Raw genomic sequence first — 458,609 nt, forward strand, 5'->3', positions numbered from 1 at the left:
TATAATTACTATGAAAATTGACTGGAAAATTGGCATTTATGTGTCCGCACCTGCTGATTCGATCGGAGAATTTCATCAGATTGGCGAAAAATTGTCTTGTCTGAATACTACTTTACCTACTTCTATAAGTTTTTTGTAATGATAAGTATAATACTTGGAGGATATAATCAAAGTTAGTTGTATCCTCCAAGGTATAATATGATATTCTTAACACAAATTCAAGTAATTACTTGTTTTACATTTGTATCTAGTAACACTGACATTGGATTGTCAAAAAATTGACAAATGAAAATGAGACGTCGAGACTCGAGACGTGTGTTTTGTTGTGAGAGTATTTACTTGCAAAATTATGCGTTAACTCTCGTTTCATCTAGTATGCTTTATAAATTATAGCAAGCTGAACGGCTGTTGCCTACCGGAATCAATATTCAATTGCTAGTGCATCAAATGTTGATTGAGCACAATGTACTTTCCAATAGGATGGCCCAAAGTTCTGAAAAATCCCACAGCAGATCATCAAATCATTCAGATTGTTTCAAACAGAGATAAAATATTGTTCGCCTCGCTCAGCGAGGACTGTTTAATGGTATGGTTTTGTAAGGTAAGTCGAAATTCTGATGTTGTTTGGTGAATTAGTTAAAATGCAGGAAACAGTCCTTTTTGCACCAAGAAATGAGTAACAATATTGACTAAAATTTCATATTTCTCTTGTGTTCCAGCCAAGTGTACCTATTGTGCATCATAAGCGCAGCACTGAATCCTTGCAGCGCCTCGGGGTTAATGTCGGAGTGGAATGGAAACCAGACTCTTCCATGATATGCATTTCGGTAATACATTTATATTATCTGTCTGTACAAAATATAACTAATTCCATAGTGGTATTGTCAGTAAATCTTATAAAAATAATCTATTAGTATGTAGTTGAGAATATTTATAAATATTCTTTTGTTGATTCCATCCTATGATTGCTTATAACAAGGCTTTTTCTATAGATACTATGTGAAAAGGCTTTTATTTAAATAAAAGATAAATTTTTAGTGACATATTATGATTTACAAAATTCAAAGTAAATGAAAACTTGGAAATATAATTAAGTATGTATCAAACTAACAAGAAGTATAAAAAGTATTAAATTATGTTTATAAAAAACCCAATCACAAAAATAAACCACCCTAACCAACAGGTTGGCTGGCAGTATAGCCCCATATGCAAAAACTTAAGATAAATATATAATTTCAAACCACAGACAAGACATCCTCTAGACTGAGCATAGTAACGCTATCCCCTCTGCCACTTTATACATACAGTAGTTTTACTCCATCTTCAAGTCAAAGTGTCAGAATCCCGTGCCGTGATTGGTCCGTGTCTTTGAACGGACCAATCACGGCACGGGATTCGCTCACCTCGTCCCCCCGCACCCCCGTATTTTTGGCAGCATCGGTTTCATGAAATAATTGCTCTAAACTCCATCTAGAGGATTCCTAGTCTATGTTTCAAACAAACTAAAACACAGAACTTAGATAGCTTTAATTAATAGAAATTATGTGACTATTTCCCATATATTTTATTGCAGACATCAGAAGGGCATTTGATTCTGTACAATGTGGAAGTAGTGAGTGATCAGACGGCCTACCAGCAGTATGACCCTCCCACTGCTAGCCTGCGGAGAGACTCCGCTGAACTCTTTGTGAAAGAAGTCATACCTTCCCTGAAGATAACATTGGTTTGTTTTTTTTTTAGTTTTATTATGCCTTTGCAAAGGTCTTTAATGTTATTGTACAGTTATCACAACATTCAAAACCCACCAAAACCTAACTCTAGTATTAATGGGAACAGAGTTGGATTTGCTTGATTTTGTGAAACGCAGTGCTAGTGCTTGAGTTGCGGAAATCTGCCCATACTTTCTACAAAACAATATTGTTTTCACCGCAGACCGCACCAGCTGGTAAAGGCTCTCTTGATTGTTGAAAAACGAAGAAGAAAGTTGCATTTTATTCACATGTGAGGCAAAGTAATCTGAGGCAAATTTTGAGTTGTTTCCTTATGTTGACTGGTTGAATTGGCTTTTGAATGATAAATATTTAATATTGTACATTTGGGTTTCTTTGGTTTGATTTTGTCTGATATTTTACAGTTAGTATTTTCCTCACGTTGGTGAGGTGAAAGCTAGTGCCTACGCCAATTCTTGCGATTAGTTGCTAAGCGGACCCCAGGCTCCCATGAGCCGTGGCAAAATGCCGGGACAACGCGAGGAAGACGATGATGTTGGTGGGGTGAAAGACTAAAATATTCTTCTTGATTTCAGTTCAAAGAAGTGCTAGTATGGGACGGTCAGATCACGCGTATGTGCTGTATATCGGGCACAGAAATCTTGGTGTGCACAACTAGGGCACACTTACTCCGGTACCGTTGGGATGGCTCGCAGAATCGCGACTACTGCCTCGACCTTGGAAGGATACCCTTCTCTATCAACCAACAAGTCTCTAAAGGTTCGAAACTTTATTATATTATATTAAACTTATTAAAGCAACACTGATATGCTGTGCCTAGAAGCCAAAAGCGTCACAACGTAAATTATGTTATATATGAAACTGTTTTTATATTAACGTATCTTTCGTCTAGTAGTCTCTATATTGTTAAGCGAAAAAAAATAATATTTCAGACTAAAATGTCCATACATGGTTAGTAATTTAAACATTAATATGTATCTTATTTCTACTGTTAGTACGAAATAAAAAGAGACTAACTACTTAAGACTAAACAACGACTGCATGCAGTCTCTGCCAACGGCTGAGCATGGGGCCGTTTTCGCGCTCCATAAACACGCTCAGAATGCTGTTGGATATAAGACAGAGTAGTATGCGTTACGTGGTTATCATTATAACACTGATGTGGATCTGCAGTCTGCACGTGTCGCTCCGGTATGTGAGGCAGCTCTACGTACGTTTATAGCGAGATACCGCTCACATACCGGAGCGGCGGGCGGATCGGATACGCTTCTAATGTGAAGACTGCCATAGGTCCTCTTGGTGTAGAATGGCAATACTACTCTGTCTAATACTTAATAGGCTCCCTAGCAATCAACGAGATACGAGAAATTTGCATGCATATTTTGTATTTGTACTTGCGTTTAGCCATATATATATATATATATATATATATATATATATATATATATATATATGTACACTATAAACAATTAACTATTTCACTAATATTTTATAAACTGTTTTCAGCGGAGCCCATCCTAGAAGACAACACGCACGTAAACGACATAGAGTACTCCCCTCTAGTGTGCGGGTTCGGAATAACGCTTAACGACGGGCGCGCGGCCTACCTCACTGCGCCTAACCTCAAGTTTGATCCTAATGTAAGCATGCGAGCAATTAATACAGTATGTAAACGGTTAAACTATAACAACCGGTGGTCATCAAAAGCCTTGAATTAGTCATCATCATCATTACCAGTGGCATAGAGATGATAGAGAAAAAAATACATAGATTTCTCACTGCATACATCAGTTTTGGTACCAAAAAGACTATTAATTTAAGTGTCTACATCTAGCATCGATTAGCGGAACTATCAGTACTGCTACTTGACAATAGATGTAGCACCGACGGGAAAGTCTTATGTTGTTGAGCATTAATAGTCTTTTTGGTACCAAAACTGATGTATGGAGTGAGCACTCTTGTCTTACTATATTTCTCTATGCCAGTAGTCATCAAAAGCCTTGAATTAGTCATCATCATTACCGATCTATATGTATGTATACGTAATATACAAATACATACACCTGAACTGCTGGGCACAGGAAATGTACAATGAACTGCAAAATTGCATGGACATATAAATGAATTCATTCATAAAGTGGCCATGCCATTTAGCAGCTGGGTGTATAAGAGGGTTTGGGTTTTGGGTTATAGTCCTAAGCTAACCAAAGTGGAATGGGCACCTCACATACATCTATGTATTTCTTAGTGTTAAGTAAAAGTTTTATCCATCAATATTTAACATGAAATGAAATAGGCCCCGTGCATGAACTATAGGCGTTAGTATAGGAGCTGTCAGATTTTTGGCGCGAGGCGTAAATGTGTCGTTTATGCTTCCGATGTAGCCCGCAAGATGGCAGAAACTAATATGCACAAGGAAACATACCGACGAGAACGGTAGATGGTAGCACTTGCTTTGGCAATGTACATGTGCACATATGTTTCCGATTCAGGCCACAAGGTGGCAGACCCTCAAACGCGCACGGTCCCTATAGTCTGATTAGTCATCCTTCCTCAGTCATTGATATTTACATAAATACGTATTTTTGAATTGTTTTTCATAAAATTACATTTTTACAACCCCAGATATTGTTGGATACCGATTTGAGGGTAAGGTTATGTAGGTGTGCTAATTTTCTGTTGTTTGAATAGAGGAAGTCAAATATATGTATACAATTGTTTACCTTATTACAATGAAATATGGTGCACAGTAAACATATATCTGACATCAACTGACCCCAACCTTGAACTTGCACTAAATGGATCATTTAGTCACTAACGTAAGTCGCACTATCTTATTTTTACCTGACTGCCGAAGGAAGGTTAACATATTCGCTAAAAATGCTCAAGTTGCTATATAACTGTATTCGAACTAAATCTTATTAACTTTTAATGTTTTTCAAGTGATTTGTGTGCTCAAATTGATTTTATTAGATAGATGTCGCTATCTAACATAATTGTTAATTGTAGTTAACAACATTTTATGTGAGTGTAAGTTGAAAGCTATAGTTTACCTACGTGAAATTGGACTTAAAATGTGGCTAAGATATAGTAGAAAGTATTTATGTATTTATAATTAAGAATTCGTAGCTCATAGGAATAAAAATCAATCAACATTTGCTTATTATTGAAGTGAAAACTTCTTTGGCGGCGCTGGGCACTTTTTGAGGTGGGGAAAAAATGATAAACTCGAGACAGCGTAAGGCGATCACGTGACCGTAAGGTTTAGATGGCCACTCATTTAGATGGCATTTAAATCAATAAAGAAAAACTCAATGACATTACATGATAAAGGTTCTAATCTTATACGGGCTGAAATACGAGTGTATCACAGTTACATTCTAACTTTATATCACTCAAATATAATTCAATAAAGCTACATCTTGATGAAATCGCTAATAAAAGTGAACTCTAGTACTGGTGAATAAAACTCAAAATATCATGACCGAATATATTTAGATGCGAGGTCTGCAAGGTAACTTTACAATTTCTATTCGAATTTTAAGCTCACTGGCCAGCAATTTCGGAACTAAAGTTTTTCAATAGAAAAGAGGATGGGTCAATTATACATAGTGCTGCAGACATTTTGGACTAGTCATTGAGTTTTCACTTCTGTCGGCACTCCCGGAGTGCAACCCGTTGTTTTTTATTTTACAATAATCAATATACTTTTAAGAAGTTTTGCAAATTTATTTAATAATTATAATAAAAAAACAAGCGAAGCGAAAGATACATTATAGACTACAGATTAATTTGGTTCCCAGGTGGAACTATTATAATGGATTTTTAACCCTATTTGATTATATTTCAGGCGGTCCAGGGCATCTGGGCACCGGCCATAGATGACGCGACGTGCGTGCGCGTCAACCATAAATTTAGACTTATCGCCATTGGTAGAAAAAAGTAAGTACTCTACTCTTTGCATTCACTACAGACCTCTGTTTTGCTTATTTTATGATTTAAAGTAGAACATGCATTTTATAGTGTCGGAAAACCCCCGCTTTAATTTTTTTTCCATTTCTTTATACATTCCGCAGCAGAAGTTGCTAAGCGGGCCCCTGGGGCCCATTGCTTGAAAGATATTAGTCTAATATTATTAGTGTGTTGTCATGGCAACCCATTCGATTTGACAGTTCGTGAACTAATAATATTAGTCTAATATCGGTCGAGAAATGGGCCACAACTTTGCAAAAAAAGTTTTAATTTTACGATTATTTTTCAGTTCACAAGTGGACATGTATACGATCGACGAGGCGACAGGAGGTTTAGAGCTTTCTCATACAATGGTGTTAAGTTCCAAAGATTTCCCCGGTGACCCTGGACCCGTTAAATGTATAAGGTCGGTTTGGCATTTATTAGTTTTCATCCTTATTACATAACACTAAAGTTCCATTTTAAGTGCCTCAGAAACATTTAGTTTTACGTGCGGCTTATCCTATCACTTGGCAGCCAAGTTTCAATCTACTCCATGTAAAATTAAGGTTGCTTTTACTTTGTAAGTCAATTAGGTTTATAAAACGCCCGTTTCGTTTAGCCTTAGCGTTAGACACCTAAGTGTGATGAATTTTAATCCTTATTTCAGTAGTTTTAAGGTTGATATGTGTTAGGTACAACGAAAAGCTGCATATTCACAGTAACTATGATCCTTACGGTACTATTGTTAAGGTTGATTATTCATTACAGGTGGACGGCCGACGGCCGAGCAGTAGCGGTCAGTTGGGAGAAGGGCGGAATCTCAGTGTGGAGTACTTTTGGAGCGTTACTTATGTGCTCTTTGGCGTGGGACTACGGCCTCAACCAGGACCTGAGCAAACACAACCCACTCACCGTGTCTAGCATGGTAAATATTACTTTATGTCTGTGAAGTAAGGTTCAAGATTGGGTGAAATCTCAGCATGGAGCACATTTGGAGCATTACTCATGTGATCATTCGCGTGGGACTACGGCTTTAACCAGGACTTGAGCAAGCAAAACCCTCTCGTGTCCAGCTCCAGCATGGTAAATTTATCTCTATGTCTGCGGAGTAAGGTTCTAAATTGGGTGTAATCTTAGTATAGTGTACATTTGGGACGTCTTATTTGGCGTAGGACTATGGCCTCAAACAGGACGTGAGCAAGCACGACCCACTGGTTGTGTTTAGCATAGTAAATATGACTCTAGGTCAGTGGTTCCTAACCTTTTCAGTCCGGTTACCCCTATGACTAACTAGGGAACCTGATTTTACCCCTCCTCCCAATGGTAATAAAGAATAAAACGTGTACGTTTGTTGTTATATTAGGTTAGCTTATTACCCCCGTAAAATAGCAGTTTTACCCCCACGGGGGTAATTACCCCCAGGTTAGGAAGCACTGCTCTAGGTCTTAGGATTAAGGTTCAAAGTTGGGTGGAATCTGGTGTTACTCCGTGTCCCCGTGTGGTAAATATAACTGTGACACTTATGCCGGCGGGCTAAGGTCATGAGCCTTGTTGGGTGGTACTTTTGGAGCGATAGTCAAGTGTCTGACTACAGTCAGTAAAGAATTAACACATATAACGCTTGTCGTATGGCGTTTGCCAAATCTGGACGTACCCTTACTTCAACATTGGTTTATGTTTCAGGAATGGGCCACAGAAGGTTATCAGCTGTGGATGGTGAAAGTTGAAGCCGACTCTAATACTAATCTGATACAACTGGACTTCATCAAGAGTCCACTCAGTGTCAACCCTTGTATGGTAAGGATGTTTGCCAATACTTATCAACTATAAGAGTAAATCAATTTATGAATTTAGTAATATAACTAGCCAGTCGTATCATAATATGTTGAAAGAATGTATTGAACAAACCAAAGTGCTTTTTACGCGGGTATTGGTGGGCTATCGACCAATGGGCACCTGGAAAGTGATTATTACCGGCTTAGAATAATTGTTTGCCTGTTCAAACAAGTCCCCTTTTATGGATTTGATTTAGATCATCTATTTTCACATTCCCGATCAGTGGTATGAAAATATTTTTCTAAATTTTATCTCTTCCTAATTGATATGGGCAACGATATCGCCAGTAACTTCATAGCAAATAGTAGTTTATGCAACAGTGATATAATAAGGGTTCTTAAAATTCAAGGGTCGAAGTTACAAAACGAGACGTAGTCGAGTTTTGTAAAAAAAGACCCGAGAATTTTAAGAACCAATTATGAGCTGTTGCATACATTACTTTTTCTATGACAGCTGCAGCAAAAAAAAAAAAAAAAAAAAAAAGTTATTATTAAAAAAAAAGAGTTATTATTAAAAAAAAAAGTTATTATTTAAAAAAAAAAAGGGTTATTATTGTAAATGAAAACATACCTCTTTCAATCAAGATGATCGGAACTTGTATCTTTAAAAAAAATAAAGCAGTTGTATTATACTCATAAGATGACTGCTAGCAGTCATCTTATGAGCCTATAGACAAAGCATTCAAATGACATTGCTTTAGATATCACTGTCAGTCATTTAATTGACACATTTAAGTGCTGGAGTAGAAAAATGTATATATTAACATTCTTTTGACTTACAGAGCAATCAACGGCACCTTTACCTGCAAGCGGACGACAAACTCTACGTCAACCTAGAAGACAACCTGACGAAGCGGACGAAGATGTCCATCATAGACTCCTCAGCTGAAACCTATCAGGAGACCGGACTCGACCAGCCGAGTCCCGAGTATGACACCAGCGCTAAATACAGGTGTGCCTTACCCCTTCAAGACGATATAAAAGACAACCGGACGAAGTGGACGAAGATGTCCATTATAGACTCCTCCGCCGAGACCTATCAGGAGACCGGACTCGACCAGCCGAGTCCCGAGTATGACACCGGCGCTAAATACAGGTGAGCCTTACCACAGACACAAGTGGCCGACGTATTCGGTAACTTTAGAAGACATGTTGACGAAGTCCATCATAGTCATAAAGGCATAGATTTGCCTTCAAAAAAGACGTTGAAGTTTTAAAATGAATTTAATATTGAATCTAAAATCTAAATCTAAATCTTGTAATACAAGCGGATGTCACTTTTTGACAGCTTTTGTTAGAAAGGGACTTCCACTTGTATTACAAGTAACAAGCTTTTGAGAAACGGGCCCCAGATCCTCGCCTGTCTTGCGGCACCCATACTGTGGCTATTTTGGTCCACCTCTGTCGGTGCATGCGGCAGACATTGAATTTAGAACTTAATATTGACTTTTCTGAGTCGATGATAATCTCGAGTGGGAAGCGAGGGGTTAAATGTCTAAAAAGTCTTATCTTAACTTTTTATACAGAGAATATGTTGATGACAACGAGTGCCGCAAGCAGTGGATTGTACTACCGCTGCCCGCTACGTATATTGCCACGAACTGGCCACTAAGGGTAAGTTTTGAAATGGATCTTATGATTTCTTTCACAGTTTCAAACTAACATAACCTTACCAAATGCTAACGTTACTGACATTGTATATAGGTGACAACAATCACTAATAATGTACTGCCATTTCAGAAATCAGAACCTTAGTTAACGCCAGCCAATTATCAGTTAAGAGTGTTGCTCCACCGGTGTCAAGACTTGATTGTGTCCATATTTTTAAATCCCCCACTACTTTGATCTTGACGCTAAATCAACTAATCAACATCAAATATTTTAATACTGTATTTATCTATTCAGTACAGCGCCATAGACGAGACTGGAGTGAACGTGTGCGTGGCGGGCCGGGCCGGCCTCGCGCACTACAGCTGCGCCGCGCGCCGCTGGAAACTGTTCGGCAACGAGTCGCAGGAGAAGGAGTTCACCGTCACCGGCGGCATGCTGTGGTGGCGAGACTACATCGTCATAGGTGACACACCCCCTGATGTATATAGATACTGTCACATAGACCGGGGTGAACGTGTGCGTGGCAGGCCGGGCCGGCCTCGCGCACTACAGCTGCGCCGCGCGCCGCTGGAAGCTGTTCGGCAACGAGTCGCAGGAGAAGGAGTTCACCGTCACCGGCGGCATGCTGTGGTGGCGCGACTACATCGTCATAGGTGACACACCCCCTGATGTATATAGATACTGTCACATAGACCGGGGTGAACGTGTGCGTGGCAGGCCGGGCCGGCCTCGCGCACTACAGCTGCGCCGCGCGCCGCTGGAAGCTGTTCGGCAACGAGTCGCAGGAGAAGGAGTTCACCGTCACCGGCGGCATGCTGTGGTGGCGAGACTACATCGTCATAGGTGACACACCCCCTGATGTATATAGATACTGTCACATAGACCGGGGTGAACGTGTGCGTGGCAGGCCGGGCCGGCCTCGCGCACTACAGCTGCGCCGCGCGCCGCTGGAAGCTGTTCGGCAACGAGTCGCAGGAGAAGGAGTTCACCGTCACCGGCGGCATGCTGTGGTGGCGCGACTACATCGTCATAGGTGACACACCCCCTGATGTATATAGATACTGTCACATAGACCGGGGTGAACGTGTGCGTGGCAGGCCGGGCCGGCCTCGCGCACTACAGCTGCGCCGCGCGCCGCTGGAAGCTGTTCGGCAACGAGTCGCAGGAGAAGGAGTTCACCGTCACCGGCGGCATGCTGTGGTGGCGCGACTACATCGTCATAGGTGACACACCCCCTGATGTATATAGATACTGTCACATAGACCGGGGTGAACGTGTGCGTGGCAGGCCGGGCCGGCCTCGCGCACTACAGCTGCGCCGCGCGCCGCTGGAAGCTGTTCGGCAACGAGTCGCAGGAGAAGGAGTTCACCGTCACCGGCGGCATGCTGTGGTGGCGAGACTACATCGTCATAGGTGACACACCCCCTGATGTATATAGATACTGTCACATAGACCGGGGTGAACGTGTGCGTGGCAGGCCGGGCCGGCCTCGCGCACTACAGCTGCGCCGCGCGCCGCTGGAAGCTGTTCGGCAACGAGTCGCAGGAGAAGGAGTTCACCGTCACCGGCGGCATGCTGTGGTGGCGCGACTACATCGTCATAGGTGACACACCCCCTGATGTATATAGATACTGTCACATAGACCGGGGTGAACGTGTGCGTGGCAGGCCGGGCCGGCCTCGCGCACTACAGCTGCGCCGCGCGCCGCTGGAAGCTGTTCGGCAACGAGTCGCAGGAGAAGGAGTTCACCGTCACCGGCGGCATGCTGTGGTGGCGCGACTACATCGTCATAGGTGACACACCCCCTGATGTATATAGATACTGTCACATAGACCGGGGTGAACGTGTGCGTGGCAGGCCGGGCCGGCCTCGCGCACTACAGCTGCGCCGCGCGCCGCTGGAAGCTGTTCGGCAACGAGTCGCAGGAGAAGGAGTTCACCGTCACCGGCGGCATGCTGTGGTGGCGCGACTACATCGTCATAGGTGACACACCCCCTGATGTATATAGATACTGTCACATAGACCGGGGTGAACGTGTGCGTGGCAGGCCGGGCCGGCCTCGCGCACTACAGCTGCGCCGCGCGCCGCTGGAAGCTGTTCGGCAACGAGTCGCAGGAGAAGGAGTTCACCGTCACCGGCGGCATGCTGTGGTGGCGCGACTACATCGTCATAGGTGACACACCCCCTGATGTATATAGATACTGTCACATAGACCGGGGTGAACGTGTGCGTGGCAGGCCGGGCCGGCCTCGCGCACTACAGCTGCGCCGCGCGCCGCTGGAAGCTGTTCGGCAACGAGTCGCAGGAGAAGGAGTTCACCGTCACCGGCGGCATGCTGTGGTGGCGCGACTACATCGTCATAGGTGACACACCCCCTGATGTATATAGATACTGTCACATAGACCGGGGTGAACGTGTGCGTGGCAGGCCGGGCCGGCCTCGCGCACTACAGCTGCGCCGCGCGCCGCTGGAAGCTGTTCGGCAACGAGTCGCAGGAGAAGGAGTTCACCGTCACCGGCGGCATGCTGTGGTGGCGCGACTACATCGTCATAGGTGACACACCCCCTGATGTATATAGATACTGTCACATAGACCGGGGTGAACGTGTGCGTGGCAGGCCGGGCCGGCCTCGCGCACTACAGCTGCGCCGCGCGCCGCTGGAAGCTGTTCGGCAACGAGTCGCAGGAGAAGGAGTTCACCGTCACCGGCGGCATGCTGTGGTGGCGCGACTACATCGTCATAGGTGACACACCCCCTGATGTATATAGATACTGTCACATAGACCGGGGTGAACGTGTGCGTGGCAGGCCGGGCCGGCCTCGCGCACTACAGCTGCGCCGCGCGCCGCTGGAAGCTGTTCGGCAACGAGTCGCAGGAGAAGGAGTTCACCGTCACCGGCGGCATGCTGTGGTGGCGCGACTACATCGTCATAGGTGACACACCCCCTGATGTATATAGATACTGTCACATAGACCGGGGTGAACGTGTGCGTGGCAGGCCGGGCCGGCCTCGCGCACTACAGCTGCGCCGCGCGCCGCTGGAAGCTGTTCGGCAACGAGTCGCAGGAGAAGGAGTTCACCGTCACCGGCGGCATGCTGTGGTGGCGCGACTACATCGTCATAGGTGACACACCCCCTGATGTATATAGATACTGTCACATAGACCGGGGTGAACGTGTGCGTGGCAGGCCGGGCCGGCCTCGCGCACTACAGCTGCGCCGCGCGCCGCTGGAAGCTGTTCGGCAACGAGTCGCAGGAGAAGGAGTTCACCGTCACCGGCGGCATGCTGTGGTGGCGCGACTACATCGTCATAGGTGACACACCCCCTGATGTATATAGATACTGTCACATAGACCGGGGTGAACGTGTGCGTGGCAGGCCGGGCCGGCCTCGCGCACTACAGCTGCGCCGCGCGCCGCTGGAAGCTGTTCGGCAACGAGTCGCAGGAGAAGGAGTTCACCGTCACCGGCGGCATGCTGTGGTGGCGCGACTACATCGTCATAGGTGACACACCCCCTGATGTATATAGATACTGTCACATAGACCGGGGTGAACGTGTGCGTGGCAGGCCGGGCCGGCCTCGCGCACTACAGCTGCGCCGCGCGCCGCTGGAAGCTGTTCGGCAACGAGTCGCAGGAGAAGGAGTTCACCGTCACCGGCGGCATGCTGTGGTGGCGCGACTACATCGTCATAGGTGACACACCCCCTGATGTATATAGATACTGTCACATAGACCGGGGTGAACGTGTGCGTGGCAGGCCGGGCCGGCCTCGCGCACTACAGCTGCGCCGCGCGCCGCTGGAAGCTGTTCGGCAACGAGTCGCAGGAGAAGGAGTTCACCGTCACCGGCGGCATGCTGTGGTGGCGCGACTACATCGTCATAGGTGACACACCCCCTGATGTATATAGATACTGTCACATAGACCGGGGTGAACGTGTGCGTGGCAGGCCGGGCCGGCCTCGCGCACTACAGCTGCGCCGCGCGCCGCTGGAAGCTGTTCGGCAACGAGTCGCAGGAGAAGGAGTTCACCGTCACCGGCGGCATGCTGTGGTGGCGCGACTACATCGTCATAGGTGACACACCCCCTGATGTATATAGATACTGTCACATAGACCGGGGTGAACGTGTGCGTGGCAGGCCGGGCCGGCCTCGCGCACTACAGCTGCGCCGCGCGCCGCTGGAAGCTGTTCGGCAACGAGTCGCAGGAGAAGGAGTTCACCGTCACCGGCGGCATGCTGTGGTGGCGCGACTACATCGTCATAGGTGACACACCCCCTGATGTATATAGATACTGTCACATAGACCGGGGTGAACGTGTGCGTGGCAGGCCGGGCCGGCCTCGCGCACTACAGCTGCGCCGCGCGCCGCTGGAAGCTGTTCGGCAACGAGTCGCAGGAGAAGGAGTTCACCGTCACCGGCGGCATGCTGTGGTGGCGCGACTACATCGTCATAGGTGACACACCCCCTGATGTATATAGATACTGTCACATAGACCGGGGTGAACGTGTGCGTGGCAGGCCGGGCCGGCCTCGCGCACTACAGCTGCGCCGCGCGCCGCTGGAAGCTGTTCGGCAACGAGTCGCAGGAGAAGGAGTTCACCGTCACCGGCGGCATGCTGTGGTGGCGCGACTACATCGTCATAGGTGACACACCCCCTGATGTATATAGATACTGTCACATAGACCGGGGTGAACGTGTGCGTGGCAGGCCGGGCCGGCCTCGCGCACTACAGCTGCGCCGCGCGCCGCTGGAAGCTGTTCGGCAACGAGTCGCAGGAGAAGGAGTTCACCGTCACCGGCGGCATGCTGTGGTGGCGCGACTACATCGTCATAGGTGACACACCCCCTGATGTATATAGATACTGTCACATAGACCGGGGTGAACGTGTGCGTGGCAGGCCGGGCCGGCCTCGCGCACTACAGCTGCGCCGCGCGCCGCTGGAAGCTGTTCGGCAACGAGTCGCAGGAGAAGGAGTTCACCGTCACCGGCGGCATGCTGTGGTGGCGCGACTACATCGTCATAGGTGACACACCCCCTGATGTATATAGATACTGTCACATAGACCGGGGTGAACGTGTGCGTGGCAGGCCGGGCCGGCCTCGCGCACTACAGCTGCGCCGCGCGCCGCTGGAAGCTGTTCGGCAACGAGTCGCAGGAGAAGGAGTTCACCGTCACCGGCGGCATGCTGTGGTGGCGCGACTACATCGTCATAGGTGACACACCCCCTGATGTATATAGATACTGTCACATAGACCGGGGTGAACGTGTGCGTGGCAGGCCGGGCCGGCCTCGCGCACTACAGCTGCGCCGCGCGCCGCTGGAAGCTGTTCGGCAACGAGTCGCAGGAGAAGGAGTTCACCGTCACCGGCGGCATGCTGTGGTGGCGCGACTACATCGTCATAGGTGACACACCCCCTGATGTATATAGATACTGTCACATAGACCGGGGTGAACGTGTGCGTGGCAGGCCGGGCCGGCCTCGCGCACTACAGCTGCGCCGCGCGCCGCTGGAAGCTGTTCGGCAACGAGTCGCAGGAGAAGGAGTTCACCGTCACCGGCGGCATGCTGTGGTGGCGCGACTACATCGTCATAGGTGACACACCCCCTGATGTATATAGATACTGTCACATAGACCGGGGTGAACGTGTGCGTGGCAGGCCGGGCCGGCCTCGCGCACTACAGCTGCGCCGCGCGCCGCTGGAAGCTGTTCGGCAACGAGTCGCAGGAGAAGGAGTTCACCGTCACCGGCGGCATGCTGTGGTGGCGCGACTACATCGTCATAGGTGACACACCCCCTGATGTATATAGATACTGTCACATAGACCGGGGTGAACGTGTGCGTGGCAGGCCGGGCCGGCCTCGCGCACTACAGCTGCGCCGCGCGCCGCTGGAAGCTGTTCGGCAACGAGTCGCAGGAGAAGGAGTTCACCGTCACCGGCGGCATGCTGTGGTGGCGAGACTACATCGTCATAGGTGACACACCCCCTGATGTATATAGATACTGTCACATAGACCGGGGTGAACGTGTGCGTGGCAGGCCGGGCCGGCCTCGCGCACTACAGCTGCGCCGCGCGCCGCTGGAAGCTGTTCGGCAACGAGTCGCAGGAGAAGGAGTTCACCGTCACCGGCGGCATGCTGTGGTGGCGCGACTACATCGTCATAGGTGACACACCCCCTGATGTATATAGATACTGTCACATAGACCGGGGTGAACGTGTGCGTGGCAGGCCGGGCCGGCCTCGCGCACTACAGCTGCGCCGCGCGCCGCTGGAAGCTGTTCGGCAACGAGTCGCAGGAGAAGGAGTTCACCGTCACCGGCGGCATGCTGTGGTGGCGAGACTACATCGTCATAGGTGACACACCCCCTGATGTATATAGATACTGTCACATAGACCGGGGTGAACGTGTGCGTGGCAGGCCGGGCCGGCCTCGCGCACTACAGCTGCGCCGCGCGCCGCTGGAAGCTGTTCGGCAACGAGTCGCAGGAGAAGGAGTTCACCGTCACCGGCGGCATGCTGTGGTGGCGCGACTACATCGTCATAGGTGACACACCCCCTGATGTATATAGATACTGTCACATAGACCGGGGTGAACGTGTGCGTGGCAGGCCGGGCCGGCCTCGCGCACTACAGCTGCGCCGCGCGCCGCTGGAAGCTGTTCGGCAACGAGTCGCAGGAGAAGGAGTTCACCGTCACCGGCGGCATGCTGTGGTGGCGCGACTACATCGTCATAGGTGACACACCCCCTGATGTATATAGATACTGTCACATAGACCGGGGTGAACGTGTGCGTGGCAGGCCGGGCCGGCCTCGCGCACTACAGCTGCGCCGCGCGCCGCTGGAAGCTGTTCGGCAACGAGTCGCAGGAGAAGGAGTTCACCGTCACCGGCGGCATGCTGTGGTGGCGCGACTACATCGTCATAGGTGACACACCCCCTGATGTATATAGATACTGTCACATAGACCGGGGTGAACGTGTGCGTGGCAGGCCGGGCCGGCCTCGCGCACTACAGCTGCGCCGCGCGCCGCTGGAAGCTGTTCGGCAACGAGTCGCAGGAGAAGGAGTTCACCGTCACCGGCGGCATGCTGTGGTGGCGAGACTACATCGTCATAGGTGACACACCCCCTGATGTATATAGATACTGTCACATAGACCGGGGTGAACGTGTGCGTGGCAGGCCGGGCCGGCCTCGCGCACTACAGCTGCGCCGCGCGCCGCTGGAAGCTGTTCGGCAACGAGTCGCAGGAGAAGGAGTTCACCGTCACCGGCGGCATGCTGTGGTGGCGCGACTACATCGTCATAGGTGACACACCCCCTGATGTATATAGATACTGTCACATAGACCGGGGTGAACGTGTGCGTGGCAGGCCGGGCCGGCCTCGCGCACTACAGCTGCGCCGCGCGCCGCTGGAAGCTGTTCGGCAACGAGTCGCAGGAGAAGGAGTTCACCGTCACCGGCGGCATGCTGTGGTGGCGCGACTACATCGTCATAGGTGACACACCCCCTGATGTATATAGATACTGTCACATAAACCGGGGTGAACGTGTGCGTGGCAGGCCGGGCCGGCCTCGCGCACTACAGCTGCGCCGCGCGCCGTGGAAGCTGTTCGGCAACGAGTCGCAGGAGAAGGAGTTCACCGTCACCGGCGGCATGCTGTGGTGGCGCGACTACATCGTCATAGGTGACACACCCCCTGATGTATATAGATACTGTCACATAGACCGGGGTGAACGTGTGCGTGGCAGGCCGGGCCGGCCTCGCGCACTACAGCTGCGCCGCGCGCCGCTGGAAGCTGTTCGGCAACGAGTCGCAGGAGAAGGAGTTCACCGTCACCGGCGGCATGCTGTGGTGGCGCGACTACATCGTCATAGGTGACACACCCCCTGATGTATATAGATACTGTCACATAGACCGGGGTGAACGTGTGCGTGGCAGGCCGGGCCGGCCTCGCGCACTACAGCTGCGCCGCGCGCCGCTGGAAGCTGTTCGGCAACGAGTCGCAGGAGAAGGAGTTCACCGTCACCGGCGGCATGCTGTGGTGGCGCGACTACATCGTCATAGGTGACACACCCCCTGATGTATATAGATACTGTCACATAGACCGGGGTGAACGTGTGCGTGGCAGGCCGGGCCGGCCTCGCGCACTACAGCTGCGCCGCGCGCCGCTGGAAGCTGTTCGGCAACGAGTCGCAGGAGAAGGAGTTCACCGTCACCGGCGGCATGCTGTGGTGGCGCGACTACATCGTCATAGGTGACACACCCCCTGATGTATATAGATACTGTCACATAGACCGGGGTGAACGTGTGCGTGGCAGGCCGGGCCGGCCTCGCGCACTACAGCTGCGCCGCGCGCCGCTGGAAGCTGTTCGGCAACGAGTCGCAGGAGAAGGAGTTCACCGTCACCGGCGGCATGCTGTGGTGGCGCGACTACATCGTCATAGGTGACACACCCCCTGATGTATATAGATACTGTCACATAGACCGGGGTGAACGTGTGCGTGGCAGGCCGGGCCGGCCTCGCGCACTACAGCTGCGCCGCGCGCCGCTGGAAGCTGTTCGGCAACGAGTCGCAGGAGAAGGAGTTCACCGTCACCGGCGGCATGCTGTGGTGGCGCGACTACATCGTCATAGGTGACACACCCCCTGATGTATATAGATACTGTCACATAGACCGGGGTGAACGTGTGCGTGGCAGGCCGGGCCGGCCTCGCGCACTACAGCTGCGCCGCGCGCCGCTGGAAGCTGTTCGGCAACGAGTCGCAGGAGAAGGAGTTCACCGTCACCGGCGGCATGCTGTGGTGGCGCGACTACATCGTCATAGGTGACACACCCCCTGATGTATATAGATACTGTCACATAGACCGGGGTGAACGTGTGCGTGGCAGGCCGGGCCGGCCTCGCGCACTACAGCTGCGCCGCGCGCCGCTGGAAGCTGTTCGGCAACGAGTCGCAGGAGAAGGAGTTCACCGTCACCGGCGGCATGCTGTGGTGGCGCGACTACATCGTCATAGGTGACACACCCCCTGATGTATATAGATACTGTCACATAGACCGGGGTGAACGTGTGCGTGGCAGGCCGGGCCGGCCTCGCGCACTACAGCTGCGCCGCGCGCCGCTGGAAGCTGTTCGGCAACGAGTCGCAGGAGAAGGAGTTCACCGTCACCGGCGGCATGCTGTGGTGGCGCGACTACATCGTCATAGGTGACACACCCCCTGATGTATATAGATACTGTCACATAGACCGGGGTGAACGTGTGCGTGGCAGGCCGGGCCGGCCTCGCGCACTACAGCTGCGCCGCGCGCCGCTGGAAGCTGTTCGGCAACGAGTCGCAGGAGAAGGAGTTCACCGTCACCGGCGGCATGCTGTGGTGGCGCGACTACATCGTCATAGGTGACACACCCCCTGATGTATATAGATACTGTCACATAGACCGGGGTGAACGTGTGCGTGGCAGGCCGGGCCGGCCTCGCGCACTACAGCTGCGCCGCGCGCCGCTGGAAGCTGTTCGGCAACGAGTCGCAGGAGAAGGAGTTCACCGTCACCGGCGGCATGCTGTGGTGGCGCGACTACATCGTCATAGGTGACACACCCCCTGATGTATATAGATACTGTCACATAGACCGGGGTGAACGTGTGCGTGGCAGGCCGGGCCGGCCTCGCGCACTACAGCTGCGCCGCGCGCCGCTGGAAGCTGTTCGGCAACGAGTCGCAGGAGAAGGAGTTCACCGTCACCGGCGGCATGCTGTGGTGGCGCGACTACATCGTCATAGGTGCGTGACATCATCTTCTTTTCATCCTGTTACCCGCTGCTGGGGTTTAGGGCTCGAATCATATTCTTCCACTGACTCCGATCCTGGGCAGCTTGGGTAACCCCAATACACCCAACTCTTGTTGTAAGTACTGTTTCTGTTTACCGTTTACTTCCAGGTCAGGGCCACTTTGGATAGGTGGGTGTCAGGTTTCCAGAGGATATGCTCAATCCAGTGCCAGTTCCGCGTCTGGATCTCCTTGCTGGGTGTTTGTTCGGTTACGTGGTCACGGCGTGACGTCATATACCGGCTACTATAGAGCATTGCAACCAGAAACTGTAACAACACCATCACATTGTGTACAAGTCCGGCGAAAGACTTCCCCTGCTGGCTAAATGCAATTCAAACAGCAGAATGATCTAGTAATGGTCTATGTGATGTGATTATACAGACCGTTTTTTCTTTCTGATTTATTTAACATCCGATTGACCAAATATATGAAAAAAATTATAATTACACAAGCAAGTTCCATCTTTATGGCCTTCACGAGAAGGTACAAATTAGTAAGACAAGCTTCCGTTCCAGGTTGCTACAGTATCGTGGACGGCCACGACGAGATCCGCTTCTACCCGCGCGACTCCAAGCTGGACAATCGGTTCGCGAAGATCGTCCGAGTACATTCTCAGGTGCACTCGCATTTGTTTTGATTTAGTTACCGTTTAAGGTCTCTGCCCACTACACCGTATCATACCATGACCGTGCTATGAACGTATCAGGCACGGAATGTAACGCGACACGGACTACTATGCCCACGACACCGTGTCCACATTGTTTCATATCCGTACATAACGGGTTTAGTGCCCGCAGTAACTGCGTATCATCCCCATTGCATCCGCCTATAATCCCTGTAGCATCCGCGTTTCATCCCCTTAGTACCCGCCTTTTATTCGCGAGAAGCAGACTCGTCAGAAAGAGGCAGTGAATGGTTATCATACTGGCAAGAGCGAGCAACAGATACGGCAACGCGTTTATAACGGGTTTACAACGGTCACCATAGGCTGTTATAACCCGTATGCTCACCGTTTCGCCGCCTGCACGTACCGTTCTGGCAACGTTGCGTGCCATGCACGGAGCGTTTCGGCACCGGCAAAATATCCTAGTTTGTTTTATTTACCGTGGGCCTGGCTATTATTTATTTATTTACTTAGTTGTGTCCCACTATTGGCTCTCTCTGCTCATTTATGCCTGTTTGAGTTGATATACACAGACTAACATAAACACTGTTACGCAGGTTTTCGTGCTGGACGCGCTGGAAGATCAGCTGGTCGTGTTCGGAGCGGACGCGCTCGTCACCATTTACGAACTGAGCTGTACTGACAATAGTGAGTTCTAAGAATATCAACATTTACTATTCTATCTATGAGTGCGTTTTAAATATGTCTGAAAATCTTAGTCTTAAACAGGAGCTAGCGATTTATGGGTTTTTAACCCGATCAAGAATAGTCACTGTTGAAAACTTGGCGGCAATTACGTTCTTAATGCCCGTTACATAAGATATACTATAATCAGTATAATGTCATCGTCAGATAATTTTTGATTACTGATGCAGAACCGAACGCATTTATAACAGCGAACCGACCTAAGGTAATGCCAATGGCTCAGGCGACGTTTTAGCAGCTCCAATACATTTGTGATCTTTGATGCGTATTCCTCTAGCAACACTATTTTTTTAGCGGGCAACATCGAGATGCGATGCGTGCAGGCGGTGGACGTGTCCGCTCTGTCGCACCCGGCGTGCGTGGTGTCGGCGTCGCTGTGCCGGCTGCAGGACTGCCAGCGCCAGCCCGCCGTGCAGCAGCCCGACTCGCTGGTAACGTTACTGTGTGCTACAGAGATACCACAGCGGGCAACATCGAGCGTGCAGGTGACGTGTCCGCTCTGTCGCACCCGGCGTGCGTGGTGTCGGCGTCGCTGTGCCGGTTGCAGGACTGCCAGCGCCAGCCCGCCGTGCAGCAGCCCGACTCGCTGGTAACGTTACTGTGTGCTACAGAGATACCACAGCGGGCAACATCGAGCGTGCAGGTGACGTGTCCGCTCTGTCGCACCCGGCGTGCGTGGTGTCGGCGTCGCTGTGCCGGCTGCAGGACTGCCAGCGCCAGCCCGCCGTGCAGCAGCCCGACTCGCTGGTAACATTACTGTGTGCTACAGAGATACCACAGCGGGCAACATCGAGCGTGCAGGTGGACGTGTCCGCTCTGTCGCACCCGGCGTGCGTGGTGTCGGCGTCGCTCTGTCGGCCGCAGGACTGCCAGCGCCAGCCCGCCGTGCAGCAGCCCGACTCGCTGGTAACATTACTTTGTGCTACAGAGATACCAAAGCGGGCAACATCGAGCGTGCAGGTGGACGTGTCCGCTCTGTCGCACCCGGCGTGCGTGGTGTCGGCGTCGCTGTGCCGGCTGCAGGACTGCCAGCGCCAGCCCGCCGTGCAGCAGCCCGACTCGCTGGTAACATTACTGTGTGCTACAGAGATACCACAGCGGGCAACATCGAGCGTGCAGGTGGACGTGTCCGCTCTGTCGCACCCGGCGTGCGTGGTGTCGGCGTCGCTCTGTCGGCCGCAGGACTGCCAGCGCCAGCCCGCCGTGCAGCAGCCCGACTCGCTGGTAACATTACTTTGTGCTACAGAGATACCACAGCGGGCAACATCGAGCGTGCAGGTGGACGTGTCCGCTCTGTCGCACCCGGCGTGCGTGGTGTCAGCGTCGCTCTGCCGGCTGCAGGACTGCCAGCGCCAGCCCGCTGTGCAGCAGCCCGACTCGCTGGTAACGTTACTGTGTGCTACAGAGATACCACAGCGGGCAACATCGAGCGTGCAGGTGACGTGTCCGCTCTGTCGCACCCGGCGTGCGTGGTGTCGGCGTCGCTGTGTAGGCTGCAGGACTGCCAGCGCCAGCCCGTCGTGCAGCAGCCCGACTCGCTGGTAACATTACTGTGTGCTACAGAGATACCACAGCGGGCAACATCGAGCGTGCAGGTGGACGTGTCCGCTCTGTCGCACTCGGCGTGCGTGGTGTCGGCGTCGCTGTGCCGGTTGCAGGACTGCCAGCGCCAACCCGCCGTGCAGCAGCCCGACTCGCTGGTAACGTTACTGTGTGCTACAGAGATACCACAGCGGGCAACATCGAGCGTGCAGGTGACGTGTCCGCTCTGTCGCACCCGGCGTGCGTGGTGTCGGCGTCGCTGTGTAGGCTGCAGGACTGCCAGCGCCCCCCCGCCGTGCAGCAGCCCGACTCGCTGGTAACATTACTGTGTGCTACAGAGATACCACAGCGGGCAACATCGAGCGTGCAGGTGGACGTGTCCGCTCTGTCGCACCCGGCGTGCGTGGTGTCGGCGTCGCTGTGCCGGTTGCAGGACTGCCAGCGCCAGCCCGCCGTGCAGCAGCCCGACTCGCTGGTAACGTTACTGTGTGCTACAGAGATACCACAGCGGGCAACATCGAGCGTGCAGGTGACGTGTCCGCTCTGTCGCACCCGGCGTGCGTGGTGTCGGCGTCGCTGTGCCGGCTGCAGGACTGCCAGCGCCAGCCCGCCGTGCAGCAGCCCGACTCGCTGGTAACATTACTGTGTGCTACAGAGATACTACAGCGGGCAATATCGAGCGTGCAGGTGGACGTGTCCGCTCTGTCGCACCCGGCGTGCGTGGTGTCGGCGTCGCTGTGCCGGCTGCAGGACTGCCAGCGCCAGCCCGCCGTGCAGCAGCCCGACTCGCTGGTAACATTACTGTGTGCTACAGAGATACCACAGCGGGCAACATCGAGCGTGCAGGTGGACGTGTCCGCTCTGTCGCACCCGGCGTGCGTGGTGTCGGCGTCGCTGTGCCGGTTGCAGGACTGCCAGCGCCAGCCCGCCGTGCAGCAGCCCGACTCGCTGGTAACGTTACTGTGTGCTACAGAGATACCACAGCGGGCAACATCGAGCGTGCAGGTGACGTGTCCGCTCTGTCGCACCCGGCGTGCGTGGTGTCGGCGTCGCTGTGCCGGCTGCAGGACTGCCAGCGCCAGCCCGCCGTGCAGCAGCCCGACTCGCTGGTAACATTACTGTGTGCTACAGAGATACTACAGCGGGCAATATCGAGCGTGCAGGTGGACGTGTCCGCTCTGTCGCACCCGGCGTGCGTGGTGTCGGCGTCGCTGTGCCGGCTGCAGGACTGCCAGCGCCAGCCCGCCGTGCAGCAGCCCGACTCGCTGGTAACATTACTGTGTGCTACAGAGATACCACAGCCGGCAATATCTAACTAGCTTGTAACATTACTCCACTCGCTAGTAACATTAACTAGCTATAACTACACTAACTAAATTCAGCAGTCCATGCAAACAGGATCCTTTGATCCAACAAGGGAATTCTTTTTTTTCGTCACATTATTTTAGGTATGTAACTTGAGAGTAAAAATAACCGGCTCACATATACTACAGGACGCTGCGTAGGCAGGGTTCTGCTATATAATAATAAAAATAATGATGAGGTACTACAATAAAAGGTTGTTTTCTAGGTACTGAACGCAAGCGGTCGCCTCATGATGGTTCAGAGGGAAGAATACGACGTGGATGAAGGCAACAACCCGGTAAGTGATGTTACTTTTGTCGTTTATGTAGTTTTAGTTGCTGGACGGTTTTTTATATCATCGTTTAAAAACTGTACAGGGACAAAAATTAATTTGATCAAAGGAAATAATATAATTCGATATCATTGTAGCTGATTGTTAGTCTGCAAATATTATAAAAATAATGCAAATGTATTCGATCTCCGGTCTCCGACAAATCTGTTATTATTGCCATGTAAAAACTATGTTTTTATCGGAACCACGAGTGCGTTTGATTTCCCAAGCGGATTTCCGCTTGTTATTCATAAACATCCCAATAAACACCGCTAGTATTTCTTGCTTGGTCTCACTACATAAGTGTTTATTAAGCTTTTTACAGCGGTTTTTGACAATATAACAAGTTTTTTAAAATAATAATGGTATAAAAACGAGCGGATTATAAAGTACAGACATTTTGTTTGGTTCCAAACCAAAAGGCAGAACAAATTAAAGTAGTAGTAAATAAGATCTTGTTAAGAATACCTAATGACGGATGAAACACTCGAATTTTCATTCACCTAATGAACAGTCAACGCCTATTTTAAACATTCAGTACCGCGTCGCGCATCGTCGGCAAAGCGGACGCTTGCATTGGCAAGAGCACAATTAACACGATTGTTTTCATTTGAATTTGAAATTAGACGTTTATCATACTGATCTAGATTATCGGAAATTATCGGCCACTACGTAATATTGGTAATAAAGAAAGTAGTCCAATCATTGGGTGCAAACAAGTTCAGTTAATTATGAGCAAAAATGTTCCAAAATGACTTTTCCCTATTGTCATACATTTTGTGCTATTAAAACATATAACATTTAAAGAAAATGAAATCTATAAGCCTTTTTGTTTTAGCTTAGCCCATTTGTGTTTTGATAAATATAATTTTGTTTATTTTGTCAATGGAGCATTAAATTGTATGTAATTTTGTGGTAGTGGTTATTCGGGTTTATGGTCGGACGTCAGAAAAGGAAAAAACAGCAAATATATGTTTACATTTATTCTTAAATACATATTCGCTCAGGTACACTTCGATGCTTTGGAATTTAACCGTAACTTAACTTCTATCAAGACCTATGTGTATTTTAACATATATCTGTATGCCAAAACACACAAGCGCCGTGAGTAACTATGGTTACCTATACACGTAGAAGCTTATAAATATTAGCACTAGATCAGTGCTTGGTTCGAATGGTCAACTTTTGGCCGGCGAGAGAGATGGGCCCGGCGGTCCATCGGCGGACTATGTTGCCTTTGTGGCCGTAGGTGGAGCCCGAGAGCTGCACGTAGGGCTCTAGTGAGGGGTAGATAGGGTATACGTCGTAAGGGGCGATTATGGGCGCGGTGTCGATTATCGGGGTGATGATCGGGCTGTGGACGATAGGTTCGGGGTCGTAGGCTGCGATAGGAGCGTGCGCGATCGGAGCGGCAGCGATGGGAGCGTGCGCGATTGGAGCGGCAGCGATGGTAGCAACCGGTGCAATAACAGGCGCTGCGGCCAACCCGACAGAGTGCACATTAGGGCCGGTCCTCTTTACAACGGCGTTGAAGCCACGCAACGAATCGGCAGTGTACTCGACGACTCGGACGTTCCCATCGGGCTCCACGAGCGAGTAGGCGCCCTGGACGACGTCGCCGTTGCGCGTCTCCCACTGCGCCTTGTTGTCGCCCGTGGCCGGGTCGTTCACGGCGTAGTTGAACCCGTAGCTTGGGTTCGGCTGAAGGATTAAACAGCAGGGTAAACAAATTGTGGCGTCGAGGCTTTTCGTACATTCGGAACGTTCTACTTACGATATTCTCGATGGTCGCTAAGGGGAGGTATGAGAGCGTCGCCGGGGGGTTTGCTGAGACGATGGCAGCGAATGCCAAAAGGCAGGATACCTGTAAATAATTATTCAGTTGTTGTTATCTTCAATTCATCATCAGATCACTATTATCACCATTATCTAATACCTTTAAACGAGCAATTCTTGCATATTTATTTATTTATTTATATGTTTATTTATTTATATGTATAATATCTGGGTGACCGAGCTTCGCTCGGAAAACATAAAAAAACTTGGAAATGCGCGTTTTCCCAGAGATAAGACCTAGCTAGATCGAGTTTTCACCCCCAAAAACTCCCATATAGCAGATTTCATCGAAATCGTTAGAGCCGTTTCCGAGATCCTTATCTCTGGGAAAACGCGCATTTTCGAGTTTTTATATGTTTTCCGAGCAAACCTCGGTCTCCCAGATATTTTATCATAAACCGTGCAATGACAAGAGACTTCTGCTGGCATAATGTTTTTTCACAAGACAGCAGTATAAAAGTAGGAAGATGTTGAATTATGTAGTAGTAAGTAAACTCTTTATTGTACAAAAAGACATATTAAAAATAACATACAATTAGTAAGAAGTACAAAGGCGAACTTATCCCTTTGAGGGATCTCTTCCAGTTAACCTTTGAGTAGATGAGAGGAGAAAGTGAAAAGAGGGTGACAAATGCAGCAAAATGTACAACAAGGTACCAGAAAGATAAAGGATATAAATACATACAAAATGTATAAGATAAACATACATATATTACACAAAAAGGAATGGGGAAAATACACTAAAAATTGGAAAGAATTAGAAAGATATAAAGCAACTATACAATAGAAATATAGACAAATTAATCAGTCAGATCAGATAGCCATAGCTTCTTTAACCTCTCCTTGAACGACGCAACCGATTGTGCCTGCCTGAGCGAAACAGGCAGCTCATTCCACAGCTTCACTGGACGCACTGCGAAGGACTTGTTGTATCCTCGAGATTTGTGAGGAGGGATGGCAAGTGATAAATTCGCGCTCGAACGCAGACGGTGGCCACTGCCTTCAGCCAGAAATTGAAATTTTTGAGAGAGGTATAAAGGAGAAGAAGGTGTAAAAAGAACATTAAAGAGAAGAGAAAGAGTGTGAAGATCTCTACGGCGGCGGATTGGAAGCCAATTGAGTTTTTGACGATAGTAAGACACATGATCGTACTTCCGTAGGCCGAAAATGAATCTTATACAGACATTCTGTAAGCGCTCTAACTTGTCCAGGAGTTCTTCTGTCATGTCAAGATTCACAGCGTCGCCGTAGTCGAGTAGAGGCAGTAACAGAGACCGGGCCATGAATTATATTGACACTGTTATGTTCGTACGTAGAAATTAGGACAAATGATTAGTTTATTGGATGGTCTGAGGTGAGATGAAATTGGGAAAAGTCAACCCTCAATTTCGGCGGCAGCACTACAGCGATAGGTACTATCGTCTAACAAAGCTTTACAGTTTTTAAAATGCCTCATTTGGCATAATTATTTTCTCGGGGGTTCTTTTGACTTCCACTTCCATTTATATAATCCAATTTAGAAGAGTTCACGAAACGCAAATGCTTCTAACACTTGTTTGTTTTAATTGTTGGATATTTTTTAATGAAATAAATTTTACTTTTCTTTTATCTTATCTTACTTTAAAGACCAAATTGTATAATGATAATTACCACAATATATGAGTTCATGTTGTTAACAAGGTTCTCCAGTGAGCAAGCGAAGTGCACTGTACCTCTGTCATTTTCCGGCCGCGTTATATACTACACTAATTATTCAATTCAGCGCTCCAGTTTGTCAAACTGCCACGGATCAGTACACTCTTTACTTGCAAATTTACCCTGCACACGTTACCTCACGAATTATACAAATGAATTACGTTCAGTCCTAATTAATTGTTTATTATCATTATTGGGGTGGGTCTTGCAATATCTTATGTTACATGCCCTTTTCAGTGGGTGTTTACGATTGTAATTCATTCAGTATGGTTTGGTTGGTTGAGGTAATGTTACGGCTCAGTGGTTCGAAATAACACAAACACTTTATTGTCATCTATTAGTTTCGTTCGGGGTCACCTGAAAATGTAAAACTGCATGTAGAATGTACAAAAACAAGTGCGAGTCGGACTCGCGCACGGAAGGTTCCGTACCATCAACAAAAAATAGAGCAAAAAAATCGTGTTTGTTGTATGGGAGCTCCCTTAAATATTTATTTTATTTTATTTTTAGTATTTGTTATAGCAACAGAGATACATCATTTGTTTAAATTTCAACTATCTAGCTATCGCGGTTCATGAGATACAGCCTGGTACGGACGGACGGACAGCGAAGTTTTAGTAATAGGGTCCCGTTTTTTACTCTTTGGGTACGGAACCCTAAAAACAATATGCCAAAAGTGACAGTAGGTACGTGATAAACAGATAAGAAAAAGCGTGACAATTAAGTGATATGGACGACGCCCAGTGACGGTATTTTACGGCTTTATAACTAAGTATGACGCCCATGAAAACATTAAGTAAACTCTCTGTTAAAATGTTTTTTTTTTAGTGAAAACTTCTTTAGCGGCGCTGGACACTTTTTGAGGTGGGGAAAAAATGATAAACTCGAGACAGCGTAAGGCGATCACGTGACCATAAGGCGATCACGTGACCGTAAGGTTTAGATGGCCACTCATTTAGATGGCATTTAAATCAATAAAGAAAAACTCAATGACATTACATGAAAAAGGTTTTAATCTTCTACAGGCTGAAATACGAGGATCTCACAGTTACATTCTAACTTTATATCACTCAAATATAATTCAATAAAGCTACATCTTGATGAAATCGCTAATAAAAGTGAACTCTAGTACTGGTGAATAAAACTCAAAATATCATGACCAGATATTTAGATGCGAGGTCTGCAAGGTAACTTTACAATTTCTATTCGAATTTTAAACAATTAAGCCAGTAATTTCGGAACTAAAGTTTTTCAATAGAAAGGAGGATGGGTCAATTATACATAGTGCTGCAGACATTTTCGACTAGTCATTGAGTTTTCACTTCTGTCGGCACTCCCGGAGTGCAACCTGTTGTTTTTTTTGTTGATACACCGGTTCTATTGCTTATATTTATTAATTTTCCCTCATTGTTTATGTAGTGATATTCTTTGCGTGTTTACAAGATCATAAAATTTCACCAATTCATCCAATTGATTAGGCGATCATAAAACACGATAAAAACACTTTTCGCATGATTGACAGTTAAAGCCTACATTGGCGCCATCTGTAAAATACTTCGACCTTCTAACTCCATTGGCAATAAGCTTCCTAAGGGTGGTATTAGTATTCCACCTGTCCAATTTCTTTGTCCAAGGTGTATTTTATCTCACATTTTTCTTAATGAGAGAGTGAGATGCAATGTAATTGGACAAAGATATTGGACAGATGGAATACCACCCTTATGAACAGCGCCAGCTGTCAGTTTAACGCTAATCTATCATGGTATGTCTGACAACCGTATAAGCGCTCATAAACATTTCCTACAAACTTGTTTTCAGATTGCACGCTAGGTGGCGGCAGCGAGGTCTTGTATGGTCCACTAAACATGGTGTAGATCATACAGGTGCAATATATTTATGTGGTTTTAATCCGATTATTAAACCACTTTCTGCCAAAATTAATATTTTTGATCCTAGCTATAACCATGTCTTAACACACAGCCATTGACTATGTAGGCGCATGATCGGTATTTTATTGTACGATCAAGGAATTTAATTTCCGACCCTTTTCGTATGTTAATTTGTCACAGTGACAATATTTGTCAGGTGCCTAACGACTTTCATATTGATGGTGGACAATAGGATGGGCCTTATTTCGTCGAAGTAATATTTTTCTACGGGGCACCCGCTTTATGTAAAATCTACCACTAAAAAGCAATGTAGGTAATTTTTTCTGACTTTTTAAATACATTTTACGGGTCGCTACCGCACTTCGAAAATTTGGACCCTCCATACAAAATGTTTTTCTTATAAATTGAGTGAAAACTTCTTTAACTCTCTTTCCAAAAAAAATCAAATATCCAAGTATCGGAAAAGGACAAACGAACGGCAGATTCATTTCATTTTTGACAGTTAATTTACACGTTAATTTATGAAATAATGCCATATGCCACTTAACTTTATATGAATATAACCCTCATATGCTTGTACAGAATTTAATTAGATAATATTTTAAATTGTTGTACTAATTTGGATATAGGCATTATCAGTTATTTCAACTGCCTGCCTGCTTAATAAATAATAATAATAATTGATTATTAGTGTGGTATAAACAGCAACACTCTTAACTGTACATCGGTGGACCTTATTACAAAAGACATAAGGTCCACAGATGTACAGTTAACAGTGTGATCTATGGTATACTAATTGATTGTCAGTCCTAACAGCACGTGTTACATGATTCGTGGTATAAATATCACGTAACAATCAATCATCGATCCACATACGGTTTACGTTGATCGAACGATATTGCCGATTTAGTTTGTCGATGAAACTAGATTGTTACTAAACTGAACATTCATTTGATTGATAATTTCCTTTTTCAAAACTGACTACTCCAACTCGTAGCAGGTACAGAAGAGGAACTTGGGAAGGAAAATAATTCAATCGGATACGTCGTTAAAATGCTTTATTTTACACGTTTAAAACACGTATATAGCTTCGAATACATCCCGTAACAGTAATAAAATAGACTAGTAACGTTTCAACTCACAGACCTCAGGTACAGTAGCGTATAATAATATTTACAACATATCACCACACTACCATTTCTTACATTCTAAAAGTTTCTATTGTTTTCTATAGGACTTAAAGTTTCTTCTTCAACACAAGCTTTCTTCCCGCTAAGGAGATCGGACCCGTGGTCCATTTAACGAGTTTCCCATTGATGACTTTCTTGCTATGTATGGTCGCGTATGGTCCCGGGCCTAGGGATAAGGGCCATAGGGGTCCGTTGAGTGGCACCCAGCCTCCGAAAGAGTGCGTTAGTGGATCCCATGGGAGACTCCAGTGTCCAAGCGTGGCGGGTTTGGGTAAACCGATGGCTAGCGGAGCGGGACCAAAGCCATAGTTCAAAGGCGCTATCAAGGGTAATGATTTGATAGGAGTTAGGGGTATCTTCGCTAGCGGGGCGATTGGGGCTAACGGAGCTATGACTCCTTGTGATATTGGTATTTTGGCAATAGTTGCTATAGGGGCTCCCTTGGACGGATGGACGTTAGGGCCTAGCCGTTTGACGACTGCGTTGAAGCCGGTCTGGGGACTAGCTTTATAGTCTACGACTCGGAGGCTTCCGTCGGGCTCCACGAGCGAGTACGAGCCCTTGACTGCGTCGCCGTCCCGCACCTCCCATTGCGCTTTGTTGTCTCTCGTTAGGTGGTCGTTGACTGCGTAATCGAAGGCGTACCGCGGATGGTTATCCTGTCAATGTGAAATTAACTTTAAGTTGAGGGTATTAAGATCGAATTGATGCGTGAATTGGCTTGTGGAGTACGTACCACTACGACGGTCGCTGCAGGCGCGACAGGGACAACGCCGCTTGAAACAGTGGCCGCCAGTAGCGTCAGAGTTAACGCAGTCTGAAATTCAAAAACATAATCGTTGAATAACAAAATATTTATATATGTATACAATGTTCAATAGTTTTCATGCGAAGTTTCTGCAAACAGTTTATTATAGCAATTGTATGATTACAATCCTTAACGATAAATTTTATGTTCGAATTGCATTGTCTTGCACAAAAAATACCAATGGGTTATCTATTACTATGTTTAATGTGTTCATTATACACGCGTGAGTGAACACGTTAAAAAAAAGAAGTAATACATATATGTATAATCTATGCGCTACATTTTTTAAAATAAATAGTCCGATATTTAGTAGCGCAGGGTCAGAAGTAGCTTTAGTCTGTATTTAGTCAATTCAAAAAAGAAAGAATATAGAGTATGTGTCTCGACTATGACAGAAAAGTGTGAAGTGTCACTATAAACTTTCATAGATATATGACATTTCCACGATTTGTCATTGCCAGGGAGCGTACATTTCATGCCGATGACAGGCGTATGACGTCAACCTACATACAGGATGGACAAAGTTGTGGCCTATAATTAAAAATAAAATAAAAGTCACTACGTTTCCGGTTACTAAGTTGTGTCACTACGTTTTTTGAAACATCCTGTGTGTTTATATGAATACGTCATTATGACGAAACCGGCATGAAATGTACGCTCCCTGGTCATTGCAAATCCTGACCGTCCTGGCGGCCAGCACACTGACAGGTCAAAGGTTAACGTCTCAGTGTCAGGATCAAGATTGACTTATTAAGTACTTGTCTACTAAATAAATTAGTCGTCTGTCTAAAATTAATTACCAATATCCTCGTCATAGTCGGTTCCGTCTGTGAGCTGTCGTAATTCAATGCGTATTTTAGTGGAATACAATGCTTTTATACGGGCGCCTCGCCCATCGAAGCGGAGTCCTGAAAAACTGGCGCGACCCGTTGCTTCGACAAGTGTTCGAGTTATGCGACCGCTGCATGATTGGCTGCTATTAGCGCTGTCGATCGTGTTATTTCTACTTACTTTTAGGGGTACTGAATACTGTAAAGAAACCTTTAATCTCTAAGCACTGTGGTTTCGATAGCAGACGTGCCGTGTAAAGGGGCCCACTGATTACCAGTCCGCCGGACGATATCAGCCTGTCAGTTGTTCGGAACTGTCACTTTTTGCGTTTAACTGACAGGCCGATATCGTCCGGCGAACTGGTAATGTGTGGGCCCCTTAAGGCGAAGGAGATAAAGAATGTCAACTATGTGACCGATTTTAACATTTTGAACGTTGATAATATTCCTAAACTTCGAACAAGTACTCGTAAATAAGTACAGTCAGCAGCAATAGTTTCTAAGCGGGCGAGGTGTTCAGTGATCTTGACGTGACTTTATTGTTAAGAGAATAAGAGCGCGTTAAGGAAATTTCGAACACCTCGCCCGCTTAGCAACTTCTGCTGCTGACTTTACAAGATATCTGCCCTACACCAGCACCACGCATAACGGCCGAAACGACCATTGGAAAACGCATTCAATTTTATACCGGATTACTGCGCACTAAATTCCAAATTCAAACAGGTTACGGTTGTAATGATAGGACAGAATTATTGTTAAGTTACGCGGAACCATCGGTGCGCAGTTATAACTCGCAATTGACGGCAATAATATTTATTTAACGTTTAGTGCTTGTCTAGGGCGATTTATTACACCATATTTAATGCAGAACACGCATGGTTTAACATTGTAGTACCTACATTTTTTATCATTGCTGAACTGTTTGTCCCTAATCCAACTGCCAGTGATCGTATAGCATTCATCGCGGTAAGCAGGCGCTTTAGATCGTTACTCCATAGGTGTCACATGCGCTTTGCGGACTCTTGAAAGCTTTATAAGGATTTAACGCACAATGAAATATATATCTGGGAGACCGAGCTTTGCTCGGAAAATATAAAAAACTCATAAATGCGCGTTTTCCCAGAGATAAGACCTAATAAATATGCTGAACGATCCGTTGCCGAACCATGCCGATATTATTGGGCGCCGACCGTAAAATTGATATAGTGTGATCGACGAATATTTAAATTCGATTAAAGGCGTAATTGTTTAATGCTAAAAACTGGGTATGTAATTAATTACGTATGCTTAACGTGCACGCATACCCACGCAAATTGAGTGACGTTTTTTATAAAGATACATAACATCCCATCTCTCTCCAATCTCCATCGCCATCTCTCTCGCTAACTCGGTATCACCTGAGATGATCCAGTTAGAAGGTCGAACCATACTGTTCTACCTTAGAGGTGGCCAGGGGGCGCCATAAGCCTTCAGTAAGAAGTGCATATACTTGGAAAAATTCGACCTATGCCGCTGTGGCCCGGTGGCCGAATGGCACAGGCACCTGCCGCGATAGCAGAAGACGCTGGTTCGATTCCAGCCTGGGGCACTGGAGGCCTTGGTCACTTTTTCTTAGTATATGACATTTATTTAAAGATACATACAATCGCACACACTGTTAACTGTTCGTAAACCTTACCTATTACAGAAGGCATACGGTCCACCGATTGTACATTACAACGCGCACATACATGGGTACTTATACACATCCGTTGGCTTTAATATAATCTGTGACATAATGATTCAATTAATTTTCTCAGTCTAGTAAACGTTCTAAGCCAATTCCAAGGTCACTATAAATGTATAGGTATTTACTTTAGCTGGTTATCGGCCCTTTCGATTCCTCCAAGGTGACCGCCTCCGCTCCGCTGGACCGCCCGAATTCCCGATCGTTGACTGTTATCAATGTTATCATTCTAATTTGCATTTCAAAGTATAGAGACCATGACAGTAACCTATAAACTGCAGTTAAAATCTTTTTTTTTTTTCGCGATTTCGGGTTTGGTCCCATAGTAAAAGTTGCTCACTATAATCCCAAAACCTTCCTGGCAACGGGGATGCAGTTATTTTGCAGCCACCCTGCAGGAGTATAAAGGAATAAAGTTGCTAATGCTAAGCGAGTGAGATGCTCAAAATGAACTGAACAAATTTGTTGTTAAGAAAATAACAGAGGGTATATAGATCATTTTGAACACCTCACTAGCTTAGGTTATCAAATTTTAACGTTTGACAATCAAGTTACCACGTAATACTACAGTATTATGGACTACGGTTACGGTTTTTCTGCGATGATTTAGGTTTAGGTGCTCTTGTAGAGAAACGACTTCTTGTTTTTGTTTTGCGTGCGTCCCGCACATGTGTTTGAAAATGGACTACTCTATATATTTGCTCTTGAATCTAGTCTCGCTGGTTTGCTGCACGTTGGTTTCAAACCCATTGTCTGTGGGTGTCAACTTGTGTTGACAAAAACTAAGGAATGCTTCGATAATAAGGCAACTGCAGATAGTATATTGACAATATGGGAATTAGTGGTGGAAAGTGTAAAATAAGCGACATTTCAAGTTCTTAGCTAGTAGCATAGAACAATTGTGTACCTATGTGATGATTTTGGATGAGCATGTTATGTAGACATATGCATTGTATACTGGTTCTATTGCTAAGTCAACCTTATTGTATGAGCATAAGGTATTAAATTGAATGAGATATATTGAATGCTCGATATAGGTATCTCGGTAAGGTTTAAGGTTGTAAGGCCAGCCTATATTGAAATTCAATTTAACTGAATTTATGCGAAATTATTCATCTTCTTTTCTCTTTCTTATTTCACCAGTTCACCGCCAGCTACTTGTTCCTTTATCTAGCCAATCTAACCAAAATGTTACCATCAGCAACAGCATGGTAATATGTTGTTATAACATCTGGCGGTCTAGCATGAGTTGCGTTCTCGCGCGCGACTCCATACTTGAAGTCGCGCAAGATGTATGGAGTCGCGCGCGAGAACGCAACTCATGCTAGACCGCTAAACGAGTTAAGGGGTAGGACAATAAAACAGTAATTATATACCACACGGTGGCGCATGCTATATTGTGTTCGTAAAGATATACTAAATATCTTAATCGTAGCAACATAAATATTAAATATCCTAAAATAATTACAATTTGGTCTAAACTATCGACTACGTTGTCATATCACCAATGAGGGCTCATGGTTAGTTATTCTAATCAAGACATGGCAAAGGAGCCTTGAAAAAGGCAGCGGCATTTGATTGGTAAAGTAAGAAGCCCACTATGCACTGTTGCTTGCCTCTCTTATCTTCTGTTTGAAACCTTGTGCGTCGCGTGTGCCGCTGTGGGCTTCCGGCTATAATTCATCGTTGCGTTCAGTGTTTGTACCCGTCCTGTGGGTACAGGGGATACTCTATAGGACCGTTCCAGGAGGGCAGCAGACGGCCTTTTTCTAAGCCTTCATAGGGTAGGATAGGTCCAATGTTCCCTTTGAGCAATCCATGACCTCTTTCTAATCCTGCGTAGGGTAGGACGGGTCCATAGTTTCCTTTTTCCAATCCGTAACCTCCCAGGGATGGGAGCGGGCCGATGCCCTTGTCCAAACCATAGCCCTGCTCGAGGTTTCCTCTCCCTAAACCTTCCCAATTGAGCGTGCTGATAGGTCCTTTACCATATAGTCCAAGCTCTGCCGGCCCCTTCAATAAAGGCAAAGCGGGCAGCGGCTCCTTGTGACGATGTATGTGTTCATTGTAAAGGGGTAGTGGCGCTTTGTAATCCGGCAACGGGCCTAAAGACTCAGAGTAAATCGGTCCAGCCTTGTAGATAGGCCCGGGCAGGCCTTTGAGGATTGGCAGAGGTCCATAAGAAATTGGGCCGTTTTTGTAGCTGGGTCCTGGCAGGAGTGGGCCATTCTTGTAGATAGGTCCGGGTAGAATAGGACCCTTGTAGTTAGGCTCAAAAAGAAGAGGAGAGGTCACGATTGGGCCATTCTTATAAATGGGTCCGGGCAGAATAGGGCCTTTGATGATCGGTTCATGAGGATAAGGTTCAGACAGGATCGGGCTTTTTAGAATTGGCGCGTGTTGGATAGGCTCATGTAATATAGGTTCAGGGAGGATAGGCGCGGGCAGATGTGTCTCGATCACTGGTTCTTTGATCAGGTTCTGAGACGACAAAGCGGGGCTATATATCGGGCCTCCATGGATCGGTCCTGAGATCAGAGGTGCGCTCGCCAGGTGTCCCAGGTTTGCCACCGGGCCGACGGAAATCGGGGAGTGGATGGAACCATGTCCGCTGAGTACCGGGATCGGGGCTTTGTAGATAGGGGCTGCGTGGACGGTGGCCGGGTGCAGGTTGGGGCCCAGGCGCTTCACGACGGCATTGAAGCCCGTCTTATCGTCGGCGTAGTACTCCACGACACGCAGGCTGCCGTCGGGTTCCACAAGTGAATATGCTCCTGCAACGTTTTAACTCACATTAGAGATCGGACTATCTTTATCAAAAATTATAAATGAATATATTTTACCTTTGACAACGTCACCATCACGTTTCTCCCATTGCGCTTTATTGTCACCGGTGTGAGGGTCTTTCACAGAGTATTCGAATGCATAACGGGGATAGGCCTAAAATTCGAAATATTTATGAAATTAACACTGAATAATTCATCCAAGAATCATATCTAAATTACTGCAACTTACATAATAATCAACTGAGGCATGCCCGGGTGCGTACACTAGGCCTCCGAGCCCTAGTCCCCCGTCAGCCTTCGTCGACGCCGTGAGCGCCAGAAGACATATCTGTGGAAAACCAAACCGTCACTTCACTGTCATACAAACAATCCAATATCGTAAATATAATTCACGCACCGCAACGTATAAATTCATGTTCACGAGACGCACTTGACCGCGTCGTGTCAAAAACGCACTGATATGAAAAGAGCAATCTGAGCCATTTATACGTGACCGCTTTAGGCCTTCGTGTCCTGGTGGCGGCGGATGCCGGTCGTTCGCGCTGCTCCGCTTCAACAACAATCACTCAAGGGTTGCATCAGGCTTCCTCATTTTCATACAACCTTCGGCTAGTGAAAACGTCTGTCTTACATTTACGATACTATTTCACTCGTATCTACATGTGGCTCGCTCGCGGAGGATGTAGCGGCTATTTGCAAATGTCTGTGTGTACCTACCTACCTGTAAAATTGTGTGTATCCGAGTATTTGATCTTAATTTGGTCGATTAGCGTTATTATTTTAGCGCTTGCTCAGTGTGTTACATAACGTTCCAGAAGGTAATGATAGTGATGTGACACGGGGGTTGTACCTTTGCGTGTCGATTTGATGCAATGCGAGCGCTGTTCGACGAGTTGCTCTAATTCCAAACCGCAATTACCATAGTCAACACAGTTAAATGGGCATTCCTATTGCAGTGGGATAGAGTGTACTAATGATCAGTAAAGTATGTTGCTTTGCTTTGTACCAAGAGTCGAGCACGCGATATCTAGTGCATATGCTTAACAATGTTTATTAGCTCATTATCGCGCCTAATCCATTCGCGGTCGACGCGTAATCATTACACAATTTCTTCTTACGGACATTACATTTACATCGCGCCCTTGATGCTATTGAACTTGAATAATATAATACTCTACATACTAAGACCTTGAGATATTTGGAGAAGTTACGATGCATTAATTGATGATGCAATTTCGATTCGAACACGCGTAATAGCTACATATTAAATCAGTTCATTGGCTTTTAATCCGCACTTTTTGTTTACTTGACATACATAACATAACATTGAGAATTATTGCTGTATATACTTTACAATGAAATAAAAATAATGCATTTTTATCGACTGCCAATAAAGGTTTTCACAAAGTTTACTTTATGTATAGTCCCCGGAACATATTTATAAAGCATATTTATTTTGTAATAACCAAACTCTAGGTATAGTAAATCTCATCTATAAGAGTTCATCTATCGTTCGACGGACTGTCTTGTGTTGCTGTTAAGTACATTTTGTGATTTAGCTTACTTTGCATTTATGACAGTGGTATGATTAGTATAAAAACTTTGCCTTAGTTTACATACGTTGCATCGATTTCCGGGTGCCAAACTAAATATGTTAAACGAACTTGAATATGTCCATGTGTCAAATGTAGACGCTGACCGTCGAATTTCGTTTCGTTTCCGTACGTAAATACACACTTCCCTTTCCTTTTCATAATCTTTTCATTTTATTTAACTTGCAATGTCCGTATTTAACTATGTATGTTTTAAGTTAAGTTCAAAATCTGCGAACCATTTTTCGATCCGATTTAGCTAAAATTTGGCACACCCATGAAAAGAAAAACAGACAGACGGAGTTTTTGTCATTTCGTTTTGACAACGGGACTTTATTGAGTCTTTCGTTACTTAGTTTTTCATAAATGGCCGGAAAATCAATACTCTATACATTAGGGACGGAATACGTATGCAATGTTATGGGCCATTAAGTCCTAAAATATGTATACCGTTTCATTTCTAAATATTACTCGTATTAGAATTAATTTAAAAGTGGAAAAATTACTGTCATGGGTGAGACTTAAACTCACGGCCTCTGAATCGATACTCCAGCGCTCTGCCATCTGAGCCACCAAGACCTATGAATACAGGGTGCCATTTGAGTCGTGATCAGTAATATGTTTTTCTAACTCCATAAACAACGAGCAATTTAATGCCCCTACTCTTACTAAAATCAGACAAGATTTTTTTTATTTCTTGTTTATTTTTTGTCGTTTATTTTATTTTTATAAGTGGTTTTAGGATATTACAACGGCTTATTAAGATATTTAAATTAGTAAATTGAATCGCCTCTTTGAATCGGAACTGTCATTGACATCAATTTTGTCATTTGTCCCAGTTAGAAAAAAAAATTACTTAATTTTTCATTTGAAATATCTTACAAAGCTGTTTAAATACTACATTTCCACTTGTAAAAGTAAAATAAATGACAAAAAATAAACAAAAAAATTAAAATAATCTTGTCTGATTTTAGTAAGAGTAGGGGCATTAAATTGCTCGTTGTTTATGGAGTTAGAAAAACATATTACTGATCACGACTCAAAGGGCACCCTGTTTTAGCCAGCAAATCTTTCCACCATATGGGTCAAGGGGACCCGAGCGACATCAATAGCATCGTTCGCAGAAACGTCTTGTTAAAAATTAAAATGATTACTCATATTGTTTTTGTCTTTATACGATTATTCAAATTTTTATCACTTTTACCAACAGGCATACAGCTGCCTGCCAGCGACCGTGCTCGCGTCATGCGTCGAGAGCGTCTGGTCCTGCGGCGGCGGCGGCAGGGCTCAGACACAACTGTCCCGAGCGCTTTGGCTGTGGTGCGGCGCCCTCGGCGCGCGAGTGTGGCTGCCCCTGCTGCCGCGGGACGCGAGCAGACACCCCGACTCGTCGCGACACACGTTTATGGCGAAACGGATTATGTTGCCCTTCCATCTCAACATATATCCACTAAGTAAGTAACCTGCAATAATATGGGATTCTTCGAAGGCCGCAAAAATATGTGACACGCTCTTATGGCTCTACAAATAAGATCGTGTCAAATATTTTTGCGGCATTCGTTGTGTAACATATTATTGCAGGTGACTATACATATAGCAAATGTTTGAACGTTATATCTGGCATAAATCTCACAACACAAGTATATTAGGTATAGCAAATATAGTTTGACAAACATGTCTCTTTTTTCGGGGATATAATACTAGCAATAGCATAAGAAAAAGACAGTATGATTCTCTCTGCCTATACTCCACTGACAAACGGCTCTTGTCAAGCCATATATTCGACCAATTACAACAATAAAGTTAAAACGTCTCTTTTCCCGTCTGATTGAGAAAGACTTACATTCGATTGTCATTTGAGCTATAGGCCGATTAAGGGCTAAATTGAACCTTGTGCCAAGAACAGAAGGTCGTAATTAAATGTAGAGATTGAAACTTTTTTCCGTAATTTACCGTTTTGTTGCAGCGATACTATTTGACGACGCGATCCTCCTTGGGGCCGAGAACGACACGACGCTCTACACGTCGGACTCTAACTCTGTGTTCTCACTGCCGTTCTGCGTCGTCAACAGAACCGTGAGTATTGTTTGCTAGTTACTTCAACTCATATTGTCGTGAGTTTCCGTGCCCATAAACCTTCAAAGTGTCAATGTTACCTTTAGAAAATCCTTTATGTATCAACTACATCGAAAATTATTTATATCAAACTCAATGTATGATGTATTTCATTGTCACGTTTGTAAGTACATATTCATTTTATAACACATTTTTGTAACTGTCACGTGACAACCAAAACTCACTAATCCAAAAAAAAATCAACCTTGTTTTGATACTATACTAGTACGGTTCACGATGGCTATAAGAACTTGTGGTAGAAATTAGTGCGTTTAGGTTTTCATGTGACGATTTAATCATTTTTAAGGTCCCTAAGTGGCATTATTTCTGTCTGAACCACTGAAAAATCGAGAGAAATACGTATTCAGACGTAGAGAGTCTCGCGCATAATCCACCATAATGCTTTAGCAAACATGCAAATAACAATCGTATCGAATATGTATGCATTCGTGATTCATACAGTTAAATATTCGGCATTAGAATTGGCGTATTTATGACTGCATAAATACGCCAATTTAAATAGACACAATTACTGAATTGTGTCTATTTAAAGCTAATTATGTTTATTGATTTGATCGCTGAAGCGCTTCGACTTTACATAGGTGTAGATTGCAACCTAAGTATACCGTTATTTACGATTAGAAATAGTCGTAATAAATACAAGGTAAGACATATTAGACAATATACCGTAGGGGTATTCGCAATTGAGCATTAAAAAATGATTTCATGAATTTTTAGCAGTATTTTTGTTGCCTCAGATTACCGATATTAACGAGGTTATAGTGCTACGTCAGCTACGTTGTTTAAGTCCGAGACTGAATACCGTACATATAAATACTGAGTATATTGAGTTTTTTGTATGTTCATTCTTAAGTCGATTTCCAGCGATGTACGAAGGTTACTAAGAGTAAGTAGGGTGACTGCTAGTTATTGTCCGCTCTTAACAATAAGGTTTCAATTGGCTTGTTTCTTTCTGATGTGTTAGGAAAGGCCAATTACTATGTAGTGGCCAATAGCAGTCCCCCTATATGAGAACGCCGCTCATCATCTTCGTCGCGTTGTCCCGGCATTTTGCCACGGCTCATGGGAGCCTGGGGTCCGCTTGGCAACTAATCCCAGGAATTGGCGTGGGCACCAGTTTTTACGAAAGCGACTGCCATCTGACCTTCCAACCCAGAAGGTAAACTAGGCCCGTATTGGGATTAGTCCGGTTTCCTCACGATGGTTTCCTTTACCAAAAAGCGATTGGTAAATATCAAATTACATTTTCGTACATATGTAAGTTCCGAAGAACTCATTGGTCTAAGCCGGGGGGTTTGAACCCGCGACCTTCGGATTGCAAGTCGCACGCTCTTACCGCTAGGCCACCAGCGCTTCTTTGCAAACATTACTAAGGTAAAGCGTTATATTACTAAGGTAAACGTCCTAGTGCTCGACATGCTAATGCTCCCTGATCCCTTGCTGTCACCTTTATTGACAATGACTTAAGTTTTAGGCGACGAGCATCCGGACGTCTACCTTATGTGCTAATGATGATTGTTCCAGAGCCAAGTGTACCTGCATCAGATATTGCGGCAGCTGCTGCGGAGGAATCTTGGCTACCACGCGTGGGAGATCGCGCGCTCCTGTGCCCAGCTACCTTACTTTCCACATTCTTTGGAGTTACTGCTGCACGAGGTCGGTGTATTTACAGATGTAGTACGAAATTGTTCCCCTTCGTATATATATTTTCTCGAACACGTTCGTATTTGTCATGCTACTTCAGTCAACCTCAGTACTTTTTGTACAGAGACTGACTGAAATAGTAAGACACGTAAAAATACGAAGTAAAGTTCAATTTCAGTTTTGACACTTCGGTGACGTGGCGTCCGAGTGACAGCTTTGACTTGCTTTTGACACGGCGTCGAAAAGGTTAATACTTCTGAAAGCGCAAGAGAGCCAAGTTTTAATATGACGATATTCCTATGGCATGGCTAAAATATAACTTCAACATATTTAAGTTTGTTTTGCGTATAGGTGCTGGAGGAAGAGGCGACGAGCAAGGAACCGATACCGGACGCACAACTACCCAGTATCATTGAGTTCGTTCACGAGTTCCCTGTTTACTTACAGGTTAGTTTAGCATACACGCTTTCTAGAGAATTTCTAGATAAAAACGTAGATGCATCAGAAACACAAGAAACATAAGCTTAGAAAAGTAACTAACTTAAAATGAAACGTGTTTGCCATTTGAAACATGTTTTGACGACCGGTGTGGCCTAGTGGGTAGTGACCCTGCCTGTGAAGCCGATGGTCCTGGGTTCGAATCCCGGTAAGGGCATTTATTTGTGTGATGGTCACGGATATTTGTTCCTGAGTCATGGGTGTTTTCTATTAAATGAAATGGGTTTATTTGCTTAAAATTATGTACAGATAAGATGTCAGAGTCAATATTATTATGTCCAGATAATGTAATTACCTTATACTAGTAGGCATGCAAAATATTTAAAAACCTATTTACATTAAATTACATATTTACATAATCCATTACAATATGTATTTAAGTATGTATTTACAATTAGGTATGTATATCGTCGCCTAGCAGCCATAGTACAAGCTTTGCTTAGTTTGGGGCTAGGTTGATCTGTGGAAGATGTCCCCTGATATTTTTTGTTCTTTTCAGACTGTAGTTCAATGCGCGAGGAAGACAGAGATAGCGCTATGGGCTTACCTGTTCTCGGCAGCAGGGAAACCGAAGGAACTCTTCCAAGAATGCCTGCAACGGAAGATGCTCGATACAGCTGCCTCGTATCTCATTATATTACAAGTACATTTTACAAACTTTTATTTTACTTCCAATTTTCGTATGTGACTAACTATATACAACACAAGCCTTTTTGAGCTTACTGTGTGACTAAGGGCTCATTTAGACGGTGCGAGAACTCGCATGCGAGTTTCATTACATTGCGTCATTTGATTGGTCGGCTGAATTGATGTTACCTCAATGGTCCGCAATGTAACTAAAATCGTATACGAGTTCGCGCGTCGTCTAAATGAGCCCTTAGTCAATTTGTGTATGAATGTCCCTATAATATTTATTTATTTATTTACATACACGGCGAACGGTAATCCGAACTTTCTTAACCTTTTGAACTCCAAATATGTCAACTGACGCGCGCGACTCCAGCCCAATCTCAACCTTCGTGCATTCCGACAAGGTTCACTATGACGCGCCGCGCACGATAGGCGTGGCGTACAAAGGGTTCAGCAAAAGTAGTGCGATAACAAACTGCGAAGTGATTTGTCAAGTGTGACAATAAATTATTTGATTGATTGATTGACAAAAATGTGTTACCGCGAAATAAAGCAATAATAGCAAGGTAGCATTTAATATTAGTGCGATAACAAACTACGAAGTGATTTGTCAAGTGCATAGACTAGAAATCCTCTAGACGGAGTTTAGAGCAATTATTTCATGAAACCGATGCTGCCAAAAATACTGGGGTGCGGGGGACGAGGTGAGCGAGTCCCGTGCCGTGATTGGTCCGTTCAAAGACACGGACGTCACACAAAGACTCTTTGACTCGAAAATGGAGTAAAACTACCGTATATTTGTGGCAGAGGGGGTAGCGCTACTATGCTCAGTCTGGAGGATGTCTTGTCTGTGGTCAAGTGTTACGCGTGACAATAAATTATTTGATTGATTGATTCACAAAAATGTGTTACCGCGAAATAAAGCAATAATAGCAAGGTAGCATTAAATATTGAATACGGGATAAAGCAAAATGGTCGATTATATTAAAAACTTCAGAAATGTTTCATATAAGTTCAATAATTGAAACATTACCTTATAAACTCAATAAACCTTGATTACATAAGTGTTACAAGAACTGATGTAATGATTACCTGAGTGCGCTTATTATCATGCCGATTGTTATAATTAACTAGAATCGGATGCGTAGTTTTTTTGCGGATGTACCCGTCAACCGCGGTACTGACAATGTACGTAGTTGTAAGGTTTTTACAAGCTTTAGTATGCACATATGTGGGTCAAATTAAAATCTTGGAAGTAAGATTTAATGCAGTTCCCGATGTATGACTGAGCTGAAATTTTGCATATCGTCAGGTGACAAGCAAAACTCACTTATTACCACCACAAGTTCAAAGCCATAGTGAACCATATTAGGTGGTACCAAAAGAAGGTTGATTTTTATTTAAATATTTTTTAGTAATCAGTGACTTTTGCTTGTCACCTGATAACCATATTTATAATTAATTTGGCGTTCATACGGAATAAACAACTGCCTTTTTGTTATTACAGATTGGAAGGGTATTTATACATGATTCTTTTTATATTCTTTTCCGTTGTGAATTTAGTCTCAAAAGAATTCCCCCCACTCCCCACGCTATTTTAGGAACGGAAAACGGCACAAAAAGCTTGACTAACATTATTTAGCTATAGTACACCTCTGCTTGAGACATATTCCATGCGAAAATATCTTTGAAGTTTGGTATGTAACTGGGTATTTGAGAAATGATTTTTATTTATTTTAGACATTTGATTTACTGAAAAGGAATGGAATAAAAACCACCTGTCGAACACAAACTAACTATAAAAAACATATTTGTTTCTTTGTAAACATTTTATTTTACAGTTAAATATGACAAGATATTCGCTAAACGGGACTTTGCGAATAATAATAATGTGTACAAATCGTGAACATTTCAATCAGTCTCAAGATATTCACTTCTCTCCTCAACGAAAAATATTAGCTTATATTTATTTCTAAGGCTTCAAATTTTTACTCTTGGTCTCCGGTTGACGCTCAACTTAACGTATTTCCCATACAGTGTGTGGAAACCGTACCGCGTTACCCAAGGTCTTACGCTGTCAGTACTGTTGGTAATGACAGTTATATTTCAGAACTTGGAGAGTTCAGCAGTCAGCAGACACCTGGCCACGCAGCTGCTGGACACGGCGCTGCAGCACGAGCGCTGGGACCTGGCGAGGGACCTGGTGCGCTTCCTCAGGGCTATAGGTAACTAAGTCTTCTTAGTTACAAAAGTTCCTTGAGGACTAGTCATATTAAACACGTAAGAACAGATCGTCGAATAAGTCGAAAATTGCTTAACGTTCGCTCCATAAAAAGGAGCATTATCGTATACACACGTTGGACAACACAAGGGAACTCTTGTCTTGTACAGTCGCCATCAGATATATCGGAGCGGCTAAGGTGTTCACAATATCTGAACACGCACTCTAACGCCCTAACAATAGAGGCGTGTTCAGATATTTGTGAGCGCCTTAGCCGCTCCGATATATCTGATGGCGACTGAACTAAATTTATTATTGAACCTTGGACATAATATAAGTAAACTGAGCTTGTAACCGTTACTGTTCTAGATCCTAACGACGTGGACTCGCCGCGCAACTCGGTGAACGTGCAAGCCAAGTACGGGCAGATCGTGCAGTCGCAGACCGTCACCCCCAACGCGGAGGACCTCTCCGTCATTCTGGGCAGCATGCAGGTATCTGGTCTCTAGGTACATCTTACTGGGCAGCATTCAGTCAATAGGGTGTTTGACTACTAGTCAAATCAGTTTCTTTTTTGGAACTGTCGAAACGATTTTGCCACTATGGAATTTATATGAAATCGATCAAATTACCTACTCTTTATAGTTTTCTACGGATTTAAAAATATAAATTGTGTATAAAATTACTGTTGTCTGCTGTCTACATTTCTCTAATAATCTTCTGGTTCTTTATTTCATGCATGGTGTAAAATAATTTATTTTCAATAAAGTCAAATACCCTATTGTGGCGTACTCGAAGAGAGGCCTTAGCAGTGGGCAATAAAGGTCTAATTTGATTAAGGAAATTAGACGCTTCGTTGTATTTGGCAGAAAATGCAATTTTGAAATAGTCAGCAAGTTTACTCGTCTTTATCAAATAAAAAGATCCATATTATATTTGTAAGATTTTACATTTCAGTTATAGATGGTCAAACCGATTTGTCAGTAAATAGGAACAAAAAAAACTATTCTCATCCTTTTCTTTTGGGTGCCAGTACTAGTGTAAGACAAAGATAGTATGACTCTCTCGGTCTATGTTTGAAATAAGACAGTCCTTTGACACACTATATAAATAAAAATAAATAAATAAATATTATAGGACATTCTTACACAGATTGACTAAGTCCCACAGTAAGCTCAAGAAGGCTCGTGTTGAGGGTACTCAGACAACGATATATATAATATACAAATACATAAATACATAGAAAACACCCAAGACTCAGGAACAAATATCTGTTTTAATCACACAAATAAATACCAGGATTCGAACCCGGGACCGCGGCTTAACAGGCAGGGTCACTACCCACTAGGCCAGACCGGTCGTCAAATCTATATGTTGCATTGACAGCTGGCCGGCGGTCGCGGTCGCAGTTTCAGCACAACAGCGACGCCGCGCGCCGAGGCGGAGGCGCCCGCGCCGCCCGCGCCCGCGCCCGCGCCGCCCGCGCGCGCCACCGCCGCCGTCAAGCGGAAGAAGTCCGTGCCCACCAGGAGTGACAAGTCAGTGTCACAGTATAATAAAGAGTACTAGCATCACTAACAATCCAACCTCTAGACTGAGCTTAGGCCAATTCTTTCATAAAACCGATGCTGCCAAAAATACGGGGGTGCGGGGGGATGAGGTGAGCGAATCCCGTGCCGTGATTGGTCCGTTCAAAGACACGGACCAATCACGGGACGGGATTGACTCGAAGATGGAGTAACGCTACCGTATGTGTGGCAGAGGGGGTAGCGCGTCTATGCTATGTCTAGAGGTTTGATTGTCTGTGACAAGAATACAGTATGGACGCTCCCTGCCTCCCGTTGAAAGTGCCGCCCACCCGCTGAGACCCGCTCTCGGTTACCTCACAGTTACCCTACAATGTCTTATCTCACTCACACGAGCATGGTACGCGTTCACCTACACGAGCATAGGCTGTGTGCGTAGGAACGCGTTTGTTTCATACGTTTGATCGCCAGTGTCCGAGGTGTGTCAGTGTGGTTACTCATTGTCACTAGGCTAATCCAACTCGCGTATCATCTTATACCTTTAAACGAGCAATTCTTGTATATTTATTTATTGATATATGTATTTTGAGGATCTCGGAGACGGCTCTAACGATTTCGATGAAATTTACTATATGAAGGTTTTCGGAGGCGAAAAGTCGATCTAGCTAGGTCTTATCTCTGGGAAAACGTGCATTTTTGAGTATTTATATGTTTTCCGAGCAAAGCTCGGTCTCCTAGATATTAGACCATAATACGCAGTGCTTAGGTACCCTAAAGCTTTGGATTCCTCCGAAAACGGTGCCGTCATATGACGGCCGTCATATAGCGGCAGCAAAAGACGGCCGTCTTTACGGTGGCGACATGTGGAAAGTACCACGGCGTCATAACACACCGTCATCCACCAAGATCAAAGCGGCAAATTTGAAAAATGTAGGCGCGATGGGATAACGTCCCATAGAAAATTTGAATTTCGCGCCTTTTCCTACTGACAAGATTTGCTTGATCATCTATAATTCACTTGGAGGATGAAATATCATCAGACAAGGAAAATAATCGTAGTACGGAATCATTTATTCAAATCTCGTGTCATTTATTCCAAAATGGCGTCACCGCTATCTAATAAAACGTTCACGAAACTATCGACAAGGTCATGACGGCCGTCATCTTACGTTACGTTGACAATCAACGTAACGTAACGCCGTCTAGGAAACCGCGCCATCTTGTTTACATAGACAACGTTCTAGTGACGTCAGTCAACGCTATATAGCGGCCGTAATATGACGGCACCGTTTTCGGAGGAATCCAAAGCTTAAGGGCCCCGCTATCATGTAAAAGAAATTTAGCTTTGTGCCAGACTCAGAGCTCAAAAGAACTACGAGTGACTGGATGAGGGGGTCGAGGCTCTCGAAAAAATTACTTTCTAGGCAAAAATTTACTGTAACGATTTTATATTTTGCTATGGCGTTATTGATAAACGGCTGCTAACTTAATCAGTTGATGATCGTCGTTTGTCCCTATCTGTCGTAATTCCATAGAGAGGGACGAACGATGATCATCAGCTGATTAACTTAGCAGACGTTTATGAATAACGCCGCTAGTGTGCTTAACAAAGCAAAGTTAGCTGCTAAGTTTACTTGTCATATTTTTACATTCTTCCCTTTTTAATACTGTTTCATTCCAACAGAGAGAGCTACCACGGCACAGCGGAAGAATTCTTCATCGACATGATGATCCAGCGACACGCCCGTCTCCTCCTATCCACCGCGCGCCTCCACGCCTTAGGCAAGATGGCCGCCGCGCTAGACTTGCACCTAGTGGCGTGGCTCGCGGGAGAGAGGGAGAGGGCGGCTAGGGTGGATAGCGCCGTCCTGTGCTTGCGGCGGCTGCATGAAGACTTCGCGTGGCCGTATCCAGTGTTGCAGGACGCTGATGAGTACATGCAGCGGAAAGGCAGCACTGTCACCAGTGAGTATTATTTTAGTAAACAAGGTGGCGGCCGCGTTAGACTTGTTTTCTTTGGTTCGAGAGAGGCAGAACTGCTTCAACTCCGGCTTTTTACCGGATGCAAAACATTACAAGTATTCCAGTGTAGTAAAAACAGTCTGGTCGCGGAAGGGTCCCGGGTTTTCCTAGGCTACGTTACTACTACGCAGCCCGACAGAGCTTCAAGAGTATATAGCTTAAGTCAGGTAAAAAATAAAGTCTTCTAATGCCGTCAATTATACGCTCAATAAAGACATCAATATATTAAATATATTAGAAACGGGTCATTCACGTATTTTAAGTCGAAAAACGCTCGACATGTAATACGTGATACGTGTGATATATAATACGTGAGTGACCCGTTTCTAATATATTTAATATGTCTTTGTCTCACGGAAGTTTTGTTATTAAAAAGACATCAATCATCATTTACCAGTTAAAAGACGCCTTCGCCGGATGAGCCATCTTATTTATAACACTTAGGGCCAGTTCCACCAACCACATTTGACAGACTGATCAACATCACTCGGCAGAGAACTATGAAAATTTCCATACAATAAAATTTTGCGAACATTTTAACGGTGACAGACGGTTTGGTGCAACCGACCCTTAATTTTCTGCTGTTAACGTCCATTCTTTCTGCAGGTTCATACACGCCATCCGCAGACTCGGACAGTCTATGTGGCGACAGCGGGTACATGAGCCTACCGATGCGCGCGGCGCTGCCCGCGGGCGGCGTGCCTGTCAGTCCCGGCCCTGTGAGGTCAGTCCTTTTATTTTCAGATCAAAAAACTTTATCCTCAAAAATTTCACTGCGCACTCAGTGTTTGAAAATGGATACCTATCAACATTACGCGAGCGTTTCTTTTATTTTTTGCCATTTTTATATATTGTGACCTTTTTTCCCACTTTTGTGTTATTTCTTCTCAGAATCACGAGCTCTACCGATCCGAATGGGGTAAAAAAATGTCCCACAGTTTTTTTGCTATTGTGTTACATATTACCATTTCATCCATATACTTTGTATGGCGGTAGCAAAAAGGAAAGATTGAAAAATGTATGGAAATTTTAGGACACTTTTTTTCTCATATAAGGATGAAAAGGGCTCGCGATCCCGACTAGAAATAACACAAGTGGCAAAAAAGGTCACAATATATAAAAATAACAAAAACTAAAAGAAACGCTCACGCAATGTTACTATGTCTCACGAAAGTTTAATTTGTAAAGCTTTGGATTCCTCCGAAAACGGTGCCGTCATATTACGGCCGCTATATAGCGTTGACTGACGTCACTAGAACGTCTATGTAAACAAGATGGCGCGGTTTCCTAGACGGCGTTACGTTACGTTGATTGTCAACGTAACGTAAGATGACGGCCGTCATGACGGTGTCGATAGTTTCGTGAACGTTTTATTAGATAGCGGTGACGCCATTTTGAATAAATGACACGAGATTTGAATAAATGATTCCGTACTACGATTATTTTCCTCTTCTGATGATATTTCATCCTCCAAGTAAATTATAGATGAAGATGATCAAGCCAATCTTGTCAGTAGGAAAAGGCGCGAAATTCAAATTTTCTATGGGACGTTATCCCATCGCGCCTACATTTTTCAAATTTGCCGCTTTGACCTTGGTGGATGACGGTGTGTTATGACGCCGTGGTACTTTCCACATGTCGCCACCGTAAAGACGGCCGTCTTTTGCTGCCGCTATATGACGGCACCGTTTTCGGAGGAATCCAAAGCTTAAGTTGATGTGTTAGCAGTTCCGCGGGCGAGGGCAGCGTGGCGGAAGGTGGCGCGGTGTCCTGGGGGGAGAACGGGGAGGAGCGGCGATACGCCGCGCTCATGGAGCGGCTGCACCACAGCCAGGTCGAGCGGGGGAGCCACACGGCGCATGTGCAACTAAGGTATCTACACCTATATTTAATATTATAGTTCACTATATCGTTGTATAATGAATTAATGATGATTTCATTTAGGAGAGTTAGCGCCACTTGCACCATTTCACTAACCCGGGGTTAACCGGTTAAATCAGGATTTACCATGGTTACTAGTACATTTTGACAGTAGGTTAACGGTTTAACCGCTTAACCCTGGGTTAGTGGGATGGCGCAAGTGGGCCTTAGAGAATAATTTTATTAACTTTAAGAAGTAAAACATTAATGACATTATAGGCCGAGTAGGAAAAAATATGACCCCGTATTGATGACTTTTTTATATTTAATCAACAACTCCCGACTAACATATCACCTATATTCCAGATACTTCCTCCAACTAATGACCGAAGCGAGCTGCGTAGAATGGGCGCTAGTAATAGCCGTGGCGCTACGAGACGCGCTCGCGGTGCTGCGGACGTGCAACGCGGCGCGGACGCCGGACGTCAACGTAGCGGCCGTCAAGCGGCTCAAGACCGCGCTGCAGCACATATACGCGTGGAGCGACAACGAGTGGTGAGTGAGCGAGATCGAATATTCCAGACCTATCCAACTGACTAAAGTGAACTATGTGGAGTGGGCGCTAGTAATAGCCGTGGCGCTGCGAGACGCGCTCGCGGTGCTGCGGACGTGCAACGCGGCGCGGACGCCGGACGTCAACGTAGCGGCCGTCAAGCGGCTCAAGACCGCGCTGCAGCACATATACGCTTGGAGCGACAACGAGTGGTGAGTGAGCGAGACCGAATATTCCACACCTGTCCCTTTAACTGACTAAAGTGCACTATGTGGAGGTGGCGCTAGTAATGGCCGTAGCGCTGCGCGATGCGCTCGGTGGTACAGCGTACACTAACTAAATATAGCGTATCATTGTATGGGGAAATATTTACTTTTCTAAGCATTTGTCAGCGTCTGCCGTGCCGATTCGGGTATCTTTGTGTATTCAACGCTTAAGATCTATATAATAAATACAAACGTATTATAACTAAGAGTCAGACTGCAGTTATTTGAATCACCCATGTCGCACGGACATTAATCTTGTGAATTATAAAAATACCTAAAGTAAATCATTCGAAACATTATTTTATTTTATTTTATTCGGGATGCTTACTGCCTAGGTTATGACTTATCTACTAGATGCAAATTACAAGCTTCCACATAAATATAAAAGTCTCGTAATAGCAAAATATTACACTATAGGTAGTATTCAGGTTAGAAACTATGAACGCAAACTTAAGCTACTTAATCTAACCAGATTTCTCTCATTTACAGCTTGGGCTACAAACCGTTCATGGTAGCGATCAGCAACCAAATCCCTTTCCTCACCTCCATCATCAACACCCGCGAGCGCCGCATGTCCATGGTCAAGACCCGCGTGCGCACCGCCAGCACCGGCTCTCTACAAGAACAGAAACCCAATCCCCCTCCAGAGACGAAACCTCTACAGAAAGCACAGGAAATCAAACAAAGTGTGAGGAAGGAATCTCCCAGTTCGCGGGTTTCTGTGCCAGATGTGGTGGCCAGTGTGCGGGCTAGTGTATCTGTGCCTACACCGCCGCCGCTGCCTGAGGAACCGCCTTCGAATTGCGTGCTCATGTAAACACGGTAGTGTGAGTTAACGTTTTGTTATGCAACATTGTCTAGCTCATTTAGACGATTGTAGTTACATTGCGGACCATTGAGGTTACATCGATTCAGCCGACCGATCAAATGACGCAATGTAATGAAACTCGCACCGTCTAATTGAGCCCTAATGCTAAATTGTTACGGTAGTGAACGTATTCGTGAATGAATTCCAAAGTCTGCTGAACCGCCTTCTACTGAGTGCTGACGTATGCGGCACTCGTTGCAGACAGGTGTTGCAACTGAAAGAAGTACTGTACTGAAGAATAAAGAATATACTGAATTGGTTGATAAGCAAAGTTCGACCTTATTAGGAAAAGTTATGGTCGAGGTTTGCTTTTATCGTTTCGTGTTTATACCGCAATGGCTATCGCCACAGGGAGAGGTCACTGGTCAGGCTCGGTTAGACAATAGACTAGAGTTAGACCAAGAAAAGTCTGCAGCGATTTTGATAGCCTACGCAGTGCAAGTGTTATTTACACGTCATAAATTCATAGAAGTTTGACGTTTAAAATGACACTAGCACTGCGGGGGCTATCAAAATCGCTGCAGACTTTTCTCGGTCTGACTCTAGCGGATTTACAATGTTGTAGGTGTTAATTTCGCTCATGTTTATGGTTATATTATTTCCCAAAGTAAAGACATTATACGTGGCGCTAACATAACATTTGGTAGGTTCAGATATTCATTAGAACTTTGTTCGCTGCGATAAACCTGAGACGACTCTAGTCTTCTCTCAAGTTTATTTGTATCATAGCATATATGCGTAGTATATTTCAGACCGATCACATTTTACGACGTAAAATTTTTATATTTGATTTTTCTACTGGAAAATGACGTTAGCACCATTTATAATGTATTTGTGATAAGTTCCCTTGGTGATGTGAGATTGTCTGTGTTACTTATGAAATATTAGTTGAATTGTGAAATAGTTAAATTTTTACAACAGTTTTATACCATTGCCAAATTGTATGTTTTAACTCTTGAAAGAAGTCTAGCAAGTAATTGGATACCGATAACCCGGGTGAATAGGGATGGCTGGGGTGAATAGGGATTAAACATAAAATGTGATTTACCTGACAGTTTCTTATAAAATAACCACACAAATTATATCGTAAAAAAATTACTATTCATTTTAATCGAATGATACAATTTGCGTAAGTATTTTTTGAGAAATTGTCAGGTAAAGACATTACAAGTTTTATCCTATTCACCCCAGCCATCCCTATTCACCCCAGTTGACGGTACGTCGGCAGCACGTTCGGATATGTATATATATTTTTATTACAAAATGTTAAAATAAAAAAAATGTACTCTCAATTGTCAATATTTGTCTAGCTAGGTGGTGAACGAAACTGCCATGTTTTTGTTTACTCATTATTCCTATTTACTACTTACTTTGAATCCTCACTTAAAACACGAGATCACCGTACGGTTTAAAGTATCATGTGGCACAGAGTTATCCGGAACACATGTTTTATTGGTCTATTGTTCGATATTCTTGTAGTTTTTTAATTTGTAGTCTTTTACTAGCAGAGTGAGTTAGTACATCGCCTATAAAGAATATAATAGTACATTACGATACAAGTGCGAAAATTAGGAAATTCACAATGAGTGGCAATAAATTGAAACATGACCGAAAGGGGTGTTTTAAATCGACACGAGTTGCGAATTAACTTTTCGCACGTATATTGTACAACGTTTTACAGTACATATGGCTCTTTAAATTTTCGACATATTATTGACATTTCGACGTATTGTGCCAATTACCGCATTAGGGCGGTAAAGTAGCACCATATGTACTGTAAATTATTATAGGTGGTGAATACGCGATTTGGCATTATTTTACCTGTAATGTACACGCTGAAAGAGTTTCATGTAATTACATATGAATTATTATATGTAAATTGAATTAATAATTACAATTATTTTGTCCATTTGGTGCTGTATTGTCACATATATTATTCAATATCTCAATACACTTTAATTAACTTAATTAATTACTAGTCTCTTAAAAATGATTATTATTCAATTTATTTATTTTATTTTATTATCATATCATTTATTGATTCAATCGAAATTAATAGTGTTAAGTAGGTACTTAAATTACGATTAGGAAAATAATAAAAAACATAACATTGAATTTAATCGGTCTTCCGTCTCGATAATGAATACTGAATTATAAAAATTCAATCATTTTTGTGATTTAAATATAACATAATAAAAATTTCAACTTTGTAAAGGCGCGACAAGATTTGCTGGAGCGAAGTTTGCAGGTGATTTGCGCACCGCTCACGTCGTATGTGCTTACATTACGACAGCGGTCGGCAACCTGCGGCCCGCGTGCCGCATGCGGCCCGTGAACCTGACATTTGCGGCCCGCGAGACTCCCTGGCTATTTTGTATGTAATATTGACAAACGACAATGTCTGTTAAAGTCATAAATAATATTTATTATAATAATATTTAATATTATTAACAAAGTACGGCCCGCGTCGCGTCAACTTCGTTAACTCTATGTGGCCCTTGGCTGCTAAAAGGTTGCCGACCGCTGCATTACGATATGCAAACAAACAGCTATCTTTTGTAACCAGTTCTGGTGGCACCATAAAAAATACTGAGTTTAAAATGAAACATGATCCCAAATATCTTACGAGAAGTATACAGTCTTAATCTAGTGACGACTGGGTTTCAAAAATTGCCAGCTCAAATTTAACTTTGTCAAATTGACTAAGGCCCACTTGCACCATCCCACTAGCCCGGGGTTAAAAGGTTAAACCGTTTACCAAGTGTCAAATTGTACTGGTAACCATGGTAACTCCAAGTTTAACCGGTTAACCCCGGGTTAGTGGAATGGTGCAAGTGGGCCTAAGAGTCGCAACTTAATTGGGGTATATGTAATCGTAATCGTACGTCTCGTAACATGTGTAGGGTATGACGCCGGTCGTCAGAAGATTAAATTGATTTTTTATCGAATCGAAAATGTAATATCGAATAGAATAGCAATAGTAGTACATTTTCATTATAAATTAATCATTATATAGATAAATTGCTCATTATTTTTCATCGACAGTTATTTACTTACTGATATTTTATGTTGCTCAATGGAATATAAAAAAATCTCATCAAATGTTTATTTTAATTTAAGACGAATATTTATTTTACCTTCCCACCATCTTGGTGCCAGTATCTTTAATAGGCTTTTAAAATATTGAAATATTAATATTGCAGTACAAATTGTTTTAATTTACCTGAGTTAAAAGAACTAGGGAGAAAGCTTGCGACGAATATGAACTTATATAATCATTCTAATGTATTGTTCAATTGTCAACCTTATTAAAGCTGAGTAAGGTTGGCAATTCGAGGTGCAGTAAAATACGAGCAGCTATTAAAACTACTTTTGTAGTAGGTAACAGTATTGTGAAGCCAAGCTTTCTTCTGTTTCGATGAGTGGTAAAACTAGGGAAGTATATATTGGCTATGTATGAAGTTGGTGGTACAGTCAGCAGCAATAGTTGCTAAGCGGGCGAGGTGTTCAAAATGATCTTGACGCAACTTTCTCTTAACAATAGAGAATAAGAGCGCGTCAAGGTAAATTTGAACACCTCGCCCGCTTAGCAACTTCTGCTGCTGACTGTAGGAGAAATACAAGTGACGCCAACGCACGACGTGGCATAAAATATCGACTCAAGTTTTACCTTTTTTGTTAGCGGTTTAGCGGTGTAAAGCCCTGTTTTACTACTTATTGCTTCTTAGTGTAAGGCCTGAGTGGACGCTCAAGTTGGGCGTGCAGCGAGGCGGGGCGTGCGGCGTGCATGTTAAACAAATGCAAACGTATAGTAGCGGCCTTAGTGCACGCTGCTCAAATCACTTGTGAGCCCGACGCCACGCTACACGCCCCGCCGAACGCTCCGCTTCGAGCGTCCACTCAGGCCTTACACTTAGTTTTGCCATTGATACGGATTACTTTTAACTTGTAAAGAGTATTTTTATTATTTTTAAATGTAACCATAATGATCATTACTAAAATATACCTAATCATCTTTCCTTAGCTTAGGTAGTACCGAAATAGAAGTTAATTTATTTGTTCAAAATTGTATTATTATTTAGTATTAAATAGATAATTAATTATTTATAATATTAGTGTGTTTATGTGTAGAAAATTCGATAACATTCCTTTTTTGGTGGTGACATAAAATACATGTCAAGTCAATTATATAATTATGGTGGCGACACACTTCGCCCCATTTGTGGAAATGTTGCATTCCTTTCTCTATTTCGGAAATATAGTCACGCAACCATATTCGCGCAGATGCCAAAGCGAAGTGCGTTGCGGGCAGTAAACGAAATTCAATGATTTGATGATTTTATTAAGCAATACACAAGATCTAAGGTAATATTAACCTTAAAATTGTTTAAACTCAATACACCAGGAATATTCGAACCGATTGTCGCTTACGAATCATACTCTTTTCAAAAGCAGAATTGATTTTACATTGCTTTTTTTTTAAACATACGCTCTGAATGAAGCAAATAGGATGATGCAAAACGGCTTTCCGGCGTTTTCAGATAACATAAAAGTATCAATAGTGACATCTAGTGGAAACTGGGCTATATTTAGAAAGATACAAGTTACAAATTAAGAGATTTCTTGACCAATGTTGGTTTACAATTGTAAAATTGTAACTTGTAAATTTATAACCTCATGCCGCCTAATGTACATTAGAATGTACACTCAGTTTCGATCGAATGTCAACCTTAATTAAAAACAAAGTAGGTAACATTTCGTTTGTCTCATAAAATTTTCTAACAAATGAAATTCCACCCAATTCAAAATACAACAAAATTCAAACTTCCTTGGCTATAATTTTGTATTGTGGGCGGCACGAGGATAAAATAGGACTAGGATCCTGCTCTGTAGGTCTGATCAATTGATCATGCATTCATTAAAAAAAATACAATATATAAGTATTATAAGTTTTTTTTTACAAATATTTATGTTTTGTAAATTCACTTAATAAAACTATTGATGTTTTGAGCATTCCTTCTGGAAGTGAAGTGACGACATACTAACAATAAGCTCATTTTCACTAACATAACATCCCCTACTACTAACTTTTGTCAATTTCTATTGTAAGTGAAAATTTAGTTCAAATATTTGATTAATGACGCGCTTTTCTTATGATGAAACATATTTTATGAATGAATCGTCCACTGTACATTTCATTATTGCATGAATATTTGTAAGATAACAAGAATCATGGAAATAAGTAGATGCCAAAATTGTACAATAAAATAATGTATTTCTGCTATGGACATTCTCATAAAGTCATAAATTAGAGCAAAATTTCGCCGTTCTAGAAAGTAATAGTTTACTTAAATTTTAATATCGTTTCCATGATTTTTTTGGTTATCAAAAGCAATAGTGATCCATTTGCTTGTAGATGTAGAATCAGTAGAATGTAACAAAGTTATGCAATAGAATTTTATATGTGGTGTTTTGTAAGTAATCATTATTTTTTTGTATATATTTCTCACTTATTAGACGTACAAGGAATAAATCTACATTTATCCTATTAAGTTGCAGTTTTATTTAAATACCCCATAATTGTGGATCCTAAGATATGCTTAATTAATGAATAAGTTATATGCTGGATTAGGCTTTTAAAGTTTAATAGAGACCAAGCGAAGTTGGCAGTGTTTTTTTATAATTATTATTTTTATAAGCAAGCTCGGATTGTCGGATTATCATCGCATGGTAAGATGAAAGAAAACTATGGGGTCGATATTAAAACCAAAGAGTATAGATTTTATAGAGAGTTACTGTCATGGTAAATTATGTAGCCACAGTAAATTCACCGCCGTCGGTATGGTGCGCCATCTTTCAAAAAGATTGCACCATACCTTTGGGTTATTCTCGCCTAGATGGCGTTAATTTCAATATTATTACAAATTAACACATATCAGTGAAAGAATAAAGATCAAAGTCAAATGGCGTTCGAACAGTTTTAATCTTCTGTCAAAAGATGGCGGTGAATTTACTGTGGCTACATAATTTACCATGACAGTAACTCTCTATAAAATCTATACTCATTGTTAAAACTAAAATTTAACTCTTCTTCATACTCATTAATTTAATTAATACCGAAAGTAATGTATAAATAAAATGTATGCCAAACAATAAAAAAAAATTAAGAAAGCCCCTAGTCAGGGCATGTACCAGAGCTAGGTAAACACGTGGTTAGCCTAACCAGAGCAAGAAAAGAAAAATCACTTAAATTCACTAATTCGCGCGTGCAGCTCGGGCCAGTTACATTTTCAATTAATCTTTGTTCACGCTTGTAGCCTGCGCCTCAATACCTATATATTATATTACTATTTGCCTCAATCTCAATATCTCCTAGTGAGTATTATATTCTTTGCTCAATATGCACCAGCTTCGTGCACCGCGTGCAATAACTTGATGATAATTTTAAATTAGTCATCAATTGTAGCATGTATCCGAACGTCAAACTTTTTTCACTATCTTCATGTTGGCAATGGCTGTCAGTAGTGCATTGAACTGTCAAGACGTGATACTTTTGGGAGAATGTAGGAATTATTTTTGATTTTAACATTTTTAATCGTTGTTTTCCGAGATTATTTAATTTGTTTATGTGGATAAGAGAGACGGCCGTCTAACTGTCACAAGATGGCAGCAACGGCGCAAGGGGAGATGTCTGTGGCGGAGCTGAAGGCCGAGATCGAGAGGCTCGGCCGAGAGCTGGACCAGGCGAGCAGCGAGAAGATCCAGTCAGCGCAGCTGGGTCTGGTGCTGCTGGAGGAGAAGAGCGCGCTGCAGCAGCGCTGCGACGAGCTGGAGACGCTGTTCGAGAACACCCGGCACGAGCTCGAGATCACACAAGAGGTTAGTGGCCTACATTCTGTCGCATCATTTTCACTTTTTATGCATTAATCCGCACATTAAGCGTGCAGCTACGTTAACTTCTAAGCATATTTTTTACAATTTCGCATTCATAAGTTGGACTACTTTCAAAATCATAAGTGGAGATACTAATGTGACTGAGGAGTACACTTATAACATCATTAAATATTTTCTAATAAGAATGTTATCATCTGCAAAAGTTACAAAATGGATAGTCATAAAACATACTTAAACTTACTTTTCTGTATGGCGAAGGATTATAAACAGTACTTTTCCTAAAGATGTAAAACTAATAATGTTGTAACATATTGTCACTCACAACCTGATGCCTTTCTTCCCACCTAATACTATTCCAGCAGGACTCATGCCTAGCTTGATACTAACTCCGATGTGTATCTTCTCATCTAGTCAAAGCACTCCCATTTGTACAAAAATAATGCTTGAGATAAAAAATCAACACATAGACAAATCCTATTTTAATAAAAAAAAAATATAGGAATATTCCTATAAAAAAGTTACATACAGGAAATACCAATTGCATGAAATACCATTTGAGGTTCCTAGGCGCATTGTAATATGCCTATTTGAAAAATAAACTGTCTTTATCTTTTACCAACTAGACTTTGCCCAAAAATGGGTACCTCGCATATAATGTATGATGTGTAAAACCTAAATGTTAGTGTAATATTTTGTGAGAATAAAGGCTTTATTAACTAGACACTATTTGTCCCTAAATTTTATAATTAAAACATGTTTATTATTGATTACAAAACTAGATTATTTATTGTATGTTTTCAGAAGTAAGAACAATTTGTTTCACAATACAATGTTGTTGCAGGCTTTGATGAAACTAGATTCAACCCAGAAAGTGACGACACAGAGTGGTATAGAGCAGGAGAATGCACTCCTCAACGAGTCGGCCGCCATGGAGAGCTCGCTCACCCTCCAGATCATAGAGCTGGAGGGTGAAACTAAACAGGTAAGATATTTAACAGTAACACATTCATTGCCACCCAGCCAAACAAGACATCCGCGCCAGGCGACAAAAATTTCGTCTTATAAAGTTGTAGTACCACAAACTATCAACTATTGGGTTGTCCGGCCTGGGAATGAAGTCCTAAAATACCCGATAATCTGGTTTTCGGCACTAAATGTGAAACGGCGGCAAAGAATCAGAATTAGAATTATTTTATTAAAGAAGATAAGTAAAACATTGCTAATTAAAGGAGTAAATCACTATAGTGATATAAAAAGTTACAATAAAGAATTAAGGTTCATTTAAAAAACCAATTTCTTAACAAATAATATGATAAAAATGTCTAAGGAAAAACAAAGCCAGCGCACTTTACCACAATAAGATATTTTATGACCAAATTACAGACCAAATTATAAAAAATACACAATGTAACTTTGGTTTTATTAATTACGGAGGTTTTACATTTTGTTTGCTTACCGAACAACCAACGGAAGCGTTTTTTTTTAATTGGATTTTAGTTTTTATTTAGACAACTCTCATAAGATGAAAGTACTTGTAAACTGAAAAATAATTTATAACAATAGAATATTTCTACAAATTATTTTTTTAAAGTATGTAAACTACTGAATGATTTTATAGTCATTAAATTAAATCAACTAATTTCTTAATGTGGTAAAATGGACAGTCATCATTTTTCTTTGAACTCTAGAAAGCTAGAAACATTTGTATTTTTTGTAACATTAGTGAACGAGAGTTCAGCGTGGGAATTTTATTATCAAATTATCAAGCAACGTGTAAACAAGCTTACACTGTACGTAATTATTGACCTATTTAATAGACATGCGAATTGCTGCCGTGGGTGTCTTTTGTGTTTTAAACGTTGTAAACAAGTATCAGTAAGACATAAATAGATTTAAATTGGTTTTATCGTCATAAATTAATAATAACATCTGGGAGGCCGAGCTTTGCTCGGAAAACATATAAAAACTCAAAAATGCGCGTTTTCCCAGAGATAAGACCTAGTTAGATCGATTTTTCGCCCCTGAAAACCCCCGTATATGTAGTAAATCTCATCGAGATCGTTAGAGCAGTTTCTGAGATCCACGAAATATATATATAAATAAATAAACAAGAATTGCTCGTGTAAAGGTATTAGATAGATAGATAAAACACGTTTTGCTCATAATTGTCTACTCGTCTATGTATTTGTCAGAACCAGACAGTGATATTAGACTAAATGGCGTAACAATCGCAGAGCGTGACGGCACTAAGTGTAGACTGACGCGTTCGACAGCTCCTACGGATGACAAACTCCACCAGCATCAAGTGATTTCCATCGTGCTATTTTTCTGTTACATTATTTTGACACAGACAGATATAGCTTGCCATACAGGGCCGTCTTAAACTATGCTGGGGCCCCTGGGCACATAAAAATTTGGGCCCTTTTTGGAAAGTAGCTGGTCAGAGTATAGCAAAAGTGGCCCGATTTTAGGACTTAGAAAATTTTAGGCCAAAATTTTTTTTTTTTGCATTTTTGTTACTTTTTTTTTATTAAACTTTAAAGAAAACTATAAAATAAGCATCTTTTATTGATAGAAGTTTTTTTATAAAATTGACCGTTTAGGAACTAGAGCGATCTGAAGTTTATTATGAAGCTGTTGAATCTGGGTAGCTCCGGCGCTGCGGAAGGGCAGCCCTTCCGCCCTTGCGTGACAAAGCACGCTCACTACACTCCGCTCCGCAGCTTCGGCTTACTGGTCGCCTTCGGCGACCAGCCTCAGCCGCTCGCCTCGCTCGTTCCCGCGCTCCGTCACGGCGGGCGAGGGCTGCCCTCCCTCCGCGCCTCCGTTTTTGGAATTGCTCTCTAGGGGTAGGACAGACAAGACCACGTGGATAGTGGGGTGCTCTGATTCGGTTTTAAGGGACCTTGACATTTTGGGTAAAAAACATTGTATTGGTTATTTTTTTTCGTAAATTTCTGCGTAAGTGTCTGGCTCCTTAGTAATCCCATGGCCGAACTCGCAACTTCAGATCGCTCTAGTTCCTAAACGGTCAAGTTTATAAAAAAACTTCAATCAATAAAAGATGCTTATTTTAATGTTTCCTTTAAAGTTTTTAAATAAAAGTAACAAAATTGCAAAAAAAAATTTTTTGTTCGTAAATTTACTAAGTCCTAAAATCGGGCCACTTTTGCTATACCCCAACCCGGTACTGCCTGCATACAATGTACACGAGCGCTTAACAGCTTCAATGGTAATTGAAATCCCAACACATTACGGGAGAAACAATCTACAATAAAAGTTTGAATTTGCATTTATATTCAATGCAAACCAATTAAGACGCAAGCAAGCCAAGCTGTTTCATAAACATTCAGTTTTACAAGCACAGCTTATTCTGAAAGCTTGTAACGAAATTCTATCACACAAACCAGTATACGAGTGACCTTCAACTGCATTTCATTGATACGAAATTAAAGCTCAAATTATATTAGGGACGAGCCCCCACAACAAAATGAATTTTGTGAATGGGTAGACCGGGAACTATGAATTGCTAAGTGAGCGGTCCCTACCTTCCTGTTTAGTATGCAAGCGCTGTAGTAATTAATGCCGCGGCAGGTCCCGCGGGGCGGACGTGTGCTGCTCTCATTATGCCAACAACTATGTGTTATTCAGTTAAGAGAAAAAAACATTTAGTTACAGAGTACCTACTTTGTTCAATACAGCCAGTTTTTTTCAGCCTTGGCCATATTTTGCGAGTTGAATATATAGGTCATACTGAACAACTTTTACTATGGAACCAATCACAAAATTTCGATACAAAAATTTTGGCTTCAAAAAATAAGTAGGTACCTACTAACCTACTCGTATTGTTTATTGCAAGGACTGACTGTATGTATTTTCTTCCTTTCTTTCTTACTTCGTTAAACAATATAAAGAGGTTATTCTTGTAGTAACCCTTTTGTCCCAATTTTAAGTGTAGTAGTTTTATGTGCCCTAACATGCGGGTGGAAATAACAGCGTTTACTGCCCAATCTAAACCTCAAGTCTATGTCTATATAAAACTAGATGTGTAACAGAACACAAACTCTCGTCCAACTGGTGCAAGGCACTCATTTCAGACTTAATTAAAACACGCTTAATTTGTGGGCAAACCGTGTTGATTACTTGCGACTCCAGACTTTCAGAGCACAGGTCAGGTGGTAGCACGGTCGCATTTATATCGCTTGTCACCATGCCCGTCACGTTCTAGCAAGTATGTAAGTGCGAAAGTGACGGGCATAGTGACAGGCGATAAAAATGGAACCATGCTGCGCGTGCATGAATAAGTAAAACGCTGTCGTACAATAACTTCTCAAAACTTTTGAGACTAAGTACCTACTCAAAAACATTCACTAATCACCACGTTATACACCTACACAGACTAACCACATAGGCGGTTGTCTGTGTCCTATCAAAAATATGATTGGAAACGCGTCCTGCGTATTACTTACCCTATTAACTAAAAATGTTCGTAAGTTAAACAAATTTAGTTTAAAACAAACGTAACTGTCGTTTCTCAAAACACTGAACAAAGTTGAACAAACCTCTATTAATAAAACACAAATTCTTCACTTAAAAATGCGCCTGTAATCCGGAGTTGGTCATTATCTCGTTATCCAGACGGGTCTGACGAATCGTGCCTACGCGCATGAAATGGGAGCAATTGATGCGACGTGAATCATAAGGCCCAGCGCGCGCGGCATGATCGCAACTTCCCAATAAACGACCCGATTTTTTATACTGAATTTAAAATTTAAAAAAGTCGCTTTTTTCGCAACGATTAATCTCGGGTAATCGGTAACGATAGTGCTTGAACAAATCAACCGTGATGTAAGGCCACTGACGTAAGCTCACCGTCGGGAATCCATAACATTGGTCCAGAAATACACATTTATACACCCGGCCTTGATTCGCTAGTGAATGGTCCAGATTTTTAGAAATATACGATAGTGTCTGTTGAATGGTGGTGCGCGAGTGCCAAGTGTGTGCAGACAGTGAGTGTGCCTACGGAATGGAGTTGTGAATTTACGAGGACATGGGTGACGCTGATACTGGCGAGGTAAGAGTATGAGAATATTTGAGGTCAGAGATAGTGTGGATCAGTGAGGGGCGGGGAGTCATTCTAGGAACGTTTAAGAGTGTAGCTATGATAACAAACAATAAATGTTAATTGAAAACGCCTGTAAACAAAAGAGGTGCAAAAATTGATGAAATTGCCCCCAGCGGCTGTTTAGATTAAAGTTTTAAATAAACTAACTGCTATTTAAAATTCAATACAGTCTAAATTCGATTTTAACAAATTATTTAGAATGGTTCAATCTTATTCGAAAGACAAATGGCAGTAGCTTCCGCAAAGTTTTTCGGCTAAGACGACACAGATAACTTTCATGTAGTGTTTACCACTCTTGTGGACATGATCGTTTCGTTTGTACTTTCAAACCTCCCCTTATAAATATGTTTCTGTACGGGAATATTTTTCTAATAACACCTTGTTATACCATATTTTATGCGAATAAAGAATTTTCTTTTTTTTTTTACTTTTGTTGCATCTGTTCTGTTCTTCTACTGATAAGATGAAACATCATTCTCTAAATACATTTATTAGGTCATGGCTGAATTAAAATTGTGCACGGACAACTACCATAATTCCATCAATTGTTTAGGAACAATGTAAAATGGTGTTAATAAAATATTTAGGGAACAGGCTGGATTTTTTAAAGTTCTAGTTTTCTTTTTCTTACTTGATTATTGACTAAAAAAAGATACATTGGTCTTTATGAACGACTGAAGTTTTATCGCATCGTATATTTTTGCGTGCTCTATTGTCCAAAACCTATACTGCGAACTTAATACGAGCTCTCCGTTTCATCCATTGTGCGTCAAACATATGCTGAAAGTTCGAAAGGGAAGCCTGTCGAAGTTGTGTCGTATTTCACGCGGTGTTTACAGAGATAATGGACCGTTGTTGACAAGCCGCGGCTGGCGCTCCGCCAAACTGAGGGCTCAAGGGCTTACTACCGCCTCGCTGCATCCGACCAGAATAACTCCTTCTAATTACGAATAGTTATTATGAAATGATAGACCAGTTTACACTGGGGATAGAATGCAGACCTGTAAAAGGTTTGTTGATAAATTTGTAGCGTGTACAAGCCACACCATTACCCTGTAACGAGCGTATACTACCCGCTAAGATGTAAACACCTTGCTACGTGATTTGAATGCAAAGCTTTGAGTTACAAACTCCACTTTCGGGGGTCGTAAACTTTATTACTTTTTATAAATTTTGCAGTGCCTTGACCTGTTTTCTGAAATGCTAACCAACGGGCATAAAAACTGAGTTGAGCCTAAAAGTACTTCTGTCCGGTGAAAATTTAATGAAATCCCTCGACGACATAAAAATCGTCTTAAAGTCACATTCAACTATCAAATTTGTCTTGGTTCCTGAATGCCATAGTTTATTTTATTTTACACTGCTAATTGCTAAAATCCTGTGCAATAAAGTGGCATTCCAAATATATTCACGCACATTTTATTCGCTCTATTTATTTAAGGCATACTCGTAAGTCGTAATCTATTCATAACATTATGTGCCTGCAGGAAGCTGCAGTGTGCGCCTCGATCGACGTACAACGGCGTATTTTGAAACAGAATTCTGTGGTAGTTACGACCTTTAGGGCATGGATGACGGTTTTGGAGACCAACGAGATGACTGTCGGATTAATTTAAGACCGGCTTCTGTTATTATTCATTAAGTTATATTGCTCTTAACTTTTTTTATTACGCTATCTGCCGCATGGATAGACCTAACTTTCGGTCGTAATTTTAAAAGAAGAGGGCTTCAAAATTGTTAATAGGTATGTATAACAAATATTTACCTATTATTTGGGGAAACTATTACACTGATCGACCTAACCCTAAACTAAGCAAAGCTTGTACTTAGTTTGGTGCTTGGTCGCTCTGCGTATAATAGGAAGTAATGAAATACGACTAAGGAAGTCTGTTTGACAGTACGCATTAGTAAAAGAATCGATACCTAACTAAAATCTTATGTAAACATATGTAAGTTCGGTAACAAAGAGGGAAGGTGGTAAAGAAAGAAAAAAAAACCGACTGATTAAAATAACTGCAATAAATTCTAAACATTTTTAGAAAATACTGTGATTAAAGCCTTGCATTTATCACCGTGCACGGAGGCATGCTCGGAATAGGTCATTTCTGTTATCATTGCTTATGACTAATTCTTTACATTGTGCAATGCTGATATGCAGAACCTTGAGATTCGTAACGCGCTGCCTTGATAATACTTAAAATTTTACTTACCTTGGACAGTGAAACTTGCTAAAGTAATAATAGTACATTATTGTCGAGGCTCGGAAGTAGCTACTTGCTGGCTGAGGATTCGTTTTAAACGGCTTAGTTGATATTTACGGCTTAGTTGTATTTTATAATTATTCATGTGTTTTTTTTGCTGTATGTAAATTCCATATTGACGTGTAAAAGTGCCCTTGTGGCCTATTTGCTGAATAAATGTTGATATTTGATATTTGACGGACGACCTTGGGAGTCCGTTTAATTGAATCCGAAGCCAGCAAGTAGCCTTCCAGCCGAGTCATATATAGTGCTTTTCTCAAAAAACCGGCCAAATGCGAGTCGGGCTCGCGCACGGAGGGTTCCGCACCATCAACAAAAAATAGAGCAAAACAAGCAAAAAAAATGGTCACCCATCCAAGTACTGACCCCGCCCGACGTTGCTTAACTTCGGTCAAAAATCACTTTGGTGGATGGGAGCCCCACTTAAATCTTTATTTTATTCTGTTTTTAGTATTTGTTGTTATAGCGGCAACCGAAATACATCATCTGTGAAAATTTCAACTGTCTAGCTATCACGGTTCGTGAGATACAGCCTGGTGACAGACGGACGGACGGACGGACGGACGGACAGCGGAGTCTTAGTAATAGGGTCCCGTTTTTACCCTTTGGGTACGGAACCCTAAAAATGGTGCAAGAAATATAAATTATTTACCGAAGCAACGGCCGCCTAATTGTCACAGACAAAAGTAAAACCATTGAAAATATTTGCTTTGCCGCCTTAAAAGAAAGTGTATTGATCTGCTGAAAATACGCCAACCTATTTGAAACACCTAAATAGTCGCGGTACCAAGTACCAACATTATAATAATAAGCACTGATCATCTCTGTTTGGCTGTTTAGCGGACCTATGCCTTCATTTGATATGGCCATTTCAATTTTTAAAAAGATTGGAACTTGACAAATAACGGAATTTGTATGCAACATTACAGTCCCGAAATCGAGACTGCAATGTTTTTAACTTTTTAATTTTATGACTGACCATAAGCCACGCACTTCGCGACTCGAAGTTTTGCCGTCCATTTTTGAGAAAATTAATTTATAGTTTGTCAAAGGACTGTCTCATTTCAAACATAGTCAGAGATAATTATATTATCTTTGTCTTACACTCGTACTAGCACCCAAAACAAAAGGATAAGTATAGTTTTTTGTTCTTATTTACTGTCAATTTGGTTTGACTAACTATACTACTGCATATTTATTCAAAACAATGGAGCGTAATATCACACCTAAACGCTGTCAATTTGTGAAGAAACATGAAATCGATATCGAAATGAGACTCAAACAGTTCCCACTTCATAATGTTTGGCCTAACCAACCGTGATCACATTTTTCAGTCATCCATTTTCATTTTATTATTGAGAACGATTTTTTAGCTTTTTAGCTAGTAACCCACACATATGGAAGGTAAATCGAATCAAAACTCGCTTAAGCTTTGGATTCCTCCGAAAACGGTGCCGTCATATTACGGCCGCTATATAGCGGCAGCAAAAGACGGCCGTCTTTACGGTGGCGACATGTGGAAAGTACCACGGCGTCATAACACACCGTCATCCACCAAGGTCAAAGCGGCAAATTTGAAAAATGTAGGCGCGATGGGATAACGTCCCATAGAAAATTTGAATTTCGCGCCTTTTCCTACTGACAAGATTTGCTTGATCATCTATAATTTACTTGGAGGTTGAAATATCATCAGAAGAGGAAAATAATCGTAGTACGGAATCATTTATCGACGACTGGTCTGGCCTAGTGGGTAGTGACCCTGCCTGTGAAGCCGCGGTCCTGGGTTCGAATCCCAGTAAGGGCATTTATTTGTGTGATGAGCACAGATATTTGTTTCTGAGTCTTGGTTGTTTTCTATGTATTTATGTATTTGTATATTATATATATCGTTGTCTGAGTACCCACAACACAAGCCTTCTTGAGCTTACTGTGGGACTTGGTCAATCTGTGTAAGAATGTCCTATAATTTATTTATTCAAATCTCGTGTCATTTATTCAAAATGGCGTCACCGCTATCTAATAAAACGTTCACGAAACTATCGACAAGGTCATGACGGCCGTCATCTTACGTTACGTTGACAATCAACGTAACGTAACGCCGTCTAGGAAACCGCGCCATCTTGTTTACATAGACAACGTTCTAGTGACGTCAGTCAACGCTATATAGCGGCCGTAATATGACGGCACCGTTTTCGGAGGAATCCAAAGCTTTATGCTCCTTAGTGTAAGGCCTTAAGCTTTGGTTTCCTCCGATAGCGGTGCCGTCATATAGCGGCCGTCTCTATACAAATACTACGACATCCATATTTAGCCGTATTATTTAGTATGGAGACGGCCGCTATATGACGGCACCGCTATCCTAGGAAAACCGATCTTTAGTGGACGCTCATGTTGGGCGTGCAGCGGGGCGGGGCGTGCGGCGTGCATGTCAAACAAATGCAAACGTATAGGAGCGGCCTTAGTGCACGCTGCTCAAATCCCTTGGGAGCTCGACGCCACGCTGCACGCCCCGCCGAACGCTCCGCTTAGAGCGTCCACTCAGGCCTTACACTTACTCTGTCAGTACATACTGTACATAGTATCCGAACGTGCCTAAAAAACTGTGGGTAGGCGTTTGAGAAAAAGCACGCCAATTTTAATTAGGTCACCATTTTGGACGCCTCCCGTGTCGCTTCAAGTTTGCACTTTACATTTGTCACAGCGGAGTTCTTACATTTAGTCTTTACTGTAACTACTAAAATGATTCCAGGAAATAAGGTAAAATAACATTCGGTCACCATAAATATTTTAATAAAGTGTGTTTAATATTTATATAATAATTTAATATTAATGTTGTAAAGCCTTTGCATGTGAGCCTAAATGTTTTACACGATAGCTATTTTTAATTTACAAATGGCTCTCCGAAGCGAACTTGAGCAAGAATAATAACGTAGTTTTTTCTAACGTAGCTTTCAAATAAAGTAACACCGTCTTAAACCTTGTACTAAACTTTCTGTAACAAATTCACTAATCGCGATATACTAATAACGTTTCATTGTATGCCAGTAACATAATTTTTAAGATTTTTTTATAAGCAATAAAACTCTACTTTATAAAAAGTTTAGGAGACTTAGAGTTGATTTTCTGATCATCATGTACATATAGCTCCCAAAGTAATAGGTAATTTTGGCCCGGATCCTACTTATACCCTGACCTTAACCTTAACTGGCCGAAACAGGAAAAGAAATTAGTAATACAATGCCTCTATATCCCTTGTTCAAAAGCTTCAGTGAAAGCTTATTACCAACGTTATTCAGTCACCCATTCAGGGGCTAGGCTAGGGGCTACATATTTAGAGCTAATTTACGGGCCACACCTCGTGCTTGGGACACACCCAGCCGTCATGACTTAGCAACAATGCGCTGGGGTGGCGTTACCCTTATTATTGACAGTCTAGACGCCGATTATGCACCTTTATTAATGAATGGATTGGGCTTTTGTGTTAATCAAATGTTTTTTGTGGACAATAATTAGGTACACGGTTCAGCACAGATAGATTTGAATTGTACATATTAAAGTAAAACGAAAGTAACTGACGTTATGCCTAGCTATAGTTCCGTTACCTAAATACAGATCGCCATTTTAAATTCAAAATTCCATAATTATTAAACGACAACACAGTACCTGACTTTTATCTGAATTTCCGATCCGAAATTGTCAAAATGAGAGACTTGTAGTCAGGTTGGTGATCAGTCTGTCCACCTATTACGTACCTTAACCTAACCTTTAAGCAATTACATGTATTGCTCGCGGCGTCTAAATGAGCCTATCGCCACACGATCATCATATACGCTTGTACAAACAAAACATATCTGACTCGTTATTAATTAATTCTGTAATTGCGTGTTACAACAATACGAGTATCGAATATAAATCTCGGCTTGTCGTGCTGTTTGGCGGACGACGACCTGTTGGCGAAATTAGTAGTTCATTACCGCCGCGGAAGTCTACAATGTTTGACCTAAATTTGTATTTTTATCGTTCCGAAATACGGCCGCTTCTCACGCTTTATTTTATAAGGGACAACTAAATCGCGACGCCAATATACGAGAATCAAGTATGCGAAATCAGATAGCAGTTCATGTAGGCTTTAGGACCTTCCATATAGACGAAGCGCACTCTTAAAATTTTTAAGCCACGCCTATGTAAAGTGTCTGCCGATGTCGCTGTTCTCAATCATATGTATTTAACGATCTGATTTTTTATGCCTTTGTTCACAGCTACGCCACGAGCTGGAGCGTGTCGTGAGCGAGCGCGACCGTCTGCTCACGGAGAGCTCGGAGCTCGGCGTAGACAAGGCCTCGCGTGAATCCGAGCGCGCGGCGCTACGGGCGGAGCTGCGTGAGGCGCGCCAGCGGGAACAGAGATTACTGCTAGACATCGGAGACTTGGAGGACGAGAATATATCGTTACAGAAGCAAGTGTCGGTGCTGCGATCATCGCAGGTATGTTCTTAAAAAGGGTACAGCGAGCCGGAGCGCAGCAACGGGTTGAGCTGCGTGAGGCGCGCCAGCGGGAACAGAGATTACTGCTAGACATCGGAGACTTGGAGGACGAGAATATATCGTTACAGAAGCAAGTGTCGGTGCTGCGATCATCGCAGGTATGTTCTTAAAACGGGTACAGCGAATCGGAGCGCAGCTACGAGTTGAGCTGCGTGAGGCGCGCCAGCGGGAACAGAGGCTTCTGCTCGACATCGGAGACTTGGAGGTATGTATGTAAACACTTTATTGTACATAAGACAGGTTAAGATACAATTAAAAAGTATACAATTTACATACAAAGGCGAACTTATCCCTATAAGGGATCTCTTCCAGTCAACCTTTGAGCAATTTAGAGTAGACAAATGAAAATGACAGACCACTGACAGACAAACGAACACTATGTACAATATGTATGTATATGTATAGTGTATGTATGTGTAGGTCGAAAAGATATTTTTACAGAAGTAAGTTCACAATTAAAAAGTGACAGGACAGGAGGAGGAAGGTTCTTAACTTGCCTCGATTCCATTCAAACAATGGTAACTTTTTCAGGTGGAATTCGAAGGGCTAAAGCATGAGGTCCGACAGCTGCGCGAGGAGGCGGAGAACCTCCGCGCGGCGGCCGACGAGACCGCGGCGCTGCGCCGCATCGCCGAGAGGCAACTCGGCGAGGCGCTCGAGGCGCTGCAGGCCGAGCGCGAGGCGAAGTTCGCCGCGAAGAAGGAGCTCGACGCGCATCTTAGCCGCGAGGCAGCCTACAATATCACCAACCTGGCCTACAGCATACGAGGTAAGGGCATCATAATGTAATTAACTTAAATGACTAAGGCCCACTTGCACCATTTCACTAATCCGGGGTTAACCGGTTGAACCTGGAGTTACCATGGCAGTACAATTTGACAATAGGTTAACGGGGTAACCGCTCAACCCGGGGTTAGTGGGATGGTGCAAGTGGGTGTAAGAGGCAACGTGGCTTGGGTTTAGAGGAAAGGATGTGCAAAATAAAATTTTATGAATGTCTAAATTGGCTCTCTTATAGGCAAGTCGACGATATCGGCAACATAAATTATTTATTTTTGGGAATAGGGTCAGATTACAGTTGTTATATATACATAAAGTCTCACCTAATTCAACCGTCCACAAACAGCATGCAAGTATTTACCTAATGTATTTCTTAAACTAAGCATTTTTTCGAAGATTGTTCTAATTTTGTACACCTCATGTTCTTTTCTGTGTGAATTCAGCCAAACCTATAAATGCCTTTCAATTTCTGGCACAACCTTTTCTAAAGTGTCATTCCATAGAACTTGCTAACTATATAGACAAACCGCCATACTAAAATTGACACTAAATGTCAATTTACTAGTAACTTTTGTTTAAATAGCAAGTTCTATTGAATGACACTTTAGAGCAGCGGTCAGCAACCTGCGGCCCGCGGGCCGCATGCGGCCCGTGAACCTGTCACTTGCGGCCCGCGAGCCTCCCTGGCTATTTTGTATGTAATATTGACAAACGACAATGTCTAGTCTAGTCATAAATATTAACAAAGTGCGGCCCGCGTCAACTTCGTTACCTACTATGTGGCCCTTGGCCATAGAGAAAAAAATACATAGAGTGCTCACTCCATACATCAGTTTTAGTACCAAAAAGACTATTAGCATCTAGCATCGAGTAGCGGAACTATCAGTACTGCTACTTGACAATAGATGTAGCACCGACCGGAAAGTCTTATGCTGTTGAGATAAGACTTTCCGGTCGGTGCTACATCTATTGTCAAGTAGCAGTACTGATAGTTCCGCTACTCGATGCTAGATGTAGACACTGAAATTAATAGTCTAACTGATGTATGGAGTGAGCACTCTTGTCTTACTATATTTCTCTATGCCCTTGGCTACTAAAAGGTTGTCGACCGCTGCTTTAGAGTAAACTTATTGTCTGTTGCAGGAATGGGCGAGGAAGGCGGGTCCGAGGAAGGGTCTCCCGGCGCGTCCAACTCCGAGCTCGCGGCGGCCATGGGCGAGCACCACGCCGACCTGTTCTCGGAGGTGCACCTGCACGAGGTCTCCCGTCTGGAGAAGCAGCTGGAACAAGCCCACAACGAGAACGTGAGTTACTGTTATACAGGTTCTCTTTCAATAGGCTACATGACTAGTTTTCATTTATACGAGGGTAATTTGAGAAGTAACTTGTTTCGCCTACGTATAGATGGCGTTGGCGTCAACTCTGTATGTATTGATTTAGTTTAGTAATTAAACATATTTAATATGTGGCGTCATGTCATTTTTGGCAGGAATTTGACAGTAGTTCAAACAAAACTTGAGTTACGCGGGAAAATTGAGAAAATTGGAATTCGTGGAGATTTTCAGTTCTTTTTTTGGAAGGCAAAACTGTGAAACAAATCCATAAAAGGATTTTACCTACGTTGGGTAGTTCGTGTCCTTCCTAGGGAACGATTTGACTTTGCGTAAATGAGTTTAAGCGAGGCAGGACATGCATTAAAGATGCACCTCGCCCTGGAGTCCCGAAAACAGCACTTTTACCCGAAATCATCGATAAAATCCATGATTTAGTTTTAGCCGACCGAAGATTGAAAATACGCGAATTAGCTGAAGCCACAAACATCTCTTCTGAGCGGGTGCATTTTATTTTACACGACGATTTGCACAAGAAAAAGCTTTGTGTAAGGTAAGTGCCGCGATTACTGACTCCAGAACAAATGCGTATTCGCATGTGAACATCTGATGAAGATTTGCAGGTGTTTAAAAAAAATCCAACAGATTTTATTCGCCGTTTTGTCACTATGGATGGAACCTGGATCCATCACTACATCCCGGAGACGAAACATCAGTCGAAACAATGGGCTGGTCATGGTGAGCCAACTCCAAAGAAAGCCATATGCATTCCGTCTGCTGGAAAGGTGATGGCGTCTGTGTTTTGGGACGCAAAGGGATACTTTTAATTGCCTACCTGGCCAAGGGAAAAACTATAACTGGAGCATACTACGCATCACTTTTGGATCAGTTACAGGCGGCAATAGCTGAAAAACGTCCAGGTTTGGCAAAAAATAATGTGATTTTTCACCATGACTACGCTCCGGTGCATTCAAGTCGTGTCGCTGCACAAAAATTGTCGGAGTTACGATTGGAACTTCTTCCACACCCTACTTATTCACCAGATTTGGCTTCGTCGGACTATCACCTCTTCCCGAAACTGAAAACATTTCTCTTAGGGCGAAATTTTAAGTCCGATGAGGAGGTTATATGGGAGGTCAATGCGTATTTCGAGGCCCTTGAAGAAACGCACTTCCGTGAAGGCATAGAGAAGTTGCAGACTCGTTGGGACAAGTGCGTAGAACTTCGGAGGGATTACGTAGAGAAATAAAATAAATACATTTGCAATATTATTATTTTTTGATATGAAACCAAGTTACTTCTCAAACAACCCTCGTAGTATCAATCGATCGGGTTTGTTTTTAGGATCAAATGTCTATATGGGACCCATTGCATTAAAGTAACACAAAAGTCAGAAATTGTAGTCAAAGGCCGACAGTCGCACTTCACTCGCGAAACGCCCTATACAAAGCGGCCAGAGGCCGTGACGTCAAGGTCTCTGGGAGCCCATCTTGTAGTATGGACAAAACAAGTAAATTGCGTTTTTTTCGGTGATGTATTGCGTTTATGTATATAGTTGCTGTACAATATTTTTTTGGAAGAAATTGTGGGATGCGTAGCAACGCAATAATACTCTTCACTTATCCACTTACTTGCTATAGGCACGGCTTCGGGCGTAGAAAGCAAACAAGCAGTATGTTTTCAGCTTTAATCTTGAGCACACACATGCGTAAGCGGAAGCACAGTTTGACAGAGTTACAGAAGGAGAAATGGCAAGGCGATAGGCACTTAAAACTAGAAGGCGCGAGCCAGATACAATGGAATGCAATTGTAGTGCAAATGCGCGGCGCAGCGACATGCACTTCGCGTCAAAGCGGCTGATGGACTGGCTAGCGCGGCCCGCGAGAGAGTGCGCGGGCGCAAGGCGGCCGGCCGAAAACCGGTACGGCCGTGACGTATGCAGTCGCCGCGCGCTAAACTATCTACTAATAACAAGGGATCTGTTTGTCCGCTTCAACATACAAAATATGTAGGTATAAATTAACATTTGATTTTATTATACATAGTTCATTGTTTATATTAATTCATTTATTGCAATAAGTTAAATCAATTTATATAAAAAGGTTAAAAGGTAAAATTCATGAAATACTAATTAATAATTAAAATTACTGTACATAATTATTAACTGGCTTAATTAGGATATAAAATAAATTCATTGACATAATTAAATTGATTGTATATAACATTAAATGATTTGGAATAAATAATTAATCACATTGAAAATAAATAATAAAATGAATTGAAATCGATTGAATAATAAAAATTGTAAAAACATAAAACTGTAAAATGTAAAAGTGTATAAACATAAAATTCAGAATAAATACATAAAACATTCGGCTTGACGCCCACATCACTCCCCCCCAGAGACCGGCTAAGGGCGATAATAATCGGGAAAATGAACTACACGACCTGAACGTGTACGTTTGACGACATCTTCCTCATTCAAAGCTGAACCGGTGGTGGTTGTTTTGTGGGAGTTGTTATGTATTTGTGTTTGTTGTGTAGTGTGATTGGTGTGTGTGTCGTGAAGTATGTAGGCCGGCTTTATCCGGTCTACAGATACTGTCACAGACTTACCATTAATGAGCAGAGTGAACACCTTAGGACCTCTCTGAAGGACCTTATAGGGGCCCGTGTACGCTGGTTTCAACGACTTGCACAGAGTATCGTCTCTCAGAAACACATGCGAAGACGTTGCTAGGTCGTTGAAAATAAATGTACGACGCTGACTTACGTGACGGGAAGCTGGTGTCGGGTGCAAGTTCCTCGTGAACGTGCGAAGCCGAGACAAGTAGTCCGTCACATCAGGAAATGGGTCAGCACCTGGGTTGAAAAACTCACCAGGCATTCGCAGGGGCTGTCCGTAGACGAGCTCCGCAGAAGAGGCTTGAAGGTCTTCCTTGAAGGCGTTCCTTACGCCTAACAACACTAGGGGGAGCGATCCAACCCAGGTGGTGCCGGCGTGACACGTAATGGCGGCCTTCAGCTGGCGGTGGAGGCGCTCCACCAAGCCATTACACGCAGGATGGTAAGCGGTGGTACGCTTGTGTACAAATCCTACCAGTTCAGAGAGCTTCTTAAAAAGTGCTGACTCGAACTGGCGTCCTCTGTCTGTGACGATATCCACCGGGCACCCGAAGCGAGCTATCCAGCCATGCAGCAGAGCCTGTGCGACGGTATCGGCGGTCATGTCCTGTATCGGGATTGCCTCAGGCCACCTCGTAAAACGGTCAATGGCGGTGAGGCAGTACTTAAAACCCTGACAAAGTGGAAGCGGTCCGATCAGGTCAATATGTATGTTCAGGAACCTGCCTTTGGGGACGTCAAATGATGACAGTGGTGTGGAGACGTGTCGAGTGACCTTCGAACGCTGGCAAGCCAGACAGTTCCGAGTCCATTCACGACAGTCTCTCCTGACCCCAGGCCAGACATACCTGTCAGCCACGAGCTTCGCAGATGCATTTGCGCCCGGATGGCTAAATGAATGCAGGCTCTCAAAGACCTGACGCCTTAACTCTGCTGGAACGTACGGTCTAGCAGTTGAGGAACTCCCACCTTCATCGCAGTACAGCTCAGCACTTGTCCCTGGTACTTTGACTTTCGTCAGGTGCAACGAGTTATCACCACCCAGCAGCTGTTCCAACTCAGGGTCGTTGCCTTGGGCTGCAGCTAGCCTGTTCACATCCACTGGTGGCGTGATCTCCTCGACCCTAGAGAGAGTGTCTGCTACGACATTGTCCTTACCTGAGATGTGCCTGATGTCCGTACTGAACTGCGATATGAAGTCCAGGTGACGGAATTGCCTGGGGGAGCAATTCTCCTTGCGAGAATGGAACGCAAAGCATAACGGCTTATGGTCTGTGTAGATGGTGAAGTCGCGGGCTTCGACCATGTGCCGGAAATACTTTATCGCCTCATAAATCGCAAGGAGTTCGCGATCGTAAGGCGAGTACTTCTGCTGGGCAGGACTCAGCTTGCGCGAGAAGAAGGCTAGCGGCTCCCAGCCCTTCTCCTCGTTGAACTGCTGTACAACCGCGCCCATAGCCACATCGGATGCATCTGTGACTATACAGAGCTTCGCCTGTGCATCTGGATGAGCCAAAAGAGCAGCCTGGCTCAAGTCCTGCTTACAGCGATCGAATGCTTCCTGCTCTGCCGGCGTAAAGTGGACTGGATGCGAAGCTTTCACCGAACCCGCCAAGAGAGCGTTCAGAGGAGCTTGATTCTGGGCAGCACCGGGTACGAACCTGCGGTAAAAGTTCAACATACCCAGAAAACGCCTGAGCTCCCTTACGTTCTTGGGCGGTGGGAAGTCCTTGATTGCATCAACCTTGGCAGGGAGGGGCTTGGTGCCTTCAGCAGAGATACGGTAGCCTAAGAATGTTACCTCTGCAGCTCCGAAGACACACTTGGCAGTGTTTATCACCATGCCATAGTCCTGCAACCGGGTGAACAGCTGACGAAGATGGGCTTCATGGGTCTTCTCGTCCTTCGAGAAGACTAAGAAGTCGTCCAGATAGCTGTAACAGAAGTCAAGTCCCCGCAACATCTCATCCACGAAGCGCTGAAACGTCTGTCCGGCATTTCGAAGCCCGAACGTCATGAACGGGAATTCGAAAAGACCGAACGGCGTTGTTATGGCGGTCTTCGGGATGTCCTCAGGGTTGACGGGGATCTGGTTATAGGCCTTAACAAGGTCAATGGTTGAAAACACGCGGCAGCCTGTGATACTCTGCGTGAAATCCTGGATATGGCGAATAGGATACCTATCAGGTACTGTTCGCGCGTTGAGCATCCTGTAATCGCCGCAAGGTCTCCAACCATTGTCCTTTTTAGGGGCCAAATGCAGGGGAGAGGCCCAAGGGGACTCGGAGGGTCTGGCTATGCCACTAGCGAGCATAGAAGAAAACTCCTCCTTGGCGATCTTCAATTTATCAGGAGCCAACCTACGAGGGGCACTGTAAACTGGGGGTCCAGGTGTGGTCCGGATATGGTGTAGTGTACTGTGTTTGATTGTGCGATGTATGCCAGATGGGCGTGTGATGTCGGGATATTCCCGTAGTATTGCGTGGTAAACAGACTCACCAGTTACAACTTTGACTGAGGCAATGTCATCAGACGATCGGGCAGACAAACCCGCGGTCGAAAGTAGAGTATTGCCGTCCATGAGTCGATGTTCCCTGCAATTGACAATAAGATTGTAATGAATTAAAAAATCAACGCCTATTATCGCCCTTGTTACATCCGCAACAACAAACCGCCAGACAAAGTCGCGGCGCAAACCTATACTAAGCACTAGATGCACGTACCCGTACGTGTTTATCACCGTGCCGTTAGCGGCGCACAAGTTATAATTCGTCGGCGGCCTGCGTTCTTTTAATATACTACGCGGAAAAACACACAAATCACTACCTGTGTCCACGAGGAATGTGATCTTTGACCTGGAGTCCATGATGAATAAGCGACCTTTGCTAGGGCAGCCGCTCGCCGCCATCACCGACTGCCCGATGCATTTCCCGACTGGTAATCACAAGGCTTGATGCACCTCTGAGCTTGCTCTCCGAACTTGTGATGGTACCAGCAGGTAGGGAACTTCCGGTAGTTGGAGTTGGACCTCTTGGACGCTGAACGCTGCCTGGTGTGACTCGATGACCTTCCCCTGGGCCGGGACATCCGCCCGACCTTAGCATCCAACGCCTGCATCCGCCTGCTCAGTTCCGCAATCTGCAGCATCAGGGGTTCCGACGACGTGGAGGGTAGCGCTGCTGCTGCCACCTGCGGGGCGGGCGTGACGACGTCATGAAGGCGATCGGCGAGCTCCGCCAAGTCCTCCAGGGATGACTTTAATTGCGACGCGACAATATCCTGCGTCCGTTTCGGTAGCCGGTTGACCCAAATAGAACGCAGAAAGTCCTCGGGCAGTCCAGGTCCCGCCAGGTTCTGAAGGTGCCGAAGAAATTGTGACGGTTTCCTGTCTCCTAACTCTTCAAGGTTCAGGATCTGCTGTACCTTCCTCTCCCGCGACGCAGAAAGGCGCTTAATTAGCTCCGTCTTGAGCTTACCATACTTGTCATCTTCTGGTGGTGACGTAATAATATCCTCGACCTCCGCCGCATATTGAGGTTCGAGTTGCGCCATGGCATAGTAAAATTTGGTCTCGTCTGTCGTTACTCGGGATAAACGAAATTGTCCTTCCAGCTGCGCAAACCATAGCGCAGGTTTGTCAGGATAAAACGGTGGCACCTTGACGCCAACCCGAAATGACTCAGCCGTTAAGTGCTCGGCGCCATTTTGTAACGGTACTCTTTTCTCATCAGTGCCATCTTCGCCTCAAGAATCCTAAGGAATCAAATGGTACCCTTACTTTTATCGTTTCTGGAAGTTAAAAAAAAACTTAAATATTGAAATTTCAGGTCCTGTATTTTTGTAATTTTTCAATATATTATTTTAATATCCACATTATTGTGATAAATTGCACGTTTGCTATCTATTTTATTAGATTTTGTTATGAAATTCAACACGTGTCATCATCCCTATTAGTCCATAGGCTAGCACCATGTTAACCACATTTCCTAAAACTATAGCCTGCTGCATTCGACTTTATTTTGGACAGTATATTTTGGTATGGCCATATACGCCGTAGACCGGTAGAATACGTCGGAAAAAGATGCCTCAACCTCACTGTCCAAGGTCCTAGATCACGCGGCCGCGGGAGGCCTAAGAAGCGCGGGCTGGACGTCGTGACAGCGGACATGCAAGAGAACAATCTCACACCCGAGGATGCCGAAGACCGGGCGAAGTGGAGAAGACTGAGCAGGAAAGCGGACCCTGACGCTATTAGACCGGGAAAACGCTAGGTTGAAGAAGAAGATATATATGACCTGTCTCGACAAAATTCTAGTTTTTTTAACGTCAAATGTTAATGATTGTTGTGTGTTCACAGAGCCAGCTTTCGGCGTCAGTGCGTGCCGCACAAGCGACGGCGGAAAGCGAAAGTGCGTGTGCGTGCGTGTTGCGCTGCGGTCTGCAACGCGCCGCCTCTCGCGTCACCGCGCTCGCCGCTCTTCACAAGGACACCCAGCCCGTACGTTTCTATTCTACCTACTGTTACATCCCACAGAGCCAGCTATCGGCGTCAGTTCGTGCCGCACAAGTGTCGGCGGAAAGCGAGGGCATCTGCGACGTCCTGCCACCTCTCGAGTCATGGCATTGGTTGAACCGGTAACCAATCGCGCTTCACGACTTTTACTGTGGTGACGAAATAGTATTTTATGCAACCGTTGTTTAAGAGGGGTCAAAAAAGGCGAGTGGCGTGAGTAACAATTTGAGGCGAAGCCGAAAATTGTTAATAAAGACGCCACGAGTATTTTTTGACTCAGTTAAACAACGTTGCATACAATACTTTTTCTACGACCAAGCACTTACTTTGAAAAAAAAAATTAAATTAAAAAATATTTTTCATTTTTCATACTTTAAACAAGTGGAATCATATAGGACATAATATGTAGGTAAACAAACCAAACCCGGCCACCGCGCCCCGCGCCCCACGGCCGGTTGGTCAGCGACACCTTCTTGTAACTCATGAGGCCCTGGTACTTGCTCTTAGTTAAATTACAATTTTGGATAGTTTTTTTCTCGATTTTGGCCACAGTAGCCTATGGAGACTAACAAGCAACGCTAAGCGGTGTTCATAGTCTATGGATCTTGCTATATTACGGGTGTCACATGCGCGTTTCTGACTTCTGAAGCAATTTGATTGTTTCTACTATAGAACCTAATGAATATTTTGTAAATTGGCAGCAATGCACTTAGTACTCATCTGTCAGATATGACAATTAAAATTAGGTTGGCAACAATGTATTTCATACAATATTTTTTAAGTGGTGATTACACGAAGTATCGTAAAAGTACCAAAAAGATACTGCGTGTATGCACAAATACTTTTTTGGGGAATAGACTAAAGACCTGTCTTGACAACTATAACAGAGGGGTTTAAAGGTGTGTGTACGACCTTTTAAATGGCAAATAAAAGTATGGGAGTAGAAAAAATACGTTTTGCGTTTAGTTAATGTCGATTTGAGTTAAGGTGAATTCTCAAGCGTTTGAACTGGATGGTCGGCGGTCTGGATGGTGGTGGCGTGGATTTGTGTTTCATATTTCTTCTCTTAGTTTACAATCCTGCACTAAGTATAAGTTTTCTGTTTGACCCATTGGTTGACTGGTAGAGAATGCCTTAAGGCATTAAGTCCGCCATTTGTACATTTTTTATCGTGCAATAGTTTAAATAAATAAATAAATTATTTACTTTTGATTCATATTAAAATCGGAATCGTTATAATGTATCTTTTAATTTAAACAAAGCATCATCACTGTTTCTGCCCCTGCCTATTTTATTTTAGTAGTATTTTTTATGAAAGAAGAACGTAGTAGAAGCGGTGTAGACTCACATGTCCCCGCCGGGCACTGATGGGAATAGGTGCATTCACATAAATCATTCGCATCCGTCTCCGCCTCACGTATGGCGGGGTAACGTGGGAATACACCGTAAAACGCTGAAGGTCGTTTTAAGCTTTGGATTCCTCCGAAAACGGTGCCGTCATATTACGGCCGCTATATAGCGTTGACTGACGTCACTAGAACGTAGTCTATGTAAACAAGATGGCGCGGTTTCCTAGACGGCGTTACGTTACGTTGGTTGTCAACGTAACGTAAGATGACGGCCGTCATGACGGTGTCGATAGTTTCGTGAACGTTTTATTAGATAGCGGTGACCCCATTTTGAATAAATGACACGAGATTTGAATAAATGATTCCGTACTACGATTATTTTCCTCTTCTGATGATATTTCATCCTCCAAGTAAATTATAGATGATCAAGCAAATCTTGTCAGTAGGAAAAGGCGCGAAATTCAAATTTTCTATGGGACGTTATCCCATCGCGCCTACATTTTTCAAATTTGCCGCTTTGACCTTGGTGGATGACGGTGTGTTATGGCGCCGTGGTACTTTCCACATGTCGCCACCGTAAAGACGGTCGTCTTTTGCGGCCGCTATATGACGGCCGTCATATGACGGCACCGTTTTCGGAGGAATCTAAAGCTTTACCTTTGAATGTTTCCGTAGGAGGAGGAGAAGACGGAGGGCGGGGCCGGCGTGCCGGGGCGCGCGGCGGCGTGGCTGACGTGGTGGCGCGTGTCGGGCGGCGAGCTGGGCGCGCTGGGCGCCGCGCTCGCCGAGCTGCAGGCAGCCTCGGCGCCGCCCGACGCCTCGCCCGCGGCGCTGGCGCGCGCCTCGCTGGCCGACCTCAGCGACAGAGTGGCGGAGGCGGAGGTGCGCGCGGCGGCCTTGCAGGCGGACTGCGACCTGCTCAGGACTCTGGCCGGAGGTACGCTAACTTTCAAACTCATTCGGCTCGCCTGGTGCCGCGTGTCGGGTGGCGAGCTCACGCTCACCGTCAAAATATGAATTACATAAAATACATGATAGATAACAAAACCTCTTTTTTTTTGTATTTCAGTTTTAAAACAATTGTTATGGTTGTTATAAGATATTAGATAAAATAAGGTATCTACATTTATTGATAAAATTATACAAATTTTATTACTGTGATAGGTACTTTTATATTTTAGTTTTATTATTATTTTTCTCTTAGTTTATTGTTGTATGCACAAATAGCTCTGTTTTACTCTGTAGAAAACAATTTGAATTAACATGATGTTAAAATATTTTCATTAAGGAAACTGTAAGTCTAGTTTTAAGAAAATTTTCAGTATTATATATAACTATAAAAGACTGTTTGTTTCTTGAATAAATAAAAAAAAAATGAGTATACGAATCGAAGCTAAATAATAGCGTGTGAGAAACTTTTTCTTTATTTGTTTTCAGGAGCGGGTCGGGCGCTGTCATCGGCCGCGCCAGCGCTCACATCGGCAGCGGAGGCCCTCGCACAGATGTACCACCACGTGTGCGCCGTCAACGGCACGCAGCCTGAACGCCTGCTGCTGGAGCACGCCGCTACAGACGGTAATACTTTTCGCGCATTCCGCGCCAAATTATACTTATGAATTGTATTTTAAGACTTATTTTTTTGAAAAGTCGTTAAGAAAAGTTAATATTTACGTGCGTAAGTAACATTTACATTTATCTCGGGTCCTTTCTTCGCTTGAATGTCTCGCGAAAGACATCTAAGGTTGCACACATTTTTATTTATCTCATAAGTTTATTGCGTGCGCTACAATGTACATATTGATATACACAGACAAGACATCCTCCAGGCTGAGCATAGTAGCGCTACCCCCTCTGCCACAAATATACGGAAGTTTTACTCCATTTTCGAGTCAAAGTGTCTTCGTGTGACGTCCGTGTCTTTCAACGGACCAATCACGGCACGGGACTCGCTCACCTCGTCCCCCGCATCTCAGTATTCTTGGCAGCATCGGTTTCATGAAACAATTGCTCTAAACTCCGTCTAGAGGATTCCTAGTCTATGTTGATATACCTTCGGCACTCGCATCAAATAGTATTATTGTGTGTCGGCAGGTGTGGGCGGGGACGGGCGCGGGCTGGGCGTGGAGACGGAGGAGTCTGCGCTGGCGCTGGCGGCGGGCGAGCTGGAGGGGCTGCGCGCGGCCGGCGCGGTGGCGCGCGCCGCCGACACGCTGCTGGACCAGCTCACGCACCTGCGCGCCGCGCTCGACGCCGCGCTCGACTCGCGCCGCCACCACCACCGCGCGCCCGGTAACGTATGACTGCCGCCGACACGCTGCTGGACCAGCTCACGCACCTGCGCGCCGCGCTCGACGCCGCGCTCGACTCGCGCCGCCACCACCACCGCGCGCCCGGTAACGTATGATGACTGCCGCCGACACGCTGCTGGACCAGCTCACGCACCTGCGCGCCGCGCTCGACGCCGCGCTCGACTCGCGCCGCCACCACCACCGCGCGCCCGGTAACGTATGACTGCCGCCGACACGCTGCTGGACCAGCTCACGCACCTGCGCGCCGCGCTCGACGCCGCGCTCGACTCGCGCCGCCACCACCACCGCGCGCCCGGTAACGTATGATGACTGCCGCCGACACGCTGCTGGACCAGCTCACGCACCTGCGCGCCGCGCTCGACGCCGCGCTCGACTCGCGCCGCCACCACCACCGCGCGCCCGGTAACGTATGATGACTGCCGCCGACACGCTGCTGGACCAGCTCACGCACCTGCGCGCCGCGCTCGACGCCGCGCTCGACTCGCGCCGCCACCACCACCGCGCGCCCGGTAACGTATGACTGCCGCCGACACGCTGCTGGACCAGCTCACGCACCTGCGCGCCGCGCTCGACGCCGCGCTCGACTCGCGCCGCCACCACCACCGCGCGCCCGGTAACGTATGATGACTGCCGCCGACACGCTGCTGGACCAGCTCACGCACCTGCGCGCCGCGCTCGACGCCGCGCTCGACTCGCGCCGCCACCACCACCGCGCGCCCGGTAACGTATGACTGCCGCCGACACGCTGCTGGACCAGCTCACGCACCTGCGCGCCGCGCTCGACGCCGCGCTCGACTCGCGCCGCCACCACCACCGCGCGCCCGGTAACGTATGATGACTGCCGCCGACACGCTGCTGGACCAGCTCACGCACCTGCGCGCCGCGCTCGACGCCGCGCTCGACTCGCGCCGCCACCACCACCGCGCGCCCGGTAATACCTGTACACGATCATTTATGTCTACTCACACAGAGGCAACAGACTTCTCTGTCTGACTTTAATGAGTAACCTTTAACACTCGACGCACCAAATTAACAGACCGAACGTTTTGTAACCGTGTGAGTTATATACGCCCCGCAAGAATTCGAATAAGCGAATTATGTTACCACCACCACCCATAATTTTGCGAGCCCTGGGGACACTAAAAAGTGTTAATAGTATTTTATACAATCGTGATATAATGGAGAGCTTTTCAATCGAGTACCGTGTTTATGCTGAGTTACCTAAGTGAGATACAAGATTAAAAAGCTTGATTATATCACTATTATATACAATACTTTTTCTACGAGTCCACAAAAATAATACTTCGAACTAGTAGAATCATATAGGTAAACAAACCAAAAGTATACAGCTAATATACGCGAACAGCCGCGATACCTTCATACTCGTACGCGCCGGTGGGTTGGTCAACTACACCTTCTCGTAACTCATGAGGCCCTGATACTTGCTCCGCGATAAATTCAATTTATAGACACTTTTTGTCGATATAGTTGACTAAACTGTTTCGACTGTTTTCATTATAGTTGACTAAACTGTTTCGAAATATATATTATAGTTGAGTTGGGGGCCCATACATTAAAAGTACCCAATTGCAGTTTGGTATACGAAATCTTAATTCAAAAATTACAGTCGACGATTAGAAAAAAAAACTACAAATCCTGTCCAAATTATGTCTACCCCTCGTGCCCCGTCCCGTACCCATATATAATCTACATATCCTTCCTTCCCAGGCTCCACAGATTCCCTGTTCTGGAAACAGAAATACTCCTGGAATACCATTAAGAAAGCTAAAGAACAATGCAACGCCAAACTAAAGTCCGCTGACATTAAACGAAAACTTACCCACCTTCAGCCTAAACTACAGAAAAAGATGACGTATGAACAATGCATCAGCTATAGCGGCGTCGGTAGAGTGAAAAAAATCACGGACTACTTTGAACACATATCTAAAAACTCCATAGAAAACAAGCTAAGAATAGATAAAGACGCTTGGCGATCGAACGATTGCTTCTCGAAATTCAACCTTAACGCTACGTACAATAAGACCATTCCTAGAATAAGAAAACCCGTAACTAGAAATCCCGCGAATTTCCATTCAGAGTGGAAGAACGCGTTGAAACAGAGCGCGCACTGCCGGGGCGTGCAGAATAATATGTTGAGTAGTGTGGGAGACTCCTTGCGGCTGTTGTTGCTGCACTATATTATGTGATCTAGGTCTAACAGTAAGATAACGCAACTTATTTACAATGTAGAGTAGTTCATTATCTGACAGTAGTTTGAATTCTAACCTTATTTTTAGTTAGTTTTTTGAGAAATCATTGAGTCGGGCAAGATTTGTACATCCGTCCAATCGCTCTAACTGAACTATCGACGCTTACTTGATCCTCGAACCAGTCCATCGACCTTCATCCATCCATGTATTCTATTAATTTTTATTCCACTTAAAAAAAACATTCGGTCATGCAGTTTCGTGTAGACATGCTATTTTATCTTTATCTTCATTCACTACATTTAGGTATCTGTCCAGCAATGGATGTCCCGTGATTCGATAATAATAATCAACTCTTCCCAGGAATGGAATCCGAAGAGCGCGCCGCCGAGCTGGCCGAAATGCAAGAGCAAGTCATCAAGCTCAAATCCCTCCTGTCGACCAAGCGCGAGCAGATCGCGACGCTGCGCACCGTACTCAAGTCCAACAAGAACACGGCCGAGGTGGCGCTCGCCAACCTGAAGAGCAAGTACGAGACGGAGAAGACCATCGTCACCGAGACCATGCTCAAGCTCAGGAACGAGCTGCGGCTGCTCAAGGAGGACGCCGCCACATTCTCCAGTGAGTTGACAATGTTGTTCTAGCAAGTCTAACTCAAATCCCTCCTGTCGACCAAGCGCGAGCAGATCGCGACGCTGCGCACCGTGCTCAAGTCCAACAAGAACACGGCCGAGGTGGCGCTGGCTGCTGGCTGGCAGCTGAGTTGACAGCCATGTTGTTATAGTAAATCCTTTAGTTCTAATACCTGCTCTCCCAAACAGCTTGTAAAAAAAAAACGGTGAAATTTTGCAATCGCGTAGGTTTTGTGTATATCTTTTTCCAACCGTACGGGACCTAGGAAATCCAGCAAGATGTCAAGCTCAAATCATTACTTTCAATTACAGTTTAACTACTCATTTTAGCATCGTAGAACTTACAACTCTTTTGCGTCCAGGTCTCCGCGCCATGTTCGCGGCGCGTTGCGAGGAGTACGTGACGCAGGTGGACGAGCTGACGCAGGCCCTCGCCGGCGCGGAGGACGAGAAGAAGACCCTCAACCAGCTGCTGCGGCTCGCCGTGCAGCAGAAGCTGGCGCTCACGCAGCGCCTCGAGGAGCTGGAGGTGCGTGCAGGTCTCGGTTGACAGAGTCCCAACTCGATCCTCACTTTGTCATACTACTTGTGGTCCGTGACGCTGGTGGACGCGACAACTATATTTTTAAGCAGAAACTCCTCTTTTACTCGTCAGATTCACGTTCTTTCCGAACCTAAATATAGTCTTATTACATATTTTTTTCATTAACTGTGTGTTTCTGCAGGTGGACCGCGAGATGCGCACCCGGCGCGTGCCCAAGGCGGCGGGGCCGACGCGAACGCGCGGGCGGGATTTCTAGCGGCTCGTGCTCGCGCTCAAGGCCGCCGCGCTCGCCCTGCGCGCGCTGCTCGCGCGGCCGCCCCGCGCCGCCCGCCTGCCCGGCTCCCTCTCCGCGCCCAGCATGCGCTGACGGTGACGGTGACCGAGTGGACGACGAACTTAATACTTGCGACCTATGCTCGCTCGATCGATACTTAAACTGCGATATCTGGCGCAGTCGGTAGGATCGACGCTCAGGCCGGAGAGGACGCCGTCTTCTAGTTTAGTGTTATCGCACCTCTCTCGGCGGTCCCGATGTCTAATCGATGCGAGTTTTACGAATTTACCGCGTCGCGTCTCCCCGACTAGTGACGCGAAACTTGTCGATTTCGGACACGTACAGTGATTAGTGATTCCCGGGGCGCCGCGCGGGTGACAAGTTAGAGTGAGCGCGGCGCCCCGACGTTTTTTATAAATCGTTCTTAGGCAACTAAATTATTTATACGTTTTATAAAATTATCTTACTAACCGTACCAATAAGATTAGGCGGAGGGGCCCCGCCGATAGAGGGCGCGCGCACGCTCGGGACCGGAACCGTCAAACTGTGCAATAGCGTGCGCGCGCCCGGGGGAGGTGAAGTTAAACTTTGGTCGGCGGAGCCCCTCCATGAGTGGTTGGTGTTTGATTAAAGTTGACTGATTTTAATGTGTGGCGCCCGAGCGGGCGGTTGTTGTTCGCGTCGCGTCGCCGACTAGTGTATCGAATTTCCTCCTATTCGTATCTACTGCGCCGTCAAATTAATGTTGATCGAGTATTTTTGTAACAGTTGCGGTGTATTTTTATTACGCGAATGAATTTATCGCCGTTGTTATGTCGCGTACGAGACGATATGTCCCTCGCGAAGCAGATTTTACTATTATTATCGTGTCGAAACAGGAATTATCGATAAAGCCGTGCGAAGTTATTTTTTATGACATGTTTATAATATAATTGTACGGTTCGCATATACATTTAATGATTACGAAATCCTCTACTCGATACGAATGTTTAAGTACGTCCAAAATGAAATTTCTAAAAATAATGATCGGTGTCCATCCATTGTGCGCAAAAAGACTATGTAATCTGTTCTATAGTCTGTCGTAGGTTCGTTGTGTTTGTGGCCCTCCGCCGATACTTTCGTCCATCTTGTTGTAGCGTAGTGTCCGCGTTTGTTTGACCTGCCGTCCCGTGGCCGCGTGCCACTCGCGTCCATTCTTGTCCAGCGCCGACCGGCCGGTCGCACTCGACCTGTGTCTGTTTGCTCCACGTATTTTTATCTTTAAAACAAACCGGTCTCTAGGTTGCTCAATCTCGCTCACGGCGGCCGGTCGGCGTTTCTATTATTAAGAGGAAATTTACAAATATTATTGACTTGTTACGGTATTGTTTACGTTGTGTATCGTGGATGTGATAGGCGGCTCGCCTCGGCGCGACGTAGTCGTAGTGTCCAGACCTAGGCTAGTTCGACCGTTCCATGTAGGGGCACTCGCCCGTAGTTGTAGGTATTTTCACTGGATTAGATATAGTTCTAGTTAATACGGTAACCTCCAAGTATACTTCGTAGGTTATCTATGAGATCTCCGTCGAGATGCGTAGTGAATTGGTTTGCAATATTAACATTACTAGCATAATTTGTTTGCATAGCTCAAAGCGGGCTCGCCCGAGGACCATAGCCTTGCATTTATTGTTTTTAGACTATCGTATGAATTAGCTTTTATCGTAGCCTCTTTATGTACTTAAACGATGGACTTACCAGCAGTAGTTAGTATTTATCTTTATTTATATTTTTTCTAGCTAAGCAGCAGACATCGTTTATGTATTATTTATGTCTAGTCAATGTTACCGCCGCGCGCGCCGCTGTCTACGCCGAGCCAGATACTCTGTTAATTGTATTTGTTACCTTATGTTAAAGTATTACTATTTTTCTTACGGTTGTTATGAAATCAGTATTTAATTGCCCTTATCTTCCGTCTTATAATCGAGGAATGAAATCGTTTCTAGTATTACTATATATCTGGCTGGGATCGGGACAGCGGCGCGGACGGACCAGCGTCAAAGTTTCCATGGTGGCAAAGCACTATGTCTATTTATACTTTTATCACTATAAGCCTCTTTCGTCCACATACATTTATCTTGACATTGTTATGTTTAATAGTATTGTACACAAGTTTTTTGACATCAAATCATTTACATTAATTTATATCAGATTGTTATATTTTGTTAAAATGAATTTGACTACACGAGCGGCGGTTAGCCAGCCGCCGACCGTGTTACTGTGAATCGATGGCCTGATCTCGGCTTATTGAACGTTATGAAGTGTAACTGAGCTCGATATCAATGAATCAGAGATAAAGGCCTCGGCAGGAGTCGCTCGATGTCTGCTGCCACTCGCCGGTGGTGGTTCAGAGCGATTAACCAAATATTTCTCTATTTAAGTATACACTTAACTCTTTAGAATAGGTACTTATTTTGCATATATATAATTTTCTATCATAGAAGATGATTGAGTTTTTATAATCATTAAAGATTTAAAAGTATTTAAAACGCGCGCTAGTTTACTATATTGCGACATGATTTAGTATTGGGCAAACGGTCGCATGGATGTTCCCACTTCACTTATAGTCCGTAGCCGAAGTCAACTATTGCACAGTTTGACGGTTCGTCATATATTCCTAGAGTAGATACGCAAGATGGCCACTGTACTACTGTCGTTACTTTAACTTTCACGTAATCATATCAGATTACAAGTCTTTGCATAATAGAATCTCAAACAGATGTAACCAATGAGCTTTAGATGTTATGTGTTCGCTGTATTTCAGAGTCAGGACAGATCACGAACCAGTTTCGGGAACATATCATGACATAAGGACTATATTTTCAAACTGTAAGGCACGCCGTGTTGTCGCAATGACTGATATCAATCATGTATGAGAATAATAAATTATTATATTTAACATTTGACTTTTATTTTTGGGTGTAGTAAATAAAAAACGAATTAATGATTGGATAGTTTATTTAGATAGTCAAGTGTACATTACTGTTGATGACTGCTACAAAATGTTACATAGTCGCTACCCTAACCGGTAATTAAGGTACCTAATGTGTCTATACATTCATTTGCAGACATTTTGTGACCGTAAGGACCTGTGTTGTGTTTAGCCAGCGCGGAACTATCTTACACGACGAAGCGTTAAGAAATATATGACCCGTTCGATTGACTTCAAATAAATACATGTCAGATATTACTACGCATTTCGTTTTGCAAGATCCTACTGCAGCTAACTGTATTTGCAAATAGTAAGGTCACCATAATCCCCGGTGAAGGCACGAGTAAATACAAAACCTGTTTATGTCTGAGTATATATATCCATGAACAGGGCTTTAACTTCATCGTATTATCGCCAAGTCGGTTACCTACAGGGGGCCGATTTTTTAATTTCGAGCGCTCGATATCGTCACTCGAAAATGTGTGGAAAACGGTCAAATGCTAATTTTTGAAAGCAATAGAAATTAGGAATCTAGTGGTATTTTGACCACTCGTTTTCAATTCTATTAGTGGTATAGTCTTGGGTCGTCCCATTCGTTTTTCGTCAAGTTCTTAAATTAGTCCTATTCTGTTTTCGTCACGCATTCTACATTGAAAGCCACCGACGATTGTGACGAATGTAGAATGGGTGACGAAAGCAGAATAGGACTAATTAATTTAAGAACTTGACGAAAAACGAATCGGACGACCCAAAACGATAGGTACCCTATTAGTAGAATTTTAATGCCTAGTAGTGGAGATATTATTGAACGAAATCGAGCGGTCGAAATTAAAAACTCGGCCCCCAGGTTCGAGTCTTCGAGGTCGATTACCCCTGGCCCCTGGGAAGGGTAACTTGCTGAAACATGGGCCAACTATTTTTCACCAACGGTTAGCTGATGTTATAGTACCCTATACGTTAAAATATTAATCTTATAAATGTAATGTAAATATTTACGTATTTTATTACGCGTTTTTTTTAAAGAAAATAACATTTTTAAATTATATTTACAATTTTTATAATATGACTAAGGTTAAATAAGGGTTACAATTTTATTTTGACTAAAATTTAGGCGGTACAAAACTACATTACAATTCAATACATAAAAAAAATATAGCTATCCAATTCATTTTAATTCAACGCACGAAATAAATAAATAGGTTGTTAGAATAATATAAAATAAACCAAAGATTCATTGATTGTATAAGATGTGTAAACTGTGTTTCTGTTTATGGTTGACTGGTAGAGAATGCCTAGACTCTAGGGCTCTAGGCCCTAGAGGCATTAAGTTCGCCTGTTTTACTTTTGTTATGTGCAATAAAGTTAAACGTAAAAAAGTCTAAGAAAAAATCGTGCTTAGAATTTTTCAGCTGACGTAGATGGCGCTGTACGGCGGCACATCATCTGGTAACTAGTTGCCAAAAGTTGACGTTTGACAATCGAGTGACCATAATGACATGACATGACACACTCCGACATCAATTTCAGCTGCCATACTAGAGCGAATGATTTTTGGCCGAGCGAAGGGAAGGTCTTCGTTTCAGTTTGGTCATAAATGCTTTCGTATGTTTGAAATTCAAACTTTGAATAGTTTCCTCTACAAGTCGCATTTCTCAACCGATTCTCGAGGAATTTTGTGAGGAGATTCAATAATTATTAGACTTTTTTGTTAATCAAGTTTTTGTTTTTTTAATGAAGAAATTGGGGTTCGCGAGATCTACAGCTCACAGAGCCACCCAGTTCTCAGAGTTTACACCTCTTCTACAATCAATAACTCTTTGTATAACCTTAATCAAATAAAACACATGGTTACAAGTCAAACCGAAACTCATAACATTGAGCCGGAAAGACATACAAGTCATTTCAAATTGCAATTTTTATTATAGTCCTTCGTTTTTAAAGCCTGACTGACCAGTAATCACAGACCTAGAATCCGCTCGCGCTTGACAGACAGCTTAAGTGTGCGAAAGGGAAGCCATCACGTATATGATCATCCCATGAGTGCGAAAGAGTCGGACTACCAATGAGAAAACGTAACCACTTTTGAGTTTGACGACGGCCGCTGACGGCCAAGAGCGTATCACGGTAATTGAAAAATATACACGAATTAGGACGAAAAGTATTAAATAAAGTAATTCAGTGAAGATGGTGTCTTGTAGTGTGCCTGGTTGCAGTGTCACAGGGCCAAATAATCCAAGCAAATACTCATTTCAGAGGATTTATGATATTCCGAGCGAAATTTTCATAACGATATTTTGTCAAATTAACAGCGTAAAAAGTGTAAGAAGCCGGTTTATACAGTTCATTATAAGTTTTTCTTCCTTTGTGTGCTAATATTTTATCATATTAGTCTATAATTTAAAATATTTTGTGTAAAAACAACTGTTACTTTACGCTAGGGCTTGACAAAATGTTCATATGACAGTATCGATAACTTGTCGGTATATCAATAGCTATGTAATTATTTCTTCACAAGACATTAAGATTTTATAACCGACTTGAAATAATAACGAATGTTATACCTTTTTGAAGGTGCTCATGTTTAGCAATAAATTTAAACTTCACTTTCCAACACAGTAAGAGTTACATTAAGATAAATCTGCAAGGATTTTGATAGCACACGCAGTGCAAGTGTTATTTATACGTCTTAATGTCGTAGAATTTTTACGTTTAAAACAACACATTTGAAAAAGTAGTCGATAAAGTAATCAAACATCGACAGATTATTAATATGTTGTAACTTGACATCACTATTTTTGATCTCACATAGACAATTTACGCACACACTTGAATTTCATTTTTGGTCACACTTTTGAAGATTGACAGTTGTTCTTGTTCATCTAATTCTATGCCAGTAATACATGATCATTGTCAAGAGGGCGCTGTTATTTTCATGTACAGGGTGACAGTTCAGTATAGTATGAAAAAGTTAGTTCCAGTGAAATTCCGCAACATGGCGCGTGATCATTATATTCCTGATCAGGCACCTTTTCGCCGCTACGTTAATGGGCGTTTTTTTTGTTGTCCCCTACACTTTTTTTCAAATTTGGGATTTTTTATGTTATTTCTACTCAGAATCACGAGCTCTTTCTATCCCAATAGGAGAAAAAAAGTGTCCTAAGGTTTTTATTTCCATTACGTCACCATTTTTCATAGACTTTGTATGGCGGTCGCGCAATGGAAAGATCGAAAAATGTATGGAAATTTTGGGACACTTTTTTTCTCCTATTAGGATAGACAGAGCTCGTGATTCTGAGTAGAAATAACATAAAAAATCCCAAATTTGAAAAAAAAAAGTGTAGGGGACAACAAATAAAAACGCCCTAATGAAGTAATAAAGTGTCATCAACGCAATGCCACAAATTGCACGTAAACAACCCGTATGACATATCAAGTCATGGCGTGTGTGGCACGAAATGTACCGACTTTATATCAAGTCAATGGCGGCGAAAAGGTTCAACAAAGCTTTTCTTTTTATTGCATTATTTATATTGAAAGTATCAGTTACGTATAAAAATACTACCAGTCAACTACCTTACAAACTAGTAAATTTTTAACGAGTTGCATTTTTATACTTTGAGTGATTAAATATGTTAATGTTATATTTATCTCCTTCGCTAGTGTCTTTTCATTTATTATTGATATATGTAGAGCGATAGAGATTCAGATTTCGGCGTTCTAATCCCTTATGCTAGTAGGTTTAATAAAAGTAATGTGTTTTAGACAATTATGGTTAAAATTCTTATAATATAACCTACAATTTCCTTTCCAGCACCAGGTCTCCGTTTTTACACGAGTCTTGCAAGCAGATTTTTACACCTTCACAAAACTCAAATAGATGAAATATTTTTACAATTTGTGGTCAATATATAATAGTAAAAGATATCGCCCCTTCAATATGACTGTACATATTGAAGGGGCGATATCTTTTAGCAGCAGAAGTTGTTAAGCGGGCGAGGTGTTCAAAATGACCTCGACACGCTCTTATTCTCTTAACAATAAAGTCGCGTCAAGATCATTTTGAACACCTGGCCCGCTTAGCACCTTCTGCTGCTGACTGTACGACGCAGTACACATAACAAATACATTGAAACTTATGTTTATGTAGGTATTAGTGGAGGTTCACAACCTGACCAAGCCAAACCCGTTAGCTATATTCTATTCGACCGTTACAAGATACAAAAATAATAAACAAGATAAATATGTTTCTTGTATGGAGGCCTCTAGTTTTTTTGTTATTTTATATTGTTTAATTTTTTTATTTGGATTTTGTAATATAGAAGTCACTTGATCCATTTTTTATCGGTAATCATAATCATTTTGACACTGCGATAAATGACTCGTTAAATGCACCTAAACTTAGTTGTTAGTCACAATTATATTTTTCAAACTTAAAAGCAATCGTGTTCAGTGAATGTCACAAACAAGTATACAATTCTCAACCTTAATCTAATGAAATAAGGTACAACATTTATATATATGTGACCTTGAGTGTACATTGTGAGTATAGGTGTTATTACTGGCACCCCTTATATGCCAGCGTCTATATGAAAGTGGCTTACGTTCAGGCGTGCCGTAGCGGTCCTGCAATTGCCACTAACGTGGTATAAAACATGTTGCGCATTACGGTAAGTTAGTCACAGATAACTACAGATATGCAAGTTACAAAAAGTTTCCTAGTAAAAAAGTTCTTGGAAATTTCACAAGAAATTATTAAATTGTACAACGGGACTTAATCGCGTATCTAAGTTTTAAGATTTACCTCCGACGTTTCGAAGACGGCGTTGTCCCCGTGGTGGACTGGCTTAAGTTGACATCAGCATCTTCTAAGCGCGCGAGTTTTTCGAACTACCCGCACTTGGTCTTGTTTATCAGCTTGAACGTTTTGCGCACTAGGGATGTCACTCTGTCGACACACAACACTAACGAAATACTACACTAAAACGTTCAAGCTGATAAACAAGACCAAGTGCGGGTAGTTCGAAAGAGTTATTAGTTACTAATGTGTTGCAGAAAGTTTTTTGACATAAATTTGTATTGCATAATGTTACTTGGCAGAAATGTCGTTTGGCAGAATTACCTTTCACATAGTATCAGCATACAATCACTTCGCAGAGTTTTATAATCCAGCGGGCTCAGAACGGATCCATTTTTATCGACTATCACTATGCCCGTCACTTTCGCACTTACATACTTGTTAGAACGTGACAGGCATGGTGATAAACGATAAAAATGCTACCGTGCTACTAGGGCAGAACCATATTTTGGCATACTGTTGATGATCATAATAGTATTTTAATCGAATATTGATTTCGCCGATAAATGTATTGCATACTAATTTGGTGGCATAAAGCTATCAAGTTTAATTAAAGGTGATGTTTATGGCAGTTGAGCTTACTTTTCTGGTAGCCGTTCGTTTTTGTAGGAGGTCGCAGCTCTAACCTAACCTAACCTATTTTTCTGACAGCCATTCGTTTTTGTAGGAGGTCGCAGCTCTAACCTAACCTATTTTTCTGACAGCCATTCGTTTTTGTAGGAGGTCGCAATTCTAACATAAACTAACCTTCTTTTCTGGCACACGTCCAATTTTGTTGGGGTCGCAGTTCTTACTTAAATAACTTAACCCGCTTTTCTGCTAGCAGAAAAAATCATTATGCCATAATAAGAGTATGCTGCAGGATGGTTATGGTACATAAAATTATGCTAAATGAAAGTCGGCAACAGTAATCTTCTGCTTAATGATATGCTGCAAAATGTATTGTATGCGTAGTAATTAGTAATGCCAAGTAATAGTTATGCAAAATTATCATTCGACTAAAAGTGTTTCTGCGATACATGTTATGCGAAATGTATTTCTGACAAACAATATTATGCCAGATGAGGGGAACCCAGTTCGAAAAACTTGCGCGGTTAGAAGATGCTGATGTCAACTTAAGCTAGTTTTCTCCGAGACCACGGGGACAACGCCGTCCTCGAAACGTCGGAGGTAAATCTTAAAACTTAGAGACGCGATTAAGTCCCGTTGTACAATTTAATAATGTGTAAAAATCGTGAAAGTTTAAATCAGTGTTTCACAAGAAATAATTAAAGGTTCCATTTTGGAAACGGAAAATTTAGTTCCCAATACAAAAGTGTGAGAAGTTTTCGAAATTAGGTATCCCATGTGGAAATTTCACAATTTAGGAAACTTTTCAACAGCACATCACACAGATAACTCAACATGTACAAGTATGAAGTGTGAGCCCGCTCGAAATGTGTCGTAAGTATTATCCTTGCACATCTTGCGTCCAGCCAACCGCGTCTGTGACAGAGTAGTTGAAAATGTATAGTTACAGGGTGTATGCCCCCTTCTACATATATTCTTTTTAGCTTCTATTTGTGACGTTTTCAAGTAAAAGGTACCACATTGTCGCTGACCATAAGGACCAAATTTGCTTGTATCTTAATAAGAATAACGTGTCAGAGCTTCCTTATGGCAAGCGACAACCTTTTACATACTTGAAAACAACACATTTCTTAAGCCTATTAATTTTAGCCCAGTTAAGCTTTGGTTTCCTCCGAAAGCGGTGCCGTCATATAGCGGCCGTCTCCATACAAATACTACGACATCCATAGTTAGCCGTATTATTTAGTATGGAGACGGCCGCTATATGACGGCACCGCTATCCTAGGAATACCGATCTTTATCCTTCATCCAATATGTCATACTCTAGCTTTTGCCCGCGACTTCTTTTGCGTGGATTTAGCAATTTTTATCCAATCTGCTTTTTATCAATTCCCCGTACAAACTTCCACCCCCCTTTTCACCCCCTTAAAGAATGACTTCTGGAATAAAAACTACCCTATGTCCTATGCCCTATGTGTATGTGTTGTATGTGTCTCAAACTATCTCTATACCAAATTTCAACAAAATCGGTTCAGCGGTTTAAGCGTGAAGAGGTAACAAACAGACAGACTTCCTTTTATAAATAAATAAATATTAGGGGACATCTTACACAGATCAACCTAGCCCCAAACTAAGCAAAGCTTGTACTATGGGTGCTAGGCGGCGATATACATACTTATATAGATAAATACATACTTATATACATAGAAAACATCCATGACTCGGGAACAAATATTTGTGTTCATCACACAAATAAATGCCCTTACCGGGATTCGAACCCGGGACCATCGGCTTCACAGGCAGGGTCACTACCCACTAGGCCAGACCGGTCGTCAAATTTATAATATTAGTATGGATTATCTCACCTCACAGCGCCACCAGGTCCGCTATATCCCGCTGTGGCGGCACCTTGCTCGGCCGGAAGTATCTGCACAGGCTGTCGTAGAGCAGCACTCGGGCGTGCCGCGCCGCCCAGTCGGCGTCGCCGGCGCCGCAGTCGTCGTCCTCGCCGACGTCCCACGTGTCGGGCGCCTCCGCCGACACGTCCTCGTACGGCGTCGGGGGCTCGGGGATCGATTCGTCGGCACCTAGCACCTGGAAAACGTACGAAAGTAGATTATCTTGGTGTGATAGGCAGATGCGCGTATCTACACGTAGGTCTCGTAGTATACATATGTACACGTAAACCACGTAGTGGATACTTAGCGAATTAATAAACAGATAAAACACCTCTCCATCCGATAAGGGATTTCCTCTTCAAGACACGTAGTTTAATAATATATATAGTTGATCATTAGAATTACTAGGGAGATTGGTGGTGACTTGTATAGTGACAGGATATAAACTATAACACAGTACCTGAGTTTGGTGTCTACTCCCCTCCCGGCACTCTGCCTACATATGCCTACTACGAGACCTACGTGTAGATACGCGCATCTGCCTATCACATTGGGTTGGAACGCTGGTGGTTCATAAATTACCCTTAGCGCCACTTGCGCCATTTCACTAATCCGGGGTTAGCCGGTTAAACCTGGAGTTACCATGGTTACCATGGTTATGGAAGGTGCTCAGTCCGCGGCAAGATGAAGCTCACCGGTTCAGTAACTTGTACTTACTTTGAGGAGTCTCATAATGAATTTAGGTAACTACTATACTTCAGGGATGTTGCGGATGCCGATTTTTTGACATCCGCGGATGCGGATGCGGATTTTTAAAAGATACATAAAAATCAATCAAGATAGATATATAAAAAACGTCAAATATTACACTTTAGTAATTTTTATTTCAAAAAACCAGCCAAGTGCGAGTCGGACTCGCGTTCCAAGGGTTCCGTACATTAAGTCCCACTCACGCTTGACTGCTCATTTTAATAGGTTTTTTTTGGCTAATGACTAAATGACCTAGCAGTCTAGCACTTACGCCGATGCTAAGACGTTCCTGTACCGACCTGTTCCACATCCAGATCCGCATTAAACTCCGCATCGATTTTATGCGGATGCGGATGTTGAAAATAATGCGGAAGATCCGCGGTTGCGGATGCGGATATTCGCAACATCCCTGCTATACTTAACCGTGTCGTTTATTTTGTGTTTTATGTGACAAAACTTGACCAACTTTGGTACTGGCTGAAAAGCAAAGTAACTCTGAAGCACACTAGGAGAACAGCGCAGGGCTACAATAACACCTACATTTATTGATAAAATTGTACAAATTTTAATACTGTGATAGGTACTCTTATATTTTAGTTTTATTATTATTTTTCTCTTAGTTTATTGTTGTATGCACAAATAGCTCTGTTTTACTCTGTAGAAAACAATTTGAATTAACATGATGTTAAAATATTTTCATTAAGGAAACTGTAAGTCTAGTTTTAAGAAAATTTCCAGTGTTATATATAACTATAAAAGACTGTTTGTTTCTTGAATAAATAAATAAAAAATAAAAACACCGTACCGCGTGCAGGGCGTGTGCTAGGTCGGGTGGCGCGGCGCGTGCGGCGCGGCGGCGCGCCAGCGTGCGCACGCGGCGCGGCGTCAGCGCCACGCAGCCGCGCGCCGTCGCGCCGCCCGAGAACAGCACCGTCGCCAGCGCGTGGAAGCGCTCCACCTGGGGACAGATCAAGGGATTAAAGAGACACAGGTCAAACCTAACACAGTTACGGCTCGGCCACGACATTGAGCGACTTGCGATGGCGGCAGCGACAACCATAGGTGGGAACGAAAGGTCCGATCGCTGTGTCTCGATCCAACCTATGGTTATCGCTGCCGCCGTCGCAAGTCGCTCAATGTATAGTATTACTATCTGGCACGTCGCAAATAATAATAGGCGGACCCCGGGTCCTCGCGCCCCGCGCGGGGGCACAGCTGGGATTGACGCCAGGATGATGATGATGACGTCGCAAATAATATCGTGCGGAGCTATCTCTTCATGCCATTTGCAATAGCCAAATGTGTCACTGTCATCATTGGTGTCAAATTACTATGAAAATATGACGCTTATAATGACACTCGCTCACTTTGTTCTGCTCGCGTCGGTACAAAGTTAGCTTAGACGGAGTCTAGCGCGAGGTTGCATCCTACGACTCTGGCCCACATTACAAGTTACGTAAAAAAAGCGGCGCAAAGTACATACCTCCTCAGGGTTGTTGTGATCCAATACATCGTGTAGCTCCTTCCTCAGATACTTTAGCGCCATGGTGTCTCTTCCGGGCGTCGCCGCAAGCTCCCTGGAGCAGGCTTCTCTCAGGGCGAGTTTGGCTTCTCTGAAGACTTTCTATGGCAACGCGTTTTGATACCAAAAGCAACCTTAACTTTATAGCCATAAGACACTCACCTCCTCAGGGTTGTAGTGATCCAATACATCGTGTAGCTCCTTCCTCAGATACTTCAGCGCCATGGTGTCTCTGCCAGGCGTCGCCGCCAGCTCCCTGGAGCAGGCTTCTCTCAGTGCGAGTTTGGCTTCTCTGGAGACTTTGTATATAGAAGCGCGTTTTGATACCAAAAGCAACCTTAACCTTATAGCCATAAGACACTCACCTCCTCAGGGTTGTTGTGATCCAATACATCGTGTAGCTCCTTCCTCAAATACTTCAGCGCCATAGTGTCTCTGCCAGGCGTCGCCGCCAGCTCCCCGAAGCAGGCTTCTCTCAATGCGAGTTTGGCTTCTCTGGAGACTTTCTCTATGGAAGCGCGTTTTGATACCAAAAGCAACCTTAACTTTATAGCCATAAGACACTCACCTCCTCAGGGTTGTTGTGATCCAATACATCGTGTAGCTCCTTCCTCAGATACTTTAGCGCCATGGTGTCTCTGCCAGGCGTCGCCGCCAGCTCTCTAAAGCAGGCTTCTCTCAATGCGAGTTTGGCTTCTCTGGAGACTTTCTCTATGGAAGCGCGTTTTGATACCAAAAGCAACCTTAACTTTATAGCCATAAGACACTCACCTCCTCAGGGTTGTTGTGATCCAATACATCGTGTAGCTCCTTCCTCAGATACTTTAGCGCCATGGTGTCTCTGCCAGGCGTCGCCGCCAGCTCTCTAAAGCAGGCTTCTCTCAATGCGAGTTTGGCTTCTCTGGAGACTTTCTCTATGGAAGCGCGTTTTGATACCAAAAGCAACCTTAACTTTATAGCCATAAGACACTCACCTCCTCAGGGTTGTTGTGATCCAATACATCGTGTAGCTCCTTCCTCAGATACTTTAGCGCCATGGTGTCTCTGCCAGGCGTCGCCGCCAGCTCTCTAAAGCAGGCTTCTCTCAGTGCGAGTTTGGCTTCTCTGGAGACTTTCTCTATGGAAGCGCGTTTTGATACCAAAAGCAACCTTAACTTTATAGCCATAAGACACTCACCTCCTCAGGGTTGTTGTGATCCAATACATCGTGTAGCTCCTTCCTCAGATACTTTAGTGCCATGGTGTCTCTTCCGGGTGTCGCCGCCAGCTCTCTAAAGCAGGCTTCTCTCAGTGCGAGTTTGGCTTCTCTGGAGACTTTCTCAATGGACGCTCGTTTTAAATGGAGCGCCCAGAGGTCGTCGAGGCGGAGGCGGAGGCTGTTCTGGTTGCCGGGGTTGCCGCCGAATAGGTAGTGTATCTGGAAGAATACCAAGGGTTAGGACTTATGTCACGTCTTAGGAAATTGAAGCAGAAATATAAACTTCTTAACAAATATTTTAATTTAGTCTAAAGTGCCATATCGGAGATTAAAAAGTGTCTGTCAAGTCCAAAAATTAAAGAATCCAGTACACACTAGTCCACTAGTAAGGCCGTGGTCTGGATGCCAGAAGGAAGCGGGGAAACAGTAAACTTTCAAATCCCGTAAATACATTTGATAGTTGATTTTTCAATGTATGAACGAGCTTGAAATGCCGCTCGTGGCTCGCTGCCCGCTGGGGTATGCGGCCTTACGCTTCGGCCACGTAACGCACGCCTCGATTGTATACTATACACGCAGAACGTACGTTACGTGGTACTTGAGTTAGACCGATCTTCTATACTGCCATTCCGGTACACGCACGTCCAGGTCAGACGTCGAGAGAACACCCATAGAGACCGCGAAAAATCGTCATTCACTTCACACCACACATCACAATGACATCTACGTTATTTCCGTTAGATCCGATCGATAACTAGTCTAGTAGTACCGACCTTCCGCACGGGGTCGTAGACCAGCTGGTGGGCGAAGCGCGGTCGCGGCTCGTGCGGCGCGATACTGTCGTTCCGGTACACGCACGTCCAGGTCAGACGCCGTAGCGAGAACACCCATAATGTGTTGTACACGCGCTTGTCTTTCTCTTTGCTCATACCCTGAAACAAATATGGAGTGTGAACCATACGTTCCCCATAAGTCCCCGTGTACTTGTATAAGTACAAATTAAATTCGAGTTTTGAAGTCATATAGAATTAAAAGAAAGTTGGTAGTGGTCCGGGGTATGTCCTTATACTACATTCAAAAGAGAGGTATTGGCACTGTGAATGTCATCTCGCTTTGTGTGGTTGCACAGCGGATGTCATTCCAGGTCTAGAGCAGAGCCCAACTGGGAAAGTACCTTACAGAAAACCGCAGCCAAGTAACACTATTAAATATGTTTTCTCATCTAATGAGGAAAGCAGAGTCGCCCAACTGCGACATCTGCGACTCTGTCGAGGATGTAGGGTCGACTACAAAGAGATGTATCCACTTTTTCACCTTATTACAAGGCAGTAAGGTGAAAAAGTGGATACATCTCTTTGTACTCGACTGTACATCACGTCCTAATGGAATGTGTCCGGACTCGAGACAAGAGGGCGCAACTATTTCAAGGTAGGGATTATACAGTTTTTTTGATGTTTTTGTTTAGTAACACTCGTTGAAATTCTTTCTTATAGAGGCCTAACGGAGCCGACATGTCTTTTTGATAAAGACTTCTTTTAAATAAATAGATTTAATAACACTAGACATCATCATACTGTTGTGTTCCTGCCGGTGACTAAGGTTGCCAGACCTCACGAGGGTGCCCGACCCCGCGTCCCACCAGCACAGGTCCAGCAGGCGCTCCTTGTGTACTGACCGAGAGCACGAACAGCTCGTCGGTGTCGGGGTCGAGCGTGGCGCGCTGCGTGAAGCCGGCGGCGGGCGGCGGGCAGGCGGCGGCGCCGCGGCTCAGCGCGCCGCACGAGCCCGACCCCACGTCCCACCAGCACAGGTCCAGCAGGCGCTCCTTGTGTACTGACCGAGAGCACGAACAGCTCGTCGGTGTCGGGGTCGAGCGTGGCGCGCTGCGTGAAGCCGGCGGCGGGCGGCGGGCAGGCGGCGGCGCCGCGGCTCAGCGCGCCGCACGAGCCCGACCCCACGTCCCACCAGCACAGGTCCAGCAGGCGCTCCTTGTGTACTGACCGAGAGCACGAACAGCTCGTCGGTGTCGGGGTCGAGCGTGGCGCGCTGCGTGAAGCCGGCGGCGGGCGGCGGGCAGGCGGCGGCGCCGCGGCTCAGCGCGCCGCACGAGCCCGACCCCACGTCCCACCAGCACAGGTCCAGCAGGCGCTCCTTGTGTACTGACCGAGAGCACGAACAGCTCGTCGGTGTCGGGGTCGAGCGTGGCGCGCTGCGTGAAGCCGGCGGCGGGCGGCGGGCAGGCGGCGGCGCCGCGGCTCAGCGCGCCGCACGAGCCCGACCCCACGTCCCACCAGCACAGGTCCAGCAGGCGCTCCTTGTGTACTGACCGAGAGCACGAACAGCTCGTCGGTGTCGGGGTCGAGCGTGGCGCGCTGCGTGAAGCCGGCGGCGGGCGGCGGGCAGGCGGCGGCGCCGCGGCTCAGCGCGCCGCACGAGCCCGACCCCACGTCCCACCAGCACAGGTCCAGCAGGCGCTCCTTGTGTACTGACCGAGAGCACGAACAGCTCGTCGGTGTCGGGGTCGAGCGTGGCGCGCTGCGTGAAGCCGGCGGCGGGCGGCGGGCAGGCGGCGGCGCCGCGGCTCAGCGCGCCGCACGAGCCCGACCCCACGTCCCACCAGCACAGGTCCAGCAGGCGCTCCTTGTGTACTGACCGAGAGCACGAACAGCTCGTCGGTGTCGGGGTCGAGCGTGGCGCGCTGCGTGAAGCCGGCGGCGGGCGGCGGGCAGGCGGCGGCGCCGCGGCTCAGCGCGCCGCACGAGCCCGACCCCACGTCCCACCAGCACAGGTCCAGCAGGCGCTCCTTGTGTACTGACCGAGAGCACGAACAGCTCGTCGGTGTCGGGGTCGAGCGTGGCGCGCTGCGTGAAGCCGGCGGCGGGCGGCGGGCAGGCGGCGGCGCCGCGGCTCAGCGCGCCGCACGAGCCCGACCCCACGTCCCACCAGCACAGGTCCAGCAGGCGCTCCTTGTGTACTGACCGAGAGCACGAACAGCTCGTCGGTGTCGGGGTCGAGCGTGGCGCGCTGCGTGAAGCCGGCGGCGGGCGGCGGGCAGGCGGCGGCGCCGCGGCTCAGCGCGCCGCACGAGCCCGACCCCACGTCCCACCAGCACAGGTCCAGCAGGCGCTCCTTGTGTACTGACCGAGAGCACGAACAGCTCGTCGGTGTCGGGGTCGAGCGTGGCGCGCTGCGTGAAGCCGGCGGCGGGCGGCGGGCAGGCGGCGGCGCCGCGGCTCAGCGCGCCGCACGAGCCCGACCCCACGTCCCACCAGCACAGGTCCAGCAGGCGCTCCTTGTGTACTGACCGAGAGCACGAACAGCTCGTCGGTGTCGGGGTCGAGCGTGGCGCGCTGCGTGAAGCCGGCGGCGGGCGGCGGGCAGGCGGCGGCGCCGCGGCTCAGCGCGCCGCACGAGCCCGACCCCACGTCCCACCAGCACAGGTCCAGCAGGCGCTCCTTGTGTACTGACCGAGAGCACGAACAGCTCGTCGGTGTCGGGGTCGAGCGTGGCGCGCTGCGTGAAGCCGGCGGCGGGCGGCGGGCAGGCGGCGGCGCCGCGGCTCAGCGCGCCGCACGAGCCCGACCCCACGTCCCACCAGCACAGGTCCAGCAGGCGCTCCTTGTGTACTGACCGAGAGCACGAACAGCTCGTCGGTGTCGGGGTCGAGCGTGGCGCGCTGCGTGAAGCCGGCGGCGGGCGGCGGGCAGGCGGCGGCGCCGCGGCTCAGCGCGCCGCACGAGCCCGACCCCACGTCCCACCAGCACAGGTCCAGCAGGCGCTCCTTGTGTACTGACCGAGAGCACGAACAGCTCGTCGGTGTCGGGGTCGAGCGTGGCGCGCTGCGTGAAGCCGGCGGCGGGCGGCGGGCAGGCGGCGGCGCCGCGGCTCAGCGCGCCGCACGAGCCCGACCCCACGTCCCACCAGCACAGGTCCAGCAGGCGCTCCTTGTGTACTGACCGAGAGCACGAACAGCTCGTCGGTGTCGGGGTCGAGCGTGGCGCGCTGCGTGAAGCCGGCGGCGGGCGGCGGGCAGGCGGCGGCGCCGCGGCTCAGCGCGCCGCACGAGCCCGACCCCACGTCCCACCAGCACAGGTCCAGCAGGCGCTCCTTGTGTACTGACCGAGAGCACGAACAGCTCGTCGGTGTCGGGGTCGAGCGTGGCGCGCTGCGTGAAGCCGGCGGCGGGCGGCGGGCAGGCGGCGGCGCCGCGGCTCAGCGCGCCGCACGAGCCCGACCCCACGTCCCACCACCACAGGTCCAGCAGGTGCTCCTTGTTGCGCTGCCCCGCGAAGATGTACAGCTTGCGTTGGACCTGACATCAGAATTAACCTTAGCTAAGTAAAACTAAGGGTCTGTTGCACCAAACCGTTATACTGTTCGCAACATTTTATTGTATGTGAGTGACGTTCCATGCTGAGTGTTCACTAATTGTGGTTGGTACAACCGGCCCTTACCCACAACATACATTACTATACTTTAAACAAATGTATGAATATCGACGTCAGCGTCAAGCGTGCGTTTGATGAGTGAGACGTTAAGGAAACGTCTAGTCAGAGGGCGGGAGGACACATCCATAACGTGAGTTCTATTTCTCACCGGGTGGAACAGCATGGAGTGCGACACGCGCGGCTGCGGCGCGGGCAGCGAGTGCCTGTCAGCGAGTAACAGCTGCCAGGTGTTCGTGTTTAAGTAGTACGCGTACAGCCCGGAGTATTGTGGTGTTGCGGCTTCCTCCCTGCAAACAATAATGTTAGGTAATCAACTTTATCTGTTCCTCTTAATAAAGATACGTTCAGTTCATTTTGAACCTCGACCCTTTAGTCACTTCTGAAGACAGGAAGCACTTTCCTGACGAAAGAGAAATCCTCGTTGCCTGTAAAAGATTTAAGCCTAATTATACGTACCTAGTAGTTATTAATGTGCGGACTAACACATAAAATTGATCGTTGACGAATGACAACGCAAACGCAGGGTCCGACCTTTATTTAGAAGTTAAAAATGGCAACCAGTTTACATGAATCCCGGATTTAGCGACATGTTAAATACAATATCGATTTTGAACACAATCTGACTACTAGCAAAGGAGTTTAAAAAATAGCGTCCACTTTTTCTAATTCACTCACTCAATTACGTGTTATGTGGCAGCACTCTGCTCTGCCCTCGAACACGTAGACACATCTGGTGGTCGAGCACGAGTCGAGGCTTGCCGGCTGCTGCTGTGTCGGCCATTACTAGCGACCACTGGCTGGTGGGCACGTCATACGTGTAGTGTGTGACTCACGTGTTGTGTGGCAGCACTCTGCCCCCGAACACGTATACGGTGCGCGTGTCGCTGTCGATGCACATCTGGTGGTCGAACACAAGGCGAGGCCCGCCCGCCGCTGCTGTGTCGGCCATTACTAGCGACCACTGGCTGGTGGGCACGTCATACGTGTAGTGTGTGACTCACGTGTTGTGTGGCAGCACTCTGCCCCCGAACACGTATACGGTGCGCGTGTCGCTGTCGATGCACATCTGGTGGTCGAACACAAGGCGAGGCCCGCCCGCCGCTGCTGTGTCGGCCATTACTAGCGACCACTGGCTGGTGGGCACGTCATACGTGTAGTGTGTGACTCACGTGTTGTGTGGCAGCACTCTGCCCCCGAACACGTATACGGTGCGCGTGTCGCTGTCGATGCACATCTGGTGGTCGAACACAAGGCGAGGCCCGCCCGCCGCTGCTGTGTCGGCCATTACTAGCGACCACTGGCTGGTGGGCACGTCGTACATGTATAAGTCGCTCTGAAAAAAATTAGGTGATAAAATAGGTACTATTAGTCGTATAAAATTTTGTGTAAACAGCGACGCGAGGGTTCGTTCTCAAAACGAATTGATCCTTATTTACTATGACACAAAGTCGTTAATTCATCACACTCACGTTCATATTGCTGGGCACTCGCTGAGCGTTGTCCAGATACCGCCCCAGCGTGTATAACCTTCTGTGCACGGGGTCGAACACCATTTTGTGGCACGAACGCGGCGAGGGTCCGCTCTCGAGCCCGCTGTGCCGGCAGAGGAGCGCCCAGCGCTCCGTCTCCGTGTCGTACGACCTGATTAATAATATTCATTACTCTTTTCTTCAGCGCTCTGGTGAGTTGCACCTGTTTACAACTGTCTTAACACCTGAGGGCCAACCGCAAACACCGAAGTTCGCAAATTGCGGGCGTCTTTCTGTCAGTCTAATTACGCCTTAATTGGAGTTAGGGATTGCAATCCGGTCTGATTTTGAATCCGGCCGGATCCGGCCGGATTCTGGCCTCAATCCGGGGATCCGGCCGGATTCTGGACTCAATCCGGGAATCCGGCCGGATTGGTATTGCGGATAAAAAAATCATCAAGTCACGTATTTTATTATGTTTTTTAGCGTTATATGCGAAGTCAAGGATATTTTTAATGGATTAATAAAACGGCTGTTTAAGTTTCAAAAATTAACGTTATTATTACTTAACCACTAAGTCTTATTAGAATAATCAGTGTCACAAATTAAAATCTTCTTTTTCTCTTAAAATATCTATATAGCCTAACCCACATTTCCCACAAAAAGGTGCTTCAATTCAACCGTTTTAGTTTGAGCAAACAAAATCAATGAACGTGCATATCTATCTATTACAAGTATACAATAAAACATTTATTCACACATTATATTATTATGAATTATGAATTATGAATATTTTCCAGCTTTATTTAGTAGCAATAATAACAAGATAACATCATAATAAATAAACATTATAGGACATATAAGCCCCACGCTAAGCTCAAGAAAGCTTGTGTTGTCGGTACTCAGACAACAATATATATATATAATATACAAATACTTAAATACATAGAAAACAACCATGACTCAGGAACAAATATCTGTGCTTATCACACCAATAAATGCCCTTACCGGGATTCGAACCCAGGACCGCGGCTTCACAGGCAGGGTCACTACCGACTAGGCCAGACCGGTCGTCAAAAGTCAACAATTCAACATATAATCCGCTAATTACTTTTAATTCGACAAAACATTTAACTTAAATGCTGAAGTGCTGAATGAAGTTTTATAAATATTTATTCATTTCATTAGGTATATTTTAAATGTAGGTAGCACTTTATTATAATTGGGCTATAATGGTTTATACAAAATAAAACGAAACAACACGTACATTTAATTACAATGTAACAACACAATTAATTGAATATAAAACAATTCAGTACTTACGGTGCACGGGAATCTCAACACTACGACGACACATATTTCATCGGCTAGAAGACTGGCGTCAACTAACAAACAAGTTGTTGTGTTGCTGTTTGCGAGCGAGAAAATAGAACGGCAACGTCGCAGCCGCACCGCATATACCGCGCGCGTCGAGCGACGTTCGAATATTGGCGAGAACTTTTAAATTTTAGCGTTATTTTATATCTTTGATTCATCTTACCGGATCCGAGACCGGATCCGGTGAATTTTGCCGGATCCGGTATCTTGAAAAATGTGCCGGATCCGGCCGGATTACCGGATCCGCCGGACCGGATTGCAATCCCTAATTGGAGTAAAACGGTGTTCGTGGTAAGAATTTCGGTGTTTGCGGTAGGCCCTCTCCTTTATTCTGTCATACCATTGCATAGACATCACAATTTCTAACAATTTTTTATATGCCATCTCTCGCCATTCCGCCGGCAGTAAAAAAGGGTTATTATGTGTTTATGTACGCAAAGTGGTGCGGCGGTGTAACCCCTTATTTAAATTACTGTTCAGTATCGACTCTTTCTAACAAATACACATATATAAAATGACGGAGAGACAAACGATTATCACCGGCTTGTTAGACAAACGTTTATGATTGAATAACGCCATAGACTTCAAAATCCAAGTAAACAAGTTAATGGTATACTTTGTTGAGGATTTATAAGTAAATAAGCGCGAGGATAGTGGTCCATACCACAAGTCGTCGAGGTCTTCCGTCCCGTTCCAGCCGCCGAACAGGTACAGCGTGCCAGTAGTAGAGTCCACTACTAGTTGGTGGCCGCCGCGAGGTCCGGGTTTGGTACAGCAAGTGATATCGCACTCTGATGATTCGCCGTTGACGGGCACCTCCTGTGAAAACCAGGGATGTTGCGGATGCAGATTTTTTGACATCCGCGGATGCGGATATTTAAAGGCTCACATCCGCGGATGCGGATGCGGATGTCAAGATTAGGTACTTAGAAAACGTCAAATATTACATTTTTAGTATTTTTTTATTTAAAAAAAACGAAACGTTTAGTATTTGAGCAAGAATATAGGTGCGTTATATTTAATAAACAGTAACTTGGCCGACTTTTCTGGATCTAGACGATTTCGTTATAGGTAATGACGAAATTACCTAGCACTTACGCCGCCGCTAAGACGTTCCTGTACCGACTTGTTCGACATCCGCATCCGCATAAGCTCCGCATCGATTTTATGCGGATGCGGCTGCAGATGCGGATGTTGAAAATAATGCGGAAGTTCCGCGGTTGCGGATGCGGATGCGGATGTTCGCAACATCCCTGGTGAAAACCACTAGTTTCATATGTGCTGAACGAAAGTACTTGAATACTAACCTAACCTAAGGCCCAGCCATACAAATGAATAATCCAATATTTGCCAATGAAATTTCAACCTATAGTGTATTAAATAGAGTTGACTGCGTTCTTGGAAAATTGAACGAAACAAAGCAAAAGCGACTCTGTTCCAATTGAACAGGATTTCAGTTACCTAGTAGGACCCTGGGCCTTAGGAGACTAAATATATAAGCGGTGTTATGTATAATAAATGGGGTCCCGTTGTTTCCCATAAAGTTTTAAGTCATAATGTATTGTTTGTCATATTATCATATTAACATTTCAGGATTTTCGTTAGGTTATCCTATAGATAGGTTAGGTTAGGTTTGTTTTATGGCAATCCCGAAAAGTGACGCGTTTCTGAACCAAATGAATTATGACTAACGAAAATTCGGGCAAACAATACATTATGGCTTAAAAGTTAAAACTATATAAGCGGTGTTATGTATAGTAAATGGTCTCACCGCATCGAGCGGTCGCGGCTCGCGGTCGGCGCACGACAGTTCGTTGGAGCGCTGCGGGGGCGGCGTGTCGCAGCATAATCGGTCTTCCACCTAAAGTTAAAACATATAGTTAGTCAAACCAATTTGTCAGTAAATAAGAACCAAAAAAACTATACTCATCCTTTTCTTATGGGTGCTAGTACTAGTGTAAGACAAAGATAGTATGATTCTCTCTGTCTATTTATGTTTGAAATAAGACAGTTCTTTGACAAACTATAAATAACGCGAGATTGAGCACCGCGATAGTTACTCATGAATTAAAACTATAACGGATTATATCGCGTATATTCAAATACAAATATAGTATAGTGCAGTATAAATTCCATATACGCGATATAATCCGTTTTAATAGTTTTATTTCACACAGTGTATATTTATAATAAGCATTTTTTCGGATTTAACAGCGCGTTCGCAAGTTTAAGGGTCGGTTGCACCAAACCGCCTGTCACCGTTAAGGGGTTCGCTAAATTTTATTGTATGGGAATTTTCATAGTTCTCTGCCGAGTGATGTGATCAGTCTGTCAAATGTGGTTGGTGGAACTGGCCCTAAGCCTGCCAAAGTGAATTAAGTGTAACAGTTAGTACCTAGCTAGTTAAGTACCTACCTCATAGACTAGGAATCCTCTAGACGGAGTTTAGAGCAATTATTTCATGAAACCGATGCTGCCAAAAACACTGGGGTGCGGGGGACGAGGTGAGCGAATCCCGTGCCGTGATTGGTCCGTTAAAAGACACGGACGTCATAGAAAGACACTGACTCAAAAATGGAGTAAAACTACCGTATATTTGTGGCAGAGAGGGTAGCGCTACTATGCTCAGTCTAGAGCAGCGGTCGGCAACCTTTTAGCAGCCAAGGGCCACATAGTAGTTCACGAAGTTGACGCGGGCCGCACTTTGTTAATATTTATGACTAGACTAGACATTGTCGTTGGTCAATATTGCATACAATATAGCCATGGAGGCTCGCGGGCCGCAAGTGACAGGTTCACGGGCCGCATGCGGCCCGCGGGCTGCGGGTTGCCGATCGCTGGTCTAGACCTAGAGGATGTCTTGTCTGTGACCTACCTGCACGGAGCAGCCCGACATCTCGCGCCACACGGGCGTGTACGGCTGCCACGACATGTACCAGTCGAATTCGCCTTCTGCAAAACAAATACAAATTAAATTAGCTAATCATAATCACAATCAGGGTAAAGTAAACTAGGTACTCTTAGTCCTTTGATTTTCTACCTTAATACAAACAGAACAAAGTTGGTATTAAAATTACACCGCCTAATAATTTGATTGTAATATACTTAGATTTAGAATTATTATGACAAGGTTCTACTAAGCAGAGACTTAAATTCAGCGTAAGTTGTCAGCATAGCAAATCCACATTAACATGTAAATTTATGTTTGTGACACATACCATAAACTAAGAGGTTCATTTACAAATTTTACACGCAGCAAAAACAACTTAAACACATTTTAATGGCATCCATTTGGTTTTCTGAAGCCTACAATGCTTAGAACATACCTACAATGCAGGGTCCGAAATTATCCAGATAATTATAGTCTTTGATAATTATCCCAGGTATGGATGGTGCTAAATATATAAATTTTCTTCAAATTCTTTGATAGTAAAAATAATGATTGGGGTGTTTTTTTATATTTTTCGTTTTAAATTTTTGGTTATTATCAAATCGATAATCATCAGGCATAAAAATCACGATAATTATCATGATAACTATCATGGATAATTATCCTTTCGAACAATGTCATCACTGGAAACTCACCAGCGACTCCTTGTTCGAGTGTTCCAGTAACTCACCAGTGACCGCCTCGTCCAGGATATCCTACGCCAGCTTGTAGTCCCCGTTCTCGACGAGGGCGTGCCACAGCCGCGCTTGCAGCTCCAGTAACTCACCAGTGACCGCCTCGTCCAGGATATCCTCCGCCAGCTTGTAGTCCCCGTTCTCGACGAGGGCGTGCCACAGCCGCGCTTGCAGCTCCAGTAACTCACCAGTGACCGCTTCGTCCAGGATATCCTCCGCCAGCTTGTAGTCCCCGTTCTCGACGAGGGCGTGCCACAGCCGCGCTTGCAGCTCCAGTAACTCACCAGTGACCGCTTCGTCCAGGATATCCTCCGCCAGCTTGTAGTCCCCGTTCTCGACGAGGGCGTGCCACAGCCGCGCTTGCAGCTCCAGTAACTCACCAGTGACCGCCTCGTCCAGGATATCCTCCGCCAGCTTGTAGTCCCCGTTCTCGACGAGGGCGTGCCACAGCCGCGCTTGCAGCTCCAGTAACTCACCAGTGACCGCTTCGTCCAGGATATCCTCCGCCAGCTTGTAGTCCCCGTTCTCGACGAGGGCGTGCCACAGCCGCGCTTGCAGCTCCAGTAACTCACCAGTGACCGCCTCGTCCAGGATATCCTCCGCCAGCTTGTAGTCCCCGTTCTCGACGAGGGCGTGCCACAGCCGCGCTTGCAGCTCCAGTAACTCACCAGTGACCGCCTCGTCCAGGATATCCTCCGCCAGCTTGTAGTCCCCGTTCTCGACGAGGGCGTGCCACAGCCGCGCTTGCAGCTCCAGTAACTCACCAGTGACCGCTTCGTCCAGGATATCCTCCGCCAGCTTGTAGTCCCCGTTCTCGACGAGGGCGTGCCACAGCCGCGCTTGCAGCTCCAGTAACTCACCAGTGACCGCCTCGTCCAGGATATCCTCCGCCAGCTTGTAGTCCCCGTTCTCGACGAGGGCGTGCCACAGCCGCGCTTGCAGCTCCCCCTCGAGCCGCACGCCGCTCTCGCGCGACAGCGCCTCGAAGGCGTCCTTGTAGCGGCGGCGGCGCAAGTGTTTTAGGAGCATTCGGACTGCTTCTTCCTCTTTGCGCTAAATAATGAAGTAAAGCGCGCGGTTGTTATATTCGATAAACGCAGCGTTGAGCGAATGCGTCAACGGAATGTAGGAAAAATGACAATGCGTCAGTCAGCCATTAAAATATCTGATTTGAAATGGGTGTGCGGGTCGCATAAAATATCCGCGTAATTGTATCACTTTCATTTTTTCTTATATGATGGACCTTGGATGTAATACTTACCTAAATTAAAGATAAATCCTCATGTGAATTGTGAAATATATACTAGTCTAACAGAGTTAATAGTCCAAATCCTTAAAAACTAAAATTGAAAAATCTTTTGTAAGCCTCATGTAACTTATTACATGTATTGAGTTTCATTATAATGTTTCGGTTTTGTAAGCACTTATAAATCACATAAAATTTGAGAAGTATTTTCTATATTATTTATACATTACCACCTTAAATCAAGCCCTGAGCATTTGTATCATTTCATAATGATTACTGGGCTATAACCGCATAAATGAAAGTTCGCAAATTGCGGGCATTTTTCTCTGTCACTCTAATTACGCCTTCACTGAAGTAAAAGAGAAAGATCCCCGTAATTTCCGAATTTTGGTTTTCGCCGTACCGATAGCCCATCTGACACAATACAATGAAACATCACTTACCAAATTAATAGTATCTAGCACACTGGCCATCAGATCTTCATGCGTCTTCCCCTGCAGCTCCACATACCAGATGGTGTAGTTGTATGCCGGGCCCCAGGACTGCAGCGGCACTATCTTCAGGTACTGCACCGGCAAGTACAGGCCTTCTGTGGTCCTGTGTCGGAGCCTGAACACCTCTGGTGCACTGTCTTTCTTGAGCCCGCTACATAACAGAAAAGACATCATATGGAACAATAAGTCTAGGACAGGGGTCAGCAAACTGCGGCTTGTGAGCCGCATGCGGCACTTTGAAGGTACAATAGGGATGTTGACAATTTTTTGGAACTGGTTTCATTTTGTAGATAGACACGTAATAATTACAGAAAAAAATATTAAAAAAATATATTCATTAATTTTGAATAAAAAAACATGTATAATAAGTTTCGTGTTTAAATTTCGCGCCTAAACGCTCCAAACTGTCACGTGACCTTGATGACGTAACGGCGTTTTAAACAAACTGCTGTCAGTAATTTTTTTAAATTCTTTATATGGCAATTGACAATTTTTTTAAAAGCCTTAACACACTACCGCATCGGACAGTGACCTTCTTTCTCGCTCTAACTTATAGCTGCGTCCTTAATGCACCACCTTACACACTATCGATTCGTGCGCTGCACCGCACCAAGATCGCGTTTCGGTACGATAATCTGTAGACACTTAGGCAGGTTTTATAACTTGTCTTTGGTGATTCCACTGTGATTACGTCACGCGCTCCGATTGGCGTTTGCAGTCACGTGATACTGGGCATTATTTTAAATACTTTTGATTATTTTTAATTAATTTATTACGCATATTTACACTTGCAAAATATGATTTTCCGCGTTCTAATATTCCCTGCTATGGTAAAAACATAACATATTATATATTCGCGATTCATGTCAACATCCCTATTGTGGCTCTTTAAGCCACACAAATAATTGACACTTGAGAGTTCTAAGACCACAGAAAACAACACTTTTAGCTCTTTGAGCTACATTTTATTGGTAATTTTTGCTGTAATAAACTTTTTCTGAAAATTAGAATAAATGTGATTAGGAATAGGAATTTTACAGCCTTTATACAACTCCTTACTTAAAGAATATGCCTTATTCACATTCAACAAAAAACAAAAGTAAATAGAAGTAACTTATATTTGTATTTTTCACAACATATTGTAAAAATATATGTATGTGATTTACATAATGCCTCATGGCATTATGTTCGCCTTTTGTACATTAAGTTTTTCTTTTGTGCAATAAGGTTTAAACAAAATAAATAAATATCAAAAAGCAAACTTATACAGCAGCTTACTTATTAGGTTTTCTAATCTAGAATAATACAAAAATATTGAAAAAGAAATTACTCTTAATGTTAAAAATATTGTTGGAGGCTTGGAGGCCTAGTTGTCAAAAATGGATAAGTTTCATAGTTCAAGTTATTTAAGAGGACAAAAATAGTGTTAGTTACAAATTTAATTGCATCTCATTGCCTAGAGAGAAGGGTCAGTATTGATCGGATTATTCTTTTCAGCAGCTTAACAATAAAAGACTTAACAGCTGTTTGTAACCAAATAAAAAAGTTTGTAGATGTACAAGTTAGTACTATTATTGTTGTTTACTCACGCTGATAACAACACAGACAAGTTGTGTTCGTCTGTGCCTCCTAATATTTGGAATTTCTTCAGGTCACTGACGTGAGCTTTAATGTATTTCCCGAATTTGATAGTTTCCACAATAGCAGGCGCTTTTATTTTCAACATTATATACTGTGAGGGCGTGTTGCTGTCCGTAAACCATCTCGAGAGTTGATCCGATGGATTGTTCACCATTATATTTCTGGAATAAATCATGAAAATCGTTCATTTTCGTAGAAACCGGATCTCTGCGAGAGAGCGGCTGGAATAACTATCGAAATAAAGAGCATACCCCCAGCGCTAAGAAACTTACTCTGGTATATAATTGGCCGAATGACTCGAGTATTTGTGTATTGTGTAACATAGCTTCACCGTTTCATATTTATCATCCATTTTTTAGCAATTTCTGAGTAACTTTTAATAAAGTGTGCTAAAATAATATAGTCTTGTTATTATCACCTGACATTTGACAAATTGACAGTGACATTATGTTCCGATACTAGGTATAGTAGATATGAAAATAGAAAATAACAAAAATATGTAAAATTCACGCAATGTTCTTTATAACTCAAATATTTGATTAAATTTCCTTTTCTCTTGTTTTTTACTGATCTGATTTTTGATATACCTTGTTTAGTCGGACGCTGCAATGCAATATTTTCTTTAGCGCAGATGGGATTATTAAATATGATATTGGAACGTACAGTGTATATTTTCTTTTTTCGTCTTCTCTTAAGTGATTGGTCGGGTAAAATTTTCTCATAAACTCTTTGTGATATACTTGGCTACCATTGGTTAACAATTTCGATAGTATTACCATGTACAAATTAAAAGTTAATCGAACGAATCGAGTTGAAATCGATTCATCTGTAACAAAACATGAATTCGTATCTCGAAAGTAAACATTTTTTGTACTGGTATTTCCAAGATCTCAAACTTACCGAAGACCACAAGGTCATATTTATTTGTGTGAGCAATTATTTTCTTTAGGGACGTGTTATTCGTGGACATTCTATTTCAATCAACATATCAACACCCATTTGTTACTTTATTTTGTTTATTAGTGAGAAATAAGTTTTGTTTCGAATATGAATTCAATTCTAAAAAGTTTCACTGTAATTGGATTGTATTTCGTATTATTAACTAAAATGGTTAATTCGTCAATAGTCGAAGAATGTTCAACTATCGATAATTTAAACGAGGAAAGGCTTTTAAGCCTCGGTAAAATTATTGTTCCTGAATTTGAAGGCAAAAGTAAAGGTGACGCTGGTAAAATATGTGTCGTAGGTGGATCTACCGAGTACACTGGTGCACCATATTTTTCAGCCATCTCATCCTTGAAGGTGACACTTTTTGATTAAAAATTTATATTATCCTTTTTTTAATCTCAGCATAAGCCTTTTAAAAATCAAAGCATGTAAGAGGATATTATTAATTAATTTTAAATGGATCAGTATTCAGTATATTTTTTATTTTATTCCTTAAACAAATTGTACGATGCACAAGGGAGCGTGTACGACTATAGAGGGCAGCACAGAAGCCTCTGTTAAATCAAGTTTAAGTGTTCGATTTAGACCATAGCGACACACTCCCTAATGCGACCAGTCCCTGTAGGAATTTAAGTTAGGTTTAGGCGAAGCCAGTAACACTGGTGCCAGACCTCAGACAAGCCAGCACTGGCGGGAGTGGCGGGAATAGACAAGCGTTCTGTTCCCGCCAGTGCTGGCAGCCAGCGCTGGCTTGTCTTGAAAACTGTTTATACAAATATGTAAAGCCAGCGCATAAAAAAAAAGTTTATTCAGAGATCTTGCTTACAACTAATTACATATATTCTTCTGCCAAACCACAGAGTGGTTTGTTGGCAGACGAGGCTCCTTTATGTATATGCAAGCTAGGTAGTTGATAGGTAACTTAAACTTAGGTATCTACTTAACCCTTTACCGCATGCGCAGCCCTATATAGCAACTATTAAAGTTCATTTTTAAACAAATACTTTTTATTTATGACATGAAGTAAGGGGTTAACTCTATATTCTTAGCGTACAGTAAAAGAAAATCAAAATATAAAAGATAAAAATCAATCAAAGGGAAACAATTTTCTTTGATTTGTGGCTATATAGTGACGGTGACGTGGTTAGTCTTTGACTCTTTGTTGGCTCCTTCATGGAAAGCATCTATTTTATAGTAAAATGTGTCTTCTGAATCTTCTGTATGTCATTATTTATCGTTTCAGGTTGGCGCTGATTTAGTTTATGTTATCACTACTGAAAATGCAGCACCAGTTATAAAGTCTTATAGCCCAGATCTTATAGTTTATCCTTATTTAAGCTCCAATAACCTACCAAAAATTGTTACATTGTTAAATAAAATGGATATAATCATAATCGGGCCAGGATTAGGAAGGGAAGAAAACACAATGAAATTGACTTATGACATCATAGATGCCTGCAAGGTGTTAGAGAAGCCATTGATTATTGATGCTGATGGCCTGTACGCAGTTTCAAATAATTTGAGTATTATTAAGGGATATCCCTTACCAGGAGCTATCCTAACCCCCAATAATCATGAAGCAAAGAGATTTATTACTGCTATTTCCAGCAATAGCACTTGGTATACTTTCTGGGGAGATAATGTTAGCGTTTTGCATAAAGGAGGTGAAGATCACTACTACTCCAGTATTGCGTCTTTCGATTGGACTTTGTCAAAAGGAGGATCTGGTCGAAGAGCCGGTGGGCAAGGTGATATACTTTCTGGAGCTTTGGGTACTTTTTACACATGGGCTTTGAAATATGATCTTTGTGATAACGAAAAGTCTGTTCAACTTGCTCAAAGTGTGGCTGCTTTTCTATCTGCTAGGTTTACAAGAATATGTAATTATAAAGCATTTAGCATTTATGGACGTAGTATGACTGCTTCAGATATGATTAACCAGATTCATGCGTCGTTTGATGCTTTATTTTTGTAAATTTATAATAATGTTATGTACCTATACTCCTGCAAGTCTTGTAAATCATATACAAATTACAGTTTTTTTAATTTGCCATAAATTTATCATTTCAATTAGCTAAACCCTGTTAAGAGGCGGTCCAGGTTAATTCTGCAATGACTTTGTAAAGAAAGAAGTGGAGATAGCTTAGACGGCCTTTAAGTTATTTGCAAATATTCATTTAAATTTTTAATCAGTCTGTAACTCATTAGTAGGTGTATGGGTATTTTTTGAGAAGAATCATAGTAACAAAATGGACTTAAAAGAGTTGGAAGATTTTTTTTACATTATACTCTGTGACACTCGCGTAATAAAGGTGAATCAAATGACATGACATCTTATCTTTTATCAAAATTGGCTCAGCTGTTATGTAGTAAGGAGGAAACATTGTGTATTAAACTGTTAGGGACGGATAAATAACAAACCTCCTATTGGCTTGTGTGCAGTCGAGTGATAACAGTGATAACTAGAAAAAATATATATGACGAAAGACATATGAAGAAATAAATATGCAAAAGAAAATCGTTATAGAATCGGACATGACTGCAATAATCGATTTAGGTTTAGTTTATTAATATGGCAACATCTATTAAAGTGTCAATTTTGACATAAACAAGCGACGTTCATAAACATACTCTTCAAAAATGTAAAACCAAAAATATTTGTTAGTGTTATCAGTTTCATTTATTACATTACAAAATCAGCAAAGTTTTTGTTGTGTAGTTAAGTGAATCATTCATAATGACCATCATATTCCAATAATGTTGTACAAACCTCAAATTCATGTGATAACTTAATTATTTTTATACGGGTGTAAAACATTTTGAACGTTGTTTCTTCGCCATCGCGCAATCGGAACATTATAGCAAATTTAGTTTTCCTTTATCAAATCATAATATCTGGTAGAATTTACTCAAGGACATTCAATTAACAAAATAATATAATTCAATGTAGTGGCGATAAGGGCGAGGTAGCTCCACTAACATGGAGGACGACATAGAGGAATGTATTAGGAAGAAAATACAATGGGCTAAGCTGCCAGCAAACGTTAAAAAGGTAAACTGATATGATATGGTTTGATAAGTTTGTGTAATCTGAGCTTATTAAAGTAATTAAACCTTGTATACTTGATACTTAATAGCCCAGGACATTATGTCATAATTATGGTCATCATCAGACTACTACAAAAGTAAACAAAACATTGATATCCATGTAAAACTTGGAATGTTTGCTATTTGTATTGTAGTGAGATTCTTATTGGAATTAACATTTTGAATCAGAAGTATGTCTAAATATTTATTTCAGCTGTTAGGGGATTCCAGCAAGGAGTATGAGAGATATATATTTGAATTCAGTATTAAAAATCAACTCCGGTATAGGGGAAGTCTGGGTAAGTTTTATTATTAATAAGGTCTAGTTTTTTATTATGAATATTATTGTTTTTATTTTCTACTAAGAAGTGTGCCTAATGTTTGTGATTATCCCTACAAAAATGTTGTTCAACAGTTACTAGATTAAATAATTGGGGTCACTTTTTTCTTAGTCATATTGAATATGTAAATATAAATCAATATTATAGGGACATTCTTACCAGGGATGTTGCGAACATCCGCATCCGCAAACGCGGAACATCCGCATTATTTTCAACATCCGCATCTGCATCCGCATAAAATCGATGCGGAGCTTATGCGGATGCGGATGTCGAACAAGTTGGTACAGGAACGTCTTAGCGGCGGCGTAAGTGCTAGGTAATTACGTCATTACCTATAACGAAATCGTCTAGATCCAGAAAAGTCGGCGTAGTTACTGTTTATTAAATATAATGCACCTATATTCTTGCTCAAATACTAAACGTTTCGTTTTTTTTAAATAAAAGAATACTAAAAATGTAATATTTGACGTTTTCTAAGTACCTAATCTTGACATCCGCATCCGCATCCGCGGATGTCAAAAAATCTGCATCCGCAACATCCCTGATTCTTACACAAATTGACTAAGTCCCACAGTAAGCTCCAGAAGGCTTGTGTTGTGGGTACTCAGACAATGATATATGTAATATACAAATACTTAAATACATAGAAAACATCCATGACTCAGGAACAAATATCTGTGCTCATGACACAAATAAATGCACTTACTGGAATTTGAACCCAGGACCATCAGCCTCACAGGGTCACTACCCACTATAGTTCGTTTTTTTTAGCATTAGAAATAAGGTAAACAATCTTGATGTGTCTTTTAATTGAAAAACACATTTTAAAAATAAGTTACGGCAAATATGTAACAATTATGAATCTAATATGATCATTTATATTCTTCTGCTTTCATAAGTAATAATTACTGATTTTTAAAAAGCATTTTTCAATTAATAGACATGTCAAGATCGCTTACCTTCTTTCAAGTTCTTTCTAATGCTAAAAAAACGAACTATAGGTCAGACTAGTCTTTGTCTATGAACTTACCATTTTTTTATTTATTTACAGTTCTGTTAATGAAGTCTTGAACAATTGTGTTGTTATGTTGCAGTGCGGACAGTCCAGAAAGATGAGAGGAAATATTACGAGACTCTTGTGCATAGCAGCATTCAGAGGCTCATGCTGTACCCCTACCATCTGGCCGATATGATTGTGAAAGGTAAAGTCTATGTTACAGTCAGCAGCAAAAGTTGCTAAGCGGGCGGGGTGTTCAAAATTACCTTGTCACGTTCTTATTCTCTTAACAATAAAGTCGCGTCAAGATTATTTTGAACACCTCGCCCGCTTAGCAACTATTGCTGCTGACTGTACATGATAGGACAAGTACGGCTACCATTAATTGACATTTGACTTTTACGCCACCGACTGCGTGAATTCGATCGTCAACACGATAAAAAAGAGGTATCAAACCAAAAGGGGTACCGCGGTCGATATGTCCAAAAAAGCAAGAACCCAATTTAAATCAGCCCCTCAAAAATGGTAACTGCTGGGTATGAGCAGAGCGCGTCAAGATAATTTTGAACACCTCGCCCGCTTAGCAACTTCTGGTGCTGACTGTACTTTGTTGTTAATCTTTTTGAAGTTTGTTACATTTACTAATATGATAAGATTTTATTGCACTGGCAATTCTTTTGTTAAATCTGTATTTTCATCACACACTAGAGTTAAAGAAAATTTAGTTTCTTTATATGGATTATCATTGGTGCTAGCTGTATATTAGCTACAGAAAAAAACTGCAATAAACGATTAAACAACTGAAAATGACATTAAAATTTTCACTACGGTGTAAAATTTCATTTTTACTACAACCTAAACAAAAATTACAAGGAATTACAAATTAAATAGTCAAATTACAAAGTATTAAGTCATAGTTTAATTTGTATCTAGGGGCACGGTAGTGCCCCCGCCAAGACGAGCAAAGCGAAGCGCAAGGGCACTACCTACCTTTTCTCGAAGCGCTTCGTCGTTTTTTTGAACCCTCTTAACTTGGGTTTGGATTATACCAGATAAACAAAACTCTCGGGATATGATGTCAATAGTGGACTTATTAAGCATAAAAAATTTCAATTGCATAGCTCTTATACTTTGGATTTTATTAATGTCTAAAAAACTCCGATTTCGTCACTGACTCATTCACTCACTGTTGATCATCAAAACCTCTAGGGTACTTCCTGAAGTCCTAGGAAGCTGAAATTTGGTATGTGAGATAGTATTAGTCCACAAACAACAAAACAATTCAAAAACTTGAAATTATTAGCCCCTAAGGGGGTGAAAAGGGGGGTGGAATTTTGTATGGGAAATCGATAACCGCGGAACCGATTTCGTTGAAATTTGGTATAAAGATAGTTATTGTTATGGGAAAGGATATAAAATAGTTTCAACCCCAAAAGAAAAGGTGAAAAGGGGTGGAAAAAGGCGTTAGGGGAAAAAGGGGGTTGAAGTTTGTATGGGGAATCAGTAAAAAGCAGATTGTATATAAAAGATGCCCCCCAAGTACGTATTTCAGGATTTTTAATAGTAAATCACCCGCAACCCTTTAAATCAGAAGATTGTCATAAGCAACTTACAAAAAGATGTGAAATCCCACCAAAAACATTTTCATGTAAAATGTTGCCAAGACGAAACCATAAGGCTCGCACTGACAAAAAGTTATCAGATATCTTGTTGAGCCAAGCTTCTAACTCTACAGGCCCTACCTTCACAGACTCTACACCTTAGTCAAAATATGTGGCTTGGCCGTTTCATTATTACAAGAACTATTTTATAATAAAAAATAATGAATAGAAAATACATATTTCACCTTACGCTCATGTGACGAAGCGGTCAAGCCACATATTTTGACTAAGGTGTAGAGTCTGTGAAGGTAGGGCCTGTAGAGTTAGAAGCTTGGCTCTACAAGATATCTGATAACTTTTTGTCAGTGCGAGCCTTATGGTTTCGTCTTGGCAACATTTTACATGAAAATGTTTTTGGTGGGATATCATGTTCTTTGTCATGTTGGTGAGCAATAAAGAATATTTGTATTGTATTTTATTGTATTGTAATTTTTTCGGTATATGTCTGTGTAGCATAGTATAATGAATGAGGATGTATCTATTGTACTAATTAAGTCTAATAAAATTCATGGACATGAACTGTTAACGCAAGTTGTTTAAAATTATATATTATTACAATAATGGAAAAGAATGACATAGATATTATTAGATTGTAACAAGGAATTGCGCATTTATATATAGATTATTTTCCTTAACACATTCACTACCAGGAACCCACCTGGTGGGCGCTCGTGAACTTTGCTCAGATGCCGGACCACCCGCTGGGCGGGTTGTTTTATACGCAGCTATAGACGACCGGTTTCTGGGGTAGTGCGCCGTTTTTTGTCTGGTAGTGAATGTGTTAAGACTTAACATGAATGAACAAATACAAAATTAACCGTATTTTTTTTATTGCATGGTAGTATTACCTTGCCAGCCAACCAACAATAATTGAGCTTTAACCCTTTGACTGCCAAAGACGTCCATAGGTGCGCACGGTTACGGTGTAACATGATAGACTTTCATGCATTCTGTTAAGGTTTATGATGACAAGTTGTATATAAAAGGCATGGCGTTCAAAGTGTTAAACTAATTTTATATATATAGTCCTCATCGTTTTCGATGACGGCGACCCTAAATAAATATCATGGATGTTGTCTAGTGTGAGCCCTAATGCGGCTGGCCAATCCGAACTTGGTCTACTAAACTAATTTTACAGTGTAAATAATAAAGTGTATAATTAGTGTAATGACAGTACGACTTACAACAGTTGATCAAAAAAGAGGCACTTAGCATAAAATGTCACCTAGTGTATTTGTTGTCATGTTTCAGGTCTGCGGATAACCCCGTTCATATACTACGTGGAGGTGGTGGCGCTGCTGATCGAGCTGGAGAAGAGCTACGACACCATGCCCAACTTCACGGCCGCCGATTGTAAGACATTATCATGACATACTTTAATAACATTTCGAATACATGATTTTTTGTCCATTACGTTTTATTCAATAGCCGGGTCCACACCGAGCGAGCATACGCGCGAGGCAATTTCGCCAATTTCCTCGCGCACAAAACGGCCAGTGACTACATGCCTCTACCATTTCTATACCTAAAATCTCTACAAATTCACGTTTGTAAAATTTGAAACAATACAAATTTAATAGTTGATTTTCATTGTATGAATATTTTAGGTGAAATGGAATCCTTATTGTTATTGGCAAGCTTTTTAAATAATATTTTGGGAAATAATTGTCATTGCACGATTGAAATATAATATTTAATTTAGTATCAAGTTTAATAATTCAAGAGTTGTAAGAGCTTCCTGGTGGGCCACCACCAACAATAAGTATTTTCTTATGTACATGCTACTTTTGTTGTATGTTTCGTCGTATAAAATGAATTTGGCCAATATCATTAATTTGATATTATATTACTGCAAGTTGAAATGTACAGTCACCTGGAATAATATGTCACACAACGAAGGCCGCAAAAATATCTGACACGATTTTATTTGTAGAGCCATAAGAGCGTGTCACATATTGCGACCTTCGAAGAGTAACATATAGCAGGTTACTGTACCATCATAACTGTTTTCAGGTCTTCGCTTGTTGGGTATAGGCCGCAACGAATACCTCGAGCTGGTAGCCAAGTCCCGCTCGCTGGGGCGTCGCGGGCGCTCTAAAGCCATCCGGGCGTTACTGCCCCGGGTACCACTCAACATACCCATGCAGCCGTGGTGGCGGATCGAGCTTGGCTATGTGTTAGAAGCCGATGTCAAGGTAAGCGCTGGTAATATTAGTCGAGTTGGTATTTCTGAGTGTTGATAAATAGGGAATATTACGCGAAACTCTGCGTAGGGGGCGTAACTCCCACAATCAGTTACGATCTAAGGGTCTACCGCAAACGAAAGAATCGAAATTTTGTTATCTATCACTCTTGCATATTCGAGCGATAAAGAGGCAGATAGCTGAGTTTCGATTTCACGTTTCCTGGTAGGCCCTTTGTAAACAAACCGCCTTCATGTATCAATATGTCAAATTTGATTGTCTGTGAAAACTTGTCAAAAAACAGTTTAAGGTACAGTATGTATAGTTTACTATATGGTTTAGTTAAGGCGCTAGTGCTGCACTGGCGGCAAAACATTGCAGTAATACTCCCTATTGAAACCTGTTTTTGTTAATGCTTAATTTTTTGTTACTATTTAATGGCCTACGTAAAGGCCACGGTAACCGCTTGTATTAACCGACTGGTGTGCCAACTAATCCGTATGTCGGTAGCCGCTCAGCGACCAGGAACGGGAGCTGATCGACATGCTGATCGACCGCGGCTCGCAGACTGCCGGCACGCTCGACTACAACATCGTTAAGACCTTGTACAGGTAACAATATGGTTATCACTTATCAGTACATAATAGGCTACATGACAAATTTTTATTATTAATGGTATATATCAATCGATCAGGTTTGTTTTTGGGATCAAATGTCTATATGGGACCCACTGCATTAAAAGCAATACAAACGTCAGAAATGATAGTCAAAGTCCGACAGTCGTACTTCACGCGCGAAACGCTCCTAACAAATTGATATGTGAACGTGACGTCACTGTCACATAGAGCCCATCTTGAAGTATGGACAAAACAAGATATTTGCATTTTTGTCGGTGAAATATTGCGTTTATGTATACTTACAATATTTTTTTGGATAAAATGTAAGGATTCGAATGGTATCCTTACTTATTTACTTTTATTTTTTTATTTCCATATATTATTTTAATATCCACATTATTGTGATAAATTGCTCATTTGCCACCTATTTTATTAGATTTTGTTATAAAATTCAACATGTGTCATCAGCTCTATTACCTAAATATATTTAAATAATTTAAATATCCATCCTGGATACACAGGATAGAACAATCTTTCGATTGCTCTGGACCTGTTACCATTACCAGCAAAAACCAACTTTGCTTTTTTGTTGCAAAAATAACTAAATTTCTTGTAATGTTTTTAGGCGCGGGCTAATATACCTGGACGTGCCGATCACGGCCGAAGACCGCGTGTCCGTCCCGCCGTTGAAGGGGTTCGTCATGAACCGCGTCGCTGGAGACTACTTCGAGACGTTATTGTACAAGGTCTTCGTCTCCATTGACGAACATACTACGGTGGCTGAGCTGGCGGCGGTGTTACAGGTACAAATATAAACTTTATTGCCTCGACATAAATATAATCTACTTTAATTTAAGCCCTTAAAATGGTTCGTCATGAACCGCGTCGCTGGAGACTACTTCGAGACGTATTATACAAGGTCTTCGTCTCCATTGACGAACACACTACGGTCGCAGAGCTGGCGGCGGTGTTACAGGTACAAATATAAACTTTATTGCCTCGACATAAATATAATCTACTTTAATTTAAGCCCTTAAAATGGTTCGTCATGAACCGCGTCGCTGGAGACTACTTCGAGACGTATTATACAAGGTCTTCGTCTCCATTGACGAACACACTACGGTCGCAGAGCTGGCGGCGGTGTTACAGGTACAAATATAAACTTTATTGCCTCGACATAAATATAATCTACTTTAATTTAAGCCCTTAAAATGGTTCGTCATGAACCGCGTCGCTGGAGACTACTTCGAGACGTATTATACAAGGTCTTCGTCTCCATTGACGAACACACTACGGTCGCAGAGCTGGCGGCGGTGTTACAGGTACAAATATAAACTTTATTGCCTCGACATAAATATAATCTACTTTAATTTAAGCCCTTAAAATGGTTCGTCATGAACCGCGTCGCTGGAGACTACTTCGAGACGTATTATACAAGGTCTTCGTCTCCATTGACGAACACACTACGGTCACAGAGCTGGCGGCGGTGTTACAGGTACGTATATTATGTGTTCCGTTCCACGTCTGAGATCTTCATTGATCTTCATTGAGAGCGTAACGCCTCCGGTGACCGATAGATGCCGCTAGCGTCTATGTAGTCGCTCCGCCGCCTCGCCGTGACGTAGTTCCGCTTCCCTTTCCTGCAAACAGACGCCCGCCCCCCGCCACTCGCCGCCGCTATGTCATTGTTTCGTCGACCGTCCTGACCGATGGTCCGCAAATTTTTTTGCGAACATTTTTGCAGCATGGCGCTTTAGAAATTTCCGATCCAAAGTTTGTTCGATTAAATAGCGAGATATAGCCAGAGATCGCCACTACTAGTCTTTTGGCGGTCTCGGGATCGATCTTCCAACGGTGCTTTTCGATTCTACCCACTTTTTTCTTGCTAAATTATCTTTTACATGCCATGCTGCTAAAATCGTTACCGTTAACTCGCATTTTCGAGAGTGAAGTAGGAAGTGCGTCAACAAGTGGTTTCAAGCGTTTGTTACAACGCGTGGTAACGTAAGTCGCTCCGCATCGGAGAGGAACGTGCGTCATCGTGCCTGCCGCGGGGAGCGGTGCCGGCCCGGCGCGGTGGGGTGCCGGGGCCGCGCTGCAATAGGATAGGTTTGGATTGTCTCAAACCATCTGGTAAGGCAGTTTAATGATATTCTAGCTGTATTTGGCGTTCGGAAGCGCATTGCGAATGCCTACTTGGACGCTAAAGCCCCGGTTCTCGTCTGATTACCGCAGGTGTCGGCCGAGGTCGGTGCCCGTGCTCGGAGCCCGGGAGTATTACCTCGTGTTGTTAGTTTCCGACGCGACAGTTCGTGTCGTTCGCCGCGTCGGCGCCGTCGACTTTCTCTTGTCGTCCGAGGTGACTCCGAAACGCTGCGGGCCGGCGCCCGAAGTGTCGCGGCGCAGGCGCTTCCGGTCCGCGGGACTCCGAGAGACGTCACGCGCCCGCTCCTGTTGCTGCGGTCGCGGCGCGGGTGGATCGCGGACCTCTCGGTCCCGTCCTGGCGCCAAGGTGAAGGCGGACCGGACCACGGGGAGTACGCTACTGGATCTCGACTGCTCAAAGTGGAAGGAGGTAAGTTACGTGGAAGCCACTCTGTGGAAACACTACGAGTACAGCGGCGGGGCCGTTCGCCGCGCCGGTTGCCATCTATCAAGGCGTCGGGCAACAGTGTCGCCGTGATGTTGCGTGCAACTACGCCACCATGGTGGCGCCAGTCGCCACGCGCACGCCTCCCCCCCTGTGCCGGCGAAAGACGCTACGGTGGCGCTGCCAGTGAAACAGTGGCGGGCCGCCACGATGGCAGCACCCGCCTCACGCGTCGGCGCCTCTCGAGCTGGCCGCCACGATGGCGCCTCTCGCCTCACCAGCGCCCCCTGAGCCAGTGGCGGCCGCCACGATGGCGCCGCCCACCTCACGCTCCGGTGCCACCCGAGCCGGCCGCCACGATGGCGCCTCTCGCCTCATGCACCTGCGAGCCGGTGTCGGGCCGCCACAAGGGTGCCGCCCGCCTCGCGCACCGGCGCCTCTCGAGCTGGCCGCCACGATGGCACCTCTCGCATCACGCGCCGGCGCCTCCCGAGCTGGCGGTGGCTGCCGCCACGATGGCGCTTCTCGCGTCACGCGCCGGCGCCTCCCAAGCTGTCGGTGGCTGCCGCCACGATGGCGCCTCTCGCGTCACGCGCCGGCGCCTCCCGAGCTGGCGGTGGCTGCCGCCACGATGGCGCTTCTCGCGTCACGCGCCGGCGCCTCCCAAGCTGTTGGTGGCTGCCGCCACGATGGCGCCTCTCGCGTCACGCGCCGGCGCCTCTGCCGCCACGATGGCGCTTCTCGCGTCACGCGCTGGCGCCTCCCGAGATGTCGGTGGCTGCCGCCACGATGGCGCCTCTCGCGTCCCGCGCCGGCGCCTCCCGAGCTGGAGGTGGCTGCCGCCACGATGGCGCTTCTCGCGTCACGCGCCGGCGCCTCCCAAGCTGTCGGTGGCTGCCGCCACGATGGCGCCTCTCGCGTCACACGCCGGCGCCACCCGAGCTGGCGGTGGCTGCCGCCACGATGGCGCCTCTCGCGTCACGCGCCGGCGCCTCCCAAGCTGTCGGTGGCTGCCGCCACGATGGCGCCTCTCACGTCGCGCGCCGGCGCCACCCGAGCTGGCGGTGGCTGCCGCCACGATGGCGCTTCTCACGTCACGCGCCGGCGCCTCCCGAGCTGTTGGTGGCTGCCGCCACGATGGCGCCACCCGAGCTGTCGGTGGCTGCCGCCACGATGGCGCCTCGCGTCACGCGCCGGCGCCACCCGAGCTGGCGGTGGCTGCCGCCACGATGGCGCCTCTCGCGTCACGCGCCGGCGCCTCCTGAGCTGGCGGTGGCTGCCGCCACGATGGCGCTTCTCGCGTCACGCGCCGGTGCCTCACGAGCTGTTGGTGGCTGCCGCCACGATGGCGCCTCTCGCGTCACGCGCCGGCGCCTCTGCCGCCACGATGGCGCTTCTCGCGTCACGCGCTGGCGCCTCCCGAGATGTCGGTGGCTGCCGCCACGATGGCGCCTCTCGCGTCACGCGCCGGCGCCTCCTGAGCTGGCGGTGGCTGCCGCCACGATGGCGCTTCTCGCGTCACGCGCCGGCGCCTCCCGAGCTGTTGGTGGCTGCCGCCACGATGGCGCCACCCGAGCTGTCGGTGGCTGCCGCCACGATGGCGCCTCGCGTCACGCGCCGGCGCCACCCGAGCTGGCGGTGGCTGCCGCCACGATGGCGCCTCTCGCGTCACGCGCCGGCGCCTCCCGAGCTGGCGGTGGCTGCCGCCACGATGGCGCCGCCCACCTCACGCACCGGCACCTTCCGAGCGGCGGCGGTTGCCATGATAGCGCCGGCAATTACGTCGATGCTGCAAGTACGACGCTGTCGTCCTTTGCAATGGCACCCATGTTCTGTTCGTAAGAAAACTTACCTGTTGCCGTTCCCAATGGTATCGCCAGCGGCCGTGTCGATGCAGCCCGCCAAGCCGACGCCGGCCGGGCGCCACGCCGCTGCCGTCCGGCGCCACGTGTACAAAGGTACCAGTTTTCCCTGTCCACATGGCCCCATTGAGGTACGCAGGCGCCTATAGCTATGGTGCAACAGCACGAGCAGACCGCTAAACTCTTGCTTTCGGTTAAGGATTCCTCCGTCGCCAAGGCGACGGCAGACAAGGTCCCGTGTGCTCCGCTCAAAACCGAGGTTGAAGGCATTTAAAAGGTTTGCAGTGTTCACATAATTATATCTCTGCTTGCCCGCGCTCTCCAGCTCAAGTTCCGTCTTACAAAGACGAACTCGTTCGCCAAGCCCCTAATAAACAAAATGGGACAAATAAACCCGCTGCGCCTGAACGAGCTTGTGTTTCCGGTGCCAAGAGAAAGGGGCCAGGAGGACTCCAGCAGTTTCCATCTGTCTGTCTTCGACTTTATCGAAACAGTTTTGTTCAGCAAAGCGCCAAAATCGATTTTAGACTTGATTTCATCAGTGCGATTTCCTTAAAAGCATGCTACCATGCTCCTGTACAAGTTTGACTGAAGGTTTTTCGTTTTCTCAACATACAGACCTGCCTTGCTGCCGAGTTTCTCACAGAAACTATACTCGATGCCTCCTGTTCAGTCTCAAATTCGCAAACGTTAGTTTATGGAGATTGCACCGTCGTAGTCCTCACCTTATACCTGTAGTCCGTTAATAATGGTAGACAATGTACCAAGTGAGGCCCTTCAAGTGGAGAGTAATCGTTAACGGGCCGCACCTGCAGCGCTGACGACAGGAGTGTACTACAAACATACAACCGTTACTACGGTTGTCGAAAAAACTGCTGATGCCAGTAGATCGTCTATAGTTCGCGCTGGTTCCTTGCTACTTACCAGGTCGGTATAACCCCCAAAGGCGACGGTTTATCAAAAAGTCACTGCGTCCCCCGACTGGCAGCTGCGCCGAGAAGCCGCCGAGACTATCTTCGCCTGATAGGCACCTTGTTGGTCGGCCTCTCCGCTTTCGAGAGCCCTCGCACTGTACCACGGTATGTCTTAGTATATGGTATGGATATCTCCACCTCCCAGGCTAGTCTGTTTACTGTGACGGCGTGATGAGGAGAGCTTTCTCGCAGCTGTGGTAAGCTTGCAATTTACTGGCGGTCCTAGTGAACACAACGTCAGACCACCATCCCTTACGAGTCAACGACCTTAAGAATCGAGGCGTAGCTCCTGTCAGATAGGACGCTCCAACACCGAGCCGGCGATAACCGGGTATTTCCGGTTCCGGTACTGGTTGTCTAGAAAACCAGTACCGGGGAGCATTCCCTAGATCGTCCCCTTGTCGAGGTCGCTGTACACCCACAATGTAGAAATGATCTTCATGGTGCATCAAAAATGAGATCGACTGCCAGGTACCTCTAATACCCAGTGAAGTAGCGAGCTATCTCAGACATCTATTTCTATTCTCCATGTTAGCTTTCAGAATGATACTTGTTCAGAAGCCTGTAACAAGTGCTGTATGTGAACCACTATCGGACACTATGTCTTCTTCCATCGTCATTAATAGCGAGACCAGCGCCTCCCAAACCACCAGCTTGGGACGCGAGAAATCTTATTCAAATTACTTGCCCTAACTTGAATAATCCTACAACGTACCTATATAGAAGAGCTGCCACACCTTTACTGTTAGCATCAGGCCGCAGGGTCAATGACCTTACCCTACTACACTGTAGCCCAGGCAATTACACAGATAACTTTGACGCTATTATTTTGTGTCCGAAATTCGGTTCTAAACCAGATAACGTGTCTCACCGACTGGACTCTCTTAGAAGCTTCGGAATAAAGTATAGACCCAGTAGGTAGTCTGGGTACGTCAACTTGTGAGAATTACACAAAATGTTAGGGGACACTGCGCTTATTTCCTTCAGACACAGTAGTCTCATCCAATCCGGCCTCGCCTACGATTGCTTTCGATCCATGATGTACTTAATCACTAAATTAGCTGGAAAACTATCCAATTACTTAGCGATATTTTGGCTTAAGTTAATTGGGAACATGACTCTTTCTTTAGACGATCCTATCGCCGAGATTCTGCGGATCGGATGCGATTTCGAATGAGAAATCTCTCAAACCAGTTTAACGTCAGATTCGAACCTGGGATTACAGTTTAAATTCTCAATTTCCTGTAATGCATCATTATAACGAGTTATTGTGATTTCATGGGTTGCAATAAGGCGTATATATTTATTCTTTCTCTGAGTTATATGACAGTAGGTGTAGCCCTAACGCTTGCGCGCCCGCTGACTCGCCACCAGGAGATAATAAACAGGTCTCAATGAAGATCTCAGACGTGGAACGGAACACATAATATAAAAATTTTACCTTCCAATAAAATTATTATTATGTTTCCTTCCACGTCTGAGATCTGAGTAATGCCTTCCTGGCAGGCTACTAGGCTACTTTTATACCGACGGTACTTCTCCTCAACAATGACATAGCGGCGGCGAGTGGCGGGGGGCGGGCGTCTGTTTGCAGGAAAGGGAAGCGGAACTACGTCACGGCGAGGCGGCGGAGCGACTACATAGACGCTAGCGGCATCTATCGGTCACCGGAGGCGTTACGCTCTCAATGAAGATCAATGAAGATCTCAGACGTGGAAGGAAACATAATAATAATTTTATTGGAAGGTAAAATTTTTATATAAACTTTATTGCCTTGACATAAAGTCTACTTTAATATAAGCCCTTAAAATGGTTCGTCATGAAACGCGTCGCTGGAGATGATTTCGAGACGTTATTATACAAGGTTTTCGTCTCCATTGACGAACATACTCGGTCGCTGAGTTGGCGGCGGTGTTACAGGTACAAATATAAACCTTATTGACTTAATATAAGGTCTACTTTATAACGGGTTCGCCAAGAAGCCACAGACTATTTCGCGACGCTACTATACAAGGTATTCGTGTCTATAGACGAACATACTAAGGTTACGGTCGCTGAGCTGGCTGTAGTCAATATTATTGCGATACCAAAATGTCCAGTTTTACTTCGAAACTTTACGTTACTGAACAAGTTCTCCGTATCTATAGAGTATAGACGAATACACTAAAGTGCAGACAGTATTACAGGTGTTACTTGAGCTAATTTTCCATTTATCGTTCCATATTTTAAACAAAAAGATACTACAATGTTATCTTTTTTAGGTTGAATGCGGCCTAGTTAAGCAGGCCGTGTCCCTGTACTGCCGACTAGGGTTCGCACAGCACCTGCAACCCCCGCGGGTCCCCAACCCGCACGCGTCCTGGCATACAGCGCTCACACAGCCTCTACACCCACAGTGAGTCCACTGTAGACCTTATTGACAAAGCAGCTAAGTCTAGTTTAGCTTGACGCACCACTAGGATTACTTTTAAAATACCAGGCCGTATAAATCATAGATATTTTTTCAGGTACAGTCAAATATCGCCGCTAACATTCAACGCCAACATGGAAGAGGAGGTATTACAAATGGAGCCCGTACTTATGAAAGAACCGTCCACGTCCAAACAGGTACAAGCAAAGAAGCTAAAAATACCATATGGCACTGCTATTCGCTAGGTGCACGACTGGTGCTGCCCTCATTTTATCGAACTTTCTACGTTAAATTTTGTGGAGTAAAATTAGTTCAAGCGGCTGCCGCTAGTACTAATGTCGGACATTCCATAAGATTACCTGTGTTTGTGACGATCAGCGCAACGTCCCCCTCTACCGACTTCGCACCTTGCCAATAACTATAACTTTTGTAATGGCTCTTGCATACGGCGTATATGCATTGTAGACAACGGTATCTTATAGGAGCATGCAAGTCGCTGGACTCGGAGCCGCCGGGCATGTGCCAGCGCGAGCAACCTGCGTAAGTAACCCGCATGTTATGCGTAACTGGAGGAAGTCAAGACGCAGGATAGTAAAGATAGCATGCACATGTTGCTTGCGAAAATTTCCCGCGCCAGTGTCATGCAGGTTGTAAAGCACACGTGAGTAACTATCGCATCTTAAGCATACTGTTGGCACTTGTCCGTGCCACAACAAGCTACGAGTTCATGCGCCGTGAGCGAGAGACATTAGGGTTTTTAAAATCAATTAGAATTATCATAATCTAGAAATACCTACTTATTTCTGTTTTATTATAAACCATTTTAATTTACAGAGCTGTCAAGACATGAACGACAACTCCAGCAACAGTGGCGGCAAGAGGGTGGCGCTGCTGTTCGACTCTACTCTAGCCGCCTACCTCATGATGGGGAACCTCTCACCGGTACACCATTATAATATAAAAGTGCCGTTCAATGGAAAAAGGGACTTTACAATTGGTCCTTACATTAAAAAAAATATTTTTTTCATTACAAAACGTCTCGATCATTTCTTTAACCGCCCCGACTATTTTACTGCATTGCGCAATAATAACTCCTTTGGCTAAGCATGAAGGTTTTTAACTGTTGGTAACCGTTGTCGTGTATAGCCAAAGGATCATCCATTAATTACGTCACACGAATTTCTAGGGTTTTTTACCCCTCCCCCCCCTCCTTGTCACACTTGGTCACATTTTAGGCAATTTTGTTTTCAACGAAATCGACAATATTAACTCGGCATTATTTTTTTAATAAAACAATATTTTTGATATATAAATATTAGTAATTCTATAACACAACGAAAGTTACATCCAAAATCTCATTATTTAACTGTACAGCGAATAAAAAAATATAAATTAATTTTCGGTTACTGATGAAGTTAAAGTGACATCACAATGTTTGTGACTCCCCCCTCCCCCATGTCACAACATCTCACATTTTCTTGACCCCCTCCCTCCCCCTAAACGTGTGACGTAATTAATGGATGACCCCCACGGTAGCGTACAAGCGCACTTAGTAAGGCCCTTAAATTATCTTGAGGAACGATACCAATATCATCTGAGTATGTAAAGTTAAATAAATAATATGTGTGTTTGTTTTAGGATCTCAAAACTCATGCTGTTACGTTATTCGAAGTTGGCAAGATTTGCGATGAAAGTCTGGATAGTTTACTTATGGAATTAGATAAGGTAAGTGATTACTTTCGTCACCTCGTTGAATTATACATTGTATTATCTCGTGGAGGTGTAACGGCGATGCAAAATGCGATTTTGCTCACTGTTTTTAAGTAGCAAAGTACCCTTGTTCGAGCTGCTGAGGTGAAAACTTCATTAATTCCATATGTTATAGCGTGACAAATAACTTAAAACCTTAAGGGCCACCACACACTAGAGTCATTTGAGCGTCAGCGTCTCGTGAGCGCTATGGAAAATTGCGTCGCAGCGCTGTTGCGCTAACGTTGCGTCGATTCGCAGCGCTAGAGTCGCTAACTATTGAAATGGCCCAGGTGGCAGGGGACCCCGAAATCGAAGGCGAGGCGGCGCGCTACCTGGCGGCGGCGGCGTGCCTGCGGCGCACGCTGCGCACGCTGCGGCCGCGCATGCGCCCGCTCGACCTGCTGCGCTGCGAGGCGCTGCACGCGCTGCCCGCGCCGCAGCGCTCGCGCCTGCTGCAGCACAAGTACAGGTCGGTGCAGGTACTTTACTAGGGAGGCGGGAGTGACGATCGCAGGAAAAAAATACAATAGGTAGTATTTGATACAATCGTGATATAATAGAGAGCTTTTCAGTCGAGTACTGTGTTTAGGCAACGAAGCTTGCTGAGTTGCCTAAGTGAGGTACGAGATTGAAAAGCTCGATTATATCACTATTGTATACAATACTTTTTCACCGAGTCAACAAAAATAATACTTTGAACTAGTAGAATCATATAATCTATCGTTACATACTTGTCAAAACGTAACGGAAGATAATCAACTATTTTTTAGTGATCCATAGTTAACGGGTTTGTTAACCGACTTCCAAATCTAAAAGGAGGAGGTTATCAATTCGGTTGTATGTTTTTTTTTTTTTTTTTTATGTTTGTTACTCCATATCTCCGTCATTACTGGACCGATTTTGAAAATTATTTTTTTGATTGTATGTATATGCATACAGATTGGTCCCGTTTTTGTCAAAACCCAGTTCTGATGATGGGATCCATGAGGAATCGAGGGAACTCCTCAAATCTTAAAGGCACACATATAGTGATTTTTGTATTTTTATCAACAAATCAAGCATATACATTCAAAAAAGTGACATTTGATGAAGTGGAACTGCTGATGATGATCAGAACGGAACTCTTCAACGATGCATAGCACACGTCTGACGATTTGTCCTCTTCGTTATGTTTGTTAAGCAAGTTAAGTTTTTAAGCTACATTTTTGTCAAGCTCGAGTGCTGATGATGGGATCCATGAGGAATCGAGGGAACTCCTCAAATCTTAAAGGCATGCGTATAGAGATTTTTGTATTTTCATCAACAAATCAAGCATATACATAAAAAAAGTGACATTTGATGAAGTGGAACTGCTGATGATGATCAGAACAGAACTCTTCAACGACGCATAGTTCACGTTTGGCGATTTGTCCTCTTCGTTATGTTTGTTAAGCAAGTTAAGTTTTTAAGCCACAATTTTGTCAAGCTCGAGTTCTGATGATGGGATCCACGAGGAATCGAGGGAACTCCTCCAATCTTAAAGGCATGCGTATAGAGATTTTTGTATTTCCATCAGAAAATCGAGCATTTTCATTGAAAACTGTCGCATTTGATGAAGTGGAACTGTTGATGAGGATCATAACGGAACTCTTCAACGACGCATAGCTCGCATTTGGCGATTTGTCCTTTTCGTTATGTTTGTTAAGCAAGTTAGGTTTTTAGGCACATTTATGTCAATCTCAAGTCCTGAACATGGTATCCATGAGGAATCGAGGGAACTTCTCAAATCTTAAAGGCATCCGTATAGAATTTTATATATTTTCATCAGAAAATCAAGCATTTACATTAAAAACTGTGGCATTTGATGAAGTGGAACTGCTGATGATGATCAGAACAGAACTCCTCAACGACGCATAGTACACGTTTTGTGATTTTCAATTTCGATTTTGACTTGGATTGGGCCCCGGACTCCGAACTCGGACCCGTACTCGGACTCGGACCTTGACCCGGAAAACCACTATGATACCTAAACTAAATCAACCACTATGATTACCATAAAATGTATACATATTACCAAATAAAGTATAAGCACCGTTAAGTGGGTTAGGCTAGTAGTTAGAGAAGTCGGTTTTTTTCTATATTATTTATTTTAAAAGTCGTGTCGTATCTAGGCTAGCGGTATCGACGGCGCCTTTGTGCCGCGAAGCCCGCGCCGGGCTGGCGGCAGGCGCGCTACCCCACGTGGGCCCGGCCCCGCCCGAGGCCTCCACGCCCTGGATGAGGCTGTACCTGTACCACGTTGCCGGCTACGGGCCGCCCACGCTGCTACTGAAGAAAGGTAGGACGCAGTATGTGTCAGGTTGGCCGGGTCGCAAAGTTTGTTCATTTAATTTGAACTTTAATTGATCGAGTCAAAGTTGTTCGTCCGCACGAGCCGAAGACATGGATAATGATGAGGCATTTGTGTTCCGTGCAGGCACGGTGGTCCGCAGCGTGCCGCGGCTGCTGCTGGGGTTCTCGCGGCTGCTGGTGGCGTGGTGGGGCGCGGAGGCGGCGCTGGACGGCGCGGGCGCGGCGCCGGGCGCGCTGCCCGCCGCCGCCGCGCTGCGCGCCGCCAACCAGGCGCTGCGCCGGGGGCCCGTGCTGCTGCAGGTAACAGAGAGAACTGCTGCTGGGCTGCTCGAGTCCTCGCGGCTGCTGGTGGCGTGGTGGGGCGCGGAGGCGGCGCTGGACGGCGCGGGCGCGGCGCCGGGCGCGCTGCCCGCCGCCGCCGCGCTGCGCGCCGCCAACCAGGCGCTGCGCCGGGGGCCCGTGCTGCTGCAGGTAACAGAGAGAACTGCTGCTGGGCTGCTCGAGTCCTCGCGGCTGCTGGTGGCGTGGTGGGGCGCGGAGGCGGCGCTGGACGGCGCGGGCGCGGCGCCGGGCGCGCTGCCCGCCGCCGCCGCGCTGCGCGCCGCCAACCAGGCGCTGCGCCGGGGGCCCGTGCTGCTGCAGGTAACAGAGAGAACTGCTGCTGGGCTGCTCGAGTCCTCGCGGCTGCTGGTGGCGTGGTGGGGCGCGGAGGCGGCGCTGGACGGCGCGGGCGCGGCGCCGGGCGCGCTGCCCGCCGCCGCCGCGCTGCGCGCCGCCAACCAGGCGCTGCGCCGGGGGCCCGTGCTGCTGCAGGTAACAGACAACTGTGGCTGCTGATGCTGATAGTAAATAGTCGGCGCTAGACGACACCGACCGCTCGCCCGGCGCCTTTACTCGGAGACATAAAATTTATATTTGTTTAAAATGGAATGATACAAAAAAACCTTGCACTTTGTCACGACTTTAAATAGGTACACGTTGTGCGAGATATTCAAACTTAGGGCCGATTTAGATGGCGCGCGAACTCGTATGCGATTTTAGTTACATTGCGGACTATTGTTTACGTCCAATTCGACCGACCGACCAAAACCCGCAATGTAATAAAACTCGCATGCGAGTTCTCGCATCGTCTAAATGAGCCCTTATACCTATTTTTATAATTCTACGTGTCTGCCTTGTTGCAGGCTGTTGGAGTTCGACAACCGGCGAAGCTAAAACATGTCGTGTTCCCTCCTGAAGCCGACAAGTCTCCTGGTAAACTAACATTTTATTTAATTTTTTTGCAGCCTTACAGATGCTAAGAGCCGTCTATTGGTTTCTAGCTTGCGTATATTACTTAGTAAACAATTGTTCGTCGACAGAGACCAGTACTTTATGGACGCGGCATGCTGGACTGAGACGGCTAGCATCCCGGCTGCGGCTGTCTCGCTCTGTCGGTTACGTGACACTAGCTGACATAGGAGTTCCTGATTTGGGCGCACGACCGCCCCCTACCGTGCAACTCGGTAAATTAAAAAACCGTAACTATTATGTTAAAATCCAAAACCCTCTTATTTTTAGAAACTATAACCTAAAAACCGACAGACGACAGTGACCGACAGGAACTAGTAAACGACACTTCTATTTTTTATCTAAGAAAATAGGGGTAGGAAACCGATCTCCCAATACGGCTACTGCACAGTGTTGCCACATTAAGAAGTCAGGTTCCTACCCTTTTTTTCTGTTGATGCTGGTTCTTGTCGGTCACTGGTGCCACTATGTTACCGTTTCTTTTCTTTTGTAGTTCATTTAACGTCCCATATATATATACTTGAACCTCTTGATATTTCAGTTGCGCCGCGCAAAATGAAAGATGTGTGCGGCATAGCGAAACCCGTAAGCGAAGTGTCGATATCGTCGACCGAGTCGGGCGACAAGTCGGACGACAAGCGGCTGCAGTCGCCGATCGAGTCGCACTTCGCGGTCACCCCGTCCACGGACAGCAAGGCTAGCTCGCCGGCGAATGGCTTCACTACGGTGGAAGGTAGGTTGTTCTATCGTCGACCAGTCGGGCGACAAGTCGGACGACAAGCGGCTGCAGTCGCCGATCGAGTCGCACTTCGCGGTCACGCCGTCCACGGACAGCAAGGCTAGCTCGCCGGCGAATGGCTTCACTACGGTGGAAGGTAGGTTGTACTATCGTCGACCAGTCGGGCGACAAGTCGGACGACAAGCGGCTGCAGTCGCCGATCGAGTCGCACTTCGCGGTCACGCCGTCCACGGACAGCAAGGCTAGCTCGCCGGCGAATGGCTTCACTACGGTGGAAGGTAGGTTGTACTATCGTCGACCAGTCGGGCGACAAGTCGGACGACAAGCGGCTGCAGTCGCCGATCGAGTCGCACTTCGCGGTCACGCCGTCCACGGACAGCAAGGCTAGCTCGCCGGCGAATGGCTTCACTACGGTGGAAGGTAAGTTGTTCTATCGTCGACCAGTCGGGCGACAAGCGGCTGCAGTCGCCGATCGAGTCGCACTTCGCGGTCACCCCGTCCACGGACACCACAGTTTTACAGATCAGAATATAAACACTACTACTTTGCCTCTTGTCACAGGGCGGACACGCCGTACATCAAAAATGATTTGCGTTTATATGTGTGCGCGGCACGTCTGTACACGCGTCATTGTGTATCTGACGGACTTCTGGCGTGCACATATTCATGTCGCGGCCAGTCGCGGGCGAGGTAATCCGAATCGGGGCGGGGCGGTGCGTGTCCGTTCTGTATGATAATACTATTACTTAGTCTGTGCACTTGTGTAACAATTTATTATTATAATGTCATAAACTATCTTGGTGTCATTCTACAGGTGGCCAGCTACTCCGAGAAGAGCTCGACAGCCTCGCGGTCGGCGACACCACACGAAGCAAGGAGTCCCTCCCGTCCAGCGACGACCTGGTCCCCATACATTCCTCCTCCACCAGCACGGAAGACTTGAAGGACAAACCCACAGAATGGCGAAGCAAGGACTCTATCTCAGATATCCCTCGTTGCTCGAGCGCGGATTTTAACTTTGAGAAAGGGAAACAGTTGAATGAGTTGTTGAGCCCGGCCGAGGAGTCGATATCGATGTTCACGCAGCTGAGCGACAAGTTGACGGAGATGACGGAGGGCGATAGCGGAGTTGATACGGCGCATACTGACGATGAGACGTGTAAACCAGAGGTATGATAGCTTTAAGCTTTTTGAGGGATGATGACACATGTTGAATTTTATAACAACATCTAGTAAAATAGATAGCAAATGAGCAATTTATCACAATATTGTGGTTATTAAAAAAATATATATGAAAATAATACAAAAATACAGCACCTAAAAGTTTCAAATTTAAAGTTTTTTGTTAACTTTCCAAAATGAAATAAGTAAGGATACCATTCGATTCCTCACATTTTATCCAAAAAAAGATTGTATAGCAACTATACATACATAAACGCAATATTTCACCGACAAAAATGCAATTTTCTTGTTTTGTTCATACTTCAAGATGCGATCTCAGTGACCTTGACGTCACGTTCATATAACGTTTTGTTCGGGGCGTTTCGCTACTGAAGTACGACGGTCGGACTTTGACTATCATTTCTGACTTTTGTATTGCTTTAATGCAATGGGTCCCATATAGACTTTTGATCCTAAACCTGATTGATTGATACCATAAATGAAAATTTGTCATCTAGCCTATTATGCTTGCACACGGGGCAATGTAGTTAGAGCACGTAAAAGCGCGGGCAACTTGCGCGGCTTGCTTTGCTGGTACATGCTCAAGGTATAGGGCTGTTTTATAACCTGCGCAAGTGCCTCTGAAATGTGTGTATAAAGATCGGTTTTCCTAGGATAGCGGTGCCATCATATAGCGGCCGTCTCCATACTAAATAATACGGCTAAATATGGATGTCGTAGTATTTGTATGGAGACGGCCGCTATATGACGGCACCGCTATCGGAGGAAACCAAAGCTTTACATGTGCCATGCCGTGTGTATTGTGCGAGTTCTGTTAAAGTATGTTTGTATGTGCGGTTTTGGATTACAAAACTTCTCTCTTTGTGGTCATGTTAATTTTATATTTACTGATGTTATTTTGTCTGATAGTTCTCTCCAACACTTAAATCATACCAGATAATTTATAGCTTTTCTTTTATTACCAAGTATGTCTACATTTTAAAGTAGAATTCTATTAAAAAGATATCATTTACCAATAAATATTTTCATTTACAATTTTGCTTGTTTTCTTGTTTTCAGAAATGGACTATACTTGATCTCCAATTTGGCATTCCATTGTTCGACGAGGTGCTGTGTGAGAAGATTTGTAACTGTTTAGCGGACCGGATAGCGGAACCAGAATTGTAAGTATTACGTACAAATCGTCCGTGACTCACGGACACATTACATATGGTAAACTCATGATTTTCAATTCGAATATTGCTCGACATATTTCACTTCGTAACGAGGAGCTTCATATACCGTTAACCGACACGCACACACACACTACTTATTTGGTACAGTCGCCATCAGATATATCGGAGCTGCTAAGGCGCTCACAAATATCTGAACACGCCTCTATTGTCAGGGCGTTAGAGTGCGTGTCCAGATATTATGAACACCTTGGCCGATCCGATATACCTGATGGCTACATTTTGTTGTTAGAAAATGTTATTGTTCTCCTGTAATTAATTATTTGTTTTGTTATTTTTAGATTGGACAAAATTAAGGAAGACAATGAGTTCCTATGCTCGGATGTATTAAAATTTGTGTCACAATGCCAAGTAAGTTGCTTTTCCTTCTGGACCTCCAATTAACTCGGTACAATTTATTTTCTGCTTTTATCAATGCATTCATTGTTTATTACAAACTAGCGACCCGCCCCGGCTTCGCACGGGTTAACAAATTATACATAAACCTTCCTTTTGAATCATTATATTAAAAAAACTGCATCAAAATCCGATGCGTAGTTTTAAAGATCTAAGCATACATAGGGACAGACAGACAGCGGGAAGTGACTTTGTTTTATACTATGTAGTGATAATTTATAAATTTCCAGTACTACCCCGGAGAAGACATGGGCATAGTGAAGCGAGGTACCCTGGTCCCCTTGCCTAGAAAAAATCTGGCGTTTGAAAACGGCCGCATCAGCGAGTGGAGCGGGAAATGACGCCTTCTCGCTCACACTTGCCTATTCTCCGTAACTACGCCGCTGTGCGAAAGAGACCGTCGTATATTGGTATATTCAGTTTAGGTTGCGTATTCGATGTCCGTTTACAGTGCAAATGAATATTTCGACTGTTTATTGTATTAAGAGCAACATAAGTAGCTAACCATTGGCAGACATTATTGGCGTTATTCATGAGCGCTACAAGGCTCAATTAATTTTTTTACTGAATCTGTCATTCTGACACAAGTCACAATGTGTAAGAAAGGGATAAAACATAAATTAACTAATTGAGGTTTGTAAAGGTTTTATGAATAAGCGGGTATCTTGTTGACGTATCTGCTAAGAATGATGTTAGCTGTCGTAAACTCACATCAATATGCTTAGTAATGTGATATCCACGAAAGTCACGTAAGGATATGACGGTTGCACTTTTATCGTCATCCGTGACATGCGTCACTTTTCTACTTGCATACTTGTTAGAAAGTGTTGGCCACGATGACAGATGATAAAATCGCGACCATTTGACCGCAGGTGATGTTAGTGGTTGGTACACTTAGCCAGATTTTGTGTTCACATATTAATATATTCGCTATGTATTAATATTAAATATGGTATGTATTGTAAATGAATAAGCGGCCTGTGGGGCTACCGATAAAACCGAAATTCGCAAATTCCGGGGATCTTTCTTTTTTACTCCAATGAAGGCGTAATTAGTGTGACAGAGAAAGATGCCCGCAATTTGCGAACTTTGATTTTCGCGGTTATAGCCCTGATCAAGTAACTGGGAAGAAGTAGCATAAGAATTGTGTCGTTTTCAACCTAAAGGGTACTTATTTTCGGTTGTCAATAAGACGCTATCTCCATAAACCTTCAATTTGAAATCGACCTTATCAACAACCGACGATGTGGTACCTTTTAGTTGCAAACACCACAATTGATGTTCTAACTTTTGCGCATAGCGCCCGCTCGATTTTATAAATTTACCTACAGTAGGATTTCAATTGGTTTTCGCGGTTCATTATTTTAAAATTGTACTATATTTCATAAACGCACGTTGAATGATTAAAATAAACTGAAAACATAATAATGACTGCTACTAGCATTGCGGAAACTTTTTAATGAATATGCTAGAAAGTCAATTATTAAACGCCATCTTATTTTTATAAAGTTCAAGTATTAATGTGATTAAAAAGATTATTATTAGAATTAAAATTATGATTTACACGACAGTTTAGCAAAATATTTCCAATTTCCTGTTAGTGAAAAATTTGAGACTGTCGTGTAGAGCAGGCTAGAATATTATAGAATGTATAGCTGGTCAACCAAATCTTGTCAGTAAAAAAAGGCGCGAAATTCAAATTTTCTATGGGACGATATCCCTTCGCGCCTACATTTTTTAAATTTGCCGCCTTTTTCTACTGTCAAGATCTGGTTGACCAAGTATAGATAAAATCACAGTGTATAGATTTCTACCTGTAAAAAACAGCTTTCTGACCCAGTCCATTTGATATCAAAATTTGCAAATAAGTTTCACGATGAGTATTAAGTGGAGTCCAGACGGGATGATCAAATCGAGCGATTTGATCAGAAAATAAATTGGCGTCGATCTCCAATTTAATCACCAATTTTAATTTTATGGTGTTATTTGAGAGTTCTAAATTAAAAAAGTGTCCCCAAACGAGAATACTGGAGTCACAAATTGGTATTCTTGCGTACCTCCATTTTATCGGATATATTGGTCATAATCGGCGATCGAAATCAGCGAGCCAAATTGGCGTTTGCGTCCGCACGGCCTGATGTGATCGGACAATTTCATCAGATTGGCGAAAAATGGTTCTGTTTCTCCAGAAACATCCTGCCTCGCACAGCTAAACCACGCTAAACTGTGGAACGAACTGTCGCCGGTATTTCCGGACCGACCCGACCTTTAGTAGCTTTGTTATTATAATGATAATTAATTCAGCACGGCGATTTGTTTAAACAAAATGGCGGTGTTATAAATAAGTAGATGAAATAGGAATAATAACGATATTGATTAACGAACCATAGAGATTTTAGAACTCCATGTAAGCTGTTCCTATTCCTATAGTCTATGATTTACATTTTATTCATAGTTTGGGTCTAACAGTTCAGTTCAATACCTTAGTTAAAAAGAATATAATAATATATTGTACATATAAAGAAGTATTTATATTGAATAAACACTACGGATTGACAGATCTAGGTAAGAAAGTTGAGGTGTAGACAACCGATTCTCAGCAGCTTGCCTATTTTGAGACACTATAGAGTCGCGGGATCGGAGTGACATCAAAAACATATGAATTATTTATTTGTTGGTCACCAGTTAAACAGTCATACTACCGACTGGGGCTTTTCCATAAAATTACATTTATACTATGTTAATGTACATTAAAAATTTATAGGCAGAGTTTCATTGATTACCAATATTTTTGTTATTTATTTTGTATTTCAAAATTACCTGTATTTATTAAAATCAACGTGTAAAATATAAATATTATTAAACTTTTATTTAATAAGATATGTTTTTTATAATCTGATTTAGTCCTAATTTATGTAACCGATAAAGTAAAAAATTCTACGTCGATACTTCTGTTACTTTTGGTCTTGAATAGGAACCTATTTGTACCTCTTTACTGACTAATTCAGTTGGTTTTGATCAAAGAAGTTAGAGAAGTTTCTAAATATACCTATTCTAAGTAGCTTTCGTCTATCTGATTGTAATGTGTACGTCATTTTATTTGAAATTAATAAGCGACCAATCTGATTTCACATTTTAGAAGATATAGTGTTCCGTCCCGATAAAATAAAGTTATGAACTCTTCGTATATCACGATAAATATTGTTTGTATTAAGAAAAACTATGCACAAGTAACCGCCCTGACTATGTACGATTCGAATTTAATAGTACGCCCTGCAAACATAAGCACTTGAATAGAAATGCTGCCTAGCATTGGATACGTATATAATTCGTTTCGAACACAGAAAACTGTGGTTTCGAACTTCAAATTCTTTGCAACTGTCTAATCTAACCAACTAGTTTTAGGCCGGGACACACCGGATGCTTGTGTAGACGTGCACGCGCCCGTGCGCGTTGTAATGCACAGTACATATAAGTCAATGTAATAGACAGCTTAGATCCTTATGACAGACGGCACACCCCTCGCGAGACGTGTGCGTGCACGTGTTCAACATTTTAGCGCACGAGCACGTCTACGCACACGCAGCCGGTGTGCTCTGGCCTTAAAAAAGGGCTTTGTTTTGTTGCTTGTTTATTCCTGAGGCACATGTGCAAAATCTTCGTTTATGGGACTTTATATTTTATATTACACAACATTCACAACCATGTACAATTGTAAAGCCAGCCACCTGTTTCAGTAGTAGAGCAGTCAAAAAGAGATAAAAAGAATGCTCTAAAGCTTTGGATTCCTCCGAAAGCGGTGCCGTCATATAGCGGCCGTCTCCATACAAATACTACGACATCCATATTTAGCCGTATTATTTAGTATGGAGACGGCCGCTATATGACGGCACCGCTATCCTAGGAAAACCGATCTTAGGCTTAGCACGCACTGCGGTTTTTTTCTTGCGGTTGCGGTCAAAATGTAGCAAGTTGCGTGCGTGCGCTTATAAAGAATGCCGTACGTTACATTTTTTGCGGTAGCGGAACCGCTTTTTAAAAACCGCAAGTTTATATGCGTTCACTGGTGCTAAGCCTTAACAGAATTTTAGTGACAGTTGGGTGGCTGGTCTAATATGCAAATGCAGAAAGCTTGTTTTTGTTTATACATACTTAAGTATGTATCTGTAATATTTTAGGTGTAAAATAACCTAATAAAGTATGTGTAAATAAAAGTATTACTGTGTCTTTATTGATTAGGTACTCGAATATCAAATAAAACTAAAGCCTAGCCAAGGGAACGATTATGAAGCAGAAAAAAAGGACGAAATTAAGAGTGCGTTTAAGGTGTTTGCTTTTCTACCCAAAGAAAATATAACCACTACGTTTTATTTCTACCCTCCGGCAATTCGCTTGGGGGTGTGTTATCGGGTTATTTATGTTATTTGTATTTCTTTAGTTTGTATGTCAAACGAGAAAGTATCGGCCACATAGCACAATAACAAACTATGAAGCGAAAACCATGAACCAACAAATAAAACACAAAGTATTAAAAAAATATGTGATAGCAGTTACTAGCGCACTGTTCCTGGGCCACCCAGGACTGCGCTACTGGACAAAGTAAAAGTGCAGACTAATACAAATAGCATGCCAAATTCCCAAATATCTCGCGCATTTACTTACTTGCTCCAGCTATACTTCGTTTTTTTTAGGATTAGAAATTTGGTAAACAATCTTGATGTGTCTTTTAATTGAAAAACACTTTTTAAAAATCAATAACTATTATGAAAGCAGAAGACTATAAAAGATCGTATTAGATTCATAATTATTACATATTTACCATAACTTATTTTTAAAATATGTTTTTCAATTAAAAGACACATCAAGATTGTTTAACAAATTTCTAATCCTAAAAAAAACGAAGTATAGTTATCTATAGCTGGTCAACCAAATCTTGTCAGTAAAAAAAGGCGCGAAATTCAAATTTTCTATGGGACGTTATCCCTTTGCGCCTACCTTTTTGAAATTTGCCGCCTTTTTCTACTGTCAAGATCTGGTTGACCAAGTATATCTAGTAGGGCTCACGGTCGTGTCCGGGTTTCGTGTACACGTGTTCGGTACCCGTTTCCGTACTACACGTACACGGTTTTCTGACCCGTTCTACACGTGTAGACGGGTACACGTGTAATTAAGATCCGTGTATCCGTGTACCCGTGTACCCGTGTACACGGCGAAACGGATCTTAAATACACGCGGGTCTAACCCGTTCTTGACGTGTAGCGGAGATTAAAGTTATGTATAGCTTTAAATAAAACACAGATTCAGGGTCAGGAGCCCCGATTGTTTACCAGTTTTATCGGATTTTCAAATTCGGACTTGCAAGTTATATTTGACCCACTTCCGATGAAGCTGAAAATTTCCATACGTGTGTAAGTCGGGTGACAATGCAATATTAATGGAGCTGAACTGATGATGGAGACAGGAGGAGGCCATATGAACTCTGTGATATAACAACCGAATTGTGTTTGGGGTTTTTAGAATATACTCGTGGAAAGAAAAGTACAGTCAGCGATAAAATCTTGTACCAAAAATGAAAGTTTTGCCAAAAACTTATTTATTTTTTATTTGAATACTCCAGGACCCGCTTATTTTAATCGCTTAATATCGCTTTCAAATAATTGCTAAAAACGACACCGTTATTGGTAGAGTGAACAGAAATGAAAATATCTATTTTTGTGTACTAGTTAAAATATCAAATTGTATTGTAAAAATAAACATAAATGCTATTATTATTCGACACAGGCTGTGAAATGCTTTACAACGGTTCTCATTTTTAACACGCTTTTATTAGGTAGACCTGTAACTAAATTGTAATGGAATCTTGAAAGTTAAATTTGATCCACTTCCCGGTTTCCGATTGAGCTGAAATTTTGCATACACATGTAAGTCGGGTGACAATGCAATATTATGGTACCATCGAGCTGATCTGATGATGGAGACAGGAGGTGGCCATAGGAACTCGACCTGTATGTAACTAAATTTTAATGGAATCTTGCAAGTTAAATTTGATCCACTTCCCGACTTCCGATTGAGCTGAAATTTTGCATACATATGTAAGTCGGGTGACAATGCAATATTATGGTACCATCGAGCTGATCTGATGATGGAGACAGGAGGTGGCCATAGGAACTCTGTGATGAAACAACGCAACCTAATTGTGTTAGGGTTTTTTAGAATTGTCTCGATGAGTATTAGTTGTCTGTCGTAAGAAAAGTATAGTCAGCGATAAAAGCGTGTAACAAAAATGACATTTTTGCCAAAAACTCATTTTAAATTAAACAGTAATTTTCAAAGATATAAAAAATTGTTTTTCTACAAATTGTCACAAATGGTGCTTGTTTCCATATAGAAAAGACCCATTAATCACAAAATTATTTGTAATATGTAGTGACTGTTTATGGTGCATAATATTTTCTGAATTGATTACTTTAAACTTAAAGTATCTACAAGTAAAATGTGAAGATTGGTAAAAACTTCATTATATATCATATACCACACAATAATAAGAACGGTAGTTTTAAATCCCATCCTCATTCCCATTCTGACCCTTATTGTTTCAATACCTTAATTACAAATATACTACAGAACTGTTTATTTAAATATACTAAACATTCTAATAAATTATAACTGTTATAAATGTAAAAAAATCGCATTCATTTTAACGCAGTTTTTGGTTTCACTATACGAAGTAGGAAGAAATGTACTTACTCAGGGGTCGTCATGGTGGGTGATTTTTGATGTATTGATAACAAATATCTTCCTATGGCTCCTGTTGAACCACCATGGCACGAAAACTCGTTATTTGCCCGGTCATTGCACAAAGAGCAATAGGCTTTGTCACCGGATCTGGCAAAGTTCCACACCCAACTTCTTCTCATTTTTTTTAACAAAAATTAACAGTAAACAACAAAACAAAAACTATTAATAAAACAACAAAACGGTACGATTAACGTAGATAGACTTTAGTATCCAACTGACCAATAGGCGAACTGGAGTCTAACTAAAGTTCTATGAGATACTTTTTAAATCTTAGGCATAGATATTATTCATTGTTTGCTGTCTCTGTCACTAGTAAAATGCTTTTAAGAGCCGCGCGGCAACCAAACAATAGAATAATCCTACCTGAAAGATTAGTTGTTGTATTTTTTTGCAGATGTGTCTAGCTTATCACAAAGAGATAAGACCAAAAGCACCAACGCACGTTGTAAAAACAACACGTTCTATTGAATGAAACTTCTGCACTTTGTTTATTATCTATGTCATGTATTTTGTTTTTCACACGACATGGCAATTGAAAATACTTAATCTCAAACAAAACATATGAATTATTGAAACAAAGTCTACTTTATTATTGATATTACCAATCAATAACACGTTAAACTGCAAAGTAATCGAACTTTCCTAATCTCTCTTATATTCCACCGTATCTCTTCATAGCACGAATCTCTGCTACACGAAAATGAACGGTTGAACCCGCGGGTAAATAAGATCCGTTCTTTCGTGTACCCGTGTACACGGGTACACGGGTACCCGTGTAAACGTTTCTGGATCCGGGCGGGTTCGTGTAGTTCGGGTTCTTAGTACCGCCGGGCTTAAGAACACGGGTACCCGTGTCAGCGTGTAACACGTGTATCGGGAGCTCTAATATCTAGTTGCCTACATCGCGTGCATGTAGCCCGCATCTTACCATGCGGAAGCTACCTGCGCTGTGTGCAAATATACGTTGGAAGTTTGATTCTGGCTAGAAACAGAAACCTCACTTTCTTCTTCGGTTCCATAGATGGTAGTATTTCTATAGATGTGGCCTACCGCGTGCCCCCGTAAGGGATAGACATAGATGACGTCACAAACCCGGGGATACCATATAGTTAAAAATTACCCCAATATTATCAAATATTGGGGTAATTCTAATCACATTCGCGAGTTGTTCGCCTACGTAAGACGCAGCGATAAATAAAATATCAATGGGCCAATTTTCTTTTTATTTTTATTTAGAAAACAAACAGCCTGTTACAAATAAGTCTTACAAAAATGACTAAAAATAGGCCTAGTTTCATACGTTACTAAGTTGACTATTACAATGAAAAGTAAATAGGTTACTTAATTATAAATTACCCGTAGGTATAGTTGTGAGTACAACACGCAAATAAAGTAAGAAAACAATGCAAAATATTTACTTGAAACAATTTTTCAATTACTAGTAAACAAAATATGCCGAACTTTGTTCTTGAAAACGGACAAACTATGAACAAAAATGTCTATATTATTAAGCGATTCATTAGACATATTACAAGTACGCATAAAGAAAGAATTTTTAGCATACTGTGTGCCACAGGAAGAAATAGAAAAGGTAGGTATTCGTAATATGCTTTGAGCATATTCGGCAGTTTTGCGTCGGTGCCCAGTTTCTCCTTCCGGTTACTAAAATCCATTTAGCACGCGTGCCTGCATCTTGTGGAAATCTGGAGGTAATAAACGAAATATTCATTTTGTAATCTGTCACTCTTATTACAAAATTAAGAATTAGTGCCTGCAGCATATCAATTAGATTCTCTGAGTCGTGGCAAAACCCCCTATAACGTTAGAAAGAATCCGTAATGCTTAAATAAATATAATTTACATTCTAATTTAAACACAGTTCAATTTTATTGTTCGTATATGTCCAGTTCTGCAGCAAAATTATTTATAAAAATGTTATTAAAATAGAAAATACCCGAATTTTGGGGTAATTGTATGCATCACGGGCTGGTATCCCTCGAATAATAGCAATGCGACTAAATTGAATACACGTTATTAAAAGGGTGACGGCTTAAGATCGGTTTTCCTAGGATAGCGGTGCCGTCATATAGCGGCGGTCTCCATACTAAATAATACGGCTAAATATGGATGTCGTAGTATTTGTATGGAGACGGCCGCCATATGACGGCACCGCTATCGGAGGAAACCAAAGCTTCACTGTCAATATGCGTACGTAATTTGGTCGGTTAATTTATCAGGAAATATTTATAGGTTAAATTTTTTACCCGAGTTATTATTTACTGTAAATGCTTTTTCTACTCAGATTTTAATTGATATAGATTGTAGGATGCTGTTACTAAGCATGATAATGTGATCGAAGTATAAAATACTGTATTTACCTGTGAAATGTTACGCTGTCCTGTTTTTGCCGGCAGTCACTTGTACAGCGCAAAACTGAGCAATTCACCATATTTGTTGAATTGTTAAGTACCTACTACATGCACACGAAACACTGATTTCAATATTTTTCCTGATAATCTTTGCACTGTTCATATGTTTCACACCAATTTGACGTTTACGCATTGTTTGTATCCCACCATATACTACGGTGGGGAATAAAAAAATAAGAGACTGTGACAAAGACAAACAATAATAGCGCTTTCTCTGCTACTTCTAGTGAAAGATACATAAGACTATCCCGTTCTGTCAGTTATCCCCACCACTCATGCCATGCCCTCGTTCGGTTCCCATTTCTTTTTCAAAAATTGGCGATTGGCGGGTCGCGTAGGGATACCAGCAAGGACCGGAAAACCCCTCTTTACGCTTAATCCTATCCATTCGGTAACCCAATCAATTCGGTTACCGTATCATTCGGTAACCCTATCATACTGTTACCTGATTGTAACGGTAAGCTTATTGAAACGGTAACCTTAACCTTTAACCGAGTTAATCTCAAAACCCCATCGCGTTAGGGTTTTTGTTAGGGGTTTTTAACCGGTTTTTATTCAGTTATGGTAACCTTTATTATCGGTTGCTTATTGGTTTGCTACATTCGTATTTAGTGATGTGCCGTCAGTCAAATACCTACTAAAAGAAAAAGTTAATTTATTAATAGAACTAATAGTTTATTTTGTTATTTTTGTATTTTTTTTTAATTTTGCATATTTTAATGTTTTTGTTTATTTTAATGTTTTTGTTTATTTTACTTATTTTGTCTATTTTTTTATTTTGTTTATTTTACTTATTTCATTTATTTTATTTGTCATTAATTTTGTTAATTTTATTTATATAATTTTTTTTGATTATTTTGATTATTTTATTTATTTTGTTTATTTTTTTTATTTTATTTTATGTATTTGATTTACTTTATTTACTTTATTTACTTTATTTACTTTATTTACTTTATTTACTTTATTTACTTTATTTACTTTATTTACTTTATTTACTGTATTTACTTTATTTACTTTATTGACTTTATTTACTTTATTTACTTTATTTACTTTATTTACTTTATTTACTTTATTTACTTTATTTACTTTATTTACTTTATTTACTTTATTTACTTTATTTACTTTATTTACTTTATTTACTTTATTTACTTTATTTACTTTATTTACTTTATTTACTTTATTTACTTTATTTACCTTATATACCTTATTTACCTTATTTACCTTATTTACCTTATTTACCTTATTTACCTTATTTACCTTATTTACCTTATTTACCTTATTTACCTTATTTACCTTATTTACTTTATTTACTTTATTTACTTTATTTACTTTATTTACTTTATTTACTTTATTTACTTTATTTACTTTATTTATTTTATTTATTTTATTTATTTTATTTATTTTATTTATTTCATTTATTTTATTTATTTCATTTATTTCATTTATTTCATTTATTTCATTTATTTCATTTATTTCATTTATTTCATTTATTTCATTTATTTCATTTATTTCATTTATTTCATTTATTTCATTTATTTCATTTATTTCATTTATTTCATTTATTTCATTTATTTCATTTATTTCATTTATTTTATTTATTTTATTTATTTTATTTATTTTATTTATTTTATTTATTTTATTTATTTTATTTATTTTATTTATTTTATTTATTTTATTTATTTTATTTATTTTATTTATTTTATTTATTTTATTTATTTTATTTATTTTATTTATTTTATTTATTTTATTTATTTTATTTATTTTATTTATTTTGTTTATTTTGTTTATTTTGTTTATTTTATTTATTTTGTTTATTTTATTTATTTTATTTATTTTGTTTATTTTATTTATCTAATTTATTTTATTAGGATAAAGTTCATTTATTTAACTTAAAAGGTAATAATAAAAAAACATTACAACTAACTATGAAATCTACAAATTAAAAATTTAAAACCTAAACTAAAATTAAAATAAACCTACTTAAAAATTAAACTAATACTTATAATATTATATAAAAACTAAAATGCAATACTAATAAAATAGATGTCAATAATATAATTTATTTGTTTTTTTTTATTTATTTCATTTATTTTATCTATTTTATTTGTTTTATTTATTTTAGAAACTTACAAAATTAAAATTAGTAGTATGTAACTACAAAAGTTAAATTAATTCAGAATAACATTCTAATTGAATAAAACGTTATTTAGTATAATCCTACATCTGGAATAAATATTCCGTTTTGTCTTTTTCATTTAAAATAAAAGTGTCATGATTTATTCACTTTCTATTAATTCTAAAATAACGAGTGCAAGAATTATTCTTATTCAAATCGATTGGAATAAGAATGAAATTTCTGTTTTTATTCTTATTCTTATTCAAGTTATTTTTTGCCCAACTCTGCTCTAGATTACTCTCGTGTTGTTGAAGGTGACTATTGAACAAAATCTGCAAAATATCTTTCATGTATGAAGTCAATTATTTGCACTTCCTAGTACCTAATAACATGAAGATAATAAATATACCTACACGGGCGAAGCAACATGCGTATTTAAATCGAAACGCTGCGCTCCGCTGGCACGCGCTACAACGCAAGTGCACCGAATGTTTAAAGGTCGTGGTATTTTCTATTGTATTAGGATATTTAGGATTAAGCAGAATGCGGTGAGAGTCATAGTGACAACAATAAAGCCTTATTATTGTACTACACTACAGTATTGTTATCAGTACTCTGCCGTGTCATGACTAATTGATGTAATTGTAGATACATGAGTTAGTGGTAACAAGGTTAAATGGCATTTATTTGGTCATATTATACGTCATATTATATGTAGTACAATGTATATAGATAGTAAAATGAATTTCACCCCTCTTTTCAATGGTCGGATTGATTTGAATTTTTTGAAGCCTTCGAAACGGTGATGATAATTTTATAATGAAGCTACATAAAGTGTAGACACGAAAAAATTTGGTCGTACATATTTTTTTGTAATTTCCTCAATAAAACGAAATTTAATGTTTTAACTTTTTTTTACTAATAATACATGTCAGAGGCTATAAAAATGCAATACAAAAGTTACTCAAGTTTATGCGTGTGTATGACATTACGTACTTTAGACTTCACCTTCGTCATCATTCGCTGAACAACATAATCAGAAACTTCTTTACTAGCTTTTTGCCACTTCGCCTTAAAAGTTTTAACGTCTTTACAATCCGTTTTATACTTTTTTAGATTTTTTTTCACTATGGCCCAATATTTCTCAATGGGCCTCAGTTCTGGGCAATTGGGGGGATTTGCTTGTTTTGGTACTACGGTTACGTTATTATTTCTGTACCACTCCATGACAACCGCACTGTAATGGCATGTCGCCAAATCCGGCCAAAACAGTACAGAACCCGTATGTTGTTGGATGAAAGGCAGCAATCTCTTTTGCAGACACTCCTTCTTGTAAACTTCTCCATTGATTGTCCCAGAAGCCACGAAAGCTTTGCTCCTCTTACCGCAGGAGCATATCGCTTGCCAAATCATGTGACGTTTTGGGAATTTTGATAATTTAATTTTTTTATATTCATCAGGAATAGTTGCCTTATTTTTTGCCACATAAAACTGTTGCCCAGGTAACTGATTAAAATCAGCCTTGACGTATGTTTTGTCATCCATGACTAGGCAATCATATTTTGTCAGAAACTGGTCGTACAATTTTCTACAGCGTGATTTGACAGAATTTTCTTGTTTTTCTGACCTATTAGGTCTGACTACAGCTTTATAAGTCTTTAAACCTTCGTAACGTTTAATTTTCTGCACATACGATTTGGACACTTTCAACTTTTTTGCAACATCTCGGATAGATATGCCCGGATTTCTCGTAAAACACTCGACTACCTTCTTTGCCTTTTTTTTGTCCACAGGTCCACTTTTTCTACCGCTTCCTTGCTTCCGTTCCACAGTCAAGTCCTTTTTGAACTTAGAAAGTACCGATTGTACCATCGATTTATTGATTTTCAGACACTTAGCAATGTCGTTTTGTGAAATGCCTAGATTTTCTTGAAACATGTTCACGATTTTTTTTCGTATTGCAAGTTCTTTGGACGGCATTCTTTTAATTACATCATATATTATAAAAATACCGAAACAGATTGATAGAATCGAGTATTGACAATAAGGTTTGACATAATTTTTTTTGTTTTTAAAACAAATGAACGCCGACAGACTGCATTCAAACCGACCAGATTTTTTCATGTCCACACTTTAGAAAGTAAACTGCGAAATTATAATTATGATGGTTCAATATATATTTCTTTGCGTATTAAGTATGTATTTTGTTTATTATTCCTACCAGCCTTGAGGTCTTACGTATGCTATCTCTTTCACACCTACGGAAAGTGAATGAGATAGTAAATTACTGCAGGTAAGAAAAGAGTCCTACGCTTATCACTATAATTAAATAGATTTGCAGAAAGTTGCAGGCGTGTTTGCACTTGAGACCGTCATTCATTACTCATTGGCAATAACAATAGGATTAAGTCGTGGCGTGGTGAATTCTTTGTCAGCATTTGCTAAACACGTGCGGCAAGCGTTGTGTCAAATATACCTGTTAATTTCCGTCTAAATAATAAATGCAAATTTTAAATATCAGAAGAGCTTTTAAAAACACCATAAGTCTTGGTAGTAACTCGGATACTGAAACCACATACTATAGTTCGTTTTTTTTTAGCATTAGAAATAAGGTAATAGTACATTATTGCAGAGGCCGGGAAAGGGCAATTCGTGGATGAGTTTCGATTCGTTCGAAGAAGACGAATCCACGAATTGCTATTCCTGCCGAGGCATATATAGTGCTTTTCTCCAAACATGCGAGGAAATAAGGTAAAATAATAATTATTTAAGCAGCAAGCATCACTCAAATCGAACCTTCACATCAAAAATGTCAAAAACAATTTCCCTCTAAAATATTTTTTTTTAAGTTAAGGGCACAAACTTATTCTGCCATTCAGTACCATTCAATATAATTGTGCAATATAGTTGGTCAAACCAATTTGTCAGTCAGTAAGAACCAGGAAAACTATACCCATCCTTTTCTTTTGGGTGCTAGTACTAGTGTAAGACAAAGATAGTATGATTCTCTCTGTCTCTGTTTATGTACACGGATGAGATCCTTAAAAAAATATAAAAATAATCTTTGATTTTATTAAGCAGTATTTGCACGATCATACACGAGCACAACGGTCTTGTAAGAACGAGACAAGTAAGATCGTTTATCTTACTATCTCACTCTATCCTATAGTTTGAAATGATAGCTGATCGGGTCGTGTAGACGCGGGTCGCGGCTACAATAATTGGCTGTTTGCGTTTTTTATTTTTAAAAAGTAAAAAACACTACAGTAATAAGTCATTAAATCTAGTAAATCTTTAGTAAATCTTTGAATCTTTGAATCTTTGTTTTTTTCATTCCCGTCCGCTAGAACAGGACAGCGATAGTTTGTTTTTTTTAAATTAGAGTTTGACAATAACGTAGAACTTCCCGTACTATTTTTGCTACAATAAGGTGAACATTTCCGAGCATATTGGAGAAAACAATCTTGATGTCTCTTTTAATTGAAAAGCACATTTTAAAAATAAGTTACGGTAAATATGTAACAATTATGAATCTAATACGATCTTTTATAGTCTTCTGCTTTCATAAGTAATAGTTATGGTTTTTAAAAAGTGTTTTTCAATTAAAAGTCATGTCAAAATCGCTTACCTTCTTTCAAGTTCTTTCTAATGCTAAAAAAAACGAATTATAAACATAATTCGAAAACAGAAAAAAATCATGAGTATTTTCCCCATTTGTTCCTGCCCAACGTGATCGCCGCGATACATGAGGCGGGGACATATGGGAATGATTTAACTGAAGCGCCTATTCCCATCTGTGCCCGGCGGGGAGAAATAGGAATACACCATATCAAGCCATTCCTTATCCTACCTTTAAAAACATCTTTTTTAGGGTTCCGTACCCAAAGGGTATAAACGGGACCCTATTACTAAGACTCCTCTATCCGTCTGTCTGTCACCAGGCTGTATCTCATGAACCGTGATAGCTAGGCAGTTGAAATTTTCACAAATAATTAATTTCTGTTGCTGCTATTACAACAAATACTAAAAACAGCATATAATAAATATCTAAGTGGGGCTCCCATACAACAAACGTGATTTATTTGCTGGTTTTTGCGTAATGGTGCGGAACCCTTCCTGCGCGAGTCAGACTCGCACTTGGCCGGTTTTTTATTTTTTACATTAATTTAGGCACAGTGAGCCATTGAAGAGTTTCGCTATCCACCATCCGTTCAGAGCAGCTGAATTGTACCTGATGATTTAGTTATCACATTAAAATAAATACGGGTATCGTCCAATACCAAGACTATGCGGCAGTAAATTAAATTTGTAAGATTTTATTGCATAAAATCAGGTATAAATTAGTCAAGAAACATAATAGTTTCTTGTCTAATTTACTTCTATCTATACGTAACGCCTATACGGCACCCATACTACATGTTTAATCCAGGAATATTATTTAGAATATAAAATCATGATTATATTTATTTGATTAAGAATGAGATGATTCTTATTCAATTTTTTCACATACGAATTATTTCCGATCAAAATTATTTGAATAATTTTGACGGGAATAAAATCAACATGATTTTATTCTTAGGAATTCTTATTTAAATAATGATTTTATTCTTGAATGCCCAACACTGCTTACTAAGTATGTATGTAATGTATGTATCTATTTAATTTAATCAAAACTATTTCACCTACCAATGTTATAGATACCCAATGAATATGTATAATGAATTCTGCCCTAGTAGCACGGTCGCATTTTTATCGTTTATCACCATGCCTGTCACGTTCTAACAAGTATGTAAGTGCGAAAGTGACGGGCATAGTGATAGTCGATAAAAATGGAACCGTGCTGAGCCCCCTGGTATTAATGAAAGATTTGTAGTATTAAAATAAGTTTATAACTGCTATAGATATATATTTTCTGATCGCTGCATTAAGCGGTACAAGGTAAATTACGACTTAGCTCATACAACTCACCGCATCTGAAAACATTTTAAACTAAAGTCTATTTTTTATTCGGTAGACTAAAATGACATTTCGTAGTATGAACATCATGTGTCATTTCATTTCATACTATGAAATGTCATTTTAGTCTACCGAATAAAAAAATAGACTTTAATTGCTTATTATAAAATAAGCTCATAATAACTAGTACATATGTCATTTGTTAACAATGGTAAAATATCTACCACAATCCGCTAGCGCATGTATCTTTATCACAAAGTGTTTTTTTTTTAAATCACTTAAGATAAATTATACCTAACTAGGTACCAGTAAAATTACTAGTTAGGTGAAAATTTTTCTTTAAATCAGTCTTTAATCTGTAGGTACATATCAAGTGTGAACCCGAAAATAAAAATAATAATCTAAGTAGCATAAAATATATCTAAATAATAGCAGATATTACTAGGATAGGATGTTGTTTACTTGCAACCCCTTTTCTAAAAATTTCTAAACTAGAATTGACAAAAACAATAGGAACACACAGGTATAAAGATAAACAAAGGAATGGCCGCGCTGCGCCGCGGCTGTCGCTCTAAAAATAATACTGTAATCGCTCACTTGTTTTCAATTTTAGCTTAAGGACTCAAAGTGCAATATTGTTTGAATTGACAATAAGCGAAGTTACCGGCAAAAAAACTTGTTTGTGCTGGAGGCTTCATAGACCGCCCATGCCAACCACGGTTATTCAATAATAAGTTGAATTTAAGTCTGCGTAAAGTTTACAATCGTTTGAACTGGTTCAAAACCTTATTATGAGGTAACAGCATAGACGGGGTTTTTATTTCGGTTACCGGTAACAGGGGTTAACTCGATCTGATACGGTTACCGAATCAAAGTGTTACCTTATCAGACGGTCACCGTTATGGTAGGGGTTTTTATAACCACTTCTAAAATAACCCTATGAAAAACCCCGGTTAAGGTAACCGGTTCCGGTCCCTGGATACCAGTGTAGACCCGTAGGGATACCCTCTCAGCGCAGTCCAAATTTGATTCTAATGATTCGTTCTTTGATTCTAATGGAAAGAGTAGTATAATATTCACATTCTAATGTCAATTTTATTAGAATATTACATTTTCTTAAATGAGTTTATTAAAGAAAGTTTTTTTTCACATCCCTAAAATGTACCAAAGACAAGACAAGATAGATTTCAGTGTTGCCAACTCCGAATTTGAAAAAATGCCAGACTTATGTCTAGATTATGCCAATGATTTATAACTCAAGATAGGTTATAGGCGTTCCAAAATTGAAGCGCTTACCTTGTGACAAATTGGCCAAGTTGCCTTTAGTCGCGGCTGGACAAGCGAGGAATGTGCACTCGCTATCGAGCTCCCGCACACCGAAAAAGAAAGAGACGACCTTATGTTTAACAACGACTGTGACAAAGATGGATGGAATGAGAAAATTAATCAAAAATAACAGATTCCTTCGTAGGCACAGAAATAAAATATGGAAGTATTTTTTGTGCTCCTCAAGTATGAGTATAACATATCTATGGTTATATAATATCATTGGATTATGCCAGAAATATGCAAAATAATTATAAAATGTGCTATAAAAATGCTAAACGATATGTAGGTAACTAAAAAATTAAATGAGGGTCTTCCACATAAATCAAACAAGGCTGTTTCTGAAAATTTATAGTCAGACCAAGCTAACTTTGCACCGACTTGGTTAGCTAATGCCAAATTTCTTTAAACGTGACGTTTATAGTGGTTCTCCACACTTTGTAGCTGTTGATGCAGAGAAGGCATAGCCCGATTTAATTGTGACAAGAATGGCAAATGTTGGAAAATTTGGAAACAATTTAAAACAAGCCTTTGTGCTGTCAAATTTAATGTGAAGTGGCTAATGTAAAATAGGCACAACCAAAAATATAGTTACACTCTGGCTGGCACACCCACTTTGTAAGTAGAAAAGGCGCGATATTTATTTTTCTTATGGGAACTCAACCTTTTGCGTCAACATTTCTTTAAATATCAGTACTCTCGTCTATTACTGCGGTAGTCTGTTACAAAAAGTGTGAAAATATGCCAGAACTGGCATCAATTATGCCAAGTTGGCAACACTGATAGATTTTTCGTTTGACGTTTCATTGTTCCAGCTGCAAAACTGACGTTTGTGTGTAAAAAAATTGTGAAGTGAGAGACCGAACTCGAGCTGTTTATTATTTACATTTCATATAATCCGACTATTGTAATCATTATCTGTGTGAACAAGTAATTTCCTAGTCTTGAACATTGGCAACGTAAACATCTACAATGGAAGTGGATCAGTACACGAGTGACTGGAGCTACACCGGCGAAGGGTCGCGGCTGCCGCTTATTGACGAATCCACGGCTTTAGGAACTCAAGCTCCAAAAGACAGGTCACCTTCAATGTCCTTTATCCCAAAAATCGATTAATCGGTTTCTGCGCAGTAGATCTCAAGATAACATCGTGTTATGTATGTACCACGTCCGAAATTGGTCAACGCGTTGTTTAGGCCTAGTCGCCGCCTACGCTTCGCTCAACTCTGTTGCTATGTCTCAAAATGATTAAATAACATGTGCTCTCAACAGCATGCTCATTAAAGCGATATAAAAAAGCGTCGTAGTTAGAACAATACGTAGATATGCGTTTAAGTGATTGCGGTCTGTGAAAGTGCCACATGGAGCTGTTACTGGCGCCTGTCGGGAGGTGATTGAACTCGTTATCGTGCCTGTTAGTGTGCGAATTGTATCATGGATTGTGTGTTAATTTGTGTCTGCAATAACTGCAGATTATTGATGAGGCTGGCTATTATAATTTTGATTATAATTCATGAACATCAAGTCATTGTAGAAGCTTTGAAAAATGGTTAAGATTAGATCAATGTAATTATGTATGTAGATGTAGAATTATATGCAATAGGCAACTTTCTTTACTATGTTCCTTAAGTGAAAGTTGCACACACACAGTAAAAGAGTGCACTCTAGAACTATTAAAGTTATACATATTGTGAATCAATGGGGAAAATGCCAGTTTATTGTTCAGCACATAAGGACTGAATACCTATTTACCTGTTTATAATGCTTTGGTTTCATTGCATGTTTGTTTTACCCAAAACAGAATAGTGTCACATTCTTAAAAGCGTAAACTTAATATTGATGTGATGTCTAAATAATCAAATTATGTACACTAGAGCGCTATATTATCCAATTAGTTAGGTGACAAAGGTTTTGACCTATAAACTGTAATACAAAGCATTTAATAAAAAAAGTTAGCCATGATTTGAAAGCTTGAAACCAAAGCTTTGCAACATACTTATCTTTCTTCTTCTTCTTCCTTGCCGCTTCCCATCATTTGGGGTCGGCTCTCCTCGTTCTAAGGCGCCAGGACATTCTGTCCTGGGTTGTCGCATCTGTAAGTTGCGCTTGCTCCAAGTCACGGGTTATGGTAGCCAGCCACGTGCTTTTGTGTCTTCCATTGCCTTTTTCCAGAGCCTTCCTGATCACATGATCTTTGGAACGTCTCATCTTATCTTATCATACTTCATAATTCATATCATACTATCATAACATACTTATCTTTAAAAGGTATTTACTTATAAAACAAAAATACTTGCTCACAACTGCCATCAAATATTGACAAGTTAATATTAAAGTACCACAGTTTTAGCCATAAACCAATAACATATTGTATATCTACAGGCTGATAGCAGTGCTGGACCAGGTGGAGATGCGCGTGGAGCGTCTCCGACGAGACACAGTCCGCATTGAGGAGGAACGAGATTCCCTGCTCTCCACATTGGACAGTGTCAAGCACTCGGAGCTGCTGGCAGATGTCTCGGAATGTAAGATATGGAAATATTTACTTTTTGTAGCCTGTTAAATAAACGCTTTAACATTATCTACATACAATGCTTGTGCGATATCCAAATTCATATTATCGGTACTTCACTATCATAATTATTATTAATGTTTACTTTGTACATTTAAGTAGGTACCTACTTTGTTTTGTGACTAATTCATAAATTTATAACTTATCACTGTCGAAATAGATAGTAGTGGTTAAAAAAAATACAATTTAATTCTGTGTGTACATATGTGGTCAAGTTAATATTTTGCCTCTTGTGGTTTACAATTATTTTAGTTGTTGTCATGTAACTAGATATGTAAACTGTATTTCTGGTCAAGGTGACCTTATATTTGTGGTTTAGATTGTGTATTTTACTAAACAAAAAATACTATGCAATTGCTACTTTTTGCGTGAATCCAGTTGTTGAAGGTTTCTTTAAATAGCTGTTAATGGATCAGTTAGATCAATTCGGATATCAAAATAGAGTCTGTTCGGAAAGAGAGGAGTCGTGGAATGTGTTGGGCCCCATCCATTCTAGAACTCTTCTCCGCAGAGAGTCTAGGAGATACATAATAACAATTAAAAATGGTGAACCGCTATTAATTATCTATATTCTTTTGTATTTGTGAGAGAGAGTGTGATTGTCTAATGTATATGTACAGGTGACAAAGACGACATCTCGCGGTACGCGGAGCGTATACTGGCGCGCGCGCAGACGGTGGAGGTGTGCGTGCGCACCGACCGCGACCCGCAGCAGGAGGAGGCTCTGCACCAGGTACATAAGCTGACACACATACACTTGCACAGAAACGTCCACGCTGTGTTTGAGGGTGGTATTCCATCTGTTCATTACTTGATCAAATGTGCATTACGTCTCATCTCTCACTTGCTTAAGCAAAATGTGAGACGCAAATACAAATTTGATCTTATATTGGACAGGTGGAATACCACCCTGAGATATGTTAGTTATGTTACATATAAAAATACCCTAAAACTGGGTCAATAAAAATGGTATCGTCTTGGGTCGTTCCATTCGTTTTTCGTCAAGTTCTTAAATTAGTCCTATTCTGCTTTCGTCATGCATTCTACTTTGAAAGCCACCGACGATTGTGACGAATGTAGAATGGGTGACGAAAGCAGAATAGGACTAATTTAAGAACTTGACGAAAAACGAATGGGACGACCCAAGACGATACCATAAAAACGTTTTCAGCTTTTCTTTCTAAATCCAAATATATATAACAGTTCCATTACTTAAATACTGACAGACAACACACAGCGTAAACCGTTGAAATTAGGCCCTTAAAAAATGTTGTAGTGCTCCACTAAGAAAGGGATTATTTGAAAAAAAAAAAACAAAAAAAAAAAGAATGAAAATGGAATTAAACGCTTTAGCGACTTGTGCGCAGACAAACTAAAAAAAAATCCCAAATTTCTGCTGACGAAATTGACTGCCACTCTTGCCAGGCTAACCAAAAGTGTAATTTCAGGTAAACATGTACATCGACCAGCTAGTGGTGTCCGTGCAGGAGGACGCGTGCACGGCGCACGCGCGCTGCCAGGCCTACATGGCGGCGTGCTCCAGCGCCGCGGACTCCGCCGCCAGCGACAAGAACTTCGAGACCGCCATCCTGGGCTGCACGCTCGACGACCAGAAGCGCGTCAAGAAACGCCTGCAGGGACTCATGGACTACTTCGCTAAGAAAAACGTCACCTCGTGCTCGTGAGCTTGTTATTGTATAGTTGGCACTGCTGGATAGCGGGTTTGGTTAAAAAAAATCGTACCAGAAAAGCTATTAACCTCTCAGTTCCCAGGACCTCTCAAATCCATACAATTCCGACTTCTATTGGAGCCACTGGGAACTGAGAGGTTAAGCCTTTATAAACTTTATTTCAGAGTGATCGGGTTCAATTTTGCATAATTTCTGACACCCTTATGCCTTATAAAGGATGGGTTCTGTCTAGCGTTCACAGATACGGACAGGCTTTCACGTGGGCACTGTTGGTTATTTCCCTAGAACATGTAACTTCAAGCTTTGCGACACATACAACCAAAGAGTTATTGACGTGATTCCTAGTAGGTACCTGGCTCTCTGTATGTTGTAGTACTTAACTGGAGTGTTAAACATGAACTTTTGACGACCATTTTTACTGCATAGATTACATTAGTTATCAAACTATACCTCGTTTTATTAGCATTAGAAAAAGGGTCAATCTTGAAGTGTCTTTTATTGAAAAACGCTTAAAAAAAATTGTAACAATTACTTGTTTCTTGAAAAACGCTTTAAAAAAATTGTAACTATTACTTATGAAATTAAAAGAACGTAAATATATATCCTTTCTATATAATTGCTGCGACTTACTTTTCAGTAAAAATACTGTCAAGATCAAGATTGTTTTAGAACAATTTAAATTATTTTCAGAAAATATTTTAATTTGTTTTTATTTCAAGTAGACACACTACTATAAATTATAAACTTTGAATAAATCTGGGGCACTGGAGGCCTTGGTCACTTTTTCTTAGTATATGACATTTATTCACTGTCAAGATTGTTTACCCTTTATCTAATGCTAAATTAACAAGGTATTTTTTTTTATACATATGTAAAAATACCTTTTTACTACAGAGGTGACATTTAATAGGAAATTCCATATAACAAAAAACTTTACTGCTTAAATGCTTTGAGGAAATTAACTAAAGAAGCCTAACTTTGCATGCATGAATAAACGTCCACACTGTCCACAGTTCAGGCAAAATTGAACTTTGTATCGGCGTCATAAAGATTAACATGTGAAAAGTTTATTCAATATTATTTGTGTCTCGTGGCAGACATTGGGCAGCAGTGTCACTGTTATAGTTTAGTATTATTTATTATCGTTACGGTAGTCTTGACAAGCTTCCATTTTGTATTGCAATGTCGGTGTTCACGTGTTTCCACAACATAGTTGTGTATCTGAAGATTCCGATATTTCTCGCCTGCGGTGTGGCTGGGGCCCGTTTTATAGAAGCTTGTAATTTGTAATACAAGCAAACAGCCTATTATGCCGTGTTTTTATATCTCAGATTCTAAAATTACAGTTCGATTGCCTCAATTTGTTTAATCAATGTGGCATTGTAGTTGAAAATTGGTCCATTAGGCGGGTCCACACAGAACAACGCCGCCTCGCGAGGAATTTGCCGCGCGAGGCAGCTCGGTCGGTGGAGACGTGCCTCGGCCGTATTAAGATTCTATTGAATTGTCATTTTAGTATGGATATAAAAAAACATAGTTTAACTCAATCTGCTTGCTTTTCTCATTACAAGTTACAAAACAAGCCTCAAATGCAATTGTTCATTTAATTTGATGCTTTGTTAATTTGCATTTCCCCTCCAATTGTATGTTTACAATTTTAGTAGGGCTAGCTCAAGCGGCTCCCGTTGCACATTCACTGCCAAGAACACACTAGGTGTGTTCATTTTGTGTTGGAAATGGGGCACTAGGCACTAAAAGTGTCAAGTGATTTTGTGGTGCGTTTTGTCTTCATGTGCGTTGTCTTGCTTTAAAACCTTCGGTATCTAGGTATGTGCAAGATTTGAGTAGCGAGCGTCCGGCTGAGCGTTAAGCGGGGCGGGCAGCGGCAAAATGTTCTGTTCAGCTTGCATTCATGCCGCTTGCCGCTCACGTACGTTTGCATTTGTTTAACATAAACGCCGTACGCTCCGCCCAGCGACACTTCGTTCAGGGGCCCATTTCTCGAACGATATTAGACTAATATCCACAAACTGTCAAATCGTATGGGTTGCCATGACAACACACTAATAATATTAGACTAATACCGTTCGAGAAATAGGCCCCAGGTCGTACACTAACATAAAAATCAAGTGCTAAGAGAAAGGCCGGGTGTATTTGCATCGCCTTCCGACCGACAATGTCTCGCTCTCGATATCGTTATTCTCTTAAAACTTGAACATTCAGCAATAAAAGGCAAATTATTTATTCAAAGTTTGTTGTCTCTAGACATACTTCCAAGTTGTTTGTGTTAAATAAATAGCATTATTTTTTTCATTCTTAAGTATACGGACCAGAAATGTAACTGTTATGTTAGTCTTTTGACTATAATGCGGTAGTCTTAAACTTATTTAGACGCTTGTGTTGAAATTTTGTAGTTACATTTTCACCAATATATAAATTCATTAGTTTTAGTATTCTTTTTGGATTTTATTCCATTCGTTCTGTTAAAAAGTTAAGATGTTGATGAAGGGGAATTTCATATATGGTCATATTTGATAATGTGTACGTTCTTAACCTTATTACTTAGATATAAGGTCTAAAATGCATAGACACATATTATTAATATGGCCGTCATGATCATACGGAGTGGGACAAAGACTGGTATTAATACTGCCAACACAGGAGGAACGTATCGATAACTGCAGGTTATGCTCACAGTTTACGTTTCTTTTGAAGTAATAGTGAATAATGTTAGTAAAAGAAGCGTATTTATATGTAATGTTTTGTGTTACTTTAGTGAACACTTTAATTCACATTGGGAACAGTAGATTTCGAGAAGTGATCCCAAAAGTTTAACATGAAGTTAGTTAACAGTCGAACTCTATGGTTTTTAGCTTTTTTCGATTCAACGTTGTTATTTATAGTCGATTTGTAATTGTGTGTCAGTTCAAGATTGATAGCCCCTCTTAAGTTTGATGCTAGTGATTGTCATTAGATAATTCCTACCTTGTCTGGTTAGTAAAGGTGCGACTGAATAGGACTTGGGTTTCGCGGAAGAGTCAACAACTCTTGCCGGTTGATGGTTACGAGTAAAGCATTCATTATTATAGCGTTTTTATAATTTTATATGTAATATACGTATATTATAGCTAGATTTAAATTTGAACAAATGTTACTTATTTTTGTGTTTAAAGTTGCATTGCCTGGTTCGATGTGATTTACACCATTTGTTAGGATCCCTTTGGTTTACTAAAAATGCGAGTTGGGTGTCTTTTGATTGATATGGAAAATTGCCTTTTTGATGTTAATTAACGAAATTGATAATGCTAAAGCTATAAAAAATGTAAGTAGGTACTTAGTGTTAAGGTTAGGTGTCCGGGAGACGAAAAAGGAACGTAGGTTCCGGTGATAATAATTGTTTGATAGTAATCGGTCTTGGACCCCTGATTTGTTAGTGACTTTTGGTCGTAATTCGTGCTACAAGTACTGATGTGCCGTCGGAAAGTTTCCAAAATTGCAAAATTTCCACCTGGAAAAATTTCGGAAACTTCTCATATATTTGTATGAGAATCGAAATTTCCTATGTCCAAAATGAATGTTTTCTTTGATTCCTGATTAATTTTTCTGGAATTTCCGGGAACTTTTCCAACTGTTTGCAAACTTTCCGCAACTTGCACACCTGTAGCTACAAGCGGTAACATCGTGTACCGCTTACCACTTGTATTAGGACACTTGTACCACTTGTAGAGTTAGGGCTTGTGCACAAATCACGAGGTTCGATAGGGGGAGGGGTCACGAAAAAATCACGACAGATCACGTTGGGGGAGGGGGTATAAGGAGACCTCACGTGTATTTTTCTATATAGTGAACGAAACTAAGAAAAAATACCTACCACATGAGTGGATACTTTTTCTCGGTTTCGTTATTACATCTTCACTCCGCACTTCAAAATAGCGAGTCTATTTTACGAAATTTTGGAGAGCGTATCTTAAAATTAGGTCGAATGAAAATACACGTGAGGTTATGTGGGGGAGGGGGTTAGCCAAAAACCTCACAAAATATCACCAAGGGGGTGGGGGGTCAAAAAGTAGCCGAAAATACCTCGCGTGATTTGTGCACAACCCCTTATCAGATTCATACGACACGCGGGTGTGGTCGTCTCTCGGGCCGCCAAGCGGAGTGGCGGGCTTGCTTAAAGCAATTTGTACTGTAAGAAACTCCAAAGTACCTCTTTATTTATATTCTAATATCTAATAAAATATGTAACATTATATAAGTGCGTTTAATTAAAAATTTTACTCTTAATCTTCAGTATTATCTCGAGTAATTTTCTTCTATTCAAAAAAATAACACCAATAGCAGTTATAAAAAATAATTTATTTCCACATTTTTTACAATATGATTATTTACATGATTCAATGTCATGGATCTATCAATATGAACAATAGTGACTAAGTTTCAAGAGTAAATTAGTATTTTCTTATAAATGTATTACTAGAGGAGTCTGTACCTTTTTCGCTATAAGTTTACAGTGACAATGACATCTTAGTAAATCTCATTTCATTTTATATCAGATTCAATAATACACCTATAGTTATAAGTATAATAATTTTGTTGGTATCTAAACTAATATTAGGTATTCATTGCACATCGCAAATATTTATACACAACTACTACACATATGTACACGCGTACAACTAACCTACGTCTAATTTATAATCATAAATGTTTGTTAACGAACATAACTAGATCCCATTTCATGTAAAGCTATAATTTTATTATTTAAAACAGGCAACACTGTTCAAAAGGTCAAGCGCGGTTTACACCTGTAAAATTATAACTTGTAGCTTCACAAAACTAGGTCCAGGGTGTCTAGTCCAGTGTATAAATCAAGGTATTCGACCTCCATATACGATGGAAACTGTTTTAAGTATATAGCAGAGTACCGAAATAACCATATGATGATTTGTTACGCCGGCTACGTTTGATCGCTAAACCGCTAGAGTCAAAATCGTCACATTTTCAGCTCGTCACGCCAACTGGCGTCTAGTTCTTGGTCTCAAGGTACGTTGGTCGAGTTAAAGTATCCGGCAAGCGTTTCTCAGTACGTTCTTCTTCTTGCCGCCGGGCCGCGCCTTCACTGGCCGCAGAAGTATTGTGCCATTGCTGCTCAAGTTCGTGAAGTTGCCTGCAAATAACAAACCAAACTTCAAAAATTGACCGAATGATGAAGAATCCCAAGAAAGCGTGATGAATTGAAACCTAACACCAAACTAAGGATCCTTTAGGTCATTCCTGTTTGGGAAATTATTAGTGGTTGCGCCTCGAGAGAAGCGTCAAGTGCAATACAAACAAATGCCCTATAACTGGTCTATCAAGAAAACTTGTGGTTGACGAAAGGAGCAAATCAGGCAAACTTGGACTAAGACTGCGTCTTATGGAATATATAGATTATTATAAGTAGAACAAGTGAGATAGTGATGCTTTTTTATGGCATCAATTAAAACTCCCAAACCAGTGTGCTCACTAGATAGCCGCACTTCGAAGTGTGTACTTGTAACTACGTAAGTGGACAGCGCTGATCGGAAGAAAGTTTGGAACAAGGTGTTTAACTCCTACATGGGCCGTTTGTGGCGACACTCGGTAAGTGAACTTTCACTTTCGGAGCCAAAGATCATTGTTGTACTTAGGTAAGTGCATTTTGCGATAATATGAGTATAGTAGGTATATTGGCGCTCACGGAAAACAATAATAATATGTTCCATGTTGTCGCTTTCTTAAGTGAATTATGTTCTCGTACCTACTCTAGTATTTGTTGGTACTGTGCATAGCAGGAGTGATGACAGCGCAAAGCAGCCTGTTGTCGTATGACGTGCGGAAAACGGTACTATCTGCGTCTATCATTTGCGTGAAAGGTTCGCATCCTACTATGGTGGAGTGGATTGAATACACTGACATTCCCCGGTAGTACTGACCTATGACGGGCGTGGTGACGGAGCAGGGCGGCATGTCCTCGTCGTCGCGCCGCTGGTCGGCCAGGCAGCGCGCCGCCAGCGCGCGGAACACGGCACCGACGTTCACGTCCTCCTTCACTGAAGCACGCATGAGCCGGCAGCCCAGCGCACGCGCCACTAGCTCTGCCTCGTCGCTACAAAGAGAGTAATGAAAGTCTTATTACTGGTCATCATCACAGGCAATAGCAGTTGCACCGCCCACAATCTCTCTGCTTTGCCTTAAGGTTGACTGGTCCGCCTTTTGTACGATAAGTTTTTCTTTTGTGCAATAAAGTTTAAATAAATAAATAAATCATCGCGGTTCCACTGGTTGGAGCTATAAGCCCCATAGTAGCCGAACGCGGATTGGGAAGACTTCGCATTTTAAGTAGGTAGGTATGTAATTTCTTTTACTTTTAAATTTCGTCGCAGACGTAGGTACGTATACGCAGGTTTCTACCATATGTTGGGTAAGGGACAACATGCACACACCCTGACATCTTGTCTCCCTTAACTAATGGCAAATTAAATGAGACGTAGTTGGATAGACAGAGGTGCTCTTTTACTTTTTCCTCGCCAAGGGATCTTGTTACGAAGTAGGTTTATGATAGAGCAATTAATTGGATAATTAAATATAATTTACAAAAAAGTACCCTTGTTCGAGCTGCTGAGGTGAAAACTTAATTGTTGGTATATCTTAAGAAAACATGAGTGAATAGAGGTAAGTGATGAAGAAGGAATACATTTTTCGGGTTCTCTAATATGTTCTCACTGCTGAGGTGAAAAGTTTTGTGAACTACACGAGATCAAAGTTATTTACATCTCGTGCGCTTTTGAGTCCCTTACTACGCTCAAGATTCTAAATTAGATTCACTCGCTACGCTCGCTATCCGAATTATATAGATTTGTAATGTATGCTCCATGATGGTTTCATTGAATGCATGTTTTTAGCGGATACACGATGTCATAGAGAAAAAAATACATAGAGTGCTCACTCCATACATCAGTTTTAGTACCAAAAAGACTATTAGCATCTAGCATTGAGTAGCGGAACTATCAGTACTGCTACATCTATTGTCAAGTAGCAGTACTGATAGTTCCGCTACTCGATGCTAGATGTAGACACTGAAATTAATAGTCTGAACTGATGTATGGAGTGAGCACTCTTGTCTTACTATATTTCTCTATGACGATGTTTATATATTTAGGTAAACGATAATGATGAAAGATACTCACGGTCCGACGACGCACTGGTCCATTAGATCTATTTTATTTTGAACTATGATGGTCGGGATTTCTCCACATTCATTCTCCACCTGAAAGTAAATTAAAATAATTGATTTAAATACAGAATTGGCCTTTTCCGTTTCAATTAGATACTATTAAACAAATATACTTTACAATGCTATTACCTGGATATCTGGGTTATTGTTTTAGGATAACCTTAGGTAGGTTACAAAAATAATAAAAACAAATAAGACACAGTATTAAAATAGGTTCAACTGGGGTAGCCCATAGAATTACAGTATATTTAAATAGGTAAAGGTGAGAATAAGGTTGAAAGTTGATCTTTGGTTAAGTTTTATTGCCCCGGTAAATTGTCACACGAATCAACGTTTTAGAGAACAATCCGGGCTCCCTTCTCTTCCAGTCATGACGTCTATGCTCTCAACAGTCCTCTGGACTTCAGTAGCCGACTCCAATCTCTTCGCCAGAAGCACGCCCCGTCCACCCGACGAACAGTTTATGCCCATCACATAATTATCCTTCACAGGTATGAACAAATACTTGTAGATTCGATCGCACGACCGGTATAGAGATTTAACTTCATTATCTCCGTAATAAGTGACTGTAGTCAACTTCCCAACGTTGTTTACGTAAGACGACTGTACAACGTTCGTGTTCCCCGATACATTAGACCTGGAGCAAGCATTTTGGAGTGTATTTACTTCATCCTGAGATGACTTTTTGAAATTAATCACTTCACAACTTTTTCTCTGTCGGCTGTTCGGTGGCCAGAAGTACACAGCGTACCAATTTCCTTGAAGGGTACTCAGATCGAAGTTATTTCCCGTTTTGTAATAATCGATGCATTGAGATTCTCTGGAACTTTCACAATTTACAAATAACACCGCCAAAACCAGAATCAGACGCTTATTACACATTGCGCGTTGTTTTGCGACGTCCAAATGGTGACTGATAACACCGAGTGTTTATTGGTGCTATTATTTTAGGAACTTATCAATGAATTGCGCTAGTTATAGCACGGATGTTAAAACGTGACCTTTTTATCTTTGCGATCAGCATGTCGAGAACCAAACATAAATAAAATAGGTAAGCATTTTAATGCATTCATGTAAAAAACCCTATAGGGTCAAGACTACCACGGAGGAAGACTTTAGGCTTCGAAGCAATAGCAGAAGATGCTCTGGACTAACTGTTAAGACGAAATTGGGGCATGCACTTAGTATCTGGCTTAGTGGCTACTTGACCAAAGAGTTACGTAAGTATACTTAGTACCTACCTAGCAGAGGCGTATTTACAAATTTGGCGCCCCGGGCCATTTTGATTTGCCGCCCCCCTTCATCAGTGACGATAAAGTATTTTATTTAGGAAAAAAACCTGCAACAAGTACCTTTGGGGTGTGGAATAAAAAAAAACTAAACCTTTTTACCATTTACTCACATAGGCATTTACATTGTTTTCCTATGTACAAATTGGTTGACAAAATCATCAATGACGCTGTCGTAATTTAAAACATTTGTCAGCTCAGCTTCTATATTAAGAAGAGCTAAGCTATTCAGGCGCTCTTCGCTGATGGGCCCGGCCACATGTCAGCGGTGCGACGCCGCCGCCGCCGTGCGGCGCCGCAAACCGCTCTGCGGCGTCGCCCGCCGCACCGCAAAATTTAGCGGTGCCGCCCGGCGGCGCCTCAAAGCGGTGCGCGGCGCCGCGGTGCCGCCGAGCGGCGTGCGTCGCCGCGTGCGATGCCGCGCTGCATAGAAGAATAAAAATTCGACTACCAGTTGTTTGATCAGACATGAATCCCTTCACACGTGTTCTGCTCTTGCTGTTGTCGAGGTGATATTTTGCTTAAATGTTCTGCAAAACATGGCACAGACATTCGAAAATAGTTATAAAATTTATTTTCAGTCATCTTCAACGCCTCGTATTTTCTTTTGAAATGATTTCCATCTTCATTCATTATACGAAGATATGGGTTCACCCAATTTTTTCTTTTCAATTATTTTTTATTTCTGCGCCTTCTTAACAACAGCAAGAGCAGTCGTGTGATAGCGCTGGCGGTACACCGAGAAATTCAGTAAAATGCTGCAAATGATGTTAAAGGTATGAAAATCGGTACGATTGATCTTTAGGACATTTGAAACAATTTGACCCGAAGCACCAACAAATAAAAAAAACGAGATGAGGACGTCATCTTTTTGTTGTATGGAATTAAAAAAAAAATGTTTAGAAACCTATCGTGTGTGCTATTAATCGAAAGGGCTTTCTGAGCCGATTCTAAAAATATATGTTACACTTCAGTAATTTTTTTTAATTATAATAAAAATAATTTTCAAAACATACCAATAAGTTTGGGCTTCTCCAGATACAATACCGTTCAATATTTTTTTGTAAAATATACCTCAAATTATACGTAATATGAGGATATTTAAAATAAAAAAAAATACTAAATGTAAATATTTTCAAAATTGCTTTATTAGGATTAGACATGAGGTGATTAGGTATAATTTGAGGTATATTTTACAAAAAAAAAGTTAACGGTATTGTATCTGGAGAAGATAAAACTTGGTATGTCTTGAAAAAATAGTTTTATTATAATTTAAAAAAAATACTCAAATGTAATGATGTGATATATTTTTGGAATTGGCTCAGAAAGACCTTTCGTGTAATACCACACACGATAGGTTTGTAAACATTTTTTTTTATTCTACACAAAAAAAGATGACGTCATAACTCCTCTCGTTTTTAGGGTTCCGTAGCCAAATGGCAAAAAACGGAACCCTTATAGATTCGTCATGTCTGTCTGTCTGTCTGTCTGTCCGTCTGTCCGTCTGTCTGTCCGTCCGTATGTCACAGCCACTTTTCTCCGAAACTATAAGAACTATACTGTTGAAACTTGGTAAGTAGATGTATTCTGTGAACCGCATTAAGATTTTCACACAAAAATAGAAAAAAAACAATAAATTTTTGGGGTTCCCCATACTTCGAACTGAAACTCAAAAATTTTTTTTTCATCAAACCCATACGTGTGGGGTATCTATGGATAGGTCTTCAAAAATTATATTGAGGTTTCTAATATTGATATAATAATATTTTTCTAAACTGAATAGTTTGCGCGAGAGACACTTCCAAAGTGGTAAAATGTGTGTCCCCCCCCCCCTGTAACTTCTAAAATAAGAGAATGATAAAACTAAAAAAAATATATGATGTACATTACCATGTAAACTTCCACCGAAAATTGGTTTGAACGAGATCTAGTAAGTAGTTTTTTTTATACGTCATAAATCGCCTAAATACGGAACCCTTCATGGGCGAGTCCGACTCGCACTTGGCCGCTTTTTTTATTTGTTGGTGCTTCGGGTCAAATTGTTTCAAATGTCCTAAAGATCAATCGTACCGATTTTCATACCTTTAACACCATTTGCAGCGTTTTTTGGCGAACCGCTATCGCTATGAAGGGATCCATGTCTGATCAAACAACTGGTAGTCGAATTTTATTTTTTACTATGCAGCGCGGCATCGCACGCGTCGCCGCACGCCGCTCGGCGGCACCGCGCGAGGCGCCGCGCACCGCTAAATTTTGCGGTGCGGCGGGCGACGCTGCAAAGCGGTTTGCGGCGCCGCAGATTTCTAGCGATATAGCTAAGTTTTATTATAAAAGGCGCCCAGAAAAAACCGCGAGGGGGCGGCTTCGTCGCCCCCCCGCGGCTGCCGCCCCGGGCCATGGCCCCCTTGGCCCTAGGGTAAATACGCCCCTGCTATCTAGTGTACCTTCTAAAATATAGAGTCACGTGTCCCTAAATCAGTTCATGGGGCTTTGTTCGGATTTAGCAAAGTCGGACTTTAAATTAAATGGAGCATAGTTTAATAGTATCGTTGAATAAAGTGCGAACACGTCGACGGATATTGACAAGCACCAGGTAATTGTAGGCGACAATGCGAATCGATCAGAACCGGTTGGCCACGTTATGTCGACCGCGGCGCGTGACCGGCTCCAGCTGCGACAATCGGTTTTTACATGCCTGCAGCTTTGTAGCCGACTGATGGTCTCACTTACACTGCCATGCCATACTTAGATTGAAAGGAAAATTCACTCGTTCGTTTCTTAAATTTGTCTTCCAAGCTTCTTTAAATAAGATGTCCCAGAAGGTGTATGAGGGTCAATTTCTGAACACGATTTTTTTTCTGTCCGTGATGAAAATCGCGGGTTAGCATCAGATAATACTTACCATTTTTTTTTTACATAAAGAAGTCACACTTTCACACCGAGTTCCATAAGAATTCACTGATTAATTGGTTTTTAGAGTACACTTAAAAATACCTAAAGGCTCAAATTACTGCTCCCGTGCCCTGTCCGGAATCTACTTTTGAGCATAATGAAAAATCCTACGAAAAATTCTACATTAGTATCACTAATTTAGTGTCAAATACTTAAACTAGATGATATTTACTATCACTGAGCACATACACTATTAACTTCATTGTGGTAAATAACTCGTGATCGATGTTTAAATTTTGTCCGAGCGCGCGAGTACAATTTCGTCGGCAAAACTCACAGGGCTCTGACAGCCGACGTCTGTATTTGAACCGCCTCGTGTCCCGCCTCACCTGTACTGGCAGTATTCGGCTGTCTTTCAAAGCAAACGGATGTACGTCAAGCCGTGGCGTGTTTGAGCAAATCGCGTAAGTATTTTGGAATCCGGGTGGGCGACAATTTTTTTCTAATTTCGATGCCCCTTATAAATTTTATTTTCCACATAGCTTTTCAATAACAATTGTCATATTTAGGAGCCCTTTATGTATCTTTATGTAAGCGATAACATAACAGTTTGGTCAAACACGATTTAAATTTTTGGCGAATTTTTTTATTACGAATTCTAATTTCCGTGCCCTAATTCCCATAGCAAATTTACCTAAAACAGCTGATTAAGTGGCACGGGAATTAGAAAGTATTACATTTATTGTCAACAAATCTTTTATTGGGGGCACTTTAAGTTAATTGGCAATGTTTACGTCATATTATTATTACATTTATGTATATTGGCATTGAATATATATTATATGTAATAATAATATGACGTATATCTTTCTATTTTGCATTTAAGGAAATCTTAAAGAATGCACAAAAATTTGTGAACGGTTTTTTAGTATAAGTACTATAGTACATACAGGGTGGACCCGAATAACCCGGGCAATTTTAATACGTAAGGTAAGGTGGGGTAAGACGACACCGGGGTAAGACTATCACTTGTATGGAATCCTTGTACTGTTAGTCTTGCCCCACCTTACCTTATTCATTGATCATAAAACTATTTCTGGAATTATTACATATTATAATACCTGTACCTAAGGTTACATGAAACAAAATGAATCAAATTTGCAATGTTTTTTTTTTGTAAATTTGACAGCTGACAGCGTATACCGTATAAAGTTTAAATATCTGGGAGACCGAGCTTTGCTTGGAAAACATATACCTACCTAAAAACTCAAAAATGCGCGTTTTCCCAGAGATAACACCTAGCTAGATCGATTTTTCACCCCAAAAAACCCTCATATATGATCAAATTTCATTCGAAATCGTTAGAGCCGTTTCCGAGATCCCCGAAATATATACAAGAATTGCTCGTTTAATAGATTAGTTGTTATAAATTAGCTTTTCTAATACAAGAAAAAATAAATATATATCCTATTCTTACTATATTATAAATGCGAAAGTATCTCTGTCTGTCTGTCTGTTATCTCGTCACGCTTAAACCGCTGAACCAATATCATCTTGATGATATTTGGCATGGAGATAGTTTGAGGCCCGGGGAAGGACAAAGGATCTGGGGGCACGGCAGTGCCGCCGCCAAGTCGAGCAAAACAAAGTGGCACGGCCGTACCATCAAATCTCAATAACATTCTATCAAAATAACATTTAATGCACTTTACAATTCCTTAGTTTTGTCACTGACACAATCACTCACGATCATCATTATTTTAAGGTACTTCTAGCATACCCAAATTTGAAACGTAATTTGGTTTTAGCTTTTTAAGCCAATAAAAATCTAATAATACTGCAATATTAGTCACGTTCTAAAGATCTAATAACTGCATAAATAAGTTTGTAATCCCATAGAAATATATGCGATAACAACGTTACCTTTTAGTTCTTACAATTAGTAGGGAAAGTAAAGGTACACTACGACGTACGATGTGAGTATGAATAAAGATGTGTATACATAGTATCAGTATGGTATGGGTATGATTACCTGAAAAGAAGGACAGCCTACAAAAAGAGATGGGATCCTATCAAAAACATTACATGTAAAAAGATGCAAGTCTCGCAACGCAGTTCTTCTACTACAAAAAAGTTTTGAGATGTAATGGGAAACCAAGTCGGTTATTTTAGTCAGTGCCAGGGGGTATTAAAATCGTAATACTATTAGATACCTTATTAGGGCTCCGTAGCCAAATGGCAAAAAACGGAACCCTTATGGATTCGTCATGTCTGTCTGTCTGTGATAGTCTTACCCCACCTTACCTCATATGTGGTCAAACAATTTTTTGTGTTATGAATTTATGAAGGCAGCATATTCGATTTCTTCAGATTAACTTACACAATAACTTCTTCTCACTGTGCCCCTATTTACTTATTTCTTAGTATCATTTCCTATACGGCCATATACCAGATCATACACCTTGTACCTATCTACATGCAGATACATCATGACACTTTTTAATTTAATGAATAGTTTTGTATGTATGTAAGTAGGTATTGTTTTGAAATATGTACATTTTACTAAGAAAGAGAGATTAGTTGCCATTAAAATCAAGGAAACGATTAGTCAAATACGTAGTTTTTAGTGTATCATACTTTCGTAGATTTGTCGTCCGAAACTAAAATTAAAGAAGGTAAATATGTTCGATGCCGCTTCAGTATGGTTAAAGTACATTATTGTAGATTAAAATATACATAAATAATAGTTTTAACTACCAAAATAAGTTAAGAAAACAATTCCTGTGCCATGTTCTAATTTCCGTGCTAGTAAAATCTAATTCCCATGGACACACTAATTCCCGTGCCCTGACCAAAATTTTAAATTGAAATAACTTTTATAGTTTTATGAATATTTTTACCCCATAAGAAAATTAATGTTTATTATATTTTTTATCAAATTATCAGCATAATTTTTTTTGTGTAATGTTAGTATTTCAAAATTCCATGGGAATTAGACAAAAATGCTCGTTTGGTGAAATTGACCCATGAGGGACTTAAAACTTTTCCGTAGGTTAGTGATAGATATAAAGGTATAAAGGCGTATAGGATTACCAACGTCGTCCGTGTGATCCATGTGATCTTGTCTTGACCTTAATTACTCCCTGTCATACCAACTTGCATATCTGTGTATTGTCTCCCAAACAACAATGAGATATCAAGCAATAAGCTCCGCAGGTATACCTAAACGCTTTATATTAGTGTTAAACTTGTAAGTCGCGTTCGACTTGAGACTCGACAATCTACTAGTTTTCACAAACTTTTAACATTGGATTCTCCAGTGGAAGTACGTAAGTACCCACTTACGGGTGGGTGTCGTAATACCGTAAATTTCCATAAGTGTAGTGCTGATTATTCCACAGCTTTTTCCCTCAAAGTTAAGTTTCACGGAATATGAGAGAAGGCCTGGTCTATGGTAGTACGCCTCGGTAACGTTGAACTGTCGCCGGCGATATCCACAGTACCACATACCTTGAGTTTCCACGAGTGCAGCGCCAGGAAGGAGTCCCGGTCTGTGGTGGAGAAGGCGAGCACGCACGCGTGCGCGCCGCGGTAGTACGCCTTGGTGATGTTCAACTGTTGCCGGCCATAGCCACAGTACCACATACCTTGAGTTTCCACGAGTGCAGCGCCAGGAAGGAGTCCCGGTCTGTGGTGGAGAATGCGAGCACGCACGCGTGTGCGCCGCGGTAGTACGCCTTGGTGATGTTCAACTGTTGCCGGCCATAGCCACAGTACCACATACCTTGAGTTTCCACGAGTGCAGCGCCAGGAAGGAGTCCCGGTCTGTGGTGGAGAAGGCGAGCACGCACGCGTGCGCGCCGCGGTAGTACGCCTTGGTGATGGCGTCGAACTCCTCCTGCCCCGCCGTGTCCCATAACATGAGCCGCACCTCCTCGCCATCGATCCTGCACAAGTAACGTAATGGACCCTATAATGGACGTGGAACCGGTAATGGGACATAAAACCACAAATCCTCTAAAATAAGTATGTAAAAGTAGTTTATAAACACTGGCAATATTTTACCATAAATAAGAGTCATAGAGCTGTTTAAGTTTGACTTTTTATTAATTTCGGTTAATTTTTAAGAAATTGGCGCCAACCCAAAAGTTATCGTGTCACTGGAAAAAATAACCAGTAAGAATTCTTAACAACTTCGCTAAGAGAGGTGAGTTCATATATTAAATTGTAATTAATTATTACTTGGTGTAAACTAGAATGTGTTTTGTTAATTGCATTTACCATGAGATAAGGTATACAACACATTATGTTGTGACTCTAGAGATGTATAAAAAATAGTAGTATTTTGCCCAATCCCATTATAGGAGCTGTAAAACTGCATACCTCCTATGATGGGATAATTTACATAATGATGCTTGCCATGGCGTAATTTCATGTTTAAACAATACAGAAGTATAATGTAGTTACTCGTACGAACTATGTCAGGAGGTCTTCTCGGACTTCGGATAAATTAATATCGTTTTTACAAAATTTTATTTAACTTGCCCTGTTAGTTTGTATACAGGGTGGATTTTCTTTTTGGGTCAGTGAGGGTAGCTACCAGATCCCGTGCTGCGACGAGAAAACGGTCTTAGAAAACCTTCCCTCGATTTCAAATTAATGAAGATTGGCTTTTACAGATTTTGGAAAAAACATACAGGGTGTGAGAAAAAGGTAATTTTTGACAATCTTTTTTTTGATGCCAATCGATCCCATTCCTATTGAGGATCAAAAGCTTGTATGGAGCTAAAAAAAATTCCGGCTAGAAAAGCCACAAATCGAGGAAAACTTTTCCCATACAATTTGTATGAAAATCAAAACTTTTATTTTTCACATGCTATTTTTCTATGACAATTGATTCCATTCTTATCTAGTATCAATAGTTTCTTTGGGGTCAACTTACGATAATGTACTAAAAAGCCACAAATTAATAAAAACTTTTTCCATTGACCCCAAAAAAACTATTGATACTGGATAGGAATGGAATCGATTGGCATACAAAAATAGCATGTGAAAAATATAAGTTTTCATTTTCATACAAATTGTATGGGAAATGTTTTCCTCGATTTGTGGCTTTTCTAGCCGGAATTTTTTTTTGTTCCATACAAGCTTTTGATCCTCAATAGGAATGGGATCGATTGGCATCAAAAAAAAAGTTTGTCAAAAATTACCTTTTCCTCGCACCCTGTATGTTTTTTCCAAAATCTGTAAAAGCCAATCTTCATTAATTTGAAATCGAGGGAAGGTCTTCTAAGACCGTTTTCTCGTAGTAGCACGGGATCTGGTAGCTGCCCTCACTGACCCAAAAAGAAAATCCATCCTGTATTAGTTAGTGTGGTTCAAATCTTGGAAATGGCATTTGAGCCACTTTCGGATTTCCGATTGAGTTGAAATTTTGGATACGTATGCAAATCGGATGACAATGCAATCGGGTGACAAAAATGACTAATAACTAGTGTTAGCGCTGTTGGCAGCACCGCCACCTTCGAGCCAACCAATGATGTGTTAGAACGCAGCCCTGCATCTCCAGGATGCCAACATGCACGGCGAGGTCAGCGGCCAACCAGAAAGCGCGATGCTGGCGCCAGAGTTTCGCCTATGCAACGCATCTCCAGGCAGCGCGCCGCAAGCACACTCTCTTGCATTCTAACCACCGTACCCATCGCGCGTGTCCTAGACAAAGAACCTTATATATTGTACTCATTGAATACCATTAAAAATGGTAATTTAATTTAACATTTGTTTTATTTAAATAGCGCCAAAAGGGCGCAAACATAAATTGGCGACCGTGACAGGACACGCGCGGAATATTTTGAGCCTTTTTACAGTGCCTGAGCAAAGGCCGCCATCTTGGGACGCTGTGGGCCTGGAGCCGGCGTCGACGCAAGCTACCAACCAACAACACCGCGTGCCATCGCCGCCAGCTCAAGATAAACCCGAAGACACAAGAGGGAAGGCAGCGGCGACTGGGTCCGGTTCAAAACTACGAGGAGCGTCGGCGCATAGCAACAAGGCGGCAGCGCGTGGCGGCTGGCGAATCGAGGAAAGTGCCGTGAGGGGTGCCCAACATAACCCGTTTTTTACCTTACCCCTTACCACCTAACCACTTACCTTACCTTTGCCATTCTTACCTTAAATACCTTTTGCCTTAACTTTAAACTTAAAATCCTTTTGGTAATTAAAACTCAACTTAAATTTCTTTGCGTAAATTGTAACGTAAATTCAACATTCCCAATAATAATTTAGTACCTACATTGACTTTGACCTTTACTTAACCTCACTTGACAACTTACTTTAAACTCAAATACCATTGAATTCCCTTACAACCTAACCTTAAAAGAGTGCTTATTGTGTAATTATTGCCTTCATTTGTGTTTTACTTTCAGAATAGTTCTTCAAAGTGTGATAATCGTGTGCGGGCTCGCTTTCTGCCACGTTGGCATATACCTACTGTTAACAGTGTTAAGCATCTGTTAAACTTTATTTCTGCTTAAATGCCTATCGGGGCTTTCTTAATTTCATTTAAACTATAGTGAAGTGCTATTATTCATTCCATTTAAAATTTAAAGACGTACTTTTCTAAAAACCAGTGAAATTGCATGAGCCTTTTTTTATTTCGTGACGAAACCTTTTTAATCACGCATTCACGCTTAATTCATTTGCACTTAAAGGCCCAAACGTGTGTTCTCTTAAAATTTGACTTTCTTAATTGTATTCCGAGTACCTACGCTGACCTAATCAGATTCTTTTTAACTTCACCGCTGCTTGCATCTTGGTTTGTGTTCGCATATGCACATATTCGTTTGCACAATTTCAGTGGGCAACCTGTCGAAGTGCGTGCCGCGTGCCACGAATACATCGTGCCACGCCCACATCTATCACCACGTGGCAAGTTGTCCAGTGTGAAGCCGCAAGCTGCTGCGACACACCAAGGGCACCTCTGCGTAGCTGTTGAAGTCACTAAGGGGCGTAAGCTGTTTTGCCAATTTTTATTTTCTTACGTGGATAACTTTAAACTCGCATTTAAATTAAAATTTTGTTGTTAAGACTTGCTAGCTCAGCTAAAAACATAATTCAACATGACTGAAGCAGCAAAAAGGGAAGCTCTTTTGGCAGAACTACGTGTTAAACGTGGCTCCATAAAGGGCCAGGTTTCTAAATTCCGTGGCTACTTAAAAACAATTACAGAGGATGAAGTGCTAACCGGTGTTAAATTCAACGAGCTGACCTTAAGATTAAATAAAGTTATAGAGTTATCCACGCGCCTTGACGAGCTGCAAACTTCGATAGAAGTAGCTAACTCTGACAATCTTGACAGTGAACTTTTAGAACGGGACACTAATGAGACTCATATTAACACTGCTATAGCTACAGCTCAGAGTATACTTGAACGCTCTCAGGCTCAAAAAATGTCACCGGAGACTTCTGTTAAAACCTGTTCTTCAGGAGGCTGTCACTCGGAGCATCTCGGCTTCAAGCTCCCTCAAATTAAAATCTCTAAATTTGACGGATCTTATTATAAATGGATGGAATTCAAAGACCTTTATGAATCTTTAATTCATAATAATGAACACATTAAGCCTATCCATAAGTTTCATTATCTGAGTTCCTATCTTGAGGGAGAGGCTTCGAGAGTCATAGCAAATTTAGAAGTTTCCGCTGCCAACTACACTGAAGCCTGGAAACTTTTATGTGACAGGTTCAGTAACAAAAGGCAACTGATTACTAACCACTTAAATGCTTTATTTAATTTAGAGCCCATACAGCGAGAATCTGATAAATCATTAAGATTTTTAAGCGACCATGTTACTAAAAACCTCCGTGCCCTTAAAACATTGGGGCAACCAACGGAGCACTGGGATACAATGTTAGTACATTTGTTAGCGGCTAAATTGGACACTAATACTAATTCAAAATGGGAAGAGCATAGAAACACTCTTAAGGAGTGGCCCACACTTGAAGATTTTAGGGAATTTTTAAAGAATCGTGCAGATATTTTAGAAAACCTATACCGCTCAAAGCGGGACAAACAAGCTAACCACAAGCCAGAGCCTGTGGCTAATAAAACTTCATTTAAACATGATAAAAACATAAAAACCTTCATGATTTCAGAGAAACAAAGTGACAACAAGGGTCGGCCGTGCGTCGTGTGCCATGGCGATCACAGGGTGTACGACTGCCCAGTCTTTAGAAAAATGTCAGTCGACGAGCGCTGGGCGCGGGCGTCCACCCTGAAGCTGTGCCATGTCTGCCTCCGACCGGACCACGAGACCCGCGCTTGCAAGTTAAACGGCTGTCGCGTATGTAAGAGACGACACAATACATACCTACACACCTCACCAACTAACACTTCTAATAGTGGAGCTAACATGGAACAGACAGTTCAGTCTACCGATAGTGCTAGGGTTAATGTAGCCTGCGCCTCCACTATGCTAACTTCTGACAGTGCAGAGGTGCATCACACCTTCACTGCTAATACTTTGCTTACCAATAGCGAAGCATTGCTCTCAACTGCTCTAATTGAAATAGTTAACCCTTTCAACAATAAAAAAGAAACTGTGAAGTGTCTGTTAGATAGCTGCTCACAGTCTAATTATCTTACTGAAGCATTAAGACAACGCTTGCAACTTGATCTTCAGCCTCTAACTGCCTCAAATGTTACAGGAATAGGAAATACGCCTCTGACCTATAAGCCTGTACGTTGTGCAGCTCATATTAAATCTAAATTAAGCGATTTCAATGCCAATCTTGACTTTCTAGTTTTAGACCAAATAACTGATCGCTTCCCACTAAAATATGTTGACGTTAGTCAACTTAATTTACCTGCTACTATGCAGCTTGCAGACCCAACCTTTAATGTGCCATCCCAAATTGATATGCTGTTGGGAGTGGAAATGTTTTGGTCAATTGTAACAGGTGCTGCAAAAACAATGCCAACGAGCAAGCGCACCTTCCTAATCCCATCTAAACTTGGGTGGCTAGTAGCTGGCCCGGTAGAGGGAGCCACTACACATGCAAATTCGGTAACCACACGTAGCCATCTTTGCTTAGCTGATCTGTCGGCCCAAATGACAAAGTTTTGGGAGACAGAGGAGCTGCCGTCAGAGGCGGACTCCATCAAAAATGGGAGTGAGTTCGACTCTCACCCCATAGAAAAACACTTTGTTGAAAATACCTATCGCCAATCTGACGGCAGGTTTGTAGTGCGTTTACCTTTAAAAGATACACCAGACTGCCTAGGCAACACATTCAACATAGCTAAAAAGCGCTTATTTAACTTAGAAAAGCGTTTTAGTAAACAGCCTGAGCTTAAATCAATGTATGTTGATTTCATAAATGAATATAGGGATTTAGGGCATCTGTCGGAGTCTAAGCAATGTTATACAGCCAACCACCTCCCTCATCACCCTGTGATGAAGGAGAGTGAATCTACTCGCTTAAGAACTGTGTTCAACGCTAGTTGCCCAACCTCCTCTGGTTATTCTATCAATGATATCCAGTTGGTAGGACCAAATATCCAAAACTCACTGTTTGAAATATTGCTTAGATTCCGTCAGTACAGGTATGTGCTCTCGGGTGACATAGAAAAACAATACAGGCAAATTTTAATGAATGAAATGGACAGAAACCTACAAGTGATTCTATGGCGCGAAGACGAGCACCTACCTATACGCTCTCTCACTTTAAATACAGTAACGTATGGCTTTGCGTCGGCGAGCTGGCTAGCGGCTCGCTGTTTGTGGCAGTTAGGGGCTGAGAGCAAGGATCCTTTGGTTAGGACCATTATACAAAATGATTTTTACTGTGATGACTTATTAACAGGCGCAGACTCTGAATCAGAGCTGCTTCATATACAGGCCGGCGTCTCACAGTCTTTAGCCTCTGGTTGTTTCAATTTGCGTAAATACCGTTCGAATTCAAACGCGTTACTAAAGTCAGATTTCATTAATCAAGATGATCATCTAGCTTTGAGTCAAGCTTGTCAAACACTTGGACTGGGGTGGCAACCTAGCCAAGATATATTAAACTTTTCAATTAAAAATGATCACTCTGATGAAACAATTACAAAACGAACAATTTTGTCTAAAACGTTCCAAGTATTTGATCCCTTAGGTCTTTTAAGCCTGTGCACAGTCAAACCTAAGATATTAATACAAACTTTGTGGAAAGAAGGCAAATCTTGGGACGAGCCAGTTTCGCCTGAAATACAGCGAATCTGGTCGCGATTTATAAAAAAATTGCATCACATTAAAGGACTCAGTATACCTAGATATGTATTGTGCGAGGCGCCCTCCACAATAGAACTACATTGCTTTTCTGACGCTGCAGAGACTGCATATGCAGCCTGCATTTATGTAAAAACTATTTCTGACTCGGGTGAACAACAAGTCCACCTGCTGTGTGCGAAAGACAGAATAGCTCCAATCCGGCGCACAACTATACCACGATTAGAATTAGCTGGGTGCTTGTTAGCAGCACAAACATATGCAGCCGTAGTAGGAGCCTGGAGACGTCCTGTCTCTCGCACAATATTCTGGACTGACTCTAGCTGCTGCCTGGCTTGGCTAAAGACAGACAGATCCAAACTTAAAACTTTTGTAGCAAACAGAGTAGCCGCTATAGCCAGTCTCACTCCCGGAGCCACCTGGAGACATGTACCTACAAAAGAAAATCCAAGTGATCTTGCAACGCGTGGTGTTGATCCACAGCATGTCTCTGGAAACGCTCTGTGGTGGAAGGGCCCCGAGTTTCTATTAAAGCCTGAAAATGAATGGCCAGAGCTAAATTCTGTCGAGCCGGAGGTCTTGCCAGAAATCAAAGTAATGTCTATGCTTACAAGCACAGACGATGGACCATCTGTCATTGATTTTAATAGATTTTCTAAATATAAAAGGCTACAACATACTATGGCTTATGTGCGCCGTTTCATAAATAACTGTAAGCCCAGCCTGCCTAAATTAACTGGCTCGCTATCGCCACAAGAGCTTACAGACTCTTTGCATACTTTAGTTAAAATTGCACAACAGCAGTCATTTGCTTCTGAACTTGAAACGATGCGCAAAGGTCATAGGTTGAGTCCTAGATCACACATTATAACTCTGAACCCATTTTTGGACTCACAAGGTCTCTTGAGAGTCGGGGGAAGGCTAGATGCTTCAGATTGTAGTTACGAACAGAAGCATCCCATGTTATTACGTGCTAAACACACACTAACCAAACTCATTTTTACACATGAACACATACGTCTCTTACATGCAGGACCACAGCTATTGCTATGCTCAGTACGGGACTTGATATGGCCAGTCGGGGGCAGAAACGTCGCAAGGAGCACGGCCCACAATTGTGTCACTTGTAAAAGAATCGCTGGCCAAACTTTAAAAAATATAATGGGCAATTTACCAGCGCAGCGCATAAATGCTGATTTTCCATTCACGTCAACAGCTGTTGACTTTGCAGGTCCTTATTTAATAACAGATCGCCGTGGACGTGGATGTAAAATCACTAAATGTTATCTGTGTCTATTTATATGCTTAAGATATAAATGTGTTCATTTAGAAGCTGTTAGCGACCTGTCTAAAGATGCATTTGTGCTGGCACTCCGCAGATTTATCGCCAGGCGCGGCAGACCTGCGGAGCTGTTTTGTGATAATGGTAGAAACTTTGTAGCTGCAGCCAAAGAGATAAATGATTTTTTTAAGTTATATGAAAACGATATATCTGATTTTGCAGCTGGTCAAGGTATAAAATTTAAATTTGCGCCAGCTTATGCTCCTAACTTTAATGGCTACGCGGAGGCCGGCATTAAAAGCGCCAAATTTCACCTCAAACGAGTTTTGGGCAATACACACCTTACCTTTGAGGAACTTTCGTCTCTTTTTAGCCAAGTGGAGGCAATTTTGAACAGTAGGCCTCTCTGCCCACTCTCCTCCTCCCCTAATGACTTTTACCCCCTTACTCCCGGGCACTTTCTCATTTTTAGGCCGCTCACGTCGCTGCCGGCTCCGCCACTGCAAGACCGGAACCCGAACCGCCTGGACCGCTTCCTGAGGCTAGAACAGCTGCGGCAACACTTCTGGAAACGCTGGTCGACCGAGTTCGTGTCCCTACTGCAACAACGCTACAAGTGGCGCGAGAGGCAACGCGATCTACAGCTCGGAGAGCTCGTACTCATTAAGGAGGAAGGCTTGCCGCCTTTGCTATGGCGCATGGGCAGAGTCGTCAAACTATATAACGGAAAGGATGGCGTGCCGCGCGTAGCTGACATCAATACCGCTAGAGGGATAGTCAAGCGAGCACTCAACCGAATATGTCCGCTGCCTGTACAACAGAGAGAGTCCTGAAAGACCCTCGGCTTTCAGCGTCCCGGAGTATGTTAGCGCTGTTGGCAGCACCGCCACCTTCGAGCCAACCAATGATGTGTTAGAACGCAGCCCTGCATCTCCAGGATGCCAACATGCACGGCGAGGTCAGCGGCCAACCAGAAAGCGCGATGCTGGCGCCAGAGTTTCGCCTATGCAACGCATCTCCAGGCAGCGCGCCGCAAGCACACTCTCTTGCATTCTAACCACCGTACCCATCGCGCGTGTCCTAGACAAAGAACCTTATATATTGTACTCATTGAATACCATTAAAAATGGTAATTTAATTTAACATTTGTTTTATTTAAATAGCGCCAAAAGGGCGCAAACAACTAGTTTTTTGCCAAAAACTTATTCCCTATTCCAATATCTTATACTGATAGGGTATGCCCATTATAGGGGGCCCATTACTGGATCCACGTCCATTACCGGGGTTCCATTACTGGAGCTTTGGTGTCCATGACTGGAGAAAAAAACCATACTTTTAATTTATTAATTATGTGGAAACTAACTGCAGTATCTTTGATACAACACGCCTGAAACATGAAAGAAGGATAGGATATTCATCTTTTAACAAGCTAAGCGGTAGAACTTTTACATGTATCAGGGAAATATCACAAATACTCAAAATTTCCTCTTAAATGTCCCATGACTGGTGCCGTTACTATAATTAAGTTGATCAAATGTAGATGAAAGATTGCCGCAGGGGCTTTTTTTTTAGATTTAGTTTAGTTTCTTTTATTTTAGAATAGTTTCGTTTCGTTTTATTTTAGAATCGTTTTGATTTAGTTGAATTTGTATTTCTAATGTAAGTTGTTATTATTTATTATTTATGTCATGTTTTTGTACTTTATATTGGAATAAAGTCATGACATAAGTAAGTGTGACAGGGATAACATGTGTCTTTAGCCCGAGCAAGGTACGGTCGGCTAGTATGGCGCAATGGAAATAATTAGTAATAGCTGAACTTTTAGATGTAAGGGACAGATAATAAATCTAGTGATTACGTCGACACATAATCCAAATAGAAATATTACATTAAGATATTTAAAAAAAAATGTTAAAATATAAAAATTCACAGAAAATTTGTAAAAAATATTAATAACATTTTTTAAATTTATACACATAGAGAAATATTTGCTTTATAACATTGAGCATGAATCACACAAAACATAATTATGTATCCTACATTTAAAGTAAGTAACCTACGGTTTTTATTGAATTCAGTATATTCCCGTCCCCAAAAATGGTAATAGGCTATTTTTTCTCTCATTATTTCCAAATTATAATAAGTACAAGCGTTGCAATTTAATCTTACACTAAATAATACCGTATGGTGGGTTTTATGGGGTTATGAATTAATTGCCTGGTTAAAAATGGTAATAGATCAATATCATATGGGATTTTCATTATGAGTTCTCTGTCGTCGAATACTGTAAAAATCGCCTTGTAATATGATGCGTAACACAAAAAACCATCAAAAAACGTTATCGTTGCTTTAAAGTTGCCGCGCACGAGCCAGCGAGCTAACGCGATTGGTCGTTGCATGGAGCGGGGCGACGGAACGGAACGATGACACTTCCATCGCCCCGAGCGCGAATATTTAAAAAAGTATCGTGGTAGTGCAGTTATAATAAACTACCTAAAACCTTAATCTTAATATGGGGCATTATTTATGAAAAGGGACCTTATTGTCGATGGCGCTTACGCCGCACAGCGTCGCGCGGCATTGTATTTACATCGAAGCATGGTTAATAATGGCGTAACCGCCATCGACAATAACGTCCCTTTTCATAGATAACATCACATATATTTACTCGCTCAAGACATATGTACCAGTGAACGCAAAAAACATGGAAGACTAGATTGGAACAAATTATCAGCTTTAAACTGGGCAAGAGTGCTGTTAATAAGAAAGTAAATTTTATGTAATTGCAGACTTTCCGTCTTACTGAAAGTCCGGGCTATACACAAACGCGAAAATAAAATTTTCTATAGGATGTCAACTCTTCGCGCCTATATGTTTTAATTTTGCCGCCCTTTTTCTACTGTCAACTGTAGACATGTGTAAGTAATGCTCGTAATAATCTCTTCAAAAATCATTCATTACGCGAGCGCGCGTCCGCCAACCACCGGCCGAAGTGCGCATAATGTATTCAATTCCACATAGATTGACGCGCCGATATGAATGATCAGTTCAAGTCTACTCACAGCGCGTAATGTGTAATACAGCTTGTGATAGTGTCATGTTTATTCGCCCGCCAGGTAGTCACGCCATCATTGTGTTGTTATTTCGCTCGCACTCGCACTCAGTGCTCGCTCGCTCTCGCTCTGCGATGCTTTTGGCTATCTTCGGAACAATTCGGATCGCTCCGCGTGGCCGATCGCCGCGGTTGCATTTAAGTTGTCGAAAATTTATCACTAATACCTATTTTTACGAATATGATTTTCTGCATCTGCAATAGATTTAAAACTCTAATGCGTCCCTGTAAAGCTTATAACGTTTTTTTTTAATAATACGAGAAGGACTCGGCCAAATCAAGTATTTTGTTTGAGATTTTGAATTTGACGAAAACAATGTTAGATTGTTTGATTAACTTTCGCGGTTCGCGGCAGCCGGCAAACTAAGTAAGAGTTAACACTACTTAATACTTGTTTATCCTTTAATTTAATTGTGAATTAGTGCGTACCTAGACTGAGTTTAGTAGTGGTAGTAGTAGAGATTACATTAATTAATGATTTATAAGAATTACCAAAAAATCTTTCACATAGTGTGATAGCGGTGACAAAACGTAACGTGTAATAAATCAGTTCGGATTTAAGTGATTTTTCAATGATTATTTAAAAAAAATGAATGATGACTGCTGATATTTTTAAATAAAATATTTCAAAAAGAATTGGCACAATTTACTAATTTGCATACCTAGCACTTGAAATACACTCGGGTGCAAAGAAATCGGACCACCCCAGCATTTTTATCATTTTTTCAATTTCTGTAAAAACTGTATGTGCTACTGTGACATATTATATACCTAATGAAAGGTTGGCTTTTCCTCTATAAATTGATGTGCTTTTCACAGGTTTACTTCCAATATTTTCAGGCTTTCAGGGCTAAGAACTTTGTCACCCTAAAAATGCATACTGGAGTGAAACTTATGCATAATGGGAAAACTGCGATTCTAAAGATATCAAGTAAAAATTAAAACAATTTTCAGCATTTTAATACCGTATATTGCCTCCTCTAGCCCTACGACATGCAGTCATTCGGTTTTTCATTGATCTTATGAATTTTTTTACAGTGTCTTGAGGGATGCCCGCCCATTCTTCTTCGATCGCAGTCTTTAGCTCCAGTAAGGATTCAGGGGCGGGATTTCTGGCCCGGATTCTTCTTTTCAGCTCGTCCCAAATGTGCTCGATCGGGTTTAGGTCAGGACTGCGGGCTGGCCACTCCATGACTCTGATGCCGACCTCCTCCAAGTACTCCTTAGTGATCCGGGCTGTATGCGGCCGAGCGTTATCTTGCATGAGGATGAACTCATCGCCGATATAACCCGCAAATGGGACCACATGATCAGCCAGGATTTCCTCCACGTACCGACGTGCAGTCAAACCGCCTGAATTCGGTCTGGTACCTGGCCCTGTGATGAACACAATGTCCGTCTTCGCTTCCAAAGAAATACCAGCCCAGACCATGATTGACCCCCCACCATAAGCAACACGTTCCTCGATGCAGCATTGAGAGAACCGCTCCCCAGGTCTTCGGTAGACTCGTACCCGTCCGTCATTGCCAGACAAAGTTATCCTGCACTCGTCGGAAAAAAGTACGGAACTCCATTGCTGAAGGGTCCATTCTTCATGTTCGCGAGCGAAGACGCGTCGTTGTCCACGATGTATTGGGGTGAGTTTTGGGCCATTTGCAGCTCTGTGAGCTGTCAATTCCTTCTCCTTCAGTCGTCTTCTAACTGTCCATCGGCTGATAGACACATTCCTGGTCTCTAGGAGCTTCTGCTGAAGCTGAACGGCATTCAGTCGACGATTTCGTAGCGAGGTAAGAACGATGAAACGGTCATCTCTCTCAGAAGTGATGCGAGTTCTGCCAGTTCCGGGTCTTCTGGATAACGTCTGATCTACGCGGAATCTCTGGAAGACACGTTGAACCGATGACTTCGATAGGTTGAGTTGTCGAGCCACTGCACGTTGACTAAGCCCTCCCTGCAATAGGGCAACTGCTTGGCCGGCTTCAGTCGAGGTAGTATCCATTTTTCTCCAGTTTTTCCAGGTTCAGGCGATGAGAGTAGTGTTCAGGAAGACGTACCAATCACGAATGATGCATAAACAATGATAATGACTGTTTTTATACCTAATGATAAGTGGTCAATTAGTGCATGCGCTAATGAGGCAGTTGGAGGGGGGTGATTTCCAGGCCCATATTTTGCACAATATCCATCCCCACTCCTGAATATTGATGTCATTTGATAGGGCAGAAAATTATCTACCACGTGGTATTTAAATTATCATGATCGAGGTTACAGTTTTTACACAAATTGAAAAAATGTTGAAAATGCTGGGGTGGTCCGATTTCTTTGCACCCGAGTGTATATAGTTTGAGATCCAACTACAAAGTATTCAAGTAGGTAGTTTACGTATAGATTTCAATAAGGGACCGGACAGCTATCAAGCAATATGAATGAATGAATGATGCTTTATTCGAAACACACATACACAACAACACTAAAATAGGCTTAAATCTAGGTAAATTAGTAGGTAAGTAACAGTGCTGCGAGGCCTGCGAGGGGTTCCAGAAAAGGATAACACTCAGCAAATGAGTTGTGTTACGACGCTGATTTTCAGTGTACTCATTGACACTTAAAACAAACACAAAACAACACAGAACATAAAAACAAAACCGAAGCAGAATACAACAGAATGTGTAGTTGACACGGTAATTTATTTACCAAAGACCGGGACATGTTTATTTATAAATATTTGGACAATACATAAATATATACAGGGTGGATTTTCTTTTTGGGTCAGTGAGGGCAGCTACCAGATCCCGTGCTGCGACAAGAAAACGGTCTTAGAAGACCTTCTCTCGATTTCAAATTAATTGATTGGCTTTTACAGATTTTGGAAAAAACATACAGGGTGCGGGAAAAAGGTAAGTTTTAACAAACTTTTTTTTGATGCCAATCGGTCCCATTCCTATTAAGGATCAAAAGCTTGTATGGAACCAAAAAAAAATTCCGGCTAGAAAAGCCACAAATCGAGGAAAACTTTTCCCATACAATTTGTATGAAAATGATAACTTTTAATTTTTCACATGCTATTTTTGTATGCCAATCGATTCCATTCCTATCCAGTATCAATAGTTTCTTTGGGATCAACTTACGGTAGGTAATGTACTAAAAAGCCACAAATTAAATATATCTTTTCCATACATTTACTATGGACAAAACGTGAAATTTAATTCATATTTCTCTATCTGGCCAATCAGTCGTTACTCGTTACATTTAAGGACTATAAAGACATTGCTGTAGGACTGATGGAAGAGATAGAAAATAGTGAATTAAATTTCACATTATCTCCATAGTAAATGTATGGAAAAAGTTTTTATTAATTTGTGGCTTTTTAGTACATTACCGTAAGTTGACCCCAAAGAAACTATTGATACTAGATAGGAATAGAATCGATTGGCATACAAAATTAGCATGAAAAATAAGTTTTCATTTTCATACAAATTGTATGGGAAAAGTTTACCTCGGTTTGTGGCTTTTCTAGCCGGAATTTTTTCAGTTTATCGCAAACATACATACACACAAACAGACGGACACGGGGGGGGGGGGGGGCGTTTTTATTTTATTGTTCGGCCATAGCTATAATTAAAATATATCAAATTGTGTAAAAAGAAATCCATAATGTCAATAAGTCTCTAGGAAGGGAAATAGGACTAGGTATATGTTTGTGTGGAAAATCGATCGTCCTCTATCCTCTTAATGTATGCTAGATATCTCATACTATTGTCACTGTGACAAGGTACAAAATGGGTCATAAATTAAAATTTTCGACTGTATGTTAACCACACCACAGTGACGCCCGTCGTCCACTATCGTCTTAAACCTGTCCGAAATACCTTTCCGCAATGATAAACGCTTTATAGCTAATGGCTCCTCTACACGATGGGCCAGCGCCGGCCACTCCAAGGGACGCAGCCATGCGGTAGAATGAGATACCAATATCACTTGCTCCCTCTAACGCATAAATGCGTCCCTTGGAGTGGCCGGCGTTGGGCCATCGTGTAGAGGAGCCATAATAAGGGCCCGGCCACATGTCAGCGGTGCGGCGCCGCCGCCGCCGCGCGGCGCGGCACCGCAGAAATCTGCGGCGACGCCCGCCGCAACGCAAAATTCTGCGGTGCCGCGCTGCGGCGCCGCAAAGCGGTGCGTTTCGCCGCGCGCGGTGCCGCAAAGCGGTGAGTTTCGCCGCGCGCGGTGCCGCCAAGCGGCGTGCGGCGCCGCGTGCGATGCCGATGCCACGCTGCATAGTAAAGAATAAAATTCGACTACCAGTTGTTTAATGCTGTTGTTATAGCGTTAGCGGTTTGCCAAAAAACGCTGCAAATGGTGTTAAAGGTATGAAAATCGGTACGATTGATCTTTAGGACATTTGAATCAATTTGACCCGAAGCACCAACAAATAAAAAAAAACGAGAGGAGTTATGACGTCATATTTTTTTTGTATGAAATTAAAAAAAAAATTGTTTAGAAACCTATCGTGTGTAGTATTAAACGAAAGGGCTTTCTGAGCCGATTCCAAAAATAGATCACATCATTACATTTGAGTCATTTTTTTTTTCAATTATAATAAAAATATTTTTCAAAACATACTAAGTTTGGGTTTCTCCAGATACAATACCGTTAAAATTTGTATCTACACACATGTCATTAGTGCTCTATAATGCGCTCAGAAACCGTAGGAAATGACCAGCTTTATTACAACCAATTTTACTATGAGAACTTTCGTATCTGTGGTAGTAGGAAAATTTGTACTGTAATGTTATAAGTAGTTATAACGTTACAAATTTTTTCTACTCCCATACCTTTATTTGTCATTTAAAAGGTCGTACACACACCTTTAAACCCCTATGTTATAGTTGTCAAGACAAATCTTTAGTCTATTCCCCAAAAGAGTATTTGTGCATACACGCAGTATCTTTTTGGTACTTTTACGATACTTCGTGTAATTACCACTTAAAAATTATTGTATGAAATGCATTGTTGCCAACCTAATTTTAATTGTCATCTCTGACAGATGAATACTAAGTGCATTGCTGCCAATTTACAAAATATTCATTAGGTTCTATTATAGTAGAAACAATAAAATTGCTTCAGAAGTCAGAAACGCGCATGTGACACCCGTAATATAGCAAGATCCATAGACTACGAACACCGCTTAGCGTTGCTTGTTAGTCTCCATAGGCTACTGTGGCCAAAATCGAGAAAAAAAACTATCCAAATTGTAATTTAACTAAGAGCAAGTACCAGGGCCTCGTGAGTTACAAGAAGGTGTCGCTGACCAACCGGCCGTGGGGCGCGGGGCGCGGTGGCCGGATCGCGTATCTTAGCTGTATACTTTTGGTATGTTTACCTACATATATGTCCTATATGATTCCACTTGTTTAACCCTTAAATGCATAATGATGTATATATGCATCGTATATTTGATGGTCCGTGGCTCAATATGCAGCTATCCAAAATAAATGACAATGAGTGATATCATAAGAAAAACTAAACCGGTTTCCGATTTTTTATATAAATTTACGCAATATTTTAATTTATAAAAATTACATTCGTTTTAAGACGATATGTCAGAAAATTTGAAAAAATTCATAATTTGATGATTTTTAGTATGTGATATTGTATGTTTTTTTGGGTTTAGTAATTATTTTATATTTAAAAACTCTATCATAGGTGTATCACAAATAGTGTACCTTTCTGATGATAGTAGTATTTATCATATATCTCTTACTGAAAATTATATATTTACATAAATATGATTTAGCCTATGCAACTTCTAACACTGATTTCGCAGTGAAAATCGATGTTATATTTTTTTTACCATTTTTCCCATAATCAGCAAACAATTAAGTAACACATATATTAATTTCGGGCAAACAGAAAAAATCATGCATTTAAGGGTTAAAGTATTATTTTTGTTGAATGAAAAATATTTGTTAAATTTACAATTTTTTTTTCAAAGTAAGTGCTTGGTCGTAGAAAAAGTATTGTATGCAACGTTGTTTAACCGAGTCAAAAAATACTCGTGGCGTCTTTATTAACAATTTTCGGCTTCGCCTCAAATTGTTACTCATGCCACTCGCCTTTTTTGTCCCCTCTTAAATAACGGTTGCATAAAATACAATTTAGTATCGTTATGAGTTTAAATTTGGAACAGCAGTCAAAACTCAAGTGGGTCTCTATTCTAGTATCCATAGATATTAAAACAGTTATCGATATGAAACGTCAGTTTAGTATGTTTTTTAATATTAACCGCAGGATATTTGATCTCGAGTGACATGAGAATAGGAACTTTATTCTTTTGTCTAGGAATTAAAAAAAACTATGGATGCGTGACATGCGTGAAAAAAGTTTTCATTCACCGTCATTTGGCGTACAGTTTATCTTTTAATTAGTTTTAAGTATGTGTTTAGATAAAGTAGTGTATGTAACTGTACATAATTAGGCATTAAAACTCGTGTGATCCTATTAAGAAACTTAAACCCACACTCGTATTTTGATGCCTCTCATTATGTAGCAGTCACATAAACTACTATTTTTGTTAAATATACCTCAAATTATACCTAATATCCTCATACCTAATTCTAATAAAGCAATTTTGAAAATATTTACATTTAGTATATTTGTTTTAATTTTTTCTATTCCCGTACCTTTATTGTCATTTAAAAGGTCGTACACACACCTTTAAACCCCTATGTTATAGTTGTCAAGACAAGTCTTTAGTCTATTCCCCAAAAAAGTATTTGTGCATACACGCAGTATCTTTTTGGTACTTTTACGGTACTTCGTGTAATCAACACTTAAAAAATATTGTATGAAATACATTGTTGCCAACCTAATTTTAATTGTCATCTCTGACAGATGAGTACTAAGTGCATTGCTGCCAATTTACAAAATTGGCAGCAATGCACTTAGTTAAAGGTGAGTTTTTTCAGTTAATTCTTACATAGATAATTTTTACTGCGACTTATAGATTCCGAGATATAAGCGACTTTCTGGAAAGACCTTTATACTTATATTAATTTTATGCTTTCTATTTAAATATTTAATTGAGAGATTCATAGATCACACTTTGTAAAATTGAAAATTAAAAAAAAACATATTTCATGTAATTATTTTCAAAATTGCTTTCTTAGGATTAGATATGAGGATATTAAGTAGGTATAATCTGAGGTATATTTTACAAAAAAATATTGCACGGTATTGTATCTGGAGAAGCCCAAACTTGGTATGTTTTGAAAATTATTTTTATTATAATTAAAAAAAATGACTGAAATGTAATGATATGATATTTTTGGAATCGGCTCAGAAAGCCCTTTCGTTTAATACCACACACGATAGGTTTCAAAACAGTTTTTTTAAATTCCATACAAAAAAAGATAACTCATCTCGTTTTTTTTTATTTAATGGTGCTTTGGGTCAAATTGTTTCAAATGTCCTAAAGATCAATCGTACCGATTTTCATAACTTTAACATCATTTGCAGCATTTTACTGAATTTCTCGGTGTACTGCCAGCGCTATTAAGAAGGCGCAGAAATAAAAAAACAATTGAAAAGAAAATTTTGGGTGAACCCATGTCTTCGTATAATGAATAAAGATGCAAATCATTTCAAAAGAAAATACCGGCGCGGCACCGCAGAAATCTGCGGCGCCGCACGCCGCTCGGCGGCACCGCGCGCGGCGAAACTCACCGCTTTGCGGCACCGCGCGCGGCGCCGCGCACCGCTTTGCGGCGCCGCAGCGCGGCACCGCAAAATTTTGCGTTGCGGCGGGCGTCGCCGCAGAGCGGTTTGCGGCGCCGCAGATTTCTGCGGTGCCGCGCCGCGCGGCGGCGGCGGCGTCGCACCGCTGACATGTGGCCGGGCCCTTAGGCCTTGTATTTCGTAGTATTTGAGATACTGTCTACAATTGAATCCGTCATAACGGTGCGTACGATAGTAGACGCACTTGGCCGGTTTTTTTAAGAACATTGTTAATCGTTTCAGGTGTCAACCAGTGTAGTCAGTTATGTTGTTTTTGTAAACATCCCTTCAATTACATATCAAGTGAATTAGAACATGGCAGCCATATATACGTATCTCAATTCTTTTGCCGCATATCAACGTCAATGACCGTCGTAAGTCAACGACCACGCATATTCTTAATATTGAACTTGGCTCTCATTTCACATTTTTGAAGTGAAAACTTCTTTAGCGGCGCTGTGCACTTTTTGAGGTGGGGAAAAAATGTTAAACTAGCGAGAGATGACGTGACCGTAAGACGATCACGTGACCTGATCGAAAAACTGTTACATGTAATAATACTGTTTTAAACTTTCACGATTTTTACACATTATTAAATTGTACTACGGGACTCAATCGCGTATCTAAGTGTTAAGATTTACCTCCGACGTTTCGAGGACGACGTTGTCTCCGTGGTCTCGGAGAACGTCAGAGGTAAATCTCAAAACTTAGATAGGCGATTAAGTCCCGTTGTACAATTTAATAATGTTACAGAGTTTTCCTCTAATGATTTAAATGCCATCTAGTGAGTTTTGCTCTATATCTGGTATTAATATAACTCGAGTACTAACAGTGACGTGCTTAGGGATTTCAAGTAATGCGACGAAATAACGCTAGATGGCGTTAACCTCAATTATACATAGTGCATTTTGCACTAGTCATTGAGTTTTCACTTCTGCCGGCACTCCCTGAGTGCAACCCGTTGTTTTTTGTTTTTGTTGGAATGTCATTACTTTTTGTACAGAAATTATTAGTTCAACATCATCTTGTACAAATTTCAACTTGCTAGGCCATCTGGATATGGGTTATTTTTTTGATGTTAGGTTAGTCAGTCAGTGAAAAAAATCCAGATTTTAGGTATTTGTATCTTAATAACCGATTGAGTTATATTCATAAAAATAGTTAGCATTAAAGGTTTTAAGAAATCAACAAAATTTCATATACATAATGTTTATGTTTAATAGACTTTGAGGTACGTAGTTACATAGAGTGCTCACTCCATACATCAGTTTTAGTACCAAAAAGACTATTAGCATCTAGCATCGAGTAGCGGAACTATCAGTACTGCTACTTGACAATAGATGTAGCAGTACTGATAGTTCCGCTACTCGATGCTAGATGTAGACACTGAAATTAATAGTCTGAACTGATGTATGGAGTGAGCACTCTTGTCTTACTTATTTCTCTATGGTAGGGGTCAGAAGCGGCTCCATGTAATACAACATAGGGCAGCTGCGTCGCCAGTTCTCTTCTTTTGAACTTAGCTTAACACTTGGTGTGCGTGTCTAGATAATGTATCATACCTATATCCACACATAGTGCGCTAGAAATTTTGAGTTTCACTCGGCAGCTGCTCTTCTTTCGTACTTTGAAACCCTCGCAAGTCTCGCAACTCTCAATGTTCCATTATTTAAAGCACCCGCTATGCTCGTGGTTTAAACACCTCCCTTGTTAATCACGTAATTGTTTTAGCCTCTTTTAAACCAAAACAATTTCCAACTACTTGAATTGCCCATAAATAATCAAAAATTGAAGATCTACCACGAGCATCGAAAATCCAAGTTTCGTTATCTGTCTGTCAAATATACAAGTGACATAGATAACGACATTTCGCGATAGGCCCTATGTTTACAAAACAGGCCAAGTGCACGTACATAATTATCTAGATGCCTAATGGACGTCCGTTTGTCAAAACTTTAGTTGTGTGCTTGTTTGCGACTACAGTAATATAATAACAAATAACATTTATTTTAACATACATGGTTAAAATAAAATTCTTATCTGCCATGCACGTTTTTTATTCCTACAAAAATAATGAAGTCTGCAATTTGCAGAAGGATCACGTACTATAATAGAAAATTTGTTGTGTTGGTTAACCTTCTTATTTTATACTTATCACGGAACTTAGGAACGTAGACTATGAATAGAAATAAATCAATATAATGCGTTTCTTGAAATATAAAGTCTGTCGAGCCATTTCCGTCAGTAGAAAAAAACGGCAAATTTAAAAATGTAGGCGCCAAGAGTTATTGTCTCATAGAAAATTTGTATTTCGCGCCTTTTTCTACTTACAAAGTTGTTGGATAGACTATAATATAAATTCCTACACACACTTCGCTGTGACAGAATGTGAAAGTGTCACCAAAAGTGTCAAATGACTACGATAATAAGTATTCCTTTTATAATGCCACTCCACACTATACCATTCTGAAATTAAATAAGAACGATAGTCAGGCGCAATTTTTATTTTTGCAGTGGTTCATAATCGACGTAGGTATATAATTACGAATATAATTTGAACATCAACCAATATTAGAATAATATTGGAAATTATATCAGTTATTTTTAATTAGCTATCATTCACGCGCGCGTTCATTTCGCTCAGACTTGGCCGCACAAGTATTTGGTGCGAGCGAGACGCCCGCGCACGTCACTTGTAGGTACATACCTATATACCTACTGTCCACGCGTCCTTGGCACGAACTCCCGCCACCGCCCGCATCAAAACTGTCCCCGCGCGCCGCAAGGAAATTTAATCTTTAGCATTTGCGCAAAGAGTTCAAATTTGGTGGTGTCATTTAGCGAATTTGTTAAAATGCACTTATTTATTACTTTGACCATATTTCTGTGTGATTATGTAATTGATATCACTTTGAACGTTATCAGAACAAAGTCTGCAAGAAATTATATCTATAACCATTTTTTCTAGCATGTTTAAGGCGTAAATATATATACAAGTAATACAAATATTATTTATGTACGATTTTCGGATAAATAGCTTAATGAGGTAGTTTTATGGCAATTCAATCAAAGACGTAGTTATTACTATTTTTATCTATCAACTTACGACGTATATCCGTAAGGCCCCGCCATTTATTGAATTAGTTATTTTCCGTGTAAATATTTTGACTGATTCCATTGTCGACTCATTATATATATTATATTTGTCACGTTTACAAAATAAAAATGCTATTACTATTTTTAACAAACAAGATCGGCTCTTTTTTTTTACTATTTTTTTTTACCTACTTCCGGAGAGAAAGTTTGTTGGATTCGAAAATAAAGTATCTTAAAATGATCTAAAGAACGGGAATATAAAAAAAATGCCTATTACTAATTAATGTTTAGCGCAACCGTTCCTTGCTCGGGCTACTTGGTGATTATAAAATTTAACGGCCTTTCGTTAAAGAATGTATCGTTCTGACATTGTTTAAACGCTTAAGTTTATAGTTAAGCGTTAGTAGGTATAGGTATGACAAAAGCTGTAATGTTTAAACTAATCAGGTTTCTCTATTTGAGAGCTAGTTAATAGGCAGACCCAATTAGCTATTGTTTTAAACGCGATTAAACCCACTTCCTATGGCTAGAAATCTACATCTTTGAATGCTAACTTTTCAAAGGGGAATTTTCTACACTAATCTATGGAAACTTATTTTTTTTTACTAGTATTTAGTAGTATTGATCGTTCGCTGTTTTAATTAACTAACACTCACGAAGGTAGTACCTAAACTAGAGTCTGGTTATCGGGTATATATCTGTTAGGTAGATCGTGAAGGTAGCAACCGGTTATCACTATCAGTTTTATACCAATCTGTATCGATATGAATGTTTAATTTGAAATATGAGAACATTCAAATAGCACCTGTGAAATAGGAACTTATGCCATGCTTGTGAAAGGTTGAACATAACCAACCTGCAGGGTAAAATTGAGGGAAGAAGAAGACCCTGAACATCACACACGACCACAGAATAAATAATAGTACTAGGTACAGAAGACTCACTCTCTAACAAAACGCGTCTGTTACGATCAGGACAGATATGGCCGCTAGGTGGCGACAGCGCCACGCGCGGCTTATGGCTAGCCACCAAAATTGGTGTGGAACGGATGTACTTTTAGCTACCTGTAGCAAAGCGACGAAATCGCGGAGTGAGCCACGCCTGACACGACACAGATGAAAGAATGGTGCTGTAGCCACACATACCAGGAAGTGAAGACGAAAGCCCAAAATAGGCTGGAATGGAGAACGGCAACGGCAGAGGGCCAGGCCCTCTTAATAATGATGATGCCATGCATATATATCCCTAATTACGTCTAAGCATGAGTTTTACACATTATTAAATTGTACAACGGGACTTAATCGCGTATCTAAGTTTTAAGATTTACCTCCGACATTTCGAGGACGGCGTTGTCCCCGTGGTCTCGGAGAAGACTTGATTCTTATATAGAGACTCGGGTCATTCCTAATTACTTAGAACAATTTCTGAGGAGACGAAGTAAACTGATGTTCAAGGCAGGACGGGAAATATGCAAATTTAAAATTTGTGACAAGAATCCGTCAAAGGTTCCTGCAATCTAGTCCGTGACAGCCTAAGCCAAAATTATACATGTGTGTAAATATTCTTTTAGTTTCCATTCAATTCGATGTCATACAAACATTTTTTCTATCCATTATGCAACACGAACAGTCTTACATAATCAGTTAAATCATGTTATTTCCATTAATTTGGTTAAGAATTAGACGAGACAGAACGTAATAAGTCGTAAATCATTCGACGGAAATGCCGAATATCGTAATACAATTAATTAAGGCTGATATTGATCGCTAATTTACATATTCTCACAAAACAAGCGATTTTGCATTCAGATCTAGTCATTAACTCTGTTAGCATTTGTTTTAAATCGTATTGATTATTAAAATAAAATAGGCTCTATCCAGCTGTGGTATTTGCCGTATACCAGGTTTGAAGAATGCCACAATACAATACAAACCAACAAGCCATACCTAATAGATTGTTTCCATAAAATGTACATTTTACTGTCACGCAGTTTATATTGGCTGCGTGCGTGATAGAGCTTGGCGGTTATGGCACACGTAAGTATATATATCAGTTACAATGTCACCCTTGATAGAAGTCAAATTATATGAAATTTTTAACCGAAAAAAAGCTCTGCCACTAAAAATAAAACTTGCCAGTACTTTAGGAAGTATGGCACTTATATTAGTACCTTGTTAGTGATTGATCATGCTGGTTTACTCCGGCACTGTCGTCTACAGTGCGCCCGCATGTTTATACAACAATCCACTTGGACTTGCCCAGGAACCACCTGTGCCACCTGTCTTGTACTTACTCAATCTGCCTCTCCAGCAGGAAGTCACCACACCAATTGTTTCTTGTAGTCCCTGGTGAAAATACCGCGGCTTTATATTGCCATTTAATTTTGTACTCACTCAATTTGCCGCTCCAAGAAGTCTACACCAATAGTCTTCTTATAATCCCTGGTGAAGGTCCCGCGGCAGTACCGCTGGATCATACTGGACTTGCCGACGCCTCCATCGCCTACGATCACCACCTTCAGCGCCACCTCCAGCTCCTCCTCACGCATCCTCGGACCATGTGGGTGTCATACATCAGTGTGCGCTGATCGCCTGGAACAATGAAGCGTAGAGTTAATGGGTTATCTTTTACTAGTCTAGTCGGCTTTGCTAGTGACCAAAATTGTATATGGAAATCCACATCTACAACAAGCAGTGAAGCTGTCAGTAACAACTATAGGTAAGCGAATTGTTTGTGGTGCGAGCGGTTGAACGTGAAAATCCCAGGCTCCTGTTCCTATTGACACCTGGTACCCTAGAATAGATACGGTAAAGTACCATATGATATTAATACTGCAAAATAAATCGTCGTACACCCAACTACACAAAATTGGATTCAATCGACGAGTAACGAAAGTGAATTTGTCCTAAAAATTTACCCTAGTTAAGCAATATAAGATTGATTATACTGTGACGTCTGTGACTGTGACAAGAGGATACGAGTATGAGCTAAAAGAAATAAATGAGCAGTAAGTAAATAGTAGTAGTAAACTCTTTATTGTTCAAAAAGACATATTAAATATTCTACTGCCGTGCCGTGTGTTACTTACTTACCTACTCGTAACGTAACCTCAGTCCCAATGAGACGTTGTGTTCAGGGAAAGTAATTTCATATCAATACACTTTAGGAGACAAGTATATTATCTGCTTTCTCAACGTAGCTTTCTGTTGGTTTACTCCACAAAACTTAAGAGAAAACTACTATTTTGATGTGATTGTTGACTACTCTACTAGCAAATTAAAACGATGTACTGCGGCCAAACAGGCATGCAAATTATGCATATTTTTGGACACTCAAGAGTCTCAAGACCAGTGAAAACGGATCATATTATTGTAGACCTATATATTTTCGAATAACTACAGAGTTGGCTAAGCGTATGCTGAGACGCAGGCGACGCAGTTCACGCAGCGCAGCGCAGAGCAGATTTTATATGTATGGAACGTCCTTGCGCTGCAGCGTGCGTAGTAGCTATAAAGTTCTAAACTTAACAAAATCTGCTCTGGGCTGAACTTCGTGAACTGCTTCGCCTGCGTCTCAGCATGAGCATACGCTTAGCCTAATTGTCGCGGCACAGGGCGGTCTAAATTACTTGTGTCACGCGATGCAAATGTAAAATTAATGCAAATCTAATTTGTATCCGGAATTAAGAACATTGGCGAGGTGAGAGAGTGTAAAGTACCACGTGTTAGCTCACCCTGTGGGCCTCGCTCTGGGGATTCGTATACTGCTTAAAAATGTAAAGACGATGTTCTTCTTGACAGGTTTATAATTAATATTCGTTGTACAAAACTGGTTTCTCATCTTGCGGTAATTCTCTACAAGTTGACAGCAAAAGCTAAGTGTCACAGATAACATATATCGCTCAAAGTATAGATTTGGCGGGCTTTCAATAACTGTCATTAGAACTAATATTACAAGCACCTTATGTTGGTTCACTGTATGGCCATATTGTTTTATTAAACCGTTACGTTGATAAGCTTGGAATAATACTATATAATATAAAAGTATCACAGAATATAAAAATGCTTATATTCGGCCAATCCTGGGTACAACGCGTCTCTGCGTTTTAAAGAGTTAAACATAAATAATCCACATTACACATAATGCACCACAGAACAATAGACAAAAGAATCAATATTACTCAACTTATGAACTGCATCATTACAGGCATTCCTCCAATGCCTGCAACGACTCACTCTTATAAACTACATCAATACATGCCTTCACATGTTATTGACTCACTGTTTCTTACACACTACATCAATGCATGCATTTACATGTCATTGACTCACTGTTACATCAATAACGCTTTCACATGTTATTGACTCACTGTTACATCAATAACGCATTCACATGTTATTGACTCACTGTTACATCAATAACGCATTCACATGTTATTGACTCACTGATATTCTCTTAATACATAAATACATGGATTCACATGTCATTGACTCACTGATACTCTCTTAATTCATCAATACATGGATTCACATGTCATTGACTCACTGTTAATCACTTAATACATCATTACATGGACTCACTGTTACTCATTTTTTTTATACATGGATTTACATCATTGACTCACTGATACTCACTTAATACATCAATACATGGATTCACGTCATTGACTCACTTAATACATCAATACATGGATTCAGATGCCATTGGCTCACTGTTAATCACTTAATACATCATTACATGGACTCACTGTTACTCATTTAATACATGGATTTACATCATTGATTCACTGTTACTCACTTAATACATCAATACATGGATTCACATGTCATTGACTCACTGTTAATCAATTAATACATCCTTACATTGACTCACTGTTACTCACTTAATACATCAATACATGGACTTACATGTCAGTGATTCACTGGTACTCATTAACTATACTTATCAATACATGGACTCATGTCAGTTACTCACTGTTACTCATTTAATACAAAAATACATGGCTTCACATATATCATTGACTCACTGTTAATCACTTAATACATCATTACATTGACTCACTGTTACTCACTTAATACATCAATACATGGACTTACATGTCATTGACTCAATACATCAATACATGGATTTACATGTCAGCGATTCACTGTTACTCATTTACTATATCAATATATATCAATATATGGACTCACGTCAGTTACTCACTGTTACTCATTTCATACTAAAATACATGGATTTACATATATCATTGGCTCACTATTACTTGTTACATCAATTCATGGACTAACATGTCATTGACTCAATACATCAATACATGGATTTACATGTCAGTGATTCACTGTTACTCATTTACTATATCAATATATGGACTCACGTCAGCTACTCATTTCTTATTAAAATACATGGATTCACATATATCATTGGCTCACTATTACTTGTTACATCAATACATGGACTAACATGTCATTGACTCACTGTTGCTCACTTAATACAAAAATACATGGATTTACATATTATTGACTCACTGTTATTCATTTATTACATCATTGCAGCTCTTCATATGCAATGCCTCACTGTTAATGTATGTACCATATAATATAGCTCACTCAACTTTAATAATTGCATGTCTTTTGTACTAAATCACTCTATTATTTTTAGACAAATATATTTATAAATTCACTCTTACAAATTATTATAAAATATTTTTCTTGGTCACAAAATTCTCTGACTCGCTTTCAGAAAATGATCATGGATAAATACCTACATATCTCTTAATAATATCACAAATTTCTCTGTTTCACTCCATAACTCGTTGGATTGAATACATCTTTTATGTTTTGATTATAATTATTCTATGATTTTCTGGCTCACTCAACAACATGTTATAATAGATATGTACATCTTTCACAAATACATTGTTTATAATATTCATATTACTGTTACTCTTTTAGTAATTCTCATCACAATTTAAACAGGAAGATAAATAGTTAATATCTCTCGACTCTCTGGTATTCCAAATTATTATCACTAATATTAACTTGCTTAGCATTTCAATTTTACAACAGGTATGAATATCACTTTATAATTAATTATGATTAATAAACCTCAAATTGATCACAGCTTTTCACATGTATCATCATTATTATTTTTCCATTTAATAAAATCTTTAACATATATCACTAGCTTTGATAGTAAACATGTTTACCCTTTACTTTCACTCTGAATCACTATGTATGCATACTAGTATAATCGTACCTCTCTCACACACAAGTTTTCTTTTTTTCATAATAGGAGTATCTTAGTACCCTCTCTAAATTCTACATTAGTTAGTACAGAATGTAAGTTTATGTCATTGCACATCTCTAGGTATGAAATCATGTTTGATAACTATGCTGCATGTGGCAATACAACCAGTTACTACTTTAAATGTCAAGCAAATTTTATATATTCTCAAATCATCCTAAAGTACTAGACAACGGCATGGACTAGTCCGTGACAACGGTCAGTATTTTAATAATTTGTAGCGTATACTTTACTTCCATAAGACCCTAACTGGCTCCATGTATAAATTTCAAGCATCAGTTTCTCTCATGTGCTCAGGCTATCAAAATCAACCTGTGCCTAGTATTGTACTCTGGTGATATAAATTGACTCAAAATGGTTAGGTATCTATGTTTCCTACCTGTTACCTGAAACAACTTTATCACTGGATATCTCACACTTATTACCTAATGCCATTTTATCATAATAATAATATTCTAAGAGCTGTCCTATCCCAGGTTCAACATGTATGTCAAAAGTTCTCCATAATATTCATAATCATAATAATCATTTACTCGTCACAATCATTTATTCATTTTTCATTCCGGCCATGTGAAAATAACTAATGGCTGGTCAATACCATGGTACCATGGTACCAATGTACTTGGTACCATCTATGTGAATGAGATGAATGTTACAACAATCCCTCCATTTATTTTTATGTGTGCGCCTTATCAAGAGACCTACTTACTCACTTGTCTTTATGGTGTACCAGTACTAACACTTCTTACTTCTATCACACCTTGTACGGCTTGTACTACAACCATGGAATCTTTCCATATTTCACTTTTACTGTTAAAACGGACAATATCAAACCAAATCAAATCAAGTCAAGTACCTACACAAATAGCATATTTACAACCAGTAATTCAGTGTGAAATTCATAGGTAACAATTATGAACCATATTTTCCTTGAAAATTATTCCCATTAACAATCAATATGCTCACGAAAAGCCAAACACATATTACTAATCACTTGAGTATAACAGCTATTGGTGTTAATTCACGACACAAAAACAAATCTCGCAATGTTCTCTTAGTGTAAAGTTTGTTCAAATAGGTTAGTTTTCCTTATACGGATATCACTTTCTCCAACTCTCAGATTGTTAGTAGCTAATCAATCACTCTTCTGACTGCCAAAACAGATGAAAATAACTGGAATTCTCTGACCATTGGCTCCCAATTTATAGATTTAGTGTCTTTTCCAACTGGCGGGCGTCGGTTTTAAAGCAAGCTGGAGCAGCTTATCCCGACTTCTGAATTGTTAGCTCACCCTGTGGGCCTCGCTCTGGGGATTCGTATACTGCTTAAAAATGTAAAGACGATGTTCTTCTTGACAGGTTTATAATTAATATTCGTTGTACAAAACTGGTTTCTCATCTTGCGGTAATTCTCTACAAGTTGACAGCAAAAGCTAAGTGTCACAGATAACATATATCGCTCAAAGTATAGATTTGGCGGGCTTTCAATAACTGTCATTAGAACTAATATTACAAGCACCTTATGTTGGTTCACTGTATGGCCATATTGTTTTATTAAACCGTTACGTTGATAAGCTTGGAATAATACTATATAATATAAAAGTATCACAGAATATAAAAATGCTTATACACGAGTTTCGTAAGACGGTCATAAAACGTGAAAGGCCTCGAGCTAAGTTTTGTCGTTGGATGTTGGATATTATATATGTAATAATAAACCATGAAACTTGGCAAAATTTAACAACACCGATTGAACGTAAAGAAGCATCTTATGAAGCTAATAATGAAAATCAATGATGAAGTGATGAACCTTTCCAATCGCGGGAAACTTAGGCTAAGTATATTTTAATCGTCTTTGTAATTAGGGGTTTTTTATACGAAATACCCTTTTATTAAAAAAAACAGACATATCATTATCAAACGTAGGAATATCATGATTAGTAATGTCATTCGGTATCACGTGTATGGAGGGTAGAGGTCTACTTTTACGCTACCTTCCATAATCATATGGAATGACATGTGATGTAGGTACCTATGTCTGCTCTGGCAAAACGTCTGGCAAAATGTGGTATTTGGTATTTTAGTAACCTATATGTGGGTCCATCATGTTTCGCGCACTAGCAAAGGAATGAACTGGCTGAACTATTTCCAATAAGCAGTTTGTTTGAGGCGCTCCGGTTGGATCCCGCTTCGTATTTGTGTTCGGTCAACATAGAGCCGTCGAGTGTGGAGGCGGACAATAAAGGCTCTATCAATATCTACGACTCTACCTACACTACTATTGGTATTTTTTTGCAGAAACGATAATTTCAACTTCAACTAGACTACAATACAAGTTGAATCTTATTATTTATTTTACTTTTTAATGTAAGTTTGTTATTATTTATGTTTATGTATATTGAATCTTAAGTACCTGCCTATATATACCAACATTTATCTTTTGTGCTCATTAATATAATGTAGGTAGGTACTTTTAAGAGCAATTAAAACTGGTGACTGGTGTACAAGTGTTTTTCCTCTGTTTTAATAACGTAATAAATACCTATATACCACATCTGGCGGTCTAGTGCGTTCGTCATAGTCATTAGTTGCGTTCTCGCGCGCGAGTCCATACTTAAAGTCGCGCGCGAGAACGCAACTCATGCTAGACCAGTGGTTCCTAAGCTTTTTAGTTCGGTCACCCCTATGACTAACTAGGGAACCTGATTTTACCCCTCCTCCCAATGGTAATAAAAAAATAAAACGTGTACGTTTGTTGTATTTATATATTAGGTTAGCTTATTACCCCCGTAAAATACCAGTTTTACCCCCACGGGAGTAATTACCCCCAGGTTAGGAACCACTGCAGCACGTCAGATGGGTCGAAATATTCCCAATGTCCCACTATTTTTTTACGCTAAAAAAGATAAAAGTCAGAATGTGTGTGACTGGTCGTATGCCTATTACATACCTAGTATTAACCTAATTTGTTCATTACAAAACACAAAAACTAGAAAAAAATACCTTGAATACTAAAATCCCCTGTAGTCGCGTCTTTCATACATGATTCCAATGAATAGTGTAACAATTACAACTTGAAGTGCACGTTTCGTATTTCACCACTTGTGGTTTCATTAAATATATAACCCACTATAAATTTTTTTTGCTATTTAGATTCAATCAATCAATCAATCTTTGGGTAATATGGCTCCATCGATACTGTCGATGATTTCGCCAACGTCAAAGTGGATCCCACGTGGGATCGAATTAAAATTATTTGTAAATAATAAAATTCAGTCAGTGTACGGTATAAAAGTATAAAACTATGGCCTCTAGGGCTCTAGCCAGCCACGGTTAGAGGTAGAAATACCAAAATAAATGCTCTAGAGCACGACGTTGTTCGGTAAGTAGTTGGGTTCTCAGTTCTTGTAAGGCGATAGCTGGACTTTACAAGAACCCGCGTGGGCTACCCGGCGTTGACGCCAGAATGGTGGTTAAACGCATTTCATGATTAATTTTTCATTATCTGCACACTTCCACATTAGTTTACTGCATAATACGCTATCAATATTACACTTTAAACAATATTAATAAGCAAAAACAAAGAAATGAATCACGAGGCGATGTTACCAAAATGGCGGTCGACGAATAACCCCTGCTATTTAGATTAATAATTTGCGTAAATAACCATCACAAGTTGAAGCTAACCCAAATATGTGAACTTTTGGCATTAGAATGACAGTGACATTGACAGCGTGACGTTCGGTCGTATTGAAGTCTGAACTCCTAGTACAGAGTTAATACAAACAGTCCAAAACGCCTAAGATTTTAAACTTCCCGCTATGTTTTGAGTATGTTTGCTACTAATAAACGTAAAATACTTCCACACAGGAGTGTTTTTCGGAAAGAAACTAAAAGTATCTCAAAGTAAAATAATACTTGCAGGTTCGTGCGTGTAGAGGGGCCATAAAGCGTTCCCTTTTATTATAATTTAGTCTACTCAAACTGACTACCCGATTATTGCCTGTGAATGTGTGCGTAGACGTCATTGAGAATATCTCCGTCTTTCTCTAAGACGCAAGCGTGAAAGGGATAGATCTTGGTAGCATCGAACTTTACGACTTTTGACCTCTTCCTCGGTTATGGTAGCCTGGTACTTTTGGTAAACATTTGTCTTAATAAATCACTGGTCGTCGGTTGCATATCGCTAATAGGTACGGGGCAAATGACCTCTTCCTCAGTCATGGTATCCTGGTACTTTCTGATTAATGTGTGTCGCCAGTATGTCGCCGTTATGTCGCCAGTATGTCGCCAGTATGTCGCCATTGTGTCGCCATTATGTCGCCATTGTGTCGCCATTGTGTCGCCAGTATGTCGCCAGTATGTCGCCAGTATGTCGCCAGTATGTCGCCAGTATGTCGCCATTGTGTCGCCAGTATGTCGCCATTGTGTCGCCAGTATGTCGCCATTATGTCGCCATTGTGTCGCCAGTATGTCGCCATTATGTCGCCGTTATGTCGCCGTTATGTCGCCATTATGTCGCCAGTCGCCATTATGTCGCCAGTCGCCAGTATGTCGCCGTTGTGTCGCCATTATGTCGCCAGTATGTCGCCAGTATGTCGCCATTGTGTCGCCATTATGTCGCCATTGTGTCGCCATTGTGTCGCCATTATGTCGCCAGTATGTCGCCAGTATGTCGCCATTATGTCGCCATTATGTCGCCATTATGTCGCCATTATGTCGCCATTATGTCGCCATTATGTCGCCAGTATGTCGCCAGTATGTCGCCAGTATGTCGCCAGTATGTCGCCAGTATGTCGCCATTATGTCGCCAGTAAAAGAGTATAAAAGGCAGGAGCGGACCGCCGGTATTCATTCATTCTTCAACCATCGGCTAGCAGTGACTCTGGTTCTCGGGCGTTTAAATATTCGGTGAGCAAAGTTCCTCTACTACTGTTACTATGTTTGTTTTTGCCGGGAATTATCCTGGTGAATTTAAACGTGGAAATGGTGTCTGTGGTTAGTTTTGCGGGGACAATATCGTCGTAAAGCTGATCTTAGACTTTTGTGGAGATTCTTTGTTACCGAGTACGGGATTTAAATATAGTGAAGTTTCCTACGCAGTGTTTTTCTAAGTGCCGCCACGTTATGCAGGGACAATATCGTTGCATAACAGGGACTTGGAGAGCGTGTTTGTGTTTGGTTTTACGGGGACAATATCGTCGTAAAACTGAACTCAGGCTATTGCGGGGATTCTTTGCTACTGTGTGTTGTTATAGTGAAGTTTTCTACACTGTGTTTTCTAAGTGCCGTCACGTTATGCAGGGACAATATCGTTGCATAGCAGGGACTTGGAAAGCGTGTCTGTGTTTGGTTTTATGGGGACAATATCGTCATAAAACTGAACTTAGATAGCGGTGTTTAAGAGAATTTCACTTCTGTGTTTAGTTAGTTTGATTTTGTGAGTAGTTTGGTTCGTAAAATTGAACCTAGTTATTTTAGTGTTTTACTATGGGGTCTTTTGCTATATAGTTTAAAACCAGATCATTGTTTGGACTGACTGTTTGTCCGACTGGACCGCTCACCCCTTGCGGTGTTAAATGTGAGCTGTCTAGGAGTCTTTGCTCCAAGATGAGGGTTATCTTGGCACCTTCTCTTTACCAACATAGAAGGTGAAAAACGTCTCCCTCCTTAGCTCTCCAATGTCCAGCTGTTAGATGAATAATGGGGATGTCACGTGCGCATCATCCGGAGTAATCTGGGCCCATTTGAAATCTACAGTATTTGGAGGCTTCGTATATTAAATATATTTATTTATACCACTTATATACATAATAGGGCCCTGTCTTACCCATGTTGCCACCCTGCCTTTGTGCAACCCGCCATGGGGGGAGACAAGTCCACGAGCTGTTAGGTTGCATTCTCGGAATCGCTCGCCGAACTCTTACAGCTTCTTAGTAGGGATACACTTGCGTATATTCCAAAGTACCAGGTCGATGGTAAGTACGAACTGTGCTTTGGTTATACTAGAGTAGGGACAAGGGTAGGTTTAGGGTAAATTCACACACTAATTATTCGGAATTTAGGGTTCGTTTTAGTCTTGGTCTGTAAAACTGATGTATTTTCTTCTTAAGGGACTTCAACTACGGTCTCGCTATACTAAAATTGTGCGTGAATAGGTATAGGGTTTGAATTGCTTAGATCTTCCAATATTTAAATTATTTGGGGAAAATAATTAACGTAAAATCTTATCTCTATTTTTATTTATGAAGTTCTGGTTTTCTGGTGTAAAGACGAGGTACTGAGTATTACAATCATGTTTCTAAGGTATTTACACAATAAAATCATAAATATCAAGTTGGGATTAGGAACACAGTCTATTCGGAGATAGAAAATCGACGACTAGCTGTTTTAGGGAACCTTTGGCAGGCAAGAGTAATCCAAAGGATGATTTGAGTGAAATAATGCTCATCTTGATATTTCAGTCTCATAAAATATAGTATATTTTTAACAAATAAACTTAGTACTTCGTTTATACTTCTAAAAGACTAGAAATACAGTTTATATTTTAGTTCTGGGGAATGGAAATGGGATTCGCATCCCTAGTTTTTGAAATAAAAAAGAATAGTAATTTTGATGACTGATGGATACTTTGACACTTCTTTCCATAGCCATCTAGGTACGCATAGGTTCCGAAGTGTTGGTCATAGCCCGTCTGGCTAAAAGGTAGGGTAGGAGTTCCAATTGACCTTGCTGATTGGACTAGGAGCCCCCAATCCTGCATCGAGCGTATGGGTAGCATATTTCGTATAGAAGCTGATAGTTAATAATATTAACTTGAAATGCTAGATGTAAATGGGCTTACCCCAGGAGTGCTACTCATATGTTATCCCGGAGGCTTAATACGAGGGGCGTTCAAAATATTCTCGGTATTGATATCTTACAACCTCTTCTAAAATTTCTTTCGTTACTGGCCGCTAAGGTTTATTCATTGACATTAAAAAAAAGTATAATTCGAACCGAGATGTTCTTTTGTTTTTCTGCAATTGCTGAACAAACATGAACATCATGTGGGAATTGACAATGTTAACTAAATTAGAACATCGATGCGTGATAAAATTCTTGACAAAACAGGGTAAAAATCAAAAAACCATAAAAGAGGAAATGGATTGTGTTTATCGTGAGTCTGCTCCTTCTTTATCTACCATTCAAAAGTGGTCAAGCGAGTTTAAACGTGGAAGGGAGAGTGTTGAAGACGACCCTAGACCTGGCCGGCCTGTAGTAGCTACTTCACAAGAAAATATTGATAAAGTGGAAAAACTTATATTGGAAGATGGTCGAGTGAAGGTAAAATCTATAGCACAAGTAACCAATCTCTCTATTGGTACCGTACATGATATTATCCATGACCATCTTAATATGTCAAAAGTAAGTGCAAGATGGGTTCCGCGAATGCTGACTCGGCTTCAAAAAGACATGCGTGTAGCTTGTTGTTCCGATTTTATTGACCTGTGCGGTGAAAATCCTGATGAGGTGCTGCAAAGAATAGTTACTGGAGATGAAACCTGGGTTCATCATTATGACCCAGAGAGTAAACAAGAGTCCATGCAGTGGCACATTAAGGGTTCAGCTCATCCCAAGAAGATCAAGGTCATCCCTTCAGCTGGCAAGGTCATGGCCACGATATTTTGGGATTGTGAAGGAGTATTACTGATCGATTATAAAGAAAAAGGTGTAAATATCACAGGACAGTACTACGCTAACATTCTACGTCAATTAAAGGATGCAATCAAAGAAAAGAGGCGAGGAAAGTTAACCAAAGGTGTTATGCTTCTGCATGACAACGCCCCCGTCCATACTGCTCATATTGCCAAGGCAGCTATTGTTGAATGTGGGTTTGAAACTGTTACTCACCCACCGTATAGTCCGGACTTAGCCCCCAGCGACTTCTTTTTGTTCCCCAATCTTAAAAAGGATCTGCGTGGAAATAAATTTTCCGATGATGAAGCATTGAAGGCGGCAGTGGAGGAGCATTTTTACACCAAAGATAAAAAATATTTCTATGCAGGATTAAAAAAAAAATTGATCGATCTTTTAAGTGTATGAACATAGGGGGGGAGTATATTGAAAAATAAAAATATCAAACTTTTCGTACTTGTTTGTTTTCATTCTCATACCGAGAATATTTTGAATACCCCTCGTAGATTGTAGCAGGCTTTTACCAACCCCATTTTTAAACTCATTTTATCAAATATATTTCTTTTATATTGGTATTATCATATATGCTGCATTTACCTAAATAATATCATTTGAAGTAAAATATAACGCCATTGGCATTACACTAATAAAATCTATTGACTTTAGGTACTAAATTCTAGTATTTTAATAAATTTTTCTAGTAAGTTATTCGTTAACATCATAATAAACGTGCTTCCAATTTCATAATATATTTATCCTAAAGTCCAGGTAATTGTAAATTAAATCAGAGTCCAAAATATAGCTGATATTCATTAAAGAACTTAGGGTACCGCGGTTCACTTCGAGGGGTCCTAACGCTAGACTAGACGATCACGACTAAATCACATGGCCAAATTTCAGGGGTAAATCTAAAGGGGGTGTTTATATTATGGTAAGTAAGTAAGTAGGTAGTGGGAGGTGACATGTGTTAATGATATTTGATATGTATTTTGTGTGGTGACTGATTAGCATACCATGTTGAATTCGTTTAAGAAGTTTCCAAGATGTTAATAGCTCTCTATACATTCCTTCATAAATATTTAATGCCGTACAAATAAAGACATTAAAAATATTTTCCTTATTTTTTGTAGTATTAGCATGTCATTGACAGGAGTGGAATATACTAAGAGCGAACGACTAAAACTAAAAGCAACTCTTAATTGAGCCTTACAATGCCTACATCTTAAGGCTGCCTTTTCACTGCAGCGGAGATGAGAGGAGATGTGCGGGAATCAACCAATTAGCATTGGTTGTAATCCAGCGAAGCCGAGCAGACATAGTGATATTGGTTGATTTCTGCACGTTTCCTCTCATCTCCGCCTCTATGGAAAGGCAGTCTAATGCAATTACGGTTGTGAATTATAAGTTCACAGTGTAGGTATGGTAGGCTGTAGGTGTAGGCTTTGTAAGAACCTAGTTCCATGAAACCGGCCAGTCTTGCCTAAGGGCTAAGGGGTTAGCTACACATTGTTTCAAATTTTCACTTTCATGCTCAGGCCTGGATGGACTGCGGCGGTTATTGTTAACGACAGTCCACGTCGGACAACTCTAATGGCAAACTATTCACAAAGCTTAGCTTAACCAACGCTTTGCTATTATACTTGTGCAAAGATCGGAAAAAGAGCAAGCCAGAGTAGAAATCGCCGATATAAGAAATCTTTTCCGCCGCAAGTTGTTTTCAGTGGTCTTATATAGAACCTAAGCGTAACTTGCACCATCCCACTAACCCGGGGTTAACCGGTTAAACCGTTAACCCAGTGTCAAATTGTACTGGTAACCATGTTAACTCCAAGTTTAACCGGTTAACCCCGGGTTAGTGGCATGGTGAAAGTGGTGTGTTTTTTTTTGGGTGACTTGCCGCAATCGTATCTCCAAAGAGCCGCGGTTTGCCGACCCCTGTACTAGTGTAAGTGTCGTGGCTTCCAACCTCCGTGGCGACCTGACATAGACCAACTGACTGACTGGCTGACTGACATTCATATTTGGAATTACGGACATTAAAATTCAAAATTAGACATGACAACGACACGACGGACAGCCACCAAGACCAGACAGACTGTTCAGTAAGCTTGAGACTGTTAAGAGGAAAGGGGACGTCTGCCTCTCCATACAAACGTAGTCCTCATTTTCCTCTCTAGATAATAACATTACAGGAGTAGAGGTCATATTATACTAGAAATGAGCTAACAGTCGAGAACAAAATAATTAAACCAGTCTAATGGGCACCAGCGCGCGCGGCGTTTCTCTCGGAATTCCGCGCAGTCACGCAGCCTGATGAAGCGTCCCGATTATGTCAACACTCCGTATTTATCGAACACTCGGTGCTGGTGGTCGAGCGTCCGTTGTTTTATTTATTTTGGATGCTTATGGGAGTGTTTAATTATTTCTAACACATATGTATTTAGATACTTGTATTACTTGAAAACTTCATTTCATACATAAGTTCCAAGAAATTCAAGCTAGAGTTCAACCCATGACCTCCTATTTGGAAGTCGCAGCCTTTTTGTTGCCGATGCCGTCGCGTTTTTAATTTGATAGATTAGTAACAGTAGTAGGAGTTTGTTCATGTACCTAGATTGGATGAGCATTTTCACACTGTTTTTACAGAATTAATATCTAATAAAGTCATCATGACGGAGTGTGCGTGAGGATCCTCTGGCATCTTATTATTATACAGGATGTTTTATAATGAAAATGTACGTGTTACCATTACAATTGTCTTGCCTAACCGTCGAGCAGGCACCTTAAGCCAGTCCAGAAATTAGACATACCTATGTTTAGTAAGTTCTGTGGTTTCTGAGAACTTCCTTTTTAGGATTCCGTACCCAAAGGGTAAAAACGGGACCCTATTACTAAGACTCCGCTGTCCGTCCGTCCGTCCGTCCGTCCGTCCGTCTGTCACCAGGCTGTATCTCACGAACCGTGATAGCTAGACAGTTGAAATTTTCACAGATGATGTATTTCTGTTGCCGCTATAACAACAAATACTAAAAACAGAATAAAACTAGTGGCTCTGTGAGCTGTAGACCTCGCGAGCAGAGCTTAAAACTGAATAAATGTATGGCAAAATATAGGTATAGTACATGTAATATAAACAAAAAATTAAAAACTATACATAAAGCTACAAACAAAAATTAAACGAATACGCGCTTAACCCGCGCTTGATAAATAAAAAATACGAAATATTTCATTTTTTCAAAATAAAAACTAAAATAAAAAACAACTATACGAAATTTAAGTACATATAAAAAAAATACAAAAAGTTATGTAGCAGTATACAATTACTGGGGATGGAACCAGGGACCTGCTGATGCAAACAAAAAAAGCGAACGTTTGCAAAATACGTCATTATAGTTCTTACTAAAGCTGACGAAATTTAGCTACTCATTCTCAAGTAAAAACTAAATATCTAAATACCGCCAAAACCAGCGATACAAATTTTCTGAATTTTTGGCCATTTAATCTATAAACATATCTCAAAAAGAAAAAACTCTTATGATACCGATACGACTATTTGTTTAGGCGGGAGCTATCACGACTCCGCCATTTTGAAAAATTTCCAAAAACCGGATCGACAAAAAAAAATTATTTGGTCATAGAATTCGGTCACAAAATTTCACGAAAATCGGTTAAGAATTGCGACCTGTAGAGGAGAACATCCGGACATACAAAAGCAAAATGCCCGAGTCAAAACGTAGACCTTCGCTATGCTTCGGTCAATAAAGATTTAAGTGGGGCTCCCATACAACAAACGTGATTTTTGACCGAAGTTAAGCAACGTCGGGCGGGGTCAGAGGGCCTACCGCGAACCACGTTCGAAATGCTGCCTCCCTGTCACACTTACGTACAAATTTACACGTGCGACAGAGAGGCAACACGTCGAACGTGGTTCGCGGTAGGCCCTCAGTACTTGGATGGGTGACCGTTTTTTTGCTTGTTTTGCTCTATTTTTTGATGAGGGTGCGGAACCCTCCGTGCGCGAGTCCGACTCGCACTTGGCCGGTTTTTTTTTAAATAATTGCCACCTTATTTCACTTTAATGACCGTCTAGCCTAGAACAATAATGCTACCTAATGATGTCTTAGGATTGACACATTCACTACCTACTCGTACATGATCAAGTAGATAATCATCACGACTGTGGTTTCACCTGAACGTGTTAACGACGATGGTTAATTTGCCGGTGTCATTATGGAGAAATCAAAACTGTTTCATCTGTTGTGGATAATGTAAATCGTATGCTAAGTCATAGGAGAAAATATGTACTACACAAAGTGTAAAATGATGTTTGAATAGTTAATTTGTCAGGGTGCCATCAAGGAGAAATCAAAACCAATGTGTAAAATGTCGTGGATAATGTAGATCGTATACCAAGTCATTAAATAATATTTATATCAAGTGGATAATAAGTATACTCGCTTGAAGATGCTTAGAAAGTGGTATGACCGGCTCGGCCGAGGAAGGAAACGCAACATAAAACGTAAGATATTGGCAACTATCCACCACTCATAAAATTTATCATTCATTATAAATTATAATATTGCTCTTAGCACTTAGCATTGACAATGTTGTACTAGTGATTGATAAAAATAATTTCCTTTGAAACATAAAAAACTCGTGTTGTAGAAAATATGCAGTTGTGTATGATTAATGAAAAAATAGCTATAATTGACACAATTGTACATTAATTTGCAATAAAAAGAATAGCCTCGAATGCTTTCTGTTAGTCGTATACGGAAACCTTAAGTAATTGTTCTAACGCGGCAGTTGCGATTGTTTCTTACAGTCATTTCTCTGAAGTTGATCGCCGAGAAACTTAGCTATTGTCATTTCCTTTCAGCGGTTCCAATACTACGTAATGGTTGAAACATAAAAACTTACAAAACTACCTTCAATAACAATTGAGAGGTGAAATTATGGGCTGTATTATAGGGATCTACTCGTAGGTACTTGTCAATATTTGCGCACATCTCTTTAACTTATACTTACATACTACAATGACAAGTATTGTATGTAGGTTTAATTATTAAGCCAGGGATTGTTCAGTTAGACATGCATTTACAGATGTGTTCTATGGATCATCAATATAGTGTAGGTAGATCTTAGTAATAGGCACCGACTCATTCAGCGACGACGTTGACTTCGATATGACACAATCCAATGATTTATAACTCAAGATAGGTTATAGGCGTTCCAAAATTAAAGCGCTTACCTTGTGACAAATTGGACAAGTTGCCTTTAGTCGCGGCTGGACCAGCGAGAAATGCGCACGTGCTAACGAGCTCCCGCACACCGAAAGAGAAAGTGACGACCTTATGTTTAACAACGAGTGTGACAAAGATGGAAGGAATAAGAAAATTTATCAAAAATAACAAATTTCTTCGTAGGCACAGAAATAAATATGGAAGTATTTTTTGCGCTCCTCAAGTATGAGTATAACCTATCAATGGTTATATAATATCATTGACACAATCTAAAATTACCCTGTACGATTAATTTAATAAGAACACCTGCTTGCACAAATCACAAATACGATACATTAAGCGTATTAATATTCATCACCAGTATTGTGTGCCCTGCTTTTGTTAAAATCTAATTACAATGCAATTTCTCATATTTATTCAGTTCAGTTTTTGTATGAATGGCGTGTTAAGTGATATGTAAGAATTACGGTCCATATCCGTGTCGTATAGTCGTATCAATAGTATTCTATAGCTGGTACTGTAATTATATATCAGCTCGTAATTATACATATACGTAATGGTTTAGTTACACATTCGCTTCACAGCTTCGATTCAATGAACTTCATTAGTAATTGAACCTTAATTGTTTGGACGGTAAGAGACCGGATGGTCTTACACTTGTTCCTTGGGCGAAGGGCCGCAGCTTGCTTTGGGATGCCACGTGTGTGAGTACTTTTGCACCCACTCATCTCGCGCGCACGGTGAACAAGGCAGGTGCAGCGGCTGAAAGTGCTGCTAGGTTGAAGCACAGCAAGTACGCGAACCTGAAGTCAAGATCAATGATGTTGTGTGATGTGTATAGAAATTCAACCTCAGTAGGTATGAACATTTTCGCTGGTTGTCAAGTGTTTGTAGGTAGGTACTTTGTTTTGAAATATTGATCAAAAATGTACGTACTCATACATTACTTATGGGCTTAAGATTTGAATGGCGTGTGTCGATAAACGATTGTAATATTATTTGTTTTCTTGGGTAATAAATTAAAAAAAAAACGGGTTAGACTAACTTATGAGATGATCCAATATCCAATCGCAGTATAAATCAGCAGTCTCAGGAATCTCAGAGAGCTACAAATGTCGATTTCATTGCACTTAATAATCTCTTAAAGTTTGCGCTACTAAAAACGCCACGACTGGACGTCCAAAAAGTTTCATGCTAGTCAAGACTGGCGGCATTTGCGGTTTGCCGACCGCAACTCCTGCTCAGCTATAGACTACAGTTAATCCTCAGAAATATGGCTGCAATAAAAACTAAATATTACCTAAACTCACGAGCTAGTTGTAGATCTTGTAGGCGGGTCAGCACAGTTCATAATGTATGAGAGCTCTACATGAATTCTCACACTAGAGATTTTTTGAGATGTGATAACCTATGTTGCAAATACTATATTTAAAAAAAAATCTCCACAAAATATGTCACATGGTTTTAATAAATCCAAACTATTATTAAAATAGAAAAAATATATCAAAACATGAATCCGACACTCGAGATTTTTTAATACGCAGTTCTCAAACATATACTCATTATGTATTTATATTTTCTCCCAGTTTGACACCAAAACCAGCTCCCAATAATTTTCTTTATTAAAAATATTTTTTTATATAAAAATAACAACTATGTGTACATAACAATTACATGTTAATTAAGCTCTGTATATTTACTATATCCTACAAAAAAATCTCTCACGTAAATTAATCCATTTAATTACTATTAACCATTTTTGTTTTGAAAATGTTTTCGTTGCTTCGAGAAAATGGACAGTGGGTTTGTTTTTCACTTTCTCAAATCTCTTTCTCATGTTAGTGTAACAACAAAAAATCTCCCACGTATATGTAATATTGTATGGAATAAAACCATTATTAAATCATCCAAGCTATTTAAATTACCCTAAATGGCGGGTACTGATTCACTGTAGAGAACGTTTTATCGACTTCCATATCTCCGTCTCACTTCAATGTTCGCGGCAGACGATTGTTCCGCTTCAACAGCCGAGAGTTCGCGATCCGGTCGACCGTTAATTCTCCCATGACTATCTTACCCAGTTTCATCGGTATGCGTTGCGCGCTTACTTAACACACCTCAGGCCAAGCTCCTATAAAACGCGCAATGCATGCATGCATTGCGGTATCTCCTATACGTCACATATGTCAGCTATGAGGCTATGACATGGCTATGACAGACTGTGGCAGTTAGTTCCAAACAAGTATACAGACTTGTCTACCCACCATAAAGTTTAGCGTAAAGAGAATATATCACTCCTTAGTGAAAAACCATACGGTTTGTGCGAAGTTGAGCGTTATGTCAATGCTAATAAAGATGATGGTTTGACTTACGGAAATGAATAATATAATATCATTTTATTTTATATTTCCAATTCCCGTTTCATTTACACCCAATATTAAATCTTTTTCCGTAATAAAATGCGTATATAATTACTGTCATCATCTGTATTTATTTTATTTCTTTAACCCCCGTTATTCATAAACGCGCTACAAACCTCAATTAGCTAATAATAGTAATAATCGTTTGTCCTTATCTGTCACTTTAACTTATGTATTTGTAAGTAAGGGATAAACATAATTGAACTAAATCAGGCCCGTAAAGTTTATGAATAAAGTGGTTAATCTTTATTGCACAAAAGAAAAACCTTATAGTACAAGAGGCGGACTTAATGCCATAAGGCATTCTCTACCAGTTAACGATGGCTTGTCCTCCGGCCCATTTGATCGATGACCTCCTTTGATTATTTATTTTTAATGGACGCCAAAATCCAGACAGGAACTTCGATTTTGACATTTACCACAGTAATGCAGTCGGTAGCAATGTCGCGCTTCAAAATTGCTGCAGTCGACTGCATTGCTGTAGAAAACGTGAAAAAGGTCATTCAAAGGGTAATAGGGTTATATACACCGCGGGATTTAATAACCCGAAAGATTTAAACCAACGATTTTAGAGCCTAATTAGAGTATATAAAGTTATATAACACATAGTCCAAAAACCCTTAATTTAAGAGATATTAATTATTTAAAACAAATCACAAGTAAAAAAATCTCAATTCTAACACACCCTTATGCGTGACGTAGCCACCAACTAATTTTACACGCAGACGCACTAACTACATGGTTATTAGCCAGTTTCACTTAATTAAGTTTGATATCCTACAAAAAGGTTTCACTACCGAAATTTTGTTCTGTTCTCAGTCACGAGAGTACAAACTATTTACCTTTACGATAACTGGCTGATAGTTTGACGAAAATGACGAAATTGATGTCAATAAAATGACATAATTCATATGTCACACAAGATATGCGCAAGATAACATCTTTAAATTTGATTGACTGTAATAAATAAAATTCATTTAGCGGATATTCACTTTGTGTACGGATTTGGAAACCCGAAGAACTACATGTGCTTCCGGCACGACGGACCCACTTCAGCCTAGAAGTTCGTAAATTGGCTAGACGAACAATACCCTGAGAGGTGGATTGGCCGTGGAAGCAACGTCCTAACCTGGCCCGCCCGGCCACCCGACTTAACGTCATTGGTTTTTTTCTATGAGGAACTCTGAAAGATAAGGAAGGAATACTCAACACCAGTGAACTCTGGAGAAGAATTATTAATAAAAATTCGAACGGCTTCCGAAGAAATAAAGAACACTTTTGTAAACCTAAATAATGAAATCCGTTTAAAATTAAATCTTTGTGCTGAAAACGGTGGTACACACTTCGAAAACCTAATTCATTAAATTAATAAAAAAGCGTAATTGTTTAACATAGTTGTTTATTTTACTTTACTCAGTATAAATCAACACATCGAGAATTTAAAATACGTACTGATAAGCATGATCGATATTTTAACAAAAGGTCATTCAAGTAATCATCCCTTTCCAGCTGTAGTATGAGTTAAAACAATAAGAGGCATGATTTCTTTCGGATATAATCATGGTTAATGGCTTTGGTTACCTCACTCAAAGGAAAAGATTTTATCGCAAAGTTTCAACAATAATAACTGCACTATACCTACTGTTGTAGTAATTAATAAAGTTTTGATACAATTTGTGGTATTTTGAGGTGCCAATCAATTGAAATAATTTCAACGTAAACATGATCCTAGACATAACTTGACACTTCTTGTCATGGAACACATGTCACTGCATTCGCCGTGCATCGTATGATATCGGAGTGATTCATGAAATGTCATGCTCGCTCTCTGTTTCTCTACTTGAGATTAATTAAACTCGCTCACTCTCTGAATAAAGGTTTGTTCACAAAGAAGCGGTAAATTAATATGATTTAATTTGTACTGAAATAGTAGTTTAATTAAAATATATAATTGGACCCATGTTGATATAACATTATTTACTCGTACTGTCGTCAAAAATACGTGATTTAAATCTTTCGGGTTATTAAATCCCGCGGTGTATAAAATGAAATGATGCATTAATAAAACTTTAGTTAATTAACAATATTATATTAAATCATTAACAACTTTGACAGCACGATCTCTTCGCAGGTAGGTGCTCTACAAGGAGTTTATATCACAACATTATTTCCAAGAAATAATCTCTCATTGTTACGAAAATGTTGGTAGGGTGGCTTTAGGTTACTTTTCGTTCATATCGTCTTGGATATGGGTGAACATGGTGTTAATACACTCAGTATCAATCAACCTGTAAAGATATTGTAGCCTGGCCTTTTCTCGAAAAGTCTTCTAGAAAAATTTACGCTCATGTCGTCTCGGATATGAGTATATTTGGTATCAGTGCATTCAGTATAATATCCTGAACACAAATATATGAGATGACAAGCGCGAAAGTGGTGAGGGTAGTTGCTATGACGCAAAGTTTTTACCATTTTTCTTTTAAACATACCATGTGGGGTACCAAATGAAAGGGCCTTGTGAGTAGATCACAAATATATAACACACTGTAACACTTTTACTACTTAATCCAACAAATTATTTGAAAACGTTCAAAAATTTCACAATGAGTTGAATTCCAACTGCTCTAAATTGACTAAGATAACTTGATCCCAAGTTTCCTTGCAATTATACGTAATCGAGGGCCAGGCTCATACTAGTTCTCATGTCGCGATGCGCTAACGGTAACAAAAACTAAGCGTTACGAATTGCTGACATTTGCTTCTTTTAGTTTCACTCTACTCAAGCATCGGATGACAGGATCGTTGAAAAGGGACAAACATATCCTTTGACGTTACGTTACTCTTCTCGTGAATTGTCAAATTTTAAAATTCGAAATTAGCTTTGGAATTTGTCCGGGTGGCTATTCGAAGTATAACTTGGTGGACGGTACTTACTAACCAAATAAGCTTGAGATCCAGTATCATAGATAGTTGTAAGACTTCAAGGGTCTATTTATATCTGACTGTGCATCCTGTATTCTAAACGTTTTGTGAATAGATATAAAAATTGACACCTATCATTTTTCACATAAACACAGACACTTTATGCATTGAATTATTAAACCTTAACGCAATGCCATAAGTCATAAGGTATATTTTCCTAATATACCTTGATGCTAATTCGAACTTTGTTATAAAAGATGTCATTTTATATCATTCGCGCGTGCATTTCACTCGTACTAGATGAAATATGTATTGGTGCGAGCGAGACGGTTGGGCGAATGATAACAAAATGATATCTTTTTGACATCTTAAACAAAGTTTGACTTGGCCTCTGTGGAAGCCTGGAAATACAGCATACTTCATTGACTTTTTATCCTGGAAATTGATTTAATTATTGCGAGAAAAATAAGTATGTTATTCTTCAATAACTTGTACAGTTACTGCCAAAAAACTAGAAGTGTCCATTAATTGTGTAGAACATTATTTGCTGTTTGTTTCCAATATCATGCTGCTATTCTGCGAATATAGCAGTTCCTCAGGCAGATAAATTAAACATGATCGAAACAAATACTATTAACCACAATAGTAAACTTTTCTCTCAGTGTGGGATATTCTCGGTCATGAAAAACTTACAAAGTTATTGTTTTTTTCATTAAATCTATAATTAATATTATTGTCGGGAGAAATTCTGACCGTGTAGTCGTGTAAGCTTCATAGCCCATTCTTCAAAAAATCTCTAGTGTGAAATTACTGTTTAGGTAGTATAAAATATAAAATAAAAAAAATGTTATTTCTCAAAAACGGGAACAGATATCAAGTTGTTAATTCGCAGCCGGGTATTCAATATGATATATAATTCACCCGTGTAGAAACATTTGACTGTGCAATTAATGTAACTTTAACTTTATATTGACTCCACTATTGATCATTCCATAACTCTATACGCACTGCCCTACATATGTCAAGTTGCTTCAGAAACAGCCATTAGAATTTCCTGTTTATCTTTTTATAGGAATAAAATGTATATAATTTGCTAAGAATCGTACCTTAGTGACTTAATAAGGAGTAAGATAAGGAGCGGGAGTGTGCGAACTTTACTATTTTGCTTTCTTTACATTCGCTACATTTACCTATCTGTACCAAAGATAATATAACACTAGTTGCCTATACTTTTCTGAATAAAAATGTATGGGTAATAAAGTAATTAAGAATACAGCTGTGTGTTGGGTTTTTCCAAAACATTGCACTTAAGTATATCACGAACAAAGTTTTTTTTAATGCAGATTATTAGAAAAATTACATCTGCCTATTACTTTGGATTACATAATTCAGTTTTATAACGTAGGAAATGTATATTTTATACGTGCTAAAACCAGTTTAAGAGAGTGCCATTAATCGGCTCAGCGTCTTCCTGGGTTTATTCTTACCAATCTTGCCAAACACATCGCCTCAGCCAACCAGTATAAGGGAGACTGTGAAATGTGTAGGTATTTTATGCTACTCGGTGGGGTAAATAAGGACAGATCTCAAGCTCGCTTTGCCTGCGATCGCCCAACAACAAAAATCCCTAGCCTAAACAGCTTCCGGTCTTTAAAAATCTTGATTTTATATTGATTTGTATTCCACACAGAGCATCTCGCTCTTATTTATTGGTGCGAGATATGCACCTCAAGCAATATCAAATCAAAATGAGTTTTTAAAGATCGAATGGCGCATCTGATCGATGCTATAAGTAACTCAGGCGCCGCGAATCGGCCATTAGATTATGTGATATAGATCTCGCAATTATAAATTCTAATTGAAACTTTATTGATGGATGAAGGCAATTTGTAATCAACTACACATGAAAGTAATGAAAACGGGTCACTGTACAGTAATTTACATACAAAGTGACTCGTTTAAATGAAGTAACCGTAAAAGAGGGGTTGCATGAAATAAAATCTTGTACGATTGCACAGGGTCTATCTATAAATTAAGAAACATCCGTTTAAATCTGAAATATAATTTGACATTAACTCTGTGAGCTGAATCAATCATTCGTAAATTACATTCTATTTAAATAACTAAACCATTTATTTTATAACATAACACTTTTACAACTCATGTGAGAAATTCTTGCTTCAAAAGCGTTTACTGTGCATCTCTTAATTAAATCAGCGATATCAAATATCTTTCGATACCTATGCTACTGATGTCTCATGGGACGGGAGCTTAATTGGATACAGATATAGTGTAGAATAACGATACGTAATAATTCATTTTAGACAATTTAGAGCCAAGCAGTTGGGAATCGAAGGAAATAGTTTAAAAATCTTAATTTTGCACTCACTTATGGGAAAGATAGATGTTAGCGACTGCCCTGTGGCATGAAGTCTGTCATTCTATTTGCCATACAGATTCCTTAAACGAATAAATAAATATCGAGAGAAACATTTACGTTATGCATTCGTAAAGATCGGACAATGTGAAAACGCTCTCACTCATTCATCAACAAATAGCCTTCTTGTTACGGAAGTGTTAACATACCTAGGTACCCAAAGCATCATGTCTGACCTAGGCCTCATTAGTAGGCTGGGCTATCGCGCCAGGCGTCGAAACGACCATTGTCTCCATATTAGCATAACCGGTGTTCGTGGGAGGCTATTAGCCGAAGCTTATTGTTTGCTATGCGATTGATTAAACGGAGAATTTGCTTGTTTGCAGTACTTGAGGTTTGAGGTTACGTATGCGGCGATGTTTCCTTAGATATAATCAGGGCCGGATTAAGCATGTCGGGGCCCCCTTACAGTCATACATACATAATGTTCAGTTGTTCAGTACAAGGATGTAAGTTTGCGATTTTAATTTCAACCTTCAGGTGTCAGTTGAGCCGATCCGAACATACCGAGCGATGTCTTTTTCGCTCTTATTGCGTGGACATAAAGCTTTTTTCTATCAGTTTTTGCCGATTCCTTTTTGCGTCAAGTGTGGGGAGAGCCCTTTTTTTCTCAATAGGTAGTTAAATATTTTGCCAGGCTGAACAGCGATTATCCGACCGTAAGACCATATTACGCCGAGCCACATGATTAAAATTAACCTAATAATATAGACTTTCCATGTTTAAATGACACTTCATTCACCAGTCAACCTAGCATATAGGTATAGAGTCAACCTGAAAAGCAGCAAAAAACGCGAGCGCAGCGAGCGCGAAATTGTTTGTGAAATAATTGTGAAAGCGTGTTAAAAAGGCCGGGCCGGGCCTAAAAATCCGAAGTTTCGCAGTGAGGCGTGCTTTCATGCGAGGTCAAAGCCGTGTTTCAGGATAAGCTCTGCTAGAGCACCGACGCTAACCAATGTCCATTGTATTAAAAAGCGAGGCCGCAGGCCGAGATTGGCGCAGCGAGGAAGAAAAAATTGGAAGAAATTTGAATTTGAATCTGAAGAGGAAATTTGGAAGTAAAACCAAAAATTGAGGTAAAAAGTGAGGCTGAAGGTCGAGCTCAGCAATCTCCACATTACTGACTTTCCATTGATGAGGTTTTAGGCTCTCGAAGAGCCTGAAATTCGAGCTCGACATTACATACTTTAAAAGCTATAAAATAACATAATTTAAGTTCATAATCATCTAATGTTTCTGTGTCTGAGAAACTAATATTGAACATTAGGTATGAGTAAGTACCATAATTTTTTTTTTAAGAATTTTGGCTATTTGGAACAAATATTTTTTTTATGAGCGCGGGGCCGCCGGGGCCCCCTAGCCGAGGCGGGGCCCATAGGCAGTACCTACTAGGAGTAGGCCTACTCTGCCTTAGGGTTAATCCGGTCCTGGATATAATGCTTGGCATGCAATAAACTGGGCGCCAGGCCAGGGCCAGGGATCGGATACTGGTATGTTTTGTATGGGAACGAAAACGGTATTTTTTATTTCATTTCTAATTGGGCAATCTAATACGAATTACCTAAAAACACAACTGAGTTCTACATTTCGAGAATAAAATAATTCGAATTTTTGCAAAAAACCGGTTCCAATCTATGGGGCGGGCTATTGTTAATAATACCAATACGAAGTTTCAGACAACCTTTTAAGCCTAGGTAGAAGATTAGTGCCATTTGACTAGCCAAATGTGATGAACATATTCGAAAGCAACAGATATATCACTGTCTATAGGTATCGTTTGGATAAAGCTTTGTAGTCCTTAAAGGATCAACACGTAATACTGTCTTAATACGTAATACGTGTCTGGTCTTGTTGTTCTCGAGTCATTTCCCTTTAATCGATGAATCAATTTCGTTGAATCGACTGGGCTCCTTAACAGCGATTATGCGATACCCATTATTAAATAAGCTGAAGAGCAGATATCCGATCCGATACCCGTTACTGAGGAGGCTGAATGTGACAAGTGTCGTTCAACTGAGGTTCAATTCAAACTGAGACAATTGACAGTCGACGCCCGATTACACATAATTAATAAGAAACACGATAAGATCCCATTATCCACACAGTACGGGTGATTCAGAATCAAATAAAAGTAGCGTAATTTTCAGAACCAAGTGCAAAATGTGCCGGTTTTCATTACTTCAGTGTAGGTTTCACATTCTTCTCTTATTTTGAAACCGAAGCTCCTTAGCAGCGATATCCGATACCCGTTATTGGGTCTGAATGTGAGCAGTGTCATTCAACCTCAGGAATGCGCTGCACACAATTGACAGCCAACGCTCGATAATACGTAATTTTCGTAATGAGACTTAGGTACGAACCACTTATAGGAAATTTTCATCGTAATCATAGAAATTTGACGGTTTTAACAACACTTCCACGCGCTGTGCTTGAGCTATCATATCAAACACGGTGGCGAGTTAGCTTAGACGGCCTTTAATAAGTAAGCAACGAACCGTTAATGGGTCTGAATGTCAAATGATCAGTCGTTCAACCTCAGGAATGTGCAGCAGACAATCGGCAGCCGACGCCCGATTACAGGTAATTTTCGTAATGAGCAATACGATACGAGAATATTCCATTCTGTATGGGTGTTATTGCGAATCGGTTAGATTAAACTAAGTCTTCGGGATCAATTACATGTGCTGGATAGATAATTGATGGCGTGCTTTAGGTACAGTTAAAAGCAATTTTCTAAGATCTGGTAAAGATAAACTCTTTGGTACTTACTTAGTTAGGACCGTTAGGAGATAGGTTCCAGGATTGGCCGGATTTTGCTCAATTCGGCAACGATTAGAGAAGAACATTGCCTAGTGAATAAATTCATAAAAAAAACAAAATAGTAATGACTAAACAGTTTTTTATGGCCTATAGCAGTAGTCCGCCAAATACTTAGTGCTTTCCGAAGGCAAAATACGGGCAAGTGTACGTACATATGTACCTATAATGCGGCTACTACGTTAAGCATCATTAGTTACACCCTGTGGTTACACCTATTTACTAGTAGGAAATTCTTAGTCATCAAAACCAACTTCTGTCTACACAATGTACATAGCTAGTATGGTATCGGTTGTTGAACAAAAAATCTTGTGATTTAAGAACTTGGTTCAAGTTCAAAGTATGTCATAAAAGTATATCAGGAAATGGAATAAGAAGTGTTTAATTTCTTTTGACCACATTCCGTGAAGTTTTCTCACAGCCGACTGTACAGCAAAAAAGATGTTACCAATTTCCCTCAGAAGCCGTTTCATAACTCCGTACTTGTTTTATATCCAATTATTCTATCAGTTATTACTCGCCTCGTACCGTCGGTGATTCATAACACTAAACCGATGATTATCTTCTAGAGCCCGTAAAAATATAAAGTAGAGCTGTAGGCACGCTATTAAAGTAGAGATTAAACTCATTATTTTTGGTCCGCGCTTAGGCCAGGAATTATAAATCACTCGGGTTTATAATCTTCATAAAGTTACTATGTCGTGTTAATAAAACAAGTGGCTACTTATAATTTATTTTGTAGATATAACATGAAACTCTCGGATAGGCTTCGTTGCAAAATATAATCGCAAAGTGTAAGTGGAGGTTCCAATCACTAACTTTAAGATGATTATTGTGAAAGTAAATAAACATTTTTATTTATTTTTTCTATATTTTTACACGACTACGGCCAACAAAAGTAAGGGTTATGATTTTGTAGTCCATGTATTGTAGATTTTGTTAATCGAAAAAATGTGAAGATGAGGTTATGTCCATTGGTATAACGTCTAAAGGTTTTTCTTGTATTTACTTAGGGGCCTACTTATTACTTAGAAGTTTTTGTTACAGCCTGAGGGGCGTGGGCGTGTCTATTATACGTAACATAAATTACCAATGTTGTATCCATCCACAAGATCAAACCATATACATATGTGAAAAGTAACCTACTTACTAATATTTAATACAGACAGCGTAGTTTTTTACAGACTTTTTCTTACATAATAATATTATGATATGTACCTACATTATATTTTTACTTCATAACTTTTACCTCTACCTATATACACCAATAAGTACTTATCCATCTAACGCTTTCTGGCCGGCATTATATTTAGCATCCTGCATTTCGTTTAAGAACTCGAACCTATTCAAAAACGTAAAATATGAAACCAATTTGATTTCATTACCGGTGCCTTATAAATTCTATAGTGCGCTGCGTTACATATTACTGTGTGCTCCACAAAATATAGTGCTCGAATGCGACATAATGAAATTAAATTGATATCATAATTTACATTTCTGAATACACCTCACAAACGCGGCTCCGCCGTAAATATCAGTCGGTTAGGCGCGCGGTGGAACCGTGGAACCCGTTTTATGAATGGCGCGTCCTTGCCCCGGCAAGTCCTGTTTTATTTACAAAGTAATTTTATACCCGGCTGCGAGCTTGTTTCTAGTATGACACAAAATGTATAAACCTACTTACTTGCTCCGAGCGCTCAGCTACCGAAAATCTACACTTGCCCCTCAACCCCCAACACAAGACTGCGCCACTTTTCTCGGTCCTGCGCTACCTACTTCTCGTTCGAATGTAACTTTAGACTGCGCAGATTTGCCTCCAGCATGTCACTCCAAGGTTCCAGCGATATTTGGGGCGTCAAACAATACGTCCACCTGCCGGGTAGCACAGGTATGCTCTTTTCACATTTTGATCTTCCTTTATTCTCTCAAGATGGCCAAGCTAATGGAATCTGTGAGATTTTTTCTCTCCTAATGTTCGATTTTACGGTTCATTAGGACTCTCCAGCCTCCGGTCGTCGTAGTGGGCCGAGTATCTTACGGAGACAATAAACATCAGAGGGCCTACAGCGAACACTGAAGTTCGCAAATTGCGAGCATCTTTCTCTTTTACTACAATTAACGTAACGTAAGTAGAGTGATAGAGAAAGATGCCCGCAATTGGTGGTAACGTTTTAGATAGGCTTTGTGAATAACAGCGTGTAGTAAACAACTTGCGCAAGAGTTCCACCTGTGTCATTTGCAAGGAATTTTGTTTACCCAAATATTCCGGACGCAAATTCTTCATTCCGGATATACATAATAATTATTAGAGATACACAGGCTGCATATTCAAGTAACTTCTGCCCGCAAGTTTTATTTGCGCATAATGATGATTTACGTGATAAAAACTATCCAGTGTCCTTAACCGGGACTCAAACTATCCCAACACCATGATTTCATCTAAATGGGTTCAGCGGTCTAAGCGCGAACATCAGACAGACATACAGACAGAATCGAATTTATAATATAAGGGCTTTTCAAGACGATGCATCAACATTGTGAAACTTTTCTAACATTAGTTAGCAATTATTTGTAGGCAAGTACCTATTCCACGCCTCTTAATAAAATTCATATTCAACAACAGGGTCAATCGCGCCTCATACGTGAGACTATTTACATGGCGGATATTCTTCAAAGACGTGTTCCTCTAACCATCGCATTTTTAATACCTATTCGTTACACACGACAGAGGCATGTCAAATACAAAATTGCACTTAATACATGTCCAAAGTTCCAAACTGGTTAGTGTTTTTGTGTAACCGTTTTTTGGATTATCAATTTTTGTATTTCGAAAAATTACTCTTTAGCAACGTATCTGCCATGGAAAATTATCATGGTATAATAATAAATATCTGGGAGACCGAGCTTTGCTCGGAAAACATATAAAAACTCAAAAATTCGCGTTTTCCTAGGGATAAAACCTAGTTAGATCGATATTTCACCCCCGAAAACCTCCATATAGCAAATTTCATCGAAATCGTTAGAGCCGTTCCCGAGATCCCCGAAATATATATACATATAAATAAATATACAAGAATTGCTCGTTTAAAGGTATAAGATATACTCCGCCTGGTACTCTCTTCCGACCACGTGACTGACACAAGCCTACGTCACGTCATCATGCGACAGCGCTATATAATAATATGCGATAGCGCTATATAAAGTGGCAATATTATTGTGACGTAGGCTTGTGTCACTCTGGGAAAAGAAGACCATGTTTTATTAGACTATGAAAATTATAAAAAAGTTAGTATATAGTATGTCAGGTCAAACGTATACAGATTTAGCAATGCAGCAACGCCTGGCCATGCGCCGCTACCATTTGATGCGCGATGGCAAAATGCCCGCAGTCGTTAAGGTTTGAATGAAGAATGATTGTGAATTCATCGGACATTATTAGTCCGTAATGCAGTCTGAAACTACTGGTCTTAAACTCAAATCAGGGAAATAAAGGTCAGGAAGATAGAAGAAGATAAGAGACAACAATCCTAAATACCTTACCTAGCGAACCTTTCTTACTTTCTGAGTATTTAAATCTTGCTCTACATAATGTATAGGTTTTTCCGCAAAGGATCCAATTTCAATATTACTTAATAAAAAAAGCGACCATTTTAAAACGCCGACAGCACAAATAAATTAAAAATTACCTACATAAGCCGAGCTTCAAGAGAGGGCTCCATTGTTATTTTACATCAGCAAAAAAATCGTAGAACTCATTAACTCACTCTTCATTTAGTCTGTGAACCAATTTTATGGAATCACTTCTGACTCTTCTGAGGGCACTTCGCTATCTATGACACCGTAAGATTGTGAACCCGTTAGTTTATAATATAACGTAGGTAGGTTAGGTTAGTTTATAATCTCCCTACCGTCAGTTTATAATTTAACTAGTGAGATTATAAACTGAAGAGTGTTTACAATTACGGCACGTACGTAAATACGGTGACATCTATAAGAGTAAATGGATGAAATTAGGTTGCATAAGATGGACAAGTGGACAAGGGATGCGTTTATAGGCTGGCCGAATGCCGCAGGCGTCTCCACAATCGCTGTTTGCCTCGGCACTTACCATACAGTTACTGGCACCGTTACTGGACAAATAATTCCCAACTATCGCCAATGAAATGAGCGGAATACTTCATCTGCACATGATAGCGAATTTTCCTTGGTAAAAAGTTTACAAAGTAATTAAAAAAAAAAGCGGCCAAGTGCGAGTCGGACTCGCCCATGAAGGGTTCCGTATTTAGGCGATTTATGACGTATTAAAAAAAAATACTTACTAGATCTCGTTCAAACCAATTTTCGGTGGAAGTTTACATGGTAATGTACATCATATATTTTTTTTAGTTTTATCATTCTGTTATTTTAGAAGTTACAGCGGGGGGGGGACACACATTTTACCACTTTGGAAGTGTCTCTCGCGCAAACTATTCAGTTTAGAAAAAAATGATATTAGAAACCTCAATATCATTTTTGAAGACCTATCCATAGATACCCCACACGTAGGGAAGAAAAAATTTTGAGTTTCAGTTCTAAGTATGGGGAACCCTAAAAATTTATTGTTTTTTTTCTATTTTTGTGTGAAAATCTTAATGCGGTTCATAGAATACATCTACTTACCAAGTTTCAACAGTATAGTTTTTATAGTTTCGGAGAAAAGTGACTGTGACATACGGACGGACAGACGGACAGACATGACGAATCTATAAGGGTTCCGTTTTTTGCTATTTGGCTACGGAACCCTAAAAACGGTTTTTACACATTATATATATTCATATCATCATCAGTCAGTTAGTCATCAGTAGATATTTGTTTGTTACAAATGTTACAATAATGTTAATTCGGGAATCGGGCTTTCTGGGAATCGACATGGCGGCGCGGTTACCATATTATTATTATTTAAAGGAGTAAGTATTTTAATTTAAAAGCTGATAACTAAGCTGTCTACCTATTTTACCGATGTCTAAGTTAAACTAACCTAACCTAACCTATCCTATGTAGTGGAATTATTTTATTTTATTCATTAATTTATATGAAAACAAGCTTTCAACCCTTTTTAACCACCTTAGGGGTAGACTTGCGCAGAATCCCTTGTAATTAAGTTTTATAATAAAAATCTACTGTTCGTGTTCTGCAGTAGACTTTATTATTGACCGAAGCGTAGCGAAGGTCTACGTTTTGACTCGGGCATTTTGCTTTTGTATGTCCGGATGTTCTCCTCTACAGGTCACAATTCTCAACCGATTCTTGTGAAATTTTGTGACCAGATTCTATGACTAAATAATTTTTTTTTGTCGATCCCGTTTTTGGAAATTTTCAAAAATGGAGGAGTTGTGATACCTCGCGCTTAAACAAATAATCGTATCGATATCATAAGAGTATTTTCTTTTTGAGACATATTTACATAGTATGTAAATGGCAAAAAATGCAGAAAAATTGTATTGCTGGTTTAGGCGGTATTTAGATATTTAGTTTGTACTCGAGAATGAGTAGCCGAATTTCGTCAGCTTAGCTAAGAACTATCATGGTGCATTTTGTAAACAATCGCTTTTTTTGTTTGCACACAGAAAGTCTGGGTTCGATCCCCAATAAGACATAACTTTTTGTATTTTTTTTTTCACTTAAACTTCGTATTTTTTTTAATTAATTAAAATCTTTGTATTGTTGATTGATCAAACCGCTGTGTGGCGCTGTCATCGTGCACGGTCCCAATAAGCTATGCTCGCGAGGTCTACAGCTCCCAGAGCCACTAGTTTATTTGTTTTTGTAGAAAAAATGCCGAAACTACTGATTGTAGCTTTGGCTCGGCGTTCGTTACCTATACCTAAGCTTATAACTTATAAGTTTGCTTTTATACATGTATAGGTACCTATCTAGATCATCGTAATTTTAACATCGTTAGCTACTTTGTAAAATAGTTTAAGTAAGTCCTTGGTTTGTTAATTAACTAGCGATATACGTGTTCCTTAAAATACTGGAATCGCGGTAGGCTCGGTAGGCACAGACGACAGGTGCGGCGGCAGCTGCCGTCGCGCGGTGCTTTTTGTTTCCTATTTTATTTTGTATGCACTTGTACGCTTCCTCTGCCCTTTACCAATTCCGCGGAGCTACGGTATATTTAAGTCAAGTTAGCTAAATATTTATTGGAATTAGTTTCCACGTATTGTTTGAACGTCCTCAGTTTCACTTAATGCAATCACAGGGAACATCTTCGAATGACTTCGTATGGCCGGAATGCACATCAAATGTGTAATGTGTGCAAAACCCAATGTGTGGGAGAAAGTGCTGTGTTGTCCAATGTGTTGCGCACTAAACAGGAGCCTATTATCGCTGACACTAAATACTAATCGCAAAACTTTGAACGAAGAATTAGAACGGACATAGATAAACCAATCAAATTAACCCAGTTAAGTAAATATAATATGGAAAACAAACGACCTGCCTAAATAGAGGAAATCAAATAAGAGATAAGTAATTCTTAGTTTTGTAACTGCATAATTAATAATTTTAATATATGCCGATCGAATTAAAGTTTAACCGATGTCGTTAAGTATAAACCTCATAAATATATATTATCGTTTACATATTTACAATTTAAATGTGTAGCGTAACACAAACCAATAGGTAATGATTGTAATGATCTTGATTTATGATATGATGTTAATAATGACATAAGTTACATGATAACCCAATTCTGTCCAAATAATCCAAATATGAAGTAACATTTAAATATTTAGTAGAAAGTTAAGTTTTTAAGACCAACTGCATATCTCACGCCAAAGGTACTTAGAACGGAAAAAGCTTAGATGTTTGAAATTTAATAAGTTCATTCAATAATAATCATGGGGGTACGCACGGTGCGGCAGTTGCCCCACCCTGCTGTCTGACCCGAAGTTAAGAATTTTTAAAAATTGGACCAAGATTTATAAGTTTATTTACTTCTGCCCCACCCCTTAACAAATTCTAGGGAATTCTGGGTACGCCCATGATAATAATTTCCACTTTATTTACTATTTTACTAATCCTAAAATTTCAGTTGTTTCCTATGAGAATGGTATTTGGCACAAGCTATAGATTCTAGTGCTTTTTAGTTTTAGGGCCTCAGGCATACTCGATCGTTGGTTGTATCTGGGGGCACGGCAGTGCCCCCGCCAAGTCGAGCTCGAAGCAAACACTGCCGTACCATCCTTTACTGGAACCATTTCGCCGCATTTTCAGGCCCCTATTTGAGAACCTCTGGATACGACCAGAACGCAGAAATTTTCGTCATCCAGTAAGCTATAATCACATACTTAAAATCCAAAATTTCAAGTCTGTAGGTCATTTAGTTCCGAAGTTAAGCGAACGCAAAGTTTCGCATTTATGACACTCATTCATTCACTCATGATCATCAGAATAGAATTAGTACTTTCCATAAACTCAGAGAGCTGAATTTTGGTACAGAGTTAGGGTTTAATGGCCACATAAAGGGTAAACCTAAAAATATTGCAATATCAGTCACGTTTTAAAGATCTAAGAACTGCATAAGTAAGTTTGTAATCCCATATAAATATATGATATTACAAAGTTACTGTTGCAGTTCCGACAAATAGTAGGTAAAGTAAAGGTACACTACGATGTACGATGTGAGTATGAATGAAGATATGTTTAGTTATGATATGTGTATATATAGTATGGGTATGAGTACCCGAAAATAAGGACTGCCTACAAAAAGAGATGAGATCCCATCAAAAACATTACATGTAAAAAGGTGCAAGTCTCGCAATGATTTTACTACAAAAAAGTTTTGAGATGTAAAAGAGATGTAAAACCGTATCAATAAGATATCTTTAATTTGTAATACATATAATGACTTGGCAATCGCACATAATGCTTTACTCGTACCGTACTTGTAAATATGTGTAATGCTCAAACTGCAATTAGCGCTAGCGTTATGTTCAATTAGAATTATTTTTAATAGGTGACGATGATCCTTTTGTCATTATGCAGCCGTGCGATGGCCAAGTCATTATACGTATTACAAATTAAAGATATCTTATCTTATTGATACGGTTTTAACACCCCCTGGCACTGATTAAAATAACCGACTTGGTTTCACATTACATCTCAAAACTTTTTTGTAGTAAAATCATTGCGAGACTTGCACCTTTTTACATGTAATGTTTTTGATGGGATTTGGATATACATGTTGATTCATAAAAGCTTTGTTCGGAGCTGAACCAGAAGACTCTCTATTAACATTGTCGGAGCTATATGACTTTGATCGTCATTCAAACATTTTTTTTTATTGATTTTTTAATGATAAATTTTACACGTAGCGCATCTTGCTTATACATATTTCGACCTCTTAGCCGGAGAGCTAGCCACGTAAATTAGGTATGCAATTTATAGAGCAACGAAACCCCTCTAGTTATTATGCCATACTATCATTATTAATTAATCCGGGCGCCTGGCAGCTGTCTAGCGGTGGGTGCGGGAGTGGTTGGGCAACAAAGGGGTTGTAAAATCAATCGAAGGTGTGCAATTTATAGAGCTCTGATTTTGGTGTGATATAATAGCTTATTATGTATTTAATTCAAATATAAAAATGCCAGGCGTTTTAATTGGGGGAAAAGTAGTGCCAGGTGACTTACAAGATTTCGCGAAATAGTACCAAAATAGGTTTGCAATATATAGAACAACGAAATCTTTCTAGTTAGTGTGCCATACTATCATTATTAATTAATCCGGGCGCCTGGCAGCTGTCTAGCGGTGGGTGCGGGAGTGGTTGGGCAACAAAGGGGTTGTAAAATCAATCGAAGGTGTGCAATTTATAGTGCTCTGATTTTGGTGTGATATAATAGCTTATTATGTATTTAATTCAAATATAAAAATGCCAGGCGTTTTAATTGGGGGAAAAGTAGTGCCAGGTGACTTACAAGATTTCGCGAAATAGTACCAAAATAGGTTTGCAATATATAGACCAACGAAATCTTTCTAGTTAGTGTGCCATACTATCATTATTAATTAATCCGGGCGCCTGGCAGCTGTCTAGCGGTGTCTACTAAAAAGCCACAAATTAAAGAAAACTTTTTCCATACATTTACTATGGAGAAAACGTGAAATTTAATTTACATTTTTCTATCTGGCCAATCAGTCCTGTTACATTTTAGGACCATAATACTGTATGAAGACATTGCTGTAGGACTGATGGGCGAGATAGAAAATTGAGAATAACATAATTTCACATTTTCCCCATAGTAAATGTATGGAAAGTTTTTATTAATTTGTGGCTTTTTAGTACATTACCGTAAGTTGAGCCCTAGGAAACTATTGATACTAGATAGGAATGGAATCGATTGGCATACAAAAATAGCATGTGAAAAATAAAAGTTTTCATTTTCATACAAATTGTGACTTTTCCTCGATTTGTGGCTTTTCTAGCCGGAAATTTTTTTTTGGTTCCATACAAGCTTTTGATCCTAATTAGGAATGGGATCGATTAGCATCAAAAAAAAAAGTTTGTCAAAAATGACCTTTTTCTCGCACCCTGTATGTTTTTTCCAAAATCTGTAAAAGCCAATCTTCATTAATTTGAAATCGAGGGAAGGTCTTCTTAGACCGTTTTCTCGTAGCAGCACGGGATCTGATAGCTGCCCTCACTGACCCAAAAAGAAAATCCACCCTGTATATTACCCATAGTTTTTGTACTAGTACCGGTTAAACTGTTAATATTTTTGGTCACTTAAGGCAGTTTACTAAAAGACTAATCGACTCGTAATTATTTATTAAATCACTCTATATATGTATACTATACTATTTTTATATTGTTTTTATTAGTATTTAACTCTAACAAAATTTTGGTGGTAATTACTGGGAATTATTTTTCCCAGTAGTTACCAGTGGTAAAAGGTGGGGAAAAAATTCCCAGTACTTACCACTGATAACAACTTGGTGATAACTAGTGGGAATAACCCTATTTTCTTCGCCCATCGTATCAGATGAACTTATGGCGGTGCGTGTGTGTGTGTGTGTACCAATTATTGTAAACTTCACACGCGGCCGGCACTCCACTTTTTCTAACCGGCCCAATAAATAATTGACGAATAGTCTCGCTTCCGTACACTTTCCGTGTCACTGGATTATTTCCGCCATATTTACGTAATCGGCCGTTTTGGATGTCGTTACGTTTGACGTTCGTTGCTTGATTGTGGGAGTTCTTGAATTGCTTAAATTTATAATGCTCCGTAAAATGTCGGAACATGAATGACGCTTTGTGTTAATTAATGTCTATCAACTGTTGCCTGAGAATACGAATATTATTAACCGCGTTGTTAAATGTTATATTACAATTTACAAATGATGTCTGTCATTATTAAATTAGCTTGTATAACGTTTGCGAATCTGATAGCGATCATTAAATACCATCCGTTATATTTGATTTGAATCGCTTTGCACCTGCAAGAAATGCTTTAATGTCTTCAGCAGATTGCTTATAATTTACACTGGCTGAGGCTTACAAATTATTTGCAGCGATGGAACTTAGGATATTTTGACATGGCAATACTGCAATTTTTATGCAAGGATTTTTGATATTTCAAGGTGTAAAGTGTAGGTAAGCATTTCAGGCGTATTCAAGGTTTGTTGAAATAATGATCCAAAAGATTTGCGACATTATCCCGATCGGTGGCCAAATACAAAATAGGTAAATGGGATTTTTACCCGCTTAGAAATAAAAGACAAACGTTTTCGCTACAAAAATTATTTAAGGATTTTTTAATTTGTTTATTGTTAAAGTGATGAGGTTTTTCCTTTTGTTCACTGTTAAAATCGTCCAGGCTCGCCTTTCTCTCGGCTGTTGTGCGGAATCTTCGCAACGCATTCTTGCTAACCGGGCGCATGCCGATGGCAATTCAGGGGTCTGTTTACAAGCGTTTTGTGTACAGTGAAACAGTTTACGAGATCGTAACGCCGTGACATCGAGGTCGGTTATCAGAAGTGCTGAATTGCTGATCTGGTGGTTTAGTTAGAGCTGGTGTTTCCTTATAAAATAATAAAAAACCATTTATTCACACTAAGTTTTGTCTACATTTGTATGTTTTAAATTTAGTTGTCCTTTACTTAGTGGTGTTCCTCTTTGGTGAAGGCCTCCTCCAACTCAATCCATTTGCTTCTGTCTAATTTCTATCTTTTGTTCTGTTGTTGTTATTATTATTGATGTTGTTGTTCTTATTATTATTCGTTTTATTTTGTGGAGGGTTGTGGTCATTTTCCCCCACGGTGACCAGCCGGCTTGGGGGAGGTTTCCAGGAGTGGTTGTTCTTAATTGTTGTTGGTTGATTGTGTTTCCGGAGGCAGTTTGTTGTTAGCTTTCTGAAGTTGATTCGATGTTGGGTCTTGTCAAGTAATCTTTGATGCTGTTGTTTCCTTATGTATACCAAAACAGAGGTTACATGTAGCCAAAGGAGATACATAATTTTTTTTATAATTTTAGTAGGTCTTGATTGTGAGGACAGGTTTTGTCTGAATATAGTGCACATGAAAGCAGACCGAGCCCTTAGCATGCAACCATAAAAGTATCAAGTTAAGATGGAGGTTGTTGGATGTATTAAGCAGTTAAAACATACGATGTGGCATTAGTAGGTAGTTAAAGTAGGCTTTGTGAAGAATAGGTAAATTTTGACAGCACAATTGGTGTAAAATATTTAAATTAACAAAACTGGAACGAAATAGCCTAAGTTTGGATTGTTTAGTTACTCGGATTTCATGGTAGTTAAAGAAACTGGCGGGAGTCAGGTTCTATGGATGATTGAACGTCGTGCTAATATACGTATGACAGCGTAATATTATTTTAATTTAAATACCTTACTAGATATTTAAATTAAAATAATACACTACTACTAAAATAATAATATACTAATAATAATATACTAGTGTTTATTACACTGAACAGGCGGCCTAGCCAAGGTGACAATCGCTATCGCTTCGCCATTGAATCGCTCTGTGCCTCTCTATCACTCTTCCATATGTGTGACAGTGTGACAGTGACCGTTGCATTTCATTCGCTACGGAGCGTTAGCGTACACAGTAGAGATGCCACGAATATTCGGCAACTATTCGGTATTCGGCCAAAACCACTATTCGGGGCATCTCTAGTACACACTGTATATTGAGATCTAGTAAAATCAGCTGAGAATGCTGAGATGCAAGCAGAATTTCAAATGGAAACCGGATGTTCAAATTAATGATTTATTATTCAGTCAAAATAATTTATTGAAACGTGTCATATTTATAATAAATGTGTTTGAACAAACGAATGTCACAAATGTGAAAGTAAGTTTGTTTTTACGATGAATTGCCTCATTTTCACTTTCAAGCGTGGATTCAATTCCGTTTAAAATGTGGAATGTTTGCAGTGCACCGATTGGTTACAGTTTTCACCATGTGACGTTTGTGACGAATTTAGACCATAATGTCGACTTTCAGTTGTCAATAAGAATTTTGTAAAAAATTAACAAAGATGTACAGTCAGCAGCAGAAGTTGCTAAGCGGGCGAGGTGTTCAAAATTACCTTGACACGCTCTTAAGACAATATTAAAGTCGCATCAAGGTCATTGTACACCTTGCCCGCTTAGCAACTTCTGCTGCTGACTGTAGGTACCTTTGCCTAAAAAGCGCAGATAATTAGGAACATTCTGGACATTAGGTATTATCTATTCTACCAAATGTCCGAGACCGGAAAACATATTAATTTAGAGATTCAAAGGACGTCCGATATTATTAATTACTTTTTAATCTAACACTAGTAATGTACGCATAGCGAAGCTAGTGTCCGACTTAGCAACAGCAAAAGCAACCTTGTATCGCAAGGATTAAGATTCAAGTTTAAGTAAACAAGTTAGTATGTAAGATCTATTCACAGAGTCTGTGATAAATGGCTGCAACGGAGATGGTCTAATTGTATAGAGGCTCCGATATAATTAATGATATAGAAAGCAAAAATATAAAGCTTTCATGATTGCCGATTCAATAAATAGTATATAGGAATTTAGTTTTTTTAATTTTTGCTTGTTGTAAAACGTTATTTGGCCTGATAGATCTACTCGAATTACTCGTCGTATAATCTTATTACTTTAAGGTTTGTTAAAACATTACTCACTAAACTAAGAATATTTTTACTATTGAAGTTATCATAACTATCATAAGTATAAGTTATCTGAATTTTAAGACCGAAGTCGTAAACTTTTAAGCCAACTGGCGCACGCGTTTATGTCTTTTGCACGCAACTTATTCGGCAGTTAATTTTTGTAATTCGAACATCGAAAATTTCCACAAATTTTATTATCAGTAATAACTGTAGTCCAGCGTAAATATACGTGTACCGAAATGTAAGCAACGATTTAGTTCCTTTCAGGACCACGTATCTAAGTGAGTAGCGTCATTACAAAGTCGACTTTGTTTCTCGCAAATAAAGTTGATTTTTCAAGAAGTAAAAGTGGCATGTGTACATAGAAGAGTAAGCAGTGGTGTGAAATGCAAGGAGATGGTCCGGCGACGGTGCGTGAACCGTGACGGCTTGGACAACGACCCGACTTCGCCCAAATTTGTTCTAGGACTATGTTCCGATTTGATTATAATATGATATGATTATGGTAGTGAGGCACAGCAAATATAATGGCGGAATGTCGAAAACCATTGGGACAATGGTATTATAATTAATATACTGCATTATTGGTTGTCAATATGGTGCTACATAACAATTTAATTATACAAAATAAAACAAGAAAGTAATCTGCCATATGCTTTTTGAGCTTAATAACATTGCATAAAACTGCGAATCATTCCAATTCAATAAATAGTATAATACCTACCTAATTATATAAAGACGCAAAACTATTGAATTCCAAATTAGCTATCCCATATCACGTTAAGAATTATAAACGGTATCAATATAAATTTAAATGGATATGGATTTAGATATCAACGTATCCACAAACTCGAGATAGTGACCCGGTTCCGTAATCCGTGTTACTGATTGGAAACGCGCAAGTAATTTTGGCAAAGCGATGGTTTCCTGAAAGTTGAAAGTTTAATATTTTTTTGTCGGTTAGGTTAGGTTACCATTAGCGTGTGTTCAATTAGAAAAGGTTTTATAATAGTATTGTAATGGGCGTTTATAAAAGTTGCTTCAAATGTCACGACTATCATTATATTTTTTTTTTCTTTATCATATCATTATAATTACTTCATTACGTAACTAATTAATGCATTTTGAAGACGAAGCTAGGGACCAGTATCCACATAGGGTTTGATATTTAAATGAAATTTACTTACCTACACCTAATTACAAAAGCCAAAATTACATAATCTTTTATTTAAAAATTAAACTAATGTATTTACTTATTTATGTCTACATATCTGTCTTACTATACCTACATAAGGTTGTGTCAGCAAGTCATAAAAAAGTTGATTTGTAGATTAGCCACGTCAATTAATTCTTTATTTACTTTCGTTATAGTAAAATGAATATAAGTTTCAGAGTTTCACCAGACCTGACTCATATTGTGGAGAATTTCTTCATAGACGAGAAGATCTTCAATCACTGAGCCACAAATGTCACTCGTTTCTTCAACAAAGTGCCAGTATTTATTTCACATCGTTTTGCAAACTCTGCCAATGTCGCGTTCAATGAGACTGTAGCCACGTAAAAACGAACACACCAAGACCGATCCTTTTCCATTCGAAAAAAAGCTAGCATTTAAATATAGCTCTTATTCTACATGTCATAAGATACATTCGTTTTACATTTTCCATATGAACGATCGCAAAGTAATGGGTTGTGAAGTGAGAAAGTATTGGGTGTGCGCTTGAGACGACAATGATTGCAATTTTATGCTAGAACTTGTTAATTAAGAACAGAAAATAGGTTGTTGCCTACAGCGACGTACAATTGTATGTATGTATATATATACACCACGCAGCAGGCAAGATTAAAATTTTGGGGAAGTAAAAATGGTGTAGGTAATTGAAATAATACCGCAAGCTCACCGCAAGGCATTGCGTTTTTTGCAAAATAAAAAGTATTCAGTATTGTGCATTCAGACTACAAAATTTGAATCGAAAGAAGTGGTTAATGCACAGGTTTATTAGAAAAGAGCGACTAGACGGGACTTGTTTTGTGATTTTATTGCCTTTTGTTACAGTTGTGCCTAACACATTGAGAGAAGTTTATGACATCATGAAATTCTAAGTTTTAACCATATTTTTGCTCTATTGTAACATTTAAAACGCTTGACAGAGCCAAGTTGTCCAAGCTGTCCGTTGGAAAGCTATGATTTGTTGCTAAATCCGCGCCAGCGCAGGCTATATAATAATAACGTTGTTCTTCGGAACGGGACCAAGACCATTCACAATGCTTACCGGAACCGCTACTTTCAGAATACCAGTATAAGTCTGTTCTCAGATCACGCTTGTTTGTTACTGATCTAGAGGTTAAGTTAAACTGGGGACGAGCTCGCAGACGAGTGTTAATGTTTGGTGAAGTTATCTGGGCTTTATCATTAGCGGCCGCAGGTAGATCCTTGGACATTATGCATTCCGGCCGCTGAAGCTCTTAGCGCAGTCAAAAGATACAAGTAGGTAGGTAGGCAAATCAATTAAATATTGCAAATCATCACATAGGGTTTTCTATCGACCCCTAAACCATGAATCGTAGGTAGAACTTAGTTTGGCAAAGTGTGCCCCTGTACTGTAGGTATACTAGCCCGGCTAACACTAGTTGGCTCTGTGAGCTGTAGACCTCGCGAGCGTAGCTTAAAACTGAATAAATCTATGGCTCCGCCAATGATTTAGATAGAACTCAAGATAGGTTATAGGCGTTCCAAAATTGAAGCGCTTACCTTGTGACAAATTGGACAAGTTGCCTTTAGTCGCGGCTGGACAAGCGTGAAATCAAGTGAAATGTGCACGTACTAACGAGCTCCCGCACACCGAAAGAGACGAGCTTATGTTTAACAACGAGTGTGACAAAGATGGATGGAATGAGAAAATTAATCAAAAATAACAGATTTCTTCGTAGGCACAAATATAAATATGGAAGTATTTTTTGTGCTCCTCAAGTATGAGTATAACCTATCTATGCTTATATAATATCATTGGGTTCCGCCATTTTGAACAAACTCCAAAAACGGAATCGAAAAAAAACTAGTCATCAAACCTGGTCACAAAATTTCACGAGAATTGGTTGAGAGTTGCATCCTGTAGAGAACATCCGGACATACAAAAGCATTTTTGACGAAGCAGAAACTGAAACCTTCGCTAATGCTCGGTCAAATAGCGATAGAACAGATACTAAAAGCTATCTAAGATACATATGACGATCGTGATATCCTGTTGATTGTTGAGTTGCGATCCTGAGCGTTCAGTTCAAGAGTTCCGAGCACTCGTGCATACCTAGTTCTTTGAAATAGCGTACTTTTATCTGTTTGCTATGCTGCTGGCGTAAACACAGCTCACAGGGTCGCGTAATGACGCTTTTTGCATTCTAATCGCGTAAACACGGGCGCTGCGCCGCGTCGTCGTGTTTATTGCGGGATAAGCTCGTCCTTACTCGTAATCACTACCTACATCAGTGGTTCCTAACTTGGGGGTAATTACCCCCATAGGGGTAAAACTGGTATTTTACGGGGGTAATAAGCTAAAAAAAAAATAAGCTAACCTAATATAACAATACAACAAACGTACACGTTTTATTTTTTGGGAGGAGGGGTAAAATCAGGTTCCCTAGTTAGTCACAGGGGTGACCGGACTGAAAAGGTTAGGAACCACTGACCTACATAGTATAAAACAAAGTCGCTTCCCGCTGTCTGTCTGTCTGTATGTATGTATATGCTTAGATCTTTAAAACTACGCTACGGATTTTGGTGCGGTTTTTTTTAATAGATAGAGTGATTCAAGAGGAAGGTTTAAATGAATAATTAAGTTAAACCGTGCGAAGCCGGGGCGGGTCGCTACTGTCGCTAGTAGGTACTAAATATACTAATGATAGTGCGAGAGGACAATACCTAGGTCCTATAGTGCGTTTTTTTAGCATTAGAAAGAACTTGAAAAAATATAAGCGATCTTGACATGTCTTTTAATTGAAAAACGCTTTTTAAAAATCAGTAACTATTACTTATGAAAGCAGAAGAATATAAATGATCGTATTAGATTCATAAGTGTTACATATTTGCCGTAACTTATTTTTAAAATGTGTTTTTCAATTAAAAGACACATCAAGATTGTTTACCTTATTTCAAATGCTAAAAAAAACGAACTATAGGTATATTCCTAATTCCTAGTCGTTATGGCACGAACTGATTTGGTAGGTATGGAACCAATTTTAAAGCAGTTGGGTATCAGAAAATGTAATATGATTGTATGTATTAGTGCGTATTCTCTCGCTCTCTGGGAATTGACCAACCTATAGCTTTAAGCGTGTCACATTCTAACTTTGGGAAAAACTTGTAATCAGTAATCACTAAGTAATATGTGACGTTATCTATAAAAAGGGACCTTATTATCGATGGCGCCTACGCCATTATTAACGATGCTCCGATATAAATACAATGCCGCGCGACGCTGTGCGGCGTAAGCGCCATCGACAATAACCCTTTCCCTTTCGACAATAACCCGACAGTCCCTTTTCATAGATAATGTCCCATATAAGTAGGTATTTATTTTGGATTGTTCTTCATAATAACTACACCTTATAAATAAAATTCCCCGCCGCGTCTGTCTGTTTGTGTGAATGTATATTCGTGATAAACTCGAAAACGACTGAACGAATTTTCATGCGGTTTTCACCTATCAGTAGAGTGATTCTTGGTGAAGGTTTAACTTTTTCCATCAGCAGGGCAGCAGAACCGGTCGATAAATCTTCGCCGTTCGATCGATATTCCATCTGGAATTTCGCACCTGTTTGGTAAATGGTTTGGTAGAATTCAACTTCAATAAATTCATTTAGATCCGTGTTAGTAAAATAGACATTAATTATAGACTATGAATTTAGCTTCACATTGACTACAGGCAAGCCTAAATCACTAATAAACGTATATTTTAGTAGATATTTCACTCATGTGTTAAATTTGTTAAATGTTAAAAAAGTGTCGCCATCAGGTACCTACTTAATTGTATTACACACTTATCTATTATTTTATTGATGTAAAATTGTGTACGTACCTACTTTAATACCTATGACTTTACCAAGGTCGCACCTCCACCATCTCATGCCTTCCTAATTGTATAAGTAGTTAAAACAACATAATATATGATTTACAATATTCACGTATGGCACCTGTAGGTACAGTCAGCTTCACAGAAAAGGTATCACCCCTGCATACAAACTATTCTATGCAGGGCAGGGGTGGTACCTTTTTTCTGCAGCTGACTGTACATATAGAAATCTCTCGAACGTTTTTAATTAACAGTCAATTAACAATCATTCCGTTAACTATACGTCGCAAAAGCTCACATACTTCGTTTAAATTGAACAAAGCTTGAGAACTTACATTAAGCTCCCGTCTAATCCGCACATACGTTATCCAACAACAATCTTGGACATCTATCAATAAACAACACGGTACAGCAGATTTCACTTCACTGAATAGCTTCAGGCACTCACTGGGTTTGAATAGTTGGAAAACCGCGAAAAACCGAATGCGTTGACGACTGACATGCGCTCGGAGCGGCGGTTACGCGGAGACTGGTGATGCAGGTGCTGGGGCGCGCGGCGCGGGCGCAGCCTCGGGTGGAAAGTTCATCGAACGAGAGCAGCGAGACCTCCGCCGTCACACGTGAAAAGCGAGAACCCTTTGAAAGCATGCTCGTGGAGATGGAACCCTGATAGAGGGGACACACTTAAATTTTCTAGGCTGACCTGAAATAATCGAGAAGTCATGTTTTTCTGAGCAAGGTACTTGCCCATGCTCTACCTTATGACAAATTGACAATACCTTTCGACCCATTTTAAAAAGTCAGCTTTTCAAGTCAGTCTTAGAGTCAATAATTCAGAATTTAGAAAATATTTATATTTTTATGGAATGCAAAATGGGTATGTAAGGGCCTAAGGGGTTCATCGTCTACCTAAACATCAACAACGTGCTGTGCTCATCATGAAACAGTCAGTATATTTGCTAGGTAGAGTTGGTAGTCTTCTGAGCACCCAGAATCCAAATAATTTGCGTTTAATTTCACAAGTGAGAACAGCAAATTTAGATTTTATGACACGATAATAAGATTTGCTTTCGCCGGGACTGTAAGTAGGTACTAAACTTTTGTAAGTTTTGTAACCAACTTAAACCAGTACTTAGGCCAAGCCCAGGCTTAGCACAGGAGCCCTGGGATAGTATCTTACCCGCGAAACCGTCTTTTTCTTGTTAGAAAAGGTGGGTAGTTTATCTTGCGCGCGAGATAGGTAGGCGCGGCGCTCCGACGTTACTCCGAATACTCCGATGCCAAACATAACAGTATGAACAAGGCCAAGTGTGTAGCTGGGGGGGTTATAGCTGGTCAAGCAAATCTTGTCATCCCTTCGCGCCTACATTTTTCAAATTTACCGCCTTTTTCTACTGACAAGATCTGCTTGACCAGCTATACATAGAATATAAGATTTAAAATTTAAACCAAAGATAAAAACCTCAAATTATAATATGTAGCCGGTCAAACAAGTTAGTCAGTAGTCTCAGTAGCAAATGGCGCAAAATTCAAATTTTCTATGGGACGATTACCCTTTGCGCCTATTTTTTTTTAATTTGCCGCTTTTATCTACTGACGGAAATAGCTTGACAGACTATAATTACACCGATAAAAAAAACATACACACTACTTAACCTTTGTCTATGATTTCCTTCATCAGTGTCTATGGTTAGTGCTAGAGAAGGATATTCACAAGATATTCATATGAAAATTATAGCTGGCCAAGCAAATCTTGTCAGTAAAAAAGGCGCGAAATTCAAATATTTCTTTGGGAATATAGCCCTTCGCGCCTACATTTTTCAAATTTGCCGCCTTTTTCTACTGACAAGATCTGCTTGACCAAGTATAGTTATATTGTAGATTTAAAGCCAGATTTTTGTTTTTACAAAAATCTTTTAAAGTAATCAATTTGATTATGAAATAAAAGATTATTCATATCTATATCTGCATGACATTTTATTTGACAGTTATGTCGCCATTCAAACTTTGCATATCTGTGGTCGACAGCGGGTGTAGTAGTTGTCGTGACTTTCAATTCTTATTTATTGTAAAAGTTTTGTGTATTATTAACACATATCTGGCTTTTATTACAAATTAACTGATAAACACACATTACAATGCCGAAATATTCAGGTAAGTCATTCTTAGATGTGATTTCCTGTAATATTTGAAAATCAGTGAGGTTAGAATCGTTAAACTGACATCAAAATTGTATTTTTGTGGTAATTGCAGTGTTCTGGGCTCGTTATTCATTTTATCTGGGTCATAATTTATGAACATCTAGCCATAAACTTGTCTCTAACAATGAAATGCATTTGCTGTGTCATGGTGCCCTAAAATGGTCAACAAGGACCATACTCGGTTTACGGCCGGCATTACAATTTTCTATATTTATTTAATTACTTTCGTGTTGCAATATTTTAAAGTTTTTTTTCCATAGTTCTTGGTCATAAAAATTATCTTTAAATATAGGTCAACTCCCAAAAACTGCATGTGCACTATATATTTTATAGTACTGCTAATGTTAAGAAAAGTATCTGCCAGCTTCACTTATTAAGCATATTAATAAATAATTTGTATTGTATGCCATGATTATCAGTTTTTGAGCATTTTTAACACATTTTACGGTACAAATATAAATTAAAAATGTATACAAAACGCGAGTGTTTAGTGTTATGAATATGAATGTCTAAATTTTCTATTGCATTTATTTCTACAATTGTAATTGCAGTAAAAGTGAAATGGGGCAAGGAGATGTTTCCGGGAGTGGAGGTGAACACAGATGATGACCCTGTCCTGTTTAAGGCCCAAATCTTTGCCTTGACGGGTGTGCAGCCCGAGAGGCAGAAGGTTGTGTGCAAGGGGGTTACTCTGCGGGATGAGGAGTGGGGCAACTTTAAGCTAGTTAATGTGAGTGGTTGAGTTTATACCAGTTTGAACACTTTCTGGCTACTTAATCTTACCTGCCTAATTTTGAACTAATCCAGGGTTCGAAATTATACGGATACATAATTATAGTCTTTGCCATTTGCCATTTTTTGCTGTTGTTCAACCCGTGAGCCAAGAGATTTGAGTTGCAATGATTGTTAGAACAATTGCTGTAACACAATTTTTACAAAATTTTAGACCCAGTAGTTTCGGAGATAAGGGAGGGGGAATGGTAATTTTTTGCCTATTTTCTGGAATAACTGCTAAACTATTAATCCTAAAATTATAATTAAAATATATTTGAGATTCTTACACAATTTTGTTTGATGTAATAAAATTCGATATAATGACTATTTTGAAGTGTGACTCTTGAGATATAACCATGGCAACCTAGTGTACAAAAAAGTTGATTTACCCTTATTACAAAGTTGATTATAAGTTTGTATAATTGAAGTGAAGAGGTTTTAAGGATTTTCCGCAGTAAAAATGAATATAATTGAACTCATTATCATTTTCAGAATGCCATAGTTCTAGTGATGGGCAGCAAGGAGGAGGACGTGCCTTCAGCTCCGGTGGAACAGACCAAGTTTGTTGAGGACATGAATGAGTCGGAGCTGGCTAGCGCTGTAAGTATTTACCTATGTAGTAAACCTACCAGAGCACAGAGCACAAGTCCTTTCTCAATCCAATGCTCTAGATGGCTATGAGAAAGTGGACCACTTTGTATACCTAGGGTCCTTAATAACAAATGGTGGTGGCTGCACGCAAGAGATTCGCCGACGGGCTGGAATGGCTAAAAGTGCCATGACTAACCTCAAAAAGTTGTGGAAGAATCGAGGTATATGCCTTGGTACCAAGGTACGTTTAGTGCGGGCACTGGTATTTTCCATCTTTATGTACGGCGCAGAAACCTGGTGCATCAAAAGCTTGGACAAGAGCAAAATCGATGCTTTCGAGATGTGGTGTTGGAGAAAGATGTTAAGAATACCATGGACCGCAATGAGAACAAATGAGTATGGACTCAATCAATCAGAATGGTCTGAGAGAATTAAAAATCACCAAACGACTCTCAACAATCTGCCAGGAGAGGGCTCTTAGATTCTTTAGGCACATAATGCGGTCGCCACACCACAGCCTCGAACGTGACATCATACTGGGGCAAGTTGAAGGCAAGCGCGCTAGAGGAAGAGCCCCTGCAAGATGGTCGGACTCCATAAAACAAGCATGTGGTTCCATGCAGAGGGCAGCCCACATAGCCCTTGTTCGCGATAAATGGAGGGACATAGTTGTTGGTCACGATCCTCAGTCATGAGGGAACGACGAAGAAGAAACCTACCATAGCTTTACCCTACACTACATCTACATTTACCATAGCTATAGGTACGGTAATTACATAATTGGAAGAAAATTATCAGATAGAACATGTTGAAAAAGTAATGCAATGATGGTCTTGGATGTCATTATTGTGGTATCAAGGTGTATTAAAATGTGACAGAGAAATTTAGGGTGAAAATTAAACATTAAATAATGTTAGAAGTATTGAATAATTTTACGGTTTAGACTCGCTTGTTTAAGTCACTCGCGCGACATGTTTCGGAGAGCCTAGAGTACCGAAACCGTAAAATTATTCAATGTTAGTATGTCTCACACCAGTTTAAATTCGATTAATGTTAGAAGTACTGAAGAAGAACTTGGCAATGGAACCAACTCTGTAGGCCTTATTTAAGCTTACGTTTTAAAAACTAGATATTTTAACATGCCTACAGTTTTCAACCTTGCTTGTCCCTGGCAACCATCACCACCACCTGCTTCCTTGACTCGGAAATCCTTAAACTGAAATAAATGTCATATACTAAGAAAAAATGACCCAAGCCTCTAGTGCCCCAGGCTGGAATCGAACCAGCGTCCTCTGCTATCGCGGCAGGTGCCTGTTACCTCTCGGCCACCGGGGGACATATATTTTTTTTTCTTAGTATATGACGTTTATTTCAGTTTATAATTTATATAGTAGTGGGACTACTCGAAATAATAACAAATTAAAATATTTTCTGAAAATAATTTAATTTGTTCTAGTATGTATTCCTTAAACCTTGTTCACAAACTATAGTTCGTTTTTTTAGCATTAGAAATAAGGTAAACAATCTTGATGTGTCTTTTAATTGAAAAGCACATTTTAAAAATAAGTTACGCTAAATATGTAACAATTATGAATCTAATACGATCATTTATATTCTTCTGCTTTCATAAGTAATAGTTACAGATTGAAATGGATTATGTATTATGTGGTTGTGTATATTTATTTAAACACGTATTTATCTTGGTTTCTTATTTATTAATAACGAATACATGTTTTATGCAAAATCTAAAATAGAAAAGTCACATTCTTTTTAATGTCTAAACGGAGAAGGTTTTAATACCGAACATTCTCGGCCCTTTTAACACAAAATGAACTAAAATATCTAGCTATTCTAGCTAATTAATAGGTAACAAAATAATTTTGTTTATTGGCCTAATGAAAACACCTTTCTGGGTTGTAACTTGGACTGACCGTACTAAATTATCAGATGTGTTTTTATTAATAGATATTATTTTACCCAGCGGCCAACAAGCAGGTGGAGTAGCTTCGTCTTTCAATAAAACAATTTGTCCAATATCTAAATTGGTCCTTCTCTGCAGCCACTTGTTTCTTGGTTGCAGCTCACTTAAATAATTATTATAAAACTGTACCCAAAACTTTTGTTTTATTTGAGTAATTTTTTGAAACATATTTAATCTATTTTCTGCTTTATCAACAATACTAGGCTCAGGAATATCTGAAATTGGAGAACCAATCAAGAAGTGAGCCGGTGTTAGGCAAACAATATTGTCATTATCAGGAATGTCAAAAACTGAGCACAAAGGCCTTGAGTTCAGAATACCTTCAATCTGAACAAGAACTGTGTAAAAAAATTCATAAGTCAATCTGACATTACCTAAATATCTTTTTAATAAACTTTTAACAGACTTAATTCCAGCCTCGTAAATTCCACCCATGTGGCTGGCGAGAGGAATTGTGAATTTCCACTCTATGGAACTGACATTACAATAGTCTATAACTTGACTATATGAAGTATCATTTTTAAATAACTGATACAATTCATGAAGCTCGTTATTTGCTCCTTTAAAATTTGTAGCATTATCCGAGTACAAATGCGTACAGTAACCTCTTCGACTAATAAATCGTTTTAAGGCGCAAATAAAGGCTTGTGTAGACAATTCAGTAACTAGCTCTAGGTGTATTGCCTTAGTTGACAGACATATAAACAAGCATATATATCCTTTAGTGTACTTACAATTTCGAAGCATAGAATTTCGAATATATACTGCTCCGCTAAAATCAACACCAACATGTAAGAAAGCTCGTGTTAAAGTGACTCTTGGAGCGGGTAAGCTAGCCATCTGCTGCTCACAGGCTTCAGCATTGTATCTGACACAGCGAACGCATCTATGTATGACTTTTCTGACTTCCATACGACCGTTAATTGGCCAATATTTTAACCTTAGTCCGAAAAGCGTGCCTTGTATGCCTATGTGCAACAAACGAAGGTGAAACTGTTCAATTAACAGAGTTGTCACGTGTTCTTTACCGGGTAACACTATCGGGTGTGCTTGACTGTAAGGTATGTTAGAATTTTGAATACGACCACCCGTACGAATAATATTATCGTCGTCAAGAAAAGGGTTGAGCTTACGTAGGGGGCTTGACTTGTAAGTGTGTAAGCTTCGAACGTCAGTGTGTTTATTCTCACTAGTAGTACTATTCGAGTTAATGTTTGTATTATTTGTGGACTGTATAATATGTGATTTCAATGTGTGTAACTCTTGGTACTCCTTAGAGAAATGTACACGTTGAATCGTTTTAATTATGAAGTTATGTGCACTTTTCAGTTCTTGTGTTGTCAGAAAAGACACAACTTTAGTCAAATTACGTAAGTTATTTATAAACCTAAACATGTAAGCTAATACTCTAGTCAGTTTGTTAAAATTCGAATGTTTCTGAAAGTATGTATAGAAATCATCCTGTATATTTTGTTGAGTACACACAGTGTGAGCGGTGCGTGGCTCGATCACTTCAATCTTCTGCTCATCGTCAGTAATCACAGGGGATGATGTCATTGGCCATGTACTAGGATCTTGAAGTAGCCAATCTGGACCGTTCCACCAGAGTGAGTTGCTCTGTAAGTTCTGTGGGTAAACTCCTCGTGTGAGTAAATCAGCAGCGTTCTCTTTTGTATTGACGTAATTCCACATCTCGGACTTAGTCAATTCTATAATCTCCATAAGTCTATGAGACACAAATGTGTGAAGTTTTTTGTATGGTGACTTAATCCAGTGTAACACAATCTGTGAATCTGTAAATAATACAATGTCATGTATTTTGAATTTGTCTTTGAATGCTCTTCTCAGCTTGTCAACTAGGTGTGCTAACAATAAGCATCCAGATAGTTCAAGTCTTGGCAATGATTGAACACGAATTGGAGTGACTCTTGTCTTCGCCATAATAAGACTACAGGTGGGTTCTTTGTTAGGATATGCAGCTCTGAAATAAACAACAGCACCGAAGGCTTTCACAGAAGCATCACTGAACCCTATCAAGGTTATCCATGTTGGTATATCTGAGAAATAATATCTAGGGACTTTAATGTTTTTGAGCTCGGGTAAATTAGCTTGAAACTCTAGCCAAGTTCTTTGTAGGTCTTCTGGAATGACCATGTCCCAATCTATCTTGGCTTTCCAAATGTCTTGCATGAGGATCTTCGCTATAATAACCGTTGGCGCTAGTATGCCAATAGGATCATATATTTTTGCTATTGCAGACAGTATATTCCGTTTAGTAAGCTCGAACTGTTGTAGCTCTGGAATAGCTGTAGTAAGCGCGTCGCTTTGTGGTAACCACTTCACTCCCAACGTCTTGACAGCTGCGCTAGGGGTAAAATCATATGTGTCAGTGTCATCATTTGTAGGAATAGCATTTGTAAGTATTTGCGGGTCGTTTGTAGTCCATTTGTGTAGAACGAAGTTTCCCTTCTGTAAAACTTCTATGAGTTGACTACAAACTCGTTGCGCCTGGTCAAGAGTGTCCGCTCCAGATAGGAAGTCGTCCATGTAACATTCAGACTCGATTATGTCGGCGGCTTCTGGATATTCTTCTTTATGTTGTCCAGCCAACATGCGCAGAGTCCGGCATGCTAGATAAGGCGCGCATTTTGTACCGTATGTTACAGTCTTTAACTGAATGCATTTTAAAGGGTCTGACTTCGAATCTCGCCATAAAATTCTTTGTAGCGGCCTTTGCTCTTCTTTGACCAAGATAGTCCTAAACATTTTGACTATGTCGCAAATGAACGCATATTTGTACATTCGAAATCGGAGTATTATGTCAAGTACATCGTTGTATATGTTCGGTCCGTCTAACATTATGTCATTGAGAGACAAGCCCGATGACGTCTTGCTACTTGCGTTGAAAACCGTCCTTAATTTTGTAGAGCGACTTTCTGGCCTTAAAATACCTAAATGTGGCAAAAAGCACTGTGGCAGTTGTGTGTGTTGAAAATCATCAATATACTCAGCATGACCTAGCTCAATATATTCATAAATGAACGCTTTGTATAATGTGTAGAGCGTGGGGTCTTTTTGAAACTTAGACTCAAGACTTAATAAACATCGATAGGCTTTTTGAAACGAATTACCTAAATCTTGAACCTTTTCGTTTTGTATAGGCATTTCGACTACGAAATGTCCAGTCTCAGCTTGCACTGTTGTGTCAAGAAATAACTGTTCGCAATATTTTTGCTCTGGTGTAAACACGACCTTAGGACTTACCTCTTCCTGCTGCCAAAACCTAACTAATAAATCATCAGTCGTAGGCGAGTCAACAATATGTAAAGCGATATGAGCGCTATGTGTCTTATGTGTGCCCGATATACATTCTTTGAGAGGACCTCCAACGACCCATCCAAAGACGGTTTCGATCAGTAAAGGTTTGTTGGGTCCAAGGCTAATCTTATTATTCAGCAACAACGAATAGAAATATTCAGCTCCTATAAGAAGGTCTATCTCGTCAGGTTCGTAAAATGTAGGGTCTGCAAGCAATTTGTTAATTTTTGCAGGTATGTTCCATGTACTTGTGTTTATGTGTACATGCGGTAGTGGAAGGGTTATTTTTTCCATGACGATAAATTCAAGACTCGTTGAAAAGTCAGAATGTCTAGAAGCTATGTTCGCTTTCATACATAATTGCGTTTGCTTACCTGTCACGCCAACGCCGAATATATGGTGGTTATCGTGATAAAGCTTACTGTTCATCCTCTTGAGAAGCCTGTGAGCAACCATATGGATTTCACTTCCATTATCCAACAAGACACGCGCAGGATGCCACGTTCCTGTCTCATCTTGTATATTTATTATCGCTGTAGACAAAAGAATCTGTTTACTAGTGTTTACCACATGCATTGCAGTAGGCGCCATTATATTTTTTTGACATTGTGTATGTGTAACGTCATTTACAGTTGTCGGTTGCGTTAAGGTATGTATATTGTGTGTCAGCTGTTGCTGTGGTAGCTGTTGCTGTGCAAGCTGTTGCTGTGTTAGCTGTTGCTGTGGCAACTGTTGCTGTGTCTGCTGTTGCAGGGAATGCTGTTGCATTGAAGTCGTAGCTGACTGTTGCTGCTGTTGAGCTGTAGATTCTGTAGCGATAGCAATGTTAGCGCGTTTAGGAGGAGGGTTAGCTAGGTGAATCAAACTATGATGCTTACCGTGACATGTAGAGCACGACCTTTTGGAGCATTTATGTTTGGCAGTGTAAGGCTGTAAGCAATTGTAGCACAAAAACTTGGATTTTATGTAGTTTATGCGTTTGTCAACTGACATTTCCAAAAATTGTACACATTTATCTATATTATGTTGCCCTTGGCAAAGAGTACATATGTCATTACAATCATCAGATGTAGATACGTGTACGAGCTTGGGGGTTGATTTGGATTGAGGTAACTTGTCAGATTTATTATCATTCATAAGCTCGAATGCTGTTGCACGCAGCTTAAGGAAATCTAAAAGCTCTTTTATTGTAGGAATAGATGTCTCTTTCCTTGTCAACTCCCATGCCGCCCTCAGAGAATTGTCTAACTTCTGAGTAATTATATAAACTAAAAGTACATCCCATTGCTGCACTGGCAGGTTTAAAGCACTTAGAGAATCTAGACTCTGTTGTAATACATTTAAGAACTCTTTTATGTTAGATCTGTTAAGTATAGGAAAACTCATAAAGCTCTTTAAGTGAAAGTTTACAATAATAGTTTGGTTTTCATACCTGTTTTCTAGTATACTCATAGCTTTACTGAAATTTCCGTCGAGAATAAGAAGGGAGTTAACCAAACCCGCAGCTTCGCCCTTCAAGCAGCTCTTCAGATACTGCATGCGTTGCAGCTCCGGCACGTTTCCTCCGTCCATGGCACACTGGAACAGGTTTTTAAACGCAGGCCACTCGCGTATGTCACCGCTGTATGTCGGAAGCTCTAATTTTGGGAGTTTGTACACAGGTTGACTTTTTGCCTTGACGTCCTCTTCTTTTTTCTCCAACAATTTGTTAATGAGCGCTCTAGTATGGTAATATCTGGACTCCATGATCGATCGTTCCTCGTCGGCTTTCTTCTCGTCTTGTTCTAAGAGCTCAATTGCCTGCTGAACTTGATCGAACTTCTCCATCTGTGTAGATAAGTCGGCACATCGCAACTTTATCTCCTCTATGTTCAAACTGTCTTTGTCGGATGAATCCAATCCAGTAACGTAGTTTACGATTCTGGTCACCTTACCTTTTATTATACTTCTTGTACTTTTTAACGTTTTATATTCTTCCGTGTCCGTCATTATGTGTGTAACTGTTGTTACGTATTTCGGCACCATAGGTCGCTGGTTCATATCCGGCTCGAAGGACCAAAAATGAAATGGATTATGTATTATGTGGTTGTGTATATTTATTTAAACACGTATTTATCTTGGTTTCTTATTTATTAATAACGAATACATGTTTTATGCAAAATCTAAAATAGAAAAGTCACATTCTTTTTAATGTCTAAACGGAGAAGGTTTTAATACCGAACACAGATTTTTAAAAAGCGTTTTCAATTAAAAGACATGTCAAGATTGCTTACCTTCTTTCAAGTTCTTTCTAATGCTAAAAAAAACGAACTATATAGTCACTTACAATTTCTTTTTACATAAGATTGTATTGTTCTTGCAAATAACTATTTCGAGTTGTGTGTGATATTATAAAGACATTTTATGTAGCTTTGCTTATGAGTAAATATTATTTTGATAAAACATTTTTTTTTCTTTGTAGCTGGACCTCCCTGAAGGACTGATAAACTTGGGCAACACCTGCTACATGAACGCGACCGTGCAATGTCTTAAGACTGTTCCAGAACTGAGGAACGCACTCCTAAATTATAACAAAAGTGAGTTTATTGCCATTTTGACCCTGTTTGAGTTTGGAAATTTTGAAAGTCAGCATTATGATAAAAATAAATGAGATGTTTTGTTAATTATGGAGCATAATGTTGCCTAATTGATTGTTAGCTTCGGAATACACTACTTTTAATCCAATAACAGGCAGGGTTGTGATTTTAGTAGTTTATGTATACACATATAGGTGTATGTTTGTGTCGTGTGTTCCAATGTAGCAACAGAACTAAGTACTGAGCCGATTTTAGATAAATGATAGTAGGTTTAAATATTCTCAAATAACTGACTCTACGCTGAGCAAATGATCGGGTGCAGTTTCGGGAGCACCTCGACCCCTCAAGTTCCAGCATTTTGAAATGTCAAAACCCCCAAAGTTGGGGGTTATTTCGCGTCGGTATTTAGGGATTAATTGACCAAGTGAGGCTAACAATAGGCTACATGACTAGTTTTTTTATGGTATCAATCGATCGGGTTTGTTTTTAGGATCAAATGTCTATATGGGACCCATTGCATTAAAGTAACACAAAAGTCAGAAATTGTAGTCAAAGGCCGACAGTCGCACTTCACTCGCGAAACGCCCTATACAAAACGGCCAGAGGCCGTGACGTCATCGCCCACGTTGTAGTATGGACAAAACAAGAAAATTGCGTTTTTGTCGGTGAAATATTGCGTTTATGTATATAGTTGCTATACAATATTTTTTTTGGTGAAATGTAAGGAATCGAATGGTACCCTTACTTTTATCGTTTTTGGAAGTTAAAAAAAACTTAAATTTTGAAACTTTCAGGTCCTGTATTTTTGTAATTTTTCAATATTTTATTTTAATATCCACATTATTGTGATAAATTGCTCGTTTGCTATCTATTTTACTAGATTTTGTTATAAAATTCAACATGTGTCAACATCCCTATTGTTATTTGTAGACAGCGGCGGCGGCACGGCGGGCGAGCTGACGGCGGCGCTGTCGGACACGGTGGCGGCGCTGGAGGGGGGAGGGGCGGGCGCGTGCGCGGGCGCGGCGGCGCGCATGCTGCGCGCGCTGCACAACACCGCGCCGCGCTTCGCCGAGCGCGCGCCCGGCGGACATCTCGCGCAACAGGTCCGTTGCTAGTGGCACAGAATAACTAATAGTACTACCGTACAGAAAATTCACTCCTTCACAAAAGTCAGATTTAGGTATAAAATTACACCTATATCGCCGCCTGCAAGCAAAATTGAAACTTATAACCGCGCACGAACCGTGAATCCCCTTTACGCGCCGCGGTTTTATGACCGAGCTGTGAGTGTCGGCACGGGGTTATCACTTGACAAGTTTTTATACCTATACCCACTGATTTATTATTTTTAAGATAAATATGTAGGAATTACAAACGTTGATTATGTAAACATACATTTTTTATCCGGAGATACTTATGCCTGATTCTCACGGAAGTAAGTTTCGAAGCCATTGTGTATTTTCAATTTTGCGCGAGCGCCACGTGACGCGACTATCGTGCAGTGCACGCCGAGCGGCAGCCCACTGCCATACGCCTGTCTGATGGGCGCGCCGGCCAAATGTACCTAAACTGCGGAGTGACACCCCCCTGCTAGTGGAATACTACTACATTTCTTCTTCTTCTTCAACCTTTTGTTTTTTTTTATTGGGAAGAAAATCCGTTATGGATACCTTATGTCGGACTTTCACCGACTAAAAACCTCCCAGATGTTCTCGGCGCATTTCGGACGGCTCTGGGATCTCCAATGAACGCGCCAGTGCCGTCCTAGCGTTATGCCCCTTTATGGGTCCCCTCTTTTTTCAGACGTAGTCCCTAGCTACGACTGTCTCCGACCCCGAGGACCCCTTTTAGTTGCCTTTTACGACAGGCGGGGGATGCCGTAGCCGTGTTCTTACGCCTGGGCTACAGGGCGCCCTTCTTCTTCAACCTAGCGTTTTCCCGGCCTAGCGCTAGGGTTCGCTTTCCTGCTCAGTCTTCTCCACTTCGCCCGGTCTTCGGCATCTTCGGGTGTGAGATATTACCACATTTATGGGGACAGTTTACAAACTAATAGACGAGTCAACACGGGATAAGCCCTGGAAATTGCTGTGCGAAGCAAAGACCGTGCTCCGAGGAATCTGCGCCGAGCGGGCGTTTGGCCCGGACGAGGCACGTCTACACAGACCGAATTGCTTCATACGGTAATTTCCTTACGAGGTTCGGTTTTTGTGGACCCGATTTATACGCAGAATACTCTTCTGCCTAGCTTGCACTTTTTATAATTACTTACTGCCTTCCCACATGACCTTGTGCCATTATTTTAAACGACGAAGCGCGAACAACTTACTGAACTCTTTAACCTTTAACTTTTCTAAAGAGGGTGTAAGTTTTTGTGGAAATTAACTTAATAAATTGTGTTTGTCCAGGATGCCTCCGAGTGTTGGACGGAGATCGTGCGCGCGCTGCAGCAGCGCCTCCCCGTGTCGGCGCCGCCGCCGGTTCACGTCGACAGGTCCGTATTTTATACCAGTATTGCTCTTACTAGATGAGCGACAAATAATTGACTTACTTTTTATCCAAACGCTTTGAAAATAAATAGTTAAATAAATAAAAGTTTGTGTAAAATTGTCCTTATAATATTTATTTATAAATAAATAAATAAAAATATAAATCTACAATAGGGTTGGCCTGTCGAAGTATTTAGCACCATCATAGCTTGCCCTGTCAGTCCCTAGAATTGTGTCAATTTTTTTCTTTTTAATGCCCTGGTTGGCCAGCCCTAAGCCAAATCTCATAGAAAAAAGGGCAAGCTATGATGGCGCCATCTATTCAAACCTTTGACAGTTGCCAACTCTATTGTTGCTCCAGTTGACGCTATTCAAAACGGATCTTAATATGTTGATCGATAATTGACTAAAATTATACATTTAATAATCTCATAATTACCCTTCAGTTAAGAGTAGTGATAAATTCATAATTCATATTAACCCTTATATTATGTATCACGCTAATTAAAGACTGTTCCCTATAACAGGGCATCAGTGGTGGAGCAGTACTTCGGCGGCACGTTGGACGTGGAGCTGGTGTGCTCGGAGGCGGAGGAGGCGCCCACCAAGGCGCGCGAGACCTTCCTGCAGCTGTCCTGCTTCATCTCGCAGGACGTCAAGTACCTGCAGTCGGGGCTGCGCTCGGTGAGTAGCGTCTACCATGTGACAGGGCAGCAGTGGTGGAGCAGTACTTCGGCGGCACGCTGGACGTGGAGCTGGTGTGCTCGGAGGCGGAGGAGGCGCCCACCAAGGCGCGCGAGACCTTCCTGCAGCTGTCCTGCTTCATCTCGCAGGACGTCAAGTACCTGCAGTCGGGGCTGCGCTCGGTGAGTAGCGTCTACCATGTGACAGGGCAGCAGTGGTGGAGCAGTACTTCGGCGGCACGCTGGACGTGGAGCTGGTGTGCTCGGAGGCGGAGGAGGCGCCCACCAAGGCGCGCGAGACCTTCCTGCAGCTGTCCTGCTTCATCTCGCAGGACGTCAAGTACCTGCAGTCGGGGCTGCGCTCGGTGAGTAGCGTCTACCATGTGACAGGGCAGCAGTGGTGGAGCAGTACTTCGGCGGCACGCTGGACGTGGAGCTGGTGTGCTCGGAGGCGGAGGAGGCGCCCACCAAGGCGCGCGAGACCTTCCTGCAGCTGTCCTGCTTCATCTCGCAGGACGTCAAGTACCTGCAGTCGGGGCTGCGCTCGGTGAGTAGCGTCTACCATGTGACAGGGCAGCAGTGGTGGAGCAGTACTTCGGCGGCACGCTGGACGTGGAGCTGGTGTGCTCGGAGGCGGAGGAGGCGCCCACCAAGGCGCGCGAGACCTTCCTGCAGCTGTCCTGCTTCATCTCGCAGGACGTCAAGTACCTGCAGTCGGGGCTGCGCTCGGTGAGTAGCGTCTACCATGTGACAGGGCAGCAGTGGTGGAGCAGTACTTCGGCGGCACGCTGGACGTGGAGCTGGTGTGCTCGGAGGCGGAGGAGGCGCCCACCAAGGCGCGCGAGACCTTCCTGCAGCTGTCCTGCTTCATCTCGCAGGACGTCAAGTACCTGCAGTCGGGGCTGCGCTCGGTGAGTAGCGTCTACCATGTGACAGGGCAGCAGTGGTGGAGCAGTACTTCGGCGGCACGCTGGACGTGGAGCTGGTGTGCTCGGAGGCGGAGGAGGCGCCCACCAAGGCGCGCGAGACCTTCCTGCAGCTGTCCTGCTTCATCTCGCAGGACGTCAAGTACCTGCAGTCGGGGCTGCGCTCGGTGAGTAGCGTCTACCATGTGACAGGGCAGCAGTGGTGGAGCAGTACTTCGGCGGCACGCTGGACGTGGAGCTGGTGTGCTCGGAGGCGGAGGAGGCGCCCACCAAGGCGCGCGAGACCTTCCTGCAGCTGTCCTGCTTCATCTCGCAGGACGTCAAGTACCTGCAGTCGGGGCTGCGCTCGGTGAGTAGCGTCTACCATGTGACAGGGCAGCAGTGGTGGAGCAGTACTTCGGCGGCACGCTGGACGTGGAGCTGGTGTGCTCGGAGGCGGAGGAGGCGCCCACCAAGGCGCGCGAGACCTTCCTGCAGCTGTCCTGCTTCATCTCGCAGGACGTCAAGTACCTGCAGTCGGGGCTGCGCTCGGTGAGTAGCGTCTACCATGTGACAGGGCAGCAGTGGTGGAGCAGTACTTCGGCGGCACGCTGGACGTGGAGCTGGTGTGCTCGGAGGCGGAGGAGGCGCCCACCAAGGCGCGCGAGACCTTCCTGCAGCTGTCCTGCTTCATCTCGCAGGACGTCAAGTACCTGCAGTCGGGGCTGCGCTCGGTGAGTAGCGTCTACCATGTGACAGGGCAGCAGTGGTGGAGCAGTACTTCGGCGGCACGCTGGACGTGGAGCTGGTGTGCTCGGAGGCGGAGGAGGCGCCCACCAAGGCGCGCGAGACCTTCCTGCAGCTGTCCTGCTTCATCTCGCAGGACGTCAAGTACCTGCAGTCGGGGCTGCGCTCGGTGAGTAGCGTCTACCATGTGACAGGGCAGCAGTGGTGGAGCAGTACTTCGGCGGCACGCTGGACGTGGAGCTGGTGTGCTCGGAGGCGGAGGAGGCGCCCACCAAGGCGCGCGAGACCTTCCTGCAGCTGTCCTGCTTCATCTCGCAGGACGTCAAGTACCTGCAGTCGGGGCTGCGCTCGGTGAGTAGCGTCTACCATGTGACAGGGCAGCAGTGGTGGAGCAGTACTTCGGCGGCACGCTGGACGTGGAGCTGGTGTGCTCGGAGGCGGAGGAGGCGCCCACCAAGGCGCGCGAGACCTTCCTGCAGCTGTCCTGCTTCATCTCGCAGGACGTCAAGTACCTGCAGTCGGGGCTGCGCTCGGTGAGTAGCGTCTACCATGTGACAGGGCAGCAGTGGTGGAGCAGTACTTCGGCGGCACGCTGGACGTGGAGCTGGTGTGCTCGGAGGCGGAGGAGGCGCCCACCAAGGCGCGCGAGACCTTCCTGCAGCTGTCCTGCTTCATCTCGCAGGACGTCAAGTACCTGCAGTCGGGGCTGCGCTCGGTGAGTAGCGTCTACCATGTGACAGGGCAGCAGTGGTGGAGCAGTACTTCGGCGGCACGCTGGACGTGGAGCTGGTGTGCTCGGAGGCGGAGGAGGCGCCCACCAAGGCGCGCGAGACCTTCCTGCAGCTGTCCTGCTTCATCTCGCAGGACGTCAAGTACCTGCAGTCGGGGCTGCGCTCGGTGAGTAGCGTCTACCATGTGACAGGGCAGCAGTGGTGGAGCAGTACTTCGGCGGCACGCTGGACGTGGAGCTGGTGTGCTCGGAGGCGGAGGAGGCGCCCACCAAGGCGCGCGAGACCTTCCTGCAGCTGTCCTGCTTCATCTCGCAGGACGTCAAGTACCTGCAGTCGGGGCTGCGCTCGGTGAGTAGCGTCTACCATGTGACAGGGCAGCAGTGGTGGAGCAGTACTTCGGCGGCACGCTGGACGTGGAGCTGGTGTGCTCGGAGGCGGAGGAGGCGCCCACCAAGGCGCGCGAGACCTTCCTGCAGCTGTCCTGCTTCATCTCGCAGGACGTCAAGTACCTGCAGTCGGGGCTGCGCTCGGTGAGTAGCGTCTACCATGTGACAGGGCAGCAGTGGTGGAGCAGTACTTCGGCGGCACGCTGGACGTGGAGCTGGTGTGCTCGGAGGCGGAGGAGGCGCCCACCAAGGCGCGCGAGACCTTCCTGCAGCTGTCCTGCTTCATCTCGCAGGACGTCAAGTACCTGCAGTCGGGGCTGCGCTCGGTGAGTAGCGTCTACCATGTGACAGGGCAGCAGTGGTGGAGCAGTACTTCGGCGGCACGCTGGACGTGGAGCTGGTGTGCTCGGAGGCGGAGGAGGCGCCCACCAAGGCGCGCGAGACCTTCCTGCAGCTGTCCTGCTTCATCTCGCAGGACGTCAAGTACCTGCAGTCGGGGCTGCGCTCGGTGAGTAGCGTCTACCATGTGACAGGGCAGCAGTGGTGGAGCAGTACTTCGGCGGCACGCTGGACGTGGAGCTGGTGTGCTCGGAGGCGGAGGAGGCGCCCACCAAGGCGCGCGAGACCTTCCTGCAGCTGTCCTGCTTCATCTCGCAGGACGTCAAGTACCTGCAGTCGGGGCTGCGCTCGGTGAGTAGCGTCTACCATGTGACAGGGCAGCAGTGGTGGAGCAGTACTTCGGCGGCACGCTGGACGTGGAGCTGGTGTGCTCGGAGGCGGAGGAGGCGCCCACCAAGGCGCGCGAGACCTTCCTGCAGCTGTCCTGCTTCATCTCGCAGGACGTCAAGTACCTGCAGTCGGGGCTGCGCTCGGTGAGTAGCGTCTACCATGTGACAGGGCAGCAGTGGTAGAGCAGTACTTCGGCGGCACGCTGGACGTGGAGCTGGTGTGCTCGGAGGCGGAGGAGGCGCCCACCAAGGCGCGCGAGACCTTCCTGCAGCTGTCCTGCTTCATCTCGCAGGACGTCAAGTACCTGCAGTCGGGGCTGCGCTCGGTGAGTAACAACTACCATGTCATACTATGCTTCTCTCTCTCTCTCTGCAGAGCATGCATGGAGGCAGATGAGACAGCCGCTAACGTCACTCGAATGCCCAGGGGTGGCACAACACCTCGGCTCACCGGGGTCTCTCCCAGAAGTCTTCGGCAACCCTTGGGTCTGCTAGGCTTCCTGGTAGAGTTGGGTTGGCAAGAATAGTGCCGCCAACCCATCACGCATAATAGGCGCAATAATATGTCGTCGAGTTGCGGAAACCAAGCCCGCGAGAACCTATAACCTATTACCAGGCTTCAGACTTGTTGTAGTATGGTAAAACCAAAGGTAAAAGTGAGTATGAGTTGAATTTTAATGTTAACATCAAATTAAAATTAAAACCCGTGTTGTGTATTTTGACGACAACAAAACAAAATGGTCAGCAGTTAGTAAAATATTATAGTAATTTCAAACATGTTGAGTGATTCTTTGTACCAATTGAAACTGACTGGTCTTGAAAAGTTCAGCAAATTGTCTTTCATAATGTTATTTAAGTTCCGTAATATCATTGGACTTATTTTTACAAGATTTGTTTTCTTACAGAAAATGTCAGAGCAAATCACAAAACTATCAGAAACGCTGGGGAGAGATGCGATCTACACAAAAACGGTAACTATTATCTTCATTTTCTTGTCTTTTTTTGTTATAAACTTAGTATACATACAAAATAACATTATAATGAAATATAAAACATATTGTTTACTACAAAATGGGCTCGCCGCAGCACAATGAGAGTCAGAGCTGATCTTCCGGCGAGTCCAATTTTTAGTCTTCTTAATGTATCTGTTAACATAAGTTAATTATACAATTAAATGTATGTTTCAGTCAAAAATCAGCCGTCTCCCAGCATACCTGACAGTGCAGTTCATCCGGTTCTACTTCAAAGAGAAGGAGTCGATCTACGCCAAGATTCTCAAGGACGTCAAGTTTCCCGTCGAGTTGGATGTGTACGAGTTGTGCACACCAGAGCTGCAGGAGAGGCTCATGCCGATGAGGAATAAGTTCAAGGTGAAGGGGACTTTATTACGATGGATTTAGGCTAATTTTAGGTAGTCGACGGATATTAGAAGATTAAACACGTCAAGTTTCCCGTCGAGCTGGATGTGTACGAGCTGTGCACACCCGAGCTGCAGGAGAGGCTCATGCCGATGAGGAATAAGTTCAAGGTGAAGGGGACTTTATTACGATGGATTTAGGCTAATTTTAGGTAGTCGACGGATATTAGAAGATTAAACACGTCAAGTTTCCCGTCGAGCTGGATGTGTACGAGCTGTGCACACCCGAGCTGCAGGAGAGGCTCATGCCGATGAGGAATAAGTTCAAGGTGAAGGGGACTTTATTACGATGGATTTAGGCTAATTTTAGGTAGTCGACGGATATTAGAAGATTAAACACGTCAAGTTTCCCGTCGAGCTGGATGTGTACGAGCTGTGCACACCCGAGCTGCAGGAGAGGCTCATGCCGATGAGGAATAAGTTCAAGGTGAAGGGGACTTTATTACGATGGATTTAGGCTAATTTTAGGTAGTCGACGGATATTAGAAGATTAAACACGTCAAGTTTCCCGTCGAGCTGGATGTGTACGAGTTGTGCACACCAGAGCTGCAGGAGAGGCTCATGCCGATGAGGAATAAGTTCAAGGTGAAGGGGACTTTATTACGATGGATTTAGGCTAATTTTAGGTAGTCGACGGATATTAGAAGATTAAACACGTCAAGTTTCCCGTCGAGCTGGATGTGTACGAGCTGTGCACACCCGAGCTGCAGGAGAGGCTCATGCCGATGAGGAATAAGTTCAAGGTGAAGGGGACTTTATTACGATGGATTTAGGCTAATTTTAGGTAGTCGACGGATATTAGAAGATTAAACACGTCAAGTTTCCCGTCGAGCTGGATGTGTACGAGTTGTGCACACCAGAGCTGCAGGAGAGGCTCATGCCGATGAGGAATAAGTTCAAGGTGAAGGGGACTTTATTACGATGGATTTAGGCTAATTTTAGGTAGTCGACGGATATTAGAAGATTAAACACGTCAAGTTTCCCGTCGAGCTGGATGTGTACGAGCTGTGCACACCCGAGCTGCAGGAGAGGCTCATGCCGATGAGGAATAAGTTCAAGGTGAAGGGGACTTTATTACGATGGATTTAGGCTAATTTTAGGTAGTCGACGGATATTAGAAGATTAAACACGTCAAGTTTCCCGTCGAGCTGGATGTGTACGAGCTGTGCACACCCGAGCTGCAGGAGAGGCTCATGCCGATGAGGAATAAGTTCAAGGTGAAGGGGACTTTATTACGATGGATTTAGACTAATTTTAGGTAGTCAATAGATATTAGAAGATTAAACACGTCAAGTTTCCCGTCGAGCTGGATGTGTACGAGCTGTGCACACCCGAGCTGCAGGAGAGGCTCATGCCGATGAGGAATAAGTTCAAGGTGAAGGGGACTTTATTACGATGGATTTAGACTAATTTTAGGTAGTCAATAGATATTAGAAGATTAAACACGTCAAGTTTCCCGTCGAGCTGGATGTGCACGAGCTGTGCACACCCGAGCTGCAGGAGAGGCTCATGCCGATGAGGAATAAGTTCAAGGTGAAGGGGACTTTATTACGATGGATTTAGGCTAATTTTAGGTAGTCGACGGATATTAGAAGATTAAACACGTCAAGTTTCCCGTCGAGCTGGATGTGTACGAGCTGTGCACACCCGAGCTGCAGGAGAGGCTCATGCCGATGAGGAATAAGTTCAAGGTGAAGGGGACTTTATTACGATGGATTTAGGCTAATTTTAGGTAGTCGACGGATATTAGAAGATTAAACACGTCAAGTTTCCCGTCGAGCTGGATGTGTACGAGCTGTGCACACCCGAGCTGCAGGAGAGGCTCATGCCGATGAGGAATAAGTTCAAGGTGAAGGGGACTTTATTACGATGGATTTAGACTAATTTTAGGTAGTCAATAGATATTAGAAGATTAAACACGTCAAGTTTCCCGTCGAGCTGGATGTGTACGAGCTGTGCACACCGGAGCTGCAGGAGAGGCTCATGCCGATGAGGAATAAGTTCAAGGTGAAGGGGACTTTATTACGATGGATTTAGACTAATTTTAGGTAGTCTACGGATATTAGAAGATTAAACACGTCAAGTCAACGGAGTTGGATGTGTTCGAACTATGTACTCCGAAGCTACAGGAGCTCACGCCGATGAGGAATAAGTACATGGTAAAATATGTCTCATTGCGTTGGAGTTAAATTTATTTTACGCGGTCTATAGATCTACGGGAAAAATCTGAAGGATGTCAACTTATCTGTGGAGTTAGATGTGTACGAATTTTTAGCCCTTTGACCGCTAAAGACGTCCACAGACGTGTACGGTTACAGTGTAATATTGACCTTCGTGCATTCCGATAAGGTTTATGATGTTTATGTTTACGTGTTCAATATATGTAGGTATGTAATAGGCGCGACGTTAAAAATAATTAAATTAGTGGTAAAGGTAAAATAAGCACTACTTAAATGAGGTTGTTATTTTTAAGTCATCTTAGTAAAGATGTTAAATTGATTTAATATTTGTGCCAGTTTTTAAACCGCTTACTTTATATTTATTAGCTAAACTGACTAAATTATTCGTATTGCAGGAACTAGAAGACGCGTCAGTGGAGTCGTCGTTACACGGGAAGAACAAGAACCACGGCGACAGCAAAAAGGACTCCAGACCTAAGAAAGCACTGCCATATTGGTTTGACGATGGTAAGTTTGTGAACATACTTTTTTCGTCATGATAATTTTTTGTTTAATTTTATAAATTCCCAATGGTTAAAAATGTTTTTTTTAAGGTTCCGTACCTCAAAAGGAAAAAACGGAACCCTTATAGGATCACTCGTGTCTGTCTGGCTGTTCGTCAGTCACAGCCTATTTTCTCCGAAACTGCTGAACCAATCAAGTTGAAATTTGGTACACACATGTAAATCTGTGACCCAAAGACGGACATGTAACGTAATTAAATGAATTTTAAACACAGGGGGCACTTTTGGGGGGTGGGGTCGGATTATCTCCGAAACTACTGAGTCTAAAATTTTGAAAAAAATACAGAAAATAGGTCTTTACCTATAGATCACTGAAAAACCTATTAGAAATGTGGAGTCAAGCGTGAGCCGGATTTAATTATAGTACGGCCCTTCTGAGGTGAACTTTTCGCTTCAAACCTTAATCTTTCAAACAAAGGCCATTGTCTCTATTATCGCAAAACCGCTAGCTCCAGACTAAGCACGTGCCAGTACAACATTCATTTTGAAAAACAACCGGTATCGTCATAGTATTAAGGTTCAAATTTAATGTCACTGATATTCTAGATATTACGTTTTGGTAGTGTAGGACGATAGACCGCCCCGAAGCGATACGGCACTCATATTATTTTGATACTTAGTGTGGTGTTAAAAATGAAACGTGGTTATTTATTATATTGTTTTATTTAAATTATTAGCTTGCGGTGGTAAATGTAATAATTTACAAAGATGCAGCTGCAAGCATTGTTATTTTTTCTTATCTTAAAAATACTGTGAAATTAACACCTCTGATGTGATGCCGACGCATAGTGACAATAAAAACACTGATAAGGATTTGCGACCTGACCACTATTGTTTTGCATACCTAAATACAATAGGTTTATGAGAAGAGCGGTGTCCAAGATCCGTGTGCATGAGAAGTGGGACACATTATTTTATCATTTAGCGACCCTAAATCAGGCTTTCGTCGGTTTCTAATATCGTAACCGTGTGCTTCGTGTTATTTATATAAGTACTCTGCCCGATATTGTTAAAAACTTGACGACCTGCTTACGTGACCCTGGATTATGATTGCATACTGTTTGGATTTTTGTGCGACAGAGAGAGTTGAATAACGACTAATTTAGATGTCTTTTTCTTGCTATCCCAACTTTATTTGCAACAAAAATCATTTTCACTTGTAATATATTATTTTTGATTGTTGAAACTTATTAATGTTAAATTTACATTATTACCTTAGATTTAGTTATATAACAAATATACAACGCTTTATCATAAATAACCGTGTTTCATTTTTAACACTACACTAAGTATCAAAATAATATGAGTGCCGTATCGCTTCGGGGCGGTCTATCGTCCTACACTACCAAAACGTAATATCTAGAATATCAGTGACATTAAATTTGAACCTTAATACTATGACGATACCGGTTGTTTTTCAATATGAATGTTGTACTGGCGCGTGCTAAGTCTGGAGCTAGTGGCTTTGCGATAATAGAGACAATGGCCTTTGTTTGGAAGATTAAGGTTTCAAGCGAAAAGTTCACCTCAGAAGGGCCGTACTATACTTAGTTTTTGATCCGACCCTTACGGGTTTTTTAAAGACATTTCACTCACGTTTCACATCAAAAAATACATTGTTAAAAATTGTGTAATGTACGGAACCCTTGGAACGCGAGCCCGACTCGCACTTGGCAGGTTTTTTTATGACTATGGCTCCTCAATACATCAGCGAAGCAACAACTGATATTCATGTGGCTTCATTATACATCACCTTGTGAGTTGCTGCAAAAATAACTCTGTCAAAAAGACGTTGGCATTAAACCAGCCGGGCGCATGGTTCCATTTTTATCTCCTGTCACTATGCCCGTCACTTTCGCACTTACATACTTCTTAGAACGTGACAGGCATGGTGACAAGCGATAAAAATGCGACCGTGCTACCGCCGCAGCTAGTTATAGTACTTCTCTCTTACTACCGCGCGGTGTTAGAAAGTGACTCATCGTGCTATGTCACGCGCGTTAAGCCGGCCACACACACTAGGTTATAACCGATGGTTATGCCTGCACAGTTTACTTGTACAGGCATAACTGAACGTGTGTATGACATGACTCCTTGCTTGCGCAAGCAAACTCCTTGCCTGCGCAAGCAAAATTGAAAATATCAAAATTTATATTTTTTGCCTGTCGGTTGTGCTTGCGCACTTCGTTCGCGCAGGCATAACTGAACGTGTGTGGCTGGCAGGCTTGATAGGCTTCAGTTATCCAGTGATTGCCGAGGGGATAGGTCGCAAGTCACAATGTCGTCTCGCAAACGAAATGCAATTGTAGAGGATTTTTAGGGTTCCGTAACCAAAGGGTAAAAAGGGACCCTATTACTAAGACTCCACTGTCCGTCCGTCCGTCTGTCACTAGGCTGTATCTCATGAACTATGCTAGTTAGACTGTTGAAATGTTCACAGATGATCTATTTCTGTTGCCTCTAGTACAACAAATACTACCGGCCAAGTGCGAGTCGGAGTGGGGCTCCCATGATTTTTTTTCCGTTTTTATAGATAATGGTACGGTACCCTTCGTGCGCGAGTCCCACTCGCACTTGGCCAGTTTTATTATTTTTTAAGTGTGGAGTGGATTCATGGTTTGTATGCGTGTATGGCTGACGAAATATAAACCTAATAGCGCTATTGCGTCGACGTCAACCACCGCTACCGGTGCCATGATGGTTTGAACTGAGAGTTTGTGCAGGTTTGTCGTTACGTGTGTGTGCCCTATGGAACTCGGTCGTGCCTGTTGATTTTGCTTGCACAAGCAAAACCGACACGCAAAACCTAGTGTGTGTGGCTTTAGGGTTCATTTAGACATTTTAGACGGTGCAAGAATTCGTATGCGAGTTTCATTACATTGCGTCATTTGATCGGTCGGCTGAATTGATGTATCCTCAATGGTCCGCAATGTAACTAAAATTGCATGCTAGTTCTCGCACCGTCTAAATGCCCTTAAGGGTGAGCGATAATGCTGATTGAAGGTTCTAATTTTTTTTTCCTATTTTTTGTGTACAGACGTAGGCAGCAACAACAGCGGGTACTACCGTCTCCAAGCCGTGTTGACGCACAAGGGCCGCTCGGCAACCAGCGGTCACTACGTGGCCTGGGTGCTGCGTGGCAACACGTGGCTCCGCTGTGACGACGACGCTGTCACGCCCGTGTCCGAGGAGGAGGTGCTCAAGCTCAGCGGGGGAGGTGAGTACTGTGCCCGAGGCACTACGGGCTGCTGCATGCTGTGACCACACAGCGGTCACTACGTGGCCTGGGTGCTGCGCGGCAACACGTGGCTCCGCTGTGACGACGACGCTGTCACGCCCGTGTCCGAGGAGGAGGTGCTCAAGCTCAGCGGGGGAGGTGAGTACTGTGCCCGAGGCACTACGGGCTGCTGCATGCTGTGACCACACAGCGGTCACTACGTGGCCTGGGTGCTGCGCGGCAACACGTGGCTCCGCTGTGACGACGACGCTGTCACGCCCGTGTCCGAGGAGGAGGTGCTCAAGCTCAGCGGGGGAGGTGAGTACTGTGCCCGAGGCACTACGGGCTGCTGCATGCTGTGACCACACAGCGGTCACTACGTGGCCTGGGTGCTGCGCGGCAACACGTGGCTCCGCTGTGACGACGACGCTGTCACGCCCGTGTCCGAGGAGGAGGTGCTCAAGCTCAGCGGGGGAGGTGAGTACTGTGCCCGAGGCACTACGGGCTGCTGCATGCTGTGACCACACAGCGGTCACTACGTGGCCTGGGTGCTGCGCGGCAACACGTGGCTCCGCTGTGACGACGACGCTGTCACGCCCGTGTCCGAGGAGGAGGTGCTCAAGCTCAGCGGTGGAGGTGAGTACTGTGCCCGAGGCACTACGGGCTGCTGTGACGACACAGCGGTCACTACGTGGCCTGGGTGCTGCGTGGCAACACGTGGCTCCGCTGTGACGACGACGCTGTCACTCCCGTGTCCGAGGAGGAGGTGCTCAAGCTCAGCGGGGGAGTTGAGTACTGTGCCCGAGGCACTACGGGCTGCTGTGACGACACAGCGGTCACTACGTGGCCTGGGTGCTGCGCGGCAACACGTGGCTCCGCTGTGACGACGACGCTGTCACGCCCGTGTCCGAGGAGGAGGTGCTCAAGCTCAGCGGGGGAGGTGAGTACTGTGCCTGAGGCACTACGGGCTGCTGTGACGACACAGCGGTCACTACGTGGCCTGGGTGCTGCGCGGCAACACGTGGCTCCGCTGTGACGACGACGCTGTCACGTCCGTGTCCGAGGAGGAGGTGCTCAAGCTCAGCGGGGGAGGTGAGTACAGTGCCCGGGGCACTACAGGGTGCTGTGACCACACAGCGGTCACGCCCGTGTCCGAGGGGGTGCTCAAACTTAGCGGAAGTGGGTACTGTAATTCAAACTTAAGAATAGGGTATTATACTGCATTTAATAGTACATTACATACCTAGGGAGGTGAATCCGTGTATGCTCCAGATCGCAGGTGTTTGTGTAAATATGCGATCTGGGGCTTTACGAATTACCGCCCGTGGTTTGTCTAAAGTTTTACGTCTTGCCTTGGCCAGGAAGTGAGATTTTCTCCTCGCGTAGCGGGCCTAGGGTGACGTAAAACAAATTATTTCACATCATGCATGAATTAAGCACCAGATAATTATTAGAAAAACATAGATAGCAGTTATTTTTAAACACAAGTTCTATTTAATAAATCGAATGGAAGTATAAAAAGTAGGTGAGTTGACTGACGCCACTACACACGTTTTCATATAAATTCCATATTAGCAAATAGTTTTGACAGTTCTAAAAAACTGATTAGTAGGAAAATACCCTATTCTTCGACCCACCGTCATATAAGAGTCCGCTTACTAGCTTTTAGGTTACCATTTAGTACTTTCTCAAATTGGCTACTTTCCTACTAGTCAAATCAGCTTCCTTTTTAGAACTGTCAAAACGATTTGCTAATATGGAATTTATATGAAAACGTATGTAGTGGCGTCACAGTCAACTCACCTACTTTTTATACTTCCATTCGATTTATTAAATAGAAATAGTGTTTAAAAATAACTGCCATCTATGTTTTTCTAATAATTATCTGGTGCTTTATTTCGTGCACGGTGTGAAATAATTTATTTTAAGTAGAGGAAAGTACCCAATTGTCGCTGGTTTGTTAGAGACTAATAAAACAACGAAAAACGACTGAATGTCTCCTTTATGGAGTTTAAATAGATTCTACGAGCAATAAGCACTGCGCAAGTTCCCAGTGCCACACTATGTTTTGTAATTGAATAGCAAATAACCTTGTAAAATTTCAGGTGACTGGCACTGCGCCTACCTGCTCCTGTACGGGCCCAAGATCTGCGAGATCCCGGAGCCCGAGGAGCCCATGCTCACCGAGGTCACTGAGGACCCCGTGCCGCCCGGACCCACCGCGCAGGCCTAGGACTGAGGGTCCGGAACGTTACACGTCTCCTTTCTGTTCTGCATAGCTTGGGACATGGGAGCTTTGAATCAGGGATGTTGCGAATATCCGCATCCGCAACCGCGGAACTTCCGCATTATTTTCAACATCCGCATCCGCATCCGCATAAATGCGGATTTAATGCGGATGCGGATGTGGAACAGGTCGGTACAGGAACGTCTTAGCATCGGCGTAAGTGCTAGACTGCTAGGTAATTTAGTAATTAACCAAAAAATCCTATTAGAATGAGCAGTCAAGCGTGAGTGGGACTTAATGTACGGAACCCTTGGAACGCCAGTCTGACTCGCACTTGGCCGGTTATTTTTATAATAAAAATTCATAAAATGTAATATTTGACGTTTTTTATGGTACTATCTTGACATCCGCATCCGCATCCGCGGATGTGAGCCTTTAAAAATCCGCATCCGCATCCGCGGATGTCAAAAAATCGACATCCGCAACATCCCTGCTTTGAATATTCATAATCTGCCTAAAGCAGTTTACTGCTGTACACAGACTTGTAAAGGTGCGCCGCAATGCCTGTTCAGGATTTGCTCACTGCTCACATGGACTAGTGTTGGTTGTGTTGGGTCCGAGTCCTTTATTAAGGCATATATATGCCCCACATGATTTTGAACTTTGTTTCAAAGTGATAGGGTTCGCTTTAGCATAATTTCTGACGCTCTTATGCCTTATAAAGGCTTAATACTTGACTCAGTTTAACTTAAGTAACTTCAAGCTCGTATTATTTTTAACTTGTTACATACCCGAGTCTTTTGTAGACTTGCGTGCACTTTCTGACACTCTTATGCCTTATAAAGGCTTTAAGACTTGACTCAGTTTTTCAGACTCTCATTATAATTAACTTCAAGCTTGTATTCTGTTTAACTTGTTACAGACCCGAGTCTTTTGTAGACTTGCGTGCACTAACTTTCAATTTATTTATTAAATAATATTTATAAAATAATCAAAATGCAATTTTCTACGTGTCTTCTTTTCTTTTCATTAGATTCTTTATTCGGAGGCTCAAGGAAAAAAGACTCAAGGAAGGACTCGACTCGGGACTTAAAAGATCAAGAAGTTTTTTAAGTGCTAAGACTCGTGAATACGAATCAGGTTCTTCAAATTAGACTGAAAGACTCGGGTTCCTACCAACACTATAGTTCGTTTCTTTAGCATTAGAAAGAACTTGAAAGAAGGTAAGCGATTCTGACATGTCTTTTAATTGAAAAACACTTTTTAAAAACCAATAACTATTACTTATGAAAGCAGAAGACTATAAAAGATCGTATTAGATTCATAATTGTTACATATTTACCGTAACTTATTTTTAAAATGTGTTTTTCAATTAAAAGACACATCAAGATTGTTTACCTTATTTCTAATGCTAAAAAAACGAACTAGCATGAACTACGTAGTAAGATGTGCAGTGCGCCATTGCCCTATTCGAATGTGATTATTCGTATTTAAATCTAGAGCATACTAGTTACCTTAAAACTCACAACCTAAATCCTTCTATCTAGCATATGGCCTGCCCAGTGTCCACAACTTTTCATTTAACCCTTTGACCGCCAAGGACGTCAACTGACGCGCGCGGCTCTGTAGCCGCGGAGCTGTCCCAATATCAACCTTCGTGCATATTGGCTTCAGTGTCCTAAAAACTTTTCTTTCGGTTTTTTTTTGTATAATCTCAGTATGACCCATCTTCTGATACTATTTGGGACAACATAGCTTTTCCCATAGCAAATAACTGCGTTACGATAATTCGTATTTATTTCGAACTCGCTTTATAAAAAGATAACGTGACTGTTGTTGTTCAGTCAGCATCAGATATATCGGAGAATATCTGAACACGCCTCTATTGTCAAGGCGTTAGAGTGCGTGTTCAGATATTGTGAACACCTTGGCCGCTCCGATATATCTGATGGCGACTGTACATAAATTACATTCTCAAAATCTGTTTGCTGACGACGCTGACGTATGATAATTGGTAAAGTACTTATATGCTTTCGTATCCAAGTAAGAAAACGATACGTCAACAAATAACTCCTCAACATCGAGAATTCGCTTCGCTCTCATATGTTATTACTATGTAGATATTTATTTGGCATTCCTACCATAAAGAGTAATATTTGTACTTTATGTCGATGTATCCATAAAAAGTCTGATTTTGAAAATGGATTTTACCCGCAATATTAATATACAAACACTGCTTGTAACTATACAATTGTACTGTAGCACAAATTTTTAATAACATTTACTCTTCATTGTGAAGTACCTATTAATGAATTTACGTAAAGTGTCATTCAATAGAACTTGCTAACTAAGTAAACAAATCGCCATACTAAAATTGACACTGAATGCTAATTTACTAGTAACTTTTGTTTACATAGTTAGCAAGTTCTATTGAATGACACTTTACCTAAACCTGCTAGGTGTCAAACTGTAGTATAAGCTAGAACCTGACTGTCCACAGAAAATTACACCTTATTTTCAGATAATAAGGTGTAATATTGTAGCTATAACTGTATGTTTATCCCATCAACAATAGTCGGGCCAACCAACAGTAATACTACTCGTGGTGGCCCAACGCCCTGAAAATGGGAGGCGAATATGTTTTCACTATTATCTCTACTATATACATACAATGTATATATATATATAGTACAATGTATATCTAGTTACAGATGTAGTGAACAATCCTTTGCCATCGTATTTTCTCGGAAACTTTCGTATTTGTCATGCTACTTCAGTTAATCTTAGTACTTTTTGTACTGAGACTGACTGAAATAGCATAACACGTTCGTGCGTTTCCGTGAAACGATGATAAAGGATTATTCACTACATCTGGGCCCCGTTTCTCAAAAGCTTGTAACTTGCAAGCGTATGCCACTTTTTGACAGCTGTTGTTAGAAAGGGACTTCCACTTGTATTATAAGTAACAAGCTTTTGAGAAACGGGCCCCTGTACTATTAGGTATTTAACACGTTTGGTTGGCCGGACTATAGGCATTTTATATTTGAGTAAATTACGTGGTACCTCGGGCCAACGGCACTAGTGATCGTTAATTTATTGTAATTGGCATTTTGAATGCGCTGTTAACTGCTTAAGGCATTTTGTTTTTATAGTTTCTCAATAAAATGTCGTCTGATTTCTCTTTATACAATGTAGTTAACTATTGAATTTTATAAGACTTATAAAATAAATATTGATCGAGAAATAATTTTCTATTATTTTTTATTTCGAAACTTAAATAATCCTTTTAGAGTTTTATTACTTTACTACACACATTATTACTCGGGGCGCGATTTTATCTTAGACATTATGATAGTATTCCATCTATCCAATTCGTTGTCCAATGTGCATTGCGTCTCACTATCTTATTAAGCAAAATATGAGACGCAAATACACATTGGACCAAGAAATTGGACAGGTGGAATACCACCCTTAGCAATAGCCAAACACCTGCCGACTCACCTCACCTCCTCCGATCATCTTCTGAAAGTATCGATGAAGTTCAAAATAACGTGGCGTTGGCGCAGTGTAATGTTGGCGTTCTGTTCACGCCATGTTGAACAAAGAGTAAAATAAGTATAATAGGTTTACTTTATGATCGGTTTTCCTAGGATAGCGGAGCCGTCATATAGCGGCCGTCTCCATACGAAATAATACGGCTAAATATGGATGTCGTAGTATTTGTATGGAGACGGCCGCTATATAACGGCACCGCTTTCGGAGGAAACCAAAGCTTTACTCTTTACTATAATACTCTTTGGGTTGACGCTGGTTGCATAGAGTAAGCTGGTTGACGCAAGGGTCGCATGACAGTGACGTTTTGCTATGGAAATTGGTTCGTTTTCTTTGACCAAATAGTGTTATATTTATTATCTTAGAACCACACATGGGGTATATTATGTATATATAAAAGTATATTAAACGCTTTCGATATGATAGTCAAAGTGATTGTAAAGTGCTTGAGAGCCTGTGTAGCTTTCGCTGGGGGTTTTCTGTTGGGGCAGCTGTACTATAACTTTATGCTGCGAGACTTGATGTCTTACGACGTGGGACGTGTTGTGTCTGTGGTTCTGAGTGTAACCCTTGGTTAGTCACTTCATATCTTCACTTACTTGGAGTTCGCTTTGATAACCAGTTGTCTTATAGGTGAAATGGGTCACAATAAACAAAAAGACAATATGAGTTTATTAAAGTAATACCACGTAATACTTAACAGTTTTTAATAGTATTACAATGGTAGGTATACTGTATCAGTTGATTTCAGGTTTATTAAATGTAGCCGCAATCCAAATACGATGTATTTCCCTCCTGACTATTCCTATGTACCTGGGTAAGGACGGCCGCCGCGTGTTGAAGGGACTTATACTGACTTATGTTGTTGCTGGTAAGCTCATACTTAGGCTGCCTGTCCACTGAGGCGGAGACGAGCGGAGGCGTGGGGAATCAACTAACAGCGTTGGTTGTAATATCCGCTCCGCAGGATCACACCCACACACACACATCTCCGGCTCAGTGGGACAGGCAGCCTTACTCAATTCCCGCCCTCGGCAGCCTTAACTTTTGGTATGATTTATTACTAACCATCGCATGCTTGCTTGCAACTAAAGCCCTTTCAACATTGAGTTTATGATCTAATACAGCCAAATTTTTACAGTAGGTATACGACTATAACACCTACTCTTAATTTGCTTTGAATAAACTTTTACTCTCACGCAGTTCGTTATTTCGCTTCGCTGGACTTTTTGCAGTTGCAGAGCAAGTCTCCTCTTCTAACTTGACAATTAACCGCATGCAAATCAAAAGCACTTTTCTGTGTTCCATTTCTGTTTATTTATGCTAAATCAAAAACTTTCAGGGCCCATCATGAACATGAGTTTAAACGCTCGCGAGGTGGTGAGAGTGTTCGCATGTAGCAACGAGCTGGCCCATAACCTGTCCGGTGTGCGGGACGCACTGATCGCGCGCCCGCTGCGACAAACCGTAGAAGGGATGGAAGACGAGATCAAACAAGCTGCCGACACTCTGAAGTTCGTTATTATTCTCTAATATTCTAGTAATCGGAAAGAGATTGGTTACTAACAGTTATGTATAGAGTTATAGTCCTTAGCAGAGATTGGTTACTAGTAGATAAAACGGAAAAATAAAGCTCCACTAAAGTTAGTCATAAGTAACACACGGTTGTTGAAAGGTGACTCAAACAACATCTCAAATGAGTGCCTATGTGGCAGCGTGTGGCTACATAACATATTCCTTGTAAGTATTATTTTGACTGACAAACTATTAGAATGAAACAGTTTGATATCAAGGCAGCGGCGATTTGTTTACTCTCAAGATTATTTACTAATCAACAGATGTTTATTTAATTATATTAATTATTAAATAAACAGTTACTTCCAAGACGTGACCGCGCCAATAGAAACCGAGATCGAACTAACCACCGAGCTGCATCAGAGCGCTGAACTGACACGCACGGCCGACGATTTGATTCGAGGGAATCGCTCCGGTCACATCGAGCGCAAATACCAGTAAGCACGAGTATTTTATAACTTATAAATCTTATAATAACGTACCATCGCCCACACTGTTAACTGTATATTGGTGGACCTTATGCCTTTTGTAATAAGGTCCACCGATGTACCTACAGTTACGGGTGTTGCAGTTTGTACGATGGCTGGATTCGGCCCGAGTTTTACTAGAATCAAAGGATTTTGAACCCAATAGTCGTATACCTAAAGTCCTTGTTTAAATGGCGGGGCCAATGTTGGGCTTACATAAGCGCAAGTGGTCCATATTTTTCGATAAAAGTATACATCTCAGATTCTTGTTATTTGTTTCTATGTACATATTTACCTGTGAATATATTATACCTAAATGAGACTGATTTATGCATATCATCTAGCTTTGAGTTTACTTGGAAACAGAACATGCTCAACTGATACTCGACCAAGCAAAGCTTTCACTGCAATACTAAATCAAACCTAGTCATATTGTTATTGAAAGCTCATAACTAAGAGTTGAAATATGCTCCCCTACATTGGCTTTTAGAATTTTACCAAAAGACCATCGAACTGAGGTATACCAGAAAGAATATCTCAAGAAAACGGAATACCGCTGCAACAATGTGTTGTCGGCGGCCGTGTTACGCAGCCAGGACCAGATGTCACAGGCAAGAAATTTGACTTTTCTCCGTCCGGAAAGCGTCAACTTTCGGCCCGCTGCACTAAACGAAGTTGCCGTTTTCCCGCTCCGTCGATCACATCTCGGCCAGTAACTGCTCTAGGTTACTACCTACCTACCTACCTACTGGTAATAGGTACTTGTTACATTGAGGTAGCCGACAAGTCAGTTAGATCGGGAACTTTGAAGTAATCGTCTATCTCTTAGATTGTAGCGATTTACTGGTTCTTCAATAGCGTCAGGAGGAGCTTCAACTTCGCTATTTTCGGGTATATCGGGTATTTGTAGTTGAGCTTCATCTGGAAAAGCCTCATGATAAGAATCGCTTTCTGTTTCTAAATTCTCAGTTGTTTCTTGATCTTCATGCTCGTCTATAATACACGGCAGCTTGCAGAAGTCGGAAGAAACTGTTTCTGATCTAAACAGTACATCTCTTGAGATGATGACGTCATTCTTTTCAGGTATCCAGATACGATAGCCATCTTATCTCCGCTGGCCCCATAACCTATTGAAACAAATATCCTTGCATACAATATTTATTGAAGTCTGTCAAATTCACATATTTGAAAATACAGCAGTTACATAAAAAGATGTACCTGATGGCCAGTTTCAACAAAGATGCGTGTAGAACACAGACTTAAATATACGTGGTGTAGAACAAAATCATGAGGAACGGAACAGAAGTCATAACATTACCTTGTTTAGGCACATTGCAATTAATTCGCGTGACTAGTAGGGTAATGAATGTTGATATAGTACCTAATGATATTTTTTTGAAATTGATAATTAATTCTTAGTTTAAGCCTTATCGGAAAATAATATGGTTACTGTAATACTGTTCACCCATAAGTTCCATAACCCATATGGGTTGTGTTCATCGCGAACAAACATACACACAAACAGACAGACGCGGTGGGGGACTTTGTTTTATAAAGTGTAGCGATGAAAAAATTACGTTTATAAGTGCTCTAGAATGGTTGACTAATATTCCTCAAATCTCCAGTCAGTTTATAAGCTGGTTGGTTCCAGACGTGGCAGGCGTGTGCCGACAAACTGCCGTGGCACGTCGCGGCTGTGTTTTGTGCGCCGATGATGGAGCGACCGGCACGTGATGTGCCAAGCGCGCTGGGAGCTGGCATTTGCGATAGCAGAACGCAGGTATACTCATTTTAGCGGGCCACTCACACACCTGCCGCAGGGGCAATACCGGTCGCACGGCGGTCGGAGCAATTTTAGGCTGTTTTCTACACACTAGCCTGCCACTCAGTGTGTAAGTGATGGTCCCGCTGAACGCACGTCGACGAGAATGGCTCCTGTGTTATCATTATCAAAGCAGTCGGTAGTCGCCAATGAACTGACTGGAATTGCCCCAATCGTACTACACATGTAACAACCTAGCAGGGCGGTAGATACAATCTAGGGAGCTAGGAAGGTCTTGCGCCCCTGCCGCCCTGCTGCAGGCCCAATCTAAAAATTGCCCCTGCTTCTCTACACACATCACAATTAAGGAGGCAATTAAGGGTCCAATTCCAATATTGCCCCTGCGGCAGGTGTGTGAGTGGCCCGCTAACTTAATAAGCAATAATTCCTCCAATTTTTTGCTTCAATTACTAACTGTAGGGTTCAGCGGGACTATCACTTACACACTGAATGGCAGGCTAGTGTGTAGAAAACAGCCTAAAATTGCTCCGACCGCCGTGCAACCGGTATTGCCCCTGCGGCAGGTGTGTGAGTGGCCCGCTTTAATTGGTCATTGAAGCGGCGGTTGTTTATCTTTAATCTGATCTGAATTATAGACAAATATAAGTAAAGTTAATAAAGACGTATTAATTTAATCTAAAAGAAGTGTTTCGTAGGGATGATCAGTACACATTCAGTACAAGTTTACGTTACCTTCTTAACTACCGATAAGGGTTGGTTCTAAAGCTCAAGTTCAAGTCAGTTCTATTAAAGGATATTGTAAAAAGTATTCTACAGGCTTCTGATAAAGTGCAAAATGCAATAGCAAAATTTTATAAACATACTCGTAAAGTACTTTTTTTTGCGGCTACAATCCGCATGCAACGTGTTGCATATGGTGCGTCCCGAGGTCTCAACAAATCCGAGAATAGGAAACAGGTGATTTTTTTTACGTCGATTCTATGAAGTTTGGTCTCTTTTAATAACAGACTTCCGATTCGTATATTTTGCAAAATGACATCGTGGAGTGCGTCGTTGAATAACTTGTATAGGTACATATTATTATACGGACGACTGACCACAGACGCAACGGAAGCGGTGGAATGTCGACTTATATTGTCACAAATCGGTCAGATTATGTCAAAGTGACGAAAATAAGTCTGATGTGAAATCAGACACAACTTATAAATTTCCACCTAGAATACCGTCGCTTCTGTGGAGACTTTACGTGCCTTATTTATTCTTGTACTATTGAAGGGATTGTAATATAAGTATAGGTATTGAAGATGATCTAGGTACCTAGTATTTAAATAGTTAAAATAGTTTTAGTATCTAAATGTTCTTCGCAGATATCTTCAGGGTTAGGTGTTGGCTACGCGGCCCTCAAAGAAGCCAAGGCCGAGTTAATGAAAGGTCCCGATGAAATAGTTGTAAGCTACCAAGATCCTAACGAAAATGATGCATATGCCGATGTTCAGGTATTTGAGAAAGAGGTAGAGGCTTGAGTACGGACATAGATTCGTTTATTGTTTAATAAAATGTGGAAAGTTTTAAGAACAAATTGTGAACTTGACAGCTTATGTGGAAGGCGCGGTTTGTTGATGTTTTGCTATTTTAGGTACCTACATCTCTTCTATAGGTACCTATACCTAATCAAAAACTTGTCGGTATGTATAATTGTTCTGAAATAGTATTTCTCGTGAGTGCATGGTGTGATTTCAGGCCGCGAAAGAGACCGGCGATCGCGTAAAACAAGCCTTCGAAGAAAAATTCTCAGTTATTCAGAACGCTCTTACTGTAGTGAATGTGTGCCAAGCCATACTGTTCCTGCGGATAGCCGTGGCAGCACAGGCGTATCACGATTTGTTCCTCACGAACATCGACTTTGATAACTTGTACATCACCGACTTGTTTAGAAAGATCGAGAGGCGGAGGCTTATGAGGAGTCAGTACACGCTCTTGCCTTTGAAAAAGGTAATCGAATTTAAATTACAGTTTTGTATCTTTGGGTAAGACGAAATAGACGGCGAATTTCCTTCTATGCTAACTCCTTATTAAAGTTATTTTAATCATCAGTCATCATCAGTTGTGTCTGTGGTAACAGATGGAGCGCAGCCGCTACGTAGATGTATACTCCTTAGCGTACTCCACGGCAGACCACCATCGGTTGTTGGCCCAGATGCTCAAGGTGTTGCTAGAGGTGGGTCATTTCTAATTCTGTTCCCGAATGTTAAGTATTAATACTGGAGAAACAAATGCCTACACAGATCAGAACAGATCAGCTCAAACGATTTATGAAATTAAGCTCTGGCAATGGCATGCCCTTATGTTTCACGAAAATACGAAGTAGCTTGTCTTTTTGTTTTTTGTGAACCAGGTGGTGACAGCTACCACGTTCGTGATGCTGGATCGGCTGTTCTATGAGGCGCTGGATGTGGTGAGCCAGCATGCTAGGGTGGAAGGCGAGTCTGGCACTCGGGATTTGGAGATTGAGGTTAGTATTAAAGTATTAACATACAATATCCAGCTGATAGCCACCGATGTAGGGAAAATTAGAAAACGCTAGGATATCATTTGATGATAGCCACGTAGCCACTGCTGATCTTGTGTACCTCCGTACCAGCCGCGGGCAGGGCACAGCGACTAACATGTACTTGCCTCACCTTTGCATTATGCTGACCATCTTCTACTTGCATTCTCTTATCCAGGTGGAAGGGACAGGAATCGTAGCCAATACTATTCGCGCGATGATCTCGCACCTCCGTGCAAGTCACGTTAAGGGCATGGCGACCAACACTTGCTTGCCTCACCCCCGCATAATGCCAGCCATGTTCTATTTGCGAATCTACGGGGGATATCTTTGGGTACTGCTGCTGCTCTGCGTCAATCCTTATACCTCGCGATTGAGAAGGTAATCTTTAGTTTGCAGCGAGTTTTTGTAGTAGTTCTTAGAAAAATCTTTACTCTACTGATCGGAATTCTCTCAACATCAGGCTGATATGCAGCTACTTCTACCCGCGGCGCGAAAAACAGCGAGTGTTGCACCTCTACAATGACATCCTAAAGAAGCGCGTTAAATTGGACGCCACTCTTCGAAGAAAGGCTGTCCAGGCAAGTCACATCACATCCCACCTTCTAAGCAAATGCTTATCCAATGGGCAGTTAAGTTTACTAACAAGTTTCGATTTATTTATGAGTTATGACTTGGTTGCACAGATTTTATAGCGGTAAACCCTTATCGTATTTTCGACTTTAAAATGTCCTGTACTTTTTCGGCGTGCAGTCAGTACGGGCCCACTACCTTTCCGGCGAGAGTCTCCTTCTCCGCTTCCCGAATATTTTGGGCTGGCTGCGGCTGTTACCAGCAGCCAGAATGGCTTGCCTAATCTGCGGCGAGATAGAACCCAGGAATGCTAGTAAGGTCACAATTTATATAGTATATAGTAGTAAGACGTGGTAAAAATAGACAGTATGATCCAAAGTATCCAAACATATATTATACTTCCCTGCGGGCCTATTGACGGGCACATCTTAATACTTGCTTAACTTACAGTAGATAGACATTACAGGTTTAAAGGTATCTCAAATTATACGTCTTTTAGAAAGCGGGTGGAAGGCGTGTGACATGCCGAAGTGCCCGTTCCTGTACTGCGGGGAGTGCTGGCTCGAGGTCCGCGGCCGCTGCCTCGCGTGCGACCCCAACCTCGCCGAGCTGAGCGACCAAGACTCGCTCAGCGATGATGAGTTACCCGTATATTGATGGCCTGACGGAAGTATATCGCCATATAGGTAGCATTGCCGGCTTCTTATGACTATGCTCAACGGGCAACCCGTATAAACTTTGTAAAGGCTATCATGGGGTGTCTGATGTTTTAACAAACCATAAGATCGGGTAAGTTCTACGGGTGAGCAAATAATTGACGCTTAAAAAATGGAAAAAAAAACCATTATTCCACTTATTAGGGATTGCTCTAATTAAGTTTCAGTTAACTTATTAGCGTTGTTTATTTAATCTGTAATTCTACTGGTTAAGTAATTAAAATATGCTATTTATATTTATAAAATAAACTATTTATTTCAAAAGAGTCCGTATTCTAGTTGTTCGCCGACCGTAAGATTGCTAACGAATTGTATGTTCTCCGCGATCTCGTTGCAAAGCAGCGCCAGGCCTGTCAAGCTCTCTTCTTTTTGGTCGTTGAAGTTGTACACCAGCTGAAATAACGCAACAGTCAGGACGGACGAAAGGTGTCTCTATAACTCCTGGAGGTATAGCATGAATTCCGTTCTCTCGCGCGACTTCAGGTATGGATGGCGTCGCGCGGCGAGAACGCAACTCATGCTAGACCGCCTAGTATCTGCGATGGTGCAGTACCTAAGTACTTCCTGTAAATTGCATCAACATGACAGTAAGGGGTATGATATAGTTATCAATTATCATGGTGGATATATTAATTGCCATGGGACAGAACTGAATGAGTAGGCAGAGTCGATCAAAACGTGACTACAGTTGGGGTTGGTGACAAGGGATCACATAAAATATACACTTCAACTTACTCTAAACTAAAACATGAATATACTCTAACCCAGCGGTCGGCAACCTTTTAGCAGCCAAGGGCCACATAGTAGTTAACGAAGTTGACGCGGGCCGCACGTTGTTAATATTTATGACTTTATCAGACATTGTCCTTTGTCAATATATTACATACAAAATAGCCAGGGAGGCTCACGGGCCGCAAGTGACAGGTTCACGGGCCGCATGCGGCCCGCGCGGGCCGCGGGTTGCCGACCGCTGCTCTAACCGAAAGAAATTCGTCGTATGTGATCCACCCATCGTTATCAGTGTCGGCGGCAGTGAATTTCTCTTTTCGCAGCTCCATAGAACTCTCATCGCCCAGACTTTCAAGCACAGCTCCACTGAAAATACACACAATGCTAGCATGCTTTTAATGTTTAAGAATCCACGTAGACGTCAAATCGGATGATATTACTTGCGCAAGAAACGTATAGGTCTAGGTAGGTACACGTGTGTGTCGGTAAATGATAGATCCCGTCCCGTGTGAATGAAAAGATTGGTCGGTGAGGACATTTTTAAAGGAAAAGCACTCGCAAATACTTATATATAAACGATTTCTCGCTGTGCTGTGCCGATAGGACCATCTACGCAGGAAAATGCAGCCAGTCATGACGACAATTTTGAGTATTTTGACGGCTGAAAATAGAGAAAGGCTAAGGTACTTAGCTAGATAGCTAGTTAATACTAACAAGTCATCACACCCGAGCATGCCGTTGGCCTGGTTGTCGAACAGCAGGAACAGGCTGTGCAGGTTGGCGATGGTGACGTCGTTCCACCCCGGGAACCGCTGCACCACTTTCTGTGTGCTCCAGCGACGGTCCAGTTCTTTCATCTCCTGCTCACATTAGGGCTCATTTAGACGGTGCGAGAACTCGCATGCGAGTTTCATTACATTGCGTTGTTTGATAGGTCGGCTGAATTGTTGTAATAACCCCAATGGTCCGCAATGAAACTAAAATCGCATGCGAGTTTGCGCGCCGTCTAATTGAGCATTTAGAGGCTTAAGCATTATTTTCGGATGACGGATAATAAATATTTTTCTAGCATAACTGCATGGCTAAACCTCTTCTTCATATACCTACAATGCATACATGGCATGTGTAGGTACTAACAAAAAGCAACTGGCCTTTAACTGAGCTGGTATATAGGTATATCATTGATTCATTGTCAATGCAATTAATTTCAAATTGCCTTACTTGGTTATACTGGCGTTGCTCTGCCAGCCGCTTGTAGAACAAGTCGACAAGCTTGTCGTAGTCCGTCATGGCGGCTTTCGGCTGATCCGAAAGATGCCGCACAGGTTCGCCTGTTCGTAGAATAGTAGGTATGTATAGTATAGGTACATAAACATTTCAAGTACAATAATTAACCACAGTCCACACATATATCTAGCTTATCTATCTCTCTGTCTTATTCAGGTTATTATTTCCTAAGTTTTATTTTAAACAAATTTAAGATTATCTAGTTTACGACATCTAGAAAAACACTAAGCACCCTTACAGACAATGCCAACATTGAATGTGAGTCACGGTTTATGTAGGTATGGGAAGGTATTCGTTTTGGTTACTTAACACAAAAGGCGGTTCTTATCTCTTTGTACGCTGCAGGCTATCTGTCAAGGAAAGTAAAACTTTTCCTCATTTTTAGTTCATTTCATGTAGGCCGAGGGCAATTTTGCTTGTTGGGGTACGGTTAGCAATGTTAGCATCAAGTTTTGTTAATTTGAGCCAAGGGTGGGCGCGAATCGGACCGAGGGTGATGCGGTGAAACGACTGCGAGGTATTGGGAAATGGAAAAATCGATAAAGAAATGATTTATAAGAGGCTAATAATAAAAGTCACCTGTAATCCACCGCCAATATCGGTATTTTCTCACGAAGCGCGCATAATATATACTTATGATAAAAGCTTTTATGGCTCTACAGATTAGTGTAATAGTGGTGTAAGGTAAGACTAGTAGTTGAGTAAGGCATTATTGTAGGTGACTATAGGCAATAATTTTCATAAAGCTTTCTAATTTTTGGGCTATTTGCGATTTTGGATCTTTATCAATCTAGAAATTATACATACAAACGGGTACCTACCTAAAAGAGAATCATATAAAATAAATAAAGTAGGCCCTTACCTGTGGCAGTGAAATCCTCCTGCCTATAGAAACATATTGGTTTCCTTTTCACGGGATACTCGAAAAACCTCCCCAAACCGGAAAAGAAAGAGCTAAAATTGATGCCCATCGTTTATTTGGATCGCAGCTGTATTGACTTTGTCAACATCAACATGACTTTTATGCATCTTTTATGACACTGCCGTGCGGTCGGAATATTTCGGCTCTCCTTGGTCGCGTTAATTTCACAATGACTGTATTCTTTTGGCAGAATGCCTTTGCGACAATAGCCATAAGTATTAAAAAAAAGTATGGTGGTAATTAACCCTTCATATATGCCTGTATAAGCACTGATCAGTTTGAACGAATTTAAACCTATTGTATTAAACAATGGATTTAAATTCGTGCGCACTGATCAGTGCTTATACATACGAAGGGTTAATCACTCAAGAGTGGTAAGTGGTAATCATTGCCTACGGAGTGCTACAGTTGAGAGGTGTAAAGTTGTAAACACTAAGAAAAAACCGGCCAAGTGCGAGTAGGACTCGCGCACGGAGGGTTCCGCACCATCAACAAAAAATAGAGCAAACCAAGCAAAAAAACGGTTACCCATCCAAGTACTGGCCCCGCCCGACGTTGCTTAACTTCGGTCAAAAATCACGTTTTTTGTATGGGAGCCCCACTTAAATCTTTATTTTATTCTGTTTTTAGTATTTGTTGTTATAGCGGCAACAGAAATACATCATCTGTGAAAATTTCAACTGTCTAGCTATCACGGTTCGTGAGATACAGCCTGGTGACAGACGGACGGACGGACGGACGGACGGACAGCGGAGTCTTAGTAATAGGGTCCCGTTTTTACCCTTTGGGTACGGAACCCTAAAAATTATGCCCCAAGTTTGATATTGAAACTAGATAGCGCTATATGACTTATTGAATCTCATTTGAACCTATTAGGCTTGTTGAATTACAACATCAAATTTCGCAGGTATGTACCTACTTTATGTACAGTCAGCAGCAGAAGTTGCTAAGCGGGCGAGGTGTTTAAAATGATCTTGATGCTACTTTATTGTTAAGAGAATAAGAGCGTGTCAAGGTAATTTTGAACACCTCCCCCTCTTGGCAACTTCTGCTGCTGACTGTAATGTAAGGACCTAATATTCCGCGCAGGGCCACAGGGTAGTTTCCAATGCAAGACTCGATAATGTTTGAAATGATAACGCCATTGTTCTATCAATCACTTTATTAAATTTCCATACAAAATTCCATTAAAATTTTCAAAAATTTCATGACATTATATAGCGTCACATACAATTGATAAGATAAGAATGTAATGATAATTACCGAAAGGGTAAAATAATGTAAACGAAATATGGTAGCACTAAATTAAAATATAGGAACATTTATAAAATTTCAGTCTTCTTTCAACAGTATTACCGAAGTTAACGTAAGATATAGATATAAAAAAAGGAAAAGACTGCTGTCCACCACGTCATGCACGAGTTGCACAATAATTACAATAATACTATGTACCTAGAAACGAAACTGATATCTTAAATTGTAAAGCACACAGTAGAATTTTTGGGCGTAAAGTATCAGTAGACAACAGACTTCTAAGCGGTGATCTGACCACCGTTACATTAATTCCAATCAGTCTTCAATGCTTTACAAGTGAGGTAGATGCGGTTAATTATAATATTAACTTGAACACACTAGCGCCTCGCGGGGGCCGCGCCGCCCGCCGGGCCGGGCGCACCCGCGCTCCCCGCTGGCCGTGTACAAAAATACTACTTATCTCAGTAACACATGATATTATCGACCATTGCATTTCTCTCCTATTTGTGATTGTGATGGTAATAAAGAGCGACGATGGACTAAAGATGAACTCGCGACCGCCAACGCTAAGCAGAGCCTTGGAAAACATACCGCGTTTCACTGCGGTATCGTTTTCAAATCCTGCGTTGCGTTACTTGTAAAATGTCATCTTTTTTCGCTCCACGAGAACGTTAGGTATCCCAATGAGTGTTCAATATTTAAATCAGGGAATACGGCTACCCGATCGAATAGATAGGCGCCCTCGATATAGGACTCACACGAAACATAAACAGGAGACGAATGAATATAATTTACACTAAGACTAACACAACACAAGCGCCTAGTTAACATTACAAAAATAGCACGAAAATGGCTTAATACAATTAGCTAAAATCTCGTAAACGTATCAAATATGCAGTTGCGTCTCCCCGCAGTCACACATGTACTGAATACATTGCTGTTGTTTATAAACATTAAAAACTTGTACAAAAATTATGATTACGTTTCAATTATTTAATTATTAAGTTGTCAATTTTATTGTATTTATCACAAAACCACAATTTTACTGCTAGCTGCTAGCAGGTCTCACAAAGGAGGTACGCGTCGCCTTCCGCGACAGAATCTCTCCTGGTTGCGGAAACATCCAACTTACATGAATCGTCCTTCCTAAAGAAACGGTTGACTTTGCGCGAAAATTTTACGGGAAATTATTGCAACTGCTAAAATGTTCAAGCGTAACCAAAATCTTTTCAAATATTCATAATGAAGTCAAAATTCTAAAGCGACGTGTTTATATATATTCGATGTTACCGCAGTTCCCAGGAAAGTAACAAAAAAAATCTTAAAAAACATAACCAAGCCAAATAAAAAGGTGCTTTAAATGAAGTCATGCCTCGTTAGCTCCCAGCTAAGCTAGTCTCGGGTGTCGGCGCCTGCCGCACGCAACGTGGACCACTCACATTAAACGTTACTATGTTGTGAGCTGTTTTTTCAATATTTTATAAAACGCTATTGTTTTCCAGACAGAGATAAAAGATGAAAATTGACTTTAGATTCACTATTAGCACCCAGCATTTTGCAATTTTCGTCTATTTTCAGTTGAATGAATCGATATTGGCATAAACGTTTGATGCGAGTGCTTCACGTGCGTGCGTTTACAAGATGGACAAGGAAGCCGCGGCTGCCGACTACTATAAATTACGTTTTATCATTATGACAGACCGGCCACATTCTTAGAATGCTCGCGTAATCAGTACATCACCATTATGGCTGTCGGTGTTTGCTTTGCAAATCCAATCGATCTTTACAAACAACTGTGATTTCATGAAAATATGAGATTCGTTGTTAAATATTAAGTTACGAAGAAAATCATTTTGAATTCTACATAAAGGAATTACTCTCCGAAAATACATTAATTAAAAAATGCATTTCATGCCACACATTATTTTTAAAATAACGTAATACTTTAATAATGGCACTGAACAAAAAAATACCTATCACTGACATGAAAACAAAATATTAATAATTATATAATTAGCGGAATTTGTCAATTCGTCTAGACGCAAACACTGCACGCACACTACTACACTACAAACAGACACCAGCGACAATACCGACAAAATTACAATTTGAAAATTCGTTTATATCCATCCTAAGTAATTTAAATACAGCAAGAGCAATAGAGATGAAGTAAAACGAATTTCTAAATTCTAATTTGGTGGCAGTGCCCCAACGCGGCCGCTCCCGCTCTCTCCTCTTGTCTTCAAACAACAATTTTCGACCCTTATTAAGCAATTATTTAAGTTTCAGACTCTCATTTTAGTCGCCATCTTATTATAATCAGTTCCATATTTAAAATCTAAAAATCGCATCACATGAAAATTGTTGCTTGAATGAGCGTCACACAAATGGCTATCACCGGCTAGTATACCAGATTAGTCAATAAACGTCTTAATTAATTATCCTAATTTAACCCTAAGTACAAAGGGAGAAAGTGTTAGTTCAACTTTTACAACCTAGTTTACCTAAAAGTTTTAGAGCAATTCTACATCTATGTTTGAATAGTTCGCTCGTATCGCAAACGTCAATTACGATTATTCAGGCATTGTTCTAATGAGTAGGTAAGTAGATCTAAAATATATCTTCTAGCTAGAAAGGTCTTAATACAACCAATTCGTATTTGGGGATTCATGGACAGTACAATCTAACTACTTTGTCTATTAAGCATTATTATGATATAAGGTAACGTCTCGTTATCTGCCGCGATATGGCACCCTACTTGACAATTAGACTGATACTAGAAACCTTTATAATATGCGATTAATAGTAAAATATTCCCACAACGGCGAAGCGAACTCTACGCTCTACTTACAAGCTACGCGCCGAGCGAAGGCGCTCCTACTAGTAGGTATATTTGGATTTAACTACTCGTACAAACAAAGCTCATATATAATCAACCCTTTACTCCATGTCTCATCTCAACAGACACGATACTACATACGTAAACTTATATTAGATTACGTGAACACATAATTATCGAATGAACACAGCGTTAAATTGAATATCATCAAAGTGGGTATCTCTAATAATTAATTTATTATGCATCAATTCATTGAATTTTAGGGCAAAAATTTAGCTACAATATTTAACCTAATACAACAATTTTGATTGTATAAGACCACCCAATTAACTAATTAAAAAATAATTAATTTGTAGAAGAATAGCTATAAATTACCTATATTAAATTCAAGTGCCTTTAACCTTTTTATTCGAACAATGCAGTCGCTGAGGTCGCTAGCTTCTATGCAAACTGAATATTTAGCGACCGAGTAACAACCGCTTTAAAGTGAGAGTGTCATGTCACTCCGAATGTCAATAAAGGTGTTTTGATAAATATTTTATTGCGTAAGCGCTAAACGTGTTTCGAGTAGACACTTCCATACATTCCTTTGAAAAAGTACAAAGTACATCCTGGCTGCGAAAAATACCCACGGGCACGGGAGTTTTGTTTGTATATATGTATCAGTTAAAGCGTATGGCACTTTTATAATAATAATGTAAATTATTAGCCATAAATAACAAACAAACACTGGTAGAATAAATACCGCTGATTGATTTTACTATCTCCTTTCTTGATAAGTCATAAAATATTTACGACATCAATTAAAGCCTAGACAATTGCTACTCACATAAAACTTAGACAGCCTTTATTTAATTTTTACTAGATAGTATTTGACTAGTATTGCAAAATGTACATAAGGCGCTCAGACAGTCAGCAGCAGAAAATTCTTCTTGTTACTTTTATTCAGGGACCCATACCCCCCACCGCACTTATTTATTTTTATGTTTGTATAGAAACTAGCAGACCGCTCCAACACCCTCCACAAACTAAAATAACAAATGAAATAAATTAACAAATTGTTGCACGTTGTAACAACTGACGATCTAGCTATATTGAGTCGAACGCTACGGTAATTCAGTTCACAGTTCAGTTCTTCGTACGCGTTCAAACGTAAGTTGTATATAAATTTAGCCGCAGTCTCAAATTTTACTACATTTACATTTTAAACGAAAAATTTGCTCAATTTAAACATGAAATAAAAATATCACGATACTTATTCAAATTAATAGGTAATACGCGCGTCGGTTGGCGACTCTAGCGCCGCGCGGCACTCCGCGCCCGCGGGCGCCCCGGAGCCCACACAAGGGCCCGGCTCTTTAAGACAGTCTTCTAAAGTCAGTCTTAAAGTTTATTGCATTGATTTTCTTGCACAATAATACTACGCTTCCCTGCGTTCTAAATCGTCTAAATAATAATTTAGAAGTAGTTGAGAAATAAGCAGCTTTCACGCCAATTAGTACAGCTCTCAGCGCTCTAATAACAGCGTTTAATAAAAATATATGTTGACATATACCTACCAAACTAAAATGTGAATAACTTAGCGTAAGAAAACACACTAACATCTGTATTTAGTTTAACCAAGTTAAAAACGCAAACCTAACATTTTGGAAAATACTTTTTAAGTTTCTAAATTATCTCACATAAAAACATCTTTTACATCACATTGTGATTTTTACAATCCCTTACGATTTATAGTTTTTTTTCCTTATCAATATTATAAATCGTAAGACTAATGGGACAGAGCGTAATCGACATAATGCATGTGCTCCGACTATGGATTTGGTGTAGGTACATCTAGGTTAGAGTAGACTATGGATACTGACGGCTACCGATAATAAGTTGCAACTACATCGTGTACGTTTGGTCCTTAAAGACTAGTCTAATGCTGATATCAAAAAACAAATGACTATTATGGTAACCAAACATCTAACAAAATATTTTAAGGAGAATTTGATTTGCAATTACTTCTCATGAGCAAATGCTAAGTTTCCGGCCAAGCTATGCTCGAATCGGATCTTTCCAATGGATAATAAAATTGGCACGTTATCAAAGAAATCACAACTTAAACAAAACAAAATAGAATATGATCGACCTTAGGTCACAGCTAGTGTAAACATAATACCTATGTATATATAGATTAATATACCTTGATGTATTGCTTGCCGTGTGAGGAGATGTCGCGCGCGGTGTCGGGCAGCGTCTCGAAGAGGACCACGAGGTAGCCGTCGGGCGTGAGCGCCACGTCGCTGGGCCGGTCCTTGTCGTCCAGCCCCGGGCTCTTCAGGTCCACGGCCCACAGGATGCGCAGCTCCGCCGTGAACACCAGCACGCGGTGGTTCTTCGAGTCGGCCACGATGATGCGCCCGTCGTCGTCGGTCACGATGCCCGACGGACGGTTCAGCTCGCCTATCCCTGACCCCTCGCGCCCCACGCAGTGCAGGACTTTGGAAAGCGTCGGGTCCACCATCAGCAGGCGATGGTTCTCAAAGTCCGACACGATGATGTTGCCCGATGTGGTGAAGCAAACCCCTCTAGGAGTCGTAGGCCCCTTCAGCATCTTGGCGGGGTTGGCTCCCTCGAACACAAACTTTGTGATATAAGTCCCGTCACTGGTGAAAAGTTGGATACGGTGGTTGCGCGTGTCGGTCACGACGATGTTGCCCAGAGTATTAACGGCTACGTCCCAGGGATATTGGAACTGACCACATTCCTTGCCGAAGGAACCAAACTTGAGGATGAAATTTCCCGAGGAAGTAAATATTTGAACTCGGTGATTGTCTTTGTCAATTACGATAATACGACCGTATGTGTCAGTGGTGATGCCTGCTGGCAGGTCAAACTCTCCCGGGCCGGTTCCCTTGGAACCAAACATTGTTCTGAATTCTCCACGGCTGTTAAAAATCTGAATGCGATTATTTCTTCGGTCTGCGACTATGATGTTGCCCTCTCTGTCAACGCACAAACCCCAAGGTCGGGATACCTGTCCCTCGTCCTGGCCTTCTCTGCCGAACGAAAACATGGGAACCCCGGGAACTGGACTTCTCGTGGGTCTGACTGTCACCGACATCCAGTATCCCGGAATAGCTTGCCCGATGCCTCGAGGCAAGTTGGAATCCAATGCCATACTTGACGAAATGCTATGATCATAATAATTGGTAGACCTTGTGTAATCAGGCAACGATCTCAGGCTGTTAGTAGACGACATGTTGTATGGTGTTAAAGGTGAAAAAGTCTGAGCAGACTGCATTGATTGTAAAGAGAGGAGAGACTGACGAGACTGCAGAGCGGGGACGGAGCTGAGGGTGTGGATGGAGCTGGCCGGGGCGGACTGCACATCGCACTGTCTCTTCAACTGGTCTACTAAATCGTAGTTGGGAGGTACAAACATAATCCGTTCTTCTGTCATATACATGTTTTTAAACATACACGAGAAGTAGTCTACTTGAGCTCTGCCTTTTTCTTTGGCCATGAATAAGTCGAGGCCCTCTGAGTCCATGCTACGCACCAATGTCTCGTTTGTATGTGCAAGTCCAGCTAAAATGCCTCTCAGAGTGTTCATATGGTCAGTCAGTTCGTTCATTTTCGCCTGGCGCAGCTTTTCCACTTTATCCAGCAAATACTTCTCGCGATCCTCGATAGCTTGCGCATAGCAACGCATCGCCTTCCTTATTTTCATATTAGCCTCAGCGGTTTCCTTCTCGTACGCCTTCGACATGGCTACCGCACGATCTATTGCAGTCTTAATAGCTTTAGTACCCGTTTTGGTATCCTCTATAGCTCTTAAAACACCTACACGACACATGTCGAGCGCTCCTTTGATAGGCGTATAGCAGTGGTCCTTGTGAACCCACAGCGTGCACTCCTGGCAGATGAAGACGACGCAAGCCTCGCAGTAAAATCTGACAGGGTCGCCGTGCAGCTCGCAGTACACTTCCTTCTCGTTGTTAACAGAGTTGGGTCGGACGCCGATGGGCGAGATCTGGTGGATAGGGAGTAGAGTGTGCTCCCTGAGCTGGCAGTCGGAGGTAACGCTGTGGCAGCACTCGTGACAGAATAGATCATTACACTCGAGGCAGCGCGTGGTCGGCGTCCGCTCCTCGCAGCGGAAGCAGGTGATGGACACGCTCGAGGAAGTGCCGGGCGAGCCGCTGGAGTTGTCTTCTTTGGAGTGATGTTGGTTGTTATTGTTCGAGGTGGAGTTGTACTCACGGCTCTGACCGACCGGGTTCTGCAGTGTGCTGCTGCAGGAGGGCAGCGCCCAGATGTCGTAGGGCATGGAGGCGGAGGTGACGGGGTGCGGCTTGTTCATGTTCTCGAGCAGGTTGCAGATGATGTGCGTCATGGCGAGCGGGTCCTCGGGCTCGGCGTGCGCGGCGCCGCCCGCGCCGGCGCCCGACGCGGCGGGCAGGCTCCCGCCCAGCGCCTGCGTCATGTTCGCGAACGACGTCATGGCTCCGGACACGTCACGACATTACACCTGTAACAGATACAGGACAACCCTTGAGCACTTGCCATTTTAGACAGGTATATTTACAGTAAACAGAAGAAGGCTTTTTTTCTGGGAACTAAATAGTATTTCGGGCACAAGTTGGAATCTAGTTCAAGCTTTCCTAAGTAAATATTGTCAAAGAGAACTATGTACCACTTACTTATTTCTCTATGATATTATTGACTATTTGTTTAAGTTTACTATGAAAATTGATAAACATATGGAAAACTACTTGAAATACATAAGTGTTATATTATATATGTATAACACTTATTTATGTATATATAACACTTATTTAGATGGGCTATATATAAATAACTTATATATAGCCAATCTCCCAAAATAGCTGCTTTACCTACGTGCCCAATAATTTCCAAACCTAAACCAGAATCGACACATAATAAAATGAGCCTTTCACAAAAACCAATCGTAAAGAAAATAAATGAGAACACGGTATCACTTTACACTTACACGATCAACAAAAATAACTAGTTCAAGTAGAACTGTCAACTTATCACCGCGCCGACATTACACAAAACTGGCCACAAACAAAACTGTTTATTATTGAATATTAAAATATTAAAACAAAAAAAAACGTTTGTATGTGCGTGCCAGCCGTGCGGCTGTAATGGGTGCACTGTGCCACTCCATAAAGTGCAGTTTGCGAAAAAAAAATATCCCAAATCTTTTGTGCGCTCCCTACCACTACCCCTCGTAGGTAGCGACCCTAGAGGGAGATAGGGCCATAATCACGCGCAATAGAGCGGGACGGTGTTAGTAAATGTCGCATTCCAAAATTTTCCATAATATAGATAAAGAGCGTTTACTATGATTAGGGTTGCCGACAGAGACTAGTTGTATTTGATGATTGTGTTGAAGCCAGCACAATTTAGTTACATCATTCAATTTGTTTATTAGATAATATGTTTTTGATAGACTGATTAATACCTAGGTGCTTCTGCTTAATTTAAAAGGTAGTATATTTTGTTTAATTTATGGTATTATTCAGCTTTTATCACAGTACACGATTCGTGAACATTATTACTACATGGTAAGGTGTAATTAGACAATTTTTTTTTTACAAAGTATAGCTATTACACTTTACTGCAATTGAAAATGTATATAAATTGTACTAGAGCATAAACTAAGTATCTGCATCGAATATACTTATAAAAAATTGGTATAGTATAATTAGGGAGAAGTACAAAGCACTTGTCAATAGTCAATAGTCAAAATATACTTTATTCATGTAGGCCTAGCAACAAGCACTTATAAATCTTGGTTATACGTACAAATTGTTATTCTCAACCTGGCTTAAAATAAGCTTAGATTACTTATAACTCAATAGCAAGTATACGGTAAATTCCGGTATAACCAATTGCATTTTTACTCATCTGACACTACCCCAAATAATACCATCGCATATTGACCATGGTCATGTTTACAACAAACATCAATCTGTCAACCCTGGCCTATCGCTATTGATGGGAGGCAATCCCACATTTCACCGCGAGAATAAGACGCAGCATGTACCAACCACTTGCAAGAAAGAGATGGGGCTTAAGATTTTATATTTCGGGTAGCACGTGACGTGACCTTGGGATGGTTCGGGACTTGAGGCAGGTTCGGAGGCCCGGCCGCCATCTTCGCGCCCCCGCGCCACGGAGGGTGCCAAAAATCGATGCTAGCTCCGAAGGGCCCTACCATCTAATGCCACAATACTATATAGCTATAGTAATACATTTCTCTTATTGATCCGCGCGTTTGTAATGAAATAGATGTACGGGAAGGATTTTATCAACAATAATCCGGACTTAATCATACAAAAATATTGTAATTTTTTGTACATATAATTGTTGTTAATTGATTCAGATTTATTTGTATACGTTTTATAACATTTCATTAAAGCCTATGTCAAATTACATACATAGGTACATATATATGTACTTATATTAATAAAAAAATGTTGGTACCTATAGTGGTACCTATCTATATCTTTATAGAAACGAAGGAAGATAAGTTAATTGTGCAGCCTCTACCTAAATACATTAAAAGGACAAAAAAAATGTCTCTATAGAGTCAAATATTACAGTGTGGACCTTGATGATACTCGTATATGGTATTTTTTAGGGAATACAGACGACGGGAGCAACCTCTTTTTTGCAGTTGGACAATGGCCATTTGAATATTATTCAACATTAAAAATACCATCGGACTTTTCCTATTCACTTTTATTACTATGTCTTCAGTTTTTTATCGCTTAACTAGTTGATAATGGAACCTAGACCTCACCTCACTCAATCAAAATACTAACAATTTAACAATTAGTCTAACTTTAGGTACTCGTCCTAATTAAATTTAGTACACAATGCTAAACACGTGTAAATAAGCCAAAACAAATATGAATAACAACAGCGAAGTGCACTGTCTCCGTCAGAGATGTGAAAAATACTTTATAAAAAGTATTTAAATACAAAATACAAATACTTCCTTGGTATACTATTTCAAATGCAAAATACAAAATAGTTTTTGAATTTGTATTTAAAATACAAAATACGAAATAGGTATTTTCAAAATACTTTTTAAAAATACAAATACTTTGCGATAAAAGGTACTCTGAATAACGAATACCTAGTCTGAATTAAAAAGTATTACTCAGAATATCCGAATTGAAAAGACTCTTTATTCTTTGAAAACAGTGTGTCAATCATCCTCTATCTAAAGTGCAAATTTCTAGTTGTTTGCTCATATTAACCGGAAGGATGGATGGATGATGGTTTATAACGGACAATTTTTAAAAGCATTAATTTAGATTTGTAATGTTTTACAGCTAGTATAATGCCTCTCGTTAGTGTGATGAAAACGTCTCGTTGGTGTTTCATCAGGGCAGAAAAGTTTGTTCTCCTCTTGTACCTTGAAACCCTCGCAACACTTTCCACTTTTTTAACCACTCGCTACGCTTGTGGTCATGTGCGACGTTACTAAACAGATTCAACAGTTCCATGTTAAAAGAATGAGAGAGTTGCCAGGATTGTAACATCAGAAGAGATTGTAACTCTTACCTACATTACCTACTATAAAGTATTTTGTATTTTGAAAATAGCAAATAGGTCCCAAAAACTATTGCAAATAAAATACAAAATAGTTTTCTTCAAAAGGTATTTAAATACAAAATACAAACTAGGTATTTTGCATTTTGTATTTGCATTTTAAATACAAGTATTTCAAATAAGTCACATCTCTGGTCTCCGTGTTATCTAAACAACTCCACCGGTTTAAAGCCTGACCTAGGATACGCATAAGCTTTACGAATCCAGGGTTCAAGTTATACAAAGTTAGGACGCGGTTACAAAAACGCCTTTTGTGAATAGGTAGATTGTCGTTTAAAAATCTTAGTACCTAGTACACTATTATTCTGTGCTAGTACCTACGGCAGGCGTGTCTCACTCCGCGATTTCGTCGCTTTGCTACAGGTAGCTAAAAGTACATCCGTTCGGCCCCAATTTTGGGGAAAGCCAAAAGCCGCGCGTGGCGCTGTCGCCACCTAGCGGCCATATCTGTGCTGATCGTAACAGACGCGACAGCGTTTTGTTAAGAGTGAGTCTTCTGTACTTAGTACTATTATTCTGTGCCTACGGCTACTAGAAGTTCTGCGCGCAACTATGAAAAAGCAGAACCACGCAGAACGCAGCTAATCCAGCTATCTTATAGAATGAAAAAGTAATGTAGACAGGACCGTGTATACTAGGTTTATCAGAGAAGCCGGGCACGGGGCCAGTGAGCAAACAATATTAGTAATATGTATTACCATACGGAGACGGGATAATTAGAGATCCGGTTTAGTCCACAGGACCCACAGGGCGGAAACACGCTCGGCAAAGTAGTTTGTAACGATTGATTTAATTCCTATTTTAAAGGCCTCCGACTAGACTAGTCTATTATATATGTCTGATAACAAAAAATCTCGATCGATGTAGGGATTGCCTGCCTCCTAGGGCAGGGCTAAAAGTTCTGCAGGTAAAAATGCTCAAGCGATTACAAACTTTGATAAGAAAATCTATATAATATTACGTATACATTTTACGCTGCCAACGTACCTACTACGAGGTTTTCCGAAACATGTAGCACCTAGTGACTAAATAAATATGTACTAAAACCGTAAAATTATCTACCTATTGCCCATTAAGTTTTACTTCGACAAAATAAGTTACGTTTGGAGTCAGTGCGTAGGAACAAAAAGTATCAGAGGCCTGTTTACCATGTTTGGATCCGGTCAGCAATGCGTCATCTATATATATAAATGCAAGTGTCCTGACTGACTGACTGACTGACTGACTGATTCATCAACGCAGAGCCGAAACTACAAAAGCTAGAAAGTTGAAATTTGCACACTAGGTTGAATTTATAAAGTGTACAAGAGATAAGAAGCGATTTTGAAAAATTCAACCCCTAAGGGGGTTAAAAAGGGGATGAAAGGTTGTATGGGGTGCAAGTTTTATTTTAAGCTAGGAATTTGAAACTTTGTAAAAATGTACTATATTAAAAAACAAGAAAACTAATTTCTGCGTTTTCGAAAATTCATCCCCCAAGGTGGTGAAAAAGGGGTTGAAAGTTTGTATGGAGATCGAATATTTTTGTGAGTGTTGGACTTGCAACTTTGTATATGGGGATATTATTATAAGACGGGAAAAGTAATTTCAGCGTTTTTGAAAATTCATCCCCTAACAGGGTTAAAAAGGGGTTGAAAGTTTGAATCCATTACAAATGCTTTGAAACTTCTTAGAAAGGCATAATAGCCGATGACAAAAAAAAGTAATTGCGACGTTTTAGGTAATTCAACCCCTAAGGGGGTAAAAAAAGGGGATGAAACTTTGTCCTGGGGTGCAAATTTTATTTTAAGCTAGGACCTTGAAACTTCGTAAAAAGGTATTAAATTAAAAAACAAGAAAACTAATTTCAGCGTTTTTAAAAATTCATCCCCCAAGGTGGTAAAAAAGGGGTTGAAAATTTGTACGGAGATCAAATATTTTTGAGAGTGCGGGACTTGAATCATTGTATTTGGGGATATTATTAAAATACAGGAAAAGTAATTTCAGCGTTTTGTAAAATTCATCCCCTAACAGGGTTAAATAGGGGTTGAAAGTTTGAATCCATTACAAATGCTTTGAAACTTCTTAGAAAGGCATAATAGCCGATTACAAAAAAAAGTAATTGCAACGTTTTTGGAAATTCAACCCCTAAGGGGGTTAAAAAGGGGATGAAAGTTCGTCATAGGGTGCAAATTTTATTTTAAGCTAGGAACTTGAAACTTTGCAAAAAGGTATTAAATTAAGATACAAGAAAACAAATTTCAGCGTTTTTAAAAATTTATCCCCCAAGGTGGTAAAACATGGGGTTGAAAATTTGTACGGATATCAAATATTTTTGAGAGTGCGGGAATAGAATCTTTGTATTTGATGATATTATTAGAAGACAGGACAAGTTATTTCAGTGTTTTGTAAAATTAATCCCCTAACAGGGTTAAAAAGGGGTTGAAAGTTTGTATGGAGTTCAAATTTTATTTTAAGCTAGGAACTTTAAACTTCGTAAAAATATATGTTATTGAAATACAAGAAAACTAATTTCAGCGTTTTTGAATATTCATCCCCTAAAGTGGTGAAAAAGGGGTTGAAAGTTTGTAAGGATATCAAACATTTTTTCGAACGCAGGACTTGAATCTTTGTATTTGGGGATATTATTAAAATACAGGAAAAGTAATTTCAGCGTTTTGTAAAATTCATCCCCTAACAGGGTTAAACAGGGGTTGAAAGTTTGAATCCATTACAAATGCTTTGAAACTTCTTAGGAAGGCATAATAGCCGATTACAAAAAAAAGTAATTGCAACGTTTTTGGAAATTCAACCCCTAAGGGGATTAAAAAGGGGATGAAAGTTCGTCTTAGGGTGCAAATTTTATTTTAAACTAGGAACTTGAAACTTTGCAAAATTAAGATACAAGAAAACAAATTTCAGCGTTTTTAAAAATTCATCCCCCAAGGTGGTAAAACATGGGATTGAAAATTTGTACGGATATCAAATATTTTTGAGAGTGCGGGACTTGAATCTTTGTATTTGGGGATATTATTAGAAGACAGGAAAAGTTATTTCAGCGTTTTGTAAAATTCATCCCCTAACAGGGTTAAAAAGGGGTTGAAAATTTGTATGGAGCTCAAATTTTATTTTAAGCTAGGAACTTGAAACTTCGTAAAAATATATGTTATTAAAATACAAGAAAACTAATTTCAGCGTTTTTGAATATTCATCCCCTAAAGTGGTGAAAAAGGGGTTGAAAGTTTGTATGGATATCAAACATTTTTTCGAACGCGGGACTTGAATCTTTGTATTTCGGGATATTATTAAAATACAGGAAAAGTAATTTCAGCGTTTTGTAAAATTCATCCCCTAACAGGGTTAAACAGGGGTTGAAAGTTTGAATCCATTACAAATGCTTTGAAACTTTTTAGAAAGGCATAATAGCCGATTACAAAAAAAGTAATTGCAACGTTTTTGGAAATTCAACCCCTAAGGGGGTTAAAAAGGGGATGAAAGTTCGTCTTAGGGTGCAAATTTTATTTAAAGCTAGGAACTTGAAACTTCGTAAATAGGTAGTTAGGTAGTAGGTTTTATTAAATAGAGGAAATGAAAATCTTCTAAGGGGGTTTAGAGGGATTACATCGAGGACAATTTTATTCAGTTAGGGGCTTGAAACTTCGTAGGTTGTGAAAGAAAAGTCTCATGCGTTGTATAATATTAATAATTAAGAAATGATTAACCGTCCTACCGCAATCTCTTGCTGCATAATGTTCTAAGCTAATGTAGAATATACAGGGTGTCCCAAGAAGTAGTGATATACTGAAGCTGGGAGGTAGAGGACCTAGAGGGCTATCTGAATCACCCCCATGTATGTTCCGCGATTTTTCGTATTTTCGGAGTTATGATTTTTTTTTAATTTTTCACCTATCGCCGAGTACGATGAGATTTTTATTTATGGTAACGTGAATTATTGCGGTAGATGCTTGATTTTTTTTGTGTGCTAAGCTGATAGATAGGCCAATTCAGTATGGTAACATTTACTATCGTTAGATCTTTGAATGGAATTAAAAAAAAATTAATGCCAAGAAAGATAAAATTACCCAGTATGTTTTATTTTTTTAAGCGCCCTTGAAGTTGTGAAATCGATCTAGCTAGGTCTTATCCCTGGGAAAACGCACATTTTCAAGTTTTTATATGTTTTCCGAGCTTTGCTCGGTCTCCCAGATATTGTACATATAGGTAATATACGGCTAGTTATTCATAATACCAGTAAAATACGGATACTTAGAATATTGTTATCTCGTACCTTATCAAGTTATTTGAATCATCATTTGTACAAAACAATAACAATAGTTAGACTTTCTAACCTAAGATCCTGGTCATCCTGGGGAACTTACATAATGTACATTTACTCACGGACCACGGTCACGACCAATAAGGGTTAGTACTATAAATGACTTTTTTGGTATTGCAAAATATTCATTAAAATGTCATGGTTTTCATTATCTTTTCAAACTACCATTATTACCATTTGGTGTAAAATGGTAAATTGTAAATATTTTAGGTAAGTAAGTACAATTACTTAAAGTAAGTTTACCTACACATTACATACATATAAAGTAGGTATTAAAAACTGTTCTTCGTAACCAACACGATGGTAAAACATTAGTGGGCGATAATGTACCATTATGTGCGACAACATAATTAGAGCTGTTTCGTTATCATTCGAAATCAACACAGGTTCCACGACGGGTTGCACCGCGTGTTGAAATGCTTATCTAATTCGGCTGTTATCTTACGAGTCCAAACTACATTCTATGTCAGACAGAAAACACACTGCACTGATATCTGACACGAGGTTTTTATGGCCACCTTCGGCTTCTATGCCTTGATAGTGTTATAAAATTGCATTGTAATCCCTACTACCTTCTGGGCAGGCTCGCTCCATCGTAGGCCACGTCTTCGCCTCGGCTGGTCTGTGGCCATGAGTAAGCCTATTTATAATATATAAAAAAAACTAATATAAATGCGAAAGTAACTCTTGTCTGTCTGAGTGTCTGTTGTCTCTTCTGCCTCTTCACGGTTGAGTTGAAATTTGGTATGGAGATGAGTTTGTGGCCCGGAGAAGGACATAGGATAGTTTTTATCACTCATCATTATCATACCACGCAGATAACGTCGCGGGCAAACGCTAGCTTTGTCGACAATTATATACAAGTTACTTATTAATTATTTATTTACGGCCCTAGGTAAATATGTAGGTAATATTGCTGACCAGCACCTAATTCTGAAATATCGATTGCTAGTTTTGCCACCATTCATAGGTATAGTTCGTTTTTTTTAGCATTAGAAAGAACTTGCAAGAAGGTAAGCGATCTTGACATGTCTTTTAATTGAAAACGCTTTTTAAAAATCTAAAACTATTACTTATGAAAGCAGAAGAACCTAAATGATCGTATTAGATTAATAATTGTTACATATTTGCCGTAATTTATTTTTAAAATGTGTTTTTCAATTAAAAGACACATCAAGATTGTTTACCTTATTTCTAATGCTAAAAAAACTAAGTATAGAAGTATAGAACACAACAAAAGCCCGTGGGATTCTTGCACGTGTTTAATTACATAGTTGTGCCCTATTTAGTCTACAAATAATAGTTAGTGTCCGACCGAAGTTTCGGTGTCGGTTTCGGCCATAAAATCATGTTTCGGCCGTAGTTTCGGTTTCGGCCAAAAAACGGACGAACCTTTAGGCCGGGCCGAAACTTACGAAATGGTACACTAAGAAACTAAACTATGTGACAAAGACCAAAAGTTGGGAAGCATGTAGGTGATGTAGGACAACAATATTTATGTATATTTATACCTACAGAAATTAATTGGTTTAGAAAACAAATTCCCCTAATGAGGGCGCCACTGGACGGTCGACGCAGTATTAATATGTGTATAAAAGCGGTTTAATGACATTTTTTCAACGATTTTAATAAGTCAATAAAAGTTTCGGTTTCGGTTTCGACCAAAACTAGAGCCAAAGCCGAACTTTTGGTTACGGTTACGGTTTCGGCAAAAAACATGTTTCGGTCGGACACTAATAAAATAATAGTTTCACTATAAAGTACAAGTGCGATAAATTGGAATGTATTAATTATCTATGAATAACTTACATATGACCTGGATACAGACGTCTATAAGTTAGAATGGAGCTATTTTTAACCGCCTTCAAAAAAAAGGAGGTTCTCAGTTTGACCCGTATGTATGTATGTATATATGTATGTATGTATATTTGTTCGCGATTATCTCGCGTTTGGCTGAACCGATTTTGATGCGGTTTTCAGAAAAGTGTTTCTTACATTCTGGAGAAGGTTTTAGTATACATAGATCTGAGCTGATGCTGAACCCTGGCTGTACCTAGTGGAACTCAGGTTTGGTGCAACATAGGCTCACGCTGTTTTTGTCATCCGACACGTCTTGATGAGCACTTGGGAGAGCAGTACCCAAGATAGAGCTGATGCTGAACCCTGGATGTACCTAGTGGAACTCGGGAGTCGGGATGTACCTAGTGGAACTCAAGTTTGGTGCAACATAGGCCCACGCTGTTTTGGTCATCCGTCTCATCTTGATGAGCACTTGGCAGAGCAGTACCCAAGATAGAGCTGATGCTGAACCCTGGCTGTACCTAGTGGAACTCAGGTTTGGTGCAACATAGGCCAACGCTATTTTGGCCATCCGTCACATCTTGATGAGCACTACCCAAGATAGAGCTGATGCTGAACCCTGGCTGTACCTAGTGGAACTCAGGTTTGGTGCAACATAGGCCCACGCTATTTTGGTCATCCGTCACATCTTGATGAGCACTTGGGAGAGCAGTACCCAAGATAGAGCTGATGCTGAACCCTTGCTGTACCTAGTGGAACTCAGGTTTGGTGCAACATAGGCCCACGCTATTTTGGTAATCTGTCACATCTTGATGAGCACTTGGGAGAGCAGTACCCAAGATAGAGCTGATGCTGAATCCTTGCTGTACCTAGTGGAACTTAGGTTTGGTGCAACATAGGCACACTTTGTTTTGCTTAACCGACTTGTCGTCGTGTGCCTATGTTGCAGAGTTCCACTAGGTGGGTCGATGAACTTTTTTCTAACTGCCTTTAAAAACAGGACGTTCTCAGTTTGACCCGTATGTATGTACGTATGTATGTGTGTATGTTTGTTCGTGATTATCTCGCGTTTGGCTGAACCGATTTTGATGCGGTTTTCAGAAGTGTTTGTTACATTCTGGAGAAGGTTTTAGTGTACAGTACATGGATGGTTTGAAAAACCAATTGGACCCGGTAGGTGGCCATGCTATCGGTATACCTACCAACAAATTTATGTTGCTAAAACCGATTTAGATAAAATAGTGGGAATGGGAGTCGGACTCGGACTGGGACTGGGAATGGGAGTGGAAGTGGGAGCAATATACATACAAATCGTTTAGCACCAAAACGTCATATTATATTGTGTCGCGATTATCATCGAGTTAGGCCATCACCAACATTAGTAGGTAGTTACTAGCCCAAAACTAAATGGAGAGCCTAACAAACTAGTATTTTAGCCCAAAACCTAAAATATATGAAGTACCTACCTATCACTAAAAAGTAAAAATAAAATTAAATAAATAAAATTTAATTAAAAAATTAAAAATAAACAAAAATAAAACCAAAATAAAATAACTTAATATAATATATTTTTTAAAAAAAAGGGAACCGCCTTCAAAAAACCAACCCACTGAAAAGTACAAAATAATTTTTATATGGCACCCCTTTACGTGTCAAGGCCCTATCCCACGGCGTAAAGCAAATTTTTGCCAAAAAGTAATTAATACCTAATAATAAGAAAATTAATAATCATCCGGGTAATTACTTAGTTTTTGAAGGCGGTGCCAAACAGTCTTTACTACCAATCAGAAAAACAATACGAGTACGTATATAGTACCTACAAGAACTAAATTAATGAGTAAACTAAGTATGTCTTTATAATGCAAGTAAGTGCAGCGTTCTTCGTTGTCTAAAATATCGGGTCTCAAAAATTTTGGTTTGGCACCGACTTCATAAACTAACTAATTACCCGGATGATTATTAATTTTCTTATTATTAGGTATTAATTACTTTTTGGCAAAAATTTGCTTTACGCCGTGGGATAGGGCCTGGACACGTAAAGGGGTGCCATATAAAAATTATTTTGTACTTTTCAGTGGGTTGGTTTTTTGAAGGCGGTTCCCTTTTTTTAAAAAAATATATTATTCCCTCTATTATGGAGGGGGATTATCAATTAGAACGTATTTTGTTTTTGTATGTATGTTACCTAACAGATACAGAATCCGTAATTTCTGAAATGATTTGGAAAATTATTATGAATTTATTCCATTGCATTGGCCGTCAAGACAAGACCATATTACGTCTGTGGACTTGTGGAGCCCTGGCTTTTATGAAGTCACAGGGGACCATAGAGATAACAGGTTACTATTAGCTCATTGTGTCAGTCCAGTCCTACATCAGAGGAATGCTGTTAGTAACTCCCGTACCATCCCGATGTCATGTTTAGATTTAAGGAAACCCATACGTCAAACATATAATCTCCAGAAAAATAAAAGAGTTTTATTAAGTCACGACTCACGCACGCGTGAAAAAGTGGATCTGTGCCATATCTGTGCACTCATTTTCAGCATTTGGCTGTGTAGTAAAAATAGGCATAGTACAGACAGATCCATCGGTCTACCCATACATTTGGTGACAGGTCCATCCATCTTGCCTTTCTACTCCATGTTGACCAATAACGTAAAATAATAGCACGACCGAACCGACCGATAGTAGTACTAACTTTCAATTGGCACTTGGCAGGTACAATACACTTTATAGTGTTAACAAAACCTTATGGTTTTGTTTTTGTCATAGTCCTATTTTACAACGTTAGCCACAACCGGTGCTCAACATTTAAATACCGGAGTGAACACTACATTCTAAGTACTTTCAGTCATCTGAAAACATGAGGTATTTTTAATTTATCTTTGCATGCGTTTTTATCCCGCGTCCCGCTATGCGCTATGTGTTTCTATCGCGACGCCCCTTGACTAAGACTAATATAGCAGAACCTTTAAAAAGTCAATCTCTCTAGAGGTTAGTCACTCGCGTCTTTCGCAGTGCTTTGTCTATGATCTGTGGCAAAAACAGGCGCGGTTTTTGTGCATAACGCGCCGGTGCACGCTCAGCCTGTTCGCGACGCAATGCACGAGGTACTCAAAGTTTGATTTCTTAAGTCATTTATCGAAAAAAAAAAATTCGCTACGACTAATCTGACGTCAGGTACAGGTACGACACCTCACGCGTTAAAATTCTTCAAGTAATTTATGCTCAACAATTTTTATATAAATCGAGCAAATACGTCTAGAGCGATTGGTCGCTAGTTCATATCTTGCTCGAAGCGGTGAATTTTCCAATTTTTGATTAATTAAAAAAATATATCATCATGTTTATATGCCAAAAATTTTTTGTTTGAATTAGAGGATTGTTACTTAAAGAGCATCTACAATAATTAGACAGCGGTATCCCGCATATGGAGGTGTGGGAAGCAATAAAAACCGGGTAAGCGTTAAACATTTAGCAAACCATTTGCATTAAATCTGCCCGGGACTTTTGTCATTCTATGAAAACCTGTCAAAGTAATTGTGATGTAACAACCGCCCATAAGGGTTGTGTTTCAAATTGACAAGTTGATTGATTTAACCCTTGCTGAATGGTCCTTAGCAGAATAGTTGTGTTCTAGAAATATAGCCATACTTTACTTTTGCCGTCTACTAAATTAAGAATTTATTTGAATTATCTTATCACTTCTTTCTTTATACGTTTTTTTCTGTGCTTCTTTTTACACAAACAAAACTAGTTAAGTAAACATACTATTTTACGAGCTTATATTATCATTCATCATGAACCGTGTAGGTACAATATTAATGCCTCTGAAACGTGACCTCAGTGACTAGTGCTCTGTTATCTGAACAATTACCTACACGTTTACTACAATATATTACTTGTTATCTGAAAATTAAATCGTACCCTGTGATTGCAAATCCCGTGGGATATTTCCAAGTTATGTTTTAATCATGTACTGCAACAATGAAATTCTTGATAAGTAATCGATAAAAATTGAGATCATCGCATTATAATTTTATTTCCCACCACATTTTATATTAAATATTGTTACAAAGAATCGTAATAAAATAAAAAAACAAGTCAATATTTCCCTCTTACACGTTCCTGCTTTGCTGTTCCTTTTTGACAGAAGCGAATACTGTACTATACTAGCTCAAAACAAGTTACATTATTTACGGATTTTAGGGATTGAAAATTATTATAAAATAAATTATAGTGGCAAATAATAAAAATAATTATCACGTAACGTGTAAATTGCCACGCACGCTCAAAGTTTGAAAAACCCATATAGAAGTAATGTAAGTGTACGGGCCGCTACCTGCGACAAGCCTCACCCGCGTCCCCGGAGCCTGTTCTTTGTTCCAGTCTTTTGTTAATCGCCGTAATAACCTCGTAATTTCTTACAAAAGACACGGCACAAATCGGAAACGGACATTAAAGAAAACGTGGAAATTAGTTACGCGTACCTGCGGCGTGTTTGTTTTATATTAAGCCGTACATTTTCAAGAAAAATAATAAATGTCTGACTCTAATAAAATAAAAGAATTACTTTATAATTATACCGTTACCGTTAATTAGGTATGTTTGTGTACTACTTAAAAACGACACACTTAACTGACTGTCCCTAAATCGTATTTCATTGCTTTAAGGTTAACGAATGGTTAGTTAACCTGTAAAGTGTCCATCCATACTTCCATAGGTTACAAATACGAAATTTTCGGCGAATAAGTTTAGTAAATAAGCGTGGTGTATCACGGGGCATTCCCAAGTGGGATAGTTTATTACGAATTGATAAATAACGTTTGCATTTGGTCGAGACTATCTATACTTAACATTAACTGAATCAACCCAATTTATCGGGGTCTGAATTGGGCGACATCATTTTGGGTTTTTTTCACTATTTCTTTACGTACGTCTCTCAGACACCATCAGAAAAGAAAAGCTTCCCTCCTTCTGCTCTACCGACCATCTGTAAGTGGAGTATGTGTACGAACGCTAGAGTTAAAAGCGAAGAAAGAGGCCTTATAGACGGCCTTTAAACCTAACGAACAGCGCAAACTTAATAATAAAAGGGAAATCGTACTAGCAGAGGACGGAACATAGTTCTAGAACTTCGAAGTCAGCTACTGCGAATTTACATAATCGTGCGTGCTATTCACCGACACTATATTGTTAAAACCTATTGTTTTAAACCTTTCACACATATTAGCGTGACATTAACGTGAGGTGTTATAAAATAACATCGTACCAGTCTTGCGCCCAAGACAGAGGTTATCCTTAGGTATATCTTCGGCAATCGAGCAATGCTGTTTTGGAAAAAAAAAACTTATTTCATTTCTAAATATTTTCGCTCTCGTATGCCCGATACGATAGTATATCTATATAAAAAATATTAAAATGCTCGTTTAATATAGAATAGGCTGGATGGCTCCATCGACAATCCTCATACAATTTCTGTGGGTTGCGCTTCATAATCCAGCGTAGTTTTACACTCAAATACCCTAACAAAATAATGGGGCACGTTATTTTCTGCTTCCTAAAGGTCATGTGCTGTTTGAAGTATGGTGTCGCTTACGTCGCTCGGTGTTAAAATTGTCAAGGGCAATGTTGGGAGCAGGCTTCATTGGTATAAATAATGGCGAGTGCCGGAGGGGCGCGAGGGCGCATGCGCGGTCTCACGGTCTACTGGGGTTGCTGACGTTGGCACAGTGAAACGAACCGTCTTGAACCTTAATGCAACGTGATAAGGTCTGATAAATGCAAGAGTTTTCTAACCAGATCTTGGCTTTGAGCGGAAACTGTCGAAGTTTTCTTAAAGGGATTGTCGGTACAGAGAATTAACGAGTCGTTGTTTTACCCTTGTTTACATTAATCTAAGGTTCTATAAATTACAGCTATTTATTCTACGTCTTTCAAACCGGAGATTTAGATTTTTTTACTGAACATTTTGTAAAATTTACAATTAAGTATAATTAACTCGCAAAATTGTATTAAACAGGTCTGAAAACCTACTCAGAGTATTTTATGTATCGAATGTACAGCCACCTGCAATGATATGTTAGTCTTCGAAGGCCGCAAAAATATGACACACGATAAGGCTCTACAAATAAGATCATGTCAGATATTTTTTGGCCTTTGCTGTTAAACATATTATTGCAAGTGCCCTATTGTTTGTGTATGATAATTGATAAGGGCCCTGACCGAATTTTTAGTCATCTTTATTTATTTTTAGAAGGATTTCATATACTACACACACAACCGCACACTACAGCACAACCGAGATTTGAACTATTTTGAACCCACGATTTTTGACCATACACAAAGGAAAGGTTAAGTAGTAGGTAGAACACACATTAGAGGCTCTCCCTCGAGATTCCGAACGAGACGAAGCGAGCTTAGCAAGCAACCTCCTGTGTCTATTTCCTTTGAACTCTACTGAGAGTAAGTACGTCTAATATAATTTACCGGACTGATAGTTTGAAAATGACAATCAAATGTCAGTCTTACGCTTTGAATATAGAGCTCATATTAGAAGTGCCGCATTTGGTTGCTAAATCGCCTTGACAAGGGTTAACTCCTACACTTGCAGAAACTTTGCATTATCACAGACCAAACTTATACTGCAGTAGCGAAGTGGCTAGTAAGATCTTAAATTAAATTGAACGTTCCTGTGAGCACGTCATATTTTCTCGCTTATCTTCCCTCCCTCTCTATTTCATAAGAAAAGGGACACGAGAAAACGTGTACTATCTACGAGGGGAGCGAGAACGCATGCGCGTGACAGCATTGCCTGGTTGCCAGGGGATGTTCGCCTAATCCGCTGCCCTACCTGCTTTGATAAATAATACATCAAAGTGCTACCTGCTTAACTTTACTTATCCTATGCACGTGTTTTGTTGATGTACTGTACAAACAACTTTTATGCAGCCTTCCGAGCCGGCTTTTATCAATTTTCAGTTAATTCAATTGTAGTAAAAATCGTGGGTTCAAACCTCGATTGTGCTGTGTAAAGCAGATAAAAATCGTTCTCGAAAAAAAATGCTAAAAGATGACTAAATGTTTGGTTTATGCGAAAAGAAATAAAAATATCCAACTTTTTAAATACTAGGTATAGCTTCGTAAGCCCCCGTGTACTTGTACAAGTAGACATTAAATTCGAGTTTTGAACTCATATAGAAATTAAAGAAAGTTTCAAATTCAAAAGCGCCAAAATTGCCTTGGGTCTTACGAGGATAGATTTTGCTAACATGGACAGAAGTCTCAGGTATTATTACACATACAATTTATATACTAAGTCAACAATTTCGTTTTATTTAGCACACGGTTGTATAACCTTATAATCAGGATGGCTCAGGTGGCTTCACTTCTATAAAAAAGGCTAATTACAATTACAGTTATTACTTAAAATGTTGGTCTACCCAATACCCAAGTAAATAATCCAAATTTTAAGATTGGTTTGCATTTAAGCAAAGGGTCATTCCAGGTGATTTCAACAAATCGAGTGTGCCGTATGATTTTTGATTTGAATGAAAAAAATTGAGGATATACTTCATGGTGGCAGAAGTGCTGAACCACCACCAGTTTTTTTTTTATCTTTTAATTTCCAAGTTTTGCCCATTCGAAGTTAACAGTGGGGTTAAATTCCTGCTTGTACAAAATCAGACCTAACTTTTTTTCTATAAAAGGTAACGAAATAATTATTACTTTTTTTGATTAGGTAAGAAATGTGGATATTATACTGTATGACAAAATTTATCTGAATTAACTACAAAAAAAATGGTGACCACCCGAAGTGTATACCTAATTGGTCAATTATTGCAATTTTAAATTGGTTCTTGTGCCAACCCTGGTGCATATCAAATATTACTTTTTTCTGAAATATAAAGTACTTGCCGTGTTCATCTTGTAAAATTAATATAATTGTGTTAGATCAATTACTTCTAATAGAAAAATATAAGTGAAAATTGAGAAATTCGAAAAATGCTCATGTTTGACTCTAAAAAAATCCATGTGGAAGATAAAATAAAAATTTGATTTTAGTCAGCAAATATAGCTGATATCTTCGTTAATTAGATTTAGAAAAAAAAGTTTTGTTATTTTGCCTATTTTTTGAAATATGATTTTTTTAACATGCTACTTTTTACAACTATCGATACAAAATGTTTTATGTTATAAATTAATAAAAATGGGACGGTAACTGGTCATACGGATATTATTTACGTTTTTTATGTTCAAATAATTTTTTTGACATGGCAATAATTTCATTTGTAAATTTAATGAGGGTAGAAATTTGACAATGCACTGTTACCTGACAAGGACTGTGAATCACTTGCAAATGTTTCTTAATTTAGCCGTGTAGTGAATCCGGAAAACTACGTAATTAAGTCCGACTCACGCTTGACTGCACATTTGTAACAGGTTTTCCTCTCATCTATAGGTAAAGAACTATTATAATTATATAATTTTTCAAAATTATAGACCCAGTAGTTTCAAAGATAAAGGGGGGGGGGGATGGTTGGACACACTGACATACGGACGAGTGATCCTATAAGGGTCCCGTTTTTTCCTTTTGAGGTACGGAACCCTAAAAATAACATAATCTAAACTTTCCTTTTTATTTTAATATACAATATATTTTGCAATTTACAATAACATTTTGTGGTTTTGACTAATTATGTGGTTAATGACGCCTACCTGTTTAAACTACAACTATTATTGTTGGTTAAAATTAATGTGCAAATATTTACTAACTTTCACCGAAAAAAGTGTTGTAGTGTAGTGTTATTTATGTTATGTTTTAAGACTAATGATACTAAATTCCTGTGTCTTGTAATCGAAAGTTAAAACTGCATAGTGTTCAATTCACAGTACTAGGGCTGATGACTCTAAATCTCTGTTATTTATGCCACATTTATTTAATTATTATGTTATTTATGTTTGTGTGTTATGTTATTAGTTAATGAGTGAGAGATAATTAATGTTAAAGAGTGAGTAAGCCAACTAGAAGAGGCACCCAAGGAAAAAACATACAGTAATGTGGGCCTCATTTTGTATGTTGAACTTTGTACCTAAATGTTGAACATTTTGATATACTACTCAAATATCATTGTATAAATTGATCTATGTGTAATCAAAGAAAATTAACACAGCCCATAAACTACAAGTGTTCATGAATAAATGAATAAGAGCACAAATTAAAAAAAAAAATGATTGATTGTAATAATGTAATAATAAATACTAAAATTGTCTAAATAATACAATTGGTATTGTCCCGTTATGATCACAAAGGCAGGACATAGATAAATGTTTGTTAAACTCACCTTGCAAATCAAGTGAGACTTAATAAGAGATGGAAATGTGGAAGTGGAAGTGAACTATGGAAATTTCAATTCAACCACTATTTTATATTTTTAGCATTTTAAGAGGGGTTTTTAACTAATTTCATATGATGATACTACTTACACGAGGTTTACTCGTCGTCGGTCGCCTGTTAGGGCAGCCTTGTTTATGCGCAATTTCACAAACTCGTTACAAGCAACACAAACTACGTGAGATTTAGTAAGATTCGTGACACGACAACTCAAGCTTTCGTAAATTACACATCCCTTGCTCATTTAAAAGGGGCTCCAATAAGTTCATGCTATTGCATTGTTTTTGTGGCCATACATAAGCCGACGGATGGGCAGAAGATAAAATGAATCATTCTATGAATAGGTATACGTATCTCTACATACTCACCGCTGATATTTACCTTAAAATGTAGCACAAATTTACGCCGGAATCACAAAATAACCGTCACAGAGTAATTACAATCCATCTGTCCGTTTAAATTCGATATCCTTTAAGGCTAGTCAGGATAATTTATTCACAATAATATGCCCGACAAAGCAGGTAGATTGCACAAAGATAGCTCTTACGATGATAGCCAACTTCAATTGCTTGTCATTGACTCCGTAAAGTTTATTGCACCGACTTCACATAACGCTGACCATCGCGATTGCTTATAAAATTTATTATTTCGCAATAAATGTTTATATTTATTTATTATCGTAAAACACCACGAAAACATCAGTCAGCAGTGGGGTGAATGAACGATCAATCAATGATTAATTCTATTGTCTATGGTTAATTGACAACAACTTGACAGTACTAGGGATGTGCTTTTATCGATCGATTGTAGTCATATAAAACAAATAAACATTTGTTGCAATTTAATGTTTTAAAACTTGTAAAAATGTACTTACGTATAAGCGAGAAGAACCTAAAGTTTATATTTTTATCGTATTGCGTCTAAATACATTTTGTAATAGAATTTATAGAAACCAAAACTAATAAACTATTTAAGCTACTCTTAATAGCGCTGCAAGTAAAACAAAGTACGATTAGGTCTGACCGCTTTTGTTTTGACAGTTGACGTTGACACAGCAGAGACGTCACATACTTTTCGCGCTCAAAACACGCGCCGGTCGCATTCCTCTCTGATCCGTTATTAATTTCTTTGTTTTGTTTTATTTCTAGAGTTAGATATTTTGTGAAAAGTGAGTGTAAGCAAATAAATCAACAAGCACTGTACAGTGGCTTGATTCAACATGTCCACTCCATCGAAACGGCCGTCATCGCAAGCGTCGTCGGACGCCCCGACTCCAACTCGCAGGACGCGGTCTTCCCAGCAGGAACAGGTGGTTATCCCGGAGACGCCTCAACGAGCTTCAGGCACATCTTCTCAAGGTATTACAGTTTAATCGTAAATTCGTAATGTTATTCTTGTTAATAAACTTGATCCTCCTAACCTATACCATAAATACCATTTGCATTGTTTAGTCATTGTTATTACATATATCAGTAAATAGTATGTTTAAAACGAATCCATGGACTCTTTTTCCATAGTAACGGTAAATACGGTAATGGGCTAATGGTTCTATCAACTTAAATATCAGATACTAAACTTGTATACAGATGGGACTCCAGCGACTCCTACTCGCACCCCCCGAGGCACTCCCCGCACCCCTCGCGGCACGCCCCGCACCCCGCGTGTACCGGGCACGTCACCAGCAAGGGCTTTGCAGTCTAGTCCTATTGGTAAGTAAATCAAAACTTAAATTCGGAGAAACTCAAACTTCGCTCGGTCTTTCGCCATCAGATGTATTGGAGCGGCCAAGGTGCTCACAAATATCTGAACACATCTCTATTGTTATTGTTAAGGCGTAGAGTAAAGCCTGCCACTTGAAAGTGTTATTTTTCTCTTGTAAAACATGCTTATTTGTTAAATATTTAACTAAATCTTCCAGGGACAGATTTTGACTTGAGCTCACCCCTGAACTATGGCACACCCAGCTCCCTCAGCACACCTCGCTCGCTAATGCGAGGCGCCATGACCCCTGCCAGGCAGAGGGCAGACCTGCGGGGGCATCAGTTTGGGCGTAATGTGCCGGCACCAACACCTACTAGAGGGGTAAACAGTTATTTTATGTTGGTGTCATTAATGTTTACACTTCATATTATGTAATTTAATTTAAGAAAATTTTGCATTATAGGATTTTATATAAAATTGCTATGCCAAATAACCCACCGCTGTAATATGTAAAGTGTCAGTGGGCTCTTGACAATGATATTTTATTGGACTTTTGGGTATGTATGCTTAAAGTGTCATTCTATGGAACTTGCTAACTATGTAAACAAAAGTCACTAGTTAATTGCCATTCAGAGACAATTTCAGTATGACAGTTTGTTTACATAGTTAGCAAGTTCTATTGAATGACATTTTAATTGGTAAGACACAAACGAAGACTCCTGTAGACATGGCAAAGTTAAGGGAATCTAAAGCTAATTTTTATACTGGGCCCTTACAGGTGGGATACATTTTTTCAGTATTTGAGACGCACGAAAGGAAAACAGGATATACAGGTTGCTTCCTGTAACAGGAGCAATAAATTAAACTAAAGGCTGTACTCCTCAAACTGACCAACATTTGTTCAGCAACTTTTAAAAATTATGAATCCTTTAGGGCAGCGGTCGGCAACCCGCGGCCCGCGGGCCGCATGCGGCCCGTGAACCTGTCACTTGCGGCCCGCGAGCCTCCCTGGCTATTTTGTATGTAATATTGAGAAACGACAAAGTCTGATAAAGTCATAAATATTAACAAAGTGCGGCCCGTGTCAACTTCGTTAACTACTATGTGGCCCTTGGCTGCTAAAAGGTTGCCGACCACTGCTTTAGGGCCACTTGCACCGTTCACTAACCCGGGGTTAACCGGTTAAACCTGGAGTTACCACAGTACAATTTGACACTGGGTTAACAGTTTAACTGGTTTACCCCGTGTTAGTGGGATGGTGCAAGTGGCGCTTAGACATTTAGACATCAGTGTGTTTGACGTTGCTTGTCACACTTTAAACATTATTATTATTATTATTATAGCCTTTTCTTCCATACTCCTTCTTTTAGTTTATCTATAAATATCTTAGTTGTTTTGTTTATTTGTATGGATCCCTCTCTGGGTGAAGGCCTCCTCCAGTTTCTTAGTTCCATTGTCTTGTTGTTATTGTTGATGCATTTTTTATTTAAAAACTGGAGGGTTTTGGTCGTTATCCCCACGGGGACCAGCCGGCTTGGGGAATATTATTTTGTTTTGTTTGTTTGATAGCTCTGTATTAATATTTGGTTTTATTGTTGTTTTCCGGTGGCCGGGGTTTATTCGTTTTTTGACTGAGCGTGGAATGTGTGGGTGATTTTGGTTTGTTTGGCAGGCTGGTTGATTTTGTCTCGCTTTTCAGGGTTACTAAACTTGCTTGGGGGTGTTGAGGGAGGTGACGATGGTAACCTTTTCCTTTTCTCCGTTTGATGTTCATTTTTTTCTTTTATTATAAGCTTGTCTTGTTTCAGGATAGCATATTTTCCTGCCTCTCGCGCTTCTATCAATTTTGGTATAAGTGCCTTTCTTATTTCCAGGGTTTCTTTTGTAAAATCTTCAGTTATTTTTAAGTTTTTTGGGTATGATTTTCTGTTTCTGAGTAATTCCGTCTTTCGCCATTCCAATGTGAGCGTTATTTTAATTGGTCTGTCTTTTTTCTCAGTCTTTTTTCCTAACCTTTCAACTTTACTAACTTCCCACTTGTCCCACTCGTTGTTCTCGGTGCCTTCCTGATTTTTGTCCGAGCTGTTCAGTACTTCCAGAACCATTTCCAAAAGTTCGGTGTTATTGTTTTCTTTTTCTTCTATTCCATGAATAATAACGTTATTCTTTTTCGATTCTGCTTCTAGGTTCTTTATTTTGGATTTCAGTATTGTGTTCTCGGCTTTCAGTTTCTCAGTTTCCTGTGTAATTGTTGTTAACTTGGCCTCAATTGTTGTCGTGATTGTATTTTGAACCGTTTGGTTTATTGCATCAGTTTGTTTTTGGAATTCTTCCTTCATTTTGTTCCATAGCGAATTAATCTGCTCTTCCATGTTGCTTTGTGTGTTGGTTTATTTGCAGTAACAAAACGTTTATCGTTTGGATGAAACGGAACGTAAATTATTTATTTTGTGCTGACAACCCTGGTCCCCGCCACTTGACCTCCGGTTTATGTTATGTCTATTTTGACGTTTTAGTTTTGAGGTTATGTTCTATAATTTTTCTTTACAGGTTTTGATCGTAATCTTTGCGTATGGGACTGATATTTTCACTTGGTTTCTTTTGTGAGGACTTTCTAAGAGGTATTGTTTGTTGTTTGGTGGTTTTTGCTTTGTTTACACTGAGAATGCAATTATTTTTTACGGAGACCACTGACACTCGACTTCACTGTTAGAGCACCGGAACCGGAAAAACTTTAAACATAACAAACTTTAAAGTGTAATAAAAATCAAAACATGAGTTATTAAAAGTTGCTGAACAAATGTTGGTCAGTTTGAGGAGTACAGCCAGGCGTGTCTCACTCCGCGATTTCGTCGCTTTGCTACAGGTAGCTAAAAGTACATCCGTTCGGCCCCAATTTTGGGGAAAGCCATAAGCCGCGCGTGGCGCTGTTGCCACCTAGCGGCCATATCTGTGCTGATCGTAACAGACGCGTTTTGTTAGAGAGTGAGTCTTCTGTACTTAATTAGTACTATTATTTATTCTGTGGTACAGCCTACAGTTTAATTTATTACCCGACTACGGCAACGCAAAAGGAGGGTTATTGCTCCTGGAAACACCCTGTATATGTACCAAAGTCATTTTATTATATTGTCCACAAAAGTGACCATTTTCGAAATTCACGCTTTTATTATAACACTAACTAAAGTATTCTTCAAATTTGCAGGTGGAAGAAGCACCAGCAGAGGCACCATCAAGTGAACCACAGTTGGTGGTGTGGGGCACCGATGTAGCCATTGCCGAGTGCCGTGAGAAGTTCATCAAGTTTGTGCAGCGGTTTGTCGAGCCCACCGCTGTCACTAATGAACCACTCTATGAACAGAAGCTAGAAGAGGTATTTACATATAATTGAACTTTGTATGGAAGTGTTAGAAATGAAGTTATAAAACCGTTTAAAAGAAAATTATAACAATATTTAATAATCTGTCAGTAAAGTGAATATCAAGGTTATAATTAGTTTTGTCTGTATTCAGAAGCTATTGAAGCTAAGTACACTAGTGAGCCTAGTGACCTCTATTTTGGAATAGTACAATACTATGTTCGAGATAAATATACTTAAGTTTAAAAAGTCAGGAACGGAAAAGGCGATTTCTTTATTTCGGAAAATTGTTAAATTGGCTATTTGGTTTGGCAGACTATCATTTCAATGTTTTTCTTTTTCAGATTCACACATTGGAAGAGCCATTCTTGGATGTGGACGTGGATCACGTTCGCATTTTTGATCCCAAGCTGCATCGCCAGCTTGTCTGCTACCCACAAGAGGTTTAATATGATTTTATTATACTTATAACTACCATATTTTGGCACAATCAGTAGTTTCAAATTGGAGGCAGTACTAGCACATTCTTCTTATGTACTAAACTTTTGAGAGTCATCAAAATGTAGAATGTTCATACACCATATAAAAATGAACCTTACGTCAGTAACAATAAGGTCTCAATTATCAGGTTGTGCCAGCGTTCGACGCGGCGGTGAATGAGCTGTTCTTCGAGAAGTACCCGGCGGCGGTGCTGGAGCACCAGATACAGGTGCGGCCGTTCAACGCGCCCGCCAGGCACATGAGGGACCTCAACCCGGAAGGTATAGTTGGTCAAACCAATTTGTCAGTAAATAGGAACAAAAAAACTATACTCATCCTTTTCTTTTGGGTGCTAGTAATAGTAAGATAAAGATAGTATGATTCTTTCTGTCTATGTTTGAAATGAGACAGTCCTTTGACAAACTATAATTTAATTATACCCCACTTTTTTCAGATTAGAAATTTTATAACCAAGTAGTGGTAACTTTTTCCTCCAAAATTTAATTCTGAGTAACTGTGCTCTGAATTATAGTGTCGTTTACATATTATTGTATCGCAATATTAGATATCGTAGGAACACTAGCATTTCGGAAGAAAAAGTTTATTACATTTCGTTAGAGGTTAGAAAAATTCTAATCTTTAAAAAAACGGAGCCGAGTAATTAGCTAGATTCTTTCCGAAATTCAGCATCGATGAGCACGACGAGAATAAAAACCGTAAAGCAATTAGTTTCTTCATAACTTGACTTAATCTTATTCTTTTAAACGAAACTGAGTAACTAAGTCAATCCATAATTTAAAAAAAAATTAAAGACAAACAGTGCATAGACTAGGAATCCTCTAGACGGAGTTTAGAGCAATTATTTCATGAAACAGATGCTGCCAAAAATACTGAGAAGCGGGGGACGAGGTGAGCGAGTCCCGTGCCGTGATTGGTCCGTTCAAAGACACGGACGTCACACAAAGACACTTTCGACTCGAGAATGGAGTAAAACTACCGTATATTGTGGCAGAGGGGGTAGAGCTACTATTTTCAGTCTAGAGGATGTCTTGTTTGTGCAAACAGTGAAACAAAGTTACGAACATACCAAAATTGTAGTCACAAGAAATGCCAAATAGTCTCTAAGGCCGACTATAATAACAACCTTATAAATGTTATAATACTAGGACGTTACCCCACGGTAATAATAATAATGCAGAAACATTCAAAGCTTTCCCGCCAATCGTAACTGCCAACTCTCTAATCCAGCCATTCTCAAAGTGTGTTCCGCGGAACCCTAGGGTTCCGCGACACCCCTGCAGGGGTTCCGCAAGAATTTAGAATAATAAAATAAGCATAATTATTATGCTTATTAATAAAAAAATACACTTCTAAAAACTATTGTTTTATTGTAGGGTTCCATCAAGTATTTCGCTTTCCAAATGGGTTCCGTCAAAAAAAAAGATTGAGAACCGCTGCTCTAATTAGTGACCTTCCAGACATCGACCAGTTGGTGACCATCTCGGGCATGGTGATCCGCACGTCGACCATCGTGCCGGAGATGCGCGAGGCGTTCTTCAAGTGCGCGGTGTGCGGCGCCGCGGCGGCCGCCGAGCTGGAGCGGGGCAGGGTCCCCGAGCCCGCGCACTGCGCGCACTGCAGCACCGCGCACTGCTTCCAGCTCATACACAACCGGAGCCACTTCAGCGACAAGCAGCTGGTCAAGCTGCAGGAGTCGCCAGGTGGGCACAGAATAAATAAAACACGGTTCGAAAGGATAATTATCAGTGATAGTTATCTTGATAATTATCACGATTTTTATGCCTGATAATTATCGATTTGATAATAACCTAAAATATAAAAAAGTCCCAATGAATATTTTTTACTATCAAAGATACAAAGAAAATAAATATAGCACTATCTATACCTGGGATAATTATCCCATGTTTGGATAATTCCGAACCCTGACATAAGAGTACTAGGTACAGAAGATTCACTCTCTAACAAAACGCTATTACGGCAGATATGACCGCTAGGTGGCGCAAATTATTTCTGACGTCATATGTCGTCGACTGGTCTTCGTGCAAATACTTATGTTGCGCCAACAACGAGCACTTCTCACAGTTAATCATTGGATCGCTAGCTAAAATTCGTCCTAGCTATATTCAAAATTCCTTCATCACGTTGCTTGCATTGCTATGTATAGTTGGTCAAACCAATTTGTCACTGTCAGTCAATAAAAACCACGAAAACTATACTCATTCTTTTCTTTTGGGTGCTAGTACTAGAGTAAGACAAATATAGTATGATTCTCTCTATGTTTGAAATGAGACAGTCCTTGAAACCTTGAAAAACTACAGATATATCTAATATTTTACCTTACAGATGATATGCCCGCGGGTCGCACGCCAGCCACGGTGACCGTGATGGCCCACGGAGCCCTAGTCGAGGCCGTCGGCGCCGGCGAACGAGTGAGCGTCACCGGCGTGTTCCGCGCCGCCCCCGCCACTGTGCACCCGCGAAAATCAACCTTACGCGCTCTGCATAAGACCCATATTGACGCGCTGCATTACAGGAAGGTGCATAGCGACAGGCTGTTTGAGACTGAAGAGGGGTGAGTTAGTACCTTACGCCTGTTGCGTAAGGTTTACATTTACATGTCAGGTTAACTCATGTAGTCGAAACGGTCGGTACAGGCGAAGGGGTCAGCGTTACTGGAGTGTTCCGCACCGCGGAAAGCGACCTTACGTGCTCTGCATAAGACTCATATTGACGCGCTGCTGCAGGACCAGATTTGAGCCACATTTGATAAACGACAAAGATTGTTTTCAGGGTTTTTGGAGTGGAGGAAATAATGCTATGCTTTATCTCCCTCGCGTTGTCCCGGATCTTCGTCTCGGCTCATCGGAACCACTTGGCATTTAATCAGTTTTTACGAAAGCGACTGCCATCTGACCTTCCAACCCAGAGGGGAAACTAGGCCTTATTAGGATTAGTCCGTTTCTTCACTGAAAAGCGATTGGAAAAAGTATTGGTACGAGCCAGGGTTTCAACCCGTGACCTCCGAATTGAAAGCGACACGCTCTTGCTAGACTACCTGCGCATTTTAATTTATCACTTTGACATTTATTATCGAAATTAAATCGAAAACGCTAATAGGTATTCGTTTGCCCCACAGCAAGGAGCACCGTTTCCCGCCCGAGCGAGTGGAACTATTCAGGTCGCTGTCGAAGCAGGCCGATTGCTACGAGCGACTGGCGCGTGCCATCGCGCCGTCCATCTACGAGAACCTCGACATCAAGAAGGGAGTTCTGCTGCAACTGCTCGGTGGTACTAAGAAGAACTTCAACGCAGCAGGCCGGACACATTTCAGGTACTTTTTAAGTTGTAGTCCTGTATAGTAGAAGAGCGTGCGTTTGCCCTACAGCAAGGAGCACCGTTTTCCGCCCGAGCGAGTGGAATTATTCAGGTCGCTGTCGATAGTAGAAGAGCGTGCTTTTACAACTGCTTGGTGGGACTTCTTTTCATGTTTTATGGATGCGACTGTTCATCCAACGAACCGGAAGACGTTCATGAGGCGACCTTTAAGCGGTTAAGGGGTCGTATGGGAGGTAACATGCGTTGTGCATTTCGGGTCATCCAAACTGACGGACGTCGAAAGGAACGAATACAGTACTATAAGCGCGTAAGGCTCGATTTCGATTGAGCGTACGAATACGAACGAAAAAAGACAATGTTTCGCAAATTTATTGCTACGTGCCACTGAACCACGCGTTTCCGCTCGTCAACGCCGCGTGTGTGGGTTTTAACACCGAAAATTAAATGAAAGTTCGGCAACGCGCATGTAAACCCCCTGGAGTTCCATAGGCTACGGTGACGGCTTACCATCAGGCGGCCCGTGAGCTTATTTGCCACCGATTTGGTATTAAAAAAATTACCTACTACCGATTTTAGGTCGGGATGAAGTACTAAACTGTAGGTACCATTGTTGTAGATCGGAGATCAACATCCTGCTATGCGGCGACCCGGGCACGTCGAAGTCGCAGCTGCTCCGCTACGTGCACTCCCTCGTGCCGCGCGCGCAGTACACGTCGGGGCGGGGCTCCAGCGCCGTGGGGCTCACCGCCTACGTCACCAAGGACCCCGACACTCGCCAGCTCGTGCTGCAGACGTGAGTCGCAGCTGCTCCGCTACGTGCACTCCCTCGTAGCGCGCGCAGTACACGTCGGGGCGGGGCTCCAGCGCCGTGGGGCTCACCGCCTACGTCACCAAGGACCCCGACACTCGCCAGCTCGTGCTGCAGACGTGAGTCGCAGCTGCTCCGCTACGTGCACTCCCTCGTAGCGCGCGCAGTACACGTCGGGGCGGGGCTCCAGCGCCGTGGGGCTCACCGCCTACGTCACCAAGGACCCCGACACTCGCCAGCTCGTGCTGCAGACGTGAGTCGCAGCTGCTCCGCTACGTGCACTCCCTCGTAGCGCGCGCAGTACACGTCGGGGCGGGGCTCCAGCGCCGTGGGGCTCACCGCCTACGTCACCAAGGACCCCGACACTCGCCAGCTCGTGCTGCAGACGTGAGTCGCAGCTGCTCCGCTACGTGCACTCCCTCGTAGCGCGCGCAGTACACGTCGGGGCGGGGCTCCAGCGCCGTGGGGCTCACCGCCTACGTCACCAAGGACCCCGACACTCGCCAGCTCGTGCTGCAGACGTGAGTCGCAGCTGCTCCGCTACGTGCACTCCCTCGTAGCGCGCGCAGTACACGTCGGGGCGGGGCTCCAGCGCCGTGGGGCTCACCGCCTACGTCACCAAGGACCCCGACACTCGCCAGCTCGTGCTGCAGACGTGAGTCGCAGCTGCTCCGCTACGTGCACTCCCTCGTAGCGCGCGCAGTACACGTCGGGGCGGGGCTCCAGCGCCGTGGGGCTCACCGCCTACGTCACCAAGGACCCCGACACTCGCCAGCTCGTGCTGCAGACGTGAGTCGCAGCTGCTCCGCTACGTGCACTCCCTCGTAGCGCGCGCAGTACACGTCGGGGCGGGGCTCCAGCGCCGTGGGGCTCACCGCCTACGTCACCAAGGACCCCGACACTCGCCAGCTCGTGCTGCAGACGTGAGTCGCAGCTGCTCCGCTACGTGCACTCCCTCGTAGCGCGCGCAGTACACGTCGGGGCGGGGCTCCAGCGCCGTGGGGCTCACCGCCTACGTCACCAAGGACCCCGACACTCGCCAGCTCGTGCTGCAGACGTGAGTCGCAGCTGCTCCGCTACGTGCACTCCCTCGTAGCGCGCGCAGTACACGTCGGGGCGGGGCTCCAGCGCCGTGGGGCTCACCGCCTACGTCACCAAGGACCCCGACACTCGCCAGCTCGTGCTGCAGACGTGAGTCGCAGCTGCTCCGCTACGTGCACTCCCTCGTAGCGCGCGCAGTACACGTCGGGGCGGGGCTCCAGCGCCGTGGGGCTCACCGCCTACGTCACCAAGGACCCCGACACTCGCCAGCTCGTGCTGCAGACGTGAGTCGCAGCTGCTCCGCTACGTGCACTCCCTCGTAGCGCGCGCAGTACACGTCGGGGCGGGGCTCCAGCGCCGTGGGGCTCACCGCCTACGTCACCAAGGACCCCGACACTCGCCAGCTCGTGCTGTAGACGTGAGTGGGTTTTTTGGAAGAAGCTTGCAACCACGCTGCCTGACCCGCCGAGCGCTCCGCTGGATGACGCCTCGTCCTTAAAAAACCGGCCAAGTGCGAGTCGGACTCGCGCACGGAGGGTTCCGCACAATCAACAAAAAATAGAGCAAAACAAGCAAAAAAAAAAACGGTCACCCATGCAAGTACTGACCCCGCCCGACGTTGCTTAACTTCGGTCAAAAATCACGTTTGTTGTATAGGAGCCCCACTTAAATCTTTATTTTATTCTGTTTTTAGTATTTGTTATAGCGGCAACAGAAATACATCATCTGTGAAAATTTCAACTGTCTAGCTATCACGGTTCGTGAGATACAGCCTGGTGACAGACGGACGGACGGACGGACGGACAGCGGAGTCTTAGTAATAGGGTCCCGTTTTTACCCTTTGGGTACGGAACCCTAAAAAGCTTGCAAAATGCTGCTCAATCTTACTACTCGCGCGTGTTGCGCTCATGTATCGATATGTATGTACAGTGATGCAGTGTGCTATGCCCCATACCTGCGCATCAAATCTATCGGCTTTTAACACCACCATACATCACCCAATTGTGGTTGACCCTAACAACTATCTTACAACTTGATACATTACAACGTTACAGGGGCGCGCTAGTTCTGGCCGACAACGGAATCTGCTGCATCGACGAGTTCGACAAAATGAACGACTCTACCCGGAGTGTGCTTCACGAAGTAAGACATTGTATTATACTTAAAGATATTCTAAAATCTTCTCATTTTAAATGTCAGTTAAATTGTCATACCAACCTGCCCTTAAGGGGACGGTATATGACGTTTTCGATTTAGAGCTCACTTTGTGCAATCAATTTGTTCAAGAAATGTTTAATAACTGCATTAAATTATACGTAAATTTGTTCACGAAGAAGCCGTGTACCGGCTCTTCACGGCATAATATTTTTTATTTGCTGTAATTCTCTACAAATCGACACTAAAAGTATCCAAAAATCAAAATATGGAGTTCCGTTTGAGCAACACGCATTACAGTTTTGCCTTTAACAGTAATTGAGTTGTTGTGTGATTTTGAAAGCTAGATAACTAAACTAGCAAATTATTATCTACTTATATTTTTACTCACAAATACAACACAAAAATTCAATCCCAAATGTAAACTTTCGTACAATTTCCATACATTGACGACATCACTCAAAATTCTTCTTCGAGTCAGATGGCCGCTGGCCTTGGATCGAAGCAGACGTGTACGTCGTCGTAGCTCGTTTTTGACATTATTTAGACATTTCATCATATACGCATACGAAAATGTATACCAGTAGATAAATTGTATTTCAAAAAATTGGGTAAATACATTTATTTAAAATTTGATTTGTTGTTATTTACAGGTCGTAACGATCGAAAACAGCAGTAAACTATCCTAAAACAATACGATTACAATTGAATTTAAGTAACTTGTTCCTTCAAAACCCGCTTAAAATGAAAAAAGTTTAAAGACTCGTTTTACTGATTGGGATTGATTTTCATTATGCTGGTATCAATTTTGCGTCATTAAAAAAAAGTATATGACTTCTGTACGTCAATGACATTTGATGTCAATTGTAATCTTGTATTTACGTTAGAGAATATTATATATTCATTTAAATATTACTTACCTATTAATACGAAGCGTAATTCGTTTAATACCTGAAAGTCTTAGTGTCTACACCTACTTTGTTGCCGTTCGTTCCGTCTATATGTGTGCGATTACGTGCTGTTCTCAATAATCAAGAAACAAGCCATAATCTTCAAGAATAAAATAACAGCAAGACCAGCATTTAGTACTAACTAGTTTTTGCGGATTTGGAGACAAGAGATGAAGCTTACAGGCTAATACCGCTGCGGTCTGGTTATTGTTATGTGTATATATCGAGTATTATATAAATTTACTATAAAATAACAATGTTTTATTTCAATGACATTATGTGCGTAGGTATGTATGTTTCGGTGATTATAAGAATTTTGTCCACACAATAATTGTGCAAAGCAGAGACTGCATCATGCTTTCTTTACGGTATAAGCGGTATGGTACCGTTATTATTTATCAATACCGGTTCGTTTTGAAGGTAAAACTATACCGGTTGAAATACAAAGTACGGTACCGGTATAAAATTAGAGCAGGGACAACCATTTTTATAGGTGTACAGTCAGCTGCAGAGAAAAGGTACGACCAGATAGATAATTGTATGCAGGGGTGGTACCTTTTCTCTGCAGCTAGCTGTACCTAAACCATCATTGACCGAGCGTTGGCGAAGGTCTCCGTTTCAGCTTGGGCAAAAATGCTTTCGTATGTCCGAATTCTTCTCCTTTGCATATCACATTTCTCAACTGATTCTCGTGAAAATTCGGTAGTCCGATATAATTATTCGGTTTCTTTTTTTTTTAACAATTTAAAATAGGCAGAAATTGTCATAAAGGACTTAAGCGCCAGTAGGGTCTGTGACACTTAAGACCACTGCGATTATTAGGTACTTACTGGCCCCTATTTCACCACGACCACGGTGACAGGTGCGACAGTTGTCGACATCACTGTTGCTGACATCACAGGCCTCCATAGGCTACGGTAAAATATAGAGGGTTACCAACCAGCCAAAGAATTATAAGTAGATATATGCACTTATCCCAACGCACCTCACGTTCTACTTTGCACGGGGTTCATTGCCGCTCCTACCGCCGTAAGTAACTATCAACACCTACATTATCAAGGCTACGATCGAAGATAATCGCTTCAGCACTGAAATAATACCGGTGGAATACCGGTATAATATTTTTTATTTTAATTGTATTAATTTAATAGTGAAACAAAAGGCGAATATACCACATAAAAGTAAATCGGTAAAGATATTAGGGGTACATTAGCCAACACTGTTTCCATATATTTTCAAATTTTATTTTGTCCGCCTTAATTAAATTTTGCACCCTGCCGGAACTTTATTTATTTAAATTCTCATTTAATTGATTTTGAGCCTTATGAAAAGTCGTATAGAGTAGTAAATAAAATTTTACATCTGACTTAATGACATCTGGTTTTATTCGGTTTAACTTTAGAAAACGCGTATCTCGACAAAGCCATAATGTAGAAAATTGTCAACAACCAAATGAATTATTAGAATTTAAATACGTCACGTGTGACATGAACAGACAAGGAAAGCAAGATTAAATGTATTGTTTCTCTTTCTTCTTTCAATGGAACGCTTTTCCTAAAAGGAGGCCACTAAACTCAAAACGCTATCTTAAAAAAAAACTTGATGGGTCAGTGACCTGTCCCAGTAAAGTGAGGTAGTGTGCGTGAAGTGCGCTTGTGTGTGAAATGGGGTAAATTGACAGAATCTGAAAATTTACCCACCTCTACCGTCACCTTAAGGCCTGAGATACACTGGTAAGTTTTACTTACGTAAATAGGGACAAAGTTATTTGTTAGAATGAGATAACGATATTCATCTCACATTCTGTGGTATAGCTGTGTCCCTACTTACATAAGTAATATTTCCAAGTGTATCTTCGGCCTAAAGCTTTGGATTCCTCCGAAAACGGTGCCGTCATATGACGGCCGCTATAATAAATATTATAAATAAATAAATATTATAGGACATTATTACACAAATTGAATAAGCCCCACGGTAAGCTCAAGAAAGCTTGTGTTGTGGGTACTCAGACAACGATATATATAATATAATATACAAATACTTAAATACATAGAAAACAACCATGACTCAGGAACAAATATCTGTGCTCATCACACAAATAAATGCCCGTACTGGGATTCGAACCCAGGACCGCAGCTTCACAGCGGTGAATGACGTCACTAGAACGTTGTCTATGTAAACAAGATGGCGCGGTTTCCTAGACGGCGTTGATTGTCAACGTAACGTAAAAAAGCGGCGCCGTCATTTGGATGACAGCTGTCATGACGGTGTCGATAGTTTCGTGAACGTTTTATTAGATAGCGGTGACGCAATTTTGAATAAATGACACGAGATTTGATTAATTGATTCCGTACTAGAGTTAGACCAAGAAAAGTCTGCAGCGATTTTGATAGCCCACGCAGTACAAGTGTCATTTTACACGTCAAACTTCTATGAATTTATGACGTGTAAATAACACTTGCACTGCGTGGGTTATCAAAACCGCTGCAGACTTTTCTTGGTCTAACTCTACGATTATTTTCGTCTTCTGATGATATTTCATCCTCCAAGTAAATTATAGATGGTCAAGCAAATCTTGTCAGTAGAAAAAGGCGCGAAATTCAAATTTTCTATGGGACGATATCCCTTCGCGTCTACATTTTTCAAATTTGCCGCTTTGACCTTGGTGGCTGACGGTGTGTTATGACGACGTGGTACTTTCCACATGTCGCCTCCGTAAAGACGGCCGTCTTTTGCGGCAGCTATATGACGGCACCGCTTTCGGAGGAATCCAAAGCTAAAGATACTCATAGATCCTGTTAGATTTATTGTGAACAAAATGTAAACGTAAATTTAAATGACAAAGTGTGAATTTGATCCCAGTAATAGATTGGTGAACTTTATTTTGTAGCCTTCTTTATCACCTTTATCTGTAGACACAGAGGAACGAGAAAGAAACTGTTTTGATCTAGGAATAAAATAACTATAAAATACTCATTTTGTAGGTAATGGAGCAGCAAACACTGTCAATAGCGAAAGCCGGTATCATATGTCAGCTAAACGCGCGCACGTCTATACTGGCGGCCGCGAACCCGGCCGAGTCGCAGTGGAACAAGAACAAGACCATAGTCGAGAACGTACAGCTACCCCACACGCTCATGTCCAGGTACGTTATCATATGTTAGACAGAGATAGAGTGAACCCGGCCGAGTCGCAGTGGAACAAGAACAAGACCATAGTCGAGAACGTACAGCTACCCCACACGCTCATGTCCAGGTACGTTATCATATGTTAGACAGAGATAGAGTGAACCCGGCCGAGTCGCAGTGGAACAAGAACAAGACCATCGTCGAGAACGTACAGCTACCCCACACGCTCATGTCCAGGTACGGTATCATATGTTAGACAGAGATAGAGTGAACCCGGCCGAGTCGCAGTGGAACAAGAACAAGACCATCGTCGAGAACGTACAGCTACCGCACACGCTCATGTCCAGGTACGGTATCATATGTTAGACAGAGATAGAGTGAACCCGGCCGAGTCGCAGTGGAACAAGAACAAGACCATAGTCGAGAACGTACAGCTACCGCACACGCTCATGTCCAGGTACGGTATCATATGTTAGACAGAGATAGAGTGAACCCGGCCGAGTCGCAGTGGAACAAGAACAAGACCATAGTCGAGAACGTACAGCTACCGCACACGCTCATGTCCAGGTACGGTATCATATGTTAGACAGAGATAGAGTGAACCCGGCCGAGTCGCAGTGGAACAAGAACAAGACCATAGTCGAGAACGTACAGCTACCGCACACGCTCATGTCCAGGTACGGTATCATATGTTAGACAGAGATAGAGTGAACCCGGCCGAGTCGCAGTGGAACAAGAACAAGACCATCGTCGAGAACGTACAGCTACCCCACACGCTCATGTCCAGGTACGGTATCATATGTTAGACAGAGATAGAGTGAACCCGGCCGAGTCGCAGTGGAACAAGAACAAGACCATAGTCGAGAACGTACAGCTACCCCACACGCTCATGTCCAGGTACGTTATCATATGTTAGACAGAGATAGAGTGAACCCGGCCGAGTCGCAGTGGAACAAGAACAAGACCATCGTCGAGAACGTACAGCTACCCCACACGCTCATGTCCAGGTACGGTATCATATGTTAGACAGAGATAGAGTGAACCCGGCCGAGTCGCAGTGGAACAAGAACAAGACCATCGTCGAGAACGTACAGCTACCGCACACGCTCATGTCCAGGTACGGTATCATATGTTAGACAGAGATAGAGTGAACCCGGCCGAGTCGCAGTGGAACAAGAACAAGACCATAGTCGAGAACGTACAGCTACCGCACACGCTCATGTCCAGGTACGGTATCATATGTTAGACAGAGATAGAGTGAACCCGGCCGAGTCGCAGTGGAACAAGAACAAGACCATAGTCGAGAACGTACAGCTACCGCACACGCTCATGTCCAGGTACGGTATCATATGTTAGACAGAGATAGAGTGAACCCGGCCGAGTCGCAGTGGAACAAGAACAAGACCATAGTCGAGAACGTACAGCTACCGCACACGCTCATGTCCAGGTACGGTATCATATGTTAGACAGAGATAGAGTGAACCCGGCCGAGTCGCAGTGGAACAAGAACAAGACCATCGTCGAGAACGTACAGCTACCCCACACGCTCATGTCCAGGTACGGTATCATATGTTAGACAGAGATAGAGTGAACCCGGCCGAGTCGCAGTGGAACAAGAACAAGACCATAGTCGAGAACGTACAGCTACCGCACACGCTCATGTCCAGGTACGGTATCATATGTTAGACAGAGATAGAGTGAACCCGGCCGAGTCGCAGTGGAACAAGAACAAGACCATCGTCGAGAACGTACAGCTACCGCACACGCTCATGTCCAGGTACGGTATCATATGTTAGACGGAGATAGAGTGAACCCGGCCGAGTCGCAGTGGAACAAGAACAAGACCATAGTCGAGAACGTACAGCTACCCCACACGCTCATGTCCAGGTACGTTATCATATGTTAGACAGAGATAGAGTGAACCCGGCCGAGTCGCAGTGGAACAAGAACAAGACCATCGTCGAGAACGTACAGCTACCGCACACGCTCATGTCCAGGTACGGTATCATATGTTAGACAGAGATAGAGTGAACCCGGCCGAGTCGCAGTGGAACAAGAACAAGACCATAGTCGAGAACGTACAGCTACCGCACACGCTCATGTCCAGGTACGGTATCATATGTTAGACAGAGATAGAGTGAACCCGGCCGAGTCGCAGTGGAACAAGAACAAGACCATAGTCGAGAACGTACAGCTACCGCACACGCTCATGTCCAGGTACGGCATCATATGTTAGACAGAGATAGAGTGAACCCGGCCGAGTCGCAGTGGAACAAGAACAAGACCATCGTCGAGAACGTACAGCTACCGCACACGCTCATGTCCAGGTACGTTATCATATGTTAGACAGAGATGCTCGATCTCGACAAGAAAATCGAAATTTCGTTGTCTAACCTCTTTATCACTCTTGCATATCCGAGCGATAAAGAGGCAGATAACTAAATTTCAATTTTCGCGTTTCCCGGAGAGCCCTTTGTAAACAAACCGCCTTGATGCATCAATGTCATATTTTATTATCTTTGAAAACTTATCAAAAAAACAGTTTAAGGCACAGTATGTATAAGTTACTCTATGGTTTAAGTGCTGCAATCTGGCGGCATAACATTGCAGTAATACCCCCTATTCGTAACTTGTCAGAATCCAAATATAGTTGGTCAAACCAATTTGTCAGTAAATGGAAACAAAAAAAATTATACTCATCCAAAAGGATGAGGAAAGAAAACTTTTAGGTGCTAGTACTAGTGTAAGACAAAGATACTATGATTCTCTCTGTATATGTTTGAAATGAGACATTCCTTTGACATACTATACATTCCTTTGACGACCGGTCTGGCCTAGTGGGTAGTGACCCTGCCTGTGAAGCCGCGGTCCTGGGTTCGAATCCCAGTAAGGGCATTTATTTGTGTGATGAGCACAGATATTTGTTCCTGAGTCATGGTTGTTTTCTATGTATTTAAGTATTTGTATATTATATATATCGTTGTCTGAGTACCCACAACACAAGCTTTCTTGAGCTTACCGTGGGGCTTAGTCAATTTGTGTAATAATGTCCTTTAATATTTATTTATTTATACTATATCTGTTATATTTCCAGATTCGACCTCATATTTTTAGTTCTGGACCCGCAAGACGAGGTGTTCGATCGCCGCCTGGCCTCGCATCTCGTGTCGCTGTACTACAAGGACCCCAGCGACCCTGACGAGGATGACGACGTTTTCGTAAGTGTATCTAACTACTTGCTTTATAACTGTAGGGTCAAGGCGGAAACGGTGGCTATTAAGGTTGGTCAATACCAAGATACAATTATCTGTTCAATTTCTTGGTCCAATGTGCATTGCGTCTTCTCTCACTAAGCAAAATGTGAGACGCATATACACCAGGGATGTTGCGGATGCCGATTTTTTGACATCCGCGGATGCGGATGCGGATTTTAAAAGGCTCACATCCGCGGATGCGGATGCGGATGTCAAGATAGGTACATAAAAAACGTAAATAATTACATTTTAGTAATTTTTATTTAAAAAAACCGGCCAAGTGCGAGTCGGACTCGCGTTCGAAGGGTTCCGTACATTAAGTCCCACTCACGCTTGACTGCTAATTTCTAATAGGTTTTTTTGGCTAATGACTAAATTACCTAGCAGTCTAGCACTTACGCCGATGCTAAGACGTTCCTGTACCGACCTGTTCCACATCCGCATCCGCATTAAATCCGCATCGGTTTTATGCGGATGCGCATGTTGAAAACAATGCGGAAGTTCCTCGGTTGCGGATGCGGATATTCGCAACATCCCTGATATACACATTGGACAGGTGGAATACCAGCCTCAGCTCGAATAGTGGCTCTTCCAAATATCGCCTCACTCGTGTTGGAATTAGGTTGAGTGAGCCACTGTACCCGGCTATTTTCTACCGAGCCACTGTTCCCTCCTTGACTCTAAATTCAGAAAAATACATTCACATAACATAACGGTCTTACTGTAGTTTACCCAAAACTGTTGTGGATTTTGGCATAGTATCCTGACATTATTGACAGCCGTTAAAAACATACTTAAGGGTGGTATCCCACCTGTCCAATATCTTGGTCCAATGTGCAATGCGTATCACTCTCTCACTAAACAAAATGTGAGATGCAAATACACATTGGACAAAGAAATTGGACAGGTGGAATACCACCCTTAGACACATCAGAGAAAAATCAAAGGTAATACATAACATTACAACACACGTTACATAGGGTGTAACATTTTAAATGATTTTACAGTACATATGGCCTTATTTTCCCGCACTAGTGCGTAAAATAGCACTTTTCGTGTGTATGTCAAAAGTTTAAAGGGCCATATGTACTGTAAAACGTTGTACGATACACGTGTGAATAGGTAATTCGCAACATGTGTCGATTTAAAACACTCCCTTCGGTCGTGTTTTAATTTATCGCCACTCGTTTCGAATTTCCTCTTTTCCGCACTTGTATAGTAAATAACTATTTCAGGATATGAGCATAATGCGGGACTACATTGCGTTCGCGAAGGAGAACGTTCAGCCCACACTCAGCGAGGCCGCTCAGCAGAGGCTTATCGACGCATATGTCGACATGCGGTATGTGTAAAATACACTGATATTTAATTCAGAAGCTATCTATTACTATAAAATTACAGTATATCCATTTTATGCTACGATTAGCTCATTCATTGCCACCCAGCCAAACAAGACATCCGCGCCAGGCCACAAAAATTTCGCCATATAAAGCTGTAGTACCACGATCCCGACTATCGGGTCGTCCGGCCTGGGAACGAAATACCCGATAGTCGGGTTTTCGGCACTGAATGTGTTAAGGGCATGGCACACTGCATCCGATTCGCACGTCGCTCTGCATGGCGTTGTCTCGCTAAAACATCGGGACTACGTGCGATCGGATGCAGTGTGCCATGCTCACAAACATGAAACAAGAAATTGTGAAAACTGTTTGCAGTGAACTTGCTTAAAGTTGTATGAATGACTTATTGTGACTATGCAATTCTATTAATTTAATTGTTATACATGTTATACATGTAATTCGTAACAAATATTTATAGCTCCCACAAAATCGTCCTTAGTGCAGCATGGTGCTGGTCTTTCATTGAGGCGATTACGTTAGGTCATTCTGTTTATTTCAGTAATTAGCCCCGGATTCGCACGGGTTACATACAAATTATACACCTAAACCTTCCTCAAGAATCACTCTATTGATAGGTGAAAACCGCATGACAATCCGTTCAGTAGTTTTCGAGTCTATCGCGAACAGACATACGCACAAACAGACAGACGCGGCGGGGGACTTTATTTTATAAGGTGTGGTGATAAATGCATAAACTCGTTATTGCAGACGAGTAGGCAGCGGGCGCGGTCAGATCTCGGCCTACCCGCGGCAGCTCGAGAGCCTCATCCGCCTCGCGGAGGCACATGCGCGTGTCCGTCTGTCGCCCACCGTCGAGATTATTGATGTTGATGAAGCTTCCAGGTAAGTCGTTTGTCTCTGGCAAAATAAATAATTACAATTTGTTAAACAATATATAAGTAGGTATTTGTTTACGGACGGCAGATTTTTGCGAGGAGCTTTTTTTATTTCAAGTAAAAGAAAATTAACTCGGTGATGAATGTTTTACCAGTAACAATGAGAATTCACCACTTTTACCAGTAACAATGTTAGCAGATACTAAATAAACACAACCCATACTAAATCAATTTTTTAACTAGCTTCGAGCGACACCGGCTTCCGACAAGTCGGAAGGGAGGGGCCCAAGCGATATCTTACCGTACAAATCTTTCTGCCATTTTTTGCGGGGGGAAAGGTGCACACAGTCGCACTTCTCACACGCTTACATACAAAATCCAATGTGTAATGACGACACAAATACATAGAAAATGACACCCTACACAGACAAATCTTGCACACCTCGATCTGTTTTTGTGTACGGACGAGTCACAAGTGTTACAACACGCACACTAACACATTTTCGTCGAAGAATTTTATTGTTTTCTGAGAGATGAGAAGTCGGATTTTTTCGCTCGACCGATCTTTGTACTGGGCGAGCAAAATCGATAAATCCAACAAGTGATCTTGTACCTAGGCAGAGGGGAAATAGTGCGAATGCCGCCTCCCTTCCGTGTTGCTCGAAGTCTGCGAGCGATATTCCAAAATTGGATTGGATTGTGGAGGATGCGGGTTCAAGTCCTGCCGGAAGCGTAACTTTTTCCATTTTTTCCTTTAATATAAAATTTGGAATGCAGTAAGGTTCATTATTGAGTGGGAAATTAAAACACGTCCTGTTGCTATGGTTTTTGTAATGCGACTAAATAAGAAATGGATGTATAATGCTGTCACTAGGTATGATGATAGGTATTTTTGTGCGCGTTAACACTCGGGTTGGTGTGCGAGGCCTGCGCAAAAGCGAGGCTCAAGGCGATAAGTGCTTTGCTAAACTTGAATTTTTATTTACCTTACAGATTTTTAGATCATTGTAAATCGTGGTAATATCTAAAAATAAAATGTGTGACATTTAACAAGGTTTCGAAAGGATAATATCAGTGTAATTACGTTGATAATATATATGTATGTCAAAGAAAAATATATTCCGTATAAAATGGTCCTATTCGGCTCCCCTGTCCTGTGGGTAGAATCCTGTAACCAAATTCATAATTTCCATAATTTGAAGCAACTTTTACATTTACACTATGAAAAAATGTATCGTGTACCGTTACCCCAGACTGCACCGCGAAGCCCTGAAGCAGTCGGCCACCGACCCCGCGTCGGGGCGCATCGACGTGGGCATCCTCACGACGGGGCTGGGCGCGGCCGCGCGCCGCCGCCGCCGGGACCTCGTGCAGGCGCTGCGGACCCTAGCGCAGCCGCTCGCCAAGCCGCACACCACCACGCACGCCAAGCTGCTGCAGGAGATCAATGCCTCGTCGCAGATCGTGAGTAGCTAGTCGTAACTCGGGGCGCATCGACGTGGGCATCCGCACGACGGGGCTGGGCGCGGCCGCGCGCCGCCGCCGCCGGGACCTCGTGCAGGCGCTGCGGACCCTAGCGCAGCCGCTCGCCAAGCCGCACACCACCACGCACGCCAAGCTGCTGCAGGAGATCAATGCCTCGTCGCAAATCGTGAGTAACAGTAATAGGCTACATGACTAATTTTTTTTATGGTATCAATCGATCGGGTTTGTTTTTAGGATCAAATGTCTATATGGGACCCATTGCATTAAAGTAACACAAAAGTCAGAAATTGTAGTCAAAGTCCGACAGTCGCACTTCACTCGCGAAACGCCCTATACAAAACGGCCAGAGGCCGTGACGTCATCGCCCACGTTGTAGTATGGACAAAACAAGAAAAGTGCGTTTTTGTCGGTGAAATATTGCGTTTATGTATATAGTTGCTATACAATTTTTTTTTTTGTAAAATGTAAGGAATCGAATGGTACCCTTACTTTTATCGTTTTTGGAAGTTAAAAAAAAACTTAAATTTTGAAACTTATTTTTGTAATTTTTCAATATTTTATTTTAATATCCACATTATTGTGATAAATTGCTCGTTTGCTATCTATTTTACTAGATTTTGTTATAAAATTCAACATGTGTCAACATCCCTATTATTAGTCGAAATCTCCTGTCATCATCATCTCCTCGACTGCTTTCTACCGCTGAGAGCGTCGCTGGTGCGCTCTCGGGTGACTGACATAGCCAATCTTTGCAGCAAATGCGCCGCCACACTCGCTGGAGGTCAGCACACGTAATTATATGTGATGGCCACAGGTAGTCTGGCCTTTAGCTCGTCACGCTTAGTGTTCTGAGCGTCGCCTGGTTTCAAATTCACGGTCACCGGCTAGTGTCTCCCATGTTGTTGGTTTTATATGAGCTCTCTTCATATGCCGCTTGAACACATCTTTGAACCGCAGAAACTTGCCGTCTCCTGTCCTGTGGGCTCGAACTACACTACAACGCTATGGAGCGGTCAGCTAGGACCTGGCGTCGGGAACGTCTATCTATTATGTATATCGACGTCTAGTATCCATAACACGAGCCTGATTGAGCTTACTTTGTGGGACTAGTTCAATTTGTGTAAGATTGATCAAAGGTTTAACAATTATTATGTACCGTCAGCATGAAAAGTGTACGGCGAATTTATCAATGAATTCATTCATAATTTCTCCATGCAATTTCGCAGTGTACGTGTTTATTGCAGACGGTGACCCGCGAACAGTTAGACGAGGCGCTCCGAGACCTGCAGGACGAGGGCAAGGCCGTCATCGTGTCGCACACACATTTGCGCTTCTGCTAACTCGGTTAAACGTTAACCACTGAACCCTTACTTTCTGCAACTATAAGACTAACTGAAAACGAGGTTCCCATGCACATTTACACAACTCAGTGCTGCAAAAGAGTAGTAGGACTCGTAAGTCATAAACTAAGTCGACTACCTGGGCCCCGTAGACAACATACCAATCGCTAACGCTACGTAGCGAACGAAACGAAACTGTCACAGTCACACTAATGTGGAAGAGTGATAGAGAGACACAAAGCGATTTGATGGCGAAGCGCAAGCGGTTGTCACCTTGGCTAGGCCGCCTGTTGATTTAAATGTAGCTGTCGACTGAGTAAAATCGATTACCATGCCACAATCTATAAAACAGTAGTTATTCGACGAAACCGTCTAGACAGGGCAATCTTGCGTTGCGTGCGATGGGGGGGGGGGGGGGGGGGGCTCGCACCCGAGCTGCATACATCGCCATTATTAGTAGCTCGGTACTACTTACAGGGCTAGCGTGTCTTATTTTTGGGCAGTGTTCTTGTGCGGTGTCGGCATTTACGCAAACATCAAAGGCGTCCACTGTTAATTTTTACACTGTGACCATGCCATGCCAACTTCAAAATGTAGAATCAATTACTACTTTAAAATGCATTTGTTAACGTTTCAATCTCGATAGAGTAAGTGTCTATGGAACTCATGGTTTTACAGCACGAGTTTCTTATCTTTTGTACCTTATTAATGAGTAAGATAATTGTTTGTGTATGTTCTTATTAATAAATCATGTTATTTTCATACTATAGTAGTTTTACTTGGCTGCATACTAAGGACAATAAAAAAAAGGTTTTAATAAATTATCTTTATTTACATAAAATCTAACCGCGTATCAAAAAACTTGCGGACAAATAACAAACAACAACATAATATAATTAGCTATCTATTAAAAACATAGTCAAAAGTTGTGCATTCCGCGAATTCAAGTCAGTGTCCAAACAGACTCAAAAAATATAAAGATCACTGATCAGGGAAAACTGACACATCTCGTAATACTAAAATCTAAATCAGCTGAGCGCGAAATTCATTCCACGCTCATGAATACCAAATATCCTCCTATGGCCCAGCGATACAAACGAAACATCCAAAACTTGCCACTGAAATTTAAACCTAAAACTGTAGAAAATACAGTTGATTTTGCGTTTGAAAATTGAACGAAACATTCAAAGCGACTGTTCCAATCATAGACTAGGAATCCTCTAGACGGAGTTTAGAGCAATTATTTCATGAAACCGATGATGCCTAAAATACTGGGGTGCGGGGGACGAGGTGAGCGAGTCCCGTGCCGTGATTGGTCCGTTCAAAGACACGGACCAATCACGGCACGGGATTCTGACACTTGACTCGAAGATGGAGTAAAACTACCGTATATTTGTGGCAGAGGGGGTAGCGTTACTATGCTCAGTCTAGAGGATGTCTTGTCTGTGGTTCCAATTGAACATGTTTTAAATGACATCGAACTGAATAGGTACTATATGTAGGACCTTGGGCCTTAGGAGGATAGGCCAATTTTTTCCCTGACCCATTAATGGGCGACTGTGTAGGTACTGCCAAAAGATTGCAGAATACATTTAAAGCTTTACATTTTATTTCTATTGAAAGAGGAATAGGAAACTATTTGGAATGGATAAGGTTGAGGATAAAAATTATTATAAGGACAGAACATAAAAAATAGTAAAGAATAGTTCATACATATCTGGGAAAGAGATTTAAATTTCAAGGATTATGTAACAATAGTTATATATATATCTAACAATAGTTATATAATTTATGGCAACAAATTATTATACAACCCCTAGGCTCATGGATGTCATAAACCTTACAACCGAGTAGCTTACTGTATATAAGTCTTGCAATTTAGAGAAAGGCAAATATATAGAATTTCACATTTAATAGTATGGATAAGAATTTTAGATTGAAAATGGAACTGACGTTATTATCGTTATATACACGGGTGTCTATGTACGTGGCCTCTCTCTACAAAAGCCATCAACGCGGGTAAATAATCCTTGTTTTCAAATTAGTGACCTCTTCTAACATTAAACAACTCATAACTAACAAATTTAGTGTTTGTTACATTACAAAATGGTACAAGTTCACACTTAATATTCTAAAAGTTGTTTTTTCTCTTGCACTAGGGAGGTGGCTGTGTATATGTATAATACAACGGCAATATGTATAGTTTTACAGCTATTAATTAATTTGCTTTCGTATACCATTTTAGTGTAAAGATTTTCATATAACTGGATAAGTTTCTACATCAAATATCCGCAAAATCAACAATTATACATTAGTCCACATCATTTTATGAAATTTAAGATGTTTACAGTTTTAGACCGGCAGTGTTCGACTTGTTAATATACATGTTAATTATTAGAATGGCGTATAAACACTCCAGTAAACCATTACTTCTAAACTTAACTCTTACATCTTAATATTATGTGAAAGTTCTGAAATACAGAGATAATATAATTATTATTATAAGTGTTTGCAGGTTATTAAAGTAAATAAGGCAACTTTTACGTACTCTTTACTTGTTTTCATTTATTCTATTATTTGGTCAAGAACAGCTAAACACGTTGTATGCAAGGTATTGTAGGAATAGTACTATTAGTAAAGAACACTATTTTCTAAGAATCAAAGATTATCTTACAATCGGTTTCCAACATTTCGTCGCAGTTACTCAAAAGATCATAAATGTAGTGTAGTATCTAAAGTGTGATTCTATGGAACTTGCTAACTATGTAAACAAACCGCCATATTAAAATTGTCTCTGAATGTCAATTTACTAGTGACTTTTGTTTACATAGTTAGCAAGTTCCATACAATGACACTTTATAAATAAGATTAGTTGCACCAATCCATCTGTCACTGTTAACGCGTATTTAAATTTTATTGTACATGAAGTTTTATTTCACTGCTGAGTGACGTTGATCAGGCCGCTAACTTTGGTTGGTGCAACCGGTCCTAAGGATGCTTTCTAGGGGAAAACACACGAGTGTATTTCGAATTAATATATCTACGCCCTGCTTCTATTAAATTAAATTCAATAACATACCTATTTATATTCTAGCGAGCCTAGTCCAGCGAACCTATCTCACTCTATAATGTAGTTTCGTCTCACAAGGTTGTTAAAAAGTGGCCCCGTAGTCGATAACTACGCTATTATATTATTTAAATTGTCTAATTCGTCACATTGAAGACAGAATTTCCAAGCAATAGGTACTTACCTATGCTACTGCATTATTAAAAGTAGGTACTTATAAAAATTATTAACACATTCATTGCCACCCAGCCAAACAAGACATCCGCACCAGGCCACAACAATTTCGTCATATAAAGCTGTAGTACCACGATCCCGACTATCGGGTCGTCCGGCCTGGGAACGAAATCATAACCTTATTCTTTAGCACTGAATGTGTTCAAGAATAGTTCAAGGAACCTTAATGTCTGAGCATGAAGATTCAAATTTCAACGAGAGCCTTTGTAAATGGTCTCTCAATTTGCAACATTTAGGCTTAATACGGCAGAATATGGTTACAAATTCTAAAGCACAGCTCTGCCTCTCTTTACAGGCCCCTACATGGACGTCAAACTGTAAATTACAGTATTTTCAGCACCCAATTTTCCTCCTGGCTACCGGATTTCATAATTGCAAAAAAGTCTGCATAAAAGTTACAGTTCGTTTCTTTAACTATGTATACGCCACCGGTAAACAGGATACAATTATAATAAAGCAAATAACAGGGTTCGAAATTATCCAGATAATTATAATCTTTTTTGATAATTATCGCGATGATTATCAGGCATAAAAATCACGATAATTATCAAGATAACATCATTGATAATTATCCTTTCGAATATTAGCAAATAACCACTTGGAATCACTCGCTCCGTGCTTAGCAGTACAGATATGGCTACGATCAAGAAGCCGTGTTGTTGGGCGCTCGCTCGTCGCTGGCCCGCTCGGGGTTCGCCGACCCGTTTTCGGGTCTCGCGGGTTCGATTGCGGGTCTCGTTGGCTCGTTTTCGGGTCTCGCGGGTTCGATCGCTAGTCTAGAAGGGTCGGTGGGTCCGTCGGTGCGCGCGCACGCTTCGAGCACGTACTTGTTGAAGAGCTCGGGCTTGTCTAAATATACGTGGTGGCCGGCACCATTAATCACCTGTAATTGTAATAATGAAGATTACAGAAAAGGACATCCGGTCCGTATCTCAGGTTTAAGCCGTCGATATGACAAGGAGAGATTTCGGATGTACTCGACATAATAGTGCCTAAATGACAGGACAAGAAAAGTGTGGGCAAGAAATCTACTTAGCTTGCGATCTTATCACTTATACTATAAGCATAGAGTCAACAATCCGCCGATGTTCACCAACACGACCACCGTACGGGACGGTGTCACTCACGACCTTAACCCTTAGAACGCAAGCGAGCTTAACATTACTTGTGTGAAGGTTACTTTGACAGCGTACGTCATAACACCTGTAGTTTTCCTTGGCGCGGTGGGCACGACTAGTAACGACTTTAGGTGTTCTTGGCGTTCAAAACGTTAAATAAAGTATTTACACCTAGCGCCTGCTATACAGGCCAGTGATACAGCAACCTTATTGCTAAAGACATAGAGTCGACACTTACTTGCACGAAGGTGTTATGAGGGCTCTGCCGCTGGTCCGCCAGCACCTGGGCCGTGCTGTTGTCCACCCAAGACCGGCTGCCATACAACACGGTGACGGGGAGGTCGGCGTCCAGTTTGGACACTCGCATCACCATCGGGTTCTTCAACCTTATTGCTAAAGACATAGAGTCGACACTTACTTGCACGAAGGTGTTGTGAGGGCTCTGCCGCTGGTCCGCTAGCACCTGGGCCGTGCTGTTGTCCACCCAAGACCGGCTGCCATACAAAACGGTGACGGGGAGGTTGGCGTCCAGTTTGGACACTCGCTTCACCATCGGGTTCTTCAACCTTATTGCTAAAGTCATAGAATCGACACTTACTTGCACGAACGTGTTATGAGGGCTCTGCCGCTGGTCCGCAAGCACCTGAGCCGTGCTGTTGTCCACCCAAGACCGGCTGCCATACAAAACGGTGACGGGGAGGTTGGCGTCCAGTTTAGACACTCGCTTCACCATCGGGTTCTTCAACCTTATTGCTAAAGTCATAGAATCGACACTTACTTGCACGAACGTGTTATGAGGGCTCTGCCGCTGGTCCGCAAGCACCTGAGCCGTGCTGTTGTCCACCCAAGACCGGCTGCCATACAACACGGTGACGGGGAGGTTGGCGTCCAGTTTGGACACTCGATTCACCATTAGATTCTTCAATCTTATTGCTAAAGACATAGAGTCCACACTTACTTGCACGAAAGTGTTGTGAGGGCTCTGCCGCTGGTCCGCCAGCACCTGGGCCGTGCTGTTGTCCACCCAAGACCGGCTGCCATACAACACGGTGACGGGGAGGTTGGCGTCCAGTTTGGACACTCGATTCACCATTAGATTCTTCAATCTTATTGCTAAAGACATAGAGTCCACACTTACTTGCACGAAAGTGTTGTGAGGGCTCTGCCGCTGGTCCGCCAGCACCTGGGCCGTGCTGTTGTCCACCCAAGACCGGCTGCCATACAAAACGGTGACGGGGAGGTTGGCGTCCAGTTTGGACACTCGCTTCACCATCGGGTTCTTCGCCCAGCCGAAGCCGTGCATTAGTGTGTGGAACGCGCTTTCACCGCTGAAAATAAAATTCAAAATATTTAGTCTGCCAATTAAGAAGTATAGTTACTATAGTCAGTGTAACTTAAGAAGCAAATTTTGACAACAGATGAATTGACCCTTATATTTACGAAGCTATTAAGACCTACCGTTTAACAGTTAAACTTTAACTGATAGCCTGTCATATATAAGGGTCAATTCATAACTGCCAAAATTACTTCTTAGCTTACACTGACTATAGTGAATGTATAGGAATCTTGTCATAGAGTGAGCGTGACTTTGCATGTCCGTACAACAATTAGGAATACATTTTAAAACTTTCAAACACTTTTTAGGTATTATAATGACAGACACATGTCATTATTTATTGTTCATCGACTTTATAAAAGCCTGCGGATTTAATTCTCTTTGGCCTGCGGCACGACTCACGAGGTGCTAAAAATAAGAACGTGCGCCTTGCCTTGGCAACAAAGGAATGTTTATTGTTTATATATATATTTGTATTGTATCTGCTTCGATAAATCTAATGGAGACTGATGTGTCCGAAAACTGACAGTGTATGAAAAACAGAATATCAAGTTTGTTGATATAATATCAAAGCAAACATCGCCATACCTAGGAGTCTGCGTGTTGCACTGGTGTATATAATCCGGTATGACCGTCTCCGCGTCGGGCACAAAGTTCAGGTACTTCCTGGACAGGTCCGGCCTCGTCTTGCTTATGAGCCACTTCCCGGCCGGGCCGGCAACGCGCACGGCCCACAGCGGGTTGAGGGGGGACACGGCTGTGGCGACGGCGCGGACCCAGAGGGGAATCTGGTACTTTTCGTGCACGTTGGCGGGCTTCTCGGGAAAGCCCCAAGGATCGGCTAGGATGAGGTGTTGTACTCTAAAAGAAATGAACAGGTGAAGGTTGATTAGGATAGGGGGTAAGAACCATACTGTTCTACCCTAATTTGTTTGCAAAGTTTTTGCAATAAAGTTTATGAATTATCAGTTGATATGATAGTGTGGCTAAATAGAATAGAGTGTATGGCAAAATATGTTGCCACTGTACATTTACTGCCATCTTTCGACAGAAGATTAAAACGTCTAGAACGCCATTTGATTTTGATCCTTATTGTTTCAGTGATATGTGTTAAATTTGTTAATATCAAAAAGTAACGCCATCTACTCGACAGTAGGCCAAAGGTATGGCACGATCGCTCGAAAAGATATTACCTTTGGCCAAGTGTCGAGTAGATGGAGTTAATTTTTGATATTTAACAAATTAATCAGTGAAATATTTATTTATTTAAACTTTATTGCACAAAAGAAAAACTTATCGTACAAAAGGCGGACTTAATTGTTGTGAGAGATGGCTCGACCACTGTATTGTTAGCAAATCAGCTTGGAAAACTATAAAAAATATTGAAGTCTTGTATGATGTATACTGGTCGGATCATTTCCCATTGCGGATTGAATGTGATTTAGGTCATATTGGAAGTAAGTTACAAATAAGCACTGATAACTGTAATAAATATGTTATTTGGGGCCTGAGAAATCCCGATGAAATTGAAAACTATAGTAACATATGTGATAATAAATTAAAATTAATAGATTTTCCTTCTGAGTTTCAATTGTGTGCAGATAAATTGTGTAAGGATGGTATGCATAGGAAAATTATAGAAAAATATTATGAGAATATTATTAATACTCTGAGGCAAGCGGCTATAGAGTCGTGTACTAAAAAACTTGCTAGAGTAGGGAATAGAAATAGATGTCTGCGGGGTTGGAATAGACATGTGTCAGAGGCGCATAAACAGGCTAGGCTGGATTTTTGCACATATATCTTACATAATAGACCAAGGTGCGGGCCTGTTTATGAGGCTATGTGTCATAGTAGAAAAATATTTAAATCTAGGCTTAAGTTTTGTCAAGTCAATCAGGAACAAATCGACATGGATATTCTTGCCTCGCAACATTCATCTAAGCAGTTCAGTAAGTTTTGGAAGAACACGAAAAAGTTGAATGGTAAAGTATCTCTGCCTGTCAGTGTTGATGGTATTTGCGATCCTGTGAACATTGCCAATATGTTTGGGCAATTTTTTAAGGTAGACTCACCCCTAAAGTCATGTGAGGTGCTCAATCCATTGGACACTACAACGAGTCCGGTTTTTAAAATAACGAGTACAATGGTGGGCCGGGCTATAAAGTGCATGAAAAGGGGTAAGTCTCCGGGACACGATGGGCTAAGTATAGAACATCTACAGCACGCCGGTCCGCATCTGTACAGAGTTTTGGCCATGTTTTTTACCTTTTGTTTACGCCACTCATATTTACCATGTGATCTTATGAAAACTGTTGTGACGCCGCTGATAAAGAACTCGACAGGTGACATTTCTGACAAAGCGAACTATCGCCCCATCTCGCTTGCTACAGTTGTTGCTAAAGTGTTGGATAAAATACTGGACGTTTATCTTAGTCAACATATAAAACTGTGTAATGAACAGTTTGGTTTCCAAGTAGGTTTAGGTACTGAATGCGCAATCCTAACGCTGAAGCATACTGTTGATTACTATATCAATAGAAAATCGCCTATATACGCATGCTTCCTGGACTTGTCCAAAGCTTTTGATCTTGTGTCCTACGATCTACTTTGGAACAAGTTAAGGAAGACAGGCGTGGCACCCGAGGTTGTCAGTCTTTTTTCATATTGGTATGGTAATCAAAAGAACAAAGTGAGGTGGGCAAATGTGTATTCTGACGAGTACTCACTCAGCTGTGGTGTAAGGCAGGGAGGGTTAACATCGCCAAGGTTATTTAACCTATATGTTGATCAGCTGATTGGCGAGCTGAGTAGCATGCATATCGGTTGCCGCCTGGATAATATCAGCGTAAATAATATAAGTTATGCGGATGATATGGTGCTGCTCAGCCCGTCATTCTATGGACTGCAAAAGCTGATAAAAATATGTGAAAGGTATGCGGATGCGCATGGCTTAAGGTATAATGTGAAGAAAAGTGAGTTCATGATTTTCAAAGGCAGGAACAAGTTGCCACTATACATTCCGCCACTTCTTTTAAACAGTACGCCTTTGAAACGAGTGACAGAATTTAAATATCTGGGCCATGTGCTAGCCGAAGACCTTAAAGATGATAAAGATATAGAACGTGAGCGAAGGGCATTGTCCGTTCGCGGCAATATGCTGGCTCATAGATTCATTCGTTGTAGTGTGCCTGTAAAACTATCCCTTTTTAGAGCGTACTGCCAAAGTTTCTACACGAGTGGTCTATGGGTCAGTTTTACGCAGCGGGCGTACAATGCACTAAGAGTGCAATACAATAACGCATTCAGGGCCCTGTTGCGGCTCCCTCGCTATTGCAGCGCGTCGGGTATGTTTGCCGACGCGGCCGTCGACGATTTCTATGCAATAATACGGAAAAAGTCGGCGTCCGTTATGCGACGTGTGCGAGGGAGCAGCAACAGTATCCTGCAGATGATTGCGGACAGGCTGGACTCGCCCGTCCTCGGTCGCTTCATGGATCTGCATGTTATGCGGAGTTCATGGGATGCATGAGGCGGCAGAGGGGGGGGAGAGTCGCATCTTTTGTTTTAATTTTTAATTTGTAAAATTTTGTGATTTGTGTGTATTTTTTATTTATTATTCTTATATCTCTAACATAGGTCTTAAGTTAAGTAAATAGTTACTAACCAAATTATGGAACCTGTTTTCTGAATTAAATGATTTTTATTTTTATTTTTATTTATTTATTTAATGCCAAAAGCATTCTCTACCACTCAACCTTAAGGCAAATAATAAGGATCAAAGTCAAATGGCGATCTAACAGTTTTAATCTTCCGTCGAAAGATGGCAGTAAATTTACTGTGGTTACATAATTAATAACTTTGTCAATTCGCCTCTATTCCAAATTCTCTTTGGTGTGGCTGTAGAAGTGTAGACCATAATATAATGAGAGTATACATAAATATAGCTGGGCAAGCAGATCTTGTCAATAGAAAAAGGCGGCAAATTTGAAAAATATAGGCGCGAAGGGATATCATCCCATAGAAAATATTAATTTCGCGCCGTTTTTATTTACTGACAAGATTTGCTTGTATTAACTCACATTTATAGACGGGTCTAACGCGAAATTTATTCAATTACCTTTATATACCGACGTTTCGACACAGATTTCACTGGTCATGGTCGCGGCTAACCAGTGAAAACTGTGTCGAAAATCGGTATATAAAGGTAATTGAATAAATTTCGCGTTAGACCCGTCTATAAATGTGAGTTAATATGTGTTCAAAACGCGAAGGTTTTAAATATTATAAGATTTGCTTGACTTGGTTATTTTATTTACCGCTCAGGGTATTTAAGCGCGTACGCCGTGGCGATGTACCCGCCGAGACTGTGCCCCAGCAGCACGAACTGTCGTATGTTGACTTCCCGCCGCCACTCCTCCACGGACTCCACCCACTGTGCCTCCACTTTATCTGCGTCCGTCGAGAACTTGGGCCGGGAGCTGCGCCCGAAACCTATGGTAATTACAACGTTACTTCTCATGACATACCAACAGATAGTTACACCTACAAAAAGGGTTGACCAAGATGAAGATTAAATAATTTACGACGACATAGTTAACAGTCAACACTGATCTCAACGACGCTAAATGCCAGCTTCGAAAATGTTGGCTCAAGCCCTCCTTACACTTACCGACTCAAATGGCAAGCTCTACTGCACGAGTTGCGGCCGGAAGTTTAAAACAAAACTCGGTTTCGCAAGTCACGTTCGAGCCCAGCACGTCAGAATTTACAGAATACCTAATTTGTCCGGGTGTCGCCGTCGACAGATACGTCTGGGAGGACATCATCATCAATAGCCAAGATAGTTTAAGTGACAAAAACTCGCCGATCCCTTAGCCCAATGTCGTCAAAATGCCTAACACGGATCCACACTATTCAGAAGGTGGAAAATCATCTGAGGCTCACGCTCGCTTTGCACCTTATCCACGTAGATAGCTGTCTTACCCAACAAGTCGATGGCGTACACCGGCCTATTGGCGGCCAACACGTCAAGGTTGGGGCACCACAGCGCCACGCCGGCGCCCATCCCGTGCAGCATCACAAGAGGCGTGGCCGGCGCCTCGTCGTTCAAGGAGATGGTCCATATCCTGCCGCTCTGTCCCACCACGGAGAACTGCCGTCTTACCCAACAAGTCGATGGCGTACACCGGCCTATTAGTGGCCAACACGTCAAGGTTGGGGCACCACAGCGCCACGCCGGCGCCCATCCCGTGCAGCATCACAAGAGGCGTGGCCGGCGCCTCGTCGTTCAAGGAGATGGTCCATATCCTGCCGCTCTGTCCCACCACGGAGAACTGCCGTCTTACCCAACAAGTCGATGGCGTACACCGGCCTATTAGTGGCCAACACGTCAAGGTTGGGGCACCACAGCGCCACGCCGGCGCCCATCCCGTGCAGCATCACAAGAGGCGTGGCCGGCGCCTCGTCGTTCAAGGAGATGGTCCATATCCTGCCGCTCTGTCCCACCACGGAGAACTGCCGTCTTACCCAACAAGTCGATGGCGTACACCGGCCTATTAGTGGCCAACACGTCAAGGTTGGGGCACCACAGCGCCACGCCGGCGCCCATCCCGTGCAGCATCACAAGAGGCGTGGCCGGCGCCTCGTCGTTCAAGGAGATGGTCCATATCCTGCCGCTCTGTCCCACCACGGAGAACTGCCGTCTTACCCAACAAGTCGATGGCGTACACCGGCCTATTAGTGGCCAACACGTCAAGGTTGGGGCACCACAGCGCCACGCCGGCGCCCATCCCGTGCAGCATCACTAGAGGCGTGGCCGGCGCCTCGTCGTTCAAGGAGATGGTCCATATCCTGTCGCTCTGCCCCACCACGGATCCGATGTCAACGTAGAACCGCTTGTATGCTGTCTTCAGACCTATGGAGGTAAGTTTTATTAATTTTGTGGGTGGAGTTCTTGAATTTTATATAATAATAGAACTTCGAGCATTTCAATAAGGTTTAGGATAGCGCGTTTTATTAATTACGCGTGACGTTCTTAAGGGCTAAACTTTGATATTTCGCTAGAAGTAGGTATTAGCAGGCATTGCAAGTGGTAGGCATTGCTATAGCGGCACATGATGCGAAATTCAAGCACGAGTGCGTATATATTAAACTTGCAATAGACTTCGGGGCCGCCTAGTCTATTAAGATCGATTGGTATCGGTTATTTCTATTTATCTTTGTGTGAATTAGATATAAAAATAGTCCGGTTTCATTATACTTATACAGCTGGATATCTCGCATTTACGAACACTATTATCGGACAACGCTAGCCGCAGAGGACGAAGATAAGATTATCGGAGTTCCTTGATTAACGTAATAACACACACAACATTAACAGCTAACTGAAACTGTTGTTACCTTTGTATCGCACCGTAAGCTACGGGCAAGCTTTAGGCTGCGTCTCCACCAGAGATGTGCGAGGATGCGTAGCGAGGGATGTGTTTGTCATGAATCAATAAAAACACTTCATTGACCTATCCTCGCGCAGCGGAGCGAGGTTTTTGTACATACAAAACAAGGGAAGGATGTGTGCGAAAAACATTAAAAAAAAACCTCCTCTTCCGCCTCACCGCACACCCCGCTCGCTTATACCTATTTAAATAGAGCCCGCTACACACCGTCGCTATATATCACCTCGCACATCTCTGGTGGAAGCTTTACAGAGTATAATACAATGCCTATAAAATAAATACTATGTATAGGTACTCGTATAAAAAGTCTCACATGACAATATTCTCTTTTCAACATTTCGTAGCATCGTGTCGGACTGGCGCGTCCAGCTGAACCAACCGCCCGTCCAACTGTAAAACAAATAGATATATACTTTACATGTTATATAAGTGAAAAGAGAAACTAACAGGTTGTTTTTGAGAAGGCCTTAGGAAGATAGTTATTTTTTAATAAAGAAATTAGGTTTCGGCATGAAAATCATGTTTCGGCCGAAGGTTCGGTTTCGACCGTAACTTGAGCACAACAGAACCTTCGGCTTCGACTAAAAATCCGGTTTAGGTTGGGCACTAGTAAGCTCTCGCCGAACATCTAGATCTAGACTGTCTAGTGTAGTGTCTACTAGCTAGCACCATCACAAGAGCCAACGGCTTTGCGGATAAACATTTGAAAAAAATGTCCTGCCACGAAGATGTTTTATTCCCTCTTTTATTACAATGAAACCTCTTAAATTTGGTGATGATAATAATGACCTTATCTCTACCCCACCACGTGTAACAAAACAAACATATGTTGCATTGGAAAATCCATTCGATTGTGTGCTTTATCCCATTAGTAGTTAAGTAGATAAATGTTCGAACTGTTTTTGTAATATAACTGTTTATGTTATACTTGGTGCGGTATATGTATTATTTATTTATTTTATTTTAATCTTTATTGCACAATACATGAAGGTACAAATGGCGGACTTAATGCCTTAAGGCATTCTCTACCAGTCAACCAATGGGACAAACCAGAAAGATTAAGTAGGTGCAGTGTCTTTTAGAATATATTAATTTGAAAACAGGACTATATCATTATGAATATAAACTATATTGATAAACTTACACATATACTTAATATAGAAATAAACCTACATATATACCATACATATATAAACACCTAGTGTGAATCATTAAGTTGACGAAGAGGAAAGTTTGTCAAGGAAATACTTGCGCAGCATGCGCTTGAATGTGAATTTGGTCTGCGCTTGTCTGATAGGGAGTGGGAGAATGTTCCAAAGTCTGATAGCCTGAATAGTGAAAGAATTGGACATGAAACCCGTTCGATGCTGGGGGACAATGAGCGTAAGGCTACGGGAAGAGCGAAGATCTGTAATACCTGGACGTGGAGTGACAAATTTAAATTTCGACCGGAGATAATCTGGGGCGGACGGGTCAAACAAGATTGAGTAGAGAGTACACAGAGTACGAAGGGACCTACGTTCTCGTATAGGGAGCCAATTAAGTTTTCTACGGAAATAAGAGATATGGTCATACTTACGAAGTCCGAACACGAATCGAATGCAGCTGTTAAGTAGCCGGTCAAATTTATTTAAAGAATCTTGAGTGATATTAGTGTAACAAACATCAGCATAATCAAGGACAGGCAGAACAAGAGCTTGGACGAGGAGAGTTTTTGTGCTGACCGGGAGAAAATGTTTATGGGGATAGAGTGCTCTTAGCGTGTTAATTACTCTACGACTTACGTCGGACACCTGAGGTTCCCATGTGAGCCCACTGTCGATTGTTAGCCCCAGGTTCTTCACTTGCGATGAAAGCGGAATAACTTCTGTTTCAAAGAGAACCGGTGCCAATTCAGCAGTGTTTACCAAAGAGAGTAAGCGGGTGCTGCCAAGTAATATGGCCTGGCATTTGGCTGGGTTAACTGTGATACCAAAGCAATGTGACCAAGTGGAAATGCGGTTAAGGTCTAAGTTTATTTCGGCAATTGCCTGGTCCAGATCCTTAGCACTCGCTTGGGTATAAAGCTGCAAGTCATCAGCATACAGATGGTAAGAGCATTTAATTTTAGACGTAATAAGGTTGATAAAAATCGAGAAAAGAAGAGGTGAGAGTATTCCGCCCTGTGGAACTCCAGAAGTGAGAGTACACCAGTCAGAAGACGTACGATCAGAGCGAACCGACTGACGGCGGTCCTGAAGATACGAAGAGAACCAACCAGCCGCAGATGAAGATATATTCAAGTGCCTTAGAGTGGCCAGCAACAGATCATGGTTAACAGCGTTAAAAGCATTGGAGAAATCGATAAGGACCAACACTGTTAACAATGAAGAGTCCATACCCAGCCTCACGTCATCGACCACTTTGAGCAAAGCGGTGGAAGTACTGTGGCCACGACGAAAACCAGACTGAAAAGAAGAAAGTAATTGATTGGAATAAATGTAAGCGGACAGTTGTTTATGGACAATAGCTTCTAAAATTTTTGAAAGAAAGGGGAGAATAGAAATGGGTCTAAAATCTTTAAGTGCACTGGGGTTGGAAACTTTAGGCAGAGGAATGACATAGGCGTGACGCCATAACGAAGGAAAAACCCCAGAAGACATAGAAAAGTTAATAACATGCCTTATAACAGGGAGGATACATTCTAAGATGGAAGTAATCATAGTTCTACTTAACTCGTCATGGCCAACAGCATTCGATTTCACAGAAGTTATAGTTTTTCTAATCTCTTCATCTGTGGCTGGGGTAAGAGAGAAAGCATTTGTACTAAAACAGGGCAGGGCACTGATTTCAGCAATACTGAGAACTTTAGTAACAGAATCTAATGAGGAAGGTTTTGCAAAGTGGGAATTTAGATCGTTTACCGAAAAAGCAGAAGAAGTTAACTTAACAGAAGATTTAACTACGCCAATCGATTTGAGAAATTTCCATGTCTCAGCTGGTGATGACATGGCGATGTTGTGGTGAATGAATTTACGTTTCGCCGCTCTTACCATCTGGTTGCATTTATTTCTGGCAGCCTTGAAAAGGCACCAATTCTCCTCGCAACGGTCGCGCTTAAATTTGCGAAAAGCCCGATCTCGCCGTGTCATCGCAATACGTACCTCTCGCGTGAACCACGGCGCCGGGGGCCTCTTCAACCGTACTGTGCGTATAGGCGCATGAATGTCGAAAAGTTTAAGAACAGATGAGTTAAGGGCCGCCACCGCCTCATCAACCGACGAAGCTGACAGCGTCGACGACCAATCTACCGCGCGAGCGTCCCTCTGTAAGGCTTGAATGTCCAGTCTGGCAAAGCTGCGGAGTTGTATCGTCACACGCTGCAACTTGGGAGGACGAAGGCGATAGCTGAGGAAGACGAGATCGTGACGCGAAAAACCTGGAGCAGGGAGTTGGCCAACTTTGTTTGCGAGATCCACACACGAGACAATAATAAGGTCCAACCAGGAGTCCGACGTGTCGATGTTATGGTGAGTTGGCATAAGGGGAAGCACAGAGAGATCAGCAGACTCAATAATGGCGTTCAGTTTGCGCGTCCTGATGTTGTCCTTTAAGAGGTCAGTATTGAAATCGCCCATGATTATCTGATGTTCGTATTCAACGCTAAGAGAGGCAAGAACAGTTTCGAGATCCATGAAATAGTCAACGCTAGGTGGACAGTACACTACACCGAGTGCAGCCTTAGTCCCTCCAATATTTATTTCAATTATTAAATATTCCATAGACCCCGAAAACTGAGATGGAGAAGAAGATATTATTTTATAAGGGATATTGCCGCGGAGGTATATGGCAACACCGCCACCTCCCTTACCAACGCGGTCGTTCCGCACCAACACAAAGCCAGGTAGACTAAAAGACGTGGTGGCGAGGGTAGGTTTGAGCCAGGTTTCGGAAACGAAAATAGCGTGGAGATTGCATGAAGAAAAAGTGTCAAGGAGGTCGCTGTAGTGGCTAGGGATACTTTGCGCGTTAATGTGACATGTGTTAAAATGTTTTGTGGCAGTTAAAAAAGTGCGCCCTAGGCAGCTGCCAAGAGTATCAGGCTCCGAAACTGAACTATTGAAAGAGTGAAAGGAAGAAGACAAGTCGCAAGCTGAATGAAACGATTCATCATCGGACATAATAATTCACAAGGTAGGTATAAATTATATGATAAATATATATAAATATAATAAATATATAAGAATATATATAAAAAAAACGGGCGTGAATGCACGCCTGTCTATCGACTAAGTACTTTTGGTTTACCCCACCAGTCAACCATTTACACAAAAAAAGATCAGTAAAAAAAAAAAATGAAAAGTATGCAACGGAATAACAAAAAAAAGAGTAAATTGAGCACTTAGTTGTAACAAAAAATAAAAAAATATATAAGAAAGTTAGCAAGCTACAATCACATAACAAATTTACGTATGCAATAACGAAACGCACCGCTAGGTGACAATACGTCAGTGACAGATTGTCATTAATGTCAGAAAATAATTACAATATCAAAAATACAGGACGGTAGACAAGAAACAATTGTATAAAACTAAAAACTGAGCATACCGTAATGAAATAAAGGCAAGTTTCAGAACAGTAAAAGAACATTACGTAACGCCGCTTGCTACTAGATAAACTACAACTAAACACAACGAAATAAAACCGACACAACTCCACGTATGTAATGGGGTGAAATCGTAAAAGAATATAAGAAATGTGATCTCACATCATACACATATAAAAATAGTAAAAACACAGAAGGTAATAGGTAATTTAGCTTGACATGCAATATGGGTTAGCTACAGCGTTAGTAAATATATCAAGCAAAACATTTTTCTTGGCTCATTTTTTTTCTAAATTTGTAGTACTTAGTTTAGTCTTCTAAAGAAAAGGAATCGTTAGGCATAAAAACACTGTTATTAAAACTAACTTTCTTCTTTCGCTATAGTTCGTTTTTTTTAGCATTAGAAAGAACTTGAAAGAAGGTAAGCGATTTTGACATGTCTTTTAATTGAAAAACACTTTTTAAAAATCAATAACTATTACTTATGAAAGCAGAAGACTTATAAAAGATCGTATTAGATTCATAATTGTTACATATTTACCGTAACTTATTTTTAAAATGTGTTTTTCAATTAAAAGACACATCAAGATTGTTTACCTTATTTCTAATGCTAAAAAAAACGAAGTATAGTAGGTGCCTTAAACTGCAGTTATTTAAAGTGAATTAGAAACTACCAAACAAAATAAGCCAATATAAACCTTACATCAAACACATAAGGTCTACGATAAAGGCGTATTTCAGCGGTGCTAGTTACAGCGCGTAAGCAGTGGGGTTAGGGTTATGGGCAATCATCAAGCAATCTAGATAAGCGATCAGATTTAGCGGTGGGGACTATTTTTAAACTGAACCTGTTGAGAACCTGGGTAATATTATTGATGTACTACTTTGAGTCGAATATGTCGAACCAAGTATTAAATTAGTTGCACTGGATTGCTTATTTTTAATGGCCGGGCAAAAGCGAAGTGTCTACTTTCAGCTTGGGCAAGAATGCTTTCCAATGTCCTGTTTTCCTCTACAGGTCGCAACTTCTCAAGCGTATCTCGTGATTTTTAGGGTTCCGTACCCAAAGGGTAAAAACGGGACCCTATTACTAAGACTCTGCTGTCCGTCCGTCCGTCTGTCACCAGGCTGTATCTCACGTGATAGCTAGACAGTTGAAATTTTCACAGATGATGTATTTCTGTTGCCGCTATAACAACAAATACTAAAAACAGAATAAAATAAAGATTTAAGTGGGGCTCCATACAACAAACGTGATTTTTGACCGAAGTTAAGCAACGTCGGGCGGGGTCAGTACTTGGATGGATGACCGTTTTTTGCTTGTTTTGCTCTATTTTTTGTTGATGGTGCGGAACCCTCCGTGCGCGAGTCCGACTCGCACTTGGCCTGTTTTTTTTTTAATTTTCATTATAACGGAGTCATAGGAATTCGCAAAGTCCACAGCTTACAGAATCACTAGTTATAAATACCTATGTAGAATTCATTTTTACGGTAGAATTAAATCCGAACCACTTTAGAATTATGTATTTCTGATATTAACGGTTTTCAACAATTCGCTTGTTAGACAGTAATAGACCTTAATCCTATGCTAAAATCTGTATAAAAATATGTAAACAGCATGCCGGAAGTCCAAAACATACAATTAAACTAATTTATGATATCATTTATTATTGCACAAATAATCTTTGTTCCTGCTGATTACGGCGTAATGACTGAATCATCTTCGTACTTTGGAGCAATAGGTAGATACTCAAGTCCGTCTATTGATGCACGATGCACTCATTCATACAAAGGATCATTGCAACTACAAATACAGATGTGCAAGTTGCGGAAAGTTTCCATAAAATTCTATAAATTCTCAGAAATTTCATTAAGCTTTCACTAGGAAATATGGGGAATTTAAATTTAAAATTGGAAAGTTTCAATTCTCATATAAAAATGTAAGAAATTTTCCGAATTTTTCCTACGTTAAATTTCCGAGACATTTCGCAATTTTGGAAAGTTTCCTTAGGCACATCAGTAACTACAAATATAGGTACAGGTACAGTGTACACTAGGTTAAAATAGGTAAAGGCATAGATAAATATGAGTAAAGAATGAGTGGTAACTCCATACATCAGCTTACTTACCAAAACGCGAATTATCTCGTAGTCGACATCTAGCGTCAAGTAGCGGACATTATCAGTACTCTATTTCCTACACTATGGGTTCAAATTTCCATGGCAAATATTGGATATTTCATTTGTATGGCCAGGTGTGTCTCACTCCGCGATTTCGTCGCTTTGCTACAGGTAGCTAAAAGTACATCCGTTCGGCCCCAATTTTGGGGAAAGCCATAAGCCGCGCGTGGCGCTGTCGCCACCTAGCGGCCATATCTGTGCTGATCGTAACAGACGCGTTTTGTTAGAGAGTGAGTCTTCTGTACTTAGTACTATTATTTATTCTGTGGTATGGCTGGGCCTTTGGAGGGTCTCATACGTCTCTATAATCTGACTGAATACTAATATGAAAGTTTGATCTAACTCCAACTGTAATTTTAGTACAGAACCAGTTAGATTGGCTACTTCTATCCATTACATTGATATATTAAAGTGTCTATTTGGAACCTGGCATATATATAAAAACAAAGCTAACTAATTAACTAGATAAATCATACAAGATGGTCAACTAACTGCTTCTTCCAAATCTCCATTGCATACGAGTAGGTGATTTCAGACAGGTACAGTCAGCAGCTGAATTTACTAAGCGGACGAGGTGTTCAAAATTACCTTGACACGTTCTTATTCTCTTAACAATAAAGTCGCGCCAAGATCATTTTGATCATTCTGCTGTCGACTGTATTGTAGAGCATATTCTAGTGTGTTCCGTAAATAAGCACTAATCAATGCATGATTAATTTTGACCTTGGATCGAATGACTAAAAATGACTTGTCACCGTTTGGTATAGAAGACGTAGACACAATAAATAACATAAATAACACAAGTTTCCAAGGTCAGAGCTATTTACATGACGTAATACGGTTTTTAGTTAAATATACACTCTCGTGCAATGGGAAAGGGTCACCTTATGTGGATTTTCTACACAATGTGACCTTTTCATTGTTCTTGAGTGTAGGTACAATGAAAAGATTCAATTATTACTTGAGTATAGTAGTGGATTGATTTTTTGTTACAACCTTGACTGAAGTTATTTTTGATCTGTGTCACGATTAGAATAATTAAATATCCATATTACGCAATGTAGTAATGATACTAAATTTTTAATTAATTGTCCAAAAATAAAGTAGGCAAGAAAATAATGTAGTTGTAGGTACCTATTTATAGATACAGTCAAGGCACAAAAATATTGATATGGATAAAGGGCCGAAAATATGTAGGCAATAAGGTCGTGTACACATATTTATGGTGCATTGTCTGTGTCGATATTATAGACCTTGACTGTACAAGTGTACATTTATAACCTTGAACAGAACAGCCTACATAACAGAAAATTGATACCAAATCAGAGGCATTATTATATAAGATTTACGTCAATACAACTAAACTAGGGCAGTAGCAGCAAAAACTAAATACAAAATATATATGTATGCTGAAATAAATACCAATAAAAACCCAGCAATTAAAATGCATACTTAATAATAAACACAATAATTTAAAATAATAATAAGCAAATAAAATAATACAGACACTAACTGGAATTTGTTACAAATCTTACTTCCAAATAATTGATAAAATATTTCCAATCCATGTCCTGCTTACTACACTGAAATACAAAAATTACCATTAATGAATATGGGGACAAAATGAAGCATAGGATATTGATACGGTGAATGGCTTTCCCATGACATGTTCTTATATCACTGACCTAGATTTCAAGTCTAATAATTATTTTTTATTTCATGGCAAAAGCAGAAAACTTGACTGTCATATACACCTATTAATCCTATTATATGAACTAGTTTTTAATCAAAATTATAGAATAAATTAGGAAATTAATGAAAAAACCAAGCAAACACCAACAAATCACACACAACACTCAAATATAACTTGCTTGTCAATCCCCATTGAAGACTTAAAATAATCTGAAATGTAGACAATACATTCAAAAAAACATGATACAGAAATGGTAGTTTAGGTAGAAAAAATGAGTGATGTAATGCAATGGTATTATTGTTAATGTTATATCTATTTAAATGTTTTAAGTCCATAGTTGGTAATGCTTTATCATTTAAATTCTAAAAGGTTTATGAAGTACATTTGATATTATTTTAAAGGTTTTCTAAATTCTTATTCACCATAAATTAGAATTATTTCATAATTGATTAAAATGAAGAATATATCTTATAAATTACCTCAAAAAGATAATAATGATGTTAAAAATGAAGTGGATGACATACAGGCTACAGCTTTTACAGAACTGGGCCCCGGGCATTACTGGCGGCGGGTAAGATCGTGAACAAGCCTGCACACCTACTAAGCCGATGTGATGAACATGAAACAACGAACAAGATGAACAAACGTGAATTGATAAACCAATAACATACAATCCCTGCAATATAGGTTGTGCAATAAGTACATTTAATTGCTAAATTCCCTAATCGTTACCGACGAAACGAAATGATAAACAATAAATTTATTTTAGAAAACTCACCTGGTTTCGCTTGTCGTTACATTCAGTTCACTACCCATTTGGCGGTGGCTTGTGAGCCAGTAAACATATCACTAAAATGATGAATTTTTAAAATACTGCCGACTTTATTGACTTCAATGCGATGCGCAAAATAAATGACTGAAAAAATTTGCGCTTTTTCATATGACAAGTTGTCAGTTTTGACGTCTGTCAGTGGGTTGGATCGAGCTACTAATTTAAACGCCCAGCTTTGATAGATGCTCATTTATTGACAAGAACTGTGTTTAATACCAAAATTAATGTATAATTTAACTTAGTACCATAATTTTACGATAAACACTCTATTTTTAGTTATTCCCAAAGTTTAAGCAATTTTTAAGCATAATTTTAAGCAACGAATATTGAGTTCGATTCTAAAGTCCGTCAACCAAATCTTGTCAGTAGTAAAAGGCGGCAAATTTGAAAAATCGCGGGTTAGCAACACTGTGTTCAAATAATTCCAAAACGCGTGTCATCAGTGTTTTATCTGTGGAATATGGATTGTGAATGACAGCCGTCACCTTATTTGTTTTCATTTGGTTTTCATTCTGAATCGTTTCTGTTTCAAGAGATATTTCTGCTGTCACCATTAAATACCAATACATTAAATAAGAATAAGCAAAGCTAAGGGGCCTACAATGTACAATCATGCTCGTTGATGGTAAACATTACTAAAAATGGAGGTTATGACAAGTACTGGAAGAACTCTTTCGAACTTTTAAGATTATGTTCAGTTTTTTGTTTTAGGGTTAAAAGGCATAAATAAAATGAAAACGTATGCCTAAATCTATCCAACAAGACCATAAATTGTGTCCTGGAAACCGTCCATAGGCCCACATGTCTAATATTTTCAGCAATCAGTTGTGACTATTTACAAAGGTAAACCTTTTAAACAGTATTAAGAGCCTTGATTATATCGCCGTTCTTTCGCAATATCTACCTAATCCATACATGTTTGTTGCAGGATTAAATCTTGCCCAATATAAGGCGTTCGTAGTAGAAAGTATCTCTTCAGACAATACTTACCTATGTCGGTTTATATACGTGTACAACGCAACCAAGTCGAAAAGTGCCCCTTATCTTATTTACCTTTAAATTAAATAAACACCCAAATATCAGTTGTTTTATTTTTAATATGTATATTGTACAATATATACCAATCAAAAAAATTACACAGGTATGTCATATTCATTCAGAACAGTACACTAATTTACATTAACAAGTGGCATATTATATTGTAAATAACAAATATATGCACTATCTAATTATCTGCATTTTGATATGATTTTATTTTAGTAAACTTAGAAGACATAAGGAACAAAGAGAATATAAGCACTACAATAGGGAGTTGTTTTTGATATCTTCAAATTTGTTCATCATTTTGATTAACATTGTTTTAACATCGCTTTTAAATTGTCCGTCCATGTTTCATTTTTTTTCAATAAACCGCGAGTGACAATTTGAATTGACGTACGCAGGGCGCGCTCAGCGGAAAAAAAAATCTTATGGTTCGTTGTACATTGCTGCTTTTCTTAGCGCAATACTGCTCTTTGAGTGTTGCCCTACTTTAGTTTGCTTTACATTGCTACTGACAAGATTTGGTTGACGGACTATAAATGAGGCGTAAGGCGTAACCATGGTGATGAGACATCTACATTTTAACATAAACAAAAGCAAAACGTACTTATCGTAACTTAAAACAACAAAATGCAACAAGTATCAACTGTTCAGCCAGTATTTAAATTAGAATTAAACCATAAAGTTATACCAAACATTGTAACCATTGCAAAATATGACGGCACCCATCCTTGTCTTACCGCTTGCGCCGGTTTCGATAAGGTATAAATCATGCTGTCCTCATGCTCCCATTTAATTTGCTTATATATCGCTAATACATACATCCAAAACAAGGAATTTTTAACAATCTCAGATAATAATTCACCACCCTCACGGTGGAGCAGTCAGCGGTCGCGCACAACGATCCAGAGCCCACGGGGAGGTCTCCGAGCTGAACTTGAGCCAGGCCGTGGTCGCGCTAGCGTCCGGTCCGCTGCGGCCCGATTCTACTCGGGACATGCTTCTTATTGGATCCCCTTCTCAGATATTAGGTACTGCTGAAGTTAAATATTAGGTAGCGTGAATCCTCGGATTCACGCTACCTAATATTTAACTGCCTCTGCACAGCTACTTAAGATTGATTGATTGATTGATTGATTGAGAGGGAGTTACAGATGATTTGACACGCCATTATTAAAAAAAAAACCCTACGGTCGAGCTCAATAGCTGAAATTTACTGGCAACGACCAACCACCACATTGAAATTATACCTTTTGCATAGGACCTTTCATAGGTACATATTACCTAGGTCTAGGTAGGTATTATTCAGTTCAGTCTGAAACGCAACGACCACCACAAGGAATATGTGAGATAGGTTTTACTTAATCTTTATTCCAGCATATGACGTCCACGACAATTCCGATCTCTTCTTCAAAGAAGCGCACGACGGGGTAAACGTGATCATAGCTGCCTCCTTCGGCAAGTACCAGGAGACTCTGGCCATCGTGGGCGGGAACAGTTCTGTACAAGGCATCGACTGGCAGGGGAACGAGGTGTTCTGGACCGTCGTCAGCGGGAAGGTGTGCGCGATGATCACGTTTGACTTTGATAAGGATGGGGAGAATGAGGTAAGCGAAGGTATTTGAGTGGAAGTACCTAGTTTAATCGGTATACGTGTCAGGGAAAGCTCAAAAGCGAAGTTCAACATAAATATGTTTGTATGCGTTGCAAATATTTCAATTTGAACGTAGAATCTCGATCTCATTGCAGGTCTGCAGAAGATTTTTATCCATCTCCATTCCATCAACTTACACAAAATAATAATTATTAGGCCTCTAATATGACTCATTAGTCATTAGCCATGGCAGAAACCATTCAGGAAACCTTGCAACTATCGTAGGTACATCTTGCAGTTGGTCTGCCCCTATAACCTCTAAGCTTCTTGTAGGTAGGTAAATCTAAAATTTGATTCATCTTTTTGATGTAATGTTGTAGTTACTCCTAGGATGTGAAGACTCCTACATAAGGGTGATGAAGAACAACCAGTTTAAGACGGAGATAGCGGAAACAGGACCCGTTATTTGTCTGGCAGCAATTACTGAGGTCAGATTCGCGTACGGTCTGGCTAATGGGACTATTGGCATTTATGAAGAAGGAATAAGGCTTTGGAGAGTTAAGGTACAACTTTATTCGTTCTTGTTTTAAGAACGTCTTCCATTCTAAGAGTATCCGGTTCGAAGGACCACATCAATATCAAATCATGCAATAGATTCACAAAACACAGATTTCTCTTATGAATCTACTTTTAGACGTTTCGGTTTTCACTACGCTTCGTACTTCCACCCAATTTGCAACCAATTTTAAGTTCCAAAATAAATTACCGTGCACATTCCATACCTATAGAGGAATTGCTGGATAAACTTGAGCGTTTACAAAATGTTTGTATCAGGTACATATTTGGCCTCCGTAAGTACGATCACATTTCTGAATCCCGCTCTCAGCTCGGGTGGTTACCGATCCGCCAACGCCGAAATGTGCGTGTCTTGTCGTTGCTTTTCAACGTGCTCTTTAACCCCTGCACTCCATCTTACCTTACCGAGAGATTTAATTATCTGGCTGAAGGCAGTGAACACCGCTTACGTTCAAGTGCTAATCTTACGCTTGCTATTCCCCCGAATAAGACACGATCGTATGCGAATTCGTTCACGGTACGCGCTGTGAAGTTGTGGAACGAGTTGCCCCTGTCGCTCAAACAGTCCCAGTCTGTAGCGTCATTCAAGGCTAATTTGAAGAAACTTATGCTTTCCAACCAAGCGTGATTTGGTTAAGTACTGATGTCTATTTTTTTTTGTTGACACTTGTATATATATATACACACACACACATATATATATTTATATGTAATATATGTTTAGTATTTATGTATGTAGCATGTATTTTATTTTATAATAATATTTATGTATTTTATTTACTTTTGGACATTTAGGTTAGTTTACTTTTAAAGTGTTACTGTACATTCCGTAAGTTTGTCTATCTAATTTGAATTCTCCCCTCATCTACTCGAAGGTTAGCTGGAAGAGATCCCTTACAGGGATAAGTTCGCCTTTGTACCTTTATTTCTGTAAACATTATGTAAACCTGTGTTGTGTACAATAAAGTGATTACTACTACTACTACTACTACCTATACCTACTGACTTCTGTTGTTCTTTTTTGAATCCGTATCGGAGTCAGACTTCCTGATTTTATTCCTTAGTCGAAAACCAACGCACTCTCAGTCCAACTTTCGGGGGAGGCGCTGGCATGCTGCTGGAGCAACGGGCGTATCGACTGGCGAGATGCACTGTCCGGCAGAGTACTGCGGCGAGTGCAACTGCGTTCTGCGGCCTCTGCCATGCTGTACGCTGACTACCGGTCCGTCGGCGCTCCAGATCTGGTCTGTGTGTCGGATAGGGGAGAAGGTAAGGGCATGAAGACTAAAAAATAAGTGTTACTTCGACTTGCAGGCAAATACAATGGTTAGGACCCCCGTGATTTTCAATTAGAGGTGTGACGGGTACATGAACTGTCCTAATCGCAATAACTTCTTTGCATTTTCCCATTGTAACACGTACCTACCGGTAAACCAATTATTTGGTCCAGACTGCTGAGATGCAACGCACAGCTGCGGCGTGGAGGTTTTTAGGGGAGTCTTAAATCCAACAGTAGATGCCTATTGGCTGATATGATGTTAATGATTCAAGTATAATTATCCATGGTAAAGCTAGTATTAATGATCAATATGACTGAATTCCCTGACAGTTCTGGGCTACCCACCGTACCAAGAGGCCGCGGGTTCTAAGAGCCAGCCCTCAGAAGAAGACCGCGCGGCAATAGTGGAACTGTTCAACCGCAAGCAGGCGTTGACAGTGGAGCTCCAGCACTATGAGGCCAGCGCGAGCGACGAACGACCGACGAGCGCCATGCCGACTAATACACGGCTGCATGTCGCCGTCACCACCGACCTTAATGATGTGAGTTGTGGGGTCTTTTGGGACTGTTTAAGTGTTAGCCAGACTTTTACGTACCTATATACTTATGTATATGTCGCAGGCCAAGTTGGCAGTAAAAGTGAAAGATACCGTTGAGATGAGACTCATTTGACCAGGTTTTTCATTAATTCTTCCTAATCAACCGTTGAAAGTTAAATTTCACCCGCTTCCCGGTCGAGACGAATTTCAGCAAATAGATAAGTTAGGACATTGTAATGGCCCTCTTTGACGGCACCAACAGAGGTGGAAATGTGAACTCTAATATTGAACTCATGGCAATTGAATGTAAAGTTGCTGTCTGGTGAAAAAAGTACAGTTGAAAATAAAAGTTAGTACCTATCAAATTTTATAGACAAAAATTTGTTATAAAATAACACGTTTGTTTCTTTAAAACCAACATCCCCAGGAAGGAATAGATCTCACGATATCCACCAACAACGACACCGTGGTGCGCGCGGCTCTGGTGCTCGCGGAGGGTATCTTCACGACGGGCGAGACGCTAGCGCGGCACCCAGCGCCCGCGCAGCTCCGCTCCGTGCTGCGCGTGCCGCTGCGCCCGCCAAGGGACGTGCCCGTCGACGTGCATATCAAGGTTATTTCTAAGACGGTCACAATACAAACGTGTAAATCCGTTCGACGCTGAGGCTGACAAGGGCAACCACGCTAGTCAACATGGTGTGTCCATGTGTGTCCAGAGCGGTTTGCTCGTAGCCAAGTTGTATTAGCCTGCGATCTGCTTAACTAGACGCCGTCCAAGGTTGACGACACAAAAGATGGGCAACCTTCGAGTTTAATACAATCTAATACTGTTTGTATGATACGTGGCAGAGTGTGGTCAAGCAGACGTTACAGCACGCTGTCTGTCGCGATTGGTTTTTTAAGCAGACCATAATTTAATCTTAGAAGTCATTGTGTAATCATGTAATTTACGTGATTTCTTATTTAAATTTTAATAAAATTGCAATCTTTCAGGCACTAGTAGGTTATGCAGACAGTGAACAATTCCACATATTTGAACTGACTAAGCAGTTGCCCAGGTTTGCCATGTATTGCTTGGCTCCATCTACCCTCGCCATCACCAAACAGAACAGCTATGTCACATTCAAGATCACGGAGAGGATTCAAAGAATCTGCATTTGGATCAACCAGAACTTCTTACTCGATCAAGATATAGTACTTGAAATGGAAAACATGAAGGAACTGCATATGAAGTTCATTTGTTTAAGGGACAAGTCACACTTGGAGATGGACTTTGAAGCCGATGGAAATGTGAAGTTTTCAACACCTCATATTTCATTGGCGGGTGACTTGATCCAGAGTTTGGCAGTTTATCTAAATCTAACAGATTTGCAGGTAAAATAAAAAAAAATTGTTGTGCCTTTAAATTATACTTTGACTTAAAAAGTTACAGCTTAGTTTCTAAAATTAAAATAGATCCTTATTGACCATAAAGTTCTACAAAACCAACACATTTTACCGGGTTAAAGAAGAACATGTTGTTATGTGGAGGCTCTCGTTGGCTGACTGCCTTGACTACTTCCTGGCCGATGACTCCGCCCACCACTGCCGCTGCTCCCGATACAGTACCAAAGACATTAGTTAAAAGATCATTAGTTACAAACCCGGCTGGTAGCGATAGTTCCTTAACAAGCTCATCCCTCATTTTTAGCAGTATTTCTGTGTCAGCTTTACGTTTAGCTGGGTCTGGGTTCCTATTGTACTCATCTCGGAAGCGTGATAAGATCTTCATGACGAAGTAGGAAGGATCACCGCGGCGGAGACGGGAGCGGAGCTCAGGTTTCGACCAATCCGCTGACAAAGCATTCTGCAACGGCACGTAGATAGCTCGACGTTTCACAGTGATAGATACTGTCTCCCTTGCACTTTTTTCTTCGTCATCAGGGCCACGCTTTACGGCTTTATGTTGAACAATCTCCTCCGAGTACTCGTGGTCGACGAGGTCCGCGAACATGTACCCGAACATGCCCCAAACGTCGCCGCAAAGGAACTTCTTGTTGTTGTCACGGCACACGTTGTTGATCCGCTCTAGCTGCTCCTGCTTGAGCCCGGTCGCGCACACAATGTCGAAAGTAGTAAAGAAGCTGTCCGGCAGCTCGTCGACTCCCTTTGTTTCTGCTGTTATATCCACCATTGGGTTTAAAGCCCGCGCTCTCGTCAGAGACGCTTCGGCGCGATTCTCACCGATCTTATCGGGCGGTGTTAAAAACTGAGAGTACAAATCGACTTCTTTAAGTTTCTCATTGTCTAGCAAACAAACACTCTTTACTCCGGAGAGAATTATATTTTTTGCGGTTTCGGCGCCGAGGCCGGATAACCCGATGATTAATACTTTGGAAGCACGTAGTCGTTTCTGAGATTCCAGACCCCACAGACGAATTTGACGATCGTACTGTTCAGCTTCAGCCTCAGACAGCTCTACATCGTTATTCTCAACCATTTTCAGAGATTATTCGTAAAAATTATGCTTGTTGCGGTATACGGTACCTTTCGGTTTTTGACAGTTCTCCACGCCGCTTATACCATAGACAAGATAGAAGCTTGACGCGCCGCCATATTAGCTAGTGTTGTACTACATTTTGTTTGCGTCATTTCATAGAATCGATAAATTCAACACAATCGATTACAAAAAAAAAGTTACTTCTTTCCGGTTGTATCATTCGAAAACTTACGATTCTTATGAACAAGTTTTTTATTTTTCAGTCCACGGCACAATTTCCTGAAGCAGAAGATAAACTTCGCGAAGAGATGGCAAATGCTTCTCAAGTAGGGGAGGTGAGATCACGTTTGGCAGCAGAAACTGCTGAAAGGGCGCAACTGATAACCGCACTGTTACCCGCAGCCCAAGATGCCGCAGCTCATGATTTGTACGTATACTTGGTCAACCAGATCTTGACAGTAAAAAAAGGCGGGAAATTTGAAAAATGTAGGCGCGAAGTGATATCGTCCCATAGAAAATTTGAATTTCGCGCCTTTTTGTACTGACAAGATTTGGTTGACCAGCTATACCTTACATTTTGTCTAAAATTTTCTGCGTTTTGGCTATATTGTATGTAAGTGCTTGTTGTAGGAAAGAAATGTTGAGTCGCTACAAAGAAGTGGTAATGCTGAATGAGGAGTTATTGTTGAGCTGCCACGTGCGACGCTCGACGCAGGAGCACGCTGTGGCCTCCTTGAAGACGCTGCACATGATACTGCAGCAAGCCGCGCGATTAAGAGGTATAATAAAAAAAGGTGTATTCCCATTTGTCCCCGCCGGCACAGATGGGAATAGGTAGTCAGCTGCAGAGAAAGGGTACCACCCCTGCGTACAACTTCTATGCAGGGGTGGCACCTTTTACTGCAGCAGACTCTTTACAAGTGTACATTCATACGAATCATTCCCATTCTGTCCCCGCCTCATGTATCGCGGTGGGGACAAATGGGAATACACAGCAAAAAAATTCCGAAGTAGGCCTAAACTATTCGACATGTTAGAAAGTGGAGAATTTAATGAATAACATTTTAGTCCGATTGGCACATTATGCTATAAATATTCTTGTGGATATCAAGGTTTTTATCGTTTTTACAGTTGGTAAATACAGCAAAGCAGTGGTTGCTGCGAGTCGGAAAGCAGTAAAAGACGACAACACTGAAGCTCTCATCAAAATACTGCAAGTGGGGGATTGTTGAGATGAAATAAATAAAACAAAAGAACTAGTTAAAAAAAAGGATCTATTTATTACAATTGTACCATAATTATCAGTCAATAATATAAATAATGTATAACAATGAATAGTCCTGCTTATAAGAAAAAGTGCATTTATTTCATTTGTCTAATTACGTAAGGTCAAAAATGGGATAATATGGGCCTGTAAAATTATCTAATGTCACATCGTTTTGAGTATTCTATTCTGCTTTATTTGCCGATTGTAAATGTCAAAAAAATGGTTAGTACTAAAACATTTAAATGAAATTAATTGAAAACAACATAGCTACCACAATACATTTACATATATACCATACAAACCATACCGCACAAACTTTGTTCGCGGTACACTTATGGGATCACATCGGTCCTGCAAATCAGTTATTAAATACAAAAGGCACGTCAAACAGTGTATCCAAATCCAAATAATTTTATTCAAAATCTGTCTTTCATCTCAGCGATCGGCTAAAGAATCACACAGTATATTTATATTTAATTATAATGTATTATTTTTATCTAGAATTGTAAATAACTATCTTATTTCAATTGTACCTGTGTGACCTGTAAAATACTTTTTACCAATAAAGAAATTAAACAGTAATCTGCCTCGTAGCGTAGTGCACGTCATCAGCGCTAACATTAAGCAGCAGCCTCGGCTCGGCCCCTTTGTTCTCTAGCAACAAGAGCCTCAGGGCGGCGAGGCGCGCGCACGCGGCGGCGGCCTGCGCGGCGCTGGGGGCTCGCACGCCGGGCGCCGCGCGGTAGGGGCGCCCCTCCAGTGAAAGTTTAAATCAGTGTTATGCTAAAAGGTTGCCGACCGCTGGGCTAAAGAATCACACAGTAATCTGCCTCGTAGCGTAATGCACGTCGTCAGCGCTAACATTAAGCAGCAGCCTCGGCTCGGCCCCTTTGTTCTCTAGCAACAAGAGCCTCAGGGCGGCGAGGCGCGCGCACGCGGCGGCGGCCTGCGCGGCGCTGGGGGCTCGCACGCCGGGCGCCGCGCGGTAGGGGCGCCCCTCCAGTGAAAGTTTAAATCAGTGTTATGCTAAAAGGTTGCCGACCGCTGGGCTAAAGAATCACACAGTAATCTGCCTCGTAGCGTAATGCACGTCGTCAGCGCTAACATTAAGCAGCAGCCTCGGCTCGGCCCCTTTGTTCTCTAGCAACAAGAGCCTCAGGGCGGCGAGGCGCGCGCACGCGGCGGCGGCCTGCGCGGCGCTGGGGGCTCGCACGCCGGGCGCCGCGCGGTAGGGGCGCCCCTCCAGTGAAAGTTTAAATCAGTGTTATGCTAAAAGGTTGCCGACCGCTGGGCTAAAGAATCACACAGTAATCTGCCTCGTAGCGTAATGCACGTCGTCAGCGCTAACATTAAGCAGCAGCCTCGGCTCGGCCCCTTTGTTCTCTAGCAACAAGAGCCTCAGGGCGGCGAGGCGCGCGCACGCGGCGGCGGCCTGCGCGGCACTGGGGGCTCGCACGCCGGGCGCCGCGCGGTAGGGGCGCCCCTCCAGTGAAAGTTTAAATCAGTGTTATGCTAAAAGGTTGCCGACCGCTGGGCTAAAGAATCACACAGTAATCTGCCTCGTAGCGTAATGCACGTCGTCAGCGCTAACATTAAGCAGCAGCCTCGGTTCGGCTCCTTTGTTTTCCAGCAGCAGTAGCCTCAGGGCGGCGAGGCGTGCGCACGCGGCGGCGGCCTGCGCGGCGCTAGGGGCGCGCACGCCGGGCGCTGCGCGGTAGGGGCGCCCCTCCAGGGCTGCCAGCGCCGCCGCCGCGCCGAGTGCGAGGGAGAGGGTGGTCTCGTCGGACCCGGTGCGCTCCACCTGGAAGTTAACATTTCAACATGTGGGAGGTGTAAAGAAATAGAATACCTATTTGACTACTAGTCAAATCAGTTTTTTTTTTCGAACTGTCAAAACGATATTGCTACTGTGGAATCTATATAAAACACTATACTTCGTTTTTTAGCATTAGAAATAAGGTAAACAATCTTGATGTGTCTTTTAATTGAAAAACACATTTTAAAAATAAGTTACGGTAAATATGTAACAATTATGAATCTAATACGATCTTTTATAGTCTTTTGCTTTCGTAAAGCTTTGGATTCCTCCGAAAACGGTGCCGTCATATGACGGCCGTCATATAGCGGCAGCAAAAGACGGCCGTCTTTACGGTGGCGACATGTGGAAAGTACCACGGCGTCATAACACACCGTCATCCACCAAGGTCAAAGCGGCAAATTTGAAAAATGTAGGCGCGATGGGATAACGTCCCATAGAAAATTTGAATTTCGCGCCTTTTCCTACTGACAAGATTTGCTTGATCATCTATAATTTACTTGGAGGATGAAATATCATCAGAAGAGGAAAATAATCGTAGTACGGAATCATTATTCAAATCTCGTGTCATTTATTCAAAATGGCGTCACCGCTATCTAATAAAACGTTCACGAAACTATCGACAAGGTCATGACGGCCGTCATCTTACGTTACGTTGACAACCAACGTAACGTAACGCCGTCTAGGAAACCGCGCCATCTTGTTTACATAGACAACGTTCTAGTGACGTCAGTCAACGCTATATAGCGGCCGTAATATGACGGCACCGTTTTCGGAGGAATCCAAAGCTTTACCTTCTTTCAAGTTCTTTCTAATGCTAAAAAAAAACGAACTATAGCATGTGACGTCACTATCAAATTACCTACTCTTTATAGTTTGATACGGGTTTTAAAATAGAAATTGTGTCTTTATTTCATGCACGGTGTAAAATAATTATTTTAAATACAGTCAAATACCCATTAAGGCTTACAGCCAATGAACGAGGTTCCGGGGAGACTTCGTCGAATGGGGACAACGAAGGCGCGGCCTTTCGATAACATCCGAGACCCTTTTCGAGTTCGGAGCACGTAACGTTTTGCTCGTTCGCCATCTTATAGGTACCTACCCTTTAAATGAAATTGAACCTTATCTCTCACGATAATGGTTATAAATTTAACTGTATATTTTTATTGTCTATATTTGCTTACTAAGATGCAAAAAATAAACAAAAAATCACCTCGGCGGCGACGGCCCTCAGCATGAGCCTTTCGGCCGGCGCACACGCTCTAATAGCACGCACGGCGGCGCCCGAGGCCGCCTCGTCTAAGGCCGCCTGCACCTCGCGCAGCCCCGCTACACCCGCGTGCACCTCGCGCAGCCCCGCTACACCCGCCGCCGCGGAGCCCAGCTCCAGCGCGCGGGAACACAGCGCGAGGGCGCGCCGCGCGTCACCGGACACTGCCGCTACTTTCCTGTAAAACAAATATTTTATTGATACTACGTTTTAACGTAAACTTCCGTGCGAGGCCAAAAAATCGAGAGTTCTCAGAGCTCGTTGAAATTTCGTGCGAAAATATACATTTAGGCTTTATATCCCTTTTGCCTCCTCATTTTTATAGACACTAAGTTAACGGCCACTTGCAAAATGAAGAACCGAAATATATTCGTGCGGCGCGCGACCGAAAACTGAGCTCCTACAAAAAAAAAACAAATTATTTACTTTTACTTTATTAGTGGCGTACTAGAAGCGCTGGTGGCCTAGCGGTAAGAGCGTGCGACTTGCAATCCGGAGGTCGCGGATTCGAACCCCGGCTCGTACCAATGAGTTTTTCAGAACTTCGTCCGAAATAACATTTGATATTTACCAGTCGCTTTTCGGTGAAGGAAAACATCATGAGGAAACCGGACTAATCCCAATAAAGGGCCCAGTTTACCCTCTGGGTTGGAGGGTCGGTGGTAGTCGCTTTCGTAAAAACTAGTGCCCACGCCAAATACTGGGATTAGTTGCCAAGCGGACCCCAAGCTCCCATGAGCCGTGGCAAAATGCCGGGACAACTCGAGAAAGATTAAGATGAGTAGAAGAGAAACCTATGCTCAGCAGTGGGCGATAAAGAGCTGATATGATGATGATGATCAAACATAAACAGAGAGAATCATACTATCTTTGCCTTACATTAGTACTAGCACCCAAAAAAAGGACGCGTGTAGTTTTCCTGGTTCTTACTAACTGACAAATTGGTTTGACCAACTATACCTGGCTATAAGCTGCACCGCGTCGGCGGAAAGGCTGGCGCTGGCGAGGCGCGCGGCCACGATGCGGGACAGCTGCGCGTGAGTGTACGGCGGGAACGTTAGTCGCGTCAGACCTGAATGTAACGGTTACAAATTATGTCGTCGCTACCAAAATTTACTAAAGTAACAAAAATAAAAATATATACCATGTCACTCTCATAAAATTACAAGTCTTAGGGCTATTACAGACGAGCGACAGCACGCCCGCGACAGCAATCGGCGATCATCGGCGACGGTCGCCTATGATCGCCGATCGCAGTCGCGGGCGGTCGCTGGCGTGCTGTCACTCGTCTGTAGAGCCCTAAAAATCGACTTCTTAATTTACTTCATGGCAAATAGAATATTTCGAGCCGTTTCACGCTGCAATAGGCTACATGACTAATTTTCATTTATGGTAGGTATCAATCGATCGGGGGAGTTTTGTTTTGACCGTCACCGAGGTCGGACGCGTCCCGGGGTGTTTTACAAGGGTGTACGCTATACCATTTTGTCGCCAGATGTGCGGGCCGGGCCGGACCGTGCCTTTTTTTTGTATATAAATGACCGCGCGCGTTTTGTGTGTTTCGGTTTCGATTCTATGATTCTATTCATTACTATTAAAATATCTCATCCCGAGAAATGCCGGTTTAACGTATTTTTTATTATTTTAAAATGTGTAAAATCACTGCGCATACGCCGAAGTAAACCTCAGCGAAGTCGAGACATGAGTACGAGTTACCTGGTGAGAGATTTCCATTTTACCTCCAAATAACATGCTCATGTGGATTGAATCTCTGTATAATTGCATTGTCTGTTTTAAGCAGGGTAGCAGTACAAGCAATACTTGAACTATGTTGAGTACCTGTATGTTGCTGTCTCTTTACGAGCAAATGTAGACGATTACCTTCAATCTTGCCCCAAAACAGGCAACTACATACTAGTATAAGTACCGAAAGATGCAAGTTGATAAAACGAACTCAATGTTAATTTCGTCGTTACAATACCATTCCAAATTTGTTCTAAATTAACATGCGTCACGACTCACGAGGGACGCTGCTTGTACACAATTTTTTTTCCTTCGCACGAGTTTGGTTGGTGGAAGTTGTTACTTCAGATAATGTCGTGGCGGTCTCATGTGCCTACTGTATACCTATAGCGGCAACTTTATTTTATTCCTAACAACTGGACTGGGTTAGGATAGAGGTAATTGAGTAAGAAAGATGCCTATGCCTGTAGGTGGGTGTAGCTTAAAAAGGGAAAGAAGGGACCTCTTACGGAACCCACTGATTTCAATGTACAGCGAGACATACTGGGCGATTGTAAAGGGTTGTAAAAGGCGAGCAAAATACGCAAGACAGTCGGCTCAAAGAAACGAATCAAAATACAAAGGCCCGCAGAAGTAATGGCGGACACCGCTTCAGAATTATTTTTTATACTATCCGGCTTCAAGGGTCTTACAGCCCATCACAACATGTGCAGTTGCAATAAATGCCAAAAAAAAAAGGGTACGAGGCACGGCTACTTTCACCACGACCACGCCGGGGCGCGAGGAATTGAAGGAATGTAACAGGTATGCTGGTAGAGACTTCAAAATAATACCATACAATTGTTTTATATATTTATATCGTCGATATATGAATTGCAAACTAAGAGATACCTACCAAGTATAACCGTAAATGGAATATTTGCATTGAGAAATATGAAGTTAAGATACCGGAACGGGAAGAGGGTGTCATGGGTCTTTAGCCCTAACTACCAAATAATATTCAGGTTTAACAATCAATTCAAGTGAAACTCTATTAATATATATTTCTGTAATTTTTATTGAATTGTTTCGTTTGTGGTTTTTTTTTAATCAAAGTGATAGTGCAATTTTCTCATGCCCGAAGTAAATATGTAATATGCTGATGTGCAAACTCTGTGTTTTTGCGGTTTTATTGTGTTAGAAGTGTCTGTGTTGTGCAGTGCTAAAATCCAGTTTTGTATGTCCTAGCGTGATTAAACTACTATCTATCTTTATTATTATTTTATATAAAGTAAAGGACCTCGCAAGTTGTGATTTTCTTTTTGTGCCTACTGAGTAATAATATAACAAACGTCAACCATTATACCAACCGGTAGATATTACTTACTCGTGCCTCCTGGGAAAAAAAAGGTCCCCCTAGAAATTCCTATATCTACAAGCTGCGCTACCTGTGCTACACTACACTTATACAACAGTACAAAATCCTTCGTCCACCTACCGAAGCTCACCGTACGCTACGCAAGCACATACTTGGTCGTCGATCAAGAAACTTAATGACCACTACCTGCCTTCTTCATTATCGCAAGAAAACGCAGCACTCCACGCAGCTCTGGAATATAAAGAGAAAGAGAGGAAGGAGGGACGCCCGATATATACGTGGGAGGACTCACTTAACGACATTCGACACTATACTTACTAACCGACCCCGATCCTATTTGGAGTACATATCTGAAAACAGAAGCAGCCTAAAAAAAACAAGCGGAAAAAAAAAATATATACAAACAACCGGAAACGGACACGGAATCAGAGCCAGAGGAAACGGAAAACGGTGGCGGCACTAGCGGTAGGATATCTAATACGGAGCCCCAAGTGACCTAGCACGCTTTGATTAGATCAGAGATTACGTAATAAAGACAAGATGAAGAAGAAGACATGAAGAAGACAGGAAGAAAAAGCAGTCATATTCCCTCACAACCAAGTATTTATTACACACCAAGTATAGTATCTATCTACCCCATGCTGACTTCACGATGCCTGTATTCGGGTCGGCTCAAAATTTCCCGTCTCTCCTACTATCCTGACTGCAAACCCTACACTCCAGTCCTATCTACTGGGTGCTCCGGTGTCTCGGGCAGGCTGCGGGCGCCTACGGAGGGGTGGCAGGGGTTGTTGCGTAATAAGCTGGTTTGCGCGCGTACTTTGTTTGATTTCGCGTTTGAGGCTTAGCCGGTGTGAGGTGACGCTGACACCTCCACTGACTCGATGCCGCTTAGGTTGAATCAGCAGAGTCATACGAGCTTACAGGGCTATTTGCCTCAACTACGCCTCCCCCCTGTAGTCTCCTCTTCCTAGTCCTTGCTGCAGGATCTGCTGGCTGGAGTTACCCCTAGTATCAGTATCAGTATCAGTATGGTAGGTATCAATCGATCGGGTTTGTTTTTAGGATCAAATGTCTATATGGGACCCATTGCATTAAAGTAACACAAAAGTCAGAAATTGTAGTCAAAGGCCGACAGTCGCACTTCACTCGCGAAACGCCCTATACAAAACGGCCAGAGGCCGTGACGTCAAGGTCTCTGGGAGCCCATCTTGTAGTATGGACAAAACAAAAATTGCGTTTTTATCGGTGGATGAAATGTAAGGAATCGAATGGTACCCTTACTTTTATCGTTTTTGGAAGTATTTTTGTAATTTTTCAATATTTTATTTTAATATCCACATTATTGTGATAAATTGCTTGTTTGCTCTCTACTTTACTAGATTTTGTTATAAAATTCAACATGTGTCATCATCCCTATTTTCTCACGTAACGGCTCATTGCGTGTCCATTCACTTGTCGAGTATAAAATGATTACGTCATTCCGGAACAGTATTATATAAGGTAAGATGGGGTAAGAAAAACACTGAAGCAAGAGAAATACTTAACCAGTTTCGAAAGATTCACGGTTAGTTTCACTAGACTAATATACAAAAAAACCGGCCAAGTGCGAGTCGGACTCGCGTTCCAAGGGTTTCGTACATTAAGTCCGACTCCCGCTTGACTGCACATTTCTAATATGTTTGCTTGTCATCTATAAGTTCATATCCCGGTCGATATAAGTCTAGTGCAAGAGAAATACTTGTAGGGAATCCTCATACTGTTTCTCTCGCCCTCAGCAAAATAAACTATGTTACTCTTAAGCTTTGGATTCCTCCGAAAACGGTGCCGTCATATGACGGCCGTCATATAGCGGCCGCAAAAGACGGCCGTCTTTACGGTGGCGACATGTGGAAAGTACCACGGCGTCATAACACACCGTCATCCACCAAGGTCAAAGCGGCAAATTTGAAAAATGTAGGCGCGATGGGATAACGTCCCATAGAAAATTTGAATTTCGCGCCTTTTCCTACTGACAAGATTTGCTTGATCATCTATAATTTACTTGGAGGATGAAATATCATCAGAAGAGGAAAATAATCGTAGTACGGAATCATTTATTCAAATCTCGTGTCATTTATTCAAAATGGCGTCACCGCTATCTAATAAAACGTTCACGAAACTATCGACACCGTCATGACGGCCGTCATCTTACGTTACGTTGACAATCAACGTAACGTAACGCCGTCTCGGAAACCGCGCCATCTTGTTTACATAGACAACGTTCTAGTGACGTCAGTCAACTCTATATAGCGGCCGTAATATGACGGCACCGTTTTCGGAGGAATCCAAAGCTTTACACCACCTGACCCTAATGTTTTTGAGACGTTACCTAGTCTGGACGCGACCCTGGCGGCCAGCGCGCGCTCGGGCAGGTCCATGGTGTTGGCGACGCACAGCACGCACAGCCGCGCCGCGTCGTGCGCCGCCCACTCCACGATGCTGTACAGCACGTCCTGCCGCCGCGTGCACAGAGCGTCCAGCTGGAAACGAGTATAAACCACTCACTGACAATCCAACCTCTAGACTGAGCTTAGGCCAATTCTTTCATGAAACCGATGCTGCCAAAAATACGGGGGTGCGGGGGGACGAGGTGAGCGAATCCCGTGCCGTGATTGGTCGGTTCAAAGACACGGACCAATCACGGCACGGGATTGACTCGAAGATGGAGTAACGCTACCGTATGTGTGGCAGAAGGGGTAGCGCGACTATGCTATGTCTAGAGGTTTGATTGTCTGTGAAACCACTACACCAAATTATACACAAACCTTCCTCAAGATAAGATAAGATAACGGAAGAAAGAATGAGCGCACCGCGCTCTGATAAGATAAAGATAGTTTATTCAAGAAGGCATTACAATGCGCTTATGAACGTCAAATAAAGCTAGGTAGACCGGCTCCAACCCTACACCTCTGCCCCAAGATTTAAATCCCCCCTCAATTGGAGGAGGGTATCCCAATATGGGACCGGCAACAAACTCGGCGGGACACATCTTTTCAAAAATAATTACATCTTATAAGAATCAAGAATCACTCTATATAGGCAGGCGTGGCTCACTCCGCGATTTCGTCGCTTTGCTACAGGTAGCTAAAAGTACATCCGTTCGGCCCCAATTTTGGGGAAAGCCTTAAGCCGGGCGTGGCGCTGTCGCCACCTAGCGGCCATATCTGTGCTTATCGTAATAGACGCGTTTTGTTAGAGAGTGAGTCTTCTGTACTTAGTACTATTATTTATTCTGTGATATAGGTGAAAACGGCGTGAAAACCCGTTCAGTAGTTTTCGAGTTTATCGCGAACATACAGACACACAAACAGACTGACGCGGCGGGGGACTTTGTTTTATAAGGTGTAGTGATGTATGAATTATCTTCTTCTGTTGTATCGCTCTTGACAGAGCGGACACAGCTCTTCGCACGATCTCCTGCCATCTCTCCCTGTTGGCAGACTGTCTGCCACAGTCAGATACGCGGTTTCTTTCTTTAAGAGCCAACAGGAGTGGTCATTTCTCCATACAAACGTACTCGACTGTTTCCTCCGTGGGTTTTGAAGCTAGAGCAATGATTTTTTCAACACAGATTAACATTGTCAATATCTGTGTCGGACCGTTTTGCTTTTTTTGATATTTTTGTTTTTTAAGGCGCTAGAGCCGTTCAAAAATGGCCAAAATGGCCTAATTGACTATGCCGCAATGAGAGGCGTGCTATTCAAAACTGATATCAATTAGTCAAAAAAGCAAAACGGTCCGACACAGATAATGTCATTATCATTTAGATTTCTAAATTTGGTTACGATTGGTTAAGTTTTGGAGGAGGAAACAGTCGAGTACGAAACCTCGATTTTTGAGATTTTTACGCAGGTTCGCCTTGTCCTTATCGCACTAGTTTTAGGAGCCGCTTCCGTTAGCGAGACGGGTATATTTACCTAAAATATATAAATCTTAGCTCCTGTTGGCTCTTAAGTACATTGGAAATAATGTCCCCGACACTACCTTAGTTGTTTTTGCGGATGATACGAATGCGGTTATATCAGGAAGCAGCATATATTATCAGAATTAAACGTTAAGGTGAATTATACTCTGAGAACTTTCACGAGTTCCAGGTACAATAACAACGTAATATCTGGGTGACCGAGCTTCGCTCGGAAAACATATAAAAACTCGAAAATGCGCGTTTTCCCAGAGATAAGACCTAGCTAGATCGATTTTTCGTCCCCGAAAACCCCCATATAACAAATTTCATCGAAATCGTTAGAGCCGTTTCCGAGATCCCCGAAATATATATATATATATATATAAATAAATAAATAAACCGGCCAAGTGCGAGTCGGACTCGCGCACGGAGGGTTCCGCACCATCAACAAAAAATAGAGCAAAACAAGCAAAAAAACGGTCACCCATCCAAGTACTGACCCCGCCCGACGTTGCTTAACTTCGGTCAAAAATCACGTTTGTTGTATGGGAGCCCCACTTAAATCTTTATTTTATTCTGTTTTTAGTATTTGTTGTTATAGCGGCAACAGAAATACATCATCTGTGAAAATTTCAACTGTCTAGCTATCACGGTTCGTGAGATACAGCCTGGTGACGGACGGACGGACGGACAGCGGAGTCTTAGTAATAGGGTCCCGTTTTTACCCTTTGGGTACGGAACCCTAATAAACAAGAATTGCTCGTTTAAAGGTATTAGATAGATGTACATGCTAGGTACCTCGTCCACCAGCAGCACGGTCGGGGTCCGCCGCGGGCCGGGGTTGTTGAACCGCTTCTCTAGTAGTTTAAAGGTATTAGATAGATGTACATGCTAGGTACCTCGTCCACCAGCAGCACGGTCGGGGTCCGCCGCGGGCCGGGGTTGTTGAACCGCTTCTCTAGTAGTTTAAAGGTATTAGATAGATGTACATGCTAGGTACCTCGTCCACCAGCAGCACGGTCGGGGTCCGCCGCGGGCCGGGGTTGTTGAACCGCTTCTCTAGTAGTTTAAAGGTATTAGATAGATGTACATGCTAGGTACCTCGTCCACCAGCAGCACGGTCGGGGTCCGCCGCGGGCCGGGGTTGTTGAACCGCTTCTCTAGTAGTTTAAAGGTATTAGATAGATGTACATGCTAGGTACCTCGTCCACCAGCAGCACGGTCGGGGTCCGCCGCGGGCCGGGGTTGTTGAACCGCTTCTCTAGCAGCGAGCACGCTTGCTCCCACACCACGGATTTGCCTGGAGACAACAATGTACTTACATTAGAACAAATTAAATTTTAATTTGTTTTTATTTCAAGTAGACACACTACTATACAGGGTGCTTCCTGTAACAGGAACAATAAATTAAACTGTAGGCTGTACTCCTCAAACTGACCAACATTTGTTCAGTAACTTTTGAAAATAACACATGTTTTGATTTTTATTACACTTTAAAGTTTATTCTAAGACGCAATGTATTGCAAATTTTGTTATGTTTAAAGCGTGACAAGCAACGTCAAACACACTGATGTCAGCGTACATTGAAGGCAATATTTATTCTGAATGAAAAAGAGGAAGTCTAAAGGATTCATAATTTTTAAAAGTTGCTGAACAAATGTTGGTCAGTTTGAGGAGTACAGCCTTTAGTTTAATTTATTGCTCCTGTTACAGGAAGCACCCTGTATAAATTATATACTTCCTATATATAAATTATAAAAAAGCAGGTGCCGCGATAGCAGAGGACGCTGGTTCGACTCCAGCCTGGGGCACTGGAGGCCTTGGTCACTTTTTCTTAGTATATGACATTTATTTAAAGTTTAATGTACTTACAGTCAAAAATGTGTTAATAAATGAGGTTAGCTAGTTGAAGTATTTGTATTTTACAGATGACACCAGCACAGGTTTTATGTCGGATTTGCCTTTAGCATTAGCATTCAGGCCATAACATTTAAAAAAAAAAACAAGAATTTGACACTATTCGTAGAAATGACAGCTAAAACCTATGCAGGTGCCATCTGTAAAATAATTCGACCAACCAACCACATTAATTAAGGCGTGGCTCACTCCGCGATTTCGTCGCGTCGCTACAAGTACATGCGGCCCACACCAATTTTGGTGTCTTTCCATAGTAGTTGCCGCGCACCGCTACGGAACGGACGCCTGCACGCGCTTGCGTTGCGCCACCTAGCGGCCATATCACTCGTAATAGACGCATTTTTAGAGAGTGAATCTTCTGTATCTAGTACTATTATTTATTCTGTGCAACAGATTTAAAATACCGGCCAAGTGCGAGTCGGACTCGCCCAGGAAGGGTTCCGTATTCAGGGGATTTATGACGTATTAAAAAAACTACTTGCTAGATCTCGTTCAAACCAATTTTCGGTGGAAGATCATTTTTTTTTTTCAGTTTTATCATTCTCTTATTTTAGAAGTTACAGGGGGGGGGGACACATTTTACCACTTTGGAAGAGTCCCTCGCGCAAACTATTCAGTTTAGAAAAAAATAATATTAGAAACCTCAATATCATTTTTGAAGACCTATTCATAGATACCCCACACGTATGGGTTTGAAGAAAAAAAATTTTTTTTTGAGTTTCAGTTCTAAGTATGGGGAACCCCCAAAATTTACTGTTTTTTTTTTCTATTTTTGTGTGAAAATCTTAATGCGGTTCACAGAATACATCTACTTACTAAGTTTCAACAGGATAGTTCTTATAATTTCGGAAAAAAGTGGCTGTGACATACGGACGGACAGACAGACATGACGAATCCATAAGGGTTCCGTTTTTTGCCATTTGGCTACGGAACCCTAAGGTAGAGTTTATATGAACCTGTAAGCTGCTTGTAGATCTGCACGTAGGCCTGCCGGGGCTCCGCGATGCGCATGCCGTTGACTTCCACCAGCTGGAACTCGGGCAGCTCCGGCTCGTCCTGCAGCAGTTTCAGCGACGAGCAGACGGTGGCCGTCTTCCCGGTCCCGGGGACACCTGATATGTACATGCACCTGGAATGGATACATTAAGAGATTGTTACTAAACATAACTAGTAGTTCGCCCCGAACTGAGAACTCGCGGTTCGCCAAAAATATCAATTGAATGCAGTCGTCAAAGGATCGAAAACCGCGTACGATTTATTGCAAGGTCTGTGGAGCCCTTAACTGATACTGTATCTGTGGTAAGTCGAACTATTTCCTGTCAAATGTCAAATGCCTATATTATGTTTATTTTATTTTATTTTTATCTTGCTAATTATTTCAAAATGGTAAATTTAAAAACGATATTATAAAAGTGTAAGCCGAGCACTTTCAATTGATACCAAACTCGACCATACTTTCTTCCAAATAAAATGACCAGAATAGCAAGACACCTCACAAACAGCTTTTTGGCCTTCTAAGCTCTTCTAGCTCAATAACCCCTTGATCGAGCCTGCTCATAATTTAATGACTAAAATATAATGCCCTCGACTACACGTTCACCCAATTTCATTTAAATTAGAACAAATTTACTTAAGTTATTGTGTATCAAACTATTTTCTGACAGTTCAGCTTAAAAACATCGAAATGCCGGGACGTGCCGCTAGCCAGCCGCGTGTTCAAAGTTGAATGTAAGAACTTCGCTTCGCTTCGCTCGCTCGTTCGAAAATGTTGGAATAGGCTCTCTTTTGGTTGAATTGACACGGAATTCTGCCCCTAATAAATGAACAATTACGGAATCAATAATAGTACTAGGTACAGAAGGTTCACTCTAACAAAACGCGTCTATTACGAGAGATAAAATATAAGAGCAAGCGCGAGCAGGCGTCCGTTCCGTAGCGGTGCGCGGCAACTATACTGCTAGACACCAAAATTGGTGTGGTGCGGGCCGCATGTTCTCGTAGCGACGCGACGAAATCGCGGAGTGAGCCACGCCTGCTATTTGCAAATTTTAATACAAGATGCAAGTAATGTTCATACCTATCTATAAAGCTTTAAAAAATGTATGACTTACCCACTAGTTTCACTGAGAAGTTTTGATCTTACAAAAGATAATATTTCCTCCATCTGGCTCTCTCTTCCTGGCAGGGAATTGTTTTCTTTCAGAATTTCTGCAAACAAAGTACATTTGAGGTGAGTTTCCAAGAGGTCTTGGTAAAATTGTTAATATTATGAAAATTTTTCAAGCTCTTAGGGCCACCCCACATCTAGCGTCTTTCGAGCGTCGGCGTCTACAACTCTATGGCCGCTGCTCGACGCAACTGCGCAGCGACGTCATTTTCCATTGCGCTGACCAGACGCGGGTAGACGCCGACGCTCGAAAGACGCTAGATGTGGGGTGGCCCTTACCATCAATGTTGTCAAAAGAGTGTGCTCTAGTGTGTAACGTGGGTGTCAGCTGACTGGTGAGGATTCGCCTAGTAACACTTTTAGGTGTCTTAGCTGGCGTAGCCCGAGCCCGAGGAGTTCTAGGCGTCTTAGGTGTTTTTGGTGTTTTAGGAGTCATCGGAATAGGTTTAAAGTCATCGTCACTATCATCAGTTCTTCTAATGGACTTTCTGGGAGTTCTTTTAATTGGTGAGGAGTCTGGTTCGGCATAGTTTATGGTGCTTTTGGTGACTCTGCCAGAACGGGTGACTTTAGTTGGAGTTGGTTTGGTCGGTGACATATCTTCATCGTAACAAACTGGGCTTTTCTTGCGTCTAGAGCGACTTTCTTTCTCGTCATCATCATCAAATACTAGAACTTTTTTAGGTGTATCTTCTTTAGTTTTAGATATGGACGACTTTCTTTTTGGCGTGCCTAGTACATGCTGTCTAATAATGAGCGTGGGTAACCCGCCTTCAGCATTTTCTTTCAATTCCATAGACAACACCTCTTCAATATTATTATTGCTTAACTTTTTAGAACTTCTAGGTGTCTCTGCAGGTGTAATGTTTTTGCTCTTCGGTGTAGCTTTCTTTGGTGAGTCTTTTTCAGTCTTATCAGCTAAGATGGCTCTTTTTAGTAGAAGTTTGGTGCCATCATTTTTAGTGACACTCCAATTCTTTGGCTCAGATATGGAGACTCTGCTCATTCGTTTCACTAAACTTGAGGGTGTTTTAGGGGTCCTTCCTTTAGTCGGGGTGTTTTTACTAGGAGTTTGTAGATATTGCATGGCTAGCCTCTCGTCCTCTAAAACGGGTTCAATCTGGACTTTCCTCTTGTTCACCGGCATGATCCTGTATCTACAAATATAGTGGTAGTTTGCAGAGGTGAGTACATAATGTATGTCTTTTGTATGTGCAAAGGTGATTTGGCATTTTTTGAAGAATGTTTCAATGGAGACGTCTGTGGAGAATGGCCGATGGTCTTCCAAAACCTATTGAAAATAATAGCTGATTAATATATAGTATTTTTGATAACAATAACAACAAATTGTGGCTTTCCACCACAGAAGGGTCCTTATGTTTCAAGTGTAATAATAAATGTTCTGATAGAAACATCCTTATTGCAGTCACCACAGTATTTGTAATGACACAACACAAGAAAAACCCTACAATAAAATATACTCCAACAATCTAGTCGCAGGTCCTGAGAGGATTGCATTGTTAAAGTTGGTGTTCCACCTGTCCAATATCTTTGCCCAATGCGTATAATTTGCATCTCACATTTTGCTTTCTGAGAGTGAGAATGGAATTTGAAATTGAAAACTCTTTTTGTAATTGTAATAATACTTATGTATTACATTTTTATTTCAACTAACCTCTTTGTCAATAAATTCAACAGGCTCCACATTGTTAATGCTGGATTTTGGCAGATCGCCGGGCCTGGAGTACCACTGCACCTTAGCCCGGAACGGGTCGGTGCTGCTGGAGATGTCCTCGTACAGCGCCACGAGCCGGGCGGCGTCGCAACCCTCCTCGGTGTCAGGCTCCGCTGAGTCCGCGTTCGAAATAAGAACGAAATCGCCTACGCCGGCTATTAACTTATGAAATTGGAATTTTCTGTAAACAAATACATGATATACATTGTTTAAGTCTTTTGTCTGTTAAACATTAGCATAAAAGTAAGAATATGTTAATCAGGCAATACGACACGGTTTGAGTGAGATAATATATCAAAAATACTGACTCATAATAGTGGAAGTTTGTGGATATATTCTGCTCATTATACTGCTTATCGCTTAGCCATGTCACAGCACGCGAAACCACTTTTCGGGGCATTTTATAACATTTATTTAAACAGATTTTTTACAATATCACAAGAATCAACAAAAAAGTAACAACCGTCAGCTGTAGCCTGTAACTGTCAAATTGTCATTTTTCGCGCCCAATTAATCTGTTTCAACTGTCCTTAAAAACACGCAGATAATCAAAATTTGTAACACAGATCAGCGTTTACATTAGTGTCTTAAATGTACTTATCTAAGCTATTCGAGTCGACTAATTTACTTCGTGCTATCGAAAAAGTTTGAAGTTTTAAATGTAAGGTCAAATAGCCTGAGAACCGAGAAGTCAAAATTGTCAAAGTGACGTTTTATTTTCCTAGCCTAGCGTAATTTTCGTAATTCCTACAATATCATTAGGATTGCTCCTAACATTTATCTGAATCTAAGATTTCAAGTCATTGACAACCTGTACATGAAAATGGAATTTTAAACATCGCTATGGACGACACGGAAAGCACGACTACATCAGCTGACGAGAACACAGGCAATTTGTGCGATAATCCGACAAGAGACACGTTAGCAGAGGGGCTTCTGGGTCTCCTGAAGCCAACAGTAGATCAATTAGACGATAGAGTTAAAGCTACTAGGTATTAGATACTCTCATCATTGAAAGCTAAGTTCATGGTCCTAACGTCAAGGTTTTTTATAAACTCAGTTCCTAATTTGACTTTGAAATGATTCTTACAGGATATCACAATTAGAACTAAAGCAGCAAATAGACTCGTTGAATGAGGAGCTTCAGAAAGTCAGAGAAGCTTTAAACAACCACCCCGACTTGGACCCCTATGTCAAGAAACTAATCGCCTGTAAACACAAAGTCACTGTCGTGCTTAATGTTCTGCAAGCTTCACAAGTAAGAAACAATCTTATTCATTTGTTTGTAATGCTACATATTATTTTTGTATTGAAACAAAATTTATATCCTCTAGCCGCCCAGAGACCTATAAAAAGGTCTCCTGTTCCATTCTAATTTGAGCTTTGTGTTGACAAAATAAAATTTCATTTTGCATGGCAAGGTTTGACCTATGGGCGACTAGAGGATTGTATTGTAGTTCGGGCGATTTTCCGCAACTCGACGTCTTAATTAGAGAGACGACTAGAGGATATAGATGCATTGTTCATTCCCTTGCATAAGATATTTAGTTATTCAACACTCATTTGTCTTGAATACCTCATAGAATAGTGTATTTAAGTGTATTAAACCCAGAGGTATAGTTAACAGTTATTTACTGCTATCCTGTGCTATGCTCTATGAATATGGCTGGTTACATGGTTTAGCAGTGAATGTGTTTATTTAAATATATAATGTTACAGATTCCCTTGAATAATCATAGTAACCATAATGTTTTCAGGATAGACTTAATGACATAAGGCGCATGGTCAGCAAAGAGAAAGGTGTCAGGACCATAACAGAGTCTCAATCTCAGGACCCATTGGAGGGGCCTAGTGGCAGCAGTGCGGTGTCCGAGAAGGGAAGCATCAACTAACATGGAGACACCTTACCAGAACCACATTGACAAGGCTGAATTTGACCATGTGTATGAGCCAGCTGAAGACAGTTTTCTACTCATAGATGCTTTAGAGCAAGACCTAGATTATTTAAAAGCAATGAAACCAACTTTTTGCTTAGAAGTTGGATCTGGAAGTGGTGTAGTCATCACTGCTCTCGGCATGGCCATTCCGGACACAGTTTGTATGTGCACTGATGTTAATTTGAAGGCATGTGCTATTTCTAAGATCACAGCTGCACATAATAAGGTGCCCTTGGATGCTGTCAATATGGATTTATGCAGTGCATTCCTGGATGAGAAGTTTGATGTAATTATTTTCAATCCACCTTATGTGGTGACTGAATCTGACGAGTGTGGAGGGACCGATATCACTGCTAGCTGGGCAGGCGGAGTCAAGGGCAGAGAAGTGACTGACAGACTTCTGGACTTGATACCAAAGAAATTGGCTCCCAATGGCACATTCTATCTATTGCTAATAGACGAGAACATTCCACAAGAAGTGATCACTATTATGTCCAAGCATGGATTTCAATCTGAAACTGTTATAAAAAGGAGAAACAGAAATGAGCAGCAGCTAGTATTAAAGTTTTACAAATAACAGTTGTATATTATGAAACAAACATTTCATTTATTATATAGAGATATCTGTTAAGAAAAATAAATACTATTTTATATTATTTTTTCAGGTTTTTCTTAACAGCTTCACCGAATTGCTTCGCACCTTCCTCATTTTCAGCATAACCAGGTATAGTAGTGCAGTCCTTTATCCAGCGTTGAATATTTGGGAAAGATGAGATGTCCCACCCTACAGCCTAAAATAAATAGAAAAGATATTGTAGTAGTAGAAAGTACTTTGTATTATAGAACATTAATTTTATTCACTGGAAGAGATCCCATAAAGGGATAAGTTTGCGTTTGTTGTATTTAATTTTCTCTGCAACTGTGTAGTACCCCACTAATAAAAATTATAGATAAAAAATTTAGTCTTACCAGTATACTAGAAAGTGAAGCATAAATGGATGTGTCTGCTATAGTCAGGTTGTGTCCTGCTACCCACTTGCTGTTTTCTAGGAATTCATTTAGAAACTCAAGAGCCGAATTGAGGTCCTTCTTAAGTGACTCATTGATATCCGTTTCGGCCAAGAAAAGGATGGGAAACTGAAAATAATTCAATAAATTACAAAAGGCAACTTTAACTGTTTAAGCATTTCCAAATTCAATAAATCCAACTTACGCATATTGCACGAATTTTCACGTACAAAGAGGAGGCATCAAAGTACAACCTCTGATTTACAACAGCCCGTTGCTTTAAGTCCTTTGGATAAAGTGTGTCATCTTCATCTTTACCATATTTGTCTGCGAGATAACAGGCAATGGCCCGGCTCTCCCATATTACGAAACCATCGTCTTCTAGAGTTGGAACACAATGTTGAGGGTTTATTTTCAAAAAGTCCTCCTTTAGCTGCTCTTTTTGAAATAAGTTTACAATCTGGATTTGTACTGGGACACCTATAGCTCTAGCTGCTAAAAGGGCTCCGCGGGATGGGCCGCTAACTGGAAAATGATAAAGTTTCACAGCAGATTCCGTAGACATGATGGTGAAGTATCAAACAATATACAGTTTTTTTGAGTAGCTTAAGTACTTGTTTACGTGATAAGTCGGATAAGATAAAAAAAACTAATAAAAAGTTTTTATCCCACGTCACACAGTGCGTCACAATGATCACGCATGAATTTTGGACTGGACTGTTCCGCATTAGCTTTTAAACGCTCGTTTTCACGAAAGTTCTGTCATTTTTGTGTCAATAATGTCACTGTCTGTCAACTGTCTGTACTTCTGTAGAATTAGAATATTTATTTTCTTTTCTTTTCTTTGCTTAATTTATTCAGTATCTTCTTAGTAGTTTGTGTTCATATTTATCAGCTGGTTTAGTTAGTTGGTAATCGGTTTTTAACAAAATAAAATGCCTTTAAATCAATGTAGGTTGTGTTTAGATACTGGAGCGGTTACTAATGTATTCGAAAAACAAGGTGAAGTTATGATATCAACCAAAATAATGTCTTTAGCTAGAGTAAAGGTAAGAAAAGAAATTATGTATGTGTAGTTTTTACCTTTGAATATATATTTCGAGCCTTTGTAAGCAAAGCTGAATTTGACCTACGTATCAGTTTAATTTTTGTTACAGATCTATCCAGACGACGGGTTTCCGGACAAAGTTTGCTTTAAATGTTTATTACAACTGCATAGTTGTTTACTTTTTATACAAGAGTGTGAAAGAGTTGATTTTAAACTTAGAGAAGTAAAGAAGAAAAATATTTATTTGGGTTTCAATGAACACAACACAAAAACAGATAAAAAATTTAATACTTCACAAGTAGAAGATAAAGAAAACTTAGAAAAAGCAACAAGTCAAAAAGTTATGGAAGAAGATGTATGCATTGAGAACTCTCCAATTGAAAGTGTAGAAAACTCACAAACAAAAAAAGATGAATTGATGCTATTGGACAGTAAAGATGAAAAAACAAAAAGGAAGGTTCAAAAAGAGCAATGTTTTACATGCGGAAAAGTTTTGTCCTCAAAGTTGGTATAATTGGTTTTCTGTACTTTTATAATGAAATATTAAGTAAATTAGTTGTAAAACTTAACAAATAATAGATTAATGATTCTCTCTTTAATTCTTAAAATAACTAAACAGTTATCATTAAATAAAATAATTACATAACCATGCTTGCCAATTGAATTTTAACTTTATGATTTAGCAGTACTGCCAACATCATAATTACCACCAAAAAATGTTGTGACAAAATAAGTTTTTTTTGCTTTTGAATTTTCAGATATAGATTAAAAATGCACATCCGCATACATACAGGTGAAAAGCCATATTCATGCCTTGACTGTGGTAAGAGCTTCTCGCAGCCAGAAAACCTGAAAGTTCATTTGCGCAAACACACAGTAAGCAAATTTTCCATTCTTTAATGATATCCTGTGGAGTTGTGACCAAAACACCAATCACTGATTAACTCATTAGATGCTTGATACCTATTAGCAGACATTTCCATCATTTGCTATGGGTACGGGGCACAGGCAAAATATGTCTGCCTGTTGGGGTGGGGTATGCTTTAAATCTAATTCTGGAGAAGCAAAAGTGTTAAAGGTTAGGATTATTTTACTTTCTACTTACTTTTATAATTTTTTTGTTAAGTGTAAGACACTAAATTTAAAATTTAATAAAAAAAATTTGTATGATTTATAACAATAGTTCAATTTCTAATAGTCATATCCTAAAAGATAATTCAAACTAACATTAAAATATATAAAGACATATGTATAAAAATGCTATAAATTATTATTTCTTTCTTTTTTTTTAGCCTTTCTTTTTTAAATTATGTTCTATTTCCAGGGAGAGAAACCACTAGAGTGCACCGTCTGTGGAGTTCAGTTTGCTCATTCCTCGGGCCTGCTGGCCCACAAACGGAAACACACAGGACAACTGCCATATGAATGCTCTCTTTGCCCCCGCAGTTTTAGGACGTTAGGGCATCTGAAGTACCATATACGGTGAGTTAAAAGCACATCAACATGCTCACTAGCGCCACTGGAAAATAATTGTGATTATTTAAATTGAACGATAGATATTTAATAAAGGGCGCCACTATGTACTGTATTTTGTATTTAAGTACCTTTTGAATACAGTATAATAGTTTTATGTTGCTGGATTCGTCAATCTATGAACTAAAAACAAAAACGGCCGTTCTAACTTTGGACGCATAAATTGACGAATCCGAATAGGATTTGAATTAAATAAACTTCTTTTTTTCTTTCAATTCCCTCACTAAGCATATGCCTAGCCAGACAATTTATTGTCAGTTTCTCAACACAATGCGAATACATTGTTTATTTTATTTCGCAGTCGTCACACTGGTGAGACAAGTCACGAGTGCGACGTATGTACCCGCGCTTTCATTACCCGCAGTGAGCTGAAACAGCACATCCTCTCCCACACTAAGGAGAAGCCCCACGTGTGCTCCACTTGCGGTGCCTGTTTCGGGCGTTCGGCCAACCTCAGGAGGCACGTCAAACACCACCATAAAGGAGAGAAACCCTATACCTGCAAGAAATGTATGCACAAGTTTGCCCAAAAGTCAGATTTCGAACGCCATAGGAAGACACATGAAAAGCAAAATGCCTGATTATTATAGCTTTGTCAGTAGAAAAAGGCGGCATATTTGAAAAATGTAGGCGCGAAGGGTTATCGTCCCATAGAAAATTTGAATTTCGCGCCTTTTTCTACTGACAAGAGTGACAAGATTTGCTTGACCATCTATAAATTCTCAAAGGGTTCCTTCTACCTGCCTATTATCAGGCGTGTCTCACTCCGCGATTTCGTCGCTTTGCTACAGGTAACTAAAAGTACATCCGTTCGGCCCCAATTTTGGGGAAAGCCATAAGCCGCGCGTGGCGCTGTCGCCACCTAGCGGCCATATCTGTGCTGATCGTAACAGACGCGTTTTGTTAGAGAGTGAGTCTTCTGTACTTAGTACTATTATTTATTCTGTGCTATTTATTCATGTGGGTATTCTATATGCCAACGTGCACTTCAGTGCCGCAGCAAAACTGAGGGGCTAACGCGATAACCGAAATTCGAAGATTGCGGGGATCTTTCTCTTTTATTCCAATGAAGGCGTAATTAGAGTGACAGAGAAAAATGCCCGCATTTGGCGAACTTCGATTTTCGCGGTTATAGCTCTGTTGTGTGAGTTGTGTCGCTTAAATTATTTTTAGTTTTTACGGTTACAATTTTCTATGTACATATGTCAGTCTGTAAGGTATGGATATCTATGGGCCTTAGTAACCTAATAATACATGATATTTGATTTTATTTTAATGCGATTATTTATCATTTAGGACGCTTAATTTAGAATTAAGATGGTGTATTAAATTATGTTATTTGATAGGTATTGATTTATTTTCATTTCAACCTCACCCATAAAGAAAGTGGACGCATTTATACGTTAGAGGGAGCAATTGATATTGCTATCTCATTCTACCGCATGGCTGCATCCCTTGGAGTGGCCGGCGATGGCCCATTGTGTACTGGGGCCTTAATAAAATGGTATCCAATTATAGGGCACATTCAAGTATTACGTAAGCACTAAAGGTAGGAGGGGGTGGGGGTTTGTGTCGCGGAATTCTTTGATTTGAGTAAGTATATTTAATGTCATTGGGAGGGAGGTGTAATATTTTTCCCGTTCGGATTTTTTTTACATAATTTAGCCCTAGGGGGAGTTATTAGCTTGGTCTGACTCTACATATACTCGAAAGCGATTCTCCGAAATAATGGACACGATTACTTGCTTAGAACGAACTGGCGCTATTCATTAATAGTCGTGGAATGTATGGGGCCCAATACAATCCACGACTCTTCTCTTTCCCCACAGACTCTACGTAAGAACAGCCATGCAGTTTTTCACAGGCGGGTTGTTAAAAAAAAAAATCTGCCCACGTAATCTTGAACGACCCCTTTATTCATGGACGTTTTAGCGGTAAAAAGTAAAATGGCTCGTTCAAATGATCCCACTTTTTAAGTCGGTTGAAACTATAGCGTATTTAATTTTATCAGAGTCATAAAAAAATATTTAGATAGACACCTAATTCACCAAAATCGGCTCAGTAGTTTTGACGCTACTACGCTACAGTGAAACACACGACCCGAACATAAGGTCAAAGAGAATTACATCACTACATGCATGAGGTCGGCAACTAGCACAGTTTAAGTGGGTTTGGTTTAGAATAAGATTACAGCATTTTTTTGTTATCAAAATTATTCCCCTCGACAACAACGATCCAAAAAAAAACCGGCCAAGTGCGAGTCGGACTCGCGCACGGAGGGTTCCGCACCATCAACAAAAAATAGAGCAAATCAAGCAAAAAAACGGTCACCCATCCAAGTACAGACCCCGCCCGACGTTGCTTAACTTCGGTCAAAAATCACGTTTGTTGTATGGGAGCCCCACTTAAATCTTTATTTTATTCTGTTTTTAGTATTTGTTGTTATAGCGGCAACAGAAACACAGTTCGTGAGATACAGCCTGGTGACAGACGGACGGACGGACGGACAGCGGAGTCTTAGTAATAGGGTCCCGTTTTTACCCTTTGGGTACGGAACCCTAAAAACGATCATATCCGCCTCTATAACCGTACTGGGCGGGAAGAAGTTGATAACTCGCGGGAAAAAATTGAAGAAATTTGAACCTTATGCAATTTAATTTTAAGTTCAAATTTCTTCAATAAAATATCTCGACTTATCAACTTCTTCCCGCCCAGTACGGCTATAATATCTATATACCTATTCACTATTATTCGATTGATCGACTATGTCTTTTCAATCGATAGAAGTTTTTATTGGACCGAATATTGTATTCTTTGAATGGACCTAACTGAGTCCTAACAAAATAAATGATTCATAAATATAACTAATCATTTATTTAAACAAATAATGAATGAGTCGTTATTATGAATAAGAAACTATAGCTGGTCAATCAAATCTTGTCAGTAAAAAAAGGCGCGAAATTCAAATTTCCTACATTTTTCAAATTTGCCGCCTTTTTCTACTGTCAAGATCTGGTTGACCAAATGTTGACCAAGTACCTGTAAACATGTAATATTATAAAGTGGTATCCAGACGGGACTGATCAAATCAGTCGATTTTATCAGGAAAATAATTGGCCAATCTCATCTAGCGTCCACACGTGCACAAATTATCAGCAATTTGTATTCCATAGATAATTACTATGAAAATTGGCATTTATGTGTCCGCACCTGCTGATGTGATTGGGGAATCAAATTGGTATTTGCGTCCGCACGGCCTGAGGGGCTACCGCGAAAACCGAAATCAGGAAATTGCGGGGATCTTTCTCTTTTACTCCAACGAAGGCATAATTAGAGTGACAGAGAAAAATGCCCGCAATTTGCGAACTTCGATTTTTGCGGTACGCGCCCTGATTCGATCGGAGAATTTCATCAGATTGGCGAAAAATTGTCTCGTGTGAGAGTGTGGATACAGCTTAAAAAATAAATTTCAGGGTTGCCTTAACAAAAAAAGACGACGCACGCGATCAATAAACTGGCAATATTACAGATTTCGAATTTCAAATTCGTTAAACGCTTCTCTGTCGAATTTTGTATTCAGCGGTGTGATTGTTCGAGTTGTTTCCCTGATTTCTTTGTTTGCAAGAATTGCAAGGTTCCCGAAAGTGAAACTGCAGTACCTATTGGAAGTGTCTTTATATTTCTTTATAATACAAAGTGCCTACTGGATAAGTGTTAAAATTTTGAAGGAATTTGATTTTTGATAACTTTCACAATGACAAGAGATATTTACTATTCGGACAAATATTACGACGAGGAACATGAGTACAGGTAAATAAACGGCATAAATACATACCTCAATAGTTTACATCCTTGAATAGCAGCAATGATTTGATCAGCAGCACTTGTTTAGTTAACTATAACCTTACAATGAAATGTTCTTTATCATCAGGTCAAGGGTATTGTAAGAGTTGATGAACTATTCACAGTTAGGCCTTAATCTAATCGTATTGTATTTTATTTCGTTAGGGTGCCAATCATTAAAATTTTTAATTGTATGTCCCAGTGATAATTTAATGATTAACCCATATACTCTGTTTTTAGGCATGTGGTATTACCAAAGGAAATGGTGAAACTAGTTCCGAAGAATCATTTAATGTCAGAACAAGAATGGCGCGGCATTGGAGTGCAGCAAAGTCAAGGATGGGTTCACTATATGACGCACCAACCCGGTAAGCATAGCTCATCAGGTCAAATTTTTTGCAAACAGAATATGGCGGATGGATATTAAAATTGAATTGTGTTTTCATTAAACCTCTGTACATTTCGGAAAAAAGAAACCAATGTTCCCGTAAAACTGATTTCTCTACTAAACCGAGTTCTAGAACATTCTTTAGGTAGGTATATATTTTGAATACAATGTGATGTTTGGTTTTATATCAAGGATAATATTGTTATTGTTTTTATTTACAAACAAAAACCAAATGGCAAAAAAAATCTGGTGCTTAGATTTGAAAATGAAAACAGGAACTGGAAGTTTGATCTTTCTATTGTGTTGCTGTTAAACACAAATGTGATATAAATGTTATTAATACTTATGTATAATGACTGTATTTACTGTGTTTTTCAGAGCCTCATATTTTGCTGTTCCGCCGAAAAAAGACCACCCCTCCAGAGAAGAAGTGACAGACTTTTGTGGTTTGCTTGTGAATAAGTTTTAGTTCATAGTTATCAATTGCCCATAGCAGGTAATGTCTAATAACAGACATAAATAGACTAATAATTTGTTATTTCAAATTCAAAAAAGACAGAAAGTAATATGACACCACCAGTAAGTAAGTAATGAGTAGATTTCTTGAAATTTATAAGTTAGTAACTACCTAAATTAGGATTTTAAGTAAACTTGTAGTTTTCTATAGTTTGTTTTAATATAGTCTTGGATGCCATTAACTTCAAGTGTTGCTTATGGATTCAAATTGTTAATTACTGTGCAGAAATCTGCCCATTGCTTGTTTGTTTTGGTATTTTTTTATTTGAACTGTAGCTTATTCATTTTATTATGACTGATATAATGAGTATGCACCAAATAAAATAATTTTGCTGTAGGATGTATAGTAAATAAGGTAATAGTGATTTTTAGTTTTGTTTCTTCTACTGTTATGGGCCAATATCTTGATCTTCATTCCACATATTATTAAGTGTTTCGTATTAATGTAGTCATTAGTGTATAAGGATCATTAAACCAACCACAAGTGCTATACTACTTATTATGTGATAGACGTAACAGTTGTGATAGCCTAGATCATGCCACAGTCATCATGTTACAATCTTGTAGCCAGGCATACACTAGTCGACAAAATAAATGTTCTGCTACACGTGTTGCCAGCAACGTTCCCGAATTTCAGACCTTCAGTCATCACGTCTCGCAACATTGCGCGTTTGTACGTTATCCGATGTCGCCAGATATGTCCGGCGAAGTTTCGCGAACTTGTGCAACTTCGCCTGACATGTCCCTGACACGTGTAGCGGGACATTCGTCCACTAGTGTATCATAGGCTTTAAATACCATTTTAATATCTAAAGTAGAGTTAGCAGAAGCAAATTATACATTTCATTATTTACTAGACAATCTAGCCAGGTCAGCATGGCGTTGTCAACTGTAGTGCTTCTGCTGCTGACTATTATGAACAGTTATGGATATTTTACTTACATAATTGTGGTCTGGATATTTTAAGTTTGGCATTAGATATAATATGATACGCAAATTGTGTGTCAATTTTTAATTCTTATTGACAAAACATTGCTTGGGATTTGTACATAAATGTTTAAAGAATTGAATCAGAATGCTCATGTCAATCTTGTGGTTATTATTGAATTGAGTTGTGAATCAGTGACAGGTTCATTTCATTTGGTACATAAATTATTTGGTGCTATGTTACAATGTAGTCTTTCATTAAAATCCTAGTTTTTATCCTGTCCTATCCTATCCTATGAATTTGTCAGGGATGTAACTATGTAGTTCCTTTTTATTCCATAAAATTTGAAAGTATTCTTTTCTTAGTAACTTAGAGGTGTAAACACTTTTTATTTAAGTAAAATTAAATGGTTTACTTCCACATTAAATCCTGATTTTTAATCATGACATGACACAGGCGGTTTGTGTTTTAACGGGTTATTTCCTGCTGTTATCACTCTACTAGTAATATAACTGGGATTTATTTTTCTCCCATCTTTTTCTAGTGAAAAATATTTTCAGAAAAAAAACACTAGTGGTAAATTACTGGAACTTTTATTGTCATGATTTGAAGTGTATGGTTCAGTAGTTCAAAGATCACAACATCTCTATGCCAGTTGGACATTGTAAGAAATTGTGATCTTGACCAGACGGTGCAGGTGCACGGCTAGATGGAATCTACAGGATACTTGACTCCTAAACAGTTTGACCAATTTAGTTGAATTTTTGTAAAAATAATATTGCCATACAATATGAGTGATGGTTAGTGTCCGACCGAAACACGTTTTTTTGCCGAAACCGAAACCGGAGGTTCGGCTTTGGCTCTAGTTTCGGCCGAAACCGAAACTTTGCAGATTTATTAAAATCGTTGAAAAAATGCAATTAAACCGCTTTTATACACATATTAAAGACTGCGTCGACCGTCCAGTGGCGCCATCATTAGGGGTATTGGGTTTTCTAATAAACCAATTAATTTCTGTATACATATTGTTGTCCTACTTGCTCCCCAACTTTTGGTCTTTGTCACATAGTTTAGTTTCATAGTGCGAACTGCGAAGTACTATTTCGTATGTTTCGGCCTAGCCGAAAGGTTCGGCCGTTTTTTGGCCGAAACCGAAACTACGGCCGAAACATGATTTTATGGCTGAAACTGGCCGAAACCGTAACCGAATCTTCGGTCGGACACTAGTGATGGTGTTTTAGGTTTTACAATTATGTTGGGGGTTTTCTTGTTTTGACTTTTAAATTTATTTTCATTTAGGAACAAATAAAACTGTATAATAAGTAATGATAAAATTTCAAGGTTTACACCAGGTTATAATGAGACAAAATAAAAGGCTGCAAAATTTATTTTCTCTTCTTTTTAGCACTAGGAGACAATGATAACAATTTGACAGCAGCATCGGGCTGTGAGAATTCCATGGTTTCCACTTTTATGTCATCGGTGGACACTGTGTCTAGGAGGTCTAACCCTTGCAGCTGCTCTTGCTCTAAACTGTGCAGCATTTGGAACCCTGGCTCCAATGACGGAGTGAATGCCCCGTCTAGAGCTGCCGGAAAATGTAGTTCGGGAACCTCTTCTAACTTTAACTGTGGGGCAATGTCACCGACTGCTAAAGCTTCACATTGAGATTTTAGTTTTATACAACGGTTTTTAATCTTTTCATGGTATTTTGCAACTCTATTTTCATAAAATTCCCCGAGATGCCCAACATTTAGATCGGCAAAGACCTTTTGAATAACATCAGGAAAGCCAGATTTCAAACCACTGGCCTCCCTGTCCACAACAGTTCTCATCAGCTTGCACATATTTGTCATGTAGAAGTCCAGTGCATCTGCTAAAGCGTAGACAGCTGTATTAGTACAAGTTGACACACCAATGTGTCCTAAGGCGATGGCTGCACATTGCCGCAATGCTCTTTGGTGGCTCTCTGGAGTAAAAGGAAGAACAACAGGGCCTTTGCCAAGCGAGAAGTCACAGTATTCTTTTTCTAGAAAATTAATAGGTGGTGCAGCGGCATGTTCTATTTGTAGAGGTGGTTCTGGTGGCATTGCAGGCAGACTCATAGGATCAAATCGTGCTCCTTCAAAGACAGCATTTTCCGTTTGCTCTAATATCGCAGAAAGCTGCCGGGAGTATGAGTGCAGCAGTATTGTGTGGGTGATAAGGTTCGGTTTCGGCAACTCGATTGGTGACGATTTCACGGAGATGGGTATCTCTGGTATGTTCTGCATGCCAAGCTCTATGATCGGGTTGAAGTTTACGGTTTGTAGTATAGTTTCGTCGCGGTCCTCGTCTTCAAATTCACCCCAATGTTTTCGTGACGCCATTGTAGTAAACAAATACAAGTAAACAGAAGTTCACTGTTCACTTTATGCTTAACTATTACTATCTTATTAAACTTGTACTAATAATATAAAAAAGGTTATAAAACACGTTTTCCGGTAAACAAAAACAAATTAATCAAAAAGCCAAGCCAATGGATGCAAGTATGATGCAAGATCATAGAAGGTAACTAGATTCATGTGCAATGGACAAAGTGGATGAAGTTAATGGACAATGACGATGACGTTGACGTTTAGTTGACAGATGACGTCTAGTCGTAGTAGTCAAAATCGAACAAATCGAATAGTGAAACGATTCACACACGTTCACCACACGTTACTTAATTTATAGTTGGTCAAACCAATTTGTCAGTAAATAAGAACCACAAAAACCATACTCATCCTTTTCTTTTGGGTGCTAGTACTATTGTAAGACAAATATATCTAGTAGGATTATCTCTGTCAAAGAGTAGTATAATACTCGGAGTAATAATCCAATATGGAGTGGTGACACGCACTAATTTCTATGTGAAAAATTCTGCCGTTTTCGGCGCGGGGGGCGAGGAACGCACACAAATAATGTAAACACTAATGCATTTTTTGCATGCGTCGCTACACACGCACACGACAAAATTATCAAATACTAGCATAAACTATATTCACACAAATACAAGAACAAACACAGACAACCCTGTCCGTGAACGAGATGATGTCAGTTCTAAGTAAACGTAGAAGTGCGAGGGACTTGTCGATAATATTGTCGATATTTTATTGACTGAATTTTAACTGTCTGCTTTAGTCAATTATAACCATCAAAAACATTACATGTAAAAAGGTGCAAGTCTCGCAACGCTTCTACTATAAAAAGTTTTGAGATGTAATGCTAATGTGAAACCAAGTCGGTTATTTTAATCAGTCCCAGGGGGTGTGAAAACCGTATCAATAAGATATATTTAATTTGTAATACGTAAAATGACTTGGCCATCGCACGGCTGCATAATGACATAAGGATCATCGTCACCTATTAAAAATAATTCTAATTGAACATAACGCTAGCGCTAATTGCAGTTTGAGCATTACATATATTTACGAGTACGGTAAGAGTAAAGCATTATGTGCGATTGCCAAGTCATTATACGAGTATGTATTACAAAGAAAATATATCTTATTGATACGGTTTTAACATCCCCTGGCACTGATTAAAATAACCGACTTGGTTTCACATTAGCATTACATGTCAAAACTTTTTTGTAGTAGAAGCGTTGCGAGACTTGCACCTTTTTACATGTAATGTTTTTGATGGGATCTCATATCTTTTTGTAGACAGTCCTTCTTTCGGGTACTCATACCCATACTATGTATTAGATATGAGCGCCGCGCCGGCGCGCCGCCGCCGCCGACAAAATTTTCGCGCCGCCGCCGCCGACGCTGCGCTATCGGCGTGGCATCGGCGTGACCTTGGTAGTTACTACTACTTTCGGAATCAGATAATATATTTTTAATCGAGTTTAGATCATTAACGGCGCCACTTCGAATAGTTTATAGGCATTCAAAAGGTATTTTAGGCCCATATAATTAAAAAATATCGAAGGCAAATGCAAACTTATATATCTAGTAACCGCGCTACTAGTCTTGGGAAAACGAAATTATTTACAATATATGCTATAAGTGCTATAACATCAATATGCTTGTAATAAACATACTGATTTCCTTCCATTTTTTAACCGCCTTCAAAAAAAAAGGAGGTTCTCAGTTTGACCCGTATGTATGTATGTATGTATGTATGTATGTATGTATGTATGTATGTATATTTGTTCGCGATTATCTCGCGTTTGGCTGAACCGATTTTGATGCGGTTTTCAGAAAAGTGTTTCTTACATTCTGGAGAAGGTTTTAGTATACATAGATCTGAGCTGATGCTGAACCCTGGCTGTACCTAGTGGAACTCAGGTTTGGTGCAACATAGGCTCACGCTGTTTTGGTCATCCGACACGCCTTGATGAGCACTTGGGAGAGCAGTACCCAAGATAGGGCTGATGCTGAACCCTGGATGTACCTAGTGGAACTCGGGATGTACCTAGTGGAACTCAGGTTTGGTGCAACATAGGCCCACGCTGTTTTGGTCATCCGTCTCATCTTGATGAGCACTTGGGAGAGCAGTATCCAAGATAGAGCTGATGCTGATCCCTGGCTGTAGCTAGTGGAACTCAGGTTTGGTGCAACATAGGCCAACACTATTTTGGCTATCCGTCACATCTTGATGAGCACTTGGGAGAGCAGTACCCAAGATAGAGCTGATGCACCAAACCACCCTGGCTGGCAGGGTTCACCCTGGCTGTACCTAGTGGAACTCAAGTTTGGTGCAACATAGGCCCACGCTATTTTGGTCATCCGTCACATCTTGATGAGCACTTGGGAGAGCAGTACCCAAGATAGAACTGATGCACCAAACCACCCTGGCTGGCAGGGTTCACCCTGGCTGTACCTAGTGGAACTCAAGTTTGGTGCAACATAGGCCCACGCTATTTTGGTCATCTGTCACATCTTAATGAGCACTTGGGAGAGCAGTACCCAAGATAGAACTGATGCTGAACCCTGGCTGTACTTAGTGGAACTCAGGTTTGGTGCAACATAGGCCAACGCTATTTTGGCCATCCGTCACATCTTGATGAGCACTTGGGAGAGCAGTACCCAAGATGGAGCTGATGCTGAACCCTTGCTGTACTTAGTGGAACTCAGGTTTGGTGCAACATAGGCCCACGCTATTTTGGTAATCTGTCACATCTTGATGAGCACTTGGGAGAGCAGTACCCAAGATAGAGCTGATGCTAAACCCTTGCACCCTTGCACTTTGTTTTGGTTAACCGACTTGTCGTCGTTTGCCTATGTTGCAGAGGTCCACTAGGTGGGTCGATGAACTTTTTTCTAACTGCCTTTAAAAAAAGGACGTTCTCAGTTTGACCCGTATGTATGTACGTATTGTATGTGTGTATGTTTGTTCGTGATTATCTCGCGTTTGGCTGAACCGATTTGGATGCGGTTTTCAGAAAAGTGTTTGTTACATTCTGGAGAAGGTTTTAGTGTACAGTACATGGATGGTTTGAAAAACCAATTGGACCCGGTAGGTGGCCATGCTATCGGTATTCGGTATACCTACCAACAAATTTATGTTGCTAAAACCGATTTAGATAAAATAGTGGGAGTGGGAGTCGGACTCGGACTGGGACTGGGAATGGGAGTGGGAGTGGGAGCAATATACATACAAATCGTTTAGCACCAAAACGTCATATTATGTGTGTCGCGAATGTCGCGATTATCATCGAGTTAGGCCATCACCAACATTAGTAGACTAAATAAAGAGCCTAACAAACTAGTATTTTAGCTCAAAACCTAAAATAAATGAAGTACCTACCTATCACTAAAAAGTAAAAAATAAAATAAAATAAATAAAAAATAATTAAAAAATTAAAAATAAACAAAAATAAAACCAAAATAAAATAACTTAATATAATATCTTTTTTAAAAAAAGGGAACCGCCTTCAAAAAACCAACCCACTGAAAAGTACAAAATAATTTTTATATGGCACCCCTTTACGTGTCCAGTCCCTATCCCACGGCGTAAAGCAATTAATACCTAATAATAAGAAAATTAATAATCATCCGGGTAATTACTTAGTTTTTGAAGGCGGTGCCAAACCAACAAAAACAGTCTTTACTACCAATCAGAAAAACAATACGAGTACGTAGTACTTAACCTACAAGAACTAAATTAATGAGTAAACTAAATTAATGAGTAAACTAAGTATGTATTTATAATGCAAGTAAGTGCAGCGTTCTTCGTTGTATAAAATATCGGTTCTCAAAAATTTTGGTTTGGCACCGACTTCAAAAACTAAGTACTTACCCGGATGATTATTAATTTTCTTATTATTAGGTATTAATTGCTTTACGCCGTGGGATAGGGACTGGACACGTAAAGGGGTGCCATATAAAAATTATTTTGTACGTTTCAGTGGGTTGGTTTTTTGAAGGTGGTTCCCTTTTTTTAAAAAAGATATTATATTAAGTTATTTTATTTTGGTTTTATTTTTGTTTATTTTTAATTTTTTAATTATTTTTTATTTATTTTATTTTACTGTGGAACGTTCCAAATTACAATTTATAGATTGTATATATAAACTAGACATATGTCAATCACAATGAAAAAATCAACTCTGGCTAACGTGAGACTCGAACCCACATCTTTGGATTACCGATCCCAATGCATAACTAATTTTGCCAGCTAACCATCCGTCATTTACCGCGAATTTAACCATTGCAAGCATGGTTAAACGTCTTTAAAAGGTATTAAATGGGGTTAATTTTGAGATATTAAGCATTTCCACGTCCAAATGTCCGTCCGTTGGCTTCGCACGGAAGGGCGTCGAAATCGGGTCTCAATTAAACTTGGCCACTGTTCAAATTTCAAGCTTTGCTCTCTCGGAGCTCAATCTTTGGCCTTGCATGGCTCGCATGGAATTAAGCTGCTATCTGAACCTGCAAGTTTTTGGCCCTGTTTGGAGCTCAACTTTCGGCCTGTTTTAAAACGCTTGAGCATTGGTCCTTATCCGATCTTAGCTCCATTGTAGCTCGGCCTTTGGCGTCACACGAATGCGCCCGCAGAAAAGCTCCAGATCTTTAACACTATGGCTTCAGTCTTTATCGGCCTGCGCCCTCGCTCTGCTCTCTTGCAGCTCGGCCTCGCACAGAAGCGCGCCGCAATCGGCGCTCCAGGCGTTCGGCCGTCAGCCAAGCTTACACTTGGCGTTCGATTCTTAGCTGTATGCTTACCTGCAGCTCATCCTCTGGCCTCGCATTGGGAGGCGTCGAAATCAAGTCTTCGGTGTTACATGGAGCTCGGCGTTGGGCCTCACTTTTTAACATAAATCGGTTTTGTTGAATCGATATTGGTTAATGACGGAGCTCGATTTTCTTTGGACTGCTTGTCGACAGTCGACGTTTCCCTGATACAGTCAATCCACAATTTTTAACTTAGCACAAAAGATCGCTAAGATCTTCCGACCAGAGCCTCGTCAAGATTAAGACCGCCTCCGCATCCACAGTTTATACGATATCAATTTTTTTTTTACCATTATTCAATAAATAATCCTTGAAAATAAAAAATGCATTTATTTCATGACTTTCTTACAGCAAAAACATGTTTTTTCGGTAAAATGTTGGTTTGAATTCTATTTTCATTAATCGAAGGTGTTTCAAGGCCACGCCGCCGATTCGCCGCCGCCGCCGACCAATTTTGACCGGCGCGCCGCCGCCGGCTATATGCCTATCGGCGCTCATATCTACTATGTATACACATATCATAACTAAACACATCTTTATTCATACTCACATCGTACATACATCGGACGGCGGAGGCGGACCCCGGGTCCTCGCGCCCCGCGCGGGGGCACAGCTGGGATTGACGCTAGGATGATGATGATGACATCGTACATAAAATGTCATTCAATAGAACTTGCTAACTATGTAAACAAACCGCCATACTAATATTGACACTAAATGTCAATTAACTAGTAAATTTTGTTTACATAGTTAGCAAGTTCTATTGAATGACACTTTACATCGTAGTGTACCTTTACTTTACCTACTATTTGTAGGAACTACAACAGTAACTTTGTAATAGCATATATTTATATGGAATTACAAACTTACTTATGCAGTTCATAGATATTTAAAACGTGACTGATATTGCAATATTTTTAGGTTTTCGATGGCTTGATAAGCTGAAAACTACTTATAATAGTTGTTAACCAAGGGGTGAAATGATGCCTTTCACCCGAGTTAAACACTCTACTTTTCATTTCGGATACGAGGAAAGTAAAATGCATGTGATTCTAAAAAACATGTCTGAGTCACAGAATAAGTAATAGTACTACCGTAACTGAGTATAAGTTTTTATACTGTTTCTCGTGTAAATTGTACTTGGAAAGTTAAGTGATCTAGTGCAGAAACTTATCACTTTCTGCAGACATTTTAGAACAACATTGACCCTCTTTCAGAGCATGAGAAATGAAAAATATTAATTGCACGCGAATTCGACATTTTGGGAAGCGGATGGCGCTATATTAGCTCGACATTGGACAGATTAGGCATTTAGGTGATGTCGGATGTGGCTCGTTGTGTGACTTGTGTAAGGTCGCCCTAATTAGTGCTAATTATTATTAATGTGCGATCTGATCAACGCTGTTAAAGCGAGGACGGGTGACATTTCATACATACACCTAGATGTAAAAAGCAGATACCCCTGCCATAAAATAGTAGATTGTTAACCAAGGGATGAAATGATGCCTTTTACCCGAGTTAAACACTCTACTTTTCATTTCGAATACGAGGAAAATAAAATGCATGCGTTTTTTTTAAACATGAGAAAGTAGAAAATTTTATAGTAAATCTTGAGGGTACTTTCAATTAACAATTTAGGCAAAAGTATCGTTATTTATGGAATGGGGAGTTAAATATCAGGATGGAAATTGTATAACAAATCTGTTTAAATCCAAATTTCAATTGCTTATCGTTAACAATTTCATATAGTCGTACTTGGAACGTAAAATGCTCTAGTGCAGAAACGTATCATTTTATGCACACCTTGTAGAACAACAATGACCCTCTTTCAGAGCATGAGAAATGAAAATAGTTATTTTCGATACAAGTGCGAAAAAGAGGAAATTCGAAACGAGTGGCGATAAATTAAAACACGACCGAAGGGAGTGTTTTAAATCGACACGAGTAGTACAACAAAAGTAGCCCCATATGTACTGTAAATAGTTATTTGTACAACAAGAGATCAAAGTTTGATATTTCTTCGAGTGCTTATTTTGAGTCCCGTGCAAGAGAAAGATTCTATACTAGATTCACGAGCGTAGCGAGTGAATCTAATTTAGAATCTTGAGCGTAGTAAGGGACTCAAAAGCGCACGAGATGTAAATAACTTTGATCTCGTGTAGTTCACAAAACTTTTCACCTCAGCAGTGAGAACATATTAAAGAACCCGAAAAATGTATTCCTTCTTCAGCACTTACCTCTATTCACTCATGTTTACCAACAATTAAGTTTTCACCTCAGCAGCTCGAACCCTACTTTGCTACTTAAAAACAGTGAGCAAAATCGCATTTTGCTCACTGAGTGAGCAAAATCGCATTTTGCTCACTGAGTGAGCAAAATCGCATTTTGCTCATTTTGTCTCACTCAGTGAACAAAATACGATTTTGCTCACTGTTTTTAAGTAGCAAAGTACCCTTGTTCGAGCTGCTGAGGTGAAAAATTATTTACAGTACATATGGCCCTATTTTTCCGCACTAGTGCGTAAAATAGTACTTTTCGTGTGTATGTCAAAAGTTTAAAGGGCCATATGTACTGTAAAACGTTGTACGATACACGTGCGAATAGGCAATTCGCAACTCGTGTCGATTTAAAACACTCCCTTCGGTCGTGTTTTAATTTATCGCCACTCGTTTCGAATTTCCTCTTTTCCGCACTTGTATCGTAAATAACTAGTTTGATATTGCTTTGAAAAATTAGTTATTTAACGAATATAAAAAGAACTGTAAGTATTAAGATAAAATTGGCACTAAATTGTAAGTTCGAATCTGCCTCCAAGGCTACGAAGGCAGGTGTCGTAGGCGTCTACGCGGCGTAGCCTGCGTAGCGCGCTACGAAGGAACTACGCGATATAATTTAACATCTTTATAATTTTTCTTCATAACAATAATGTATTATTGTTGTTATGAAGAAAAATCCAACGATACCTTAGTAAGAGTCACATGGAGCTAGCCGCCGCCTTACAATCGACATAGGTATCTAATATGAGATTTGAATGAACATTCAAGTAACATACCTACTGCCGTATTCGAACTTCAAGATATTCACAAGAGACGACACGTACGAGATCCATTCTAGATACGTTATAGTTTCGATTTCAACTAGTTCTCTTTTGCAGCGCAATTCGGGCAACCAATGTCACTTTTACGATAGATCGTGTTAGATATCTATTAGATGTGAATTAGATCTCTAAGTAATATCTTGTGGAAATCGTTCAAGAGTATCTCCAGAATCGCGGAAATGTCAAATTTGACAGGTTAGATCTTAAACATAACATTATCGTATCTTGGCGATGTCTAAAAGATATCTAATAGATGTCTATTACAAAATCCGAATCGGGACCCTACTCGTAATTATATTGTCTGGTACATATTAAGTCAGTGGTCTGGTACTAAGGTTATACAAAGAAAATAGAGCGAGTAGAAGTTTTGTATGTAGAAGTTAACTGTTTCATGCAATTTAAGAATGTCGTCGTAAAATGAGAGCGTTACTTAGATATTTTTATTTTATGGGGCGGGTTTTAGGCTACGGGCTCGTGTGAATCGTAAAAACTGACCAAGCATCATTTTAAACAACCGTCACTCTAAGTGCATTATAAATGCGTTTTTATCTATGCGTGGAATAAAAGCTCTAAGCTTACCTAACTTATTTCTATGTACTGAGATGAAAAGCCCTACGTGGTAACTGCATTTTCCTTAGCAAATATCTATAGACACGTAAAGTACGGTTGTACTAACTCTTAGGGCCCGATTCGGATTTTGCAATAGACATCTGTTAGATATCTTTTAGACATCGCCAAGATACGATAACGATATGTTTAAGATCTAACCTGTCAAATTTGACATTTCCGCGATTCTGGAGATACTCTTGAACGATTTCCACAAGATATTACTTAGAGATCTAATTCACATCTAATAGATATCTAACACGATCTATAGTAAAAGTGACATTGGTTGCCCGAATTGCGCTTCAAAAGAGCACTAGTTGAAATCTAAACTATAACGTATCTAGAATGGATCTAGTACGTGTCGTCTCTTGTGAATATCTTGAAGTTCGAATACGGCAGTATGTATCGTAGCCCGTGTAGTACTCCCGTAGGACGCGAGGGCGGGTTTCATTCAGGACGTGCCGCCGGATGCCCGCAGATCAATCGCACCCCCCTCCCACCCCCCACACGGGTCCCTCAGGAGCCGAGGTCCTCCAGACCTCAGTCACTCGCCAGCCGCCGGGCTACACGCGCGCGCGCCGATACGCGAACCCGATCACACGTTTACAGTAATGCTGTGTTTCGTTTAGGTGATCGTGTCAATTTTTGGACTGAAGTTTTAATACGGTGAGTTTTTTTGTGGGTTTCAAATTGATTGTTTATGTTTGGAAACAAACACTTGTTGAGTTTCGTTGGTAAACAAAGGATTTTTTATACGGATGGGGCTATTAGATTCGCACAAAATTGTAGGTGCGATTTCGATATCGCTTGCGAATTGCGACGTTACATTCTGACTCTCTCTTGCACATACTGAATTAAAAAAGTTAAACTTATCGTGGTCATATGACTTTGGTGTGTGTCAAATTCAGAACCAGTTTTGCTTTGATTGGACTACTTAATCGTTGAAAATTAATCAACAAAAAAATATTGTTTTAAATGCGATGACTCTATTTATTATCTAGTTATTTTGGCGACCGGTCTGGCCTAGTGGGTAGTGACCCTGCCTGTGAAGCCGCGGTCCTGGGTTCGAATCCCAGTAAGGGCATTTATTTGTGTGATGAGCACAGATATTTGTTCCTGAGTCATAGTTGTTTTCTATGTATTTAAGTATTTGTATATTATATCTATCGTTGTCTGAGTACCCACAACACAAGCCTTCTTGAGCTTACCTTGGGGCTTAGTCAATTTGTGTAAAAATGTCCATTAATATTTATTTATTTATTTATTTATTTATTTATTAGACGGTGCCAGTGTCAAACTACTCTATATTGTGTAAACTTCGAGACAGTCCTGCAATAAACACACAGAAAAACGTATGTATAGTCTACTCAACAGGTACATTTATACCACACAATACTATAAAACAAGAAACAAGCTTATTCTCTGTGGTAAAATCCTATATGAAGGGATTGAGTTAATCCTGTGATACCTTAAACTATATAAAGGTTATCTGTTGTATACAATACGAAATAGTTCCTAAAACCCCATACGACATATAGAAGGTTACATTTTCATGGACTTTCCTTTTAGATTTATTGGCGTAGGTAAACTCGAAGTCTTTATACTCCTTGTATTATGAAAACTTATATTACATATTATAATTAAATTTTTTGTATAGTTTCAGTCATGCAACTAAGGATTTTTGTGTAATATGTCGCTTTATTTAGGCTAAATCAATTAACATTAAAACAAAACAAACACTCTAAAGTATATTATTTAACATTGAATTAAACTTCGATCAACCTACTTGTGACTAATTAGATTATTTTACGGTACGGTACAAGGCAAAATTAAATGTTCGGATGAAAGATTTTCACTTGGCTAGGCTTCCTTTTTTCGCCAAGATATAGACATGGGAATAAAAACGGAAATTAAAGATATAAAGCAATCTATAGTATTAATAGTATACCATTTTACAACAAAGATTTGCGATTAAGCGAGATATAATGCTTCAAAGTTTAAATGATAGTCCTTTTTCTTCACGAGTGCGTTTAAAGTAATAGACCATTTTCGTTCCATTCAATGGTGTTGAACGCCGTAAATTTCAAACGACAGATAGAGCTTCTCGCGCGGGAAAGAATAGTGTGGAGCTGCTTTGGATATTTCAATGTTAAACCTTGTAAATTACATCATAATAATAATAATTACAAATACATAATTAAGAAATAATAAATAACCAAACCATGTTATCAATTAATTAAAAATTAGGGTTGGCAAAATTACGACAACAACAATTTTGCAGATAAATAAACAGGGTGTTTGGTACATCGCTTACCAAATTAAAACGGCAGATTGGTTGAGTCATTTGCTATCTAGAAGAAAAAATGCATAGAAAAAAAATTGGCCATGGTTTTTTTTACTACTGCGCAAGTAAAAATTTGAAATATACGAAAAAGTGGAGTATAGCTGAAAAAAAAACGTCCTCAAGTTTTTTCTCTAGGCATGAGAAGATAGCAAATTATTCAACCTATCTGCCATTTTAATTTGGCAAACAATGTACAAAACATCTTAACCTAACCTATATGTAATATTAGTGCATTTTAAATTATGATCAGAGATCGGACAAATTTGCGACATTGCTCGCAATAATGTGGACAGGACTCCAAAATTGATTAAATAATTAATCATTTAATTAATTTTTTACCTGAGGTTTAATTTTGATTCCTAATCAATAAATAACACTAAATTTCTTATAATGTAAATTTATTTAAAAAAATAATAAGTATGTTTTCCAAATTTTCTGAAGGTACTAATTTTTTTTATATCATAAATATATTTAAGTGCTATTTATTGACTAGGGAACAAAATTAAATCTCAGGTAAAAAATTAATTAAAATAATTCTATGATTAATTATTTAATCAAATTTGGAGTCATGTCCACATTATTGCGAGCAATGACGCCAATCTGTCCGATCTCTGATTATGATTAACAAAAAACTGACATTAGCGTCCTTTTTAGGGTTCCGTACCTCAAAAGGAAAAAACGGAACCCTAATAGGATCACTCGTCTGTCTGTCCGTCCGTCTGTCACAGCCTATTTTGTCTGAAACTACTGGACCAATTAAGTTGAAATTTGGCACACATATGTAAGTTTGTGACCTAAAGATGGACGACACGTCCATATTTGTAACGTAAATAAAGGAATTTTAAATATGGAGGCCATTTTTGGGGGGTAAATGAGAAAATTAAAAATGAAAGTTTTTCAAACTATATCGTGTTACATATCAAATAAAAGAGCTCATTGTAAGAATCTCAAATATGTATTTTTTATAATTTTAGGATAAATAGTTTAGCAGTTATTCAAGAAAATAGGCAAAAAATGTCCATCCCCCCCTATCTCCAAAACTACGGGGCCTAAAATTTTGAAAAAAAAATACACAAAATAGCTCTTTACGTATAGATGACAGGAAACCCTATTAGAAATGTGCAGTCAAGTGTGAGTCGGACTTAATGTACGGAACCCTTGGAACGCGAGTCCGACTCGCAATTGGCCAGTTTTTTTATTCACATCTGCATAATCCGGTACCTTTAATTTACAAACCCGATCTACACATGACTAAATCTTACGGACATTAATCATGTCTGGCATTATCCTTATTAACCGCCTTCAAAAAAAAAGAAGGTTCTCAGTTTGACCTGTATGTATGTATGTATGTATGTATGTATGTATGTATGTATGTATGTATGTATATTTGTTCGCGATTATCTCGCGTTTGGCTGAACCGATTTTGATGCGGTTTTCAGAAAAGGGTTTGTTACATTCTGGAGAAGGGTTTAGTATAAATAGATCTGAGCTGATGCTGAACCCTGGCTGTACCTAGTGGAACTCAGGTTTGGTGCATCATAGACACACGCTGTTTTGGCCATCCGACACGCCTTGATGAACACTTGGGAGAGCAGTACCCAAGATAGAGCTGATGCTGAACCCTAGCTGTACCTAATGGGACTCAGGTTTGGTGCAACTTAGGCGCACTCTGTTTTGGTCACCCGACTCGTCTTGATGAGCACTTGGGAGAGCAGTACCCAAGATAGAGCTGATGCTGAACCCTAGCTGTACCTAATGGGACTCAGGTTTGGTGCAACTTAGGCGCACTCTGTTTTGGTCACCCGACTCGTCTTGATGAGCACTTGGGAGAGCAGTACCCAAGATAGAGCTGATGCTGAACCCTGGCTGTACCTAGTGGAACTCAGGTTTGGCGCAACATAGGCCCACGCTATTTTGGTCATCTGTCACATCTTGATGAGCACTTAGGAGAGCAGTACCCACGATAGAACTGATGCTGAACCCTGGCTGTACCTAGTGGAACTCAGGTTTGGTGCGACATAGGCCCACTTTGTTTTGGTTAGGCGAATTGTCGTCATGTGCCTATGTTGCAGAGTTCCACTAGGTGGGTCGATCAACTTTTTTCTAACCGCCTTTAAAAAAGGAGGTTCTTAGTTTGACTCGTATGTTTGTATGTATGTTTGTTCGTGATTATCTCGTGTTTGACTGAACCGATTTTGATGCGGTTTTCAGAAAAGTGTTTGTTACATTCTGGAGAAACTTTTAGTGTACAGTACATGGATGGTTTGAAGAACCAATTGGACCCGGTAGGTGGCGATGCTATCGGTATACCATCAAATTGAAGTTGCTGAAACCGATTTAGATAAAATAGTGGGAGTGGGAGTCGGAGTCGGACTCGGACTGGGAATGGGAGTGGGATTGGGTCTGGAAGTGGGAGTGGCAGTGAGAGTGGGAGCAATATTAATACAAATCGTTTAGCCGTCATATTATGTTTTGTCGCGATTATCATCGAGTTAGGCCATCAGTTCAGCAGCAGCCCAAAACTAAATAGAGATCCTAACAAACTAGTACTTTAGCCCAAAACCTAAAATAAATGATTCACCTATCACTAAAAAGTAAAAAATAAAATAAATTAACAAAAAAAGAATAAAAAACCTAAAAATAAACAAAAAGAAAACCAAAACAAAATAACTTAATATAATTTCTTTTTTAAAAAAAGGGAACCGCCTTCAAAAAACTAACTCACTGAAAAGCACAAAATAATTTTTATATGGCACCCCTATACATGTCCAGTCCCTATATCCCGTCGTAATGCAAATTTCTGCCAAAAAGTAATTAATACCTAATAATAAGAAAATTAATAATCATCCGGGTAATTACTTAGTTTTTGAAGGCGGTGCCAAACCAATCAGAAAAAAATACGAGTATGTAGTATAGTATAGTAAGTATGTCTTTATAATGCAAGTACGTGCAGCGTTCTTCGTTGTCTAAAATATCGGTTCTCTAAAATGTTGGTTTGGCCGACTTCAAAAACGAAGTAATTACCCGGATGATTATTAATTTTCTTATTATTAGGTATTAATTACTTTTTGGCAGAAATTTGCATTACGACGGGATATAGGGACTGGACATGTATAGGGGTGCCATATAAAAATTATTTTGTGCTTTTCAGTGAGTTAGTTTTTTGAAGGCGGTTCCCTTTTTTTAAAAAAGAAATTATATTAAGTTATTTTGTTTTGGTTTTCTTTTTTTAGAGAATTGAAGTCAACCTATTAGCCCCTCACGCAATAAGAGACCATAATTAACCTCCTAATCACTGGAGCGACAGTGACTGATATATAAAGCTTATCCATCTTACGATTGTATAAGCACGTCAATTTTCGGCACTGATCGGATAATAGCATCTTTAGAGGATTGCGACGCCGGGAATAATTTTTCTTTTCAAAGGGAAAACAGTAATTTGAAAACGTTTTGAGTTTCATAATTCATATTAACACGTGCAGTATTTTGGAATACTGTGGTTTACTCGTATAGAAAATTAAATTAATCCCTTTGTTTTGTACGAAAATTCAGGGCCTTCAGGATAATGGTAGGTACTTTCGAGCACCTAAAAAGTTCATCAATCGATTTTATTCAAAAAATATTTTCGAAATTTATGATTTCGAAAATATTTTTTGAATAAAATCGAATCCTTCTTGAAGATGCGAATTATGTTTGATCTTCAAGAAGGATTTTTCATCAGTTAAAAACATTACCCTCCTTCTGACGCAGTCGGGTAAAAAGAACCTCGTTGTTTAAGGATAGGTAGGTAAGGCGATCATCTCTTCCTGTCAAATCGCAAGGTCGCAACTGTACCTACAGGTTTTGGCACACAGTAGGCACTGGAGACAAGGTACGTTTTTTGTAATTAGTTACAAAGTATTCCCAATAAAGACAAGATATATTAAATTCTTACCTTATTATTCCGGCTTACCTCTGTAAGACGGAATAATAAGGAAATAATTTAATACTCGGTTTGCAAGCATAGATGAGTTAGAATTGATTAAGTAGCTATAATAGAATATTTGCAGTTTTTCTTGATGTTTTAATAATTATACATTTAAATTAGATGTCATATACATATATAGGTATTGAACAAAATTTGTTGTCTTAATTTATTATTAGAGGATTCCATTTTCCAGTTTTCATTTCATTTCATTTCATTTATTTTGTTGTAAAGTCATGTACAGAAGTAAATCCAGATGTTATACAATAAAATACAAGTCAGACCATGACACCCTGTAAGGGCACACAACATTAACTTAAAAACTAAATAAACTAAAGTTTGGATTCATTTATAAATAACAATTATTAATAGTAATAATTCCATCCATGAAAAAATAGATGTTATAAACTATCGTCATTAAGAAAATTCTTAACCGAATAATAACATTTATCAATTAATAAATTTACTAATTTGTTTTTAAATATTGTGTTTCGAGTTTCTAGCTTAATATAATTGGGAATTTTATTTGTGATTAAAATACATTTATATTGGGGACTATTTTTACACATCTCTAGGTTAGTCTTTGGTAATAGTAATTTATTTCTATACTGTGTTCTAGTGTTTTCCTTGGCTTGTTTTACTGTAAATAAATATGGATGTTCCCGCACAAAAAGAGCAGCCTGTAATATATAAATACAAGGCAAGGTTAACAACCTATATTGAAAATAATTACAAAGTTGGTGTTTTTTTCTTAAGCTGTTCGGTCGGCCATGTCCACACGGCGCCCCGCGGCGCGCACGGAAACGCTCGTTGCGCAAATTGCGCCTCGCGCAGCCCTAGCGAAAGCTCCGTCCGGCAGTATTTTTAATTAGGTTTCCGCTTTTTTTTAAGCGAATAAAGATTTTACGGAAAGAAAAGAAATGCTAAATATAGTCAAGCAAACTAATTTATCAGTAGAATAGGTGCGAAATTCTACAAGTAAATTATAATGAGAGTTATAACCTTCGCACCTAATTATTTTGCAAATTTCCTGCCTTTTTTCGGGCTTATTGGTTTTTTTGAGACCGTATATTCTAAGGGTAGTTAGTCTACTACAATTTACTAAGTAGGTAGGTAGGTACTTTTATTTTTCTTTGTAAAATAATTCACTATTCACAAATGTCACAAGTGAATTATATTGTACGTAATACATTGCTGCTCGAATTTTTTTATAGCTTACATTGTGTTAGTTATAAGGCTGATATAAAAAAATATATTTATAAGTAGCACTAAAACCTATAATTATTTCGTTCAAATTTACGGTGTATTAAAAATAAACACTGTAAGTATGTATGTATGTATGTATGCCACTCTCATAGGTTATCACAACTGCGAGGGGATCAACTGTGAAATAAAACACAAAAAATTCAGATCTCGACGACTTTAATTTAAAAATGTTAATATCGGTTATTAAAGTTTCAACTTGATGAAATCACCACTCACCAACACTAAGGGCCACTTGCACCATTCACTAACCCGGTGTTAACCGGTTAAACCTAGAGTTACCATGGTTACCAGTACAATTTGACACTGGGTTAACCGGTTAAACCTTTAACCGGGTTAGTGGTATGGTGCAAGTGGCGCTAAGCGAGTGAACTTCATACATATCACCCTAAATCAGCCAACTCCAACACTCTAAAGCAGCCACGCCGTATTGAGAGCAGCCGAGTGGCCTCCGGCCCGGAGACAGAGACCCTAAAGCGGTCTAATGGAGCCCTACAGCGCGCCAAGCGCCCCTGAGTGCTTCGTTAAAGTCTTTTGAAACGCGCTTACTTTTGGCGCCAAGCGAGCGACAACGATTCCAATTCTTTATTGTACCATTGAACCTTATAAAAAAAGCGGCCAAGTGCGAGTCGGACTCGCCCATGAAGGGTTCCGTATTTAGGCGATTTATGACGTATTAAAAAAAAACTACTTACTAGATCTCGTTCAAACCAATTTTCGGTGGAAGTTTACATGGTAATGTACATCATATATTTTTTTTAGTTTTATCATTCTCTTAGTTTAGAAGTTACAGGGGGGGGGGACACACATTTTACCACTTTGGAAGTGTCTCTCGCGCAAACTATTCAGTTTAGAAAAAAATGATATTAGAAATCTCAATATCATTTTTGAAGACCTATCCATAGATACCACACACGTATGGGTTTGATGAAAAAAAAATTTTTGAGTTTCAGTTCGAAGTATGGGGAACCCCAAAAATTACATCTACTTACCAAGTTTCAACAGTATAGTTCTTATAGTTTCGGAGAAAAGTGGCTGTGACATACGGACGGACAGACGGACAGACGGACAGACAGACAGACATGACGAATCTATAAGGGTTCCGTTTTTTGCCATTTGGCTACGGAACCCTAAAAACCGGCCAAGTGCGAGTCGGACGTACAAAAAACGGCAAAAAAATCACAATTGTTGTATGGGGCCCCACTTATATATTTATTTTATTTTGTTTTTAGTATTTGTTGTTATAGCGGCAACAGAAATACATCATCTGTGAAAATTTCAACTGCCTAATAGCTATCACGGTTCATAAGTTACAGCCTGGGGGCCGATTTTTGAAATTCGATCGCTCGATTTGGTCACTCGAATAACGGTGGAAAACGGCGAAATGCTAATTTTTGAAATACGAACGATAGAAATTGGGAATCTAGTGGTATTGACCACTCGTTTTCCATTCTATTAGTAGAATTTACATGCCTAGTAGTGGAGATATTACTGAAAGAAATACACGAAATCGAGCGGTCGAATTTCAAAAATCGGCCCCCTGTGGCGACAGAAAAACAGACGGACAGCAGAGTCTTAAATAGTAATTGGCGAAAGTTTTTAACGGTGATAAGCGGTTTGACGCAAAACCAGAGCACAGTACGGATATGATGGTCGTTCTTGTCTACGTGACAGCGTGATAAAACGGTGTCCGTCACTTTCTTTCCCACGGTGTTAAACAGTGACAGTTATTTTATCACGTGGATAAAGATGGATAAAGCTATCCATAATAGGCTGGCTGATTTATTTCACGATTTTTACCTACTCATTATATATTGACTTGTTCGCGTAAATAATTATGTTTTTAATTTAACTCCGAGCACTAGGGTCCGAGATCACAACTGAATGTGTGACAGTCTTACCAGATCGGAAACTTTTGTATGCACCGTATTTGCTCAAACTTTGGTAATTGGCAAAGCAAGTGTAACAACGCTCCTCTCATCGCCGCGGACTCCCCCGCGGGGCGGGCTCTCAACAAGTGGTTCGAGCCATTCCGCGGTATTCGGAAAACAAGATCCGTTCTAGAGAAGAGAACGATACGATATGTATTAGATACCAACTAGTTTAGATTTCAACTAGATATCTTTTGCAGCACAATTCGGGCGACCAATGTCACTCTTATACGTTAAATTATCGTATTAAGATCGTTTTAAAATCGTTTTGAGATCTATAAATACATAACGAGACGTTTTAGACATTGTGAAAATCTTTCAAGAGTATCTCCAGAATCGCGGGAATGTCAAATTTGACTGGCTAGATCTTAAAAATATCGTTGTCGTATCTTGGTGAAGTCTAATAGATATCTAATAGATATCTAGTTCAAAATCCGAATCGGGCCCATTAACTCGTTGAGAGTGTTCATTTCAGACTAACATTTGGAGCGCTCAGTTACAGGTGTAAGTTCCGTTTTACAAGAGTTTCTATCGTGACCGCCACCAACAAATATTTTATACGGGCCGTGAATTCTGATAATCTAAACTCTTCTATCGCCAACTCTATCATTCCAATACCTGTTGCAAGCTGCCACTTACCTGACGTATAAAAATATGTAGTGACGATGACGATGACTGTTTGGCCCGAGGGTTAACTGGTAGAGAATGCCTTTTGGCATTAAGTTCGCCTTTTGTACAATTTTTACTGTGGAATAAAGTTTAAATAAATAAATGACGATGACGGACATACACAATAATCGATATTCTGAAGTTCACAAGCCTTGTATTGTAAACATTGAAACGATATACCTACTGACTGCAAACATTCTTATATGAATAGTCGGTGTAAAACCAATAGGTACCGTAAAATGGGGTGAGTAGGTATTACGAGGGCAGTTGGGTTATGAATGGGGAGAGAAGGGATGACAGAGGGGTGAGTTGGTTTTTACAGGCGACTGCTACGTAAATTATATATTCTAATAACAAATCAAGCTATTATAATGTTCATAATCCCAAAGTGTCGATCCAACAAATTTCAAAACTCACCTTAGTAGGAAATCCCTCCTCACCCCAACTACGGGGTCAACGGGGTGAGCTGGGATTTCATACTATTTCGTGTTTATCTTTAAAGTTATAAAATGGACCTAAACAAAATCATAATAATAAAAAAACTAAAATACAAACGACGAAACGTTTATTATGTATTAAAATCAATTTACCACATGTAAAAATAAAGTTTTATCGAGGTTTGAATGTCAGTTTTGTCCCTACTCACCCCATTTTACGGTACTTAGGTTATTGAAATTCGTATATACTTATTATATTCGTTCTACCTATACATAATATAGGTAAACTAGCAACGCAATATTAAATCCGCGATATAGGTCGACGAGGCTTTTTGTTCGGCGTGAGAAGTGGCACAAGAGAGGATGAGCACCGTAATATCGCCGCGCTTCAACCTGAAACGCGGTACCGCGTATTTTACTTACACGTTTTTGTTATTTTTACTACGAGTAACAGGACAGTTTGAACGTACCCTGACATCAGGATGATATCTAAATGATGTAATTTATTGTGTAATTTATTCATAAATAACCAAATACAAAGGTAATCCGCCACATGCTTCGTATGCATGATATAGTTATCGTGTATAAAGTCTGGCTAATGAAAGTTGAGCCTGAGATAACGCGGGAATTTCAATAAAAACCGCACCTGGCAATAAAATGACTATGAAATTAAATGACAGCTTGAAACTGACAGCTTATTTGATAGGAAAAAAAGTTGCCATATAAAAAGTTTTAAAGAAATCTCAGGCTCAACTTTCATTAGCCAGACTTTCTTTTCTACTTGTCCGTACATATACATATTGGTGCTAACGTGATATACGGTGACTAAATGACATCATTTAGACATCATTCTGATGTCAGTGTAAGTTCGAATTTGCCTGCATAGATCGGGTTCAATAAAATTGGTTGGGTTGTTCTTGTAAATGGTTTTGTCTGTCCCATTTTAAGTAAGCAGTAAATTCTTTGCATAACTTTCCATTTTGAATATTGATTTTTATGTTTTTAGGGTTCCGTACCCAAAGGGTAAAAAACGGGACCCTATTACTAAGACTTCGCTGTCCGTCCGTCCGTCCGTCCGTCCGTCCGTCCGTCCGTCTGTTACCAGGCTGTATCTCATGAACCGCGATAGCTAGATAGTTGAAATTTTCACAAATAATGTATCTCTGTTGCCGCTATAACAACAAATACTAAAAATGAAATAAAATAAATATTTAAGGGGGGCTCCCATACAACAAATACGATTTTTTTGCTCTATTTTTTGTTGATGGTGCGGAACCGTGCGCGAGTCCGACTCGCACTTGGCCGGTTTTTTTGCTAATGTTTGACTACTATGTAATAAAAACATTCTGCATATTGATAACATCAAGTTAATATTTGTAATATGAAAAAGCTGGTGGAGATAGGGTTGCCAGATCGAAAGGCGCTATTATCTGGAAAAAATATAAAATTTTCGGGATTTTGGGACTTAAGTCGGGAAAAAAAAACATTCAAATTAAAGTAATTGTATTAAAACAACGATATTTTACATTATTGGCACTACGTCAGCTACTCTGCCCAATCTCGCCACGCGCGCGCGCTGACGGGCTCCACGAGGGTCGCTCGCTCGCTCGACGACAGTTCGGAACTTGAAATTATTGTTTTATAAGGTGAAGCTGTTTTTCGGGACAATCTTCACTTTGTCGGGAATCGGGAACACATGGTAAAAATCGGGAGAATCCCGCCAAATCCCGACCATCTGGCAACCCTAGGTGGAGATCTGGACGCTTGACTTTAAACAAGATATTATGGAAAATGTTAAACGTTTGCAAAGTCTAGCTTCGACGGATGGTACCTATTGCATAGGACGGGTTTCCGATATCACCCCAGAATCTGCAAACATCAGATATTTGCAGATTTGGGTGGATCACAAATACCTACACATATTTAGGTACTTACATACGAGTAGGTATGTAGATGACAGTAAGTAGGTAGAGGTTCATAGTGCTCATACATTCAAATAGCCCAGTGAAATAAGTGGATTATTTATTTTTATTCGCAGATTAGAATATTGTGATAAGTGTTTTATTTAGCCTGCGTTGACTAGTCTTGTGCAGGCGGTAAAACACACAGCGTGGAAAAAAAATAATTTTCGTATTTTAATTACTATTTAACACATTTACTGCCGTTCGAGGGTTCACTATTTGTAGGCGCTTCTCTGCTACATACGATTTTCCCGTGTTATCGGCTACGATCGTAGCGCGTAGCTCGCGCTGGTAGTTAATGTGTTAATAGAGATCAACTGTTAAGAAACACGTGTTCCAAATCGACCACAGCGGCGCCATTATCACCTAGTTTAGTCATTGCCATAACACAGCAAATCCACGTTTTATAGAAAATCTATTTAATTAAACCCAAACGTAAAATCATTCCGTCTGTTCGCGAAAATGAAGGGCTCAGAACTTGATTACCGAAGAAATTTAAATCTATTTCCATCAGTAGGGACTGAGCAATCATGAACGATAACTTGACTAACCTAGATGAGTAAGGTTTTTAATGGCATTTCCCCGCCCGAGCTGAAAGTCGTGCAAATTGGAATCACGGCCTGAGAAAATATCGTTCAGGAGCCCGATTCACATTACGGGTTTGATCTTATTTTGATACGACCTAGAAGATCGCTCACGCTGACTGGTGCACTGCATGCGAAATGAAGTAAAAGTCGTGCGTGAGAAGCACGCCAATCACGAAGCCGATTGCCAAGGTCGTATCAAAACCGCGACAAGTTGTTAAATCTGAATAAGGCTTCAGATTTTGTTCAACGTTAAGGAGTACCTATTCAGAAAAGAAAATATGATACCAATATCAGAGAACAGAGAGTCATGCTCGTTCGGACAAATAATAAACTAGTGGCTCTGTGAGCTAGCATAGCTTAAAACTCAATAAATGTATGGCCATTTTGAAAAAAATCCATAAACTGTAACGACAATTTTTTTACTATGAACCTGCTTACAAAATTTCACGACAATTGGTTGAGAATGGCGACCTGTACAAAATTCGAGTTTAGTTTTCGCAACCTGGCGTTGCGCACTGCTCCTGATTGGTGCCGCGAGCCGCGAGCCGCGTGTGAGCGACAGAGGGGACAGCTCTGATCCCGATATCACTAAATCAAGATTTCCGCAGAACATCCGTGCGGGGAGCTCGCTCCCATCCCACCGCTGAGCCCCGACAACTATTTGCGGCGAAATACCACAAAAACGAGTTTTGCAATGTCTAGGTCGAATGGGAAAAATCACGTGATGGCTCAACGGCATATATCTTTCGATTGTAAAGTAAAGGATAAAAAACAGAAACGATCAGGAGGAGAATTTCTTCTTTTCTCCGTCTCTTTTCTTTGTCATGAGAAAATATCATAAGATATATCTTATAGATAATATAGATATATAAGTGTTACATACTCCCAGGCTCTTGGTGTGAAATGTGAAATTTTCTGCATTAACAAGTAATGAAAATCTCTTTTGGCGTTCGTTTTCTCACTGAACTCTGTCTTTTTCTAAATAACGTTTTCTTAAGTCCCTTACATTGCGAAATTCCAAGTGTCTGGTAATATATGCTTATGTCTGGTCCCTGTGTTGTCTCACGGTCCGTTAGTCGTGAATTGAATGGATTTGCTGTCTGACCAGATATAATATCTATTGGTGTCACTAAAAAAATAAGGAAAAATAGGAAATGTTGATAAGGCAATGGCTACTTTGAGAAGATTTTTCCCGTCTTTATCAAGTGAACGAATTGATCATCTAACTACTTATATACTGTCGTATTCTATACTATATGCTACACTCATTCGGCAAGTACTTAGTAAATAAGCTCCACTCTCAGTCCCCCAAGTATTCGTGGAATAATTCAGTCCTAAATTTAGCTACATGCCAAGATCACAATCACCTGCTATCCCCCGCTACCGGATCTAAACGAGCTAGCAAATCATTGTTGCAAAAGGTCAATAACTGAACGGTCACTAGGATAAGGCCAACGTCCAGGCTTGGCGCCAACATTGGCCCAGCACCGCCGGGATAATTGGAATACAATAGTTTATCAACCACGTGTCGCATCAGTGCCAAGCCGACTAATAATATTAAACCACAGCGTCGCCCGTCGGATAGGAAGCATTCTAATGTTACAGTTAGATTGGAATGTGAAAAGGAATTAGCACACGATGAAACAAATCGGGAGTTGTATAGGTACATTAAAAAATACTAAATAGGTACCTTATTTATAGGTAGGTAGGTACTTGTAAGTCTATAGCTATTATAATGTTCATAATCCCGAAGTGTCGATCCAACAATTTTCAAAACTCACCTTAGTAAATCCCGCCTCACCCCAACTACGGGGTGAGCTGGGATATCCTAATACGAAATATTTATTTTAAAGTTATGAAATGGAACTACACAAAATCATTAAAAAACCAAAATAAAAACGACCGGAACATTTATTATGTATATAAATCAGTTTGCCACATGTAAAAATAAAGTTTTATCGAGGTTTGAATGTCACTTTTGTCCCTACTTATCCCATTTTACGGCACCTAAATAGTTGATCTAGTTGATTTGATTATTTTAACTTAGTCCGCAAAATTTATAATATTCTAATGAACTATTTTATTTTATAAATTTCATAAAGCAATGACAACTAATATATACAAAAAATTAAAAACTACATTCACTCAGTACCTACTTATTTTATTACTGAATTATGAATTTATATCGTATTTTTTTTATGATGAATTTCAGATTGACTTTCTAGGTAGTTTTTGAATAATTAAATAGTCACTTGGTATTTAATTATTCAAAGTAATACTTCAAAAAATCAACTGACTATTTGTAAACCTTATTACGACGTGATAAGGACTTTTAATGGGCACGTCTGCCCATCGTCGTTTGTACCTTCCACTTACAAATTCAAACCTTTTTAATTACTCGAGTGTGCTGATTTTAGAGTAAACGTCTACCTAATTGAGAAAGTTTTATACGTCGAGTCCACCTTTGACATTCAAAGCGTGCTGAGTGAGTGAGCACGTACAAGCTTTAATTTATAAAGTAGGTACAAAGTCTCCTTAAAATAGACAAAGCGTCCAATGTCAAAAGTAATGTCAAAATTTATAACGCGATTTCAGAAATTCTGGCGCATAAAATGAATTTTCTTCTGGGGCCTTATTCGACATGCCACTTTTGACGTCGCATGTTGAAGTTCATTTGAATCTGAACAATCATGGGTTGTCGAATAGGTAAAGTGTGTCACCTGTCAGTGAATCTCATGTAAACAAATCATTTCATCGCTAGACTTGGTTGTCTATTGGTATGGCCGCCATGTTTGGATTTATGACATTTAAAAGGGGATTCTATGGCATAGAGTAAACTGCATTTCTATTTTCTATAGTTTTTTGATTCCCCTACTCGACGCAAGATGGAGTTAACAGTCAAATTTCGATCTTGGCGTTATAAAAATAAACCGCAAGAACATGACATGCAGTTGCGTTGGTGTAGATCTATCATGAAAACGAATATATGACAATTGTCCAGAATTAAAAAAAACTTGACAATAAACATACAGCAATACATATACCACTAAATGTCAAAAAGAAAACAGATTTAGTATAATTACTAGGTAACAAATTATATATAAAGTTTAAATTTTAAACCAATCGTCGTGGGTCCTAACCCCGGCTCTTAGCAATGAACTTCTTGTAACTTGTGTGAAAAATATCATTTGATATTACACCAATTACTTTATGGTGAAGTAAAATATCATGAGTCATGAGGAAGACGGAGTAGCCAGTAGCCACAATAAGCTATATTTTTGTCCTCTGGGTTAGATGGCAGTGAAATAGGGAGAGATAGTGAAGAATGCGGCAAAATAAGCATTTATTGTGTTGTTAGTAGTTAGTAGACTAGTTTTTTTTTCTAAAAATGAAAATTGACGCAACAGCAAGCTCATAGCCCCCTATGAGCCAGTCTGTTAGGTGCAGGCTTAAGGGCTAATCCCGGGGGAAGCGGAGCGTCGGCGACTAGCTGGTGCATCTGCTTATTAACCTCTTCTCACTTTTACCTCAGGTCCTTTGATTAATAAATTAAGGTAAAATTCGTAAGAACTAGTGCCTGTGTCATATTCTAAATTGGACGCTATGCCTAATTAGTTGTTATAAATTAAATACAACAATTATTTATTTAATTAAATTTATAACAACGCAACGTGGGGTTATTCATGATGAATTTTAATGGCTTATATAAGACAGCGGTCGTATATTGCCTCAGAAATTTGGATTTTGTCAGTTTGAATGAACAGCAAACTGGAGACATTGAGATTAATTTTAAACTTATTATTTTAGGTGTTCGTAAGAAATAAGGTATTGACAGACATTGACGGAAAATCGCGAAAACCCGGCCAGGTGCGTCGGACCACGCAAAACGGAGGAGGATTCCATACTTACTTCTTCTACCATGTATCCATATGCCAAAATAGCAACAAAAAAGCCGAACAAAAATACCGTTTCTTCGCAGCACTAGATTTCAGTCCTTTTTTTAGAAAAGTAATATGTTTAGGTACATAATATATATATATATATATATATATATATATATATATGTAAGTAATTTTGTTATGTGAAACTTATATGTTGTGTTACGAGACTTACGAGTAGGTAACTTTAAACTTTAACAGCCTAACAGATCCCAATAAGGCCTAGTTTACCCTCTGGGTTGGAAGGTCAGATGGCAGTTGCTTTCGGAAAAACTAGTGCCTACGCCAATCCTTGAGATTAATTGTCAAGCGAACAATAGGTTCTCATGATCCGTGGCAAAATCGAGATAACGCGAGGAAGAATAACTTTGTCACAAGAATATTTGGCCAAATATAAATCCTTACTCATAAAACTGAAACCGTTAACATTTCAAGATTTTAGTTAGGTTATCCTATAGATAGGTTAGGTTAGGTTAGATTTGTTTTATGGCAATCCTGAAAAGTGACGCGTTTCTGAACCAAATGAATTATGACTAACGAAAATTCGAGCAAACAATACATTATGGCTTAAAACTATCTGGGAAACAATAGAAACCCCGTTTTCATCTGAAGTTGCAATAGAAATTGAAAAAGCCACATTTTTTCAAGCTTTTACTTAGTTTCATCTGTCCCGTTGGTTGTCTGTCTGTTCCAATGTGGTTCCAATCAAATCATGCAAATTAAATCCCAACAAAAACATAAATGTGAAATGAGAGCCAAGTTCAATATTGAGAATACGTGTCGTTGTTGACTCGCCGACAAAAGAATTGAGATCTATATGGGTGCCAAGTTCTGTGCTGTGTAGAAAATCCTGAAATTATAAAGGATTTGTCTTGGCTAGTTTTTACGTATAGGCATATAGGTAATATATATTTTTCTGTTAGTTTTTCAAAAACTTGGTTTGTTGTTAAAAACTAGCCAAGACAAATCCTTTATAATTTCAGGATTTTCTACACAGCACAGAACTTGGCACCCATATAGATCTCAATTCTTTTGTCGGCGATTTAACAACGACACATATTCTCAATATTGAACTTGGCTCTCATTTCACATTTATGTTTTTGTTGGGATATCATTACTTTTTGTACAGAAATTACTATAGTATTCATCATGAAAGCAGTTTGCCTAAGCTGAAAAGGAGACCCTCGCTAACGCGCGGTTAATTGTCAAAAAGTTTCAGTTTCACATTTTTTCTTTTGTATACGCCTTATAGTCTACTTTCATTCCAAATATCAAGTTTCTAAGTAATCTAGAAGTGGGTTAGGTTTTTGGTCTATAAGTATTTTTTTTTTCCATCGATATATCAATAATTTCCAGTTTTCAGATTTTTCCCTCTATATGCACCTAATAGTCTACCTTGATGCCAAATATCAAGTTTCTAAGTCATCTAGAAGTGGGTTAGGTTTTTGGTCTATAAGTATTAATTATTTTTTTTCCATCGAAATATCAATAATTTCCAGTTTTCACATTTTTCCTTCTATATGCACCTAATAGTCGACTTTGATGCCAAATATCAAGTTTCTAAGTGATCTAGAAGTGGGTTAGGTTTTTGGTCTATAAGTATTAATTATTATTTTTTCCATCAAAATATCAATCATTTCCAATTTTCACATTTTTCCTTCTATATACACCTAATAGTCTACCTTGATGCCAAATTTCAAGTTTCTAGGTCACCTGGAAGTGGGTTAGGTTTTTGATCTATATGTCAGTCAGTCACAAAAATGCCGGTTTTTAAAGGTTAATTTATCAATAACTGTTTGAGCTATGTTTATGAAATAGTGTATTTTGAACAAGCTAAGGGACTTGAATACATGTGCCAAATTTCATGTGTGTAGGTTAAGTAGGTTTCAAGTTGTGAAGGGGTCAAAAGTAGCTCGAAATGGTTCGTGTAATATTACACACGGTTGCTGCGTCGCCAGTTCCTTTTTCTTTGAACTTGGCTGGACACGCTACCGCGTGTCTAGATTTGACCCACTTCTCGGGTGTTCAATGAAGCTGAAAATTTACATAAGTACATAATATGTAATATGGGTGACAATACAATATTTTTATGGTTACCATCGAGCTGATCTGATGGTGATGATACAAACAGTGGTCTTTTAAGTCTTTTTAACTTTGTGATAAAACAACGCAACTTAATTATATTTGAAAATATTTAAAGAAAAATACAGTCAGAAATTAGAAATTTTGTTATCTAACCTCTCTATCACTCTTGCATATTCGAGCGATAAAGAGGCAAATAGCTGAGTTTCGATTTTCGCACTTCCCGATAGGCCCCTTTGTAAACAAACCGCCTTGATGTGTCTATGTCAAATTTTTAATTGTCTGTGAAAACTTGTTAAAAAAAAGTTTAAAACAAAGGCGTAGGCAAAGAGTAGTATAATATGTATATAGCTGGTCAACCAAATCTTGTCAGTAAAAAAAGGCACGAAATTCAAATCTTCCATGGGACGATATCCCTTCGCGCCTACATTTTTCAAAATTGCCGCCTTTGTCTACTGTCAAGATCTGGTTGACCAAGTATACCTATATAGCGCTGGCGGTACACCGAGAAATTCAGTAAAATGCTGCAAATGATGTTAAAGGTATGAAAATCGGTACGATTGATCTGTAGAACATTTGAAACAATTTGACCCGAAGCACCAACAAATAAAAAGAAAACGAGAGGAGTTATGACGTCATCTTTTTTTGTAAGGAATAAAAAAATATTGTTTAAAAACCTATCGTGTTTGGTATTAAACGAAAGGGCTTTAGGAGCCGATTCCAAACATATATCACATCATTACATTTCAGTATTTTTTTTTATTATAATATAAATAATTTTCAAAACATACCAATTAAGTTTGGGTTTCTCCAGATACAATACGGCAAATTTTTTTTTGTAAAATATACCTCTAATCTTATACCTAATATCCTCATATCTAACCCTAATAAAGCAATTTTGAAATTATATACATTTAGGTTTTTTTTTTATTTTTCAATTTTACATAGTGTGATCTATGAATCTCTCAATTAAATATTTAAAAAGAAAGCATAAAATTAATATATAACGGTTTTTTTCAGAAAGTCGCTTATATCTCGGAATCTATAAGTCGTAGTAAAAATTGTCTATGTAATAATTAAGAAAGAATTAACCGAAAAAACTCACCTTTAACGTCCCCCCTTTCCCGAGTTCTCCGCCCCCCACTCATCATAACTTTTTCTTACTTAAAGCTTAGATATTACCAAAGGAACATGTAATAGTATTTTATGCAACTGTTGTTTAAGAGAGGTCAAAAAAGGCGAGTGGCGTGAGTAACAATAACAACAAACAACAACCGAAAATTGTTAATAAAGACGCCACTAGTATTTTTTGACTCAGTTAAACAACGTTGCATACAATACTTTTTCTACGACCAAGCACTTACTTTGAAATGCAATGAAATAATAATAAAAATGGATGATGATGATTGTTTCATGTCCTAATGTGATAGGTTGTTCAGTGCGTGGGATTCTTAAGGGGAACGAAAATTTTATTATTTTTGCGCTACGACGCACGGTTTAGGAGATACAGCCCTATAAATATTTTTCTTCCTCTTTTTCTTTTTTTTTCTTTTTTTTTCTTTTTTTTTTCTTTTTTTGTGTTTTTTAAATCTTACTTAGGGGTTCCTTAAAGGGGAACGAAAATTTGATTATTTTTGCGCTACGACGCACGGTTTAGGAGATACAGCATTATAAATTTTTTTTTTGTGTTTTTTAATCTCTTTTTTGTGTTTTTTTTAAATATTAATTAGGGTTTCTTACAGAGGAATGAACATTTTAATATTTTTGCGCTACGACGCACGGTTTAGAAGATACAACCCTATAAAAAAAAATCTTTATTTTTTTGTTTTTTGTGTTTTCTAAATATTACTTAGGAGTTTCAAAGGGGAACGAAAATTTGATTATTTTTGTGCTACGACGCACGGTTTAGGAGATACAGCCCTATAAAGATGAAAATAATCGTACCATTAACCAAAACATGTATATGGTTTACTCATCTGTCAGAAATGACAATTAAAATTAGATTGGAAACAATGTATTCCATACAATATTTTTTAAGTGGTGATTACACGAAGTATCGTAAAAGTGCCAAAAAGATACTGCGTGTATGCACAAATATTTTTTTTGGGGAATAGACTAAAGACTTGTGTTGATAACTATAAGTTAGGGGTTTAAAGGTGTGTGCACGACCCTTTAAATGACAAATAAAAGTACGGGAGTAGAAAAAGCAAGTTTCAATACTCTTATTTTACCCGAATGACATTATTACTCGTATTGAGTAATTCGGCAGAGCTATTATTACACTTTGTAAAATTGAAAAATTAAAAAAAAAACCTAAATGTAAATAATTTCAAAATTGCTTTATTAGGGTTAGATATGAGGATATTAGGGATAATTTGAGGTATATTTTACAAAAAAAAAATTATGGTATTGTATCTGGAGAAGCCCAAACTTGGTATGTTTTGAAAACTATTTTTATTATAATTTAAACAAAATGACTGAAATGTAACTATGTGATATATTTTTAGCATTGGCTCAGAAAGCCCTTTCGTTTAATACCATACACGATAGGTTTCTAAACATTTTTTTTTATTTCATACAAAAAAACATGACGTCATAACTCCTCTCGTTTTTTTTATTTGTTGGCGCTTCGGGTCAAATTGTTTCAAATGTCCTAAAGATCAATCGTACCGATTTTCAGACCTTTAACACCATTTGCAGCATTTTACTGATTTTCGCGGTGTACCGCCAGCGCTAGAAGTGGGCAGCAAAGAGTAGTATAATATATAGAACAGTCGGCAGTCAACGTTTGTTCCTAATAAATATAACATTGATGAATCAAGGCGGTTTGTTTAAAGAGGGCCTGCCGCGATACCAATTTCGTTATCTGCCACCATTAAATTTCGCTCGTATATGCAAGAGTGATAGAGAGGCAGATAACGAAATTTCCCCCCACCCCCCTTTGGATGGTTCTTGTTTGAGTTATAATGTCACTGTATTGAGGACTCAACCTTTCCATTTTTAAAGTGTTTTTATATCGACATGACACTGGCTACTGTAGTAAATGCCAAAAAAGAAAAAAAAAAACGCTGTCATAGTAATCGTCAATCGAAATAAACAACGTACAAATATCCAAGAAAAATTTGCAAAATAGTATATGATAAATATGTAAAACATCATTAATTATCGAATTAAGATTACATACAACTTTGTGTAAAAAAAATTGAGGCAATTATACAGCCCGATTATACGGGTTACATCTTGAAAAAGATGATTATCTTGGAAAGAAGAGTAAATATACATAGGTGAACATAATGGTGAACAAAGGTATAGTCAAATAGGTAGGGACATAATTCAGGGTTTGCTTGTCTGGTCCACGCATGCTGTACCTATCACGACCACGGCACGGCCGTCTCCTGCTAACTTTTCGCTATAATAGTAAAATCATAGGTCTAATACCTATGATTTTAATATTATAGCGAACAATATTTCATGTTCATGATCTCGAATTTAAGACTTTAGCTTAGATTTATGGCGTGCGGCCTAGCGCGCGTTGCCTCTATGAGGAGCTGTCAAAGCGCTTTATATCTGTATGCTTTTGATGATGCGGATCAGCATTCTTATCCAGCGGGGCAAGCGGGCAGCCTGGAGAAGGGCACCCTACCGCACTTGGTAGGTCACTACACTCACTACCAGGATTTAGGGCTAATAATTTATTTATAAGTTTTTAATACCTTTAAACGAGCAATTCTTGTAAATTTATTTATTTATTTATATGTATATATATTTCGGGGATCTCGGGAACGGCTCTAAACGGATTTAGATGAAATTTGCTATATGGAGGTTTACGGGGGCGCAAAATCGATCTAGCTAGGTTTTATCTCTGGGAAAACGCATTTTTGGGTTATTATATGTTTCCCGAGCAAAACTCGGTCTCCCAGACATTAAGTTTTTAATTTAAGTGTTTTTATCATGTTTCATATTTAAACTTACAGATGTGAATCACCAGCAGAGTTTTTGGAGAGGTGTGGTTTTCTTATTTCCTGTTACCAACCTGAAACACCATACCTACTTAAATATCAGAAAATAATAAAGTGAAGAAAATTAAATAAAGTTGAATGCTTAAAAACTTTAATGTTTTATTAAAATTAAACGAAAAAAAATGTGTAAACTGAAATAGATCTAATTTTTTTATTTGTAGTTGAATAACATATATGTATTTAATCTCCTTTAATTAAAAATCATCTCTGAGTAGATACATATTAAACAATAGGTACTTTTAGGTCTTGGTAGTAATGTTAGGTCTTATGACCTACTGTATTTGACTATATTACTTACCAAGACCGAAGCCTGACCTGTCAGTCACCAACTATTTTGATGCTCTTTGTAGGTAGCATCAAAATAGTTGGTGACTGACAAAGTTACCAAGTTACTAAGGTAGTAGGTACCTATATAGTAGGTAGCAGTAGCGCAATATTTAGTCAAAATATTTTGACTAATTTAGATTACTTTTATGCCAAAAAAGTAATACAAGCTATTCATGTTCCACTTAGTAATAAAATACGGACTTTTCTGAATATGTGGTTTACGAAATGTGTTAAGAGCCAACAGGAGTGGTCATTTCTCCATACAAACGTACTCGACTGTTTCCTCCGTGGGTTTTGAAGCTAGAGCAATGATTTTTTTAACACAGATTAATATTGTCAATAACGGTGTCGGACCGTTTTGCTTTTTTTGATATTTTTGTTTTTTAAGGCGCTAGAGCCCTTCAAAAATGGCCAAAATGGCCTAATTGACTATGCCGCAATGAGAGGCGTGGTATTCAAAACTGATATCAATTAGCCAAAAAAGCAAAACGGTCCGACACAGATAATTTCATAATCATTTAGATTTCCAAATTTGGTTACGATTGGTTAAGTTTTGGAGGAGGAAACAGTTAAAAGTAAACAGGAAACAGGAGGTTTCGTACTCGACCTCGATATTTGAGATTTTTACGCAGGATTTTTCACCTTGTCCTTATCGCATTAGTTTTAGGTGCCGCTTCCGTTAGCGAGACGGGTATATTTACCTAAAATATTTAAATCTCAGCTCCAACAGGAGGCTCTTAAGGTACAACTTGTGGTTTATTAACGTGGTTTAGAAATAGGCAGCTTGAGTTGAGAGAGGTGATGAGTAAATTGTTTAATTTTTTTACAATTTTGAGCGTTTATAGGAGAATGTGTGGAGCAAGCATTATTTGACGTGTAGGTGTGGGTTCAACAAAAAGATCGCTTGTCAATAAGGCATTCTTGCTGTTAAAATTCAATTATTAATAGCCTTTATCGACCATCAGCAATGTAGTCCCTTTTTGATTGATGGAAATTGTCACGTAAGTTCCACTACTCGCCGCCGCATCGCCTACAGCGCATTCGTTGGTCTATCGCTCACAAGATGTCATTAATTCATGTAAACTTACGTACTGAAAAAAAAAAGTTTTACTCTTTGCTATAAATTACCCTTTCGCACGTCAAAAACTCCAAGATGGTGCCGAAGGTCATAGAGAACCAAGTCTACCTTTGGAATCATTACTTGTCAAAATTTGACATTAGCAATCCACAGTTAGGTGACAACCAAACCAAACCATTATAAACCTTAAAGTAATAATAAAACAAAGTTGTTTTTTGTTAAATTATTGTTTGTACCAAATGAACTTCAGCACTTGATGAACTTCAAATGAACTTCAGCAGTTGAATTTCAAATGACGCGAAATCTGACAGTTGCACATGTCGAATAGGGGCCTTTCTTAGACAAGGCTTAAAACAAACCTTATAATCTTTCAAGTTACAAATAATTGCTTATATACCTTTTTATTATAAAAGAAACACCAGCACACATCTATTAATAAACCAAGCTACGTTGGCAGTGATTTTGATAGCACAGACTGTGCAAGTGTTATTTTAAACGTCAGACTTCTATGAAATGATGACGTTGCCAACTTAGCTGAGTCTAACTCTATACTCGTATTACCGCCAATAACTGAGCTAAGGAAATTATTATAAAATTTGGTTCCGTGAAAAATATTGGAAAATTATAAACAGCTACTTTGTTTTCATATTTTTTTTAAATATAGGGAAATATTGTTTACAGAACCGACCATGCCCGTAGCAACAGGAGGCATCAGGGCGTTCCTCCGGGAGAACCTTCTCACATTCCTGACCGTGATCGGCGTGGTGGCGGGCACGCTGCTGGGATGCGGGTTGCGGGCTTCGGGGCACGAGTTCACGCGGCGGGAGGTCATGTACTTCCAGTATCCTGGAGAGCTGTTCCTGAGGATGCTCAAGTGTCTAATAGTGCCGCTGTTGGTGTCGTCCATAGTGTCGGCCATCGGCTCGCTAGATTTGAGCCTTTCTGGCAGGTGGGTTATTTTAGTGTTATAAGTACCTATAAATTAAATATTTAAAAATGCTACTAATCCGAACGTATTTGCATTCAAATACATACTTTGAATAACCGCAAAACGTGGATACAGAAGGCCATCATTTATTTTTTGCGAGAATCGGTCAAAGGCAGCACCAACAAACAGTCAACAAAATTTTATGCAAGGGTGTTAAGCTAATAGTATTGCTGACTGTCCATGAAAAAATATAAACAGACAAGAATACTGCTGGCGAAGTAAACCCATTATACAAATAATGGGTTTACTTCGCCACTGTCGCCAGCAGTAGCATATTTATATTGGACCCTATCCCTGTCCAGGAATTTATTGACCTTGTTTTCAGGGTCGGTCTCCGCGCGATCGTGTACTATATGACCACGACAGTGTGTGCCGTGATGCTGGGCATCGCGCTGGTCACCACCATCAAGCCCGGCATCAGCTCCTCCAACTACCAGCAGCCGAACACCACGAAGGTGCTCACCAAGGACACGCTCACGTCCGACACTCTGCTGGATCTCATAAGGTCAGTGGTCAACTGTTCAACCCATTCCGCGCCATTCTCGGCGGCATCGCTTAGTACATGACGGCGACGATGCTGATGATGGTGATGCTGGGTATCGTGCTGGTCACCACCAGCCCGGCATCGGCTCCTCCAGCTGGCGCTCGAGTCCGACGCGCTGCTGGATATTATAAGCCCAGCGTCTGACCCGTTTCGGGCCACGGAAACTTGCCCAAGGCTTTTACAGACCTTGCAACAAACTTTTAGATAATTGCTGGCTAAGTGGGAGCAACTAATTCAATCGATCGATCAAATGCCGCAATGAATTGCAATTTGCATGCGAATAATTATCGGTGACATTTAAATGTTTAGATGTATTACCAGATTTGATAAAGATTTTTATGGGCCAGACACTATCATGAATACTGACATTACTTTGAAGGAATGACGTTTTTAGTGATAGTGTAGGGATTGTCATGAAGGAATGACGGCAAGTAATGAAGTTTATTTAAATAACTTCCATCAGTATCGGAGTTATGTCAAAGTAATGATACTAGAAATGACATTACTACTGACAGTGAATTGAATAGAATGATGGAATCAGAAATGACAGACAGAATGATGGAAGATACTGGTATGATTGGTACTGCGCAGGCGGTGGAGTAAACAACTCTGTAATAAATAGCTATAAAGTGATTAATATATACTGACGGAGGCTCGCTTCTTATGAGCGGTTTTTAGCTTAATGATCCCCGGAATTTTCCCGTTATTTGACAGGGAAAAATGGCGGGACTCGATCTGCGCCGGACAGTTTTACTAAACTCGTTAATTACGCTTCGGGGGTTTTGTTTTGGGTGTAAATTTCTCACTCAATTTATAGGTACTTATTCATAATAAGTAAGTAGGTAGGTACATGTTAAGCCATTAAGACATTATTAGAGATTAAAACCACATAACCTACATAATCAATTTAACAAGTAGGATAAGTGTAGGGTAGGGTAGGTAGGTACCGATCGCCACTCATTAATTATCAACACACTCAATAGTTATTTTATTAATTGCAATAATATTTAACGACAAATTAACACAATACACGGGATTATTCAGATAAATTAGCTATTTATCGTTTAAATATAGCAAGTAAATAGCTACGACTGTGTGATGTATCCACCGTGTAGCCTATTTATATTAGCAATTTAAAATAAATATTAGCAATTTAAAATAACTACTGTTTATATTAAATTGAAATTGAGCTGTAAATATATTCACTTTCTCATCTTAACTTAAAAATCATATTTCTTATAATAACAAAGCTTCTACAAAATACCAGCCACATGTATTTTCAAAAGAATCGGAACCAATATTGGTATAAGTATCAAAGAACGGTTATCGTTCAATAACCCCTTCGATACCCGTCCCACAATGTATGTTTGCCACAATGTATGCAAACCCGCAAGATTGCAAATCCGAAATGATTCGTCAAATTCGGCGTTAAATTGATGACATGTCGGAATATAGGTTAATCCCGCTTAATCCGCCGTTCCACGCGTGCCAGGGTCTGAACCGACCGTAGGGAAGATGATTTCATTTCAAATTTTTGATTATAAATCGATGAACACCGGTAGCATGCACTAAAAAGTGTCACGTTGTGGATAGATCTCCATGGTAAAGTATAAAAGTATGCAATTTTTCATCAATGTTTTCGACGTTATCACGCAAAATTATCGTCCGTAAACCGACTTTACAGACAACCATATTTATTATATTCATTATACTCTACGTCTACGACATGCCGAAGTTAGCGTCACATTTTTTATGTAAAGAATTCCTGTGCTTTTGTGTCCTTGATGCGTATTCCGATTGTAATAACAGGTTATGAATTTGACCACTTTTTATATAAAAGTGTCATTTTGTGGAACTTGCTAACTATGTAAACAAAAGTCACTAGTAAATTCATATTTTTTGACAAATTCAATATGGCGGTTTGTTTACATAGTTTAGTTTAGTTTATTTATCTCAATACCTATACAATTTTCATACAGGTAAAATATACATACATTTCAGCTTGCACTACTTGTCGTATGATGATCGTTTTTTTAGAATAATAATAAGAATTAGAACCGAACATCAAAATGTAAAATAAAATGTAGTACATAAGAAATCAAAACAAAGCAAATAGAATTAAATTAAAAACGTCAAAATATCACAATAGTAAAAAATATAAAAATAAAACAATGTCAATAGAAAAATTAAATCAGTTTCAGTACTAGAAAGTACAAATCATAGAAAATGATGTCAATTTTTTTTAAGTACCTAAATACTAAATCTAAAAAAAATTACATAATACTAACAATTATAACATAGTTAGCAAGTTCCATAGAATGACACTTTAGTATTATGTGGTGTGTCATAAGTGTAGGTATATTGTGGACTAAGATCACGGTCTGCGGTGACCCGGCTAAGGCGACGATCAATCAAGAACCGATGTCGTTAGAGCGCAGATATTGGCAGCCACTGAACCCTCTAGTTATCGACTAAGCGTTAGATTAGAACTAACGGCTTAGAAGCTTTCTTAGTGGATTCTCTCTCTTTTCCTATTCATTCATGCCTTATATATGTCACCGTAAGATTGTGAACCCGTTAGTTTATAATCTAACGTAGGTTTGGTTAGGTTACATTATAATCTCCCTACCGTCAGTTTATAATGTAACTAGCGAGATGATAATCTGACGAGTGTTTACAATTTTACGGTGACATATATAGTGATTTTGTTGCCTGACCATACTCTGAGGGGCTGAATGTGTAGGTCATACTAAACAACTTTTACTATACTAGGGGTCTAACTAACCCTAAGAACCAAAAAACAAGCAACAACGGTTCCACTCCGGGAGTGCCGATAGAAGTGAAAACTCACCTCACTATGTTACCGACGCCCGGTAACACGATACATACGTTTAGCGGAGGTATTCTATTTATTTATTATATATTATTATCATTCTCAAATAAGATCACACTTTTTTATTGACATGTTTATTTACATACTGCCATGACAACGTCAAATTATTTGAACATAGGTAAAGAGTCTTAAAAAGGAGTCCGCAACATAAATGTCAAATAACATTGAGTTTTTCTTTATTGATTTAAATGCCATTTAAATTATGAGTGGCCACCTTACGGGGCTTACGGCACAGTACACTAAGAACAGTAGTGAATCTAAGGCCGCTCGGCAAGTTAGAGTTAGACCAAGAAAAGTCTGCAGCGATTTTGATAGCCCACGCAGTGCAAGTGTTATTTACACGTCATAAATTCATAGAAGTTTGACGTTTAAAATGACACTTGCACTGCGTGAGCTATCAAAATCGCTGCAGACTTTTCTCGGTCTGACTCTATTTACCTACTCTTGCGTTGGCGTTTAGGGTTGTCACTTTTATTTTTAGCTAAATATTATTTGCGTATTATGAGTAGCACTAGGTTTCTATTTATATAATATAATGAAATATTCTATCAGTTCATAAATGAGGTATACATTAAGGCCGGTAAGAGCAGGCAAATGCGAGCGTACTCGAATGCGCGCGATCACAGTCGCGGTACGGCCCACACTGCCGCCACCGTATTCCCCCGTATATTATGCTAATGTGTGCGTGGCAGCGCGTGCGTACACGGCGCCCGGCGCGCACGCACACATTCAAGCCGGCAGCGGCACATTTCTATGAAGATTCACTACTGTTCTTGTACTGTGCTTACGGTCACGTGATCGCCGTACCTTACGGTCACGTGATCGCCTTACGCTGTCTCGAGTTTATCATTTTTTCCCCACCTCAAAAAGTGACCAGCGCTGCTAAAGAAGTTTTCACTTCAAAAATCTGCTATCTTATACTTTATCGGCGAATCATTATGTCAATGTTTTCTATGGAACATGGAACAGCAGATATTTTTCGAGATTTCGGAGTCGGCTCCATAGTAAAAGTTGTTTAGTAGGTATGACCTACGTATTCACCCCTCAGAGTTTGTAGAGACAACAAAATCAGCCTCTGTATAGGGTAGGTACACAGAACATATTACAGAGGTTAGAATGGCTATCGCGCGCAGTTAGTATCGGAACCGGTGTCGCCGCTCGTTCCTCTCCACATTTACTAACACTCGCGCAACGGTAGTAAAAACTTGTGTGCGTGGTGAATGGATACGCCTCCTTTAGACAGATTTGATGTCTGGCTTCTTAATCTGAAGGTTATTGTGGCGCAAAAGGCATGTTTACTTCGTTTTTCGGTCAGCGCGGGCGAGTAGCATGCGAGCGTTTGCTCAAAACCGGCGGCGACACGTACCCTGCTCGCATCGCCATTCTAACTTGTTCTGTGATAGGGTACATTCAGGACGGCTTTCAATGAAATCTAGTTAATATGTGGTACCTAGTTTCTGGTCCCCTGACTATTATTTTAACCATACTAATATTATAAATGCGAAAGTGTGTCTGTCTGTTTGTTACCTCTTCACGTTCACTTCAGTTAATGAATTGCCTAATAATTGAAGTAAGCAATGCGCAAATCGAATGATTGCTATTAGCATTATTCGGGCGCTATACTTACTTTAGCTGCTGTCACTAATTCCACGCAGACGAAGTCGCGGGCAAAAGCTAGTTCTGTCATATTCGGCTTACATTCATATGTTTATTATTATAATAATGTGTTATTATATCAATTAAAAAGGAAGAAAGGCAATAGGCGCAGAATAAAGGATATAAAGTCTACCACGAAGTTTATGAGTTCTTAAGAGTCATGCGAACCCGTCGCCTAACTTCGATTGTATGACAGCGGGTAGGTTCGCGTGACTCTTAATGTAAAATGCGTAACTACTTGCAATACTTTTCACAGGCCTACTAACAAACATATCCAATCACTTTGAACTTAATCTTACATCCTTCCATGATGACAGCAACCGTTTACCAGATTAAACTCTATTCTATTTCCATTTATTCATCAAACTATATAACTCTCAGACGCGACCGACTTCATTTCCATACAGTTAAGTGCACAGGATTATATGTTTCGGCAAGGAAACTAATGAAAACGTTCAACCGAGAGGTTGATTCTCATTTAACAAATTGTTATAGTTTTGAACTTGAACTTGAACAAGTTAAATAATACAATAATTATGCGTTATTAATGTTATAATTAATTGTCACGTGCGGTACTAATTGGCACACAGATACTGTACGGGGCATTAGTGATGGGTAGGACATCAATTTAAAATGAGTTTGTATGAGTACCTCATTTTCTAAAATGAGGTGTTACAATGTCTTACTTCAAATGAGGTGAGGTACTAGCATATTTTCAGCGTCGACTATTCTATTAATTCCAACGGCGATAAAAATATTTAATACATATTTATACATATTTATGTATTCAACACTTCCTTTATAAATAAATAAATAGTAACATTTAATTGGAGTGCAATTCTGGAGGTTAAGAATAGAACTTTTAGGAGAAAGATAATTTTAGAATCAAGTAAAATGAATAGAGGAGTGAAGTAAGACATTTTTGCGGTACGAAGTACTGCGACAAATTAACAAAATGAGTGGTACAAATGAGGTGCCTCACGAGTGAGCGACTCGACACTACGGGGCATGACACAATAATTTCACTATCCGGCCTTGCGAATTGAATAGAATCCTGTTACCGTGCAATTTAACTTTATATCATTTTATTCATTAATTATTCAATGCCTATTGAGATCATATTATAATATTTTACATATACGACTGCCCAGACGACGCGCTTTCATAATATATGGCACTATATTATCAACTGTAAGAAAATGCGACATTCCCAAAAATTAAGGATTTGTTATAGAGATAAGTAGTTAGATCCAATGTGTAACTTAAAATCACGTCTAAACACAATATAACATCCCGTGACCGAACTCAGGACGCCTAAGGTTACCAGTCCAGTGCGTTTAGGTTTTTTACCGTAAGGCATAACATAGGTACATTAAATATCAGTATCAGTATCACTCAAATGATTATCCTTGTTTTTTTGTAGCAAACGGCAAGCCCTTTCATTTAAAGGGTTTTCATCTTTGCTGTCAGACGCTTACTTTTCATACTTTCCCTAATAAGTAAGCAGCAGGGCTAAGATGGTCGCCTTTTTATCATCTGTCACCATGCCTGTCACATTCTAACAAGTATGAAAGTGCGAAAGTGACGCATGGAATGACAGGTGGTAAAAATGCGACCATAACATATGTGCAGCGGGCTGAGCACGGTCGCATTTTTAACGCCTGTCACCATGCCTGTCACGTTCTAACAAGTATGTAAATACAGGTGATAAAAATGCAACCATGCTGCCATCGCAGGACTATTAAGTTTGGTATAAATTGGCGGTCAGAAATGGAATGTTACTCTAACACGTCACAGTAGGTACCTCATAATCGCGTCATTTCGTCACGCCAGGCGTGTCTCACTCCGCGATTTCGTCGCTTTGCTACAGGTAGCTAAAAGTACATCCGTTCGGCTCCAATTTTGGGGAAAGCCATAAGCCGCGCGTGGCGCTGTCGCCACCTAGCGGCTATATCTGTGCTTATCGTAACATACGCGTTTTGTTAGAGAGTGAGTCTTCTGTACTTAGTACTATTATTTATTCTGTGCCCTAACACGTCACAGTAGGTACCTCATAATTGCGTCATTTCGTCACGTATATATCACGCAGCATTGAGTTACGACGAATTAGGACCAATTTAACTGCCATTCATCACGGAGTGTCGACACATTCGGGTTATCTGCATTCTGTTGCATATGCACATATGCACTTTGACTTCCAGAAGCGTGGGTTAGGTACTCTATGCCACAACTCTATTGGCCGTATGCGCCAAAAAATATTAAAAAAAACAACGGGTTGCACTCCGGGAGTGCCGGCAGAAGTGAAAACTCAATGACATTCTAACAGTTTTTCGATCAGGTCACGTGTCCGTCTTACGTCTTACGAATCTTACGGTCACGTGACCTGTCGCGAGTTTAACATTTTTTCCCCATCACAAAAAGTGCACAGCGCCGTTAAAGAAGTTTTCACTTCAAAAATGAACAAGTAGGTATTTATCTGGTATTCATAACGATTCAGCGAGGAAATGCTGTCCGCATCCTCGGTACCATGCCACAAGGGGTTGTCCATTATTTTAAATGATTTTTTATAGAATTATTCATTACCTACTAGCGACCCGCCTCGGCTTTGGACGGGCAGTTCAACGAATTTACACAAAACCTTTACAAATTATACACCAAAACCTTCCTCCAGAATCACTCTATTAAAAGGTGAAAACCGCATGAAAATCCGTACAGTCGTTTTTGAGTTTATCGCTAACATACAGACAGACAGACACCGCAGGGGACTTTGTTTTATAATACATATGTATTGAAGATTATATATAAGTAAAAAGGCACGCGAGGATCGCGGTGTTGTATGGAGGTTCGTCTTGATATTGACTAGTATCTGCGGCCACCTCTGGTTCTTGATTGCGTCCCCTTAGAGAAGTGGTCCATTCGGCAGTTCCCTGCTCGTCACTCTTCATCAGCCGGTTATTTATACTGCGCCCTACATCGCGCTCGTTAGGGTTGCCACTTCAACGGCAATTTGCATCCAATTGTGGGGATAAAAATAGCGGGGTTGGAACTATTTTTCGCATTTCGACTAATCTGAAAAGGCCTAGTTTCCCCTCTGGGCAACGATTTCAAAAGTAAAGATATAGGCCCGATCATATAATTCTGAACGAACATTCTCGTTTGGTTAACACTAGTGGAATGGCACAACGCGATTGGTTGATGAGTTCGCATCACGCGCGCGGTTGGTCGCAACTAGGTTGGACTGCACGATTGGCTCGCATTCGGGTGCTCACCAGTGTGCTGGCCCCACTCTTGGTGCCCGTAAGGCCCGTCTTTACGAAGTAATATATAAGTCAATGCCTCTGGGTTGGAACAACAGATGTCGGTCATTTTCGTAGAAACTAGTGTCTATTTTTGGGATTAGTTGCCGAGCGGGCCCCATCAGGCTCCCAAAAGCTGTTTCTTACCAATTTTTTTCTTCTTGTATATTCAATTGTTCACGTTTGGTTATTTAAAGTAATCTCACAGAAATTGACAGCCCTACGTGCGTGAACAATCTAACTAGACAATGATGGCACAGCTCGCGAGCAAAATGCCAGGTGACATTACGTCGATGGAGACTGGCTCGTTAATCCAGGCACTTCCTAATATCGTTGGCACCGCTGGGTACTCATACAGAATTAGATAAACTGAAGTTTGCGGCCGTTGTCAATAAGATTATACCGTTATAGTAAGAGATTATGTTTTTTATGAACTAAAGCGATGGTAGCTTGTACAGTCGCCATCAGATATATCGGAGCGGCCAAGGTGTTCACAATATCTGAACACGCACTCTAACGCCCTGACAATAGAGGCGTGTTCAGATATTTGTGACCACCTTGGCCGCCGGGCCGAAGCCCGGGCCCACGTCATTTTCTATGTCGGCTGATCGGTAATCACGTGGTGCTTTTCATAGAAAACGAAGCGCCGGAAGCTCCGTCCCGGCCCCGGCCTAGTCTAGCGTGAGTCATCCTTAAATCAAGTGACATTTACTGAGTACAAAATAAGATTACAATGGCTGGTTAAATCAAAAGACGAATGTATGGTAAATTACATAAAAGCCCTAGTGGGTTTCCACTTCGCAACACAAACTCAATTACGTCCTGAAAACCCATACAAAACCGGCTCGAAATGTTATGGCAGTCAAAATTTACGTCATATTCCATTGTTTTAAATTCAAGGTCTCGTGATGACGCGTCGTGATAATTGATGTAATATTTTAGCGGCAATGGTGGTGGTAAGCCGGTGAAGTTTAATAGCATTAGAATGGGTAAATAGGTAATTATATTATAGGGCGGAAGTGAGCTCGTCGGTCATAGGAGCACATCGAATTGCGACCGATTTGAGTTGAGGATAAATTGTTTTGCCCTTCAGGGACGCATCGTGTGGGTCCAACCTGGCTTTGTTGGGATAACTGGTGGCTTTTAGGTTTAAATGGATTGTTGGTGTTTACACAATGAGCTTTAGTTATAGACAAGACAATTCAAAACAAAGATGATAGTGTTTTTTGGCATGGAATAGCTACGATAAGCTTAAAATAAATCTCTAAAAGGGAATATTTCTCTGAGAATATTTCTGCGGGTGCGTCTAATTGCCACGACACTTTTCATACATGTTGTATAGGTCGCGGCAATTAGACCGCAGATATTTTTTTTTGAGAATGACCCAAAAATGTTTTGTAATTATAATTAAGTATCTCTTCATTTTCATTTCTTTCTGGTTTAGTATTTATGTTGAATCTGCAACAGTCTCCTATTTCTGTTCCAGAAACGTGTTCCCGGAGAACATCGCTCAAGCTACAATCGCGTCCTACAGAACTAAACTCACTTATGATGGAATCGAAAAAGGAGCTATTAAAGGTACATGCTGCCGTTGTTGTTGATTCCATTTTAGCAATTTCAACAAAAACTAATCGAATTACATACCGTGCTTTCCCGTGGAGGGGTCCTGCTTCCGTGGGTTCTTCCGTGTTTTTTTTTAAATATGGTTTTCACCTTGCTAAGAAGCTTGAAGTTAATTAATCACAAATCAATTGATGAATGGGGAATGTTCAGTGACTTCTGATTTCTGTTTCAATAAACACTTTTAAATATCCTATTCCTATTTGCGGCGCTGTATACTAGTCCCACAATATTATTTTTCCCACGGATAGCTTTATTAATATTAGGCACTTAAAATATCCTTCCATGATTCCAGGCCACCCAGAGACGTACAAAATCGAGGGCGACTATCAGCCTGGCAGCAACGTGCTGGGGCTGGTGGCGTTCAGCATCGTGCTCGGCATTACACTCGGCAAGATGGGCGACCAGTCCAAACCGCTGCAGGACTTCTTCCAGTCCATGTCGGAGGCCATGATGATTATCACTGGCTGGGTTATTTGGTTAGTATAACGTAGTACAACACTACTTGTCACCTAGAGGCAGTCAGTAGGATAGGCGACTCCATGTTTGTTCTAGATCCATGTTTCCACCGGCAAAGAGTAGATAGATGGTAGATCATTACCGGCTGGGTTATTTGGTTAGTTGATCCCATTTGTTACCAAAACGTAGTCACTAAGATGGGCGACCAGTCACCCCCGCTTTAGGACTTTCCACAGTGCACCCAGAGGTAGACACTAATATATCTAGAAGGCGAGTCTACTCGTATCACAGCAGATCCGGTAATCTGAATAAATCCAACTTATCTGAACGATTACGATTCTCCAATCACGAGGTCACGAAAGGTCTACGTATTACCACTATGAGTATCTATTTACTTCCTTCCACTAAGCCTATCTAGGCTTACCTACTGCCAGCCATTTTCTTTATCATTATCACCCTATAAGTCCCACTAAAGGGCACAGCACAGGCATCCACTAAATAATTGTTTTTTTTTCTAACGATAGCGGAGAAACGGACCGCGATTGGTCATTTTGTTTTAAGAATCGTACCCCTGAAGAAACTAATTGGTGATCCCTGCATTACTATAATAAAAAACTTGTCATTCCAGGATCTCCCCCCTCGGCGTGTTCTTCCTAGTAACAGCCAAGATCATGGAGATCGACTCGTTCGCGGACCTGGTGGGGCGGCTGGGCATGTACTTCATGACGGTCCTGCTGGGGCTGTTCCTGCACGGCTTCGGTACCCTCAGCATCCTGTTCATCCTGGCCACCAAGAAGCTGCCGTGTCGGTACATCGCGAAGATGGGGCAGGTCATGGCCACTGCGTTTGGAACTGCTTCTAGGTGGGTTAATTGTTTGTTTCTGAACTATACTTAATTATGTGCGTAATTTACTTTATTTACCTCTCAATATTTTAACCAGCCAGCCTATTATGGATAGCTTTATCCATCTTTATCCACGTGATAAAATAACTGTCACTGTTTAACACCGTGGGAAAGAAAGTGACGGACACCGTTTTATCACGCTGTCACGTAGACAAGAACGACCATCATATCCGTACAGAACATTAGGCCTTTAATCAAGATCAATTATTATAGGGGGTTATTATAAGTTTCAGGAGTTTCACTTGCTTGCTTGCGAGCAGCTTTTCAACGGTGAGAAAGTCGATATTTTTCGAGGTGTCCTTCATCGTAATGTATAAATTACCTAAGTACCTAAATCACATGTCAAACCGAAATGTACAAAACATACACACTAACGTGACCCTTAAACTGCTCTATAGACTAAAAAATAACGAACTTATTGAGCTTGACCTTCGTAAAACAGGTCATTACAATATATAACTAGGGCACTGATGTCCCATGGGAAATACGTTCACAATTAAAAGGGTTATTGTAGTATAGAAGGAAATAAATGTACAAAAACTTTAATGTAGTTAAAAGCCATCCCTAAAACAAGGCAAAAATTTTACTTCTGTATAAATATGTTACCTACAAAGCCTTAAGTTTGTATAACTCCATTCCTATCTAAGGTTGGTATTCCACCTATCCAATATCTTGGTCCAATGTGCATTGCGTCTCACTGCATGTATATCTGCATGCTTAGTGAGAGCACTAAGCAAAACCATGTGAGATACACATTGGAAAAAGAAATTGGGCAGGTGGAACCCTAAGATACCTACGGTCTGTAAAAAGATTTAGGTACATTTCGTGTTTCAGTATTTTCTATATCGTAACCAATAAAAATGAGTCACGTTGCGTGATGATTTCCATCTACCACCAACTTAAGTCTACCGGCACAGCTCTTTAAAGTCAACCAAGGTTCATGTTTATTATCTTAAAAATCCTAATTTTTGACATAAATTATTTTTAAATACTTTGTAACTTCCAGCTCAGCAACTATGCCGATTACGATAGGCTGCTGCGACGACATGGGACTGGACCCTCGCATCACTCGCTTCGTGATTCCCATCGGCGCCACCATCAACATGGACGGCACGGCGCTCTATGAAGCCGTGGCCGCCATCTTCATCGCGCAGCTACGCAAGGTCGACATGTCTTTCGGCAAGATCATTGCTGTGAGGTAAGGACCTTCGTGATACCCATCGGCGCCATGATCATGGACGGCACGGCTCTGTATGAGGCCGTGGCAGCCATCTTCATCGCGCAGCTACGCAAGGTCGACATGTTTTTCGGCAAGATCATTGCTGTGAGGTAAGGACCTTCGTGATACCCATCGGCGCCATGATCATGGACAGCACGGCTCTGTATGAGGCCGTGGCAGTCATCTTCATCGCGCAGCTGCGCAAGATCGACATGTCCTTCGGCAAGATCATTGCTGTGAGGTAAGGACCTTCGTGATACCCATCGGCGCCATGATCATGGACAGCACGGCTCTGTATGAGGCCGTGGCAGCCATCTTCATCGCGCAGCTGCGCAAGATCGACATGTCCTTCGGCAAGATCATTGCTGTGAGGTAAGGACCTTCGTGATCCCCATTGGAGCCACTCTCAACATGGACAACATGGGTCGGATTGTTTCCTGTACGCTAAAGGACGCTCACTTTATACCGATCAAAACTGATCCCAAAGACTAATACAAATGACATCTTATCATTGTATGGGTGACGTCCAGGCACACATATACATAGACGCTTTCAGTTACTTTGTTTTGGTGAATTCTTGGTTATGTGTTTCAGTGTGACGGCGACGGCGGCGAGCATAGGCGCAGCGGGCATACCCCAGGCCGGGCTGGTCACCATGGTCATGGTGCTGGACACCGTCAACCTGCCCGCTGAGGACGTGTCCATTATTCTCGCGGTCGACTGGCTGCTGTGAGTACTGGACACATTACTGTCTCAAAAATCATAATAATCGGTCGTGCGTTGTTTTGTCGGTATTGTCAGTCTTTGGCCCTCACCCCACACCTTCTTCTATCTTCATCATAATTATCATTATCAACATCATATCTTTTCCTTAAATTTGTTAGGCGTTCTCAGGCTTCTTAGATAGTTTCAAAGCAATAAACGGCACATAGTAACGCTGGGTAAGATGCTGATGGAAAGTTGACCATGTATCTAAAGATGGAATTTGACTACATTTATTTGATTTGTCTGATAACTTGTGATTATATCCAACTACCAACCTATAGTATATACGTAGGTATATTCTATTTTCCGAAAGAGTCAAATAATTCAGTGATTAACAATAAAATCCTTCATTCCGTATCTTTATGAATCCTACAGATATCCAGAAAAGTAATGTCGTTGTTTTCTTATAGAAATTCCACTAGTTTATTTCCATCCCATATATTCTCACGCGCCAACTATTTCAGTGACCGATTCCGGACTACGATCAACGTGGTGTGCGACGCGCTGGGCGCCATTATCGTGACGTCACTGTCGCAGGGCGACATCGAGAAGACCCGCGCGCTGCAGAACGACCGCGAGGGCGCCAACACGCACGAGCTGGCCGAGCTGGAGAAGGGGGACCATTGAACGCCGTGGGGAAGCCATTCTATGCGCGCGATTGACGTGTCCGAACCCGTTCGGTACCGAATGTTCCGAACGGTTTTTATATGAAACCGAAAAGAATTGATTGTAATAGAGAGGTAAAGACTAAGAAAAAAATGTACCCCTTAGTTTGACATCCAAAACAGATGGCGCTGTACTGCGCCATATGTTTTGCGGTCACTGAATTGTCAAACGTCAAATTTGACAATCAGAGTTACCGCAAAATATATGAAGCTGTATAGCGCCATCTCGTTTACCTGTCAAGTTCGAAACACGAAATTGTCTTAGATTTTACGCATCTTACTCAATCAATGTATCTTTGGTGAAACTAAAGCACCATTTAGACAGTTCAAGAAACATGCGATTGACGTTACATTGCGGTATTCATTGTACTCTGTAAGTACTAATATTGCACGCAAGTTCTTGAACCGTCCAAATGGGACTTTAAACTGTGAAGGAAAGTAGGTGGCAACTCGTTTTAAGTGGCCCTTTTTTGCCGTGTTCAGTAAATGTGGTTATACTGGAATAAGCTATTTTTATTTTAAATCTGGAGGTATTTTGTTTTGATAGTACCTAAGTATTGGCCTAGAAACAGCGGCGATCAAATTATACATCTAAATTAATGCATATACATCTAAATTAATGAGCACGATTGTGTTGATTAATCATCTCGAAATCGATCATGGTATGAATGGGCGAAGACTCGCTGAAACTGCTTCAGTATGTAATGGGATTGGGAATTGAAATTTGGGATCGTTGATTGCGTAATGCATAATGGCTACCTCGGTTAACGGTATAACCGTTTTGTGTTCAAAGTTAAGTTAACTTTATGGTGAGAGGACAATAATTTATGTAGTTGCAACTAGCACTTGTTATTGAATGAATTTGGTTGTTCTTGTGTATAATTGTTTTCCATTGTATTTTCTCGGAAACGTTAATATTTGTCATGCTACCTCAGTCAACCTCTGTACTTTTTGTACAGAGACTGACTGAAATAGCAAGACACGTTCGTACGTTTCCGTGAAAATACGATGGAAAACAATAATAAACTAACTGTCGCGTGTTTGTTATATTAATGGTTGATGTGCGAAGTTCGGTTGTAACTTGTTAAGTATATATATTTAGAAGTATTAGTAATTTACAAAAATAAAAGACAGAATACTTAAAGCTTCTGCGTCGAAAGGTAATTATAGAGCGGAAAGTCGACGTTACATTTAATATTAATGTGGCTGTGTAATGTCGATGTGTTAGCGGTCGCTTTTGTCAGTTAAGACATGCATGTAGGTGATGTAGGCAAGCCTACCTGTCTTAAAAAAAAGATTTGCCCACGTGGCACCTAAGTACGCCGCGGACGCCACAGTGTGTTTCTACCCTTAATGTTGTAACAATTCAGATGAATAATTATTATAGGTATCTTATACCAGTTACATAAATGTTCTAACGTTATTTTAGTGTTTGGTAGATTTGTAAAATAATAGAAGTTTAAGTAAGCGATGTATTTTAATAGATATATTTAATGTTGTACGTAGCTTTGATGTTATACCAAAGTTTTTACTAAGACCTCATAGGTGTTCATAAAATCAGTATCTACAAATAAATGTATGACTCGGCTATGAATAAAATGCTAAACACTATTGTACCTCTTTGCAACTCTGGGAAACAATTATTTTAACACAAAATCAAATATTTTGATTTGTGTTTTTAAAGTAGTCACACTACCTATGCGTACATTAATTTTAACTGAAATAGATGTCATATAATATTGTACGTCGTAAAATCTCGTGACTATTCATTCTCATTGGTCGATCCGATACATTTTTACATTTCCATTAGCGTTTGTCGATAAATTATTATCTTCTTGGCTACACGGACAAATTCATGTTGTTGAGATGTGTTATATGTACCTAGTCTTTTCTTATTCATAGTCGGGTATGTGGAAAACCTGTACTAGATAGAGTCTGTGCGGAAAGAGAAGAGTCGTGTAATGTATGTGATCCAATACATTCTACGACTGTACTCTTTCCGCACAGACTATAAAAGAGCTTGTAAATTCGTCGTGTTCTCTGTGTGCCATGCCCATGCCATGTATAAAGTTGAAACTAACAAAGTTGCATTCTGCTGTACTTAAAACCTTTTCAGGTTTTCTCAAAAAGGGCAGCTTTATTTATAACATTTTGAGATGACTTGGAACGGATTTTGAGACGTATATAGGTTACGGTCATTCCCTTTTTATCTATTGAAGCAAATTAAAGTAAACTAGCATCGGGTCAGGTGGGGTAAGAAGTACCTACAAGTGGTGTTTCGAACGGGCTAAGAACAACATTCAGAGATCCATATCAGAGATCCCACTTTTCCCGCAGTCAGTCTTACCCTTACTTACTTTAGTAGCGTGTAAGTTATATTTCCGACATGATTGTAAAATTGTTATGGAATAAATTATCTTATCTTACTGGCATCCTTTAAGATATATCACTCTTTGATAGATCAATTGATATATTTATTTTAGAATAATATTTACACTGTTTAGATCACTTATACGGCAGAAGTATGTAGATTTATTTGTATGTTTTCCAGAACTTTATCTTTGTACCTATCTATTTTTGTATGCGTGTACATACATACATACAAGAAACTTGAAGTAGTGTAGGTATTAACTTGATACAATATATATTAATAAAAGACAATGTTTTTGTGCCATAAATGTATTTGTATTTGGTATTCTTAAGAGTTTAAATAGACTCGTCGCATTCCATTAATGTCACTATATGTATACGTAAATGTTTATTTATTTATTAAGCCGTAGAGGGAGAAAGGGCACGCTCCAGAAATGGGGTCTAAATAAATGTGACGTCCCACGGATAAAGGTACTTTATGGCCGTTGGCGCTTACGCTATTATTAACGCCGCTCCGCCGCCGTGCGCTATTATTATTGCGGCGCTATGCGACGTAAGCGCCAAGTGCCATAAGGTACCTTTTGCCGTGGAACGTCACAAATGTTCGCCTTGCCCTATGCCTTTAAATACACTGTTTATTCCCTGCCATGGAATTTTTATCTGTTATTTTTGACTAAGAGTCATTTCATTAAATCATTTTAAATGATTAAAAATTGATTTTAATATTTTTTTAAGAACTCAAACTGTTTTAACTTTTACCAGTTTTCAATTAACTTATTTTTTAGCAACTAAAAGGTAATAAAATATATTCGCTCAGCGATTTCAGAGAGATTGACGTTTTAAAATACCTATGATAATGTTATTATATATTTTTAATTAAGTTATAAAGAACAATTAAGTTAGGTAATGTTTCACTTTTTCTACAGTTAACCACGCCAAAAGTCAAGTCAACTGTTTCTTAGATGAAACAAGTCACTAGTTTGTGAAATATTTCTATTGAACTGTTATTTATGAATGCATTTTCTTTCTATGTGATACAATTATCACTAGGTCTGTCTGAAGATAAACCCCAGTGGGCTCAGTCACTTGTTGGAGGTCTCGAGGTTATTTAGAATAAGGTTTACAGACCGGGGCTCGTGCCGCAGTATTTTAAAATCGTCTCAGATCCAGTATCTTGTATTAAATCCGTTCGAGGATGTATGTATGTATTGTAATCAATGTTTAAGGGCTAATGTATAGATTAGTAGTTCTAGTCCGCACTTGTTATAATGAATGTTAGTTGTTTTCTCGAATATTACAATATTTTGTAACTTATATTTATTTAGTTTTACTCCGAGAACCAAAAGACGACCAAATAATACACGTTGGCTTAATTTGTATCATATTCAATTGAAGTAATACTGTTAAGCATAAAAAGTTTGTATTTGGGTAGCTATAATCATATTTTGGTCGGTATTGAGACCGTATAGATTATTGTTTAGGTAAGTAGATCTATATCTGATCTAGCTCTCGTTTATAGACACGGCCATAGTTGGATATTTATTTTAATAAATACTTATTGAGTATAATGTTTTTTATTTTTCAGTAGGTACTGTCCACAACTATTCATTTACTTTTAACTTCTATTTCACGAGAAGATTCCTTATATCTGCCTTTTGAGTATACATTGTATAATGTATATATGTATATGTATTACTTATTTGCTTCGTTTAATCCATTCTTCTTCATCACTGGTCGGTTCTTCTTCATGAAGCATTTACGCTATGTACCGGAACTACGATCGTAATATATTAGGTAATACATAACTTACCAGTAGGTATTTACATCTTCGCCTTCCTTCATATGTATAGATGAGAGAATAGAGTAACATGGTGATTCTAGCGATAAACGGCCGACGATATTATTGTAAGTAGTATATTATTAACAGACAAAATCGACGTAACAAATGTAACAATCCGACGATGCCCCAGGCAACTTTAAGTTTTTAATGTTTAATATTGATCATGTTTTACTTTCAATATAATAAATGAAGATATATACCTACTTAGAAAGAAATAATAATGATATATAAAATAAAAATAACGAGTTAATTCTTAATAATATTTATTTAACAAGATCGCTTATCCTATAGTAATTACTTACAATTATGGATTTTGGTACAAAACTCATGCATCCATCGTCACTATCAGAGGTCACAGCCAACGTAGGTACGCGTTAACAAAAATATAATAAAAAAACGTGCTAAATAACAGTTTTTTATTATGTGGCGCGCGCACAGCTCTTGTGAGCAAGGACCCCGCTAAGGATACGGGCGAGCCTTGCTCATATGCTTATCTGTCGCCAGTTTTCCCTTAATCGCCTTATACGACACCCACGGGACGAGATGGGGTGGTGCTATTCTGCTAAATAACAGTTATTTAATGTTAACATATTGTGTGCTAACATTGAATTACCGTATCTCGTTACAATAAGGTCAATGGGCTAAATACATGCATGAAACATATTTGGGGCATTATCTATATAAATAATAAATAAAAAAAAATATAAATTCATCGACAAAGCAGCGATTGCTTTTAGTTTCAGCAATCAAAAGCGAATGGGTTTTTTCCTACGATTGAAAATCAAAGAAATGTACGCTCGTGGACAGAATAGCCCCTATGACGGAATTAGCCATATTGACCTTAATTATGATTTCTGACTCCTGTTAGTCAGTCTTTTAATAAATCGTCAGGTGACAAGCAAAAGTCACTAATGTCTATTTTTTTACTGGGTAGACTAAAATGACATTTCATAGTATGAAATGACACATGATGTTCATACTATGAAATGTATGTATGTATGTAAACACTTTATTGTACATAAGACAGGTTAAGATAAAATTAAAAGAAAGTAAGTATACAATGTACAAAGGCAAACTTATCCCTATAAGGGATCTCATTTAGTCTACCGAATAAAAAAAAGACTTTAATTACCACCACAAGTTCATAGCCATAGTGAACCATATTACCTAGTACGAAAAGAAGGTTGATTTTTGTTTAAATATTTTATAGTAATTAGTGACTTTTGCTTGTCACCTGACGAAATATAGATCAATTAGGTATTTAAATTTATTTGTGATGACCGCCTCAAATATATTTTTTTCAGTTTTAAAAAGTTAAAACTAAAATATTTCATTGATCCGATTCGGACTAACTATATTCTCTTAAAAATATTATATAAATAAGATTCTACTATACAGAAATATCATTTTGATTTGACTGACATATCTCTAAAATACGTGTATATACAAAACAATCTTAATATATAAATTTAGCTGCTTAAAATATAAATTAATCATACTAAACTGGAATGTATGAAACCATGACATGACCTTCCAGTATTCTTTTTGACCTCACTAAAATTACGTCTATCTAATTAAGCTTTATAATGAACATTTTATTAAAAAAACCAAGTTCGAGTTAGACTCGCCCACCGAGGGTTCCATATTTTTTAGTATTTGTTGTTATAGCGACAAGAGAAATACATCAGCTGCGAAAGTTTCAACTATCTCATGAACCGTGATACTAGCTATTCGAACATGTCATTTTATTAAAAGATACAAAATGGCTTCCTTCGATAAATACGTGTAGGTATGTCAGCCAGTTTAGGCGCTAAAAACGAAAAATATGTATAGGTATTTGGTTTGCAAAACATAGCGACTAACGCCAGCCACAAAAATCCTAGATATATATGTTTCAAGGCTTTGTAAGAATTTCAATTTGATTTACATAAATTTTCAGATACGATTTTCAGCATATTACCACATGAAGTAAATAATATATACATTTTGAAGAATGAGAATATTTAAAAATGAGATTCGCAAAGTTCGAGTCTTCCAGTAACTTCATTGGCTATTTACAATTAAAAGTTTACAAACAATTTGTCACTCCAAAACCACCACTGCTTTTGTGATTTAAGTTAAAGTCTATTTTTTTATTCCGTAGACTGAAATGACATTTCATAGTATGAGATGACACATGATGTTCATACTATGAAATGTCATTTCAGTCTACGGAATAAAAAAATAGACTTTAGGTATGTTCAGTGCCGGCCCGAGCCCTTGATCAGGGTAGAGCGAAATCGGGTTTTGGCGCCCTTCATTGAAGTTTTCAAGCGTATTTCCCCCTCCCCCTCGCCACACTCGCGTCTTTTAAAACTTTTTTTCTCATTTGCCATTTTGGCGCCCCCCTTGCCATCCGGCGCCTAGAGCGGCCGCTCCACTCGCTCTACCCTAGATCCGGTCCTGGGTATGTTATTGGAATGAGGTCACACCATAACGGTTTGTAAATAATTAGACTAATTTTATTAGAAGTTAACAAACGGCCAGACTACCTACTTACGGATAATGCCATTATACGTACAGTCGTAAGAGAACTATTCAGTTTTTTCGTGATTTTTTTATTAATATCATCCACCAGATAAGTGGATTAAAACAAAAAATTATAAACGTAATTTATTTACACTCTTATTCGAAAAGTTCTATAAATTACAAAATAGGTATTTCTATATTGTACAAACATTACATACGCTTCAACAAGGAATGTACCTAAATTTCACACGTTTCATCAATCATTCAATGCAATCATCAAATTCCTATCTTTAAAAACAATGTTGATAAGTTCACATTAACAAACAACCACTCACTTGCTAAACGAACGAGAGAAAAATTAATAATGTTCAGCAAGAATCATTTCCAGTGTTGTGAATAACGCTTATTTTTAGGCTTAAAGACTCGAGCCCTCAAGACTCGTGTAAGTCTTGAAGACTCGTAAGTCTTGAAGTCTCGACTATATTTGAGAATTGTATTTATTTATTTTACGCGTATATGGATGTGTGGGACTCCTATTTAGGATTAAATAAATAATTAATCTCATATAGCTAAAACGTATTAATATTTATTCTGACATAACAAGAATATCTTATATTAGACAATTAAATTGACACCTAGGCATATCATTGACTTAGCGGCCTGCTTTCGCAGGCGGAGGTAAGCCAACCGAAAAAGGTTCGCTACATCAGCCCCCCCAGACCTTTAGGGTCGATAACGTAAAGGGAACCAAACCTGACGACCAGAACGGGTCTTCCTAGGTTCGGCGGCAGGAGGAGCAGGAGGAACTATTGCGGGTGCTGTTCTACAACCGGTGCTACCACCGGAAACTGGAGAGGCACCAGAACTACCTGGTTCATCTGACAAGATGTACGCGGGTTTGACTCTATCAATTGAAACAGAAACAGCCTTTCCTGAAATGTCGATAACAAAATATTTATCGTTTCTTTCCAAAACTAGATAAGGACCGGCATAAGGAGGCTCTAGTGATTTGCGCACCAGATCTTGCCTCACAAATACATGCGTAACTTTAGAAAGATCCTTAAAAACAAATACTTTTGCAGTACCATGGCGGGCTACAGCAGACGGCTGCAGTTTTCTAATATGTAAACGTAACCTTGCTAAGAAATCAGTATAGTCAGCCAATCCGCCAACTGAATGCTCGTTGAAAAAGTCCCCAGGGAGTTTAAGCGATTCCCCGTAAACGAGTTCAGCGGTAGACGCGGATAAATCATCCCTCCAGGCACTGCGAATGCCTAGCAGTACAAGTGGAAGAGATTCTGTCCAAGTATCGCTTGCATGACACATTATCGCTGCCTTAAGCTGACGATGGAAACGTTCAACTAATCCATTCGCCGCTGGATGGTATGCAGTCGTTTTTAAATGATTAAAACCAGTTAATACCGAAATCTGACGGAACAAGTGAGATTCGAACTGTTTACCTCTGTCCGTAGTAACTCTATC

At 40.9% G+C, this 458,609-nt stretch overlaps 26 protein-coding genes across 27 annotated transcripts; 14 read left to right on the forward strand and 12 right to left on the reverse strand.

Moving 5' to 3' along the window:
- The first annotated feature begins 333 nt into the window (after positions 1-333).
- Positions 334-52,099, forward strand: LOC134655108 (guanine nucleotide exchange factor subunit Rich). The gene is made up of 30 exons (XM_063510570.1): positions 334-601; positions 720-827; positions 1,574-1,723; positions 2,306-2,489; positions 3,237-3,370; positions 5,581-5,672; positions 5,992-6,108; positions 6,453-6,609; positions 7,368-7,481; positions 8,302-8,471; positions 9,046-9,133; positions 9,425-9,593; positions 19,467-19,567; positions 20,173-20,263; positions 20,615-20,730; positions 20,877-20,909; positions 23,433-23,504; positions 39,100-39,343; positions 39,856-39,965; positions 41,550-41,681; positions 42,021-42,116; positions 42,667-42,810; positions 44,908-45,022; positions 45,388-45,512; positions 46,405-46,556; positions 48,229-48,509; positions 49,173-49,290; positions 50,295-50,438; positions 50,793-50,981; positions 51,735-52,099. The coding sequence occupies exons 1-30, from the start codon at positions 464-466 to the stop codon at positions 52,060-52,062; spliced, it is 4,212 nt and encodes a 1,403-aa protein (XP_063366640.1). The 5' UTR covers positions 334-463; the 3' UTR covers positions 52,063-52,099.
- On the reverse strand, positions 24,512-27,224 carry LOC134655098 (cuticle protein 7-like). Its single transcript, XM_063510560.1, has 3 exons — positions 27,024-27,224; positions 25,312-25,401; positions 24,512-25,238 (listed from the first exon to the last, which is right to left on the reverse strand). The coding sequence occupies exons 1-3, from the start codon at positions 27,039-27,041 to the stop codon at positions 24,696-24,698; spliced, it is 651 nt and encodes a 216-aa protein (XP_063366630.1). The 5' UTR covers positions 27,042-27,224; the 3' UTR covers positions 24,512-24,695.
- LOC134655078 (uncharacterized) lies at positions 34,880-36,794 on the reverse strand. The gene is made up of 4 exons (XM_063510541.1): positions 36,695-36,794; positions 36,527-36,625; positions 36,355-36,451; positions 34,880-36,285 (listed from the first exon to the last, which is right to left on the reverse strand). Exons 1-4 carry the CDS (start codon positions 36,710-36,712, stop codon positions 35,204-35,206), a joined length of 1,296 nt encoding a protein of 431 aa, XP_063366611.1. The 5' UTR covers positions 36,713-36,794; the 3' UTR covers positions 34,880-35,203.
- A 6,507-nt stretch (positions 52,100-58,606) lies between the features above and the next one.
- Positions 58,607-90,439, forward strand: LOC134655118 (protein bicaudal D). Its single transcript, XM_063510579.1, has 12 exons — positions 58,607-58,992; positions 59,849-59,989; positions 70,656-70,880; positions 71,472-71,709; positions 72,864-73,024; positions 80,034-80,174; positions 82,214-82,475; positions 82,976-83,113; positions 83,630-83,827; positions 86,418-86,675; positions 87,049-87,215; positions 87,412-90,439. Exons 1-12 carry the CDS (start codon positions 58,777-58,779, stop codon positions 87,484-87,486), a joined length of 2,220 nt encoding a protein of 739 aa, XP_063366649.1. The 5' UTR covers positions 58,607-58,776; the 3' UTR covers positions 87,487-90,439.
- Positions 90,440-97,760: 7,321 nt separating this feature from the next.
- Positions 97,761-115,989, reverse strand: LOC134655117 (muskelin). The gene is made up of 15 exons (XM_063510578.1): positions 115,837-115,989; positions 115,513-115,725; positions 113,873-114,074; positions 113,044-113,236; positions 111,435-111,511; positions 110,331-110,420; positions 109,224-109,378; positions 107,183-107,354; positions 106,883-107,046; positions 105,862-106,000; positions 105,386-105,577; positions 102,039-102,197; positions 101,239-101,484; positions 99,351-99,497; positions 97,761-97,991 (listed from the first exon to the last, which is right to left on the reverse strand). Exons 1-15 carry the CDS (start codon positions 115,914-115,916, stop codon positions 97,764-97,766), a joined length of 2,457 nt encoding a protein of 818 aa, XP_063366648.1. The 5' UTR covers positions 115,917-115,989; the 3' UTR covers positions 97,761-97,763.
- Positions 115,990-116,482: 493 nt separating this feature from the next.
- On the forward strand, positions 116,483-118,516 carry LOC134655020 (ATP-dependent (S)-NAD(P)H-hydrate dehydratase-like). The gene is made up of 2 exons (XM_063510480.1): positions 116,483-116,866; positions 117,756-118,516. The coding sequence occupies exons 1-2, from the start codon at positions 116,612-116,614 to the stop codon at positions 118,485-118,487; spliced, it is 987 nt and encodes a 328-aa protein (XP_063366550.1). The 5' UTR covers positions 116,483-116,611; the 3' UTR covers positions 118,488-118,516.
- A 590-nt stretch (positions 118,517-119,106) lies between these two features.
- On the forward strand, positions 119,107-142,668 carry LOC134655112 (protein FAM91A1). Its single transcript, XM_063510574.1, has 21 exons — positions 119,107-119,564; positions 119,814-119,898; positions 121,035-121,142; positions 123,850-123,951; positions 124,612-124,793; positions 125,292-125,392; positions 126,024-126,201; positions 133,086-133,219; positions 133,332-133,431; positions 134,069-134,176; positions 134,873-134,959; positions 135,277-135,455; positions 137,137-137,303; positions 137,442-137,617; positions 138,502-138,571; positions 138,679-138,822; positions 139,149-139,340; positions 140,161-140,516; positions 141,588-141,691; positions 142,042-142,111; positions 142,387-142,668. Exons 1-21 carry the CDS (start codon positions 119,493-119,495, stop codon positions 142,495-142,497), a joined length of 2,826 nt encoding a protein of 941 aa, XP_063366644.1. The 5' UTR covers positions 119,107-119,492; the 3' UTR covers positions 142,498-142,668.
- A 17,932-nt stretch (positions 142,669-160,600) lies between these two features.
- On the forward strand, positions 160,601-164,086 carry LOC134655228 (BAG family molecular chaperone regulator 2). Of its 2 annotated transcripts, none has more exons than XM_063510677.1 (4): positions 160,601-160,860; positions 162,164-162,306; positions 162,974-163,086; positions 163,802-164,085. In XM_063510677.1, exons 1-4 carry the CDS (start codon positions 160,754-160,756, stop codon positions 164,036-164,038), a joined length of 600 nt encoding a protein of 199 aa, XP_063366747.1. In that variant the 5' UTR covers positions 160,601-160,753; the 3' UTR covers positions 164,039-164,085. The 2 variants fall into 2 exon arrangements, with proteins under 2 accessions (XP_063366747.1, XP_063366749.1); XM_063510679.1 differs by lacking the exon at positions 160,601-160,860 and adding an exon at positions 160,904-161,171 and having other exon boundaries at positions 163,802-164,086.
- A 4,977-nt stretch (positions 164,087-169,063) lies between these two features.
- LOC134655021 (ras-related protein Rab-23) lies at positions 169,064-249,595 on the reverse strand. Its single transcript, XM_063510481.1, has 6 exons — positions 249,396-249,595; positions 203,405-203,602; positions 179,265-179,427; positions 171,253-171,332; positions 169,999-170,171; positions 169,064-169,211 (listed from the first exon to the last, which is right to left on the reverse strand). Exons 2-6 carry the CDS (start codon positions 203,557-203,559, stop codon positions 169,102-169,104), a joined length of 681 nt encoding a protein of 226 aa, XP_063366551.1. The 5' UTR covers positions 203,560-203,602; positions 249,396-249,595; the 3' UTR covers positions 169,064-169,101.
- LOC134655229 (uncharacterized) lies at positions 171,583-172,200 on the reverse strand. The gene has a single exon (XM_063510680.1). It carries the CDS (start codon positions 172,179-172,181, stop codon positions 171,627-171,629), a length of 555 nt encoding a protein of 184 aa, XP_063366750.1. The 5' UTR covers positions 172,182-172,200; the 3' UTR covers positions 171,583-171,626.
- Positions 249,596-251,068: 1,473 nt separating the features above from the next.
- On the forward strand, positions 251,069-276,780 carry LOC134655022 (ubiquitin carboxyl-terminal hydrolase 14). Its single transcript, XM_063510482.1, has 12 exons — positions 251,069-251,214; positions 251,813-251,991; positions 252,528-252,635; positions 260,387-260,501; positions 261,432-261,607; positions 262,910-262,995; positions 263,518-263,674; positions 268,076-268,141; positions 268,358-268,540; positions 271,163-271,274; positions 274,368-274,547; positions 276,653-276,780. The coding sequence occupies exons 1-12, from the start codon at positions 251,199-251,201 to the stop codon at positions 276,778-276,780; spliced, it is 1,506 nt and encodes a 501-aa protein (XP_063366552.1). The 5' UTR covers positions 251,069-251,198.
- A 3,965-nt stretch (positions 276,781-280,745) lies between these two features.
- Positions 280,746-287,929, forward strand: LOC134655453 (protein sneaky). The gene is made up of 14 exons (XM_063510918.1): positions 280,746-280,899; positions 281,078-281,197; positions 281,669-281,840; positions 282,201-282,338; positions 282,859-282,979; positions 284,020-284,098; positions 285,499-285,647; positions 285,892-286,143; positions 286,274-286,369; positions 286,547-286,663; positions 286,878-287,080; positions 287,163-287,284; positions 287,457-287,585; positions 287,772-287,929. Exons 1-14 carry the CDS (start codon positions 280,746-280,748, stop codon positions 287,927-287,929), a joined length of 2,010 nt encoding a protein of 669 aa, XP_063366988.1.
- Positions 287,930-288,218: 289 nt separating this feature from the next.
- On the reverse strand, positions 288,219-291,058 carry LOC134655230 (troponin C-like). The gene is made up of 5 exons (XM_063510681.1): positions 290,867-291,058; positions 289,939-290,048; positions 289,432-289,577; positions 288,969-289,083; positions 288,219-288,381 (listed from the first exon to the last, which is right to left on the reverse strand). Exons 1-5 carry the CDS (start codon positions 290,973-290,975, stop codon positions 288,247-288,249), a joined length of 615 nt encoding a protein of 204 aa, XP_063366751.1. The 5' UTR covers positions 290,976-291,058; the 3' UTR covers positions 288,219-288,246.
- A 5,081-nt stretch (positions 291,059-296,139) lies between these two features.
- LOC134655023 (protein wech) lies at positions 296,140-319,027 on the reverse strand. The gene is made up of 2 exons (XM_063510483.1): positions 318,554-319,027; positions 296,140-299,538 (listed from the first exon to the last, which is right to left on the reverse strand). The coding sequence occupies exon 2, from the start codon at positions 299,509-299,511 to the stop codon at positions 297,199-297,201; it is 2,313 nt and encodes a 770-aa protein (XP_063366553.1). The 5' UTR covers positions 299,512-299,538; positions 318,554-319,027; the 3' UTR covers positions 296,140-297,198.
- Positions 319,028-319,242: 215 nt separating this feature from the next.
- LOC134655114 (DNA replication licensing factor MCM4) lies at positions 319,243-342,522 on the forward strand. The gene is made up of 17 exons (XM_063510575.1): positions 319,243-319,530; positions 319,759-319,881; positions 320,091-320,254; positions 323,079-323,246; positions 323,576-323,674; positions 323,860-323,992; positions 325,190-325,432; positions 326,076-326,304; positions 326,869-327,063; positions 327,685-327,861; positions 329,973-330,060; positions 334,007-334,167; positions 337,245-337,368; positions 338,640-338,746; positions 339,513-339,647; positions 340,894-341,104; positions 342,370-342,522. Exons 1-17 carry the CDS (start codon positions 319,392-319,394, stop codon positions 342,463-342,465), a joined length of 2,592 nt encoding a protein of 863 aa, XP_063366645.1. The 5' UTR covers positions 319,243-319,391; the 3' UTR covers positions 342,466-342,522.
- A 3,859-nt stretch (positions 342,523-346,381) lies between these two features.
- LOC134655131 (1-acylglycerol-3-phosphate O-acyltransferase ABHD5) lies at positions 346,382-364,112 on the reverse strand. The gene is made up of 9 exons (XM_063510590.1): positions 363,912-364,112; positions 363,613-363,733; positions 362,976-363,023; positions 354,989-355,065; positions 353,931-354,137; positions 352,540-352,714; positions 348,809-349,081; positions 348,023-348,212; positions 346,382-346,649 (listed from the first exon to the last, which is right to left on the reverse strand). The coding sequence occupies exons 2-9, from the start codon at positions 363,690-363,692 to the stop codon at positions 346,410-346,412; spliced, it is 1,290 nt and encodes a 429-aa protein (XP_063366660.1). The 5' UTR covers positions 363,693-363,733; positions 363,912-364,112; the 3' UTR covers positions 346,382-346,409.
- A 1,449-nt stretch (positions 364,113-365,561) lies between these two features.
- Positions 365,562-372,736, forward strand: LOC134655058 (Bardet-Biedl syndrome 2 protein homolog). The gene is made up of 11 exons (XM_063510517.1): positions 365,562-365,768; positions 365,860-366,037; positions 366,384-366,613; positions 366,981-367,163; positions 368,241-368,445; positions 368,786-368,997; positions 369,422-369,607; positions 369,988-370,368; positions 371,737-371,900; positions 372,104-372,252; positions 372,605-372,736. Exons 1-11 carry the CDS (start codon positions 365,637-365,639, stop codon positions 372,703-372,705), a joined length of 2,121 nt encoding a protein of 706 aa, XP_063366587.1. The 5' UTR covers positions 365,562-365,636; the 3' UTR covers positions 372,706-372,736.
- Positions 370,438-371,587, reverse strand: LOC134655087 (SUMO-activating enzyme subunit 1). The gene has a single exon (XM_063510549.1). The coding sequence runs from the start codon at positions 371,471-371,473 to the stop codon at positions 370,454-370,456; it is 1,020 nt and encodes a 339-aa protein (XP_063366619.1). The 5' UTR covers positions 371,474-371,587; the 3' UTR covers positions 370,438-370,453.
- A 1,547-nt stretch (positions 372,737-374,283) lies between the features above and the next one.
- Positions 374,284-389,154, reverse strand: LOC134655055 (origin recognition complex subunit 1). Its single transcript, XM_063510514.1, has 10 exons — positions 389,003-389,154; positions 388,635-388,875; positions 387,239-388,250; positions 386,904-387,000; positions 385,749-385,921; positions 384,078-384,175; positions 381,301-381,451; positions 376,790-376,901; positions 375,773-376,007; positions 374,284-374,541 (listed from the first exon to the last, which is right to left on the reverse strand). Exons 1-10 carry the CDS (start codon positions 389,092-389,094, stop codon positions 374,284-374,286), a joined length of 2,469 nt encoding a protein of 822 aa, XP_063366584.1. The 5' UTR covers positions 389,095-389,154.
- A 270-nt stretch (positions 389,155-389,424) lies between these two features.
- On the forward strand, positions 389,425-390,593 carry LOC134655026 (SNAPIN protein homolog). The gene is made up of 3 exons (XM_063510486.1): positions 389,425-389,686; positions 389,787-389,952; positions 390,452-390,593. Exons 1-3 carry the CDS (start codon positions 389,538-389,540, stop codon positions 390,584-390,586), a joined length of 450 nt encoding a protein of 149 aa, XP_063366556.1. The 5' UTR covers positions 389,425-389,537; the 3' UTR covers positions 390,587-390,593.
- LOC134655025 (methyltransferase N6AMT1) lies at positions 390,588-391,287 on the forward strand. The gene has a single exon (XM_063510485.1). The coding sequence runs from the start codon at positions 390,588-390,590 to the stop codon at positions 391,206-391,208; it is 621 nt and encodes a 206-aa protein (XP_063366555.1). The 3' UTR covers positions 391,209-391,287.
- Positions 391,191-392,237, reverse strand: LOC134655024 (glutathione S-transferase 1-like). Its single transcript, XM_063510484.1, has 3 exons — positions 391,845-392,237; positions 391,601-391,768; positions 391,191-391,422 (listed from the first exon to the last, which is right to left on the reverse strand). The coding sequence occupies exons 1-3, from the start codon at positions 392,202-392,204 to the stop codon at positions 391,285-391,287; spliced, it is 666 nt and encodes a 221-aa protein (XP_063366554.1). The 5' UTR covers positions 392,205-392,237; the 3' UTR covers positions 391,191-391,284.
- Positions 392,238-392,556: 319 nt separating this feature from the next.
- LOC134655231 (zinc finger protein 891-like) lies at positions 392,557-394,801 on the forward strand. The gene is made up of 5 exons (XM_063510682.1): positions 392,557-392,688; positions 392,797-393,191; positions 393,446-393,563; positions 394,012-394,169; positions 394,522-394,801. The coding sequence occupies exons 1-5, from the start codon at positions 392,575-392,577 to the stop codon at positions 394,799-394,801; spliced, it is 1,065 nt and encodes a 354-aa protein (XP_063366752.1). The 5' UTR covers positions 392,557-392,574.
- A 3,067-nt stretch (positions 394,802-397,868) lies between these two features.
- Positions 397,869-398,961, forward strand: LOC134655232 (cyclin-dependent kinases regulatory subunit). Its single transcript, XM_063510683.1, has 3 exons — positions 397,869-398,030; positions 398,304-398,431; positions 398,830-398,961. The coding sequence occupies exons 1-3, from the start codon at positions 397,975-397,977 to the stop codon at positions 398,883-398,885; spliced, it is 240 nt and encodes a 79-aa protein (XP_063366753.1). The 5' UTR covers positions 397,869-397,974; the 3' UTR covers positions 398,886-398,961.
- A 2,319-nt stretch (positions 398,962-401,280) lies between these two features.
- On the reverse strand, positions 401,281-402,373 carry LOC134655028 (STAGA complex 65 subunit gamma-like). The gene has a single exon (XM_063510487.1). It carries the CDS (start codon positions 402,262-402,264, stop codon positions 401,281-401,283), a length of 984 nt encoding a protein of 327 aa, XP_063366557.1. The 5' UTR covers positions 402,265-402,373.
- Positions 402,374-411,330: 8,957 nt separating this feature from the next.
- LOC134655074 (excitatory amino acid transporter 3) lies at positions 411,331-450,403 on the forward strand. The gene is made up of 9 exons (XM_063510537.1): positions 411,331-411,466; positions 436,082-436,349; positions 436,714-436,893; positions 446,264-446,355; positions 446,693-446,876; positions 447,485-447,718; positions 448,767-448,958; positions 449,574-449,708; positions 450,209-450,403. Exons 2-9 carry the CDS (start codon positions 436,090-436,092, stop codon positions 450,369-450,371), a joined length of 1,440 nt encoding a protein of 479 aa, XP_063366607.1. The 5' UTR covers positions 411,331-411,466; positions 436,082-436,089; the 3' UTR covers positions 450,372-450,403.
- Positions 450,404-458,609: the final 8,206 nt, after the last annotated feature.

The sequence above is a fragment of the Cydia amplana genome, chromosome 16 (genome assembly GCF_948474715.1).
Source record: "Cydia amplana chromosome 16, ilCydAmpl1.1, whole genome shotgun sequence".
In the NCBI taxonomy this organism is placed as follows: domain Eukaryota; kingdom Metazoa; phylum Arthropoda; class Insecta; order Lepidoptera; family Tortricidae; genus Cydia; species Cydia amplana.

What these genes read in the sequence shown, in the direction of transcription:
- LOC134655108 (XM_063510570.1), top strand. Translation starts at nt 464, where the DNA reads ATGTACTTTCCAATAGGATGGCCCAAAGTTCTGAAAAATCCCACAGCA. An exon ending in TCGTCCGAGTACATTCTCAG is followed by an intron (nt 19,568 to 20,172) that starts GTGCACTCGCAT and finishes ACTGTTACGCAG; the next exon opens with GTTTTCGTGCTGGACGCGCT. An exon ending in ACTGAGCTGTACTGACAATA is followed by an intron (nt 20,264 to 20,614) that starts GTGAGTTCTAAG and finishes CTATTTTTTTAG; the next exon opens with CGGGCAACATCGAGATGCGA.
- LOC134655098 (XM_063510560.1), bottom strand. An exon ending in TAGCGACCATCGAGAATATC is followed by an intron (nt 25,239 to 25,311) that starts GTAAGTAGAACG and finishes TTAATCCTTCAG; the next exon opens with CCGAACCCAAGCTACGGGTT.
- LOC134655078 (XM_063510541.1), bottom strand. An exon ending in ATGCCTCAGTTGATTATTAT is followed by an intron (nt 36,452 to 36,526) that starts GTAAGTTGCAGT and finishes TTCGAATTTTAG; the next exon opens with GCCTATCCCCGTTATGCATT. An exon ending in TGATGGTGACGTTGTCAAAG is followed by an intron (nt 36,286 to 36,354) that starts GTAAAATATATT and finishes AAAACGTTGCAG; the next exon opens with GAGCATATTCACTTGTGGAA.
- LOC134655118 (XM_063510579.1), top strand. Translation starts at nt 58,777, where the DNA reads ATGGCAGCAACGGCGCAAGGGGAGATGTCTGTGGCGGAGCTGAAGGCC. An exon ending in GCTCAGGACTCTGGCCGGAG is followed by an intron (nt 82,476 to 82,975) that starts GTACGCTAACTT and finishes ATTTGTTTTCAG; the next exon opens with GAGCGGGTCGGGCGCTGTCA. An exon ending in AGCGCCTCGAGGAGCTGGAG is followed by an intron (nt 87,216 to 87,411) that starts GTGCGTGCAGGT and finishes GTGTTTCTGCAG; the next exon opens with GTGGACCGCGAGATGCGCAC.
- LOC134655117 (XM_063510578.1), bottom strand. Translation starts at nt 115,916, where the DNA reads ATGGATGATAAATATGAAACGGTGAAGCTATGTTACACAATACACAAA. An exon ending in TCGGCCAATTATATACCAGA is followed by an intron (nt 115,726 to 115,836) that starts GTAAGTTTCTTA and finishes GATTTATTCCAG; the next exon opens with AAATATAATGGTGAACAATC. An exon ending in AGCCGCGACCGCTCGATGCG is followed by an intron (nt 109,379 to 110,330) that starts GTGAGACCATTT and finishes TGGTTTTCACAG; the next exon opens with GAGGTGCCCGTCAACGGCGA.
- LOC134655020 (XM_063510480.1), top strand. Translation starts at nt 116,612, where the DNA reads ATGAATTCAATTCTAAAAAGTTTCACTGTAATTGGATTGTATTTCGTA. An exon ending in CAGCCATCTCATCCTTGAAG is followed by an intron (nt 116,867 to 117,755) that starts GTGACACTTTTT and finishes TTATCGTTTCAG; the next exon opens with GTTGGCGCTGATTTAGTTTA.
- LOC134655112 (XM_063510574.1), top strand. Translation starts at nt 119,493, where the DNA reads ATGGAGGACGACATAGAGGAATGTATTAGGAAGAAAATACAATGGGCT. An exon ending in TGATGGGGAACCTCTCACCG is followed by an intron (nt 134,177 to 134,872) that starts GTACACCATTAT and finishes TGTTTGTTTTAG; the next exon opens with GATCTCAAAACTCATGCTGT. An exon ending in AATTTGTGTCACAATGCCAA is followed by an intron (nt 142,112 to 142,386) that starts GTAAGTTGCTTT and finishes ATAAATTTCCAG; the next exon opens with TACTACCCCGGAGAAGACAT.
- LOC134655228 (XM_063510677.1), top strand. Translation starts at nt 160,754, where the DNA reads ATGGAAGTGGATCAGTACACGAGTGACTGGAGCTACACCGGCGAAGGG. An exon ending in GCTGGCAGATGTCTCGGAAT is followed by an intron (nt 162,307 to 162,973) that starts GTAAGATATGGA and finishes GTATATGTACAG; the next exon opens with GTGACAAAGACGACATCTCG. An exon ending in AGGAGGAGGCTCTGCACCAG is followed by an intron (nt 163,087 to 163,801) that starts GTACATAAGCTG and finishes GTGTAATTTCAG; the next exon opens with GTAAACATGTACATCGACCA.
- LOC134655229 (XM_063510680.1), bottom strand. Translation starts at nt 172,181, where the DNA reads ATGTGTAATAAGCGTCTGATTCTGGTTTTGGCGGTGTTATTTGTAAAT.
- LOC134655021 (XM_063510481.1), bottom strand. Translation starts at nt 203,559, where the DNA reads ATGCGTGAGGAGGAGCTGGAGGTGGCGCTGAAGGTGGTGATCGTAGGC. An exon ending in TTCTTGGAGCGGCAAATTGA is followed by an intron (nt 179,428 to 203,404) that starts GTGAGTACAAAA and finishes TTACTTGTGCAG; the next exon opens with GATCGATGGCGAGGAGGTGC. An exon ending in TGCACTCGTGGAAACTCAAG is followed by an intron (nt 171,333 to 179,264) that starts GTATGTGGTACT and finishes ATTTACTTTCAG; the next exon opens with GTGGAGAATGAATGTGGAGA.
- LOC134655022 (XM_063510482.1), top strand. An exon ending in GCAACTTTAAGCTAGTTAAT is followed by an intron (nt 251,992 to 252,527) that starts GTGAGTGGTTGA and finishes TATCATTTTCAG; the next exon opens with AATGCCATAGTTCTAGTGAT. An exon ending in CGATGAGGAATAAGTTCAAG is followed by an intron (nt 268,541 to 271,162) that starts GTGAAGGGGACT and finishes TTCGTATTGCAG; the next exon opens with GAACTAGAAGACGCGTCAGT.
- LOC134655453 (XM_063510918.1), top strand. Translation starts at nt 280,746, where the DNA reads ATGATAGTCAAAGTGATTGTAAAGTGCTTGAGAGCCTGTGTAGCTTTC. An exon ending in ACTGACTTATGTTGTTGCTG is followed by an intron (nt 281,198 to 281,668) that starts GTAAGCTCATAC and finishes AAAAACTTTCAG; the next exon opens with GGCCCATCATGAACATGAGT. An exon ending in TGCTCAAGGTGTTGCTAGAG is followed by an intron (nt 286,370 to 286,546) that starts GTGGGTCATTTC and finishes TTTGTGAACCAG; the next exon opens with GTGGTGACAGCTACCACGTT.
- LOC134655230 (XM_063510681.1), bottom strand. Translation starts at nt 290,975, where the DNA reads ATGGGCATCAATTTTAGCTCTTTCTTTTCCGGTTTGGGGAGGTTTTTC. An exon ending in GGAGGATTTCACTGCCACAG is followed by an intron (nt 290,049 to 290,866) that starts GTAAGGGCCTAC and finishes TTCTACGAACAG; the next exon opens with GCGAACCTGTGCGGCATCTT. An exon ending in AGCAACGCCAGTATAACCAA is followed by an intron (nt 289,578 to 289,938) that starts GTAAGGCAATTT and finishes TAATGTGAGCAG; the next exon opens with GAGATGAAAGAACTGGACCG.
- LOC134655023 (XM_063510483.1), bottom strand. Translation starts at nt 299,511, where the DNA reads ATGACGTCGTTCGCGAACATGACGCAGGCGCTGGGCGGGAGCCTGCCC.
- LOC134655114 (XM_063510575.1), top strand. Translation starts at nt 319,392, where the DNA reads ATGTCCACTCCATCGAAACGGCCGTCATCGCAAGCGTCGTCGGACGCC. An exon ending in GAGGGACCTCAACCCGGAAG is followed by an intron (nt 323,993 to 325,189) that starts GTATAGTTGGTC and finishes GTGACCTTCCAG; the next exon opens with ACATCGACCAGTTGGTGACC. An exon ending in GATGTTGATGAAGCTTCCAG is followed by an intron (nt 339,648 to 340,893) that starts GTAAGTCGTTTG and finishes CCGTTACCCCAG; the next exon opens with ACTGCACCGCGAAGCCCTGA.
- LOC134655131 (XM_063510590.1), bottom strand. Translation starts at nt 363,692, where the DNA reads ATGCCCGGGGCCCAGTTCTGTAAAAGCTGTAGCCTGTATGTCATCCAC. An exon ending in ATTTTATCAATTATTTGGAA is followed by an intron (nt 355,066 to 362,975) that starts GTAAGATTTGTA and finishes TTTGTTTTACAG; the next exon opens with TTGGACGGGCGGTTGGTTCA. An exon ending in CTCACAACACTTTCGTGCAA is followed by an intron (nt 346,650 to 348,022) that starts GTAAGTGTGGAC and finishes TTACAATTACAG; the next exon opens with GTGATTAATGGTGCCGGCCA.
- LOC134655058 (XM_063510517.1), top strand. Translation starts at nt 365,637, where the DNA reads ATGCAACAAGTATCAACTGTTCAGCCAGTATTTAAATTAGAATTAAAC. An exon ending in TCACCACCGACCTTAATGAT is followed by an intron (nt 368,998 to 369,421) that starts GTGAGTTGTGGG and finishes CAACATCCCCAG; the next exon opens with GAAGGAATAGATCTCACGAT. An exon ending in GATGCCGCAGCTCATGATTT is followed by an intron (nt 371,901 to 372,103) that starts GTACGTATACTT and finishes TGCTTGTTGTAG; the next exon opens with GAAAGAAATGTTGAGTCGCT.
- LOC134655087 (XM_063510549.1), bottom strand. Translation starts at nt 371,473, where the DNA reads ATGGTTGAGAATAACGATGTAGAGCTGTCTGAGGCTGAAGCTGAACAG.
- LOC134655055 (XM_063510514.1), bottom strand. Translation starts at nt 389,094, where the DNA reads ATGCCCCGAAAAGTGGTTTCGCGTGCTGTGACATGGCTAAGCGATAAG. An exon ending in CCGTGCTGCTGGTGGACGAG is followed by an intron (nt 381,452 to 384,077) that starts GTACCTAGCATG and finishes ACTCGTTTCCAG; the next exon opens with CTGGACGCTCTGTGCACGCG. An exon ending in TGAGGGCCGTCGCCGCCGAG is followed by an intron (nt 374,542 to 375,772) that starts GTGATTTTTTGT and finishes GTTAACTTCCAG; the next exon opens with GTGGAGCGCACCGGGTCCGA.
- LOC134655026 (XM_063510486.1), top strand. Translation starts at nt 389,538, where the DNA reads ATGGACGACACGGAAAGCACGACTACATCAGCTGACGAGAACACAGGC. An exon ending in GATAGAGTTAAAGCTACTAG is followed by an intron (nt 389,687 to 389,786) that starts GTATTAGATACT and finishes TGATTCTTACAG; the next exon opens with GATATCACAATTAGAACTAA. An exon ending in ATGTTCTGCAAGCTTCACAA is followed by an intron (nt 389,953 to 390,451) that starts GTAAGAAACAAT and finishes TAATGTTTTCAG; the next exon opens with GATAGACTTAATGACATAAG.
- LOC134655025 (XM_063510485.1), top strand. Translation starts at nt 390,588, where the DNA reads ATGGAGACACCTTACCAGAACCACATTGACAAGGCTGAATTTGACCAT.
- LOC134655024 (XM_063510484.1), bottom strand. Translation starts at nt 392,204, where the DNA reads ATGTCTACGGAATCTGCTGTGAAACTTTATCATTTTCCAGTTAGCGGC. An exon ending in TGAAAATTCGTGCAATATGC is followed by an intron (nt 391,769 to 391,844) that starts GTAAGTTGGATT and finishes AATTATTTTCAG; the next exon opens with TTTCCCATCCTTTTCTTGGC. An exon ending in CTTCACTTTCTAGTATACTG is followed by an intron (nt 391,423 to 391,600) that starts GTAAGACTAAAT and finishes TATTTATTTTAG; the next exon opens with GCTGTAGGGTGGGACATCTC.
- LOC134655231 (XM_063510682.1), top strand. Translation starts at nt 392,575, where the DNA reads ATGCCTTTAAATCAATGTAGGTTGTGTTTAGATACTGGAGCGGTTACT. An exon ending in TGTCTTTAGCTAGAGTAAAG is followed by an intron (nt 392,689 to 392,796) that starts GTAAGAAAAGAA and finishes TTTTTGTTACAG; the next exon opens with ATCTATCCAGACGACGGGTT. An exon ending in TTCATTTGCGCAAACACACA is followed by an intron (nt 393,564 to 394,011) that starts GTAAGCAAATTT and finishes TTCTATTTCCAG; the next exon opens with GGAGAGAAACCACTAGAGTG.
- LOC134655232 (XM_063510683.1), top strand. Translation starts at nt 397,975, where the DNA reads ATGACAAGAGATATTTACTATTCGGACAAATATTACGACGAGGAACAT. An exon ending in GACGAGGAACATGAGTACAG is followed by an intron (nt 398,031 to 398,303) that starts GTAAATAAACGG and finishes CTCTGTTTTTAG; the next exon opens with GCATGTGGTATTACCAAAGG. An exon ending in CTATATGACGCACCAACCCG is followed by an intron (nt 398,432 to 398,829) that starts GTAAGCATAGCT and finishes TGTGTTTTTCAG; the next exon opens with AGCCTCATATTTTGCTGTTC.
- LOC134655028 (XM_063510487.1), bottom strand. Translation starts at nt 402,264, where the DNA reads ATGGCGTCACGAAAACATTGGGGTGAATTTGAAGACGAGGACCGCGAC.
- LOC134655074 (XM_063510537.1), top strand. Translation starts at nt 436,090, where the DNA reads ATGCCCGTAGCAACAGGAGGCATCAGGGCGTTCCTCCGGGAGAACCTT. An exon ending in GCGTTTGGAACTGCTTCTAG is followed by an intron (nt 447,719 to 448,766) that starts GTGGGTTAATTG and finishes TGTAACTTCCAG; the next exon opens with CTCAGCAACTATGCCGATTA. An exon ending in CTCGCGGTCGACTGGCTGCT is followed by an intron (nt 449,709 to 450,208) that starts GTGAGTACTGGA and finishes CAACTATTTCAG; the next exon opens with TGACCGATTCCGGACTACGA.